Here is a 573162-nt window from a genome sequence, read left to right on the forward strand (position 1 = left end):
CATTGGGTGCATCTGCTACACAAGACCTCTTGTAAAACGTTGAAAAGCAAGGGTCTCTGTCTGAGAACTAAGGTGCCCCTCACCCACGCCCAGGTGTTTCCAATTGCCGCATGTGCTTGTGAGAGCTGAACACCGAGTAAGGAAGACCTCGTCAGCATCGATGCATTTGAACAGCGACAGGACCGGGGACTGCAAAAGAACAACCAAACCTAACTTGGAAGAAGTCCAGCCAGAATACTCCTTAGAGGCCAAGATGGAGAGACTTCATCTCGTGAACTCTGGACATGCTGTCATGAGAGACTAGCCCCTAGAGAAGGAACAGCATGCTTGGAAGAGGTGCAGTGAAAAAGAGGAAGAGCCTTAACCAAATCGACTGACACACTGGGCTGCAACAATGGGCTCAAACAAAAGAACAACTGTGAGGCTGGCGCCAGACCAGGCAGTGCTTCCTTCGACTGTAGTTAGGGTGGCGATGAGCCATTGGCCCCGAACAACAATAAACACCGCGGCAGGTGAACAAGCTCGATTCCCTTACACGCCACACTTCCTCATCCGGGCAAAAGGGCCGAGAAATTTAGATCCCTAATTATGTGCGTGGAGAATGATCTAGAATCTGGCAAAGGATATGACCTAGCCCAGATCTTTTAGGAGCCATGAATATCTTAGAAAACCTAATAAACACTGTGTCTTTTCCCGGGAGAAATTCACACATAAACACAGAGAGATTCTGCTAAAACAATTCAGGAAATTCGTCATTGATGACTCCCAATCAAGAGGGACTCCCTTCCTCTGAATAGAAGGGTGTATGGAATCTTCAGGAGCCTTCTGGGAAAAGGGAAGGTCGACCTTTCTTGGAGGCAGCAAGAACCTCATTCAGGGCCTCCTGACTTCACCCGAGTTACTCACCCAGCTGCTGGGAAAAACCGGTCTCATCGTGCCCCTCTCAAGACTGCGAAAATGGGGGCGTCTACCTACTCCCTCGAGTCACCTGGATTCAGCTTCCAGGAACATAAGGTCAGACACCCTTGATACCGGCAAACAGTTTCTTTTCCTTATTTTTTTCTTTTTTTAATTTCCCAGTCTGCAATTTGCCCCTGCCTTTCTTTCAGAACAAGCTGGACTTCTTTTCTAACTGAGAGGTGAAGGCTGCATTCTCTCCTCTGCCCAGGACACAGACCGCCAGCATCCGGTCACACCTTGAGGGCATTGTGCACGCATGCCTCCGTGAGCTCACCGAGGCTGCAAAGTAGTGCGCAAAGCTGTCATGAGGATTCCACTGCACAGCACCAATGTCCCATTTGCTCTGGCGAGAGATCTTTCGGTGACCTTCAAAAGGGGCATCCAGATTAACGATGTACAGGAATCGGCGGCTAAGAGAACGATAACAACACGTCACACATTAGCATCAAGGCAGGATAACACATGTGAATCACAGATGGCTTGTCAGCGGACTGTAAACACAAACCACCTCCCAGACAGCGCTATGCCTCCCCACCCCGACCCCCCACTTCACTGCTCCGAAAGGCAGGCAAGTGAGGAGTCATGGGACTGTCAGGCAAATGAAGCCCCTACACCCGCGAGAGTCTACCGCAAAGGGGCTCGTCCCTACCACACCCATCCGTGAAAAGTCTAACCCTGTCCCTCCAATTTAGCACCCATCACCCCCACCCCAGGCTTTTCCAAACCCTCGACCATTCATCTCTGCTTCCACTGGCATGGCTTGCATGTCACCTTCAGCACTTATCTAGTGCTCAGGGTCTCGTGAGAAGGAATAAGGAATGGAGGACAGGCCACATCATGATTCTCGTTGTAACCCCACAGCCCTAGGCCCGTGGCTGAGCACTGGGTTGAACACATCCTACTCACTTAGCCAAAGATTCCAGAGGAAATCTCGACTTCTCTTGCAATCTGCCTACCTGCCGGAAGGGTAATAGCAAGGCCCCGCCCCAAAACTGGTAATATTCAAAGAACACAGTCCCACGGTGCTGATCAACGTAAAGGCTTCAAAAACTGGAGTGCTTGATGTTTACCTATTTTCCTTTTGTTTTTAATTGAAAAACCCCTTGGTGTATGAATCACCACATGGCGGCCCTCAGTGGTGGATTTGCTGTCAGAAAACACTCCCAGCTCCTGGAAGTCAATGGGCACAGGCCGGCTCAACAACGCAAGCTTGATGGTCCCGTCAGAAGACAGAGAGGTGAAAAGTTAAATCGGTATAGTAAATTTCCAGGTGGTGACAGAAACCCCAATGCAGGAGGGTCAGAGAGAAGAGGGAAGGCAAAGAGAAGTCACCACAGTACAGCGCATCAAAGATTTCTAAGACAGTGCAGAACAAAGGTCTACACCCTCTGATCTCCTGTGAAGCAATCAGCTGGTCCTGAGGCAAGCAGACCGGCGCCTTCCCACTCGTAAGAGAAGCAGTCAAAGGTTAAGAGCTATACATTGGAGATATGGATCCACAGGGGATGGGGGTGGATTAAAGAGCATACACAGGAAACAGAAAGTGGGCACTGCAGAATAAACACGGCTGATTGAACATATGTGTTTATCTTCAATCCCCCCTGAAGTACCACAAAAAATAAAAGTTAGAAAAGGGGGTGGGCAGAAACCCTCCAAGAAAAAGAAACCGAGAGGAAATGAAAAGCAGATGGACCCCCAGTGAAAATGATCCTGAATGAGAAAGCTAGAGCCCGGTGTCTGCAGATGCAACTGAATGGGAAGCAGGCTGGCTCCACTGCCAAACCTGGGCCGGCTTGGGAATGCAAGGACCAAAATCCAGGATCACACAAAAACAAGGAGACGTGTTGGAAAGAGCCAGGGAGCGACTGGGCCCTGTTAGCATTCGATTTGAGACACTCATCCAGAACAGCACCGGCTTTGGGACAAGACACCAGTAGTGGCGAATGCTGTAAGATCAGAGACCTTCAAGTTGCCCTTACTCAGCACTCACAGGTTAGGGATCTACTCCTCTACTCTTCAGACAGAGCGGCAGATTCTTAGCAAGAGAAAAATTAGAAAAACATTTTCACCCCAATGGGGGAAGCAAAAAATCAACAAAACAAGTTAGTAAACCAAGACAACAAAACCTAGAGAGTTCATTTTGGTGTATCCCCCAACAAAAGGACTTAGTTCCCACCCGATCTCCTGACAGGGACAGCCTCACGGGCCCCAGTAAACAGACACCAGCCCCCCTCTAATATGAACAGAGGAATGACATCAGTCACCAGAGGAGCTCTAAAGAACAGGCACTCACACCATCAAGAGAACAACAGGAACTCAGAGCAAACGCAAAGGTTGCAGGGAAAAAACATAGATATGCTCAGAGAGATAAAAGGCCATGTAAAAATGATAGTAACTAAAAAGAAGGCAAAATGAAACACCAGAACATGAAAGCGCTTAGAAATTAAAATAACAGTTGAAATTAAAAATCGGATAAAAAGATTGGAAAGTAAAGTTGAAGAAAATGCCCAGGATGCAAGACAAAGAAAAAAATAAAAGACAACTGTGTAGGCTGCCAAATTAACAGAAGTACCAGAAAGAAGAATGAGAAAACTGAAGGAAGGAAACTATCAAAAAATGAAATTTTCCCCCATGCAAAAAAGATTTCAAGACTGAAAGAGCTTTCCAAGGTAATGAAACATATTCTCTACCTTAATCTGAATGGTATCACATGAGTGTATTAGGAATAATGTCAAAAGATAACCTACAAATTGGAAGAAAGCGTTTAGGAAACAGATCATCAAAAAGTAGCTAATTCCTCAGGAGTCTACTTCTTTCAGGTCTGCCTGCCTTAGTCTGTACATTCTGTTGGACCTGTCTACCACGGTGCTCATGCCGAACCGGGACCTGGACCAAGAGGCAGTCATTCAAACAGAACCAGGGGATGTTGTGTGGTTTAAAGTCAGGAAGGTGCGTGCCAGGGCGGCATCCTTTCACCCAGTTTATTCATCTGTTTTCTGAGCAAAGACTTCAAGAGGCTAAGCTATATGAAGAGTGTGGCGCCGGCATGGAGGAAGATTCTTGCTGAAAAGGAAGAGGGCTTGCAGCACTTACTGATGGTCAACACGGACTGCTCAAAGAACACAAAAATCCTTACAGCAGGACCACTAAGCAACGTCAGGATAAACAGGGGAAAGACTGAGACTGTCCAGGATTTAATTTTACCTAGATCCACTATCAACACCCACGGAAGTAGCAGTCAAGAAATTAAAAGACATACGTGCTTGATGCGAATCTGCTGCATAAGGCCTCTTTTAAAGTGTCAAAGGGTAGAGGAGCTTATACCAGGGGCTCAAGTAGAAAGAAAATGCTTTGAAAAAGATGATAACATATGTACAGATGTGTTTGACACAATGGATGTATGTATGGATTGTGATAAGAGCTGTAAGAACTCCCAATAAAAAACTAAAAAAAAAAAGGGCAAAAAAATAAATAAAGTATCAAAGAGCAAAGATATTACTTTGAGGACTAAAGGTGCACTTGACCCAAGCCACATGCATTTTCTTTTCTTTTTTTTTGCCACATGCATTTTGTTTTTAATTTTTTGCCACATGGATTTTCAATCACCTCATAAGCAAGTGAAAGCTGGACAATGGATAAAAAGATCTCAATGCAAAACCACTTTGTTCTAACAAATCGGCATTCCATGATGCTCATCCTCCCGACACAATTGCGGAACACAAAATGGTGGGTGCAAAACAACTGCTGAACACAAAATGGTGCATAAGCCAAAATGTGGGGAAGAATGTGGATGGTGCCCAGCTATGAAAAGATATAGTGTAAAAAAAAAAAAAAAAAAGATATAGTGCCTGGGGTCTTAAAAGGCCTGAAATTAAATAAGCGGCCATTCAGCAGAGAAGCAACAAGCCCACATGGAAGAAGCACACCATCAATACGATCACGAGGAGTCATGGGGACCCATGAGGACCACGTAATAGGCATCAGAAGACACATAACAAACACACAAACAAATAAGCAAAAATATACTGTTGAGAACAAGGGGCGTGGCAGAGACCCAAAGCTCATTTTTAGAAAATGGAACAATTCCTCCACAGAGGGGCCACAAGGAAGAGATGAGTCAACCAGGGTGGAGTAAAGCATCAATGAAACACACACTATTCCTCTGGTTCCTTGAGGCTTCCTCAGCCCCTACTACCATGACCCCAGTAATGCTTCTCAATTAAGACTAGACCAGAACATGTACACAGGTACAGCAAAGAGATAGGGACTCATGACACACAGAATCCAGGAACAGGAGTGGGAATAGCGATACCATAAGGGTAGGGAGAAAGGGGGAACTGATCGCAATGATTGACAAGTAACCATACACCCCTCTCCAGGGGGAAAGAGAACAGAAAATATGGGGGAAGGGAAACAGCAGTTGGTGTAAGATATGAAAATAATAATAATTTATTATCTACCAAGGGGGTATGGGGGTGGGTGGGAAGGAGGAAAAAAATGAGGAGTTGATACCAAGGGTTCAATACAAAGTAAATGTCTAGAAATGAATGAAGGCAACATATGTACAAACATGCCTGATGCAATCAATGTATGGACTATAACAGGAGATGTGAGAGTCCCCAATAAAATGATACAACGAAAAAGAAAGATCTGAGAAGAAATGATGCATTTAAATTCGTGTTGGAAAACAATATTGAAATAGCATGGCTGCTAAAAGAACAAATAAACCTGTCTTACAAGTACAGCCAGAATGCTCCTTCAAAGTGAGAGGATGGTGAGGCTTTGTGTCACATACTTTGAAAATGTAATCAGCAGACACCAGGCCCTAGAAAGGGTGGGTGGAAAAGAGGAAACCCTCAATGACAATGACGTGGAGTGACACTGGCTGCAACAGGGACTCAGACAACAATTGTGAGAACGGCACAGCACCAAGAAGGGTTTCGATGTGGGGCAGGAGCCGCTGTAAGTCGGAGCTGACTCAACAGCACACAACAGCATATGCCTGGTAAGTGTCCAACATCCAGACAACATAGAAAAACGTCTATAGCTCAATAACAAAAGGCCAAATAAGCCTATTGTGAAGCAGGCAAAGGATTTGAATGGATATTTCAATAAAGAAAACACACAAATGGCCAATAAGTAGTACATGAAAAGGTGCTCCATTTTTCAATAGGGAAATGTAAGCCAGAGTCACAATGAAATACTACTTCCCTCTCACCATGATGGCTACTATCAGAAAACTGCAATATATGTGCAAGTATTGATCTCTCGCTGTCTGGAAGAGAGAGGAAAATCAAAATATAGCAACAATCAGATCAATGATCTGATGGACCATGCAAACATCAGTCGATGGTACCCGACTACCACCACCAACTGCTCTGAAAAGGATCAATTTATAAGATCCTGCATAGATGAGAGAAAATTTCGGAACAAAACTCAAAATCATAAAAGAGGCCAGGCTTATTAGTGGGACGGAGACCGGTAAGACCACCAAGACTATGGCACTTAATTACCTTTCAGACCTGGAACTGAGTCTCCTGTATTAGAATAATTACCACTTATGATTAAAATTACCACTTATGATTACCCAACGACAAAGTTCAGAGGGTGAGGAAAGAAAGATGAAGAGAAACAGGAAACAGAGAAGAAGTACAATAGGCAGTGGTAGATTAAGTGGCTTGTAATGGGTGAAGTACATGAATTGTTGAGGTAAAACTGATTATCTGCCCTGTAAACCTCACTTAATCCAAAATTTAAAAGGTCGGAAAGTGGAAAACCAGTCATTGGTATGGACTTGGAGAAACTGAACTTCATCTTTTACTAGTGAGCGTATATGATGGTAGAGTCCCTGTGGAAGAGTGTGGTCAGAAGTCCATTGCCATCGAGTTGATTCTGACTCACACCAACCCTTGAGACTATCTATAAGTGCTTATGGGAATGGAAAGCCCAGCCATTCTCCTGAGGAGCTGCTGGTGGTTTTGAACTGCCGACTATGCAAATCACAGCCCAATGCATCACCACTCACCAACCCCAGACAAGATTTTCTAGACTGCAAAACTTTACGGGAGCAGACAGCCTCAACTTTCCCCTGCTGAGTGGCTGATGGGTTTAAACAAACAACCTTGCAGTTCACAACCCCACATCTAACCAACATTGTCACCAGGCTCCTTGCAAAGAGTGGCAGCTGGTCAAAAAGTTAACAGAAAAGTACAAGACCCAGAAATTTCACTAACTATGCACCCTCAGAGACATCATACTAGAACAAGGGTAGGAGCCATGGTTGGTGCTGTGGGTTAAGCAGTGGGCTATAACAGAAAGGCAGGTGTTTCGAGCCCACAGGAGAAAGATGAGACAGCGCTTCCGCAAAGACTGACAGGCTGACACCCTATCCTGTAAAGCTGTCTTCAGCTGGGGTCAACTTCACTATGGTGGGTTTGGTTTTCTCATTTGGTAAGATGATACGGTTATTTGGAAATTACAAGTGTGGCCAAATTCATAAAAATGCTGTGCCAGCGAGCACTGTGAAAACTACATAGTTCAATCTCTTCAAGAGAAAACTGAAAGGAGGGAGGTCAACTGAGTATGTCCAAGGGCCCGGGATTCTTGGCATTGTCCAGGTCGCCACCATTCTCCCACTTACATGTTAGGCCACACCGGATGGCATCTTTCTGAAGAGACTGTGCAATGCACAGAAAACCAAAACTTCCAGATCAAACTATCAGTCACTACAATTTAAAAAGATTTATATTGCTTTTAAGGCGGAGGTGCACAACAAACTGCAAGGTCACCAGGATGTCAGCGCTTCACTCTGTGGCTGTGCTCTTTAACTCCGAGGGGGCTTCACAATGTTGGTGGGAAAATCCCACGATCTTTTTATTCTACCTACCCTGGAACTTTTTGAGGGCCCTTGTAGAAGAGTATTTTCCACGTTCCCAGAAGACTCTTAATTTGCAATTTGCTCTCAGAAATCGTGGCAGAGGATCTGAAAGCTCACTTACCCAGAAAGCACTGCATGCTGCCCAAGACAGTCCACAGACATAGCCGTCGCCTGTTACAAAGAACACAGATTCAGTGCTGCCGGCAGACCAAGGCCCAGTCAGACGAAAGAGAAGACCCACCTCCCTGGTCCTTCCCCAGCTACCAATTATCATTCATTAGTGATCTACTCATTAATGGATACTTGATCAGTGCATACTTTGACTCCCTTCGAGCTCTCACATTCACAGTTCATAATAAGGGAGCTTAGATCAGCTACCCCAGAACCAGGACTACACATAAGGTAAGCTAGTGCATTCTAAATGGAGAAAGGACTCAGAGGTCCTGGAGCTCTTAGCGAGTCTGAGTAGCTCAGAGTAAACAGTAGCTATTACGCACAAGTAGAGGTCAGCATTGGGCTTGCGGAGGCCCATTACAAAGGGTTATATCAAAACCAGCCCAACCCAACCATTGTACAGCACCCCAGACAACACGGCAGCACTACTGCTTAGGGTTTCCAAGGCGATCCATGTTCCAGAAGCAAACTGAGACATCTTTCTTCCACAGAGCAGCTGCTGAGTTCAAAGAGCCAGCGTTTCCCTCAAATGGGAGCCTTTCACTTGAGCAGCCAAGTGCTTAATGACTATGGCAGGTGAGCTCCCAAAGGAGAAAGGGAAGGGGGAAAGGGAGCAAGGGGAAGGAAAAGGTGTGAGCAGAGTGTGGACCAATGTGCCAGAGTGCCCCTCTGGAGCTCTGTGGGGAGAAGCCTACAAGCTGAGGCCTCAGCACACCTGGTGGAGGAATGGCTAAGATTCGAAGTCTGGTCGAGTTTAGGAACTAGGTAACCATGAGATCTTGTAATGATCCTACTGTGAGAGGTCGGGACCCCCAAAATGACGAGATAGAATTTCCCATCAGCCTGAGGGGAGTGACTGGCTGCAGATTAAAGATATCTTACAAAAGTAAAGTAGTGTTTTATACCCTACTACGGGGTAAATTTTTGATCTTATAAATAAAAGAGTCTTGGTGGTGCAGTGGATTAAATGCTCAGCTGCTAACTGAAAGTCAGCTGTTCAAACCCACGAGCAGCTCCACAGAGAAAGTGAGGCAATCTATGTAGCAGTCACATAATCTACTAGCTACTTGAGAAAGGGGTAGAGTCTAGACTGTCTATCAGGTCATAGCCCATGAGGCCTCCGTGTGGGCATTATCTTCTCCTGAGGATTCTGGGAACTCCTGTCTTCCTCCCTGGAGGTGGAACACACACTGTCTCCCCGTGAGACATTCCTGTTGACAAACCACGTGGAGTCACACTGATGGAGCCAGAGTCCTGGAGCTGGAGGAGCCACATGGAGACCACCCCACCCCCCGCCAGTGCTGAGATGCTTCTACCACCACTGGATCCACAAGACTTTCCACTCCCTGGCCTGTGATTTTCCTGTAGTCGGCACCATTGCATGTGTTGCATGCATCTGAAGAGGAATTTATAGGTTGGTAACAGACATATAGGCTTATATGGAACTTATGGACTTGATCTGGACTAGGCCGGGATGTTTTGTTATGTACAATTGCTCTTTTATATAAAATTCTTTCTTATATACATACGAGTCTCCCTGGACTTGTTTTTCTAGTTAACTCGGACTAACACAGCCTGGTCAAAGATGAGCCACTCCCTCTTATACTATGACAACCATCTCTAATAAAAGTATCAACTGATTGACCCTTCTAAAATTCCTTCGATTCTTTAATACCTCCTAGGATAGTAAAAGTCAACAGTTCACTTTCAACTGTAAGATATGTGAATTACACCTCAATAAAGCGATTATCAAAATACCTTCTACTACATCATTTCAACTTAAAAAACAAGGATGACACACTTTCTAATATTCAAGTGACATCAAATCCAGAGATGGATTACTAATATTCTGAATTAACAGTTCCATTTTGGTACAAACACATATCTTTTTTAGAACTCCTAATATATCATCAGAGGACTATCTTTCTACCGTGATTCAGATGAAACAATTATCTCTTTATAGAGAACTTTGGATGCTATAGCCTTGGCTGTCTAGTGGATTAAGCACTGGGCTGGTAACCATAAGGTTGGCAGTTCAAACCCACCGATTGCTCAGAGGGAGACAGATGAGGCTATCTGCCCCAGTAAAGGTTTACAGACTTGGAAACATTATGCAAACATTATACTCTGTCTGTGAGGGACCACTATGCCTTAGAATTGAATTGAATTGAATTGAAAGCAGTGGGTTCAGCTTCCCAACTATGCAATAATATCTAGGGCATGTTATTTGAAATGACTATGAAGGAAATCAACCCATTTTCCTTGAGTCCCCGCTGAATTAGAAAGCTGTTCTGTACAAAATGAAGGCACTTTGCCTGTTCACTCTTCCAGATGATGCAAAGAGGAAACAGCCAATCAATGCAAATCAGAGCTAGGTCAGCTCCTTTTAAATCCATTTATCAACCACCAGCCTGCGCAAAGGCTGTAATACGTGCATTATCAAATTCACAGAATAAAATCACTGCTATAAAAAAGGTCACACCCCTTCACATGGCATGATCCAATCTCTGTCGATGAGAAAGGGACACTGCTACAAAGGCTGTGACTATTCCCATCCAATGCTGCCTGGAAGTCATCTATTGGAGGTCTGGTTCACACATGTGCTCAACACAGAGTGCTTCTCAGGAAGTCTCCCCCTTTACAGTGAGAACATCCTCACTACCCCACTAACTAAAATGGGTATCAACAGGTAAATCACCTCATCTTTCTGAGTCTCGGGTTCCTCATTTGTAAAATAAGAGAGTAGATTAGACACTTTCTAAAGATCTTTTCAGCCCTGAGAGTCTATTAAATATGTTGCTGTTGGGCCAAACTCATTGCTTTCTTAAGTGAATTTTCTAATATCACCTTAACATAAGTAACATTCAATGAGCACTTAGCATATGCTCACCGCTGCGTTAAGTGTTCTGCATCGATTTTCTCATTTTGACCTCACGGCAGTGGGTGGAAAAGAACTGCCACCCTTAGAAAGTCCTGTTTGCAAGGCTGGCCTTTGGCTGGTGCCTGGGAATTGAATTTTGGGAGTGTTCCCACTTTCCCCCAACTGACAAAACTGGCTCACTGTGCCCAGGCTGTTTGTATAAACAATGTGGTTAATGCAAAATCCTGCTTTCCTCTGAGAGTCTAGGAATTGGGTCCTGCCAGATCAAAGGTGATGACGAGACCAGCACCAATCAAAACCTTGGGCACCGAGTCTCTAATGAGCTTCCCTGATAAAAACAATCCACATGTCCTGTCACAGTTCAACCCCGCGTAGGTTTCAGCGCCATCCTGTGTGACTTCAGGGAGCCCTGGTGGCATACTGGTTATGTGTTAGGGCAGTGGTTCTCAACCTTCCTCATGCTGTGGCCCTTTCATACAGTTCCTCATGTGGTGGTGACACCACCCCCAACCATAACATTATTTTTGTTGCTACTTCATCACTGTCATTTGGCTACTGTTATGAATCGTAATGTAAATATCTGATAAGCAGGATGTATTTTCATGATTACAAATTGAACATAATTAAACATAAAGCATTGTGATTAATCACAAAACAATACATAATTATATACTGTGAAATATTGATGTGTTTTCCGATGGCCTTAGGCGACCCGTGTCATTAGACCCCCCCCCAAAGGGGTTGCAACCCACAGGTTGAGAACCACTGTGTTAGGGGCTTGCAAACCACAAGGTACCAAATATACTCCAGTAGAAGCCAACCCGACTATCAGCCATGACACCTAATTTTACCACAAAAACAGCATTAAAAATGTGCGGAAAAACTCGGCTTGTACACGATGATATATGGTAAGCAGTTTGAAGCCACCAGCCACCACATGGGAGAGGGATGAGGCTTCCTCCTCTCGTAAAGAATTCGTCTCGGAATCCCACAGGGGCAGTTCTATCATGTTCTACCTGGCTGCTATGAGTTAGCATCAACTCCAGGGCAGTGAACTTGGTTTGGGTGACTTCAGCGGGAAAGGGCATTTGAAAGTTTGCTCCTGGTTTCCTCCGAACTTCACCCTTCTTCCTATGCTGATTCTGACCACTATCCTTTCACTGGAATAAACCATAACCCTGCAAATGACTGTTGCCTGAGTCTTGTGAATCCTCCTAGTGGGTCATCAAGCCAATGAGTGGCCTTGAGGACCTCCGGGACAGGCAGGTGCTTTTACTGAATGAATACTCATTTTATGAATGAAGAAACTGAGGCTAGGGAAAGTTCAAGAATTTGCCCCAAGAACAAACAGCAGACAAGCAACATAACCTGGATTCTGACTTTCCCGACCCTTAACCTCTTTGCTACTTTATGTTCTCACTCGTCCATCATTGCATCTTCATATGAAGTTTCCTAAAAAACAATTTGCAGAATTCACATCCAAATTAGTTCTCTCTCTCTCTCTCTCTCTCTCTCTCTCTCACACACACACACACACACACACACACACACACACAGACACACACACACACACACACACACGGGGTGGGAAGATGCAGGGGCGAGACCCCGCGGGGGGAGGCGGGAATTAAAAAAAAGAACAAATTAGGCATTTCTGCACATTCCACAACGTGGGACCCTACTGCTTCCCTGTCCTAACTCTGTAGTTTGATAGGAAATTTGAGTGAAATTTGAAACTCAAACTCACTGCCACCAAGTCAAACCCTGCTCACACTGACCCAATAAGCAGAGGAGAATTGCCCCTGTGGGTTTCCAAGACTAACTCTTTCTTTGTGGGAATAAAAAGCCTCATTTTTCTCCCTCGAGTGGCTGGTAGTTTTGAACTGCTGACCTTACAGTTAGAAAGAAGCCCACTATGTAACTCACTAAGCCTCCCAGAGCTCCTATGGGAGGCTTGCTACATACTAAGCACTATTATAGGCAACAGGGGAACAGCAGTCCAACAAAGCCATGTCTCCTCCGACACAGGGCTTACACTTTAGTAAGGAGAGAAAGGGGAAGAGTGGTGAAAAAGCATGATCTGAGGAGGAGTCAGAGGTCAATATAAAGAACAGGCCAAATTAAGGCGTTTCTATTCTATGCTAGGTACAGTAGGAAGTCACTGGAAGATTATTATCAAGAGAGAAATATAAACAAATTCATATTTTTACTTGTAATAGGATATTTATAATATTATTTACAATATTTTGCTTAGAATAAGCTATTGATATTTATCACATTATTAAAATCACCAAAATCTAAAAACAATTCAAATGGCCTTCAGCAGGTGAATAGATACATAAATTATTGTCTAACCATAGAACAGAAGGCAACGTGGTCAAGAAAAACGATTGACTTAACTGAGACACAAAACAACAGGGATGGACCTCAAAAGCAGCAGGCTGAACAGAAATGGGAGTAGGGACACCAGGAGGGTAGGGGGAAGGTAGAGAGAGAAGGGAAGGAAAGGGTACCGATCACAATGGACAACATATAACCACAACACAGCCCTCATGTGGGGGAAGGGAGACAGCGATAGGTGTTAAGATATAAAAATACTAATAATTTATAATTTATCAAGGGGCCACGAGGGTGGGAGGGATGAGAGAGGAAAAAAGAGGAGCTGATAACTAGTGCTCAAATAGAAAGGAAATTTTAAAAAATAATGATAGTCGCATATGCACAAATATGTTTGATACAATTGATATGTGGATTGTGATAAGAACTGTAAGAGCCCCAAATAAAATGATTTTTAAAATCATTTTATTGGGGGCTCATACAACTCTTATCACAATCCATACATATATCCATTGTGTCCATTGTGTCAAGTACATTTGTATATTTGTTGCCATCATCATTCTGAAAACATTTGCTTTCTGCTTGAGCCCCTGGCATCAGCTCATTTTTCCCCTCTCCCCACTCCCCCCCATGAACCCTTGGTCATTTATAAATTATTTTGTCACATCTTACACTGTCCTTCTCCCTTCACCCACTCTTCTGTTGTCCATCCCCCTGGAGGGGGGTTATATATGTAGATTCTTGTAATCAGTTCCCCTTTGCACCCCACCCTCCCTCCACCCTCCCGGTATTGCCACTCTCACCACTGGTCCTGAAGGGTTCATCTGCCCTGGATTCCCTGTTTCTAGTTCCTATCAATACCAGTGTACATCCTCTGGTCTAGCCAGATTTGTAAGGTAGAAATGGGATCATGATAGCAGGGGATGAGAAAGCATTAAAGAACGAGAGGAAAGTTGTATGTATCATCGTTCCTACACTGCAGCCTGAATGACCCCGTGACCCTTCTGTAAGGGGATGTCCAGTTGCCTACAGGATGGGTCTTGGGTCCCCAATCTGCACTCCCCCTAATTCACAATGATTTGATTTTTTTGTACTTTGATGCCTGATACCTGATCCCTTCGACACCTCGTGATCACACAGGCTGGTGTACTTCTTCCATGTGGGCTTTGCTTCTGAGCTAGCTGTCCGCTTGTTTACCCCAGTAAAATGATTTTTAAAAATAAAAGCAGTAGGATAAGTGAAAGAAGGCAGACTCAAATACACATTATATACTTTGATCTGTTACATAGGTTTTGAGGGGTTGAGGAAGGGATACTTCTTCGTTAGCTGGTGCAATTATTACAGAAGTACTACACATGGGAGGTCCTAACAAAGTCATTATTTTCACAATTCTGCAAAGGCTTTTACTGTGGGCTCTGGAGGTAGGCCCTTGCCTTGTTTGAGCTGCTGTTTGGCATCTTCAAGCAGCCTGGCATCTCCCTTTCCCCATTTCTGCTTGCATGCTTGTTTGTTCCATCTTTTTTTTTTTTTATCTCAAACCAACACAAAAAGGACAAGCTACTCCCCGATGGGATGATACCCACAGGCACAGAGGTTAAGACAACATATTTTGGAGGACAATTTTGAATCCATAATAGGGCACAATGGAACCTCTTGGAGTAATGGAAATATTTCTCTTGAACTGTGGTGGTTACATGACTGTCGAAACTCAACAACTGTATACTTAAATGGGTTGGATTTATTATACATCATGGCCCAGTAAAAATGTTTTGTTTTGCTTTAAAAAAAAACCCACTCTGGTTATGCAGACGGAGAGTTGGAAGGGGACAAGCAGCTGGGGGTGCAGGGAGAATGGAACGGCTATTTTGAACATCACTGACTTTTGAGATGCCTCTCAGCTGCCTAGGTGGAAACAGAAGCAAGCAGCTAGTAACGAATCTGCATTTTCTACCTTCACCACTCTGGTTTTCTTGTGTAATATTTGTGAATATACTATTGACTTAGTGCTTTCTTAGCTTCATAGTCTGCTAGTCACCTTGCTTTGAGGGCAGAAACTACTTAATGTGCCCTGCTTTCAGCACCCTGTTCCTTCCAATACCATCGGCACTCGCCACAAGAAGAGACTTAAACAGCCATTACTTAAATTTTCATTCAAAACATATTTCAATCTACTAGTCCTACTTCAAGTGCTCAACACCCATATTCCTATTATCACAGAAAGTTCTACTGGAAGTCTGAAAGGTTAAGTCTAAGTTTTCTTTTTCAAATTTTTATTTATTTATTTCTAAGTTCCCTAATAGTCCTCACAATACTCATGGAGCAACGATTCTAGGACCACTAAACCAGGGTAGCTGACATGCTACACAGGTTCGTGAGTGACTATTACTGGGTGGCAGCCACAAAACTTTGTCTTAGAAGGCAAACGGCATTTGTGAAAGTTGTAAAAAGGACTTTCACCTTTCTTTCTTTTTTTTTTTCACCATGCAACCCACCTTCAGTGCCTGAAGCCCACGGGGGTAAAGCCAGGCAATGGTTCGGAGTGACAGTTTGTTTTCGCATGGGACACTGTGAGAGGCCCATGGGATCGGACCTGCCACAAATCCAAACCTATGCACGGACTTTCACCTTTCAGGCTGGGATTTTTCTCTGACAAAAATCTAAAAAAATAATAAATTTATGTAATTTTTAAAAGACTTGAGGTGTTCTGAAAACGGCATTCCTTATACAAAAGGCAATATGAAGATTATTCTCCTGTCTATGTTAATGAAGTAGTTAATAAAACAGGTTCCCATCTCTCCCCACACCCCAATCATCACCGCCAGACTCACACTTTAAGGTCCTCTTCCAAATGAACAGGAAATCTAGAAAGAACAGCAACTCTCACAAGGCAGTTAAATTGCAGATTACTTTGTTCCCCTTCCTATGACAACTGCTGCTTAGGTTTAATTATTTGACACTGCTTCAGAGCATCCTCACAGCTGGGTCAGCACCCTCTCAGCAGGTCTCCTCAATTACATCTCTGCAGAAAAGCGGGCATGAGATGGCCTGGGTTTCTGTGAGAATTAAAGGACCTGTGCTTTAGTAGCTTCCAAATTAGCAGGCTCTGAAGCACAAAGCATGATTTGGTCCCATCCTAGCCCCCCAGTGAAAGCAATTAACAGAAGGGTAACAGGGATATGGCACTTTTCCCTAGGAGTCTGGCGCCTCCCTTGGGAGAGCTGGCTTCACAGAGACACCATGCTGACAGTGCAGAGTGCTTCAAGATCCCTTCATCCAAATGCTGCTGCTGCTGTTGCTGAAATCCTCCCAGGGGGCTTTGTCTGAGAGTACCAAGGAGCAAGATGCTGGGGGGGGGGGGGGTTCCTCCATTCATTCCCCTTAGCAACCCAGGTTTCTTTCTATTCAGAGCCAGTCACCTGTGGATCAACCTGGGAGAGGCTCAAGAAAGACTTGTTGGATGAATAAATGAAAATCTGGCATACTGCAGGGCTGGTCCTAGATGGCAGGGGAGGAGGGACATAACGCTTATTGCAGAACAATTCCCTGACAGGTCTAGAAGGACCCACTATGAGGCCATGTGCAGTGAGATGTACAAAGGTCTGGTGGGGTACTCACATTCAAATGCAAGGTGCCACCATATAAAAGTCACTTGGGCCCAGTCTCAGCTTAGAGCAGTGGTTCTCAACCTTCCTGACGCCACGACCCTTTCATGCAGTTCCTCATGTGGTGGTGACCCCCCCAACCATAAAATTATTTTCGTTGCTACTTCATCCCTGTCATTTTGCTACTGTTATGAATTGGGCGACCCCCAAAAAGGGTCGTGACCCACAGGTTGAGAATCGCTGGCTTAGGGGAAGGGGACTCACACTCATGCATGGTACTTTCATGAATTAAAAACCCACTGCCTCTTGTTGTGATTGAACTGCTAAGTTGTATGGTATGTAATTATATGTCAATAAAACTGTTCAAACAAACCCACTGCCACCGAGTCCATCATGACTCATAGTGCCCGCATGGAGGGTTTGAGATGCTGCAGATCTTTGCAGGAACAGGCTAGTGGGCATCAACTAAAAGCCTTTCAGCTAGCAGCCCCACCCCAAAATCCACAGCACCACCAGGATCCTTTTCAGGCGAGTAGAAAGCCTCCTCTTTCTCCCTTGGAGCAGCTGGTGGTTTCCGATTGCTGACTTCGCAGTGAGCTGGCCCAAGATAATCAGCCACGATGCCAACCAGCGCTCCCTAAACGTTCATGTTTCCAGAGGCTTACCATTTGCCACCAAGGCCATCTGCTCTAAATGTGTTGCCTCATCACACACACACACACACACACACACCACCCCCACCCCCCATGCCAACCCCATAAGGTGGGCAGACTCAGACTCCTGCCTTCCCTTTCGGCAGCTCAGGGGGGCACATGCAGGGAACCCACTCAGTTCCCAGGATAGGATTTTTCTCCATTATCAACAACAACACCTAAAAAGCCTAGAAGCTGAAAGAGGGCCTTTGCAAAGCACTTTCCTCTGAGTCCCCACAAACCCAGTCTACAGGGTTGACTTCCCTCAACAAAGGCCATCTGTGCGAGCAGCCCAAAGTCACGAGGGAGGATCTCTGGGAGCAAGCACCTTCCACGTCCCATCCTAGCGTCCAGCGGTTCTCAATCTGTGGGTCGCGACCCCTTAGGGGGTCGAACGACCCCTTCACAGGGCTCGCCCGATTCATAATAGCAAAATGAGTGATGAAGTAGCAACGAAAATAATTTTATGGCTAGTGGTCACCACCACATGAAAGGGTCGCGGCTTTAGGAAGGTCGAGAGCCACTGCGCAGGAAGTCTCCCCTCAACACTGGCACGCACTCCGGTGCTTCAGGGTCCCAGAGTGGACCCCACGCCCCGAGCACCAGCCGAGTCCGCCTCAACCGACCCCAACGGCTATCAAGGCTCCTGACGCCCGCCCGCGTCTGACAGTTCCGAGCACCCCTTGTAGCCTGGGGGCTCTCCCCTCCGCCCCACAGACGGCCCAACAGCGTGGGGGGGTGGGGGGGCGGAGAGGGAGCCAGGGCGCATGCCCAGAAGGCTCCATTAGGCCCCGGCTCACCTGCGAGTCGCGGAACTCCACCACCACATTTTCACTGCTCCATCGCGCCGCCATCTCCTCCGCCCGCAGCCCAGGTCCCAGGAGGGCGCCCACCCCACGCCTGACCCGCCTTCCGGGACTCGGAGCACCTCACGCAGCCCGCGAGTCCGTTCTGCCACGCTCGGTCCACGCCCCACCTCCTGGCCTCCAACCATTGGCTGACCCAAACATGGGCTCGGCCCGCTCCTCTCGGCTTGTCCAATTAAAACCCCGCGCCTGCCAGAAAGACCAGCCCCCCTCCCACATCCATCACTCAGATCCAGTTATCCATAGGCCTTGCGGTGGCGGGCCCGCCTCCTACCGCGAGCTCTGTCGGGAATTGTAGTCCGAGGTCGAGCAGCGAGTGATAAATCAGGAAGCGCTCTGGGGTTAGGATGATAACTCCGTGGGGGCGTGCGTTCTTTGATCCCCTCTCTGGTGTCCCTGAGATAACCAAAAGTTACTTCCTATGCGACCTGTCCCTAAAGGTATGATACGGCTCCCAAAGTGTGATCCAGAGACCACCGAGGGTCTTAAAAGGCAAAACAATGTTCTCAATCGCACTAAAAAGTTACATGCCTTTGTCACTTATTCGCTTACCAACACACAGTGGAGTTTTCCAGAGACTACGCCATACATTTTTCAGCGATTGAATCTAGAAGCAGATCTAAGAATCTAGCTGCTTCTATTAAACCAGACTTTAAAGATATAAAGATAAGCTAGACATTATAGTGACGAATCCACGCTTTTGGCTAATTATTAGCGTTGGAAAAAAAGTACGTCTTGGAACAGTCCATGTTAATAAATGTTTATGTGAAATAACGAATACTTTCTTCTTAATCCTCCTTTTTAATTTTTAATAGAGTGACTATGGATAAATACAACCCCATAAGCTGTTGCTTGGAGGGGCTGAGGAGGGATCCGCCATCGTATTTAACACATGCCCCTGCTGAAACCTCTGTCAATGATGACTAATGTAAAGGAGTCGTGAGTACAGAAGTTTGGAGAGCAGCTGTGCTGGAGCAGGAACCCTTCCAAAGGCCGGCTCAACTGGCTGGTTCAGCCAGCGTCCTTATAGCAACGAGACATGACCCACTTCACTGGCTTATGGGTTTATTTTAGCACAAGTAAATACTCAAGCCCAAACTTTTTTCTTCTTTTGGTTGCTGTTAATAAGTATGACTATTTCTATGTGCAAATTAATTCATGGATATTGTTATTAAGGACCATGGAGTCAATGTTCTAATTAAAAACAAAAATACCGCACTATCATAAAATCAATTCAGGTCCCTCATAATAACCTTACATGGTAAGATATGACAAAATAATAATTTATAAATTATCAAGGGTTTATGAGGGAAGGGGGCAGGGAGGGAGGGGAAAATGAGGAGCTGATGCCAAGGGCTCAAGGAGAAAGCAAATGTTTTGAAAATAATAATGGCAACAAATGTATAAATGTGCTTGACACAATGGATGGATGTATGAATTATGATAAGAGTTGTACGAGCCCCTAATAAAATTATTTTTTAAAAGAAAAAATACAGAAAAAATAGCCTTATATGACAGAGGAGGGTTTCCAAAGCTGTAGCTCTTTCCAGAAGCAGACTGCCTCATCTTTCTCCCATGGACTCCCCTGATGCTTTTCAACTGCGAACCTTTTGGTTAGCACCCAACAACACTTAACTCACTGCACCCCCAGCACGCCTTTTTCTATTCATAGTGACCTCAAGTGACATAGGGTTCCCTAGGCTATGATCATTACAGGGACAGAGCAACATCAGAGGCACTGTGTGGGCTTGTACTATTGACCTTAGAGCTTCATCATTTATGCCAGCAGGGCTCCTTCATTGCAGAGAAACTCACAGCCACCTAGTCACTCCTGACTCCTAGTGACCCTGTAAGTCTGGTGTGATGGGGTGGGGAGGTCCACAAGAAAATGTAGACTCCTCTAGTAGAAAATTTCCATGATGGACTGGTGTACTCATTACTTATTGGGCTGCTAACCACAGGTCAGCAGTTTGACCCCACCAGCTGCTCTGTGGGAGAAAAATGAGGCTTTTTAACTCCTATAAACAGTTACAGTCTCGGAAACCCACAGTGGCAGTTCCAGCTTATCCTACAGGGTCACTATGAGTTGGAACTGACTTGATGGCAGTGTTAAATGTAATGGGGATGACCTGTTAACAGGTGAGGGTGACCAGCCCCCCATAGATAATCTATAATGTTCCCAGGTTTAGCCTTTCGGTCCAGGCAAACAGGGACAGGTGGTCTCCCTATGTGACAGTTGTACACTGGGCAGAATGAATTAGGTTTTCTAATAGACTTGCCAGCAATGTGCAAACGCAAAGTAGCCTAAATGGGAACTTGAAATGACTTCCAGACCAAAACTAAACAACTGTCACCAATTCTAATTCATAAGGACCCTCTAGGAAAGAGGAAACAGCCCCTTTGGGTTTCAGAGACTATACATCTTTATGGGAGCAAAAAACAGGCTTACCCTTCCTCCTTGAAGCACCTACTGGGTTTGAGCCGCCACCCACAATGTCACCAGGGCTGTGGGCTTCCAGAAGGGCATGACAGCTAAGCTCTACGGCATGTACAGGTTTCCCTCTTGTTTATTTATTTATTTCCATCACTTTTTTAGAAGTTTGCTTTATGCCACTTCACTTAAATAATTTAGATTTACATAATTCCCCCCAGAAGAATTTACTTCAGAGGACAACACTGAAGCTACAGCTCAGGGAGAGGGACATGTTTTATCAGAGCACATGGGAATAAATGAAGGGGGAGGAAAAGAGAGTGACGCACATCCTGGCCCACCAAGCCTTGAGGACAATATCCCTGCTCAGAGCAGCCAATGGAAAGAGAAGACCATATGGCCAGCCCTACTAAGAGACACGACACAACATCCCTCACTGACCCATAGCCCTACAGGAGGCAACACTGTAGACACTGTGAGAATTGCGCCCAATCTGAGCCTACGACACCGAAGCAAAACACTAAGGACATGCAACAGAACAGCAAAGGGAGCAGAGCAAGAAAGTCCAGAGGGAGTACCAAAAATAGACTTTGGGGCCCCATCAGACTGGACTAGAAAACAATCCTAAAAGTCAACAAACAGACCTTGAACTATTTACAGGCTTCTTTGTTGTTGTTATTTTGTTTTCTTTTGTTGCTTTGTTTTCTCTGTCTTGTTTTTTGTGTGCATTTTATTATCTCTGCAGGTCTATCTAGACAAGATAGGCTGGATAAACAATCTTGGAGAAAACAAAGGACCAACAGTTGGGGGGCTGGGGGACATGGGGGAGGAGTAAGTGGGAGAAAGGAAATGATGTCAGCAAACCCAGGGACAAGTAAACAGCAAGTGATCCAAAATCAGTGGCAAGAAGCGTGTAAGAGGCCTGGTAGGCCTGGTAGGGCAATGTAACCTAGAGGAATTATTGAAACCCAAATGAAAGCTGAACATGATAGTGGGACAAGAGGAAAGTAAAAGGAAATAGAGGAAAGAGCTAGGAGGCAAAGGGCATTTATAGAGGTCAGAATACAGGCATGTACATATGTAAATATAATTATATATGATGATGGAGAAATAGATCTATGTGCATATATTTATAGGTTTAGTATTAAGGTAGCAGATGGACATTGGACCTCCACTCAAGTACTCCCTCAATGTAAGAACACTTTGTTCTATTAAACTGGCATTCCATAAGCAAATGTGGTGAAGAAAGCTGATGGTGCCTGGCTATCAAAAGATATAACATTTGGGGTCTTTAAGGCTTGAAGGTAAACAAGCGGCCATCTAGCTCAGAAGCAGCAAAGACCACATGGAAGCACACCAGCCTGTGTGATCACAAGATATCAAAGAGATCGGGTATCAGGTACCAAAGCACAAAAAAAATCATATCATTGTAAATGAGGGGGGAGGTGCGGAGTGGGTACCCAAAGCCAAAGCCCATCTGTAGACAACTGGACATTCCCTTACAGAAGGGTCACGGGTAGGAGACAAGCCAGTCAGGGTGCAGTGTAGGAACAATGAAACATACCACTTTCCTCTAGTTCTTAAATGCCCCCCTCCACGCTATCATGATCCCAATTCTACCTTACAAATCTGGCTAGACCAGAGGATGTACACTGGTACAGATAGGAAATGAAAACACAGGGAATCCAGAACAGATGAACCCTTCAGGACCAGTGGTGAGAGTGGTGATACCGGGAAGGTGGAGGGAAGGTGGGCTGGAAAGGGGGAACCGATTACAAGGATCTACATATAACCCCCTCCCTGGGGACGGACAACAGAAAAGTGGGTGAAGGGAGACGGACAGTGTAAGATGTGACAAAATAATAATTTATAAATGATCACTGGTTCATGAGGGGGGGACAGGGAGGGAGGGGGAAAAATGAGGAGGTGATATCAAGGGCTCAAGTAGAAAGAAAATGTTTTGAGAATGATGAGGGTAACAAATGTAAAATGTGCTTGACACAATGGAAGTATGTATGGATTATGATAAGAGTTGTATGAGCCCCCAATAAAATGATTAAAAAACAAAGATTTACATAATTATCTAGTTTTTACTAACCGAAAGAAATCCAAAGAACATTTTTTGCTTTTATGAAAAAAGGCAAAAAGCAAAACTCGCACTCAGTGCTTGTTTTGCAACGAACCATTCAAGAGACAAAGGATTCCTGGTGGGGTTGCGCCTTGGGCTGCCATTCAAAACCACCAGCTGCTCTATGGGAGGAATCTGAGGCTTTCTACTTCTTTTTTTTTTAAATCTTTTTATTGGGGCTCATAAGGCTCTTATCACAATCTGTACATACATCAATTGAGCAAAGCACCCTTATACATTCATTGCACTCGTCACTCTCATAATTCACCTTCCACTTGGGTTCCTGGAATCAGCTCGGTTTCCCTTTTTTCCCCCCATCCCCCTCCCTCCCCGATCCCACCTCTGGTCCCTTGATAGTTTATAAATAATTATTATATCTTATCTTACACTCCCCGGTGTCTCCCCTCACCCGCCTCCCCCTTGCCCATCTCCCAGAGAGGAGGTTACACATAGATCTCCAAGATCGGTTCTCCCTTTCTACATGCCCTTCCCTCCTGGTGTTGCCACTCCCACCGCTGGTGTTGAGGGGTTCGTCTGTCCTAGATTCCGAGGCTTTCTACTTCTATAACCAACTTCCGTCTCAGAAACTCTGGGGGCAGTTCTACCTTGTCCTGTAAGGAGTCAGCATCAACTCCATAGCAGTGAATTTAGTTTATTCAAGAGACAGCCCCAACCCAAGCCAAGCAGTGGGAGAGTGGTATTGCCACTTCCCTTTCTGCAGGACCACACACAGCAGCTCCACCTTAAGCCACCCTGCTTTTGAAGGACGTCTGTGAATACCGTATGTTAGCAGTACAGTAGGTTTTATGTGCTATTTGGAGTGACTTGTCAGGTTAAACACATTTTCTATACGAGTAGTAATTGCTTCTTCGCTTTACACTATCTGGGCTTCATAGGAAAGGTTCCCCTAAACACGTGAAGAGAAAGATGTGCCCACAGACTTAAAGCAGCTCCCCGTTAGCTTTCAAGGTTCTAGGACTCTTTCCTCCAAAGGAGACGGCACGTTTTACGATGAGCTTTTCTCCAGTGTCTTTCCAAGCTTGAAGAAGATAGGAACCCCGTCTTTGTGTTCAGCACTGCATGGCACCTTCGCTGCCCGTACGCGCCCCTGAACTTCTTGTCCAATGAATGAGTGAAAAACAAAACCACAAAACACCGAAAGTCGCAGCCCCAGACTGTCTTCTGAGTCAAAGGGACTCCCTTCTGTGTCACCAAGAGTAACTTCACAAACTCCTTACGGAAGGTCTGTACCTGTAATGTATACACAATGACCCATCATTTTCCTTGAAATCTCCTTTCCTTTCTTCTCATCTCCACTCAGAAATTGTCCCACACGAACACCCCTGCCCCACCCCACCCCCAACATACAAAGGAAAAATTTTTTGCTGCCAAAGTCAATTCCAAGTCACGGAAACTCGTGGGATGGAGTAGACCTGCAGGGAGCCTTCCCCAGGCTGTGGTCTCTAGAGGAGGTGCTGCCAGGTTTGAACTGTCCACCTCTCCATTAGTAATTGAGCCCTTAACTACAGCACTGAGGCTTCGTTTTCACACACAAAAACCCACAGCCATTGACTTGATTCCAATGCTTAACGACCTTCTCTAGGGTTTCTGAGGCGATACATCTTTATGAGAGCAGATAAGCTTCTACAGTCTCCCTCAGAGAGGCTGGTTTGAACCGCCAACCTTGAGGTTAGCAGTTCAACACTTACCTGACAGAGCCACTACAGCCTAAAAGCAAAAACCCCAAGACACTGCGGCTGAGTGGATTCCCACTCAGTGACCCTATAGGATGGAGTGGAACTCTTCTGTAGGGTTTCTAAGACAGGAACAGACAGCCTCGTCTTTCTCCCATGGAGCCGCTGGTTGGGTGTGAGCCGCCAGCCATGGTTACCAGCCCAAGATTTAACCCACTGTGCCATCGGGACTTATTACACTACATATACTCCTTTAAAAAAATGAAACGCTGATGCTGAGGGCTCAAGTAGAAAGCAGGTGTTTTGAGAACAATGATGGCAACATGTGTACGAATGTGCTTGACACAAATGATGCATGTACGGATTGTAAAAAGAGCTGTATGAGGCCCTAATAAAATGATTAAAAAACAAAACTCTAAAGAAAAAAATGTAGACATTAAATGACTTTAAAATGGTATGAAATGTTATGAGTTGCAAGAGCCACCAATAAAATGATTTTTAAAAATTACTTTAAAAATGTAATCTCTGGTCTCCACTTTCCTTGACAGGCCTACCAGTACTTCCCGCCTTCTGTGTCCTCTCAGTTCTCCATCACACATGGCTACTGACTGCTCTGGGGAGAAGGCCTCAGCTCAGAGACCCAGGGAGTGGAAACCTGCGAGCCAAGCAAGGGTCTGGGGAGAGCAGAAGCAGAGAACATTTTGTAAGCACAGTTAACCTGCTGCAGCCATCACAGGGGAATTCGGTTGTGCAATGCCTAGTATGTAGTTGGAGAATGGCGAGAGTTTGTCTCACATACTCTGGAGGTGTCATCCAAGGAGAGACCTGGAAAAGAACATCATACTTAGTAAAGTGGAAAGAAAAAGAGGAAGGAAGACCTTGGAAGACGTGTAACTCTTTATGGGAGAAGAAAACCCCTTTCTCCTGAGGAGTGGCTGGTGGTTTCGACGGCTGACGTCCATGAGCAGCCCACTCTGTATGACTGGTCCCAGATGAAGACAGCAGTTCTTTGCGGGACTACTGAAGCAGGAATGCTGGCTTCCTGGAGTGTAGACCTCGGTGGTTCTTGCTTTGCAACGCTGAAAGAATTCACACACACACAAAAAAAATAATTTAAAAAAAAAAAGAATTCACGAGGCAGAAGCATGTTTGTAATCCAAGTGCCTTTGATGGGGAAAAACGAAGTTGTAGGTATTCACAGGAAATCCCAGGGACCAAGAACAGGAAATCCCAAAATAGGGCCCTGAGAGAGAGACCTGAGGCTGGGGATGGGGAGGGGTACTCTCTGACCTTCCAGAGTGTGCCCAAACAAGAGAGTAAAAGAGGCTTACAAGAGGAGTCAAAGATGCCTGGCTTTCCTGTGGCAACTCTTAACTCCTCTGACTGGGGAGGCACAGTTGAAGGTATTGGTCAACCTCATAGGCTGAGTTTAGGTCCACCTGGGTGATGTCATATGTCTGGGCCTAGTCTGTGCACCCAGGTGGACCGCCCACCTGGGCCCAGGCTCAGTTTAGATCTTTCCATCGGTGTCTGATTAACGTGCCTGATTTCTTTCCAACCCCTTTCTTGTGGCCCAAGCAGGCATCTGGGGAGACAAGCCCACTTAGCCCCTATTCTGGCTTCCTAACAAGAATGGAGCCGTGATTGAGTCTTGCATCTTAAGTTAGCCAGAAGAACAAACAAGATTGGTCCATAGCCTTCTGACCAAGGCAGTCAGGGCATGACTCACAGGGTATAACTCATGACCGTGTGACCCCAAGACTGTCCCAGGAAGGTAACCTCCATTTAGGACATACCCAGGTAAGCACATAAGAGAGACTGCCTCTCCCTGAGCTAGCTGGAGGGGGGTGGAGGTAATCTACTTCTCAATGCACTCTACATTAGGGCAAGATTATCCAAGTCCTTGGTTAATCCACAAACAAAACTCACTGTCATCCAGGACAGGCTAGCACTGCCCAGGAGGGTTTCTGATACTGGGACTCTTTTAGGAAGCACTATGCCACCAGAACTGCCGACATGGATCAGTCGATGGTCAAAAGGAGTTCAGTGGAGCCTTAATCCACATGGGGACACTGCAAATGGGTTTTGGGCTTTCACTGCCATTTACAGCCTTCTGCAAATGGGGTGCTCAGAATTTAAGCTCCAAGATAATACACAGAGTTGGTGGAGGCTTGACTCAACTGTGCTCAGATATAAAAGGGACTCTATCTCAAATATTATTTTTTTTCAAATATTATTTAAGGAGAATGTTTATTAAGTCTTAAAAGAGACAAGATAAAGAACAGACACATTATCTGGATGAGGGAGGCCCTTAGCATGAGGTCAAATTGTTGTCAGATAATTCACAATTGGGAAGCAAGGTAAATCGGGCAGGGAACAGAGGGATCTGTCACAAAGTCATGACTGGTGGCCTATCAGTACGTCACAGGTACAGGTGGGACTCGGAAACCCACAGGCACAGTCTCAGCTATCCTGTAGGGTTGCAATGAGTCAGGGTTGACTTGATGGCAGTGAGTTTGAGTGGGTGTCTGACAGTGGGACTACAGAAGCAGGCACAAGGCCATAGTTGGGATGTTTATTGTTAGATCGAAGGAATTACAAGGTTGGTCCAGGACCTTCAGATCAAGCCAGTCATGGTGAAACTGACAGGACATGACTCATGACTGTACTGTCCTCAATAAGGTGACTTCCTTCAAGGACACACACAAGCAAGCCCTTAAGGGTGAGACTGCCTGTCCTGTCTGGAGAGTGGTGGAGGCAAGGAGGGAATCTACTTTCCAGAGCACTCTGCCTGCGGGTAAGATTACCTACATCTTGGGTTAATGATCAGAAATAATTCCATGAAGGCTATACCTATTTGAGGAACCTACGGTGAATTTGGGACTCACTGCCACCCCCTAGCCTTTTGCAAACTGGGGTGCCCAGGACTTAAGCTCTAATACACAGAAAACAAGCCACATTAACAGCTTTTCCAAAAGCCTGGGTACAAGCTTTGGTTGCAAGAACGAGCGGTCAAAATGGAAAAGCACGCTCACTGCCATCGAGTCTGTTCTGACTCACGGCCACCCTATAGGACAGCGGTTCTCCACCTTCCTACTGCACGGCCCTTTCATACAGTTCCTCGTGTTGTGATGACCCCCCCAACCATACCATGGTTTTCCTTGCTGTTTTGCTACTGGTATGACTCGTCATGTAAATATCTGATTTGCTATGCAGGATGTACTTTCATTGTTTCAAATTGTACATCATGAAAGCACAGTGATGAATCACAAAAGCAATATGGAATTATATATTGTGAAATATTTATTTCTCATGACAAATCAATGAAATTTTATCTCGAAGTATGGTGTAGCATGGGTCACAGACCATGCGGGGTGCTTTTATGTGGGCATATCTGCCTGTGGGCGGACCCTCCTGGAGATAGATAGAGGAGCAGTGTTTCTCTTCCTAAGACTATTGGAAATATGTGTTTTCCCGTGGTTTTAGGAGATCCCTGACCCCTGTGAAAGGGTCGTTTGACCCCCAAAGGGGTCACGACCCACATTGAGAACCACTGCTATAAAACAAAGTAGAGCTGCCCCTATGGGTTTCCAAGACTTAATCTTTACAGGAATGAAAATCCTCATGTCATCAGTCCCCCGTGGAGCAGCTGGTGGTTTCAAACTGCTGACCTTATGGTTAGCAGTTCAGTTTGTACCCACTGTACCCACAGGCTGATAACTCTCCACTATCTACATGTTTTAGTTCTGAGGGGGGTGGACCTCCTTAAGCCAACCTTTCTTTTTTCTTTTAAAATCATTTTATTGGGGCTCATACAACTCTTATCACAATCCATCCATCCATTCATTGTGTGTCAAGCACCTTTGTACATTTGTTGCCATCATTCTCAAAACATTTGCTTTCTACTTGAGCCCTTGGTATCAGCTCCTCATTTTCTTCCCCCTCCCTCATGAACCCTTGATAATGTATAAATTATTATTATTTTGTCATATCTTACACTGTCCGACGTCTCCTTCCACCCACTTTTCTGTTGTCCGTCCCCCAGGAAGGAGGTTATATGTAGATCCTTGTAATCGGTTTCCCCTTTCTACCCCACTTTCCTTACACCCTCCCAGTATTTCCACTCTCACCACTGGTCCTGAAGGGTTCATCTGTCCTGGATTCCTTGTGTTTCCAGTTCCTACCTGCACCAGTGTACATCCTCTGGTCCAGCCAGATTTATAAGGTAGAATTGGGATCAAAATAGTGGTGGTGGGGGGAAGCATTTAAGAACTAGAGTGTGGGAAGCCGCAGCTCTCGCCGCCATTACAAGATGGCGCCGGGCAGTCAGGGCGGTGGCCCAGTTAAGTGGTAAACAACCACTTAGAGCATGCGCACTGCTTAGATGACGTAGTCATAACTCCACCCTGGAGTATGCTAATAAGGGTTCTTGTGAACGCACCAATCAATGCACAGCACGTCCCCATAGAGCGCATATAAGCAGCAGTAGTTTGGGGCTTCGAGGTCTTTTTCCGCTTCTGCAAATCGAACCCGCATTAAACGCCTGTGGAAGAATCCTGTTGTAGCGCGTCCTTCTTGCTGGCGAGACTGAGCGCGCGCGACACTAGAGGAAAGTTGTATGTTTCATTGTTGCTACACTGCACCCTGACTGGCTCTTCTCCTCCCTGAGGTCCTTATGTAACTAACAGGATGTCCATTTGTCTACAGATGGCCTTTGGGTCCCCACTCCACACTCTCTCATTCAAAACCTGACTGTGTTCCTTGATGCCTGATACCTGATCCCTTCGACACCTCATAATCACAAGGCTGGTGTGCTTCTTCCATGTGGGCTTTGTTGCTTCTGGGCTAGATGGCCACTTGCTTAACTGCAAGCCTTTAAGACCCCAGACACTATATCTTTTGATAGCCAGGCACCATCAGCTTTCCTCACTACATTTGTTTATGTACCCGCTTTGTCTTTAGCGATCATGTCAGGAAGGTGAGCATCATGGAATGCCAGTTTAATAGAACAAATGTTCTTGCATTGAGGGAGTACTTGAGTAGAGGCCCAATGTCCATCTGCTACCTTAATACTAAACCTATGAATATAAGCACATAAATCTAGTTTCCCATCATTATATATAAATGTATTTACATGTGTACATGCCTGTATTTAGATATCTATAAATGCCTTTGCCTCTTAATTCTTTCCTCTTTAATTTCCTTTTATTTTCCTCTTGTCCCACTAACATGCTCAGCCTTCATTTGGGTTTCAGTAATTTCTCTTAGTTACATTGCCCTTGATCACGCCTAAGCCAACCTTTCTTATTTAAATGCCCCCTGCCTAGCCAGATTATGAATGAGACTGGTCAGGGCTACTATCCTTTCCTGTCTACCTTGGCATTTTCCCTTGGCAATTGGGTGTAATGTACCACGAACTGTCAAAAGAACCAACAAATCAGTCTTAGAAGCAGTATAGCCAGAATGCTTCTTAGGAGCAAGGATGGCAAGATTTTGTCTCATGTACTTTGGACATGTTACCAGGAGAGACCAATCCCTGGAAGGACATCATGCTCGGTAATGTGGAGAGTTAGTGAAAAAGAGGAAGACCTTCCATAAGGTATTGACACAGTGACTGCAGCACTGTGAAGAGGGTACACGACCCGGTGGGGTTTCTTTCTGGTGTAAGCAGAGCCACTCTAAGTGGGAACCCACTTGATGGCATCGAACAACAACAATGTGCTCGGAGATGACCTTAGACCAAGGTTGAGGATGAGGCAGGGGCTTTAGTGCAGGCAGAACAAATGTCTTTGGTTTCAGACATGACCTCATTTTCAAACACTCCTTCCGTCCCTTTCCTTCCTGTCTCCCCTCACATCCTTATCAGGAAAGAGGGGTCTGGAATTTTCAGTTCAGGAATCCTCAGCCTGCTCTCCCAATTGTCCACGTCCTGTGCCTCTGAGACTTACCTGTAAAGACACACTACCTTTGGATGAATGAGGTCATAGGCAAGAGGTTCCATCAAGGACACACCCAGGTAATTCCCTAAAGCCTAGACCTGCTCTTCCAGGAATAGGTAGAATTACTACTGAGATCCACTTTCTAAAGCATTCTGCTGGAGGGCAAGGTTGTTCACATTGCTAGTTCATGATCAGAAAGAAACTCAATGGTGGCTGAATCCAAGTAGAGATTTGAAAATGGATTTGGGGGCTTTCACTGTTATGCCACAGCCTTCTGCAAACTTAGTTCTCAGAATTTAAACTCCAACACTGGGTTAGGCCAGAAACTACTGCAGCCCCTTGTGGAGAGACTGAAGCTTGCCGGCCTCTGATCATCAGACATCTTTTCTGAAGCTTACGTGGTGAAGATGCCCCAGTAGGGTGGGGCACAAGACAAATGCAGAAATTCAGGCCTCTTAGCAACTCCCCAGCTTGTTGGAAAGAGACTCTTATCTTGGTAGTCTTCTGTTCCCTCTTCTGCTGGATGCCCTGACACCTTCATCCTTTTAGAGCTGGGAGTCTTGGCTCTCTGCCCTCAGCCCCACTAGTAACGTACTTTATGTACTTTATGAACGTGCCCACACACTTGGCTACCTTACTAAAGAGGCCGGAAGGAAGCTGCCTACTGAGGATGCCCAGAGAGGGGCCCTGGGGCTCCCCACAAAGCCACAGGAAAGACCTCCCCCATTCTCTGGCACAGAGAGAGAGGTGGCCCGGGCCTTCCCACTGCTCCCCAAGACTTGTTCTCCTGTCCCCTTGAGTTGATGCTGACCTAGGACGGCATAGAATTGTCCCACAGTGTTTCCTGGGCTGCCATCTTTACAGAAATGGACGGCCACATCCACAGAGTGTATTCAGACCACTGGACTCTGACTTAGAAGCTACGTGCCTAACCACTGAGCCATCAAGGTTCCTTCCCCCTGGAGTGGACAGGCCCTAATGAATCATTTCCCTCATGTTCTGAACCACCAAGTCCCCGTAAGTGTCATATTCTTCCCCAAGGCGTTTAAAACTCGGGCTTTGCAGCATTGTCATGCACTTGTATTTGCAAAGAGCTGCAGCAACAGATTTTATCAGCTTTCTCCAGACTGTTCTGGAAAGTGAGTCAATGGTTTATTAACCTTGTTTCACACCTGAAACAGAGCGAAGAAGCAACTCACCCAGGATCCGTTGAGCGTGAAGATAATTTTTTTTTTTAAAGCAATCTACTGGGGCCATTTCTGTGTCTGAGATCCTTGGGTTGAGAGCACTCCCAATGACTTCCCACCCTGCCCAGACCTACTAACCACCCAAGACTAAGAGGCGGGGAAAGGGACCCTCTAGCCTCTGAAACTGGGGCTCAATTACACTGTGGACCCTTGGCCAACAATGAAAGAAGCTGCAGAATGAAGCTCTGGCTGGGTAGACATCTTCTCCTCTGGCTGCCCTGGCTAGTAGTATGGTATGTTCCTGCCAAGGCAAACATGGGATGTGTACATGTGCACAAGGAGGTAACAGGCATTGCCCAAGAAAGGCTGTCCTTTCAGAGTGCCACAGATTCACCCCCTTCCAGAAAGCAGGGCCTTCCTCTCTGCCAGAGGGAGAGACTGGTTTATAATGGCCAGTAGACTGGAATACGAACCTCAAGGCTAAACTATTAACTTAAAGTAAGAAATAGAGCTGTCAAGCAGATGTAATATTTCTCACTCTGTTGGAAAATTGACACAGAAAACAAAATTGTCATCTGAAGGGTCCTTGATGGGTGTGTTTACCACACACCCAGTTCTACTCCTACCAGCTGCGACCTGGTTATTTTTCATTGTGGGAATAGATAAAGACCAAAATTTTTGCCAATTCAACATTAAAAAAAATAATTTTATTGGGGGCTCATACAACTCTTATCACAATCCATACATCCATCGATTGATTGGGTCAAGCACATTGGTACATTTGTTGCGATCATCATTCTCAAAACATTTGCTTTCTACTCGAGGTCTTGGTATTAGCTCCTCATTTTTCCCCTCCCTCCCCGCTTCCCTCTCCCTCATGAACCCTTGATAATTTATAAATCATTTTGTCATGTCTTATGCTGTCCTTCACCCACTTTTTTGTCTGTCCTCCAGGGAGGGTGTTATATGTAGATCCTTGTAATAGGTTATCCCTTTCTACCCCACCCTCCCTTCCACCCTCCCAGTATCACTACTTTCATTATTGGTCCTGAGGGGTTTATCAGTCCTGGAAACTGTTTCCAGCTCTGATCTGTACCAGTGTACAACCTCTGGTCTAGCCAGATTTGTAAGATAGAATTGGGATCATGACAGTGGGGGGTGAGGAAGCATTAAAGAACTAGAGGAAAGTTGTATGTTTCATTGTTGCCACACTGCACCATGACTGGCTCTTCTCCTCCCCGAGACCCTTCTGTAAGGTGATGTCCAGTTGCCTACAGATGGGCTTTGGGTCTCCACTCCGCACTACCCCTCATTCACAATAATATGATTTTTTGTTCTTTGATGCCTGATACCTCATCCCTTTGACACCTCGTGATCACATGGGTTGGTGTGCTTCTTCCATGTGGGCTTTGTTGCTTCTGAGCTAGATGGCTGCTTGTTTATCTTCAAGTCTTTAAGACACCAGACGCTATATATTTTGATAGCTGGGCTCCATCAGCTTTCTTTACCACATTTGCTTATGCACCCGCTTTGTCTTTAGCAATCATGTCGGGAAGGTGAACATCATGGAATGCCAGTTTAATATAACAAAGTGTTCTTGCATTGAGGGAGTACTTAAGTAGAGGCCCAATGTGCAAGTGCTACTTTAATACTAAACCTATAAATATATGCACATAGCTCTATTTCTCCATCGTCATATATATTTACATATGTACATGCCTATATTTAGACTTCTATAAATGCCCTTTGTCTCCTAGTTCTTTCCTCTATTTCCTTTTACTTTCCTCTTGTCCCACTATCATGCTCACCCTTCATTTGGGTTTCAGTAATTTCTCTTGGTTACATTGCCCATGATCACACCCACCCTCCTCACAATCGATTTTGGATCACTTGTTGTTCCCTTGTCCCTGGGTTTGCTAACACCCATTTCCTGTCCCCATCTCCCATGTCTACACTAATAGTCATTTTTGTCTCTAGATTGTTTATCCAGCCTATCTTATCTAGATAGACCGGCAGAGATAATAATATGCACACAAAAAAACACAAGACAGAGCAAAGCAAGGCAACAAAAGAACAACAACAAAAAAACAATGACCATAAAAAGCCTGTAAATAGTTCAAGGTCTGTTTGTTGACCTTTAGGAGTGTTTTCTCAGTCAAACCTGATGGGGAGCCACACCCTGGCCCCACAGTCTATTTTCAGTGTCCCCTGGGGATTTCCTTGTTCTGTTCCACTTGATGTTCTGTTGCATACCCTTATTGTTTCCCCTCAGTGTGGTGGGGTCAGACCAGGTACAATTCCCACACTGTGTCTTCAGTGTTGTCCCCCATAGTGCTATGGGTCAGTGAGGGATGTCATGTCTTTCGTGGGGCTGGCCCTATGATCCTCTCTGTGCTTTGACTGCTCTAAGCAGGAATATCATGCTCAGGGCTTGATGGACCAGGATTTGTTCCACTCTCTTCCTCTCCCTTCATTTCTCCTGTGTGCTCTGATCAGACATAGCCTCTCCCTGAGCTGTAGCTTCAGTGCTGTCCTCCGAAGTGGCCAATTCAACATTTCTTATACATATGTTTAGTCAATGTTTCAAAAATAGCCCATCACCCTCATCAGACATCCAGTGCCCTCTCATCCCTGAAGTAACCAGTAGTAAACTTTGATCCCTATACATGATATGCTAGATATTTGATATACCTGGAATCGTACAATATTTTTTCATCTATGTTGTGACAGGAATCAACTCTTCATTCCTCTTCATGACTGAATATTAGTAGCCCATTGTAGGGATATGCTACATTTTATATATCCATTCACCAATGCATGGATATTCTTGGGTTGCTACTACTGTTTAGGTACTATGCTGCTATTTCTTATATATGAAAGTTTCCATTAAAGGTTGTATTTGAGTTTAAATTCTGAGCAGTTTAGAAAAGGTTTCAGATTACAGTGGAAACCTCAAATCCATTACTGAGTCTGCTTGGATTATATCTCCATGGAACACTGCTTTGGTGAAAGAATTCTTGTCTTGCATCATCTGCATGTCCCATTAATGACTCCATTCCCACTCTGTGGTCCTGCCTTTGTGATCATTTCCATTGCCCTACATGTCCTCTTGGGTTACTGATTCGCTGTAAATCCTTGGATGCTATTATGACCTCATGGCCACGGTCCCCGTCATCCAGATGAATTGACTTTGTTTTCATCTTATCTTTACCCCGTTTAAGATTTAATAATAAACGTGTCCTATAAATTTAAGATTTGGAGTCTCTTTTGCTCCCTACAAGGTGATAAACTCATTTGGAAACAGATAATCACAATAAGAAGAAATAATTTCACGTTAAAAATGTTGAATCGACTTATGTTTTGGTACACATTTTTCCTACAATAATAATAAATCCAGGGTCATGCATCTAGTAGGGGAAGAACGGTAGATACAGCAAGCATGATCATCAAGGTATAACTTTTTGTATTAACATAGTTTCAATTCTCTTGGACAAATACCCCAGAGTAGAATTGCTACGATAATTCTGTTTAATTTTTTGAGAACCTGTAATCTGTTTTCCAAAGCGACTGTACATCATGACTATCTTCTTAGACCAGCACGGCTTTCTCTACATCCTCATTACCACTTGCTGTTCTCAATCTTTTATTATTGCCATTCTAGTGGATGTGAAGTGGCTCCCCTCTGTCTTCACTAATGAGGCCCATAAGAATAGGGATTTCTTTTGATCACCACAGCATCCTAGAACCTAGTATAGTTCTTAGCACCTAGCAGATACAAAATATTTCGTTAGAGACCAAAAAATGTTGAATTTTATTCAACTGAATAAAGCTAGTTGAGTGGACTAGCTAGTTGAGTGGACACAATGATTATTATGCATTTATATTCTATATACATTTTAGGCCTTTTCTTCTTTTTTTGGGTGCAATTTTGTTTATTTATTTTAACATTTTATTAGGGACTCATACAACTTATCGCAATCCATACATATACATACATCAATTGTATAAAGCACATCTGTACATTCTTTGCCCTAATCATTTTCAAAGCATTTGCTCTCCACTTAAGCCCTTTGCATCATGTCCTCTTTTTTCCCCTCCCTCCCTGCTTCCCCCTCATTGTAGGCCTTTTACCCCGGAACTTGAGACACTTACTCATCACATAGGGATTCCCTCATTATCTGGCATTCCATGTTTACATTAGTAAAGAAAATATCTGACTTTTGATTTTGTGCAATAATGATGGACTGAAGTCTGGCACTAACAAATGCTGAGGTGTGAGGCACATTGGCTATAGGTTAAGATTTTGTGTCAACTTGGGGGCCTATGCTTCTCAAGCATTTTGGCAGGTAATGAAGTAATCTGGCAGTCATATAATCATGTAGTCATCCTCTGTCTTGAGATCTGATGTGTTTATCCTCCGTTTTCTACCTAACACTGATTTTTCACATTAAAAATTTGGTTTTTAGAACCTAACCTAGAAAGCAAATGTTTTGAGAATGATGATGGCAACAAATGTACAAATGTGCTTGACACAATGGATGGATCTATGAGTTGTATGACCCCCCCAGTAAAATTATTTAAAAAAAGAACCTGGAGGGACGTGGGGAGGGAGGGAAAAAAATGACGACCTGATGCCAGGGGCTTGGGTGGAGAGCAAATGTTTTGAGAATGATGAAGGCAAAGAATGTACAAATGTGCTTTACACAATTGATGTGTGTATGGATTGTGATAAGTGTTGTATGAGCCCCTAATAAAACGATTAAAAAAAAAAGAACCTAACCACGCGGAGACACGAAGAACAGCATTTATCAGTGTTTTGTTTACCTGAAACTAGCATGTGTCACAAAATAATGTAAGTCACTTTCAGTTTTACATTTCTTCCTTTTCTAAAATTATTAAAGACCAGCGTTCAGCATGATGGGTCAGGAATCTGGTAGGTTATTCTTAGTTTTTAATTGCATAATCCTATAAGCACAATCCCTTTGTAGAGGAGAAATTAAGTTAAATTTCAGTTTTCTTAGTTTTCTTCAGATTACCTCTCTTGGATTTTAGGTGTCCACAAACCAGTCAGCTACTTATATGTGATTTGGAAGAGTCATTGTTTTAGGTACCACATTTGGGTCGTCCCCCCCCTTTTTTTAAACATTTTATTAGGGGCTCATATCCCCCTTTCATAACTCATAAAGCACTAACAGCTTCCTTATGCACAGCTTTGGGCTTCCTCTGCTTCTTTCCAGGCTGGTCACACTGGGACAATCCAAATTTGTGACAGAGCAGTCCTTTCCTGTTGACACAACAAAACCTACTCCAATTCAGCAGTTTTTAGCCCAACAGTTCAATGACACTGATTACATTCTCAAGGTCCTGCATTCTTACCCTCCTTTTCAGAGTTGTATCCCCACCTCACCTTCCTTAACATGAAGTCATTCCAAAGATTCCTATCTAATCTTTCCAGTGGCTATGGCCAATCTTATCCTTATAGATAGTTCTTTATAAAGCATATTGCTCAAGGCAGACCTTTTTTTACTAATTAAATTGTTGTCCCCTCTTCAGATCATTTCAGGAGATAGTTTTGTTATATTGTTTATAGTTGACCTCAGGGCAGCAATAGTTTCAGGTTTATCCACCCTCCATGACTCCAGAAAGTCTACAGTCCATAGGAATGTGATTTTCTGTTCTATATTTCCCTCCTTTTCTCTTTTATGATCAGGCTTCTTTTCTTGTTTGTTTGTTTGAGATGAACTCCTTTGTCACGAAAGACTCCAAGTCCATTTCAACTTTACTTTTCCACCAAAAGATTCTTCTATCAAAATGGCTCAGTTTGGTCTCCCGGAAAAGGAGACTGTTTTCCATGGGGGAGATAAGCGGCCACATAATGCCCCTTCCGTTGCTGCCTGCAAGCTTTTAATACCTGAGATGCTATGGAACTAGGAGGTACAACGGGAAGCACTGAACACCTTACTTGGCTAACGGATGTTCCATGACATTTGGTTTCCTTTGAATACATTTTTGTATGCTGTTTTGCATCTTGGTCTGGAAGTACCTGGTGACATTTACAGTAAAGAAGTCAGAGTGACGTGCTTTCCACAACTGATGTATGTATGCATTGTGATAAGAGTTGTATGAGCCCCTAATAAAACGATTAAAAGAAAAAAGGAGCCAGAGCAAGGCCGGGTTGAGGCTTATAGTTTAGCAGGGGACACTCAGGAAGTAGTTGATGAATGAATGTAAAACTGAGCGAAGGCCCCAAGGGAGGTTGAAAGATGTTTGTCAGATGCAAACTGAGGGCTTGGTTAAAAGATAATAAAAGGCACACAAAACGGGGGCCTGGCCTCTGGAATAAGGAGTTCTTTTCATGACTCCTAGCTTCACTTTACACAGTCCGTCTGGGGAACCAGCCGATTTGCTTAAGCACAGACTAGGTCGTTCTGCCCCCTGAGCACCCGGCAGTCACAAGTACCCCCGTGCGGCGTCCTTCACCCCAAACTTCCCCAGCCCCCAATGCAAATCCCTTGCTATCAGGAGGGGTCCAATGAGAGGGTTGCCAAAGCCCAGAAAGGGGCCGGGGACGCCCAGCCGAGGGGGGACGGCGCGTCCAGCAGAGGGTGCTGTGGGGGCACCCTGTGGCGGGAGGGGCGCCTGACCGGTGACCCTCGGAGCCAGGTGACTGGGTTGAGGATTTTCAATCCTCGCGGTGGTCCCTCCCCACCCCACTCCCTTGAACTACCGCCGCCCCTCCCCCCCACGGGACACCCCCCCCCCAGAACAATTAGCCACTCTCTGGGACTTATAGAGCGCTCTTTTCGAAAAAGACGTCTTCCTTCTGTTTCTGACGTCGCCACGCCGGTTCCCGGCCGGCCTGAGTGCGGACGGGTGGGGCGGGTGGGCGGGAATCTCGGTCGTCAGCTGCCAGGACGCCGCCGGGGCCGCGAAGGGGTTAAGCCGGCGGGGGGAGGGGCGGGGGAGGGGGCGCGGGCCGCGCCTGCGCTCTGCCGCCCTCCATTGTCTCCGCGGCGGCTCGGAGCGCCGGCGAGCGCAGCCCGGGACGGAGCAGGGCGGTGCGGCTGGCGGAGCCGGCGGCTGGCGGAGCGAGCGCGCGACGCGACGCGACGCGACCGCGAGCGCGACTTGGAGAGCCCCGCCTGGCCGTGCGGCGCTGCAGCCTGCCCGGGGCCTGAGGCGTCCGAACCGCCGTCCGAGGTCTCGGCGCCCTGAGGCGGCGAACGCGCCCGACGCCCCCCAGCCTCCGCCGCCGCCTCCTCCCGGGCGGGCGGCCTCTCGGCGCCTCCCGCCCTCCTTCCCTCCCTCCCTCCCTGCGGCTCCCCCGGCTTTCGGGAGCCCGGGGGCGGCCTGTGGCGAGCGGAACCCGCGTCGGACCGCGACTCCTTGGACCTTGAGGGGAAACATGCGTTTGGCTTGGATGGTTTTAAATTCTTAGTTTGGGATCCCGGCCCGCCTGCCTGCCTCTTCCGCCCCGCAGGGTTTTTTTTTTGGGGTTTTGTCCCCCCCCCGCCCCCCCGTTTTTCTTCTTCCCTCTTCCCCCTCAGCGCCTCCTTTTTTTGGACTCCCCGGCCCTTTATGCTGGCCCCGTCCGCCCCTCGCCGCTGAGAAGTGGGGGAGGGTCTCGGCCTCCAGGTTCCCGCCCCATCGGGGCCCGGGCTAGGATGGGGGGCAAGCAGAGCACAGCCGCCCGCTCCCGGGGCCCCTTCCCGGGGGTCTCCACCGATGACAGCGCCGTGCCCTCGCCGGGAGGGGCGCCCCACTTCGGGCATTACCGAGCGGGCGGCGGGGCCATGGGGCTGCGCAGCCGCTCCGTCAGCTCCGTGGCGGGCATGGGCATGGACCCCAGCTCCGCCGGAGGGGTGCCCTTTGGCCTCTACACCGCCGCCTCGCGGGGGACCGGCGACTCCGAGAGGGCGCCGGGCGGCGGAGGGTCCGCGTCCGACTCCACCTATGCCCACGGCAATGGTTACCAGGAGACAGGCGGCGGTCACCATAGAGACGGGATGCTGTACCTGGGCTCCCGAGCCTCGCTGGCGGATGCTCTACCTCTGCACATCGCACCCAGGTGGTTCAGCTCGCACAGTGGTAAGTCCGCGGGCGGTGGAGGCCTCCGAGGGAGGGTGGGGCACAATCGGGAGGGCGCCCCGGGGCTCCCTGACCTCGCGCGCTATGGAGTGCACGGATCCGGCCGATGCCAAGGGATGAATGGGCTACCCCCGCTCTGGACTAAGATGCTTGCCACGAGGCTCGCTCGGCAGTGAGTGGTTTAGATCTAGGGGTGTTCACTTGTGGCTGGGCAGCCTACCTTCTCCTCGAGCCCCTTTATTGGTACCAGCAACCTCAGCCTGGGTGGGTGCTCCTGTCTGGCCTCTAAGGCAGCGTGGGTGCTTCCTCGCTGTCACCGCAGCATTGGGCCTCCCTCGCTGGCAACAGTGATGGAGCCGGGTGGACCAAGCCGTGTCTCCACCGAAACTAAGTGTGAGAAGAAATATAATTGGGGGCAAGTGGTTCTTGGATTAGGACTTTCACCCTTGCTGGGGAAAGGGGGCCACCCAGTGTTACCAGCCCGCTGGAGATGTGTTTGGATTGTGGAAAATGGAGCAGCTAGCAAGCTGCTGGCACAGACAGGTGTGGCCTGCTGTACCAAGGACCAGCCAGGAGACTGCCACAGCAGCCTTTGCAGGACCTGGGCCCTGGTAGCAGTAAGCTTGGCGCCTCACACATCCCTCCATCTTTTTCCCCCCCTCCATGCTAAGTGCTCGCCCTTCCTGTGAATCTGCATCTTTTTGTCACACGGAGCCTAGCAAGGTGGGGCTTTATTTGGCTGGTTTGGGGCATAGGGCAGTAGAAGAGAAGGTGGATTCAGATTTTGGATGAATTCATCCTGTGAACTTCTGATGACTGGGCAGCGTAAGGCTGGAGGGGGATTTCCCAGGCTCCAGTTGGCAGGCAAGTTGCTGGAGGAAAACAGCGCTGCCAGCTGGGCTAACCTGAGAGGACAGGTTAGGCTTCTAGAAAACTGGCCAGGAAAAGGTGTGGGGCCACAATTAGCTGCTTGGCAAGTCAGCGTGAAGAAGTTCCTTGTTCAGACACCTTTGGGAGTGTTGCGATAATTGGACAGGGTTCAGAGGAAAGGTGGTACTGAGCCCCTTAGGAGACCCCTCTAGGAGACTGTCAATTGGACCACTTTTGTTGTGAAATAGGGTAGACTTAATTTCCTGGAAATAACCTGGATCGATTATTTTCTTTTTGAATTTAGTTTGTGAGTTTTTTTGTTGTTTGTTTTTTTTTTGAGAAACATCCTGATTAATTTAGGAATAATGGGGGAAAGGGGGCTTTTGAAATGCTGGCATGGTATTGGATTCCCCAGACATCTGAGATGGGTGGGAGTGAGGGTGGGATTGGGGCTGGGAGGCGGCGGCGTGTGCCAAGGGGGCAAGGTACAGCTGCAATTGTAGGCATGTGGCCAGCTCTAGGCAACTTGAAATCAATCTCTTTTTTTCCTATAATATTTTGTCCAGAGAGAGTTAGACATGTTTGTGGTGTGATTGTGATTAAATTTGTGGAATTGCCATCGGGGCCTAGTTTTAAGGTAAACTGGGAAGCACTTCAAGAAGGTTCTCTAACATCACAGATGGAATTTGGGGTGTCAAAACAAATGTGATCTTTTCTGGACTTCTCTGAGAAGGAGAGCAGATCCTTCACTTTAAGCTAAATTATCTTCCATCTGTCTTACTAGGAACATCTTTATCTGTTTCACTACCAGGTTCCAGGCTCGAGTTCAGGCTTATAGTTGGATTCGAACATTTCTTTTTCATTCTTTCATCCACAGTGTTGAGATTAGAGAGTGGGACTGAGTAATGAATACAAGAAAAGTTGTAGCATGTTTTCGGGGAAAGGTACCTAATGTGAATGAAGAGGGCTGTGTTCATTTTGGGCAATCGATTTTGAGGGTTCCTGGTGGCATAGTGGTTACTCATTGGGCTGCTAACAGTTCAAAGCCACTAGCTGGTTCTCAGGAGATAGGTAGGGTTTTCTAGCACCACCCTCCCCTAAATGGTAAATGGTTACAGTCTCCGAAACCCAGGTGGGCAGTTTTACCCTGTGCAACAGGGTTAGGGTTACTATGAGCCAGCATCAACTTGAAGGCAGTGAGTTTTGAGCATTGTCTTTTTAGGACTGCCCTGACCATTGCAAGACCTTGAGGATACTTGGCCCCACCCAGGAGAGCACATTCATTTCTCCTGAGCCATTCATTTAAGGAGACCTTTATACCTAGTTAGCCCAGTAAATACAGACTTTTTAGGAATTTCAGTCCAGTTCCACATTTTCCTTCTTTTCTTTCAGGATCCATCTGTTGTGGCCTTGATCAGATGGTGATAGTCTTAGTTGGGCACCACTGGCTGTATCTCTCTTCTCCCACTCTACTAGGAAAACGAAGAGATCAGCTTTTCAGGCCCTTTCGGAGGATGCTTATCTCCCGGATGGCCATCACCTCAGCAGTCAGGTCTGTGCAGAGAGTGGGAGGACTCGAACCTTCATATTGCTGCTCTTCTCCAGTGGTGGGTCTCTCTTACCTCGTGGAGCCAGCTGTGGGACACTGGGAACATCTCTTTCCTCGTTTGTTCTTTGCTTCAAGAAGAGGAACTCTTGTTCCCCTCTGGAGCCTTTGAGGCAGGGCCAAGCCATTTTTGCTCTTGTGTTGTGAGATAAGAAGGAGAAGGAGTCTAGGCCAGTTGATGGGATACTTTGCTTAGGTTTTCAGGATGCTTTTGACATTGTTCCTGAGCACAGTTAAGTTAGTGGGAGCATTCCATGCTCGTCAAAGTCTTGGACTCCCTCGGGAGTGATTCCCCTCTGTCCTCCATAGCATCTCTGTCCAAATCAGTGGTGCAGAGAGAGGGAATTTGATGGGGGGGGGGGAGCTATAATCCTCGGGTCCTAGCCTGCCCTCGCACCTTTTCTGAGTGGCTGTGTGACCTTGGGCAAGACATAGATCCTCTCTCAAGCCTCATCTTCTTTATTTGTAAAACAGATGTGGCAGTTCTCGCCAGTGGCAGCCAATAAAGCTTGTCCCCAAATCTCCTGAAAGGATCGCCTGCAGGCATTTATCTTTTCTCAGGTTGGTGACCGTCGGACATCTCATTTGTTTGTGCCTAGTAGAACGCTTGTCGTGCCACTGGTCTTCACGTGGATAGCTCCTTCTGATCCCTTAGGTCACAAATTTCTCCTCTGAGAGGCCTCCCATGACCCCTCTATAAAATGTGCTGTTGTTCTCGCCAGCCATTCACTCACCTGTTTCTGTAACAGCACTCAGCATGTTTTGTAAGTATTTTCTCCATCTGTTTACTTGTTTGTGCAGTCTCCCTAAATTCTAAGCTCCATGAGAGCAGGGCTGCCCTTGATCACTCCTGTAGCCCTTGCACTGTGCCGAGTTAATGAATATGAGTGCTTTCAGGTGCCTTGTCTCATGTGTTGCTTTTGCTGGCCATCTCATTTAGTTGCTGTAATTAATTTTACACACTGAGGAGGAGGCTGAGGTGCAGAGAGGTTGGGTTCAGAGAAGAACTCAAACAAGGTCATAACAGCTAGTAGTTGGTGGATTTGGGATACCAATGCAGGTCTCTTGGGACCCAAACCTGGGCTCCCTAACAGTTACATTCTTCTGCCTCTCATCCTACAACATAAGGAAGCAGAGAGTTTTGGAAACTGCCTTGGTCTGCAAGTCAGAAGTTTGGGCTAGTAATTAGCTCTCTGATCTGTGGCCTTGGGCAAGTGCGTCACTGAGTCCCAGAATCACCATAACTTCATCTGTGTGATGGAGATAACACCAGTCCTGCTTGCCTCACAGAGCCAGCTTAGTGAGGGTCTCTCGAGGTCATTTCTGTTAGACAAGCCTGTGGCATGTAGTTGGAAAGTGATGTTGTTCCTTCAGGGGCATTTTTCTGATAGCTCTCCACCTTCTTTGATTTCTTAAATAATTCTGCCCGTGAACTCTATCCCCAAATGGCTATTGATGCTCGCTCCTGAAATCTGACCTACATTGTTGGGATAGTCATAATACAGAATGCTGCTATAAAGTGCTGCTTTACAGAATCTGTTACAGAGACCCTTCCTCCCAGTGGTCACGGACCCTGCAGGGCTGGTCATCTTTGTGCACTCCTCCTAGGCATTTAAAAATAGGTTTTTTTATGTGGGGTGGGGGAGATTCCAGAAGGTCCACCATCTTGGAAGAGGTTGCCTATGTTTTCTGGGTCCTACTGTAAAATGGCTGGTCATTGGGTGTGTCATTGCACCTTCTCATTCATATATGTGTGTGTATGCATGTGCACACGTAGGGAAATATGAGTGGTTCTTTGTTGTTGCTAAGCCCTCAACTAGGGCTGATAGAAAATGCCTTTTGATAAGTCTTTGAACATATTAGCAAGATCTCTCACCGGTCCAATTTTGCTGCCACTTTAGGGCTCTCAAGTGGTTGAATTTTCCCCATTCTTATGGAATTAGGAGAGTTGCCTGTTCCATTGGAGTGACTGAGAAGACTGCTCTGTGCCTCACCGCAGGTGAGCTGGAAGTAATGACCTTTACCTGGTTTCTGGGGAAGGAAAAGCATGCCTCTTGATAGGTTCTCCACTCTTTAACAGTTCCCTCCTTAATGGTACATATTTTTTAAAGCAGGCTTTTTAGTTCTCTAGTTTCTATTAAAAATAGAAATGGGCTTTATTTTCTATGATTAGCAAGTTATTTTGAGAAAATGATAAATTCCCAAAGGTCACAGTTCCCTCTTCCTCACTAGGGTTTGAAAGTCTCACGAAAAACAGCGGTCGAGCTCCTAAGTTGTTTTCCTTATAGGATGTGTACACGTGTGTTACATGGCCAGCCCCACATCTGTCACAAGTGTTCTGACCCATGGCACTCTGAACCAGAAGAACGCTGTGACTTTCATTCCTTTTGGGAAAAGGAACATGGTATGTATCTCAAAGATGTGACTTTCCGCTCAAGTGTATCAGACTGTGACATTTTCTTAAAACTCCAGTTGTAAGAGTTTCAGAATTGGAACAAACTTTGTGTAGAGATTGGGGTTTTTTAAATGGCAGTGGGTCACTGAGGTTGTGGTACTAAATCTTGTGACTCAAAAGCTAAATTCTAAACCCCCAGTCTTCTAGTATAATGGCTAACTATAAGTGTTTAACTGTTTCCTCCCAGCGTTTTTTTTTTGTCATAACTTACCATATATACTTGTGTTTAACCGAGTTTTTCAGCACATTTTTAATGAGTTTTATATAAAGGGTAAGTGTACATTAAGAAAGCATCCCCAGGGCGGAGAAAAAAGAAAAAAAAAAAAAAGAATGCACCCCCCCCAAAAAAGAGAAAGCATCCCAACCCAGTGCTGTCCAAGCCCGTATGTCCAACATTAACATATTTTTAAAAACAATATTATGTACTTTTACTAATTCTGATTATTTTCCTTTTTTTTAAGTCATTTTGTTGGGGATTTGTACAATTCTTATCAAAATCCATACACACATTCATTATGTCAAGCACATTGGTACATTTGTTGCCATCACCAGTCTCAAAACATTTGCTTCCTACTGAGCCCTTGGTATCAGCTGCTCCTCATTTTACCCCTCCCTCTCCACCCTCCTCTCACGAACACTTGATAATTTATAAATTATTATTCTGTCATATCTTACATTGTCTGATGTCTCCCTCCACCCACTTGTCTGTTTTGTCCCCCAGGGGGGGGGGTTATATGTAGATCCTTGTGATTGGTTTCCCCCTTTCCACCCCACCTTCCCCTTCCCCTCCTGGTATTACTGCTCTCACCACTGGTCTTGAGGGGTTTATCTGTCCTGGATTCCCTGTGTTTCTAATTCTTATCTACCAGTGTACATCCTCTGGTCTAGCTGGATTTATAAGATAGAATTGAGATCATGATAGTGTGTGTAGGGGGGGGAGGAAGCATAATAGAACCAGAGGAAAGTTGTATGGTTAATTATTGCTACACTGCACCTGATTGGCTCGTCTCCTCCCTGCGACCCTTCTGTAAGGGATGTCCAGTTGCCTACAGATGGGTTTTGGGTCTCCACTCCGTACGCCCCTTCATTCACAATGATATGATTTTTTTGTTGCCTGATACTGATCGCATTGACACCTCTTGATCACACATTTTTAATGCAGTTTTTGTGGTAAAGTTAGGTGCTTTGGCTGATGTTTGGTTGGCTTAAACTCGAGTATATACGGTAATCTGAATCCAGGGACTCATAGCGATTGCTGTGGGTAATGGGAATGAGGAGGAGAAGGGCTTTTCATAGAGTCGGCAGTTTTCCCTTGTGAGCTTTTTTTCTTCTTCTTTTATTGGGGGCTCTTTCATCTCATCACAATCCATAAATTCATCCAGTGTGTCAAGCACATTTGTACACATGCTGCCATGATCATTTTCAAAGCATTCTCTTCCCAGTTGAGCCCCTGATATCATCTCCCCATTTCTTCCACCTCCCTCCCCCACCTGCTCTCCCCCCACAAACCTTTGATAAGTTATAGATTACTATTTTCATATCTTACATCGTCTCCCTGGGAGGGGGTTCTAGGTTGATCCTTGTGCCCTTGAGTCTTAACATTCTTATAAGATCCAGGTTTCTCTTTTAGTCCAAAGGACTAATCACGAAACCTTACATCAGAAATATCCCCAGAATTCATCTTAAAACCAAACAATACTGAGCTCACTGTTAACTAGTCAGTTTCCATTCACAGGGACCATAGAACTAACTGCCCTTGTGGGTTTCTGAGACTGTTTGCTGGAGTAGAAAGCTTCATCTTTCTTTGCTGACCTTGTAGTTAGCAGACTAATGGTAACCTCTAAACCACCAGAGCTCCTAACCCTCAAGTCGGAAGCAAAGAAATAGCTAAGTTTGATCTTAATGCCACAGCAGAACTTGCTGATAGACTAAGGAGCCTGGGTGCCTTAAGATCTTTGTGGACATAGTCTTGAATGAGAGTACAGCCGCCTTCTCTTGGTGGCCAAAGGTGAAGGAACATTTACCAGCTCAGGTGGAAGGCAGGGTAAGAGTCTATAGTTTCCTCTTTGGTCTTTAACAAGAAGGCAACCAAACACAAGCTTTCCTAATTATTTGAATAGTAGTAGGGTTCTCACACTTGACAATTCCCAAGAGTCTCTGGGCAGCCTGGTACCCTGCCAGTTATTGGACCCCACTCACAAGAGTTCTGTAGAGCCAAGGAGAAACCCAAGGATTTGCATTTGCAACAATTGGTTCTGGTTCTGAAAGTGTATGTAGCCAGTGGACCATACATCTGTACCTGAAGCCCAGCTCTACTGTACATAAGTTTTTCTATGTTGAAACAGCACAGACTGAATGCTTTTTTTGGCTGATTCACTAGCATTGTTATCAATATTATACTGGTCAGCTATTTCCTAAGCCAGAATTGTACTAACTAATCTCTCCTATCATCAGCAGAAAATAGGTTCATCCAATATTATTTGATGGTTTTCTTCTGGATGGACCCAGACCAGTCATTCTGCCTTGGTCCTGTGAATTGAAGTTGCTCTGAAGCAGAAGGTAGTGGCGGCAGTAAAACAGATGTACTAAATTTGTTCTGCCAGTTAACTGGGAGTCCCATGAAACCGTAACCCTAAACTTAACTCTACGCCAAGAACCAACTCTCATGAGATGTTTGCCTACACATAAGCTACTCTGTGTGTGTGTGTATTTGTAGATGTAGTGAGCTACACCTTTCATTCATTGTGCTGTTATTTACCGAGTGCCTCTGGAACACTTACGGTAAGGACGAGGATGGCAGTGTCAGGTGTCATGGAGTCTTTTCCAAGTCATAAAACCTTCCATACAGCAGAGCAGTCCTGTGCTGTCCTCCAGATTGTTGGGTTTGAGCTCACTGTTGGTAGCTACCACATCAATCCATCTCTTCATCTTTTCCGCTGGCCTTCTATTTTATCAAACATGATGTCCTTTTACAGGGACTGGCTGGTATCTCCTGATATCATGTCCACAGTACATGAAATCAAAATCTCATTGTCCTTGCTTCTAAGGAACATTCTAATGCTAGTTCTTCTCCAATGCAGATTTATTTGTTCTTTGGGCAGTTCATGAATTTTCAATATTCATCGGTAATCTGCCACTTCTTGGAGCTGTGCTTTTGGCTAATACCTTTATCATAGCTTGAACTTCTTCATTCACTGCTATTGGTTCTTGAGCATATGCTACCTCTTGAATTGGTAGAACATCAATTCTTTTTGATACAGTGACTATTTCTTCCATCTTTTGATGCTCCTGTATCATTCATTATTTTGCCCATAGAATCCTTCAGTATCGCATCTCAAGGCTTGTGTTTGTTTTTTCCATCACTTCTTTCAGCTTGAGAAATAATGAGTGTGTTCTTTTTGGCTTTATAACTCTTAAGTCTCTGCACTTTTCACTTGATCTTAGCCAAAAGGCCGAGAAGCGATCTACACTTTTCATTATAATATTGTACTTTTTAAAAAATATGGAACGCTTCACGAATTTGCATGTCATCCTTGCGCAGGGTCCATGCTAATCTTCTCTGTGTCATTCCAATTTTAGTATGTGTGCTGCTGAAGCGAGCACTATAATATTGTACTTTGCCTTCTTGAGCTGTTCTTTGAAATTTTCTGCTCATCTCTTTGACTTTATCATTTCTTCCATTTCCTTTAACTACTTTATGCTCAATGTGCCCTGGTGGCACAGTGGTTACAAATTGGGCTGCTAACCACAAGGTCAGCAGTTTGGAAACCACCAGTGACTATGAGGGAGAAAAATGAAGCTTTTTATTCCCAAAGCCCATCTGTGGACAATTGGACATCCCCTTACAGAAGAGATGAGCCAGTCAGTGCAGTACAGCACTGATGAAACATACAACTTTCCTGTAGTTCATTAATGCATCCCCCACGCCCCCCCCCACTATCATGACTTCAGTTCTACCTTACAAATCGGATTAGACCAGAATATGTACACCACAACAGATAATAGCCCTCAACACAGGGAATCCAGGATAGATAAATTCCTCAGGGCCAACAATGAGAATAGAGATACAAGGAGAAGGGGAAGTTGGGGGGAGAAAGGTTCACAAGGATCAACATATAACCCCCTCCCAGGGGAACGAACAACAGAAAAGTGGGTGAAGGGTGACAGAACGATGGAAGATTGGAAAATAATCTATAACTTATCAAGGGTTCATGAGGGAGAAGAAAAATGAGCTGATATCAAGGGTTCAAGTAGAAAGAAAATTATCTGAAAATGATGATGGCAACATATGTACAAAAGCACTTGACACAATGGATAAATATATGAATTGTATGAGATGTAAAAGCCCCCCAATAAAGGAATTTAATAATAATAAAAATAAAAAAAGACAGTAACAGAAATCCAGAGACAATTCTGCCCTGTCCTACAAGGTCCCCAGTAATCATTATCAACGCTTGAGAGCAAGTTTCAGCCTCATCTGGCATCTCCTTTAGTCTTTTATTTCCTTCCTGTCTTCTTTAGTGACGTTTTCCTTCATGTGTGATGTTCTTGATATCGTCCCACAACTAACTCATCAAGTCGTCTTCAGACATTTGTGTTCAGTGTGTCAAATCTGTCCGAGAGGTGATTTCTAAAATTCAGGTTGTATTTTGGCTCTCATGGACTTGTTTTCATTTTCTCCAGCTGCAACCTGAGCTTACTTACTTGTAATAATGATCTGTTCCAGTTAGCCCCTGGCCATGTTTGCCTGATCACCTTTGTACATGTTACTATAATATTGTGCTTTGCCTTCTTGAACTGTCCTGTGTCAGTTTGATTCCCATGTCTTCATCTGGGAGGTCCACATTGATAGTCTTCATTTATGTTGTTGAGAAAGGGTATTTGCAATGAAGTTGTTGGTCTTGCAAAATTCTACTGTGAGATCTCCAGCCTTGTTTTTGTCACCAAGGCCGTGTTTTCCAACCTACTGATTTTGCCTCTTTGTTAGCAACTTTCGCACCCCAGTCTTCAGTATCAGTGCCTCTTGATTGCATGTTTAATCAAATTTAGACTGAAGAAGTTGGTAGAATTCTATTTCTTCACTAGCTGTAGTGATTGGTGTGTAAAGGAGAATAGTAGCATTCCCTGGGTATATTTGAGGCAAAAACATAGTAGCTTATCACAGACAGTATTGTTCTTTAAAAGAGATCTTAAAATAATCATTTTGATGATGAATGAAACACCATTCCCCTTGAGTTTGTCATTCCCAGTATAGTAAACTATGATTGCCTTACTCACTCAAAATGGCCAGTACCAGTCCATTTTCAACTCACTAATGCCTAATGTATTGATCTTTATGTATTCTGTTTCATATTTGAAGACTTCCAGCTCTTCTAGGCATATATTTCATATATTCATTACTTCAGTTATTAGTAGATGCTTGCTGCTGGGGTCTTTTTCCTTCTCGTTTTAAGTTGTACCCCACACCAGAAAATGTAAGTCTCATTAAGGTGACTCTACTTTGATGAGGCAGCACTTCCTCTGTTATTTTGAGTGTTTTCAATCTCAGGGGCTCATCTTCTGACTTTTTATCAGATCATGTTCAACTGTTACTCTTTTTTTTTTTTTAATATGGAACGCTTCACGAATTTGCGTGTCATCCTTGCGCAGGGGCCATGCTAATCTTCTCTGTATCATTCCAATTTTTAGTATATGTGCCGCCGAAGCAAGCACTCAACTGTTACTCTTGTTTTTCACTGGCCCACCTTCAGAAGTAGATGGCCTAATCCTTTTTCCAGCTTGTGTTCTGTGAGTAGGGAGTCTCCAAATCTGCCCACCATGGATAGCCCTAATGGGATTTGAAATCGTGGTGGCATAGCTTTCAACATTGCAACGACAAGCAGGCCATCACAGTGTGGCAAATTGACAGACAAATGGTGGATTATAAGGGTGGTTAGTATTGTTACGTTGTTCCTACTAGCCTCCTTTACTTCCTCATTCCTTAAGGACTCTTGAGTATTGCAACTTGCAGAAAAATTCCCTTTCTATGTCAGTTCCTCTCTTGAATAAACAAACAAATTCAGATGCTCTGCCCAGGGACTGTAGCAAGGATAATATAAACTCTGCAGTGAAACTAATCATTCTTTACTGGAAAGATCAGGTACGGACCTTAGGGGGCAGCGAATTAGACCAGGCAGGCAGTCTTTTCGCTGTGGTTGCAGTCAAGTGCCTACTAAGAAATTCTTTATGTGTGTCTGTCTGTCTCTGTCTCTCTCTCTCTCTCTGTCTCTCTATGTATGTGTGTGTGTGTGTGTGTGTGTGTGTGTGTGTATATATATATAGTCATTTTATTAGGGGCTCATACAACTTATTACAATCCATACATACATCAATTGTGTAAAGCACATTTGTACATTCGTGACCCTCATCATTCTCAAAATGTTTGCTCTCCACGTAAGCCCCTGGCATCAGCTCTTCAATATGTATCAATATATTATGGCTCTCTATCTTCTCAATGATTATAAATTATAATTTGTTTAAAAAAAGGAAAAATTTTCATTTGTGTGTATCTTTGACTTCGGTGTCATTATCATCCCTAGAATCATGTTTCTTTCAGGTTACTGAGCACTGTTTTCCAGAACATGATTCACCATTTTTTAAATTGGCCTTTGTAAAATGTATCCCAATCCATAAAACCCTCATGGAAGTATAAGGAACAGTGCCCCTCCTTGATTTTGCAAGTATCTATTGCCACCACACTAGCATGGTATTGCTTTTTAAGGTTGTATTTTAAAACTTATTTGTGATAGCAACATGGGATTAAAATGTCATTCCCCCAAGAAATAATTATTAAGTGTGTTTTATGGCTAAATACTTTCTGTTCAAAATAAAGAACTTAAATAGTATTGCATGATGAGAGACCTTTTATGAGGATTTTGACTGTAAGGTGACTTTTCCTGCTTACCCAAGGTTGAGTTTCCGATAAATCCCACCTTGTGTTCAGGCATACGTGGCCATCTTGGTCTTGGTGAATTAGACTTTCAATCGCAGAACTCAATTTTCTTTTTAATTTTGTTTTTAAGTTGGACAACAACAAAATTGTTGCGAATACATACAACAAAACCAAATCCAACAGTTCCCACAGGCTCAGTCAGTGGCATTTTGTGAGCTGTGGCACTGTTCTCACCCTCCTTTTGCTAGTTGTTCCGCCTCCACTGACAAGCTCACTGCCTCCTTAGCTCCTCAGCTCATCTTTCCAGTCCTCCTTTGATCCCACATAATTAGTGCTTATAAGAGCAAAGTGCTGGTGCAGACATTCTTCGCTAGTTGTGCACACCTTTTGTGTCGTTGGTATTGGTGTTTAAATTCTGAGCGCCGTGTTTGCGGAAGGCTGTAGATAGCAGTTAAAAACTCCAAAACTGTGTTTGAGTCTTCATGTGGATTAAGTCTCCATTGAATTCCTTCTGACCATTATCTAGCAATGTGAACAACCTTGTCCTTCAGCAGAGTACATTAGAAAGTGGATTACTGCCACTCTTAGCCATTCCCGGGAGAGATTTTCTAGTCTTTAGGGACTAGCTTGCCCAGGTCTGCCCTTGGTGGAACTTTGGGATTCTAGGGTCATGTAGTTATGTGTCATAGCCTGACTACTGTGACTGGAGGTCCCTGAAATAGTCTTAAAAGCTTTTCTGACTAGCATGACGCAGGTCCCATTCCTGTTTCTGTGCTCCGTTTGCAACTGTGAAGTATTGATCGACTGCCAAGCATGCTTTTGTGACTGTTTCCTTTGCTCGCTCTCCTATGTCGTATTTCAGCCTCCAGTTCTCTACAAACCCTTGGACGCCCTTATGACCTCGGGCGGAGGCCACTCTCATCTTGAGGATGCATTCATTGTCTTTGTCCACTTTATAAATAGTCTCTGTAAATTGTATTTGAGATTTGGGGATCTCCTTTACCCCCTAACAGGTTCTAAGAGGACCTTAAGACATATTTTTGACTTAGGGTTTCAGGGCAATAGTTTCAGAGACAACATCACGCATCAGCCTCAAGCACATATAATGTACACATGTATATGCCAGCCGTGTGGCGAAGCAGGTCTTGAAGGATCCTCAAGCTCTAGGGACACATCCACGGGTTTGGCTAGTTGAGGCAAAAAAAAACTAGCTCAAGCAGCAGCACACTGATTCGATCCCATCATCACAGAGGAAGAGAGAGAGGGGCGGGCCTTAGAAAGCCATTTATCTCATTGCCCTCCAATCAAGCTGTGACCTGATTAAACCCTGCCCACATGCTCCTGTTGGGCTAGTTGGCACAATAAACCTAACTATCACACAGGCATAGAAGGCAGTGTGTTCATAGAGGTTGCACATTCCTGTTGCTCTAGGCAGAGAGCAATTCTGCTTTGGATGCCGCTCGTAAGCTGTTAAGATCCCAGGCTCTGTACAGTTAACTTGGAGGTAGAGCAGACACTAAGCACATTATTGGGCCAATTACTTGGGATGTCCCATGAAATCATGACCCTAAAGCCCCAATCCCTAAGGTTTTGGTTGTGCATAAGCAGCTTCAACAGCTACTCTGGCTCAGACTTTCTAGTTGTTAATACCCATAACTGGCTCGGAAATGTAATGAAATAAGCCGGGGGCCACACACAGTTGTTCTAAAATTAGTCACCTCCATGCTGTACTGTGTAGCATCTTTGAAGGTCAAAGTTGGTTTGCTAGCCTGTGAGAGCAACTGAAATCTGTAGTTATCCAGATGACATGGGAGAAAGGGAGGAGTTGAGAGCCCAAGAACCTGGGCTCCGACCAGCTAAATCATTGTGCACATGTTTCTCAGCTCTTGGGAAATCCCTTTCATTTGTTTCCATGTTGAATAACCCATTTTCCCTGCTGAGAAAGTGTTTTTTCAAGATTCTTTTATCCTGAGTACTCTGGGAATTCTACAGTGATTTGAAGTAACCCTTGGGATTCCAGCCCCACGCACTAAAGTACTTGGAGTATCATAAATTAAAAAATAGCGCTCCAATCTTGCTTATACCTTTAATGCCTTCAACAGGGCAGGCCTAGGCAGTGCTTTGTTCATTTAGACATGAGTAGGAGCCAGATCAATGGAATCTAATAACAGAGACATTATTATTACACTGCTGTAACAAGCAGCCTGTGTGCCATGTCCTCCATTATTAGATCTCCTCAGGCCTGGTAAGATAGGGCTGCGACAGGCATACCCAGTACAACCAGTTGCCCTGGAACACTGCAGACAAGTCTGAGACCTGTAGAAGGATTGGCATCTTAAAATCTGATGAGCCTAGTCATGTTGGCTGTTTGATTCATCCAGCCCTGACCTCATCCCTTAGCCCAGAGGCTAGATGCAGCGCAAAAGGTAAATGAATCAGAACAGCTCCAGAATCCCCTATGGAATGAGAAATAGTATTATGAGCTGTTCTGTTGTGCTGTGGGTTTGGAAAACCTTTGGATTCCTCTCCTGAAAATCTGTTTTGGGGAAAAGAAAGGGGGGGGGATCTTTTTAATGAAACAGTGTGAGTCACAAAGCAGCCACCCGCTCTCATAATAGCATTTCTCACCAGGGGAATTTTTGGTTGCTGTTGGGGGAGGGATTTGAGTAGGTTGTGGATGATAAGCCTTCAGTCCCACATAACCAAAGGCAGCCATATCAGAACTCGGGTGCTTCCCTCCCGACAGCAGGCCCCCTAAATTCCAAGTACAAGACAGCATAACAAAGCTGGAGAGCAGTGCCCTGGTCATTGAGGCTACAGTGTGACCAATTTGGTTGGAAAGTCTACATTCACAAACAGGACTTTGAAGCCCCAGCAAAGGCCTCAGGACCTTGAAACCGAGGCCTAAGGTCAGAGTGCCAGAGACCCGTTTACAAGCAGAGCCTGAGCTTTCTGGAAGAAGGGGTGACTGTGCACCTGATGACTAATGAAGCCATGCTATTGCTGAGGTTAGGGGTTGGGCTGCTAGCCACAAAGTCAATGGTTGAAACCCACCAACTGCTCCCACAGATGAGGCTCCCATGAAGATTAAGTTTCAGAAATTCTGTGCTTCAGAATTGACTCAATGACAGTGGGGTAGGGTTTGATGGAACTGATAAGGAGCCTAATGGTGGCAGTGGTTTGAGTACTCAGCCCCTAATAGAAAGGTTGGCAGTTCAAGCTCACTAGCCACTCTACAGGAGAAAAATGGCTTCCCTAAAGATTTACAGCCATGGAAACCCGTATGGGGCAGATGTACTCTGACCTACAGAGTTGCTGTGAAGCAGAGTCACCTCAGGGCAGTGGTGTGGTTTGGCTTTGGTGGACCCAGTGCTGAGAATGTAGGGCTTGTGAGGAGTGTCTTGGTTGCATGGGTCTCCTCTTCCTATAAGGTGAAATAGTGGCATGGCACTGGAAAGCCACACAAGCACTGAGAGTGGATGGCGCCCAAAGAAGGGGCACATAACCTTGCCAGCATCTTGTCAGATAGTGAAAGGAAGTACTACCGTGATCGCACAATGTTGTGAAGATCATTAATGGCACTTTGTAAAATGATTACAAAGGAAAAAACATGGGTATATTTGGTCACTTTTTTTTAAAAGAAGGAAATACTGGACATAATAAAAATTTAGAACAAGCCAGGGTTATAATGTCAACATCTTAACTGTCCATCTTAACCTCTATCGCAACAGAAACTTAATTGAGTTTTGAATATTTCTAATGTCACTGGTTTGCAATTCTTCATTTCACATGTCTGTTATCTGAGATACCGATAAAGAAGAGTCTGACCACTTAAGACTATGTGAACACCTGCTTTGCTTCAGAAAGCTTTGGCTATCTCCACTGTGTGTGTGTGTGTGTGTGTGTGTTTTCCTGGTTTTGTACTTTTCTTCAAAGCCTCTTAACAGCCTCCAAACCTCTGGAGCTCAATAAAGTATGCTTTGGATGCAGAAGATCCGGCAATAAGGAACAGAGAAAGGGACAGAGCATAGATGTGGAAGGGAGAAGTCTGGGACCAGACCTGGAGGGTACAGAAGCCCTTTGATAATGACTGTAATCAGTTTAGAAACCTCTTAGGAACCACTTAGGACTCAATTTTCCCACACAGAAGTTCCACACCACTATAAAGTAGCTTTTGCTTAAGTAGTTCAAAACCCGTGAGCGATAAACACATGATTTATCCATATGATTATTTTGACATCACTTTCACAAAACCGTGGGAATTGCTACCCCATCTCTTTTCCTTGAGGATCCACAGGGCACACCCTGTCAAGGGTATTGGGTCGGAGCCTGGCCCACATTTCCTATTTACTTTCAGAAGATAAAGGTAAACTTTCAGACTTGTGATTGCTGAATAGGAAAGCCCTTGGGGTGGGGGGTGGGGGAGTGGCAGTGCTGTTTCAGTTTTAGTTTCAATTGTATGTTTTAGGAACTCAAATAATTTTGTCACTCTGTATTGAGACTTTCTTGGAATTCCCCCTACCCTCCTCCTCAGAAAACCAACAATTTCAGGTACTCAAAATAATAATACATAAAATAACCTCCCAAGTAGTATACCTCCCCATTCCCATTTTTCTCCCCCCTCCCCAAAGGTCACCACTACCCACCGTACTCTAATGTATGTCCTTACTTTTATTACCTATATCTGAACTAGTGTTGGTTTTATCTGGCTGCTTTATATCCAACCTATGTAAGCTGTGTAATAATAGCCCTTGACACTCCTATATATACGTATGCCTGTGCGCAACACATACACACCATACTCATTACATACATATCATAATGTACTTCAGATACATGAATTCATTTTTAATACCTATTGCTCTAAAATACACTTCCCTTGAGTCAGTTTGAACTCATAGACACCTTACATAGGACAGAATAGAATTGTCTCTTAGGGTTTCCAAGACTGAGTCTTTACTGCAGAAGGCAGCTTCATCTGTCTCCTTGGAACAACTTGTGAGTTTGAACCACTGACTTTGCTGTTCGTAGCTGAACACCTAACCCACAGTGCCCCAGGGCTCCTTTATTTCTTTGTTAGGGCCATCAGAGTCAATTCAAACTCAGTGACCCGATCCATGTACAACAGAAGGAAACACTGCCTTGGTGCTGCGTCATGCTCACAATTAACTGCTTTGTCTGAGCCCGCTGTTGCAGCCATTGTGTCAGTATGTCTTGTCAAGGCTCTTCCTCTTTTTTCCTGCCCATATACTTTAGCAAGCATAGTGTCCTTTTCCAGGGACTAGTCCTTCCTGGTAACATATACAAAGTACACAAGACGAAGACCTGCCATCCTTGCTTCCAGGGAACATTCTTCACCAGTGCCATAATTCAAATGCATCACTTCTTCAGTTTTCCTTATTCAGTGTCCAACTTTCACATGCCTATGAGGTGATTGAAAATACCATGGCTTGGGTCAAAGTGACATCCTTGCTTTAAAGAGGCCTTGTGAAGCAGATTTACCCAATGCAATGCATCGTTTGTTTGATCTCTTGGCTGCTGCTTCCATGAGCATTTCTTGTGGATCCAAGCAAGACGAAATCCTCGACAACTTCCAGTTCTGAGGATTTGGATGTTTTAAAGAGTTGTAACCCACATTGAAGGCTCCATATTCAATGCTGTTCTCGCTGGTCTGAAGATGCTGCAGAGAGTGTTGGTAGTGCCGTGGGCTGAGTATTGGGCTGCTGACTGAAAGGTAAAGCTTCAAACTCACCAGTCTCTCCTCAGGAGAGGGATGAAGTAGTCTGGTTTTGTAAAGCTGTATGAAGCTCATAAACCCTATTGAGCAGTTCTGCTCTGCCCTGTTGGATCTTGAGTCTGTATTGACTTGATGGCAGTGGATCTCCCATCAGTGCAATTTAAGGTGACTTTCAATTGCTTTGAGAACGTTCTCATATATTTCCTTACATACGTGAATGCGAGTTTTACCAGGGTGCATCTTAGTAATGCAGTAGCTGGGTTACAGGATGCATGCATCTTCACCTGTTCACTGGATGCTGCACAGATCTCCCATGTTTACACTCCCAAATAGCTTCGTTTGCACATGCCAAAACTTAATGCTGGCAGGCTTGTGATTTTATTTATTTTATACACGATCATAACTGAGGCTTCAAAGAGTTCATGGCAAAAGTTCCCCCTTTCCACGAACTTTTTGAAGCCCTATCATGTATTCATATATAATGTATTAAGGTTACATATTTAACCTTGATATTCTGTGAAATGTGTACTTATGGCTCTTGTTTTCATATAAAATTTCTTGCTTGAGTGAATGTTTGCTTCTGTCTCTGTAAGTGCTCATTATTTGTTAGTACATGTGGTGCAAGGAGCCCTGCTGGCATATAGTGAGTGGGTTGGACCTTGCTGCTAACTGCAAGGTCAGTAGTTTGCAATCACCAGCAACTCCATGGGGGAAAGATGAGGCTTTCGACTCCCATAGAGATTCACAATCTGGGAAACCTACATGGACAGTTCTATATCAACTTCGATGGCAGTGAGTTTTATATGTAATGCAGATGTCTCTTTTCCTAATTTGTGACTTCACCTCTTATGATTTCTTATGATGAGCATACTGTAATGTGATTGAATTTTTAAAAAATTGTTTTGTCTTTAAAATGTTTGCCTTTGTGTATTTTGTGTCTTAAATATGTACTTTCCCTGGTGTCATGAAAGGTGCTCTGGTTAAACACTGGGCTGCTAACCCTGCAAGCCAACAGTTCTGACCCACCTACCAGTTGCTCTCAGATGAAAGACCAGACAGTCTGTCTGCAGAAAGATTTGTAGTCTTAGAAGCCCTGTGGAGCAATTCAACTCTATCTATAGCAGCGGTTCTCAACCTGTGGGTCGCGACCCCCCCCTTTTTTTGGGGGGTTGTCAAACGACCCTTTCACAGGGTTCACCCAATTCATAACAGTAGGAAAATGACAGTGAGGAAGTACCAGTGAGAGTAATTTGATGGTTGTGGGTCACCACAGCATGAGGACCTGTGAGGAAGGTGGGGCACCACTGCTCTAGTGGGTTGCTATGAGTTGGAATTGCCTCTGTGGCAGGGGGTTTGGTTTGGGGGTTCTGGAGTCCATAAAGTTCCTATCTTATATTCTAAAAATTTCAACATTTTGTCATACTCCATGAAGAATTACACTTTTGAATAGGATTGGATCAGAATGTATATTGACAGCTTGTAAGGAATAATTAAGCCTTTTCCTACTTATTTAGAAAGCCACCTCTGTGGTGGTGTGAAATTTCTTATGGCTGTCTGGTTGTTTTTTTTTTAATTGTATATTCCTTCCATCTTTTAAAAAAAATCATTTTATTGGGGGCTCGTACAACTTAAAAAAAATTTTATTAGGGGCTCATACAACTCTTAGCACAATCCATACATATACGTACAGCAATTGTATAAAGCACATCTGTACATTCCTTGCCTTATACAACTCTTATCACCATACATACATCCATTGTGTCAAGCACATTTGTACATTTGTTGCCCTCATCATTCTCAAAACATTTGCTTTCCACTTGAGCTCTCGGTATCAGCGCCCTCCCTGTCTACCCTCCCTCATGAACCCTTGATAATTTATAAATTATTATTATTTTGTCATTTCTTACACTGTCTGACATCTCCCTTCACCCACTTTTCTGTTGTCCGTCCCCCAGAGAGGAGGTTATATGTAGATCCTTGTAATTGGTTCCCCCTTTCCACCCCACCTTCCCTGCACCCTCCCGGTATCGCCACTCTCAGCACTGGTCCTGAAGGGATCATCTGTCTTGGATTCCCTGTGTTTCCAGTTCCTATCTGTATCAGTGTACATCCTCTGGTATAATGGCTGTCTATCTTTTAGCTCTGTAACTCCCACATGATTGGGTGGAACTATGCAAATTGAGTGTGTGTGGCACACATAGTTTTAGTTGCTACTCCCCTGGCTTTAAGGATGAGCCATCTCAATAGGGAGAGAGATTTCCAAAGATCTTTGGAAGTGGCGGAAGCTGAGACTAGAGGCATCGGAACCCGAGGCACAGAGATCATAGGACTGAGCAGACAACAGTATGGAGATAGTAGTTTGGAAGGCAAAGCAAAGTGCTGGCTTCTGGGTCCACAGAGACAGAAACCGAGGGACTGACTACGTGGCTGAGAGCCTGTGGACAAGAGAGACTTAGCTCCTGGCAGAGAGAAGAGGTGTTGGTGTGCACCAATGACTAGCCTTACTGTTGACTGATTCTGACTTGGTAGCAGGTGGTACTTGTTAAATTGCCTAATAAGCCCCCTTAATTGTGTGTATATTGCCTGTAAGTTCATTGTGGCCATCTCAGAGAAGAAAGAGCCATGGCAGCTTGGTGTCAGAATAGGGTACAGAAGGGTGGAGCATGGAGGCACATAGGGAGGCCAGAGGAGGTCAGATATGACCCCTCTGAGCCATTTTAGACAACCTCTCTCATGTTCCCTTTCCTGGCAGACATTAGTTTGTTTCTGAGCTTTGGATTCTATTCCATTGGTCAGTTTGTCCATCCGTGTGTTAACAGTCTCTTTGTAGCTTTGTAATAAGTCTTTAATTGTATTACTTATTTTTCTTTAAAACCATGTTGGCCGAACAAAGCTTTCTAAGGGACAAATAATGGGAGTTTGCATAGTATCAACCAAATGAAGTGCAGACGACCAGGAGCTGCTCAGTCTGTAGCTGACGTTCTTTCTTAGTGACAGGACAGTTGGCTAGCCAACCCTAATGGGCAGTTTCAGTTTTGTTTGCTACTACGTTGTACAAGCAATAACGTTTTCCCTATGTCCTATACTACAAACAGCAGAATAAACAGTTCTCTGTTACAAATAACAAGAAAAACTCACTAGCTATTTTTGGCCTCATTATGATTCCTCAAACAGCTTGTCAGCTTCTGTAGGGAGAAGATGTATTGACATTTCATTGAGTTTGTTCAGTTGTCAACTTTTGCAAAATCGAGTTTGCCCTTGAACCTGAACTTCATAGGAATGGATTTAAAGATAGAAGAATAGAAGCTTTTTTACTTCTTTAGTTTGAAAATTATTTCAACTTGAGGTTACAAAGCTTGTGTGTGTGTGTGTGTATGTATAGTGTGTATGTATGTATGTGTGCGTGTGCTTGTGTGTGTAAAGTGTGTCCCTCAACCCATAATCCTCAACAGTTAACAGAAAGACGCAGCTAGATCATTTGCCATTAAGTTGATTCCAGCTCATGGTGACCTTGTGTGCGTTTTGAGCGGAACTGTGTCTTGGGACGTTTTCTGGCTGATTTAGTTTGGTTTGGGGGCTGATTTTTTTTAAGATTACCAAGACTTTTTTCGTAGGCACCTGTGGGTGGACTTTAACTTCTAACCTTTTGGTTAGCAGCTGAGTACATTAATCATTTGCACCAACGAAAGATTCCACCTAAAAAGCTGCTGTGTGTCTGCCCACTGTTGATACTGCAAAGTGGTGTAGGATTTTCATAAATGAAATTTCTCAAGTTTAGGATTTTCTTGTCCCTCTTTTTTGAAAAAATTAGTTGGGATTGAATACATATATCACATCATTCCCATATACTTGGGGATTTGATGTTGACCTGCTTCATAAAAGTGACAGGTGTGTGAAGTCTATATTCCTGTGTAAACTGAGAGATTTAATGGACCCAGCCTCTGGTTACAAGTTGTCTGAGCCAGTCTGCTGCAAGCGGACCCTTTGCTTTTCTATTGTGTGCTCAGCCAGCTTCCTGCTTTAAACAGTGCCTGACAAGGGCTCTGGAAGCTTGCCCTGGCTTTGCCAGAAATGCTGGTGGGAGAATGGGAAGCTGATCTGGGCTGAAGCAGTGTGGAATGGCTGAGGGTGCAGACGTAGGGTCAGACTGCGAGCCTGCGCCCCAGTGTTGCTGTTATTCGGTTGGGGAACCTTAGACAAGTTACTGAGCACCCTTGTTCCTAGAGGGAGGCTAACTGTGATAATATCCACCACGTAGGATGAGTGAACTTGTACTCTTCACATTCAGAACAATGTCTCGCAGATAGTAAGTGATCAGTCAATAGAAGCTTCTTATAATTTATGTAGTTGGATCAAGTTTTTATGTATACAATGTATGTACATGTATGTAAATTAGTAGTTCCTGAACCTCCTTTAAAAAAATTTACCACTAAAAAATTTTTTTTTACCAATAGGTACCTTAAAAGGTTTTTTGGGTTACTGTAAACAGCAGCTTTAATTTTCTTAAAGTTGTGGGTTTCTCAGAATCTGCAGAGTTGCAAAAGTCTTGTAAACCTTAAGATTGAATGCAAAATACCTGCACAGAGCAGCCAAGAGAATCTAATGGTCTGCATAAAGCTAGTATTTCTTCTTTTCTAATCCTCTCATATGTCACTTCTTTCTTGTCTTAAGGTGCTGGCTGGATCCTGTTTATCAGATGCTATTATCATGAGCCATCCTTATGTTGTTCCTATTTTTAAAGGGAATGCTTCCAGCATTGGAAGTGTTGTGTATGCTTCTGGTAATTAGGTACCTTTCATTCGCATCTATTTCTAGTCAGCTGGTTTCAATATCACAAATGGCTATTTCATTAAACATTTCCCTCCCATCTGTTCTGATGATCATCTCTGTTCTTTCTCCCTTTAACTGTTAAGGAGGTGAATTTATATTCATAGATTTTCTAATGTTAAATTATCCTTGTATTCTTTAAATAAACTGTAGTTAGCTATGTTTTCTTTTTATGCAGGGAAAGATTTAATGTGTTAATGTTCTACTTTGGATTTTTACCTATGCATTGTAAAGTTGGATTCAATCTTATTTATTTATTTTTTAGATTCAATTTTATTTTTATACTGTCCCTCTATTACCAAGATTAATGCAGCCTTATGAAAAGAGCTAAGGAATGGTTTATTCTCACTATTGCTATGGAGTTCCTATAAAAGTGTAAAATCCAAACCTACTGTCAAAGATAATAACTGAACCAAATCAAGCCAAGCCCACGGCCATGGGTTCCAATTCTTAATTCCACCCAGGGTGGCCCTAGATTGAGTTTCTGAGACTATAAATCTTCACTCAACAGACCGTCTCATCTTTCTTCCTCGGAGCCACTGGTGGGTTTGAAGTGGTCACCTTGTGGTTAGCATTCCAATATCCAACCCACTGAGGCTCTTTGTTAAAATTGTAAAGATAGCTTCAGAAAACATTGTATATCCCAAAGAGGTAATGGACTGGATTGGACTGGACTAGAACGAAGAGACAGTACGGGCAGGATTAAGGAAGAAGCACCCATAGACGGAACATAGCAGGAAGCTTTTGCTATCCCTAGAGCTGATGGGCAGAGAGAGGCACTTGCTTCTCAATTTCTTTGCTCACTGTTCTTTTGTACATCCTACTTTTACCCTTCCAACTTAAAATTTCTCTCTTCTGGAGGTAGGCTTTCAAAATAGCTTCAGTGAGAGGCTATTTGCAATAAATGCTTGCTTTCCTACAAGTGGTTTTTAGTTTCCATAACCATTGAGGGTTAACGTAAAATAAAACATCTGAGCCGATAGTTTTATTTTGTTTATTTTTTCCTCAGCTATGGGACAGTGTTACCGTGTCCCATTAGAGTCTGGCTTCTAGTGTAGGAATTGAGACGTCTGCTAGCTATTGCATCATTGTAGAGTTTATCTGTTTTTTTCTCGGCTGCTTTTATATTGTCTCCATTCATGGTGTTTTGCAGATGTGTTCCTTTTTTTTTAATTAATTAATTAATTAATTAATTTATTTTTGCAGATGTGTTCTGATATATTCAGGGTTTTGATTACTTTTGATTTATCTAGCATGATAAATGTATTTGCCCTTGATGCTACACTTGATTTTAACCAAAAGTCCAAGAAGTGATGATATTTGTCCTGAATCTGAGATTTTATTTAAGTATCTGAGAAATTCTGTTATTTATCTCTTTAAACTTTGCTTCTCTTTTATTTTTTAATTTCTTTTCTTTTCATCTCTATTTGATTTGGCTTCTTAGAGTTCATATTATCATTTTGAGATTCATGCGTGTGATGGTACACATCGACCACTATTTGTTTTTGTAAACATCTTATTCCATTATGGGAACACACCATGTTTTGCTTATCCATATTTTTTCATTTCTTTTTTTGGCATTCTTGGAAGCCCTACATTGAACCTCCTCATTCCACTCCTCATTTCTCATAAACACTTCCATATTTTCAGCACGTCATCTCTGTGCTGCCCTGTAGTAAAGTCTCGCATCTATCTGCCAGGGTTGCTGTGAGTGGGACTCAGCTCCATGGCAGGGGGCTGGTTGTTCCCTTTCTTTGTGCTGCTTCCCGGTGCCCTGATTCCTTCTTCACTTATTGCTTAATCCATCCAGTGAGTTTTATATAGCAATTAACTACATTATAAATTCCTTGTAATAGCTTCGTGTATTGTTTACCTGGTTACCTGCCATTGAATATACAAACAAGAACACATTGCCGTATTTCCTTGTTCAGGTTGTCCTCTTTGGGAAGACAGCGGGGTTGGCTAACTGCTTTTGGTAAGTTCTTATCCTGATCAGAATTTCCATGAAGCCATATCACTCTGGCATTAGACTGTTGCACAAACAAGACCTGGGGGGGTGGGGGCGAGGGGCAGGAAGCTGGAAGCCCATCATCATTTTGTTCTCCACTCCCAGAGGAAGAGCAGCTCCTGAGTCATGTAGGGAAACCTTTCCGCATTGTACCTCTTGGGGGTTCACAGCTGTGGCAAAGATCTGTTTCTATGGTAACAGAAGGCTCAACGCTTCCTCTGTACTCAGGATATGTAGAGGGAAGTTACATGAGAGTTTTTAGAGCTTTCCATTTTCAAGGGAGGCTGTTTTATCCCTAGTAGTCACTAGCAACATATGGCTATTTCAATTAAAATTAATTAAAATATAAATTTATAAATTACATAAAATGAGAAGTTACATCCCAGAGTCACATTAGCCACATTTCAAGTGCTCGGTGATCACCTGTGGCTGGTAGTTACCTTAATTGTACAGCACAAAGCAGTGCAATTCGGACTCTTTCACCAATATTCTCTTAAGATGATGGAGAATTTATAAATATGAGATTGCAGGCAATGGTTCAAGCGAACTCTGATGATCCCAGACCCTCGGGGGCCTCTCTTTAGAGTTACTGCCATTCTGTGTATTCTGTATGGAAAGAGCCCTCATGGTGTAGTGGCAACTCATTCACTGGGCTGCTAAATCAGGTTAGCAGTTTGAAACCACCAGCCACTCTGAGGAGAAAGTAGGAAAGATGGGGCTTTCTACTCCGATAAGGTCCAGGGTTAATTCTACCCTGCTCTAGGGTCACGATGAATATGTGTAGGAACGGTCTTGAGAGACGATGCCTCATCCTCACTTGTCTCACCTCTCACTTGGTGTACTCTGCAGGAGGAGGGTCGACAGGTGAATGAATCCCTGGTACTAAATAGGCTGTGGGGAAGATGGAGAACAGTTTCCAAGTAGATTTATTGAATTTGTTCAGCCACAATTAAACCAAGAATAGGGAAGATATATTTGTGGGGAGAAAAGCAATCTTATTACTTAAAATTTGACTCAGCTTGGAAATTCCCTGTGATGAAATCTTTCTCCACCCCCTTAAAATGCTATCTCATTCACCTTTGAAATGCTAAAAAAACAGTTCTGAGATTCTCACAAAGAAAAGTACAGTCTCCTCTCTGCCACCTCCACAGACACACCCCGCACTGTCTTCAAAGACAGCAGCATTCCGCAGGGGCTGGATGCCTGTTAGACCAAGAAAAAGAACAAGGCTCTCCTGCTGCTGTAGCGTCCTCCACCATCATCAATGACACAGTGAATGTCCGGACCAGGATGTTCGTGACTAACCAGCTACTTCAGGGAAAACAAATGGCCACTGATGTCCTTCACCCTGGGAAAGCAACAGTGCCTGGCCAGTCCTAATAAATTTCATCTTAGGCCAAAATGTACAAGACCACACCAGATGTCAATTTTGTACTTGGAATTAGAGCCCCTTTTGTTGGTGGCAAGACTACTGGCTTTGGTGTGATTGATGATTCTTTGGATCATGCAAAGAAAAGTGACTCTGAAGTCAAACGAAAAGACCTCCAGAAAGCTGCGCGAGGAACGCACGGACAGAATGAAGGAAGTCGGAGACTGAAGGCCAATGCTGGTGCTGGCAAAACGTGAGCTGGAGGCTGCATAAATTGACTCAATCTGTGATGATTATGTGGATTTTCACCAGAGAATAAACTATATAATCTTAAAAACCAAAGCCATGTAGGTCAGTCAGACCAGCCCCCACCTGACCAACTATGAGAGATGGGAGACCCATTGACCCCACCCTCACTCCTTGCCCCTTACAGGCATTGTTCCCGGGACTAGCACCCCTTCTCAACAGAGTACTCTAGATGCCCACAGTTCACAGTTACCTGTTGAAGCTGGCAGGTGAGACTAAACCAGTTTACTGCCCCTTGCTAGTAAACAGCTCACTGCTCTGAGGACACATATTGTTCTTCTGATCGCAGAGTTTCTATTATGCACCAAATGTGGTAGTTAAAAATCTTTTTTTTTTAAGTCTATTTATGGCCTATGGTAAAGAATAAACCAAACCAACTGCTGACCCAGTGGAATCCAGTTTGTAGCAACTTTGTGTTGGGTTTCCCAGGTTGTACATCTTTATGGGGAGCAGACAGCCTCATCTCTCTCCTGTAGGTAGAGAATAGGGATTGAGATAAAAGCTCAGCAGGATACAGGTCGAGAATAAAGAGAGAAGGTAATTTGTGTCCGAAAAAGGTTTCAGTACTTAGTTGGTGCAGGTGACTTTCAGAGAGTTGGCAGAGGTGGCTTGGAGGTGTTTTTGTGGAAGAAATGATTCTGAAAGGAAACCTGTAACATGACTAGAAGAGGGTTAGAAAGAAAGTGACATGCATGTAAGAACAGTTCTCAACCTGTGGGTGGCGACCCCTTTGGGGGTCCAATGACCCTTTCACAGGGGTCGCCCAGTTCATAACAGTAGCAAAATTACAGTGATGCAGTAGCAGTAGACACAGTTTTATGGTTGGGGAACTGTGTGAAAGGGTGGTGGCAAGAGGAAGGTTGAGAACCACTGATGTGGAAGAAAAAGGAAGTTGGAAAGGGGAAAAAAGAAAAGGCCTTTGCAGGAAGGGGCAACTGAAAAGGATCAAGCCATTGGTGCTGCTGAAACAGGAAAGCAGTAGCAGACCTTTGCGGTTTCTCAGCCTCTGTTGTCGTCTTAATGCTGCAGGTGAAGGTTTTACCTTGCAGCAGGCTAGTGTCTCCGTCAGTAGTCCCTGGGTTTGACTGCATATGTCGGTACCTTCTGTATTTTAAGCAAGCCTGGTAGCAAGATTCCATCTCTCCCCTTTTTTCCTGATCGCAAATATAAAAGCATTGATGTTGAAAGGGGGAGACCCCCTGTGATCTCTTTGGGCTAGCTATATTTCTCTAGATTTTTGCTCCAGCACATGAATGGATCTGTGTAACACCATAGAAATCCTTTTATATCCACAGTTTTACACTGTTAATGTTTCCTGTCCTGTGTTTTTCCATTTGCGCTAATGGATTTCTGTCTGGTTTTATTTTTGTGTCTCCGGTAATCTGGGGAAACTTCTCCTGCCTGGAAGTGGAACCCATTCCACAGTATCACTGTATATATCACCCCCTGTGCCACCCCGTCACCCCAGTATGTGCCTGTTGTACCTGTCGGTGACATCATGATTAAAAGGGTGGCCAAAGAGGTTTGCCCTGAAGTGCATTTAGCCTTACACAGCCCTTTGCTAGGGAGACCAAATCTACTTCCTCTTCAGTTATAAACCTCTATGTACGTTGTTGCCAGAATACCACAGGGCAAGACCACCTAGAGCCATTCCTGTAAACTTAAAAACCAATAACATTATAAGCTAGAAAGAGCCTAGAGCCAGGCCCCAGCAGCAGGGGACTTTGGCAAATCAATAATGCCAGACCATAGGATTCATGTTGTTGTCAGGTACTGTCAAGGCTTTCCCAACTCACAGTGACCATGTGTACAGCCAAAGGACACATTGCCCAGTCCTGTGCCATCCTCACGATTGTTCTTATGTGTGAGCCCATAGGGTTCGTAGGACCCTGGCTTTGTTCTCACAGCCTTCCTGGAACTCTGAAACCATTGCTGATAAGTTGATGCCAACTCACAGCGACCGTTAGAGTGTCCAAGACTAAATCTTTACCAAAGCAGACCACCACATCCTGCTGTCTCAGCTGCTGGTGGGTTGGAATTGCACCCCCTACCAGATGGCAGAGCACTTTAACCTCCGTGCCACCATGGCACCCTTTCAATTTGGAAGTGATCCAAATAGGTCTATCTGGTTCCAGAATTCAGAGCTTTTTCTCATTTTTCCCTCTTAACGGGACAATTGCTTCTTCTAGAGGCAGAACAACTTTGGGAGGAGGTGGAAGGAGCATTGCAGGCAGCAATTATGGGTGTTTTTGCTTGTTTGGGAGTGCTGCACACAGAACTGTCTAGCAGACAGCACATTCAGACAGGCCTGCAGCAGTCCACCAAGGTCTGGGCACCCGTCTGGGACAGCAACGTGGAGGAGTCTCAAGTGCAGGCCATTCCAACAGCCCCACTGTTTGAGTACTTGTCACTCGAGTCTCCTCCCACGTCCAGTAACTTCTGCAGCAGGAAAATGACTAGTGACTAGGCATTGTCTTCAGTTGTAGAGGGACATGGGTCTGTTTCTGGGGTTAACCACATGGGATATTCCCAACAAAAAGCACCCTTTCCTCAGTAGGAGTTACAGAAGGTGGCATCTGGCACATGACTACCTGAGGACTAGCCTGATGGACATGAAATGAAGACAATGCCATAGAACCTGGAAACAGTTCAGGATGAAGTTGAAATACCTCCTCCACCCCCACCACCAATAGCAGGGTCCCCGTGAACTCAGAGTCCCTGAGGATGGCATGTGACATTTCCCCCAGGACGTAGGACAAAGAAGCAGACTGGCGGGGGGGAGAAAGTACTTGGGTGAATTCTGTAATGATTTGAGCATATCAGCCACGCTGGATACTGAGCCTTTGAATTCTTCCTAGTGAGATTGACCTTACCTTCTGCCCTTCAGTTAATCCTACTTGTGTTTATCGGCAAGGCTGGCACAATAAACTAAAGCACCTTCTTACCAGTATGCTTTTGTTGGTTTTTGCATCTTCCTTGAGAAAGGAGCATGTGGCGGTCTAATATGGCCTAGTGTGGGATGCCAACCACACTCAGACAGCAGTAACTGTACTGCCTGAGTGCCAGGCCTAGTTCTGAGTGCACAGAGTGTGTGTACCGTTACCATCTCCTTCTACAGATGGGAAAATTAACTCTGGAAAGTAGGGGATTCACTTAGATTTGCCCCCATATTTTATCAAAATGCCATGATTTTGGACATCAAGGACCTCTAGGAGGTACAGTGGGACAAGTGTTGGGTTGCCAACCAAAACAGCGGTAGTTCACAGCTCCATGGGAGAGAGCGGGTCAACTTCTAAAGATCAATAGCTTTGAAAACCCTATAGAGTAGTTCTGTGTCCTGCCAGGTGGCAATGAGAATCACCTCCTGCAATGGATGAGTTTTGGAAATTCTGGGAATGCTTTCCAGCCCTGTAGCCCTTCCTCTGTTCTTGAGCTCCATAGAGCATTCATTGTAGTCTCAGACAGTAGTGAGGAAGTCGAAACATTTCTCTACCCTGACATCACTTCCGCCCTTTTCAACAGCCCTTGACCCCAGCAGGAACCGCAGCCCATCACCCCCCTTCCCTTACTTCCCTCTGAGATCCCATGATCAACCTTGATGGTCACTGCCTCATCTAACACTCCCCTCCCACGCACCCCTTGCTCCCTTTTTGCTTTGTCATACTTGCTTGGCTGAATCAAAACTGGAGTTAAATCTTGGGCTGCCTACTCTGCGTGCATTCCCGGACAGGAGGAAACATGCTCCCTGGCCTCATTCTAAATTCATGAGCACTCCCCTCCCAAGGGAATGCTGCCTGGGAATCCTGCTGCGTTTCCCTAGTCCATTCACTCCCTGACCGGCTTGGAGGACTGTTTAGATCTCCTCTCCCTCCAAATGCCTTTCTCAGCGCCTGCTGGCGAGCTCCCTTTTTATTTCCTAAGTGAATGCCCACTGGCATGACCACCACCCCTTTGCATCCAGATTGGAGCTAGCTGCTCATGCTCCCCGCGAGGGAGGCGCCTCTACTTGTCCCGTATTTCACGCCCACTAGCCAAGTTATGGGAAGAAAGACAAGGTGCCACAGTTTCAGAAACCCACTGGAGGGTAGTGCTACCCTGGCCTATAAGGTTATTATGAGTCAGCATTGATTCTAGGCAGAGTCTGGTGTGCCCAAGTTAAGAATGAGCCCTGGTGACACAGCAGTGCTTAAAAGCACCTGGCACACATCTAAAGGCCAGGGGTTCAAGCCCACCAACTGCGTGGCACTCTGCTTCCCTATTAAGATTTACAACCTTGGAAACTATGGGGCAGTGTTCTATTCTGTTCTGTATGCTCAGAAGGAGGAGTTAGCATCGACTTGACAGCCATGGGGTTTCTGACAAACCAGGTGTGTCGCTCCTGCCTTCCTCCTTTCTCTCCTGCTGACAGTTTGCTTCTCTAGTGGAACATTTCATCTAAAAACAGCAGGAAGAGCAACAGAAGGATTCTCTCTCTCCAGACTCTGCCACATTTCTCTCCTTCCTTTTATAGCCAAACTCCTTAAAAGTTCTCGCTTCTTGGCTTTTATTACTCCCCCCCCACACACCCACACACATTTCCTCATGCCCACTCCGGTAGATATTCTTCCCCTCAGCACGTCAGTGGTAACTGCTCTTACCAAGGTCATGGAGAAGCTAGCTCCATGTTGCTCAGTCCAGTACTTCGTTCCAGGTCTCAGTTTACATGAAAGGCAGGCACATTTGACTGACTTGATCACTTCCTTCTAAGATTCCATAGTCAAAAAAACCAAGCTCACTACCACCAGGTCGATTCTAACTCATAGCAGCTCAGGAGGACAGAGTACAACTGCTCCCTAGGGTTTCTAAAACTACGTGTTTACAGGAGCGGCCAGCCTCATCTCTCTCCTGTGGAGCCAATCGTAGATTTGAATCACAGACTTGGTGGTTGACTGTCCAGTGTTAACCCACTGCCCAAGCTCCTTTGAGGATGCTATATTCATCTGGTAAATCTAAAATGGTGTGGGGGCCCCATCTGACCTTCTCCACCTTCACGAGATTCACTAGAATACCTGGAGACATCAGCCCATGACTGATTCCCACAAAGCGGGTGCACCCGCCTTCATCCTTTACTAATTCTGACACAAACATCTCTCAACACACACACTACTGTTAGGTTTGACAATTCATTGGAGTAGCCACACATAACTCTCACACAGTGCTCACAATTATGGGATTTATTAGAGAAATTAGGTTTTTTATTAGGTTACATGTCAGGATCAGAAATGTTAAGAATACAGTTCTTTGGTCTTCAGTGCCATATCTCAGGCATGCCTCTCCCTAGTCCCTTGGCCTCTCAATCTTGTGGCCCCTTAGCCCCTGGTTGGGCAAGTGTTTCAGAGCATTACTGACAAGTGCCCCAAAGGCACCCTATTCTGAAAGTGAGCCTCCAGTCTAAAGGACTCTATTCACTCTGTCAGCTATGATACCCACTGCTTTGTCTGGTGCTCTGGCTCTTGGTTCTGCTGCCGTTGCTTGTTTGCCACTCTTCTCTGATCCTCCAACGCCACAGTTCTATCTCCTGGTTCATTGTGGGACTGTAGGGCCCAATGGATGTGCTCCACTCGTATTCTTTCCTGATGATAGCAGAATCCCCTGCCCCTGTTTCTGAGATGGCTCATTTCAAACCTCGTAATGGTTCCAAAAACTAACCAATCCCCCTGTAAGAGTTTAATCTGCCGTGTTTGAATGGTCCAGTGCAGTCTTTTGGTTGGAGTTAGAAAGACCAGGCATTGAGATACAATTCATAGATCATACAACGCACCCAAATTAAGTACACAAGTCCATGGTGTTCCTGTGCCCACAGCGTTTTGCAACAGTCAACACTATTTTAGAAGATTTGCATCAACACAAAAAGAAGGCTTGTATGCCTCCCCGCCCACCTTGGCCCTAAACCCGTTGCTGTTGCGTCTGTTCCGTCTCTGAGTACCCTGCAGGACAGAGTAGTGCTACCCCAGAGGGTGGCCAAGGCTGCCACCAGTCTTTGTAGAATCAGTCTGCCAAATCTTCCTAACACAGAGTGGTTGGGAAATCTAAGCCGCCGGCCTTTTGGTTCACTAGCTGAGCTCTCAACTGCCCCTCTAGGACTGTTTCCCCCGTGGTAGGCAAGCACAGATCAACTCCAAGTCTTCCTGGATCTGCCTCCACTGGACATGTCATATAAATGGAATCACATACAGTGTAAGCTCTTTTGCGCCTGGATTTTGTCACCGCCTTTTGTTTTTTTGCTGTCTTTTCTAGGATTTCATGTTCATTATTCATAATGCATTGTGTCTGGCATCTTAAGCTCAGAAAGTAGATTCATCCATTAGTGTCACTTGTAACCCTGTTCATTCGTTTTTGATTGGCTGGGTCTGCAACTGATTATCCATTCTTTTTTTGATGGACACTTGAATTATACTTTGGGCTGTTAGAATAAAACTGCTATGGAAATTTGTGTGCACTGGGTTTCTCTTGGGTAGTAGATGTTGCATCAAATGCCAAGTGTATCAACTTGATAAGAAGCTGCCACAACAGGATTACGCACCACCATAAATTCCCACCAGCAAAGATGAGAGTTCAGCTTGATCCCAACCACATCAACACTTGGTATTATCCAGTGGGGGAGGTAATTAAATCAGGATTAACAGCCTAACAGGATTAACAGCCCATGAACACAGAATACCATATATACTCATGTATAAGCCAAGTTTCCCAGCACATTTTTAATGTAGTTTTTATCCTAAAATTAGGTGCCTTGACTGATATTCCGGCCGGCTTATGCTTGAGTATATATGGTATTTAAATTTTTAGTTTGTTTCAACAGTGTTTTGTAATTTTCAATGTGCAAGTGTTAGGCTTTTTTTGTAAGGCTCATACTGATTTTAGGTTCCTTTGTTGAAAATATTTTATTGGACAATTTTAGTGTGTTTTATTGTTTTTGTTTTAATTTCTTACATTTTTAAAATTGTAAATTCAGTGGGGGTTTACATTTTACACCATCAATTTTGTATTCAGTAGTTTAAACTGTGCATCCGACAACACCCCCACCCAATAGTTTATTCTTCACCCACTCCTTGATTGCTCATCTTCCTTTTGTTGGCATCATCTCAGTGGAAGCGGGTTTGGTTTTTATTTTCCATTTAATCCAAGTTAACACCAATCTAGCGATTGCTTTGTCTTCCTTTCTTGCCCTCCCCCCTCCCTCCTTGCAGACTCCAAAGTCTGTTCTCTTTTGTATGAAAGTCTATCTAGTTTGTCTGTTCCTTATAACTATGGTCTCATTTGATATTCGTCCTTGTGAGTGCTTGATTTTCTTGGCATAATGGTTTTTTAGGTCTGTCCATTGTTTTTTTGGCGTTGCATCGTATTCCGTTCATGTGGTTTTGATTGCTGTAGTACTAGAACTCAACAAGCCAGCTCCACTTCTACGCAGTCCTTTCTGACCCCTAGGGACCTTGTGACTACTTAGGGGAACAGATGGCTCTCCTCTTTCTCCCCAGGGAAGATTGGCGAATGTGAACCAACCTTGCAGTGAGCAGTCTAAGGCTCCACCTACCTGACAGCTACCAGGGCTTCTAGAGTTAAGCCTTAAAAATCATTTTTCTTTTGTAATCATGGGTGTAAGTATTCTCAGTACCTAGAATTTGGATCCGTCTTAGAACCAGTTTGTAATTGTTTTTGCAAAACTCCTGTAGGGATTTTTACTGGACTTGAGTTTTCCTTTCTTTTAGCAATGTGTTGTCGTTATACTGGTTGGTGATATGTTAAAATGTGTATTTTCCTATAATGTGTTGCTGCTGCTGCTACCAGCTGCCCTTGATCAAAGGGAGGAAATACAGTCTAGTCCTGCACCAGCCCGTGATTAGTTGGCATAGAGGACTGTTGTCTTCCATGGGCTTTCACTGACCCATGTTTAAAGAGTAGCTCATCAGCTCTTTCTTTCTAGTCTGTCTTAGTCTAGAAGCATTCCTAAAACCTATTCTGCATCATAGCAGCATGCAGGCCACCGCACGAGGTACACTAACTGGAGATCAAGCCCAGGTTTCCCATGCAGAAGGCGAGAGAATTCTACCAGTGAGTGACAGTGCTGCATAAATTTCCCTGTAAGCACTTGTTGGTTGGTTTGATTTGTTTTTTTTACTTCACCTCAGGAATTTTACAAGTATCTTGTTTAACTGCTGAGTATTGGGAATTTAAAAACATATTTTCTGGTATTGGTCTTTACCATCACCCCATGATATGACTTGAGTCTTCTTGCATTTATTGAGACTTTAAAAAAAAAGTCCCAGAATGTGGTTTAATGTGGCGAACATTCCATGCCCTTTTGCAAAGAATGGCTTTTTTGCTGCTGTTGGGTGGATGGTTCTATCAGTGTCATTCAGGTCCATTGGGTTGATAGTGCTGTTCAGTCAGGTGTTAGTTAATAGGATGAGACTGCTTTTCTGTCTACTTGTATTAGCCACAGAGGCAGGCACATGAACAGAGCCATCGGTGACTGTGGATTTTGGTGTGTGCGTGCTCACTCTGCTGTCAGTTTGTGCTTCATGTGTTTTGAAGCTCTGTTAGTCAGTGCATAAGCATTTAGGGTGGTTATGTCCTCTGCATGAATGGCCCTTTTACCATTAGGAAAATATTTTCAATATCCCTGGTCATATTCTTGTGTAATCTACTCTTTGTCTGACTTTAACACAGCAACTTGGTTACTTTCTTCTTGTCTTTTACTTTTAACCTGTGTCATTCTATTTAAAGTGGGTTTCTTCAGAGAATGAGTATCATTTCCTGTTGCTTTTTATCCATTGTGACAGTCTTTACCTTTAACTAGAGTCTTAATATATTTAATGTAATTATCAATATGATTGGATTAATACTTTTGCTTATTTTTTGTTTCATCTGCTTTATTTTTTTCTTGTCATCACTTGGATTATCAGAATTTTTAGTAATTCAACTGTGTTTTCAGCATTGACCTCTGACTTATGCTCTTAGTGGTTACTGTAGTCCTACAGAACACACCTTTAACTTATCACAGTGTGTCTTTCAACTAGTTCAACTTTTGAGACAGAAGAATCAATCCTTTTCCTCACAACAAAATTATTCAAGAAACATACATTTATATTTATGAACAAATGAAATCACCATTATCTGAACAATATCCTGTAAGATTTTTCAGTTTTACTTCCAGAGCTATATGTTCACAACAGAAGAGCTACAATATGGCTCTGGAGCTGTGGTTTACTGGCCCGTAAATGAGTTTGTAAAATTTAAACTCTAGTGTAAGAAACTTAAAAAAATTGTTTTTATTTTTTAAAATCATTTTATTGGGGGTTCATATGACTCTTATCATAATCCATACATCCATCCATGGGTCAAGCAAATTTGTACATTTGTTGCCACATCATCATTCTCAAAACATTTGCTTTCTACTTGAGCTCTTGGTATCAGCTCATTTTCCCCCTCCCTCCATATATGGTACACATGACATTTTATATATATATATATATATGTGCACAAATACACTGGTGGTGTATAGAGTGGCTTTGTGGGTTAGGTATTGGGTCTCTAACCACAAAGTTGATGGTTCAAATCTACTAACTGCTCTACGGCAGAAAGATATGCTGCTATAGATTTAGTCTTGGAAACCATAAAGAGTTGCTGTCAGAAGCTGGTGCATAAGCAAATGCGGTGAAGAAAGCTGATGGTACCCAGCTATCAAAAGATATAGCATCTGGGGTCCTAAAGGCTTGAAGGTAAACAAGCGGCCATCTATCTCAGAAGCAGCAAAGCCCACATGGAAGAAGCACACCAGCCTGTGTGCTCACGAGGTGCTGAAGGGATCAGATATCAGGCATCAAAGAACAAAAAAAATCAAATCATTGTGTGCTCACCTCCCTGATAAGATTACTGAAGACAAATGGGTGCATAAGCAAATGTGGTAAAGAAAGCTGATGGTGCCCAGCTATCAAAAGATAGAGCAGCTGGGGTCTGAAAGGCTTGGAGGTAAATAAGCAGCCGCCTAGCTCAGAAGCAACAAAGCCCACATGGAAGAAGCACACCAGCCTGTGTTATCATGAGGTGTCGAAGGGATCAGGTATCAGGCATCAAAGAACAAAAAAATCAAAGCATTGTGAATGAGGGGGAGTGTGGAGTGGAGACCCAAAGCCCACCTGTAGGCAACTGGACATCCCCTTACAGAAGGGTTGCAGGGAAGAGATGAGCCAGTCAGGATGTAGTGTAGCTCTGAGGAAACACAACTTTCCTCTAGTTCCTAAATGCTTCCTTCTTTCCGCCCCTCCCCCCCCTAATCCATCTTGATCCCAGTTCTACCTTATAAACCTGGCTAGACCAGAGGATGTACACTGGTACAGATAGGAACTAGAAACACAGGGAATCCAGGTTGGATGATCCTTTCAAGACCAGGAGGGTGGGTTGGGAAGGGGGACCGATTACAAGGATCTACATATAACCTCCTCCCTGGGGGACCGACAAAAGAAAAGTGGGTGAAGGGAGACGTTGGACAGTGCAAGATATGACAAAATAATAATTTATAAATTATCAAGGGTTCATGAGGGAGGGGGGCGTGGGAAAGGGAGGGGAAAAAATGAGCTGATGCCAGGGGCTTAAGTGGAAAGCAATTGTTTTGAGAATGATGAGGGCAATGAATCTACAAATGTGCCTTACACAATTGATGTATGTGTATGGATTGTGATAAGAGTTGTATGAGCCCCTAATAAAATTATTTTTTTTTAAAAGTTGCTGTCAGTCAGAATTGGCTTTATGGCAGTGGGTTTGACTTTTGGTGTGTGTGTGTGTGTGTGTGTGTGTGTGTGTGTGTGTGTGTGTGTGTAAGCTCTGGTGGCATAGGCGGTTACAGTCGAGTTGGTAACAAGAACATCAGTAGCAGAAGCCACCAGCTACTAGCCCCAGTGGGAAAAAGATGAGATTTTCTGCTCTCGTAAAGATTCACATCTTGGAAACTCAAGGCTTCTCTGTGTTATAGGGTTGATATGAGTCAGAATTGACTCGATGACAGTGAGTTTGAGTTAGTTTGATTTTGATTTTCTCTGTGTGTGTGTCTGTTCTATAACCTTAAAGATTTTTTCTTTCTATTTATTAAGCATTATCTTCCAAAGAAAAGATCTTAATGGCTTTTGTAATGTAGGTGAGTTTGGTTTTAAAATAAGTTCAGAAATACACATTCATCAGGTTTCATCCAAAGATCACCAAATCCTATACCACTGCCTCCACTTCACCTACTGCACTTGGCAGGAGGGTGAATGAGTAGTCCTTAGACAACAAAACCCAGATTTCACAGCCCCAGTCGCAGACACTGTAAGATCTTTGGCAAATTATGTGAGGTTGACACCTGAAAAACAGAGTCTTTTTCTGGTTCTGTGGTTCTGGAGAGGGAAATTTCAGCCCATCAGAGAGGCAAAGACTGGACTGGAAGGAGCCAGGAGACTAGGAGTAGGGGAGCCCACTTTGTAGCTTATGTAAGACTGAAGAATGGTCACATGGGTAATCTGCAGTCTCTTTCTAAGCTCTAGCAGAGCTAAGCTCCCCCTCCTGTCAACATCCATCTGAATTCAACAGGCGCTTTCCTTTCTTACTAGCAGGAGACTCAAGGACTTGTTAACTTCCAAATGTGAATGTTTTCCTCCCCTCCTCTCAGCCATGAATCAAGATCAGTAAGATTTGCTTAGCTGCTTTGAACTCAGAGCTCATCTCTGCAGCTCTCCTTTTAAGGATCCATCTCTAGACAGGCACGGCCTGTTCTCTGGCAGCCAAGTTATCTGCTCTCTCATCCAAGGAACGTTGGACAACCTGTCCAAAAATACAGAAGCAACTTCATTCATTTTCTCTCTCAGCTGTTGAAATTGTAACCAATTTAAAGAAACAGTAATGCCGGGGTGGTACCTCCATGAATAGAACCTGACCAGTATACTTGTTCCATGTTTATGTATTCATACATATTTAATCCCCATGTTTCATTTTATATGTTTTAATTCCTCTGATGATGATAACTAAAGTGTTTTCTTAAATGTGTTTGCTTAGAATGTATTCAAGAAAACCCTTGGACTGTGTAGTACTTAAAAATTACCTTATTGTGAATTAGATTGGGGGTTTACATTATCTGATCATCATTTTACATTCAACAACTTCTCAACCCTCCCCATGGTTTACCCTATCCTACTCCCACCCCCACCTTAGGCTGTTCTTGTCCCCTCTGTGTAGTACTTTCTTTTTTTTAAACAATTTATTGGGGCTCATACAATTCTTTTCACAGTTCATACATATACATACATCAGTTGTATAAAGCACATCTGTACAGTCTTTGCCCTAATCTTTTTTTCTCCTCTTTTCTTTTTTTACATTTTATTAGGGACTCATACAACTCTTATCACCATCCATACATATACATACATCAATTGTATAAAGCACATCCATACATTCCCCGCCCCAATCATTCTCAAGGCATTTGCTCTCCACTTATGTGTAGTACTTTCTATAGAGCCAGTTGCATAGGAGTTGAAATAGACTTAAAGATTGAGTATGACATGAACTGGACTAATATTTTACACATAACAATCTCAAGAAGTGGGAAGAAATTATTTCCATCTTATTGTTGAGTAAGTTGAGGGTCAAACAGATTAAGTACCTTGTTCAAGACCTTTTTTGTGTGTGTGGGTGGGGGGAGACAGAGCCAGAATTTAAATCTCCATATGTCCAACACCATCTTTTACAGCCTTAGGCAAAGTTAGAATTTTGGATGTGACTGCTTTTAAGGTTTCTTTTCTATTTGAAAGTCACCTGGAAATGTTGGTGTGCGGAGGAAAGAGCAGAGTGGGTGATAAGTTGCGACTTCCACATACAAGCGCTTTGATTCCTTCCTCTTGTTCTAGTTAGCTCGTCAGTGGACTGGCCTTAGAAGGGGTTGCCGTGTAACGGCAGTCCTGTGGCTCCTCTGCTTTACTGAACAAGGCAGCTTGGAAATATTTGGCTTTAGTATTATTTGGGCTTTCCTTATTTGAGAGTGGATCTTTTTCTTTCAATTCCCCATTTCCATTTGCTTTAAAATCTTTAAAAAGTTGTCTTTACTCAATACTTGTGAATAGAAAGTACTTAGAGGAAGAAAAATAGTGAGCTGGAAATATTCTAACCACTGATAATGTGGCCCATGGAAAGGACAGGAAAAATCATATGTAATTTGCATTTTAAATATAAAATTTGAGAAGCAACAACACTTTGGGCTGACATTTTGGCAAGAATCTATAATACAAAAGTGAGGCTTATGGATACTTCCTTTCTCCTTCATGTAGGTGGATTTCAGAATAATCCTACCCTTTAGGTGTAGAGAACATGTTGACTAGAGTTTCCAGCCATTGACCCAGAAGAAGGTGCAGAGCAGACTTACAACCTATCTTTATTATGTTTTGCTTGGTAACCAAACCTAATGCCAGAACTGAGCAGCTTTCAAAACAAACAATAAAACAAAACAAAAAACCATTTTGTATCTACTTGTCATTCTGTGATTCCCAAATGAAGGGTCATTCTGTGATTCAGAAATGAAGGTCGGGCTCAGCTGGGCGATTCTTCTGTGTGGTAGCAGCTGGGGGGAGTCTCATGAGGTTGTATTCACACATGGTGGCTAGGAGATGGCTTCATGTCTGGCCCCTTGAGGGGCATGACTAGGACACTAGGATTTCTCTCCACTGGCTGGCCCGTGTTTGGGTATACGGCAGCATTCCAGAGAGTGAATGTGGAAGCTGCAGTTGGTTCAGGTCAAGCTATAAAGTTGGCCTCTTTTCTTCTGGATCCTGTTGGACAAATCAATGATTTGGGTTGGTTCTATAACAAGGGAATGAGCGAGGGAACATGGCAGGCGACCTTTGAAGTGGGCAATATGGTTGCAGCCATCTTTGTAAACAGAATCTCAGGTTTTATTAGAGATCTAAGAGTCTGTTAGGGATCTTAGGATCTTTTCTATGTGGAGTTTGAGCCCTGAGCCAGCCAGTTAAATTAGTATTCGGGGGAACGGTGGTACGGGACAAAACAAACAGCTGATGTTCTTACAGAAACCTCTGCTGCAAGCGGATTCTGACCCTGGTAAACTGTGTCCAGTCGCCTTTCCAAGGCTGTTAACCTTTACAGATGCAGACTGTCTTCTTCCAGAGCTGATTCCAAACACCCTTCCAAACTGCCCAATGCAGAACGCACTGCCCCTTTAGCGGCCCTCGCAGAGGCCCGTACAGAAGTCCAGCGTGTGCACTCTTCTGAGCTCGCTCACATTGAGGCCTGCAGTCTGGCTCTTGCAGCATGGCATTCCAGGGTGCGAGACTGTGAATCCTCCCACTCCTTCGGGCCACACTGATCAGAAAAACTGAAAGTAATTTCAGGGCAGCTACACTTTTCTTTCTAGAACACAGTCCTACTTCTAGACCAAGTCTTCCTGTCTGCTCCAGCAGGCAATGCTGTTAAACATTGCTTTTTAAAAGTTTTCAGGTGAATCCTGGTAAAAACCACATCTTTTGTATCTTAGTTTAACCCAGCATTAGAATTTAATGGAAATGCTGAGCTGAACCATCAAAACTGGCATGATATAGTGTTACCAGCACCTGTCAGAATTGTGTAGTTCCTGTAGATCTAATAATCACACATCTGTGGATTAGGCCAGAGCCCTGGTGATATTGATATACTGGTTACCAATTGGGCTGCTAACCATGAAGTTAGAAGTTCAAAACCACAGCTTCTCTGCCAGGGAATTTGGGGGGCAGGGTGGAGCGGGGGAGGAGTTACGGGAAACCCACAGAGATAGTTCTGTCCTATCCCAGAGGGTTGCTATGAGTCAGGATTGACTTCTTGTTACTGAACTTTATTATGGGTTAGGCAGGAGAAAGACTAAACTGGGCTTTCTACTCTGTAAAAAGTTAGTCTTGGGAAGGCACGGGCTATGGGGGCACTGTGAGTCAGAGTGTGACTCAGTAGCAGTGAGGTGTTTTCATGTATTAGGTGTTGCACTGTTAACCACAAGGTTGACTGTGGAACCAGTTGTCTGCTCCTGTAAACATTTACAGTCTCAGAAACTATACAGAGTCCTATAAATCGGAATTGACTTGATAGCACTGTGTTTGGTTTTGGAGCTGTTAAAACTTAAGTAAAACTTATGATGGTGGAACTGAATGGGTTTAAAATTAAAATGAATTTGAAATGCTATTTAACCATTTTTAGAGAAAGTAATTTTTCATTTGTAAGAATATTTTGAATAATTTTATTTACTTTTTTTTTACTTTTCTGAAAATTATTTAGAAAGGCCTACAGCAGAACTCTTGACTTTCACCGATTTAAAATATAAGGGATTGGCTTTGTCATTTTCAGTAAGGAACACATTTCATTCTAGAAACAACTTAAAAGCTGAGAATTACTGTAAGTGATATTTGAGAGTGTGGTCAGGATGATATAGTGGTTATGCATTGGGTTGCGAGCCTCATGGCTGGCAGTTTTGAAACCACCAGCAGCTCTGTAGAGAAAGACTGAGCTTTCTACTCCTGTAAACAGGTATGGTCTTGGAAACTCACAGGGGTCACGGTGAGTCAGCAGTGATTTAATGTGAGGTTTTTTGAGAGCGAGATCACTGGTGTGGAATGGAGTGCTAAACCAGGAAACTCCTCCCAAGTAACTTAAAAAACCCCACTGACATCCTTGCAGACCCAAGGCTGTAAACCTTTACAAGGCTGTGAAACTTTAGGGGAGCAGACAGCCCCATTTTTCTCTTGAGGAGAGGCAAGTAGGGTTGGTTAGCAGTCCAATGCTTACCTACAGTGAACATTAGAGGTTCTGAAGGCTGGCATGTGGTCTCTGGGCCAGCTGCATCATCAGCATCACCCGGGTGCTGGTTAGAAATGCCAACTCATGTGCCCCTACCCCCCGACACACACTGACTCCCTTATCTCTTAAAGGGTGGGGAGTGTAGGAAAGGAGGGAAACTTGTGTTTCAACAGATTTCCCAGGTGACTCTTACATGTGGTGAAGTTAGAGAAGCAACATAATAGAGGAGTTCCTTACTCAGCTGTTTACCTGAAATTGTCATTTCTATTAGGAAGTGTCCCCAAAGATCCTTCAGATAATGTGGGAGTATCTCTTTTTAAAGTCAACATATAATTTGCATACCATATGATCCATCAATTCTAAGTCTACAGCTCAGTGATGTTTAGTAATTCATAGTTGGGCAACCATTCCTAAAATCTAGTTCTGTAATACTTTGAACACTGCCCATGCTCATTTCCAGTTATTCCTTGTTACTACGCCTAGTAGACCTAGCAGGCTACTCACTGTCTTCCCAGATCGGCCTTTTTTCAAAATTCCATACAAATAAAGCCATGCACTATGCATTCTGTTTTTGAGGTTCATCTAGGTTGACCATGTACCTGTATTCTAATGTATGAGCTTAATACATTTTTTTCTCCATTCACCAGTTGATGGGCATTTAGATGGTTTCTACTTTGAGACCATTATAAATAATGCTGCTGTGAACATTTATGTACAAGCTTTTGTGAGGCACATGTTTTATTTCTCTTGGGTAGGTACCCAGGAGTGCAATTGCTGAGTAATAAGCTACATCTGCATTTAACCTTGTTTAAGAAAAAGCCAAATTTATATTACAAAGTGACTGTACTATTTGACATTTTCACCAGCAATTTATAAATCTTCCCTTTACTTTGCTCCTCTTCAACACTTGGCACTGTAGTGTGAATTACAGGCATTCTAAGAGGTGTGTAGTGTACCACAGTGTGGTTTTCATTTCCACTCCCTGATGACCAGTGATGTTGAGCATTTTTCATGTGCTCATTAACAATTCATATGTTGTTGATGAAATGCCTCTTTTACCCATTTGTATTTTACTTTGTTTATTCTGATTACTGAGTTGTAAAAGTTATTTACATATTCTGGGTACATTTCTTGTATAAGACATCTGATTTGCAAGTGTTTTCTCCAAGAAACAGATCTAATAGGGGTTGAAAGTAGAAAACTTCTATTAGAAAGCACAGGGGAAATTTTTCATGATCTTAGATCAGGCAAGTAATAATTAAGTACATTATACCAAAACCAAATATTTTGAGTTGCTTTTATATGTGGTGTGAGGTAAGGGTTTTAAATCCCATTGTTAATTTTGCACATGTATATCCAGTTGGTACTGGTGCCATTTGTTGAATAGATCTTCCATTGCCCACTGAATTCCCTGGGCAGAATTCATTGTGAAAATTCAAATGAACCTTGTAATTATGTAAAGGCTTATGACTGGATTCTTCCTTCCGTTCCACTGTTCTGTATAGCTCTAATTGGTTACTTGTAGCCTTCATAGTAATTTTTCATATTGGATATTGGTTGTTCTCCGGGTTGATTCTTTCTTTGTAAAACAGTCTTGGCTCTGTATGGCTATGTGAATTTTAGGGTCAGCCCATGGATTTCTTTCTCTTTTTAAAAAAATTAATTAATTTGTTTTAATTGTTTTATTAGGGGCTCATACAACTTTTATCAAAATCCATACATACATCAATTGTGTAAAGCACATTTGTGCATTCATTGCCCTCATCATTCTCAAAACATTTGCTCTCCACTTAAGCCCCTGGCATCAGCTCCTCATTTTGCCCCTTCCCCCTCCCTTCCTGCTCCCTCATGAACCCTTGATAATTTATAAATTATTACTTTGTCATATCTTACACTGTCCAACGTCTCCCTTCACCCACTTTTCTGTTGTCCGTCAGCCTGAGTATTTCTACAGAACAGTGATGTGCTTCGGAATCCTGCTGTTCACCCCTCAGGAGGAGTCCACATGGTATCTGACTGTGATTGGAGAGGTCGTAATACCCCAGTCTGGGAGAGCATTTTTCCAGGGTAGGCAAGTCAGGTTTAATAAGCACTGTGGGAGAAAGGACCTGGGCACCTCCAGAGCAGTGCTGACTCCTGGTGCTGCCCTCAGTGTTGTGCTGCTCCGCCCACAGCCATTTGGATGAGAATGAGAGAAGGTTCTGCAACCAGTTTAGCAGGATGCCTTTATATTCTTTTTCAGCCCTTTCTTCTTTTAATAAAGAACAAATCCAAAACTTACTGCCATTGAGTCGATTCCAACTCGGCCACCCCATCAGTCACAAAAGAACCACCCCACAGGATTCTCAAGGGTATAAATTTTTACAGAAACAAAGTGCCTCATTTTTCTTCCGCAGAACAGCTGGTGGGTTTCAACTACTGGCCTCACCATTAGCAAACAGCCCAGTGCTTAACCCACAGTATCACCAGGACTCCGCCTCTTGCTGGCCATATTTAAACCAGCGGGTTTTAAAGTAGCCTGGCTAAGACCAGTTCCCTCTGCACTGAGCTACGGAAAAATTATTGGTGAGTTGCTTTTATCAGATTTTTTCATCCTCCCTGTGTAAGCTTCCCTGTATCACTCGGACTAGATGGGCTTTTATCTTCTCCAAGGCTTGCCACGTTCCCTTGCTCAGTTTACTTTGAGGAATATTTTCTCTCTTTGCAAAGGCTGGCTGCGCATCTTTTGACGGTTTAAATGTGTATTTCTTTTGAACAGGCTGCCTTCCATGGCATAATACAGTTCTTGTCTCCCGTCCACCTCACTCGGCCTTGTTGTGCTGGATCCACTTAAATCCAACCACTTCTGTTGAGCTAAAATTAGCTCTCTACAGGCTATTGTTTTAGGCCCCAGCAGGAGCATGGGGAGCCCTGGTGGTTCAGGATGGAAGCACCAGTGGGTTGGCGGTTCAAAGCCACCAGCTGCCCTGTGAGAGACTAGTGTGATCTTGACCTTGAGAACTGAAACCGTGGAACTCTGGCAGTCTTCTGGGAGTGAGCCTTCTGGGCTGTGGGAACAGAATTCTTACCCTTCAGGCCTTCTTTAATCGACTCACCTTCCTGTCTGACTTCACAAGGACCTCTATCTTTAATTGAATTATTTGACGGACATACAGTTTGCCTTAACCAACAAGAAGGCTGTGTGATAAGTGAGTTGGTGTTGTTTGGTGCTCTGGAGTTGGCTCCTACTCGTAGTGACCCTGTGTACAACAGAATGAACACTTCTCAGTCCTCTGTCACCCTACATTTGTTATCTTTAAGGCCATTGTATCTCGTTGAGGGTTTTCCCCTTTTTTGAATGACCTTAGTTTACATACATGATGCCCTTTTCCATGGACTGGTGTCTTCTGGTAACATGTTCAAACCATTTTTCTAAATCGTTTTATTAGGGGCTCATACAACTCTTTGTCACCATATATACATCAATTGTGTAAAGCACATTTGTACATTCATTGCCCTCATCATTCTCAAAACATTTGCTCTCTACTTAAGCCCCTGGCATCAGCTCCACTCTCCCTTCCTTCACTGAACCCTTGATAATTTATAAATTATTATTTTGTCATATCTTGCCCTGTCCACGTCTCCCTTCACCCACTTTTTTGTTGTCCGTCCCCCAGGGAGGAGGTTGCATGTAGATCCTTGTAATCGGTTCCCCCTTTCCAACCCACCCTCGTTCAAACCATTTCTAAGGAGTAAAGCATTCTAGCTTTACTTCCAAGAAAGATGTAGTTTTTCTTCTGACCGACAGGGTACTTGCAATATTCTTTTCTAACTAGAATTCAAAACCACTAGTTCTCCCGTGGGCTTCCTTATTCATTATCCAGCTTTCACTTGGGTAAGAGGGATGGAAGATACCCTGGCTTATGTCATGTGCACCTTAGGGCTCAAAGTGACGTCTTTGCGCTTGAACACTAATTCTCCATTGGTCATGATGTCTATTGGTCCAGTTGTGAGGATTTTCGTTTTCTTGATCTTCACCAGTAAGTGCTTCAAGTTGCCTTGACTTTGTCATCTGCATATACAGACTGTTAACGAGCCCTCTTTCACTCCTGATTCTGCTTTCCACAGCTTATAGTCCACCCTCTCATCTTATTTGCTCAGCTCACAGATCAAATACATGTCGTGAGAGAATACAGCTCTGGCCACACCCTTCCTCATTTTAAACCAGGTAGTGTCCCTTTGTTCTGTTTGAATGATGGTGGCTTGGTCTATGTAAAGGTTCTGCATGAGCTCCATGAAGTGTTCCGCAATTCTCATTCTTCTTAGTATTATCTGTCAGTTCTGATCCACACAGTCAAATGCCTTTGAAAATACCTTTTCAAATACCTTTCTGGTATTGTCTGCCAAGAGCCATTTGTCATCAGCAACAATATCATTTGTGACATGCCTTCTTCTGTATTTGGCTTGAATTTCTGGTTGTTTCCTGTTGATGTACTGCTGCAACTGTTTCTGAAATACCGTCAAGAAAAATTTTACTTGCTTGGGATTATATATATATATTTGTATATATGTTTTTGGTTCAATTATTTATTACACTGAAATTGATCTAGACATATACAAGAAAAACAGCATTAAGTCTATCATCCAATAAAAGTTTCAAATGTGCATAGTATTTGCATATGATATTGCTGGATAATCTTTGCTTTCTGTTGGGGAGTGATTGAGTACGAATATGTATCTCTTCTGGTCACTTGATCATTTAGCTGTTCTTGAGATGGTCTTGAAATTCAGGTCGGAGATAAACAAAATGCTGTTATTCGATCTCCAGCTTTGTCTCAACCACCAAGGTCTTATTTTCCACCTCTTTCTTTGTTTCCAACTTTCCTATTGTAATCATGAGTAATTTTGATTTTGATGTTCTTTCATTTTGATTTCATGTTCTTTCAGTTTCATACTGAAGAAGCTGGTAGAATTCTTTAGTTTCTTCATTACTAGCTTTAGTGGTTGTTGCAAAAATTTGAATATTAACTAATTTTGATAGGTGTATAGATATTGTCACAGACAGCATTGTGTATCAAGCTGTTTCATACTTCATACAATGCACATTCTGATTACTAGTGGATGTTTGCAGCTGTTTCTTCTCATTTTGAGTCATGCTACATCACCAAGTGAAGGTACTGGAGACTTTATTCCATTCATGCCATTAAAACCAACTCTACTTTGAGAAGGCAACCCTTCCCCAGTTACATTTTGAAACCGTGGTTCACTGTTATTCATAAGGTTTTCAGTGGCTAATCCCTCAGAAGTAGACAATTCATAACCCACTTTGTAGTTTGCTATTTGTCTAAAAGCTCTGTTGAAACCTGGTCACTGTGGGTAATCCTGCTGGTACTTGCAGTACTGGTGGAATCGCTTCCAAAATTACAGGAATGCAAGCCACCATATAGACGAGTACTGACCCAGGAGTCATATACGTATAAATTAAATAATATAATATTAAGCATCTCCAACTGATTGATCATTTCATACAATTCTCCAAAGTCAGTGGAGTTTGTGCTCTGGCATCTGTGGGCCTCTTGAAAGTAGAATCTGTTTACCTGATGTTGCTTAATATTTCCTTGAGAAGATGTCAGTGGCAGAGGGTTGGAAAGAGTGAATCAGCTAGCTGCTACTCCTGTCCTTGCAATTCGGTAGAAAAGCCTCCTCTTCACCAGACTCTGGCAGGTGTTCTGCTTGGATCAGTGGGTATTGCTTACCTAGTGCTCCTGAAAGAAAACTTGATCTTTGAGCACTCAAGTGAGTGTTCTTTGTTAGTAATCTGAAACACATTGCCTCCCAGATCCAGGAACAGAAAAACGCTTGCCAGGGCTTGAGGAAAAGTAGGCAATTTACTTAAATTTAAATGCAAGAACACTGCCTGCCCTTTGCATTGTGGTGGTGTTTTTGTTTGTTTGTTTGTTTGTTTTGTTTTTAAATTTATTTAATGCATTGACCAGTTCCACATTTCATCACCTTATGCAACCACCACCAGTAAGTGGTAGTATTAAAGGTAATTTTAAATGCATTTTGTGAAGGTTAAAGGTTTTCCATTCAACAATTCATAGACATTTTGTTTTATATCGCTGAATGCAAACCCCAGTATAACACCTTGTGTCTCACTTCTTTTGTTGTTTCTACGCCTAACCCTGCTGAACTTTGTTCTTGATCTTTCTGAGGTGTGGGGATCTCCCTCTGTTATTGTTCCCCTACTACATCTGTCCATCATTTGGCTGAAAATTGAGCCATTTTGGTGAGTTGTTTCCAGACCTGCTGGGTGACTAAGGGCTTTTGGGGGGACTGAGGAGGGGGGAACGTTATTAGTGGCCTCTATCAGACCAGCGAGCCCCATCTTTTTTCTCTTTGTTCTACATTGTTCTCTTTGATTCTTTTCCAGTTCTGTTTTCAAGGTGGTGGACCCTGATGTTCAATTGTTTTCACTCATCTTTTCTCTCTCTGGACAGGGAGAGACCAATATTTGTTTGTACCTGAGTGTGTTATTTTATTGTATGCTTTTGTTTTTAGGCATTTATTGTGGATTGAGTTTATCTCTATAATATGTGTTGTCACTTCTAAACCCTGATGGCATAATAGCTTGTGGGTTGGACTACTAACCAAGAGGTAGAAGTTCTAATTCACCAGCTGCTTCGTGGGAGAAGATAAAGCTTTCTTCTCCTATAAGGAATTATAGGGGCAGTTCTACTCTGTTCTATAGGGTCAGTATGGGTCTGAATAGACTCAATGGTAGCGAGTTTGGTTTGGGTTTTGGTATAATCCCATTTATGGTTTCGTTGTCTTTGTTATGCCAGTGAGGCAGGATTATTGTATCTAGAGCCAATCTCTTTGAAGATGTAAAGGAGACTAAACAATCCAGCAGAGTACAAAGCAGAGATAAGGGAGAACGCTGAGGAACCAGAAGCTGAAGAGACAGGACCTTCCGCCTAAAGCTTCCCATACTATGAATTTAGACTTCTGACCTTCCTCTTAAACTGCGAGAAAATAAGTTGCTGTTTGTTAAAGCCGTGCACTTGTGCTATCCTCTTTCTAGCGGCATTAGATAACCTCAGAAATATTCTTGGCCGTTTTCCCCCTTGGGAAAAGCCTGAGATGGAGACTTGAGAGTCTCTATCCTATATATAGACAGGGCGGATACCCAGGAAAGGCTACTGCTAAGAAGCACAGTGTTTTGATGGAGGCCGAGGTTTCGTAACCCCACTGCAAGGAGGATGCTGTGACACTGTCAATTATTTGCTTTGCCACACTCTGGCCTGAACTTGACTTTGACCGCGTGAGCCGTATTGCACCTGGTATCTGTGAACCCTCCTTTCTTTCAGTGGGAGCTTCTCTTTAATGATCTTGCCGTGCACTCCCAGGTGAATGTAACCTCTCTCCTTAGCACCGTTCAAACTCAGGGATCACTGGAGTCATGAAACAGAGGTGCTGCCTGCGGATGGTTTAATTTTGACTGGAGAAGAATAAGCATCCTGGACATGAACTGGCTTTCTTTGATGCCTCTGCTTCCCATTGTGTGTGCATCTGTTGCTGGCCTGGTGGTGGTTTGAGAGTTAAGCTTAGTTTGCCCTAAAAGGCGTATGTGCCCATCGGAGAGAGCAAAGTTGTGGAACTCTCTTAGGTGTTAAGGGCCTCTTAAAGTTAATGCATTTTATCTCAGGACCTCAAGTAGGTGTTTTATAATTTATAAAACATTTTTACTATAAAGACCAGTACAGAAAAACATATAGCAAATATCTGTGTACCCATCACCAAGATGAAACTTTATACCCTGAGGATTTACCTATCCTTGTACCATTTAGCTTAAGCTCCCAATTTTGTGTGTGTTTAAAAAAAAAAAGGAGTGTAATGCATCTATCTGTTTGACAGTTAAACTCACAGCTTTCTATTCTTGAGATTTATTCTCACAGATCCAGCTCATTTATTTAGACTGATAGAGTGGTCCATTGGTATATGGAGAAATGAACCTTCATTTATTCATCTGTGTGCACAAGGGACAGTTCATCGGAGTCTACATATTAGTCATTACGAGTAGTACCACAGTGAACACTTCATGCAGTCAGTTCTAATCATCATTGGTAGACTTGTTAGTAGATTGGAGTCCATCATATTGCCGAACATGTGTTAGTTCTAGTAGCTTGTAGATTCCCCTGCCTTTCCTCAGGTAGATAATCGTATCACAGTTGGGTTTCTTCCTTTCTAGTAGTCCTTAAATCTCTTGTCTCTATTTATCTCCCTGTGTGCTTGGCCTGTTAGATTAAAGCTCTTAAAGTGTACGTGCTTGTCTTGTTCTGATCTTGGGAGAGATTTTCATTCTCTTGTAACCAATCTGTGTCCACTGACATTTTTTACTCAGGTAAGTGGGAAGTTGCTATCCCACTTTAAGTGTGTGCTACCATCTGCTTGTCGTGGTACCTGTATAAATGTGTGGCTATGAAGAAACAAGCTTCATCCCACCAACATAGTGCCCCATGAAAGTATTAAAATCCATAGTACCTAAAAAATTGTTCTTATTTCACTCAGTATCTTTTATTACTCATAACGGTTTCAACAGAAAAGTCAAAAATTCAGTCTTGAACAAATTGCGTAATTATTCTGATTTCGTGTATAGTGTTGTCGCAAAAAGCAAGGCTGCTGTGGCTGTGGGATTGAAGATGTTTCCATCTGTGCGTCTGGTCTGAAGAATGGGTGTCTGGAATGGCTCAGGGAACTTGTCTACACTCTCCCTTTCTCATTAGGAGAGCCAGAGAGATGACCTGGATCCTTTCAATGCCCCCATGACAGGCTGATGGGGAAGGTAAAACCTGAGGTGGTGGGGGCAGGATGTGTATTTTACAAGGCCAAGTTTTAGCACAGAGATGGCATGGGGGCTGATGTGGTGGGGGTTTTCTACAGTGCCTGGCAGGACAATTCCAGCAGTGAAGGTTCCTCCTCTCATCAGGCCAGTTTCGGGGTGTGGTTTGGCCTTGTCCTTCAACAGCTTAGTTTCCATCCCATGCTGCCGTGCCAGCTCAGGCCATTTCTGTAAGAGACACCCAGTATCCTTGTTCTTAAGGTTTTTTCTAATTTACCCAGCCATTTTCTGCAGGTTTCTGTTTTGAATCTTTTTTGGGGGTCCAGTTCTCTTCCCTTCTAACTTTCTGAGTGCACTCTGAGGTGCTTTCTCCCCTTGGTTTTTGAGTTAACAACTCAATGATTTTCCATTTTTATTTTCCAGTATATTGATTTTTAATACCTTTGTTTATAAAACTGTACAACTCAGTGCAAATTTATTCACCCATCTAAAGTGCACATTTTTCTGCATGTGTGTGTGTATTCACAGAATTGTGCGACTGTTGTCATAGTCGATATCAACATTCTCATTATCTCCAAAGGAAAACTCTATACCCTTTGGAGTTGCCTGCTCTCACTCAAGCCCCTCAGCCCTGTTGTTGGGGTAACCCCCAACTCCAGTTCTAAAGTAAGCCCCCAGCTCTGAGCAACCACAAATCTACTCTGTCTCTCTGGATTTGCCTATTCTGCTATATGCTTTTTAAAACAATAAATTTCCCCCTAGGTTGTACATTAGCTATATCCAACGAGCTCTTTTTAACCACAAGGGGCTCATGTTTAACTTACGTTTAATTCTTCCTAAAAAATCACTTTGCATTCACCTAAAAAGCTTATGCTAATTTAGTATTCAGAATCCATGACTGTAGACTATAACATGAAAGTATCGGTCATAGATCTTTTAGTGTCATTGACAAATTTCTTTAGGTGTCCTCCCTTTTATAGTTTCTCTTTCTTTGGAATTTTGGGTTATTCTCTATGTATTTAATTTATTTTAAGTATACTTGTCTTTTTTTTTAAGTGTACTTATCTTACAGGCAGAATCTGTCAGTTGATACTGTTTTCTGATTCTTACCCATAGTGTGTTATTTCCCTTGTTTAGTAATTTTTGCCTGTGAGCTCATCTTAAGCAGAGTATGGTTACAGATCTCAGGAAGGCTTTTCTTTCCCCTGTAAGCTTCTTCTTTTTTTTTTGCCAAGGCCACAGCTGGTTAAGTCTCCTGTCTTTGGGGTATTAGGGCTATGTCTGTTCCAACTCTTCATTCCCCAGGGATTTAGGGACGCTTCTCTTATCCTGTGGGCTGTGATTCCCACATAAAGGGCTTAGGTTTTTGTACCTGGGAGTTCCCGATTCAGTCTTTTGTTTTCCAACAGGTTTAGCTATCTGTGTAGCAGTAGCTTTTCTGCTGGCCTAGGCTATCATGTTGCTGTCACTGGAAGTTCCCCTGATTTTATTTTCAGAATCGAGACATGCCCCTTAAGAGATCTTTTTCTTCTGTGAGCTTTCAGCAGATGATACACTTCAGTTCAACACATGAGCATTTGCATGTGTCAGTATGGTGTTCTTTCCAGTGTGATTAAGCTGGAGCAAAGTTATTGCATTTAAGAAGATGAAAAGAATTGTGGTTTGCTTCCCTGCTGTGGTGGCAGTTAGAAGGATTTATGACTTTTTAACATTTCCTTCTTTTAGACAGTGCCTTATTTTCAGCAACAGATGGAAACAGCTATGTCTAGAGCAACCCTGCTTTGACAAACCCAGGCCTGGTAATGAGTGAAATAGTTCAAAAGTAAGCAGCACTGTAATTTTCAGTTTGTAAGTTTGCAGCCACGCCAAAAGAACTGTTGAAAACGTTTATTTTCTTCCATTTGACCCTCTCAACTTACCCTCAGAGCTACCTGCTTGAATGACCCTACCCATAGTATTTTAATGTAAAGCCAAGATAACAATCCATAAGAAAGGAACACTGTCCACAGGCATAAATGGCTTGGACATAGCAATGAACATTTTTGGTAACATTGATAAATACTCCTTGAATTAGGAGATTAGAAGGGACTTTTGTGGGTGACCTGGAAACTTCCATGGTAGGAACTCGACAGGGAGCAAACAATTAGAGTGGTTGCTCTATTTCCGCACTTAAACCGAATGGAGAGATGGGGTGGTGAAGGACACCTGTTGAGAATCATCTGAGTCAAACCATTTATTATGGTGTTATAAGAAGCTATAAAAATAATAGTAGTCCCCTGTATTCATACCTGTCACCACACATACACTACATGATTATACCAAAATGAGGATATTGGTGTTAGTAAGATCCAAAACCTTATTTGGATTTCAGCAGTTTTACATGTAGGCCGATATGTGTGAGATGGAAGAAAGGTGCGTGTCGGCAACCCGCCGGCACAATCCTCCTCTGTCCTACAGGGTCAGGAGCAGCTTGAAAGTAGTGAGTGGAGTTTATGTCTTGAGCGTGTGTGTGTCGTTTTGTGCAGTGGCATCCATGTGTAAACGAGGTATCTACCACTAAAACTAAGATACACCTTCTGGTCCATCGCCACCCAGCTCTCTCCAGTCACACACCACGAACTCCCACAACCACTGATCTGTTCTCTGTAATTCCATTGTTTGATAATGCTATATATAAAGGGAACCAATTGACTTTATTCACTCAGCATAATTTTGAGATCAATTCAAGTGCGTGTGTCAGGAGTCCAGTGCTTTTTATTGCCAAGCACAGTATTTCCTGGTATGGGAAGGCCACGGTTTATTTAACCCAACACAAGAATTATATATATTAAAAAAGAAAAGAGCCTTCTGTGTGGGCACAGCTACGACATGACCTCCAGCACCACTGTCCCAGACAGAGCTTTTTGACTGTGCTTGCTTTAACACGTATCTATCCACCCATCAATCCATCTTCGTTTTTGTGACACATTTCAAAGTGAATTGCAGGCATCTGTGCATTTCTCGCTAAATATCTGAACATGCATATCATTGACTGGTATTCAGTATTTGTTTATAGTTGTGCCCACCCCCCTCGATGTAAATTTGACATACAGTGAAACGCATACATTTTAAATGTGTGTGGGCTAACGGTTTCACAAGTGTGTGCATCAAGTGCAACTCAAGCCCTGTGACATAAGTCTCCTGTAAGCCCCTTGATTTGGTGTGTGTTTTAAAACTCCTTATTGTGAGTTGGATGGAGGTTTACAGGGCAAATTCATTTTGATGCACAAGCTTTTAAAGCACCCTTGGTGGCCTGAAGAGCCTCCTCTGGATTCAGCATTTTATCCTATTTTCTCTATTGCCAACGGTTCATCTGTGTAACCCTCCTTCCGTCGAGCTATCCTCCTTTCACCAGATGTAGTTTTCGCATCTTCAGGATTCTGTGCTAGGCTATGCTCCTTTGGAATCCACTGTCATCGATTCGATTTCCACTCTAGCAACCCTACGGGACGGGGAACTACCCCTGTGGGATTTTGAGACTGTTATTCTTTACATTGACATTTGATCGACTCATCTTTGTTCAATGAAGCAGCTGGTGGATTTGAACTGCTGCATTTTTTCCATTGGAGCACAACGTGCAGGTTTGAAAAATGGGGCTTGCTGATATGCGGCGGGTGGGGAGGGGTTCTATTTGCCGTTTGGGAACAGATATGGGCTTGTGTTCCCAAGGCTGGGCCTGCTAGGACCTAGCTCCCTGAGGCCTTTCCATTGGAAGCAAAGGGTCTTTCTTAAAGCATCCTGCCCTGGGCCTGCTGGCTGCCTTCCCAAAGCTCTATTTATATATCCCGGAGGGAATCAAGGGGATTTCGTCTCACCTCCCACCCTGCTTTATAAAATTAGTTCAGGTGGGTGGTTAGAACCTAAAAGTCAAACACCAGTTATCTAAATATACATGTGAGGCTGGAATCGCGGGTCAGGAAAAAAGCGTGTTCTCCAACTGGAGGATCCCATGTGGAAAGATACAAATTGGAGGTGTTCCTCGGTTCTCTGCCACCTGAAATTCAAATCCCCATTAAGGGTGGGTCTAATGCAAAAAACACAATCCATCTAAATAAGCAGAGTAGATTCATGTAAATAGTTACTTCCTGTGTTCAGATGAGACTTTTTCCATTTGTGCTTCAGTATGCATGTGTCACCTTTTGAAGAAAAAAATCTAGATTTCAGAAAAGCCCCTCTAGGGTATCCCTAGGTTGTCCCCACTGCCCCTGTTGAGGCCATTGGTTTGTACAGCTCCTCCCAGCATCTTGAACATGCCCCCCCCACCCGCCCCGGGTTCCCTTTGGTGTTGACAGGGTCTTCCTAAGCCCTTCTCAGACACTGACTTAACAGTGTGTCTCTTCCTTCAGACAACACGCTTAACTCACATTTTAAATGATTTCACAAACACCACACCCTTTTGACAGGTCACTTAGTACTGTTTCCCCCATTAACAATCAACACACACAAAACCTCAATGCTGTCAACTTGATTATGACACATAGGGCCTTAGAAGTTAGACCAGAACTGCCTCTGGGTTTCTGAGGAGCAGCTGGTGGTTTTCAACTGCTGGCTTTGTCGTTGGCAGCCCAGCACCAAACCCACAGTGCCACCAGGGCTGAATAGTCCACCAGTCAGATCATGTGGACACTTGATGCTTCCTCGGCCGTGTCTTCCACCTGAAGTTCTCCAGGGGCATTACCTGATCGCCCTTCTGTACCTCTCCTGACATGATGTCCTGGAAAGAAGACTGGCCTTCAGGAGTCGCATCCTCTTCTCACCTTGTAGTTCCATCCAATTCAGTGAGACCTCCATCTGTGGGGTATTTCAGCCCCTTCTTGCCTTGCATATTCGCACCCCTTTCCTTTCGTCAAGTATGAGCAAGAGGGTCTGCATCTCTCCCTGGCCTGCTCCTCCTCTTTGGCTCTTTTGCTCTGGAACATTGATGTACTTGGTACTGTGACCAGATCAGCCTCCTAGCATCCATGCAGAAAGAGGGTCTTTGTAACAGCAGAGTGAATAGAGAACACGGCTTTCGTCTCCCCACTAGCAAGTCAGGCTCTGTCTCAGGTGAATTGACGTGTGTGGGAACATCATGACATATTCCCCTTTGGCTTCATCTTTCCTGGATAAACTATTTCTCTGGTCTAAATTAAGTGGTAGCTCAAACTTGGGGAGTTTAGAATCATGCCTCTCTGTGAGCTTCTCCATGCCTTCCCTCCAGCCCCTCAGTCTGAGATTTAAAACCTACACTTCACCGAAGGCACCGTGGCTGCTCTTGCGCAGAAGCTGGACCACAGCATGCTCCTTGCTCTTGGCCTTGGAGGACTGCCCTCGGAGAGTGGTGTCTTCCTGGGGAGGCCGCAGGCTGATGATGCAGGTCCCTGTCCCTTCTGACCAAAGACTCGGGGAAGAAACTTCATCCATCCATCTCTGTGGAGCCACATGTCTGCTGGAAAGCCAGAAGGAAGTCCACTGTGGTCACCCTTCTGTACCCCATTTACAGCTCTCCAGGTGGTCCTGGAGAGGAAAGAACTTGTATTTTACAGAAGAAAAGCTGCCTGCGAACATAGCCGTAAAGGGATAATTATTGCCTCTCCAACGGATATTTGCTTCTCCTTGAAAAGTCAACCTCTTCTCCAGCTGAATACATCTTCAGATGACCGAGAGAGTGAGTGTGTCTTAGAGAAGCTTCAAAGAACACACGTAGCATTTTGTTCTCTCTGACCTTTCCTCAGGAAGGACAGTTGCTAGCCACACTGCTCAGAACTTGGAGGGTGTCAGTTCTTCCATTGCCGAGTAGGAATATTTTATTTGCTTAGAATCAGGAATACTTGTTAGAAAATTCTGAGGCCGGTAAGTCATTTTAGGTACCAATAGCAGCCGTTATTTCTATGGGCATCCTTCACCCTTGAATTCCTTACATTGCTACATCCTTGCAGAAGAAATAGAATCTTCCGTGGTAAGAGCTCAAGGAAGGTGACGCAGGGAAGGCATTATCTCCTTCCTTCAATCCTGGGGTAAAAGCCAACTGGCTGTGTCAGCCCACATTTTGGTCAGGTGGTGCTCTGGCAGAGACCCTGTAAATAGGGTGTTGGGTTGAAGTTTCAGTTGTTTTCCATGAGAGTAGTGTTTGTAACCTGCTAGTGTCTGTGACGTGCACAGGCTTGAAAACCTGGCGTATAATTCTGACTGATGGTGGTGTTTGCTGTTGTTGGTTAAAGAGGAAGTGTGGGGTTGATCACCTTTGACCAGAGAAACTCTGTCTTTGAACAAGAGGTAAAGATTTTGAAGCGTGTAAGTGGTCTGCTGTGGGAAGACAAATCACTATAGACTTGTCTCATGAAGGGAACAACCTCCTTCCTGCAGTAAGAATCCCTGTGGGAAGTAACCAGAGACGGCCCTGGCTATCTCACTGCCGGAAACAAAATAAAGCGAACATACCGAGATGCATGGACATCCTTTATTTTTATGGTTAGCCAAGGTCAAAATAAGTCCTCCGTGCTGCCTGGTTTACTGCTTTGAGAAACCATTGAAGTCTTCCTATGTGTCTAGAGGTGACGTATATGTGACTCTTAATGTGATTCTCCGATGAAGGGGTGAGAATGGAGAGTGTTTAATGAGCTTCCTTAGAAGGGGAGGCCAGCGTCCCCACTGCAGGGACTAATGGGCTTTGGCGGCTGATCCTACTGACACCTATGAAGGAAAGAACCCAGAACGAGTGGAGTGGGAGAACTGCCTTCAGGAAGGCGAGAAAATAGACAACACTGGCTCCGTGCATGAGGCCCCTCGCCTTGTTTGAGGAAAATGTCGCAGGAAGTCGTTCCTCCTCCAGGCACTTTCTGATTGAGTTTCCTGGGGTCTTTGGCACTTAGCATGCTTGGGGGAAAAGTTTACCTGACAACTGTTGCTGCTGTTGGCCATTGTCGCAGCGATCCCAGCTCAGAGTGAGTGGCTCCCTGTGTTCTAGAGTAGTTCGGCCCTGTAGGGTTTTCATCGCTGCAAGGCCTTCCTTTCCCCTCGTTGGGTGAATTCCAACCCACCAGCCTTTTGGGTGGCAGGCAGCCGCTTCACTGCTGCACCACCAGGGTTCTTTTATCTTCCGGAGTAATGCTGCTGCATTTTCTCTCAGGCTTCTTCAACATCTCCTTGGGGTTTCTCTCATTCAGAAGATGTCTCAGCTGGCACTAGGGCTCCCTGGCTACCCCCAGCCTGTCACCACTCCTCTGCTTCCTGCCCTTCTGTGATGCCAGCATAGCTCAGATGCTTGGTTTGTGCTTGCCCATGCCAAGCCGATCCTGATCTAAATGGCGTTTAGTGCAGTCATCCCAACACAGATAGAGAGGGAGGCAGAGTCTTGTTGTCTTGTCCACTTCTCAGGAATTACCTTGGTGGATCAACACCTGGAGGTGTTTAAATGTGTTATTTTGGCCTGGGCTTAGGAGGCGATTGATGAGCCAGGTGGCTAGAAGCTCAAGTGCTGAGAAGAATTCACAGTCCCTGAGACGTAGTCCATGTCCATGTCCACATTCCAGCCTTGTCTTTCCAAAGCCCTAAGGAATAGGGAAGGAAAGAACTCAATTGGTAACCAAGAAAACCAACAAACCCGGCTTTGAGCTTCCCTAGCTGCTTTGGGAGAAAGTCAGTGCCTGTCTACCTTGGCAACTTCTGATTCCACAGGGGGTCGTGGGTGGAGAAAAGCAGGGGCCTCCAACGCCATTGTAAAGCCCTCAGCAAATTGGGGGCTCAAGAGAAGTAAACTTTATTTTGCCCGGCCGGGTACTCACAAATACATTAATATTTGACCTACCCCTGTTCCGGTTCCTTCTCTGCAGGACTATATACTCATCTGGTTGTGGCCTGGCTGCCTGCTCTTGGTTAGGCTGGTGTACAGCCACAGCCATTTCTTGGCTTCCAGAAACCTTGCTCCCAAGGGGTCCTATGGAACAGCCCAACAGTAAGATTAAGAGTTGTCAACAGCCTCTCCAAACAGCGAGAGGAACGGTGAAAGGTGATGCAGTTATTCCACGGTGGCAACAGCCATGCAAGAAATGGCGCCCTCCGGGGGCTGTGGGGCAGCTGGAGCCCTGCTGGCTAGTTAGAGGTCCTCCACCTTTATAGGGCCCTTGAGCAGAAAGCTAGTAAGTAGCACATCTCATTGCATTGCTTTGGTGCTCAGGAAAGAAGTGCTTGGATTGAATTTGGTCTCTTGATCTTGGCAAACTCCGAGGTCCGATGGCAGCAATAGGTAGTCGTGCTCTTGCTTCTTACGGGTGTAGCTTGAGCTCGAGGGCCTGGGAGACGGAACCAGTGTTAGCTCTTCCATGGCCCCTTTCTGTGCCTCCCTTGAATAGATCTGGCCTCCTCACCCAAGAGTTGCTCTGGGATTTCTGTGGTCTCTCCTTTTTCTGTTTCTCAGCTGTCCCCTAGTGTTTTCCATTTAAGGGGCTGTAACGGGCTAGGCTTTTCATATTTTAATATAACTGAGTAGACGCAGGCCCTCGAATGTCCCCGGCTTGCTTGCTATAGGAAGGCACTGCTCTCAGAATGGCCTGCAGATTAGGTAGCAGCACTCCTTAAAGATACTTCTCCCTTGCAGGCATGGCATGTGGAATTTAAAAATGAACAGCAGAGTAGATTAAGAGTAAGAACTGCCTGACCTCATGGGGGTATCTAAGAAGACTATGGCCTTTTTATTTTTGTTTGTGGCCACATGCTGCAGGTCGCCCAACTACTTCATCTGATGGATTTGACCCCTCCCCTCTTGCCTTCAGGCTGACATTGCTTCGTCTGACCCTTGGAAGTTACAACCTTGCCCTTGCTCCATTTCTCCCATTGGTTCTTTGCATATAGAGCCTAGGACCTTAGGCAGGAAGCTGGTGCCGTTTACCTGGCTAGACAGCCTGGCCAGAATGTCTTTTTCAGCTGTGGCTAGGGGAGCATCTCTCCACCACAGAAAACCAGAGAGTGCTTGGAATTGCCATGGCTAAGCGAAGATGGTGTGGCCACTTCCTCAGGAGGAAATCTAGAGTGGGGGGCAGATTACAATAGTAGAGTCAAGAAAACTGGATCTTAGTCTCAGCTGCCCCTGGGGTTTGGGAGGTGAAGGGTGCCACTGAGATCTTCTGTTCATTCTCCCTTATACTATTGAAGGTGCTAAAGGTGTGCTACCTAAGGGGTGGGGCTTTGTGTGGCCAAGACAATGTGGAGGGAAGAAGCCTGCCCCGGGGTGACTTTGTTTAAGGAAAACCAATGAGATAAGACTCAGTGATTCTTGGGATTCTTGCCATCACGTTTTGGATGGCTTCTCCAGAAGAGACCATGAGGACAAGGTTGTCGTGTCTCTCCCCCCCCCCCCCCCACGCAGAATGACTTCCCTTCTGGCCACAAGCTTGGTTCCAAGTGCCCTTTGCCACTTGGTAGCAGCAGCTGATCTGGCAGAGGGAGGCCTTTGAATGAAGCTAGGCCAAGTGTAGGAGTGATTAGAAAGCCCTCCCCCTTCCACTCCCCACCAACTTGCCAGACAGCTGGGACCATGACGCTGTTGGTTGAGATTGTATTTCCCACAGATTGATCTGTAAGAGCCTTAAAATTAGGCCTTAACTTTCGACTTGTGAGGGAGTATCTGCAATCTCCACGGCTCAGACCTGTCTGAGCAAACGGCTGCTCAGCAACTTCAAAAAGGATTCAGGCGGCTTTTTAAACTTGCTGTGACAGACCTGTTATAACCCATTTCTAATACCACGCTCAGAACCTTATTAGTTTGAGGATTCTCAGAAGCAAGAGAACGCCTGGGAGCTGTTCAGAGTCAGGTTAAGGTATCTGAGGCCCATAACACCAATCTCTCTGAAAAATGCAATTCTTAGTCTCTTGGGAATTAAGACTCCTTCCTGCCAAACCTCTGAAGGTGATTGGAGATGATTCCACCTGCAGGGTCCCAAGGTCAACACTCTGACCTTTGAATAACGATGAGAACAGCTGAAGCAAATTGAAGGGTCCTGTCTAAGTGCTAAGTTACAAAGAGTACAAACATGGGCTCTGTCCCTGCCTTTCCAAGTACTGTGGGTTCGCATTGTCACCTGCCCATTAGTCTGGGTCAGGAGCAGGGGACACTCTCTTTCCTGCCTTCCCCTGACAGATGTGACAGTGTAAACTTAACAACTGCTGTTGACCTCCTCCTGAGGGGGTGGACTCGAAGCTTGATCTGTGGGAGCAGAAGCTGCAGCTCGGTGGCCAGGGAGAGGCAAGAAGAGGGCCTGCTCATGCCCAGTGCATAAGAGTCACAAGGAGACTGCCCTGATATCCCTACTGGAGCAGAAAGCCCAGTCTTTCTCCTGAGCAGCTGCCGGTGGTTTCTCACTGCCGACCATGCGGGTTGTGGCCCATCTTGGAGTGACGACACCTCCTTGCAGCAGCTCTGAAAATATTTTGGGACACTTGCATGTGCGAGAACTGGGGCTTCTCAGTGCCTTTTATTCCTCATGGGAATAGTGCTGCTTCTCTTCAGGCAGAAGAACCGTAGGTCCTTGGCGCCTCCTCTTGGGGGTGGCCTCTAGATCACCCAGATGAACATAGGAAACAGCACATGGCTCCCTAATGTCGCATCCTCAACCTCAAGGAGCGATTCAGAAATGTGAGTGCGCATCGGCTATAAACGTGGCCGAACCTCAGTGAGAATTTTTGCCTTGCGCTCTCTGCTCAGTGCCTTTCCTGCCACACCAGAGCTTGGAGCATACTTACCAGCTGTGACCAAGCGGCCTGCAGTAGGTGGCCAGAGCAGGTGTGGACAGCCAGTCGCCACTTTATGGTAATTTCCTCTTAGGCCCCTTCACCTTTGATACTTCCCCCACACCCATTTGCTAGCCACTGGACCTGATACTTGTTCTGTGTGATAGACCTTTGAAAAGAGGTAGGGTGGCTTGTTTTAGAGCGTTTGCCTTACCAAATGAATGGAGATCACAAGCCCTAGTGGCTTTGAGAGTTGACCGGTGAAGCCTCTGAAAAAGTCCCTTGTGAACCCTGATCTTTAGCAGCCACTTGCCATCCCCTCTGCCAGCTGGCTCTGGTAGTTAGAGAAGGGTTCACTGCCACCAGGACCTGGCAGCATAGGGGCAGAGGCAGCCACTGCATGCATGGTTCCTACACAAAGAAAGGGTGAGAGCGAGTGGTCACCTTTGGAGTTGGTTAGCCTTGACCTTGCTGTCTGGTGGCCTTCTGCTTCCCTCCTGCTGGGCAGGATTAGTGAAGCCTTGGAGGTGGCCTCCTGGTTTGGAATTTTGATTCTGTTCCATGTTCTATACATTTCTAGACCATCCCAGGGAATATAGGAATCGTGTTTGCTACCTACAGTAGTGTCCAGTCTCTGAGATAAGGACACTGCACCTCTTGGTGGTTCTTGAGGGAGCCCCGGTGGCATAGGGATCTGTTAAGTTGGGCTACTAACCGCACAGTCAGCAGTTTGAAACCACCAGCTGCCCCTCAGGAGAGTGAGATGAGGTTTTCTACTTGTAAAAATTTGCAGTTTTGGGAACCCAAAGGAGCAGTTGTCTGTCCTGTAGGGTTGCTGTGAGTCAGAATTGGCTCAATGGCTGTGAGTGAGAAGGTGGCCCCAAGGCCCTGAGATGGAAATGAGACAGTTTTAGCCACTCTTGGCTGTTGTCATGCTCAGCACCCAGTGTGTGTGTCACCTGAGAGCCGAGGTAGCTCCTATGGGAAGACTGCCTGCCCAATCTGTTCGTGCATTCCAGCTGAGGAAATGTCGCTTATGCCGCCATAGACAGGTTTCTCTCTCACCCCCGCCCCCCTCCCTCTCTTCCAGTGACTTCACAACCACCTTCTCTTCTAATGATTACGCTTTTGTGAAATTAGTATAGAATGCATTCTTTTTCACCCCTCTCTCCTTTTTGGCTATCCTGTAGTCTATCAGATGAGCATTCCCCAAATCTGCCGGAGACCTCCATTAACCTTGAAAGTCAGAGGTGGTGTGGAAGCCATCAGACATCTCGCCACTTGCATCTTCCCTCCCAGTGGAAATGGCCTGGAGTATGGTTTTGAGGACTGAGGAGACCAGATCACCCGTGTGATGAGAATAGTTTGGGGAGCGGGGGGCCCAAGCGGAGGGTATGAGGCACATGAAGAGCTCATAGTGCTCAGGGACAGAAGCAAACTCAGCTGGTTAGGCTCCATGGGGAAGGGGGTGGGCTGTGACCCTGAAAGGTGAGGCAGGAGCTGTTAGCTGCTAGCCCCCTTCCGATGATCGGTCGACCCCCAACTCATCACTGTGACTATCTAGTTTTTATTGGCAGGATTTTGGGAAGCAGACCGACAGACCTTTCTTCCTACTCCATCTTAGTGTGGAAACTCCACTGAAACCTGTCTGGCACCATAACAACAGGCGCGCCCCTACTGACATGAGCATGAGCCGGGAGGTGTATTGACTGGGAATCCAACCCAGGTCTCTACCTCAACCCCCACCAGCCCCCAGAAGCCACTAAAGTTGTTTGTAAAAAGTACCTGCTTTGCTCTGTGGGGTCTACCCACAAGATAGAAGCAGGCAAGTGCACAAGGAGAATGTGTGCTGCAGAGCTGGTGCTCGCACTGAGCACTTAACTTGTCTATCGAGTAAACGCCAGCTCTCCGGGAGGAAAAATAGAACCAGACTCTGCCATGAAGTCGATGCCGGCTCATAGCAATCCTAGAGGACAAGGTAGGACTGCTCTGTCCTGGTTTCCGGGACTGTCACTCTTTACGGGAGAAGAAAGCCTCATTTTTCTCCCAAGGACCCACAAGTGGATGCAAACTGCTCACCTTGCGGTTAGCATCCTAACATGTAACTCACTACATCCTCAGGGCTCCTCCTCTTTAAGAAAGTCCTGTACGACTTTTGCATAAGGGAGACAATTGTGTTTTTCTTTGGGAAGAAAATACTGTTAAAGATGATCACAGCAGGGGATACCAAGGGCTCAAGTAGAAGAAAATGTTTTGAAAATGATGGCAACAAATGGATGTATGGATTGTGATAAGAACTTTACAAGCCCCCAAGAAAATGATTTAAAAAAAAAGATCAGCAGATTTCAAAAAAGATCACAGCAGATTTCAATAAATACATAATATATCCAGGGATATATTTTTAAGATAAAGACATTTTCCATGTGTCGTACTGTTAGAACAGGCCCCTGGTGTAGAGCCTATGCCCATTGTCCTGGAGAACGCAGGCTGTTCCGGTGGGGGCAGAGTGCTCAGGGGGTCCTTGGAATCCCAGGTGGCACAGTGGTCAATGCAGTCAGCTGATATCAAAAGGTGGGTGGTTCTGGTTAGCCTAAAAGCCCTCGAGCAGAAAGGCCTGGAAAGTAGCCATGGGAACCCCTGCCAGAGCGCAGTGCTGCTCTGACACACGTGACTTGTGGACTGGTTAGGTGGCAGTGAAAGACCTCCTGTGCTAAGCTGTACCCAGCGATGGGAAAGGGGTTCCCTGAGCAGCCAGGAAGGGTCTGGGTCCCTGTAGGTTGCTGGCAGTGAGGCAGCTGTGCCAAGTGGGGCTCAAATCTACTCCCCGTTCCTTTATTACAGACCATCTAGTTCAGGGGGTGGCAAACTGAAGTTCACGAGCCATATGGAACTCTGGATGTACGTGTGATTCTGAAGTTAAATTAAAAATAAGAACTATCGTAGTCTCATTTATTAAAATTTTAAAGGATAGTCAGATGATGGTAGTTTCATTTATTCATAAAATATATTTATGGCTCTTGAATAATTTTTAAATTGTTATAAGGGACAGGATTGGCTCTTCCATCTCTGAAGTCTGCCTATTGTAGCATGACCAGGCTGTGCATGTGTAAAGGCCTCCCCCAGCCGGTTCAGTGGCGAGAGGCTGGGGGTGGCTCTGGGTTCTGAGATCTTACAAACAACACCTTCATCACGCCTACAGCCTGGCTTCACATTCAGCCCTGCTGATTCACGCAGGAGAACAACCTTTCCCTTCTCACCAGGCAGCAGTGTGCTTACATGTCCGAGTCTCTTTCCTCTTCCATAAAATGGGTCTGGTCACGTAGGACTCCCAGCCCTCTGCCCCTCTGCACCCAGCACGTGAGTAGAGTCTGATGCTCCTGGAATCACCGAAGTTGTGAGAATGATTCTTTCTGGTGTTCACTAGCCCAAAGGGTGCACCCTTAGTCCACGCCACTAGCCCTAAAGATCTGGATTACGATTAGCCCAAGTCACGTCATGTGGCAGTCTTTCCAATATCTCCTTTCCAGCACAATAGGAAGAAAAGGGTGGGGTGGGGTGGGGGGGAGCTAGAAGAATCGGTTTGCAAATACAGAAGCCTACAATTTGAGAGCTTCATTTGTTACCTCTTTCCCCTGTGGCCACAGAGCTCTACACTGTAAAAAACATTCTTCGCTCCCCTTGTTGACTTCCTCCATTGATGTCTTTGCAAATGTGTTTTAAGTGTGGTTCCTAAAATGTCACTTCAGAGTTAGGAGGTGACACCCAGGCATTCTGGAGTGCAGCATCTTTAACTGGCCTTTATTACCATCACCTCTAGTCTAAATTCTCATCTCCAGTCCAGATCTTCCTGGTCCCTACCTTATACCAGATAACTCACACCTCAGATTTCCCAAAACTCACCATGTCCCAGAGTCATCCTTGTCGTCCCTGCCCATCTCCACGAAAACCACATTTACCCAGTTGTCAGAAACTTGAGTGTCCTTTTTAGTCTGCTCCTGTGTGCATTCTGCTAACTCTAACCCATACACTTCTCTCTGCCAGGGCTGGATACAAAATTCAGTTATCAATATAAGTCACTGGAGGACAGGTTTACCAGATGTCCCTTCAGAGGCTAAGCCCACCAGAGTCAATTAAGCAACTAACCTGAGACCACCACCCCCAGTGGACCAGGTTTTTTAAAAAATACTTTTATTGAGGGCTCTTACATATCTTATCACAATCTATATATTGTGTCAAGTACATTTACACATATGACGCCATCATCATTTTTAAAGCATTCTCTTCCCAATTGAGCCCCTGATATCAGCTCCCCATTTCTTCCCTCCCCCCACCTGCCCACCCTCAAGAGCCCTTGAGAAGTTGTAGATTATTTTTTCCATATTTTACAGCGTCCTCTTTTGTCCCTCACCCACTTTTCCATTATTCATCCCTCTGGGAGGGGGTTCTAGGTTGATCCTTGTGATCCGTTCTCCCTTTCTCCCCCCACCCTCCCCTAATCCTCCTGGTATGTCTACTCTCCTTGTTGGCCCTGAGGGGTTTATTTATCCTATCTATTCCCTGTGTTTCCAGTTCTTATCTGCAGCAGTGTGCATGCTCTGGTCTAATCTATTTTGTAAGGTAGAATTGAGGTTATGATAGTGGGGGGAAGGAAGCACCAAAGAGCTAGAGGAAAGTTGTGTGTTTCATTGGTGCTGTACAGCACCCTGACTGGCTCATCTCTTTCCTGTGACCCCTCTGTGAGAGGATGTCCAGTTGTCTACAGACGGGCATTGGGTCTCCACTCCATGCCCCACTTCATTTACATTGGGTATGGTTTAATTCTGCAACTTAGATGCCTGATACTTGATCACATCGACAACTCATGACCACATAGGCTAGTGCTTCTTCCATGTGGACTTAGTTGCTTCTGAGCTAGATGGCCGCTTGTTTATCTTCAAGCCTTTAAAATCCCACATGCTATATCTTTTGATAGCTGGGCACCATCAGCTTTCTTCACCACATTTGCTTATGCACCCATTTTGTCTTTAGCAATTGTGTCAGGAAGGTGAGCATCAAAGAATGCCAGATTGTTAGAACAAGGTGTTCTTGTGTTGAGAGAGTACTTGAGTTGAGGCCCAATAACCTTCATTCTTAACATATAGATATGAGTACATAGTTCTATTCCCCACTCATTTTATACATACATACATACATACATACATACATACATACATACATACATACATACATACATACGTTAAGGTGACCAGACGTCCCGTTTTTGAACAATTTTTCCCATGTCTCGCGGTGTTTTTAAAAAGTCCCGATTTTTGGAAAGAATGCATGACAAGCTATGGTATACGGTTTTTGGCTGCCATGTGGCTATTTCGCCAGGATATGAGTTTTATCGCTGGTGTCCCGCTGGTATCCCGCTTTACCAATGTTAAAATCTGGTCACTTTAACATGTATGTACATGCCTGTATTTAGGCTTGTCTAAATGTCCTTTGCCTCCTAGTTCTTTCCTCTGTTTCCTTTTTACTTCTCTCGTCCCACCATCATGTTTGGCTTTCATTTGGGTTTAATAATTCCTTGCTGCTACATTGCCCTTGATTGAGCACCGCCACTAGGCATCCTACGGCCTTCCATTTAGTTCACTTGCTGTTCCCAGGCCAGGGTTCTTAATGTTTTCCAGAGGCTAGTTTAAAGTTGAGTCCACCAGCCTGCTTCTCTGCACCCAGACCCCTTTGGCCTGGATGATACAGCCCCTACCGCAAAGTTTCCAATCCATTTCTTGTCCTTCTGCCTGTCTAAAATGTAAGTCAATCTCAGATGTGTTTCTGGAATGCTGCCCTCTCTCTCATTCTTAGTGTGTCCTATCTGATCCTCTCCAGCCTCCCCATTTTTTTTCATCTTACCTGTCAATCTCAACCCCCCCCCAAATGCCTTTTTATTATAGCTTAATATGCACACAGAAGCTGCTTAGATAGAAGAATATGTCCCAAAGTATTGCTGCTCAAGGCGCAGTGCCCACACACACAAGCTCATTCCAAACAGAACCTGCTTAAGCATGTCCCCATAATCAGCGGATGGCCGAGGACCAGTTCTCTTAGCAGTGTCCTTGTCTTGGCCTCAGGCGTCTGTCTGTTTTTGGAGATTGCAAAGGGGTCAGTCACCTTGATTTTTTTTTAATCGTTTTATTGGGGGCTCTTACAACTCTTGTTACAAACCATACATCAATTGTATCCGACATATCCGTACATATATTCCACCATTCTTTTCTAGACGTTTATTTTCCCTTTAGCCCTTGGGATCCACTAGCCTTTGGGATCAGTTCCTCTTCACCCCCACCCCGCTCCATCCCTTGATTGAGTTTCTTTAAGGACACAGGACAATCACTGGGCTTATTGTGAAGCAGTCTTACGAAAACTGACAGGTGCATTGCTGAGCGAAGAGACCAGGGGAGCTTCATGGAAAATGTTTTCAGGATAATGCCGTATTCATTCTTTGAAGGTAGTAAGGGTTCTTCAATGAGACTTTCCTTGCGAAACCTTCCTCTACCCACCCTGGAGCCCAGATCTTGTTCCTTCAGACCTGTTTCTGCTCCCAAAACTCAATGACCATTACAGGGAATGCGACTTGAGTCTGTGAAGGAGGCCTGCCCCTTAACTGACCCCTGAATGGCATCTCAAGTGGGCATCCTACATGGAACACCTTGCAGGTCCCAGAACGCCCAGAGGCAACTCCTGTCCCTTTCCAGCCAGTACTGCCCTCCTACCGTAATTGCTGGCCTGACATGTGACCGGAGAGATTGCTCTGGGTTATTTTTGTACTTTCAGGAAATAGAAGCCTAGCATCTGCCTCCTTCGCTGCCCCCCCCTTTATTTCTGAATGGCTGCCATATCAGTCTGCCTGGCTGTTGGCCTTTCCTTGGCCTTGCCAAAGTTGTTCTCCACTGTGAATCGATGGCACATGCCTTATATGTGTCATTACATATTAGCTCAAAATAAATAGACAACTGTTTCTTAGCATCCCAGGGATTTGCCCAAGGCACAGAAGGGAGGCCTGGACCCTCAGCTGGAAAGTTGGGGGTTTGGGGATCAGTGTCACACGCACATTTGACTGTTAACTACTGGCTGTCCTCAGACGCATCGCCAGAGCTTGATCAGGGTGCTTCTGTGGGCTAAGACCCCAGGGAGCTGATAGTGCCCCTTGCTCGTGCTCTTAGGCCTGGCTCTGGAGTCTGGCCAGGACACCATCTGAACAACAGAGCCGAAGGTCGGGATTGCATTCTCTTGAGGGTAGATGTGTGCTTTGAACTGCCCACCACATGTGGCTCCTTTTACAACCCATGTGTGACAAATCAGGATCAGTGAGGTTTGGTTCTCAACCTTCCTAATGCTGCAACCCTTTCACACAGCTCCTCATGTGGTGGTGACCCCCCCAACCATAAAATGATTTTCATTGCTACTTCATAACTCATTTTGCTACTGTTATGAATCTGGCGACCCCTGTGAAAGTCATTTGGATCCCCTGTGTGAAGGCAGGGTGGTACAGTGGAAGGAGAAGGTACCTTGAAGTTGAGTGGTATAAGCCCCCTTCAGGAGCTGGGGGCTATGAAGATGGCTGTGGTGGGGGAGGGCAGGCACCCCAGCACAGAGCTGTCCCTACCCCTCTCTCACCTTTTTGGGGGGCTTCCCGTCTAGGAGACTCAAGGCCACTGCAAACGTGTGAGCAGGAGGATCCCAATTCTCCATCAGTGACAATGACAGAGGGATGCACTGTATTAAGATCCTGAAGGACTTATAGATAGGGAGGCCTGGAATTTACTGGAAAAACGCCTACTGCTGGCGATTAGACCAGCTATCCCGCATCAAGCTGCCTCTGAAATGAGGCGTGCGGATGAAAGGAAGAGAAAGAGACATACAAAGCATGGGATTGGGAGGCTACTCTTCTTACCAGGGATTGGTTACAAAACAAACATCAAAGAACTTAAAAAACATTCTTAAACTCTTATCTATGCAAATGTTACTTAACTAGTCACACTTTCTTAACATTTGAATAATAAAAGCACTAAGTTCTCAGACAAGCACAGGGATATGCAAGATTCAAAAGAGGTTGTAAATAACTGAGTTATCAATGTTTTTAGCTGCGAGGTCTTAAATAGCAGTTATTTTGCAATGCTTTTGTCTGCAAAGACACAAAGGCACCAAGGACTAATTGGTCACCCATCAATAAACACCTTGATCAGCCCAGGCCTCCTACAATCCACTATATAACTTAATCATTCAACCTCAGGCTCATTTGGGACTTTATGTCAACAGGTTTAAACCAGGACTGCCCTAGCAACCAGTGCCTACACACCTCAGAAGTAGATTCAAGGAGAGACTGGCCCTGAGTCCCTATGTGGTCAGGGTGGGGAAGCACTTATGTCCTTGCTATTGTTCTTTGTCTGTCTGAAAATGTCAAAGAGGAAGTGGTGGTTCTATAAAGGCAAGCAGTCTTTCAGACTGCCAAGGACTTTAGAAGTCCCCACTGCCCGGGAGGTAGCTGCATCCAGGATCCCTTGCTGGTCTGGGGGAAGAAGCTCAGCTCCCCAGTGCTGTTCCTTAGGTGTCAGGGCACTTCCTTCCTGGTGGGGGTAGATCAAGGTGGGACCAGCAGGCAGTGGCCTCCCTACTCTTGTCAGGAGCCAGACATCCTAGCTCAACTTGAGTTGGGTTAACATGGGACAAGTGCTAAACCTTTCTCCTTCCCACTTTCCAGGACTGGCCATGCAGTAGCCAAAGTAGAGCCCGCTCCTCAGGCCGCTGCAAAGGGAGGTGCTCGTAGCACTGGGACCCACAGTCTGCACGTGCGCTATTATCTGCACCCTTATCAAAACCACGGCCTGGGCCGGAAACAGCGCAACCTCAGTGGGTTTTTAACCGACACTCCATCTTAGGCAACATTTGGTGGCTTCACCGTTCTACTTAACCTCAGTGTGGTGTGGCAGTCGCTGGGGCCTGGGGTGGTAGAAGGCAGCTGCCCTCAGGCATGAGTTAAAACAGCAGTCTGACATAGCCTTACTCTGTTACCTCTTTCTGGTTGCCCAGGTGGGCTTTCCCCTTTCCCCACTCAGTTCTCTGAGATGCGACACTCATTCATTCAGCCGATATTTTCAAGGGCTTGTTAGTTGCCAGACTCTGGGGGCATAAATCAGTACAAGAAACAGACTGTCTTCAAGGAGCTTACATTGAAATAGGAGTGACAGGCAGCATGTGAGCCATGGTGATTGACAGAAAAACAGAAAATGGGGGTGAGGGTCAGGGCTGGTTGAGAGTGGTGGCTGTTTCAGATGGCTTGTCTAAGAGGGGACCAGGGAACCAAGCTGGTGTCAGAGAGGGGCCACTCCATCAAGGAGATGGGGAGACAGGAGCAGCAACTGGGAGGGATCACTTTTCTTAAGTGTTGCTGATGGATTGAGAATTGACTTTAGGATGGTACCCAACCGGGGATCATTGGTGAGCTTGCAAGAATATTTTTGAGGACTGCAGTAGGTTCAGGAGGAAACTGAAAGGGGAGGAAGTGGTGGCAGCTATTGCAGACAACAGCCCTTTGGAGGTGCTTCATTGTAGAAGGTAGCAAATATATGGGGCAGTGCCAGGGGTGTAGGTTGGATTGAGAGGAGCATTTTGTAAGCTGCGGATCTTACAAAACATGCTCTATCAGCCAAGAGGAGAAATGTAAACAAAGTTAGAACTTGTTGGACATGGCCCTCATATGTGTGCTAGCAAATATGCGATGGCCTTGATCCTGGGTTAGAGCCCTGGAGACCTGTTCTTTTTGCCTTTTCTCTTGATACTAAAGTGAGTCACATGGTGGGACCGTTTCTGCTGAACTAATGTAACATGTTTTGATCTATCTGTAGGCTTTTTCTGGTATTATAAATGATTTTGGACCTTGTGGATTAAACCCCTTTGAGAATCTACTGTGGGTCCATTCCCTGGGAAAGACACCTGCCAGACCTTGGCATAATACTTCAAGGGGTTACTGGACTCTGAAATCCATTACTGAACTCAAGTCCAGGAGAGTCCATGTTTGGTGCTATGTGGTCAATAGGAGGGGCTTCAAAAAGTACGTGGAATTAATAGGTAAAATACACAATACAAACTTTGTTTCAAAACATAAGCTTCATTAAAGCCAAGACTTATAAAATCTGACCCTTTAGGAGAATAACCATATCTTCTACAACATTTATATAGCCATTTTATATTTTTTCTCATTTAATGCCCCCCAACTGAAACTCTTTGCCACTGGGTTGATTCCTACCCTTGTAGGACAGGGTAGCACTGTCCCTGTGGGTTTCTGAGACTGTCACTCTACGGCAATAGAGAGCCCCGCCTTTCTCCTGTGGAGTGACTGGCAGTGTCAAACTGCAGACCCTTGTAGTTAGCCCACCGTGTAACCCCCAACTACCCACCTGGGCTGAGTTTAATAGCTGGGCTGGTAAAACTTTTTGTTTTTATAGAAGAGAAAATGGATGCTGGGGGAGATTAGTTTATTTGCCCTTGGCCACATAACTAGAGACTGTGTGAGGTGGTCAGCGTTCTCAATCTGGATCTACACTCTCCCATGGTATCTGGCGGTTCAATTTAAAATTTTCTTGTTTTCCACGAACTTCAGTAAGTGATACATGTCTATATTTGAGTTTCCTGATACCAGCCTATGCTGGGAGTTGATATACTGACTTGAATGGATTCCTTTGATATGTTTCTCTTTCACGATCCCATATTGTGGTGCTGTCAGCCATTGAGTCGATTCTGCCTCACAGCAACCCTGTCGGGCAGGGTAGACTTGCTCGTGGGCTTTCTAGGCGGTCATTCTAAGAGCAGATCCCCAGGTCTTTTCTTCCACGGAATGGTTGATTGGCTGCTTGCTTTCTTGAAACGTCTGGTCTTAACCATGGATAGCAGTTGGGCACCATTGTGCCCCAGGGTTCCTTGGGTATAGTGTGCTCATTGCCACAGTCAGTGCCAACTTGCTGTGATCCTAGAGGACAGCGTAGAACCCCTGCCCTGTAGGGTACCCAAGGCTTTCAGCTTTCACAGAAGCAGACTTTGTCCCATGTAGCAGTCGATGGATTTGAATCACCGACCTTTGGACTTCCAGTCAAGTACTTTAGCCCCTGTGTCAGCAGGGCTCTTCAAGGTCCATTGTAAAAAAACAAACTCAATGCCCCAGAGTCGATTCCAACCCCTATCGGCTTTGCCGGACAGAATATAACTGCCCTTCTGAGTTTCTGAACCCGTGACTCTTGACAGGAATAGAAACCCCCATCTCTCTTCTGAGGAGCAGCTAGTGGTTTCAAACTGCTGATCTTGTAGTTAGCCCAACGCATAACCTCTACTCCAGCAGGGCTCCAGTATTGAGATGACTAATCCGCTTGCTTCTTTTGTCCAGTGGCATATTCTTCATTTTAGTGTTTAATCACACACCTTTTGTGTATCAGCCGGCCCATCAAGCTTTTTATCATTAGAATATTCTCAGCTTTCCTCATTACTAGTGCCATCAATAAAGATGGCTACCGTGTTGCCATGTTCTGTCTCCCCAGTGCTCCGTGATCTCACTCTTTCTCCTTCCCCTTCTTATCTACTGAACTCCAAATCTTCTTGAACCAGAGCTGAAGGAAACATTCAGATACTGCGCCTTCTTGGAAGGGGACTCCTCATTGCAATTTTAAGGAGCTTGGTATTGCTGGTGTCTTTCACTCATACTTCATGCCTGGAGGAGATTTCTCGACAATTCCTTTGGTCTCATTGCTGAGTACCTTGTATCTCTCTACTCTCTAGGGTATTTCTAGTTCTTGTCAGTAGTAATAGTAGTGATCATAGCCATGAGCTGAGGTCCGAAGCGGAAGGCCTTCCCCAGCTTGCATCTTCTTGTATTTGGGCTGCTTTAATAAAACCACCCTAAGTCCGTGGCTTGAGAGAATAGAAATGTATTATCTCCCGGTCCAAATCTTCCTGGCAAGACCTTACTTGCTGGCTCTGGCGGTGCTGTGGTTCCTTGGTGATCCTCAAGGGGCACTTGACTTCCCCCATCTCTGCATCTTATCTGCTTTTCTCTATCACAGGAGTGATTAGATTTAGAGCCCATGCTGCTGAGGGGTGATCTAATTAAAACACTTCTTTTTTCCAACAGGATTACACCCATGGCTCTGGTACGGGTTATAATGCCAACACATACTCTGGAAGGACACAGTTCAGCGAACTACACCCTAATAGTTCTGTCTTTGTACTGCTGTTGACTGCAGACAAACCCCACTCTACCCTCTTCCTCTTTCCCTGCCGTGACTTTGGCTGATACCACAGCCTCTCTCTCCCAGAAAGAGCATGCATGGCCTCTGAGTTCCAGCGCCATCAACATCTCTCTTAGAAGTGCAGCTCAGCAGGGGTTGCCTGCTGAGAAAGGGCCAGGCAAGAAGCCAGCCTGCCCGATGTTCACTTTGCCAGATAGCCAATTTCAGCCTACAGCGTTGTTGCTTGCCATGCCCAGGCTGGAGCTGAGGGTTTTGAGGAAACTGGCATAGCAGCACATATTCTGGGTCCCGGGATAGCATTGGGAGCCAACTCCTGGGACATGAAGGCCAGGGCTGTTGGCATCAGTAGACTTAAGGTACCCAGCCCAAGGCTAATGTTGTCACCCAGTCTTTGCATTTTCTTGGTTATGAGTGTCACAACCATTTGCCTGTGAGTCAGACACTATACTATGCAGGACATGATTAAGTGGTGTGTTCAAGCATTTCCCTTCTTGTCAATGAAAAATTCCCATCAGCCATATGGGCTCGCCTTCAGGAGCCCAGAAATAAACGAGTGGTCTGCACACTCGCTGCAGATCTTTCCTTCCCTCATGCAGCCCTTCTCCACCCCTGTCTCTTAACTAAACACAGATGTACACACAGTCAGTCTCTCTCTCCTCTAAAAAAGGAAAGCTGGCCGAAGACCTGGTTTCTTAAGCATACCACTAAAAACCCCCAGGGGAGAAGCAGGCCCCCCACAGGGTGGTTCCTAGCCCAGCCCTGTTTCTCCATGGGAGTCTCCTGAGGACACATCTCCTGAGGGGGCGACCCTAGGGCTGTGGTCCCTGCTGGAGTTGGAAGCAGCAAGGACCCTTTCTGTTGCTCGTGTGGAAGCCCTGCACAAATCTTGGGGGTAACCACTGCCTTTCTGCCTAGGGACTTTGTTCTTCAGGGGTGGCGGTGGGGGGCTGGTCTTCCCTTCCACTCCTTGTTGGTGAGTTTGTGAGAGTATTCTTTGGTGTTGCCCAAGTTCCAAACCATCCACCCAACAGCAGAATTGGGTGTGAAGAGCTTAGGCGTTGAGGATGGAAACAGAGGTGGGGGAGTCACATGAGAAGCAAGCATACCAGCGACATAACTAGGCATCTTCTGACCACACCCACCTGCCTCATCACCAAGCATGTCGAAAGGCATCTTCAAGTCGGTTTCCAGTTCCTGAAACCTATCTGTGTTCAACAGAACAGCCCACGGCCTGCTCCCCTGCCACCCTCAGTCCTTGCGGTGACCCAAGCCTCAGGCAGTCGTGACGCCTCCACCAGGAAGCGCAGTACTCCTGAGAGCGTTTATAGCCTCAACTTCTGGGTCCTCAGCATGCCAGCCAGGGACAGGGGACCCTGGCCACTTGTTGAGGGCTTGATTCACACCACGCGGAGCATTCATCTTCTTAGTGTTTGTAGCTCCCAGGCATCAGACCATCGTGTCCCACTCCTCTCCCCTCCCCAAACAGTCCTTTCGGCGTCTCTTTACCAGACATGGGCTCGAGGCCCAGAGAGAAGAGCCGTGCTTGGTAGCCAAAGCCGCTGGTCCTGGCATTTGCTCTCCCAGTCTTCACTTGGCTGGCATGCTGTTGCTGAGGCTCCCCCTACCAGGATTGCAGCCTGGACTCGCTGGGGCAGCAGGGCAGGCATTACGTCATCAGGCACGGGTCCATTTGCACACCCTGAAATTCTTCCCTCTGTTCCAGCTGTAGATCTCTTTATTGAGTCTCTCCTGTCCTGGTCTACAGAAAGTGAACAGGAATACATCTCTTGGTATGTGACTGGGCTTCAGCTTCTTAACTTAACAGCTCTAAAATCAGGAGGCAGCATATACTCACACACTCAACTTCATAGGCATCTTTTACTCTCTGGGAAGTTCACAATGACACTGTACAGTGGATGATGGTATCTTAGAACGACTCCTACTGCTACTGCTAACCACTGCTACCCCTACTGCTGGTTGCCCTCAAATCCATTTGCACTTGGTATGCTATGTCGACTCATCATTTTTCACTTCTTAGCCGAAGAAGTCCGTACTTTCCTTAGCTCTGCAGCTTTATCCACAAATGTCCAAGCCGGTCTGGATGCATGGCAAAATGGGCCCAGCGTTGCACTGAGGCATCTCCTACCTCAGTTGAGCTTTAGAACAGTCTGGGCAGTACCTGGGGCACTTTGTGAATAGTACTACACAGCCTGCACGAGACCGCCCACCAGTCGCCCTCCACTCCAGAAACGGTGGAAATACTCTGGGGGATGGAGTGTACCGCGCTTAGAGGGTGGAGCACACTGCTGCGAGACCCTGTGTAGGAGCTGGGTATGTGTACAGTAGGTAGAAATAGACAAACAACATCCTACAGAAGAAAATACAAACGGGCTTCTAAAAGTCCTATTAGCTTTTCATTTCCCATGGACTTTTTGAAGCCCCCTCATAGCTAAGCACAATATATTATCTTCTCAACATGCAATACAGGTTAAGAGGCAGTTGGTAGAGTTAAAAGAGCAGAGGGTGAACATGCAGGCAGAGAAGGGTTCTGGGCAGACAGTGAGTGGCTTGAATGCATCCCACCCCTCTCTCTGACTTCCAGTGCCAAACATTTCTTTTTTTTTTTTTTTTTGAGGCAACGCAGGCGGCCAGGGACCAAAGGGAGTTAGAAAGGCCCAGCTCCAGAGGAAAGTGCTAAGTGATGGAAGGGACTTCCGAAAAGTTCATGGAAAGATGCCATTGTCTTTCAATTCCACTTTTCCGTGAACTTTGTAAAGCCCCCTCCGAAGTTATGGAGGGGCTGGAAGTGGAATCGAGACACATGCCATGCACATACTAGGGGGCTCTAGCAGGAGGAAAAGAGGAAGGGAGTATGGGTCAGGCCAGGCAGGAACTAGGCTAGGGAGGATACAGTAACAGACGGTTCTCGAAGGTCAGTAGCTGAACTCAACAGAGCTCTTTTCTCCTGCCATCGTGTTGAGTGCAGGTCAAGACAGGGCTGTGCTCACTGCTGACAGAGGCTCTCAGGTCCCTGCCGCAGTGCAAGGGAACAACGCCATGACTCATGCACCAGCTATTCAAGGCGGCTGAGAAGTGGCACACGGTTCATTCTATTCACGTTTTATTGGCCACAGCAAATGGCAAAGCTGCTCCTTCAAAGAAGCAGGCAAGTGTAGCCCTGCTGTGCAGCTGAGAGGAGCCTGGCTGGGAATGTTTGGTGACCAGCCCTAGTGAAGACCCACCAGGCAAAAGAAAAGAAAGAGACGTGTAGAAAGAAATGTCCTCCAGGCTCTCTGCTCCTCCTCGTGCGACAGACAGCCACCTCTCCCATTCCCGTGCAGTCCCGGCCGCATCGGGCGCCTGGTCACCAGGGCTGCTTTCAATTCTGGCAAAGTGGATATTGTTGCCATCAATGACCCCTTCATTGATCTGAACTACATGGTCTACATGTTCCAGTATGATTCCACCCACGGCAAGTTCAAGGGCACCGTCAAGGCTGAGAATGGGAAGCTTGTTGTCAATGGGAAGGCCATCTCCATCTTCCAGGAGCGAGATCCCGCCAACATCAAGTGGGGTGAGGCTGGTGCCGAGTACGTCGTGGAGTCCACCGGTGTCTTCACCACCATGGAGAAGGCCGGGGCTCACTTGAAGGGCGGTGCCAAAAGGGTGATCATCTCTGCCCCTTCTGCCGATGCCCCCATGTTTGTGATGGACGTGAACCATGAGAAGTACGACAACTCCCTCAAGATTATCAGCAATGCCTCCTGCACCACCAACTGCTTAGCCCCCCTGGCCAAGGTCATCCATGACAATTTTGGCATCGTGGAAGGACTCATGACCACAGTCCACGCCATCACTGCCACCCAAAAGACCGTGGACGGCCCCTCTGGGAAACTCTGGCGCGATGGCCGTGGGGCTGCCCAGAACATCATCCCTGCATCTACTGGCGCTGCCAAGGCTGTGGGCAAGGTTATCCCGGAGCTGAATGGGAAACTGACTGGCATGGCCTTCCGTGTCCCCACCCCCAATGTGTCCGTCTTGGATCTCACCTGCAGCCTGGAGAAAGCTGCCAAGTCGATGACATCAAGAAGGTGGTGAAGCAGGCGTCCGATGGTCCCCTAAAGGGCATCCTGGGCTACACCGAGGACCAGGTGGTCTCCTGTGACTTCAACAGTGACACCCACTCTTCCACCTTTGATGCTGGGGCTGGCATTGCCCTCAACGACCACTTTGTCAAGCTCATTTCCTGGTATGACAATGAATTTGGCTACAGCAACAGGGTGGTGGACTTCATGGTCCACATGGCCTCCAAGGAGTAAGAACCCCCTGGACCAGCAGCCCCAGCAACAGCACTGGAGGAAGAGAGGCTCTCAGTTGCTGGGGAGTCTTTGCCCCAATTCAATCCCTTAACATACTGAGAATATAAATTCGGAACCTCCTGAAGGAAGGGGAGAGGCTTAGAGAGCCCGACCTTGTTATGCACCATCAATAAAGTACACTGTACCTAGAAAAAAAAATGTCCTCCAAACATTATGGAAATGGGCGAGCCCAAAGATCAGGCATGTGCTGGTAAAAATTAAAAACTTTTAGCTAAAGGGAAAAATATTTTGAACTTTTAGGCCAATGGATCAAATGGTTCACCGAGAGGACTGGCATCCTCTTTCCTACTTGCAACAAGGTGGGGGGTGGGGGAGAGTTCATCACCAGACTTTGTCCCCAGGAAAAAGGAGGTCCACCCAGGAAGTCCGTTTAGCTCACTACCCATGTGTTTCACAACATACCTGTCATTTCTGCCTCTGGAACTTTTCCACTTGCCAATTCCTCTGCCTGCACCATCTTTCCCCAGGTCTCTGCTCGGGTCTTGGCTCGCCTGCCACCTCAAGAGATCTTCCCTGACCATTGTTTCTAGATTACTATGTACTTCTACTCTCTTCACATCAGGTCCCACTGCTTGGCACTTTTTCCAATCAAAAATTTCAAAGGAAAAGAAAATTCGAAAGACCTGTAACCTAGGCGTGTTGTCTTCTGTTGAATTTCATTTTGATATAGCTGTCAGTACACGTCTTCCTAAATACTTCAGCTTGCATATCATAAGCCCTCCCACAACCGTGGATTATATATGCTCCACTTCCTTTATTGACCTCTCAGGTTCATTGGGAAGCTTCTTTCCCACTAACAGTACACATTCTGGCCATCAGGAGAGAACCTGTACAATGGCTTGAAATGGAAGTAGTGGGCGTGTGCTGCAGATCATTGTTTTTACAGGGTATTTTATGAGGTGGTGTGTCCTGCAGGGTCATATGTATTTCTGTAAACATATAATATGACTCCAGGGACATTTGTACTCCAGTGGTCAGTAGGATAATACTGTCCCACCAGTTATACCAGAGGTACATATGCATCCATTGCTCCTGTCCCCAGTGTCCAGGGAGACAGACATACCCAATAGAGCGATTGAGCATTCATTCCATTCACTGATAAAATGTTTCTGTTTTCAAAAAAAAAAACTTTTTTTAAAGAAAGACAAAATTTAATTCGGTCATGAAAAATTTAACGAGTTCATTATTTGTTCACCAGGGTTTTTTTTTCTGGTTCAGGGTTTTATTTACATACCATGTGTTCACAAACCAAGAGTTATTACACTCAGCTTTGACTAATGAACATACACTCTCTCGTGATATAAAATATTCCCATCTGTACCGAAAGTTTTCTCACATCCTTCAGTCAGTCTCCACTCTCAATCCTTCCCACCCTCTCCCTAAGAGAGAACCACAGTTTTAATTTCTTTTCTCCTTTATAGATTAGTTGGGAGCCCAGGTAGTGAAGTGGTTGGCTGCTAACCGGAAGGTGGCATTTTGAACCCACTAGCCATTCCACCGGACGAATACATACTGCTTCCTTAAACACGGCCACCTCAGGAGCCGGGTGGACCAGCTCTACCCTGTCCTGGAGGCTGCTGTGAGCCAGACTGGACTGCATGGCATGGGGGTTGACTTTGGAGCAGACCTTTTTCAAAAGCGGTCGTGCCGTTATTCACACCCACCAACGACACGTGAGCATTCCAGTTGCTCTGTGTCCTCACCGACATTGAATGTTGTCTTTTCCATTTTATTGCCTGCATCTTCATCGCTCTTCAGTTGCTAGGGAGGCAGATACTATCCGATACAGTGTGTGATTGCGTCTGTGTGTCGGGCTTCTGGGGTCTCTTGGCTATAGATCAAATCCACAGAGGCAGAATCTAGAAGTGTTGAGAGAGGCAAAGGTCAGAATACCCAAGACAATGCTCCCAAGGACAGAGAGACCCACACCTCAGCACGAGTTTCCAGTTACTTCTTTGAGACATGTATGTGTGTGGGCATGTACATGTCTGTGTGCTCATGTACAAGGAGCAGGTGTGCATGCAGCCGCTGTTCTAGGGACACGTCTGTTAGGCAATTGGGTGATCCGGTGTCACTCCTGTGTTTCCAGGTATAATGGATCCCACTTAATAACATTCATGAGGTCCCGTTAGTTGACATTTTCTTTTCTTTTTTTCTGGACCCCGACCCGCCCGCACCTCAGTTGACATTTTCACCACCAGGATGTGATACGGGAAGATCATGGCTGGTAACCGGGAACTGAACAGTGGATGGGGAGTCACTGGGGCAGCAGGAGGCGCTGTGTGAGCTCCTGGGCTGAAGGGAGCCCACCTCATCCTCCTTGCTGCGTGGGATAGGAGGTCTTAGCTGAATGGTGTGGTTTCTATTACCCTGGTGATTCTTTTGGATCTTCCTTTGGGTGATTCCAGAGACAGACAGAACTGGGGCAGCTGTTAAAATAGTGCATCAGCATCAGGGAAGGAGGGGAGAGAAAGTGGAGCAATATACAGTAAGCACATGGGCCGCCTGAGAAATCAGGTCTTAAAGGAGAAGATGGCTGCTTTTTGGAAAATGAGAGGTCTACTGGAAACTCGCAGGGGCAGGGCAATTTTCCCCTGTCTAATAGGGTCACTATCAGCCCTCTGATCACAGACTTTGTACTGCAAGGTGCTGAATGGTGCAGTGGGTCAGGCAGAAGATCTAGCCAAGAGTTCCTAAAGACTGGACACCAGTGCTGCCCTTCCTCGGTTGCTGCTGCCAGTCACGAGTAGGAAGGGCTGAGGGGCTGATTCAATTGACCCAGGAAAGGAAGGGCTTGATGCACAACTTCCTTGGCGGCTCACTTCTAAGGGAGAGAGCTTGACCCTGAATCCAAGAGCCTGTACTGGTGGTATGCATAGACTACCCTCTCTTGGGTGCTCATTGCCTGCCAGAGGGTCTCCACTCCCACAAGGTACTCTGCTGGCGGCTCTCTTCCCCAGGGAGAAATGGAGCAGCTGAGCTAAGGAGTAGCGGGGAAACAAGGACTTCCCAACTCCTCCCGGTCGGAGGAGAGGGACGGTGGATCAGGCAGCCTGTGCAGCCCAGCAGGCACAGAACTGGTCGCCTGCAGACAAGAGTCCCCATGCCGGTCTGCCATGCATCCTATGCCCTCTGCTTGGCAAGTCTGACAGGAAAAAGGTCACAAATGGTGTGACTCTCCTTCCTGCAGCTCACCCAAGCTTTGTCAACGGCAAACACCAGAAGCACAATACACATAGAAAGTGCCTTTGTGCCTTTGGAAGACAGTCCGACTGGGGCACCTGCTGGCTGCTCAGGTGGCTCCCAGGCTGGTGGGGTGGGGGAAGAGCCTGGGCCTTCGATGTATTAGGGCAGGTCCTGAGGTCTCTCCTTCCGGAGGAAAGCAAAGCCTCCGGAGTATCTGGCAAAACCACATAGACCGGAGGGTTTTGCGGATCGTCATTTGCAGAGTCATTTTTAATTTGCTTCGTCGGACTCCTTTCAAAACCAGTGTCTGCACTTTCTAGTTCCTAACCTCCACAGGGCTGCTGTGCTGACTGGCGCCCGGCGAGGCTGAGAGAAGACAGAGTAGGCTGTGGGTCCGGCTCCTCCATCCATTGGGGACCTTCCAGGAAGGGTAGCGGCATTTGTTCCACCCCACCCCCCACCTCCGCTGTGCTTCCCACATCTTTCTGTCCCGCTCACCTTTTGCCCTTTTTATTCCATTTAAAGGTAATTTGCAGACTCAGCGTCTCCTAACAGTCCTGTGGGCGCGGAGCCAAGTGGAAGGCAGAACACATTCCTTCCATGCTGGACAATTTCCAAGAAAAGTTTTTTTTGGGAGGTTTATTTTAGTGTATCTAGTGCCATGGGCACTTCGGGAGAATTGCTGGAATGATACAGAGGATTAGGAATTCGTACTTAGTTACTCTACCTGGCGGTTGAGTCGTGCCTGTTCTCCCCCACCCCCGCTTCTCAGGCAGCCCCAGCTAGTGGTCAAAGGAGTAGGTGGCTGAGCAGGTTTTCTTCTGCGGGTGTGGAGTGCTGGTTTCTGCCTTCTCCTTCTCTGCTAAATCAAGTTCATGGCAGTACCAACCACCTTCTGTGGTGAGAAGACATAAGACACAGCGCCACAAATGCAAGCCCTTCTCTATTACCATGTGCTGTGCTGCAGAAGCTACACAGGGTCTGTTGTTTGCACTGTGCTCTGGAGGTTCAGATGAGGCAGAGATGGGAGCCCACAGGGGTGGCCAGAGAAGAGGCCAAGGTGCCCTTCCTTGTCTGTAGTTTTATTGGTCTGTACTGCCCACCTAAACCTTCTCCGTGCCTTCCTCCTGTTATATGCTATCCGGCTGAGGGGAAGACAATTAGCGCCGTGAATTTCCCCAATACCTATCTATTGAAGGTTTTTATTGTGGATTAGGTGAAGATATACAGGGCAGAGCAGCAATTTGACATTTAACAATCCCTACATTTGGTTTCCATTGCGGTCTCCGGTAACACCACCTATTCCGGTCTTTCCTTCCAACAGTTTTATTGGCGTATGATTCACAAGTCATGGAATTCAGTTAGTTCAATCACGTTAAGAAGAGTTGTGACTTCCCCACTTTTTAGATGAGAACGTTAAGGCCCAGGCGGGGTAGGTGCCTGACAAGGTCCTTCAGGCCGGCAAGCTTGGGCCATCTTTGCCCTTCCCACTCTCAGAACAGACCTGGGGAGGTTGGCTACTCGAGCCTTACCCAAAAGGCCAGCCCAGCGACGCGTGAAGCCAGTGGTGGTGACCCTGGCGCAGGTCGACTTTGTGTCTCTTCCGTGTCCTCCTGTGTCCTCTCCGGCTCTCGCCCACCTCTTTCCTGCAAATGCGGTGGGGGAACACTTCCTTTCTGGCTAGAGAGAACTCTGGGCAGGGAATCTAGTCTCAACCTGCCGCTTCCCTAGACCACTCATTGGCCTTGCTGGACCCGGGTTCTTGCCTGTACAATGAGGAAGACCATCGTTAGGTGGCAGTGGGTCTGTCCCAACTCAGCAACGTTGTGTACTCCAGAACGACAAAGCGGTTGCCAGTCTTGGCTCGTCCTGGCCATCGTTGCTGTGTTTGAGCTCCACCGTTCACCCACGGTCAGTCCAAGGCCTCGAAGGTCACCGTTTTTACGGACCCTCTATTTCATCAAGCATGGATGTCCTTCTGCAAGGACAGTCCTTTCGGATAGTTTGTCCAAAATAAGTGAGATGAAGTCTCGGCATGCTCACTGTGTAAGGAGCATTCTGGTTGTACTTTCAGGACAGTCACTTGTTCTTCTGGCAGCCCTTGGTGGGTTAAATAGTCCTCAAATGTATCACTCTCTTCGCCGGTCGTCCTTATTGATTGTTCAGCTTTTTCAAGTGTCTACCAATTTTTCTAGAATCTGAGTGTCTCATGACATTCTGTACCAGAGTGGCTTACTTCCCCGTCCCATGGCTGTAATTTGACCCCCTGCCCTGCACAGAGGAATTAAAGTGTTACAGTACAGAGACTAATGAAGCTCTTACAGGGATAACCTTAGCGCTGCCCTAAGTTATCAGAAAATTAAGTAATGTCTGGTAGTTAAGGCTTCTCATCAGTAACAAGCCACTTTGACACCCACAGTCAATGTGTCGAATCCAAGTGAGAGAGAACCTGGTCCAGGCAGGGCACATTTGTCCTGATCTGCCCACAGCTTGCTCTCAGCCTTCCGACCACAGACAGGCACTCGCCTCAAAGGTTTAAACTACCCAACCTTGGCCTTTTGAGTTTAAAGCCATTTATGTGAATGAGTCTCTGCAGATGACGAAACCCTGCATTTCCCAATGGCAGGCCATTCTGAGGCTTGTTGAAGCTAAGCATGGAGGCCCATCTCCAGAAAGGGGCGTTTAGTGTAGACACAGAGCATTATGCTCAGACTCCCCAGAGTCCCTGGACAGAGAAGAGCTGCCCCAGAGGGTCTCCAAGGCTCTCATCTATACCGAAGCAGACAGCTGCAGCTCTCCCACCCACACTCCCGCAGCGGGCCGGTGGGTTTGAACTGCCAGCCTTCCATTAGCAGCCGGACACTTACCCACGGGGCCACCAGGGCTCCTCTCTGTAACGATAGCTTCTTTACAACATCACTGTCCATCTGTCCACCAAGCAGGTGACACTGGGCCTGCAGGTTTCTAGGCAGGGGTGGAAAATAACCAGCCTGGCATATTTTAGTTCCGAAGCACTGGAGTGGGCTTCTCTGCCCAGCCCCCCTCCCCCCTTGTACATGCACACACACCTCCTGACTGTTGCTAGTGAATTGAAACCCTCCAGAGGACAGGAAATAAAGCTTCCTCAAACTGGCCAGTGCCCTTGGACTGGTGGCCTTCCCACGATGTTGTAGCCAAACAACTACGATTCCAAGACCTCTGTGGATGAACGGGGCGGGGTGGATGGGGACTCTGTGTGGGCACGGAACTGCCGTATCCATACTCAACCGGGGCTTTACATGTTCTGTGTGGGTCTACAGCGGGGGTGGGGGTGTCATTAACACATCTAGTGGGAGTGCACTTAGAGAGGACCTTAAGGCCCTGGGTGGCAAAAGCAGTTTGCGCATGGTCTCTAACTGCCATGTTACCAGCTTCAGGCCACCCTCAGGCGAAGTGGAGACGACCTAAGGGCCGCACTCCTAAGTTCCTGCACTGGAAACCATGTGCTGTGCACCTGTGCCCTGACGCACATGGGCCCCCGTGACCTGAGAGCCACCCGTTGGCAATAGTTATGGCAAAACAGAGGGCCTCTCGCGCCCCAGGGGGGAGGGCGCCTGGCTTCCAGGGTCGGCACCCCCAGCTGACACAGCCTTTGCCTCTTCTACAGAAATAGCAAGGCAGCTGCGCGGCGGGCGTTGGTGAGCGTGGGTTGGGGGCTGTGCAGTAGAAGGATCTTAAACACTCTGGTTTGGGGGCCTTTGATTCCACGCCTCTTTGTTTTCATCTCCCACTGTACACCCATGGGTAAGGGTCTGAAAGCAAAGCTCAAGTCGGAGGTGATGACGCATGCTCGATCTCCAGGGTAGACGCAGGGCAGCGGCGCACATGTGCAAGTGCAGACCCTGGAGGCTCCTCTCCATGGGAGGCGTAAACAGGTCCTCTGTGTCTCCGCCCACCATGTCTGGAGAAGACACTTAACCCTGCTTCCTCTCATCCAGGTTTCAAGTGCCCCATCTGCTCCAAGTCCGTGGCATCTGACGAGATGGAAATGCACTTTATCATGTGTCTGAGCAAACCACGCCTCTCCTACAACGGTAAGCCTCTCCACCCCCACACCAGGCGTGGGGCCAGAGCGCTCTGTGGGAGCCTTTTCCCAGGGCCTCCCCAGCCTTGCATGTCTCTGGGCCGTGCTCATGCCTCCGTGGTGATAAGGAACCAGGCAGGCCTAGAGTCAGTTCAGCTAGCTCAGTTCAACCACCAGCACTTTCGTCCGCACCCTCCATTCTATGGGCCATTCCTTCACCCCGTCACACACCTGCCTGTGGTGTGCCCAAGATGCGCTCTGAGCAGCAGAGGGCCCCAGAGGGAATCCCCTGTCTCCGGGAAGGGTCTTCCTTGGGTGGTGTGGCTAGTCTTCTCCTCATCCATTCCATTCTGTGAGCATTCGGCAGTGTTTGGGCCCAGTTGGCAATAAGAAATCCACAGTGCTGCCTGACCAGGAGTCTGTCTCGAGGCCAGCAGTGAGTAGTAGTGGGGGACAGGTGTCTGTGAATCCAAAGTCAGATAGCATGACACCGCTGCACCCAGTGAGTGTGCATGACCGCTGGGTGCATCGGGGGTAGGGGTCCGAGTTGAAATACCACCCCTGCCCCTTGTGGACATGTTGCTCAGGGTAGCAGAGCTTCTCGGTTTTCTGGTCCACCAAATTGGGTGGTTGATGGCCGTGGTGTCTCCAGTTTGACGACAGTATCTGAATTGATGACACCACAGTCATCACCGCTGCTGGAGGCCCTGGAGTTCTCACCGCGCATGGGGCCGGCACCTCTGTGGTCCTCCTTGACTTCAGACCAAGTTCATGAGAGAGCCTTGTCTTCTAAGAGAACAGACACCAGTCGGACCCACCCTCATATCAGTCCTGTGGCTTCTAGCCTCTGAGGGCTGGGTTCGAGGGGATCCTCCCCACAGGCCTGACCGTGGCCTCCTGCCCTGCCCACTATCTCTGAGACCAGAGTCCTCCTCTTCCCACCCAGAACCAGCCCAGGGTGGCCCTGGAGAGCCTATCACTTTCCAGGTGGCTCCTGGGAAATGGGCAGGAGGGGAAGGATTTGCATGCCTCTCCAGAGACCTCATCTACTCTTGATGGTCAGAAAGTTCTAAGTGCTGGTTGCCTTGTTACCCACTGGTTACCCAGCTGCAGGCAGTCTGATAACTTTGTCAGGGTGGAGACCAGCGCAGGAGACTCGGAGCCCTGTGCCTGCCCCCAGTGGGGCTTTTCCTTCACAACCCAAATGGTGCCAGCGAAGCATCTTCTTGTTTCTCCAGGCCACCACCCTCTGACTCTTGTTCCTGAGCCTCCTAACACGCATGCTTGTGTGTGTGTGTGTTCCGTTGAGGGTCCTCAAGCCCAGCTTTGTCCCTGTCCCCATCTCTGCCTTGGACCACAGGGGCAAAAGAGTCCTCTCCTATGGCCTCACTGACTGTATTCACACATCTGCCCACATGTGTGGGGCTGGCACGCCGACCGCGCCGTAGACACTGTCTTTGCTGTACTAAGAACACAAAGACGCCTCAGAGAGCCTGGCCGTTGGACTCATCTGGGAGGGCAGCAGTGGAGGCAGAGTCCTCCTGGGGCCACCCAGGAAGGGGCTCCCCACACCCCATTTGGAGAACAGAAGAAGGTGCACTGTGCACCTGATATCCAAGTGGCAGTATCCTCTTCCGGTTGGCCCCTGAGCTCGTTAACAAGCACAAGTCCGTCCTTTGACAAACCGGTAGAAGGGGCCCACCCCTGTCCCTTTCACCGTGACCTGCTTAGGAGCCCAGACCTGGCTGCCCAGCTTATAGCTGAAGTAGAAGTCTTGCTCCTCCTGTTTCCCACGTCATCCCCACCCTCCTCAAGACCTGCGTTTCAGGAGGGCCTGGAAAGCCAGGGGTCTCTCTGCAAAAGTCAGCCTTTGACCACCAGAGGCAAAGTTGTATCCAGTGGTGAGGTCGTTGGACTTTACCTTACAATGAAGAAAGAGCTTGAGAAACAATGGTGTGGCCCCTCAGGGGCCCTAGGAGGGGCACTGATGGCGTAGCAGATTACGTGGTGGGCTGCTGACCACGAGATCAGTAGTTTGAAACCACCAGCTCCTCCACGGGAGAAAAAGGAGGCTTCCTACTCCAATAGAGAGCTGTAGCCTCAGAAACCCACAGGGGCAGTTCTGCTAGGTCCTGTCAGGTCACTGTGAGTCGGCATCCACTCCGTGACAGTGAGTGCGTTTTAGAGTGGGCCCTAGGAAGACACATAGTCAGCCGTCACTGCATGACCCCCTCCCATTCAGGCATTGGCCTCCTAAAGACACCACGACATCTGAACATTCGGCTGTGCAGAGTTTTACAGGGTGTTGAAAACATGAAGGACACATCCTAGGGAACCACGGCTGGTCGAGGGCCAGCCCCCCTGTTCAGACAGTCCTTTCCTGTAAACACTAGAGACCAGGGCTTCCCCATCAGCTCTCTCTCAGCATCGTCACGAAGCTCCTCCAGGGCCTGAAGCCTCCCTGGTCAGGAAGTGTGGCCTTCCTGCCAGTCTCCGAACCACTGTCCATCATCCCGGCCTCCGCTGCCCCACTTCTGTTACAAAGAACAGTTGTGAAGAGACTAAAGGAGCCCGGGAGGGTTGAGCTCCTGGGGTATTTCTGGGAAGGGAGGGCAAGAGGCTTTTTTAATGGGGAGGAAAGAAGTGCTAGCTCTCCTACTCCTTCCCCTTCCTGGGGACTGCCCCTCGGCTCGCGCAGATAGCTACACGTACACCTTCCACGATTTCTGGTCCCGACTGGGGATTTCTAAGGAGATTGTCCGTGGTGATGCAATCTGAAATGTCGTTCCCCACCAGCGGAGAGCGTGGACACCGTTGAACACGGGCGAGCAGACAGTTGTAGTTTTCTCATTGGGAGGGTGGCCTGGGCAGTGGGCTGGACAGCCTCTAGGAGTCCCCTGCCAGATTTGAATCTGCCTCGGGAAAGGCAGGGCTAGTTTAACTGGTTCACCCAGTACCCAGTGCTCCTTTGCTGGGTGCCCGGCCACCTGGCAGTGACCACACTACACCATATAGGAGGGGCAGGGAGAGGTTGATCCTCCAGCGTGGCTTGCTCCCAGTACACTGTGAGACCATGAGCCACATGGGAAAGGGTATTGGGTGGTTGTGGTCAACCAGAGTGGGCCACTGTTCCTCCTCTCTCCATCCCATGGAGGGGAGTGGGGTGGCTGACTTTGCTTCAAGCACCAGAGAATCCTCGTGGTCGGGGGCTTGGATACAGGACCAATCAGGGTTCCTGACCCCCGCTTCGGCCAGCGCAAGTTGCTTCACCTTCAGGGGCCCTGGAGTGGCTCTTGGTCAGATGGGCTACCTAAGGAGAGGGGGCCTGGCTTCTGTAAAAGCAGAAGTCTGCCTGGTCTGCTCCTGGCTGTTGACATACCCACTGCCACCAGCCCATTCTGACTTAGGGCTGCCCTGATGGGGCTTCCCATGGCTCCGGTCCACCTTGTAAGGAGCAGACTGGCGGATTTGAACCACTGGCCTGTGGTCAGCATCCGACTGCCTCCCTGCAGCGCTCCAAGGCCCTTTTGCCGGCCACCAGACACATGCCAGCAGCTGTGTCTTCTGCTCTGGGGCGCCTGCCAGCCCAGCCGGTTTTGGGTGGGCACCACAGCCACGCCGAAGCCTGGCTGGAGTCAGGTGCCTGTGGAGGTGCCCTTGTGTGCCTTCTGGGAGGAGAGTGGGGGGGCTGGGCTACCCCAGGTTGACCAGGCTGGGTGAATGAGAGTCAGAGGGCGGAAGCAGAGATGGTGGTGGTGGGCTGTCACACAAAGTTGCTAGCTCTCTGCTGCTGCTGCCACATCTGTCCTTGCACACCCGTGTGCCCCGCTGTCCCCTCTCACCCTCTGGGCTCTCACTGACAGTTAGGTGGGTGCCTCATGGGCATGCAGCTGCGGATGGGGGTGCTCTTTCCCCCATCATCCCTCTCTGTCTGCAGAGCAAGCCTCCTACACTTCCCACAAAGGGTGCCAGCAAGGCCCTGCCCTTCCTCCCCTCTCAACCCTGGGCACTGGCTCTGCACTCAGGCTGGAAATGAGGTTGGTGCACGGGGACCTGGGTCCCTGTCTCCTCTCAGGTGCGAGGTTCCCCCAGGGCCTTAACTGCCACCAGACCCAGGGGGACAGTTTGTGCTGTCCCATGCAGCTGCCTTGGCTCCTGCCACTGCCCCCCCCCCCCACACACACACCACCACCAGCAAGCCACCAGGCATATGTATGGCCGAGGCCCCTTCATGCGGCCAGCAGTTGTGGGGGCCATGGCGGTGTCTGGCAGAGCTGTCCATCGGTGGGAGGGAAAAAAAAAGGTGAGCAAGCCAAGGGTGAGAGTGTAGCTCCCTAGAATGTGGCCTATTCTCTCTGAGCACCCACGTTCCAGCCCTCCCTCTGCCCCACTCATATATCCACACGGGACTGGAAGGTGCTGTCTGTGGGATAGCCGGGCACTCGTGCCACCTGGTCTTACAAGGAAAGGCAGGGAGGAGGCTTGGGGTTAGATCTGAATTTAGATCCGGCCTCAGCGGCTTGGGTCCCCCCAGCTCCCGCCTTCCTCGAGCTGTGTTCTGAAGGTGAGGGCAGAGGCTGTGCTGGTGTAGAGCTGGGCCTGCAGCAGGAGTGGGAGTACTGACAGGTCAGGCTGGAGCTACAGGAGGGAGCCTGCCAGCCCTGCCCCACCACAGTCCCCATGCTCCCATTCTGATGGGAGGGACAGATAACTGACACAGGCCCACGGTGGGCGGTGACATTGGCTTGCTTTGCTCACCAGGGCATGAGGAGCTAGGAAAGGCTGGCAGTGCAGCCTGGTCCCCCAGAGGAGGCTGCCCACAGGGGCCCAGTTGCTGTGTGTTCGGGCCCTTGTCTTTGTGCTGCTGCGACATCTCGGCTGTGAACTCCCCTCCCAGCGGGCAGTAGGCTCCCGTCCTGAGTGGACGTCTCCTGGGAGCTGGCTGATGGCCGCCCTGCAGTCATGGTTACTTCCCTGCTCGCTCCTGGGGACACCCATAGTCCCGGGAGTGGGCAGGATGTTTTGGTTACCCACTCCAACCTTGGCTGGCTGTGGGGCGAAGGCTGCCCCTGGGCATAGTGCTAGTTGTGGGCCTGGCTCTCGAAGGTCATCAGACTCCAAGGGCGGGACTCCTGTCACTCCCAGGAGCCTCCCCCACTCAGTGGCCCCACATCCAGTGCGAGCCTGGCAGGACTCCTCATTATGCTCACACCCAGACCAGCTGGAAGGTGCAGCGCTGCCCAGTACGTGGTGCAGGGATGATCGGTTGGTAGGGAGAAGGCTGTCCCCAACCCTGTGTGCACAGGAAGTGCAGTTTGTCCTGGGGGGAAAGTGGGCCACCGCCTGCTTGAGCAGAGCAGAGCCAACCCAGGGATGTTGGGGAAGGAAGCCCCTAGCCGGTCTCCACCCAGCTCCACCTGGCCTGGATCCCGGCCAGCTCCCGGGTTTGTCGGGATGTTTGGCAACTTAAAAATGTCAAATAAGCGGCCACGTCAAACAAGTTTTGCTGTGCGTCCGTATGTCCGCTGCGCTTTCTCACCTGTCTGTCTGCCCTTTATCCTCTGTCTGTCCACCACCGTACCCTTTTGATGTGTTCCAGAGGAAACACCGGCATACCTTTTTTAAAAGGTAGTTAAAGTCATTTATTTATGGTGAGTCTGTAATGGTTCTGCGGGTCTGCACACAGCTTGGCCAGTCTCTGTTAGCCTCCTCCGTGGGTTCAGCTGGTGGTTAATCTTGGGCTGGGCTGGGCTGAAGCTGGCCAGCGTCTGGTACCTGTGTTCCTCTTGCTTGGGCCTGTTCACATGCCAGAGGTAGCAGGCTGAGACAGGAAACGCGGACGTCTCTTGAGGGTCTTGCCTTGGGATTGGCCAAGTCCATTGAAGGCGTGGGAAAACCAACTCCCCCTGCCAGTGGGCACTGCCGTGAAATCGCAGCTTATTCCATCTACCATGGCAGCTGTCTTCTCTCCGCATTACAGAAGAGGAGCTATGGGTCCCGGAAGCTGAGTATCTTGCCCACGCTTCTGTAGTTGATGAGGAACCAGGACTTGCTCCTGGCTTTGTGGGCAGGTGGCGTCAGTGAAGATCTTGTCCTTGGAAGAGCGAGGTTGTCAGCAGAAAAAGAAGAGATCCTGCTTTGGATGTGTGTGGGTTCCACAAAGAACACAAATCTCCATGATTTCAAACGACATGTGGCATTGGTTGAATGTGCTACACAAGACCTCATTAAAGTGTCAAGAAGCAAGACGTCACTTTTAGGGCTGGAGTGCTCTTCAGCGAAGCTGTGGCATTCACTCACCTCGTGTGCATTCAATAAGGGGGACTGTGGAAGCCCTGTTGCATTCGAAGTACGGCGCTGAAGAAGAGCTTTTAAAGTACCCTGGGCTGCCCACAGAGCACACAAGCCTGTCCAGGAAGCCCAGCCAGACTGCGCCCTAGAGGCAAGGGTGGGGAGACTTGGTTTCGTGACTAGTCCTGGAGAAGGACGTGGTGCTGGGTAAAGTATCGAGGCAGCAAAGAGGACAAAGTCGACGGGATGGATGGATACAGTGGGCCAAACTCGTAAGAGCGTGAGACTTGGGGGAATAGTACACAACTTTGTGGAAAAGACCACCCACACCTGCGAAACTGGGGGTGGGTGGGGCAGGATCCCTGGGACTGAGGGGGCCAGAGAGGCTGTGGGCCCAAGTAAGCACATAGCCCTCTGAACTGCCTCTGACCAGGAGCAGGGTAAAGAGTAAGAGTCCCAAAGCGTGCTCCCTGCCTTCATTCTAGCCCACCCTCTGGCTGGGGGAAGGCGTGGCTGAAGGTATTGGTTGAGCTTATTGGCTGGGTTGAGCCCTCCTGGGTGATGTCATGAGGCTGGGCCAAGTTTGGAGTGTCCAGTTATACCTCCCACCTGGCTTAGGGGGCATGCTGCTTGGGGTCTCCACAGGTGTCTAATGGGTGTCTGATTTCTTTCAGCCACCCTATGGGTTCCTTTGCAGGCATGGTAGGGACAGCCCTCCTGTCCCTAAATATAGCTACCTCAGCCCCACCTCACCCCCGAGTTTTCACTTCCACCCCATGTCCATCCATCTCCTCCTCTTACTCCCCCACCCCCAGTTCCATCCTCTCCCCTGTCCTGTACTCTGCGCTGGTCTCCAGAGGAGCTCCTTGTCCTCAGTCTCCAGAGGGTTCAAGGCCACACATGCCCCACAGGTTTCTCTGCACCCATCACAAGAACATCCTCCAGTTCCCAGGTTCGAGGATATCGTTCCTCCCCTCCACCTTGTGCGTCCAGCTCACCTCAGGATGCCCAGCTCCCCAGGAGCCCCTGTGGTCAAACCCCCGCCCCCCCAATCCCCTGCAGCTCAGGTGGTCTGTATCCCTCGTACCTGGGGCTATCCTCGTCTTAAAAGTTTCTAGAAGACTCTCTGCCATTGGTTGGCTCTTGTTTCTTGACCTCCCCAACGACACTGGGAGCTCCCTGGATCCTGAGGCTGTGGCCAGCGCACAGAACAGCATTGCTGGAGGACAGGCTGCTGGCTCAGCAGTGCTGGGGCACCCATATTCCTCTCGGGAGACGTCCTCACGGTTCACTGGTGGCTGCAGTGTGGGGTAGGAGCCGTGGTAGTGTCATGGTGACCCGCATGGTCGGCAGCTCCGAGGGAGAAAGACTGGCCTCTCTACTCCCGTCAGCAGTCGGTCTCAGAAGGCCACAGGGGGTCACTGTGAGTCAGCGCTGACCTGATGGCGGTGAGAGCGAGTGGTGTTTGGTGTTCTGCCTCCATGCGCTCCTGCCTGATTACTTTCTCCCTGTTGCCATATTTCTCCAAACCAGAAACCAGTGCATGTGGCATAGAATGGGACTTCGGAAACCTCGTGGAAGAATTGCATTATCTCTTAATCCCATTTTCCAGGAGATTTTTATGTATTTTTAATCATTTTATTGGGGGCTTGTACAACTCATCACAATCCATACATCCATTCATTGTGTGAAGCACACTTGTACATTTGTTGCCCTCATCATTCTTAACATTTGTTTTCTACTTGAGCCCTTGGTATCAGCTCCTTGTTTTTTTCCCTCCCTCCATGAACCTTTGATAATTCATGAATTATTATTTTGTCAAAAAACAAACCAAAACATTATTAGTCATATCTTACACTCTCCGACATCTCCCTTCACCCGCTTTTCTGTTGTCTCCCCCCCCCCCCGGAGGGCGTTATATGTAGATCCTTGTAATCCATTCCCCCTTTTGTACCCCACCTTCCCTCCACCCTCCAAGTATCGCCACTCTCACCACTGGTCCTGGTCCTGAAGGGGATCATTTGTCCTGGATACCGTGTTTCCAGTTCCTATCTGTACCAGTGTGCATCCTTTAGTCTAGCTGGATTTGTAAGGTAGAATTGGGATCATGGTAGTGGGGAGGGGAGGGAAGAAGCATTTAGAAGCTAGAGGAAAGTTGTATGTTTCATCGTTGCTACACTGCACCCTGGCTGGCTCGTCTTCCTAGGCGATTTTTAAAGCACCGCCTGCATGTTTTCTTCAGGGGAACAGTAATGGTAATGGCATACGTGGGGGACCGTCTGCCTCAAATTGATGCTGCTGTGTTCTTCCTCTGGTGCCCGGGCCTCTTGGTTATGGATCCTTGTCTCTACAGCAAGGGCTTGGGGATGAGGACCCTCTTGGGTGTCATGGTCCCCCACAGGCCACCCCAGAAGCCCTAAGGACTCTAGGCCTGTGACTGCTGGTGATGAACCCTCTCCCCTGCCCCCCAGATGACGTGCTGACTAAGGACGCAGGCGAGTGCGTGATCTGCCTGGAGGAGCTGCTTCAGGGAGACACGATAGCCAGGCTGCCTTGCCTCTGCATTTATCACAAAAGGTACCGCACATCCCAGAGGCCACTGGGAGGTGGGGGACGGGGCCATGCTGCCTTGTGGGTGCAGGGTGCACACCGGTCTGTCAGCTGAAGTGCCAGGGCATGGGCTGGGGTGGCCAGCGCTGGTTGAGTGCTGCGGGGGTACAGAGTGGAGCCAGGGCTGAGGTGCCCCCCTTTACCTGGGAGGTGGTTTCCCCATCTGGCTCTTCAAGGGCCCCCACTCTGAGAGTAAAAGCCTCAGCAGTGCAGGGGAGGTGCCCTTGGACTGTGTTCTCAGGGACAGGACAGGAGGCAGTGGATCACTGCCTCTTAGGCCCAGCTCTGCAGGCAGCTGTGCTCAGCAGGGCCAAGGCCTCACTCTGGTGCACACCACACTGCGAGTGGCGGGCCCCTACCCCTGGCTCCTCCAGCCTGCGCTGAGGATGACTGCTAGCCCGAGAGTGATCATCCAGTGACACGCAGGCACCGGTGCAGCTGGACAGGCTCCCCAGGGTGGCACTAACCAGAACCAGAGTAAGGAAATTGCTGGCCCTGCGGAGAATATGCAAATCAGTTGTCCAGTTCCTGTCTTTGAAAATACACAGCTGTTGATTTACAAGTCAGAAAGCTGTCTTGGGCAACTGCTGCCCCCTATCGTCTCTCAGTGCTAGGCCAAGCCTTCCTGACAGGCTCTGCTCCCTGTGGCTGCTGGGAAGGGAAGGGACCAGCTACCCTGGCAGCAGAGCTGGGCGGCAGCATTAGGGTCTCCAGAAAAGCACCCCCTGGCGGGGATAGGGTAGGGTGGGGTGGGTGGGTGCAGGCTTCAGCGCTCCTTTGACCAGCCACCCTCAGACCCAGCAGCCAGGGTCATCCGTCATCTTTGCTCCTGCCTCCCTCCCTCCCTCCAGACCGTAGAGATGGCTGCCGCCGCCCTCACCCATAATGCACAGCTGGTGCTTCCTCTGCGCTGGCCACAAGAGTGTTGGTCCTCCTTCCCTGCCCTGCAGGGCCAGCCCCCAAGAACTGCCTGGTTGGCCACTGCTCTCCACCCAGCTCAGTTATTGTAGGGGTGGGGTCCTCCCTCCTCTCTGCTTTTAGAGACTCAGCCATGTCTCCCCAGGGTCCTCCCAGGAGAGGTTCAGGGTGATTCTCCCCGCCCCCCAGGAATTCAACCCTCTGAAAGCACCTTGCACGAGCAATCTAGCTGACTGTGTCTCCCTTGCCCCCTACACTCAGTTGCATAGATTCGTGGTTTGAAGTGAACAGATCTTGTCCAGAACACCCCGCGGACTGACCCTGCCGGGCATGCTCACTGACTCCTCTCAGAGGTGAGCCTGTCGGGGTGTCCAGGCATGGGGGACATGGGGCAAGGACACGATACAGACCATATGTACACACGAAGGGTGGCCATGCCCAGGGTCACTGCCCTGCGTGAGTCTAGCCCTCACCTCTGGCCATCTCCTGAACCCCGGTGGCTGGGTATTCATCGCACCCAGTCTCTGTGCGGACACCGCCCTCCCTCGATGAGAACCTGCTTGTCGACAGCCATCTTTCTGCTGCTTCAGCCCAACCAAGGCCACTTCCCTGGTGCCTCCTGCTTCCAGATGAGTCCCAGGCCTCCAGGCCCAATTCAGCCCGCCCGCCCCCCCCGTGGCCCTGTTACCCTAGCCTCCCCTGGCATGCCTTCCTGGGTCACCCTCACCAATGGCCTCTCTCCTCTCCACCTCCCCCCCTCGGCAAACACATCCCCCAGGGAAGTCCAAATCCCTGCCTCCACCTTGCCGCACATCCAAAGGTTTGGGGGTATCCTTTCTCTTTTCTCTCCCCTGCCCCTTTCATTTGTTCCCCACTAGGTTTATTGTATTTATTCCCAGTAAGCTCCCAGACAGCTGATGATGTCAGACAAATCAGGGACATCTGCTCTTTTTACCTTCACTTCAAACCCTGACCACCTGGGAGCAGGCGGCTGCCAGGGTGAGAGGAGGCAAGGGGGAGTGAGTGGAGCCCGGCGCTGGACTGCGAGCCCCAATTCCCGGCATGATGTTTGGCTCCAGGGGCCTCCCCCACCGACCGACCGACCAACCAACTGATGACGACGGGAACGCAGACGCCCGCCCCAGCTGGATGGCATGAGGCGGCCCTCTGGCCAGGCGGGCACCACTTATTTATTGCGATCCACTCTGGGACAGACTGGCCCTGTGCCAGCCAGGAGGCTCAGCAGACATTGGAGAAGAGCTGAGCTTGGGACCCCAGTGGGGACAGGGTCCACCCCTCCCACACTGACTGGAGAATGACTCTTCCCCCTCCCATGCCTCCCCCAGGACACCCCATAGGATGAGCTGAGCTAGTCTGAGAAGAAGGCGCTGACCGCCCCCCTTCCTTTGCCCCTTGTCCCAGGAGGGGAAGGGGCCTTTACTTCTTGGCTCACCTTGGAAAGGCATTGTGGGTCTGTCTTTAATGTGTTTACAAAAAAAAATTATAAAAAAACAAAGTCTAGTGTCGACTGGTGTTTTTCCTCGTGATGTTTACAGATTGCTGCCCAACTATCACCCGCTAAGTGACAGAAAACAGCCCCGCCCCAGGTTTGTTCCTTTTCTGTTTCCCTCCCACCCCCCGGGGGACCCTGCAGCCAAAAAGCAGCCCATCGAGAACCTGCCACCCTCTACCTGCCCTTCCTCCGTGATCCCCTCTCGGTCTCGGTCGGCTCTGGGCCCTGAGCCCTCACAAGTGTCCCACAAAAACGCCCGGGCATTTGTCTCAGGCTCTGTGGCCTCCACCCCCCACCCCCCACCAGGAACTGTAAAAAACGGGGGGCAGACTTAGTTAAAGCTTCCCAGCCTCAGCCTCCCCGTTTTCAGGCAACTCTGAGAACCTTTTAGCCATCGCCCTTCATGTGGCATCAGCCGTGCCATATAGGTTTCTGTATTTATATATTAAAAAAAGAAAAAATCGTATAAAATGTAAAAAAAATGTTCAGAGCTTGGGAGAAGCAAGCTTTCTTCATTAGTCAAGGTGTTTTGATATGGTATTAAAATCATGTCTGATAAAAGCTGCACGGTGTGGTCTTATTTCGGGGGCGTCAGGAAATGAAGCAAAGCCTGTCTCCCTGCTCACCCCCTTCCGGTGACTAGCTCTGGACTATACAGGTGTGAAGTGGGGCTCTGAGGGTCTCCTACTATGCCTGGGGTGGGGGGGGGAGGGACAAGTGTGATGTTGCTGTTCTGGAAAGACCCGCACGGGCAGAGGTCTGGCAGCCAGTGGAGGTTCTGACCTCCAGGTGCTGGCTGGCACATGCCCGCTGCCCACACCCTGCCAGCCTGTTGCTCGAGACTTGTCTCTGCTGACTCACGGGCCAGCCCCACTCCAGCCCAGAAGAGGCCTTGGACTGGGACGAAGCCAGTGCTGAGCCCTTGAACCAGAACCAGCCACTCGTGGCTCACAGAAGTTGGCAAACTTGGCTGGGCGGGCAGTGGAGGGCAGGGAGCAGCAGTGCCAGGCAGAGGGCAGGCTGCCGGGGCTGCCTCTGCTGCACCTCAGACCTGCCCCGTCAGTTGTGCAGCTGCCTCCGGCTCGGCCCGCCCTCCAGCAGAGTGCCGGCCAGACATGAGGAGTACCTGGGCAATGTGAGCTCGGGCGCCCCATGCCCCGGGGGAGGAAGGCCAAGCTGGCGGGTGAGGAGCTCAGGCCTTCGTGGCAGCTCCAGCTGGGATGGAGACCAGGGCCCCAGCCAGCACCCCTGAGGGGCAGCAGCCTGCAGCTGGCTAGCATGTCTGCCTTCAGGGCCTCTGCATCCTCAGCATAATGTTGGGAGAATCTCAGATTCCTCGAGTGTAAAGGGGATACAGCCCGCAGCAAAGCTGGTGGGGCAGGCACAGCTCAGCCCCGCCTGTCTCCTTGGCTGACCCCTAGGCCTGCAGGCCATGCCAGGTGCCCCAGCGCCCCTTGGACTGGTCTTCGGGTGTCCCTGAGCTGGCTGGAACCGATGCTGGTGCAATTACCAGCTTCTTCCACCTACCACCCACGCCTTTCACTGCCACCCTCTGCCAGCTGCCTTGGCCTCCCCACTTTGGTTGGTTCTTGGGGCAAAGAGGAAGCCTTGGAGCCTGGGCTTCCCAGGTGGAGCTGGGATTTGCCACCCCCATACTGACTGCTAGCAGTTTTCCTCCTGCTCTGCCTTTGGGGAGGAGCCGCTGGGAAGTGACTGCTGCCGGGTGTGCTGTGGGAAACACCTGGACACCCTACCCAGCCATCCTTCTAATAAAGTGTTCAGTTAAGGATGGGGTATTAATGTTTTATTAACTTGGTGGTGTAGTGGTTACGCATTGGGCTGCTAAACCCACAAAATCAGCCTTTGGAAAGCACTCCTCTGGACAAGGGCTGTCTACTGCCATGAAGGGTTTACACTGACCCACAGTGGCGGTCCTGCCCCACCCTTTATGGTCACTATGAGTCAGAAATGCTCAGGGCAATGAGGGGCCCAGACACCCAATGCTTGGGTGCTTAGCTGCTAACTGAAAGGTAAGTAGTTCACACGCCCAAGCTGCACCGAAGAAGAAAGACCAGGCATTGTGCTTCCTAAAGGTTTTACCACTTTGGAACCCCCATGGGGTAGTGTGCCCTGTCCTGTAGGGTCACTAAGTCAGAATGGCCTTGTGGGCGTACAGCAATGTAAGGTGCGGGACCTTGTCCTTATGTTCATGTACAGAGGGGGCTCTGTCATGAACTCTGTAACAACTCTACATGCTTGGTCCCCAAAATAGACACACAAAGGAGGCAAACATTTATTGTGGCCTCTTCGGTGGCTGGTATTTCCATGAACAACATACAATTATTCACATGTTTCTGTGCACTGAAAATTTTCCTTGGTAAAAGCTTTTGGGGTAATGGCCATTTGCTGAGCATTGGAGGGCACATAAAAGAGGATGCAGCCCCAAAGGGGGTGGGGGGCAGTCAAGAGCACAGGAGCTGAGTGGGTTGGGGGGAGGAGTCTGCACTAGCCCGTGGCACAGCCCTGGGCCTGCTTCATTCGCCGTATTAGAGAGGCTGTCTGTCTTTGGAGCGAGGGTCAGGAAGGCTGTCTGGGGTACAGCCCTTTCCCAAGGTGCCAAAGGCCCAGAGGGCACGGGAGATGGGAAGGCACTGCAGGGGTTGGCATCCAAGGCTCAGAGCTACAGGCCCTGCCAGGAAGGGCCAACCCCAGCTAGATGCTGCTGAGCTTTCGTGGCGACCGGCACCCTCTTGTGGGCTTTTGGGGGAACAACCGCCGAGTTCCACCGGCGGAACTGCTGGCAGCACGGCCGCGGAAGGGAGCCGGCCCAGACTGGCAGAGGCACAAAGGTTGGTAGCTGCAGGTACTGCTCCCTGGAGAGGCGTGTTACTGGGCGGATCACGTCACTTCCACATCTAATGGTGAGCTCTGGCCCCTGGGGTTAGGCATTTGGCTGCCCATGGAGGAGCTGGGCAGGCTGCATGCAGGGTACGGAAGGGCAGTGCCCAGGGGTGGCCTCCCAACAGCTGCCCGTGTTCCAGGCAGTATGGGTTCACCTGAAGGGCTGCTGTCCTGGAGCATCAGGTTCCTGTCTGCAGCTGTTGGGGTCCAGCTGCTGGGTCCTCTCGGTGGGGTAGGGAAGGGACCCAGTTGGAGGGGCGCTGTCTTAGGCCTGGAGGTGGATCTAAGCCGCCCCATCCTCCCCAGCCCAGGCAGGACATGTACACGCAGAGGAGGCAGTATCTCAGGAAGGACCCTGAGTCATTTACTAGACAAGTGTCCCCACCCCAGGACACTCAGGGGACCAGGGAGGAGCCAGAGACCCAGGTTCCCCACCCCCACCTGACCCGGGGGGTGGGGTGGGGGGTTCAGAAGACTGGCTGGCTGGGCTCTGGAGGCGGCCTGAGTGCAGGGGTCCCACATGCACAGCCTCTCACAACACCTTGCCTGGGTTCATGAGTCCCTGGGGGTCCAGCGTGGCCTTGAGCTGCCGCATGGTCTCCACACCCACAGCCCCCACCTCTTCCTGTAGCAGCTGCCGCTTGCCCAGCCCAATGCCATGTTCCCCAGTGCATGTCCCGTGGAGAGCCAGTGCCCGCCTGGAGGCCAGCAAAGGTCTTCAGCGTGACCGCCCCCCACCCCCCAGCATGCCCCCATCAGTTGCCCTCTGCTCCTACCTGCCCAGCTGCTGTGCGAAAGCCTCCGCCCTGTGCAGCTCCTCCGGGTCTTCAGGGTCCACCACCAGGATGCAGTGGAAGTTTCCGTCCCCCACGTGCCCCACAATGGCTCCTGGGGTCCCGGAAGACAGAGCTGCTGCCTCCAGCCCCACTCACCTATCCACCCACCAGGATCCCAGAGAACAGGCCAGACCTGTGAGTCCTGAGGTCTTCAGGTCCTCCTTAGTCTGCACCAGGATCTCCGGCAGCCGGGAGATGGGCACACATACATCAGTGGAGTAGCCCTGGGTCAGGGGACAGGGCCAAGAGCTGAGGGTGAAGGCCCAGAGTGGAGGGTAGCAGGCACTTGGCTCCAACTCAAAGCCTCTCATCAGGAAACTTCCTGGTGGGCCTCGGAGCCTCAGCTCCCTCCAGATGGGCCCAGCTGCTTGCAGCCCCATACTTTGGGGACTCCCATGGGCCATTCCCCAGCTGGATCCCTGGATCCCCAGCCATGGGGCTGATGCTAACACCTGCCCTGCCTTTCAGGAAGCCTTCCTCTTCACAGTGCGCAAGCACGCTGCCCTGGGCTTCCAGCTCGCTCTGCCCCAGAGCCTCTGAACAACTTCTGCAGGGGGTAGCCTGCAGCCAGGGTCAGGTTTGGGGGTGTCTCTGGGCCTCAGTCTGCTGCTCCACACAGGAGGGGGCAGGCATGCCGGCCCCCAGCCCCCTCACCTTGGAGCCAGGCCGCAGTGCCAGGATGGCGTACCAGGCGTTGTGCCGCGCCGTCCAGAGCCGGCTGCGCTCCTCGGCCTCCTTGGCCCATGCAAAGTGGGAGCCCCCGTTGTGCTGGGTGATCTCCTCTGTGGGTTGCCAGGGAGTTGACAGCAGGCCCTCCATGGGGTCGGGGGAGGGGGGAGCCTCCTGCCATCCCCTTCCTTCCCCTGCAGCGCCCGCACCTGCCCGCTGCAGCTGCTCGGCCAGGGCCTGCTGGGAGCCGTGGAACTCCAGGAAGAGCGTGGGCGCCACCAGGCAGCTCAGCTTGCCGTGTCTGCTGCAGGCGGCCATCGCGACGTCATCCAGGAACTCTGGGAGCAGAGCAGACCGAGGGTGCAATGGCTCAGACCTGGGCCCAGAGCGGTTTCTGGGGGAGCCCTCCAGAAGGACACAGCCCCTGCCTCACCGATTCGGGCCACGGGCACCGCGGCCTGCAGGATTTGCACGGTGCTGTCCACGGCAGCCTGGACGCTCGGGAAGGCACACGTGGCAGCCAACGTGGCCTCAGGAGCAGGGTGCAGGCGCAGGGTGGCAGCTGTGATAAGGCCCAGGGTCCCCTCAGAGCCCACAAAGAGCCCTGTGAGGTTGTAGCCGGCCGCACTCTTCCTGGATCAAGGACACACAGGTGGATGAGCAGTGCCCGGTCCAGAAACGGCCTGGGGCCGAGCAGTGTTGGGGCCCGTAGTGACAGGGCTCTGAGTGGGCCCTGGGATTCAGGGCACCCATGCCCTGGGGCCCTGCTAAATGCAGATTGGAGCCTGCGGGCTAAGCTAGCCTCCCTTGTGGCCCTGGACTGCCTGGGTGCCCTCTCAAGGGTGTGCCTGCATGTACGTATGCATTCGTGTGTGTATATGTGTGTGCTAGAGACAGGCTCTGTGCACCACCGCCCACGTCCACCGTCACCGTGAGCACATGCCCAGCACTGTCCAACTTTGCCCTCCAGATAGCGTTTCAGACTCCCAGGCCCAGCAGGAGGTGCACCTCACAGCAGGAGAGCCTATCTCTGGGGGTGAGGGGCCTGGGGGCGCCCCCTCAAGCCTCCACACCACAAGGCCACAGTGGGACACTTACCGGAAGTGCCGGCCTGGGCCGGCAGTGTGCAGCACCTGCCCACTGGGCAGCACCACCTCCAGGTTGAGGACATTTTCCCGCATGGTACCATAGCGCACAGCATTGGTGCCCGAGGCTCCGGTGGCAGCCATGCCACACAGAGAGGCGTCTGCCCCTGGATCTGTAAAGCAAGTGTGGGCGGAAGGCAGCCTGGGTGGACGGGGAGGATTCAGGTGCAGTCCTGCCAGCAGGGAGCCCCAAGGTGAAGGGAGAATTCAGGGATGGGGTGTCCCTGGCCTACCCACAGGGAACCAGAGACCGGTGTCCCGCAGGTGGGTGTTGAGAGTTTTGCGGGTCACGCCAGGCTGCACCACCACCGAGAAGTCTTCAGGGTTTAAGGCCAGGACCTGGTCCATGTGGGTCAGGTTAATGCAGACGCCTCCCTGGCAGGAAAAGCTGGCTGAGTGCAGGGCCCCATGGGCGGCACCTTGCCCAGGGCCGAGGGGTGTCAGGGCTGCTCCTGGCCAGGGGTCAGGGGAGCCTCACCATACCTGCACAGCACAGACTCCACCTTCCAGTCCTGTCCCCGTGCCAAAGGGGATGATGGGCACACCATGGCTGTAGCACAGGGCTGTCAACCGGCTGACCTGGTCCACATTCTGGGGCCAGACTACGGCGTCAGGGGCCTGGCACCTAGAATCAGGCAGGCAACTCAGGGAGGCAGGCACCCTGGGCTCCCCGCTCTCCTACCTGAGGGCCGCTGCACAGGGTGAGGGCCCAGTGGAGATGCAGAGGAGGGGCCAGGGTGACACGAAACAGGTGAGGGGGGGACCCCATTCTACCCACCTGTGCATGGACTCGTCTTTTCCATGCTGCTCTCTGACTGCAGTGGCCGTGGACACGTGGGAGGGCCCCACCACCGCCCTCAGGGCAGCCACAAAGTCCGGGCTGACAGCGCCCTGGGGGAGGAGCACATGGTCAGAGAGTCACAGGGTCATGGCTGCCAGCATGTTCTGGGTACCAATGGCCTCCCCCCATCACTGGCAACTAAGCCAGGGGGTGCCCCACTGTAGGTAACCCCAATCTACTGGAGCATGCCCTTTCCAGGGAGTCCCCAAACACCCACCGCCAGCCCCTGAATAAAACCAGGGTGTCAACAGGGGGTTCCTTACCAGCCCTGCCCAGCCCAGGCAAAGGGCCAGCCCGAGGCCCAGGCACCCAGGAGAGACCAACAAATGGAGCCTTCCGAGGGAGAAGCCGGCTGTGGGTGCCCTGCCTCCCCACTCTAGGGAGTTCTTCCCATGTTATAGAATGTTGCACACGCATCCTTTCAACACACCTACTGATATATTTGGGAGCCCAAGCGTCCACACACGTTTCATCGGGCATCCCTCCAGGCAGATGTGGGACCCCGGACCACACTGGGCACCATGCCCATAAGGATCGCGGACCGTGCCCAGTGGCCCTTTGGCCAAGGTCACAAGGAGCTAAGCAGGAACCAAGCGCGGTCCCCACCCTACAGGCCTACCTGCATCCCCCTAGAGCAGTACCTCCTCCAGGGGCTAAACCCCCAGGTCGCAGCCCGGAACAGGAGGGCCATGGCCGGGCAGCTAGGGTTGTGGGCTGGGGAGGAGCGCTGCCCCTCGCTCGCGCAGCGGCCCGCCCCTGGGCCGCGCCGGGGGTGGGGCCTGCTTAAGGTGGCCGGCGCTTAAGGTGGCCCCCGCTAAGCGGTCTGCTGGGCGCCAGGCGGCAAAGCTGAGGTTTAACCGACATGTGGGGAAACTGAGGGACGGCGGCCGCCGCAAAGTCTTCTTGGAGTGCTTAGAGCAAGCACAAGCTCGCTGCCATCTCTTTGACGGTCCTGCCAGCTCAGAACATATCTGAATTGGAGATTCATTTTATATCTGGCAACTTGACCGAATTCTTGGGATTTGATTAATTCGATGGTTTTGTGTGGGATTTTTTTCCCCCTCCTCTAAATGGCGGATACATAGAGTCTTATTTCTTGCCTCACCCGCAAGGCCAGCAGTTCGAACCCACCAACTGTTCAGTGAGATAAAGATGAGGCTTTCTGCTTCTTACGGAATGAGTCTCAAAAACCCAGAGGCAGTTTTATAGGGTCACTGGGCGGGAATCCACTAGAATGTAGTGAGTTTTGAGTATTTGGAATCTCAAAATACTCCTTCTTTCTCAGTATTGTAATGCGAATGCAGATTCAGCTGCAGCCGGAAGTTCCCAGGTGAATAAGAAGGAATACTTATTTGCAATAACGCGACACTGCCTAACTCCAAGGATTAGGGTTACTTAGCGCTCGAGTTTATTTCCCCAGTCCAACTGAAATAAGAACAAGCTGAGAATATTGCTTCAGTATACGGAAACGTAACAGTTTCTAGCAGTTTCCTTCTCCAAGCATTTGGAAAGATTTTCGACTTTTTTTATTTTGTCTAAACCCTAACCCTTATCGACGGTCTTTTAAAAAATTTAAATATGTTCTTAATGCCTGTGTGTATTTGTTAATGCAAGACTTCAAAATACAGTGGCTGATGTATTTGCTTTAGGATTCCCTTTCGTAGGCTTCAAGACGGTTCACTTAAGTTTTTGTTTCTCGGTCCATGCCAGGTTTGTGTATTTGGGGAGAATTAACCAAAAACTCAAACTCTGCAGCCCAAAGGATTTCGCGGCGTGGCGACTGCAAGTGTTAAGGGACTGCTACTCACAACCTATTCTGGGGGAAGGGAATTGTCCTGGCGCAGAGACGACCACGGACGGCTCCTTTCTAACAGCTGAGCGGAGGTGTAGACTTTCCCCCGAGTCCCTTAAGATGCGGCCCCGGAGGCCTATGGGAAACGTAGTCCAAAGAAGTCGAAGGACCACCCCTTGGAGGACCCTGGGAACAGCAGCGGCGTCTGCACATGCGCAGTGCTGGAGCGCGCCGGCGGCTACCCTTCCCCCACCTCCAAGTGCGAGTGGGCGACAGGACCCCGGTCTCCGGGCGTCTCTGCCACCACGCGCCGTGACCCGACCTCGCCCCGAGCCGCGAGCGGCGGCTGTGCCCCTGCAGGTACGAGAGGTCTGCCTGGCAGCTCTGCAGAGCCTGGGGGCCGCGGGGATGGGGTGCAGGATGGGCGCGTGCCCATGCGGGGTGGGAGCCCAAACTTCGGCGACTCGCGGCCGCCGGTGACCCTAGGGGCAGCGTGCGAGGCTGCGGGGCGCGCCCCCTCCAGCCGCACGGCCGGGCCCTCGGGCGCGGAGGCGGCAGCTGTGAGGGCCGGCTTCCTCCCTTTGTCAGGAGGAGCGCCTCCGGACGCGGCCAGGGTCCCCCGCTGCGCGGGAGCGAGTCCGGAAGCCGCGCGCGGGCGCCGCGGGGGGCGCGGGGCGAGGCCCGACCCGGGCGGAGCCGGGCCGCGCGGCCAACTGGGCGCCGGAGACGCCGCGGGCCCGGCCGGGGCGGGGAGAGGCTCGGGCTCGCCCGTCGGCTGGGGCGTGCCTAAAGTGGAGCCTCCGCGGCTTCCCGCCCGCTTGACCTCGCTGCCGCTCCTAGTCCCTGCTCTGCTCAGGTGGGGGGATTTACCCAAGGTCATCGAGCCAGCGGCCACTGCCTGCTGCAGCTTTCCAAGCATGTGCCTTCTGAGGTGCCCCGACCCCCTCTAGGAAGCAGGGCCCGAGGTCAGGATTGATGCCGGCAGGGAGCGCCCCTCTCCTGCCCGAGCATTCACGCCCGCGCTCCAGTCATTGGACTGGAATCCACATTCCCCCTACCGTGAGGGGGGCTTCCCAGAGCCAGACCTGCCGACCTGCAGATCCCTCCCCCAAACCCAGCACTGTCCGGTGGATTCTGACTCACAGGGAGCCCTGTGCAGGGGCTTCTAAAATTCTCTACAGGAGCAGACAGCCTCGTCTTTCACCCGAGGAGTGGCGGGTGGATTTGAACTGCTGGCCTCGAGGTTAGCCTAACCCAGAGCACCCGGAAAACCCCGTCTCACTGTGCCCTTGAGTCGATTCGACTTGCTGTGGGTGGCTTTGGGCCCCCTGTGGGTTTCTGAGACCGGGAGTCTTTGGCAGGAGTAGAAAGCCTCATCTTTCTCCTGAGGAATGGCTGGTGGTTTTGAACGGCTGACTTGGTGGTTAGCGGCTCGGTCCGCTTTGGGCTCCTGTAGAAAACTCTGGAGCAGTCACATTCCCTCGCGTGAGTGGAGACTCCGCTGGATGGTACAAGTTCCTCCTCTTTGACCTTCCCTGTCCCTTTGTGTCAGCACTGCCCTTTCTTCACCCTCCTGGCCCTCCCCACTCCCGCCTAGTCTGTTGCCCGCCCGCCTGGGGGTCGTGAGCGAGGGAGCCACCAGTTACCCTGGTCCAGCCTTGAAGAGGAGCCTTCTTTTCCTGGGGACCAGGGGCGGAGCTTTGTCAGCCGTCAGGCCCCGCCCCCAGCGGGAGGAGGCCTGTAATTGGCCAGGATGGCTTCCTGCTCCTCTCTGCCCAGGGACAGGTTTTTTGGTGGGTTGGTTGGTTGGGTTTTTTTAAAAATCACTTTATCGAGGGCTCTTACAGCTCTTATCACAATCCATCCATCCATCGTGTCAAGCACATTTGTACATACGTTGCCATCATGTTCACAACATTGCTTTCTCCGGGAGCCCTTGGTATCAGCCCCTCGGGTTTTCAGTTTTCACTCCTCCATCATGTTAGGGTCATTGGCTTTATTCTTCGTGTGCCTGCCTTCCGAAAATCCCTCCTGCCTGATTGTGTCAGTCGGATGCCTGACACGAGGCTGCACGTCGCTCTCCTGGGGTGCTGTCGGCTTTAGGTGCTGTTGATTGGCTCTGACTTGCGTCGACCAGCCCTGTGCCCGGTCCGGTGCCAGCCTCTGTTGCCCCTGTCTGCTTCAGGGCGCTCCTCTTTACTTGGCGTTTACTTTCTTCCTACGACTTACTGGTATGGTTATCTCCTCTCGCCCATTTCCTGGAAATGTATCCGACCTTTGTACTTTTAACAGTGATTAGTAACTCAGGGTCCGCAGACACAGGAAGGAGACCCCTCGGTGAAGGACATGGACGGGGCAGAGGTGGTGAGGGTGGTGCAGGACTGGGCGGCTTTTTGCTCTGTTCTGAGAACGGGCTCAGGGGCACCCAGCAATAGCAGTCACTAATATGCCCCCCATCACCAGACGCCATCTGGCCCGTTCCACCCTTGGCAACCTTGAGCTGCCGATGGCAGAGCTCCATCGGCTTTTACTTCGCTCGGATGTTGAGGTCGGCGTCCAGGCTTTTCTTCTGAGGTGCCTCTGGACGGGTTCGATGCCCCACTCTCCTTACTAGCCAAGTGAGTGCTTGTCAGTCGTTCGCACCCCAGTAACCTCCCCACTGGTGAGAACCAACAGTTCATTGTAGCCTCCTCCCCCCCACCCTCCCGGGTCGGATTTGCTTCCCGGTTCTTTTTGTAATTCGACTTCACGTTTCAGCCTTCAAATCAGTGTTGTTTTTACATTGTCGTTAACACTTGTGTTGTCCTGGTGTGCTTTCCCTGCCCGGCTGCCACACTGAGAAAAAAGGTCCTTTGTGGCCTGCTCAGAGGCTCAAGCCCACAGGTGGCTGTGGCAGCATGGTCCTTTCTGCCCCCTCCAAGGAGGCCCAGAGCGTCCCCCTGAGGCCTGTGACCAGGCGGCATCCAGGGACTCCCCACTGCCCCAGTGGCTCAGTGACCCCGTTGTCGGACTGTCAGATGCACAGTCAGCAGTTGGACGCCAGCAGTCACTCTGCGAGAGATGGGCTGTCTGCCCCGTGAAGACTTAGTCTTGGAAACCCACAGGGGCAGTCAGTTCTCCCGTCCTATCGGGTCACCATGAGTTGGCATCGACTCGCTGGCAGTGAGTCTGGCTTTGGTTCTGACCTGTCCTGTATTGTATTGTGGTCGGGTTGGATTCCCGTGAATTTTCGGAATTCTGAGGCAGAGCGGATCTTTACTAATAGTGTTGCTTTATTTATCTTTCTGTTCCAGCTCTGCCTTCACCCCAAAGCTGTAGAAAATGAACCGATTCCAGGTGAGTTGTTGGATTCTTTCCCGGGTGGGTTTTCAGGGCACTGGAGGATGTTGATAGGCTCCAGGGATTGAAGTAGAGAAGCAGAAGTAGAAAACCCAGTAGCAAGCAGGCAAGCCTTGCTCGTTGTGTTTCCTGTGTGTTATGCAGACCGGCTCCTTGCTTCCCTCTTGCTGGGCCGAACACATTGCATGGGCCTTCAGGCTGCCAGCACCGCCTGGGTCTCTTCTCCTTTCCGTCCGTCCTTCTTTCTGTCTACTGGTCTAGGTATTTCTTACTGGCCTGTGTTCTTCACTAATCTTCTCTTCAACTGTGTCTTAACCAAATGTTTGGTTTTTTTTAATCCTATTTTTGTGGCTTGGGTGTGGCGAGGTTTTTCTTTGTGCCCACTACTTGGGATTAAAATTGGCACTCCCTCATCTGCATTAAGTATCCCAAGCTTTTCATTAGCTCTTGATGCCATCCTGTTTGTTGTCACTAAGCCAGCGCTTAACTTTGTAGCACTTCTCTGGGGCTTATCCCTTAACCTCTGAGCCTCCGTCTGCACGCTCCTCAGCTCTGGTTACAGTGCCTATCCTTGTGGAAACAAAGCTGTGCTCGTGTTAGACGTATGAAGAAGCTGAGTAAATTTGTCACTCTTTCTGAAAGTGAGTTTCGGAGACAGGACAAGACCGAATAAACAGGGTGTGTAGCTGGTCTTGTGTAAATTGGGGGCGGGGTGGTATGAGATTCTGTTTCCCTCGGGCCCGGGCCGAGGGAATGGCAATGTACCATTTCAGGGCTCGGTGACGTTCACGGATGTGACTGTGGACTTTACTCAAGAGGAATGGGAGCACCTGGACCCCGCACAGAGGATCTTGTACATGGATGTGATGCTGGAGAATTACAGCAACTTACTCTCAGTAGGTAAGGTGGCGGTGCCATGGTTGAAGTGCTTGGCTACAGTTCAAACCCATCAGCTGCTTCCAGGGAGGAGACGGGCCGTCTCCTTCTGTAAGTGGGCAGCCTTGGAAGCCCCGCAGGGCAGCATCGCGGAATCCATTCCACAGCTGCACTTGGATTTGGGGTTCTGAATTACTGAGGGCTTGGGCCCTGAGTGTGGGGGATCAAGTAGAGAGGTGGTATAGCCCCTGAAGTCCAGTTTGCTTGTTTTCAGGGTCTCGGCACCTCGAGCATTTAAGAGCTCCGTGTCTCTCGCGGGCTCTCTGAGAACATCCCCCAGACGCGATGTGAGAGCTGGTGCAGGGAGGAGAACCATGCAGAGCAGCCACAGACCCCTAGTCCAGAGCGTCCCTGAGGGGAGCGGGAGGGTTGGGAGGAGAAGCCCGGGGGGGGGTGTGTGGACAGGACTGCCATCTGTCTCTTTAGGAACCTCTAGAGGTGCCTGGGGACGCTGCGTGCCCTGCTGCAGGCAGGGAGCACGGCACCTCTGATAGAAGCTAAACCTCACGGAGCGTGTGGTCCTGTTGTCCCAGCGGCTGGTCTTTGGATGTGCACAGCATCGCCTCTGGAATGTGCGCCTTCCTGGGTCTCACCAGCCGGTTATGAAAGCGCCCCTCTGCAGAGACCAGGGGTCAGCTTGCCTGTCCACCCTCAAGGAAGTTACACTGGTGGTCTCAGGGGCACTGTGGCTGCCGCTCTAGGCCCAGGGTTGTGAGGTCAAGGGGTGGTTGCCGACCTCAGGCCTCGGCCCTCGACATCTTTGTCTCCTTGCTTCCCAGGTCCTTCCCTGCTCCCTGTGGGGTGTCCTGGAGGACACGGGGCCCTCCTTCCTCCCTCCAGCCACCAGCTGCTGGGTCACCTGCACCCTTTGCTGCCCTTCGTCTCCACCTCACCTGCTCCACCACTTAAAATCTTTTTTTTTTTTTTCTAAAGTGTGATTTGGCTGAAAGTCTGCGGAGGAAATTGGTTTTCCATTGACCGGTGAGAGGCCTGGCGTTTCGCTCCATGGCTTCAGTGGCAGCTCAGCCGCCCCTTTTCCACTTCGGCCCCGTGTTGACCATTTCCCTGCTGCCTGCCTCCTGAGGGCAAAGCACCCTCCGCATCTCCGGTGGTCAGGGGTTCGAAGGCAGGTGCGCCTCGTTGACGCCGTTGTTGACCTGCGGAGCTGAAAGCTCGGCCATCAACCTCAGGCTTCCTCCAGCCTCTCTCCACGGGCTTTGTGTTTTCCTTACGAAAATTGGCCCCAAGCGAAACAGCCCCACAGTAGAGCTCATGTGGGGACCACCCCCCCCTTTCCAGAGTGAGAAACAGCACCTGTCCCTGTATTCTCTCCTAGAAGTGTGGAAGGCAGACGACCAGATGGCGCGGGACCTCAGGAACCCCGACAGGCAGGACAGGCCGTGTCTCGTCCTCAGGAACCAATCCCCCCGGGAGGAGAGAGGTAACCTCGTGGAGAAAGCGTTCCGTCTGAGCACGGACTTCGCTGCTTTGAGACAAGCACCTTACAGACACGACCTCCATGAAAAGGCGCTGCGGGGCAAAGCCGACCTGCTGAGACGCCACGGGAGCTGCGCCGGCAAGCAGGCCGAGGAGCGCGGTGGTGGGGGCTTGGGGAGAGCCCTCCTGTGTCTGAAGCGGGAGCAGGCCTCCCCGGGCCCCGAGTGCCCGGCCTTCAACGGGAGCGGGAGGGCTCCGGGCCACCCGGAAGCCCTTTTCAAGCATCAGCAAATCCAAACCCTGGCGCAGCCCTTCGTCTGCACCTACTGCGACAAGGCCTTCTCCTTCCGATCGCTGCTCGTCAGCCACAAGCGTATCCACACGGGCGAGAAGCCGTACGGGTGCAGCGTGTGCCAGAAGACGTTCTCCCACAAGGCCAACCTCATCAAGCACCAGCGCATCCACACCGGCGAGAAGCCCTTCGAGTGCGCCGAGTGCGGCAAGGCCTTCACGCACCAGTCCAACCTCATCGTGCACCAGCGCGCCCACCTGCAGAAGAAGCCCTACGAGTGCCGGGACTGCGGCAAGACCTTCGCGCAGAAGTTCGAGCTCACCACCCACCAGAGGATCCACACGGGCGAGCGGCCCTACGCGTGCGCCGAGTGCGGCAAGACCTTCTTCAAGAAGTCCAACCTGATCATCCACCGCAAGATCCACACGGGCGAGAAGCGCTACGCGTGCGCCGAGTGCGGCAAGTCCTTCATCCAGAACTCGCAGCTCATCATCCACACGCGCACGCACACGGGCGAGAAGCCCTACGCCTGCGCCGAGTGCGGCAAGACCTTCAGCCAGCGGTCCACGCTCCGGCTGCACGTGCGCATCCACACCGGCGAGAAGCCCTACACGTGCCCCCAGTGCGGCAAGGCCTTCAGCCGGAAGTCGCGGCTCAGCGTCCACCAGAGAGTCCACACGGGGGACAAGCCCTGAGGCGGCACCCGATGTGGGGGGCAGCTGAAGGAACACAGTGTGCGCACAGCATCGCTGAAGACCAGCGTTGTCCCGGGAGTGAGCGCGACGCCCAGCCGAAGAGCCCCGCGCAGAGGATGCCCAGCTGTAAATAGACCACCTCGGCTGCCCTCGGTGAGCTGAATGCCCCAGGCCACAATGTGGAGGGCGCATGGTGCGCGGACAGGGCGGCACTGTGTGGTGGCGGTTTGTGAGCCGATGTCATAGAACACACGCCCCGTGCGCACGTGAATTGAGCACAGTCACGGGGTGGGTAGGGAGGGGGTGTTGAGACTCGCCCGCATGACCATTAGGACACATCAGAGAAGGCGCCTCTTAAGTGCACACACCACGTGTTCTTCAGTGCTCGGACAGCCAGGTGCATTCAGAATGAAATGCGGCCCAGGCCAGCGGTGGCATGGGGGGAGCCGCTCTTTCTCCCACCACTTGCCCAAGCACGGGAGCTGGTGAGACCTTGGTCGAGACCTTGGTCATCCAGCTGCCTCTTCTGCAGACAAAAAGCCATGTTGATGTTGTCACTTGCTTCTGGGTTCGCAGAGGATTTACTAGAAGAGTCGATCAAAGTGTTCGTGTCTGAGGCCAGTTGGGAACAGAGAGTGTCATTACCCAGTACACACCACACCACCGACACACCCGCTCTTCCCCCCCATCTCTGGGTGGGGCATCTGCACACAAACGCATGAGTGCTACCAAACAGTTGTGCCCCAGAAACGTGCCCCCCATTGTTATCCGTGTGCTGCCTCGTCTCTCATATTGACGAGTTGTCTTGCAGAGGCGTTAGCTACATTTCAGCGGCTGGAGATTAATTTATTTGCGTTAACTGTCGAGAGAGGTCTGACTTGTTGCTTTTTGAGGTCCTCATTTTCGAAATGAGACAGCTCCTTGTTCTGCTGTTTACTGTAGGCATCTGTCCCTGGAGGCCCATTGTCTATCAGCCTGCAGCTTGTCCCTCTGGAGCCAGCTTGAGTGTAATGCTGTATAACCCGGCCTGTTCCCACTGGCCTCTCCATCCAGTGTTGGATGATCAGTGTTTTAAAACTGCCTCTCCTCCTGCGTGCAGCTCAAAGACACACAAGCCCAGGCTTTCCCTCGGTCACAGAGCATTCAGTTGGGCTGACCGCTGCAGCCCTGGTTGTCCTTTCAGTTCATTTTGATGGGCTCCGACCACACGGAGTCTCCAGGTCCCCGTGTTCCTCTCGCCCAGTGAGTAGGGAAGGCAGAGAGGTGCCGATAGCTCCCAGTCTTCTGACTGTGCGCAAGAGAAGCCTGGGCCCTTTCAGGGCGTTCAAGGCTGCAGATGCTGCAAAAGACCGCGACTCTGAAGGAGAAATTTAGAGAGGGGGTTGGTTCAGTCGAGTCAAAGCGAGGGTAATTTATGGAGTCCTCCTGACCTTTGAACCAAGCACTGTCTGGACAGGAGTGTCCGTGGCTTCTGTGCACACCCAGAAGCCAAGGACGCAGGAGAGGTTAGTTTGGCACTCTGCCGCCAGAAGTGTCCCTTGGAAGCACCTCGTGGCAAAGCAGGGATCTGTCTTCACTTTGGCGACATCCTTGCAGCCTGGCCTCTGTCCCTGAGAAGGGAGTGAAGTGCCAGCACTGAAGCTGAACTTTGTCAGTATGTGCGGCGAAGCAGAAAGCAGTGGCCCACACTAAACCCAGTCACTGCCGGCAGTTCTCGCAGTGGCCCTGTAGGCAGGGTGGAACTGCCCCTGTGCGTGTCCAAGGCTGGCTCTTAGGGGGTCAAAAGCCTCATCTTCCTCCCCAGGAGCAGCCGGGGGCTTCTAACTGCTGGCCTTGTAGTTGGCAGCCCAACATGGAACCTGCTTTGCCACCGGGACTCGACAGGTGGCCCACCCAGAACTACTGGTGGAGGCAGGGAAGGGGTGCAAAAGTTCAGGAAGGGACCACTCCTGCTGGCCTTGAGGTCAGCGTGATGTGACAGCCCTAACGGGAGGCTTAGAACCACAGGAACGCTGGGGAGTGGGCACGGAGTAACTGAGGAATTCCAGCCCGGCGTGGGCGGTAGGGGGGCTGCCACAGCCCAGGGCTATCATACAGAGGCCAGCTGCTTGCAGTTATCCGAACATAACCCCGTGATGGGTCTTGAAGGTTAGACCCTACGTTCTTGGGGCCAGCACAGGTGGACTGCTAACCAGTGCTGCTCAGGTGTGCCCATGAAGGAAAGAGGCCGGATGCTGGGCTGTTAGATCATGGCCCTTTGCTGAGTTTCCAGGTCTGCGCCAGTGTTGCACCTGGAGCCCATGGGCTGGAGGAGAGGCCAGTGTTCAGTGTTTTCCAGGCCTTACCTGCAGGGACCAATAGCTACTTGATACATGACCGTGCACTGGAGGAGGGGAACACCCAAACATTTCAAGGATTGTCAGTGGTTTTTAAATATTGGTTACATGTTGAAATGATATTTTGGATATATTGAATCAAATAAAATATATTGTTAAATTTAATCCATCTGTTTTTACTTTTTAAGGCAACTGAGTAATTTGAAACCGTGCGTTTCACTCATACACTATGGCTTTTGAATGCCAGCGGGTTGCAAAACAAAGCTGAAAACAGCTTACTGCTGGCAAGTAGTAGCTTCGGCATGTATGACAGTAGAAATGTCCTGGAGAATTTGGCTGCCACTTTCCTCCTGAGGAGCAGTCTCTGCTGGTGGGTTAGCACTTAGCAAGCGCTGAACCACCATTGCAATGTTCAGGCTGGCCACCAGGTGGCAAGCTTATCCTGCAACGGCTCCTCTGCTGCCCAAGCTCGGCTGGTGGTTGGCGGTAGACCATTAATATTTTGTGCCAGTTTCTCTGGGTGTATGTGAGTCACGCCTCAGTCACTGGTCAGCAAATGGGTCCTAGTGTAATAATAGACTACATATCCCTGCCTGAGTTTAAGAGCAATTACCCTTAAAGGCCTGACTCTTATTTTTAATAGAGTCCAGCTTCTCATCACGATTTCCTTTCACACATTCATTTTCTACATCACGTTCAGCTGTTTGGTTCTGTTCGTGCCCTTAGTTACAGAAACAAGCCTCTGCCACGAGAATCGCAGCCTGTGTGAACCACCATCAGCACCTTCGGTTTCCAGGAAGCAAAGAAAGGTGAGGAGAGGGCTGCTGGGACTGCTGAGGGGCTTTACAAGACCAACCCTCGAGCAACTTCAGTGCGAAATGTGTGTGTGTGGGGGGGAGGTGCTGGGCAGAACGGCATCGCTGGACGGGATGGGTGGCCTGCGACGGCACAGTTGCATGGTGGTGAGTGAACAGGGCCCCACGTGCACAGAGCAAGACTAGCCACTGCATCTGTACAGATGCTTTATTGGGACGTCACAGTGGTGGGGGCGAAGGGCCCACAGGCTCAGTTGGCGGCCAGGATCTCCTGCACCCAGGGCATCAGCTCGGTGACACGGGCGTACACGGCAGGCGTGGAGGTGGAGCAGGTGCCACTGCCCCAGGACACGATGCCCACCAGGGTCCAGGCACCGTCCTTCTGGCAGACCAGGGGACCACCGGAGTCACCCTGGGGGATGGAAGGGAGTGTTACCGGCTGTGGAAGGGGGTATGGGGCCTTTGTGTGCCCAGACTTGGGGTCCAGGGTGGGGGAGGAGGAGGGGGTGCGGCTGCGCACCACTTGCTCTGGGACCTGGGTTCCCTCCAGCTCTGCCTCCATTGGAGGGGCCTAGGAGCAGGGGGCACAGCCCCCCACCCCTCCATCCTGGGCACTGTCTAAAGTACTGAAGCCCACTCTGGGGAGCGAGCAGAAAGGGGAGCCCTGGGGCTCTGGATTCAGTTAGCAGAAAGCCTTCGGGGGCGGGGCGGTACCATGCAGGAGGAGACTCCGCTTGCGCCCGCGCAGACCATTGTGTCGGTGATCTTGCTGCCCCAGTACTTCTTGCAGTCGGCGTTGGACAGCAGGGGCAGGGCCGCCTGCTGCAGCTTCTCGGGAGTCTTGTTGGCTGGAGGCAAAGGGGTCTGGGTCAGGGCCCGTTGGAGGATGCCCTGGGCCCCTGGAGACACCTGCCCTCCCCCTACACACTTCATCGGGCTCCGCCTGGATGCCCGCTCACCATTGTACTTGGTCTTGCCCCAGCCGGTGGTGGCGCAGAGGGAGCCGGCGGGGAAGTCATCCTGGGCGCTGGGCAGGCAGACGGCGGACACGGTCTGGGAGAAGCGGGCAGGTGTGGCCAGCTTCAGCAGGGTGATGTCGTTGCTGACGGTGAACATGTTGAACTTGGGGTTCTTGAAAACCTGGGGGCGCAGGCAGGCTTAAGTCAGGGGTCTGCGGATTCCCGGAAATATTTCATTCCGGGGGGAGGGGGCCTCTCAAGAGGCAGAACCCCCCCCAGGAGCTGCACAGCAAGAAGGCTTCCTCCCCAGGGTCTCTGGGCCTGATATACCTGGGCGATCTTCAGCACCTGGATGTCCTCGGCGTCAGAGCCCTGGTCAAACTCTCCAGCCACCACCAGGTGGGAGGTCCTAGGCAGGTACACAGGGAAGGGGCATTGAAAGCCAAGAATGCACTCTGCTCCCCACCCCCAGTGAGCCTGAGCCCAACTGGACCTCACCTGACCCCACAGTGGGCGGCAGTAACCACCCAGTCCTCGCTGATCAGGGAGCCCCCGCAGAAGTGGAAGCCGGTGTTGTCCTGGGGAGGGAATGCGGCGATCAGTGACTCCTCCCTGGGCAGTGTGCCTCCAGCCTGGTCCATACCGTAAAAGGGCACCCCCAACCCATACTCACCTGCAGAGACACCTGCCAGGGCCAGGAGCCAGGCACAGCATCCTCTCCATTGACAATCCTGGACAGGCCACTCAGCACAGGTTCGATGGTGGGAACACCGCAGCCTGTGGGGCAGCAGGAGAGGGCTGAGTCCAGGAGCTAAGGGGGCCCCAGACCCCAACCTCAGGTCAGTTGCCTACACCACAGGGCCCACCAGGTGGCTCCCTCCTTTTCTAGCCCCAAGGATCCCGCCCCCTCCCTGCCCAGACACAGGCAGCTAATCCCAAACAGCCCTCTGGGGTGGCAGCTGGGCCGGCCTGTCTGGAGAAGCCACGCTGCTGTCTTGTGGAGCTCAGGCCCGGAGCAACTGCCCCCCACCCTCAGTGACCTGAGGCCAGCTTCACAGGTCAGATCTCTCCCCCAGAGACTGGCAGGTCCCAGGGGACTCTAGAAACAACGCTGACAAACTGAAGGGAGAGCATTAAGCAGTGTTTCCACCGCAGTCACAAGCCAGGGAACTAGTCTCCACAATTCAGTGAGGGGCCGGCCGGCTCCACACCACAGGGGCAGCAGAGACACCGGGGCACCTGCTCTTATCCTCCCTCTCATACCTAGACCGACTTTTTCTAAGGACTCAATATCAAGTTGATCTACACAGTGTTGCGTGCGCAGCTGGTGACCAGCTGGACTCCTGGGGGCGAGGAAGGCGCGTTATAAACCAGAGCAGATGGCTGTAGCATAGGATTTAAAAACCCCAAAATGCCCGTGTTGTTTATGGGTACACGTGGAATGAAGATATTTTAAAAACCTGCAGAGAAACAGGGCTGCTTGTGAGTTCCGAGGAGGGCGCCTGGCTGGCTGTTAAAGAGACACAAGTGAAGCCCATCTGACAAGTGAGCAGCCGGCCAGCTGACCTACCTGCGGGCCGTGTCAGGAAGTCCCCCAAACGCTGATGCCAGTGACCGTCACGTCACACACCTCCCCAAGGGAAGCAGTGGCAGTCATCGTCGGACTAAAGGTAAGCTAATCCGTGCCTGACCAGTACAGCCTGAGGAGGTTCCAGGTCTCCAAGAAAGAAAGGTTCCCCGGCCCTGCTAGTTGTGACTGGACCGTCTGGGACAAGCAAGTGAAGCCAAGCCGTGTATCCCCTGCCCCTGTATGCCCCTCACCCCCGAACACTATGGTGCTGTCAAAGACTGGAAGGGCCAGCGGGCTTCTCTCCTCTGCCCCCTAGCACAGGGCAGCATGAGGGCCCCAGAGGCCTCCTCTCCGCACTGCAACCTCAACCGGCCCTCCGAGACCAGCCTCCAGTTGTCTTGCCACTTGGGCCCCCCTCCCTTGGCCAGGGACTCTCACCAAAGGCGGCCCCCACAAGGGCAAAGCAGCAGAGGAACCAGAAGCCAGCCATGGTGCTGTGGTCAGGAGGGAGATGTGGGGCTCACTGCAGAAGGCCCCTTCTTATCCCCCGGGGGTGCCCAAGCCCCGCCCAGTCTGAGGCCCACCCCCATACCGTCATTCAAGGACCTTGGGCAATAAGCAGGGCCCTCTCAAACAAGTCTGGCACTCAGCCGGGGCCACCCCAGCTTCTGGGAAAGAGGCAGCTGCAGGCCTCGCGGGGGCTGCTCATTGGTCGTGCTCCTGCCACAGGACAAGCCAGTGTGTCCCCGTGCCTGGGGGGCCACTCAGCCCAGCCGCTACCAGGAGGGAAATGACCCTGTAACCTCAGGAACTGCCCACACCCAGGGGCTGGGGCAGGTAGCCATGTCTCCCAGTGTCCACGGCAGCCTTGGGGCTGATTCACCATGTAAGAACCCACTGAGGACCCTACCAGATTGGGGCAGAACCCTGAGGAAGGGGCGGGTAGAGGGAGTGAGAGGAGGGGGTGACCAGTGATACTGGGGACCGGCTGACCAACCCCATATCCTGCCAGGCCCCTCGGAGCCAGACAAAACCCACCCACCCTCTGCCCAGAGCCAAGTCCAGTGCAGACAGCCTTGCCGTTCTCCTGTGCAGCAGTCCAATGCCTGACCCAGCGCACAACCAGGGCTCCTCTGAAAGACCCAGGCAGTGGAGCAGCCACCTGGGATATAGTGTCAGCTCAGCGTGGTTGTGATGCTCTTGGCCACAGAAAGCCGGGGCACTGCTGGCCATGTCCCCTCGGCAGTGTTTTGCATACTTGCCACTGTTTATACCTGAGGAAGTCCCTTGGCCCTCAGGCCAGCCTGCTCAAACTAGGCTAGGAGGTGAGGCTCCTTAGGGGCAGGATGGGAGGGATGTTCCCTTCACTTCCCACACTGGGTTCTCAGGGAGGAGTGCTGGGGGCAGAAAGCCCCCTCCTAACCTCTCTGCCCTTCAGTCCTGTGAGGATGAGGTGCCCGAGACCGACCTGAACTAGCGCCTTGGGCTGTGGAGCACAGGTGGCTTACCTCCAAGTCTGGTGGGTGGGAAGCACAAACCCCTACTGCTTAGTCATGTCTCTGGCAAGAGCGCCATCTTCAATGACAATACCACGGCCATGGTGCCGGCTGTCTGCCAGGTACCCCGCAGGCCCTCTCCTCCCTCCTTCCCCTGGCTGCCCCCGGGACCGCCCCTCATGGATGCTCTGGGCTCACCCAAAGGCGAGACCACCGGGATATGAGGGCGAGTGGGAGCACATAGGAGTTAGGGACTTGCTTCCCTGGGTCCCAGGTTCAGTCACCACCAAGTTGGCAGCCCTCTCCTTTCTGGGTGGCAATGGCCAACTCCCTGCCCGCCCCTTCAGCGCTTGGTAGGTGGGGCACTCTCCCCACTGTGTTGTCTTGGGTGCCCCGAGGCCCTGCAGCAGCATTGTAACAAGTCAAATGACCACCCGTGTTGGCCAGGACGACTGGCGGTACAGTGGCCGCCAAAGCATGGTGATTCTTCTACCTCATATCTGAAAGGGGGCTAGAGCGGAGTCAGGATTGAGGGGGGAGTGGGGAATGGTGGAGCCGAAGGAAAGCCTGTGTGTTGTCAACTTGAGTGTATGTGGAGCTCCGGCTGCCGCCAAGCCCTGCCTGAGGGGCGCAGAGCCCAGGATGGGGCCAAGGGAAGGGTCCTGCAGGACCATGGAGGTTCAGGGTTTGGAGGATGGTGGTCAGCTGATGCCCAAGGGACCAGGAAGAAGAGGCAGGGGAGGTGGTCTTCAGCTTGTTTAAGGGAGCATTTGGACACCAAACGTTAAAGCTCTGACTTGGGAGAGTTAAGTAATTACTGAAGGTGATACCTGCACCTGAACAACAAGCCTGGGTTAACTGTGTCCATGTGTGAGAAAGAACACGCGGCACAGGGTTGCCAGGCGTGGACTGTTCTTGCGGCTTTATGAAGCTGTGCAGTGTCCAAAACTATCTTGAGAGTGTGCCCTTCACATACTTCACAATAGAAAAGTCATCCCAAAGTAAACAATAAAGCAGCGGGAAAAGGCGAAGGACCAAAATGGACCAACAACTTGAGGGTAAAGTGAGAAACTCAAGTCACCTTCCCTTTGGGGCAGCTGTGGCCAACAACCCAGGCTCAGTTCCCTGACTCCAACTGCTCTACTTAAAAGTGGATGGTCACGCCTGGGACAAGAGGTCACTCAGGGTGACACTGACTCTGCCAGTGTGGCCCCTGGACACCCAACCCAGCAGAGGTGGGGAAAGGACCGGGCAGGGTTCCAGTCCTTGTTGGGCTATTAAATCAGGCAGGTTCCAGGCCTCCCACCTGCATGTAAAACTGACATCTGGGCTTTTCCTCTCAGAGGGCTTGGGCAGGGGTGCTGCCTTAAGATCCCATGGTTGGGGGTGTGGGGGGGGGTGGAACAGGGCTGTGAGCTCCCAGCATGGGGGTGGGTGAGGGCGGCACCTGGCAGCAGGGCTTGCCCTTCCTCAGCTCCAGCTGCGCTTGTTCCCAAAGCCTTGGCCACCTGGGGAGTAAGGGCCAGCTGGTGGCTCCCATGGTCATGGGACAGCCCAGGGCTGCTGGAACACAGCCCCCTCCCCACATAGCATGAAGGTAACCCCACCCCCGGGAAAGTCCAGTCTCCACGCTGTCCCCCGGGCCCACTGCCTTAGCACTCCTTCCAGCTGGCCCACGGAAGGGAATGATGTCTCCTGGGTGGACCCCAGACACCCGAGCTGGCACCATGGATCTGTCCTGGGCTACACCTCTCCAGACACAACCAATGGGCTGGCCTGCAGTCCTCTGCTTCTTGGCTATAGGTCACCCAGTCCTTGATCTTGGCACTGGCACCTAGCCCCGGCCCAGCTGTGGCTTCTCCCAGGCTGGGCTCTTGCGCACCATTCCTGTGGGCCTCTGCAGCCCCACCCCCCAAGGGCGTCTGGATAGAGCCTGGCCTGAGTATATAATGGGGCATGCCCTCTCCGGTGCCCACAGCTCCTGAGGTAGCACCATGGCATTCCTCTGGATTCTCTCCTGCTTCGCCCTTCTGGGCTCTGCCTTTGGTGAGGGCCCAGTGGCCAGCAGCATGGGGTGTGAGACAGGGCTCTGGGTCAAGCACTCTGCTGAGTGTCCCAGAATAGGTGCAAACAGGGATCTGGGAAGGTGTACCAAAATTGTGCACTCTGTGCTGGGCAAGGAGTCGTCTTGGAGAGCAGACACACTCTGCTGAGGCTATGAATTGGCTGGGTGGGGAGCCAGCAACCCAACCTCGGATCTGCTCACTAAGGGCTCACAGCACTGTGCCTGCCAACTCTGAACCCCGACCCTGTGAGCTCTGCAACTCATGAACCCCATTTTGTTGAGGAACCAGACTCAGGAAGGTGTTGCTAGAGGCAGACAGGCCTATTCTTGAAAGCAGAGAGCCCAGCCTCAGCCCTTGCCACGTTGCCCCTCCATTCCCAGGGTCCTGCTGCACTCCAGCCTGGCCGGGACTGACCAGCTGCCCCGCAGATTCCAGGACTGGCAGGTGGAGGGTGGCAGGCAGGGCAGGCTTCTGAGATGGTGGGCTAAGAGCCGGGTCCCAGGGACTGGGGAGGTGAGACCACTAGGGTGGGGAGTTAAACCTTCACCTGACCTTTCACGCCCTGGTCCCACCCTAGGCTGCGGGGTTCCTGCCATCCAACCGGTGCTCAGCGGACTCGCCCGAATTGTCAATGGGGAGGATGCTGTTCCTGGCTCCTGGCCGTGGCAGGTGTCGCTGCAGGTGAGGAGGGTGGAGGGTAACTGGGGTGGGAGCTGAGGGGTTTTAAGTCAAGTTACCATGGATACTGACCCAACCCTCTCCTCCCCCAGGACAGCACTGGCTTCCACTTCTGTGGGGGCTCCCTGATCAGTGAGGACTGGGTGGTCACTGCCGCCCACTGTGGAGTCAGGTGAGGCCGGCACTACAGGCAACCCTTGGGTTGGGAGGGAGGACCCTCAGCCTACGGACAATCCTTTGACTCCTTCGAGACTCAGTTTCTCTACCCGGGAAATTAGAAAACACCCCCCCACACACACACCCATTTCCCAGAGTGGCGAGGCAGGGCAACTACACAGGTTCAGATAGCAGGCATCAACCTGTGTGCACACACCTGAAGTGCCCCCACCTCATGGCAAGACCCCCCCCCCTACTTTCTCTGGCCCTCTCTAGAACCTCCCATCGGGTCGTGGCTGGAGAGTTTGACCAGGGTTCAGATGCCGAGGACATTCAGGTGCTGAAGATCGCCCAGGTACGATGATCAAGGAGTCCAGGTGTGACCTCAGGCAGGAGAGTGCTCAAGGTGGGGTGCGGTCCAGGCCAGAAATTTCCCTCCCCAGGCCCCTTCAGATCACCTCAAAGCCCCCCAGACAAGTCCAGCAGAAAGGGAGCAGGGGCAGGCTTTCCACAGATGCAGGGCTGCCGTGGCCCCGCTGGGCTCTGGGGACATGGGAGCTGCAGGCTGTCCGCAGAGACAACTGCGGTGATGACAGGAAGCCAGGGGCCAAAGCTCGCTCTGTACCTCTGTACCTCCCACCGCATCTGTTCCCCCTCTCACCCCCGCAACAGGTCTTCAAGAACCCTAAGTTTAACATGTTCACCATCAACAACGACATCACCCTGCTGAAGCTGGCCACACCTGCCCGCTTCTCCCAGACTGTGTCCGCCGTCTGCCTGCCCAGCGCCCAGGATGACTTCCCCGCTGGCTCCCTCTGCGCCACCACCGGCTGGGGCCTGACCAAGCACACCAGTGAGTGAAAGCTGTGGCTGGGAGGCAAGTGGGAGGTGTGGGCCACTGGGCAGGGTGGGGCCACAGGCACTGATGACGCCTGTCCTCACAGACGCCAACACCCCTGAGAGGCTGCAGCAGGCAGCCCTGCCCCTCCTGTCCAACGCCGACTGCAAGAAGTACTGGGGCAGCAAGATCACCGACCTCATGGTCTGCGCCGGCGCCAGCGGCGTCTCTTCTTGCATGGTACAGCTAGGGCTCTGCCTAAAGGGGTGGGTTCAGGGGCACCCAGGCCAGTCTCAGGTAGGGAGAAGGGGGTACAGGAACAGCAGGTGCTCTCTCCAGGGGTCCTGCCCACAGTCAGGAAAGCAGGATTCTTGGGGGACCCAGGGCCTCAGAGGAAGGTCAGTCTAGGACAGATCTCACCACATGGTTGGTCCTCTTGAGAACTCCTCTTGGGAGTTGTGCAGTATGGAGCCTGGGGCCCATAACGTGGAGGCTGAGTCTCACCTACACTCTGATTAGTCCAATCAGAAAGAGACTATAAAGGAGCCTGGGTGGCATAAGCGGTTAGTCCCTGCAGCTGCTAACTGAAGGTTGGTGCTGAGTTCAACCAGAGGTATCCTGCAAGAGGGCTGGCCAGCTACTTCCCCAAAACCCGTACTGAAAACAGGGAAGAGCACAATTTGACTTGGACACACCTGGGTTCACCAAAGTTGGACCCTTTTTCTTTCATTACTGTGAACCCTCGCACAAGGCTTGGGCCAGACTTGGCTGAGTGAAACCTCAATAGGAGCTGTGAAGTTTGCTTACTATCAGAGGCTAGCAAGTGTCGGGCCCTGCGGCCAGCACCTCTGAGCGGCCACCGACATACCTCCTCTCCCCTGCAGGGTGACTCCGGCGGCCCCCTGGTCTGCCAGAAGGACGGTGCCTGGACCCTGGTGGGCATCGTGTCTTGGGGCAGTGGCACCTGCTCCACCTCCAGCCCCGGTGTGTACGCCCGTGTCACCGAGCTGATGCCCTGGGTGCAGGAGATCCTGGCCGCCAACTGAGCCTGCAGCCCCTCGTCCCACCCCAAGTCCCCAATAAACCTGTGGAAACATGCCTGTGGCGTCTGATCTGTCTGTGCCCTATGTCCGCCCTTGAGGCATCTTGGCTCCTGGGCGTGGGCCTTCTCTGAGTTGGGTGGAGGCTCTCAAGGGGTCCCTCCCAAGTCCTCTTCCCCACTCCTAGTTCCAGGTCCAGCTCACCAGAGTGGAGCCAGGCCATGGGAGAGAGAGCAGAGGTGCAGAGATGACCTGGTTAGGGGCCCGCTGGGACAGGGCACCATGTGGCCCCTCACACCTGTCTCTGTGAACCTCTTGAGCATTGCCTGTGCCCCGGGCCATGCTGGCACCAGGGGGTCTGTCAGCCAAGGACTTGTTTCGACAGAGATGGGGCACCTGGAGTACAGTATAGGCAAGTGCATGCAATCTTCTGGCTATGGACCAGGGTCTTTTAGAACCCCCTCAAGCACTCCCCTCTGGTTCAGGACTTTGGGTGGGCTCGGCAGGCCCAAGCTGACCCCAATGCCCAGGAGGGAGGAGGTCCCAGTCCTCAGACGGCTCCATCTGAGCAGGAACACCAGCTTATTAGGGTGGTCAGACCCTCCATTTCCTCTTCAGCCTCACAGCCGCCTCCCTCACACACACACCCTTGGCTCTCGGCTGGTCCTGCCCACACCTGTGACCCACGGAAACCCCTAAACCTCAACAAGACATGACCCCAACCCCAGACACCCACCCGAGAGGTTACCCCAGCTTTCATTCTCAAGGTCTGCTGCCGAGTCCTGTGGATGTCTCACCTACCCCTCCACCCCTGGGAACCGAGTAACCCCAGTCTGTATCCTGTGAACCCACAAAACCTTCCTTCCAATCAGCTCCAAGGTGTGAGAATGTCAGGGACCCCCAGGCCCAGGGACTGAGGCAAGGAGTAGCACCACCCATGGTTCCTAGCTCAACCTGGCTTCCAGGTGCCCTGAGTCCCAGCAGGTTCCCTGAGGGTGACTGCTGAGCAGGTGGGTGGGGGCTGAAGGCTTGGAAGGGAGCCAACTCAGGAACCATCCATGCTCCGCCTCCAGCCCCCCCCCCCAGGGCACCATTAGCCAACCAGGCACCCTGGGACCGCCCCTGTGCTGCGGGGTCCTCCCCTCCACTGAGCTGAGTGCCCTGTTCAGGATTGTCATGGGGTGCAGCTGTGCCAGCTCCTGACCCTGGCAGGTAACCCTGCAGATGGGAGAGAGGAAGAGAGACAGCAGGTGGACTCCTCACACCAGGCTCTGGCCTCCGCTTCTGCGGGGGCTTCCTCTGCAGGGGCAGGGCCCAGGCGGCTGGGGCCTTGGGCGGTCCAAGAATTACACTTCCCTCCTCCCCACCCCAGCCGGAAGCCCAGGTGCCCAAGAGCCCGACCTAGAAACTCTAGCCTAGCACGCGCGTGGCCTCATCGGCCGGGTGAGAAACGGAGGCGCAGTGAGAAGGGGCGTACCAAGATCACCCTGAGATGACTCAGCCGCTCTCCCCGCTGGTGCTGCTCCAGCCGCCGGAGCTCAGCCCTCAGCTCCGAGGGGCAGCGGGTGGGAGCCCGGGCTAGGCGGGGCCCGAAGCTGCGGGCGCCCACCCGCCCCTGCCCTCGCCGCTCCGGGCGCATCTGCCCCAAACTGTCTGCGCTTTCCTCCCGGTGACATGCCCTGAAAACACAAGGCCTTGGGTTGGATAGTTTAAAAAAAAAAAAAGCGCGCGCCTCCTGGCGACATCTGGCCGTTCCCATGCGCTCTGGCCCCACGTTCCGTCCGCCCCGGACCCCGTCGGTTCCCTCCCTCGGCGTCACCTCGGCCCAGCGGGGACTGTACCTCTCGGGGGCGGCGCGGTCTAGTTCCAGCCGCGACCACCACCATTCCTGAGCCCAGCTCGCACGCCTGAAGCCCGGGGGGCGACAAGGGGACAGAAGCTGGCGCGTCAGCCCGCCCTGTCATCTGTGGAGTCCGGCTCGGCTGGAGACGCGGGCCCGCGGGGACTCTCGTCGCGCAGCGGAAAGCCAGCGCCGCCGCCCCCACAGCACGCTCCCGGAAGCGAGCCCGCGCACCGGAAGTGCCCCGTGCCCCGGAAGAGAAGCCGTAAGTCCCACCCACCGTACCGCCTCCTCTTTGTCCTCCACCCGTTTGGCTGCCGCTAACAGTCCACTGCCAGGTGCGGGCCTCCGAGGAACCGAGGGCATCGCAGGGAGCGCAGCCCTCGGCCCCTTACGGAGCTGGGCTGGTCGGCCGACGGGTCTGAACCCCGCTGTCCCTCCGGCCACCCAGGGCCCCTGGACAGCAAGACGTCATCTGCACTGGCCTCTCCTGTCGCCCTGCCCATCGGGATACCACCTCCTTCCCTGCACTTAGGCTCCCCAGCCTTGGGGCCACACCCCACCCCCCCAAGGAGGAGGGAGGGGGCACCAGCCAGGTGTAGAAGCGGGTGCGTGAGCACTGCACCTGCACACCAGCCCCCGGGGCCTGCGTGTCCACACCTGTCATTTCTCTGCACTCCTGCTCCTACACTCCACCAGGTTAGACGGCACAAGGGCCCCAGCACCCCTGCCCACACCTGACAAATCTTTCCTTGTCCTGCAGGACGACTCCAGCACCTGGACCTCAACTAGAAAGATTCTCCTTCAGAATCGTGGTCTTTTGCAGCATCTGCAGCCTTGAGCGCCCTGAAAGGGCCCAGGCTTCTCTTGCACAGTCAGGAAGACTGGGAGCTGTCTGCACCTCTCTGCCTTCCCTACTCACTGGGCGAGAGGAACAAGGGGTCAGCTCATTCTCCCTCGGACCTGGAGACTCCGTGTGGTCGGAGCCCATCAAAATGAACTGAAAGGACAACCAGGGCTGCCGCGGTCAGGCCGACTGCATGTTCTGTGACCGAGGGAAAGCCTGGGTTTCTGTGTCTTTGAGCTGCACGCAGAAGGAGAGGCAGTTTTAAAAACACTAATCATCCAACACTGGATGGAGAGGCCAGTGTCGGGGGCAGGGGGGAGGGAAGGACAGGGACCTAGGTGTGACCTGGGTACAAGTTTCCAGAAGTCAAATGAGCCCCCCTGCCCTCCTCCACAAACCCGAGAGAGGAACTGCCTGATCCTTCACGTCCTCGTGGTGGGAGCCTGATGTCACGAGGCATAGAGGTGCTAACTTCACTGGGGTCCCTCTGGGGAGCTTAGGCTGGGAGGCTACTCCAGTTTCTTCATGGAGAGGAAGCCAGCCCAGGATAAGGGCAGAGGGGGGACTTAGCCCCCAGGCAAGGCCTAAAACCTATACCTCACTGGGCCTGTTTCCCACATGCGCAGACCCTATATGTAAACTTCTGCTTGCCTGCAGAAGACCCCCTCTGGGCCCCCTCCCCACACAACTTGATCAAAAACACCTTGGAAAAACCGCACGCACAGCCCTCACCACCCATCCCCGTCACCCACCATCTCCACTCCACGTTGCCCTTCTCGCCCATGGGCCCTCCCTCTACCTCACGCTTCATTGGAGTAGTATTTTTGAAATTTTATTTAAATGTAGACTATTAGTCAAATGATTTGGAAAATCAATAATGAAAAATAGTTCTTTAGGGTTTTCCTCTGGTGCAGCCAGGGCACACACCACACTGTACTTGCCTTGGAGGGGGGTTGGCAGGACACAGGGACTCAGGTCACCCCAGGTGTCACAGACGAGGCCCTGCCACATCCCTGGCCTGGCCTTGTGTTGGCAGCCACCCCACCCTCGTGTTCTGGCCCATCCCAAGCAACAGTGCTATGGGCACACACATCCCCACCCCCTGCCCTCACACTTGCTCCTGGAGACCAGCTCTGTGTGACTTCTCCATCCCACATCCTGCCCTGTCATAAATATGTACACATCCCTGGGCAGTCTGGGGCAGCCTGTCCCCAGCCTGTGGCCTGGCAACTCAGGATGGTGCCAGGGACAGCTCAGACCATTTCTGCCTCCCCATTGCCACTACCCTCCGGTCATCTGCCCTCAGGCAGCTGCCAGCTGGCCAAGGACCCGGCGGAACTGCTGGGTGCTGTGGCCCAGCTCCTTGACCCTGTCCACCATGTCCTGGGCAGCAGCAGGGGACGGGTACTGCAGGGCGGCGGCCTTGGTGGTGGCCACGATGCCACGCAGGAGGTCGCAGAGCAGGTTGCTGTAGTGAGTCACCTGGCTGCGCACATCTGCTGCCTTGGCCTGCCGCGACAGCGTGTCCCCGATGAACACCAGCTTGTGGGCGCTGAGGATGACGAACTTGCTGTGCGCCACGAAGATCTTGGGAGGCTGGTTGGTGGACACCGCGGTGAAGAAAGCATCCACCGCATTGGTCAGCGTGGTAAGGTTGGCCTCGCACTGCTCCAGGTAGAAGAGCAGCAGCTGCCGGTCCGAGGGTCCCAGGCCGCCCGCCCGCCCTGGCACCAGAGGCTGGGCGGGGGTCCAGCTGGCCAGGTCGTGATCGATGGGCCGTGACACCTCCTGCTCCAGTCGCTCAAACTGCTTCAGCTGGGGCAACAAGGAAAAGCAAGAGGGGGTGATCTTAGCAGAGCACAAGCAAGTGCAGGGCCAGCTGGGCCAGGTGTTTCTGGAGTCACCGTCCTCCGGCCAGGGGCTGTGGTGGGACAGGCAGTCCCTGCACCTGTCACCGGCAGAACCACCACAGGCTGTCCTTAGCTGCTAGAGGCCCGGTCCTTAAGACAAAGCAACTCTCCTGCCAGCCCTCGCTGTAGGAACCCATTTAATGCATGTGAGTCTCAAAATGGGGGGGAGGGGGAGCCCAAAACTTCCACTGTGGGAGAGAAATTAGACTGTTAACCAAAAGGTTAACGGTTCAAATCCACCAGGCGTGCTGAGGAAAAAGATGAGGCTGTCTGCTCCACTGAAGAATTTCAGCCACCCGACTTCCTAAATGGGGGTGGGGGGTTTCCCTATGTGTCAGAATCCCCTAGGTGGCAGAGGTTTTGATTTTTAGGAGTTTACCAGGACTGATGGTGACTGTTGTGCCGATTTAGGCCCCACGCATGCCAGAGCACAACTGCACTCCAAAAGGTTCCCAGTGGTGGAGTGTTTGGCCATAGACTGCCAGGCCTTTTTTCTGCAGCACCTCTGGGTGGGCTTGACCCTCCAACCTTTCAGGTAGCAGACCAGTGCAGGAGCCATTTGTCCCATCCAGGAAAGAGACACTAGTTTCCTGATTTCACTATTGGGATACAAATACCTAAAGAGTAAGTCATTGGGATATTGGGGGGTTGGACAGGGTATAAACAGCCCAATATTTAGAATTTTCTTGTGAATCTGTAAAATTTCCAAAATACAAAATTCAAACCAAAAAGTAACCTAGAATATAAGCATGGTATAAAAGACTCAGAAATATCTTCTGTTTTCGGTTATTAAAGTTCTGGTATGCTATCTTTCACAGCTCAGTACCAAAGAATTTACAGATGAAATGATACAATGTCTTAATTTGCTTCAAAATAACCGATAAGGTGGTAAGGTTCTGTTTTGTTTTGTTTGGCTGAAACAGGATATGTTGTGCAGAAACTTGCTGAAGCTGGGTAAGAGGTCACTAAGGGGTCACTTTAGAATTTATAAATGTCTGGAGACTTCCATCAGAAGATTTTCAAACAAAGGAAAAAGTACGGCATGTGGTATTTAGAAAAATATTCCGAAAATTAAAACATTGACACACACAAAGATGAGGGCTGTTCTGGAAGGTTTTCAGAATTGAGCCCCAGCGGGTAGGCCTCCTTCACCTGATTCCCTCCCTGAGCAGCACTCTAAAAGCGCCTGTGGGGGAGAACCATTCCCTGTCCCCCTTGCAGCCGCTGTCACTGCGGGCAGGCTGCGTCCACCCAGGGGGGTGTGTGGCAGCGTCCTGCCAAACCCAGAATGGGGGTGGGTTCATTCCGTCTAATCCAAGTGCAAGCTCTCAGTCCTTACCCACCCAAACCGTGCCCCCCCCCCAGCCCCTCCAATGAACCCCCCAAAGCCTCAGACTTTCCTGCTTGGGCATCTAGCTAGCTGCCTGCCCAGGAGGCTTGGGACCCACTCTGGGGTCCTCTACTTTCTGGTCACATCACCTGCAGAATCACAGTGCCCCCCAGAAAGGAGCTCTGCTGGCATGACAGGTCCGGCTCTGGGCAGCTCAGGGACGAGGCTGCGCTCCTGTCATGCTACGCAGGCTCGGAAACCCAATGGGCACGTCTACCCTATCCTTTCAAGTGGCGAGGAGTCAGGATGGATTCGACAGCAGGGAGTGGGTGTCTGGGGAGACTCTGTCTTCAGATCAGCCCAGGAATATCACTACCATGGAGAAATGGGGACATGAAGGACACCCCATAAGAGTGGACAGTTCTCTCACTGTCACCGAGTTGATTCCGACTCAGAGACCCTGCAGGCCAGGGAGGAAGTACCCTGTGGATGTCTAAGACTAACTCTTCATGGAAGTAGCAAGTCCTCTCTCCCCGGGGGCCTGGCGGGTGGCTTCAAACTGCAGCCCGGTGTGCAACCCACAATGGCACCAGAGCTCCTGGAGTGGATATATTAAGTGGCCTTTAAAGACAATTCACGCAGCGGGCTTAATGCCACACAAAACAGCCCAAGACACAAGCCAAGGCCTGCGCCCCAGCATCGTCCCCACCTGAGGAGCCCGGAACAGCAGGGGAGCCGGCCCCTGCAAGCGTCTGTCCTCTCTAAGGTCTGCGAGGAAGCACCTGGTAAGAGTGTAAAATAACCAGGCAGGATGTGGGTGGGGGCTGGGCAGTGAGGAGGAGCCTAGCTGGGGCACCCGGGGACCTGGCAGGGCCTCACCTGCTGCAGCTCCAGCTGGCCCTTCCCCTGCCGCATGATGCTGTCTTTCTCCAGCAGCTCCTTCTGCGTCTTCTCAAACTCTTCCTTCCCCTGCGGGGAGACAAGCACAGGCTGAGGCAGAGCCTCTCCTCCAGGACAAGCCAGCCTTGGGGCACAGCGACGGGGAGCAGCCACCAGGCGGCACTGTTTGCACACATGTGGGTCACCGAAAATTCCACACTCCCAGCCAGCTCCTCAATTGATGGTGACCCTACGGGACGAGGTGGGGTCCGGAGCTTTAATTCTTTATAGGAGCAGAGAGTCTTTTCTTTCTCCCGTGGAGCTGCTGGTGATGTCGAGCTTCTGACCTTGAGGTTAGCAGCCCAACATGTAACCCATTACGGCACCAGGGTGAAAAAAGCAATGATACCAGAGATAAGTGCTGGCCACCAGGCCCAGGCCAGTGAGCGTGCCTGAGCTGCGAGTGCAGCCTAGAAGCAGCCAGGCACAGGACGGTGCCCAGTCTGCATGGGCACAGCCAGCCCTTGCCCACCCAGTGTCAAATCCAAACCTCTGCCCTCAGACTAAGAGGTCTACACATTCAGCCTGGACACTCCCCCTGGACTTCTGTCCGAGAGACTGGTACCCATGTCCCCAGGGGCACCCACCTTGTGGGGCAGAAATGATCTTTTTACCACCACTCTCCCCTAAGGGCACAGGGCCTCCTGACCTGCTCACTGGACACCCCAGCTCAGGAGGTGCGTACTCAGCAGACACTATGACTCCCAGGGGGAGGGGCAACCAGCAGGTCATAGGGAGAGGAGAATATGGGATGGCTAGTCCCATTCAGTGCCAGCCCCCCACTTTACCACATGGTCCTATGGGTACATGGGAGGGGACACCCAGGTTCCCCAAGACCATCTCCCCAAGGGGCCGGGTGGGCACCCACCTGCAGGTGGACATAGTCATAGTCCTCCATCCAACCCCCCTCGCTGTTCTCGTACTGCCCATCTGGCGAGTCCTGGGAGGTAAACTTGGGAGGTGAGGGCAGAGGCCGTGACTGGATGCTGCAAGCCTTGTCGGCAGAGTTGGGGTGCAAGGTGCCACCCCCCTCGGGCCCTGTGGCAGGGGCCTTGGTCCTTCTGAAGATCAGTGAGGCATTGCCATGCAAAAAGGAGGCCAGCTGCTTGGTGTCCTCGGGCACAGCCCGTGAGCAGGCCACTAGACGGTCCAGGTCCTCAAGTGTGGCCCCGGGGCCTCCTCGGCCAGTGTCGAGGGCCTGGCCATGGGCCACGAGCGTCTGGTGCACATCCTCCATCTTTTGCAGCTGCCGGCTAAGCTTGGCGTGCAGGGTGCGGTCGGACGTAGGGGCAGCGTTGCTGATCGCGCTGCGGGCAAACTCCAGCAGCTCATGCACAGCCCCCTGGACAGCAGTCACAGCAGCCCGCAGGTCCTGTCCCTGGAGCTCCTGAGGCTCCGGGGCACCACGCCAGCTCCCGCCCCCCAGCAGGTCCAGGAGGTGGGCCACAGTGGCACTGACAGCCTGCTGCAGCCGGGACAGAGCCTCCATGGCCAGCTCCAGCTCCAGCGGCTCCCGGCCTGGTGCCCCCACCTCCAGGGAGGACAGGGACTGGCTGCTGCGTGTGCTGCCGGTGCTCGAGGCCGACAGGCGCTTGCTGTCAGCGGGGGCCTCACGCTCGGCTGCGGGCGGCACTGCGTACACGCCATCATCAGCCACGGGTCCATTGGCCACCTCGGACGGCAGCATCCGCTCCCGGGGCACATCGTACAGAGTGTTGGGGCCCGACCGCCGCAGGCCAGGGGGCACATCATAGAGGTCGGGAGCAGGTGGGGGAACATCGTACACATCCTCAGCCGGCGGCAAGTCCGGAGGGGGTGCAGCCAGGATTAGCGGGTGGCGGGCTGGATCGAAGGGCTTGGCCTTGGCAAAGGCAGGGGGCACGTCGTACGTCTCCTCTCGAAGCAGCACACCATCGGGCACATCCTTGCTCACCGACGGAGGAACGTCATACACCTAGGGGGTTAAGCAATGTCACTCAAGTCACACTAGTCACCGTCACCACGTCATCCATCACTCAGTCACAACATCCACCACCATCACCGCCATCACCAACACCATCACATCACGATCATCCTCATTAACACCCTCACTATCCGTCACCACCACTGCCACCACCACCATCTGATCACGGTCATCCTTATTAACATCCACCTTCACTATCGTCACCATCACAATCACCAGGACCACTATCACCGCCACCACCAACACCATCCGATCACGGTCATCCGCATCAGCACCCTCTCCATCATCACCACAATCGCAGCCACTGCCGCCACCACCACGTCGGCACATTTCATCACCATATGACCATCTCAGCACTACTCTCCCTGTTATCAAAGCCATCTCGGCCCTGTCATTCACATCACCACCTTCACTGCCTCGGCCACTAGCACCAAATCCCTACCATCTCATCTCCACACTCTCCTCACCACCACCCGATCGTCACGGCCAACAGCTCCATCAATACCAAGCACGCCACCATCACACCACCACCGCTATGACTACCATCATGATGGCCACGGCCACTGCTCCCACCACTACCATCGCCCCGTCAGATCCCCTCCCCCAGTACCGGCTCCACTCTCGCCATTGCCATTTGCCACATTACCACCACGGCTGTGTACCCCACCCCCCGCACCGCCACGCTCGTGGGGTTTCAACTCTGGCAGGTTCTGCGCTGAGCTACTTGTGAGATCACATCCAGGGCGACCATCCTCTCCCCCTGGCCCCCCACCCCCGCCGTGTGCCTAAGACAACCCTGGGCTGTGGGGTGTGGTCCCTCCATGACTGTAGGTTGTGCCCCCTTCTACTTTACAGTGTCCTGGCTTGTATGGTAAATACTAGTCGCCTTCCTGGTCTATCCTGTGAGAGTCTCAGCAATGTCCATCGTGAACATGGAGACACTGAGCTTCAGACACTCTCCTATCTGTCACAGTGCAAGTAAGAGGCAGAGCTGGCGTTTCTGGGCCGCCACCCGTGCACACACCAGGTCACACACAGAAACACACACACATGGACTGGGGGAGGAGGGGCACCTGGTGGCCAGCTACTCACCAAGTGATGGCTGGGGGGCAGCAGACCCTTCTCCACACTGGGGGGCACATCATACACATCTAGTGATGGGTCCCGGCTGTTGGGGCCCTTGACAGCCATGGGGGGGGTGTCATATACCTGGAGGCAGAAAGGGTACGGTGGTAGCGGTGCCAGGGGTGCAGGGCTGAGGTGAGAAGAGTGAAAGCCCACAGCACACCCCCAGGGCCCCGACTGAGGAAGCTCGTCTACCTGCCCGAGCTGAGCCCAACAGCCAGCCCTCGGAAGGTCAGGCAAAGGCAGCCCCGCACCCACCCGGAGCACCTACCTCCTGGCCAAACTGGTGGGGAGGCAGCCCCCGAACCGGGGGCACATCATAGATGTCCTGGGGTCCTGGAGCCAGCAGGTGGCGGGGAACGTCATACTCATCCTGCTCCGGCTGGGGGGTCTCATACACATAGGCCTGCCCCACACGGCTGGGCACCACCACCTGGGGGGAGAGACGCAGCGACCATCACCACCCGCCGGGGAACGGCACCCAGGGAGACCCCTGCTCCTGGATACCACCCCTTCTAAGAGGAAGGGCATCTAGGAGGGTCAGGCCTGCAGGCGAGGGGCCTTGGCCCTGGCTCGGGCAGTTCTGACCCTGAACGGCTCACTGACTAGGGAGCAAACGCCTGACTGCAGGGCCCAGCAGCGGCCGGCTCTTTGCTCTGGGTACAGATCCCGACCCCATCCCCGCACCTAGAGCCACCCTGGGACAGGGTGCTCAGTGGCCACCATGCCGGAAAGACTGGTGCTATACCTGCACTCCCACCCGGTCCTGGGGTCCGGGGCAGTGGGCTTCTGCCAGGGGGCACTGGCACTGCGCAGCGGCTTCGAGCATGCTTGGGCGAGCTTGCTCCAGGGTGCTCACAGCCCCCACCCCCACCCCCGAGTTCAGAGAGCTGCATCCAAGGCCGAACAGGCCCTCACAATGGGGGACAACCTGGGAGGGGTGTGGTGTGCTGGGCAGCCCCTCCCTGCGGACAACCCTGCCCAGAGGCCTCGCCTCCCCCACCCGGTTCTCCTGAGAGAAAGGCCTTTTGTTCCCTAATCAAACGGGATGGGACATCTCTAGCTCTCTGCACACCTCCCGCCGGGTGCCCGATGACTGCAGCCAGCTCTGCACGCTGACAGGGAGCAGCTGCCTGTGCCCGCAGGGCCCCGAGGAACACAGTGTCAGCCCTCTGCCCTCCCGCCCCCACCCCACAGCACGGGCACCACCACTTCTAAGCTTGGCGGAGCCTGCTGCTGGCACTAGCCTGCCCCCTCCTGCAGCCTAGCACAGGGGCCCGAGCAGGGAAGCCAGGCAGGCAGGGGCTCCTTTACGTGGGTGGGCCCAGACAGCCTGGGCCTTCCCGCTCACTGCTCCCCCCGCATGTCTGCAAGGCCAGACTCATCTCCCTCCTAGCGCCCCAGACTTGAGTCTCCTCCAGAGCTATTTTTAGATGCTAGAACCTGCCAGCAGCAGGCGGGGGCAGGCGGGATGTAGCAGGTTGGTGAGGGCCTTGAAGGATCTAGGCCTCCAGACCCTGTGGTCATCGTGGGGGCAGGTGGGGGGGGGCCTGGCCATGGGAAGGGGGTGCCTGCACTCCTTCCCCCAGACTGTGCCTGTGAGCGGCCTGAGAGGACAGGGCACTGAAGTCCAGGCCTCGCCAGACGGCTGACAGCCAGGTGCCAGCTAGCAGCCATGCCAGCCAGACATTTGCGGGGTCAATGACGCCCTGGGGAGCTGGCGGAACCGTGTGGCCAGCACACTGCACTGCACCCGAGGCCCGATGGCAGCAGGCTCCTCACCATCCCCCAACAGACCTGCTGGGCAAGGGCCCCCTCACCCTCCCCACCCCAACACCAGGCCCAGGACACAGGCCCTGAGGCACTCACACCCCAGTAGGGCCAGGGCAGGCCTCACAGCCAGGCTCCAGGAAGTAAAAAGAGACGCCATGACTCCCCAGGCCCCAGTGGGCAGTAGGGCCCAGAGAGGGGAGGTAATAGAGAGGGGCTTCTTGGCCTTGCCAGAAAACAGCTGGATTCTATCTTGGGGGCCACAACCCACCTGGAGGCCACCTGGCTGCTGGTCCCCGCCTTCTGACCATGAGATCCAGTGTTAGACCCTCCACCCAGCCCCTCGAACTCCCTAGCAGAGGGGATGACAGGTGCTCAGACGCTCAGGAGCGTGAGGGATTCTGACCTGGCCATTTCACTGACTCCTGACCAGACATGGCCACTGCTCTGTGACACAGGCCTGAGGGGACTGGAATAGGCTGTGCTTCCCTCCACTTCAGGTTCCCCGGGCAGGCAGGGTGGTATTCGTGAGCTGCAGAGCCCAGCACACACTGTGCCACCCCTGCTCCCTGGCACTGCTGTGACCTGTCACTATGAGGGATCTCACACAAACAAACCCCTTCCCCTCTGGGGGCCCTACCTGTATGCAGAGGGCCTCCATCCCAGTCTTGGTGTCCCTGAACCCCCTCCGTTAGTCCCTCGGGCCACTTAGCTCCCATTTGTGTCCCCACAGAGCGCCCACCCCAGGCTGTAGGAGTCTGACCCCTTCTGGCCACGCCCCCTTGTCAATCACCCAGAGCTGCCTGCTTCCCTCCCACCACAGGTCCAGGAGCCACATGCTCAGTGATGAAGGCCCCAGGAGCCAGAAACCAGCCTGCTTCTAGTGGGGAATTCACAGCAGGAAAATGCCACACCCCTCCCCAGAGCCCCAGGGACCCTCTCCATCAGGGAAGCTCTCCATGCGGTGAGATAAATGATCAAGGCAGCCCCAGGACATGGGACGCCTGTCGCTTCTGGCCAGCTTCTGGGGGGCAACAGGAATTTAGGTTCAAGCAGCCCCACAGCATGGCTGGAACCCTCCCATCCAGCAATTCCACGGGCAGCGTCCAGGAGGCCAAAGTGCAGCAGGTCTGGGAGCCAGCACATAAACCCCAAGGGCTGATGGGAGGCCCCAAAAGCTGCAGGGCCACCAGGACTGACAACTATGGAGGGCCCCTTAGGAGCCCCTTGTCCTTCCTTAGGACAGGTGGCGGCAGGAAGCAGACTCCACCCCTCAGGTCCCCTGGTGGCGAGGTAGCCAAGGGCTTGAGCTCTGGTTAACAAGACACAAGAGGCACCCACACGCAACTTCCTGGGTGCATCCTTAAGGAGGGGTATGCCCTGACTGTCCCTTCTGTCTTTTCCTGCTGGCCGGAAGGCAGATAGGATGGCTGGAGTTCAGGCAACCATCCCAGACCCTGAGGTGAGTAACTGACTGCTCACCCCTAAACTCCCCAATTTTTGTTTTCAGGTCTAATTGATATACTTGATTTCTCTCGTGCAAGTGCATAGCCCCCCACCCCCTCAAATTTCCTGGGCTCCCAGTCTCGGCCCCGCCCTCTATGCCACACCACACCCTCTCCTCTGCCGTCACTTTTCTAGGATGTGGATCTGAACAGCTCCGTCCAGTAAAACCCTCAGCTTTCGGCCTGGGGAGAAACTGCTCTTGGGGGCAGGGATGCTCCTCCGGGATCTGCCCAGCACCACCTGCCTGCTGGAAAAGCACCACAGGGCTCCGTGCCCATGGCAGGTAACCTACCTTTGCGGGTGGCTTTGTCCCCTCCCAGCTGCGCGTGTCCATGGATGGGGGCACCTGGTAGATGTCCTGGGCAGGGCTGCCAGGCCCTGGGGGCACCTGGTAGAGATCGGGGGCCGGGCTGGGAAATGGATGGTGGGGCGTCAGCTTGGAGAAGGCAGTCGTCTGCTTGGCCGGCGGGGACTGGAAATGCAGGCCGGACCCTGGGGCCTGGTAGAGGCCGTGTGGGGCCTTGCCTGGCGGGGGCACCAAGTAGACACTGTCTGGTGAAGACTGATAGACAGCAGGCAGCATGGGTGTATACTGGGAGGCTAGCGGCATGGCAGGGGCCTGGGGGCTGGGCTGGGCCGGGGAGGCGGGCAGGCTGGGCCCAGGGCCCAAGGGCTTCTTGTCGTGCATGCCCACCAGGATCTTGAGGCGGTTCCCAGGCACAATGCCCTGGCGCCCGTGCAGGGAGCAGAGCCACCAGCCATCCAGGCCCTGGGTGTCCCGCTCCAGCACCGTCATGATGTCGCCCTTTCGGAAGGAGAGCTCATCGGGGGACTCGGCCACGTTGTCATAGAGGGCTTTGGCCAGCACGTTCTGGGGAGAGAGGACACAGCAATGTGAGGCTGGGGCACATGCAAGGTGGCCTTAGCTGCCCTGCACAGAGAGGCGCCTGGCTCTGCTCAGTCATGACCCTGGCGGTCTCATACCCACTCCCCGGGCCAGGCTGGGCCTGGGCCGGCACAGAGGAGAGTAGCAGACTCAGCCGACACTGAAAGAGAAAGCACACACCCTCAAGGAACGCACCAACAGCAGCTGGCCAACGTCCACCGCTTCCCAGGGCAAAACCACGGACCCTCCCTTAACTTGATAAAGTCCTGATGGTTAACAAAGAAACCTCAAATGCCTTCCCTCCACAGCTGAGAACAGGGCACGCACGCACACACCCTCTGCTCCAGCGCACGCAGTCCTGCGGCCCTGGCCAGTGCTGTTGGCCAAGCGAACGCAGGAGAGAGGGAAACACACAGGCGGGGACAAAACAACCAACATTTGCTGACCAGATAACCCATCAAAGGAGGATGAGTAACTTTTGAGAAACGTCCGAACAAGACGTCCTGCATAACCACCAGAGCTGAAAGGCCCCGAGGAATGCACACAGCTGCCGAGACCCTGGAGGGGAAGGTGCTGTCTCAGCTCACAGAGGGCTGGAGAGAAGTGTGCTCGGGGGACAGTGTACCACGTTCATGGAGGGACTCTGAGTTTATGTCTTCTTGCCCTTCTCCGTATGTCTACAACAGAAAGGCCAGTGGGATGTGAGGAATTCGACAAAACTGCTTCTAGATTTACAGGGAGACTCAGAGGGGGTCTGTGAGTAAGCAGGTCAGACCTCGGAAGTTAAAGGAAAGGAGCGTTTGTTCACCTTTGTAGCCGCCAAGACAAGCCGCCACATCCAATGTGTGCGTGGGGAGACTGCTGGCAGTGGGTCAGGCACAGGGACTGGCTGGTGGATGGCTCACACGTGGGCTCCGTGCACGCTGAACAGAGGACCAGGGACAAGCCGGGATAAACGATGGACGAGCCGGACGGATGTGAGAGGCAGAGCCTACACTGTCTAAGGGAGACCATACTTGCAACACACACACGTGGAATATTGTGGGGCGAAATCCCAAGAGCAGAGGCCCCAAGGGCACAGATCACAGAGGGACGACGACAAAGCCCATGGCTACAATGATTCCATTTGTGTAGATAATTCTGTTGGATGAAGGGTGGCAGGTCCTGAAAGGATGAGTGGGTGATTAGGCTTCAGGGGAGCCCCCAAAGTCAGAATGGACAAGACAGAAACATCAACAGGAAACCCTACAAAACATGAAGAATGAGCCCCCAAGGGTGGCTTGGAAGTCTCACAAGCAGGAACAGCCCGGGGCACCCCTGGGAGCACCCTGCCTGGGTGGTACAGTCACAGGCTCATGTCAGCCAGTCCAGGGGTCACATGCACCATGCCAGTGTGCTTGCTGCCTCCAGCCAGCGCCACCTGGACCCCAGAGGGAGGGCCTGACACAGAGGGAGATGAAGGGCGTAGATCCCGAAGGCACCGCGGTTCTCCCCCAGCTGTGACCTGCTTGGTCAGCACTTAGAAACCAACCTCCACTCCTTGGGAGACAGACGTGACTTTCTACTCCGTGAACCCAGAGGCAGCTCTACCCTCTCCTACGGGGCTGCTGCTGTGGGATGGCAGTGCGGTGTGTTTTTGTGGTTTTGTCCCAGAGAAGACAGCACCAAGAGCCTGCTGGAGAACGAAACAAACCAGGGTTCCCACTCCATCTCCTTCATCTGCACAGCCTCCTGGAGGTTCCTGCTCCCAGTGGCCCAGGAGCCAAGCAGCTAGAGCAGGGCCGGTAGCACTTCGTCTGGGAGGGATCACAGGGGCAGCAGCCTTCTGCAGAGGGCAGGATGCACGCTGCACAGCCTGGTAAAAGGGGCCTGGCCCCTGGCGTCCCTGGCTGGGTGGCCTCTTCAGTGGGCGGCCTCTTCAGTGGGCCTCCCCCCCCCTTTAAGGAGTCAAACCATACTTACTACCATCAAATCAAATTCCACCTCTCAGTGACCCTGGAATTCCAGGCCTGGAGGGGTCCCGCCCCCTCCATGCAAAACAGGAAATGGCCCGCAGGGACACAGAGGAGTGGGAACAAGGTCTCCTCCCATCCCAGGGGCCACCTCCACCAGCAACCAGAGACAGGATCTCAGCATAACACAGACCGGGCAGCACAGGGAGGGGGGTGGGGGTGGGGGGCGGGCCCTGGGCACTAAGACATAGGCCCTCCTCTGGCTGGGAGCCACAGCTTGGTACTACTCCTCAGGAGCACACCCCCACACAGATGGTTTGGGGGCACTGGGGGGTGGAGCCATAAAGCATGGAGGGGAGCAGGAAAGGCCAGTGGCACAAAGGTCAGAGGTGCTGGGACAGGGACACATGGCTCCCCTGCTACTCAGGACTTTGATTCTTACTTAAGAAGCACTTGTTGCTCTGGGGTTGAAAACGGCACACCCGCTAAAAAAAAATATGGGCTAACTCCTGGGACCCACTGGACAATGACCATAGGTGACGGCGGCGGCCTGGGGATGGGCAGGACAGGGGCTGCCCCAGCCCACCAGGCTCCCACCCTTAAACCTAGGCTGCTAGCAAAAAAAAACCAAACAAACAAAAAAAAAAACCCCAAGTTCCCAAATATGGTCTGTGGCCTGTCTCTGGGAATCACATCCTGTCAGGGTGGGACCCTGGCCACCCTCCCCCAGTGACCCCAGAGCAGAGAGCCTGGGTCCCTGGCCCTGCCCCGGTGACCACAGGAAGCGTCAGCACAGTGAGTCAGAAGAAAATTCCCCTGCAGACAAGTCAGAGGGGTCCAGGCACCAACAAAGAGGATTGCCGGTGCCTCCAGAAGGCAGCCCTGGCAAGGAGCATGGTGGGGCACGGGCCCTCGGCTCTGCTGAGTGAGGCGCCTCCGCCAGGCCCAGGTGAACATTGGGGTATCCCAGGCCTCCAAGGTGCCACCCCACCCACCCCAATCCTGCCACATGAGCTCACCAAGCTGGCCACCGGGGGCAGCCGGAGCCAGGCTGGGCAGCACCATGCCGGCTGGGCACGTGGCACCCGGGCCTGGTACCAAGAGCTCTTCTGCCTGCACCAGCTGGTGCACTCCGCCCAAGCACACCAGCTGGCCCTGCACTGCTCCCTTGGCCCGGTAGTTGCCCCCCACCCCCAAGAACACAAGGTTCCTTCCTGCCCTCTCCAAGGCACTGAGCAGCGGTAGGTCCAGCCCCCAGCCTTTCTGAACAGGTGAGGAGGGGCCTCCAGTGGTCCTGGCCTCACCTGCAGAGTCAGCAAGACCCTGTCCCCTTCAGAGACAGAGCCGAACTAGCCCATCCCCCAGCAGACAGACACCAAACAAGGGGGGCTGTGAGAGGGAGAGAGTGGGGGCAGAAACAAGGAGCAGCAGGGCCACTGTAGAGAGGGGTGAGAGGGACTCCTGAGGGATGAGAGGCAGCAGCTGGCAGAGGGGAAGGGTCTCTGGCGGGGGACAGGGGACAGAGGCCCTGGAGACAGGGGCAAGCAGGGTCCCACTGACCCCAGGACAGAGCAGAACTGCCCCTGGGCTTCCTATGCTGCAAGTCTTTACAGGAGCAGACGCTGTGGGTAGCATCCTGGTGCTTAGTCCACTGCACCACCAGAGACCGCTCAAACCCAAACAAACTCACAACCACGGAGTCACTGCCAACTCACAGCAACCCTATCGGACAGGTGGAACTGCCCCCTGGGATTCCAAGACTAACTGGTTACTGGAGAAGCAAGCCCCAGCTTTCTCCCCATGATTTCTAACTGCTGACTGAGGGTCACAGCCCAACACGTCAGCACATGCCACCCAACGGTGGCCTCACATGCGTGGCAGATACACCACCCCCACCCCACACATTCCTGTCCATCCCCATCCCCACTTCTCCAGGACTTGTGTGCATGTGCACGATGGGCGGGGACACGGGCCCTGGCTGAGCCTGACAGGTGCTCCTGCAGAGTGAGGCCAGTTCAGGAAAAATGCTGGCAGCCCCTGCATTAGGGTACCTGTGAGCCCTTCACCTCCCCCAGAAGGCTCCCATGACCTCCTTTATGCCCCTTCCCTCCCGTACTGCACCCAGCTATTCTTCCCAAATGCCCATGTCCCCACACACATACCCTGCCCTGCTGTGTCTCCCCTCAGTGCCACCTAGGTCTGACAGAGAACATAAGGCTCGCAAACACAGACTGGGTGGGTTAAGTGTGAGGAGCGCTGACCCTTGAATGGGTAAGGGAATGTCCCTCCCCAGAGAACCCAGGAAAGCTGGCTGGGGCTCACTCATCCATAGGGACACAGGAGAGGCCCCACCCTGATGTGCCCCACCCCCGTCCCCTGCAGCCTGCTCAGAACAACACAGGGCTTGTGGGCTGGAGCAATGAACAGGGCTGCCCCACAGGCCTCAGCTGCTCTGAGAATGGCCCTCATTGTGTCTCCGGGGCCCGTCTGGGTGCCAGACCTACTCAGCCAGGCAGGCCCTCAGCTGGGGCAGCTGGGGTCTTGGCCACGATGGGCACGTGTCTGGGGAAACCAGTCATAGCTGCTTAAGGGATATTCAAGTCTCTGCCAGTCGTGCCAGGGAGCACTGGACACACTAAAACCCGGGTATCCCCAAACCTCACCCCTAGGGGTGGGTGCCACCCAGTGAGGGCAGACACAGCAAAGTTTCTCTCCAAGGGGGTCCCCGGCTCGCCCCAGGCACTGAACACAGCAGCTTCCTGAGCCCCCCGCCCCAGTAGCCCAACCATAAGGGCAGCACAGACATCAAGAGTAACTGGGGACCCCTCTTCTAGCCAGGCACTACTCGACAGCACACTTTTGGCACCCACAAGCTGGCCCAGGTGGGAGGCAAGGGACCAAATGAGAAGGCAGATTCGGTTCCTGACACCTCAACTCCTGCAGAGCGGCAACTCCAGGCTGCAGTGCACACAGCACTGTGTTTAAGCACGGACACGCCTATGGCACACCAGCAGTCACCGCCTGACATACCCAGGTCTGGCAGCCAGGAAACAGAGGCAGAGCGGGGCTGGGAGAGGTGTGCCCTGATGCATGGGTTTAAGGGTGCCAGCAGTGGTGAGATCACAGGCCTTTCCCAGTCGTCCTGGTCCCCACTCCAAAACATCCCTACACACACACACACACACACACACACACACACACACACACACACACACACACACCCCACACACGCGAGCTCTGCCCAAGCACAGAGCCTCACACAGGAGCCACTGGAGAAACAGTGGCTCCCTTCATACCCAGAGCCACCTCACACGGGCCAAGTTTATTTCTGGGGTATTCTGTTTGCTTGTCCCAAAGAGCCCCGAGCGGCCAGCGAATGCAGCTTAACCAGGGTGTCACCTCCCAATCTGTGCTTACAGTGCAAGAACTTGTTATGGCCTCTCTAGCTAGGGTCTTCTATCTCCCACCACAAGACGGGCTAGCAAGTAAGGTGCTTGTAGCCCAAGGGGCTGGACACCTTACTGATAACTCAAATAGGTGGGTGACACCCTAGTGGTGGGAAGAATGCACAAGTAAGGTGTACAAAACCCAAATAAGGGGATTGGTCCATTTTCTTCTTCCCACTCAGCTTAAAATAAGCCTTCCCAGAGGTGGAAAAAGGAACCTTACCACCACCAGAAAGCTAGGGGCAAAGAGTCCTAGAGCTGAGAACCTCCTAGACCCAGAAGACAGAGCTATAAGCCTGGAAGTGGCGCCAGAGCAGAAAGAGGCGGCAAGTACAGCTGACAGACACTGCATCAGCAGAATCAGGAAAGGAGCAGGCAGTGGGGGGAGAAAGCTGGATGCCCGTAGGCAAGAGGCTTGCTGGCAGAGTGGGGTGCCCATAGGCAGTTACCACGGGGCCAGCTAAGGAGTTTTCACAACACTCCCAGAGGGAGAAAGCTGAGGGCTTGCCCATCAGCCAGAGGCTTGCGAGGAGAGTAGGGTGCCTCCAGGCACTTACTGGTGTAGTTAAAGACCTTTGCAACACTGGCCAAAAGGAGGCAGGGAACACAGAGGGTTGGCCCCAAAGGTCCAAGAGCCCTCCCCACACACACTCCCCCAGCCCCAGAAGCCTGCCTGTGGACACACATGGGAAGCTGCCCTGACCCAAGAATGATATTTCTAATACTAAGTTCTGTGAGGTCAATGCAGCCAATTTCGAACCCAGCAGAGGAGCAGGGAATGCCACAGGAGGGCAGCTGGCGTCAGAGTGATAAAAAGGTTCGAGAATGAAAGTATGTCTGACCTCTGCTGCACAGGAATCTGCCAGCCTAATGCTTATTCTCTCCCCCTCACATGCTCGCTCCACCACGCCTATACCCCTCGCTTATGGCCCCCGGGGCTCCTACTACAGGGTCCTGCCCATTCCCCCTCCCTACCCCTGAGCTCCAGGTGGGGCTCTGAGGGCCAGTCCCCTTTCCCCACCCAAATGTCTGCCACATGCCCACCCTGGGCTGAACTCCAGGACTCTCAGTCACTTCCTCCTGCCCACCAAGGGCTCAGAAGGCCGGGCTGACAGGGAGCAGCATCAGGGGTGCAGCCAGACCACAAGGCCCTGGGCCAGCCAACACTCAGTCACCAAAGGAAAGGTGTGTTGAATGAGGACTCAAAGACCACCTGGGGGCGGTCACTGCTGGGGCCCTCATGCAATCACAGGCCTGGTGCCGCCTTTGTGTCCAGGGCCAGCTCTGGGAGCAGAAGCAAGTCCCTAACCAGGCCCGTGGGCAGCTGATGGTCTGTTTTCAGGAGAATGGCAGACAATGGGGACTGAGTACCAAAGAACCTCCACCCTTCAGCCCCTCAAAACCCTCAAGGCTGCTGGCCAGGTCCAGGGGGGTCAGCCTTGCCGGGAGCATGCTGCATGTTCTTAAGCAGACTGGCTCAAAATCACCCTGGTCACTTGGCCTCTAGCACAGGGCTCAGCACAAGGCTGACTTATTCTTTCAGGGTCAGCACCAGGCCCAGAATATGGGTGCCCTCAGTGCTCAGCTCCAGCTCTATCATCTGGGCCCAAGGGTGGCTATCAGTTAAGGAGGGACAGTGGGGATTTCCTCCATGCAGGGCCTTGGTTCCAACATCGAAGCCTCTTACAGCTCTGCCACCTCCAGTTCTAAATGCACCCACCATCTGACTGACCTGTCACCCCAAATGAGGTTCTCCTGTCCCCTGGCACCACCAGAGTCCCTGCCCTTATGCTTAGGGGATCAGAGACGGCAACAAGGACAGGACCTTGCCTCCTTGAAGCGAGGAGCAGCCATGACCCAGGCAGCCTTCCGGGAAGCTCACCTCTCCTTCTCTGGGGCCCCAGCCGCCGCGGCTCTCTGTGCACAGCTGCCAAGGGAGGGCTCTCTACAAAGGGTTCTCCGCGAACAGGGTGGTGGGACTTTCTTAAAACCCCAGGAGCCCCCAGCGGGGGCCAGGGTTAACAGTACAGCCTTGGAGTAAGAGAGGCCCTGCAAAGCTGCCAGCCCCAGGAGACCAGACACTCCAGCGGTCAGAGTTCCTGAGCCCCTGGGGAAAAGACAGCACGCACATGGGGTCTTCAGGGGCGACTGGCTCCTCATCTACTCCTGGAGTCCTTCTGGGCCTCAGGGACCTTTCTTGCTCACACAGGAGGCCCTAGAGGCCAGGCCCTGGCTCATGCCACTGCACAGAACAAACAGCAGGGACTGGAAACTCCACTCCCCACACCACCTGCAGGTGACTTTCCTGGCAGGAATTGGGGCTGACCCATCCTGACCCAGCTCCTACTGACCTCCTTCCTTGCCCAGGACAAGAAGGTGATGGGTGCTTGTGCCAGGAGCCCACATCTGCAGCTCATCTCAAAGGGCTCTTTACCTGTAGACTCCTCTTGTGTCTGGGCCCTACTCCTGGGGGAGTCGCCCCAATTCTCTAGATTTCCACCAACCAGCTCTCCATTGGGAGAGCAGGAATGGGTGTGTCCCAGGGATATGGAGGTAGCCACAGACAGGGAAGAAGCAGATCCCCAATCGATCGCTCCTCCCATTGCTCAGTGAAGGTGGCCAGAGCCCCAGCAAGCCAAGGTCTGTCTCTTATCCAGACCCTTACCCTGGGTAGGGAAGCGGGTGAGCAGTGGGGAGTGAACACCACACCTTTATGTCAGCTCCCAAGGGGAAAAGGAAGGTGTGCACCTCAATCCCACCTAAAGCCCCCTGCCTCTACTCCCCACCCCCTCTGATCTTGGCAGTTCTCAGCTTTGCGGGGTTCCTCGAGTGGCCTTCAAAGAGAAGCAACCACAGGTGGCCAGCCACTCGGTGGCCACAGAAGCCAGAATGGTGGTCCCAGGTCAGGGTGGTCAGAGCAGGAGTTCCACCAAGAGTGGACTGCAAAGCCCCCACGTCTAAGCTGCAGAAGCCAGACCCTGGGCCCCTTCCATCAGCACTTGGCTCCTATAGTCGGTTTTGCAAGCAGTGCAGGTGAAGGGCGGGTAGCGCCCTCCCCCACTCTGGGCATCCAGCGGTGCCGGGAGTGAATCATTAACCTGCCGGGGATGGCGCTCCAATGTTTCCGAGTCCTTGAATTGCAGGGGAGGGGTGGGGGCAACTCTGTCCCTCACCCCCACCCCAAAGCGAACTCAGGTACGGTCGGTAAGACCACCAGCCTGTATCTAAGCTCACAGTCCGGAACTCGAGGACCTCCGCCGCTTCTCATAGCAGAGGAAACTGAGGCTCGGAGCCGGGGCTTCCAGGCCCAAGGTCACACGGCGGGCGGTGGCCGGTGGCCGGCAGGGGGAGAGCGGCGGGCCTCCCGCCAGGAACTTTCCCGGATCCAGGAACTTTCCTGCCGGCAGCGGCCCCTGAGCCCGGCCTGCTCCACCACCCTGACGCCGGGGCCTAGCGCACCGCCCTTCAGGGCTCTCCCCTCCGGGCACCGGGGCCAACGTGGGTGATGCCCCACACTAAGGACCCTCGAGCCACCTCCCTGGAGCCTCCAGCGGCGAGCGGTTCCCAGGACCAAGAGGTCCGGCAGGAAATGCCACTCGCTTTGACTCCGCCCGCCTGGGCCCGCCGGGGGCGCCTGCTGGGAAGCTGACCGCGGACCGACCGGAGCCAGAGGCTCCCAGGGCACAGACCGCGCCGCCCCGCGTCACCGGGCGCGAAGCGCGCCTGCCCGCACTCACCAGGTAGTTCATCCTATCAAGCCGTATGGGGCTCCAGGCTCCCCGCGGGGGCGCACACCCAACTGCCCGTGCCGTGCGCCCAAAGGGCTGCCAGTGAACCACGGCCGGCCTGGCCCAGCTGCCTCGCCCACCACGCCAGTCGCCGCCGCCGCCCAGAGCCGGTCCCACCTCTCTACGCCCGCCAGCTGCCGCTGCCCAGCCGCGCTCCCGGCATGCCTGGCTACGCGCGCCCATTGGTCGCCGGAGCTTCCCATGCAAATGAGCCGCCGTCAGGGGACGCGGGTGGGCGCAGGCGCGAGGGCACGCGCCGGCCCAGTGGGACCGCAGCTTGCCCCCCAGGAGCTGGGCTGGGCCTGGGGCACAGCTCGTGCTAGGTGCGCCTGGCCTCCCTCGCCCGCAAGCGCGTGCGACCTCAGCCTCGGCACTTGGGAAGTCCGTTTACACTGCCTCCTCCCCCGGCGGCAGAGGTGCGGGCCCACCAATCCCAGGGCGCTCTTTCACACCCCGCCGTGCGTGTCCAGGGGCGGTCCGTCCGAGCTAGAGGCAGAGGGAGGAGGCGCGCCTAAGCCAGCAGAAAAACACGAAGGCGACGCAAGGACTGCAGCAAGCCAACCTAGAATAACGCAGAGGCTGCCAGCTGGGCGCGCTTTCCTCCAGCGAGTTCCCCTTGGCCGCTGCCCAACGCCAAATCCACCCTACCCCACCCCGCGAAGTAGGGGTCGCTCACCACCTCTCTCCTTTCCCTGGCTCCGGTTTTGGCCCCAGAACAGGACAGAGTTCTATTCCAAGACCCTTCTAGTATCCTCCATCAGTCAACACTGGGGCCACTTGGGTGGGCAGCACGTGAGCCCCCTGAGAATCAACTCTTGGGCATGGTCTAGAGAATGCATGCCAGCCCAAGCTGGGCCCTCGGGTCTCCTCAGCCCACCTGACGGCAACTGGGCCCAGGGTCCCCTCGCTGCAGGGCTTGGCTTTTCCCTCTCTGGGCTCCTTCTTGGTTGTGAAATGAAGAGTCTGGTCATGGGTCCCTGGAGGGCTTGTTAAGCCAGGTGACTTCCCGAATTCCGACCTCTACAGGAAAAACTGAGGGGGGTGGGTCCCTATAGCTGTCTTCCCTCAACACTCAGCATGGAGGTGGGGCAGGCAATGGATCGGAGACACTGTGATGCAGGATCCCTCTACGCCCTCCCCCAAACTGGTTACCTAGAAAACAGACCACATCCCCAGGGAGGAGGAGCCTGCTCACCAGGGCACACCACCTGGGGAAGGCAGGAAAACTGGGGCCCCAGCTACCCCCCTAGCCCTGATTCTGGTCCCTAGCTGGCCCCCCAGGTTTTGAAGGCGCACCTGGACCAGCGACTACCCATGGGCATTTGTCTGGACAGAGGGTAGCCCAGCAGGTCTCCAGGCCAAGGTTTCTGCAGGGATGGGCAGGGACGCAGGTCCTAGCTGGCCAGGGAGGGGGCGCAGAGTAAAGTGGAGCTGGCCGTGGGACTGCTGCTGTGGGCAGGCAAGCGGGGGAGGGGAAACAGTCTCAGGCAAAGGCATCTCAAAAATGTGCTCCTTTTCCACTTAAACTCCCGCCCTCCCCCAAGTCCATGCCTCCTAGAATGGCATTTCCGCTTTGGAAAGAAGGCCCCAGGGTCTGCGCCCCACTGTGTGTGTGTGGGGATTGTTGAACGTGCAGAGGAATGCTCCCAGAGGGTGGGGGAGGGGTGCTACTGGGCAGACCTTGGATGGGGCATCTGGTGGAAGGGCACCTCATTGGACCCCAAGGAACACTGACAGTGACCATGTGATCCTGCACCTGAAGCCCAGCACCGCATGGACGGGCCATTGTGCCCATTCCAAGCCAACAGCAGGCCTCACACAATTTGATGCCCAGTGTACTGACCTCTGCCCTATCCTGTCTCCCACTGAAGGTACAGAAGGGCCCCGCAGGCTGGGCTCAGGAGCCCCCCTGAGCACAGGCACTGCCGCACTTTCAGGACAAAGCTGGAAGGAACCAAGGCTCTGGACAGCAAAGGCGGCTGTTGCACTCACAACCCCAAGTGCACCCACAAACAGCTGAGCCCAGAATGGGGGGCTTACGAGAGCCCAGTACACACACACACACACACACGCACGCACGCACGCACGCACGCACGCGCGCTCAGCCACACTGAGGGGCAGTAAGGATTTGCTGCTTGCGTGGGAGGAGGGGGTCTGAGAGTGTTGCTGGTGGAGGGAGCCCAAACACCAACTCTCCTAGGACAGTCTGTAAGTCAAGTGAGGAGTGGCCTGAAGTGCAGTCACTAAACTCTAGAGCCTGGGGCAGCTATTTGTGCAGAGAACCTGGTCCCACGTGTTAGGGGGAGGAGCTGCTGTTTAGAGAGGATCCTAGGTGGGAGAAGAGCTTGGGCAGTAGGTCCTGCCGGGGCTTTCCAGGGTACCACCCTTCAGTACAGAGCCGCTATGCAAAAGAACCACCCAACTTTCATCACAGCAAAATCGGGGTGGGGGGGGCAAAGGCTTAACCTAAACGCACAACCCTGAGGGAACAGTAGACGTTCTGTGGAACACTGCAGGAAAATGGTCCCGGACAAGGATTGAGAAAATGCAGGGCAGACCTCGGAGACCTGTGGCCTGGGGAGGGTGGGCTGGGGGCTGGGCGGGACAGCTGATGGCAGGCTGGGAGAGGATTTCCTGTGGCCAGAGGCGAGTGCTGCCAGCTCCAGAGCAGGAGGAGAGCCGGTGGGAAGATCAGTGCCAGGCTGGGAGGGAGCTTCAGCATGCTCCTCAGAGGGGCAGCTCAGAGTGTGGGGACGCTTGTAGAAGGGCCCAGAGAGGTGGGCCCACAAAGGCTGGGCTCCTCACTGCTGCCCTGGGGTGCAGGACTGGACCAGCAGGACCTAGAGGCTCCTAGCCTAGGTCACACAACCCGGAAACAGTAGAGCGAGCACAAAGGCATACCCCACCGGGGCTGTAGCCCACAGCAGCGAGCCTGTGCACTTTGGGGAGGGGGGTTCCTGACCCATCTGTACCCACTCCCAAAGGTTGGAGTGACCTTGGCGGCACTCATTTGTTCACCACAGGGGTGACCGTGGGAAGAGGGAGGACCCTGGAGCCAAGTGCCCTCCCCCACCTCAGTGAGACCCAGCCCTCAGGACCTAGAAGCCACACCCAGACCCCCTGCCCCACTCCTCACAGGTGGAAGGAGAGACCCAGGGAGGGCAGGGCTGAGGGGCTGGGCAGGGCTTCAGGCTCTCTCCGGGAACTGTACCTGGAAAGGGCAGAGTAACTCTCCAAATTATTTTCATTGCTTTTCTAGTTTTAAAATGAAAGCGCAGAGAGGCACCAGGGGTGCAGCCGGGCCCTCTCAGAGCCCCAGCTGGCAGGCAGTCCATCCTCTTATGTGGGTGAAAGGGGGTGTCTACTGACCACTGCCTTCAGCAGCTGTACCTTGACAACTGCCCCACACCACAGCAACCCTGCAGACAGACAGACACAGGCTGGCAGAAGGGGGTACGGAGGCTGTCCTGGCTAGAGAAGCCTGGGATGGGGAGGGGCAAGGGGCGCTGCCACTGGAGAGAAGGTTCAGCTGCTGGTGGCCAGCTACGTGTGACGTGTTCACACAGGCAGGGACAAGGGTGTGGTCAGGCGGCCTCCTCAGCCTGGCCATCTGCTCTTGTCTCTCCCCATGGCAACCAGCCCAGCACATCAGGACAGTCAGGGGCGTGGCTTCACATGCCATCTGCTCCCACCCCTGACCTGCTTCTGCAGAGGACACAGGTGACCGCACCCACAGGACACAGAGGAGCACAGCAGGACTGCCATCACAAGGGGGAAGGGTGGTTTGGCAGCAGGCCAGGGGCCAAGGAGTCACAAGAGGCCCTGATAAAGTGGGGCGGGAGCTGGAAGGAGAGGTACAGAGAAGGCTGGGCCACAGCAGCTGCTCCTCGACCTCCTGGGACCTTCTAAAGAGCGGCGTGGGCCAGGCATCATCGGGCATCCACCTGAGCCTACTCTGGGCCTGGTCTGCCCAGCTTTAGCCTCTTGGGACAGGAGTGGACACATCTCACATTTCCACTAGCCTGCAACCCTCCCTGAACCACTCAGAACCTCCGCTGGTTAAATGTCTCCTGTCTGGGGAAAAGAACAGTGACGGAAGTCCAAATACATGTGAACAAAATGAGTCCAATGAACTGATGGATCACATAAGCATCAGTCTCTACAACCCTGAGCCCAGAGCAACTAGATGGTACCCAACTACCACTGCCAATCGCTCACCTTAGACCAGTGGCTCTCAACCTTCCTCAGGCCGCGACCCTTTCATGCAGTTCCTCATGGGGTGGGGACCCCCAACCATACAATTATTTTTTTCTCCTCTTTTCTTTTTTTACATTTTATTAGGGACTCATACAACTCTTATCACAATCCATACATATACATACATCAATTGTATAAAGCACATCCATACATTCCCTGCCCCAATCATTCTCAAAGCATTTGCTCTCCACCCATACAATTATTTTCATTGCTATTTCATCACTGTCATTTTGCTACTGTTATGAATCAGGCCACTCCTATAAAAGGGTCTTTCAACCCCCAAAGGGGTTGCGACCCCAAGTTGAGAACCGCTGCTTTAGAAGGTCCTGCAGAGACTGGGAAGGCACCCTGGTAGCACTGTTGGGTAAATTTTGGACTTCGAGCCCCAAGGTACGTGGTTTTAACCCTCCAGCAGAAAGATGAGACTGGCCGTTCCTGTAAATCCTCACAGGCCTCAAAGCCTCAAAGGTTGGCTATAAATGAGTTGACTTGATGGCAGCGGGTTTCCAGTTGTTTTGGACAGAGTGGGAGAAAGATGGGGAACAAACCCCCAAGTTCTAAAAGACAAGACACGGCATACTGGTCAGAACGGGACGGGTGGACTCCTCAGTCACCAGCAGGTCTGGAAATGAACTTGGGTGCGTCAGAAAGAGGGCAGCGTTTGTCAAGGACAAAGTGCAGAGCGCTAGTAAAGGCAAGGAAAGCAGGAAGTCTGAGGAGGAAGTGAATAGTCTGAAAAACACATAACTACCACGGATCCCCATCCTTCCCGAGGGCACAGGGAACCCCAGTGCCTCCCTCTCCCACACCACCACCCAGCTTAGGCACACACTTGGCTCAGGGCACAGGCATCAACATGCACCCAAGGCTGGCACCATGCCCAGGAGCACCCCCAGTGAGCCTACTGCCCCCACAGACCCCTCCCTGCTCCCTTCACCCCAGGCACCCCCCCAGGAAGACCAAATCTCTTCTGAGGCACTTCTGTTGCCGCCCTCCACACCACCCGCCTCTCCCCAACTTCCCAGCCAGTCCTGTGCACTAATGACGGGACAGGCTCTCAGTGGGATGTGGACCACAACCCTGTGCCTCCATGCAAACTCCTCCCCGGTATGTGGGGCTGGGAGAAAACACACACACACACAACCCTGTGCCTCCATGCAAACTCCTCCCCAGTATGTGGGGCTGGGAGAAAACACACACACACACACACACACAACCCTGTGCCTCCATGCAAACTACTCCCCGGTATGTGGGGCTGGGAGAAAACACACACACACACAACCCTGTGCCTCCATGCAAACTCCTCCCCGGTATGTGGGGCTGGGAGAAAACACACACACACACACACACACATACACACACACACACACAACCCTGTGCCTCCATGCAAACTCCTCCCCGGTATGTGGGGCTGGGAGAAAACACACACACACACACACATACACACATACACACACACACACACAACCCTGTGCCTCCATGCAAACTCCTCCCCGGTATGTGGGGCTGGGAGAAAACACACACACACACACACACACACACAACCCTGTGCCTCCATGCAAACTCCTCCCCGGTATGTGGGGCTGGGAGAAAACACACACACACACACACACACACACACACGGCATCTGTGGCTATAAGGAGCTTCCAGGGAGCAAGACGCTGCCATAGGAACAGGGCCATGGGGAGGGCTCTTTCCTCTAAGGCAGCGGTTCTCAACCTGTGGGCCATGACCCCTTTGGGGGGCCAAACAACCTTTTCACAGGGGTCACCTACGACCATTGGAAAACACATATTTCCGATGGCCTTAGGAACCGAGACACCACTCCTCTGTCTCCAGGCGGATCCGTCTACATGCAGATACACCCACATAGGAAGACTGGTACCCATGCTATACCATGCTCCAAGACAAAATATCACTGATTTGTCATTAGAAAGAAATATTCCACAATATGTAATTACATATAGCTTTGTGACTAAACACTATGCTTTATGTTCAATTTGTAACAATGAAAATACATCCTGCATATCAGATATTTACATGACAATTCGTAACAGTAGCAAAATGACAGTGGTGAATTAGCAACGAAAATAATTTGATGGTTGGGGGTCCCCACCACATGAGGACCTGCATGAAAGGCCTGCACCATGAGGAAGGTTGAGAACCACTGCCCTAAGGGCTTGGGGAGGCTTTTCGATGTGAGCAGATGTGTGTGTAGTTTCTACAAGCTCATTAAGTGGGAGAAAGGGCTTGTAACAAACACACAGGTGGGCCAGCTACGTGGGCATGAAGAGCCAAGGGGCCAGGGAGGAAGTGGAGCGGGGCTCTCACAGGTACCATCACCCCATACCCATGAGTGATGGGCTTCCACCTCTGGCAGCGGCTGCCATCCCACTATACACGGGGCTCAGGGTTCCCAGAGTTAAAGCTGGAGCAGCAGCAATCTACTGGGGCTGGGGAGGCGGGGGGGGGGGGGGGGGGGAGGTGAACAAATTACAGAGGTCTGCCCAGCTGGGAGGAGCAGCAGTTAGGGGAGACCTCCACTCCCAGGCCAGGCTCAACCCCTGGGGAAGACTGGGGGAAATACAGATGACCCAAAACCAATGCCGTCGAACCTCACAGGTAACCTGGGAGGTGGAAATTCCAATCCTAGGGCACCTGTGCCTCTTTCCAGACCCAGATGCCTTAGGGCATGCCTCAAGCCACACCAAGACTGACTTTTGGTCTGAAAGAACCCAGGAATCAGGGCTTGACGACCCAGAGACCCAGACCCGCATGGCCCACAAAGCCAGGGCCCAGAAAAAATGCCCCGCAGCCTGGCGACTACAAAAGAGCAGACTAGGGTATATGCAACCTGGATGGATATCTCGAGCCCATTATACTGAGCAAATGAAGCCAAATTCTAAAGGACACTACTCTAGGGACATTTATATCCGTGTAAACCTTCACATGCAGCCAATCCTAAACCCAAACCAAACCACTGCCACTGAGTCCCTGCTGACTCACTGCGACCCCTCTTGGACAGGGTGGAACTTCCCCTGTGAGTTTCTGAGACTACAGCTCTTTCCCAGAGTAGAAATCCCAGTCCGTCTCCTGAGGAGCCGCTGGTTGTTTAGAACCGCAGACCTCCCAGTTAGCAGCCCAACTCATGACCACTAAATCAGGGTGACAGAAATTTGTGAAATAATACCCTGTGGGACTCTGAACTTCCAGTCCCGGTGGGAGGCGGACCCTGTTTACCTTCCCTGTGTGTGTGTGTGTGTGGAGGTGGGAAAGGGGAGGAGACTGACTGGAAGGGCCACTAAAGAACTTTCTAGACATGTAAAAAGGTTCACATCTTGGTTTGATGATTATATGTAAGTAAAAACTCAAGCAGCAGCACACTTAACATGTGTCCATTTCACTATGGGTCAAATCTATCTCACGCAAAATCTCTCGGCTGGCAAAACCAGCCCAGAGGGGGCCATCACACGGCATCTTGGAACCCTGCCGCAGGTACTCCCATCCTACCCTCAACTTGCTGGCCCTGACCAGGAGTTTCATCAGCAAGTCTACGTAGCTAAGGTTTCCAGAATGATTTTTTTCTCCTTCTTCCTAAACTACATAATTCTTAGTCTTTTGATGATCCTAGACTATTTGTACCTTCAAAGCTCTCCTGGAGCTTGGCAGGGTTCAACTCATTGATTCATTACAAATCCCTGCCCCATCGCACACCCCAGGCTTGGAGCAGAGCTTAGCTGTGGTGCGACGGCAGCTTGTGACTGTTTCCATGCCACAGTCGGCCTCCATCTTCACCTTTACCAAGGTCCCCCAGTAGCCCCAGCTCTTTTCCTGGAAAAGAGGGAGATGATGCCCTGGCACACGGTGGGCGAGAGCAAAGCAGATCAACCACGGGCTGCCTGGATGCTGCTGTCCAGAGACTGAGCCATGGGCTCAGAAGCAGCTGACCAGGCCAATGACTGACCACACATGGGCTCACCCTCACAGACCGGCCTGCTCCCGCTGGACCCCACTGCTGCTGACACCTGAGGACCCACCAGCACCAGGCCCATGGGGCTCCCCACCTGCCACTCAAAGCTCCACTTCGGGAGTGCTCAGGGCGGCAGGGATCCACCTGGCTTAGAGTGCAGTGGGTCAGCTTGTGACTGACCCCACTGGGGGCCACTCTGTCCTCAGGATGAAAACAAGGACACCTGGGAGGAAGTCAGGGCTGACTCATCCCTAAGGACTCAGTGGGAGGGGAACAGGGGGTAGTGGGTTAAGCATTGGGCTGCTAACTACAGGGTCAGCAGTATAAACCTTCGAGCCACTCCACCAGAGGAAGAAGAGGCTGTCTGCTCCCATAAAGATTTACAGTCTCTGAACCCTAGGGAACAATTCTGCTCCATGCTAAGTAAGGTGACTTAGAGTCCCAATCAACCACAAAGAGAAGGCCAGAGGGTGGGCTGGAGAGTCTCTTGGGGACGGGCCTGGTTTCCAGAGCCAATTGTGCAGGAGTCAGGAGCAGGCCCTGAGTAGCCCAGCCGTCAACTGGAAGAGGACGGCAGGCATATTCACAATGCAGAGTTAACCAGGAAGAGGAGCAGTAACAACAGATGCTGTGACTTAGCAGTCTGGTACTAAGAGCATCAAGTGGTCCTCACCAAACCCTCACAAACCCCATGGCCAGGGCCGTGATGTTCCACCACCCTCGGGGGGAAATGGAAGCTCAGGGGTTCCCCTTGCGTCTACCTGAGCCTGCGGAGAACTTGTTCCTGGCCCACCAAGCGCCTTCTGGTTCTGGAACAGTCCCCCCACTTCTCCTTCCAACTTGGCCTCCAGGCGGTGCCGATCCCACACTCAGCCTGGGTAGGGGCTCACAGTGCCACACCCTCTGCAGACAGCAGGGATGAGCAGAGAAGCCATAGTCATGGGCCCTGCAAAGTCTGGAGCCGGACAACCATCACTCACCAAACGAGGCCACCCATCAACGTCAAGCCATACCCAAGGACCCCAGGGGCTGCTCAGGAGCAGTGCACGCAGGCTGAGTCCTGGAGGGGGTACAGAAGTGGTCTGGGGGAGGGGTCCACAGGTCTGAGAGCATTTCCGGCAGAAGGACCAACACAAACAATGGTCCTGTAGCAGGAGTGGGCGTGCCAGAGACCTCTGCCCATGGATCTATGCAGGAGCCGGACTTTGGACTTGGACACTACCTAGTCCCTAGCCACCTCCCAAGCCCATTCTGCCAGGCCCCAGATGCCTACTGCCAGGCTCCCACACCAATCCTGCTGCTCCCAGCACTGGCTGGCACACAGCCAGGCCCAGATCTGCTCCAGGGGTCACCAGCAGACTGTGAAACAGCAGGTCCAGCAGGGTGCCCCAGCGGCCACCACTGTTGCCACACAGCCCTGGGCCACAGGGAGCCTGGACCTCTGGCTCAGCTCAAAAGACAGCAGTCCCCACAATTAGAGAGGCCACGTGGCGTGATGACAGTCACTTTCTGCCTTTGGACTCTGCCAGACTTGGTTCCCACCCTGGGTTTGCCTCTACTGGGCAGTACCACAAGGGCCACACACACGCCCCTCCCAGAGCACAGTGCTGCCACAGACAGGGGACAGGAGTCTGCAGGCTGGTCTTGTGCCAGCTAGGACCGGGGGAAGGCAGATGTCACTGCTCCCAGCTGGGGCAAGGAGCCAGGGGACCCTGTGTGCCTGGCTTTCTCTGAGCCCCAGGTCCTGCTTGGCTAAGACCACTGGTGTCTAGGGTGCCCTCATCCACTAACAATTAGCCTGGCCCAGCAGGCCCCTTCTCTCCAGGACATTCAGTCACCCAGTCTCCTTCCCGGTCACTTCTGGGGGGCCACCCCACTGCATCAGCCCATCCAGGGAGACGGCCCAAATGAACAGACATGCCTGGAACCCTCCACAGCCCGTCACCCAGCCCATGCATGAGGTCTCTACAACCCTTCACGACCCGCTCCCGTGGCCCACCACCACAGACACAAGCCAAGCCCACCCCCCCTCCCAGGCCACACTGGGGGTGGCAGTAAAATCCTGAAACCCTTGCTGAGGCTGGGGGGGGGGGGGAACCTGAGCCGCTGGCTTCCACAACAGTGCCACTTGGCTGCAGTCACATCCAGACTCTTGACCTCTTTTGTTACAGATCAGGCCACTTAGGCACAGCGCTGGTTAGGGATCCTGGTATCCACCCAGGCTCCCCTTTCTGCAGTGTCTACGAACCAATGCAAAACCAAATGCAGACACCTCCCCTTCCCCAAAGAGGGGTCAGTCCAGGCCTGCTCCCCTCCTGTCTCTTCATCTCCCACGATCTCCCATGCTCCCTCTGCCCGGAGCCTAGGCCTCTGGCAGGCCAGCCAGCACCTACAGGGGCAGGGTGGTCCCCAGAGTCTCTGAGGAGAGCAGAGCCAAGGAGGAGGACTTGGCAGGCGAGCTCAGCCCTCTTTCTAAAGATGAGGCAATTACGCTCTGCACCAGAAGAGACTGGGGGGGGGGGGGGGTTGTCACATTGGTGCAGTCTAGAAGCCCTAATTTTTCCATCTGTAATTTTGCATTACGGCTCCTGGAGGCGGGCAGAGCTGGGATCTTTAATTCCATAATAACAATGCTTTGCACTTACAGGGCGCTCGCATCCAATCAGCACCACACACTCTCCGCTGCTTAATTAAAAGGCCGACCTGCCCCAGCCAGGAGGCCTCAACTAACTGCTCCTCCCGAGGTGGGGGCCCCAGGTGGGGGGCAGTCTCAGGACCGAGGCCAGCGGGCGACGAGGAGCGCTGCCCCCACGGCCCCCTTCCTGCCGGGGAGAAAAACACCAACACAAACCTAACCCCGCAGAGAAACAATGGCTGGCGGCCCCCGTCCCGCGAGCGACCCGTGGCGGGGAGCCCCCACGAGCGGGGTACCGGGCGTCTCCCCTCACCTCATCGGCCCGCCTGCAAAGCGAGCTGGGGACCCGCACCTGAGACCAGGTCACAGGGGGTCACCGAGATCACTCGCCACCCGCGGGGCAGGACACCTGGCTGCCCACAGAGCTATGGGTCAGCAGGGGACCCGAGCCGGCCACCCGGGTCCCCGAAAGGAGAGCCCACGGCCGGTAGGGCGTAGGGAGACCGGGCTCCGCGGCCGGAGGAAAAGTTCCCGGGAAAGTGGGCGCAGCGGTCGTTCCGGGGGTCCGCACGAAGCCTGCCCCCCCTCCCCCGGCCAAGCCGTCGGGCGGCGGGGGTTCCGGGGAAAGGCCTGGCCGTCCCGGTGGGGTCCCCCGGACCCGCACGGCGCTGTCCGGGGGAGAGGCAGGCTTCCGGAGGGCGGACGGACGCTGCTCGTCCGTCCCGGGGGGGCGGGGGGGAGGGTACTCGAGGGGCAGCACCGACCAGCCCGCCCCGGTCCTGCTGCTGGGAGAGGGGCAGGCGGACGCAAAGCGGGCAGCGGGGTTGGGGCCCCACGGCCGCCGGAGCCCTGGCGTCGGGCCTGCGGCGGGAGGCCGGTGGGAGGCCGGGGGCGGGCGGCGGGGGCCCGGGCGCGGTCCCGGAGGGCGGCGGGCGGTACTCACCGGCACGGACATCTTGGCCGCTTCCGCGGCGCCCGGGCGGACGGCGGCCCGGCAGGCTGGGGACTTGGTGGGCCCGCTGGCTCAGACCCCGCGCGGGGTCGCGGGCTCTCGGGGCTCCCCGCGGGCTCCTGCGCGCTCCCGGGCGCCGGACCGTCCGGCCGCGCCAGCCGCGCCGCGCATGCGCCGCCGCCCCGCCCCTCCCCCTCCGTCTGCCAAGCCGCTGACGCGTTAAAGGCGAGGACCCCGACCCCCGAGTTTTCTGTCGGCCCAACGCAACGTGGAGGCGCCTGAGTCTGCGCACCTTCCTCACCTGGGCCGTGTCCTACTGTCCGGTTCGCTCACCTGGTTCTGGAGGCCAGAACCACCACTCCTCACATTGCATCCCCGGGTGCTGTGGTTCCCCAAGACCCTCGTCCCTGCGCCCTGTGTGCCCAAGGGGGTGTGTGGCCGGCCAGCTGCAGGCATCCTGAGGTCAGTGGGCCTGAGGCCATCCCCCACTTCACCCCACAACTAAAGAGGGCCCCACAGACCCTGCGGGCAGCCCTTAAGGGCGCTGCCTAGGGAATAGGGGGTACCCCTTCTGTACTCCTTTCTGCTCCCACCACCCACCCTAGGGAGCTGGTTTGACTCTCCACAACCCCCTGTCTACAGGTAGCACCCACCCACCCCTGCTCCCCCAGCCATGCCAGCCCTGTCCCCCAGATCCTCTAGAAGGATCTGAGCCGTCCCTGTCAGGTGAAGCACCCCCAATTGCTTCAGCTCTCAGTGGCCAAGCAGGTAGGTCCCTGCAGACTGTACCCACCAGGCATCTGTGCATCTGTTTCCCCTGCCCAGTGGTCAGCCAGACTTTGCTGGAGGAGAAGACAGACTTTGGTCTTGCAACTGCTCGAGGCAAATCCATCTGGTCAACCCAACAGCAGCCTGACCCCCACCTGCCCTCCTGAGCAGCCTGCTGAGGCCCAGCAAGACCTAATCCTGGAAATGGCCACTGCTGCCCAGTGCTGGCCTTAGGCTGAAGGCCCAAGCAGTGTCCAGGTCAGGACTGCTACCCACCACCTGGGGAGGAAAAACAGATGTTCCACAGCCCGCACCACAGCTCATGAGGATTTGGAGGTGTGTAGGGAGTGCCAGCTCCCTAGGAACCCCATTTATGGAGGTGGTGACCCACGGGCTCGGGGGACAGCAGTTCTGTCCACTAGGTGCAACCAGGTGCGTGGTGCCAGCAGGCCATGATGGTTGAATGGAGGAAACAGAGGCAGGCACAGAGCTGCCCCCAACCTCACCCCCATGATGAATGCACCAGCCCAGAGGCTTCAGTGACTTTCCTGTGTGTGGGGGACAGGAGGCGAGCCTGAGAGGGGGACACTGAAGCCAGTCCTTGGTCTGGTTCTGGGGCTGAGCAGAGTTGCCTTCCGCTGGACTCGGGGTTCCCGACTGTGCACCTCAGTGGCCCCAGTCCCAGTCCTCAGCAAGATGTGTCAGGGGCAGGCAGGGCTACAGCCAGCAGAAGGGAGTCTGGGCCCGACAGCTGCCACCTTTTCAAAGGCGCTCTCTGTGTGTGTTTGGCTCACAGCCCTGCCCGTGCCCACCCGCCCACATCCAGCTGGCACTGGTGCTCCTGAGCTGAGGGCAGCATCTCAGCCTGGCACCCGGGCTCCCGGCCACATGTACCACTGTCTCCACAGAGCGCCACTGTGGCACCCACAGAGCCTTCCTCTGCAGCGTCCACCTTCAAGCTCCCTTTCCTCCCCCAGGGTGGCGGGGAGACCCCCTTCAAAGATATCTCTGGGTAAAGGGATTTAGAACTCTGAGGGGTTCCGCTTAGGCCATGGCCTCAAATCCTGTAGTCTTTGCCTCAGACAACCCCCCACAGGCGGCTGCCCCTCCCCCACCCCAGGGAGGCTAACATTAACTCAGCTCTTAGTTTAGGGCCAGAGCCCTGCAGACTCAGAGGCAGGGATCCAGCATCTGAGGGTTGGGGGGGTGAGGGGACCAGCAGAGGCCCATCAGGAACCTGAGAGCCCTGCATTGACCCGACAACAGCGGTTCTCGACCTGTGGGTCATGACCCCTCTGAGGGTCGAGTGATCCTTTCACAGGGGTCGCCCAATTCATAACAGGAGCTAAATGACAGTTCTGAAATAGCAACGAAAATAATGTTCTGGTTGGGGGGGCAGAACAACCTGAGGCACTGTATGAAAGGGTTGTGGCATTAAGAAGGTGGAGAACCACTGCCCTACAAAGTGTCTCTCCCATGTACCCCAAAGGGAGAGGCTGAGTCACTCAGTTCCCCAGAGGGGTCCTCAAGGCCACAACCAACAGGAGGGCTGCCTGAGCAGGTGCCAGCACCCTGAGAGGATGCTGAGATCTGACCAGGACCCTCCCATCAGCAGGGGCTCCCTTAGAACCCCTGGGGCCAGGGCTGGTGTAGCTCCTGGTGCTGGGAGTTTGGACAAGGCCACCGAGCAAGCAGGGGCAGAGTTGAGCTGCTCATACTGCCAGCTGCCCTGCAGCATCTAGGACAGTGGTTCCCCAGGTGGGCAATACCACATACCGAGGGCCCCAGGGATGATTCAGCAGAATTGAAAAAGGATTATAGACAACAGTGCAAAAGTTCTTCATTGTCCCCCAAATGTGAATGCAATGTGTGGAGTAGGGAACCAGTGGAGAGGTCTGAGGGGTTGGCCCAATCCCAACTACTATGTGGACACCTGCCCCTCCCCCCAGAAGAATTTCTTTCAAAGGACAGCACTGAATCTGCAGCTCCGGGAGAGGAACATAGCTGATCAGAGCACACTGGAGCAGATGAAGGGGGAGGAGGAGGGGAGAGGAGGAGAGTGGAGCACAGCCCGGCCCAGGAGGCCTTTAAGGACGATGTTCCCGCTCAGAGCAGCCAGTCCACAGATAGGACCACATGGCCGGCCCCACAGACACGACGTCCCTCACTGATCCATTGCCCTATAAGGGACAACACCGGAGACACTGTGGGAATTGCGCCCGATCTGGTCCCGCCACACCAAGGCAAAACACTAAAGGGGTGCAACAGAATAGCAAGGGGATGGAACGATGAGGTCCCCAGGGAATGCTGAAGGTGGACTTTGGGGCCAGGGCATGGTGCCCCAACAGACTGGACTGGAAAACACTCCTAAAGGCCAACAAACAGTCCTTGAACTAACTACAAGCTTTTCTTTCTTGTTGTGTTTTGTTTTGTCTTTTGTTATTGGTTTGTTGTATTTTGTTACTTGGTTTTGCTCTGTCTTATTTTTGTGAATGTTACTATCTCCGCAGGTCTGTCTAAGATAGGCTGGATGAACAATCTGGAGGAGAAAACAATGGGACCGACAGTTCCAGGGGGACATGGGAGAGGGAGAGGTGGGGGGAAAGGTAGTGGTGTTAATAAACCCAGGGACAAGGAAACAAGTGATCCAAATTGGTGGTGAGAAGGGTGTAAGAGGGCTGGTAGAGCGTGATCAAGGCTACTGAAACCCCAATGAAGACTGAGCATGATAGTGGGACAAGAGGAAAGTCAAAGGAAATAGAGGAAAGAGCTAGGAGGCAAAGGGCATTTATAGAGGGCTAAATAAAGGCATGGACATATGTAAATATATTTATATATGAGGATGGGGAAATATTTATAAGTTTAGTATTAAGGTAGCAGAAGGACATTGGGCCTCCACTCAAGTACACCCTCAATGCAAGAATACTTTCTTCCATTAAACTGGCATTCTATGATGCTCACCTTCCTGACACAATCGCTGAAGACAAAACAGGTGAATAAGCAAATGTAGTGAAAAAAGTTGATGGTGCCCAGCTATCAAAAGATATAGTATCTGGGGTCTTAAAGGCTTGAAGGTAAACAAGTGACCATCTAGCTCAGAAGCAACAAAGCCTACATGGAAGAAGCACACCAGCCTGTGTGATCACCAGGTGCCGAAGGGATCCGTTATCAGACATCAAAGAACAAAAATCATATCATTGTGTGCTCATATTGCTCTTACGATCACTGAAGACAAACGGGTGCATAAGCAAATATGGCGAAGAAAGCTGATGGTGACCGGCTATCAAAAGATAGTGTCTGGGTGTGTTAAAGGCTTGAAGGTAAACAAGCGGCCATCTAGCTCAGAAGCAACAAAGCCTACATGGAAGAAGCACACCAGCCTATGTGATCACGAGGTGTCGAAGGGATCAGGGATCAGGCATCATCAGAACAAAAAATCCTATCATTTTGAATGGCGGGGGGGGGAGAGTGCTGGCCACATGGCGGTTAAGTGTTGGGCTGCTAACTCAAAGGTCAGCGGTTTGAATCTACCAGCCTGAAAAACAATTGGCAGCCTCAGAAACCCTGTGAGGCAGTTCTCCTCCGTCCCACAGGGGCACGGTGAGTCAGAGTCAACTGGAAATCAACAACTGGTTATTAGCTAAAGTCTACATTTTATTCAAATTCCCTAAGCTTTTACCTTAAAACCTCCGTTGCCCACCCCCTACCCCCCACACCTCCTCTGATTGCAGGATCCCATCCAAGATGCTGTGGTTAGCTGCCACCCAAGCTGCTGGTACTCCTGACGGCCTTCAGTGTTTTTAACAGAAGGCCAAGTTGCCCATACCTCAGCCGCCTTCACTGCTGCTCTGTCCAAGTCTCTGGTAGCTGTTGCTTAAGCCCATCTCACCGAGGGCCCCCTCATTCTCACTGACCCCACTTTACCGAAGGGAGACCGATCTTTTCTGATGACAAAGTCAAACGCAGTGAACTGAGAGGTCCCCTTCACCTCACGTCCGTGGAGCACCCTGGTTGTACTTGTAAAGCTTGTGGGTTTGTCCTTCTGGCTGCCCGTGGTGTGTGCAGACAGCACCACTTTCATTTTCCGTGACTCGACCTCCCTGTTTCAGGCTATTGAGAAAGCCATGGGTTGGGTGGGAGACACACCTAACTCGCCAAAGTGAGTACCTGGCTCTGCTCTCTAAGAGGTCTTTTGGAAGCAGATCTGCTCAGTAGGTCAATGGATTCCTTTTTTGCAAACTGTGCTGAATACGTGTTATTTGAAAACATGCCATCTCAACAGTCCTCGCAGGGACAGTTGGGGGCTGGCACATTCACCGCGTTGTTGAACCACTACCATGAGCCTGTCCTGGGTGTTCCCATCACTGCACAGGAGCTCAGTATCTGGCTTTGTGGCTAGTGCTCCCGGGCGGAATGAAATAATCCACACAATTGATGAAACCCAAGCCCACTGCCATCAAGTCATTCCAACTCACAGCGACCTTACATAAGGTTTCTGAGGCTGTAGGTCTTTACTGGGGCAGACAGCCTCATCATTTCTCTCTCGGAGTGGCCCGTGGGTTCATACCACCAACTTTGATTAGCAGTCCAAGTTCTAGACCACAGTGCCAACTACAGTCTGAGGAACCTAATTTGCTTTTAGGAGGCTGACCCCAGATACTCAGTGTCATTCTCAAACGTGACATGATACTGTCAAGTCCACACTATCGCCATAACCTGTCACTGCCCACCTTAACCACCCGGCCGACGTGCTGTTGGGCATGTCTGGGCTGTAGTTCATCTTTTCCCACATCCACACCGGCTCCGTCTGTCCATGAGGAGTGGGGAGTCATGCTGGAGCGTGTCTGCCTAAATGACTTGGAGTTCTTCTGCATGGGCGGTGTGCTTCTCCCCCACCCACTTCTTCATTTACTCCGTCATGTATGGACTTGCTCTTTCACTGCCATCAAGTCGATGCAGGTCATAGCGACACTATAGGACAGGGTAGAACTGCTCCCGTGGTTTCTAAGACTAGCCCTTCATGGGAGTGGGACGCCCGGCCTTCCTCCCATGGAGGGCGAGGCTGGCTGTTCACTGCTGATCTTGGGGAATGTGGCCCAACGCATAACCATCATGCCACTGGGGCTCCTGAGAATGGGCTCAGGGTGTTTATCTTCTGCTTTGGGTTATCATTCAAGACTATCTTGCTGCTCAGGTTGCTTTAGATTGGGCCATTGGGGAGCTCTTTCCACCCCAAAGTTGATTTCTCAAGAGAAATCTAGAAATCCCAGTTGTCATAAAATCTCTAGATTTTGGAACATGAACTGCACGGACCAAAGGAAATGCTTCTGCAGGCCAGCTTCAGCAGCACGGGCCTGGGGTTCTGCTTGTCTGGTTCTAGCGACCCATCTTAGGGCACAAGTTTGCCTGCCTGAGCCTCAGTGTCCGTCAAATGGGACAGAACTCCCCGGGCTTCTTGGAAGGACCTGGTGTGTGATTGATGCAGATAAAGGGCCTGGCACCAAATCCTTGCTTGTTACATGTCAGGGATCACCGTTGCCCCATACATGAGTGCGATGTGGTAACCCGCTTTCCCAGGACATTGGTTCTCAGGAAGTGTGGAGGGAGTCTGCAAGCATGGGGGTGGCCCATGGGGACCCTGTGAGCCCTAGAGAGGATGATGGGGAGAACTGTACCTGCCAGCCTAGTTTAACACGAGACTTGAGCTTTCTCTCTGTGGGCACTGCCTCCAGAGACGAAGGCACACACAAATCTAGGTATCTCACTCACTCTAAAGTGTGAGTGACTACCTCTCCCCAGGCAGGTGCATGAGGCTTATATTTGAAATACCAGTGGTATGACTTCTGGGATCATAGCAAAATATTTTCTTCAAAAACACAGTAGTGGGGCATATTAAAAAGGGCCAAGGGGTGCTTTGAAGCCTGGTGGTGCAGTGAGTGAGGTGTTGGCCAGCTGACCGCAAGGTTGGCAGTTCAAATTCACCAGATGCTCCAGGAGAGACGCAGGCCGTCTGTGCCTGGAAGAATTGACAGCCTCGGAAATGCTGTGGGGCAGTCCAGCTCTGGCCGGTGGGTCCCAGTGAGTCGGCACTGACTGGATGGTGGTGGGGTTGGTGTGCCGGGTGCCTAGCCTGACGCTGCTTTCTAGGAAAGCCACTCCTGTCTGGGTTTAAGGAGCAGCCCAGTGGAGGGTGCTGACTAAGTGGTTTGGTTTGACTGAGGAGTGGGAAGTGAGTTGTGTTATCATGATTTTCTGTCGTCTGTGTAGCTATGATGACGGCTGTTGCTTCTGTAATCTTTGAGGGAGAAATGCAATGACCAAGTTCTAGGAAAAGGCAAGCCTTCTGGAAAGGACCCCAGCACCCCCCCCCAGATCATCCTGGGGGGGAGGGGGATTGGTGGAGGGTCCGTCTCAGGAAGAGACACCGAGGGGCGCTGGCCTAAGGGATGCAGCCTAGCAAAGCGCTGGGTCACTATAGCCCCGCTCCTGACCTGGCGACAGGGAAGGGGCCTTGGCCAGGGGCCCCAGTACCTGCCCTTCCGTTGAGGCAACCCCCTAGATTCCTCCCTCCTTCCTAGGCCCTTGCTGTGGCCTAGCGGTCTTCTGGGACGTGTGTGAATACCCAGAGACCAAGCCTCGCTGGCTCTGTCCTCAGTGACTGAGGAGCCTTTCTCTACTGGAAAGTGCGGGGACATTTTGTTTGTGAATCCAGAGAGGAAGCCGCCTGGCTGAAGCGTATCCTCCGAACATTCTCTAAATTATTAAAGTGCCTGAAGAGTGGCTGCCACCTCAGGGTCACCAGTGAGTCCCCAGGGCGGCCGTTCGTGTTCCCAGCAGAGGGGCCTTCAGGCACCCCCAGCCTCCATCACGTGTTGTGCGATGAGGTCATGGGCCTGACCCCTCGCGGAGAGAGGCATCCTTGGCAGCAGGAAGGACCAGGCAGGAGTGAACTGGGGCTCTGGACAAGTGCCCAGGCTCCGGCCACCTTCGACCTTGAGTGGCAGGAAGGGCGGGAGTCTGGCCTACATTCCAGCCCTACCATATATACCCTGCTCAGACGTTTCTATTCATGAATTTCCTTGTCTAGTAGGGGTTCACAGAGCACCCCAAACAAAACACAAACTCAATGCCATAGAGCCAATGGCAACTCAGAGCACGGGCAGGGTGGAAGTCTCCCTGTAACATCCCCGTTACCTTCTCCAATCAAGCAGATTTATGAAGCTCTGGGGTGCTTTTTGGGAGCCCTGGTGGCACAGTGGTTACACATTGGGCTGTGATCTTCATGGTCGGCAGTTCAATACCACCAACAGCTCCTCGGGAGAAAGACTGGGCTTTCTATTCCCAGAAATAGTCAGTCTCGGAACCCCCAGGGGCTTCAGCATTGCCTCGATGGCAGTGAGAGCCATCAGGATACTGGGGGCCTGGAGTCTGAGTGTCTCAACCACACGGACACCCAACCGGAGAACGTGCAAGGAAAGGGCAAGCGAGCAGAGGACGGACAGGCAAGTAAGGTACCCTACCAAAGTCAGACACAGGTCTGCGTTCAGGAAGCTAAGGAAAAGGGATGAGCTAGAGCAGTGGTTCTCAACCTGTGGGTCGAACGACCCTTTCACAGGGGTCACCTGATTGACAACCGTGGCAAAATGACAGTTATGAAGTAGTCACGAAAATCATTTGATGGCTGGGGGGTCCCAACATGAGGAGCTGTGTGAAAGGGTCACGGCACGAGGAAAGCTGAGAACCGGTGAGAAAGAGGCTGTGAACAGCAGGGTCGGACGAGCCGGAACCTGCTCACCAAAGCCCAGACCCACCTGGGGAGCATGAGACCGGAACCCCAACCTCTCAAGTGAACAGAAACTCATTTGTCTGAGAGAGGCTAAATGGGTTTAATAAAAACAAAACACATTGTAACCAACTTAGATGAATGTCCACTTTAACTGGTTTCCTGAAGAACCTGGGTCCTCACTGGGCTGTATCCTTTTCCGGGCAAATGCCTGGTTAGGGACAGCCCTAGATAAGTAGAAGGTTCTGGAACTCGGGGACAGTGAAGTCTAGTTCTCCTCACATTGATCGGCCTCCTAGCACAGGGCGCCTTTGACTCTCCACAGACACCTGCACACCCAACTTCCTCAGGCGTCCACTCCTCACAGGGGCAGCCCCCTCTGTTGGAGGTGACCTGGCCTTCTGTCTCAAGGCCTGGACACAGCCAGTCCACTTGTGGAAGTCATCCAGGAACAATTCAGGAGGCAGACAAGGATCCAGAGGGTCTAGAAGAGGGAAGCGAATCATTGTTTCTCTGATAGCAAACTGGGTGCGGAAGTAGGGGGCTGGTACAATAGACATGGAATCTGCCTCCAACAATGGCTCTTCCCAAAGGATTGCCAGTGAATAGGCAACTGCCTGGAGAGACCATGATGTTGAAAAAGGATAAATCACCCCAAACAAAAGTCATCTTGTGAATGAGGAGGGAGGGGGGAACGGAGACCCAAAGACCATTCTATAAACAAGTGGACATCCCCTTACAGAAGGGTCACAAGGAAGAGACGAGGCACCTATGAAACATACTTTTCTTTAGTTCTTTAATGATTCTTCCCAGCTGTGTTAGTCTGGGTAGACTAGAGAAACAAGTTCATGGAGAAATTTGTTTAAGAAAGAGTTTTATGTACAAGAGCAATTGAATATTGAGAAAACGTCCCAGCCCAGTCCAGATCAAGCCCGTAAATCCAATATTAGCCCATATGTCCGATAACAATCTATAAAGTCCTTTTCAGACTCATGAAACACACGCAGTGACACCAAATGCAGGATGATCACAGGCCAGAGTCTTGGGGATCCAGTGGTGGTAGAAGTATCTCAGCGCTGGCAGGGGTCTCCACATGGCTCCTCCAGTTCCCAGGGCACAGGGTCTATCAGCGTAGTGCCATGTGTCTTGTCAGTAGAGTGTCCAAGGGAGTAAGTCCTGAGAGAGTCTCTCCTGCCTCCAAGGAGGAAATCCAGGAATTCCCAGAATTCTCAGAAGGCCATGCCCACACAGAGGCCTCATTGGCTATGGTCCAATTGACAGACTAGTCTTCACCCCTTCACTCTTAATCCTCTCAAGTCCCAAATGATGTAACTACCCACCCCCCTATCATGACCCCAATCCTACCTTACAAATCCGGGTAGATCAGAGCATGTGCACAGGTCCAAATAAGAGCTTGCAACACAGGGAACTGAGGATAAGTAAACCCCTCAGAATGAATTAAGAGTAGCGATACCAGGAGGGTTAGGGGAAGGCAGGGGGGAACAAAGAACGGATCGCAAGGATTCACATATAACCCCCTCCCTGGGGAACAAACAACAGAAAAGATGGTGACAGGAGACATCAGTCAGTGTAAGATATGAGAAAAATAACTGATAAATTATTAAGGGTTTATGAGGGAGGGAGCGTGGGGGAGGGGGGAAATGTGCTGATACCAAGGGCTCAAGTAGAAATCGTTTTGAAAATGATGGCAACACATGTACAAATGTGCTGGACACAATGGATGGATTGTGAGAAGAGCTGTCAGAGCCCCCAATAAAATGATTAATAAATAATTGAAATAAATAAAAGGATAGAAGAATGCATATGTCAGTTCTGCCCAGTGGGTCCCATGAAGATGGCTGTTCTCTGTGCTGGCCAGTGGCGGCCAGTGGGACTGAGCTAGTGAATTGTTTTTTTGTTGTTTTTTAGTGAATTGTTTTTAAAACCATTTATTTAGTTTTTGTTGAGACTCTGTAAGGCAGAACGTAACAGATCCAGCAGCATGTGCAAGTCAGCAGCATTAATCTGCATTCTCTGCACTGGACAACCGCTCTCACCCTCCCTCCCATCCTCCAGTTGTCCCTTCCCCACGAATGTTACCTCGCTGCTCCCTAAGGTTCGTCCCCAATCTTTCAAGCTCCTGTTTCAATTGAGCCCATGTAATAGCGGACCAAGCTCCATTCTTTACTCTAAAGCTCAACTATTGCTTGACTCTCAAGACTTCCGGGTTGATTTTTGGCTTCGGGGTGAAAGACGATTGATTTCAGGGCAACAGTGATGGGGCTCACCCAGCCTTCGTGACTGCAGCGCAATCTGGAGTCCATGAGAATTTTAAAGCTTGTGCTGCACTCTCTCCCTTTGGAGGACTCTTCGAGACAGTCTGTGATCCAGTGTTGATGGGGTGCATTTTCTATTTTAAATCACTTCAAATGTGGATCAAAAATAGTCACCTGCAGAATCCACGGGATCCCAATTTCAAAAACCTCTGGAAAAAGATTTGAGACGCCAACATAAGACAGTCGTTTACTCGGTAAGATGACGGGGTGATTTACATTTCCTTTCTTTGACTTCTCCGTTGCAGGGGGAGGGGGGGTGTACAGACTCTTTGCTGCCAGTCAGAGATCAACAACAGGGGCTTACCAGGAGGAAAAGCCATGGCAGGCGGGCCCACACCAGCTTTGCGTGGGGAAGCAGGGCTAAGCTGCCCTCCTGGGGCCTGTTTTGACAGGCACTGTGCCTCTGGCTGTTGGGTCTTCTCCAAGCAGCAGGGCAACCCTAGCTGACACATTGCTCACGGGTGTCGCCGGCGTGAGCATGTGTGCTGTAGGTGGGCACGTGGGCCTTCCCATCTGTTGTCAGCCTGGCAGCAAAGTGCTGCCCAATCAGCCGTGTGCTGGGACTCCATGGCTGCTGCTGTTGGAATTGCTTCTCCACGTTACCTTCCAGATTAGTTCCTGCGAGTGGGTGGGTCAGAGAGGTAGCCTGGGCCTGGCTTGCTCTTCCCGCATGGCTGGCTGGTGTAGCAGCGATTTAGGAATTGAATACATTTGCAGCGACCAGCGTGAAGGAAGCGGAAACATCCCTACATCGTGTTGGCCTCGTGGGTGCTGAGGGGTTCAAGGCTGTGACCCCCGGGAAGCAGATCCCCAGGCTGGTCTTCTGAGGAGCCTCGGGATGGGCTCCAGTCCTGCATTTGCTGCCCACAGAGACGGCCTTCCACACACACCTAAGGGCTGTGTGTCTTCAGCAGCAGGGCGGCTGGCAATAGCCGGTGGGTTTCGGAGTGTTTCTTAAAGATGCGGACTCTGGTCTCAGCCTCTGAGATGATGGACACCCCCCCCCCCCCCCCCGCTTTCCCACAGGTGCAGCAGTTGGGTGGAAGAGGGCTGTTCAGCAGGGCCGGGCTGGACCCCAGGTGAGTGTACATCTCCATGCAGGTGTCTCTGCCAAGGACGATGGGTGGGGTCAGGACCAGTTCAAGTCGGGGTGTTGGTAGTTTTCTAGAAAACCATCACCAGCACTGCAGGGGCAACATGCCCCCTCCCCCCAAACAGGCTGTCTCGTTTGCAGCCTTGCTGGGCTACAGAGCACTCAGGGAAACAGCGCTAGTGCAGGAGGGTTGGAGGGGAGGAACTGGGCAGGCTGCAGGGCCTCCAGTCCAAAATGCATTGTCTGATAGTGACCCTACAGGCAGAGTGGAGGTGCCCTGCTGGTCTCGACTGCAGTCCTTTTGGAAGCAGGCTGCCACAGCGTGCTCCCGAGGGGCTGGTTTGCAGCGGAATGCTTCAACCGTTGCAGCACCAGGGTCCACTATGGGAGTTCAGTGTGAAAGCTGTGACAGACAAGGTCTAGCAAGAGACAACAGTAGAAATGACACAGTCAGAGGGGGTGTTTGGGACAGCAGGGGATGAGAGAAGCTAATCTTAAGTGGGCAGTTTCCTGCCTCCAGCGGGGGACTAGGGAGGTGACCCCGAGAAGGGGTCTTAGCCAGCAACGAACCTCCGCTTAGCACCCAGTCTTGGGGCAGTAGGGCCACACCTCCCATGAGCACTGACTGCAGCTTTATGTCACAGCAGGAACCCAAGGGCCACAGGGAGAGCTTGGGGTACAGGGTCATGGAGCCAGATGGCTCTACCACCCACTAGAAACCTCAGCCTTCACTGGAAATTACTTCGGTGTCTTCACATTTCAAGCTCATGTATCCAGGTCAGGAGCGCTTCATCTTGCCCAGAACGTGTGGCGGCAGCTGCAGTAGCAGCTTGCCAGCATATGGTCTGTTCGTGTCCTGTCTGCACGGCTGCCAAGGCCATGTGGTGGGGGGAAGGCTGACCCGGCATGTCTCTCACCATCGGCCACCCTCACACAGCCCTGTGGGGAGGGGGCAGCAGCCTGGCACAGCACCCCGTCTCCCCAGTCACCATGGAAATGGGAGGGGTCCTGGCAAATCATCTGTCCATGGGAGTCCCGTGCCTCCTGGAAAACACTGAGTCTTTTGAGGGGATCATTTCCGAAGGCCTGTTACCCAGCAAAGGGTGGCAGAGAAAGCTACTTGGCACCTAGCAAGCCCACTGGAATGGCGACCTTTCCATGCCTGAGCAGCCCTTCATCATTCGCAGAGGGGCAGGAAATGTGTATGTTCGTCTGTCTTTGGAAAAACACTTATCTTGAAACGTTTCATTAACAGAAAGGTACAGAACAAGGAAAAGGTCTCTATTTCCCAATAGAAGATACAAAAACGACACCTGCAAATTAAGCTTTTTAAAAATTGCCCTTGATCCTGTGTCCCATCTTAACCCATTATATGTAACCCTGTGCAGTTGATCACGATTGCTCATTAGCATACATATGTATATATGAACATATGCACATACGTATGTCTTCCAATAGATGTGGTTAATGTAGGCCTATTTTTTTGTGTGGGCGTTTTTTTAAAATGTGGTAACATGTTTTCACACACATCTTGTCATCCTAGTGTTGGCCTATCTAGTGGCATTCGGTAAAGGTGTCTGTCAGCACCAGCTCCTCCCGGACATCGGCTGCATCTCTGACTTCTGGTAACTGGGGTCAGGCTCTGGGGCTCTAGCACCACTGCTGCTGAAGAGTTCCCTCCCAGGTGGGGACATGTGTGTTAGCTCCGCCCATTGCAGAATCCCTCTTTTGGGGAGTAGGTCAGTGGACTCATGTGGCTCCGTCAACTGCCTCCTGTGTGCACGGGGACAGAGTGGCTCAGGAGACAGCATGAGAGTTCTTCAGAGGAACCCGCATGTGCCCTGCCTCAAGCGGTCTTTCTGGAGACAGGATCCATGTAGACAAGTGGAGTCACGCTAACTAACTGCCTGCAGTCTTCCACTTCATTCACGGCTGCGAGGTAAGCAGGGCTGGATATCAAGTCACCAGACACCCTCTGCCAGCACAGTCCTCAGGGAGATGGGGCTCCTGTCCCGTTCCTTATGAGCGCTGACAATGTACAGCTCATTGAAGACTTCGACCCTAATGCGTCCATGTCCCCCAGGGCCTCAGCCAGCTAATTAGCGTGTGTTGTTCTCAGGAAGTAGGTGAACGGTCCATGGAGGCTTCCTTGCCCCTCAGCCCCTGTGCTGCTGTGGAGCAGCAGGTGGGCACAGAATGCCCTGGAAACTCAACTCACCTAGCTGGGACTTGGGGAAGACAGAAGACTGCTGGCAAGAGCCGGGAACTGGGCTCCCAGGGACCCCCTGGCTGTCACATGGTCTTAGACATCCTGGAAGCCATGCCGTGCCCCATGCAGGGGGGCCAACCTGCCTCTTCCAGCTGACTCACGCTTCCCACTTCCCTGCCAATGTTTGCGAAGCAATTCCCGACTTATGGAGGAAGGGGCCTTATTTCCCTTGGGAGTTAGGCAGACTAGTGTTCAGTAAATTTGGGAAGTGAAACAGCTAGGTAACGTTCTTTCACGTGCCTATGGCTTGAAGGGAACACCCTCCATCAGCACCCCCCCCCCCACCTCCTTGCCCCGCCTGGCCTCCTCAGAGGACCTTTGTGGAGGTAGCTACAGTAGCCCCTCAAAGTGAAGGAATCCGCCATCCCTAGAGGGCTGGGGCAGGGCTCAAATGGGAGTGCAGACCCCAAACCTGCACACAGGCCTCCATAGAGGCCCTCCCTGCCCTCTGCTTACCCAGCCGAGAGGCTAATGCTGGGCAGCTCCTTTTTTTTTTTATGGCTCTCTGTTCCTAGTGCAGGGACATGGTCCTGAGCACACTGGATGGTCAGGTAGGGCTGGAAGACCCCCGTCTCCTGGTGGGCAGAGGGGTCAGAGACCATGCAGAGGCTGTTGGAGTAATCTCCAGGCACTGGCAGCATCTGAGGCAGTGGAGGACCTCCTTCCCGAATCAGACCACCACCCTCCTCGCCCTCTGCCAGGAAAACATGCACCAGAGTCCTTCAGAGAGCTCAATTCTGCCTCCCTGAGACCATTTTTAAAAGGTCTGGAAACTCCCATCTACCTAAAAGTGCACGGGTTCTCCTCCTCACCCAGCCTCACAGGTCCTCGCTGTGGTACATCTCCTTTCACCTTGTCCTCGGGGATCTACAGACCAAAGGGGGAAAGCCTAGTTTCTCCATCGCTTTCCCCTGCCGGTCCTGCACGACAGAGGCTGGAGGTGCTGAATTATTTCCATTGGCTCTTGCAGCTAGGGGTGGTCATGTGACCCCGTTATGGCCAAGGAGACATAAGCAACAGTGCTTTGCCCCCAGGGATGCATGTGTATGTGTCCAAACGCAAACACCGGCAGAGGAAGCTGCTTCACTGGCGAGGTGAGGTTTGCTCAGTGCAGGTGCCTTTTAAAGAGGAAGGAGGCAGGTGGAAACATCCAAAGATCGAGGGCTGGGAAGCTGGGGAGGCACGGTCGGCTACAGCGATGGTGCAACTCGCCGCGCAGCCTTGACAAGCTGCCAGGTTCTGGCAACAGAAGGAACTCGACGGGCTTCTCAAAGGGTGTAGGGGTGCACAAAGAGTAATCCAGTGGGGAGAGGTGTGGGTGACAAACCATGCTGGGCAGACTCACCAGGTCTAGAGAGGGCAGGTGGGCGCAGAGCCAAACTTCCTTGGGGGTGGTGGTGTTCGAGTGCGCACACACAGTAACCTGGTGGGAGTGCAGAGGTGTGCTAGAGCTGAACTCCAAGCAAACCCGAGTGACTGTCACTGACTACCTGACCTCTCTCCTCTTCTTGGAGGAGACTGCAAACAGCACACCCCGCTGTGAGAAGAACTCAGCAGGTTCCGGCAAATCTGGGGCTTAGTCTTTAGGCCGCAAGCGTGATAAACGTTTGCTAAAAACAAGAAACCTGGCTTCCGACAAGCCCTGTACCATTGATTGCGTAGGCTTCCAGATCGTGTTTCACACAGAGAGAGGAGCAGTCGGAGCACTGGCAGCGGGGACGCCCTGAGTGAGACAACGTGATAGAGGCGCACAAACCTCCAGGAGAGCTTAGGGAGAGTCGAGCAGATGGCAGTGAAATACTAGATGCGCCTCTAGAGAGTAGCACGTGACCTGGGCTGGTGCCCTGCCCAGCCTATACGTCCTATCCTGGCCAGACGCTGCAGGTCCTGGGCTTCTTGTGGTCACTATCAGTTCCAGGCCATCATTGAGGCCTCATGGGCCACCTGTCCTGATGCTGCTCTATTACTGTTCTGAGAACCCTTTAACAGAGTGGGTGTGAACAGACACAATGTGTTCAGAGAAAGCTTGTGAACCAACCTCTTAGGGCTGTGAGCTAGTTCTTCCCAGCTCATTCATGGCCATGAAGTGCAATGGGAACAGAACAGGTCCAAATCTGTGCAGTGTAGGTGTATTGGAATAACTGGAAAAGGAAAAACGATGGGTTAACATCTGCTAGGCACTTAAACTCCCCACTGGAAACAAGGGCTGTGTGTGCCCTGCATAGCAACCCGATCTCTTGACTGGCAGAGTTGTACGCACCAACGCCTGGCTCAAAAGTGAACTGTGACTGCCCCACAGTCCAGGAAAGAATCCAATTTCCTGAATTAATCTCTTGGAAGGGTTCAATGTGTCTCCTCTAGGCTTCCCATCCTAGGGCGTGGACCCGCAGTATTTCCTACTCTAGTAACTGCTGACCCCGTCCCAGTTCTGGAAAATCCATTCTCATTTTGCCTTGTGTGCTGTCACTGAAATCAATAAAAACTGTTTCGAAGCAAGGCCATAACCACATACTCAGTCAGCATCGACACTCGGGGCTTGAGGACCACCAGCTCCTGGCCTCAAACTGCAGGGTTCCATGGGGAGGCCTGTCAAACACCAGGTTTGAGACTCTTGGAACCCACAGCTCATCGCAACCTGACGAGGTAGGCCAAGTACCAAGCAGAGTCCAGAGGACCAAAGTTAGCACCTGGTCAGGAGAGGAGAGCTGACCAGGAACTAATCCCAGTCTTTGGACGGTGGCTCCTCACAATCCCGTCCTCTCCTCCGTCCATGTGCGCGCGCACACACAGCTGATCTTGGGTTAAATATTTGATATGTGCAGTCTCTACTCTTGTTCCCTCTTCACCACAGATGTGTCGTCATTCTCTCTTTGCTGTTCTCAGGACTTGGGACTCTAAGCAGCAATTCTGAATGTATTCTGCAGAGTATAAAAGGGAAACGGCTCCTCGGAATCTTCTTAGAATTACTGAGGTGGGAACACACTTGAAGCTGACTAGCTTTGGGAAGAGGAGAAAGTCTGAAAGGAAAAACCCTCCACTTCAGCAATTATAAACCGTCACTCTAGGCCTGAGGCCACTTGGGGAGGGAAAGACACCAAGATGGAAGAGCACCCGCTGCCCGGGGTCCTGGCTCCCGCAGCACCGGGCGCCTTCTCAGGGTGTCGTGGCAAGGCCACCTCCAGGAGAGATTCCATGGACCCAGGGCCCTGGGAGACGCACGTGCTGGTGGACCAGCTCTCCTCACTGCAGCCTGGCCTGGGACGGGCGTTGTCACGGGCCAAAGGGAAGGCAAGGAATGAAGGAAGCCATCATCTTCACCAGCCTCTCCTGGGTGCTGCTTTATTTTCTTGACTTCTTTCTTTTTTTTAAAGAACAGACTTTTAAAAGTAACCGTGAGTGAAAGAAACAACAGGACAGGCAAGATACACAGGCAGTATTTCAATGTAGGAAAAAAAACCCTGTCTGGAAACTTTGAGGAGAGAAACCAGACACATTTCACAGATGTACAAGAAGCTCACATTGTAAACAGGATTAAGCTGCTACTGATTTTCCCTCCTCCCATCAGGGCTTCATTTTGCTCAGCCTGATGTCTCGCTCAATTTCAAACTGCCTGTGGTCCACGCGGTCAAGAAAAGCTTTCCGTTCGATGTACCTGGAAGAGGACGAGAAAGGCATCTGTCAGTCGCATCCTCCCTGTATCATCCTGCTCCCCACAGACAGAGGGACCCAGCCAGCATCTCTGAGGGGCATCCACTCGACTGACACTTGGCCACAAGAGGATTTCTCTGATTCAGATATGAATTACATGGAAAGAAACGAAGGCAACAATTTATCAAAGGGAAAGGACAGGAGAGACTTGTGGCAAAAACACATCACAATTTTGTGATGAGACTAAAGAGGAAAAGTCCAGAACATTTTAAGTCCCTATGGGTTCAAAATCTTAGGCAATTAGGCGACCCTAGTCACGATGTAACATTCTCTTCAGGCCTTGCCGCCTGCCACTGGCTATGCAGTTCCCTATACACCAGAGAGGTGTGTCGAGTAAGTTCTTTCTGCAGCTGTAGGTTGAAACATGAGAAAAAGGCACATCTGAAAGTGGGAGGCAATAGTTGGAAGTAAAAACCGCCTCCCAGGCCACTGTGAAAGTGAAGTGCAAGAAGCCCCAACCATTGATAGGGTCTCGTTACCATGAACTGCACTGAAGACAGGGTTCGTATCTTTGTTGGCTTTGGTGTGTGTGCACGTGTGTTACATCATATCAGTGATACATATGAAAATATCTCTCTGACTTTATATGGAAGGTGTCCAACCATCAAAACAAAGATCAAATGTATAAAGCTGTTGATTAAAATAATAAGGCAATAAAAGTACTACTTCTGTCAGGACTGACACGGGAGCCCCCTCTGTGAGAAGTTAAACTCCTTTCTTCCACACCACCGCCTCTTCTCGGAAGCTAATCTGGGCCAGGTTGCTGCTGCGGGAGACAGAGCAGGCCTTCTCTGAAGCCCCTCAGAGGACGAGATTGCGTGCCCCCGTGCCAGCAGTACGTACACACACACACACACACACACACACACACACGAGGCTCCGCACACTGCTGGCACCTCGCCTCTGAGCTGAGCCGCCTGGAGGAAGGGAGCACGTGGTGGTGGTGCTGAGGCAGGCGGTTGGTTGTCTAATAGGACACAGCTGCATCTGTATCTTACGACACCTCTGTGCCAGAGAGGGTCCTGAGATGTGCCTGGGAGGGAGGAAAGCTCTGCTCTAATTAATCTACTGAGAGAGCAAAACTGCCATTGGAAATGGGAGTCATAATTGAATCTCTGCACTAGTTTGTCTTTTGTGGCACGCTGGAAAATGTGCCTCTGCCGTCACACAGGTTGCCTCAATGGTGAGAACATTGCCAGGTTCAGGAACCTATGTGCCTCTCTGCAGGCTGGGGCTAGATCCAGCCAATCAAAGGGATGGCCACGTTTTTAATATGACCTGGCAGTGCCCCGTAACTCACCACCACTGTGGGTTTCCAGGGCTGCAAATAGACATCGGCACTTCCTCTCATACTTAACATTAAAAAGCCAATTCAGTATTTATCTGGATTACAATTCTCAGACTTCCGTATCTGAGTCGGTCAGCCTCTGCAGGTAAAGGGAGAGGGCAGCACTGCCTCACTTCCCAGGGAGGAGGAGCTGGAACTCTGCCACCTGCAGGGTACAGGTGCACACACATGGAAACAATCTACACTATAGTATCTCCCCAGGTGACTCTTACATGCCAGTCCATAACCCGGGGAGCTTGTTAAGTGTTGACATGATTCTGAATCTAGCTATCTAGGGAAGAAATGTCAATTCTTTTTAGGGAGTCAGACCAAAACGAACTCACTGGAAGCCGTTGGGCGAGCCTCTCCCACACCTGCCAACTGGGAGGGTTCCACACTCATGCTCATCTGTGAAGGGCCCACTGTCCTACCTGATGCTTGCCTGTAGATTGCCTCTCCCCAGACAAGCAGAGGCTGTCAGATGGGGCAAAGCTGAGAATGGCTTAGTGAGGCTGGAGGCAGGTGGGGAGGTTTCCCAGGGCACCCTGGTCTTTCCACAGGCAATTTTACCAGGTCTATTCTGAAGGCCCTCTTATTGTATCCTGAGGAAAGTTGGTTGGGGTGGCACAGGCGTGGTCGGAGACCCTGTGCAGCCTCGGCTGGAGCTCCCATTGACAGAACAGCTCCTACACCCATGCCGAGAGCTGAGCTGCCTCCTCTCTTCTTCCAGGTCCAGACACTGGGGGCCCTTGTAGAGAGTGAGTCCAAGGAAAGCTGGTGGGGAGCTGGGCACCTAACAGAGTAAACTCATTTCCAGGCTCCCCTCATCTACCCAGCTCCCTTAGCCTGAGGGAGGGCGTTTTTTTTGGGGGGTGGTGTTGTCAGTGTTCTGGTGGACTTTGGTGCTCCCGTGGGTGCAGCAGGAATTTAGGGCCTGGTTCAGCGCTACCTGTGTGAGGGCAGAGGAAGTGGGGCAGGAAGAGAGGACTGAGGAGGCTGTGATTTGTGATGCTTCTTCCTGACATTCCATTAAAGAGGAAGATGTAACACTCAAACCAGGTACTTACTAGCAGCCAATGGCCTTCCTAAGTCCAGTTGATGTTGAGCCTGTCCTGAGCACAGGCTGGGCATCAAGGAGGCAGGCGCAGGCCAAAGTCAGGGTTAGGGGCAGTCTCAATGACAACGAGGGCCCATCTGCAGGCGGCAACTGAATTCTACAAAGGCCCCACAAAGGTTTGGCTTTGTTTCATTACAACCACTTTAAGTTTACTGCCAAGAACTGCCCTGGAACACAATCACCAATGCACCCTGCCCCCAGTCGTTTGTCAGAGAGCCAGTGCGGTGTTGCTGCTGACAGGGGCAGGCAACCCATCTGTAGGCTACGCTCTGCAGCAGTGCTTCTCAGCCTTCCTAAGGCCTCGACCCTTTCATGCAGTTTGTGGTGTGATGACCCCCCCCAACCATAAAACTATTTTCATTGCTGCTTCCTGTCACCTTGCTACTGCTATGAATCGGGCGGCCCCTGTGAGAGGGTCGTTATGACTCTCAAAGGGGTTGTGACCCACAGGCTGAGAAGCCACAGGCTGAGAAGCGCAGTTCTACAGCATCTTATCAGGACTTTGGGCAAGATACTAATTACCTATGCTTGATTACTTCCCATTCTTTGTAAAATGGGAATTAAAACCACAATAGCTCCTCAAACAGAACTCAAAGCTCACTGCCATCGAGTCTGTTCTGGCTCTGGGAGCCTACAGGAGCGATAACTGCTTTTGTGGGTCTCTGAGTGGTAAATCTTCATGGGGTTTTGTAGAAAGCCCCCTCTTTCTCCCGAGGAGCAGATGGTGGGTTTGCACTGGTGACCTTGCAGTTAGCAGTCCAACGGGCAACCCACCATGCCACCAAGACTCCCGCAGACAATAGAGGGGCACCAGAAAGCTCATGAAACAATAGGATGGAAAGAAAATGGAACTTTACCACAAACTTTCTCAACTCCCAGTGTGGGTGACCCCAGGGGAAGGCTTGTGAACGACGAAACCACCAAGAGCTGTGGGAGCGGCTAAGAGTCTCCCACTTCCCCTTTCTGACTCCACTGCTTCTGTCTCAGGACCCAGGACAAAAGCTCCCAAAGAGGAAGCGGCTGTCACTTCACAAGTGGCCCAAATGCACGGCCTGTTAAACTAAGTCTCTGGATGTTTCCAGTCACGGTAAGTGGGTTACAGCCTTGGGCAGAGCTGCCCCCTGCCAAGTACAATGGGGCCCAGGTTGGTTGTGCCAGCCCACAGGGAACTGGAGAGAGGGGGATGTGGATCACCCCTCCCGATTCTACCGCCTGACGAGGATCTGTTCAGAGAGCAGCTCTTCTGGGCCGAGGTTAATCAAGCGTGCTAATAGAATCAAGAACCAGAGGGATTGGCTAGTGTCTTGCTTCAAAACTAGGTTAGAGACACAACAGGATGACATCTTTTTGATCCTCCGACCCAAATCAATTTTCCGGCTGCAATGTTCCTGAGACTGAGGCCATAGTGCAGGGAGGGGGAAGAGAAGGGGGAGGTGAGGGCAAGAGGAAGGCAAAGTGCTGCCAGGTACCATGTCAGTTGTTACTGTCTGGGATGTCCACTCTCTGCAAGGTCAGAGGTCCTTGATAGGAAGAGTGTGGAGGCCACCCAGAGCTCCATCGCAGGGCCACCCCGAGGCTGAAGCGCATGAGAGGCCTGCAAAAATGGTGCACTGCCAAGCAGTGCAGGAGTCTGCAGCAAGGGTCTCTGAGCAAGGTTTCCCTGTGGCACAGGGGTGAGCAGGGACGTGGGTGACGCTCACCCCCAATGGCAGCACTGCAGTGAGAACACACTGCCTCCGAACGAATGGAATGATAGGCCCTTTCCGGCCGTGAGAAACGCAGTGGAAAGGAGCCGTCAGCCACACACTGCACTGGCCGCCAGCAGTTTCTGGAAGAGCGCTTCCTTGTGACATCTCTCAGCCAGGCGGAAGGGTCATGAGAGTTAAGTTCGGTTCTTCTTCATAGCACCCCTCCCAGCCAGGCAGCTTCGGAAAGACTCCAGGGGGTCATGGATCCAGGCATCTTTGGAGAAAGAAAATAATTCTCTGCCTGCCCGCCCCCCCAACAACTCATCTCCCGTCGTGCAGGCCCATGACCACCAATGGGGTGGTAGAGTGGCAGGGCAGCCGCTCAAGGGCAGTTGTACTGCTCTAGTCCTAATGTGGCCACTCTCCAAGACCTGGTGCTGGGAGGAGAGCAGGGCTGGGCAGGAAGCCTCTGGGGCTGGGCTGTGAGACTAGGTGGCAGAGCCGCACGACAGCTGACCTGACTCTGAGGGGGTCTCCACCCATATGGGAAACGGTCTCAGGTGCAGAGTTTCAACGAGCTGTGTGTGACTGGAGACTCCTCTGATGGAAAGCACTGTGCCCTTCTTTTCAGAATGGTCAATTCTAACCCTAGTAGGCCGATAGGCAACGGCGTGGCTTGGTGGCTAGTGAGTGGGTGCTTAGATGGGGCCTTGGTTCAGGGGTTAGGTGCTGGGAGACCCGCCCACAAGGGCTTAACTCCTAACAAAAAACGACGAGGACATGCCCCTGCTGATCCGCAGTGCAGGGAGAATATGAAGGGGGGTGCCTGAGAAAGGGGGCCTGGAGGAGAGATGGGTGGGGGGGGGGTGAGCAGTGGGTGGGGAACATGGCTGGAGGGCTTTTGGCTGTGAGGAGCAAGAAATGGTTTCTCGTTGTAAGATACAGCTTTGCCAGTATATGGTGTGTGGACTCAGGAGCAGCAGGGGTGTGGCTAGGAGGCATCTACAGAAGTCTTGTTCTGGTGGTGAGAGGGGACGGGACAAGCATGATGGACAGATATTTTGTACTAGAGCTGATTGGAACCAGGAAATCCAGGCCAACTCCTTGGCTTTTCCCTCCGACAAGCAGTACTGGTGCCATCTTCTCAGATATGAGATGAAGGAGTCCATTCACGAGAGAGAGCAGGGATTTCTGGGGTGTGGCATGGTTGTCCAGAGGCAGCTGAATAGATGAAGCATCTGGAATTTAGTGAAGTGGGCAAGAGGGGTTTTTTTGGTTGTTGCTTTAGAAGCAGTCCCTAAGCATGGGACCAGGAGAACGGCCCTGGGAAGAGATAGTTTAGAAAAGATGGGGCTTCCCAGAACCCAACTCTGAGGCTTGCTAAGTTGAAAATCCCAGATGAGAGTCCATCCAGGGTCACTGGGAAAAGATGACCCCAAGTGGTTCTGCCACCACTGTGGGAAATTCCCCAGGCCTGGGAGACATGTGCACCAGCAAAGGGCTTAAAGGGAGGAAGCACCCAGCTGCCCAGCAAGGCCCTGGAGAGCACGTGGGCACTTGAGGGGGGGCGGCAGCAGCAGCGGGGGGCAGACTCCTTTCTTCTGATACCAGTGCCTGTCATTTTTGTCTGGGTGTGGCCCTCGGGGTTGCCTGAATGTCCTGTCCACAGGGGCTGCTTTGCCCTTTCAAGGGCACCTCAGTCCACACTTTACTGCCTCAGCTCCTGTGCTCTCCGGTCATGTCTGCTGGGAAGGGACACCTGCCGTCCTCTGACTCCAGGATTCTTGTCCCAGACTATGCATCAGAATCGCCTCAGGAGTGTATACCACTGATACAGGTCTCTGCGACCTGACTGACCTGACCGCAGATGGGTGGGCCTTCCCTCAGGGCCAGGAAACCACCGCCCAGGTGAAAAAGAAGGAGAGCCACAGGCTCTCCAGGGACTAGGTAGGGTTGCATTTGGCAGGAGTCCGGAATGGGAAGGGAGTGGAGGCGGGGTGGCACTAGGAAGGTAGGGAAAAAAAGGGAGACAGGACACACAAGTCACGAGGCTGCACTAGAAACCACAATCACCTTTGTGTAGCTCAGGGGCGGGTGTGAGGGTGGTGGTGCACGGGGACACAATGACATGAGAAACCTCAGGTGAGGAAGGGAGGAGCAGAGCATGATGGTTTCATTCCTAACACCCTCCCCAAACAAAAACAAATCCCAAACTCACTTCTATCACGTCATAGAGGACTGGATAGAACTGCCCCTGGGGGCTTACTCTTTATGGGAGTAGAAAGGCTCATCTTTCTCCACAGGGGCAGCTGATGGTTTTGAACTGTTGACCTGTGATCAGCAGCCAAACACGTAACTGCTACACCAACTGGTCCTAACCCAGTTAGGCATTTTCCATTTCCTCAGAGGTACTCACTGGGCAGATGTTCAGATTAGCCTCAATTTCTCATTCAGTTTCCATTCTGTTCACTACGCTTCCTTATCTTTAACAGCCTGAGCCGTTAGTTGTCTCCTCATCCAGACAATCAGACATGAACGTGATGGAGGATACACACTGGCAGTTTAGTGGCAGAGGCCAAGAGCAGGAAGAAGCTGAGTTCCCCGAGCTGATTCTTGGGGAGTGGATGGAGTTTGGGGCAGAATGTCAGACCCGTCTACTCCTGGCCTCCCCCAGAGTCAGGGTTAATGATCCAGTGAAAGCCTCTGTCCAGTGACACTGTAACCTTGACAGACTGACCCAGAAGTGTAAACAAGTGCACAAAGTCATTTCCACATGTCTTAATCTGAGAGTCAGCTTGTGGGTCAGATAACTTTGAAGGCAAATTTAGAAATAGGATGCCAACACACACCCAGCCGAACTTTACTGTCACTTAGCTTATTGGAATTTAGCGATGACTTCCACCCAATGCTTTATGTGACCGAGGGCACCCTAGTGACGCGGTGAGCTAAGCACAAGGTGGGCAGTCCACAGGCAAACGAGGAGGCTGGCTGAGCCAGTAGTTAGTCCAGCCCAGGCGCAGTTCCACTCCTACAGCAGTCTTCTGCCTGCGCTAGTCTCAACAAACTGGTTTTGTGAGACAGGCACTCTGCACACTGCGCGCCGTACATCGCACAGATGGACCTAATCCAGATAGCTCTCTCTTCACAGCTGTTACGCATCATCTCCTGAAAGCCTCACAACCACCCAGTGAGGGAAGGGTGGCCAGCACTCACCGCTTCCCTTCACTGAGGGCGTGGGGACCCACTTCTGCAGCCATCTTGTAGGTCACCCCACTAGTCACCATTTCTTGTTGTTGTTTCCCCCCTTGAATTCTTTCACAGCCTGAAGAGCAGGAGTCTGAGCTGCCCGGCCCACTCACACTCCGCATGTCTCTTCCTGTTGCTGTCACAGCAAATCCAGGTGCTGTGAGCATCTGCTCAACACACCATCTGATGCCAAATCACCCGAGGGGCTCTCCAGGAACCACTGGCCCCTTGCCGGTCCACCCTGCCCATGGTGGAGAGGAGAATCACGTGTGTTGTAAGTGGATTCTGTCCCTGTGTGAGTGGGTGGGTCAGCCTATGTTGTTGAAGAGCTAACTACCAACCATACGTGGGTTTTGAGCGCATAAGTGGGCACACTGCACATTACCCCATGTTGCTCCAGGATCCACTCTATGAAGTTTATGAACATTCACTTTATAAGAGGAAGCCAGTGCAAGCAATGGCCTATCACACATGGGCCATGTCATGGATAGAAAGATTTCCATGAAAATACTACAGCATCGAGGCACTCTGGTGGCTCTGCTTAGTAGCCATGGAGCTGGTCTGGCTTCACCGCAGGCAAGATGATTTAGATCAGGTCAAGGCTGCGGGAGGGAGCCAGATTCATCCACGTGACTGAACCAGGCAACCGACGGGTCACTGGAGCATCAATTCCACTCCACCGCCCAGAGGAAGTGCTGTTCTTAGTTCCTGCCACCTCAGGAGCTCCTGCCAGCAGCACCAGCCCCACAGATCTTTGTGGACAAACTACGACTTTCTTCTCTCCTCATGCTTATGTTGAGCAGTTTGCAATGAATGATTCCAGAGTCCTTAGGCTTTGCAAAGGAGCCCTAGTGGCATAGTGGTTTCGAACTGGGCTGCGATCCATAAGGTTGGTAGTTCAAAACCACCAGGCCTCCGAGGGAGAAAGATGGGGAGGGGGTGGTGGTGTTCTACTTCCATAAACAGTTACAGTCTTGGAAACTCACAGGCGCAGTTCTATCCTGTCCTGGAAGGTCGCTACAAGTCAGCATCGACTTGAGTCTAGTTTTATTTTAAGGTTTTGCAAGGGGCCCTGGGGGCTGTAAAGTCAGCAGTCTGAAGCCACCGGCTGCTCCGTGGGAGAAAGATGAGCCTTTCTACCCTGTAAAGAGAGTTCAGTCTGGAAAACACACAGGCACAGTTTTACCCTGCCTGGGGGGCCGCCGGGAATGGGAATCAACTGGATGGCAGGGAGTGTGGTTTGGGGCGAAAGGTTTGCCAAAGAGCATCTTCCCGTCTCACCCCTCTTTCCCTCGATTGTGGATGGCCAGCTCTTCTCCGATCCCCTCTTCCTCCTTGAAGCTTTCCCAGTCCAATTTGGACTTCTCGAGGGTGCTCATTTTCTGCTTCTTGGCACCAATCTTCCCCAGGAGGCTGCTCATGCCGCTTGGTCTCTTTAACCTATGGAAAGAGACCACACCAAACAACATATCAAGAGTGGACCCTCTGGATGAAAGCTTTCATCATACAGGGTGTTCTGCTCATATCCTTCCACTGTGGAGAAGCCTGAAAGGACCCTAGGATTCTAACAGACCTTTCCTCGTTGATGTCTCTGACTGCTACCAAACCAGGGACAGAAATCCTAGCTCGGACAGCCTGTCTGCTCTGCCCAACAGGTTTCCACCTGCAGGGGAGAAGAGGTGCAAGGTGAAGATGGTGGCTGTGGAGCCACATGATGAGGTTCCAATTCCAGCTCTCACTGTGATGCCAGGCTAGTGAAAAGCGAGTACACGTGTATCACTATCCTCATCTATAAAACGAACGCTGTAGGGCTCAAGGGGTCAGAGTGTATCTTATATGTCAAGGGCCTCAGCCTGGGCTGGCACAGAACTAAAGCATATGAATCAGCACTGCTAGGAGAACACAGAAGCCCCAGGGAATTCAGACAGCGAGTTCCCAACACTAATGAGCAAGAAGTCACACTATTTGAAAAGACTGTGGAATTCATTTCCTCTTAACCCCTGTGAGTCATGGCCTGGTTTTTCCCAGGAGCTAGAGAACCCTCGCTAGGCTGGCAGCAGTAATGTTCAGCTGTGTGGACAGGGGTGGTGAACGCAGCCTAAATGCCCAGAGTCAAGTTCTGGCACATCAAGTGTCTCACCCAGGTTAAATAGAGGAGATCAAATTAGAGAAACACAATGCAGTCAGTTCCTAAGAGGGTGGTTCCAGGGGAGGAAGGAGTCCTGTCCCTGTGGTCCCGTTGTCAAAGTGCTTCGTTGCTGACAGAAAGGTTGGCTGTTTGGATTCACCAGCCAACGCACAGGAGCAATACATGGCGGTCTGCTTCTAGAGTGACAGCCTCGGAATCCCTTTGGGCAGTTTGCCGTCCTACAGGGACACTATGAAGTGGACTGGATTAGAGGGCAGTGGGTTTGGTTTGGTGACTGGGGGTGGAACGGTAAGTATCTCAGTCTCTAAAAATGAAAACAAGCTATACACTAGCTGGTAGGAAGAGTTTTATTCTTCTCTCAAAGGGATTTGCAAGAGTTATGTGGTAGTTACATAATCTCCTGTCAACTTGCGGAGGGGTGGGAGTCTAACCTGTCACTCAGGTCGCAGCTAGATAAGCTCATTTGGAGGGTCGAAAGAGATAAATAGCTCATTGGAGGGCAGACACATTCTCTGCCTGGTATTCGCTGACAAGCCCCATGGCGCTACACTGATGGAAGCCAAGCGCAGGAGCTGGGGGAGCCACAGGGAAACCCACGCCAGCACTGAGATGCTTCCACTTCGATGGGTCCACAAGACTTTCCAGCCACTGGCCTGTGATCTTCCAGCACTTGACTTCACTGCATGTATTTCGTGATCTGAAGAGATTAGACTGGTATCAGATACATGGGCTATATAGGGCTTACGGACTTGATCTGGACTGGGCTGGGATGTTTTCTTAATATACAAACTACTCTTCAATATAGTGCTGCTCTTTCTTATACACGAGAGTCTATGAATTTGTTTCTCTAGTCCACCCAGACTAACACAGTTAAAACATTTACAAGTCTTAAATCAAACTCGCAAGACTTATTGATGACAGGTCACTGTCTTTTCTTGCCTGGAATGCTAACTCCTATGTGACTTCACACCCATTTTCTCACTGGACCTCAGGTTGGAGGGGAGCCCCTGCCCCATCTGGTACTGCACAGCGTGGTGATAGGGACCAGAGGCTTCTGCTCCAGGGTGATCCTGGCATTGGGCAGAGGATACTCTCTCTCCTGTGGGCACCTTCCCACCCCACATTGAGCTGAGGGTCAACTCACCCAGGCAGCCTCATCAGCTCGACTTTGAGTTGGACAGATAAAGTTTGGAAAGGTTGTAAGACACACAAAGGTCAATCCAAAAGAAAATGTACAGAGGACTCTGTGCAGAACACTGTCCTTCAAGATGAGAAGGGACTGCAGGAATGCTCTGACAGTGACTTCCTGTTTCAGTGTTGTCTACCCCACAACCTCTAAGAATTCTTAGTCTACTCACTTACTCACTCACTCACTCACCCACCCACTCATTCACTCACAAAATTTACCAGAAACAGATCAGAGAGGAGGAGTATGGAAGCTTAATAGGTCTCAAATCTTCTCACGTCTCATCTTCTTGCCCTAGTTCTCATGGTTTAGCATTTCTCACATGGATAATTCAACAGCCTCTTAGCCATTCTGGCTTTGCTTTGTCCAGCCCACGCCACCCCACTCCCCACCCCCACCGTATCTTGGTCTCTGTGCTGTCATTAGAGTGAATTTTCTGAAACACAAAGACTATCATGTCTCTTTCCTGATCCCTTACTGCCTGATCTAAAGATGCTTCTGTTAATGTGCAGAGCTCTTTCTGGTCTTCTCCCACAACTAGTCTTGCAATCTGCTCCAACCAGAGTCCCAGTCTTAGTTTCCTCAGCACTCCTCCCTCCCTCCTTCCTTCCTTCACATTCACCACCCTCTCCAAGAAGCCTTCCCTAACCTCTCCTGATCTTTGGATTTAGATTCCTCCTAGCGGGATTTCTATTGCACCCACTTCTTCCTATGATAGCATGAGCTCCATGGCAAATGTCTGGGGCTCTAACGCATCTAAAACCAAACTGGTCCAGCTCAAGTTCACTGCTGGCAACACCCCACACACACCACGCAGAGTCTTCCTGGCTCTGGTTTCATGGCCTGGGGACAACCCTGGTAGGTAAGGGTCTAGTCTCTTATGCTCGGGAGTCTCGTGCAAGCTTCTCCGACCTGTTGGCATGGAGTTCTCTTATAATGGCTTTCCCTCCCTTCCCTGTTTCACTCACTTCCGCTTCCTAACAGGACCTCCCAATCACATTGTGTACCCAAGTCCTTGGGTTCTGCTTTGACTAGTACCTAACTAATACATCTAGGAGAAAAAAAGAATTTCCTTGTGCTTACCATCTCGTCCATGGAAACGGAGGTCTCTATATCTTAAAATTTGTCGATAATATGTGGATATATGAGGGGCTTCAGAAAATTCCTGTGGCAGTTACATAATCTGTCAACTAGGCCATAAGGTAACACCCACCAGGAGGATTCTGGGAGCTCCCTCTTCTCTGGGGAGGAGGACCACACTCATTCTCTGCTTCACATTCTTGATGACAAGCCACATGGAGCCACGCTGATGACAACCAGAGCCCTGGAGATGCTTCCACCACAATGGGATCCATAGACTTTCCACCCAGTGGCCTGTGACCTTCCTGCACTCGGCATCACTGCATGTGCTGTATGAGTCTAAAGAGGAATTTGTGGACTAGTATTGACCAGACATATGGGCTAATAGCAGATTTATGGACTTTATCTGAGCTGGGCTGGATGTTTTCTTAATATACAGTTGGCTGGTACTCTTTACAAAGGCTGGGAGCCAGGACTTTCTTCTGCATCACTGTTATGTGGACTTGGAAGTGCCAACTTTTGGTTAGTTAGTAGCTGAATGCTAACTCTCTGGGCCACCACATTCATTCTGGGCAGCACCACAGGCCTGCACACTCTCTCTCCCCTCAGCTTACAACTCCAAAGGTATCCCCAGTTCTAACATTACCTCGAGAAGTCAACAAGAAATGGGATTTTGCTGGATAAGCATGAGGAGGTTTCCGGGAAAGGGAAGGGGTAAATCCACCTCTGCCTTGCTCACCAGTCAACAGCAGCAAAATGTCGCTCGTGCCGCCATCTGGGGGAGGCTTCAAGATCTGCCTCCACTGGGTTATTAGCATGGTTTATGATTCCCTAATTTGATAGTCTCTAAAGTGAAATAACCTGTCTTTTATCCGGGGCTAAATCAAAGTGAGTGACGCATTTATAAGAGCCGACAAACTCTAGGGAGGCTTCCCTACAGAGAGGCCACGGCCTGGCCCCTTCCATCCCCAGGGTCTTCCAAACTCTCAGGCGCACACACCCCTCAGCAGGGGGCTTCGATGGAATAATCCTGGCATCATTCCAACAAAGCTTTCAGGAAGCGGCCTGGCCCTCATTTCTGCTGCTAAGGTTCATCAGCAGAGGCAGACTTGGCGCCTTAGCGAGTTACAACGAGTGTGTCTGCCCTACTTCCAGCAGGCCCTGGGAGCCCAGAATCCACTGCTGTGAGTGAAGACTAATGCCATGGGCCAGGAACCCCATTTCTTTTTGTTCTGGGTCCCAGGCTGCTCTGCCCAACCGAGAGGTTTCTGATCTTGATTCTCTAGGGTGTTGAGCTATGTCACAGAAGACAGCAGTACTTTGCCCAAGAGATCCTTGGAAGCCAGAGCTCCAAGGAAGGCACCACACTTCCTCACCGATTACAGCGAGAAAACTCCACTAAGACACGTCGACCGTCAAGATGGCTTCGAGGTAACCAAGGCTTTTCTGCCGCCTCCTCCTTGTGGAGCTTATAACCGTAGACAGATGTAAAGACAGATCCTTGCATACAAGCATAACAGCCTTCCGCTCAAACCAACAGCTTCCACAGGAAAGTGGCTGGAGCTGGATGCTGTTTTGCTTATTGGGGAGGAGATTCTCACTAAGCTTCGCTTTCCCCCCAGTATTCTGTCCTATTATCTACCCAACAACTCCCTTAGCCCCATGCCCTATCACAACAGCAGACACCAACTAAGACCCCACCCAAATTTACCTTTAGGCAAATAGATCCATGAGTGTGGTGGAGCACAAGGGGCAAAGCTATAGAAACCTCTTAGATATAACCAGACACCTTCAAGAAATGAGTCGCAGGGCCTGGGGCTTGGGCAACACAGAGGTCAATTGGCATATGTAATTCATGAGGACAATGTTATACATCCTACTCTGGTAAGCAGCCAAGGGCGTCTCAAAAGCTCCTGAGCAGTCGTTCCAGGTGCAACTATTGGTCCCTCGTCATGGGTAGGAGTGATGCAAAGCAAAAGGCACAAGGAAACAGTTAGTCCGATTGTCTCCACGACCCTAAGACTACAAGAACCAGGTGGTGCCTGGTAACAATACTAACTGCTGGGAAGGAACACATTGAGATGTCCCGGAGGGAGTGGGAGGAAAGTATGGAACAATCTGATAACTCAACATCATAAAAGAGACAAGATTTATTGGTCGGATAGAGATTGGTGGGATCCCATTCCCAAGATTATATCCTTTAGTCCCCCTTCAAAGTGAATTTACCTCCTTGAATAATCATCCATTTAAGATCAGACCAGCAAGCACTCACCCAAGGAAGAAGTGCAGAGGCTTAGGAAACGAGAGATAGAAACAGGAAATACAGGGAGGAAGTGTAAATGATACACTATGAGAACTGTAATAGAGGAGGCGAAACAAAATATGTATTATTTAGTGGGAAATTAATGATCTGCTCTGTAAACTTTCACATAAATCACAAACAGTTCAATTCTTTTTTTAAATAATAGAAAAATCATACTAAGGAGATTTAGAAACTGAGAAGAGTAAACAGCAGGGGAGACCCAAGGACAAGGCGTCTCTTTCTTTTCTAAATTTAAGGTTCAAATGGTTCACTAGAAGAACCTACTCTTTTTCTCTTTACTCTGGTAAGATTTCAGTCTGGTGAGGTCGACACTGGGAGAAAGGCTTTCTACTCCCAGCAAGAGTTAAACTCTTGGAAACCTATGAGTCAGAATTGACTAGATGGCCAAGACTTTGGTTTAGTTTAGGTTACTGTCCTCCATATCCTACTGAGTCGACATAAACATGCAGGATTCGAGCCAGCTGTCTGCTCTGCCTGCTCACCCTCCGTGATCTCCAGGAGCTTACTGTGCACTCAGAAGGGGACTGGACACAACAACTGGATATGAGGGAAGGCCAGAGGCTCCTTTTTCTCAGCACCTGTCAAGCCTGCACTGGGCACTCAGCTGCCCCACAAAACAGAACTGTGGGTCTGGCAAAGAAAGTACAGCTATTCATTCATTGTATCATTCGATCCAGTGACTGAGACTTACTTGATGGCCACTATGCTTGGAACTGAGGACGCAGTATTACCTAAGATGTACCTACCTCTCCTTGGTTTCTCAGAGAAAGTGCAGTGGAGCTGGGCACACAGGGGGACTGTGACTACATCGGTGATGATTTCTGAGATGGAAGTTTATTCAGGCTACAGAGAGGGAGCAGCTGAGAGGCTGTTTAGCCCAACCTCCTTATTTTAGAGAGACAGCAACCAAATCCCAAAAGGAAAACTGCCTAACTTCATGCTGGGCACGTGGAATCAGTGCCAGCACTTCTGTTCCCCGGGTCCTGTCTTCTCCACCTTGCTCGATGCGGGGAGGCAGCTCATAGGTGGCTTACCTCTACGGATCTTGCCACACTCAAATTTCTTTCCCTGCTCATTTTTCTTTTTCAAAATATTCTTATTTTCCTTATGTCCTGGAGCTCAGTGTGCACCAGGGCCCATGTCATACATGACTTTCCCCCAGAGTGTAGCACTAAAACAGTATCATCACATTTTAAATTAACTGAATCGCTGTGCTATTAACAACATATCTAAATGAATTTTTACCCATAACAAAAAGATTCAACACTACACTTGAACTAGCAGACCAGAAAGGTAAACTATAGAAGTAGGCCAGCAAGGAGCAAGTGGATCCAGTCATGTACACAGTCACTATGGACCTTGACTTAGAACCACAATGTAGCATCTCGCTCAGGTCTGTGTCTTTGATTTCATGCTTACATAACCCCAAAATGCAAATGACTCAGAACAAAATTGCTTTGGCAGAGATTGGCAGTTCCCTTACACTTGCCGTGTGTTTACAAGGCAGGAGCAGACCTTTTTGCAGCTCATGCATGAGCTACTTCCCAGGGCCAAACAAGGGTCTTGGGCAGATGTGGCATTCCCTGGACAATCTCTGGTGAGCATTGCCTGCTTGGAAACACTGCCTTTCCAGATCTTCTGCAAGAATGAAGCGCACCACCCAAATCCCTGGAGAAACCCGCCACCCACTTCTGAAAACCTTGGTCTGATCTGCCCAAACCCAAGGCTAGGATGCTCAAATAAAGGACAGGAAGTCAGTGGTGTGCTGGGGAAGTAGTTTAAGCCTCATTCATTTCTGACACTATGCTGACATGACCCTATAGGCCAGGTGCTCAGGAAAGCCGGAAGAAAATAAGTTCCAAAAGATCCTTTTTTGTTACTGTTCCAAATGATCTTAAGTGTCACGGGATTACTTAAATCTATGCTCAAAGTTGATACAACAAAACAGTGGCATCATCAGACAGGTGAACAACAAAAAAAGTTAGCCAATAGCATCAGCTACCCAGTTTTAAAACAAACAGAAATGCTTTGCTGCTGGTCCTAGTACTGCATGTATGCCATCCAAGGAGTGAGACATCAGTCTGATCTGCTTTCAGCTGCTCTGTCTTTACACCATGCGCATGAAGTACCACCGGCTGTTTTTGGTGGTAAAAATCCTGATTTCTAACCTTGTGAAAACACAGAGGGCATTCTCCACTTCCGCTTTCCTACCTTCTGTGCTCTTTGCTCTGGCTGCCCTGCCTGGCTCCTTAGCTGGCACAGGCAGGGAGGACACCTTGATTTTATGCCAACAACATTATCCATTCTTAGTCACCAAAGCATCAAGTGTTTTCCCAAAGGAGCAGAGATACTCCAACTGCACACTCCTGGTCTTTGCTGTAACCCAGGGCGTTTAGTTCAAGACCTTAACAGGAGGTAGGGACTCTCAGCAACGCTAACAGAGACTTCTTCTCTGGGCAAGCTCATGGACCTGCTAAGCAGTTTCATTCTCTGCATTATACATCACGAGAAAAGAGCTGCCCCTTCTCTGTCTACTGTTCCAGCCAACTTGTCACCTCAGTGGGGATGAGTCCCTGGTCACACACGAATCTACCAAGCTCAGCCATGTCGGAGAAGGTCTAAATTTGACATGTGTTAGGGAAAAAAAGAGTTTCCCATCCCTTTCCCTGGGTGTACACACCCACGCTGTCGAGTCAATTCCAACTCCTAGTAATGCTATAGGACACAGAATTGCCCCATAGGGTTTCCTCTTGGAAGTCTTCTATAATTATCCTGGAATCCAACTGCCACTCCCTTCCTCTGTAGAGTGGTCGGTGGGTTCAAACCACCAGCTCTTCAGTTCACAGCCCAATACTTAACCCACCATGCTGCCAAGGCTCTGCCTGGTGTACCAGGCATCGGTACTGCATGGTTCACAAATATAACATGGCAGAAGAGGCCAGATGGAAACATTAAAAAACAAAACAAAGACGTGTATTACAGTTAGGCATGCAAGCTTTAGGTTTTTTGTGTTTATTCACTCCAGTGTCTGAGGTATGTCATCTGATGGAACATACCTCAGTTCTTCAGGAAGCAAATATCATCAAGCCATCCCCTCTCTTTGGAATACCAAAATAAGTTCCACAAAGACACTCAAGCTGAAAGTCTGATCTGCTGAATTTGCTCTAACCCTGAAGGCAAATGAGATGTCGGATCATGAAGTGATCAAGTTGTTCACCAATGTATTTGTCAATTTGGATGGAAGACAAGGAATTGATGGCAACAAGATGAGCTACTTAACAGAATATTACTTGACAATACAAAGAAAGGAATTACTGATACACACGACAACCCACATGACCCTTGAAAACATTATGCTAAGTGGGTTCAAACACAGCAACAATTGTGCAGAAGGCGCAGGAATGGCCAGTTTCCTTTTGTTGTACATAAGCCCAGTAAGAAGCTGTAAGTCTGAATCAATATAACAGTATGTAATAATAAGGTAAGTGAAAGAAGCCAGTCACGAAAGAACACATATTATGTGACTACTGACATGAAGTATTCAAAAGAGCTAAATCTGCACAGACTGGAGGCACTTTGAGAGTAATGATTAAGGGGTGTGAGGTTTCTTTGTTTTTAAATTTGTGTCAAAATATTTGTAATCAAAACTTTACCACTTTAACCATTTTCAGTGTACCACTACCCTCCAGTGGCATGAATTACGCTCACCATGTTGGGCTACATCTCCACTCTAATGCTTTCATTTTTTTTCCCCATCACCCTTCATTGACACTCAAGTGTCCCTTAAACAATGACGTCCCTTTCCTTTCTCCACGACAGGTCACCACCAATAAGCTTTGGCATTCTACATTTGTCTAGCATTTCAAAGAAGTGGAATCAAACGAGAGTTTTCCTTTTGTGTCCTCTGGTCTATTTCACTCAGCAAGTTTTCAAGTTTCATCTCTGTCATATTGTTGACAGAGTTGACTTTGACCTGTGCGACAGGAGAATGGCCAAATACTGGTTTTCTGGGCCAGTAGCTCAGCTGCTAATTAGAACGGCAGGTGTCCGTATCTAATAGCTACTCCTGGGGAGAACTCTTAACACTCTGCTTTCATAAAGATTACAGCCTTGGAAACTTTGGGGGGGCACTTCTATGTCCTTTGGGGTGGCTTTAAGTTGGATACGACTCAATGGCAAGGAGTTAATCTTTTGGGTGCAGATCAACTGCAGAGGGGCTCAGTGTGCTGGCACTGCCAACCTTCTGAGAGAGCACTGAACACTGCACCACCATGGTTCCTTAAGCCTGCCATAAGAGGTTTCTTTTTAGAGCAATGAAAAGTTCTCAAATACAGGTGGGTGACAGATATTAAAGCCTCTGAACAGTACACTTTAAATGGGTGAACTGTAGGGCACATGAAAGAGAGAATCTAGCTGTTACAACAGACTCTTATTCTTTCTATAGGAACTGAATTTATATGCCCAATTTTTCTTTTTTCTTGGAGTGGGGGGGGGGAAGGGGAAATAAAAAAATTAAAAAATAAAACCCCACACTACTTTTAAAGTAAAATTATACTTCTCAGATATACAAAGGAGTCTTAGAATTGAACCATGACGTAGCTAATCTAGCTAGAGGAAGGCTTCCTGGCCTACTCATTTATACTAATGAGTCTCACTGACACGAGGAAAGGACTTGAGCGTTGGGTCAGCCTGTTAGTTATGGCTTGGATCTGACTCTGTTCTGATAACTTTCAGGAAATAACTTGGAAGGGCTATGGGAAATGAGTCACTGAGCATAAGAATTCCAATATGGTTTGGGGAGGGATTTTCCCCAACTTTGAAGTTTGAAACATGCCAAACTTACAGAAAACTTGAAAGCATGGAATATCTGCATGTCTCACACTAAGACTTACCATTTTTAACAGTTTGCCATATTAGTTTTGAGGGGGATTTTGGGCCATTTTAAAGTTAAGTTGTAGACATTATGTCACTTCATCTCTATTTTACCATGTATCTCCTAAGAATAAAACACATCAAGTTGTATAATACCCAAGATTTTATCATTGATAGAATAACACTATCTAATATCAAGTCCATATTCGAATTTCCTTAAATACCTAAAATGGCCTTGACAGTTCTTTTCAGCTCTCTTCTGAGTCACATTGGGAAGTTCTTTATTTGTCTTTAATTTTTTAATCTAGCACGGTTTCTTTCCTCTTTTTTCGGTTTGCTTTATTTTTGGTCTTTGATGTCAGTGGCAATGCTTCAGAAGGCCAGGTGGCTGTCTATAGAATACTGCTTATTTTAGATTTTTCTGTTTCCTGTGCTCCGATTCAGGTTAGGCATTTTGCCGAGAAGGCTACAGAGATGGGGCTGGTATCATCAGGGGGCACATAATGGCATGCCATCTCAGGACTGGCCATGCCAAGCGTGGTCATGTTAAGCTTGATCTCTCAATGTGAAAGTACATTTTTCCCTCTGCAACTAATACGTTATTAAGATGTCCCATGTGGGGTGACAGCTTCATATTCTGGCACCTCACTCTCTCTCTGCCCACATCTAAGGCAGGCAGCCTAGCATGGCAGGAAAGCCCTGGCTGGGAGAAAGTCTGTGAGTAGAGAAGAGGGACTGGGCCAGGGACCACGAGCAGAGTCTCAGCCTGAACAGCATTGTGCAAGCAGGGGGGTAGTCTTGGGGCAGACTGAACATCCCACCCCTTTTTCCTGAATTCTCAGGTCTGGGGCCTAGCACACAAAGTTGGTGGCAAAACCTATCCCTCTGGCTGCTAGGAAACAGTACTTATGAATTTTCTTCTGCTCCCACATGCTTCCATCATCCTTTCCTGCCTCTGCTCTACCAGTTTTCTTCCTTGCCCATCCCCACAATGGGGGACTCAAGGAAGGTCCGGGAAGGGCTCCCCAACATGTGCATGCGGCAGAGGTGGGTGCTGAAAGCCTGTGCAAGGTTATAGGAATGAGATTCTGCCAGTGGTGGAGGAAGGATGCTTCCCCCGTCCTTGCTTGAATTTATGTGATCAGATACAACTCAGAAGAATCATTTATCGACCAACACAAACAGACCATTCATATTTCTGAGAGAGAATTTTAAAAGACTACTAAATACAGCTTCGAACAAAGACCATAATGACCTTATCTTTCTCCAGAACCCTGGGAGCTCAACTGAGGCCACAGCTTCAGAGGTGCAAGCCAGCAAGCCAAGGGTCTCCTCTTGCCTGGCAAGAGGCACAAGCACCATGCCCATTCCACACCCCCCCCCTCCCGCAAGAAACCCAGCCAGGCAAAAAGCACATCCCCCACACAGGCCAACTTGAGATACAAAGCAGGCAGCACCGAAAATACACGTGCTTCAGTCAGTCCTGGCAATCTGACTAGCCACGGATCAGGAAGCTGGTGGCTCTCTTAAACCCTTACTAGGCAGTTTTTTTAGCTTATTTTTTCCTCCCACAAGGGCTCATGTCCGCATGAAAAAGTTCCAGCTTTTCAACAGCCTTTTTCAGTTCTTAGGCACTTCCCAGGTAAGGCTAGGTTTGTTTTAGGTGAGGAGTGGGAATGAAGGGGTCACCTGTCACATCAGAACTACTCCTTCAGTCTCCATCAGAGACTTCACTTAAAATGGGCAGTATCTGCACCTTCCTAGAAATGGGTACACATTAGTCACATGGCTTTAAATGACACTCACATGAAGTGGCTTAGCAAAATGACACACATACCCCTTCCCAATCACCAAACTTCTGATTGCAACTAAAATACGGCAAGTCACTAAACTCCCAATGAGAAGGACGTGGACATTGGACACAACTGAATCCTGACATCTCAGGGCTGGGGTGTGTGGGGGGCAGGGAGACTACTCTCTAGTCCCTTTAGTAGGTGAGCCTGAATTCATCAGCAAAACCCACTGCCAGCCCTTAATGGTCTGCTGGTTGCATCATCTGCAGCATCCCTGGCTCACTCTGTCGCCTGGGGTACCTGTTCACTGAATTCCAAGCCACCACAGTCCTGCCAACCTCACTGGACAACTTAATGAGGCTCAGGCCCTAGCCTGTGCTGCAGCCCCAATGGCAGCCTTGCCTGGCTTCTCAAAGATGGCCACTCCCACAGAGCGTCAGCACCTACCTGCACTTCCCCCTCAGTCCTGCTACCCTTGAATTCCAGGATTTAGGGAGCCCTTGGGAAGCAATTATCTGCATACGGATGATCAAACGTGAGCTGAACGATGTGACCTTGTTAAGGCAATGCAATGGAGTTCAGAAAGAGAAGTGAAATGCTCCCACGAAGCTGGTACGGAAAGCAGTGGGCTTTTCCTTTGCCTGCCTACAGGAAATGGTTTTCATCGATGCTAACCACAGCTGGGCAATCTGGGTAACCACAACATAGTTTCTCTTTAATACATGGGAGACTTTTACCCATTGCATCACAGGTCACCGAAGAGAAGGCCCACTCTGCACTGCTAAAGCAAGAGAAAGCGAGTCTTTGTGTCTGGGGTAGTGTCTTCCTTCAGGGACTAGCTCACTGCTGCTCCAACAACTGTTACATCTAGAAGAAACACAGGCTGTGCTCTAAGGGTCCGTTAAGCGGACGCCTGCTGACTGCATTAAAGGACCCTTGACCAAGTGCAGCTCCTTCACACTCTGGAACCCCGCCCTCTGTGACACCCAGGATCCACCCCGGCTCTCACAACACCAAATACGCGACAATGGGGGATGGCCAGAAAGTTGGGGAAAGCTGTTTTAAGCTACCACTGGCTAGCAGGCAAGAGTCTACTGAGACAAAGCTGGCTGGACTCCGAGGGAGTTAAAAAAATCCCAGGGCCTCCAGTGAAGATGTGAATGGGCAGACTAGTCAGTTCTTTGGTTTGTTGGTTCTGTTCGCCACTTTGGAGAAGTTGAGCAGCATGCTCTCGCTGCCGCTCACTCTTTCCCACGGAGCGGAGCGAGAGCAAAGCCTCTGGCGGGTGTTGCCCTCCGTGTTTGTTCCCTTAGACTCAGCTCTCACTGTGCAAAGCCTGTGGGAGCATGGTCACCATCCTCACTGTCCAGATGGAGAAGCCAGCTAGCTCAGGCTGGGCAACTCCCAGTCGCATCTGAATGACACAACAAAAACGCCAAGAAAACACAAAGCAAAACCTAGAAAGCCACCTACTCACATCAAGGGAAGGGTTTTCCTCTGAGGAGGAAGACAATGGAACCAACAGTCTAAATATTAAAACTATTGAATGTATTTGTATTCGGAGAGAATGCTGGAAGAAGTGATGAGCAATCACTTCTTATTCTCAACTAACAAAACAAGCTGTTTTATTTAACATAGAACAATGATAGTGTGTGGTGTTACAAGTTGGGCTGATAACCCCTACGTTACCAGTTCGAAACCACTGGGCTATTCCAAGGGGAAAGGATTGGGCTTTTCACTCTTGTAAAGAATTAAAGTTTCGAAATTAAAGTCTTGAAAAGCCACAGGGACACTTCTACCTAATCCTATAAAGTTGCTAAGAGTCAGCATCAACTGCATGGCAGTGAGCTTGGAGCTTGGTTCTGTTTAACAGATGTGGGATCCTGGTTTACAAATGCCGGCACCAGCACCATGACAGGCCGTACAAAACCAAAGTCTGGGGCAGGCTTAAGCTCTAATTTCAGATTCCTGGACACTGAGGTAATTCTGTCAGAGAAGGCACCACCTGTCCCAGACTGACCAGTAGGGAGCAGCGACCACCATCCCCAATTGACCAGTCAAGAGAATACGTGCGGAACTGCTCACCAACCACCACTGGACAACGCTGATGCCAGAAGTTTTCTCCAATAAGTTTAAAGAACAGCAACACTGGAGTGCCCCCGGTCCCTGACCCCATAAAAGCCCAGGGAACAAAGAACTCGGGGCTGATTCCCTTTTGGACGCTGGGCAGTGTACAGAAGAAAGCCCTAGCTCAAGCTAGAAAAATAAAACTCCTTTTGCCATGCTTGCATCTCAACTGGTCGCAATTCTTCCGTGCGCCCAAGGTGAGCTCGCGTTCCTTTCCCAATCCAACACAGGGTTGTCAGGTTGATTCAGACTCCTAGGGACTCATGCGCACAGAACAAAACGCTGCACAGTCCTGCCCCACCCTCACCACCGTTCCTACGTTTGAGCCTACTGTTTAAGCCACTCTGCCAATCCATCTCATAGAACGCCTTTCTCCTTTTCACTGACCCTCTACCAAGCGTGATAATAAATCAAAAGTACATGAGAGAAGTCTCACCGTTCTTATTTCTAAGGAGCATTCTGGCTATTCTTCGTTAGACAGATTTGTTTATTCTTCTGTTAGTTCATGGTATATTCAGCAGACTTCACCTACACAATTCAAAGGCAGCAGATCCTCTTTGGTCTTTCATGTTCATTGTCCAGAATATTTTTACATACATATGAGTTAAGTGAAAATTTCTTGACAGGTCAGGCCCACCTTAAAGCAAAACCTTTATTTTTGAGTCTTTTGCAGATTTGCCCAATGAAAATTTGTTTTCTTAATGGTTGCTTCATTGGCATTGATTATGGATCCGAGTAAAATGAATTCCTTGACAATTTCAATCTTTGCTCAATTTATCATGATGTTGCTTCCTACTGTCATTGTGAAGATTTTTATTGATGCTGTGGTGTAATACATACTAAGGACTGTCATCTTTAACTTTCAGCAGTGCATTGCCGGTTGTCAGTCTTCTTCTGATCCTGATCCACGTTCTTCACAGTCTAGTTTCTCAGATTATTGGCTGAGCTTACTGACTCAGTAAGTACGGTGAAATGATACAAACCTGACACAAAACTTGCCTGATTTTAAGGTATGTCCTATCTTCTTTTCTAGTTGAATGACTACCTCCTGGTCTATGTACAGGTTCCACATGAGCACAATAAAGTGCTCTGGGATGTGCACTCTTTAACATGTTATCCATAATAAGAGCTCTATTGAGATAGAATTCACACACTCATTCCGAGTATACAATTCAGTGATTTCTCCCATATACTTCAGAGCTCTACAACCTTTATAAGCTAACTTTAGAACCGTTCATTAGAAACCTCCTAACCAACAGCCATCACCCCATCCTCTCAGGGATAGGCAACTACGAGTCTACTTTCTGTATTTACAGATTGTCCTGTTCTCCCAGCTAATAGTTTTCTTTAATCTGTTTAATACTGTACCTTATATTCAGAAGCAGGTTGGTAAGCATTACAGTATCCTACGGGGTCCACATTTAAACTGCCTTAATTTGTGCTATAAATTGATGATCATAAGTGAAATTTATAGGGCCCAGAAGAACCAGAAATCTAGATTTTAATCAACAATAATGTGATCCTTGAGCACACTGCTTCTAGAGCTAGGCCCCAGTTATCAACAATACTATTTTGGATTAGAGTTTAAAGTAGGGGGGTACAGTGCTTTGCAGTCAGTACAAGGCTTCCCACTACCATTTATTATTACTATTTTAAAAATCAGTTATTTTCATTTCTCTGAGCCTCAAGCAACCAATTACTTAATGAGGATAATAGTAACCGACTTGCAAGGTGAGGATTAAATGAGATGCCAATTGAGCCTGCTCTTATTTACTAAGACCACAGGCTTTGTTTTGGCCACAGGATAGAGATACAAATTTCTTACCTTCGTTTAATTAATCCACAAGAGAGATATGCAAACAAGCAATTATATTACGAGAAAATGTGTAGCGGGAGCCTGAGTGGGAGCTGGGGAAGGCAGTAGAACAAGTCAGGAAGGTGCCTGAGAGTTGGAAAGTCAAATGGAATTTGCCAGGGGTGCAGGCTGGGCTAGCGAAGTCTAGAAAGAGGTGTGTGCAACAGGTGTGAGAGCACTTCGCACAATCCTTCCAGTCATCTCAGCTCTTACTCTATCATCTAGGTGGGAAAATAAAAATAAACATCTTGCTGATCCGCTGGGATGTGGGACTTAGGAATCACCTGTTTGCTTACTGAAGCTCATTCATCTTTGGAAGCAGAATTCATCTTTAGTTTTGGCATGGCCCACGTTATAGGCTTTTCCTCAAGCCACTCCTTCCACCCAAAACACTCTTCCCAGAGATTGCCTTGGTCAACCTCCCTCAGTCTTTACACAAATCTCAGTGCCCCAAAGCAGCTTACTCTAATAATTGTGATCTCTGTCACTGGTTCCTGAGAGTACCTCAAAAGCTCTGGACATGGATCAAAGTGCCTTTGATGAAGACTCTGTACCACACCAAGGGTTTAGGGCTCATGTTGGGGGAGGGCTGCCTATACCAGAAAAACTGACCAAGTAGCATGCTACCAACCTCACCACACAGGCTGACTGCAAATTACATGAGACACCTTGCACCCGCAATAAGCACACTGTGCACAGACGCTCCATGAGTGTCCTGGCTGGTGAAACCCACTGGCGCGTGTGTAAGGACAGTAAGTCCCATTTGGGGGATGCAGCTCCCCAGTGGGGACCTTCCCACACCTTGCCATATAGCTCTGCTATAAGACAATTCCAGCTCTAACATTTTCTATGAGTTTAGTCATTTTAGAAAATTATTGACTCTGAGGGGGTAGTGAGAAGCATTAGGTCTGAAGTAAGGATGTTTTTGAGACTCCAGTCTTGTGGTTGCCATCTGAGTCCTTGAGTAGACCTGGCAGTCTGGAGGACTGGGCCCTTCAACTCAAGGTCTGACTTAGTTTAGACCAGCGGTTCTCAACCTGTGGGTCTCGACCACTTTTGGGTCAAAAGACCCTTTCACAGGGGTCGCCAGATTCATAACAGTAGTAAAATGACAGTGATGAAGTAGCAACAGAAGTAATTTGATGGTGGTGGTGGGCGGTCACCACCACATGAGGAACTGGATGAAAGGGTCACCGCGTGAAGAAGGTTGAGAATCACTGGTCTAGGTGGTTAGGGGTAGAAGTAGAAATGTTCTCTGCATGTGCAGTCAGCATCAGAACAGAAGCAGAACATAACTGATGACTGAACTGGATTGATGTCACAGAAGAGAACCACGGGGTTTGATTATCTGTACACCAGCCTGTTATTCGACACTGTAACCTTTACCCTCACCTTATCCTCCTGATACATTCCTACCATCCGCAGATTTTCATTCTTAACACGTATCTTTAAAAAATACGCATTGTTTACCGTAGACTCCTGCTAGAACAGAAACTCCACGGGAGCTAGAATCGTTTGTTTGGCTCACTACTGGGGGCCACGCACTCATCACATGACAGGCACTCAGTGAGTATTTACTCAGGAATGAATGCTGCAGCCCTAGTCTCAGTAGCCAAAGGACAGAAACAAACAAAGAGCTCATCAATAGATGAACAAACAGACAAAACGTGACATATACCTACAATGGAAAACTTTTTCACCAGTGGTAGAAATGATGTCTTGATACATGCCACAATATGGATGGAGCTTGAAATATGATAATCACAAAAGAACATTATATGATCTCACTTGTATAGAAAAAGAACAGGTAAATGTAAAAGGACCAAAGTTTATTAATGTTCATCAGGAGCAGGAAGGAGGGGTAATAAGTACGATTAACAATGATGGAAAAGCCACATTAAGCCCAGCCAACTATTTTTATTATTGTCAATAAATTTATATACCTATAAAAAGAATTGGCAAAAGCTGTGTGATAGGTAATATTCATAACAATGACACACAAACAAAAGATAGCTGCTAAGAAGAGACTTCTAATATGCAACCACATAGCTCATGGAATTTGGCTCCTTGTTTGGAAGTTCAGGTTCATGATTTAATGGGATTATCTGTTAACTGATCTAATAAGGGGTTAGTGCTTCTACTCCACTTCCTAGTTCCTTGCATTGTGCCTGGGGCCAAAAAACCTATCAGGAGGCCATCCCAGGACAGAGATCGATTGGTCTCTATTCACCTGGGGTAAAGGATGGAGGAGAATCAGGAACAGGAGAAGGGAATGGAATGTCTTAGCTAACTGCCTCCTTTGCCAGGAGCCCAGTAGTAGATGGTGCCTGGCTACCATTAAGGAATAAAGAGTCTACAGTAGAATCCTGATTCCACGAAGGAAAATGTGCAACACAATTTCCAATCCCTATGCACCTCATCCTGGAGTCCAGAGGTTTGAATGAACCCAAGAAACAACTGCCCTGAGATAATCAACCAATATATGCTGTGAAATCTCTACACCAACCGAAAGCTTAGCTTACGTATGGATCAAAGTGAGGACTCGGCAGATGAGGTAGGAAACGTGGGAGCAGTGACTTTATGTTCACAGCAGAGGAAGACTGCAAGAGGAGGGCGACGACAGCTGCACAAGAATCAATGTCGCTGAACTGGGCATGCCAAAACTCTTGAATTGGTGTATGTTTTGCTGTGCATATTCTCAACAACAAATTTTAAAAGTTGAATGAATCTTGGGAGTCCTATACATGATACCTATCATAGCAACAACTTTTCTCATTGCTGCATATATGTCAAGCAAGCCCACTTCAATAGATGGTAGATATCCTTGGCAGATATGGTTGTTTGTTCTGGAGTTTGTCCACGAGAGCTCACCATCCTGGGAAAGCCTGTAGAATGCTCAACAATCTCATCATAAACCTTAGGGGTTACATGGTCTCATTTGGAAAAAAAGTAACGACAGAAGAGGAATGTAAGGATCTTTCTTTTGTGCATGATAAAAGAAGTTGGAAAACATAATAGGAGTATCTGGATTTTATGCCAAGAAAAAGCCTTATAACAAAGCGGTCAGGGGACCCATCTAAAGATGCTCCTGTATGTAGCAAATTCTTTTTCTCTTTTGCCACTGGCTACATCAGAGTCTCTGGTTGGTTGGTTGGTTTGGGAAACCCAGTTTAAATTCACATATGCCACTATATTATAAGCCAGAGCAATGTCTGAGCCCAGCCTGGAAGCAGAACCAAACACTGAATGGATGTAATTAGACATAATTGGAGCAATTAGCTAACTCAATAGTCAGTCAACTGAGCAACCTCTTGTCAGAGTCTGCCAGAAAGAATTATTCAGAATTACTAGCTACATGCAAGGCAGAAAACTGGACTGCAGCAAAGATGACCCCTCCCACCAGCTGCCACGTCCAGCCACTGCAAGGTGTGACTCTGTAGGCACTTCCTTCCTCCCTCAGTAGGAGTGGAGTGGAGGGGAGCGGAGGGGGTCTGTGCGCTCGGAGAGAGGTGACGGCTTAGAGGGTCATCAAACGTGTCTTAATGCTGCAGGCTGGGTACCTGGGAACAGTTAGGCAAGGCGAGTTTTCAAAAGCAATGATGAGTGGGCAGATTAGGATGGAGGTGAGGCTAGGGCAGATGGGATAGTTTTCTCTTCAAGGTCTAGTTTTTAAATGGAAGCAAATCATTCCACTTATTGGTATCCACCCGGAGGAAAAACTGTTTGCACCCCATGTTCCCCAGGGTGTGAGCGCAGCACTGAAATGAAAAAGAGGAGAGAGCTGGGGCACAACATCTAACAGAAAAGTTTGAGCAGTAACATTTAGTTCTTAGATCTTGTAGGCTGTCAAGTGAGTATGAAGCATAAAACTGTGAATAGTGCTCATAAACTAAGAATGCCATTCATGTTTCCTAACAATTGTGTGCCTCTGCCCATCCCCAAGGCAGGGAGTCCATGGAAGACAATTTTTTTATTCTTCTGAAGGCTGCCTCGGGCAGACAGGCCAGCCTTTCTGGGGATAAAATGAATCAAGTTCCCTTATCAACAGTTGGAGCGAAACAGAGTGGTCCTTATTCACGTGGGCAAGCTGACCAGCTGCTGCAGAGCAGACTGTGACCCAGAGCGACCTCACGTGTGTCACAGTAGCACTGTGCGCCGTCAGGTTCCCATGGTTCATTTGGGGGCACTGAATCGCCAGGCTTTTTCCCAAGGTGCGGCTGGCTGGTTTGGAACTTTCAGCGTTTGGGTTAGCAGCTGAGTGGGTGAAACTGTTGGTACCAGTCAGGGACTCTGCTGCTTTACACACAGCATTATCTCATAAAGCTATTTTGTTATGAGACAGCGCATTAAGAATTAATAAAGCTCACCAGAGTGACCGTTTCTGAGGGAGAAAGTATGAGGAAATGATTTAACCCAAGGTGGGGGCAGCACCTTCACAGCGGGCAGGAGTACAGAATTCTAGAAGTCTTGGCCTAAAGTAGTAATGTTCTAGATTTAAAGGAAGAGAGTAGCGTTCTTCTTTAAACTATTTGCTTTCATAAATGAATTCTGTCTTACCAAAAGCAGAACCATCACTCATTCCATTGCCCAAGAGTCAGCTACAATTTCAAAAGGCATTCCCTAAGGGCTACCCCTGATGTGTGTTTGTATAATAAAAAATTCATAGGAACCTGGAAGGAAAGGATAATGGAACTATGAGTGGGTATGCTGGGTTCCAGAATCAGTCAACTGCTGGGAAATGGTTGAGAAGGGATGTGCTGCTGCCTGAGGAGGAGGCGAAGTCCTAACCAGCCAGCGGGGTTCTTGTGGCAGAAAGTTGCCCTTAAAAACAATCAAACTAAAGGAGAGAAGTAGGAAGTAAAAAAAAAGATGCTGAAAGTAAGTCTTTAAGGTCTTTCTCAGCCTGAGTTCTGGTATTTCTACAGCCTGTTCCTTCTGTGTTCACACCACACGCTAATTAAAGAAACAAGGAAGTTATGGTGGTTACAGCAAGGAGTTAAGGTGCCAAGGCTTGTGGGGGGCACTGTTGACATCCGCTGAGGGTGCTGGCTAACACTCATTTTCCACTTTAGTCCAGTTATTCCTCTGGTCCATCAGCGTCCTGCCAGAGTGCAGCTACTGAAATATTAGTGACCACCACCCCACCATGGATCTTCGACTGGTCACTGCCAAACTGCACTTCATCTGCTGCAGATGCACAAAGGTTTGCGTCTTCCGCTTTAACTCACTCATCCAACAACAAACTTGAAACACTAGAAATAGGACAATGATATGGCTAACACTGAGGAGGTGGAGCCTCCTGTACAAACAACCCTGTCAGTCTGTCCGTCCATCTGTCAGAGACCCTCTGCGCCCTCCCAGGTGGCAATGAGCAAAGCGGCTATTGCTCCAGGCAGGGGGGCAGGACTGCCTGCTGCAGAGAGGCATTGCTCCATCTTTACAGGGGCACACCCCGGGCCTTTCTTTTGCCCTGGGATGAAAGCTTCCAAAGTGAGGCCACCCGAGTGCCCCGGCTGAAGCAGCCGCCATCAAGGCAGGGGGAGGAAGGAAAGGCCATTTGTGGCACAGTAAGTCTCTGGCCCCACCTCTACTATTCACGTTGTCAACACAGGCCAAGAAACATAAAAGGTGGCACACTTCCAGCAACTGGAAACCCTACCACACCGAAAACAGAGACTAAGCAGAGTGCCCAGTCAACAGGCCAGCTGAGGGAACTCCTAAGAAGACAGAGCTGGCTCGGGACCTCTGAAATGAGGCCCCCAGTGGGCCCAGCGCAGGGCCTCTCAGCTCCTAAATGCGGTCTGTCCTCTGGCCAAACGGCCCCACAGGCCGGATTTAAAATGACAGGCTTGTGCTCTAGTAGAACACGAGATGTGTATTTATCAGAGGTCTTTACAGTGCCCATTTGCCCTGGGAAAACAAACAAACAAACAAGCAAACAAACTTACTTTTAACCTTTATTGGCCATATGTATGCAGTTAAAATTAAAAACGATCAAAAAGTGACCTAGTGAAAAACCATTTCCCACCTGGCTCCCAGACACCCATTTTTAATTTTTGCTGCAGAGGCACCACCCTTCCCAGTCCCTGTTGCATGCTTCCACAGTGTCCTTGGTGTGTGCAATCACCGACAGTTCACAGGCCAGCCCCCACCCATTACCCTCGTGAAGCCTAATTCCCACACGAGTGACATGCACTTGCAATACAGGCTCCCAACACTGAGTTCTTATTTGAGCCTGGCAATCAAGTCCTACAAATAAGAGTCCAGAAAATACCATGGCTTTTCCAGGGGCCAGACCCAACCCCCAAAGCCTAGTGACCTAGTAGCACAGTGGCTAAGTGCCTGACTGCCAGCGGCCTGTGTCCATCAAGATGACAGACTTGAAACTCCTCCAGGACGGTTTTACACCACCCTACAGGGTCACTAGGAGTCAGCACCACATTTTTGGCACTCTTGTTTCTTCCACTCGCTTATCATTTCCTCTCACCCTTCTGGCTCATACTTCAATATTTCTCTAACTTCAATGGCAAATCCAGGAGGAGAACCTGGAATACAGTGAGGGGCTCAAGAAAATCTTTAATTCACCTCCAGGTCTTGTGGGGGAACAACACTTGGGGAAAGAGGATTTTTAGAGGCCCACCGGGCTCACCTGCAGTGAAGCAAGCGGTATGGGAGTCACTCATCAACGAGTCTGAACTGAAGGGCAATCATTGAGTTCCACCCTGGGGATGATGGGTGGATTGGAGTGGAAGAAGATGTGTTCATGGAATGTTCAGTTCAGATCATCTTCAGTCTGAGCATGACCTGGAGGGCCAGGACCTCTGGTAGCAGTCTCAAGGGGTGTCAACATGCACTGTGACTGGGGACCTCCAGGTATCTGTCTTCACCTGTGACTCAGGTGCCTTTGCGTCAGGGTATGCAGCTGCTCAGGTTCCAGTGTTGATTGTTATCTCACCCAGGTCTCCTGTGTTGTTACTTTATTCTTCTGGCTCAAACCCCTAGGTACAGATTGCCCTCAACTAATGCCACATTGTCTCTGAGTTACAACAAACGACACATAAGTTATTTGGGGGGGTGTGTGTGTGTGTCATAATTAGTTTGGTGGTGTGGTGGCTGCATGTTGTGCTGCAAGCCGTGTGGTTGGCAGCTCGAAACTGCCAGCAGCTCCTCTAAGAAAGGCTGTGTCTTCTGCTCCCGCCAAGTTGGTCTCCCACAGGCGGTCCCCGAGGGTCAGCGCTGACTGGATGGCAGTGCGTTTTTATAGAATATTGCAGCATACACCACAAAGCTGAGGCTACCATTCTCAGCTGAAATGTTTCCAACCTCCAAAGACAAATCCTCCATCTATAAAGGTATTGATAATAAAAGATGACTTTTTTTTTTAATGAGGTAACTGACTTCCCTCAGAATGGTTGATGGAGTAGTCAGTATAATGGAATCTACAAAAGAGATCACAAATGAGTAACTGGGTTTTTACAGATCTGAAAAATCTATTTGTTCTTAATATCTCAAGGATTGGCTGCCTTGACCTGTGGAATCTACACTACCTGCCCTCAGAACTGTGAATACAGTCTTTGTCTTTTGTATCTCATGGCTAGAGAGAGACTGATGTCCACCTGGTTCTGGGCTGTTTTCTCTCTCTGCAGACTTTTCAGGGTCAGCAGGCGTGGGGCTCCCTGGAAATTAGGAACATCACCAATGACCAACCACTACAAGGAAAAATTTGAGAGAAGAAAAAATAAATTCTGGCTGTTCAAAGAGAACTGGATTTAAAGGAATTGTGGTTTCTCTAGTGAACTACGTAAAAAGAGAATCTGCCTCCTTCAGCTGCTAGGTTGATTATATTTACCTGCATGAGTAAAAACCTCTTTCCTCTTTTTCCTACATTGAAATGTTACCTAAAGTTCAACCCTGCTATGTTGCTCTGCTCTCAGCTGTTAGACATCAGAGCCATGGGTGGGGAAAGAAAATGCCATCCCACAAAATGTCAGTGCCCTGAGGTGGAGAGGAACAGAGCAAATACAAAACCGGTCTTATCAAGGCTCTGTAATCACAGGAGAACTTTATTTTCTTACTGAAATGTCTTTCTGTGCATGAGGATAACATTCAAACAAAAAACAAAGCACTCATGAGAAGTCCCTGATCTACTCTCCACTTCTGAGAGGACAGGCTTCTAGCTTGCCTTCTGTTGCTCATGTGCTAAGTAAGGAAGAGTTAACTCGTAAATCACCGAATGTTGTTTCAGCTCCACAGAAAGCTTTTAAGGATCGGTCAACACAAGGACCAGATTCTTCATTAGCTCATTAACCAGATAGGTCAGCGGGCCTCAGGGTTCATTTATCAGCAGGAAAACCTCAGCTGGTAATGGATGGTGGTTTCCTGTGCATCTCCACAGTTGGGAGGAGAGAAGCAGACTCTATTGTGAGGCTGTTTCCTGACTTGGAAGGAAAGAAACTATTTTCATGATGACTATTTTTTTCTCAGGCTGGTGTTGCACTTGGCCCTGAGGTGCAGCAACGGGCAGGCTTAGGGCTTCTACTCCCAGAGCTCTTTTCTAATGCTTTTTTGTTCCCTGCTTAATTATGTTCTAATAATGCTCTGTGTACCTCATTGGGTTTTACTGACAGAGCACCAGGTTACAAATGAAATTTTATGTAAACGTTAATAGCTGTAAATTAGGCAAGTTCACCAGTAATTGCCTGCCACCTGCCCCACATACCCTAACAGTTACAATTCTTGAAGGTGGCGGTTCTTTGACCATGACCTACAAATGTAGTTCAAGTGGGATCCAAAGCTCTAACACTATGGAAACCCAACTGGTTTTGCCCTACTGTTCTCAAAGGCCTTCTTTTGCAATGCTGAATCTACGCTGCAGGCAACTAGGAGAGACTGAGCATCTTGGAGCGGTCGAGAAGACTGGTAGTTCCTCTCCAAAACAAGCACTTGACTGGATTAGTGGCAAGCTGAATGCAAATTCCCAGTGGGGAATTAGAGTGGAGTAGAGCTCTTGTGTATTTGGCGTTGTCTGGTAATTACACCGGGGGACGGTTTTGGTCTTAATGCAAACAGCAGAAGAAACGTATGAAGAGCAGAGACTGAATGTCCCCCCCTTGCCAGCTCTGAAGCAGGAAGGCTGACCACAGTTCCAGAAGCGAAACGGCAGCTGCTGCATTCCCTCTCCACCTCTTGCTTTTCCTGTTTGCCGCCATTTCTAAGGCCCCCTTTTCTTTTCTTTTTTTTTTAAATTTTAACAATTTATTGGGGCTCATACAATTCTTTTCACAGTTCATACATATACATACATCAATTGTATAAAGCACATCTGTACAGTCTTTGCCCTAATCATTTTTTTCTCTTTTCTTCTTTTACATTTTATTAGGGACTCATACAACTCTTACCACAATCCATACATATACATACATCAATTGTATAAAGCACATCCATACATTCCCTGCCCCAATCATTCTCAAGGCATTTGCTCTCCACTTAAGCCCCTTGCATCAGGTCCTCTTTTTTTTCCCCTCCTCCCTCCCCCTTCCCCCCTCCCTCATATGCCCTTGGTAATTTATACATCGTTGTTTTGTCATATCTTGCCCTATCCGGAGTCTCCCTTCCCCCCTTCTCTGCTGTCCCTCTCCCAGGGAAGAGGTCACATGTGGATCCTTGTAATCAGTTCCCCCTTTCCAACCCTCTCACCCTCCACTCTCCCAGCATCATCCCTCACACCCTTGGTCCTGAAGTAAGGCCCCTTTTCTGTGGGGGTTGACTGTTTTCCTCAAGCAGCCACATAAGGAGGCAGAGCTGTGCACAGGGAAGTCCGTCTGTCAGGCTGGAGGGGTCAAAGAACCTGCGCTCTAGGCTCTGCTGGGGACCTCAGTCTTCTGAACATTTTATTCCTGCAGAAGAAGCCCTCTCTGGTCTCTTCAACTTCTCCTAGTAGCCTTTCCTGAATTCACAATAATTGCGCACACACACCAAGTGAAGCACTTCAAATACGCACCTCATGTACCTGAATATCCCAGCCCACACCAGGAAGTTTCCAACAAACAGCACACTGCCTGGACCAATCTGTGGAGTCTGCTCTGCTAGGGGTTGTATAATCCTCTGCTGATATCAGTTTACTTTTTACCACAAGAGGTATAGCACAGTGGCACTTTCCAGTCATGACTGTGGGGGGGAATTTGGAATTTGTCATCTTTCAAAAATGCTACTCACTCCAGTCAGAACCCTTGTTGGCCTTTCCACGTTCACTTGTGCCTGTCCTCACTCCCAGGAAGAAGACATCCAATCCAGGCGGGCACTTAGGAACAAAATTCTGCTATGGTTCAGAGTCCTCATCTAAGGGGTTTCAAAAGGTTTGTGGGAAAATTCTATTATCTTTTCATTCCCATTTCCCACAAACCTTTGGAACCCCCTGGAAGCTTTGGAAGAAGCTGGTTTTCTTTACCAGCTACATCAGTGACAGAAAGTCTAGAGGGGTTTACCAGGCCCAAGTGGGCTGGTGGTAAGAAAGTCACTGCTGGTCTCCTGCCTCCCCCATCCTTAGGTAGCCAAAGCCAAATCCAGGCACCCCACCCTTCCCTCACACAAAGAACAGCACCCTCAGAGGCGAGGTTAGGTGACTGTCCCTTATGCTGTCTTTGGGATAAATGGGAAACTCTTAAGTCGCTGGCTCCCAACCTTGGCAAATGTGGGTGCATTAGGCAATGTCTGCAGACACTTTTGGCTGTCACAATTGTGGTGGAGGATGGTTCTACTGGACCGAGGCTGAGAAAAACTGCCACAAGGGAAATGGCAGCCCTTTTATCCAATGGAAATCATTGTACAGATCACTAAAGACAGAGCCCTGGTGGTGTAGTGGTTACACACTGGGCTGCTGACCACATGATCTCTGCAGGAGAAAGACAGGCTTTCTATTCCTGTCAGAGTTACTTACCATGCTGGAAACCCAAAGGGGCAGCTCTACCCACTCCTATACAGTGGCTGTGAATCAGAATCAAGTTGGTGGCAGGAGTTTTGGGAATTGTAATGATAAGGGCAGTCGTCTTGATAAAAGCACTCTGAGAAACTGGAGGGGAAAAATTACATTCAAGGTCGAGATCATGAATATCAACTTCTGCTTGTTTAACGAGGAAAACAGAAGGAAGTCCCTGGGTTAAACGTCAAGACTCTACTGCACGACACTAGAAACAGCTAAATACTATTCCACAGACACTCTTCCACTGGAGAGATAGCAGGACCGTGAGCATGGCAGTGAGTCGGGGAAGGCGCTGGCAGTGAGTTGTTCTGTGTCCACGAGCAGAGTTGCTGAGTCCGACCTGACTGGTAGGCACACGAGTACTGAAATGGTGATTCTGGCAGCACTACTAGCTCACTTTCCCTGCACGCACTTGCTCTTTCTCGCTTTGTGAATGGCCACCCTTTTGTTACGGATTCCACTTCTGAGCAGCCTTCAAAAGCTCTGGACACAGCCTGGTATGATTTCCTCGCACTAATATGTGACTCTTCTGCTCCAGCAGATTTAGCTCCAGATCAAGTAACAATGGATCAATGCTAACAGCACTGCTTAAGATGAAGAGGAATTTTAGAGAAGAGACAAGGAACAGACAAGTGAGCTGGGCCAATTCCTAGTCTTTCCTTATCCTAGCTGCCTTCTCTGCAGCCCGACACTAAAGAGATCGACAAAACACACCACCACTCTTCCCATTTTAAAAACGTCTCAGTTTTCATTTCCAATGCAATTAAGTAGGACAAAAAGCTTGAGAATTGCTGGTTTAGAGTACTGTGCACACACAAAAAGCCAGATTCTTATTAACAGGGAATAATTCACACTACTGGTTCCCAAATAACAAAGCTCTGCAGAGCATGAAATGCTGTGAAGTAGAGCAAATGTTGAATTTTTAGTTAGACCCTGCACCGGTATTTTTCTCCAAAGACTCTTAAATAGCAAAAATAAAGACAAAACTCCTACCAAAAACTCATGCCCAGAGTTTGTCAAGTCATTCAAGCAGCCTTTCCTGAGCGAGGCGTCATGCTGCTCTGACCTGGTAGCCGTCCATAACAGTCACCACCCGCACAAATATTCAGTCCAAATGCTCATCTTCTATCAGATGACCCTATCTTTTCCCCAGGGAACAACTTTAAAAAGAACTGGTTCTGAATTCAGAATACAAGGCAACGACAGGGATGCTGTCTCCACTGTCTACTTGACCAAAGGCAATCTTGTCTGAATGCTCGTCTTCAAAAGCACCATGGTATATTTTCAGTGTTTAAGGGACTAACAAACCTCACATTTGTATTGCTAATAGATACAAATTAGTATCTGTACTGTATTTAAGAGTTAATAAGAATATAAAAAAATCAAGTTAGTATAGTCTCTATGTAACAGAAATATATACTATGAAGAAAACACAGCCACAAAGAAAATGAAAAATGACCTGCTGAAATATGGTTTTGTTAGACCTGGCGGAATTATCTACCTTTTAAACTGCTATTCTCCCAATAAGGTTTAAGGTATGACCTACTCAAACCTCCTTTATCACATCAGAAAAGATGACTTCTGCAAGAAGGCTGTTTCAGAAAGCAAAACATGGTGTGAATGGTTCTTGGAGTGGAGACCCAAAGCCCATCTGTAGGCAATTGGCCATCTCCTTACAGAAGGGTCACGGGAGGAGACAAGCCAGTCAGGGTACAGTATAGCACCGACCAAACATACAATTTTTGTCTAGTTCTTTAATGATTCTCCGCCCCCGCCCACCCCCATCATGACCCCAATTCTACCTTATAAATCTGGCTAGACCAGAGCATGTGGACAGGTACAGATAACACAGGGCATTCAGGGCAGATAAACCCCTCAGGACCCATTCTGAGAGTAGTCATACCAGGAGGGTAAGGGGACAGTGGTGGGTTGAAAGGGGGATCTGATCACAATGATCTACATATAACCTCCTCCCAGAGGGACAAACAACAGAAAAGTGGGTGAAGGGAGACAGCAGTCAGTGTAAGGCATGACAAAAATATAAATTATCAAGGGTTCATGAGGGAGGGAGGTGGGGGACAGGGAAAATGAGGAGCTGATATCAAGGGCTCAAGTAGAAAGAAAATGTTTTGAAAATGATGGTAACGTATGTACAAAAGTGCTCCACACAATGGATGTATGAGTGGATTGCAATAAAAGCTGTAAGAGCCAATAAAATGATTAAAGAAAATCAAACATTTCATACATCAATTGTATCAAACATATTTGGACATATAATGTCATCATTATTTCCAAAACATTTTCTACTTGAGCCCTTATTATTAGCTCCTCTTTTTTCCCCCTCCCTCATATATCCTTGATCAATTATATATTGCTATTTCGTATCTTACACTGTCCACTGTCTCCCTTCACCCACATTTCTGTTATTCTCCCCCTTGGGTGGGGCAATACATCCAATCCTGCGATGGGTTCCCCCTTCTAGCCAATCTATGCTCAGCATTACCTGGAGGTCCATGCCGATGCAGTAAATTTAAGTTATACTTCTATTTTATGATATTCCATGGTTGGGCTGCTACAGGTGGTTACAAATCAAATTAGTGGGTCACACTGGTATTCAATAAAAAATGGAACGAATCATTTGTTATACTTTAATCTTATTTTATCTATATCTATTTTATCTTATATATTGAATGTAGTAAAATTTTTGTTTCAGACACGTAAGTGTATGTGTGTCCACATTCAGGACTCATGATAGAAATATGTCTTACTATGGGACCACTGTTAAAAAGTCAAAATCAATTAGCCAGGATGCAACAAATTGAGCATTAAAGAGAAAATAACATGGTTAACTAAAACAAGCTATGCTTGTGAGAATAATTTGGCATAAAACCCACAAATGTCCAGAGGGTCCTGGATAGGCTTTTGCGCATGGGAAGGAACAGCCTTCTCTTTGTTCCCCCTCAGCCTCAAGGGGTGTGTACGATACAGACATAAATTAGCAGATGTGACAAAAATCGCTCTGTGGTTGATTAAGATCCCCCCCTTTCTAGTTTTCTATTAATTGTAGAAAATCATAGTAACTAAAAACTAGGTACTACTATGTCCTCACATCAGTCAGGAAGACATTTTATAATAATTATACACCTCTTCTGTTAAAATGTTTAATGCATTTAAAATAACAAGTCGCACCTGGTTGCTTTTTTGGTCCCATGCCTGAGATTTATTTGTACAAACAGCACAGGAGGACACCAAAACCAGCTCCACCCAGATGGCAGCCCAGGGGTCACACCAGTCCCTCTTGCCCTCAGATGGAGAACTTGACTGTGGAGCCTTTACTGGAGTCTGGGCATCTTTGGGAGCTTGAGCTTGAGTCGAGGCCTTGGATGGAGTGTTGGCCTTACTTTGAGCCGTGGGTTTGGGCTTTGGCTGGTAGAGCTTCAGAACCATTGGCAAAACATGTCTAAACCCTCTTGCGAAGCTTGGGAAGGGCAATATGATTGGGATTGTGGTTGACGCCCATTGGGATCTTAGCCTTGACCTCGTAGGCCTTTACAAGAGCCTTGCTAGCCTCAACATAAGCATCCATGGTCTTCTTGGCCCGTAATTAAAAAAAAATCAATTTATTGGAGGCTCTTACAGATCTTCTCACAATCCATCGTGTCAAGCACATTTGTACGTAAGTTTCCTTCATCATTTTCAAACTGTTTTCTTTCTACTTGTGCCCTTGGTATCAGCTTACTTTCCCTCTCCCCCACCTTCTCTCCCTCATGAACCCTTGATAATTTAGAAAAAATTGTTTCATCTCTTCCACAGACCACTATCTCCCTTCACCCCCTTTTCTGTTGTCCATCCCCTTGGGAGGGGGTTACATGTAGATCATTGTGATCAGTTCCCCCTTTCTCTCCCTGCCTTTCCATTACCCTCCTGGTATCACTACTTTCATTATTGGACCTGAGGGAGTTTATCTGTCCTGGATTCCCTGTTGTGAGCTCTTACTGTACCTGTGTACATGCTCTGGTCTAGCCAGATTTGTAAGGTAGAACTGAACTGGGGTTATGATAGTGTATGTATGTGTGTGTGGGGGAAGGAATCATTAAAGAACTAGACAAAAATTGTATGTTGGCCTGTGCTGTACTGTACCCTGACTGGCTCATTTATTCCTTGTAACCCTTCTGTAAGGGGGATATCCAATTGTCTACAGATGGGCTTTGGGTCTCCACTCTGCCCTCCCCTTCATTCACATCAATATGATATTTTGTTTTGGGCCTTTGATGCCTGATACCTGATCCCACCAGTACCTGTTGGTCTGTATTTTCTTCATTGTGCTTCTAGGCAATGTTCATGTTGCTCTGGAACTTAGGGTCTACCCTCGTAAGATTCATATTGTGATTAGAGTTTCTTGATGGCATTTCTGTGCCATTTTCAGGACTGGTTGTGTGTGGCCTGGTTCTTAGAGGTGGTCATGTCTGCACCAACACCTGCTGCTCTGGGAGCACCAGGGACCAGAAAAGAGGGCTTGCAGTTATGACAGACAGGAGCCTAAGAAGGCTGTGAGTTTCTGTGAATGTGGAAGAACTCAGAAAAAGAGGGTGACAATGGGTGGACAACTTGAAGCACATCAGCTGAATGGGACATGAAGAAACAGCTGACTTGGTGTAGCTTTTGCTCTGTGTATTTTCAAAAATTAAAAAAAATTACAAACAAAAAGTTTAAATTTATGAATATGAAATAATTGATTTTCAATGGACAAGATATATAACTGACAATTGAACCAACGCATGGTTACTGGGTAAAAGCAAAAAAGCTACAGGTCCTTCTTTTAAAAAAGAAAGTAATGGGGAAAAATACCAGTGGATTGTCCACATGGTCTCTAGTTATATTAGACAACATCTTGAATTTTAGATGCATTCTGGGCTGTATTCAAACATGTCACTCAAATTTTCTCTCTACAAGTCCATTCACTGATTCAACAAGTATTTCTTTCTTTTTTTAACAAGTATTTCTTTCACATACTAGCCTGGGAGCTGCATCTTCAGAGGTAAATAAACAAAGATGAGCTGGTTTCCACTGTCCGCGGGCTTATGACCTGACTATACACATGGCCCCGCCTGTGGCCATGTCTACACCAATGCCTGCTGCTCCCAGGGTGCCAGGGGCCAGAGACAGAGCTCACACTTTTACTACATAGAACTCGAAGAATGTCATCAAGGTCATTCAGTGGGACATGCTTACGATTCATTATCAATGTCCAGTGTAACATAGCTTTCATAGGTGAGATTCTGGGTTTAAGCCATAGATCCAGGTCCCTGTAGCTGCCTCCCAGAGTCACAGTTCTATGAAGAGTAAGTAACAAAACGTGTTGCTTCGGATAATAGTAAGTTCAGCAGGAATCATACTTCCATCTCAAGTCAGAATGTCAGATTAGGTATGACATAAAGGGAGGGATAGACAGCCATTTGAAACACCTCTTCTTCACAGTGCTCAACAGCACTGCCCTGGCATCTTTCCATGTCCCCAAGCACAGTGCAGAAAATGAACCCTCAACACACAAACACAGTCTCCGGTTTTCTTTCTTAATTTCTCACTGTCTGTTTCCTTTTTGGTTCCCTTGTATTTGTTTTGAGAATTTTTGTTACTTCTTTGCTCTCTTCCTTCTATTCCGCAGTGTACATACATCCAGCTCTGGCATGAGCTGGATGCATACGGAGCCTGGGAAAAATAAGCAAAAGCGCTCGTCATAACCACTAATGGCCGTGCCCATAGGAAATTCTATGTACCAGATGAAGAACCCTGGACAAACCCAACCATCCAATGATGTTACGATTCTTCAAAGGTTCATTTGCTGCTCACACACATACTTGCTAGTTCCTACGCACACTGGGTAAGGCCTGCCTCTTAGGAACAGTCCTGGGTCAACAGTGTCATCTTATTTCCACTACCCTTCCCTCCGGGCTTATGCCTCTCACACTGGAACACTAGTCTCCAAAATGACAAACATTTGTTTCAACAGCAGCGATAGGTTTTGTGGCAATGGTCAGTCTTGTATTAGCCTAAGTAAACTGCCAGCTCTGAATTCTAGCCGAAAAACTTCAGAGGACCCAGGGGCTGTGGACAGGGAAGCAGCACCACACGGAACAGCTGTAGGCAAAACAGTCAGCTGAGGGCAGCACAAGCAAGTGTTTGGTAGGATGTCTTTTCCTCTGGCACCGGAGGAGTTAGGTTTGATTCACAGCCAGATTAGTTTTTTACAATGTGTGATTAAATAAAAATATAATGACTCAAAAACGGAGAAGGAAATTTCTAAGTGGCAGAGAAATTTCATGTATGAGAGCTGAACGCCAAAGAGCATTTGTGATGCCTCTGTGACATTCACCTAATGAATGGCTGGATAGTCTTTCCTGCACATCTAGTGCACAGTGAGAGGAATGGGACAACAGGAAGCTGGCATCTGGGAACAGTCTAGAACTCTTAGCCATAATAAATGGAAACTGAAGTGAATTCCCTAAAGATCCTCATTCACTCAACAAGTACTTATTATAGGCTGTTTTCTTGATGTGCACTTGCCCTTTACATAAAACTCTTTTACATAAGTTTCTGTGGATTTGTTTCTCTAAAGCACTCAGACTAATGGTACGTTGGGAGGGGGGGTACTGGAGAAACAGATCATAAGATGGACAGTAGATGTTTGTCGGACCTCGCCCTCACGGTGGTTTTTCTTCTGTCTAGCCAGAGGTCAGATAAGGTCACACTGTTTACTCGGTGTTTTCTGGGGAAAATATGGGAACTATGAAAATGGAAAGTTTATAAGCCCACTTGCTTTCAGCCATTAAAATGTGGTCTTTAGGTGGGTTTAGGGTATACCTATAAAGAAAGCTTTGAAAAGATATGCCCCACCCAGTGCTTTGGAGTACTCAGGAACCAATGGTCTTTGTCAGAAGCTGGAGAAAAAATCTGGAACCATGAAAAAAACTCCTCTCTGGGACTGACCGTTAAAGGGAGCCTAGGGGCAGGCTGAGATGCTTGCTGGGTGACCACCTGGATCTACGTGTTGGATGGAAGTGGAAGAAATGCAACAATAAAGAGATGGGTTGAGTTTGGCCACTGACACTTTTGGACTTGGTTTAAAGGAAAAAGAGGACGAGAGTGGCTTGACTGGTCTGAAGTTCATGACCTAGCATGAGGGGGCTAGGCTTACTGAGTATTGCTGAGAGCCCATGGTCTAAAGGCACCCTGGGGAGGCCGAGTGAGGCAGCCCACATTGAAGTTGACCAGAACCTGACCAGAAGGAGATTTTGTTTTTTCCCGGAGGAAGGTTTTGGAGCCTGTGAACTGGTGCACATTGTTGCTGACTTTGTGGATGGCCTGTCCGGATTTGACTTTGCTTATGGATGCAGACTTCACAAGGTTCCAACTGGAATGAAGACTCTTCATGTAGAAAAATATGGCTGTCTCCTCAGAGCACTAGGTTGATGTAAGTGGGCAGTATATAAATTGTATACCCAAACTTGCGGATATAAAGGCATGAAATGGTTGGCTTACAAACTTTCATAGGTGGGGGAACATAGTCACAGGATTATAGGATTAAGGTGTACCTTAATTGCAATCATGAGGCTAAAGAATTATGTACAGGTGCCAAGTTGGCAAGGGGGTGGATTGAGATAGTTAAAATTTATTGTGCCAACCTGGGCGATAAACATGTGGGGTTAATTGAAGGGCAGAGAGATAAATGGCTTGGTGAGCCTCACCTTTCTAGTTCTTGGGTCTCTTGCTCTCTGATGGTTGGACCAGGGTGCGGCTGCCTTAGCTGACAAGGCTCACTTCCTGCAAGACATCCCGGAGGAGAAGCCACATGGACCGCCCCAATGCAGCCCTGGGTGCTGGAGCAGCCGTGTGGAGACCCCTGCCAGGGCTAAAATACTCACACGTTCACTGATTCTGCTTTCCTCCTGCAGTCGGCGTCATAGTGTGTGTCTTGTGAGATGGAGGAGGACTTTGTGGATTGGTGTCGGGCATAGGGGCTAATGTTGGACTTGTGGGCTTGGGCAGCACTGGGTTGGGATGTTTTCTTGATGTGCACTTACCCTTTATAGAAAACTCTCCCTCATACATGAATTTCTGTGGATCAGTTTCTCTAAAGTACTGAATTTAGAACAGTGAGCAAAGCGAACTTGACCCCTGCTCTCATGGAGCAGGCAGTCTAAAGCTGGGTGAACAGAAGTTAAAAACAAACTACATAAAAAAACTATGTCGGTATAGACTGCTAACGTCTACAAAGGAACGTGTGTTTCTTCCCTCAACAAATAAAAATAATTTAAAAATCTAATACACTTTGAGCATCTTTTTGCCAGAAGAGCTTTTGTTTCTTTCATCTTTCAGCTTAAAAAAATGGCAACTAATGTAAATGGCACAAATTTCAATGGGTTACTTGAAAATAAGCCCTCCTGTTTTCTTTGCCTGTCTCCCAGCTGCCCAGTCGGGTATCCTCTGAGATACATGCTGTTATTAGTTACTGCAGTACTCTGCCAAGGTTGGGGACCCGACGGACCTTAGGCAGGCCTTTTCAGGGAAGGCCTACAGAAGGACAATTTTCAGAACAACACTGAGACACCACTTATCTTTTGCTCTTCTCCTGATCTCACAAGAGCCAGTGCTTTCCAGAGCTACACGACATGCGAGGGCAGCTATGAGAACTTAGCTGTCTTCTACTAGGCCAGATATTACAAAAATTTGTGAAAAATGTAAAATAATGCCACTCTCCTCACAAACTTAATTTTGTTTTGGAAAAATGTTGTCATAGAAATATGCAATTGTGTAAACATGTAATTAGCTTATTACTGTTATTTGAAAAAGAATAAATATGTTTAAATGACTTTTAATTTGTAATACAATAGTAAGGTGACCAGGCATCCTGATTTTTAACAATTTTTCCCGACTCCTGCAGCATTTTAAAGAAATCCCAATTTTTGGAAAGAATGCACACAAGCTAGGGTATACAGTTTTTGGCTGCCATGTGGCTATTTCGCCAGGATATGAGTTTTATCAATGGTGTCCCGCTGGTGTCCTGCTTTACCAATATTAAAATCTGGTCACCTTATAGATACCGACTGATACCAAAAGATCTCTGGGGTCCTTAATAATTTTACGAATGTAAAAGAACTCTAAGACCAAATAGTTTGGAAACCGTACTACCAACAAGTATTTCTAAATCCATGAGCCAATTGTTCATTTTCAACCTTGCTGCTAAAACACACTGGTGGTATTGTGGGTTAAACCTTAGTCTACTACTCCAGATGAGTCGTACAAACTCTCGAGTTGCTCCACAGGATAAAGATGAGGTTGTCTACGACTCCAGGAAAGATTTACTCTCCAAAAACCCTTAAGAACAGTTCTACTTTAGCCTACAGGCTCACTATGAGTCAGAATCAACTCAATGGAAGTGAGTTTAAACACTGGTCATTGGGTGCTTTATTCTGAGTGTTTTAAATAGAAGGGTACTGAGAAGGAATCTAAGTTACTTATTTGTTACCATAATGTGCTGTGGGTTCTTGGACTACTATCACAACACAAATGTCACCTTGGTGACTGGCTAATTGCTTTTAACCTATCACACTAAATATTTAGTGTACTAAGTGTGGAGTTACTTACTCCAAGTTCAAAATGAGATTTCAAATAATTGTATGTGCTACCTGACATTATGTACCTTCGGCACTACTAAATCGAAACAATACAGAGAAGATGCGCATCCCTGCTCCTGCGCAAGGACGACCCACACACTTGTGGAGTGTTACATATTTTGGGTGTCTAGAAAACAAAAATAAGGTTGATAGAAAATAAAGAGCAACTTCTGGGGAAAAAAAAGAATATGGAAGAAATACAGAATCATTTTACCAAAAAGAATTCATTGATGTCCAACCATTTCATGAAGGAACCTATGATTAAAGCCCAATGGTACTAAAGGAAGAAGTCCAAGTCACACTGAAGGCATTGTCGACAAATAAGGCTCAAGGAATTGATGGACTACCGATTGATAAGAATACAACCCAAATTTCAGTACAAATATAAGGGGAAAAAATCAGAAATAATTTCAACAATGATGCTATAAAAATGTCTAGTAATCACATGAAAAGGTGGTTCACCAATAGTCATTACGGAAATACAAATTAGAAGTACAACCAGGTCTCACTACCTATATACTAGATTAACGGATCGCACCAAGTGTGGGTGAAAAAGTGGAGAAATGGGAACCTGTGTATGCTATCGGTAAGAATGTAAAATGGTACTTTAGAAGACACTTGGGCAATTCCTTAAAAAATCTTTAAACATAAATGATCACCGAATGGTGAAACAGACAAACAAAATGTGCATTCACATACCAAAGAAACCACACCGCCATCAAATCAATGCTGCCTCAAAGTGCCCCCACCCCGCGCCCCCACAGAGCCGCGGGTGGTTTTCAACTGCCGAACCATGCGGATCACAGCCCAACTTGTAACCACAACTCCACCAAGTCATGACCTATTATTCTGGAAAAAAAAAAAAAAAAAGAGCTGCAACATAGACTTCTCTCAAATCTACGCTAGGTAACAGAAAGCAAGACATGAAAAACTACATAGTGTGAATCTATTTATATAAAAATGTCCAGAAAAGGCAAAATGTCTACAGAGACAAAAGGCATCATTTAAAATCTGGGCACTTTGTGATAAGAATTGTTATGAGCCCCCAATAATACGATTTGAAATAAATCAATAAAATGTGGGCGCTCATAGTAATACTGCTGCATAGCATTCTAGCCTGGGCCAGGGTTCTGCCTCAACTGTCATCTCCATTTAGACGCATGCTTTTACAGTGGGTAGCCTACTTCCTTCCCCGCAGTAATCTGAACACCAGCTACTGCTAGAGACACATGTACCGCACATTGTTCCTCTGAAGGACTCGGAAAAGCAATGATTGAAAATCTGTTCACAGACACAAGAGAGGTGTGGTGAGGGAGAGAATCATGGGAAGGCCAGTCTACTCTATACCGTTTAGACTCTCACGAACTGAGTTAGGGACCAGAGCCGTGGTTGCAAACCAGCTTGCTTTTGTTTGACCCACACTCTGGTGCTTAACAACAGGAAAAATTCATATAAAGATCCAGATTTCTAGCATCTTCTGAGAGACTGCAAGACCTGATAACATATCGTGTGGCAACAACTGACCAGTAGATACTGGAGTTTAGGCCCCTTGTCCTGTATCGATGTGAAAACACACAGACACATTTCTCAACCAGGTGTAGGAAGAGAGTGAAAATATTGATTAACCCAAGATAGGGTTTCAGTTACCTGTGCTTTTATATTGTTTGGTGAACGCTGTTCTTCTGATCATTGCAAAATTTCCTTATCCAAATATTAACTAGCTGAGGAAGATCTAATTTTTGGTGAGCCCTACTACTGTATAATGAGCCAAAATTATATCAGTCACTTTACTTCACTCTCAGTATAGTTTTGTAAGGTTGTAATTATGATCCCCTATTAATTACATAAATTAAGAAATAAATTAAGGTTTGAACTAGGTTGTGTAGTTAAGGTGAAAGTCTACACTGTGGGCTTCAAAAAATACAAGGAAAATGGAATGTAAAGATAATGGATTTTTTTCCATGCACTTTGCGAAGCCCCTTCATACTCTACCTACTAATTAACTCATGAATTAAAAAATTAAGTTAAAGTTTAAAGAACACTTTAAAACTATGGACTTGACATGTTCTAGCTGAGGTCAAAGCCAAATTTCTTCTATATCAATCACTTAAGTAACTGTTGTGTCACACAGTGCAGCCTGGCACTTCTGAAAAGACTACTCTTGTACCTTAACTCAGACACAAGCAGCTTCTACAGAAAGTCACAATTTGGTTCACCTTGCTTTACTTGTCTATAATTAGAAATGGCGGAATGGTAATAAGTAAAGAATATTCAGTATGAACAGATGTCGGACAGTGTTAAATATGGGACTCTGTAAACTCTATTAACTCCCCTGCCCAATCCAACAAAATGTCTTTTACACACACACACACACACACACACACACACACACACACACACACACACACACACACACACACACACACACACACACACACACACACACCCTCTCCCGGAAAAAGGTAGTCACCCAAGATTCTGCCACTTTGTAAATATTATCCAACAAAGTATAGCGCACATAAACCCCCAGCCCTACCCCATCCCTTTTACTGAAGTTTTGGCCTTTATCAGGACCTCTAATTCTAAGCTTCTTAGAACACTTTGTCAAAGGTTTCTTAACTCAGTGTTTCATTTTTCAAATTGCTCCTTTGCCATAATAAAACTTTGTTTTTTGTGTTAAATGGACATAGTTTTTTCACTATAACACTATTGCAAATAAGTAGTTAAAAATATTCATGACATTCTTTTTACTTTATTGTAAAATATATAAATATGAGGGGGGTTCAAAAAGTTCACGTGGAAAATTGGATTGGAAAGACGATGGAATTTTTCCGTGAAATTTATGAAGCCCCCTTGTATATTCTGACAAGCTATAGATGATGTTTGCTTCCACACAAAAAGGTGGGCCATCAAGCTAAGTATAAGAAAGTCTTAATCTAGAGTTCAACAAATAGCTAAAAAAAAAATCGCCCCCAAATGCTCTAAAATTGATTGTGGTAATGATTGGACAACTCTTCTTGTCATAATTGAACTACTAAATTGTGTGACATGTGGATTAAATGCTAACAAAACAGTTAAACCACCACCTACCAAAAAACAAAAACCCAAAATGCAATAAAATCTAGCAACAAACATCAGATGCATGTACGGTTTTCATATTTGTTCGTGAGTAACTGAAAACGGGGCAGCAGGGACGCATCAGCAATGTCAAAACTTTAGGCAGGACGGTTCCAGCCCACAAAACACGTCAACTTGCTGCCAAAGGCCCGCGATCAGCGGAACCTCCCAATTCTCTAAACGGTCCCAGACACCAAAGCAGAGCCAGAAAGAAAAGCATCCAGACTAAACTCTGAGCAATAGAAGGGAGGTGCTCAAGCAAGTGTCAGGTGTGGAGTCAGGCTCCTTTGTCAAACACTCACAAAGCGTCATTCAATTTTTCCTTCCAGGTTTTGTTTCACTAAAAAGAAATAAAACAATTGTCCTTTAATAAAGGGGAATGCTAAGCATTTATTAAGTAAAACACAAAAAAATAGGCTCATTCTTTTCTCCTTCTTCCTGGCATGCCTGTTTCCAAACCCCACCATCATACTACACACACACACACACACACACACACACACACACACACACACACACCACCTTCATACGAAACACACACACACACACACACACACACAACTCTCTCTCTCTCTCCACTCGCTCCTTTCTCTGAAAGCTGGGCAGCACATGCACATGCAAACTGAAGAGGAGGCAGGTTTCCCAGGCCACATTTCTGGAAATGATACATTTTCACAAGCAGATGTTACACTGGCCAATGCACATGTAAATAATCCCACCTCATTCATCCTTGCTGATGCTGACAGATTGACTCTCTTGGGAGCCCTCTCATCACAGAATGCCTGGTCACACACCAGTTTTATAAATATCAGGGAGGTTGTTTTGCTTTTAAAAGAGAAAATAACTATAGAGGGAAGGTTTTCAAAAGAATTTTCACACAGGGGGCATTATAACCCCCCGCCCCCCCAAACTCAACACAGAAATCTGGCTCTTTTCCTCTGAGACTCTTTATCCTGTTCACCAGACTCTGTAATGGATCATGAAAAGGGAGGTGAGCAAAAATGGACCACTTTTAAAGGGTTTGCTCATCCTCACTTTTAAAAACTTCTTACTGTGAACTGGTAAACTGATCAGTTTTCCATTCAACAATTTGTACACATTTTGTTTCAATTCATTGACTGCAATCCCCACAGTGTAACAACACATATCCTACTTCCTGTTTCCAGTCCTCCTTTCCTAACTCTTCTGAACTCCATCCTTTTGATCTCAAATGGTTGATTATTCCAACAGGTTCATAGTTCCCTATTGAAGTTCCCTGTATAGATCTGGCAGGAGCTTGGATGAAAATTCAGGTATGGAGGTGAGTTCAGTTCCTGACCTTAAGGGTGACGACATTCTAATCACAAATAAGGCATTTTGGCTTTCAGGGAAGCCTTGATTTCCTCTTCACGATCTCTCATCCTAGTAGTGATGAGGGTTCATGTAGTGATGGTGGAACAGCATGGTAAATGACATTAATGTCACTTAAAAATGGTGAAAATGTTTAAAAATGCTGTCACACACACTTTACCTCAAGAAAATATGGAAAAATATAGAGCCTAAACATGGAAGAATCTATCTAATAAAGATTAAATTAAATAAAAACAACAAGACTAGAACGAAGCATAAGAATATTTCCAAGGTGACACAAAATGTATTACAGCTTATTTTGGGTGATGACTTCTCGGATGAAAATCACTGTCCAAACTCCATAAACTGACTATGATGACTAGCTTATCTCCAGTTAGGAAGATCAAATGGTATGGGAACCAAAAACAGTAATGAATGGGGGAGTTCTTTCCTTTTCCATTCATTGCCTTCTAACCAGGGGAACACCGAGGAAGTAATAAAGCTTAGCATATGGGGAATTAGTTCTAAATGGCCCTCCATCATCTTCTGACATTACCCTGATGTGAGTCTCCACAAGTCTCCTCAACTATCTTGTAAAGTTTTGTCATTTGTAAATGAGATGAAGGAAAATAAGTTACAACTAAGATGACATCTCATTGCTCTGAATTCTTTACTTCCTCTAACTCACCCTTCTTAATATTTTCAATAAATTTTCACATAGGCTTGAAGCTGAAGCAGCAGGGTGAAATAAAGGAGAAGATGGTAGGAAAAACTATTCCATTTCAAGCAGAATATAAGCAAGGAAATACATGGGGTTATAGGCAAGTCAGGGAAACCACTTGGAAAGCCTCACAGACCACCACTGGTCTCCAAGGCTCACTTGGTCCTGTTTTTCTCATAGACAATAAGGTGTAAGAAATCAACAGCAACAGGAGGCAGCGAACTAGAAGCACCTTAGCCAGAAATAAGATATCATAACATTTGGCAGAAGGTTTAGCTCAAGTTTCTGTAATGTCCCCTATATCTACAACATCTATTACATACAGCGACTCTACTAGTTGTCCCTTGGACACAATCCAAATGCCGTAGTAAATGGGCACATTCTACACCAGAAGTCCTTAGATACTGCGGAGCGGGCACCAACTCTTAGCAGGGAGAAAGCGATCAGAACGGTTTCCTGTTATGCAGGAAAGGCTCAGGGAGTGCCATGTGCTTCCTGATGGGGAAGCGAGGCTTCTAGGCACACAGCAGGGCTCTTGCTCACTTGGACAAAGACGTGCATTGTGAAACGTATTGCTGTGGAAACACTCCTACAAGAGAACAAGTCAACCTGAAATAAAGGAACTCGCCGGGTTGCAAAGTCAGTCTTGTGGAATGAGTAAGGACCTCTCACACGTCTGTGCTTGAGTGATGGCATGATCAAGCTGAAATGAAAATGGCGTTCCAATTGCATAATAGACATCAAAGCCTGTTTGCTTGCTGAACATAAGCAGTAGGGGGTCAGCCAAAAACCACCCTGCTTTTAAGATTGAGCGACAGGAGAGTACACATACCCCAAAGAAAAAGAATTCAATTTCAGGATCAAAGTTTGCCCGTGCTTTGGCAAACTCATGACTTTTTTGTTAATACAAACTACTAATTTACTCATTGATTCAACAAATACTTATAAATGACTTAGCATGCCAGGCTGGACCCACAAAGACACAGGATCCCTGCCCTGCAGCTCACAGTGGGGAAGCCCAACTTGTAAAGGGATGATTACAGGGCACTAAACGCTACAATAAAGAATACAAACAAACGCAGTTGGAAAGGGCTGCTGATGCAAGCCATAGTCACAGACTCTGGCTGGCTGAAGCAGAAGAAAACTTTATTAAATCGAAAAGAACCAAAAACATACAAACTATTTTCTCTAAACACAATATAATCACACCAGAAATTAACAAAATAGCAAGGCAGTCATCAAGCACTTGGAAATTATGCAACACACTTCTAAGTAATCTATGAGTCAAAGAAAAAGTCTTAAGAAAAATATAAAAACAAATCAACACTTGAAAACGCAAATACAAGGAAGCAATGAGTCAACTAGGGCGCAGTACAGCACTGATGAACACAATAGTCCTCTAGTTCCTTGAGGCTTCCTCATCACCCACAATTATGACCCCAATCCTGCCTTTCCTTGCAGGTTAGGTTGGAGCACGTGCACAGGTACAGATAGGAGCTCACCACACAGGATCCAGGTGAGATAACCCCTTCAGGAACCTAAATGGGAGTAGCAATACCAGGAGGGTAGGGGAAATGTGAGGAGAAGAAGGGGGAAGAAACTGGGGTAAGAGAGACAGAGGTGGTGTAAGCTATGAAATTAATAATACTTTATAATTTATCAAGGGGTCATGAGGGTGGGAGGGGGAAAGGGAGGTTTAAAAAAGGAGCTAATAACAAGGGCTCAAATAAAATGTGTATGTTTAGAAAATAATGATGGCATCACATGTACAAATATGCTTGATAAACTTGATGCATGGACTGTTATAAGAGGGGTAAGAGTAACCAATAAAATGATCTAAAAAAAAGAAAAAGAAAACACAATAAATCAAACTGTGTGGGACAAGGCTAAAGCAGTACTGAGAGGGAAAGTTACAGCATTAAGTACTTAGAATAAAAAACACGAAGTCTCAAATGACTAACAAAAGCTCCCCCCTCAAAAATCCAGAAAAAAAGAATAAACTGAAAATAAACAAAAAGTAGGAAAAAAATCAATCACATTAAAAAGAGAAAAAAAATCAAGAAACAAAACATCAAGTTTGTAAAATCGAGAAAATTGACAATTTTTATCAAAGACTAATTTTAAAAAGTGATACAAATTATTTATGTATGGAATGAAACACGGAAAAACAAACATTTTAGACCCTTCAGACATAAGGAGTGAATAGTCCTATAAGAGAGACCAGTCCCTGGAGAAGGACATCGAGCTTGGTAAAGTGGGGCGGGGCGGGGGGGGGCAGCGAATAGGAGGAAGACCCTCAAGAACATGGGCTGACACAGTAATTGCAACAACTGTGAGGACGGTGTAGGACTGGACCGTTTCATTCTATTGTACACAGCAGCACCATGAGTCAGAACTGTTAGGTAGTTAGAACAGGGACCAGGGTGTCCACTGGGCAAGCTCAAAATTAAAGCTCCGAGACAGGAAGGGGTGGTGCACCAGGTGGGCAGTGCACCTGGATTGGCCCCATGTAGGCCAAAGCCAGAAAATCCAGAGCCCATGGCCCCTTCTTTTCTCAAGCTGCTTCTCGGATGAGAGGGCAATGCAGCGATCTCCTCTGGTCTCAGTTTCCCCGTGTGAGTGGGAAGTGCCCTGAGGGTACCTGCATAAAACCTGAAATGTCTACCCTTTATATATACACTCACGTGGACCACAAACCAGGCTTCAGAGTAAATTCTTCCTCTTGCAAAGTCACTTGAGAAACCTAACAACCAACTTGACAGCACTGAACAAACACTGAACTAACTAGCAAACATCAAGGAAATGGAATTTTAAAAAGTAATTTCCCAGGAAAATTCCAGGTCCTGATGCTTTTACTGGAGAATTTTATTAGTCCTCTAAGAATTAATAACATGATGCTACACAATCTCACAAAAAACAGAAAGGGAGACTTTATGAAGCTAATATTACTTTGAGAAACAAATCAACAAAGATAGTATATAAAATGAAATTATACCATAATCCTTCATGAACATAGAAATAAAAATTCACAAGATATTAACAAACATAACTCAGAAATGTAATAAAAATGATTACAAATGATCACCCTTGGGGTTTATCACAGAGAGGCTGAGTCAATAGTCAAAACCCAATTATGTACAGGCATAGAGATAAAGAGATAAGCAAAATTTAACTGTGAGTCCAGTTAAGAAAATTTCAAATTATGGTAAGGATGCTAAGACAATTTGATGAGGGGGGAGGAAGTTTATTAACAAATGATGGATATCCTACCTTACATTATGTATAAAATTTAATTCAAGATGGATCAAAGACCCAAATCTAAGACTAAAATTATGACATCCTTATAAGAAAACAGGCATACATTTCATGACCTTAGATTAGGAATGGTTTCTTAGATACAACACTCAGCACACTAGGAAACTAAGAAAAAGCAGATTTAGGACTTCGTGAAGAACAAAAGTTCAAAACTTTGGTGCTGAAAAGAACATGAATAAGAACGTGAAAAGACAACCCACAGAATGGGAGAAAATACTCACAAACAGTATCTGATACAGGGCTGGTATCCAGAATACACAAAGAGCTCTAAGCTCAATAAAAAGGCGTAGATAACACAATTAAAACGACAGGCACGGCCCTTCTCGGAGCTGCACTTGCTTCCACGTAGCTGCTGCAGTCAGAAAGAACCCACAGTGAGTTTTCCCTGCAACACTTCAGGAAAAGACATTCCCTTATCGTGTCAGCCATTAGCGTCGGAGTGAGTCCTTTAACACTGGCATGCTTTCCGAAGCCAGCAGCACTGCTGACGATGGCTCGCACGCACAGTAAGGGCTAGGGACAGTCACGGGCCTGCAGCTTAGTCAGGACGGAAGATGAAGCGCACAGTAAGGGCCACCTTGTGCTAAAAGCCGAAACAATTGATCCAGGTACCCTTAAAAATACTGTGCCTGGTCTCCACCTTCGTTACCGAGGAGCAGTCAGGTCAGGTCATCTGGGATGTCGGTGTTGTTCTTTTTTTAAATAAATCACTTTATCGGGGGCTCATACAACGCTTATCACAATCCATACATACATCAATTGAGTAAAGCACCCTTATACATTCGTTGCCCTCATCATTCTCAAAATTCGCCTCCCACTTAGGTTCCTGGAATCAGCTCATTTTCCTTTCTTCCCCCCCCCCCCCCCCCGGGTTCTGTTCTTGACACAGCTGTGCCGAAGATCCCAGGACACCTGAGATTGGTGATCTCCAGTGGAGGAAAAATGTGACAGGGACCAGACCATGTGCCCTGGGACCTGGATGTCCTTGCTCTTCCTGGCTGTTAAAGAAATTTGAAGATGTAGCTGTGCTTTTAAAAATCTGAGTAGTAAAGAGTCTTGAAATATGATGACGCACAAAAGATCTAGTGTTTTGAGCATTGAAGCACTATGAGAAGAACTTCAAGCAAGCCGTTTTATATGCAGAAATATTTTTAATTGTACCTGGCTTAATAAACAAAACGACTGGTAGGGGGGGAAAAGAGAAAAAAACTGAATGATCTGAAGTGATCTGAACAGACTTTTTTCAAAAGAAGAGGCATATGGTCAAGAAGCACATGAAAACATGCTCAACATGCCATCAGGGAATTGCACACAAAACCAGCGAAGGCATACCACTTCTCGCCCAGTAGGGTGGCTACAGTCAGCAGTAGATGTCATCCAGTACTGGTGAGGAGGAAAACGTAAAATCCTCCTACAATGCTGTTGGTAATAAAATATTATGTAGCCACTTTGCAAAAACTGCTAATAGCTGGAGTCAGAAATCAAAAGGTATAAATACTCAGCATTTATCAAGATGGGGAAAAAAATCAAGTCCCAAGTTGTAATATTGAAAGATTCAATGGCCCAAAATTGATTGGGCATCCACAGAAGGAAGGACTAGTCACTGTACCAAAAAGAATTAGTTGATGCTCAATCTTTTTAGAAAGTAGCGTACAAGGGAGTACCACCCCAAAGCCAGTTTTTCTAAAAGCTAATGTATTTAAATTTTACAGAACAACTTTATCACCTTCAAAGTACTCTCCATTACACTTAATACATTTGTCAAATCTGCTATTCCAGTCTTGAAAACACTTTTCAAATTCATCTGTTTGAATGGCTGAGCACCTCCCTCATTTTTTTCTACACCTATTCTACTTCGTCAAATCGCTATCCTTTCATGTCCCTCTGAATTCGAGGAAACACAAAGAAGTCTCACAGAGTGAGGTCAGGTGAGTGGGGCAAAAGAGGCATGGTTAAGCTGTGTTTGCCCAAAACTATCCCACTGAGATGGCTGCAAGAGCAGGTGCACAAAGCAGGGCTTTTTTGTCGCACAGTTAAGCTATCTTTTCAGAACTTCTAAATTGAAACTTGATTAACAGTCTGACCTGGTGGAATGAACTTCAAGTGCACGATACCCCTCAAAAATCAAATGAACATTGTCTTGATCTTTGATTCCACTTGATGAGCTTTTTGGGGGCGAGGTAGCAATGGTGTCTTCCACTGGTTTCATTGATGTTTGCTTTCAGGGTCGTAAGAATAGCATCACATCTTGTAACCAGTAATGACCTTGGAAAACAAGGCTGGGTCACTTTGGAGCTGTCTGTCAAAGCATGGCATGTTTCCACTGACGCTCTTTGTCCTAGTCATTCGGAACCCAAGGCACAATTGTCATAGCAGTCCTTCTCATTCCCAAACCTTCCGTTGGTTTTTTAGCACAAGTGCATGAATTTTGTTGACGTTTTCATATTTTTGGGAAGCCTGACGGATATCCAGAAGGAGGCTTGTCATTCATCAACATTCCAACTGTTTTGAAATGAGGAAACCACTCATACACTTGAGTTTTACACATAGCGCTGCACTTGGAATCTGTGTTCAACATCACAAGAATTTCTATGGCATTTTTCCCAAAGAGGAAACAAAATTTCACGGCTGCTCACTATTCTCTTAAATTGGTCATCACAAAAAAATGAGGTTCCAGCAAAGCTGCTCTCATGAAAAAATTCACTGTGACCAGAAAGAACCTTCTCATGTGACACCACTGAGTTTACTAACTCAGACCAGGCTGTAAATGCATGTCTAGCAGAAAAAATGCATACTATAAAAGCTCCGCTCCGCACAGCACAATTCTAGGGTTTTTAGGGGGGGGGGGGGGATACCCTCTCATATGATCAAGAACTGATGGATGGAACTGAAGGAAGATGTCCAAGCTGCACTGAATGAACTGGTTAAAAAGATGGGGCCAGGAATACCAACTGCAGTGCTTCACTGAAAAGATGCAAGGCTGGAAGCACTTAACTCATCTCTGCTAAGAAATCTGGCAAGCAGTTTACACTTTCAGTAGTCTACAGATAACCCAAAAAACCCATATTTGTGCCCATTCCAAATAAAAAGATGATCCAACAAAATGTGAAAATTGTGGAATAATATCATTAATAACACATGCCAAGTAAAACTTTGTTGAAATTTTAAAAAATAGTTTTTAAAAAGCACATGTACAGGGGTACTGCCAGAAACTCAAGAGGGATTTAGAAGAGGATGCAGAGCAAGGGATCCAAAACACACTCACTGCCATCATGTGCATGCTTACTTGTAGTAAACCCCTACGTGTTTCCGAAACTCTAACTGTGAACTGGGGTAGTAAGCCTCGTCGTTCCCCAGAGGAGCTGCGGGTGGTTTCAATCACTGAGGATGTGGCTCACAGACCATCATGTAGCCACTATACCACTAGGGCTCCTTCAGACAAAAGATATTAGGATGGATAGAAGATAGATTTTAGCTGAAAGCAAGATGTTTACCTGTGCTTCACTGACTACGCAAAGGTATTCAACTGTGTGGACCATAGCAAACCACAAGTAGCAGTGGGAAGAATGAGAATTCCACAATATTTCATTGTGCTCCAAGGCCCTGGTGGTAGGGGTTACAAGTTGGGCTGCTAACCACTAGGTGAGTAGTTCAAACCCATCCTCTATGGAAGAAATATGCGGCTTTCTGCTCCAGTAAAGAGTTAGCACCTCAGAAAGCCGCAGGGGCTGCACTCTTATCTTATAGGCTGGCTAGGCAGTGGGTTTGGTTTTTTGGTTAACTGAGTTCATGAATAACCTGTACATAGACCAAGAGGCAGACATTGGAACAGAACAAGAGAATGCTAACTAAGTATGTGAAAGTTAAAAAAGGTGTACAACAACAATTACATACACTTATTCAATCTGTAGAATGACTAATAAATTCAGAACCTGGAATACATGAAAAAGCATGCAGAATCAGGATTGGAAGATACTCACTAATAATCTGAAGTATGCAGACCATATCATCTAGACCTAGCTTTCTGAAAGTGAAAAGGATCTTGAAGCACTTTGAAGATGTAAGACGGCAACTGTCAGTATGAACAAAACCTCAACATTAAAAAAAATCCCTTCAATGAAGCAAATAAACAACACCACGGTCAATGGAGAATGATTCATGTTATCAAAGGAGTCATTTTACTGGGACCCACAATCAACATCCATGGAAGCAGCAGTCATGACATCATTTGCCTTGGACAAATCTGTACCAAAAGTTCACTTGAAATGTTAAAATGCAAAGATGTCACTTTGAGGATCAACGTGCACCTGAGGAAAGCCACAGTACTGTCAATAACCTCATGTGCATGTGAAAGTTACAGAATGAAGAAGTCTGAAAAGCTGAAGGCTTTGAATTTCAGTATCGACAAAGAATACTGAATAAACCACCAGAATGCTCTGTAAAAACGAGGGTGGTCAGAGTCTGTCTCATGCTCTTTGGACAAATGCCCAGGTGGGGCCAGTCCGTGGAGAAGGACATCATACTCTGTAAAGTGGAAGGCCAGCGAGAAAGAGAAAGCCCTCACGGAGATGGACTGACACAGTGGCTGCAACAATGTGCTCAAGTAGCGCCCACTGTGAGGGTCCTGCAAGACCAGGCAGGGTTGCCTGCTGTTGTATACAGCGTCGCGCGCTACGAGTTAGAACTGACCCCACGGCACCTAACAAACACAGCCACTTTGGAAAAGCCTGACAGTTTCTCAAACACTTAAATTAAGAGAATTGCCAAAAGATGCTAGCTATTTCAGTCCTCTTTTTCACACCCCCGCCACTTCACCATGATCTCCTTCTGCAGAGAAGGCCCTCAACGAAATGGATTGACAGTGGCTGCAACAATGGGCTCAGGCATAGGGTCAATTGGGAGGAGGGCACAGGATCGGGCGGTGTTTCATTCTGTTGGGCACAGGGTGGCTATGGGTTGGAACCAACTCAACGGCAGCCATCCAACAATAACATTCCAATCCTAGGTAATACTCAAGCGTGAAATGGCACGTCGTCTTAACAACTTGTATACTGGTGCTCACAAAAGTATTATTCAAAATAGTCAGTGATTAGTATCAATCATTAAATTATTAAATTAGTATCAATAATTCAATGACCATTAACTAATAAATAAACTATTCCACCTCTATACAATCAAATATTAGCCAGTCACCAAAAGGAAAAAGTACTAACACATGCCACAAAGTGGATGAACCTTAAAAACCTTAGGCTAAGTGAAAGAAACTATATATATAAGTTCACATTCATACAAAACATTCAGAAAAGGCAAATCTACAGAGAAAGTTGCTTGGTGGTTGCCTAAGGCCAAAAGGCAAGAAGAATGAACGGATGCTTAATGTCACATAAGGCTTCTACTTGGATGATGAAAATGTTCTGGAATTAGATCGTGAAGATGGTTGTACAAGCTTGTGAATATACCAAAAACCACTGAATTATATGCTTTTAAAGGATAAATTATACGCCATATAAATTACAGGCCAAAATTTGTCCCCGCTATAAACACTTAAAAATGCTAGAAAAGTATATCAAAAAATAATATACAGCTAACTCACAAATATATTTATAAATATAAATAAAAAGATAAGTGAGTACACAAGCAAACGGGGTGAAGAAAGTTGATGGTGCCAGGCTACCAAAAGATATAGCACCTGAAGTCTTAAAGACTTAAAGGTAAACAAGCAGCCATCTGGCTGAGAGACAACAAAACCCACATGGAAGAAGCACACCAGCCTGTCCTGACTCAATCGCTGAGGACAAAGTGGGTGCATAAGCAAAAGTAGTAAAGAAAGCTGGTGGTGTCCGGCTGCCAAAATATATAGAATCTGGGGTCCTATACGCTGGAAGATAAACAAGGGGTCATCTGAGAAACAACAAAGCCCATATGGAAGAAGCACACCAGCCTGTTAGATCACTAGGCGTTGAAGGGATCCGTTATCAAGCATCAAAGACCAAAAAGAGTCATAGCATTGTGCATGAGGGGGAGTGTGGAGTGGGGACCCAGGGCCCATCTGTGGGAAATTGGACATCCCCTTGCAGAAGGGCTATGGGGAGAAGATGAGCCAGTTAGGGTGCAGTGTAGCAAAAATGAAATATACAATTTTCTTCTAGTTCTTGAATGCCCCCCCCTCACTATCATGATCCCAATTCTACCTTACATATCCAGCTGGACTGGAGGATGTACACTGTCACAGATAGGAACTGGAAATACAGGGAATCCAGGACAGATGAACCCCTCAGGATCAGTGGTGAGAGTGGCGATATCGGGAGGGTCAAGGGAAGGTGAGGGAGAAAGGGGGAACAGATTACAAGGTCTACATAAAACCTCCTCCCTGGGGGCAGACAGCGGAGAAGTGGGTGAGGGAGACATCAGATGGTGTAAGATATGACAAAATAATAATAATTATAAATTATCAAGGGTTCAGGGGGAAGAGAGGAGTGGGGAGAGAGGGGAAAAATGAAGAGCTAATACCAAGGGCTCAAGAAGAAAGCAGGTGTTTTGAGAATGATGGTGGCACCATATGTAGGAATGTGCTGGACACAATTAGTGTATGTATGGATTGTGATAAGAGTTGTATGAGCCCCTAATAAAATGATTTTTAAAAAAAGCAGATAAGCAAAGAAAGGGAAATAAACCCACAGTGCCTGGGTGAAAGTGGGAACTGAGAGCCACAGTGGTTGCCTATGAGCCAATACCTAGGTGGTGGCAAAGGGCACAATTTCAATAACATACAGGGCCTGAGTTTGATTTCCCTTGTGATGAAAGAATACTTACATTGAGGAACTAGAAATAAGACCTTGAGAATACAGTAGAAACCCTAAAATGGATGCCAACAACTTGGTAAAAGACTGAAGGAGGAAAAACACCTTCCAATCCTATTAGTAGATAAGAAAACTTGGTTGGAAGGAGTGGGGGTAAAATGTTCCTCTTAAGAACCAGAATCCCAAATTCATATTGATTGAGGGGTCAGAATTAAAACTTGATATGTAATACCCGAATGTCCCAGGAACCACTAAACCAAGAAATTAGCATAAAAGCTCAAACTTGAACTATTCCAAGGGCATTCTGTCGAAGCAAATTACCAGCTGTCAAAGGAGTGTAGTGCTCACGGCAGGCATTTTTCACTGGTTAGGTGAAACTGTCGTTTGGTTTTCAAGAAGATTCTATGGGATTGTTTTCTTTTAAAATTGTCAAACTAAACGTAAGATGAAATAATCTACCATAAGAAAGCCAACAGGGATGTGAGGGCCATCTGGCTGCGACATCTGTCACCCCATTGATCACCAGGGTTGATTCGGCTGATCTGGCTGGCTGGGCGGGTGTCCCCTTTCTCCCTCACCGCTCCATGTGCGTCCCTCCGGAAGCTGTCCGGTCGGTTGAAGAGGACGACCTTCCCCGATAGAAGGAAGACCGTCCTTCGGTCAAGGGTATACGAGTAGCTGCGCTCCCCTGCTAGAACCTCCAAACAAGAAAGCCAACAGATAATATAGACAGGTTTCAGAAGTCCAGAGAAAAAAAATTATCAGACAGAAACGATAAAAGAATATATTTGAAATTATTACACATATGAAAGAAAGCCTCAAACCTTTAAGAATAAGATCCTATGGGAAAAGAAAAAGCAGATTTGAAAACAGAAAAAAACACTCTCATTGAAACTTATCCCAGTAACTGGGTTAAAATAGATTTGATGATGACAAAGAAATAAACTAGAACATAAGAAATAACCAGAAGGCAACTCAGAAAAATGAGATGGGGAATACCAAAGAGAAATTAAATCAAGGACTATGAAAGAGTTGAAATCTCTAAGAGTTTCCGAAGGTGGAAAAGAATACAAAGATGTTGTTAGTGACCCTGTATGCAACAATGAAGCACCACCTGGCTCTCTGCCAGCCTCCTGTTTTTACGTTTAAGCCCATTGTTGCAGCCACTGTGTCAATCTACCCTGTCTTGAGAGAGTTCCTCTCTTTTGCTGCCCTTCTACTTTACCAAGCATGATGTCCTTCTCCAGGGACTGATGGGAGTCCAACGTACATGGGATAAAGTCTTGTAATCCCGGTCTCTACGGAGCATTCTGGCTGTACTTCTTCCGAGACAGATTCGTTACCTCAGCAGTCCACAGTACTTTCAATATTCTCTGCCAGCACCATGGTTCACATGCATAGTTCAGTCTTCCTTATTCAATCCCCAACTTTTACATGCATGTGAAGCGGTTAAAAATCACGGCTTAGGTCAGATCCTCTAGAACACTTTAAAGAAGTCTTCCCAATACAATGTGTCGTTTGATCTCCTGACTGCTGCTTTCATGATTCTGGATTACGGACCCAAGCAAGACAAATCCCTGACAATTTCAATCTTTTCTCCATTCATCCTGATGTTATGTATTGGCCAGTTGTGAGGATTTGGGTCTTTTTGCATCGAGTTGTAATCCACACTGAAGGCTGCCATCTTTGATGATCTTCATCAAGCAGCGCTTCAAGTCCTCCTCAGTGAACAAGGTTGTGTCACCTGCTTGTGCATATTAATAAACCTTCCTCCAACCCGAGGTTGCATTCTTCTTCATATATTCCAGCTTCTCTGACTATTTGATCAACCACTATTTTGCCCATCATCTTTCAATATTACAATTCAAGGCTTGATTTTTTCCTTTCTTGAGTTCTTTCAGTTTAAGATGTGCTAAGCATGCTCTTTCATTTTGGTTTTCAACGCTAGGTGTTTGCACATTTCATCATGATATTTTACTCATTCTTGAGCTGCCTTGTGAAGTCAGCTCTTTGACTGCATCACTTCTTCCATTTATCTTAGCTACTCTATGATTAAGGGCAAGTTTCAGAGTCTCTTCTGACATCCATTTCAAATTTTCTTTCTTTTTTAACACTAGGCTTTTAGAATGCATCATTTTAACAAATTTCCATTTCAACGGAAATTACAGAAAATGTTTACATTTACCTCCTACCATTTATGCTTTTATCCATTTAACATGACAGATTTATCTATCTAAATTAATTTTCTTCTATGTCTTCTAATCTTGAAATTCTGTGTGGTACACCTATCTCTACAGATGTGTCAATTTGACACAAACGTAAATTGAGCATTAATCCCAGTAAATCGCTTTCATTCATGAAAGCATTACTTCAGTAACAAGTCCTTACAAAGTAAACATCAAATGTAAAGATAAACAATGAAGCAGGGGGGAAAAAAACAACACAGCAAAGATTGTCATATTGATATACTCAAGCAACCCTACGGTATGTCGACCGCACTACCTCAAATATGGTATAATGTTTAATAAGTTTTATGTAAATATGTAGTATCATAGTTTCATTTACAAATTGATAATGCAAAATTGTATTGTTTTCAAATAAAGTTGTATAGAAAATGTATGGTTTTGTTCGTCAATTTGCAGCACATTCATAGATTTGTTTTATAAGAAATGTCGTAAACCTAGGGTTAATGAACTTTTGCTTTCTTCATGTAGGATAGACTACAGGTCTATTTTGGCTCTCCTGGATTTATCTTAACTTTACTCAGCTTCAGCTTGAGCTTATACATGAGCAATTGCTGGTTTGTTTCATAGTCATATCCTGACCTTGTTTTAGCTGCTGATCCTGAGCTCTCCCATCATCTTTCCACAAATGTGGTCGATTTAATCTCTGTGGATTCCATCTGGAGAGGTCAGTGGACAGTTGCCATTTGTGCTGTTGAACAAAAAGGGTGGTTGCCAAGAATAAGTCATTGATCTGGCAAAATCCTACCAATGCAATCTCCAGCTTTGTTTCTATCACCCAAGCCTTATCTTCTAACTACCGTTTCTTCCTGTTTCCATCTTCTGCATTCCAATCACCAATCATGATTGATGCATTCTGATTGTAGGTTGATCAATTTCACACTCAAGACACTGGTAGAATTCTTCAATTTCTTCAACACTAGCTTTAATGATTGGTGCAAAAATTTAAATAATAGTTGTGGTTGAATTTACTTGAATTTGGATATAATCTTATCACAGATAGCAATGTCTTGGAACATCCTTTTTAATGATAAACGTAATGGCATTCCGCATGACTGCAGCGTTCCCAGCACAGAAACTCATGGGATTTTCGGATTCAAAATGGTCAATAGCAGTCCACTTCAGCTCATTAATGCTTAAAATATTGATCTTTATCCACTCCACTTCATTTTTTACAACTTCCAATTTTTCTAGATTCATACTTCATACATTCTAAGTTCTGATGATTAAATCTCTACCCCTGTTCTTCTCATTTTGCGTCATGTCCCATCAACAAACGAAAGTCCTGAAGGCTTTATTCCCACAGCTTTACTCCATTCACATTACTGTGGGCAACTTTACTTTTGAGAAGGTAGTTCTTTCTCAAGTCATGTGTGTATATATGCCATATATATATGTATATATATATATATATGCTAATCCAGACATCACTTCATAGTTCAATCCCATCAAGTAATATTGTGCCCAAATCGGTTTCTGAGCATTCTTTCCCTTCTTGAACTCCTGATATGAGCGTCCCTGTACTCCCCACTCGGTCTTACTTTGAGTGCTTCTGACCTGAGGGGCTCCTCTTCTGGCGCTATCTCTAGGATGTTCTGCTTTTATTCAATAGCTTCAGTAGCTGACAATGTTCTGATGCTATACATAAGATTGTCAGCAGCCAATCCCTGAGAAATGGACAGCCAATTCTTCTTCGTAGTCTGTTCTTCATCTGGAAACTCCGCCGAAACGTCTTCACGTTGAGTACCCCTGCTGCCCCTTGAAATCCTGGCGTCATAGCTTCGAGCAACACATAAGCCACCACCGAACCACAAAGTGAGACAAGTGGTAGAAAGAATACAACAGAGGAGGTATTTTGTCTGAGGATTGCCTAGAACTAAAAAGTCATAAATCCTCACACTTAGTAATGCAGCACAACTCAATCCATACCATTATGCTGTATTGCAACTGCAGGGTCTGAATAAGACAAATTTAAAATAAAATTCCAATTTTGAGCTTATCCAAGGCCATGGATCAGGGAAAATGGCAAGCCTTGAGGAATGGTGGTGGGATTCCCACAGGGAGAGAGACATGAGAATCCCTGGTGGGAGGTGGGTTAAAAACAGTTTTCAACAAAAAGCTGAGGGAAGAAAAGGAGAGGGTAAATTAGTAAAAGGTAAGGTTAGTTGGAATGGAAATAAATGGAGTCGCTGATACCATGCCAAGGAATCTTAACTATCAGGCAAGAGCAGGCAAAATTTGAGCAAGCTATGTAATCTAAAAACATCTTTTGCCAGTTAGCTTGGCAGTGGTGTATATGGTAGATAAAGGAAAATGAACTGCAGACTATAAGTAAACTCAGGAAATCATTACGACAGTCCAATTCTTTCAATTACACAGGGTCAGGAAAAAGACAACGGAAGTAGAGATGAGAGAAAGAGAGGCTCAGGTGAGGAGGGATGGAGGAAAGAGAGAAAGACTATGCAGACACTTTGGAGACAGAATCCAAACAATTTAGTGAATGAGGTGGGCGGGGACAGGGAGGTAAAAAGGGAAGAAGAGGCTGAGTGACTGAGGAAACAGCTATCCATTCTCTTCCCGAAAAGAGACAGAAGTTTGACACAAGATAGGAAAGAAGTCTTCTAGTCCAGGCTCTAGGTCAGCTGCAACTTCCTTAATTTCACAGGTTCAGCTTCTTAACTCTGGAAAATTCAAAGATTGTTAAAATGGATCAAAAGCTGCGTCAGCTGTGGTAGCAAAGGGATTCCTCCACATGGGTCTAGTCTCTGGAGCTCAGGAGGAAGGCAGGGCTACAGGGCAGAGGCAGGAATCAGCAGTAGCAGTTGAAACTGTAGGAGCACTTCCTATGACTCAATGCCCCAAGAAGAGAGGGCAATGAATTTTGGGAAAATGTTCCACAAATACAGAAAAGTCCCAAGGCCCATCAGAGTGATCAGGAACGGGGATCCAAAGAAGAGAGGCCCTACTGGGAGAAAGGAGTCACGTTCCCCTCCCCATTTCCTGAGAGAGCCAAGTGATAAAAATCCAAGGGAACGAGAAGCCCTCGGTGCAGCCTACTATGCCTGGGATAGTCCTTTCACTGTGCACTTATCCAAAGCCCTATTTCAAAGGAAAGTTTGAAAACATTACCTCAATTTTATCGACAGATACTGTACTTCACACAGCTGAAATACTGGCCAACTCTTGCTTACATAGAACCATGGAACACACAGCTGACCCAAGTTGGCTCAATGGGAAAACTGGTTTCACCACATTAAGACTGAGAAACTGAGGGTCAACCTATGCAAATCAGAATGATTGCGTTCACCCAGGCCCAACACAGAACTACAAGTGGGAGGCAGACATTACACTTACGGTGAGTCTTTTTTTTTTGTTTGCTTTGATTTTTTAAAAACTTTTTATTTGTTTTTTGAGGTGAGTCCTCTACAGGAAATCTACCCCCAAATGTTGGTTCTGAAGTCAGTTACACTAGACAAGAGACCATGGTCTTCCTTGGATCTTTCTAATCCAAGGTTTGGGTCCAGACAAATCACATCACGCTCCATCTCACAGTGGAGAAAACACTCCTTGGCCTTTTCGTTCCACCTTTGCTAGTGCATTATCACACCAACGGCTGGCTGACTCCTCCCAGTTCAAAGCAGAAGCTGATGCAAAGGATGGAGTTTCCCTATTCACTCCCAAACTAGCGACTGCTGAAGCAGCAGCACATTTCAGGGGTCGGGGGGGGGGGGGGGGGGGGAGCGAATAACCAAAAGGATGTGAAGGCGGTTTTATCCAGAGTCACTAGGTCTAAAGAGGATAGGGAACTATTAGCCTGGATTTAAAAGTTTCAATTTGTCATAGGTTCCCTTGGGTAACAGGGCATTAGCAAGAGTCCAGGGTGAATAACTCAATGTACCAAGTGCTGAACCTTGGATCAGCCTGATTTCCAACCCTAGACCAGAATAATTAGAAAACAACTGCACAGCTGCTCCCATTAGGAAAAAAATATTAAAATAGTTATCGAACACAAATCTTCAAATGTTCATAAGCTGTCATGAAGTGGCAGCAAGATGTCTTTACCGAGACTTCCATCAGAATGTCCGGGTCTTACGGATCACTGACTGCTATGCCTGGGGCAAGTAGAATTTTTCTTTTTTTTAACCGGGGTTAAAAACATTGGGGGGGGGGGGAATGTTCAGGAAGAGTAATTTCCCACCTCAAGGACAAGAGAGGGCCAGCATCCTACACCCCAAAGAGTTTGCAACACAGAGTCCCAACACTGGTACCCATTCCTCCACGCTTACAAACTCCTTTCTTCCCTGAAAGCTCAAAGAACCCAAAGTTCACTTGGAGGATTTCCTACAGTACAGAGCATACTGACAAGCCCCAAACCTTAAAATGACCTTTCTGTGATACCTGACAAATGCACAGAACATGTGGCATATATTTAATCGTTAGGAGGAGAAGGGCGTCTGTTTTCTGGGGAGAGGCTTGCAAAGGAAGGAGAATGTCAAGACACAATTCAAAATAGTTATGAAGGTCAGATAAGGTCATGATTGTGGAAGAAACCCAGCTGAAGACTGGTGATGGTGTGTGAGAAAGAAAGAAAACGGGTGCTAGCATGCATCACTGCCATCTTTCAAATCAGTATGGCCTGTGGGGCAGCAACTATTAGAATTAAGATGCACTGACCCCAGGACACTGTGATCCCACTTCAAGGAAACTGCCCTCCAGAAATACGAGCAGACCAACACAAAAAGATACAGAAATGATGTTCTGTTACAGACCATTCAGAATTGTAAAATCCGGAAAGTGAAATTTCATCAACGAAAGAAAGGTTCTGCCTAGTATGGTTTCCCAAAATGGAATGCCAGGCAGGCAAGAAAACTCAAGTAAATGCTTCCACTGGACCTGAAAAGATGCCAAGATAGACTGTAAGTAAAAAAAAAACAAATTTCAGCCCAACAAACACAGTTTTTGTTGATGTAGATGAAGTGTACCTATGAATACAACGTCTTAGTATGAGATGCAAGAAGATCTGCCCCAAGTTGTTAAGCAGTTAACAACCACTAACCTCTGGGGCTGGGGACCAGGCAGGCGAAGGGTGACCCTCCTTGCTTTCTCTGCAATAATTTAAGTGGTGAAGACAGAGGTCATCTTCACTTACTCAAGGAACGCTGCTGGCAATGTGGGTTAGGCAGTGAGGCTGCTAACCACAAGGGCGGCATTTCAAACCCACCTCCTCAGGAGTAGAAGTGGCCGTCTGCTCCCATAAAGATTTACAGTCTCAGAAACCCCACATCCGGTTGATAGAAGTTGGAATTGACTTAATGGCAGTGGATATTTACTTCTTTGTGTTTTTAAATATTTGTCAAGTTAAAATAAGCGTAAATAAATTAAAAAGCTTTTGCAACCTTAAGGGGAGAATTAGTGAAGAAAAAGCAACTTTCATTTAATAGACAGCAAAAAAAAATTAGACTTTAAAAAATGTATGAAGTGTATAATACAAAGAAATCTCATACCAGGAAGACTAATCTAATTAGGCAAAGAAAAATACACCCGACTCAGAACCCAGTCAGAATGCGGCCTGGTCCTGGGATCTTGCCAAAAACAGGTGAATTCTGCCCTCTAGTGTACACATGCTCGCACACCCCACTGCCTCATGGCCTCATGGCCTCATGGTCTGACTCATAGCAACCCTACAGGGCAGAGTGGAACAGAACTGCTCCCCAGGCTTTCCAAGGCTGAGTCTTCACGAAAGCAGACTGCCCATTTTGCTCCCAGAGGGGCAGGTGGGTTCGGACTGCTGCCCTTTTGGTTATTAGTTTAGTGCTTTACCACAGCGCCACCAGAACTCCATGAACACTGAAAGGAAAAACAAAACCTGCTGTTATCAAGTTGCTTCAGACACACAGATACCTTAAAGGCAAGTAGGTTTTCCAAGGATGCGAGTCTTTATGGCAGCCGGAAGTCTCTGCTTTCTCCCTCAGAGTTGCTGGCAGGTTCAAATTGCTGACCTTGTGGTTAGCAACCGAGTGCTTAACCAGAGCACCACCAGGGCTCCGTGTATACTAACAAAAGTAAAACTCATGAGCAATTACATCAATAAATCCACCTTCTATGTTTCCATGTCGCTCCAAATGCATCATAAATCAACGTCTCCATTTTCTTATTCCTAAATCAACTTTCTATTCTCCTACCAAGCAAATCTGTGAATGCCAGAACTTCAGCTCCCCACTTTCTGTTGGGCCCAAACCACCCACCCAAGAAGCACCCGATCCACTTTCCTTATCCTCATTTCACACCAAAGGAAGTGGCACAACACAGGGTGTGGGCATATGGCGAAGCTTTCTAAGTATGGGAGAGAGAGCTCTTCAGAACCACTGATCTTCAAAACTGCCGACACTGTAACTTCAGGATCAGGGCAAAAGGACAAAGCCGTTCTGTGTACAGGATTTTCTAGGAATCTGTTCAACTCTGGACAACCTTGAAAACTAGTAGGGAACTTTCTTAGGGTCATAACATTCGCTGGCCATATTCAATCCAAGCTGACCATGGCCACCCCCATAAAGGTGACCGTGGATAAAGAAAGTTCTTGCTTTGAGGGCTTATCTAGATTTGGAATTCATTTAGATGTTGGCATTGGTGGAGGCTTATTCATAATCCAAACATCAGAAAGAAAATGGAGAAGAATACCATTAGGCTCTCCACTGATAACGTCTCTTGGCCAAGCAAGAATGCAAACATGAGATCGCCTTCAGTAGCTACAAGTAGTCTAACTTTTCATGGGGAAATCTTGACATCACTCTTTTCCTGCAACACCAGCAGACACATTAAAACCGGTTAAAATGAAGAGACGCAGGCACCAGAATTGATGCTTCCGTTTGGTACCGTCGAGTCGATTCTGACCCATAGCAGTCCAATGCACAGATGGAAACTCTGCCCGGTCTTGCACTGTCCTCACAATGGTCCCTATGTCTGAGCTGAGCCCACAAGCTAAAATAGGATGTCCCACAGGGAGGCAATTACTCTTTCAGAACTCAGCAACACAGGGTACTTCTCCTTCCTGTGCCCCACCCACCAAGTACCAGTGGCCTCAAGTCACTGCAACAACCCAGGAATCTCACCACACACTTCCAAGCACCTCCTACAGGGCCAGCACCACATCCGAGAACAACAAAGTTTGATTCAAGAGCCAGTGGAAAGGCCAAGAACATCTAGTTACAAAGAGTAATATAATAAGCACAGGGCCAGCCCTGAGGCAAGTGAACTAGAACAGCAGAGTCCCATCACACAGGGAATCAAATGCAGGAGCAAGTGGACGGCTGAAGTCTCTCTCCTCAGCGTGTAGAATTAGTTAGGATAGAATCTGTTTTCTCGTCTGGGGCATGGGCCAGGCTTTATTATAGTGTTACTGGGCATTCCTTTCCAGTCTCTTTCTTCCCACACCAGGAGCTTACACAGAGAACACTGGGCATCCTTCAGAGAAACTGTGAGCAGACGATACCGAGAGAGTCAACTCGCCCACCCTGGGTGGCACTCCTAGCATTTCCAAGTCCCCATATGACCCCGCCATGCCATTCTTAGGTATACCCAAGAGGTGCCCACACAAAAACACAGGTGTTCAGAGTAGTATTCATAATGACCCCAAAGTGGATTCAATTTCATGCCCATTACTTGATAAATGGAATGAGCATGGTTTATATTCATGCTGTAGAGTATTATTCAGCCATAAAATGAGTAAAGTATTGATATATGCGACACTAACAACTCCTTAAAAATATTACGGTGAGTGCATCAAGCCAGACACAAAAAGACCACACATTGCATCTAATCACCTACATGAATGTCAGAAATTGCCAATCGACGGAGACTGTTTTGGAAAAAGTACAGCCAGATTGTGCTCAATGGATGGACAATGATGAGACTTTGTATTTCACACTTTGGACAGGTTATTGAAAGGGACTGGGCCCTAGAGAAGGGCATCATGCTTGGTAAAAAGAACAGTCAGAAGAAAAAAAGTGGGGAAGTGGACTGGCACAGAGACTACAATTGCTGAGGACAGTGTAGGATCTGGCAGTGTTTCTGTCTACAGAAGAGCCCCCGAGTCTCAACTGACTCCATGGTGCTTCAAAACAATAGAGAAGAAAAACAGACAGGTGTGGTTGCCTGGGCCTGGGAGGTGGGGTAGGACGGAGACGGAGCCTGGCAACTAATATGCACTTTCTTTTTGGGGTGATGAAAGAATTGGGGTGACAGTTGTCATAACTCTGAGTATACTAAAAACCATTTAAAATAGTGAACTACACAGTACATGAATTACAGCTCAAAGCAGCAGCATGGCTGGGTCATATGGGGACTTGGAAATGCTCTTGTATAAGAGATTGAACTGTAAGAGAAAATGCTAGGACTGCTACCCAGGGTGGGAGAGTTGAATGTTTCGGTGTCTTCTGCTCATGATGTTTTGGAAGGATGTTCTCTCTGTGTAAGCTCCTTGTGTGAGAAGAAACTGGAAAATCAATGTCCAGTAATAAAGCCTGGCCCATACCACCAAAAGAGAAAACAAATTCTGTCCTAACTAATTCTACATGTTAAGGAGGGAGACTTCAGCTTTTTTATTTATTTCTGTAACAGGCTTTCCTTAATTCACAGCTCAAAGCTGTGGGGGGGGAGCACAGCCAATTTTAAATTAAATTGAAACACAACCAGCTCTCTTAAAGAATGTCACTTGCAGAGTTTAAAAAGTACCATAGGATATGTCAGCTAGAACACAGACTTTCTTCCGATTGTCCTAACAATTATAATAATGATTAGCAAGTCTGATGACATTTTTTCCCAGATACAAGCTGAGCCCCCTTGGTAGCATGGCCATGGCTCTAGGCGTGAAATGACCAAACCACACACATTTCTCCAGGCACAAATCCTCAGAAAGGATGGCAGCAGCAGCTCACGGAGTCTTTCTGGGGTAGCTGGTCTTTTTTTTAACTGATGCAAATAAATGTACGGAGAAAATCTGAGCTGTTCTTTATTTCTTAGTAAAGACACTTGGAATACAACTAGATCCAGATTTGTAAAGCTGCTCTCAAATCAGAGACAACTCCTGTAACAGTAAAAGAAAACCCACCAAAGAAACACTCACTGCTTTTGGGTCAATTCTGACTCAGCTCCCCTGCAGGACAGGGGAGAATTGCTCCTGTAGGTTTTCGAGACAGTACCTCTTTATGGGTATAGAAAGTCTCATCCTTCTCCCTTTGAATAGTAAAAGGGTTAATAAATAATAACAATAATAAATAAACTAAGAACACAGGTCTGATTGATCATTCATAAGATCTTCTTAAAAAAAAAGAAAAAGCAATTCTGCTATATGGTAGAATGTCCATTTTTTGGCTCGCCTAAGTGAAGAAATGCTCATCTCTCTACCAAAAACTTAACAAGCAAGCAAAGGTCATGTTTACTCCTGTCTGAGGAGTTTGTCAGCTTCTACAGCAGGAGGACTAAGCCCAGACCAGCCAGATGTGTCAAACACTAATCCACCAGTACAACGCTCAGGCATCCCTGGCATCTTGGGTCATCTGGGGGCCGCCTGGCAGTAGGAGGAATTCCTTCAAGTCAACCTGACATTACCCATCATGTTGTCTGAAAGTCAGAGTTCTTTTTTTCAATTTTAATTTTTCCCATTATTTAGAGAATACTTTATTAGTTTCTGTAATCAAACCTATGTAGATAAGGCCTTACCTATTTAATACAGTGTGTTACTAACCCTGTAAAAATGGGGGAAAAGTTAAATGTAATGTTTCTAGACCAATATGACTGTTAATTTCTGTATAATGCCAACTCAATACGGTACAACTGGGATACTTTTCCAAAGTTGACAGCACAGCTAAAGTTTCCAAAAATTCAAATTATATATATATGTGTGTGTCTGTATATATATTTTTATATTTATATAAAAGACCAATCAATCACAGCATTATGCATCAATAGCAACAACAGCTTTTCCAGGTTCTGCAGTCATCTGAACAAAAAAACTCCATTAAAAAACATAAGGAAAAAATATAAAACAAAACCTCAGAAAACAGCAAAGTTCTTAACTGTTGTGGTACCTGGCACTATTTTTTTTAATTAGCTTCTCAATCATCGTTGGAAAGAAAACATTATAGAATAACATCATTAAAAACAGCACAGTCACAATTACATGTCATAAAACAGGTATAAGACATTTTACATTCAGAGGTATGACACAGTACAGTCCTACATCTATAATACTAGAGCATGCAATTTTTTTTTAATTTTTAAAACTCCATAAACCCCAAAGACAAAATTTCAAAGGAAAATTGTTTTCCATCTTTTTGGGTTTTCTCCTAGAGTTGGATGACTTGGAAATTTGGGAGCCAAGGAATTCTCCACCCCCAAAGTCATCCTTCTGGCTATTTCAGATCAATAAGGAAGCAGTGACAGAGTAACTCTTAATTATCTAGATGATAAATTTTAATGAGAACAATGGTACCTCGTGACTAGAATGAAAACCCAAACCAAACCCACTGCCATAGTCTATTTTGACTCCCAGAGACCCACCAGAGATTTGAGGCTGTAAGTCTTTATGTGAAGAGACAGCCTCACCTTTCTCCAGAAGAATGGCTCATGAGTTTGAACTACAGACCTTGAGATTAACAGTCTTTTATTTATCCCACAGCACCACCAGGGTTCCTCCTAAGGCTAGAATCAGGAAAGTCCTAAATGTAGAGATGAGGCCAGTGTGACCACAGAGGGTGGCAGAAGCTGCTTGTAAGTGGCCATCTTGGTGGTGAGGGCCGGTGTGTGGCAGGGAAGGTGTGGATCAAGACAGACATTCATCTGGAAGCATCCAGCCCAGGGAATTTGGACAAAATAAGTCAAAGGAACCCAGATAGTGTAGCTCTAAAGCATTTGGCTACTAACCCAAAGGAGCTCCTTGGGAGAGAGATGTGGGAGCACCGAGCTTTTAATTCCCAAATGGTTAGGGGCTCTTCCTGCCAGCTCCAGTCTTGCCTCTAATCACCATGGGGTGTTTGCTTTACTCCAGCCCCAAAGCATAAACTCCTGCTTTTTATAGCCTAAGCAGTGTGCTATTTTAAACATGGGGAGGAAATGCATTTTCAGTTATAAACATTTGCTCCTCTGAAACTTGTTCTCGTTAGTTAGCAAAAGCCGTGGAACAGGATGTTTTACTCTCTGGCTTTGGTCTTCCTGCATTGCTTCCATCTGTGTACAGTGGAGAAATAAACAAATAGAGTGTCTCTGCAGGACAATTTCCATAAACTGAGGCAGCTTGAAAAATGAAAGTGAAAAAAAAGTTTGCAGAAGAACCCTTTTATTGCACTGGGACAATGTTCTTGTAAATGAAATTCTCCACTGCAGACTCTTCCCGAGGGAAGACCGGCCTATCCCACACGTGCAGGCTGCTGCAGGTCCTGTTTGCAGGGGAGACACAGTGCGCAGGGACGAGTAGGCGGCTTCCTCTCAGTCCTGTCTCTCCCAGCACAAGTCTGCCCTAAAAGCTTCCTGAGGTGCACTTTGGAGACATGAGTGTGCAGCACTGGAAGACCATCTTCTCATTATTCAGGAACTCATGGTGCGCTGTATCATAATTACACACGTCCCTACTGTCAAGTAAAAATGTGAGGACTTTCACTCACTTAATAGATGTCTTCTTGAAATCTGCTATAGTCCATGATCGCTTTCAAGAAACCGAGTTAGAAAAAAATCTCAGTTACCCTTTTAAAAGGGCTAGCAATTGATTAATCCACTGAAGAAAAGACTTAGTTCTTTTCTTGGTTCCTCAAGATTCCCGCCGCTGCACCCCTGCCCGCACTGTTCTTTCTAGAGCAGCAACATACCCTGGACCCCTGCCTTCCTTCAACCAGGCAGTGCCTGCCTAACAGGAGTGCCTGGTAGGAGATGGCAGGGCCAACGGTAGGCAAGGATTATTGGATTTGTATTCTTTGAGCAACCCCTGGACACTCCAGCTTTCAAAAGAAGGTTCTAACTCCTATCAGGAAGCCCACTCCACGAGGCCAGCTCTGCCCTTCATTCCCAAACTGCTGCTCCTCTTCTCCCTCATGCCCAAGGGATATCATCCTAACTCCAAACCAAACTCACTGCCATCAAATCGATGCAGATTCATAGCAACCCTATAGGACCGGGTTGACCTGCCCTTGTGAGTTTCCAAGACTGTAACTCTTTACAAAAATAGAAAAGCCAGTCTCTCTCCCAAGGAGTGACTGGTGATTTCAAACCGCCAACCTTGCAGGCTGCAGACCAACAGGTAAGCACCACACCACCAGGGCTCCTTTTAGGAGGTGTCATGGACCCTCATTATAACCAGTCCTGTTCCACAGCCCGCATACCACCAGTGTTTTTCCACCACTTCCTATCCTAACGTGAGGCTGAGTTCCTCCAACAGAAGTCAGCTCAGAAGTTTCTTATCCAATTGATGTATGTATGGATTGTGATAAGAATTGTATGAGCCCCTAATAAAATGTTTTAAAAAAAGTTCCTTATCCAGAATGCAGTGAGATTTCCATGTGAACTTAGGGGACAAGTAACTGAACAAGGTAGCCTTGCTTAGGCGGGCACTTCTCCCACCTCCAGCTACTTCATAATGATACCACATAAATGTACATATACAACAGATTACATAATTATAGTAATAGAGAACATCTGAAGCAAATAGCATTCCACTTCTATCTCCAAGCACCAACAGGGATTATTTTAATAAGGAACACTCAATAAGTGAGAATAAAATTTGTCCTGGTTGAAATTATACCAGCAATCTGACATTGCCTTTATTCCCCTATGAAAATCCTGCATGGAAGCAGCTCCCAGAGGAATGCTTTTATTTATTAAAAAAAAAAAAAAAATTCTTTTACTTAAAAAATTTTTTTCCACAAAATTTATTTTAAAAAACAATTTTTTTTCACTTTTAAAATTAAAAGTATTTTATTGGGGGCTTGTACAACTCTTATCACAATCCATAGATCCATCCACTGTGTCAAGCACATTTGTACATTTGTTGCCATCATCAGTCTAAAAACATTTTCTTCCTACTTGAGCCCTTGGTATCTGCTCATTTTCCCCCTCCCTCCCAAACCCTTGATAATTTATAAATGATTATTATATTTTCATGTCTTACACTGTCTAATACCTCCCTTCACCCACTTTCCTGTTTTATGTCCCCAAGGAGGGGGTTGGATGCAGTTCCTTGTGATCGGTTCCCCTTTTATCCCCCACCTTCCCCTTCCCTCCTGGCATTTCTTTGTTCTTGTACTTGTTATTAGCTCCCCATTCCCCTCAGCCTTGCCTGCCTTACCTGCAAGGAACCATTAATCCACTTGCTGTCTCCAGAGATCCCTAACAACATTTTTAAAAGACCTCCTCCTCCTTCCACCCATCCCCACTCCCAACTAGGGCTTCCTAGGATTAGCTCCCACAAACAAATTCCATGCAGACCCTTCTCTCAGGCCTGCTTCTGGGGAGATGTAACCTTAGAAAGGACATCTGAGTGTCCAGAGTGTGGTTGGCGGCAGGGCGGCAAAAGTGGAAGAGGCTTGCCTTGGAAAACCTCCCAACATGGGAGACCCATGGTTTTGGGTTTTTAATAGAAGGCAAAGAAAACCGACTCGACCGTTCCTAGCAATGACCGCAGAATGTTCAAGGAGTTAAGTAAGTAGAAGAGTAAGAGAAGCTCACCGAAGTGGTTTGTGCTACCCCAAACAGCAGCCCTGCCCCACAGGTTGGCCTGGCAAACAGCATGTTCATTCGGGATGTGGCAGGAGCTTCCTCCCTGCCCACCCATCCCACCCCCAGACCACTGCCGCCTTGGGGGGCTTCTCTGTGCTGTGTGACCTGTACTTTCACCTGTAGGTTAAGAAATACAGAATTTCTGAAGTCATGGGCTCAAATAAAAAGTAATTGTTTAGAAAATGGTAATGGCAACATATGTACAAATACGCTTGATACAACAGATATATGAATTGTTTAAGAGTTATAAGAGGCCCCAATGATTTTTTTATTATTTCTTCCAAAGAGAAAAAATTCTAGTCAACTAAAAATAACTCAGTTAATAAGGAAAATATAAAGAACATAATAGTCGGAAACCGATGTTTCTGACAATGAGAGAGGACAATTAGTTGTAAATCACCTTTGACCTTGATATGCTTCTTCAAGGCTACTGAGGTACTGAATCCGAATACCCCTGAAACTTAGCTTTGATGCTACTGTGCTCATTCGAAACACTGGAACATGAGCCAGCACACTCAGCCCTGTGGTCAACACTAACCCAGGACTTCTGCCAAGCTGGCAGCAAGCAAGACCCCTGGGGCTCACCTTACCTCAGAGCTTCCCTCTGGGGAGTTCCCACCCAGCAGGCCTCCCTCTCTCTGGCGAGGAGTCATGCAGGTTCCCCGCCCAGTTGGCCAGCCTGGCACTAAACTGGGGCTGAGCGGCCAGTACTCACCCTGACCCCGCAGGCAGTGATGGCGGAGAAGAAGGCGAGTTCACCTGGGGCTTCTCATTCTCATTTTGCTTGAAGAAGGATTTGGCTTCCTTAGAAGTAGCCTCCACCTCCTTAGTCACCCTGCAGCAAAGAAACACTAGGTTTACAAGGGGAATAACAAGAGAAGACGACGGGAGGGTGGAGGGAAGGTGAGGGAGAAAGGGGGTACACATCACAAGGATCTACATATAACCTCCTCCCTGGGGGATGGACAGCAGATAAGCGGGGAAAGGGAGATGTCGGACAGCATAAAATATGACAAAATAACAATGATTTATAAATTATCAAGGGCTCATAGGGTAGGAGAGAGCGGGGAAGGAGGGGAAAAATGAGGAGCTGATACCAAGGACTCAGGTAGAAAGTAAATGTTTTGAGAATGATGAGGGAAACAAATGTACAAACATGCCTGACACAATGGATGTATGTGTGGATTGTGATAAGAGTTGTACAAGCCCCCAATAAAATGATTTAATTATTTTTTTCTAAAAGGGAGAAGAAGAAAAGCTAAGAAAAGGAGTGAGATGACATGTCGAAATACCCACGGGGCTTTCACTAAACCCTGCTTTATGGCTAATGTTTACTCCAACTGTTCTAGATCCATGTATTTTCCCACTTAACATTTACAAACCAATGACAATGTATACACACTGATGTTCCTGGAGTCCTCTCCTACCACTTCGGTGGGTGTGAAGTGTGCTCAGCAGCCACTACTGAGTCCCCGGCCATCGTGGGCTCCTGGATGGAATAATGGAAAGGCCTCGCACCCACCTCCCCTCACTGATGACAGACCTACAGGCCCAGGAACAGAGCAACCAGCACAAGTGACGTTATTGGAGAGAAAGACACCGGCACTTTCTCAAACAGCAAAGCAACAAGACAAACATTTGGAAGTGTACTACTCTGTTCTACCTAAAACACCCTGCAATGTAAGCACAATCTCTTAAAGCTGGCCAACTCAGAAAAACTTTGGGCGTGGAAAAAAGCAGTCCTAAAGAATCCAATAAAAATCTTTATGATACTTAAGATGTCTAATAAGAGAGAAGAAATGTTCAGTGCTTGTTTAGGCTAGCCAGGTGGGCAGAGACATTTTGTTGAAAGTCCAACCTGTCTGTAAGACAGAGGACCCAAGGTTACAGTCACTGTATTTATTATGAGTGTTCAACAGGGTCGACAAAAAAAAAAAAAGATTAGTCAGAAGGCTTCACAGGTAGATCCTATACACTCCACCTCAATGGATCCACCACCTCGGACCTCTGCCTAAATCTCCTGAGTTCAGAACGAAATATTCTTAAGAAGAATCACCTCAAAAAAAGAAGAAGAAGAAGAAATCATCACCTCACTTCACAAAGCACAGTACCTACAAACACATGCCTGGATGAAAGTCTGAGTATTTTCCCAGGGAAACTCTGTCAAGTCAATCTACTCTAGAGCCTGACTTTACCAGGATCACTCACTAGGAATGTCTCCACACATCACAGTTATTAAGAATCAAAACTCAGACTTTCTTTCTTCTTTTTTTAAAAAAAAAAACATCATTTTATTGGGGGCTCTTACAGCTTAAAACAATCCATACGTCAATTGTATCAAGCACATGTTTACATATGTTGCAATATTTTCTAAACATTTACTTTCTGTTTGAGCCCTTGGTATCAGCTCTTCTTTTTTCCCTCCCTCCCCCTGCTCTCACCCTTGTGGACCCTTGATAAATTATTATTCTCATATCTTACTCCTTTCACTGTCTCCCTTCCCTTATGGTTTGTTATTCATCCCCCCCGGGGGGAAGGGTTGTTAGGGATCAACCAGTTACCCCTCAGAAGGATTTCTACCACAGTAAATACTCCCGTGCTCCCAGGGACCAACGAAGATGTTTCCCAGGCCTCTGATGTTGAACTTGGACTTGCTTCAATCAATGCAGTATGAGCGGATTTGACCAGAGTAGAAGCTTTAAATGTGTTTGTACTATTTCACTTGCCTCTTTGATTTGCATCCTTGTGCCCTAAGATCTCTAAGTGGCTACAGGCCTAAGGCGGCTCAAAGATCCAACCTGACACCAGCAAGCAGCTTCCAGCTGAGCTGAGCTGAGCCACATCTGGACCAGTGGGGCTTGGATACCTGGAGTAAAACCAGCAAAAAAGCAAGTGCTTCCTGGTGTGTGCCGCTGAGTCTGCGGGTGGTCTGTTGCACAGCATTACTGCAGCCACAGCTGATGGACAACGTGAAACCAAAGAGTGAAGTTACTTGCTCAACACTACGTATGTAGGGGTTACATGGCAAAGTTAGAGAAAACTTTGTGGCATATGTGTTCTTGGAAAGATGGCCATCATACTATGCTCACCACTCCTCCAAGGAGAGCAAGTCCACATCACCACCCTTTGACACTGGGTGAGCCCCTGTGATGGCTGGACTCAACGGGCTTGATGGAAACGATACGACATGACTTCTGAGGCTAATTCATAAAAGGTAGCCAGCTTCCACCTGGCTCTCTCTTGAAAACACACACCGAGGGCCCCCAAGAACACAAGACATCTGCTTACCCTGCAGCCTCAGTGCTTGCAGAAATCCTATCAGAAGATCAGAAAGACACAGATGCCAGAAGGGAATGTTCAAACCAAGTTGAGTCTTCCTAGCACAGACACTAGACATAGGAGAGAGGAAACTTCCAAATGGCTCCAGATTCAGTCACTGCAGGACTATACCAGCAACCCTGAAGTAAGAACTGCCTAGCTGAGTCCAGCCACCCTAGAATGATGAGATTAGAATAAAACAACTGTCCCCCTTTTTATAAAAAATACTTTTAATGGGGGCTCTTACATCTCTTATCACAATTCATACATTCCTCCAATGTGTCAAGCACATTTGCCACCATCATCATTTTCAATTGTCCCTTTTTTAAGACACAAAATTTTGTGGCAATTTAGTATACAACTGTGCAGATGGAATGTTGGTGAAAGAAAAGATGTAGATTCAATAACCTGAACTCCAACCAAACCAAACCACCTTGCTCCCTGCCATCGGGTTGAACGCTGTAGGACAGGGCAGAACTTCTTCTGTGAGTTTCTGACACTGTAACTGTCCAGTCTTTCTTCTGAGGAGCAGTTGGTGGTTTCGATCTGCCAACCTTGAAGATCACATGTGTAACCACTATGCTACCAGAACTACAAGGGGAAAGAAGACAGTGTATTTGGTTTTGCTTTCTGCTTGTTTTATGATAGTGATTGGCTATTTACAATATGACTGCTGTACAGCCAACCTTAGACAATTCAGTGATCATTTTCTAAGACATGACTTAGCTCCAGGTGCTGTACTGGGTATAGAAACAGACAGTCTGTGCCCTTAATGAGTTCACAGTCCAGCAACAGACTGCCACACATGTAAACAAGTCACCAGGGTACAGAAATGGAATGTGCCACAAAATTCGTGTGAAACAATATGTAATGTGGGGAGCAACTCTGCTCATGCTTAGTGGCACAGCCTAGCCACATTCACTAGGGGCAGGGCTTATCCTGGCGGAGCCCTCCTCAGGGGCCTCACTAGGCAACACAAACAAGTAATAGGAGCAGAGTACCCACTTCACTGACAGTATGCCTAGAACTCTACTTCTAACCATCAGTAAGAGGCTGAAAGATCAAAAGATCTCCTCAGAAGGTAACCGGCAGGGTAAGGCCCTCTATTAGCAGCAGTTTCGTTTTGGTATTCTCAGTTTAAATTCCTTTGTAACTTCATCACTTACTCAGAATTTCCTGAAAAGTCTTTATTTAGGCAGACAAGTCTTCATGACTGGTCTTTTCCAAAAAGGCGGATCATTTAGGAAAGTTTGAGCTAACTGGCTCAGCTGTTTATGTGACAGGGAGATAAAAAAATGCTATTTTCCCATTTCCTAAGGTTGCTATTTCCCCACTTCCTAAAGTTAATGAATTACTTAGATAAACACATTTTTCAAGAGTAGAAAAAACATGAAAGTTGGAAAAATCTAGAACATAATTAAAATACAGTTAATGAAACCACTAGACTAACAATGCTACTGCTTTATGCTTACTTACAAATACTTCCCATTCATCACTAGCTCCTTTCCCATTTCTTAAAGGTGCAGTCATGCTCTCAACTTTACACAAAGACAAAAGAAAAAGACCAATGCCACCTGGAGACCAAATCCACCAAACACATCGCCATTAAATCGACACTGGACTCATAGCAACCATACGGGACCGAGAACCACCCAAGAGGGCTTGCAGGGCTGTAGACCTGTTAACGGAGAGCAGACTGCCACACCTTTTTCCCATGTAGGCTACAATGATATCACACTGCCAACTTTAGGGTTAGAAACTGAGTGCTTTAACCACAGTGCCACCATGGCACCCTAAGAAATGAAAAGGTTTGCTCAAACCCAAGTGTGCATCTGCTTGTCGACTAAAATCCAAACCAATCTCCCAATTCTTTTATGAAAGTTCCCTTTAAGACTTTGAAGTTTAAAAATTTTTTAGAAAAAAAATCCTGCCCATACCACAACTACTACCAAAGTTTTTATTTTCTTTAGGAGAGAGAAGTACAAAGTTTTACCTGCCACACTACCTATTTCTGTGATGTATGATTTTTTTAAAGTAATAAGTATGTGTTATTTTAAAAATACAGAATATCTGCATGTGACACTATGAAGACTTATGGAGGAATCAAGTGCTTCCATGTCTCTTTGTTGTTGTTATCTTGAGAGACATGGTGCTGTCATCAACTGAAAGAACTTGCAAACAGCACTCTTGCATCCAGCACTTAAACTATCCATTGGGGTTCAACAAATTCAAAAGAAATTAGCAGGCAACTTCGTTCATATCTTTAAACAAGTCCACAGAACTTAATTGGGAAATCTGATGACTTCTCAGGGTTGTTAGAAGCTGTCAAGTCCGTTCTAACTCAAAGCAGCCTTGTAAACAACAGGACGAAACACTGCTGTCTTGTGTCACCCTCACAATCATTGCCCTTTGCACACTTCCCTGCAACTAGTGGGCCAGGTCCTGTGAGGGGGACTCCCTCTTTCTCACGAATCTTCTTTACCATGCACTTCAAAATGACAGCTTTGCTTTGTAGCACTTTAAGGAGAGCTTTTACAAGAGATCTGTCCGATGCCGTACATCATTTGATTTCCTGACTGCTGCTTCCATGGGCACTGATTGTGGATCCAAGTAAAATAAAACCCTTAACAAATTCAATCTTTTCTGTTTATCGTGGTATTGTTGCTTGGTCCCGTTGTAGAAATTGTTGTTTTACGCTGAGGTGCAATCATACTGAAGTCTTTGATCTTCATCAGTACGTGCTTAATGTCCTCTTCACTATCAGCAAAGTTGAATTATCTGTATTTCACAGGTGGTTAACGAGTCTTCTCCAATACTGATGTCCTGATCATCTTCATACAGATCACGTCCTCAGAATATGCGCTCATCACAGATTAAATAAGCATTGTTAAAAAGGCAACTCTAACACACACACCTTCTATGATTTTAAATCTATTGTTCGAACAGATGCCTCTTGGTCTCAGTATGGGTTCCACATGAGCACGGTGAGTGTCCTGGAATTCTGATTTCTCAGCATTTGTTACTGTCCACAGAGCTGCACCACCTTCACAGTCAACGGAACATGGGTAAGCACATTTTGGGCAGTCTTTGCTTCCAGTCAAGGTCCACCTGACAACAGCAATGGGATCCCTTGTTCATGTTCTCTTCTCAATCCTGCTGGAATTTCTGGCAACTTGCTGTTTGATGTAGTGTACTATAACCATTTTAAAATTATCTTCACTGAAAGCTTACTTGTAATAATATTGTTCAACAACTTCCGCATTCTGTTGGTTCACCTTCTTTGGAATGGCACACGTATGAATCTCTTCCAGTTGGAAGACCAGGCAGCCATCTTCGCAAACTTCCTGGCATAGAAAAGTGAGTATTTTCAACACATTATCCACCTACTGAATCATTTACTGTGGTACTCTGTCAATTCCGAGAGCCTTGTTTTTCACCAATGCTTTCAGCGCTGCTTAGACTTCTTCCTCCAGTGTCATCAGTCTTTGATGACATGCATCCTCCTGAAGTAGTTGAACGTCAACCAATCCTTTGCTGATACGGTGACCCTGTGACCAACTTCTTTTGGTGTTCCCAGCATCACTCCCCACTGTGCCCAGAGAATCCTTCACTGCTGCAATGACTTCTCACCGCAACAAATTCCCTCCTATTTGTCTTATGAGGTAGGACCACTGCTGAAGTTGCAAAGCAATCTTCCTGGGATGTCCTTTGTGGACTCTAAGAAAAGAGCCAAGCCAAGAAAACCACCAACCATCTAAAGCACATATTCCTAACAGTATACTTAAAGGACTTCCGCTGTACTAAAGTTTACCATCAGGCTTCTGCTGCCCCCTATTGGACAATAATTGTTTCCAGGTATGATTTCTGGTAGTAAAATAAAACAACTAATTTACATGACTATAAAGTATTGAATGGATCTTACTAATTACTAAGAGAAAGGGTACCTTTGCAATGGAGCATTCTGACAGTTCCTGCCATGTGATCAAACTTATCGCCACCAATACCAGGTACCCTGAGAAAGACAGGACATCATCAAGTATCATCATAGTCTAAATGACTCATCTGAAGCTAGTCAGGAGAAAATGAACCAAATTGAGGGCATTCTGCAACACAACTGGCCTGGATTCTTTAAAAAGGCCAAGATGGTAAGTGCATAATAGAAAAAACTCTAAATCCAAGGAGACTAAAAAGACTTCATCTCACGTACTTTGGACGTGTTATCAGGAGAGACCAGTCTGTGGAGAAGGTTATCATGCTTAGTAAAGGGGTCAGCAGAAAAGGAAGACCTTCAACAAGATGGCCTAACAAAATGGACTTAATAATGGGCGCACACGTAAACACAATTTGTTGACGATGAGGCAGGACCAGGCAGTGTTTGGTTCTGTTGACTGTAAAGTCGGAAGTGACTTCACAATACTAACAGTAACAAGATTAAAAGGAGACCTGATGGCACAATGGCCAGGCGCTCAACTGCTAACACAAAGGTTGGCAGTTTGCACCCACACTACACCTCAGGAGAAATGACCTGGCAAACTGTTCCTAGAAAAGGTTCACACTAGGAACCCTTTTATGGCAGTTCTACTCTGTCAATAGGGTCACTATGAGTTGTGACTCAACAGCATATGACAACAAGACTAAATAAGCATAGTGTACAACCTTTGATGAGATCTTGGCCTAAGTAAGAAACACAGGTATAAGAGCACTATTGGAGTAATTAAGGTGCCCGATGGCACAGTGGTTACATGTTGAGCTGCAATCACATGGTCAGCTGTTCGAAACCACCAGCTACTCCTCGGGGGAAAGACTGGGCTCTCTACTTCCATAAACAGTCTTGGAAACCCACAGGGGGGGGTCTCTATGACTCGAAATCGACTCAACAGTAGTGGCTTTTGAGTTACTGGAATAACGGGGAAATGTGAACACAATTAATACTTGCAGGTATGGGCTATAAAACAAAGTTCCTGGTACAAGACATGTTGGGTACAGCAGGTGCACGTCAAAATGTGTTCCATAATTTGACAGTAACAATATTCAAGACATAATCTGACTCACTGCCCTCAACAGACTACAGACCGGTTCAAATACCGTCAAGTCACATGCGGTGCAAACTTTTCCCAGCAGTTCCTTCCCCACTGCTTCTCTGAATTGTAGTTCAGAAATCTCATGAAGTTACTTAAATAGAACATTAAGGAAATAATATTGTGACCAAATTTATCTCACCTAAAATTTCCAATATTCCCGATTTCAGAGATCTCACTGGACTCATACTTCAGTTAAGGAAACGTACTTTATGGAAAAATGCCTCAACCAAAATCATGAAGCAAGCAGAAATAATTCTTCACTTTTAATTGTGTTTTGGGTGAAATTTTACAAATGGTTTTCCATTTTACAAGTCAGTTTCTTTTGAGACAATGATGACAATCTCCACAATGTAACAGCAGACTTCCTACGTCCTCCTTGTCTTTACTATTTCTATCCCCCTCCTTTCCTATCCCTTGCCTATCTGCCTTCTGAGCTTATCCCTGGGCAAATGCTACCCCGCTGGTCCCCTATGTTCCAAGGAGTGCACATGTCCCTGGTGTTACTGTTCACCATACAAGTCTGTCTGTTGTTCAGCTGAAAACTGAGACCAGGGTTAAGTTCAGTTCTCCACCCAACAAGAAAATCTGCTAAGTTCTGTCCCACATTCTTTCCCGCTCTCTCCAGGACCTCTTACTGTGCTCCTTTTCAGAGTGGCCAGTGGCTGCAGGGCACCATCTGGTCTCGGGGTCCTGGACGACCGCTCTTCACTAAAGTTCAGATGTAGAATGGTGTCTTTGACAACTTCATTATGTCAGAGGACTTAATGCTTCCTTAGGTTTGAGCACGCAGGCCCAACACTCTTGGCTCTCTAGCTTCTGTTAAACAGGCCACTTCCTACTATCCAGAGACTACACGGCCACATTTGAAAAGACCTTCCTCATATTCCCTGATAATTCATGGAGCAATCATTTGCCTGAAGTTCACACGAGTTGGAAAGAAGGTGGACATTTCTCACACCATTCACAAAGAGGCTCATTTTTAAAGGAGCATCTTACCTGACTTCTTCACCGGCAAAGTCAAACACCTTGGTGATTTTGACCTTTTCTGTTTCTTTAGGTTTCTCCATCTCTTCTGCTTTGGCCAACAATTTACTGGAACTTGTCTCTTCAGTCTCCTCTCCTTGCTATGAAAGAGCAAGGGCTGTTATCCGCTTCACCCAAGGATAAAACCTAAAAGCACTACCCAAATACATACACTGTGCATGTTGCATCTATAAACAGTTAAAGGCACACTGGAAATTCACTTGCTTAGAAAGATTTCTTTTTCCTACCTACTTAAGTTACGTGTTGGGCTGCTAACTGCAAGGACAGCAGTTCAAACCTACCAGTCGACTGAAAGAAAGATGAGACTTTCTGTTCCCGTAAACAGTTAGCCTTGGAAACCTACAGCGGCAGCTCTATTCTGTCCTAGTGTTGCTGTGAGTCAGAATCAACTCAGTGGCAATGAGTGTTTTGGGCTTACAAAGGAAAATTAGTAACAAAAGGGACCGAGTCTGGCTTCAGTTTTAAGCTTCAAATCTCAGGACATACTAAAAAAGTCTATCTGGGAAATAGGGTATTTCTAAAGAAGTAGTCAGGTTATTGCTGTATTTTAATGCAGGCAACATCTACACTGTAAGTTTCTCATACCAGGAAACCCTACCCAGGTATTATTTTCATAAGCTTGCTATATATTAATATTTTCATGTTCATTAATTCAATTTCATTTTTTTTCTATCCAACAGATTTACTGTCAAGTCTTTCTCGTGGTGCCTCTTCCTGTGGAGCTCTGGTTCTCAGCTGCTGACCCTCCGCAGCCTGCAGTCAAGTTTCTAAAGCAGCCTCTCCCCCCACAGGACACCTTCCCTGCTCTGTACACGGCTATCTACCTCAGAAAGAGTCCTTGCCAAGATGGCTGGTCTCCGGTCAGGAGGTGCAAGGTCTGAGTACCTCAGGCCAGAAGCCACTCAGATGAGCCAGTTGAATTTCCCTCAGGGCAAGCGTGAGAGCAACTGGCACTGAGTAGTGTATCCCTTGCTTGGACTGTTTGCTTGGGGTCCCATGGGACCTGTGCACACTTAAGGAAAGGGCCCACCCTCCATGGGACCAGTCTATGCTCAGGCTACGCAGCCCCACATGCAGCCTCTGCTTATCTCCAGGGCGCAGATGGCCTACAAGGAACCTCGGCACTCAGGCTTGGCTGCAAACTGTCCCAAACAAACGCAGTGTTAACTGTCTACTTTTCAATGACCTACCAAACTGGATCCACAACTTCTTGACCATGACTTAGTTTCATTACACAAATATGAAGAAGAGTAACATTTTTGGATGGCTGAATGAAGCTGACTGAATTCCATTTTTGGAAATGTTAGGAGTCGTGCTCAGTGTATGCATGATTGTTTTCTACATAATGTGGTCACTTCTACCAGTTACATGGGTCTACGTGTCATTTACGAGGGCATGCTGCTTGTGGGGGGAAAACTCGGTCACCTCTTCACTTACCGTAACTTGTGTGTTTGGGGGCGCTTTTGGTTTGGATCCCACATCATTGAGGAAGCTGGCCCAGAGTTCATCCTCCTTCTTTTTTCTTGCATCCTCTGACCCGATGCCCCTTTCCTGCTGTGCACCTTCATCTTCCTCATCACTGCTGCTTCCTCCTGATTCCGCTTCCGCATCCAGCTCTTCCTCTCCTTCTAAGCACAGGCCCCCCTCTTTTCTCTTCCTGTTCAGCAGCAGTCATAAGAGAAAGAACACATAGAGAAACCAAAATGATTTCTTGTTCCGTCCTCAATTCCAAACATAATCTTGCAAGACCAGAAAACTTTTAAATCTGGGGGCTACAACTAATACACATGGGGAAGGAACAAGCTGAGATTTTATTTGGAGGAGAAAGAGAAGAGGACCCTTGAAGTTAGCATGTTTTCTAAACACCTAGAATCAGAATAACCTTCAAATTCTACATCATTCTAACTCCTAGAATCAAAAGTACAGTGGTCAGATTCTAATTCAGGACCAGGTTACTTTCCCCAAGAAAACACTCAAATCACCTCTCAGGATTGATTTACCTAGAAAATCAATGAGACTTTTCTTTTTAAAGCCATCCTATTTATAGAACATGTTTTTTTTTTTTTTAAGAACTGCAATTTTATTTGCACTGCTTCTCCCTAAAAATCTCAGAAAGAAAGAAAAAGCAAGCATGGTTTCTTTACCTTTCTGAACCTGAAATACAGAAAAACAGGGAAAAACAATCAGGTTTAAGACTCCTAAGAAGAGACAGTTTAAGACTATTTTCACTAGTGGTGACTTATTTCAAACATAAAATCATTTTTCGCCTTTTGAGAAACTATAGTCTGCTTTTTGCTTCACTGCCCAAGAAGACAGAGCACCAATCACAGAGGGGCAGACTTCTTTGGAAGTCTTTATCTGGAGTAAGTAAGTATTAGGATTTTCATACCATTTGGGTGCAAGTGTAAATAAACACTACATTTACAGAGGGCAATCTGCTAATTATCTATTTTTAAAAGTATAACTGTTAAAAACCTGACTCAAGTGATCCTATTCTTACAAATCTGGCTTTTAACTCTACGGTCCATAAAGACATACACAAAGGATCTGTATTTTGAAAAGAGGGTAGCCATACAACACACAAAAAGTGTAAACTAAGGACATTACTGAAGAATAATATATAACACCTTGTGTTATCAGTTACAGTGTACCACAGGGATGCCAGACCTCCATGGCTGTAACTGTTGTTTAGGGAGCGGTATGCTTCTGTTTATGGTGATGGGAAATTTGCAAATGATTATTGATGATCACAAACACGAAAAATGCTGGGCTGGCAAAGGCGGTTTTATGTATATATATTTACAACCATTAAAAAAAGAGGAGAAATGATGTGCAAGGGAAGACCCTCATGGGAACTCTCTGCTCCGGAATTTGTGAAACCTAACCTAAAACAAAGCCTATTTAAGAGGAAGGGAGGGGACACACGTGCTGGCACGTGCTCAGAACCAGGTGGCACAGCTCCTTTGAGGGAAAGCAGCGAAGGCTAAAGATGGGTGCACACTTTTCTACTGACTAAGCTTTCTGATCCTTTCCACATGCACATATTATCTATGAAAAAGTTCGTTTCTAAAGTTCAAGAACTTTTGAAGCTTGCCAGAGACCAAGAATGTATCTAAGATATCGGCAAATGTTTCCGTCAAAGAGAAAAAGACAAGACTTCTGTCCACTTGAAATCCACGAGCCAGCTGACCCCAGCACTAGAAGGGTTAGGACACCAGCCCCTGACCTCTAAGGGCCTGGGGCAGCCTCACCTGCACGGAATGCCCGCTGCCTTTCTCTTTGTCCCTTTGGCTTCCTGTGCCTGTTCTTCACCATCCACTTCATCTTCCTTCACTAATTCATTTACATCATCTTCACTATACTCGCCACCTGAAATCACATGACAGGGCAGTCAGACAGACAGGGATGAAGGTTCTCAGTCAAGATGAAATCATTTCATCAAGAAAAAGGGAGTTTCCACTGCATGGTGCCTTGCCTTCTTCTTCGTCTGAAACACCATTCCTCAGGAGTGCATATCTGACCCTGAAGGATATGTTCCCCTATTCTAGGCTCCCATCGCCACCCAAATATCCCACCCCACTTCAAATTGTGTTTGTAATTCTACACTCTGTGCTATTGTAAGTATACTGAATTAATACATTGCAACTCTATTACTGTTCAAAGAAAAAGTAAATGAATACTCACACCTCATCTTAGGTGTCTTTTGAAAACCTCTTTTGTCAATAAAAAAATCTTAAAATAAGTCTGAAGACTTTCAGTTGAACAAAGAAACAAACCGGGCCCCACACTGGTAAGGCAATTCTGACTCAGCGAGGCCGTGTCCAGCAGAGAGGAACCGCTTCTAGGGATCAGAAGCTGTAAATCCATACGGAGCAGCCACCACAGGGCAGCTGCTAAGTGTGAAGTGCAACCTTGCAATCAGCACCCCAATACTCACCTCAGTGAACCTCCAGGACTTTTTTTTAAAGATAATTTCATTGGGGACTCTTACAGCTCGTATACAATCAATTGTATCAGCATATTTGTACATATGTTACCATCACCATTTTCTAAACATTTCCTTTCTATTTGAGCCCTTCCTACTAGCTCTTCCCCCTAACCCCCCATGAACCCTTGAAAATTGCAATTGTTATTTTCATATCTAACACCTTTATTTTCTATTTGAGCCCTTCCGATCAGCTCCTCTTCCCACCCACCCCCCATGAACACTTGATAATTATACATTATTATTTTCATATCTTACACCATCCACTGTCTCCCTTCACCCATGTTTCTGTTGTTCATCCCCTGGGACAGGGGAGGTTATGTATCGATCATTGTAATCAGTTTCCCTTTCCTCCCTTCCTCCCCCGTTTACCCCTCCCCTCCTGGTATTACTATTCCCATTTCTGTTCCTGAGGGGTTTATCTGACCTGGATTCCATGTGTCATGAGCTCTTATCTGTACCAATGTACACCTTCTGGTCTAGCCAGAACTGAAAGGCAGGACTGGGGTCATGACAGTGGGGGCGGGGGTTGGGGTTGAGGAAGCCTCAAAGAACCAAAGGAATATTGTGTTTCATAGATGCTATCCTGCACCCTGGTTGCCTCATCCCTTCCTTGTGATCCTTCTGTGACGGGATGTCCTATTGTCTACAGATGGGTTTGGGGTCTCTGCTCTGACTCCCTCCTTCTCAACAATGTTTTTATGTTTGTTTTGTGTCTTCTGATGCCTGTTATCTGATCCCATCCACATCTCAAGATCACACAGGCTGGTGTGCTTCTTCCATGTGGGCTTTGTTGCTTTCCTGCTAGATGGTTCCTTTTGTAACACCAAGCCTTTTTTTTTTTTTAACATCAAACCGTTAAGACCCCAGACACTCTATCTTTTGATAGCTGGTCACCACTAACTTTCTTCACCACATTTGCTTATGCACCCATTTTGTCTTCAGCAATTATGTCAGGAGGGTGAGCATCATAGGATGCCAGCTGTTAGAGCAAAGTGTTCTTGAGTTAAGGGAGGGCTTTGAGCAGAGGCCAAAGCAGGACTTCTTATATAAGGCGCAAACCCATCGATCTCCCATCGTCATGACACACTGGAACCAACAGGAGTTGTCTAGATGCCCTATTTGAACACACACTCACACTGTGGGCACCAAGCAATAAATCTAGCCCACAAAGATTCGGTTATCTTTTAATAATTTCACATAGACTGTAATTGGGAATATAACATTTGTTGTTGTGAGTACTGTTGAAGTTGATTCCAAGTCATAACAAGCCAATGTAATAAAGGAGAAATGCTCTGTAGGGTTTATTTGTTTGTTTGTTTTTTAGCTGTAATCCTACCAGGTCTTTCTCCCGTGGAACTACTGGTTGAGTTTGAACCACCAGCCTTTCAGCAATGTATTTTAAAAAAGCACATCAAAACCCGAAAAATAACACAATGAAACTTTATCCTAAAAAGTAATGTAATTCACCTTATTAACTGGCCACACATGATATCACATCAGCAGATGGGGAAAAAGTGTTAAAAAAGGAAATCACCTCTCAGGAAATTAAGAATAGAACCTCTTTAACAGGTTAAAATACATCTGCGACAAACATATAGCTAACATCATAATGACTGGCCAAATACTGATGCTGTCCTTCTCATCACTCCTGTCCGACGCCACACTAAAAGTTCTATCAAATTCAATAAGGCAAATGGAAGAAATAAAAGGCATTCCAATGGGAAAGAAACAAGAATATTTTTATTCACCCATGACATGATTGTCTGTGTGGAAAATCCTATAGAATCTACAAAAATAAAGCAAGATAATAGAAGTTTCATGAGCAAAGAGTTTGAAACATATAAATAAAAAGGCCTAAATAAATGGAGACCCATACAGTGTATGTGGAATGGGTTCAACTGTCACGTCTACCCAAATGGATTTATAGAGTCAACAAAAGTTTTCAACAAAATCTCAGAAGGATATTTTCTGTAGAGACTGACAAACTGATTCCAAAACTTGGGAAAGGAACCAAGGGACAAATTCATTGCCATTGAGCGAATTCCAACCCTATAGAGCAGTGGTTCTCAATGTTGTGATGACCACCCCCCAACCATAAAATTATTTTCATTGCTACTTCTAACAGTCATTTGGCTACTATTATGAATTGGGCGACCCCTGTGAAAAGGTCGTTCGACACCCAAAGGGGTCAGGACCCACAGGTTGAGAACCACTGCTATAAAGGAACAAGCATAGTTTACTACCACTTTGAAAAGAACAAAGCTGGAGTGCTCTCTCTCTCTGACTTCAACCTCCTTTAAAACAAAAGCTACAGTCATCAAAACCGTGCAGGGCAGGGTAGGGCACCCAGAACTAACTTACACAAACCTGGCCAACAAAGGTACAAGAAAAACGATAGTCACTTCAACACATGGTGCCGGAACAAATGTAAAATGAAATTTGCCTCAATCTATAACTCTACCTTCTATACAAAAATGAGGTGAGCAGAGCATGAATCATAAACGTCAATGTAAAACGTAAGCTTTGAGGAGGAAGCACAGGCAGGTATCTTTGTAATGCTGGGTTAGGCAGAGTTCTTGGACATGATACCAAAAGCACAATCTGCTATAGAGGTAAGTCAGACAAGGTTTAAAAGTCTTGCTTTGTATAAAGACACTACCAAGAGAATGAAAAGACAAAATCTTCTAAAAATGCAATTGCATCCAGAATACACAAAGAATTCCAAAATTCAACAAGAAAACAAAGAAGACAGTTTCTAAAATGGGCAAAAGATATAAACAGACATACCACCAAAGACATAAACTAATTCTGCCATCGAGGTGATTCTGAGTCTCGCTGATCCTGTAAGACATAGAACTAACTGCCCCTTGGTTTTCCAAGACTGTAGTAAATTTTTAAAGGAGCAGAAAACTCCAAACACCCAACGCACTGCCATCCAGCCAACTGTGACTCACAACGACCCTGTAGGACAGGGCAGCACTGTCCCTAGGGGTTTTCCAAGACTGTAACTCTTAACCCGCTTAAAAAGCCCCATCCTTCTCCACCGGAGCGGCTGGTGATTTCAAACGACAACCAAGTTTAAGCACGAAGCCGCCAGGGCTCTTCACACGCAGAAAGCCTGATCTATTCCTTGCTGAGTAGATTCAACCTGCTGATCCTGGGCTTGCAGGTCAACATATATCCACTACGGCACCAAGGCTTCCTAAAAATATAGATTAGTAACAACTAAAACCCTCTGCCATTCTGTCAATTCCAACTCATAGTAACCACAGAGTGAGTTTCTAAGGCTTTGTAAATCTTTATAAGTACATGAAGTCTCAGCTTTCCCAGGGGACAAGCTGGTGGGTTTGAACAGCCAACGTTGAGGTTAGCAGCCCAACATTTCTCCAACAGACCACCAGTGTGCTTTTCCTTCAAAGAAGATATAGATGTGGTAAACAGATGATAAAGGGTTTGGTTTTGTTTTTCGGTGGGGGCGGGGCGGGGAGAATCTTACTAGCCAAGAAGCAGTGGCACTGTGGGTTAAGCACTGCACTGCTAACCCTAGACTGAAGGTTTAAACCCACTACTCACTCTAAGGGAGAAAGATGAGTCTGTATGTGCCCAGGATGATATAGAGGGTAAAGTTCCACTCTGTCCTATGGTTACTATGAATCAGAATTGGCTTCATGGGAAACTGTACGAATCAGAAGGTGGGTGGTTCAAACCAACCCAGAGGAACCTCACAAAACTCGGAACTCAAACATGGCCCCAAGTTGATTCCGATGCATAGTGACCCTATAGGGCTGGGTAGAATTGACCCTTGGGTTTCCAAGACTGTAACACTTTACTTAAGTGTACAAAGCCTTGTCTTTTTCCTGTGGAACAATCAGTGACTTTGAACTGCTTACTGACCTTGTGGGTAGCAGCCCAACAAGTAACTACTACACACAACAAGCCAGGTCAGCTGCTTCCAAAAGCTTACACCTTGAAAATCTAACAGTTTACTATGCACATGAGTCCAAACGGACTGGACAATAATTACCACAACAATATTTGGGAACACAGACTGCCAGTCAGTATAGAAGTGCAAATTTAAACCTAAGGGAGAAGCCACTGGATACAACAGGGGACTCAAGGAACAGAGCATTCAACACTGAAGGGAGCCAAAGGCACACCCAGAATGGTGATGGCAATGAAAGATCTCAGATTTCAAGTGGTAGTAGGCAGGACAAGGCCAAGCAAGTCACTGTGGAGGAGGTCAAACGAAAGTGAAAATTTCCTAGTGAATCTGAGTATCTTGGAAGAGTTAGACATTTCTCTGGATATTCAGGGTAATCAAATTATTAGTAAATAACTAATCAACAATCACAGGAAATGACAGCTATTAACTCCAGAGAAAACAGGTTATATAGAAAAAGTATCTCACACAACTTATAGTGTTAACTGTCACCACAAAAAGGACTGACCTAACCAAAATGAAGACACCACTCTAACAGCAGGCTGGAGTGTTCGGAGGCACAAGTTAGGATTGTGTTTGAAGTTAGAGAAATGAGGTCACAGAATCAGTTTTCCAACTTACTGTGTTGCAGATAACCACCGAGTTTTTGAGGGCAGATTTTTCTGAAGTAGACCGACTTTTCTTCCATGGAGCACCCCAACAAGTTATCATTTGCACCCACCTAGAGCCTCCCAAGATATGAGGTCAGGGGTGGGCTTTAAAAGAGCTCATTCTTCCATTGGGGTGGGGGGGGAGTGTCAACAGGCCATGGGACTACAAAATTAAGAGTGAAAAGCAGTTCCCTATGGTTAAGGTTCTGCAGAAATGAGGGGAAGTCAGCGCTGGTTCTCATAAGCCTCTAGAACTATTTTCTTTGGTTCTCATAAGCCTTCTAGAACTATTTTAGTACTGACTAAATTGGAAACTATGTAAAAGTTAACTGGTTGTTACAATAAAAACAAACTTGGTGAACATGCGCAGAACCTGGGTAAACAGGAAATAATCCCATTATCCTGGAGAAGCATTAAATGACTATAGGGTCAATAGGAGAGGAAACCAAGCGGATGACAGTGAGTTTCGTTTGTTTGGTGAGGGGTGAAGGGGTCTTGGTGGCGCAGTGGGTTAAGCTTAGGGCCGATAACCGAGGTCAGGCAGAGAGATGGCAGTCTGCCTTGGCTACTCCCAGTAGTGGTTCTAGTCTGTCCTACAGGGTCGCTAGGAATGGGAATGAAGGGTCGCTATGCGTGTGTTCACTCCACAGCGGTGGGGGTGTTTTCTTTTTGCGGAGGAGTGCTTAGCAATTGACTTTCCACATACACAAAACAGGGCGTATTGATGGGTTTTTGAGAGAGAGAGAAACTGCGACTTGTAGGTTTCTTATCCTGAGTGGATTGCAGAAGGAGAGTTTTGATGACAGGAGTAAGTTCAGGAAAAGGCAGAGTGGGAAAAAAAGCAAAGGCTGGAAGGTTCAGATTTATTTATTTGGGGCCACCATCGATTTTAAACGTCTCCAACAAGTCAGAGACGAGAACCAGGGATGGATGTAAATTACCAAGAAGCCCACTGCAACGCATCCGGTGATCAATTCTAAGGCGAGGCCTGCGGTCGGTCGGCCGCCGCCACGCAAGTGCACTTCGCAGAGAGCCGCCCTGCCCAGTGGTGGTGGTCAGCGAGTCCCTCCAGGCGGAAGCACCGGCGAGAACTCTTAACACTTGGATCCCCTTTCAGAAAGAGCGAGGGGGGTCCCCCAGGAGCAGGGCGGTTTTCACGTGCCGGTTCCCGCGCTTCCTTCGAAGCCCAGCCCGGGGGAGCGGCTGCGTGAACGTGCCCGCGCGCACGTCCCGGGAGCGAGGGGTCGCGCGAGGCTGGCGTGGGAGGATCGCGGGGCCTGCGAGCTGGCACCTCTCCAGGCCCGCGCCACCCGGGGCTCCCGGACCGATGCACGCGGGGGACCCGGGGCGCCACACGTGAGGGGAGGGGCGACTCGCCCCTCGCCTCAGGCGGGATCGCTCACCCGACGGCACGTAGTCCTCATCTTCCTCCGAGGTGGAAAAGTCTTCGGAGTCGAATTCCTCCATGTCACTGCCACACGTGGCAGGAAAACCCGCAGGACCACAGCAGCTACCCCCAACAGCGAAGCTCTAGGGAGACACCATAGAAGCGCAGCGGAGACAGCAAGCAGGGTGGGTTCGACCGGGTCTGCGCACGCGCAGAGCGCCACCTGGACGAAATCACGACACTTCCGGCCCGCCGCCCCAGGCGGACGCAGCTCGGTGCGGCTGCTGTGCATGCTGGGACTCGTAGTCCTTAGCGCTACCTCCTCGCATTGATTTAATACTCGTTAATAAGCTAGGAGTCAGAATCGAATCGATACCAGTGAGTTTGGTTTGTTTTGAAAATAGGTTTAATCAATACTATTTTGTGGAAATAGTATTCACAGGAACCCAAAGGTTAACGCAAATCGAAGTGCAACCTAACCATTGTTTATTCTCAGAGTAACTCTTTTGGGGGGAGTAGTTTTTGTTTCGGGGACAAATGCTTTGGGAGTACAGCCAGTGACACTAAGAGTGAGGTTGGCATAACGTACCAGTCCCCCGGAAAAACATCGTGCAGCGAAAAAGTGACCCTCAAGGAAATGGAATGACAGAGCGGCACCAATAGCCAGAACATTCGTGAAAGTAACCAAGCGGCCATCTGGCTCAGAAGCAACAAAGCCCATATGGAAGAAGCACACCAGCCTGTGTGATCACGAGGTGTCGAAGGTTATCAGGTATCAGGCATCATCAGAACAAAAAATCTTATCATAGTGAATGAGGGGTGGGGTGGGGTATGGAGTGGAGACCCAAAGCCCATTTGTAGGCCACTGGACATCCCCTTACAGAGGGTCTGGGGGAGGAGACGAGCCGGTCAGGGTGCGATGTAACAAAGATGAAAAATACATTCCTTTAGTTCCTAAATGCTCTTTCCCTCCCCCGCACTATCAAGATTACAATTCTACCTAGCAGGTCTGGCTGGACCAGAGAATGTACACCAGTATAGATAGGAACTGGAAATACCGGGAACCCAGGGCAGATGATCCCTTCAGGACCAGGAGTGTGAGTGGCGATACTGGGAGGGTAGAGGGAGAATGGGTTGGAAAGGGGGAACCGATTACAAGGATCTACATGTGACCTCCTCCCTAGGGGACAGACAACAGAAAAGTGGGTGAAGGGAGACATCGGACAGGGAAAGATATGACAAAATAATAATTTATAAATTATCAAGGGTTCGTGAGGGAGGGGGTCGTGGGAAGGGAGGGGTGAAATGAGGACCTGATACCAAGGGCTTAAGTGGAGAGCTAATGTTTTGAGAATGATGAGGGCAATGAATATATAAGTGTGCTTTACACAATTGATGTATGTATGGATTGTGGTAAGAGTTGTATGAGCCCCTAATAAAACGATTTAAAAAAAGAACGTATGTGAAGTAAATGCAGAAGACATCAATGAATATCAGACTCCCATTTGTTCATCTCGGCACACTTCCTTTAGCTGGAAAGGGCTCCTCATCTGTATCTTGGACCAGACTGGGTGTGTGTCCTAGGCTAAAAATGTTGCCAGGAGCCCATGCAATCCCATCTGCATCAGAGTAGAACCGGGCTCCAGCTGGTTTTTAATGACTCACAAAGTGTTGTTAATAAGACACAAAACCACTTTTCAGAACAGTTTAATCACAGTGTTGAACAAGAATTTTACCATAAGTTAGCAAAAAGGTGAGCATAAAATAGATAAATTAAGTTATAAAAGCAAGAAACATGTCTGATGACTTTATTGCCACTGAAAAAGAACTGCGATCTCAGCTCACAGAGTTGAAAGTAATTCTTTATTGATAAACATTTATACCAGAATTAGAAATGTCAGTAGAAAAATAAAATTTAAATAATTCTCCATTGTACAAAGATTTGATCATTTAGATGGCAGCAGTTAGTGAAATAATCTAATACAAAATAGTTATGCTGATTTTAGTCACAACCAGCCTTACGGAATACACAAATAAGAAATGCATATACACGAAACTTTCTGCATGTGGATAAAGAATGGCACCCGGGCTCACATTCCAGGAAATGGTTCCTTAGGGAAGGCTGGTATGCACTGCAGTGTAATAAGCACTTAATTCAAACCAGAGCAGCCAGACGGGGCATTGGAATCAAAAGCCAACATACAATTTTAAAACGTAAGGCATAAAAGTACTTTATAGGCATGTACTTTGCCTCATTACACATTTCATAAGAAATATTTATTTATTTATTTATTTTGGAAAAAAATTAGAAGCACATAGTAGAAGGCAGGCTCGAGAAAGACATCGGTCTCTGGGAATAATCACTACTCTTTCAGATCTGGACTTCAGATTTCATGAATGCTTTCACCTCAAGAGCAAAAGTGGATGCATGGTGCGGAGAGGGGAGTTGTACATTTCTCCAACAAAAAGATGTTAGCAAACATTCTCTAAAAGCGACTACATACAGTAGGATAAAATGTTTAACATAAATGCTCATATTTCTCCATCTGACCAGCCATCCCCAAATAGTTGTGTATTTGCGACGTTGTGACAACAGATAAACAAAAACAAGGGGACTAGGCATTCTTTGACATTCAAATAGTTTCTCCCAAAATCTTACATCAAGCTTCCATAACTCAAAACTAGAGATGAGGTTTCAAAACGTTTGCGGGAAAACAGAATTGAAATAAAACAAGAATTTTCCACAAACTTATTAAGGCCTCCTCATAGGACAGTGCTTCACATAGTGGGATGGATGAGACATTCAGTACCCTAAAGATACATGTTATAGTTGAAGTCTTTTACAAGAGTAGTCAATAAAATACAGGAAATAGAAAACAGATGGAAACCAAGGCCTTAATTTTGAAATAACGAAACATTTCAGTCTTGAACGCACGTTTAAAGAGTTGGGGTAAGTTCTATCAACAGAATGCTTTAGGGAAAAATTTTAATGCATGGGGGCTTTTAAAATTTTGTAGAAAAATTCGTCACTTATTCTATTTTCCCACGAACTCTTTGACGCTTCCTCATAGGCAGCATCTTTCAACAGATGTGATCAGACCATCTCCCAGAATAAAGGATACCACCTTTCCCAAATCCGTAAACTGATTCTTCTAGAAACAATCGATAACTCCTTGATCTGAAAAATGGAGTCTTGGAAATAAAAATCTGATTAGCAGGAAGACAGGAGGTTTGGAGAGTAATCTGATTAGAGAATTTGCATTCTATCTCTCCTTACTTCCACCTACCTTAACAATAACAATATAATTTTGACACATGGTCTAATTGGGCTGATAACAAAATTAAAAAGAAAATGTCAGGTTAATTTTTTTGTGACTGTAAATGTTCTCTATGACTTTCCCTGGTAAATGGTGTCCTTTGCCACTTTTAAGCAAAACCCACTGCAGACAGTTTTACACTGAACAGATAACTTATTTCACACAGACCCGTATGGGTCATGAGCTTTACTCTCTTAACAAAAACTCTCCTTTCAAAATGCCAACGTCGCACGACGATTCTGAAAACAGTGTAAGGACAAACACCGATTGTGTTTCACACAAAGCGGGCTCAGCTGTAAGTCAGTTACTTCATTTTTGTAATCTTTCCTCTTTTGAACATCACCGCTTTCAAGCTGAAAGGGAAACTTAGGCAACATGATGGAAATTACAATCTCTAAGACTGAGTTTAAAAACTCTGACGGTGAATTCTTTTTGACACTCCTGGAGGAAACGGGGCCAGGCAGAGTGGCACAGGTCTGAAAACTACTGTAGGCACTTGCTGGGAGTTGACTGCCCGTCCTGTCAAAGTGGGCTGAGGAGCTTCCGCTGGGGAACCACGTTAATAACCATGGAGTCTGGTTTCCACTGTGCTTCTACAGTTTCCCAAGACGCACTAGGTAAGCCAAAGTCAAGAATGAGAACATTAACCAGATGTGTACGGTATCTTCTAGTTTGTGCCTTCATGCCCAACGTGTATCTTAATTCAATCTGGCTTAAAATGTTCAACTCATGCCTGTTAAATCGCGTGTGTTTCCAATTAAATTTCATAGACTGGAAGCACTAAGGAAAGGTAGCACGGGGATAGGGGTGAAATCTGAATTAGCAAGCTTATTTTGATAATGTGCACAAAACAACAGATTCACATCTCTTAGAAAATGTTAAATAACCAGAGGTCAGGAAGCTTATCCACAAAATGTCACATCATTCAATAGCTCTTTTTGTTTTAAAATGGCAAAACCAAAGGCCCTATTAGTATCACATTTAGATTTTTCCCCCTCAAAAGTACACCTAGCCAAAATCTGTTGGCACTGACTGTCATGAAAATGTAGCAAAAGTAGAATTTACCACATTTTAGACCAACAAATTTGATAAAAATTAGATCAACAAAGATTTTAGTTCAGTATGCCCTGCTTAAAAATAAACCGTTATTTCCCGCGGTTTCTCTAAACATGCAACACCACATCTTCTCCCAGAATCTTATAAACTTCAGTGTCAGGGGTGCCAACCTAGGAGCCCTGATGGCCTGGATTAGGTAAAGCTGTAAAACTGCTTCAGTTAGATATCTACGAAAAGATAAGCCAAGAAACGTGTTTTCTTGTGTCTGAGACGAGGGGTCCAAAAAGACCTTCCAATCTTGGAGCTTTGAACTGCAGAACTGGCTGAGCTATCAACTCTCGGTTTGTCCAAGTTGCTTCCATGTGAAGAAAGGAGGAAACCTCACGTTCCATAGAAGAGTCTTTCTGAGGATTGGATGTTCGGTCTCTGTGTTCCACTGTCTTGGCCTCGTGGCACTGGGAGAGATGCTATAGAGTGGCTAAAACCCGTAGAAAGGAAACCACCACCGCACAAAACGTCTGTCCGGTGCCCAAGGTGAGAGCTTCCAAGGGTATCATTTCCTTTCCTGCTGCTCGGTAAACTCCAGCAATGGCTGCACCTGGTCAAACATGCAAAAAATGTTTATTGGTGGGGGGCCGGGGGGGTGGCGATGAAGGTTAACATAATCAGAAGAACAGAGCTCTTTAAATTCTACCAAAAATAGAATAATACAGATTTTTAAAACTTTTTAAAAAAGAATTAGAGAAATGTTCTTTTTGTCTTATTTTTATTAACTATAGATTTTACAAATTTCTCATTGTTAATAAATCATGGACAGATGCTTTTTAGAAATTTAAAAATGACTTCTTTAAGGTGAGCGTCTTTCTGGCTTCCCTGGCAGGAATCAACAAAATCAAGAAGATAGCAATCCCCACAGGACCTGATTAAGAACTGAAAAAATATCTCTTGATTCCCCATGCCAATTAAGCCCTGTGCCTAGCCTTTAAAGGCACCTAATAAGTTTTTGGCAATACATGACAGCAATTCTTCTGTGTGATTAAATTAAGTCACACCAAATTTCAGCATTCATTTAAATCATTCCCTCTTTGAGGAAGTCCCAGGAATCCCTGTGCCAGAGTGGCCGATACTCAGCGTTCCCTTCCAACAATCTAGAGATGGGAAGGGGGGGGGGGGGTATCCCTCAGGTAGGGTGGCCACACCTACAAAATGGTTTCTAACTCGGAGTGTGAGGGAAGAAAAAGTTTCTACTGCCAAGTCATCAATTAATGTTTCCACCAGTAGTTATTTTAACATCCTAGAAATTAAGAGAAGAAAACAAACAGTAACAACAACAAAAAACCCAGTCACTTTTGTATCTACCCAGATACACATCTCAACAGCTACAAGGACTCAGCACTGTACCCCAAAGCAAAGGCAATCCTGGTTTATAAAGAAGCACTCTAAAAATTAAAATGAAAAGAAGCACTCCAAAGCTCTCGGCGACCCTCCCTCCCACCCTCACAAAGCTCCAAACAAGACCCCCTTGGTCACAGTGGTCATGCACTGCAGTGCTGTGTTCACAACACTGCCCGTATTAGGAAGCACGCCCCTAGTCTCGTCGGCCTCAGGAGCTAGCTGTAGGCACAAGCATGGAGCTGCTTTGGAGTAATGCAGACCAATACCGTGTCTTCATCAAAAGCCTGTGTTACATGATCTGATCTTACAGAAGAGAGGACAGTGTCAGCCAATGCCTGACAGGGTTCCCTTGGACATTCGTGAGTTTTAAATGTCTACCCTTGCGTTACTAACATCTGAAAGCCATTGTTTCATTGGGCCCTTTGGCAAAGTTGCTTCCCCAAAAGTGGGTTAGGTTTAAGAGGCTGAAGGGACATGCATGGGCCCACGGCAGGACTAGGATGAAGAAGGGAAGGCAGCAGACCAGAAGGGGCAGCAAACTTGGCAGAGGGCGGCCCACTCTGGAGGGCTGGGGACGGAATGCACACACGGTTTACCGCACAGTGACAATGTGTGAGGTACCACGCGTGTCCTCACTGAGTCAGCGCGGAAGTGCTGAGTGGGAACGGCCATCCCAACTTTGGATGAGAACGCGGAAGGCAGCTCCTGGGAGCCAGTCCTCCAGGAAGGAGATTGCAGAATGGAGCGAGGACTTCTCCACAGCAGCAGTGGGTGACAGAATTTAACATGTGTACAGCCATTTATGGAAACTCCCGTCAAGGACAGCACAAAGTTGGCCTCGTCCCCTGTTATTACTTAAGTATCATCATCATCATCGATGGGACAGGCTAATTTGCCTTGAAGCCACTCAAGCTGAAGAAAATGAGGGAGCTCTTTGCTAGAAGCTCAAGATGGGGGGTGGGGGGAGGCCACCTAAAGTTACAAATTAGCAGCGATATTCTTTTTTAAAAAAGGATTTCTCTTTTTTAAAAATGCATTTGCATTTCCACATATATCTAGAAGCCATAGTCACTATACTAAAATGCATTAATAACTACTTGGGGAGGGATAATAGAAAATTTTTATATTTGCCTATTTGTCACTATCCATTGATAATAACTTTAAAATGTTATTGATATTTAATTATGACTCTAAAAATAAACTTAGTCCCATCTCTGTAACTACGCCCTGAGACCTGAGCAAAATGGAAAAAAATAATAATAAAAAAACTTTTTAAAGTTTTTGGTTTTCAAAAACCTATCAATGGAATTTCAGTTCTTCTTCAGAAAGCACTGAGAAGAAAATAAATATATCATGATATAGAAATAACCGGGTCACACATTGGGCATTTTTCTAAACAAGCATTCCTGTCACTAGAATTAGGTTTTCGTCCTTGAAGTAATGCACCAAACATCTTGCCCACCAGCACCGCCTGAAAGCAGGACCTAGGGCTTAAAAACCACTCTTTTGCGCCTTCCTCTGACTCAGATGCGTCACTATCACGGGCCCAGAAATGAACTGATTGGTCACATTAAACGTTTTGACTGGTATTTTAATGTCTAACATACTTGTCAAGATTCCAGCAGTAATTGGTCCCACGATGCCCATCAACAGGATGCTTACAGACATGAACCTACCATATTTGTGATGTCTGAGGGTGAAGAGGGCCAGCAGTCCGGCAGGGACATGAAAGAAGAGAGAGGAGACCAGTGCCCACAGGAACACACCGTACCACATCTCTACAGGGAAGACAAGCACAGTGCATCAGTCCCACTCACCTGCCGCTCACCCCCTGCTTTTCTATTGTGAAGAACTTTTAAAATGCAGATTATTAATCCAAGACTCGGAACCAAGCATTTGGAGCGGAAAGCTTGACCAGCACACCGCCTCGTCCATTCAAGCCCAAGAGTCTCCAGCTGTTGGCGGTTCCAGTGGCAGAAGGAGAGATCTAACAGAGATCTGTGGGTCTCAAAGCCTAAAATATTTCCTCTTTGGTCTTAAAGGGAAAAGTGAGCCAACCTCTGAGAAGCTACTTTACCCTCAAACGATGAAGGAAAGAAAATAAAAATTATATATATATATATTCATTCAGTTCATGATGTGATATTGACTGATCTTTTTGATTGATCAGACTTCTAAAATAGAAAAGCCATACCATGATATTCATTCAACAATCGTTTTAAAGGTGATTAAATATCAAGTTATTGCTTCCTATCAGGGTATCAAATTGCTGTGAGATGGGAAAAACACACCCCTCCAACCTCCAGCCCTTCACTGCAGGTGAAGAGGTTTGGAGGCTTAGTGACCCCAGAGGACGGAGCAGAATGACCCACAAGACCTTCTGCTGACCTTCTGCTTCCCAGCCAGGTACTTTAGTCACTGCACTACCAAAGGTTTTTGAAATCTATACCAGAAAATATATACATCTGGCTTGAGGAGAAATAGCAAATGAGCTCTAGGACAGGCTGGGGAAGCCGCTCTGGAACCTACAGGTAATCGCTAATCAGTCTCAGGAGGACAATCAGGCTACATTAAAAATAGTTGACCACCAACTATGCGTAAAAAATGATGCACGCAGCTCCTTGGAAGATGCATAATAAACAGAAGGAGAAAGAGTCCTCAAGTGACTTGGAGGGCGAGGCTTCAGGAAGCTAGCTCTCCAGCTCCCAGGGCGCACCTAGGGCAAACCGGTTTTTCCATCCTGGGCTCAGGCAGGGGAGTCACAGCAGCTTAGTAGGGAGGGCAGGGCTGGCCGGCTTCGCGGCTGACATCCGAGCCCGCTCCTGCAGGCTCTGTTGCCGGGGCCACCCGGGGCCTTGGAGGGGGTGGGGCAGACTCCCTGGCCTCGGAACGCTAGATGACAATAGTACCTCCCAGTTGTGACAACCAAAATGGTCTCCAGACATTGCCAAATTTCCCCTGGGGGAGGCCAAACTGGCCCTGTTAAAACACCCTGGCGCACCTCGCTGCCGCAGAGGGATCCATAGAAGAGTAAAGCAGTGAACGCCGAATCGGATACAAACTCGAAAGCCTCGTAAGAGGTGGCCCTCGCATTTCTCAAGAGTGGCCAGGGCTCGAGGTCACAGCACAGCAGTAGGAGATTCCCTTCTGAAGCAGAACCACCACCTTCACCCACCACCCTCCCACCATCACTCGCGGAGCCTTCTAACAGAACTGCAGAAAGGGCATGAGGACTTGGGCAAGCCAAGGCTCTGGGGTAGGCAAAGGAGATACAGCCTGGCCACCGTCAGCACCAGGGCCAGAGACCACTTCTGGTTCCCTGCTGGAGCCAGCTGGCTGCCACGAAACCATCGGGCAGTGACACAGGGAGGCCAAGCCTGCATCTGGCAAGACCAACTAAACTGGTGTCGTCCACAGGAGTGAGGTCTGGAACACTACGGTGTACTACCCTGATGCTCACCGGTTCCCTGGACCACAGCACCTGCCCAAGGACACCAACCAGCCCGTAGCGTCATGTCCCAAGGAGCGCAATGTTCTGCTTGCAGGCAGACCACGGGTGACCTAGCACTCCCCACGGGTGACCTAGCACTCCTTGAGGACAGGCATGCGGCAGCCCGAACCGCGTCCATTACCTACTTCATTGCCTACATATTTCAGATGGTGTGGGGAGGTGAGGGGTGGGGGGAACGGCTTGATTTTATTGGATGAGTAGTAGTTTATAAAAACACTCCAACTTATATGGGTTTTTAAAAAAGTATTAAAAGCTTGTTGCAAAAATGAAAGAAAAAAAACACTCTGACTGATGGTTTACAGAACTCTAAGAGCAAAAGGCAAAGCCCAATCAATAAAAACACTATTAAAAACAACAATCATTTCCCTTTAATCTACTGCACCTTAATTTGCCATCTATTTAATAGGTACCTATTGATCGCCATACTGTTCATTGCCCTGGCTCAACACTATGGAAAAATCCTTTCGATATGCCTTGATTATTGTCTTGTCACCTGCTTCAAATCAAGTGGACGGTCTTCAGCTTTGTTTCCTTGAGTGACCAAAGTCCCTTAACTTCCTGAGGCTGAAGGGGAAATCGGACAATTCATGAAGCATAAACAAGCACCTGAGACAAATCTGAGTAAGCACTGACCCAAGCAGACCCACATCCAAATCCTGCAATCTGTGACCGTGTCAACTTACATGGCAGAGGACATGCTGTAGATGTGATTAAGTGAAGGACTTTGAGACACGTGGATCATCCTGGAATATCTGAGTGGGCCCAATGTCATCACAAGGTTCCTTGTAAGAGGGAGGCAGGAATGTCAAAGCAAGAAAGACTTGAAGATGCCATGCTGCTTGCTTTGAAGATGGAAGGGGCCACAAGTCAAAGAATGCAAGTGGCCTCTACAAGACAGAAAGGCAGCAGAGCCTTCAGAAGGAACACAGCCCCACTGTCACCTTGATTTTAACCAGAAAGACTCATTGAGGATTTCAGAACTGTAGGATAATGACTTTGTATTGCACATGAATTTGGGTAAAGGAGAAGGCAATATACAGTAAGAGGGAGATGAGCAAAAAATGGTGCAGGCAGGAGACGACACTGGGAGGAACACAAGAGCTAAGGGCAACACAGACAAGTAATGCTAGATACACAGTCCTGTCATAACGGATCCACCTGTGGGTGCATGAAGAGATACACAGTCCTGTCATAACAGGATCCACCTGTGGGTGCATGAAGAGATACACAGTCCTGTCATAACGGGATCTACCTGTGGGTGCATGAAGAGATACACAGTCCTGACATAACAGGATCCAACTGTGGGTGCATGAAGAGATACACAGGCCTGACAGGCATGGCACAAGGAGTGGGAGCGCAGGGGGCTTCAAAAGCTCATGGAAAAACAGAAGTAAAAAATAATGGAATTTTCCAAGAATTTCTTTTTTTTTTAACAATTTATTGGGGCTCTTACAATTCTTATCACAGTTCATACATATACATACATCAATTTTATAAAGCATATCTTTACAGTCTTTGCCCTAATCATTTTTTCTCCTCTTTTCTTTTTTTACATTTTATTAGGGACTCATACAACTCTTTTCCAAGAATTTCTGAAGACCCTTTGCATGTCCATGCATAAATATGCACATAGGTTTGAGTGAGAGCTACATGCTGCAGATGCATCCAGGAATGTGATGGAGCACAGAGGGGATACAATTATAAAAATGTCTTGGGCGTAAGGAAACACCTTGAGGGAATAAATGATGGGGACTGGAGGCCCAGGACACCAAGGTCACCTGGCCCAACATGCTTCCCAAGTACAATGTTCTGCACCCTACTCTGGAGAGTCACAGCTGAGATCGGAAAGGCCCATGAGTAAGGCACCTATGGTGCAAATACTGGCCTCTCCCCCAGTTCACAAAAAGGAGAGTGAGAAGATCAAAGATGCATGAAAGCATTCATCCAGTGGCCACCTAAACAGCTGCCTCCCTGACCTGGAGAACAGAAAGACTAGATGGTGCTGGGCTCCCTCTACCAACTGCTCTCCTAAGGTTAGAAGGTCCCAGATAAAGTGGGAGACAGACGCACAATAAACTCAAAACTATAAAAAGAGAGACAGACAGACCAAGCTTACTGGTCTGACAGAGACTGATGGAATCCCAGAGGCTATGCTCCTCCATCATCCTTCAGGTCTGAAAGGAAAACCCATCAGTGTGGCTCAGTTTCTAGCCAAACAACAGACAGGTCTACAAGGGTACTACAGCACTAGGCAGAAACGCACACCTTCTAGACTAATTGACTATTTGAGATTAACAGGGCAGGATTTAACCAGGGGCAAAGCAGAAAGAAAAAGCAACAACAACAAAAAGGATAAACAGAAAGAAAGTGGGATAAACGATGTGATGTTATATTGTAGGCATTGCAATCATTAACATAAAAGGAAATAAGTATTAAACAATTAGTATGGGATGTATGGATTGTGAATGAAATGATGAAAAAAATTAGTATGAATTGTTGAATGAAAAACTGATATGTCCTGTAAACCTTTATCCAATTTACAACTTAAAACAACCACAAATCAACTTTGTTGTCTTAAGCCACTAAATCTGTGGTAATTTAGCTATATGAGCCCCCAATAAAATAATTAAAAATTAATTTTTAAAAATTGATTAAAGTGTTGCCTTCCAACAATTCTGTCATAAACTGGTTCTGACATGAATAGAATACCTCATCTTTTAAAAACGGTGGTAATTTGTTACAGTAGCCACAGGAAACATACAAGCACTAAGAGTTTGTTCATTAAGCAAAGGAACAGTGAGAATATTCCACAGCCCAAGTACACTGATGATTAAAAAAAGACAAAAGATCTCTGCCCCCAAGGAGCTTATGGACCTTTATTTATTTATTTTGATAGTTTTATTAGGGGCTCATACAACTCTTTATCACAATCCATACATACATTAATTGTGTAAAGCACATCTGTACATTCACTGCCCTCATAATTATCAAAACATTTGCTCTTCACTTAAGCTATCAGGTCCTCATTTTCCCCTCCCTCCCTGCTCCCCACTCCCTCATGGCTTATGACCTTTAAGAAAGTATTTTTCAGACACACATTTCTTTTTTAAAAAAATCATATTATTGGGGGCTCATACAACTCTTATCACAATCCATACATACATCCATTGTCTCAAGCACATTTGTACATTGGTTGCCATCATTGTTTTCAAAACATTTTCTTTCTACTTGAGCCCTTAGTATCAGCTCATTTTTCCTTCCTTCCTCCACCATCCCTCCCTCCCTCCCTCATGAATCCTTGATAATTTATAAATTATTATTTTGTCATGCTTACACTGTCCAATGTCTCCCTTCACCCACTTTTCTGTTGTCCATCCCCCTGGGAGAGGGTTATAGGTAGAGCATTGTAATCTGTTCCCCCCTATCTTCCCCCACCTTCTCTTCCCCTCCTGTATGTCTACTCTCAATATTGATCCTGAGGGGTTTATCTATCCCAGATTCCCTGGTGCTTCCAGCTGTTATGTGTATCCGTGTACATGTTCTGGCCTCACCAGATTTGTAGGGTGGAATTTGGGGTCAGGATAATAGGGGAGAGGAAGCATTAAAGAACTAAGGGAAAGTTGTATATTTCATTGGTGCTATGCTGCACCCTGACTGGCTCGTCTCCTCCCCATGACTCTTCTGTAAGAGGATGTCCAGTTGCCTACAGATGGGCTTTGGGTCTCCACTCTGCAATTCCCCTCACTGACAAAAAATGATTTTTTTGTTCTGGGTCTTTGATGCCTGATACCTGGTCCTATGGACAACACGTGATCACACAGGCTGGTGAGCTTCCATGTGGGCTTTGTTGCTTCTCAGCTAGATAGCCGCTTGTTTATTTTAAAGCCTTTAAGACCCCAGATGCTTTATCTTTTGATAGCCGGGCACAATCAGCTTTCTTCACCACATTTGCTTATGCACCCCCTTTGTCTTCAGTGATTGTGTCGGGAAAGTGAGCATCATGGAATGCCAGGTTCATAGAACAAAGTGGTTTTGTGTTGAGGGAGTAATTGAGTAGCAGCCCAATGCCAGACACACATTTCAGTTAAAAAGAAAAGCCACTTGCCCAGCAGACTCATCTAGGTGAATTCTGTCTTAACAGGGTTTGTGACAGCTGGTTTGTTGCCCTTTAACAGAGGTCCTCAAACTACAGCCTGTGGGCCACATGCAGCCCGCCTGGGACATTTATCTGGCCCACCGGGTGTTTTTGCCCCATTTGGTTTTTTACTTCAAAATAAGATATGTGCAGTATGCATAGGAATTTGTTCATAGTTTTTAAAAAATATATAGTCCAGCCCTCCAACGGGTCTGAGGGACAGTGAACTGGCCCCTGTTTAAAAAGTTTTAGGACCCCTGCCCTATCACCTCCACAAGGCAGGCTGAAAGACCAACCTGGTCCCAGGACTCTCAGCAGGATTGGAAGGTGCCTGTTATAGTTAAGGTTTATTGTGCCAACCTGGCCAATAAACAAACACATGTGGGATTAATTGAAGGGCAGAGAGCTATAGATAAATGGCTTGGTAAGCCTTGCCTTTCTTGTTCTCTGATGGTCAGATCAGTGTGTGGCTACCTTAGCTAGTTTTCTGCCTCAACTGGCAAGGCTCACTTCCTGGGAGACATCCCTGAGGAGAAGCCGCATGGACCTACCCTGATGCAGCCCTGGGTGCTGGAGCAGCCGTGTGAAGATCCCTGCCAGCGCTGAGATGCTTACCTGCTCACTGATGCAGGTTTCCTCCTTCATGTAGCATCATTGCGTGTGTTTTGTGAGTTTGAAGAGGACTTTGTAGATCGGTATTGGACATACGGGCTAATGTTGGACTTACAGGCTTGAACAGCACTAGGTTGGGATGCTTTCTTAATGTACACTTACCCTTTTTATAAAACTCTCGCTTGTACACATATGAGTTTCTGTGGATTTGTTTCTCTAATCTACCCAGACTAACACAGCGCCCAAGTCAAGTAGGCACCGTCAGGCTCCCTGCTCAGCCCTCCTTTAGCCAGTGCCACTCTTCCCTTATCTCACCTGCCAACAACTAATGCCCACTGCCTCTGAAGCCAGGTTTCTAATGAGACCACATCAATCCCAGGGGCTTGAATCCTCCCCAGTCCTGCACCTCAATGCTGGGCTGCCCTGATGCCCACTGCCCAGCAGTCTGCCTCTCCTCACACTGGCTGCTGTGAGAGTTCTCTCCTCCTGATTCCAGCTCCCTGCCAGGAGGTACACCTGTCCCCTCTGCTTCTCCGCTCATGATGGCTCCTACCTGTTGTCAGCTGTCTCTCTTCTGGCATGACTGCCTAATACCTTCCCATCTTGGGTTCCTGCCTCACCCCAGTGGTCTCTTGATCCTATGCTGACACCGATCTAGAGCAAGTCTTTTTTGTAGCAAGTCTTTTCTAAAAAATAAGTACACCACTTCTTTCTGAAGTGCTGAAAACAATATTTTAGACTTGGTGGTGGTGATGGTTGCACATGTTGTAAATATGCTAAAGACCACTGACTTGTGCACTTGGATGAGGGGTGGGGTGTGCCAGGTCCGCGGTCTTCTACTCAAACCCCATCCAGAGCGGACCTTCCTTCTTCCTCTCCTCCTTGCCCACACTGCTCTATCCAGCGCGGGACCTGTGAAGCATAAGTCTCTTTTGACTGAGGTTTTCTATCTTTTATTTGTTATTTATATGAGCTTTGCGGTTCCTTTGTTTTTCCATATTTTTCAGTATATGTGATCCAGGATGGCTGAATCTCCAAAGACGGTAACTGGATTAATGGTTTCTAGAGGGTGTGGCAGGGAAGGTTGGGGGAAAATGAGGAGTTAATAACAAGAAGTGAAAATAATAATTTATAATTTATCAGGGGTCCATGAGGGTGGGGAAGGGAAGGAAAAAAGAGGAGCCAATACCAAGGGCTCAAGAAAAAAGAAAATATTTTGAAAATGATAGCAACAACATATGTACGAATGTGTCTGATACAATTTATGTATGGGTTGCTAATGAGAGCTGTAAGTGCCCCCCAATAAAATGATCTTTTACTAACAAAAGAAGATAACAATAAAGAAAATGTTCTAAAATAGACTGTGGTAATGATTGTATTAAATATGGGTATGTCCCAATAGCAGTGTTTTAAGAACCAGTTACAGTCTCGGAAACTCACAGGGGGAGTTCTACACTGTCCTATCAGCTCGATGGCAGTTGAGGATGGCTTTGTTGGTCTGTCTTCCCCCTAGTGCATCTTCGTTTCCCTCTTGGCACCAGCTGACCCCACTCCCTTGGGCTTTGGACAAGACAGCTCCACTCCTCGCCTTTGGGAGACGGCCTCATCTCTCTGGCACATTTTTAAAGGCAGCTCTGCATTCTAGAACAGAGTTAGTAAAGATCCAATTCTTTGAATCCATGAGGCTCTGGTCCCACTCTGTGAGATCCAGGAGACTTGGCCCCACCCTTTGCAACTGAGAAGGCCCTGTTTCCTGCGCTCCTTCCAACAGCCCTGCTGATCTCCGAACTGCTTCATAGTCATAGATGGTCCTTTTTTGCTTAGAGGAAAACGGACACCAAGCGGTTAGCTGACAGTATTCCTTCCTGGGACATCAATCTGGGACATGTGTCCTTAGTCTACTCAACAGGACTTTCTTTATGTTTGCGTTCATCTTGTATAGTGTATCTCGTTCCTCCTGTATTTTACTCTACGTGGCATGGAAAAACCACGTGGTTCCGCATCCAAGTTCTTCATTTGCAAGTTCTACCTTCCACCAGAGATGCAAACAGACAGGTTCTTTGTCATTCCGTAAGAAAATATCACCCTACCTCCACTGTCCAATCATGTTCGTCGTTGTTATATTTGTCTCACCAGAAGCACATTTGACACCCACCTTTCAAGCAACTCTCCATGGCTCGCACCTCTGTGTTCTCTAGGATGACAGAGGCTTTCCCGATGGCTTTGCTCATGTCCTCCTCAGCCCACACCAAAATTGCCTTTGACATCCATCATTCAGCCAACAATCTCTTTTAGGCAATCTAAGTTTTAATGATCGGCCATCTTAGCACTCTTCCAGCCTCTGTACACTACTCAATTCTAAAGTTACTTCTACATTGTCGGGGTCTGCTGGAGCAGCACCCCATTCCCAGTGCCAAATTCCGTCATTTGTCTATTGCTATCGCAATAATTGTGGAAAACAAAGTTTTCTCCCAAGTTGTCTCCCCAAAATATATCCCAAACTTAGCTGCTTGCTACACATGGCAAATGACTATACACTTGGAGGTGAACAGAAGTAGGTCAGGGGTTATTCTCCCTAAGGGTTATCAGCCATCCAGAGCAAGCAGACACCACTGTTTATTCCACAATAAATAGGATCCACTCCCTTCTGCTAAGGATAACAGTAAATTGTGTCCTTGAAGGAGGGCCCAGGGGCAGGGAGGTCAAGCCCACTCAAGGGTGGCCAAGTTTAGGCCGCCATCATGAATCCAAGGTCTGTCCCTCTTGTCACATGTATACCCTTAGTCCCTCCCCTTCCTATCATGTGTACACCCCTAGCTCATCCCCTTCCTGTTACGCCTATGCCCATTGTATATCCCCCTCCTATTGCTTGTATTACCTATTGAATACCCTCTTCCTGTGACATGTGTGGTTACCTGTAATCACGCCCCCTAAAGGGATAGGGAAGCCTTGGTTAGCAATAAACGTTTTGCTCCCCTGCCCTCTCGGCCAGTGCTGTGTGCAGACCTGGCTGTTGAGATCATGGCTGTCCAGGAGGTGAGCATGGTACCATGAAATGTGTCTGACTTCTTTATTTTACTCTCCTATCTCTCTCATGCTCTATGACTTTATTGTAACCTTTATGTATCTCAACCGTACAACAGTGCTTATTGAACCTGTGATTAGTTGTGGGGGGGCTGGCCATTCCCCCACAAATAATACCATAGGTATGGTTTTAACAAACACAAGTGTATTTTCTCACAGGTTAGGAGGCTAGAATTCTGAATGCAGGGCAGTAGCCGTAGGGGAAAGAGTTCTTCCCTGTTGACTCTGGGAAAAGATCTGTGGTCTCTTCAACTTGGGTTCCTGGTTCCCGGGGGATCTCCAAGTGGCTTTGCATCAAACCCCGGCCCCCTTTGCTATGCTTGTTTGTTCAATCTTTCTTGTATTTCAAAAAGACAGACTTAAAATATATACTAAGTGAATCCTGTCTCATTAGCAGAACAATGACAACTCATTCCCAAATGGGGTTTACAAAACATGATTCAGGGGGGACAAAATTCACTTCACAACAGAGTGACGCAGACCTCTAAAAGGCTAGATTGCAAATACAGGTTATGTAAAAAATCCATTTGAAACTTCCTGGTAGTGATCAACTACAGAGTATTTCAGAGCAATGATTGTTCCATAATGAGTTGGCATAAAATACAAGTAATCTTTTCAGTGGGGCCAACATGAACCATGCTAGATCGGGGGTAATGGGTGGAATTCACTTTGAGCAGTGTGAAACAAGATTACACTTCACACGTCTATTCGAGCCATCATTTCAACAATTGTGAGAGGTGACCAGGAGGATGTGTTTACCCACCACATGCTCACCACCTTGAGGTCATTATTGCACCCTAAGCCCAACATCTGTGCTGGATCACACGTGCTCTTGTGGAGTGAATGATCCCTGCTGGTTGCCACAGAATGCATATAACCACAGGCTCCCCAAACCAAGCTTGCAGACCAGTTTCTGAAAGCAAAGCAATCCCCAGGGAACAGATCCTTTGCTATGATGCAACGTTAAAATTATTTCCCCAAACCCAGTGACCTCAATCTTTTCTCTTTAAAAAATTTTTTTCCTTAAAGATAGGAACAGATGGCAACTATAAGTCAGAGAGACAACCGTTTCAAAATACCACCCTATAGATTACTTCTTAATCATCCGCTGGTCACACTTAGCATTGTCACTGAAAGGATGGACAGTAAGGGTCTCCTGAGGTGATGCACAGGGAATGGACTATCCTGCCCAGACTCGTCTCATCGGAATGTAATGGTGAAGAGACAGCCAGAAGGACCTAGACTGTGGGGGTATTCTACAAAACCATTCGCTTGAACATTACACAAATGTCAAGCTCAGAAACTCAATTAAAGGCAGACGAACTATTTTTTAGACTAAATGACAGAAAAGTGACATGACAACTAAATGCAATGCATACTTTTTGGATTAGCTCATAGAATAAAAAAAAACCTAATCAACAGTATTCCGACATCTAGGGACATTTAGGTTAATTCTGTATATTAGCTCGTAGTGTCTGTTCCATGTTCAACTGCTTGGGTGTGTGATTTTGGTCGCTGTGATAAAAACGTTCTTCTCACAGGAGACATGTGGGGTCACAAGCTCCAGGGCACCAGCAACACACTGGCAAATCATCCCACAAACAAGACATGGGTGTGATCTAAAACACAACACAAACGTGGTGTTCATGCCTATGCAGACATGTGTGTCTATATAGACATGCATCTATATCCACACATAAGGAGAAAGCAGTAGCATCAAAATATCAGTAATGTAACTAAGAATATTAATACAGTAAAAACAGTACAAATGTAAACAAGGATTTATAAAGTATTCATTGTACTTCTCTTTCATATCTTCAGTAGATTTTCAGTTTCTCAAAATAAGTCTCACTGCCATAAGTCAACTCCAACGCACAACGACCCCCACAGAGGAGGGCAGAATCGGACCTGTCGGTTTCTGAGACTAACTCTTTAAGGGAGTAGAAAGCCTCTTCTTTCTCCGGCAGAGCAGCTGGTGGTTTCGAAGCTTGTAGTTCAACAGTCAAAAGGGCCTCCTTCAAAACAAATCGTTGGAGGAAAAATAAAAAACCCAAAACCAGACTAATTTGGTCCAGTCGTGTGTATTGAATACATCATTCTTCAGATAAGGTCTCCAGGAGGCCACGTAATTTTGTTATGACCGACCCAAGTACTCTCAGGTTCCTTGGGGACAACCTGAGCAACCAGATCATCATTTTGCTTTTTAACATGCTGGGATCTGCAGCAATATTGTTAGCCGCTCTCCTGGTGGTCTGACTCACAGTGACCCCTGCACAATGGAGCAAAACGCTTGTCCTGTGCCACGCCCACGCTTTATCACGGATCAGACTACTCTGCTCCACAGAGCTTTCACTTACTGATTTTTGGAAGTCCGTGGCTAGACCTTTTTTCCTACTATGTCTTTTTTCTGGAAGCTCTGCTGAAACCTATTCAGTATTATAGTAACACACTAGACTCCACTCACTGAGAAGGTGATGGCGACATCTGAGGGGCATTGGCTGGGAATGAAGCCCAGGTGTCGTGCAGGTGGAAGGCAAGAATTTTACCACTGCTGCCTTATCTACTACATCACAAACTCATTCTGAGTGTGTTGCTAGGTAGGTGATATGCAAGTACATCCCCCCAATCACCACCACCACCACCACTTCCATTGTCCACTGAAAGGCGCCTAGCAGTCGCTGCCCAGCCTAGTTTCTGGCTATGTCAGAAATGCTAGCCTTCTCTTTCCACTGTCTCAGCCATACTGTTTTAATGTCTACTGTCCTTTATGTGGCTGGAGAGCCCTCACTTCAACCTTCAGACGCTACTGGCCAGGCTTCTTCACTTTAAAGATCCGACACAAGTAACTAAGCACATCCACTCCAGTCTGCTCCCCACGTCTTTATTCAGCTCCCCGGGTAAACCAACTTCTCAACTTTCGGAGCTCTAACAGCTTTCTACTAGGATTCTGTAAAACCCTTAACGGAGGATCGGTAGCAACTCGGGAAATGGGGGCAGTTCAGAAGGTTAAACGGAAGCCGGGTCAGGATTTGGGGTGTAAGAGGCGGAGGCACTCAGCAACAGGTCTCAGAAAGTGACCGCTGGAAAAGAGAAGTCAACGGCAAGCTCCTGGTGCACACAAGAAACCCAGCGGCGAGTTCCCACTGCCCCTCATTCTGGCCCTGACCACTCCGCGCCGACACGGAAAAAGGGAAAGCCAAGAAGCCAACTCGGACAACCCACGGGCCGTTTCCTCCTGCCAGGGGCTGGGTGCCATTCGCGCCCTGAACAAGGGCGGCGGCCGGAGGGGACAGGGACGGGGCCGGGGCCGCGGGGCCGGGGCCGCGGGGCGGAGCTCGGCGCTCAACCTGGGACAGTTCCGAAACTCGGAAAAAGACCGGGTTGGTGGCCCGGCTCTGCCCTTTCTCAGAGTTGGCCGGCGGCCTCTCCCCCGGACCTCGTCCCCCGCGGGGGTGCTGGGGGGACGGAGGGGGCGGCGAGGAAGTGACCGGCGGCCCGTCAGCCCTTGGCCAACGGAGCGGGACTCTTTCCAGGCAGAAAATAGCCCCCACGGGGCTGGGCCCCCTCGGCTGCCAGCGGGATGGGGGGACCCCGCACCCCGGGGGCCGGCGGGGAGGCGCGCAGTGCGCAGGCGCGGGGCGGGGCGGGGCCCGTACCTGGGAAGGAGCAGAGAGAAGTGGAGTTGGGGCACAGGGTCCCGTTGCCCACCCGCGGCACTAGCTTCAAGCTGAGGATCTGCTGCAGGAGCCCGGCCGAGCCTCCGCTCCCCTCGTGCTCCATCTCGCCGCCATTCGCCGCGGGAAGACGACGGGCGAGCACCCGAAGTGCGGAGGGAGCGCACTGTCAGAGCCCGCTCCCCTCCGGGCTCCCCGGCGGCCTCAGCGTCACCTTTGCCTGGCCCTCTTCTCCGCCCGCGCCCCACCCCCCCAACGGCGCTGCCCAGCGCTGGCTCCTCCCTCCAATCACAGGGCGCCTCAGATGACGGGGGCGGGGCCATCGATGTTCCGTCGCCGACGTTGGGCGCACGGCACGCTTTCCCCGCGGACTCCGCCCACTTCCGAAGTCGCTGCTGCCCCGTAGGGTGCGCTCTGCAGCGCCACCTAGGAGAAGGTAGGTGACCTGCATACGCCCCACTAGACTTAATCCTGCGTGCAACCGAAGAGATTTGTAATGAGTGTTTCCGCTAAAACTGGACCAAGGTTTTCGAAACTTGTATGAAGAGAAGCAGGAGAGTAACTTGAAGCGAAAAGCATTATAATCTCGTGCTAGGGCAGGTGTAGGACATGGATGGGATGGAGACTGTATGCCAGTGGGCTTCAGAGACTTCGTGGAAAAATTCCACTATCTTTCAATTCCAGCTATCTAGGAACTTTTTTTCACACCCCCTGTATTGTCTGTCAATGGGTGCTACCTAGCTTAAACAAATATTTTAGATAGGCCCCGGTTCAATATGACACAACTGAAGCCTACACTTATTGTTGTCTACTTTCAGAAGACAATTAAGATGAAAGCAAAGAAACTAAAAATAATGGAATAGAATTGGAGTACTGGAGGGGAAGTTATTAAGGTTAAGAGAACTCAGCAAAGTTCTGTGAGACAGAGGCATTAGTGGATACTGTTGGGTGCTGTCAAGTCAGTTCTGACCCACGTACAACAAACGGAACACCGCCTGGTGCTATGGCATCCTTACCATCTTTGCTCTGCTCGAGCCCTTTGCTGTAGCCACTGCATCAACACATCTCTTACAGCTAGGGAGTTGTCCTCGTCTGTGCTGCCTCTCTACTTGGACCAAGCACCAAGTCTTCTTCCAGGGACTCATCTCTCCTGATAACATGTCCAAAGTACACGAGATAAAATCTCTTTACCCTCACTTCTAAGGAGCATTCTAATGATACTTTTTCCCAGACAGGTATTTGTTCTTCTAACAGTCCATGGTATAAGCAATAAAATAAGTATTTATGCATTTTAGCTGATGCTTGCCACAAAATCAGATGTTAGATATACATCATCTTATTGACTCCAAACAACTGTGAGATAATTGTTTTTATTCTGAAACAGGATAATTTGGCTAAGGTCATAAAATTCATCAATTTGGCCAAGGTCATAAAATCAATAAGTGCCCAAGATGGGATGTGAGTATAGGTATGCTTTCCAAAGTCCACATGCAGAAGGAAGCTGTTACCCAGCAGGAAACCACAACCCAGCAGGAAACCACAACCCAGAAGGGAGCCACAGAGGTAGTAGTGGAACGGACTGAGTAGTTCACTGCCATCATGACCTCGCCATCATTTCTTGTCCCTCTCTTCTCTCCCCCTCGGCTACCCATGAGTAGTAGAGGCCGACTAGAGTCCAGCGGATCCTGGAAGAAACAGAACATTTAGGGAACAGAAAATGATCCTTTCTTAATTAGCATCCTCGGAGCTTAAGATTTTGTGATCCTAAACCCAAGCCACAAGGCTTTGAAAAAAAGAGACAGGGAACGAGGTCCTTGAAACTACAACGATGACTTTCAAATTTTACAATGCCATAGACGAAGTTGAGGACGCCAGCTTTAGAGGCAAATGCAAAATAGCAGTAAAGTGCAAAGATAAGACATAGCAGGAGATCGAACCAGGAGTCCTGACACCTAACACAAATTTCAGGGGGGGAAATCAAGAAAGAAATTTAGAGGGGAAAAAAAAAAAGAAATGTAGAAAACACAGAAGAAGACACAGTTGTGAGGGGCCTTGTCTGCTGGGTACTTGCACCGCAGTCCAAATCCACCCCTTTTACCAGCTTCTCTTTCTGGAGGGGTGAAAAACAAACAAACAACGGAATAAAAAAAACTAGTGCCCCTCAAGTGTCTACGAAGTAGGGGGAGAGGCACTTCACACAGCTTTGTGAAATTTCTTTGCTAAGGATAAAGAAATTTCAAAACATTTTTAGGGTATGTGGATTATACAATTCGGGTTTAAAAACTGGGGGTGGGGTGGGGGGAAATACCAGGTGAAAAGAGCCAAACCCAAGAAGGCTCCAGAATATGACCTTTGAGAGCAGGAAGACCTTTGAAAACAGGAACCTTGTAAGGTGGAAACCCGTCAAAGGTGAAAAGCTGCAAACGCTGAAAACCAAGACTGCTCCATCCAGTTCTATCTCTCACAGGTTTCACCTCGTAAGTTCCAATTTACAGGACACATTCAGAAGAAGGCAAGCTGTATTAGTTTGGGTAGACTAGAGAAACAAATTCATGGACACTCATATGTGTATAAGAAAGAGCTTTATATAAAAGAGCAATGGTTTATTGAGAAACATCCAGCCCTTATAGAAGCCAGGTGGTGCAGTGGTTAAGCACTCAGCTGCTAACCAAAAGGTTGGTAGTTCAAACCCACCAACTGGTCCACAGAATAAAGATATGGCAGTCTGCTTGAGAAACATCCAGCCCAGTCCAGATCTGTGAGGGAATCCAGCCCCTAACACATCATTACAGGTCCGGTAGGCGCGATTGTATGGTTGAGATTTATAAATATTAAAGTCATAGAGAGCATGAGAGATAGAAGAGAGAGAGGAATAACGGAGTTAGACACATTTCATGGTAGCAAAGCTCACCTCAGTCCTGCTTGATGGTCCATTTGGACAGGGGCGGGGGGAGGACAAGGGGAAAGGGAACAGGGGAGTGAGGAAGGGGAAGCTGAGGAGAGTACAAGAGGGAAGCCCAAGAGAGTGTTTTTTATTGCTAACCCATGCCTCTATACCTTTGGGGATAGTATAAGCCCACTAATTACAGGTAAAGACATACGTCACAGGAAGGGGTTACACTATAGGTTATGCAGCAACTAGAGCGGGCAATCTAGGGATATACACACAATAGGAAGAGGAGGGATTGGGGGTATGTATATATGTGACAAGATGGATGGATCCTAGATTCAGGTTGGCAGCCGAACTTTGGATGTCACTGAGCTGGTTTGACCTGTTCTCTGGATCTCCATAGAAACCATTATCAGTAGGGTGTAAACCCCACCTACAGGGAGCAATCTAATGGTTGAAAGCCTTTAGGGAGAAGTAGTCCATTGTCCTTAACAGCAGGAGCAGGCCCTACCAGTCCAGACAGTTGTCTGGCAACTGGCTGCCTTCAGGGAGGACACTGGACAATCATTTACCATTGGTTTCAAGCAGTGTCCTAAGTCTAACTTAGGGAAGCCGACTTGGGAGAAATCTTTCAGTTTCCCCCCACAGATCAAGTCTACAAGTCCAATATTAGCCCATATGTCCAATACTAGTTTATAAATTCCTTTTTAGACTCACACAGCCAAGCAATAATGCCAAATGCAGGAAAATCAGAGGCCAGTGGGTGGAAGTATTATAGATCCAGTGGCGGTGGAAGGATCTCAGCAGCTGGCATGGGTCTCCACATGACTTCTCCAGCTCCAGCTCTGGCTCCATCAGTGTCTCCAGGTGGTTTGTCAACAGGAATGTGTAGCAGAGAGAGGGTGTGTCCCACCTCCAGGGAGCAAGACAGGAGTTCCCAGAATCCTCAGAAGGTCATGCCCACACAGAGGCCTCATTGGCTGTGACCTGATTGACAGGCTAGACTCCACCCCTTTGCAAGTTGACAGATTATGTAACGTCTACTCAAGTCTTTGGAGATTAAAAGGAAAAATGGTTGTAAACTGGCACGAAATCTCTTTGGGTTAATGGAAATGAGAGGGATGTAATGGTTAGATTTTATTTCAGCCCAATGGTACCGGTGTGGCTGTAGGGGTAGAGTCCAAACTACCCATCAGGCCCAGCCAGATGATGCCTCCTTGGGTGTGTGAGACACTGGGAACATCTTTTTCTTGCCCTTTGCCTTCCTACTTCCTCGAATTCTGCATATGGCGCCATCCAGGCGTGGCCCATGTGGCCTGCCATTCTTGGAGCTGCCCAGTACCCTGCCAGGTTCCTGTGAGCCTGGGATCCATGGGACTCTGCAGCCAATGGTTCAAGATCTCCCATCTTCCAGCTTCGCCTTCCTCCTTCTTCCACCAACAGATGCACGAGTCTGAGAGTCTCTGGTGAAGATTACACCCACGGACCTGAGTTGGACTGGGCCTCTTTATTGATATAAAATTCTATCTTACGCATATATTGTCACTGGGTTTTTCTCTAGAAAACCCAGCCTAACACAAGAGGGCTTCAGAAATCTCGCGGATAAATTGAATGAAAAATGAATGGAATTTTTCCACAAACATGTTGAAACCCCCCTTCAGATTCCAAAATGGGATTCCTGGCAATGGTTGCACAACTCATACTACAAATGTACTACAAAGTATTGACGTGTACGTTTAAAACAAGCTCATTTCACAGCATCTAGATTACCTTAAGAAAAAAAGTTTTCGCACAACACAGGGAATCCAGGATAGATAAACCCTCCAGGGTCAACAATGAGAGTAGAGATACCAGGAAGATTAGGGGAGGGGGGAGAAAAGGGGAATCGATCACAAGACTCAACCTATAACCCTCTCTCAAGGGGATGAGCAATGGAAAAGTGGGTGAGGGGCAACGGAGGATGATGTAAGATATGGAAATAATAATCTATAATTAATCAAGGGATTGTGAGGGAGTGCGGATGGAGGAGGGAGGGGGAAGAAATGGAGAGCTGATATCAGGGACTCAAGTGGGAAGAGAATGCTTTGAAAATGATGATGGCGGCATATGTGCAAATGTGCTTGATGCACTGGATGAATGTATGGATTGTGATGAGATGAAACAGCCCCCAATAAAAGTACTTAATTAAAAAAATTATAATAACCAACTTATTAACAAATTAACAAAATTTTGATTCAGATTAGTTGGAGGGTCTGAAATTATCCTGTAAATATTAGTAGTCAGTTTTGACTGTACACTCAAGTACATGAGATAAAGTCTTACCATCCTCAAGTCTGTTTTAAGGTACAAAAGAGACCACCATCTCACATACAAGTTAAGGAGAACATTTATTAAGTCTTAAAAAGGGACAAAGACACAGGCACATCATCCAGATGAGGGAAGCCATTATCACAAGGCCCACATGGCATCTGAGGACTCACAGTTGGGACACTAGTTAAATAGGCATGGAACAAAGAGAACAATCACAAAGTCATAACTGGTGGCAGGTCAATACATGACAGTACCCGGTGGAACTATAGAAGCAGGACAGTGCCATGAATGGAATACATATGTGAGATCAAAAGGCTTACAAGAGATTGGTTCAGGGCCTTCTGACCAAGGTAGTCAGAGTGAGATGGATAGGGCATGCCTCCTGACTATGGAACCCCAATGCTGTCCGCAGTAAGGTATTTTCCATCAAGGACGCACCCAGGCAAACCCTTAAGAGACTTCCCTTCTCAAGGCTGGCTGGAGAGGGTGGAAGTAATCTACTTTCCAATGTCCTCTGACTACAGCCATGATTACCTACTGAAAAAAAAAAAACAACTCACTGCAATCTAGTCAGATCTGACTCATGGGGACCCTAGAGGGCAGGACAGAACAGAACTACCCCTATGGATCTCTGAGACTGTAACTGTTTACAGGAGTAGAAAATCTCATCTGTCTCCCAAGAGCGGCTGGTGCAGCCTCTAAATGGTAACCACCACGCCACGAGGGATCCTAAGATTATCTACATCAATGGTTAATGATCCAAAAAGATTCGATGGAGGTTTAATCTACGTGGGGACTCTGCCAATGGGTTTGGGCCTGTCAATGCCATCTGTAACCTTTTGAAACTAGGGTGTTCACATTTAAACTCTAACACACGTCTAAGGGACATTCTGACTATACTTCTCGCGAGTCTGATCTATTCATTTTCTGGCCAACCATGGAATTCCCAGTACTTCGCCAAAATGATCATGCAGGTGCTGCAATTCTTCTGTAGCCTTTATTCGCTGTCCAGCTTTCTTTTTGTTTGTTTGGGGTTTTTTTAATCGTTTTATTAGGGGCTCATACAACTCTTATCATAATCCATACATACATCAATTGTGTAAAGCATATTTGTACATTCATTGCCCTCATCTTTCTCAAAATATTTCTCTCCACCTAATCCCCTGGCATCACCTCTTCCTTTTTTCCCTTCCCTCCCCACTTCCCCTTCCCTCCCCACTTCCCCTTCCCTCATGAACCCTTGATAACTTATAAATTATTATTTTGTCCTGTCTTGCCCTGTCCGACATCTCCCCACACCCACTCTTCTGTTGTCCATCCCCCAGGGAGGAGGTCACATGTAGATCCTATTGTCCAGCTTTCACATGCCGATGAGGTGACTGAAGACACTAGGCTTGCCTTAGATACAGCTTAGTCCTCAAAGGGACATCATTGGTCTTTAACACTTTGAAGAGAGGTCTTGTTGAAGCTGAAACTTTTTGCTACGCTCTCGAAGTTTAAAAAATATTGTGATTGAGCTGATACCAAGGGTGCAAGTGGAAAGAAAATGTTTTGAGAATGATGACGGCAACAAGTGTACAGATGTGCTCGACACAATGGATGTACAGATGTGTACAAGTGTACAGATGTGCTTGACACAATGGATGTATACATGGATTGTGAGAAGAGTTGTACGAACCCCCAATAAAATGATTTTTTAAAATATTCTGATTGCCAGATATTTTCTACTGGAGATGGACTTGTCAGTACTTCAGATTCTATTGGACTTTCAGGGTGTGTGACAAAGTGATTAGTGAAAATGACAAGCCTTTCCCATACTACATGGTGCTGCTCAACTGAGAAAAGAAGCCCTTAAACTTCTGGAAAGAAACTGTAGGTCGCCTACAAAAAACTGAGACCCAGACTGCCACTAAATGGCTCAGAAGCCAAAAGAGGGTTCAAGACATACCACAAAACCTTCAAGGTTTGCAGGGAAATTAATTAACTTTAAAAAGTTACTTTTAACTAAAATATATTGTGAAACTATATGTGAATTGCATGTCAGTGAAACTGTTAAAAACAAACAAATTAATATATGTATTTATAGGATTGGGGTCTGAAAGGCTTGCAAGTGGCTATCTGGGATACAAATGTTGGTCTCTCCCCATTTGGGGCCAGGAGGGGTGAAGAAAGCCAAAGTCTTAAGGACACAGTCCGGAAGACTCAGGGACCTTGCGAACTACTCCGCTAGCCTGAAGCCAGAAGAACTAGATGGTACCCAGCTTGCCTACTCTGAGCAGGATCACACAGTCTTAAAGGGATGGGGAGGAAAATGTAGAACAAACTTCAAAATCATTAAAAAGATCAAACGTAGTGATCTGAGAGACTTGGTAGAAGCCCAGAGGCTGCTGTTGCCATTCAGATCAGGAGCTTGTTTCATCCAAACAATAGATGGGACGACAGGGCAAACGGTGATTCCTTTGAGGTGTCAGAACCATCAGCCACCCAGACCCAGGAGGGTGGGGTTTGCTCAAGAGCAGAGCTGAGAGGGCAGGAGGGAGGGACAAATGGAAATGGGAACAGGGTGGGGTGCTGTTACATTGACGGAAGGCAAGGGGAGTCACAAAATGCATGTGCGTTGTTGACAGGGAAATGAACATGCTCTGTTCACTCTTCCTCAGGTCACAGTGCAGTGGTCACCAGGAAAAGAGAAACACTGTCTACCGAACAAATATTTTCCATTTAATTAAAGAACATTAGCCACACTGTTGACTAGAGTTTCCTCTTTGAAGCCTTCACTTGGAAAGTTTTCTATTGTTGGCTCTCTGCTATGAATGGGATTTTACATCAACCAAGAAACTTACCCAAAGTAAAAACAGCACCTATAAAACAAATAAACTATTTCACCATGTGGCCTTTTGGTGTATTTCCCAGACTAGCAGAGTGGATTACAAGTGGGAGAAAGCAATTATTTTCAGATTATGTAACAATCAAATGGAATATCACATTAGGAAACATTATTTTGAATTGAGAATCCAATCCTGAATCAAATGATGTATTAAAAGAAAAAGACGTTTAAACTTGCGAGGTTCCGGACATGCATATTTCACGTACCTTTGTGTAAGGAAACCTTCTGTACTCCAGCAAAATGAAAGTGTGATAGATAGTCCAGGTAAAGGAAGGTGTGGGATTCTAGACCTGGTGGGACTGACCCCGGAGCCAGTGCTGAGAACTGCGGGCCGACTGTAGTGAGGCAGGGATCCCATGAAGGAGAGAAATGGTTCGATCTATTGAGGTAAACAGATTGTTACCTTTCATTGTGCCTTTTCTTCATGAGGCTATTAGCTCATGTCAAATGATGGGGCTCAAAGTATAGCCCTGCGACCTGGTACTGAGTTAGAGGTCAGCACATCCAGTGGGGCAGGGACAGACCCTTGAAGGCCGAGCCTGGAGATGGCAGGGCCTAGGTGGGCACAGGGACTGAGAGGCAGGAGCAGCTAACATGGTACTGACGTAGAAAAGATCCTCATTCGTTCTCTGGAAGCTGTGCTACATGCTTTTGTTTTTCAGCATATGAAGCCCAGGGCTGATGAACCTATAGGGATAGTCAGTAGAATAAGGGGTTTGGGGGAAGGGGTACAGTGTGTGTGTGTGTGTGTGTGTGTGTGTGTGTGTGTGCAAAAGGGAGACGGTGTCAAGGAGCACATGGAGAAAAAGTATGGGTGGAAACTGATGGTGGTAGCAACTGTCCAGTTCTACTTGACATGATTGAAATATGGTATGTTACATGTATTAAATCCCAACTAATTTACATAAATATATACATCTATATAGAAAGGATCTTCATTCCTTTACTATAAGGTTGCCACCAATTTAAGACCCAGTATTGTCATAGCAGCCTCGTGACTAGCTGCTGAGTTTGTGTCTTATTCCAGACAACCTTTAACCCTGGGCATCCTGTCAGCCCCTCAGGCTCTGCATCTCCCTCGGCCAGCCATGCCAAAGGATTGTGGGTGGCTGCAGGGCCTACACACTGCCTCGATGCAGCTCAGAGCACACAGGTGAGGTCAGGTGGGGGACTCGTGCCAGTGCTAATGGCAGGTAGGCGTAGCTCAGGCCCTGGTGAGCGGTGGAGTTCCCAGACTGCCAGGACCCCTGCATCTGTCAGCCGTGCTGGGCAACAAGATACCGTAAATATCGGTGAATCAATAGTAATATGGTCCATATCGTTTTTGCCTACAACCAAAGCAGCCAAAAATGACACATGCCCCTCTTCCTTCAGCCATGTCTTGCAACACTATGTGGATCCCGAATTCTGTCCTCCTCACCCCAGGAAGCTACACGAAGGCTGAGAAGGAAGCAGAGTCCAGCAACCACCAATCACTCCGGTAACAGCAGGGACAGTTCCAGGTTTCCAGAGGTAGTGGAGGCATAAAAGTGGTAGCCACTATCAGAGTTCCCAGCTCTGTGTCCTGGTGTGACATGGGGTGTGGTTTCCTCTCTGTGCACTCACATCAGCTTCCCTACTCACACAGGGACTCTGTTAGCTTTTGTAATGTTTACTGGCTCTCTTTGATATATCCATCACCTCTTTACTACCCATCCTTTGCTGCCAGCCAACCTAGGTGGTGTGGCTTGCAGCCAGGGACCTTTGACCTCTGTCAGGGCAAGGACCCTGAATGACCAAGGGACACTGAATCACCCAGGCCTTTTTCCGCCAAGCCAGATCTACTTAGGGTCACCCAGCCTCACCTGACTTCCTTGCACCCATCCTTGCTTGACCGGGCCAACCTTGCTTGACCACCAGCCTTTGACAAGCCATTAGCCAGCCTTCTCCCCCTTCTCTTCCTCACGGCTTCCCTCCAGGTTGATCCAGGTCTTGAACGGAATGGCAGAAAAGTGCGGATCAAGAGTCAGAAATCACACTTACTGGAAGAACTGTGGCCCTTAGTCACCCTTCAAACCTGGAGGGGTACCCACTCCTAGGGGTCACCTTGTGGCCAAGCAACAAGTGGGGGGCCACTAGGACCAACAGTCACACCCACGAGGGACGTGCCCCTCCTACCAACCAACTATGCAAGACCAGGAGGGTGACCTCTGCTCACACCCTCAGTGGCTCCCTGCTGTCCCCCAGAATTAAAAACAAAACAAAACAGTAACCACTGTCTGCGTGTCAATTCTGACTCAGGGTGGCCCCACACGTGGTACAGGGGTGCGTCATAGCTTTTCAGTGACTGCCTGTCTGGAAGCCTATCATCACCAGGCCTTTCTTCCAAGGTGCCTCCAGGTGGCCTTGAATTTTAATTAGCGGAGTCATCTTTGTCCAGATTCACTTAGTGCTACCCACTGCAGCGGAGTTGAGTGTAACCCTTCATACTCCTTCCCAGCAGTGACCTTGGGCGATCCCTTCCCTTCTAGTTTTGCTTGTAAATTCGGATGCTTATCAAGCAGGCTAATCGTTGTGCTTATTTCGTCTCCCCATACCTGAGGGTGGGGAGCGTGGGCTCCTGGGAAGGAGAGCAGAGAGAAGCTGCTGGGTGCCCACGACAGGAAGCTGGAGGCACTGTGTGGGATTTCTCATTGAGGAGCCAGGTGAATCCAAGCGGCCCCCACTTAGATGGCCTCAGCCCTAGGGGCAAGGGCATTGCTGCCAGATGTGGGTTGGGGATCAGAGGCCCAGAGGCCAGGTACCCCAGCCCCCTCCACCTCGAGGCAGGGCCTTATTATCAGCTGCTGATCACCCAGAGGAGGGGAGTGTTAAGTGCTGAAGAACAGCCAAGTTGTCAAAGTCGGGCTGGAGTTTCCCCTTTCCTAAAGGACTGCGTCCCAGGGAACCCAGCTTCTACAGGAAGTCTTCAAGAAGAGTAGGGGGACGATGGAAAGTGGCGAGGCCTGGCCCTCCAGACCCCACCCACCCTCGCTTGGCTCTTGGACCGGTGGTGTGCTTTTAAGGCCCAGGGTGCCTGGCGGTGGCCCAGCTGAAGCTGCTCGGGCCCCGCGGCAGCACCAAGTCCAGGGTCAGGTCTCGCTGCTCGTCCTCGGAGAAGACGGGCCGGTAGCCCAGCAGCTCCAGGGCGCCAGCGCACAGCTCCTGCACGCGGCGGATCTTGGCGAAGGGCAGCGCGTGGCGCCAGGCCTGGGAGACGTTGAGCGCGTCCCGGGAGGTGGTCTTGAAGGCCTCCCGGCGCGCGCCGGGCCCCGCGGTGCCGTGCGTGAGGTTGTGAACCCAGGACTCAAGTGGCGGCGTCAGGGGCAGGCCCGCGAAGGCGTAGAGCGCGCGGATCTCGGGCAGCGGCGCCCGCGCCAGGTCCTCGAAGCGCACCAGGCGGTAGCGGCCCCGCAGGAAGGGCCGCGGCTTGAGCGTGGCCGCCTCGGCGATGCGCACGTGACTGCGGCACACCTCGCGCACCACACGCAGCTCCGGGTCGGCCTCGACCCACGTGCCGTTGGTGCCCAGCACGATGCCGTTGTCGCGCGCCAGCGCCTTGGCCGTCTGCTCGCGCGAGCGCAGCACGGCCCGCGGGTCGCGCACCAGGTGCACGATGCGCAGGTTGAGCGCGGGGTCGCTGAGCAGCGGGTAGAGCACCTGCAGGTTGAAGAAGCGCACCTCCTTGAGCACCACGTGGCTGTAGGAGCGGCAGGCCTCCTCCACCAGGCTGAAGGGCCTCCGCGCGCACAGAGGCTTGCACACCAGCTCCGTGCTGATGGCGCCGCGGGGGAAGGCGCTGCAGGCAGGCGGCGAGCACAGCGCCCGGCTCACGGCCCACTGGAAGAGGTCCGACAGGTTGCGGCGCCACGGCAGATAGGCGTCGAACACGGCCATGTCGCACAGGAAGACGGAGCGCACCAGGTCCCGCACGGCCATGTGCAGCGCGGGAGCGCTGCCCTGCGACAGGGCGGTCCACACGTGCCACGCAGGCTCCATCAGGTAGAAGACATCTGGGTGCTGGCTGAAGAGCTGGCCCACCAGGGACGAACCCGAGCGCCACGAGGACAGCACCAGCACATGCACACGCTCCGGGCTGTCCGCGGGGGACGCGGGCCGGGGCCAGGCAGGCCGGGAGACCAGGAAGAGCAGCAGGACCGTCTGCGCCAGCAGGAGTGCCTTCACAGCCGTGTTGGAGATGCGCGGCAGCCACATGTCCTGGGGGAGGAGAGGGCCACGGGAAAGGGGGCTGAGTCGCAAAGTGAAGTCAAACACAAACGGAAGAGGGGTGGATTCCCCTCTGGCAGCCCTCCTCACCAGGCTCTCGTTGTTGGGGTATTTGGTCTGTATCATTCAAGTACTTATTCCCAGTGCCTTTAGGCGTTGGCCGGCACATAGTAGGTCCTCAGTAAAGATGTGCCAAGCAAACTCCTGAGCCAGTGAAAGTTGCATATCCCCCTGTAAACGGGAGGTTCTGGAACCAGTCAGATCCCGAGGGCAGCAGACAGTCAAGGCCCTCAGGAAAGTTTAGCTGGTTTAGCCAAACAACTTCAAGGCTGCTGGCTCCTTTGGCTCAGTCCTGGCCTTGGCACTTCCTGACCTGTGGCTCAGGCCTCTCAGTTACTCCCTAGGTGGCCCAGTTTACTTATCCGAGACAGGACTACCCCAGGCCTGGCCCATGGGACTGGGAACCAGTAGAATGAGCATGGCTAGGGGGTAGTAAACCACTGGACCAGAGGGCATGAGCCTCTGCATGGCATTGTTTGCTTTGTTGTGCCCAGGGGTCCAACTTTTGTTGTTACAAGTAAATAAACTAGAGTTTTAACTGTTCATGACAACCAACTGTTGCTATTGCTTGGAGGGGGCGGGTGCTGAAAGCTGGGTGGACCCCAGGCGGAAAAGCCCTGGTGGGTGGGAAGAGACCTGTTCCTCAGGACCTGGGAACACAAAGGCTGATGCAGAGGCCTCGAACACAGGCGGGGGCTACCTCAGAGCCCCTCACACTGGCATTGCTCGACCTTTCCAAGCTGAAGGACTGCTCCCCAGTAGGTTTCCATCTCTCAAATGGGTATAAACTTCCAGGCTGAGGACAGAGGGCAGGAGCCTCAGAACCGGATGACTGCTCTGCAGATGGGACGTGGCAAACTCTTGCCTCTTTGGGATGCTGCCAGGAACACTGCTGCAGACATGAGGACAGGGCTGGGCCACCTACTGGGGCCAATATGAAGGAAGGAAGCCTTTGTCCAGAGGGGACACCCTATGGGCACCTGGTCACCTTCAATGTGGGCTCTCCACCAACCACACTAGAAAATTCCATCATCCCTCAGGCCCACCTCCAAATCCAATGTCTCCCAAGCCCCTCAGTGGATCTTAAGAGTGACAGGCTTGCCCCCCAAGAAAGGAGGAACACTGAACAAACTGAACTGTCTGCACTGTGTGCCCCTAAGGAGATCCTGTGGCTACTTTGCATGGGAGAAACCTTGGGAGCGTCCTCATTTTCATAGCAAGTCCCTGGCCACTACCCAAGTCACCACTGAGAGAAGCTGGAAGCCCTGCTCTGAACAGATTCCCCGCCCCTTCCTCTTATCGGGAGGCAGCAGGCAGGCTGTTTTCTGGGACCACTTCCAGGACCCTGGATGGATTTCCTGGATGAAATCTGGTAGAGAGGCTCTTCTGTGAATGTCCATTCCTCCTCTAGTTCTGGTTGATGGATTGGAGGGACAGAACTCTCTCCCAAGAATAGAGGTCCCCCAGGAAGGGACAGGCCCTCTGCTCACATAAACTAAGAGCTAGGTGTCATACAGGCACTCCATGCTTTAGCTCCACAGCCTCAATGGATATTATGATCTCCATTCTTCAGGCAAAGGACACACCGCTAAGAGAGATGGCAGGAAAGTTCAGACCCCCACCCAGGCCTGCCTATTTCCCAAGTTCCTAGCACTATCCAACCACACCCAGCTGGCCTCTCTCCCTGGGAGCCCAGATGGAGCTGACCTGGCCAGCCTAGTTCTCCCAGGGAAGAAGGATGCTGACTCAACCCAAAGCGCTGAGTGCGCTCCAGGGAAGCCAGGGGTGTCCTTCTGACTCACAATCCAGGATCTGCTATCATCAAGCCCTCGCTTGAGCACAGGAACTTGGAAGGAAATGGGAATTTCTTAGGCTACTCGGGGTCACTAGAGAGGTCCAGGTCACAGTAGGGAGCATGCTGATAAGGATTCTTCAGTTCAGCAAGTTGGCCAATTGCCTGGAAGTTCCAAGAAGGGAGCCACTGTAACCTTAACCTCTGGGGCTTACCTTCAAAATTGAATTCTATCTTCTGGCCACCCCAGGAGGCAGAAATTATCTTCACTGTTGGTTTTGCTGGAGGTAGTGGGACTCAAGAGACCTGAACACCCAGCTAGTAAGTGGCAGGCAGTTAAACCCAAATGTCAGCCCCAAACATAAGGCTACAGGGCCCCATCCTAAGCCTTTATCACACCCCTCCTCCTGGAAGCCTTGTTTCCCTCCCCTAGAAATTCTCTTTTTGTTTCATTTTTGGGGGGAGAGGGGGTACAATTTATAAGAGCTTAATTTTTGGAAAAGAGTGAGGCAGAACACTCTAAAGGTCCAGATGAAGCTGGCTCAGGTAGCAATTAGGAGAGAGGCCCCACCCTTTGGGCTCAAGGGGCCATGGGTCAACACTGTGCCTTCTGGGGGCAGATGGCAAGAAGGTATGCTCTCGGTCCCCAGGCCTATCCAGGACCCTCTGCTGAGGCAACTGTGCCTTCAGGTGCCACCAAGTCTTTGAGGCAATATGATGGTGATGAAAATCATCATCTAGTTGGTGGGTGGGCATGTGGAATAAAGTGCAGTGTGCTATATTAGGAAGAAGCAGCCCTGATACCCAGGGCCCTCTCTAGAACAATCTTTGTAGAGTCACTGAGACATTGTTTAGTCATGAAGCCTTATTAAATTGGACTTTTGGTCAGAAAAAAATACATTTAAAAGCAAACAAGCAAACAAACACCAACTGTCATTAAGTCGATTTCGACTCACTGAGACCTTCTGTAGAGTTTATGAGGTTACAACTCTTTCCTCTTCTTTTTCCCGTAGGCTGGCTGGTGGGTTTGGAGTGCCAGCCTGGCAGTTAGCAGTCTACTGCTTACCTGATAGGACCACCTGGGCTAACAATGCATACAGCTTGAATAAGCGTAAACTAGAAAGAAAGAAGTTAGTTACCCCTGGGCAGGGACCAAACTAGCTTGTACATGCCCTCGATAACAAACAAACCAACCAACAAACAAAAATCCATGTCATCTCCCTGGATTGCAACATTCCCTTTACTATGGTGCTCTGCCACTGGACCCGCAAGGCCTCAGAGGTCTGGTTGGGCATGTTTAAATGTACACAGTCTAAAAGGTCAGCCATGGAGTAACACAGGTCATTCTTTTGCTCTAGAATCCCAGTTCCCAGCTGAAGGCAGCTGCTTCCAGGCTTGTCAGTGTTTCATCTACCAGTTACCACCCTGTTTCCAGATATCGGTGACAGGTTGCCATGATGGCACTTTCTAGGGACTCGGTACCACGGAAGGTCAGTTGCTTTTCTCTCTCTACGTTCACACATATAGACTTCTCCCCATAGTCTCCTATGATGATTTCTTGTTACACCAGGATTCAGAATGTACATTGCATAACTAAATACAAGTTCACGGGCTGAAACCCACCTGGGCAGTTGTACCCTACAGGCTCTACATGAGTTAGAATGTGCTCAATGGCAGTGAGTTCTGGGTTGGGCCTCCCTCTAGCCCAGGGGTTCTCAACCTGTGGGTCCCTTTGGGGGTGGAACAACCCTTTCACAGGGGTCGCCTGATACATAACAGTAGCAAAATGACAGTGATGAAGTAGCAACAAACATAATGTTATGGTTGGGGGGGTCACCACAACATGAGGAGCTGTATGAAAGGGTTGCAGTATTAGGAAGGTTGAGAACCACTGCCCTAACCCACCTTGCTCAGAGCTAGGAGAGCTTCCTAAAACACCTATCTGACCATGCCATTCCATGCTCCTCCCTCAGCACCCTTCACTGCTCCAGTCTTCCTCCCCAGAATTCCTGGCAGCACCCTATACCTCAGACAATCAGGAGTCATCTGTGCTCATCAAACACACCCCCTGCCCCTCACGCCCAGCGGGGACTTATCTCGGCTTCCTCTGAGGGCACCACAACTATGCCTTAACAAGAACTCACCATGCCACCTTTCTGTTTTCTGCCCCGCCTTACACTTTGTCTGTGAGCAACTTGAAGGTGGAGATGGTGGGGTTTCTGTTTTGTCTTTGCTTTGTGGCAAGTGAACGCCCATCCTGTCCTCAGGAATCCAGGGCATAGGATGGGACGTGGCTGTTTGGGCCCGCGGGTGCTTGCTTCCTTTCTCCTGATAACACCTTCTAGATTTGTTTCACTCCAAGTGAATGAGACTTGGCAGAGCTGAGGGAAAGGAGCTATTCTGCTCGAAATGCAGATGGGAAAACTGAGGCCAGCCATGGGGGTAGGGCTGGAGCTCAGCTCCCTGAGTTGTACTCACTTCTAACCCAGCCCTGCCCAACTGCGCTCCTGAGCACCCAGCCTCTCCCCTCCCTGGCATGGAATCTAAGGTAGTGGAATATAACACCAGATACTTGTCCCAGGCTCAGTTTTCTCTCAGCTTGGCACGGGCTGAAGGCCATCTCTGTTTGAAAATCCCCACTCCTGGAGAAAAAGGATTCCGGATGAGAAATCAGTGGTCTCTAGGCATCGTGGGCACCGCTGGGGCATTCGTCTGGGGTGGAGGGGAGCAAAGAGGAGGGAGGAGGAGAAGTGAGAAAAGGAAGCACATGACAATTCAGTGGGGAAGGAGGGAAGGGGTGTGGAAGGGGACAGAGAAAGAAGCCTCCTCTTCTCTGGTCAACCCCAGGGTACTGCCTACATGCTAGCCCTTTCCTTTCTATCTTCTGATGAAGCCTCACAACAGCCCTACCCTGTGGGCCTGAGGATCATCCCGTCTTACAGCCCAGGAAACAGCCCTGGAAGATGAGGGGAGTGGCCTAAGGGACCCACACTGGATGTAGCGCAGGCAGAACTCTAACGTCAGCGCTTACTCTTAATTACATAGTGCCAAGCAGGGCCTCCAATTGATTCTTCCCGGTCCAGCATGACAGATGAAGCAAAACTGAAGGGTTCAGAATTTGTAAGGTGTGGGTGTTCTGGAACAATGGCCAAACAGGAAGCATTACAGGTGGATGCCCTGCTAGGCACTTAGGCTCCTGCCCCCCAAAAGACAAGGGTAGCAATAGCATGTAGCTTGACCTTCAGCTGAGCAAGTGCATTTCCGTCCCAGGTATACTGATTAAGCATCTACTGTTTCTCAAGATCACCAGGGAATTCTTATGTATTCCCAGCAGGGGATTCTCAGCAGGGGAGAGTCATACCTGAGTAGTCCTGAGAACAACCAAATCAGCATAGGAAACAACCAGCCAGTGAGGCCCCACCTAACTAATACCACCTTAACTCAGACTGCCCTGGACTCGATGCTGACCCATAGTGACTGCAGGACAGGGCAGAACTGCCTCTGTGCGTTTCTGAGACTCTAACTGTTTACAGGAGAAGACCTCGCCTCTTTCTCCTGAGGACTGGCTGGGGGTTTTGAACTATCAACCTCACAGATCACAGCCCAAGGCATAACCACTATGCCATCAGGGCGTCTATCTCCCACATTAGGTTCCTGAAATTTTCATTACAACTCTTTCAAGACTTCCATTCCAGGGCTTTGACCTGTAAAATTTACCGGTTTCCCTTATTTTTCTGGTACATTCACATGTTACAAATTCAAGTCTATTCAGATTTAGTTGTGTTGGCCATGACAACTGGTTCGAACTGGTTCAAAGCCCTGGCATCAAGAGGAAAAGTATAACAAAATTTAAATATAGATATAGATAGATACACACACACTACAATGTGATGATCATTGTGTTAAACACACACACACAAATCTCAGAAAATGTCATCAAGAAAGTGAAAGGACAACTGGAGATAAGAGAAGTGATTTGCAAATCATATATATGACCAGGAACTTATATCCAGAATATATGAACCAAATCAAACTCACTGCCGTTGGGTCGATGGTGACCCACAGCAACCCCCTAGAACGGGGTAAAACTTGGGGTTTCTAAGACTATAAATCTTTTTTTTCTTTTTACTGTAAATCTTATAGGAGTAGAAAGCCTCTTCTTTCTCCTAAAGAGCAGCTATTTTTTTTCAAACTGCTGACCTTGCCGTTCAAAGCCCAACACAAAACCAACCACAACACACGCCATCAGGGCTCCTAGAATATATAAAATGCCAAAATATCCAAACTCACCCCCATCAAGTGAATGCCAACTGACAGCAATCCTGTAGGACAGGGTAGAACTGCCCCTGTGAGTTTCTGAGAGGGTCACTCTACAGGAGTCGAAAGTCCACAGAGCTGCAGGTGGTTTCAAACTGCTCACCTTGCAGTTTTTAGTCCAACACAAAACCACTTGTACTACCAGGACTCCTAAAATATATGAAGTACTCTTAAGAGGAAACAGAATATGCACATGAAAAGCTGTTCAATGTCATTAGTCATTAGGGAAATGCAAATCAAAACCACAGGCGAAACCACTTCACACCCACTGAGGTGACTGTGATATAAAAACACAGTCAAGTGCTGGCAGACCCTCAGACACTGCTGGCCAGAATGCAAAAACATTGTAGTCACAAAGTGGCAACTAGTTTGGCAGTTCCTCAAAATGTTACACACAGAATTACTATCTGAGCCAACAAATTCACTCTTAAGTACATACTGGAAAAATAGAGAAACATATGCCCATGCAAAAACGTCTATGTTTATAACAGCCATTACTCACAAGATCCCCCAAAGTAGAAACAACCCAAATGTCCATTAATTGAAGAAAGAAAGAAAAATCGACCAAAATCAAACTCACTGCCTTCGAATCAATGCTGACTCGTGGAGACCCTATAGGACAGAAAGCCTCATCTTTCCCTCCCAGAGCAACGGGTGATTTCAAACTGCTAGCTTCCTGGTTAGCAGCCCAGCCGACACCACTATGCCACCAGGAATCCTCAGAGAAGTGAGATAAAGCGTGGGATAGTCCTACATTGGAATCGCGTTCTTCCCGGTAAAAAAGAATAACGGGATCTAGAATACATGGTATGGCGGCAGAAAGGGACCTGCAGACCCTGGCTCCATTTCCCAGCTGGCCACCATACTCAGTTGGCTGACAAGGGCCAGCGATGGAATGGAGGATAGCCTGAGTGAATGGTGTCAGGCTCCCCAAGCTCACCCTCACCTCAGGGTGGTGGCCTGGGCCTGGCTGTGACAGACGACGCGTTTGGCCCCAGAGCTCACCCTTATCTGCCATCTCTCTGCTGGCCAAGAGGATGCACCCATGTGGCACCAGGCAGAAGACAAGGGGCTGCAACTGCAAGGCCAGATGCTAATGGGAGGAAACATCTGCCTGCAAGAATCTCTTAGGAAATGAATTCAAAATAGGCTGGGAATGTTGCTCGGGGGTGTCCTGGGACACTTCAAAGCTGGTGAGCAGAGACAGGACAGAGAACCCTCTCCCTGATTCAGCTCCGGTACTCCAGAATCCTCAAAGGGTTCTTTACCCAGTACCTGGGTCAGTCCCACTCAGAGCCTTGCAAACTGGATGCTGGAGGGTCCCCAAACCCAGGGGTTCCCCATCTCTTCTCTGTGTTTCCCAGAGTCCCCTTATAACAACGGCAATCTGGAAATGTGCCTTCATTTTTGTAGCCTCTCATTTTGACTAATTTCTTTTTCAAAAGGAAACCACTCTTTCAAATCAGCAGCCTTCAGAAGAAAAAGGAAGGGCCTGTTTATTTATTTATTTTTAAAGAAACCAACTCCAAAGACAGAGCCAAATGCAATGCATGGACCTTGTTCAGATTCCAATAGGGACAAACCAAATTGCTCATCAGCGGGACAAAACGGATCGAGTATTAGGTGATAGAGAAATTCCTGTTAGGGACAGCAGCCGGTCCCAGATCACGCTTGTGCACCGAATCCCTCCCATGAAACTGGCAGCAGGAGTCACCTGTCACACCAGAGGATGCAGGGAAAGTGCACAGGGGCTCACAGTCCAGATGCCATCTGCTCACTGACTGTGTGAGCTGGGGCAAACTCGTCTCTCCGTGCCTGTTGTGGCTTTTTGTTTGTCATCCATAAAACAGGGGAAATCCTAAGAACCCCTCTTAAGGGGTTGAGATGAAGATTGACAGAGTTAATATTTGTAAAGCATTTATACTTACATGTATTTTGTTCAGGAATCTTCCAGATCTTGGTTAGGGGAACGATTATATTCTGTGCATACAAGGGAAAGCCTTTTCACGTGGAAAATCCAAGTGGTGGGACAGCAGGAGGCCACAGTGTTACAGATCAATGGAATTTGGCAAATACAGGCCAGCCGGGGCCAGACAGGCAGGCAGGCAGGGACAGAGGACACACACATGGCTTCTAAAACCAGTCTGAATTCTAATCCCCCTCTACCACCATGAGCTAACTAAACTGACTCTGGGCAAGTCACACCCCGAACCGCTGTGCTTCAGTGGACCCTTTTAAGATGCGAGGCGGTAGCAGCAGCTTCACACTCAAGCTCAGCAAAGACAGTGCTCCGGGAGGAGCGTCTTGCTGTAACTAACTATGGTTTTTGGCTCTCATAGTTTCAAGTTCCTGTCTGCCTGTGTTCCCATGTCATCAGAAATGGTACTCTTGACAGCCTCCCCTCTAATAATGAGAAGAGAAAGGAGAGTTCCCCTTTGCTGGGCACCCATACTGAGGTGCTGTCAAGATTGGACTGCTAACCCCACTTCTGCTGGGGGGCGGGGGGAGGGGGAAGATGAGACTGCTCCAACAAAAATTTACAACCTCCGAAGCTGCTGCAGGGGCAGCCGTGCTCGGCCTCGTCCGCCCCAAGCCAGAGCCTCAAGCTGCTGGATCGGTATTTTTCCCCAATTGCACCGTGGCCGGGTCCCCAAGTCCACCTCACTCTGGCGAGCCTGCAAGCAACTTACCTAAAAGCTTGAGCTTGCCAGACCTGGCTCAGCAGTTCGAGAAGTCACTTCCCTCCTCGCAAAGCTCAGCCTGGGCTCCCAGACGCCGCAGTCTCGCCCAACTTCTCCCCTGCAGCTGGTCGGCACTTGGCCCACCGTGGCAGGGTCTGCACGGGTGGATCCGTTCCTTAGAGTCCCAAGAGGGGTGAGGAAGAGGGGCGCGCTAAGTCTTGGCCAGGGCCGCGAAGGTGCCAAGACATCGCCAAGAATTTCAAGTGAAAGTGGGAGTTGTCAGAATGGGATGTTGGGGCGCTCGGCGCGGCAGAGGCGCGGGGAGCCCAGGGCAGCGCAGCACCTCCCCGAGCGCGCACAAAGGCGCTTTCAGCCGGACGCCGGGCGGGAGCACAGGAGCGCAGTCTGCTGGCGCCCTGCTCCCGCTATCCTCCCCTTCCCAATTCCCAGGCTGGCGTGCCAGTTATGGGAGGGCATAGGTGGGGTGGGGGTGGGAGTGATGCCGCAGAGACTCGACCAGGGATGGCAAAGGCCGCCCCCGGGGTCGCGCTCATCCCCCTAATTGCCCATTAAAGTTGTCTCCCTCCGATCTCCAGGGAGGGCGGCTCCAGGGAGCACAAAAGGCCTTTGTGAAGGAAACCGAATCGTCATCTCGCCCCCTCCGCCTCGCGGCATCCTCGCTATGAAGTGACTGGGGATCTAAATCTTGTCCCACGTCCCCAGCCTCGGCCAGAAGCCCAGGGGCCGAGAGGCCAGCTGACCCTCAGGAGGGGGCTCTCACCTGTCCCCTCCTGCAGTCCCCTCTCTGCCCCAGCACTTTCAAGACAGGGAAAGGTGGAAAACATGCTCTGATAAACAGAGGCCACAACTGCTTTTGGTCCTCCACCCCACCCCATTCCAACACCTTGTAATCTGCCCTCGGTGGGGTCTCCAGGAAGTGACTGCCCCTCAGACTCGGAACTAGGAATAGGTGCAGTTGTCACTTGGCAGTCCAACAGGACAAATCCAGAGCTTAAACAATCACAGCTTTTGAATTAGTCATCTTTTCTAGGAGCTATCTTTAAGCAGGTAATTAAATCCACAGCTTGGCTGATGCACACAGGTGACATCAATGTCATGATAGCAACGAAAAAGGAAAAACCACCCAAATATCCGAAAGACCTGCACCTGAAGGCCTCTTGTGATGACTTCTGGGGTAGTGGGGTTAACAGTTACTTTTTTTTTTTAATCAATCATTTTATTGGGGCCTTGTACAGCTCTTACCACAATCCATCCACCCACCCATTGCATCAAGCACATTTAAGCATATGTTGTCATCATTTTCAAAACATTTTTTTCCTACTTGAGCCCTGGGTATCAGCTCATTTTCCCCTTCTCTTCCTCCCTCCCTGCCAAACTCTTGATAATTTATATATATATTATCTTACACTGACCGCTGTCTCCCTTCACCCACTTTTCTGTTGTCTGTTCCCCTGGGGGGGGTTATAATGTAGATCCTTGTGATCCATTTCCCCTTTCTCCCCCACCTTCACCTTCCCCTCCTAAACAGTTACTTTCTTCAGGTTTCTATCATTTACCAGTTTTCTGCACAAACCCACCACACCCCATCCCACCCTCCAGATATGAAGGAAAAAAAACAGCAAACCAAGACCTAGGATTGCTGTATTGACCGCAGATGCGGGAACGGGACCCCACAAACAAAGCAGGTGTGTGAGGCGACTCCTCACCTGACTGATCCCCCTAAGGTGGGGACATTATCTCAAGCCCTGTTTCCAGCTGAGAATGTCCCACCTCATCCTCTTGCAGCTACACCACCACATTCAGGTCCAGACGCCACCAACATCCGCTCTGTAAAGAATTTTGTATTCGCCAGACCAGACTGTTGTAGTTTTCCAGTCTGCGGCTCGCCACACGCCCTGCAGATTCCACCAAAAACTCACACGTGTTTGAGGCTAGACCAGGGGATATTTGCCAAGGACCTGACAAAGGCTCCAAGGTTTTGGGGCCCTGCTCTGGCACAGCCAGCGTGCTGGTGAGAAACACGAAATGTGGGAACCTCTGCAGTCACAGCCCACCTCCTCCCACCCCACCCCAACAAATCCACAGGCAGTCTCCCCTTTGGAGTATTTTTTATTAGGAAATTACAAAACATTGGGGATTCTTTAAACACGTTTGCATTACACCACTTCAGTAAAAGGCAAAATAATATTTATATGAGGGGGCTTCAAAAGAAACACATTGGGGAAAAAAATTCTATTCTCCTTTACATTTTAACCAACCAGAAACCATTTTCAGTGGTTTAAATGTCCAAGGGAAAAAATTAGATTTTAAGCTGTCAATAGGAAAGAAAAAGCGGGGGGCTAGTGAAAGGGAAGTACTTCAAAATAGTTCTGTTCCCCCCAAACCAATGACTTGGGTCAGCCTCAAAACAAATAAACGAACAAACCCCCTGGAGATGAACCTCCAGTGAAGGAGAGGCCATGAGGAGGGTGTCCGTGGGTGGGCATGGAGCCTGGATCATGAAGGCAGGTCCTTGCCATGTCTGTGACAAATCCTCAGAGGAGACGGCCTGTTTCCAGGGGAACAGACCTGCATAATCAGCCTTCAGTGTGGGACAGAGGCTCATTCTGAGCAGCTCTGAGCCTCCAGACACTCACTCAGCCTAAGGGCAAGCCAGCTGGCCTTCCGCCTTGTCATTCTGCTAGGGACCCCACTGGGGGGAACTGCCTGGACTGGCATCCTCGTCACCCTTGCGCTGTTCTGTTTGTGTGTCCTCCAAAGCGGTCCACTCAGACGGGCACCTTGGGCCTCCGTTAAGGGAAGCCCAAGTAGCTGGGTTTCTCACTGGCCCTCCAAATAAAACTCCGTGGTCTTTGTCGGGGATGGGAGCCAACACCAACAGCAACCTTGTCATCTGCCACCCTTTCATGAAGGGGGAGGGCTGTCAAGGCAGGGGGGTGGAAAGTGGCTTGGCTGTTTGGTGGGCCAGGGCCAGAGAGCCAGAGAGAAAGGCCCTGTTGTTCCAACCCTTGCTACCCAGCCCCTTGTCCCTGACCCCCCGGCTCTGGCTGAGGGGGCTGTGAAGGTAGAAGCCCGCTCTGCAGCACACAGGGCAGACACAGAGGGCTGTCCAGCTGAGCTGATCACAGAGGACGGTGTTACTATGAGGCAGGTGGACGGTCCTCCTGTCTTCAGGGCGCCCGCTCTCAGCAGGCGCCGGCATGCCCTCTTGCAGCAGCTAGAGGCTTCAGTCCTGGAAATCCAAGTTCCTAAGGGGCCAGTCAGTACCAGAGTAGAAAGTGCTAGTGATTTGCATATTTACCATCTGAGACCCGAAAAGCTGATCACCACTGCCAGGAAAAAAAACAAACGGACAAAAAACACAGTCCTTTGCAGTTCGGTCAGTTTTGACTCATAGCAACTCTGCAGGACAGAGTAGAACTGCCCCAGTGGGTTTCCAAAGCTGGAACTCTTTTGGGAAGCAGACTGCCTCAGCTTCCTCCCATTAGACCTTCCAGTTCTGTGCCTCCAGAAGGCCTTGTGGCTTATAATGCTGTTGCTTGGTGCAGTTGGGTCAGTCCCAACTCACAGTGACATTGTGTGCAACAGAACAAAGTAGCCCTGGTCTTGGGCCATCCTCATTAGGCCAGCGCGGGCCTCTGTGGCAGCCACTGCATCAATGCATTCCATGCAGGGTCCGCCTCATTCTCACTGACCCTCGACTGCAAAGCATGTACAACAGAGGCAACTAATGCTTCGAGTATTCCTTAGTCCAAATGAGGAGATTCTAAGCCGCAGGAACGGAATGTTTTCTCCGGGAATTCAGGCAGGTCCAGGGCAAAAGACAAAATAGCCCGTTCGCAGGTCTTTCCACACAGTAATCCCTGAGGATGCTAGAGGTGCCTGAGAGGGAACTTGAGGGAGAAATTCGCCCCGGCTGGCACGTGTCTCTGCACTCTTGTCAGAAATGTCCCAAGATGAGAGCTCCTTATGACAAATGCTCCTTATACCGTTCTCCTGGGAATGTGGTGCCGACGGGGATTGTGGTCACCACCTGATTTTGAAACACAAATATTTTGATTCTTTCAAACACCCATAGGAAGATGAGCAGGATGCTGACATACTGGATCCAGGCAAACTTTATCATCTCCCAGAATCCTGGTTGATAGGTGCAGGCAGTTAAGGAGTCACAAGAGGGTATTTTGAAAATAAATGTTAAACTGGGCATTCCGCATGCAGGAAATGGCAAAATTGTTCCAAATACTCTTACGAGAAAGGGATAACAAAAGATGATTAAGGCAAACACATGGAGGAATTGCTCTGGGAGAAGATATGAATAGGAAATGAAAAATGTCTGCCATCTGGCCAGCGTGCAGACAGACACGGAGCCTTCTGTGGGGTGATCCCATAGCGAAATGCTCAACCCTCATGCAGGAGACCCGAGTTCGAGCCGGCCAAGGGCCCTGATGCGCAGCCACAACCCATCTGTCAGGAGAGCCTCTGCCATTTGCTACGATGCTGAACAGCTTGCAGCAGAGATTCCCCAGAGTGTGAGAAAAAAAGGCCTGCAGATCTACTTCTAACAACCTCCCAACACAATACACCCCGAGGGTTGCTCAGGACCGGGGGCTACTTCCTTCCATTTTGCTCGGGGCGACTCCAGGGCAGCCATGTGGCACTTTCTAACCTGAGGCTGACCAACACCTGACCTACTTAGGCAATCCTTTTTTTGGTGGGAGGGTGGTAAGGGTAAGGGTGAGGTATGGGAGGTTCACAGAAAGGATATGAAATGACTTCCACGGGGTAGCGGATGACAGCATCAATCACAAACGGAGCTTCCGCGGCCCTTCCAACCAGCCAGATGGGGGTGGGGTCCATCAGGATAGTGGTGACTGCAATGAAATCAAGAATCATCGAGCCAAGGGTGGATGGCTCCTTTGGCAAAACAGACATCCCCCAGCTGGATGGCTTTCACAAACAGAAATTGCTTTTGTCACAGTTCTGGGGCCTGTAAGTCCAAATTTCGGCGGCAGCTCTAGCTCAAGGCTTTCTGTTTCCGCCTCTCTTTCAATTCTTGTAAATAGTGCTACCATGAAGATTGGTGTGCAAGTCTCTGCTTTCAAGTTTTTTGGGTGTTGTCATGGATTGAATTGTACCCCAAAACTTAGGTGTCATCATTCCCAGTATTGTGTAAATGTTCCCCATTATGTGATCTGACAGATTAATTCTCCAATATATTGCAGACTGTGATCTCTGCCTGTGGGCAAAGAGGCAGGATTAAAACAAAAAACCCACTCACGCCATCCAGTCGATTCTGCAGGACAGCGGTGAACTGCCCCTGTGGGTTTCTGAAGCTGTAAATCTTTGCAGGACTAGAAAGCCTCATCTTTCTCCCTCAGAATGGCTGGTAGGTTCAACCTGATGACCCTGCGGTTAGCAGCCCACTAGACTCCGGGGTGGGACTGCAGGTGTGGTGAGGTGCCATCCAGTCGCTCCTGACTCAGAGCAACCCTACGTACTACGGAGACCCTGCACAGCCTGTGTGTCCTCACAACTCGTCCAGGTCCGAGCCCACTGTTACAGCCACTGGGTCAGTCCATTGTGAGGGCCTTTCTCTTTGCGGCTGTCCTTCGACTTCCCCAAGCACGATGTCCTGCTCTAGGGACCGATCTCTCCTGATAACGTGTGCAAAGTCAGCGAGACAAGGTCCCCCCACCCTGGCCTGTAAGGAGCTTTCAGGCTGCACGTCTTCCAAGACAGATTTGTTTGTTTTTGTGACGCTCCCTGGCACTTTTGATATCCTTCACCAGCATAAATCCTCTTTAATATAAAGGGCAGGAGTAAGTGATATTTAAAAAGATTTGGCGCCCTGTCTTCTCTGCACTAGGAGCAGCTTGCCCGCCACTGCCCCTCATCCCACCAAACTGTGTGCTGGAGGCAAACTCATCCCCACCCCTTCCTGGTCAGGAGCACCTCCCAGCTGCTGGGCAGACCCCTGTCCGTGTTGGTGCAGAAACGGCCCGAGACACAGACAAACACGGTCTCCAGGGACACTGACCCAGTCACCAAGTTCCCTGGAGCCGGGGCTGCCACAGTTGGAGTGGCCAGCTCTGGGCTCTGGAGCCGGCACTGGGACTGGGCTTGGGAGCCTCATCCTTGGTGATGCCAGGAGCCCTTCTCAGAAGCAGCGGCTCTTCTCCTGTGCCAGCCTGGGCTCTGCCCTCTCGGGGCCGTGGGGCTTTTCTGCCTGGTGGTGGCCTTCCTCAGCCTCTTTGCCATGTGAGTAAGCCGTCTCCACCTCCCAGAGTTCTCTTGTCCCACGTCTCATGTGCCCTACATGTTCCTTTCCCTGTACCTCCCCGGGCAGCCTGGGGAAAGTAATTGGCTCAAGGTTTGACAGATGGAAGACAAATAAATACTGTATTAATAAAGATGTTTTAAAAAAAGATTGAGAGAGGGCAGCCATTGAGGGGTGGGGGGCAGGGCATTTAAAAAAAGATTTGTTGTGTTAATGAGGATGGGATTTAACATCCTTACTCATGTGTACACCATGCAGGGCTTTAAACCAGTTCAGTCCACTTCTACCCTCTGCTAAGAATTTGCCCTTCCATCCCAGATCATTCTGAATCAGAATCTGTATGTGAACAGGCTGCCAATTTAAGGGGAGTTTCTCTGGGGTGCTTCCTGCATTACCTTTGCATTCCCAGGAGACACAGAGAAACAGAGAGGAGCTTCCTACCACCAAGAAAGAAGAGCCAGGAGAAGAGCCTGTCCTTCGGATGGATCTGGTTTCCTACTCGTAGAAACTCCTCCACCCAGAGGAAGATGGATGTCAAGGGCATCCCCGCAATGCTCAGGGAAGCCCTTGCCCTGGAGCTGACATCCTCTGGGTTTGGACAGCAGGCCTCCTAAGCTGTGGGTGAATAAATGTTTGTGAAAAGTCCACTTGTGGCATTTCCACTGGAGCAGGCCTAGACACCTAAGATTAGTGGAATTGTCAGCTCAGGTGACAGTTCTATTTTTAGTTTTTGGGGGGAGCCATCACACTGCTTTCCATGCCGGCTGTACCATTTTGTATCCCCATGAGCAATGGGTAATGGCTCCAATTCCCCCAGACCCTCACCAGCATTTGTTACGGTCTGTTTTTTGTTTGTTTTGTTTGGGGGAGGGGGTGTCTCAGCAACTCTAGTGAGAATGGCTTTTATTTGCATCACTGTGATTTGGATTCCCAGCTCTGAGGGATACTGATCATCGTTTCCTATGCTTGATGGTTAGCTGAGCATCCTCCTTAGTGAAATGGCTACTCAAGACTTTGCCCATCTTATGAGTAAGTTATTTGCTTTCTTGCTGCTAAGTTGTTGATAATCAGTATTTTTTTTACAATTAAAGACCCAACTAAAACTTCCTTTAAAATAAAAAAGCACGTGCAAAATTCCTCAGGCATGATTAAAATGCTTATTTCAAAATATGTATGCTTCCACAATTGCCGAATGGCAATGGTGTACTGGTTACACGTTGGGCTGCTAACTGCCACGTCAGCAGTTCGAAACTACCAGTGGCTCTGTGGGCAGACAGGGCTTTCTACTCCCATAAGCAGTCAGTCTTGAAAAGCAACAAAAGCAGTTCTACTATGACGTGTAGGGTTGCTATGAGTTGCCATCAACTCAAAGGCAGTGAGCAGATTCTGAATCATCTCCATACTATGTGTGTGTGCACGTGTATGTGCAAGTGTGCACTGCATATGGACAAAGACTAGCAAGAGTAAAAAAAATGTTGATTTGTAAGCCAATCTTATCTAATTTTGGTCTTGAAATGTCTTTCCTATCAGAATACTGCTGACAGTATTACAGAAAATCATGAAGACACTAGCTCTGCAGTTGTTCCTTCACTGGTTAGATTGTTACACGCCTGTGTCACGTAAGCAGGATGTCTGGTTGCCAGGTTATGCTTGGGTACATTCAGAGAAAACCTCAGCCAACGTACTGCGTCAAGCACTGAAGTCTGCGGCAGGTTCTACCAGCCTCTCCTCTCTTGGGGATAAGCACATGCTAGTGCAGCGGTTCTCAACCTGTGGGTCACGACCCCCTTGGGAATCAAATGACCCTTTCACAGGGGTACCCTGATTCATAACAGTAGCAAAATGACAGTGATGAAGTAGCAATGAAAATTATGTTAGGGTTGGGGGTCACCCCCACGAGGGACTAGTATGAAAGGGTCGCAGCATCAGGAAGGTTGAGAACCAGTGCTGCAGTGGCTTCCTGGGCTGCAGTCTGCATGACTGGCATTTCGGAACCGCCACAGCTCCTCGGGAGAAACACTGGGCTTTGTGCTCCCTTCTACCGCAGGGCACAGTCTGGGAAACCCACAGGGGATCACTGAGTCAGCCGGGACACGATGGCTGTGCGTCTGGTTTGGTGGCTCACTGCATTCTGCTCCCAAATGCTCGTGTGGACTCAGTTGACCACATTCCTTCCTCCCCCTGGAATTAGCCTTCGTCCTTTGAAGGACGGCTGAGGCTGCGAGGACCAAGTCAAATCAATTCAGCGCTGGGCTAGAACAACCACGCCTCTCTATGCACCTGGCCCAGCCTGAGTGTCATCTCTGGGGGAGGAATGGAGAAATCCTAGGCACGCTGTTCGTGTTGCCTGACTGAGCATTGATTGCTTTTGACATTTTCATCCAGATAAGGATTGCAACCATTTCTCTCCACCACCTGGGAAGCCCTGTGCATGGGTTGAAGGTTCCAGCACCTGTGACTCACCATTCCTTTCCTGATAGGCCGCCACAATGCGCGTGAGGTCGTAGTCAGAGGCAAAAGGGCTGGTCCCATTGATCACAGACACCTGGGGTCACAGGGGGACACGTGTAAGGCCGAGCTGTTCCACTGCCACTGCTTCCACCCACCCAGGCCTCTTCTTGGAAGACGAGTAGATTTTCTCCTGGGACAATTTTAAGACCAAATACTTTCACTCTACTTTTCTTAAGGATGGAAACAGGGCTGATATGTACCTTTCACAGGTCTCAAAGTTGTTTGTAAGATACCCCTCTCTTGAGGCCGCGGGGGGAGGGGGAGGGGAGGGGAAAAAAAAAAAGAAGAAATAAAAAAAAAAAAAGATACCCCTCTCTAGTCCGGTGAGAGCTAGTCTCTTAAATTTTTATATGGGCCTTATGTCCAAATCCTTTGTCTTATTCTCTGGGCTCTCCCTAGATTAAACTCTTTTAAATGTAGAAGTTGAAAAAGGAGGAAATCAAAGTAGTGAGTATATTAATCCTTTGATTAAGGAAACCATTTCCTGTTTCCTTTTTTCATCATATTTCCATTGATATAATCTAATATGCAAATTTTAACATAATCCACAATGTGCTATTAGGTTTTTACAGTTCCTTTTTAAAAAAAACATGTCTATTAAAGCTATGCAGTTATAGTATTTCCTAGCCCCTTCCAGCCATAATCCCTGATGTGATATGTTCTGGGCTTCATACGCCTGCGGCTATGATCCCACTCTGGAGGGCATTACCGGCTGAGGAACAGGAACAGGATGAGATTCAGATCTGGCCTTGGTAGCGGTGTAAATCGGTGACACTCTGTTTAATGGTGATCTTGGTTACTGGGACCTCTGATGGATGTAAGGACGTGCTACAGCTGGAAGGAAAAAGCCTGCTTCTGGAGTGGCCTAGGGAAAAGTCTGGCTGATTAAAATTAATAGGAGACCAATGCCTAATGGAAACATCCTGCCAGAGGCCCCAGGTGAAAATGTGCATAAATAAGATATAGTCCAGCGGTAGAGAATAGGTCACTATATTTATATTTGGGTATAATTTAAAAGGTGAAGGGCTATTTGTTAATTGGATTGCACTACTGATACTCAACTCCCAACTCTTTCCCTGCAGGGGTCTGGTGAGAAGGTGGGGGAAGACACTGATAGGATTCGCCTATGAGTCACTATGAATAGGAGTCCCTGCAGTGCCATTCTGCCTGCTGTACAGAATAGGTGCCCTCTGAGAAGCAGGGGGTGTGAGCTCATCACAGAAAAGAGCCAGGAATGAAGCATGTCCTCTGGACCCAGCATCTGGCTTACCCCGGCCTGACCTTCCAATTTTGGACTGAACAGCACCCACCACCGTGCGTAACGTTTCCTCAAACTCTCGCGAGTTTCTAGGGGACACTGCAGTGATGTGCAGCACACAGGTACATGAGGGCATGTCCTGGAAGGGGGTGGGGGAAGAGTTGGACATCTAGAGCACCATCCAACCCCAACTCCTTGGGACTAATCTGGCATTTATCCCTTTAGAAGAGAACATTGTCACAGCTAGGGCGGCTGTAGAGCTATATCTTAGTTTATCTAGAATAGTCCTGGTCTGTGCCTCTCACAATGGCTAGTATCCCATTCTCAGTTTCTACAGGAGCCCAATCCTCTCTTGTGATCGGGTCACGGTGAGAAACGAGAGATCAGATGCATGGCTTCAGGATCCAGGAAGATAGTTCCTGGTCTTTTGATTTCCAGCTGTGGGACGCTGGGAAAACTAATGAATTCCCGTAAGCCCAGTCTCCTCAAGTGTAAAATGAGAGCTCATTCATTCAGCAAACATGTCTGAGTGCTTCTTATATGCTGGGCACACAAGACATCGGTGCTTTAACCTTGCAGAGGACAGCAAATACCCCAAATCAAACCATCTCTCTGGTATGGCAGGTGGCAATAAGAAAAACAAAGTTGTGTGTGGGATGGCAGGTAGAAGGGTCAGGAAAGGACTGGGCAGTCCTGGGTAGGTAGTAGGCTAAGCCAGTGGGCACCCAGCCAAAGGAATGGCAGAGCTGCACCCTGGCTTCAAAGAACAGCAAAAAGGAGGGTGTGACTGGGACGAGCAAGGGGGAAGGTGATAAGGCACGTGGCTGGAAAGCTAAGAAATGACAGCTGTCGGCATCGCGAGAGCTTGCCATGATGATACATGTACACCTCATATTGTGGGGTCGGCAAACACGACACCCCAATAAATAGCGACTGACATGTTTGAAATGTTTACATGAATTAAAAGAGACATTAAACGAGACCACTTGGAATACACCCTGTGGGTGTAACTGAAAACAATAAATAATGGAGTTGTTTGATAAGGCAAACACAGGTTTTCACATAAAATAGTTATCTCCATACCTCTAAAGACTTCATGGGAAGTCGTCTTCTATGCCACACACGGGGGGAGGGGGGGGATGTGATTTTCAACTTTCATTTCTTCATTTTCAGAGAACCTATAAATATTATGGGAGAGAAACCAAGGGGTCGGACAACAAGCAGCAGCCTTACGTTGTAGCGGACATCCAAGCCACTGTAGCTCAAGGGCTGCTTCTGCTGCAGCTTCAGGTCTCCGTTCACATACAACTGGGAGCCTGGAAGGGCGAAGGAGGACTGGAGAAACGCCATGCTCTGCATCACGAACGTGGACATCCTCTGAAACCATCAGAAGCAGAGACGATCCCCATTGTGGTCCCACTGGAAGGGCTCGGCGCTCCACGAGTCGAGTTGTGGGTCGGGGAAGCGCCCAGAACCCTGAGAACCGCAAATAAACCCACTGCCTTCAAGTTGATTCTGACTCACAGCAGCCCAACTGGGCAGAGTAAAACCGCCCCGAGTTATCATCTTCACAGCCGTCGACCAACACAGCTTTGTCAGGGGGCTGCTGGCGGGTTCCAAAGGCCAACCTTTCGGTCCGCAGCTGAGCATTTGACCACTGCCCCACCGGGGTTCATATTAATTATGACACTGATGAGAAACATGCCAAACTGCACGCAGAAAGAGCATTCACAGAAATCAGAAAGAGGGTTCTGTTGTATCAAGGGCCAGGCGGGGGCGTGGGGGAGGGCGGCCCTCCCTGATCGCAACTCACGTGCAACTGGTAGGAGAACGTCAAGATAAGCTGCACACCCAGGACATGCTCAGTGGACTGCAGGGGGAGCTCCAGTCTAAAATGCAGCGCATCCATCTTTCCATCCTGGTTCTTGTCCTCTTCTCTGCTCTAGGAAACCCAAAAAGGCCAGTAACCTCAGTCTTTAAGAAGTTCTGGAAGAATCCACAAGACCACAATCTAATGAGTCATTGTCCTTCTATACGCAAGCTTTAGCTCCCTCACAAATAATAATAAACAGTTGTAAGTGAATCCACATTGGGGAAAATGCATACAATTCTTACATGGCCCTTGAACTTCCTATGTGTCTAGTTTGGCTCTTGAACCGTTGAGAAGCACAAGAACTTGAAATGTCAAGAAGAGCAGCAACAGACATCCCTTTCCGGGGTCTCCTTCAATCGCTTTGCCTTGCTGGGGTGTTTTTCTCTTTCTTTTGAAAATCATGCTTGAGTTTGTAAGGACATTTAAAGAGGGTGTCACAGGGCTCTATTTCTTGAGAATTCAACTTCTCAGAAGAAAAAAAACAATCTTGTTAAATGCTCTGCCCTAATCATTGTACATTATTTAAACAAAAGAACAAAAATGCCAAGATCTATTTATACATTTCTTAACCACAAGTGTCTGTTCTTAATTCTTGACGCTGAACCTCAACTTCTCATTGATGTCAGGTCTTTAAAGGCTAGTGCACCTTTTAGTGTCAATCAATAAAAAGAAAAAGGAAGCTAAGTAAATCAACAAGCCATTAAAGTAACATAGATACTGTATAACTTATGGGGGAAAGTAGGGAAAACAGACCGGAATCTTAGAAGGTCAAGAGATAGATTTCATTTCATCAATCATGATGTTGTGAGTCCCCAAGTCAATTCTGACTCAGACCCCCTACAGGACAGAGAACTGCCTCACAAGGATTTCCAAGGTTGCAAATACTCATGGAAGCAGACTGCCAGACTCTTCTCCTTGGCACAACTCGGGATCTTGTTGTCACAACTAATCTGTTCTCATTGAGAGTTGCCAGATTTTTCTACCGAATATCAACACTTCCATCTGAATCCTCCATCGACTGATATATTTTGCTTTCGTCATTTCCACGACATGAGAATGAGACTCTTTGTTCTTTTATAGGCTGATAAGGTGGGCTGTCTTAATCGGGAAGTTTCAGTGAAAACTCTTCTCAATGGGTGACCTAGCTGGTGGCCTAGCTCCCAGTAGTATGATCCCGCACCCCACCATAGTACAAAAACTGACAGACAAGTGGCGACCAGGAAGAAGGGCCTGGAAATCTACTTCTGAAAAAATGTGATATGGTGCTGGGAGGTGAGCCTCTCAGATCGGAAGGCACTGAAGATACAACTAGGAGCAATGCCCTCCCCGTAGAGCACATTTCCAGGACACGGATGGGGTAAAGCTTCAGCACGTTCGCTTGCTGGTGGGGCAGAACTCAAAAGGAGAAAACTGCAAACATCATTCTTCACCACAAAGCACAATGTACAAAGTAGGAATCTAGGAAAATTAAAAGTTGACAAAAAAGTAAATGGATCTCAAAAGACTGATATCCTAGACGATAGTGACGTGAACTAGCGCTGCCCACCTGTGAATTGCACACTGTTTCGATGATCCCAGAATGACAAATGGAAGAAAAGTGGCATCACAGTCACTGTCAAAAAGCACATTTTTAAAATCTATCCTGAAGAACCATGCTATCGTTTGATAAGATAATGTCCATGCAGGTCTAGACAAAGACATGTACATGCAAATATATATAGGAAGATGGGGAAATAGATCTATGTGTCTATATTTATAGGTCAAGTATTAAGGTGGCGGAAGGACCTTGGGCCTCTACTCAAACACTCCCTCAATGCATGAATACCTTCTTTTATTAAATTGGAACTCTATGATGCTCACTCTCCCGACACAACGGCTGGAGCCAAAGTGGGTGAACAAGTAAATGTGGTGAAGAAAGCTGATGGTGCCCGGCTATCAAAAGAGATAGTGACTGGGGTCTTAAAGGCTTGAAGATAAACAAGCGGCCATCTAGCTCAGAAGCAACAAAGTCCACATAGAAGAACACACCAGCCTGTGTGATCGAGTGGTCCCAAAGGGATCAGTTACCAGGCATCAAAGAACAAAAAATCTTATCATTGACTGCACACCTCCATGATAGGATCGCTGAAGACAAATGGGTGCATAAGCAAATGTGGTGAAGAAAGCTGATGGTGCCCGGCTATCAAAAGAGATAGTGTCTGGGGTCTTAAAGGCTTGAAGGTGAACAAGCGGCCATCTAGCTCAGAAGCAAAAAAGCCCACATGGAAGAAGCACACTGGCCAGTGCGATCACGAGGTGCCAAGGGACCAGGTATAAGGCATCATGCAAAAAAAAACAACAACGATATAAGTGTGTGTATATATGTGTATATGTATATGTATATATATATACCACACTAAATGAAGGGGGAAGTGCAGAGTGGAGACCCAAGGCCCAAGTGTCAGCCAATGGAGATTCCCTCATAAAGGGGTTTAGGAGAGGAGATGGGTTAATTAGGGTGCGAGGTAGTACCGATGAAGAACACAGCTTTCCCCCAGATCCTGGATGCTTCCTCCCAACTACCATGATCCGAATTCTACCTTTCAGGACTGGATAGGGCAGAGGCTGTACACTGGTACATATGAGGGCTGGAGGTACAGGGAATCCAGGGTGGATGATACCTTCAGGACCAAGGGTGTGAGGGGCGATGCTGGGAGAGTGGAGGGTGAGTGGGTTGGAAGGGGGGAACTGATTACAATGATCCACATGTGACCTCTTCCCTGGGAGAGGGACAGCAGAGAAGGGGGGAAGGGAGACTCCGGATAGGGCAAGATATGACAAAATAACGAGGTATAAATTACCAAGGGCACATGAGGGAGGGGGGAAAGGGGAGGGAGGGGAAAAAAAAAAAAGGACCTGATGCAAGGGGCTTAAGTGGAGAGCAAATGCTTTGAGAATGATTGGGGCAGGGAATGTATGGATGTGCTTTATACAATTGATGTATGTATATGTATGGATGGTGATAAGAGTTGTATGGGTCCCTAATAAAATGTAAAAAAAGAAGAGAAAAAAATGATTAGGGCAGGGACTGTACAGATGTGCTTTATACAATTGATGTATGTATATGTATGGATTGTGATAAGAGTTGTATGAGCCCCTAATAAAATGTTTTTTAATAAAAAAAAAAAGATAATGTCCATGCACCTACAAGGAAGAAGACCAGTTGATAAGACCCTTGTTCAACTTTACATGCAAAGTACTAATGCCTAAGATGAGATTTTTTCTTTTTCTTTTTTTGAGTTTCGACTTTTATTCCATTAAAGATCTCTCCATTCCATAGGAACACATTGCCTCCTTCATCTTCCAAAGGCTGGGAAGTTCCAACGCCTCTCAAGTGAAGGGTGTGTCCAGAAAACAAGCACTGGTAGTGAGCATTACACTTTAACAACTGTTTACTGCTGCTGGGCCCACGCTGTTGAAGATTGTACAGCAAGTCCGCTCTCAAATCTCTGCTAACGTGTTCAACAGCAAAGCTGACAGAACAACAAATGCCACACATTCTGATGGGAAATTACGTTATTTCTTTTTTTTTACCAACAGATAAATCAATTTATTAAAATAGTTGATTTAAGCATCTGCAATGGTGACTTCAACCTCTACTCCAGGCTCAATACTGATGGAAGTGATCTGCTTCACTATCTCAGACGGACTGTGCAAGTCAATGAGACGCTTGTGGATCCTCATCTGGAATCGATCCCAGGTCTTGGAACCTTCCCCACAGGGAGTGTTCCTGGTCGTGATTCTCAGAGTCTTGGTGGGCATCCTAACTGGTCCCTTCACTTTCAGGTTTTTCTCCTTAGCCCCTCTGATCAAGTCAGCACACACTTTCTCCAAGGATTTCACGTTGCGGCTGGTCAGAGTAATTCTAATTCGGTGAATGGCCACCTCTGGTTCCACAGGTGTCTTTCTGGTGTCCTTAAATGCCATGGCAGTGGGGCGCTTCCTGACCGAACAGAGGTGAGTCAGGAATGGGAGCAGGGGATGGAGCACAACGGGACAACGGCCGCGTCTTCCTCCGTTGATTATTTCTTGATCTTAGTCTTTTCTGAGTTTTCCATTTCTTGGTATTCTTTTTTCAGTTCATCCAATGTATTTTTGCTTTCAGAAAGCATTTCTGTTCGGTCTGCCAGAAAGAATATGTTGCTGTTTTGCTGCTGCTTATATACTTTCCTGTTTTTCTTCAGGTTAGAAAGTTCATCCACAACAACTTTCTGTTCTTTAATCTGGTTGCTAAGATCCGCTTTTTGCGGGGTCCAGTTGTCAGAAGGGACCAGCCCAGAGCTGGAATCCGGGGGCGTCCCGGAGCCGGGCACCTCCATGGAACGTTGAAGGACACTGCGCGCCGCCTAGCACACGACCGAGCGACTCCAGCCGTCAGCCCGGCTCGATGAGATTTTTTCTTAAACCAGCTTTTGCTGTCTGAAATTGATGGCATGTTTATGCAATCCATGTGCACTGATGATCATTGGTGACTGGAATATGAAGGTTAGAAACAAGGAAGGATCAGTAGACTGTGACGGCCTTGGTGAAAGAAAGGACACTAGAAATTGCATGATAGAATCTTGTAAGGCAACTTAATGCAAATTAACTTTTTCCAAGAACATAAACAGTGACTACACACATGAAGGTAGCTGGAGAGAGTACACAGGAATCAAATTCACTAGAACCGTGGAAAGACAATGGAGAAGCTCAGCATCCTCAGTCAGAGTAAGGCCAGGGGGCTGACTTATATGCAAGTGCAAAAAGTTAAAGCTTCAAGTCCACAAGAGTCAATGTACACCCTTGAGTATATCTCATGGGAATTTGGAGACCCTCTGAACAATAGATTTGATACACGGAACACTAATGACCAAAGACCAGACAGACTAGTTGTGGGATGACATCACACATGAAGAAAGCAAAAGGTCATATAAAAGGTATGACAGACACAACCAAATGGGTACAGGAAGGGGCTCTGACACATGCTCCTGAACACAGGAGCTAAAAGGAATGGAAGAAATGATGAAGTAGAAAAGTTATACAGATAATTTCAAGGCGAACAATGGGCACCCTGTGGAGGCTGAGTGAGGCAGTCCACATTGAGTTGACCAGAACCTGACCAGATGAAGAGAGTTTTGAGCCTGTGAACTGGTGCGTATTGTTGCTGACTTTATGGGTGGCCTGTTCGGATTTGACTTTAGTTATGGATGCTGACTTTGCAAGGTTCCAACTGGAATGAAGATTCTTCATGTCGGAAAATATGGTTGTCTCCTCAGAGCACTGGGTTGATGTCAGTGGGCAGTATATAAATTATATACCCAAAATTGGGGGATAGAGGCATGAAGTGGTTAGCTTACAAACTTTCATAGATGGGGGAACATAGTCACAGGATTAAGGTATAGGTGTTATTTATTGCAATTGTGAGGCTAAAGAATTATGTACAGGTGCCAAGTTGGCAAGGGGTGGATTGAGATAAAGTTTATTGTGCCAACCTGTCCTATAAACATGTGGGGTTAAGTGAAGGATGGAGAGATAAATAGCTACCAATGAGCCTCGCCTTTCTAGTTCTCCCAGGAGGGTGGCGGGAAGGTGGGGTAGAAAGGTGGAAGCAATCACAAGGATGTACATCTAACCCCCTGCCTGGGGGATGGACAACAGAAGAGTGGATGAAGGGAGACATTGGACAGTGTAAGACATGACAAAATAATAATAATAATTTATAAATTATCAAGGATTCGTGAGGGAGGGGGAAGGCAGGAAGGGAGGGGAAAATGAGGAGCTGATACCAAGGGCTCAAGTAGAAAGTAAATGTTTTGAAAATGATGGCAACAAATGTACAAATGTCCTTGACACAATGGATGTATGTATGGATTGTGATAAGAATTGTACAAGCCACCGATAAAATGATTTAAAATAAATAACAACTTAACTGCCTCCTCTGCCATGAGACCAGAAGAATTAGATGGTATCCAGCTACCAGTACAGAGCATTTGGATTAAAAAGAAACATCTACAGAATACTAAACAAAAGGGAGGAGATTCAGAACAAAATTTCAAATTCTTATGGATTCCAGACCTTCTGGAGCAGGTGGGGGGGGGGGGGTCTGGATAAACCCTGAAACTAAAGTGACTGCCCTGAGGTCGTCTTTAAACCTTAAACCAAAAATATCTCCTGAATTCTTCTTAAAACCAAACAACAGTCCAACTTAACTACCTGGGCGCTGTCCTAGGGACTATCTGTACAGACTCACCATGGCAGGACAACTCCAGAGAGGAGCCTTTGGGGACAATGCGTTTATGCTGGTGGAGGAGGTGGCAGGAAAGGAGGGTGAGCATGGCATGGCTGCACAGCCCAGAGCATGGAGCTCTTGTCGCTCAACTGTGTGAAGTAGAAACGGTTTATCTGGTGCATGTTTTGCTAAGTATATTCTTAATACAAAATATATTATAAATAACAAAAGATACATTTTTAAGATATTAACAATATAAGAATTCTAGGGATGCCATCCAAGGTGAGCTGACCAAAGCAGAGCAAGGTCATTTCCCACCTCAGAGGCATTTTCCCAAATTAGCAACTGCAAAGCCACCTCCTAACGTTGATCTAAAACCACTGTCAGCAATCAAGGATGTGTGATCCGCACAGTGTAGGTCTTCTTCCAATCCGGATACTGTGTTCTCTGCACATAGCCCAGTTTTCTGGATTATTTGCTTAGCAGACAGATCTAAAAAAATATGGTGAAGGGATACAACCCTGGGACACATCTCCCGATTTAAAAATTCTCAGTAGCATTTGTTCTGTTTAAACAACTACCTCTTCTACAAGATCCACTGACCACAAGAAACTGTTCCGGAATCTCCATTCGTCACAATGGTATCTATAATTGTTTTTATAATCCACAGTCAAATGACTTTGCATAATGAGTAACATAGGTAAACATCTTTCAGCCATGATCCCTGATATGAACATTATGCATCGTTCCAGAGGCTTCTGAGTGAAGGGGTGGAGTCTAGCCCGTCATTCATTGTATAGCCAATAAGGCCTCTGTGTGGGAATGGCCTTCTCCAGAGAGTGCTGGGAATTCTGGTATTTCCTCCTTGGAGGCAGGAGACATTTTCTCTCTCTGCTCACTCCCTGAGAGACGCCCTACTGAGGAGACAGTTGGCACTACACCCCGGGAGCTGGAGAAGCCACATGGACCTACCCTGATGCAACCAGACCTCTGGAACTGGAGAAGCCATGTGGAGACCCCTGCCAGCGCTGAGATGCTTACAACACCACTGGATCCAAAGACTTTCTACCCACTGGCCTGTGATCGTCCTGCATTCGGTGTCACTGCCTGTCTTTTGCGAGTCTAAAGAGGACTTTATAGATTAGTATCAGACATATGGGCTAATATTGCACTTATGGGCTTGGACTGGACTGGGTTGGGATGGGTTTTTTTTAAATCATTTTGTCGGGGCTCATACAACTTTTGTCACAATCCATTCTGTCAGGCACATTTGTACAATTATTGCCATCATCGTCAAAACATTTTTTTTCTACTTGAGCCCTTGGTATCAGCTCATTTTTCTTCCCTTAATGCTTTCTTAATGTACAATTACCCTTTATATAAAACTCCCTCTTACATAAGTCTCCTTGGATTTGTTTCTCTAGTTACCCAGGTTTTATTCATCCCCACCAATGGCAAGCAAATACTTTGATCTCACTTATCTCATTATTCAGAAACCTATCTATGAATAACATCAGCGCTTTTCTTTTTCTTGGCTTTAGGCATTCTCTATTGACTTCCCCCAAGGACAGAGAAAGACTTCCTTAGCCTTTTTCTTCCCCCAACTCCACTTCCACTGGTCCCCAGTTATGATGACAGAAACTCTATTGGTAAGGTCAATGGTACAAATGGTTCTCTCAGTTGCCTCATGGGAGAAACAGGATGTCTATTCCCATAAAAATGTATAGCCTTGGAAACCACATGGGGGAGTTAGTTCTACTGTTTTACAGGCTTAATGAGTCAGAATCCACTGAACAGTGAATTCAAACCCTGTGTAAGAGGCTTTAGCAAAACAAAAGGCTACCAGTGGCTGAGAGAGAGCGATATGGCAGCTTACTTTGGAAACCCTGTGGGGCAATTCTACTCTATTCTCCAAGGTCACCGTGAGTCAGAGTCAGCTCAACAACATGGGCTTGGTGTGTGTGTCCCTGTTCTCGCCCGCCTCTGGCTACTCTGACTTTCCTCATTTTTCTTCCTTTTTATTTTCCTGGAGTTAATAATTACTATTATTTGTTTCATTTTCTATATACTTTTCACAGTTTCAACAAAGAGCTTTGACTCCAATTTCCCGTGATTTTGACACTTAAAAGTGTCTGATAGAATCAAAACCCTGTTTATGGCTGTACTGGCTCTAATAGTAGAAAACTGCAAGCAAATCACACATCCACTAAGGTAAACAAGTGGCCATCTAGCTCAGAAGCAACAAAGCCCACATGGAAGAAGCACACCAGCCTGTGTGATCATGAGGTGCTAAAGGGATCAGTTATCAGGCATCAAAGAACAAAAAATCATATAATTGTGTACTTACCTCCCCGATACAATTGCTCTAGACAAATGAATACATAAGCAAATGTGGTAAGGGAATCTGATGGTGCCCAGCTATCAAAACATATAGCGTCTGGGATCTTAAAGGTTTGAAGGTAAACAAGTGGCCAACTAGCTCAGAAGCACCAAAGCCCACATGGAAGAAGCATACCAGCCTGTGTGATCATGAGGTGTCGAAGGGATCAGGGATCAAAAAATAAAAATATCATATCATTGTGAATGAGGTGGGGAGTGCAGAAGGGGAACTCAAAGCCCATGTGTAGGCAACTGGACATCCCCTTACAGAAGGGTCACGGGGAGATGAGCCAGTCAGGATGCAGTGTAGCAATGATGAAACATACAACTTTTCTCTAGTTCCTAAATGCTTCTTCTCCACCTACTATCACGATCCCAATTCTACCTTACAAATCTGGCTAGACCAGAGGATGTACACTGGTACAGATAGGAACTGGAAACACAGGGAACCCAGGACAGATGAACCCTTCAGGACCAGTGGTGTGAGTGGCGATACTGGGAGGATGGAGGGAAGGTGGTGTAGAGAGGTGGAACCGACTACAAGGATATACATATAACATCCTCCCTGGGGGATGGACAACAGAAAAGTGGGTGAAGGGAGACGTCGGGCAGTATAAGATATGACAAAATAATAATTTATAAATTTTCAAGGGCTCATGATGGAGGGGGAATTGAGGAGCTGAAGCCAGGGCCTTAAGTGGAGAGCAAATGTTTTGAGAATGATGAGGGTAGTGAATGTACAAATGTGCCTTACACAATTGATGTATGTATGGATTGGGGTAAGAGTTTTATGAGCCCTCAATAAAATTAATTAAAAAAAACACATCCACCATCAGGGACCTTTCCAAACACATAATTTTCCATATGATGAAAGTGCTAAAAAAAAAAAAAAAAAGCGCTTGCTGATCTTAAAAGAATAAAGGTGATACATGTACCAAACGGAACCTTTCATTTCCTGTGAGGTCATAGATGGGTAGCTCTTTTAGATTTTACAATGGGCATGCGTTTTTGTAAGCAAGGAAAAGTGAGAAAAATTAAAAAGGAACCGGGCAAAAAAGGTAATTGACATTTTGTTTTTTAGTTATTCATATGAGCAATTGGTGGTTTTTTGGTTTGTTTTTGTTTAATCTTGTAAGTTGCTGGGGAAAAGTGTAAAGCAACTTTACATAAGTCTGCTTCTGTAGAGATGACGGCTTTGAAAACCTTCGGAGGCAGTTCCACTCTGTCCTGTCTGTATCTACCCCTGTCCACCGCACCGGTTTGGGATGTACAAGTAGCCCCCAACTGACTGAATAAGGTATTCCAGTTAGGATGAACACTCTCATTCTCGTGCATTTCGGTTAATAATATGCACGTACTATATACTGTGTTACTGCTGTTCTCGTGCCAAGCTCAATAGAAAACAAAGACTGAATTTCTAAAAAATACTGATAAAGAACGGCGATAACAATGACAACAATGAAAACAAGGCAAACATAAACGCAGTACTGTGACTTATGTCAGAACCGACTCCTGCAGGCCGTCACGGGCACCAATACCTGTCATCTGGGATACTTGTGCTACATCCCTGCTGAGAGGAGAGGATGCGGATTCACAGTGGCCCTATACGGGAAGGGTGGAAAAGCCCCACAGAGTTCCCAAAGCTGTCATTTGAAGCAATGTCTCTCTGGCAAAACCGTTGGTGCTTCCAACTGCTCACCCTTAAGCAACCAGGTGTGTTAGCCGCTGCGTCCTTTGTTCAGGCGGTAAAATGCTCCATTTGTTATGGATGGAGCAGCAGCAGAAGACACCAGCCCAGATGCCAGGCCGGGCCAACAGCACCTTTCTGGGGCCCTCGCTTCACCAGGGGCGCCTTTGCTTCCCGCGCTCCAGCATGACAATGCCTGGCATTTCCGCAGCTACAAGGCCGAGAAACGTAACGGCAGCGCCACGACGAGGCCTGGGCGCCGCCAGCACCCTACATCGGGCCAGGTTCGCAGAGAAGAGGGGGTCTAGGGATCGACCGGCCCCAAGGGCTTCCTAAGGGTCGCGGACCCACAGCAGAGGCGGAGGGGAACAGAACGCCCCCGCAGGAAATTCAACCGCAGCTCAGGGCCGCCGGCCGGTGCTCGCGGCTTCCCGGGGCTCTCCGCATCCCCATCCCCGCCCCCGCCCCCGTCCCGGTCCCGGTGGGCTGCAGGGCCCGGCGGCGACACGCACCGAGACGAGCGGCATGCGCAGGCGGTCCCCCTGCAGCCTGTTGAAGGTGGGGAAGGTGCTCCAGGCTAGGAACCCCCCGCGCTCCGGTCCCAGCAGGGCCACGAGCAGCACCTGGTGCTGGAAGCGCACGGTCGGCTGCTCCTCGTAGCTGCTCCGCTTCAGCCAAAACCCTGCGGGACAGAAGGCGGGCGGAGGTCAGCCGGCCGCCGGGCCGCGGGGCCGCTGGCGCCGCGCGGGGCCGGCTCACCGTGGCTGCGGAAGGCCACCAGCAGCGGCGGGAGGTAGGTGAGCGCGGCGGCCAGCAGCAGGAACAGCGCGGCCTTGGAGCACAGCCCCGCGCGGTAGCCGCGCTCGGCCGGGTGCGAGAAGAGCTCGTACAGCGCCATCAGCCCGCGTCCCCGCCCGAAGCCCTCCTCGACTCCCAAGGGCCGGACAAGTTTGGCTCCTCGCGGTTGCCATCGCCTTGGTCTCCAGGGCAACCACGCGGAGAAAGGAGCCAATAGCAGCGAGGACCCCGTGCTGCTAGGGGTGGGGCTAACGAGGGCGGTGCCTGTGGGGGGCGCTAGACCTCGGTTTAAGAACCGAGTGTGGTCCCTTTATGGCTGAGCGGAAATAGGCTTGCTTCCCTCCGCCAAAATCTTAGCTGACCCTCCGTGTTGGCATTTGTGTAAATGAACATTTTCATGAAGGTTGACAGTAAATGCTTTTGCTTATGAGTTATCTATTAACCCCCCATGTGCTTTACACTAACAGGCAACCGCTCACAGCACACCTCAATGGAAGGAACATATACACGGTATAAACGTGGCTGCTAGAGGGATCTGGCCTCAGGAGAAGACCAACCCAGGCAGGCCCTCTTGCCTCTAAATTTTCCCTTTCCAATACACTCTTTAGCCCGACAATTAAGAAACAGAAGGACAAATTCCCCGGCCCTTTGCAGGATAAAGGATAATTACTATGTTAATCATATTAAGCCAATGATAAGTGTGCATTCGAGCTTAAATTCTGAGCACCCTGGTTTGCAATAGGGTATGACTGGTAGCAACAGCTCAATATACATATGCAGAGTCCCCACATACAATAAGCCTCCATTGACTTCTTTGATCATTAGCCCAGAAAGTAGATACTCTTGCCTTGATGGAATACTGACTAGTTTTCCAAACCAGTATTTCCCATCTGGCCAAGGATTTTTTTAAATTGTGTGTTTTGTAAATAACAGTTCACAAGAAGATTTGATGAATCATTTAAAGTTTACATGTACACATTCAGGGAGGCAAAGCACAAAGGCAAGGCTAAAGTTAAAACAAGAAAGCAAAGCCCAGTGGGCAGAGGAGGGGAAAGGGGGAACTGAACCCAATGATAGAAACACACACACACACACACACGCACGCACGCACGCACGCACGCACGCACGCGCTCGCGCAAGCAGGGGGAGGAATAACACAAACCGTGGGGGAAGGGATACGGTGGTTGGTGTTAAGATACTAAAGTAACAATACTTTATAGTTTATCAAGTGGTATAAGGGGGAAAGGAAGGGAAAACAGGAGCTAATACCAAGGGCTCAAATAGAAAGTAAATGTTTAGACAATAATGATGGCAATATATATACAAATGTGCTTGATACAATTGATGTATGGGTTGTTATGAGAGCTGTAAGAGCCCCCAATAAAATGATCTTAAAAAAAAAAAAGAAAGTAAAGCCCAAAATAAAATACTTCTTTCCCATCAAGGCAGGAGAACTAGTAGTGTAGTGGACTAGGACTTGGGCTGCTAACCACAGAGTCAGCTGTTCGAAATTGCTAGTTGCTTTCTACTCCTGTGAAGAGTTAGTCTCAAAAACTCACCGGGCCAGTGCTACTCTGTCCCATTGGGTGAATGAGTATCAACTCAATGGCAAAAAGGTTGGAATGTTTCAGTTGTCCATAAAGTGAATAAAGGCAGAGTGAGTTTTGTAGTTAGATTATTAAGATCAGGGGTTAGAAGACATTTTCTGTAAAGGGCCTATTAGAAAATATTTAAAACTGGGGGGAGTGGGGAAGGAGGGGAAAAATGAGGAACTGATACCAGGGCTCAAGTAGAAAGCAAATGTTTTGAGAATGATGATGGCAACAAATGTACAAATGTGCTTGACATAATGGATGGATGTATGGATTGTAATAAGTGTTATTCAAGCCCCTCAGTAAAATGATTTAAATAAAAAGAAAAGATTTAAAACTTAGCGGGCCTTGTAGTGTGAAAGCAGCCAGAGACGCTATGGAAACCAGCAAATGACCTGGTTCCAATATATTTATGGAATTCATGAGCATGAAAATGTCTATTTAATACAATTCCCATATGTCACATAATACTACTAATCTCTTTTCCCCTCTCAATCATCTGAGCAGTGGGCTAAAACAGGCAGCAGACCAGATTTTGCCTAGAGCAGAAACGTGCCACCCCCTAAACTAGATATTTTGCTTTTCTTCTTTATTGGAACTTAAATTCTGAGCACCTCAGTTTGCAAAAGGTTATGAGTGGCAGTACCAGCCCCAAATCCATTTTCAGAGTACACACATAGATGAAGCCTCCACTGAACGCTTTCTAATCATTACCAAGAAAGTAGAATAACTTGCCCTCAGGCAGAGTGCCCTGGAAACTAGATTACCTCCACCCCTCTCTAGGCAGCCCAGGGAGGCCAGTCTCTCTCTCAGGGACTTGCCGAGGTGTGTCCTTGATGGAGGTCACTGTACAAGTGACAGTGTGGGGTCACATAGTCATGCCCCATCAGTCTAGCCCTCCTGACTTCCTTAGTCAGAAGTCCTTGAACCAATCTCACAAGTCCTTCATCTAACAACCAGGGCCCTGTTCCTGCTTCTGTCCTCTCACCTGTACCTGTGAAGTATTGATCTGCCACCAATCATGAATTTGTGACAGTTTCCTTTGTTCCACGCCCTACATTCCCAATTGTGAATTCCCAATTATCTACATTCCCAATTGTAAATTCACCTAGGCCACTTTCACCTTGTGCTAATGGCCTCCCTCAGCTGGATGATGTGTCTGAATCTGTGTTTTCTTTGTCTTTTTTAATATTTAGTAAATGTTCTCGTTAAATTATATTTGAGATGGAGTCTCTTTTGTACTCTATAATAATATTTCTATCCTTGGCTTCCTATGGCAGGGTTCAGAATAAGTAACTTACATAGATGCTTTATATGTATGTCAAAACTACATGTTTATATGTATGTCAAAACTAACAAGACTATGATTTTGTCTTTTTGACTTCAACTTTTTAGGGAAGAGATGTGCCAAGAAAAACCAGTGCCTGAAGGTGCTAGAAGATGGTGGTAGTGGGGGCAGTTTTCAAGCGATAGCATAAAAATCTCTAACTTTTAAATTCTGACCAAAAGGCTAAGAAAAGGCATGGTCATGTTCCTAGCCTATGGTCCTATCCATTAGGCCTATGACTACATTCTGAAAAATAAACTATTCCATCCATTGACTCTTCTTAGTTTTAACCTGTGGTAAATATATAATATACCCACCCACTGTCTTTTTTTTTTTTTTTGGTGCCGAAACCCGGGAACGAACCAGATCCACTGTCTGTTTTTAAACATCAATAATAATCCAATTATTTTTCTGGGCTATAGGAAACACATAATCAAACCTCTCACCTATAGCAGAGCTTTGGGCAGAAAATTTATCCTGTGTGTATAAAAGGCATAGCTCAGTCTTAAACTTGGTAGTCTATATTTAAATATTATATTTAAAATTTGTATATATTTAAATAAATAATATTCAGGGGGAAAGTCTTTGAAAGGCCATACTACAGTGTTAAGAGATAGACATTTAAAAACACCTTTGTTTTAACTTGAAAAAAAAAAGAGAGACAGTTTTCTTTTTTTTTGTATAACATCGAATTTTTGTTAAAATGTTTTTTTTTAAAGTTATTTTCCTTCAACTTTCTACTGTAATATTTTTAAATCCCTGATCCTGTGGGGCTCATGTGTTTCTTTCTTTTTAAAACAAATCATTTTATTAGGGGCTCATACAACTCTTATCACAATCCATACAAACATCAATTGTGTCAAGTACATTCCTACATATGTTGCCATCATCATTCTCAAAACACCTGCTTTCTACTTGAGCCTCTGGTATCAGCTCCTTATTTTTTCCCCTCTCTCCCTGCTCGTCTCTCCCCCCTGAACCCTTGATAGTTTATAAATTATTATTTTGTCATATCTTACACCATCCGACGTCTCCCTCACCCACTTCTCTGCTGTCCATCCCCCAGGGAGGAGGTTATATGTAGACCTTATAATATGTTCCCCCTTTCTCCCTTACCTTCCCTCGACCCTCCCGATATCGCCACTCTCACCACTGGTCCTGAGGGGTTCATCTGTCCTGGATTCCCTGTATTTCCAGTTCCTATCTGTGCCAGTGTACATCCTCCAGTCCAGCTGGATATGTAAGGTAGAATTGGGATCATGATAGTGGGGGAGGGGGGGTTAGAAGCATTCAAGAACTAGAGGAAAATTGTATATTTCATCGTTGCTACACTGCACCCTGACTGGCTCGTCTCCTCCCCGCAGTCCTTCTGCCAGGGTTGTCCAATTTCCCAAAGATGGGCCCTGGGTCTCCACTCCACACTCCCCCTCATTCACAATGCTATGATTTTTTTTTGGGGGGGGGTTGTCTTTGATGCCTGATACCTGATCCCTTCAATGCCTTGTGATTTCACAAGCTGGTATGCTTCTTCCATGTGGGCTTTGTTGTTTCTCAGTTAGATGGCCCCTTGTTTATCTTCTAGCCTATAGGACCCCAGATTATATATATATTGACAGCCAGGCACCATCAGCTTTCTTCATCTCATTTACCTATGCACCTGCTTTGTCTTCAGGGTTCCTGTCGGGGTAGGCTGGTATGCTTCTTCCATGTGGGCTTTGTGGTATCTTAGCTAGATGGTTGCCTGTTTATCTTCAGGCCTTTAAGATCCCAGACACTATATCATTTGATAGCCGGCCACCATCAGCTTTCTTCACCACTTTTGCTTATGCACCCTCTTTGTCCTCAGTGATCTAGTTGGGACAGGCTGGTGTGCTTATTCCATGTGGGTTTTGTTGTCTCTCAGCTAGATAGCTGCTTGTTTATCTTCAGATCTTTAAGACTTCAGGTGTTGTATCTTTTGGTAGCTGGGCACCATCAGCTTTCTTCACCACATTTGTCTTCAGTGATCATGCCAGGAAGGTTGTATGCAACAGAAGGATTTCTCCCAAGTTGTCTCCCCCAAATATATGCCAAACTTAGCTGTTTGCGAATGACTATACACTTGGAGGTCATCAGAAATAGATCAGGGGTTATTCTCCCTAAGGGTTAGCAGCCATCTAGAGCAAGCAGTCACCACTGTTTATCCCACAACAAGTAGGGCCCACTCCCTTCTGATAAGGATAGTAGTTGTCTGTTTCCTTGTAGGAGACCCCAGAGAGGTCAAGCCTGCCCAAGAGTAACCAAGGTTAGGCTGCCATCATAAATCTAGGGTCCGCCCTTCTTGTCACATGTAAACCTCTAGTTCATCCCCTTCCTGTTATGCCTGTGCCCATTGTACATACCCTTCCTATATGTATGCCTATGGTACTGCCCCTTCGTGTGGCATGTGGCTACCTGCAAACACTCCCCCCCCCCAAGTAGATATAACACGTGGTTAGCAATAAGCTGGGTTCTCCAGGCTCGTGCCGGGGCTCCAACCTCATGCCAGGTCTACACCCCACCTCGCCTCGGCCCATACTGTGTGCAGACCTGGCAGGTAAGATCATGGCCATCCAGGAGGTGAGCATGTTACCATGAAATGTGTCTGACTCCATTATTTGACTCTTCTATCTCTCATGCTCTCTACATTATATGTATATCTCAACTGTACAATTATGCCTACTGAACCCTTGATTAGTGGTGGGGGGCTGGCACCCCCAACTCATACCACAGAAGGTGAGCATCTCAGACTGCCGGTTGTTAGAACAAAGTGTTCTTGTGCTGAGGAAGTACTTGTGCAGGGGCCCACTGTCCATGTGTTTTCTTGACACTCAACCTATAAATATATGTACATAGATCTGTTTTCCCCTTGGAGATAGACATTTTTCATTTGAACATGGGACTAAACATAAAGGGATAAAGAGCGTGACAAAGAGTACCTTCCGACTGGGCAGAGTACCCAGGATGAAGAAATTTCTAGGAGGGGGATGGGATTCAGACTTCCTTGGAGATAGTTTTAGCTACTGGATGAGGAAATGGGCTGGGTTGTCCAGAGCCAGAACTGGTGTAGTCATGAGGTCAAGGCCAAAGCTAGTAGACAGAAAGACATGTCTGGGAGTTGCCACAGGAAACATCTGTCCAGAATGCAGGTGAGCTAAGATGGGGAACCAAATGATTGAATTCCTGCCCAAGGCCAGTGAGTTTGTGCTCAGAGTGGAGCCCAGAGGCTGGATTTCCTATTGTAAGGAAAAGTGGGGCTTCTAGATGAAGGAAACGGCTGAGATCCGACAGCACAGACGGAGGTAAAGACTACACACACACACACACACACACATACACACACACACACGGAGAACTGTCTCAGAGTCTTTAACAGGACTGAAGACCAAAGTGAAAACTGTTGGCCATAAAATACTTCGGCATATCTAGTCCAGTACTACTCATTCTTGCTTCTCACCCTTTTGTTAGACTCATGTATTTGTATACTATGTACATGTGTGATACTAGCAAATTATGCCTAAGCTATAAGTGGATGGTTTCCATTTATTAAAAAAGCTATTAATATAAGGTCTTCTGGAATAATAACTTCAGTGTCACATCCAGAGGTGTGAGGTAAAGACCAGCACTCCACAACTAATTGCAGGTTCAATGGGAACAATTGTATGGCTGAGCTATATAAAGCTTACAATAAAGTCATAGCGCATGAGAGAGATAGGAGGAGTAAAATGAAGTCAGATACATTTCATGGTACCATGTTTACCTCCTGGATGGCCATAATCTTACCAGCCAGGTCCTCGCACAGCATGGGTCAAGGTGAGGTGGGGTGGAAACAGTAGGGGTCCCCGTTTATTTCTAACCAAGGCTTATATATACTTAGGGGGCGTGATTACAGGTAACCACACACATCACCAGAAGGGGCTGTACAATAGGCAATACAAAGAATAGGAGGGGGATGTACAATGGGCATAGACTTAACAGGAAGGGGATGAGCTAGGGGTGTACAGTACACATAAGAGGGGGAAGAAGTAGAGGCATACATGTGACAAGATGGGCAGACCCTAGACTCATGATGGCAGCCTAACCTTGGTCACCCTTGGGTGGGCTTGACCTCTCTGGGGTCTCCTACAAGGAAACAGTCAACTACTATCCTTCTCAGAAGGGAGTAGGCCCTACTGGTTGTGGGATAAACAGTGGTGTCTGCTTGCTCTGGATGGCTGATAACCCTTAGGGAGAATGACCCCTGACCTACTTTTGTTGACATCCAAGTGCAGTCATTAACCACGTGTGGCAAGCAGCTAAGTTAGGCACATACTGGGGGAGACAACTTCGGAGAAATTCTTCTGTTTCCCACAAAGAGGGTGGCTTGGTCTGAGGAAGGAAATGTGTGCGTAAGGAGTGAGGTTCAGCAGGAGACACATACTGTGACTGGTATCAGCTTAGTCACTGCTGAAACCGAGGGAGGTGACTGCTAAGAATTTAGGTGTGCAAAGTGCTTCAGCCTCCCCAGATGCCTGGAGCTTTGCCAACGTACTTAATAATGACAAGTGTCAACAGTTTGCTATTTATTTACTCTTTCATTCTATAATTCGGAAAAGCATTTCAGTATTGAGTGTGTGGTTTTATTTCAATACTTTTTCTTTCTGAACTTGGGTTTTGTTGAGAATATAGTCAGATGCCTCCGTATAATTAATAAAACCCAGGTAAACATCACATCTTTTTGGTATCCTATGCTTTCAGTAAGATCCATCTGACATCCGCAACGATATCCCTCATACCACATCTTCTGAATTTGGTTTGAATTTCTGGCAGTTTTTCGGTCGAAGTACGGTTACAACCATTTTTAAGTCATTTTTAGCAAAATTTTACTTGCATGTGATATTGATATTGTTCAATAATTCCCACATCCTGTTGTGTCACCTTTCTCTGGACTATTCACAAATATGGATATCTCCCAGTTGGTTGGCTGAGTAGCTGTCCTCCAAATGTCCTGGCATAGACAAGTGACTCCTTCCAGCAATGCATTCATTTATTGTTACATCTCAGTTGGCATTCCATCAATTCTGGGTGTCTTATTTTTCAGCAATGCCTCCAGAGCAGCTTAGACTTCTTCTTTCAATACCATCAGTTCTTGATCATATGCTACCTCCTGAAATGACTGAATATCAACCAGTTGGTTTTGAGGCAGTAACCCTTTGTATTCCTTAACTCTTTATCCCGATGCTTCCTGCTTGTTCAAGATTTTGCCCTTAGAATTCTTTAATATTGCAACTCAAATATTAATTTTTTTTCTTTAGGCCTTTCAGTATGAGAAAGACCAAGCATGTTCTTTCCTCTTGGTTTCCTCACTCCAAGTCTGTAGGCATTTCATTATAATATTGTCTTTTTCAACTACCCTTTGGAGTCTTCACTAGATTTTTTTTCTGAGATCCATTTTGGTCTTTTCTTTCTTTAGTCTTTTTAATGACCATTTGTTTTCTACATGTATGACGTGCTTGATGTCAACCCACAACTTGTCTAGTCTTCAATGATTTGTGTTTGATATGTTAAATTGGTACTTGAAATGGTCTCTAAATTCAGAGGTGACATCCTAAAAATTCACGCTGTGTTGCTCATGGACTTGTTATAATTTTCTCGGTCTTCACCTTGGATTTGTATACAGACAACTGAAGTTCTATTTTACAATCAGCCTTTGTCCTTGTTCTGAATGCTGACGCTGAGCTTCTTCATCATCTCTTTCTATAGATGTAGTTGATTTGATTCGTGAATATTCTCTCTGGCTAAGTTTACATGTGTAGTGCTGTTATATTGTTGAAAACAGGTACTTGCAACCAATACATCACTATTCATTGTTGTAACAATAAGCTGTAAAGTTTTATCATGCAATCTCCAAAGTTATTTCTAGATTTCACAATATAGACAGCAAAAGGCACACTGTTTCCACAAGTACAATTGTGACATTAATGAGAGTACCACCATTTTCACCCTCCTTTTCTCAGTTCTTCCTTCTTCACTTGTGGAAGACCAGCCTCCTGAACAGAATGGGTCCTGTGGGGCAGCTGTGTAATGAAAAGGTTAAGTTAAAGAAACATCAGACATTCAAGGGCTCACCTCTTCCTTGGAGACTAGAACCAGAGAAGGAACTCATGAATTCTCTGACAGGCTTATATAGTCTTGGGCTAGCAACCCCCAGTAAGCACCTATGTAACAGGAAGGGGATGTACTAGGGCCATACAGGTGATAGAAAGGCATATACATAAGTGGGCAGGCTCTAGAGTTAAGATGGTGGCTTAACCTTGGTGTCCCTGAGCTGTTCTCCAGAGGAACTCTCTATGATCCTTAGCAGAAGGGGGTTGGCTGCACCCAAGGTGGGCAGACAATAGGGTCTGATTGTGCTTAAGGGCAGATAGCCTCTGGGCACAGTAGAGAGCAGCCAAGAGATTAATAGAACATGTTTAAGTAGGCTGGGGGTGGGCATTGGCAGGGGGAGAGATTATGGGGAGTTTTTTATGACTGGGATTCAACTCAGGAAGGTGAAGGCCTTCTTCCACCAGAGCATGCCTTCCAGACTTTTTTTTTCTCTCCAGACTCTTAATTGTGAGTGCAAAGAATGTCCCCAGTTCTGCTTCCCAAGTTCATGAATATACACTCAGTGCCCCTAAGGTTCTTAGCTAATCTTTCCAGCTACTGTTATCATACACATAAACATAGTTTTAAAAGAGCATAAGCTCAAGACACATTTTTTTTTACCAGTTAAGCGCAACTAATATTTGGTTTTAAGAAGACTTCAGGGGTAATTCTGGTGTAAGGAATACCTCAGGGCAATAGTTTCAGGGGTACATAAAACCCCCACAACTCCAGAAAGTCAAAAGTTTATGAAAATTTGAAACTATTTTCTATATTTCCCCTCTTCTCATCAGGAGTCTTTTATGGACTCTTTAATCAGTAATAATAGCCAGGTACCATCCAGTTCTTCTAGGTTAATGATAAAGGAGGCAATAAGCTATGTATTCTATATCTTCCTCTTATTCTTAACTCTCCTTCTTCCTCTATTATTCCAGGTATATAGAGACCAGTTGTTGTCCCTTGGATGAATGCTTGCAAGCTAAGAACCCCCCCCCCCCAGGTATTATGTAACAAACTAAGAGACAGAACAGGAGCACTAAACATGTTATTAGGCCAATTAATTGGGGTGTCCCATAAAACCATGACCTTAAATTTCCAAACCAAGAAACCAAATCCCTTGAAGTATTTGGGTGTTCATAAATAGTCTCTTTTGCTACTCTTTTTCCCTTCATTATTTTATATATATAACACAACTTTTTCCAAGTGTACAACATGTTAACAGTGATAACAATAATTGTCTCATTTACTCTTAAATCAACCTTTCTCTTCAGGGGAAGACCGATCCACTGCTCACCAATTCATAGTCCCATCTGATGATCTCAATGCACAGTAATATATTCGTCTCTACCCTTAATCTAACTGGTTTCTTTGAGATGCCATGACAAGTATCATGCACTTTACGTATTAGGCCATTGTATTTAGTGTGTTGAATGTTTCAAGGACACTGGTGCCTTCCTTGAGGGGGTGGTATGTTAACCTGGGTTTCTCCAGAGAAGCAAAATCATATATATGTATATAATGAAAGAATTTGGCATCAGGAAATGGCTCAGACAGTTGCAGGAGCAGTTAAGTCTGCTTCAAGTCTGTAGGTCAGATTGTTGGATTGGGGAAGGAACGCGAGCTCACCTTGGGCGCACGGAAAATTATGACCAGTTGAGATGCAAACACGGCAAAAGGAGTTTATTTTCTAGCTTGAACTAGGGCTTTCTTCCCTCCACTGCCCAGTGCAGCGGGACCCAGCGTCCAAAAGGGAATCATCCCCGAGTTCTTTGTTCCTTGGGCTTTTATGGGGCTAGGGACCAGGGGCAGTCCAGTGTTGCTGTTCTTTAAACTTATTGGAGAAAACTTCTGGCATCAGCGTTGTCCAGTGGTGGTTGGCAAGCAGTTTCGTGTGTATTTTCTTGACTGGTCAATTGGGGATGGTGGTCGCTGCTCCCTACTGGTCAGTCTGGACAGGTAATGCCTTCTCTGACAGAATTACCTCAGTGTCCAGGAATCTGAAATTAGAGCTTAAGCCTGCCCCAGATTTTGGTTTTATATGGCCTGTCATGGTGCTGGTGCCGGCAGTTGTAAACCAGGACCCCACAAGATATTAAGCTAGAGGCCTTTCCTGACTTACATAAGGTAAGGCTGATGAACTAGGAAGCATGAAGATAAAACCACAAAATAGGAAAGTGGTGGAGGCTGAAGCAGATGATTCCAAGATCAGCTTGTGGCTACAGGGTCGAATGAATCCAAGGTAGGCAGGAAATATGACAGGCTGCTGAGAGTTCCCCTTGTCAGTAGTCAGTGTGGTGGGTTAATGAAGGCAGTAGCAGAATTCGAATCAGCAAGAAGGGAGAAGCTTTCCCACAGGTGTGCAAACTGAAAGGTATGCAAGTGGGTTGTATCTTCTCACCATACCATATCCTCAGTTAATGATTGGAAAGAATTGAATGTCCTGGTGGGGCTTGATCAAGGACAATGTAGCCGAGAGGAATTACTGAACATGATAGTGGGGCAAGAGGAAAGTAAAAAGAAATAGAGGAAAAAACTAGGATATACAGGATGTTTATAGAGGTCTAAATATAAGCATGCACATATGTAAATATATTTTTATATAATGAGTGGGGAATAGAACTATGTATGTATATTTATATGCTAAATATTAAGGTACCAGATGGGCATTGGGCCTCTACTCAAGTACTCCCTCAACACAAGAGCACTTTGTTCTGTGATGCTCACTTTCCCAACCCCTTCACTAAAGACAAAATGGGTGCATAAGCAAATGTGGTGAAGAAGGTTGATGGTGCCCAGCTATCAAAAGATTTAGCATCTGGGGTCTTAAAGGCTTGAAGATTAACAAGCGGCCAACTAGCTAAGAAGCAACTAAGTCCACATGGATGAAGCACATCAGCCTGTGTGATCATGAGACGTAGGTGGGATTAGGTATCAGGCATCAAAGACCCAGAACAAAAAATCATGTCCTTGTGAATGAGGGGGAGTGCAGAGTGGAGACACAAAGCCCTTCTGTAGACAACTGGACATCCCCTTACAGAAGGGTTGCAGGGAAGAGAGGAGCTGGGCAGGGTGCAGTATAGCACCAATGAAACACAACATTCTTCTAGTTCAGTGATTCTCAACCCTCTGGATGCTGTAACCCCTTAATATAGTTCCTCATGTTGTGGTAACCCCCCAACCAGAAATTATTTTCGTTGCTACTTCATCACTGTCATTTTGCTACTGTTAATGTATTGGGCGACCCCTGTCAAAGGGTTGTTCAACCCCCAAAGGGATCTCGTCCCACAGGTTGAGAACTGCTGCTCTAGTTCTTTAATGCTTCCTCCCCATCAGGCCCCCAATTCTACCTTACAAATCTAGCTAGATCGGAGCATGTGCACAGGTACAGATAAGAGCTGGAAACATAAGGAATCCAGGACATAAACCCCTCAGGACCAATGGGAGTATCAATACCAAGAGGTTAAGGGGAAAGTGGGTGGAGAAAGGGAGAACCAATCACAATGATCTACAAATAACCTCCTCCCAGGGGGGACAGACAACTGAAAAGTATGTGAAGGGAGAGAGACATCAGTCAGTGGAAGACATGGAAAAAAATGATAAATTATCAAGGATTCATGAGGAAGAAAGCGTGGGGGAGGGGAAAATGAGCTGATATCAAGGGCTTAAGTAGGAAGAAAATGTTTTCAAAATGATGATGACAACATGTGTACAAATGTGCTTGCCACAATGGATGTATGTATGGATTGTGATAAAAGTTGTATAAGTCCCCCAAAAAATGATTAAAAATAAATTAAAAAGGAAGACATAAGGGGGAAAAAAAAGAATCGAATGTAGGCTTAATCTATTTGGGGGACCCTGAAAATGTATCTTGGGCTCTCACTGCCTTTCATAGCTTTTTTTTTTTTAATACATTACTTTATTGGGGGCTCTTATAACAATCCATACATCAATTATATCAAGCACATTTGTACATATGTTGCCATCATCATTTTCTTTTTTTTTTTTTTTAGAATAAACACCTTTAATACATGTGCTAGGATGGGAAGATTTATTTCCCTTTTCGAGCTTTGATTTTCCTCAGATAAAACTCCAGCTCCTTCCCCTCTAGCACGTAGCCGTCTGCTCGGCCACACTGGCCTGGCCTTGAAGCAATACAGGAGAGAAGCTTGCCCTGCTGGAACTGCTCCTCCAGAAGACTGCTGATTTTTGCGTTCTTTTTCAGTTCATCGTATTTCTTCTGAATTTTCTTTGACCACTTCTTATTTAGTATCTCTTCCTCTTCAGGAGTCAGCTTAGCCCCCTTTTTCCGGCCCAGGGGCAGTGCATAGTGGGACTCGTACCACTGTCGGTATGGTGTGCTATCAACGAGCACGATGCAGTTCTTCACCAGCGTCTTGGTCCGGACCAGCTCATTGTTGGATGCGTTGTAGACAACATCAATGATTCTGGTTTTGCGGGTACAACACTCGCAGCCCCAGGAGAAGTTCCCCACGTCCAGCCTCAGGGCCCTGTACTTCTTGTTGCCTCCTCTCACACGAACCGTGTGGATGCGGCGGGGGCCGATCTTAGTGTTGGCAGCCGGGCGCCCCAGCTCATACTTCCGCTTCTTGTGGTAGGGCTTCCTCTTGCCCCCGGTCTTGGGGCGCTTGTGCCAGTTGTCCGGAGAGATGCCCATCGCTCGGCAGTGGCTGGAAAGAGCTTCTTTTTTCTTTTTGCCATCATCATTTTCAAAATATTTTCTTTCTACTTGAGCCTTTGGTATCAGCTCCTCTTGTCTCCTTCCCCACCTTCCCCCCATCCATAGCCTTTTGCAAACTGGTGTGCTGAGAATTTAAGCTCTAATACACCCTTAGCTGATAGTAAATATGATCAGATACTTCTTCCAGGATATATGATATTCAAAAGATTTCTCATTTCATTAAGAGCAGACAAGAACTTAAACTGGCTGCTAAGACACACAATCTTAAAGGAGCAATATACTTTTATTATTATTATTGTTTACAAAATCCTTTTAGAATGAAGCTAGTTTCCACAGCGTCTATCAGGAATCCAACTATAGGAAACAGTGAGTGACCACGTTCAAGGATATAGGCCTCCCAGATGTAACAGAATCACAAGCATGTGACAGGCATGTGCCTAATTACGTGAGGTCTCTTGTTATGTTAGTCACTAGCTCCTACACAGAGGATGTCCCAGACCGGACTCCCCCAGTGCCTCTGCTGAAAAGAAAATAGTTATGACACTGACAGAAAAACCTCAAGGCATGTGCTCAGGCAGGTGACACACCCTCAGGAGCAGGCGGTGAATTCTGAACTCCAATGCGACTGCCAGACCAGGAAGTCTTCTCTTGACAAGCTGCCCGGGGGGAATCTCCAAACCTGAGTCACCTCTAAACTCCTCTGCCAGTCAAAGGTTAGGGGGTTCTCTGAAGGACTGATGCTGTTAACACTCTTTAAATGAGTGTTTGTGATGCTCTTTCTGAAGTGTTTTTGAACTTTATTCACGAGGAAAGGAAGAAAATAGGAATGGTTGAAATTCAATTTTCTTTTTGAAATTCAATTTTCAGTGTCCTCACTACTACGCCTCCGTGTTACCATCGGTAGCCCATCCCCCCAGTCTCCTCAGAGTAGTCACCCGCCCCCCAGGGGGCCCCCAACACGTCACTGCTCTACACACGCGGTCCGAATTGCTAACACTGACAAGCAGCCTGCCTCCTCAACCCCCAGACAAGTCTCCCCCATTCAAATTCCCTAAATGTCCTTCCCGTCGTCAACGCAGTTCCGTCAACCGCCTTTAAAACGAAAAACACTACTACTAATAAAGATCTTGTCCTTTCAGCCATTCGCCCAAACTCTCCTCGTCACCAACGGCCACCTGGCCGCTCCAGCCCCAGGCACCGCTAACCGACAAACCCTTCCAACCGGTTGTCAACACCGCCATCCTTCCCCCGCCCCTCGCCCCCCACCTCCCACGACTCACGGCCTGGCTTCCCGAGGAGTCCTCTCGGCCCCGCCCCCTCGCGGGACACCCCGCCCCTTGCTGTGGGCGTCCGCGCCGGAAGCCCCGCCCCCGGCGGTTGCTAGGCCCCAGCAGCCGGAAGTCCCGCCTACTGGTAGTCGCCGCCGCCGCCGCCGCCGCTGCCGCCGTCGTTGTTGTTGTGGTTGGTGCGCTGAACTCCTCGGCTCCGAGAGCCGCCTCGGACCCCTCCTCGCCGCCGTCATGAAGTGGATGTTCAAGGAGGACCACTCGCTGGGTAAATGCTCGCCTGTCAGCCGGGACGCGGGGGTTCAGGACGGCGGGGGGCCCCCCTCCCCCACTCGGGCCGCCCTGGGCCGGGCCTGTTGGGGACGACGCCGCGCCCCGGGCTCGGACGCTGAGCTGGGGCCGCCCCTAGCAGCCGCCCGCCGGGCCCGATGCGCTCCCCCGCCGGTCCTGCCTTGAGCCTGCGGAGCGAGAAGGGCGGCCGCGGGACGTCTGGACCCGGGCCTGGGGCGTGCGCAGGTCGCTGGGGGCGGCGGCGGCGGCGGGGGGTGGGGGCGGGGGGCCCGGGAACCGGCCGGCGCCGCCGTCAGCCACTTGTATTTCCCCTCCACAGAACACAGATGCGTGGAATCCGCGAAAATCCGCGCGAAGTACCCTGACCGGGTTCCGGTGAGTGTTCGGCCGCCCCCGCCCCCTCACCTCGCCGTCACCCCTGTCACCCCTGTCACCTAGGGCCCGCGGGCAGGGCCCTCTGGCCATTCGACAGTTGACAAGTTGAGGTTCTCGGTCCAGTTGGAGTCGCAGGTGGGCCAGGCCGGGTGAGGGCGTTCAGGGGTTCGGGCGTGAGGGGACTTGGCGGGTTGCTGTTCAGGGTTCCTCAGTGCTGAATCTGCCGATCTAGGCCAGCAGCCTCTGGGCTCCCTCGCTAATTACGTAAGGATCGTTGTTCTAGGACAGGGCAACAGGTTACCGCCACTTTGGGGAATGGTGGTGGAGGGAGAGTGTCACTTTCTGTGTGGGAAGACCACTTCTGTCTTACGACATGGGTTCATTAACTTCGAGGCTTCATCTTTAGCTATGCCCCAGCACCCTTTCCTCACCCTGACCTTGTCATCCTCAGTGACCAGGAAAACCCGAGAAGACAAGGAAATCCCCTTCTTTTGGTTTCCCTTCATTGACAGGGGTTACCATCCTGTATTTCTTCACTGTGAAGTGCAGTCGTTACTGATTCTTGAAGGACAGCCAGGCCTGTTATGAAAGCTCTTTGCCTGTGATCCCTCCTTTTGGGGATGGGGGCACATCTGAACCATAGTTCACAGAGAAGCAACAGGCCAATGGAGTTCTTGGCTGGCTGGGCTTACCAGTCAGTTCATTTAGTCTGACCATTCTTGTCTGCTGGGTTCCTTGAGATCTTCATTCTATCATATGAAGGCAGATCCAGTCTAGGGCCTTGGAGTAACGGGCTGTACATGCTCCCCTTACCAGGTGTTTGTGGATCTGCCCCAGAGCTTTGAATAGCTTAGCAGTATGAGCTGTTTTTCTTGCACAGGCTGAGATCAGGGATGAGACACATAATTGACCGCAGAAAAGCACTTACCGTTTCCATATAATGCATTTATATTAGCTCGCAACTTCCAATGTGTGTGTGGTTTATGAAGCAGGGGACTTCTTTTGTAATGCAGTGCAGCTTCCCCCCCACCTTCCCACCTACCTCGGTTCTCCTGACATCCGAGAGGCCAGAGCCTCACTCGAGAAATCCAGTCCTGATTTCTCTTCTCTCGCAGGTGATTGTGGAAAAAGTTTCTGGCTCTCAGATTGTTGACATTGACAAACGGAAGTACCTGGTTCCATCTGACATCACTGTGGCTCAGTTCATGTGGATCATCAGGAAAAGGATCCAACTTCCCTCTGAAAAGGCAATCTTCCTCTTTGTGGACAAGACAGTCCCACAGTCCAGGTGAGAGACAGTCACCACATGGCCCCTGTGTGTTGGCTAGCTATTTAACTGCTCATAGAACTCGCAACTTTTGGGGTGAAGGTGCCGAGGACATTGAAATGAAACCTGGTGTGTGCACTCTGATGTCAGGAGCTTCTAGAAAATGAGGAAGGGCTGCTGTACATGGAGTGGGCTTTGGGTGGGCTAAGAAAGTAGAACAAGGCCTGGAATTTTTTGTTTTGCTTTTGGTGGGACCCAGATTCAGGCCTCCAGGAATCCTTTACAACAGCTGCAGACTTTGGTTTAGAACTGAGATCTAAAATGACATCTTCGCCAAATTAGCCTTCCCTGCCTGTCACGCTCCATGAGGAACTTCAGCTTTTTAACACTCAGTCAGCTCTAGCCACAATGACAGCTCATAGCTGTCTGATCCTCAAGTCCATGAAAGTGGTTAACTTTGGGGCCTAAATCTAGGTCGGAAGCATGACAACCCAGCTCTTGTCGCCTGTGAAAAGAGGAAGAGGGACTGCTTCAGTGTAAACCAGTGGCCATCCCTATCCCATTACTGGTTGAGTATTTGTAGGTCTGAAAACACATTCTGGCCTTTATCTTGCCCAGGAGTAGTAGGAGCTCAGTGACTGAAGACTAGTTCGAGTTTCTTTCGTTAGCCTCACAAGTAGTATTTCTAAATGCCAAGGCTTTCAGAAGCCTTGGAAACTGGCCCAATGTGGCCAAAGTAGGCTCTGTTTGAAAATCCTTAAGAGCTCTAGAAGAGACCTTGGCCAAATTCCAGACCTTATTGCTACAAAAGGTAAGAAGGCTCTGGCTGGCTTTGATTTCCTCTTTCCCAGTCTTGACTGCTTCCACTTGCTTATGTTTGTGAGAGAGGCAGGTTAGGGAGAAGAAGGCTCTTCCTTATGGTCCTTATGATATCAGTGTTCTGCCTGTGAAGGGGGGGCAAAGGGGCTTGCCCAGTGTGTACCAGTTTTCTGTGACCACTGAGGTGGTGTCTGAGGTGATCTTGCCATCTCAGTGGGCTCTCTGGCCTTTCTTCCCCATAGGCTTCTGGACAGTGTGTGGCTGCTGGGAGCACAGTTCACCAGGGGAGGAAGCCTTGAGCATCCGATCACTGCTGAACTTCCCTTAGGGTTTGTGGAGAGCTAAATCTTTATTTAACTGCCCACAGCTTCAGCAGGGCCTTGGCCACCCTGTGTTCTTTCCTGGAGATGGCTTCTTGGAGGAGGAAGTAGGTGACTAGTACCTGTGGCACGGAGATGGTTTCCCACACTTCTTGAAGGGTGTTGACAGAAGCGGTGCTGCGGGCTTCTGGAGACAGTATGATTGCTCGGATGGCACAATGGCTGCAGAACTCACCAACTGCCCCCACCCCCATTATCCTCAGGATATAAATAGAATTGGAAGTGAAAAGTGATTCTCTGTCCGGGCAGCCAAGGCTGCTTCCCTGCTGCTTCTCTTCTCCCAAGCCCCATTGCCCCTCCAACCTGGTGAGAACCCACTCTACAGCAGAGTACCCCAGTGACCAGGAACCCCAGCCCTGACGCCGCGTCTCCAATACAGTGCTTACAGGTAGCTCCTGAGTCCCCCTCCATGCAGGTCTGTAGCACAAATGGACCTAGCTAATGATTGACTTCCCCACATCTGATGCCCCAGTTCCTCATTCATTTTGGAATTTTAGTAAAAAACCAAATTTGTTTATAAACATAGGAGACATGTGACTTCACTGGGCTTTATGTAAATGCTCATCACCTGCCAGCACAAACAAATGTGCTTTCTAAACCCCCAACCCACTGCCAATTACTTAAAGCTACCCCATAGGACAGAGAAAAGCTGTCCACTAGGGTTTCCAAGACTATAAAGTTTTGTCTCGGCACTGAACGTAGCCTTGGTCCTCTGAAGCTACGGTGTAACTCAGCCTCCCCTTCCCTCACCCAGCGGGTTAACACCTCTCCTCTAGCTCCTTAGGGAAACCAGGGCTTCCGCTACTCGCAGCTAATGCTCACAGCCTTCCTAGAGTGACTGCGGAGATCAGAGCTGAGGACACGTGAATCCAGCCTGCAGGATCCCTCGCCCCATCCCAGTGGCAAGTCTAGAAATAGAGATGTAAACTGAAAAACACAACGCACTGGTCTCAATTCCAACTCCTAACAGCCCTGTGGGGCAGAGTAGAACTGCCCTATGGGGTCTCCAAGGCTATAGTCGCTACAGAAACATGACAGCCACATCTTTCATCCTGAACCCTCTAGCCACTACGCCACTGGAACTCCTAAGAAATACCAAGAAATTTTCCCACAACCTTTTGAAGCCCCGTCATAGAGAAAGGCAGACAATTAGTTTTCACTTCCAGTTCTCTTAGAACCTACTTCCAAAATCCTTTTGAGTTCTTGTTTCCTTATGGAGGGGGGGGGGAGTTCCAATCTAAACTGCCTTTCCATTTAATATTGGAACGTTTAAGACCTGGGGCGCTTGCATCAAGTAGCGCACAAGGCAAGGGGCTCCAGGCCTCGTTGCAGAAACTGTCTAAGTTTCCCAGAGTCCTGGCCTAGAAGACAGTGTGCCGACCTTTGAGTCTGTTTAGAACACAGACAAGGGTCTAGTTAATCTCTTGTTTAAAATAGAAACCCAAACCTGCTGCCACCAAGTCGGTTCTGACTTCCATTGGTGCTGTATAGTTTCTGAAACTGTAAATCTTTATGGGAGCAGACAGTCTTATATGTCCTCCGCAGGGTCGCTGGTGGGTTCAAATTCCAGTCTTGAGGTTCACAGCCCCAAACCTAACTAATGCACAGGGCCACCAAGGCTCCTTAAAATAGAAACCAAAAACAGAATCAAAGGCTACCAAGTCAATTCTGACTCATGGACACAATAGGACAGAAAACTGCCCCTTTGAATTTCCAAGGCTGTAAATCTTTATGGGAACAGAAAGTCTCATGTTGAGTGGCTGGCTGGTAAGTTCAAACTGCTGACCTTGTAGTAACCCTTTGAGCCACCAGGGCTCCTTTAAAAGAGAAACAGAGTTATATATTTAAATTGAAGATCTCTAAGATGTCATAAGGGGCCCTGGTGGGAAAAGCACCTGACTGCTGCCCTGTCAAGTCACTGTGAGTCAGATGGGAGTGGACTTGATGAGCACGGATTTGGTTTGTGACTTAGGATGGTTGAGTTGGGCATTTGGAGAAACCTGTGGTGTGTAAGATTATGGCATCAAGCTGCTTCTGGATCTTAAAGAGGTACTAAGTAAAAGGAAGGCTGCTGTAGTCTTGTTCATCTTTCATAAAGGGGCTTAAATGAACACTTAATCATTCCGGGGTAAATAAAGATGCAGTTCCTCTTTAAGAACAGGGCTTATTCCAGCAGCAGCAGAAGAGGACAGATGGAGAAAAGAAATAGCCAGCTTTCAGTATTGCACATACTTCCAATTTGCCCAGTGCCTTTCCAGGATCCTTGTCCTCTTACCCCACCCGTCCCTTTCCCCTCCCTAGAAAAGACACACCCAGGCCCAGTGGAAGCACATGGGCTCCTAAGCAGATGGGTGGCCAGGTGTGCTTATCAGTCAGGTGGGAGCCCACAGCCTCCATGACCTGTCCTTGGTCCGAGGCTGAGGGCAAGTTCGGTGGGGATTGGGTGTCCAGCAGTGCTAGGTCACCTTCGCCTAAGGCTATTGGACAACAGAAAGTCATGTTTGCCCTCAGCAGCTTGGGCATTCCTGAAGGGGGAGCCTGCTGAAGCATTTTACTTTATTATTGTTTGGTTTCTTCCCTGGAAAGGTGTTTCTTGCTTGGATCTGTGTGCCCCTGAACAAGGCGAGGGGGCAATTTAGATTCCATTCAGGTAGTGCTTTAAGCTTCCCTACCCCTTAGATTGGCTGAAGAACTTGAATCTGCCCTTGGCTGCTTTTCCACATGTCTCTTCTCAGACTCGGAACTTGGGAGTGGGGAGTGCCCTTGGGACCCAGCAGCAGCAGCATCCTTGTTTGATGAAGGCATGTGGGAAAGAGGGGTGATAAACATCCCGGGATGTCTTCAGCCACCTCCCAGCCACTCAGGCAGGAAGCCACCTCAGGACCTTGTGCAGCTGGCCCTGCCGTCTCCTGAGAGCTGCCTCTGTGCAGTGACAGTGCTGTGGGGCTCAGGCTTTAAATTCCTAAATGGACACGTGTCTTCTCAGAGGTACCCGGTTGCAGTGAGCTGCCTGCCGTGAGGTCACTTTTTGCCTCCCAGGCTCCCGCTGGGGTATCTTTTAATGGAACTTTTTTTTTTTAAGCTGTGTTTATGACCTAGCTCTGTATGGCTGCCCGCCAAGTTGCTCTGACTCTGCATGGGTGGCCTGATCCCACTGCACTATCTGCAAATCATGGGCTTGTCTGGCTTTTGGACTTCCAGATGTGTAGCCTGGAAGTCAGCTGGTGCTCAGCCTAAGGCTGCCAAGTGGATTTCTTCAGCTCCCAGCATCGAGGATCATCACTTGTTAAGTTTCTTGCCAAGGGGAATCCCGAGTAGGACACAGAGCTGCTGCCAACCAAATAAAGTTTCCACCTGAAGCTAGCGTGACAGTGAAAAGGAGAAGGGTGCTAGGACTCTTGAAGTCATTAGGCACAGCCGTCGTGCTATCAGATTGCAGGATCTGAGGAAGCATGCTCTGAAATCGCACTGCTCAGTAAGCCCTACCCAGAGCTTGTTAGAAATGCAGTGTCTTTGGCCCTGTCCTGGGCACATCACATCCACATGGGCAGGGGGATGACATCACCAGGCGATGCATGTGTGTAGACATGCTCTTCTAAGGAAGATCTCAGCAGAAGGCTCAGGGCCTCTGATGCTGTCATGTCACGAGGTCATACCTGTCTCCTCATCCGGAGGTAGCTTACCTTTGTGACCTTGGACCACACGCAATTTTAACCTGGGCTTTAGTTTCTGTCTCTCTGAGCTATGGAGGATCAGGGGCCTCTGCATAAGAGATTATTGAGAGGGTAAAGAGTTAAATGTCTGGAGTGCGCTTAGAAGTGTTTGGCACATAGTAAGAGTCTGTTGTTGTAATTACAGTTTTGAGCATCTCCCTCCACAGATATGAGGGTATCAGTTAAACCAATCATTAAGTTTTATCTCAAAGATACTAGAATTTAAAGGCAGCAAGGAACAAAACCCACACACTTATGGGCTCCTGACAAGTCCGACTCAGTTTGAGAGTTTGCTTGCTCACCATTCACTAGGAGCAGCCTACAAAATCTGGGCTGGGCCAGGGCTGTTAATAAAGTATCTTTGTAATGGAGAATCGGCGAAGAGAGGCTTTAACTTAGTAGGCAAGCACAGCACAGTATACACACCTGTCAGATGGCACCAAGAGGTGGTTGCCATCGAATTGCCCACTTGTCCATGTTTGAACCTGCTGCGTCCAAATGAAACCCAATCTGGAATGGGAGGGGGTCGGACAGCTCCATCAGTTATCCTGGGCAATTGGGCTGCAGCTATTTCCCATTTCCTTGAGAGGAGCCCTAGAGAAAAGTAGGATCCAAGGCTTCTTGGGTGACCTGCTCTCAAGGCCCTTTGCTTTACTTGCAAATCATCTGGCTCTTAAAGATGAGCACCAGAAACACAAAAGAACTCCTCCCTCTGACTGTAGGGGGAGGCATCTTGGGCATTTGAAAATGGATCACTGGGTCCCACTTCCAGGGGTGCCAGGTGAATGGGTGTATGGTAGGGTGGGGACTTGGGGATGTTTCAAAAGATCACCAGTGATACGGCGCCCAGGTGGTGCTGTGGGTTGGGCTTTGGACTTGCTAGCTGTAAGGTTGTTGGTTCAAATGTACCTGCTGGTGCTGAAGGCAAAAGTTGAGACTTGGAGCTCCCAGAAAGATTTCCTGTCCCAGAAACTCCCATGTAGGGTTGCTGTGAGTTGGAATAGGCTGGGGGACAGTGGGTTTGGGGTTGGTTTTTGCTTTTGGGGCGGTGGGCGGGGTGGAAACAGGATTCTGATGTGTACACAAGGTTAAGACCTGCAGCCGTATGTTCTCATTGGCAGGGGTTCTGCTCTTACCTTCTGCCCCCAAGTCCTCATAGGGGGCAGGGTGGTCAACGGGATTATCATAGGAATCTGGTATCATTTAACATTTTCTAGTAACCACCAGAGACTCAGGTGGAATAACCTAACTCATCTATTTATCAGCATTTGGACTTTCCAGCAGCACGGCAGTTTTATATACATACACATATCTAAACACTTTAGATACATAAAGTAGCATTATAATACATAACACAAATGATGTATTCCCATTTCTTCCTGTCTTTGAAGGCCTGAGTATTACATTTACAGCACACCGAAAGTACTTCAAGAGAGCAATAGTCACATGTAGCTGGTGGCTACTGGGTTGGACAGCACAGAGATAGGTCATTTCCTACTATTGCACTGCTGTGGTCTGGGGAATCCAGCCTTACAAACGCCAGGGGAAGGAGCCTCACGGGGAAAATTGTCTTACTGCACAAGGTGCTCAGGCCAGGCACCTCTGTACTCACTCATCCACCTCCACATCATTACCCAATCCTCCACCCACACAGCCGATCAGGCTAAGCTTGCAAACAGCAAAAAGAACTTGAAAGAAAAGAGAATTCTCATTCTAAATGGAGTCTGGGGCGTGTGTGTATGTGTGTGTGTCTCTGTCTCTCTGCTCAATCAGCTGGGAGCAAGACAAGCTGAGTGAGGCCACCTTTGGGTGGCGCTGTAGCTGGAGGCCCTGGTTGAATGGGGTCTGCAGTTAAGTTCTTCCAACCCATCTGGGCTAGTGGCCGCTGGTGAGCCAAGCCAGCTTTCTGCGGCCCTGCTAGCTGGTTCTGGTTGTCTCCACCACTCATGGTCACACTACTGCTTAGCCTGGGGCATGCTGCACCTCCCGCTGAGCGGGCATAGTAGTCACACTGGCAGGGCCTGCGCAGGGTTCCAGGTGTTACTAGTCTTACTCCCCAGCTGGCACAGCACAGGGCCGCACACTAGATGAGGCTCCTCCACTGCAGTCTGTTTACAGTGAAGGGAAGCCAGCATTTCCACCCACATGCTTCGTTGGAGGAATAGCTATTTCTGGAGGGTTCTTGGGGAGGTTGGGCAAGGCTTCAGGTTTCAGATACAATCTGAGTGCTCTTTTGCATTGCAAGTCAGGAAAATGATTTGTTTTTCTTTGATTCCTGGTTACATCTCTGGGGACATATGGTTTTGGCATGGGAGTGTGTACAGAATGAACCCACTGCACCTGTCATATCAGGTGCATATAAATCTTCAAGCAAACCAACATGGAGGTAAACCACCTTATCTGGCTCCTTAACCTCCACCTCAGTTTGTCGAGGTTTTTCCTCACTTTTCAAGTGTATAACGATCTTTATGTGCCAACCAACTATACGTGTGCAGCTGACTTCTTTAACCTTTTCAAGACTCATTTATTATCTTCTGCCTTGATGTTGTTGTTGAAACCATGTGTTTTTGACAGTGGAGGCATTTTAATTGAAATAGGGGCAAACTTTTAAACTTTGATTTTGATAAAATTAGCCCATTGCCAACAGGAGGAAAGTCAAGGGAAATGGAGGAAAGAGAAAAGGGCATTTTTATAGGTCTAGATAAAGACATGTACATATGCAAATATATTTATATGAAGATAGGGAAATAGATCTACGTGCCTATATTTATAGGTTTAGTATTAAGGTGGCGGAAGGATATTGGGCCTACACTCAAGTACTCCCTCAATTCAAGAATACTTTCTTCTATTAAATTGGCATTGTATGATGCTCACCTTCCCGACACAACCGCTGAAGACAAAGTGGGTGAATAAGCAAATGTGAAGAAAGCTGATGGTGCCTGGCTATCAAAAGATATAGTGTGTGGGTTCTTAAAAGCTTGAAGGTAAACAAGCAGCTATCTAGCTCAGAAGCAACAAAGCCCACATGGAAGAAGCACACCAGCCTGTGCGATCACAAGGTGTCGAAGGGATCAGGGATCAGGCATCATCAGAACAAAAAAATCTTAACCATAGTGAATGGGGGGAGTGCAGAGTGGAGACCCAAAGCCCATCTGTCTGCCACTGGAGACCCCCTTGCCAAGGGTTCTAGGGGAGGAGACAAGCCAGTCAAGGCATGACATAGCAAGATGAAGAATACAGCTTTCCTCTAGTTCCTAAATGCTTCCTCCCCAGCCCCCCCCTCCCCCACACTCATGATCCGAATTCTACCTTGAAAGTCTGGCTAGACCAGAGGATGTACACTGGTGCAGATAGGAACTGGAAACACAGGGAATCCAGGGCGGATGATACCTCCAGGACCAGTGGTGTGAGTGGCGATACTGGGAGGGTAGAGTGAGAGTGGGTTGGAAAGAGGGAATCTATTACAAGGATCTGTCTCTACATGTGACCTCCTCTCTGAGGGACAGACAACAGAAAAGTGGGTGAAGGGAGATGTTGGACAGGGCAAGATATGACAAAATAATAATTTATAAATTATCAAGGGTTCATGAGGGAGGGGGTAGCGGGGAGGGAGGGGAAAATGAGGACCTGATGCCAGGGGCTTAAGTGGAGAGCAAATGTTTTGAGAATGATGAGGGCAGTGAATGTTCAAATGTGACTTACACAGTTGATGTATGTATGGATTGAGTTGTATGAGCCCCTAATAAAACGAAAAAAATTAACCCATTGCCATGGACCTGATTCCAACTCACAGTGACCCTTTAAACAGAGTAGAACTGCCCTTGGGTGTCCAAGACTATAACTCTTGGCAGGAGCAGGCAGCCTGTTCCAGATTGCTGACCTTGCACGAACAACTGGGACCTCTACAGCCCCCAGGACTCCTTTGGATACAGTTAGTAGGGCCTGTCCCCTGAGGGGTCTCTGGTGTTGGGGCTGGTGGGATGAGGCCTGTTTCTTCATATTTAAGGAAGAATAGATGTAGAAAATGGGTGGATACTTGATGTCCTACTGGCCATAAAAGGGTTTATTTTAAAATAAAAAAGGGGGGGTTATTTTCTGTGTGTGTGTATAATATATATTTTATTGGGGCTCTTAGACATCTTTTAAATTTTATTTTTGCTCTTACAGCTTTTATAACATTCCATACATCAATTGTATCAAGCATATTTTGTATCAAGCAATTATGTATGATCAATTGTATCATACATAATTTTCTAAGCATTTACTTTCTATTTGAGCCCTTGGTATTAGCTCCTCTTTTTAACCTCACCTCCCCCTTCCCCTCTCCCCCATTCCCCCTTGATAAATTATAAGTTTTCATATCTCACACCAACTGCTGTCTTCCTTCACCCACATTTCTTTTGTTCATCCCCCTTGGGGGGGGGGGGCTGGTGTTACGAGTTCGACCATTGCAATCAGTTCCCCTGATGTATCATATTATTAATGAAGGTGTCGAATGGCCTTGTATGGGGCCAGGAAGATAGATTTTGGTTACAGTTTCATCTCCTGATACCTGGTGGGTTTTCTTCTGATCTGGTTGGTAGCCAATTCTAATTCTGTGGTTTTTGTTTCCCCCCTTTTCTCATAAGCCTTACTATGGGACAGCTTTACGAGAAGGAGAAAGATGAAGACGGATTCTTGTATGTGGCCTACAGCGGAGAGAACACGTTTGGCTTCTGAGGGCCGGCGCGGGGCTAGGTGCACCATTCCTGTTTGTGGATCTTGTAAATAGCCAGCCGTTTTCAGTTACTACACAGACCCTTTCGACATAGACCGAGTAGTGCATTTGTAACTGGATTTATTTCTTAATATATTGGAAGGTTTTGTTCCTTAGATTAGTAAATTATCAGAGTTTATTTTGAGTTTTTCTTTTTGTGCATTGTGCTCATGGCTCTAGGCCCCGGGGAACTTGTTTCTTTGGGAACCATATTTAATGAAAATATTTCCACGTTGAAGTGAGGTAGGTGAGGTATTAAGGTAACAGAGAGGGAGATGACACATTGGTTCTGGATTATGTCTGAAGTGTTAGATAGCTAAGAATTAAAAGCATCCACATAAATCCTTAGCAATCAGAACACTTGCTTCACTAGATTTTTGCCAACTGCCAATCATGTTGGACTGAGCTAATCTGTTCCTCTTTCTGAAACTTAAGGTAAATGATTAACAATAAAACTTCTCTTGTGAAGGCACTGCAGTGTGGCCTGTCCTTCATTCACCTTTGTTTGGATGAGTCAGGGTAGCAGCGCTTGCCTCTGCTGGGCAGGAAAAGGTTTGTGAGGCGAGAGCAGCACAGCCTGGCCAGGAAGTGGTGGCACCGGCCCTGTGTCATGTGGAGGGACTGCATGGGCCCGTCTGTCAGACACGGCAGTTCCCGAGGGACAGGTGGGTTCTCTGGGGGAAAATCGCCACGGGTCAAACAAGGACGCTTAACGTAAGCATGAATGCTTACTCGTATTTTCTTCTTCTTTTACATATGCACAATAAGTTTTTTTCCTCTTCCATTTCATACTATATCCTGGTTATCTTAATTTGTCCATTCATAGCCTTTACAACCTAATAGGATTCCGTGTGGATATACCATGATGTTTTAACCAATCCTCAGTTGTGGGTCTTCAGGTTTTTCAGAGCCTCTTAGGACAGGAGGAGCTCAGGCAGCCTTTGTTTGTAATGAACACCGTAGATAGCGTGCCTGTCGAGTCCCTGCAACAACTCAATGGCAGGAGTTCTTCAAAGACCTTTGTGGAGAAAGTCTAATAGCTTTCAGTTCTGTTTTCCACAGTTTCTAGAGCTCCCGTGCATACCCACTCTTGCCTGTGCACCTGTGTTCTTTAAGGGGCTGTCTTAATTCCTGGCCCTACTCCAAATACCGCTCCCTCAAAACTGCCCCAATCTGTACCACTTTCCCTTTGTTAACTCCTGAAGCAACCCCTTTGCTGCTCCCCCGACATGCTGTGGGGCCAGTGTAACCTCTCTATAGACCCTCTCTGGGGCTGGGCATCAGGACTCCGCCCTCTCCCTGTCAGTCAAGAGCAACAAGGGCTCTCTGGGCCCAGGTTTCAGCTGCACTTCAGAATGCCTGGTGTGTTGGTGCTCAGGACCTACGTAACTCACCTGCCGGAACTGATTTCCTGCTTACTGAGTGTTAATGAACTTTAACTATGATTTGAACACCGGCCACACCATGGTTTGGGCACTAGTGGCGAAGGTGGCCCAACCATCTCCAAGGAGAGTGTGGAAGGAGGCAACATAAGCATTTTCAAAAGCTTCACTCTTCACACGACTGAACAGCAAAAAGCTTTAAACAGGCCAGTTTGTTCCCTTTCTCATCTTTAATTCCTTAAAGAGAAAAGATCCTGGTGGTTGACACCCAAAGAGGCACAGCCCATTGGTTAGGTAGGAGGCACTTGTACATGCACGCACGCCCCTGCACACAGGCCACTGCTTCCAGATGCAGGATGGAGTGGTGCATGGAAGTCAACGTGCAAGCACTTGATCCCCAGACATTTTCCCAGTAACCTGCAGGATAATTTTGTTTATTAGCACAAGCTCTGGGAATGTGCACTAATAACGTTGGAAATGAGAGCTGAAATGGCAAACAGGATGCTGTTTCCTAGGCGCAGGCCACTGTACACACACACAGGAAGTCCATTATACCTGGGTTGTACATTTCACCCCCACTACCCTGTGGGGAACCATTCTCCACAACCAATAGGGTCCTAAGGGGCGATTGGGTAATTGTGGGGTAAATGAAACAAGCATCAGACAAAGCATGCAAGGGCTCACATCAGGAACCTGAGAGAATGTATTCTCCAACAGGCTTATATAATCACAGGGCACAGAAGTCACGTCATACACAGGTAGCAGGAAGGGCCTGTACTAGAGGCATATACGGGACAGGAAGGCAGGTTCTAGAATTAAGATGGCTGCATAACCTTGGCTGTGCCTGAACCCTTCTCCAGAGGAACAATCTGATCCTTGCCAGGAGGGAGTGGGCCTGCTTAAGGTGGGGCAGACAGCAGGGTCTGATTGCTCTCTGCAGCAGAAAGCCAAGAGTATCTGAGCAACCACAAGCTTGTAAGAAGCACCTTAAAAATTGGCGTCATTGTGGGGATAACTTCTAGTTCGGAGAATGTGACTGGGATTCATCTTGAACTCATGACCTTGAAGGCCTTCCTCCACCAGAGTCTGCTTCACAGACTCAATTATGCACATGGAGAATTTGTCCACATCCACTCTGCTTGGTTCTTGGTTCCCCACACAATCCCAGTGCCAAATGAGGACATTGGTACTAAAAAGAATAGTTACACATTACATCCTGGAGTTCAGAAAAAGGTGTAAAAATTTCCCAAAAGATCCATTTTTGTTCTGCTAAAACTACAGCCGAAGGCCTGCTGACTGTTGAAGCAGGCTTCAAAAAATGTGTGGAAGGAAAAATGACTTTAAAAGATAATGTCACTTTCCCACAGGCTCTCTGAAGCCCCCTTGTATGGCCTGGTTCATGGTGGTGACAATCTAGGAGTGGGAGTCTCTGCCTGCCTCCCTTGCCCCCACCTCCCCTGTTAGTAAATCTGGGTTCTGAAGTTTGGGTGGAATTTTTATCATCTGATGAGCCAGCAGGGTTAGGAACCCGCTTCCCACCCTAGTGCAGGAAGGAGCCTGGAGCCTCAGCAGGAGGAAAATCAAAGCTGAACGCCTTTCCACGGAGGGCCTGTGCTGCCCAGGGTGGTTCCAGCCTGTGTTCCCAGACTTGGGCGTGACTCCAAAAGGAGCAGAGCTCGCAATGGAAACAGTGATGGCCCCGTGCTCAGGCGGCCAGGAGAACGAGCAGGGCATGGAGTCGGCACCAGCCCTGTGGGGAGGAGAGGTACAGTGGCCGCCATGCTTTCCCCCTCCCCCCTCGTGGTGAAACCAACCTGACACCAGAGCCCACGCCCAGCATCTTCCTTCAGCTTAATAACCAGCCTCTCCGGGAGAAGCTCTGGGCAGTTACACACACGTGGGCAACCCAGGTTTTGCCCAACAACAGGGGCACAATCCATCCCATCTGCACCTGTTGCCTTTGAACTAAAGTTTGTCGGTTGAAAGAAAGAGCTCTTGTTTGCTATCGGTCTCAGGACCTGGTCTCATCCCCAAACTGATGCACTCTATTTTGAGCCCCAGTAAGCCCCAGAAAATAACTCCAGGTATCGACTCACTCACTAAGCCATTTTAAAGTGAGAAAAACGTTATCTTTTAATTGAAAGAATCGAGAAGCCTAAGTTAGAGATTCAGTGCTCTCCCCATAGCCACAAAGGAAGTTAGGGGCAGAGTTGGCATGGGAACACCATTACTAGACTCTCCAGAATAGTTTATTCTGTACAAGTAACCCAAGAAGGGCTATTCTTTAAAGTTACAATTACAAAAAACACACAGATCTTAAAAGTGCCATTAGATAAAATATGCCCATACTTAGACCCATGTAATCAACACTCCAACTGAGGCATAGAATGTTCCCCTCACTGGAAAGATGTCCCCCTTCCACACCCTCTTCCCATTCCCACACACATCAGGCAGCAACCCCTGATGGGGTTCCTTCCACCTTTCCTTAGCTGAAGGAGGCCTGGTGGTGGTGTGGGTTAAGGCGATAGGCTGCTTGCTGCAAAGAGAACAGCTCAAACCCACCAGCCTCCAAGGGAGAAAGATGAGGCTGACTGCACCCATAAAGGTTTGCAGTCTTGGAAACCTTCCCTATACAGGGTCCACCGATATACTGGGTTGCATTAGTTTGGGGCCTCTGGTTAAAAAAATTGGGAGCTCTTGGTGGTAGAGTGGTTCTGTGTTAGACTGAGACCCACAAAGGCAGCAGTTCGAAGCTACCAACTGCTGTTGCAAGAGAAAGGCCGGGCTTTTTATTCTGCTCTGAGGCAGGTGGTCTCAGAAACTCCCTGGGGCAGTTCTACATGCCCGGAGGGTCTCTCGAGTCAGAACCCACTTGGTGGCAGTAAGGTGGGGGTGGTGGTTTTTTTTTTTTTTTTTAGTTTAAGAAATAAAAATTAAATTCACATCACCTTGCCTGCAACTCTGAAGTGTCCCTTTGCAGAGTTTTCCTCCCACTGTTGGACTGCAGTGTTTGATTTGATTTGTTTGGACCCATCTGGGCTGCTTAGAGGCAGTCGGTCATAGTGCCAGCAGAGAGAGAGATGTAAAGGGATGCACATCGACAGGATGTGAAGGCCAATTCTGATTCTTCTTTGCAGGCTGTAAAAGAGTTCTTTCTGGAAAATGGGTGCTTTCTCTGAAATACGTGCAGCCTCAGCTCTCTCTGTAGTCAATCCTTCCAGATAAATGCTGTGTTTCAATGGAAAACCTTACTCGAGCCTTTTAAAGTGAGCACAGAAAACGCTTATCTTCCTGCTTGGAGGCAGACCTTTCTTCTGGCTTCCGTCACCGTTCTTGGCAGTGGGCTCCATCCGAGCAGCTCCCCTGACCTTCTTCCCCAAGACCATCAGATGCCACTGTCGGTGAGCAGTGGTAGAAAAGGCAGCACTGTCCTGAGTCACTTAACGAGCCAGAGGGGGGCTAGAATTTAGAAACTGGAAAACTTTGGTAAAGTCTTGCTCAGTACATTGTTTTAAAGCCAAAAACGGCGGCCAAGATTCAGGTGGAGGCAGCACTCCACTAGCGGCAGACACTATGCAGTCAGACTGGGCTTGCATCTCTTCCGACCAGAGGGAGCGCTGGCAGCCAGGGTGGGTCATTTTTTCCTCAGACAGTGAGCTAATGCTTGGCACTGACAAACTCCACAAAACAGGGAATTCAACCTCATGAATCGAAGCAAACCTGGCTATACCAAATGAACACCACAAAATTAATTCAACCAGCCCCTTTAAAAGTGTTTTTTTTTAAGAAAAAGAAAGTATGCATAGCATATAGGCCTAACAGTAGAACCCCTTCTGAGCACAGAAGACAGAAGAAATGATGATGAAACTGTAAACTTCCCAGAAGGGGCCAACCCCAGGGAGCCATCTTGTTAGTAGAGATTTCTGTAGCCTTTCTAAGCAAAGCTGCCTGAAGCACAAAGTGAGCCCCCCGTTTCCCTACACAACGCTGCTTCTGAGTATTTCCTGCGGTTTCTATAATTTAAAGTAGATACATCTCTTTTCACTTTAAAAAATGTTTACAGTTTCGCTTTTTAGGGAAGTGTCCAGGGCTCCGAGCTTCTATGATGGTATGATAGTTTATTGTGCCAGCCTGGCCGATAAACACAAGTAGGATAATTGAAGGGCAGAGGGATAAATGGCTCGGTGAGCCTCGCCTTGCTTGTCTCTGGTTCTTTAATCATCGGACCTGCGTGCGGCTGCCTTGCTTGTTCTGTGCCTCAATTTAAAGGGTACACTACTTGTGGGATGCCTAGCTTGTGGACTGTGTTGCTGTAAGCCCTAACGATTGGAATGTGCGATTGGAATGTTCATCTCTGGAGCTGGGGACCGACAGTTGGTGACAGTTGGTGACCTGCCTTGCTGTTGGCTGCCTGGGTATATAAAGCCCAGCTCTGCAGAAAGGGACTGGCGGCTGGCGGCTCTCAGGACTTAAAGGACTGCTAGTGTCTCACTGCTTTATAATTTAACTGTTAATTTCTTGTATTATCTTTCTGTATATAATTTAATGGTTCATTTCTTGCATTATATATCTATCTTTATAAATATATTTATATATAATTACTAGCAATCTGGTTTTGTCTCTCTAGAGAACCCTCTCCAACACATTTCCAGTCGCCAGGAATGAAGGTCTGGGTCAGATGGGATATTTGGAAATGGATAATGATCAGGGTTACACTTGATGAAAACTGTTAATGACACTAAGTCGGGTGTGTAAAACATGTCATAGCAAAAAGTATGATCGCTTAAAAATAGGTATTTTACTAACAAGGCTTAGAATAAAGACTTAAAGGCTTCTCAGTTAAAAAGTTCTCTCCTATGCTTAGGCATCCAGGTACACCCTTTGCTTCCCCATTCTTGTGTATGTTCAGAGATTATATAGCATACATAAGTAAGGATGTAGTAGATGTAACTTTAATCCTTGTTATTTAAGTGGAATATTATATATGCTGATGTGTATTTTTTATTGACTCAGTATATTTAGAAACAGAAAAAGAAAACTCTGTCTTCATTTATTAAGACTCAGCAATTCCACCTCTGAGAATCTATCCTAAAGATAAATGGGCAAAAGCAAACACCATATTGACTACAAGGTTATTCAGAGCATTTCAAAAGAAGCAATAAAACAATACACCAAGAACTAATAAAAATATTGTTATGGGGGGAAGGGAGACTCCGGATAGGGCAAGATATGACAAAATAACGATGTATAAATTACCAAGGGCACATGAGGGAGGGGGGAAAGGGGAGGGAAGGGAAAAAAAAAAAGAGGACCTGATGCAAGGGGCTTAAGTGGAGAGCAAATGCCTTGAGAATGATTGGGGCAGGGAATGTATGGATGTGCTTTATACAATTGATGTATGTATATGTATGGATTGTGATAAGGGTTGTATGAGTCCCTAATAAAATGTAAAAAAAGAAAAGAGGAGAAAAAAATGATTAGGGCAAAGACTGTACAGATGTGCTTTATACAATTGATGTATGTATATGTATGAACTGATAAGAATTGTATGAGCCCCAATAAATTGTTAAAAATAAATAAATAAAAAGATTTATATAATTGTCACCATAAAAAAATATTGTATGATCTACAATGTATATCCCAATAAAACTATTAAGAAAAAAGAACTAACAAAGGTTTATCCTCTAGGAGTAAGGAAGGAACAGGAATGGGTCAAGTTTGGAAGCTACACTTCTGGATGCATTTGAAAAAGGTTCCTTGTTTGTCTTCAGGCACCACAGAAGGGACTCAGGCTGCCATGTGGTGAGGAAGCCCAATCTAACCCAAGGGCAGAGACTACATGGGCACACTCTGAGTCCCCATGGGCACAGAGAGTCAGTCATCCCCTAGTAGCTCTTGGACCCTTTTAATCCCAGTTCTAGCTGGCTCACTAACAACAACCAAGAGACCCAGGACCCTCCAACTGCGCCCTAGCTCACCTTCATCCCTGACCTGTACTCTCCAGAAATGTCCAGACATGATTACATGTTACCATGAGAGTAACCGCTCTAAAGGGATATAAACTAATTACAAAATTAACCGAAAGAGAAAAAATGTAAATTGGTTTTGGTAATTATATTGTGTGGCAGGATTGGTATTCTGAGTGTTTTGTGGAATGTAGCAAATGCAGAATTAAATCAATGCCATTGAGAACTGGGAATACTGGCATGGGGCTGATACGGTTGGTCGGTCCTGGATGTGAATTAGAATAGTATTTGTGCTAGTATGAATCCAGGATATATTTTCTCTTAAGAAAATGCCAAGAAAAAAAGGAAATGCCCTAGCTTTATTCACTTGCAAGGTCTAGGAACCACAACCAACTCAGTAACAATGAGCATTTCACTGCCTGGACTGTGGTGTCTACATATACGTTTCCACGAAAAGAACAAAGAACCGACAAAATGGCTGCAGAAACATCAGGGCTTGAAATGCAGACGATGAACCTTGGGCATCTCACCTGCCTGAAAATGAGGAAACTTTGTCAAACAAAACAGCACAGGGACCAACTCCCAGGGGCTTTCTTCGCTGAAGAGAGGGCAATTTGAACACCAACAAGAGCAATGGCAACAGACACGTTCAAAATGATATTCAAAGGTAAGAAAAAAAACAAAACAAAAGTAAGAAATAAAAACAAGCAACAAACTCGGCCTCATCCCCCACCACTTCCCCCATCACTTTTGAGATTGAGCACGAATACATTATGTTGAAAATTTTCTATGTAACACAATCATTTCTTCCCCCTTTTTTGGTGGTGTATATTTCATGGTAACCAAATGGTTGACAAGGCGAGTTCTTCTTAAAGAATAATTCTTTAATAATAATAAAAAAGAAACATGAGGAATAATAAAATTAGAAAATCCCCATTTTGCAGTTCCTAATGAAAGACTCCTCATTTCTTCAAGATGGCGAAATGGTGATTTTCAATGGCTGCTAAAACCAGTAGGTGAAGGGGTGCTGGGCAACTGGGTGATAGGACAGCTCAGGCAGACATCACCACATCCATTCGCAGGCACTGACAGTGGGACATGTAGATGTGCTCCTTGTGACACATGCAACAGAAGTACACACTCACCTCAGAAACAGTCATGTCAACCACACTGACCTGGAATCCACCCAAGTCTCAACATAACTAAGAAAGATGGGGGATAGAGGAGCCAGCTAAACAATGCCAGGAGGGACGAAGCAGGCAAATCCAGAATCTGGGAGATGCTACAGGATGAATGACCCAGTTTTTAAACACATACACCAGGAGGGGAACTGTGGTCGACTTATTCTCTGCTCGCAGTTAGCCTAACCCATGCCATGCCTACCTTGTGCCTCACACCAGCCTTTGTGGAATTTTGATAATGTTCAAAATTGCTCTGAGACAGATGGTGTACAGTTGTCTGCATGATTCAGCCTGGAGGGCCGCCTGGACAGCTCGGCCTGGAGGGTCATTAAGATACTGAAGGAGAATGCTGGTCCTTCATAAATGTTACTTCTTGTTTTATCTGACTGTTGTGACTTCAGTAATGGAACTAGCTGGAGAAGTACACGACTCCCCCAGATGCATTTTATATTCCAGTTTAAAAGTGTACAAGCTCTATGCATTCCAATCACGGGGGGTTTCCCACAAGACAGTCTGCGTTATCAATCTGCCTGCTAGCATAACCTTCTAATAAACTTCTCTTTTTATTGGAGTTAATGAATCATCTCTGCAGCTTCCGGGTAGGAACCTTTATTCAAGGTAAACTGACAGATTTCAAAACCCTAAAGCTATACGCCTTGTATGGAGGGACCTTGCTTGGACCTACCCACTTGAATAAATCTAAGTGTCAGAAGAGAAATACTGAGAAAAAGAAAAAAGAAAGAAAAATACTGAGATTACATGGGAAAAATTTTAAAAGATCGCATCTCACATAATTAGGATTAAAAAATAGGTCAAATATATTTAAAATTTGTGTTAAAAATGCTCCAAGAGTCTAGGGGAGGAGATGAGTCAAGGTACGATGAAGAATACAGCTTTCCCCCAGATCCTGGATGCTTCTTCCCACCCAACTACCATGATCTGAATTCTACCTTGCAGGACTGGATAGGGCAGAGGTTGTACACTGGTGCATATGGGAGCTGGAGGCACAGGGAATCCAGGGTGGACGATACCTTCAGGACCAGGGGTGTGAGGGGAGATACTGGGAGAGTAGAGGGTGAGTGGGTTGGAAAGGGGGAACCGATTACAAGGATCTACATGTGACCTTCTCCCTGAGGGACGGACGGCAGAGAAGGGGGGGAAGGGAGACGCCGGACAGGGCAAGATATGACAAAATAACAATCTATAAATTATCAAGGGCTCATGAGGGAGGGGGGAGCGGGGAGGGAGGGGAAAAAAAGAGGACCTGATGCAAAGGGCTTAAGTGGAGAGCAAATGCTTTGAAAATGAATAGGGCAAAGAATGTACAGATAGATGTGCTTTATACAATTGATGTATGTATATGTATGGATTGTGATAAGAGTTGTATGAGCCCCTAATAAAATGTTTAAAAAATGATGAGGGCAAAGAGTGTACAGATGTGCTTTACACAATTGATGTACGTATGGATTGTGATATGAGTTGTATGCGTCCCTAATAAAGTGTTTTTAAAAAATGCTCCAAGAGGGGGCAGGGAATACAAAAGGGGACAAGTCAAGCAAGAACAGGATAAAGCTGATCTCTTTTAGAGGCAAATGATCCATAAATGGAGTCGGTCCACTGTATTATTTTTTGTGTCCATTTGAAAATATAGCCAGTTAAAAAAGGAAGAAATGTACCATATACACTCGCGCTTAAGCTGACCCGATATCAGCCGTGGCACCTAATTTTATCACAAAAAAAATATGCTGAAGAACTCGGCTCGGCGTATACATGAGTATATGTGGTATTTAAAAATTACAAGTCGTTCCTAGTTAAGATGGGTTAAGAAACACTTAAACGCATGGTCTTTTAATTTAATGAGTAAAATTTGTGAGTTTGGCCATCGAGCAGACAGGTGATTTTGAGGCAGAGGTGAGGTTCAACACCTGGGTTTTAAATATAGGCTATTAGATTTCTAAACTGAAAACACTCGACGCCATTGACTGATCCCGACTCCCAGCAGCCCTCTACATGGTTTCCAAGGCTGTAAACCATCGTTTTCCTAGAACACTTTACTTTTCCTTGGACTCATTGTCAGTCATATGATTTTATTTCTAATTGTGGCAAAAACATATACAACAACGCATTCTCCAGTTCCATATCTTGTACGTGTAATTCAGTGCCGTGGGTTACTGACAGAAGGAGAACAGGGCCGGCGCGCGGGTATGGAGAAACAGGCTTTATTGGCAAATGCGACCTGGCAGACGAAGAGGACGGGAAGCGAGCACAGTAGTCCTGGGACAGAGGTCACGGGCAGGTACACCGTGGGGCGGAGACTTGAGGCTGGGGCTGGGAAAGCACCACGTACCCTCTGATTGGGCAGCTGGGATACAAAGGGTGACGTGGTCTCTGACACGCATGAGAGGCTTTTGGGCCAAGCGGAGGTGTGTGGGGTGGAGTCTGTGCGCAAGAAACATGGGAGACGTTTGTAATGGCCAAGCTCAGTTTTATGCTCAGTTGGACCCATCGTTTATACTCTTCACATTGTACAACCACGTCCTTTTCCAAATTCCTCCACCGCCAAGACCATAAACTCAATGCCCCCAGGCAATGCTTTCTCCATCACCCATGGGTCAAGTTTGGTTTCTTTTTGCTAATGGTTTTCTTGATAGACTCTTCACATGGCATACATCTCCATGGTTAAATCCCTTTTAGAGAGTTGTATATACATCATCACCATCAATTCTAGTGCTCCCTCCCCGATCTCCCATTCATTGCTTACTCTCCAAATACCCTCACCCCCACCCCGTGCTATAAATCTTTATGGGAACAGATCATCTCATTTTTCTACTCTGCAGAGCAGCTGGTGAGTTTGAACCATCAACCTTGCAGTTCACAGTCTAATGCTCAACAGTTCCACCAGCGGCACTCATGGCTCTCAAAAACCAAACTCACTGCCACTGAGTCAATGCTGACTCACAGGGACCCCCTGGGGTGTCTGAGCCTGTGATGGGTAAAAAGTCTTTCTCCTTCCGAGCTGCTGACCATAGAACTCGCAGCCCAACAGAACCCTTACGCCACCAGGGCTTCCATGAGCTGGCGAAAGCATCTCTATTCCTGGAAAAAAGAGGTGGAAGCCCAAGGGGAAACTGTCTTCAGTACCTACCCTTTGGGGTTTTTCTTGCCTTATTTCAAAGTCTAATTAGTTGTCTTTTCCCTCCTTCCTTTCCCACTATCTAAAAATAATTCTAGTGGAAAATAATATTCAACAAATACTTGTGACGTATTACTTATGTAATTAAAAACAAAAATCAAAACCAAACATAGGATCCCCAACAAACAGTGGCTCCCAACATTACACATCATAGTCAAAAAGTGGGACCCAATCAGAAGGGCAGCGTTGACACAGGAGGTTAGGCAAGGAGGAATGGAAACAGGGAGAAGTGGGATGAGCGGTGGTACTGTGAGGGGATTGCCATGGACGAGATGAAACAATGTATATGCACTGTGGGATGTAAAATGATGTTCTGCTCAAGAAAGCTTCACCTAAGTCACAAATTTGTTTTTATCATATGGAAATAAGCCATATCTTCATCAAGTGGTGAATGGATAAAGAAATGAAGTAAATCCATCTATTGGGACATTATTTAGTCATAAAAATGAGTAAAGTACTGATTCATGCTATACCAAGATGAATCTTGGGGGGTTGGGGGGAAGGTAAGGGAAAGAAGCCAAGGCCCTGAAGGTGACAAATTGTACGATTCCATTTATGAGATGTCCAAAATGGGCAAATCCAAAGACAGGCAGATGGGTGGTTGGCCGAGAGGGCTGGAGTCTCTTTTGGGAGATAAAAACATTCTTAAAGTGGCTACAGTGAGAGTCCCACAACTCTGTGAATCTACTAACAACAATGCACCACACACTTTAAACAGGTGAGCTTTACTACATCAGAATTCTCTCTGAGTTAAAACTACTTTTAAAGATATTTAATGTCGGAGGGAGGGGGAAAGGAAACAGGGAGGGAGGGGGAAAATGAGCTGATGCCAGGGCTTAAGTGGAGAACAAATGTTTTGAGAATGACGAAGGCAATGAATGTACAATGTGTTCTACACAATTGATGTGTGTATGGATTGTGGTAAGAGTTTCATGAGCCCTTAATAAAATGATTTTTTAAAAGAAAAAAAAATTAATGTGCTATAAATAGTGAAGAACCACTAAAGTCCTTGAATAATCCAGAGAGACAGGGTAAGAAAGAGGCTGGGTTCTCCTACCCCACCATTTCAAGTTCGTATGATTGTGGAGAATTTCCCCAGACCAAAACATATGGACCTTGCCACACCCATACCCCTTTAACTCTAAACCTGTGCCTATCACAGTCGGCTGGGTAATTTTCAATTGCATGCCTCCTGCCTCACAGGGATGTTTTTTAATTCCACTGCCTTCTTCTGCAGCAAGTGCTCAGCACTTGGCCAGTGCAGACTGGACATAGGACTATACCTGACATCCGTGATTTTGAGTTGAACATAAGAGAATGCCCTCTCTTCAGTTATGCTACCCCACCCAGAAGCCTTTGCAACAGACGCCCATAGCCAATTAACATAACCCCACCCCAATGATCATAACCCCACCTATGTGGCCTCCAATTCTTGGAATTCTCCACATGAGTATGCACAATGTCCTTCCCACCTCAACTCCCTAAAGAACCTCTCCTTTTCCTTGCCCTGGGAGCAGTGGTGTACATGGCCTCGAGCCCCTACATGTGTCCCCCTTGCAGAATGCCTCTCCGTCCCAGAAAGCTTTCCCATGTCTCCCGCTGACAGTGCTTCTTTCACACGTACTTCTGCTTTCACGGTAAGCTTGGCTTCCTGTTTTATTTTTAACTTAATAAATCATTTTATTGGGGGCTCTTACAGCTTTTATAACAATCCATACATCAATTGTATCAAACACATTTGTACATATGTTGCCATCATTTTCTTTTTTTTTAATTTTAACAATTTATTGGGGCTCATACAATTCTTTTCACAGTTCATACATATACATACATCAATTGTATAAAGCACATCTGTACAGCCTTTGCCCTAATCATTTTTTTCTCTTTTCTTCTTTTACATTTTATTAGGGACTCATACAACTCTTACCACAATCCATACATATACATACATCAATTGTATAAAGCACATCCATACATTCCCTGCCCCAATCATTCTCAAGGCATTTGCTCTCCACTTAAGCCCCTTGCATCAGGTCCTCTTTTTTTTTTCCCCCTCCCTCCCCATTCCCCCCTCCCTCATATGCCCTTGGTAATTTATACATCGTTATTTTGTCATATCTTGCCCTATCCGGAGTCTCCCTTCCCCCCTTCTCTGCTGTCCCTCTCCCAGGGAAGAGGTCACATGTGGATCCTTGTAATCAGTTCCCCCTTTCCAACCCACTCACTCTCCACTCTCCCAGCATCGCCCCTCACACCCTTGGTCCTGAAGGTATCATCCACCCTGGATTCCCTGTACCTCCAACCCTCATATGCACCAGTGTACAGCCTCTGTCCTATCCAGCCCTGCAAGGTAGAATTCGGATCATGGTAGTTGGGGGGAGGAAGCATCCAGGATCTGGGGGAAAGCTGTGTTCTTCATCGATACTACCTCACACCCTAATTAACCCATCTCCTCTCCTAAACCCCTCTATGAGGGGATCTCCATTGGTCGACACTTGGGCCTTGGGTCTCCACTCTGCACTTCCCCCTTCATTTAATATGATATATATACATATATACACATACATACACACACATATCTTTTTTTTTTGCATGATGCCTTATACCTGGTCCCTTGGGCACCTCGTGATCGCACTGTTGCCATCATTTTCAAAACAATTTTTCTGTTTGAGCCTTTGGTACCAGCTCTTTTATCTCTCCCTCCACCACCCTCCTACCCTGTGTCCCCTTGATAAATTATTATTTTCATATCTTACACCATCAGCTGTCTCCCTTCCCCCATGGTTTCTGTTGTTTGTCCCCCTGTGTATGTGGAGGATGTTATCTAAACGATCATTGTGATAGGGCCCCCTTTTCTCCCCCACCTTTCCTCTACCTTCATGGTATTGTTACTTCCATTTACTGTTCCTGAGGGGGTTATCTGTCCTGGATTATGTGTGTCTAGAGCTCTTTCCTGTACCAGTGTACATGCTCCGGTCTAACCGGAATTCTAAGGTAGAATTGGGGTCGTGTTAGTGGGGCGGGAGGAAGCATTAAAGAACTAAAGGAATGTTGTGTGTCTCCTTGGTGCTGTACTGCCCCCTGGCAAGCTCAGTCCTTCCTTGTGACCCTTCTGTGAGGGAATGTCCAACTGTCTACAGATGGACTTTGGATTTCCACTCTGACCCCCCTCGTTTGAAAAGATATGATTGTTTAGGGTCTTCTACTGCCTGATACTTGATCCTCTGGACACCTCGTGATCACACAGCTGATGAGCATCTTCCCTGCTAGATGGCCCCCCTTTTTAACATTAAGCCTTTAAGACCCCAGATGCTAAATCTTTTAATAGCCAGGCACCATCAGATTTCTTCACCACATTTGCTTATACATCCATTTTGCCTTCAGTGATAGGGTTGGGAAGGTGAGCATCATAGAATGCCAGGCTATTAGAACAAAGTGTTTCTGTGTTGAGGGGGTACTTGAATTGAGATCCAATGCCCATCTGCTATCTTAATATTTAAAAATCTGTCCATAGACATATCCATATTGTAATACATTAATGTTTACATATGTGCATGCCTACTTTATAGCTCTATAAATGTCTTTTGCCTCCTAGTTCTTCCCTCTATTTCCTTTTACTTTCCTCCTGTCCCACTATCATGTTTAACCTTTATTTGACTCTCAGTACTTTCTCTCGGCTGTATTACACTTGATTAAATCCCCCAGGCTTTCTATACCTTCCTTGCCATCGATTTAAGATCTTTATTGATCCCTTGCCCCTGGGTTTGTTGGTTCCCCACTTTTTTCCCCACCTCCTCCTCTCCCATGTCCCCCCAGAGCTGCTGGTCTGTTATTTCTCCTCAGGATTGGTTATTCTATCTTATATGGATAGACATGAGAAAAAGAAAAAAAATTTTTTTAAAGAAAAAGCTTATAAATATTTCCAGGTTGGTCTGCTGACCTTTCTGAATGTTTTCCAATGGGATCTGGTGAAGTGCCACACCCTGCCCACTGATTGAAGTCTATTTTCGGGATTCCTCGGGGACTTTGTTGCTGTGTTTTGCTCTGGAGCAGGAGGGGGTGGGGGATGTCAGACCAGATACAATCCCCACACTGTGTCTCCAGTACTGTCCGCTATAGCACTGTAGGTCAGTGAGGAGGCGTCATGTCTTGTGGTGGGGACAGGCCCATGGACCTTTCTGTGCATTGGCTGCTTCAAGCAGGAATGTCATCCTTGAGGCTTGGTGGGCCAGGATGTGGTCCACTCTCTTTCCTTCTCCTAGTTTGTTCCCGTGTGGTCTGCGCAGACCCATCACTTTCCCCGGGCTAGGCTGCATCTTCAGTGCTGTGCTCTGTAGTGCAGTCTTCTGGGGAGGGGGTTGCAGTCTTCTGGGGAGCTGGGATGGGGGCCAGCCACAAGGACCTTTCTGTTAGTTTGCTTCTTGGGCTCCCTGCTTTCTTATTCTCACAGAGCAGGAAGTTGGGAAGTTGGCTTCATTAGCAACCCTACCATGGAGAACTTCCACTTTCAGCCAATCATTCACAAAGGTATGAGCAGGTGGAAAGATCAGTAGCTAGGCTTGTTTCTGATTTGCTTTTAGGGACTCTTTTTGGCCCTCCAGGTGAACTCTTCCAGAAAAACGACTCAGACCAACAGGAGTTTGTCCACAGTGAGCTCAGGCCACTAGAGCTTTGATTCCGTTGGCGATGGCTTCTTTTGCACCTTCCCTCTTTGAACTGGTTGGGTCCGGTAGCAGGAAAAGAAAGGCCACAGGCAGGCCCCTCGGAATTATGTGGCCTCGACAGCTCTCAGTCCCAGAGGAAGACAGCTTCTCTCTTAGACTTCCAGGGCTGTCCGACATGCTTCTCCTGGAGCCAGCGAGTGCGGTCAGCTTTGACTAGTCCCGCTGAAAACACAGGGTCCCTCAAGTCCACGGGCAGCAGCTGGCCCCTCCAAGGATGAAATGCGGAGTGTCCAGAACACATGTCCTCCAGGCCAGGTGAAGTGCTAAAACTTGCCAAGGAGATTCAAACACCACACACGCCAGCACAATATTGGCTGAATCAATTTAGGGACGCATAAAACAGTTGCTGCAGAGTATTTCCCAGGCACGACAGTCTAAACGCTTATGTCTTATTCCAGAGAAGCAATGAAACAAAACTTCGGAGAAACACCAAAGCGAGAAGTCATTGTAGCTGGGAGTGGCTTCAAACAAGGTGCAATTGCTCTGCCACTACACAGGAGATTGGGTGCTCTGGTAGAAGTTTTCCCCAGCCTGTCCAGCAAGAAGGTAGAAGGCAGTTTGTCTGCAGTGCAGGAAAATGTCCTGCTACCACTAAATTCTTTGCAAACCATCCCTCCTCAATTAAACTGGTGATAATCTGGTGGGTTTCTGATCCAGGATGCAAATGCCTGTCTCCGGAGCGCACTCCATGCTTCCTGGTAGGTGGAGGCAGCCTCTTTGTAGTCCAGGTAGGTCTCTAGCTGCCGCCCCCTGAAACACACACACCGCCAGCACACCGGTTCATTACAGCTCACCGCCACTGTCCACAGGGGCCCGAGCAACCAACTAGGCAGATGTCTAAGGAGAGACTTAGGTACAGAGGAATTGGAAATGCTTCCCCAGAGCAGCTTGCTCTCCTTATTAGGGGATTCTCTAGAATGAGACATGGATTGAAACAGCTACAATGAAGAGTGCTAGTTCTATCCGATCCTTATAGAATCAGATCAAACAAGAATAACAATATTTGCTGCTTATTTTAATTTTTCCTTAAGAGTCCTTAATTTCTCCCAGAAGAATCGGCCAGTAGAAGCTTCTGGGCTGCATCTTTTTTGGTAACAAAGCAAAGAGCACTGTCCCTGCTAGCGACTACTTTCCTCCCCCCAGTCCGTGGCCCTCTCTGCCGTAAAGAACAGATGGCATGCTCAGTCACCTCTATGTTACGTATTCTCAGTTAAAAGCTTTTCTTCTGTGGCCTACACATTTCAACCATGCACCAGTAGGTCATGAAATACACAGAGCAGCCCCCAGTGATCAGAAGTTACTAGAAGCTCGGCCTGTGCTACGTGGTTTACTTCACTGTTTCAGCTCTCTTGCTGCATGGTCACTGTAGTTACTCTTCTCACCTTACAGTTGGAGAAACTGAGGTTTGTGTGTTGATTCAGCTTACCTTTTGTGCTTTACCAAGATCTAAAGAGACCCAAGTTCTTAGCTCATCGTAACACAATGATCAATTGCTCACAGCTTTTTTTTTGTTGGTTAAAGGCAGGGCAATGTTAAACTGGACCTGAGCCTGGTGCTCCAGAAAAATACTGAAGGGGCAGACATCCTCCACCTCTGTGGGCGCTGGGAAATGGCCAAGAACAATCCTTCCCCTATGACTTAAGACCGTCCCCCAATATGATTTCCCAAAGGATTCCTATTCATGGGGACTTGGATGAGTGTCTTAGGTAAGGCAGCTCCAATCGTTTACCTATGACAAGGCCAGACACAGGCCCCGGACATGCCGCTTCTTTGCTTCATAAATGCTCAGTTGAACTACTGGCACACAGTGACCAATCAGGACAAACTACCTGTAAACTTCTCTTCTCTCCAGACGCCACCCTGGGTCAGAGTCGGCATGGGAATGTGAGTAACTCTGAAGAGCGTGGCCCCTCCCAGGAGCCAAGACACTGCCACTAGCTGTCTAATACACCATCTTGTTTACCCCTCCCTCTCAGTTCCAGCTCCTAGCCACCCTACAGGTCAGAGTGCAACTGCTCCCCAGGGTTTCTGAGGCTGGACTCATTCTTATTTTCAATTCAAATAAATCATTTTGTCGGGGCTCTTAGAACAATCCATACATCAATTGTATCCAGCTCATTTGAACCTATGTTGCCGTGATCTTTAAGGAGCTGTTGGTTAGAACTGCTGACCTTGGGGCTATCAGCCCAAGGAATGACCAGCTCCACCACCAGGGATCCCTACAGAAAATTTCCTTTTGCCAAATCTTTGTCAATGGTAGACCTTACGGTTGGCGTATTCTTCCTCTCCAATAACCAACTTTCACCAACAGTGCTCTTCCCCTAACTGAAATCGTTCTTTTGGAAGAGTCGTCTTACTTAAGAGGGTTGTGTTTTTTTTTGACAAAACAGACTGTATGGCGGCTACTCAGTACCAGCTACACCAGCAGTTCTCAACTTGTGGGTCGAAACCACTTTGGGGATCGAATGACCCTGTCACAGGGGTCGCCCTATTTGTAACAGTAGCAAAAGGACAGTGATGCAGTAGCAACAAAAATAATTTTATGAGGAACTGTATAAAAGGGTCGAGGCAATAGGAAGGTTGAGAACCACTGAGCTACCCGATTTCCCCAGATAGGAAATGTACAAACCCCAGGAAAGGTGTCCTGAGGTCATCAATCCCGACTTCAATCAAGCGCTAACCAGTCGCCTGCCTTGGCTTATGGAAGCTTCCAGCCGTTCCTCAGCTTCCCACCCACGAGTTCCCTGAAGTGGTTTTACAACTCTCTTATACCTGAGTTCCTACAAAAATATTCCTACGGGCTTACAGAAGAGTGCCTTTGTAACCACACATACAAACGACAGAACGAGAAAGGCAGTCAGGTTCCTACCGGCGGGTCCCCCGGCATGCCGGACACTGAGCTCCCCGTGGTGAGTCGACTGGGGCTCCCGTGTGCTGAGGAGACATCTGCAGAGGGTCTTCAGGGTTGTGATCTTTCAGGTGAGGATCACCTGCCTATCTTCCAGGAGGCATCTGGGTAGATGGGGACCTCCAACCTTTCCACTCCTAGTGGAGCACTCACCTGTGTTTGAGCCACTCAAGGATCCCTGCCGAGGGGTGCCCTACAGGTGGGCCTGCAATGAGCTACCTTCCAATTCAACCCTACACCACCAACACTCCCCCTCTGGATCACAGGCCATGCACCTATGGAGGCGGGGCCCCGGGGAGAGAGGAGCAGGTGGTGGTCATTAAGTGCCCACTAATAGAAAGAGTGGTGGTTTGGACCAACCCAGATCTCTGTGGGAGAAAGATGGGGCAGTCTTGGTCCATGAAGGTTACCACCTGGGGAGCCCTCTGGGGCAGTTCTTCTCTGTCCGGTAGGTCACCCTGAGTCGGGATCAGCTACTTGGGAAAGGGAGAGTGTTAAAGCACCACTTGGGCCAGAGCTCCCTGCCACAATCTTCAGCCAGAATGCAGAGAGAAGTCTTCAGAAATAAGGAAGACAAAACATGGATCAAAAACCACCTAGAAATAAGCTTTCACCTGAGGGAGTCTGGCCACTTGTCCTCAGGAATACTGCTTAGCAGCTTCTGGAATGATCTGAAGAGGCTGACTTTGCTGATTCGGGACCTATTCAAAAGACAACACAGTAGTTACTTGCTTGCTATGTAACCAGGTCCTCTAGCAAAGTGAGCAGGTTTCACACGGTCACTAGGCTCAAGTGTTCCTGAGTACTCATTTTCACATGCTCCTGACTTGACAAGTTAGTTCTGGGTGTCGGATCGGCTGGAGCCGTAAATGCATTGCATCCTATGAAATTTCGTGAGCAGGAGGACCATCAGAGTGACAGGCTGACAAGGGGGAAGACAGGATGAAGTCTGAAGTAAGAGCCACCTTGGTTGGACCATCTCCATTCAGTGAATATTGTTCCTGAGAAACCGGAGCCTGGTTTCAGAGACCCCAGTGCTGTCTCCTGAGTGAACTGTGGGCAAGAAATCCCCTGACTATGACATCAAGGCAGTACGGGCCTCTGTTTTTAAAAAGAATTCTGGATGGAGGTCTTGGTTTGGAATGCCTAAGGATTCCAACACAAATAAACTCACTGCGATTGAGTTGATTCTGTCTCATAGCAACCTTGGAGTGGTTTATGCATCGGGCAGCTAATGGCATGGTCAGCAGTTTGAACTCAGTGGTCACCCTTTGGGAGAAAGATGAGGATTTGTATTCCCAGAAAGATTTACAGTTCTAGAAAGGCAGCTCTACTCTGCTCAACAGGATCATTATGAGATGTCTAAGAAAAACAAAGCAACCAAAATCACTGCCATGAAGTCAATTCTGACTCACGGTGACCCTTTAGCTAAGGAAGTGAGTGTTAGTTCCTTCTCACTGGGCCCTCTTGGTGGCTGCCAGTCCACACCAGGCCTGGCCTTGACTGACGGAACTGCTTTCCCGCTCATAAAACCAGGGTGGCACAGTGACTCTGATCTACACCAGATGGGAATCTACATTGTGGAAAAGCCAGGAACCCCTGATTTGTTATCCGCTCTTGGCTCTCTTCTTTTTGCATGGTCATGGTGTGTGCTATACCAGTCCTGACCACTAGGAGGCAGGCACAACCCACTGCCTAGGCCCTTTGAACCTTCGGAATTACTGGTTGAAGAGCAAAATCTTAATAATTAATTGCCAAAGGATGGACATGGGATTTTTGTTGTTGTTACTGTTTGTTTTGAGACTGGAAGTAAGTATATAAAAATGAAAAGAAACAAACCTATCTGCCAACTCGAATTATAAACCAACTTTTATAAGTTAAAAGGATTATACTGAGCTAGTGGGAATCCTACAATGGTCACTTTGATAATAGCTCAGTCCAGACTGAGGTGGAAATGCCTTTAGGGAGAGCGAGACCACTGCCCCCACAGCCCCTTCATAAGTGATTCTTGGATTCCAACCCAGAGCTGCTGAAGCAGAATCCCTAGTGGTAAGAAATGAGAGCATTCTTGTGAAAATCTCCCACAGGAAAAGAAAATGTTTTTAACAAATGGTGCTGGGCCAATTGGATAGCAACATTCAAAAGACAGAAACTAAACCCCTATCTCATACCACAGAGACGATATTACTCTAACTGGATCAAAGACCGAAACCTAAGAGGCAAAACTAAAACTGGTAGAAAAAAAACCTCATTAGCTCCGTCACCAAAAGCATGGCTCACCAAATGCATACATACCTGTATCCCTAAACCTCATCAAAGTTTGAAACTGCAATGCTTCAGAAGACCCAATCAAGGAAGTGAAAAGCCTACAGAATCTGGCAGCTCGTCAGAAAGAGTCCTAAACCCAGAGCAAATCCATTGTTACCAAGCCTAGTCCGGCTCAAAGACCCTCCACAGCGGAGCACACCTGTCCGGGGTCTCCAAGGCTGTGAATGTTTCCTGGAGCAGGCAGCCTGTCTTTGTTATGAAAGCAGACTGTCACGTCTTTCTCCCCCAACGTGGCTGGTAGGCTCTAGCCTTCTGACTACCAACTGAGTACTTTAACGTTGCCACCAGGGATCCTGCAAATGTAACCCAATTAACCAATGATCAAACAATGTAGAGAGACATTTCCCTGGAGAAGATACACAAATGGTCGACAAGTGCAAAAAAGATGCTCAAGATGAGTAGACATTAAAAACAAAAAACAAACCCATGACCACAGAGTAGATTTTGACTCATCGTGGCCCGGTAGGGCAGAAGGAAACGTCCCCATTGAGTTTCCAAGATGGTAAATCCATACAGAAGCTGGCTGCCACATCTTTCTCCCACGGAGCAGCTCCTGGGTTCCAACTATTGACTTTTTGGTTAGTAGCCAAACGCATTAACCACTGCTCTACCAAGGCTCCTCTATGAGATCTACTAAACCATAGTTTCACTGCAATTCCAATTCACAGAGAGGCTAAATAGGGTTTCCTAGCGGTCTTTATGAGAGCTGGCAGCCACAACTTTTTCCATTAGCGGTCAGTAGGTTTGAACCACCAAACTTGTGGTTAGCGGCCAATGCAGTGTCCACAGTGCCACCATCAAACATTACTTCCCACACTCAAACCTACTGGTCTCAAGTCGATTCTGACTCATAACAATACTCTTAAAGGGCAGAGCCGAACTGCGCCTGTGGATTTCTGAGGTGGTCGATCTTTTTGGGAACAGAAGCCCCAACTTTCTCCCAGGAACCAGCTGGTGGGTTTGAAGGGCTGTTGTAGTTTGTGACCCAACATGTAACTCACAGCGCCACCAAGGCTCCCCATTGGACTAGGGACATGTACGTCACGACCACAATGCACTACCACTTCGCACTGGGATGGGTATCAGTAAGAAGACAGGCAGTAACAAGGGTGGAAAGGAGGCCAGGTCATTGGAACCCTCACCCATCACTGGGAGGAATGTCTGATGGCACACGGCTTTCGAAAACGCTTGTCAGTCCTCTAAAAAAGTTAAACATATGGTTATAATAGGACCTATCCCTTCCACTCCTGGGTACGTACTCAAGTGACTTGAAAACGTGTCTCAACATAAAACTTGCACGCAAATGCACAGAGCAAACAGGGGAAGCCATCCGAATGTCCACTGGACTGGTCGATGGATCAACAAAAGGTGATCTATCCACACAAGAGAGTATTAGTCCGATCTAAAAATGTATGAAATACTGACACTGGCTACAACCTGGATGATCTGAGAACATTCATGAAAGAAGGCGGACACGGAAGGCCACACGTGTGATTCCACTTACGAGGCAGGTCTGTCCAGAAGAGGTGGAAAGTGGATTACGGGTGGCCAGGGGCGAGGGAGGAATGGGGAGGGACTGCTCACAGGTTCAGGATTCTGGGGTGATGAAAGTGTTCTGGGAGTGCTGCGTTGGCAGCACCGCCCCCACCCCCCACCCCCCGATTGTGCCATAGGTACCTGGCCTGAAGGCTGCCGATGCCTTTCTTGGTGGTGCCCTGTGGGAAGCCGTTGGCTGTAACATCCAGGGGCTGCTCAGAAACCGCACTCCAGCTGATGGCTACGGAAACGTGAGTCTGAGGTTAAGACTGGTTGGCTTTCTTTACATAGAAATGGCAGAGGCCAAAGATAGATCTCTGTGCTTCTACATACCGGGCGGCGTTGACATGAAGTCAGAGACCCCGCGTGCCGCTCTGATGCTGGGTTCACTAGCGACGCAGCGTGCACAAGGGGCAAGTGGCTCGTGAGTCACCGTGCTCGTTTTAGCAGCCACCCATCATGGCACCTCAGTTATATGCCAGAGACACTTGCGGGAAGTGCAAGTTCTCATGTAAATCCTCCTAACAAGCCTGATAAATGGCATTCTTTGCATTGAACTGAATACGTAGGAACAGAGGCCAGAAGAGGCTGAAATGTTCGGGGCCATACAGAGCAGGGACCTGACCCAATGGGTGCGTCTCTGGAGGGCAGGCCACTGGTCGTCTGTGGTATACTGGCTGAGACTCCCCACAACCCACTGAGCCCTGTGGAACCCTGAAAATCCTGCAGCTTGCCCGAGACCCTCTGCCCTGTTACAGGACGGGACAATGGGCACCTTGGGCACAGCCTGTAATTAGCCCCTTCTTTCCCTCCGGACGACGTGTCCCACCACAGCAAGTCCGTATCTGCCGTTATGACCAGACCTGGCCCGTTGCACAGGTGGAGAAAGAGCAGGCCAACCTACAGTTGACTCTAGAACAAGAGCACTTTGGGCAAGTAGCAAAAAGTCACAGGAATGACATTACAAGACCAACTGGGACAAGTGTAAGTAAAGAGTCCAAAAGCCACTCCAGGCCAAGAATCCTAACTCCACCTCAATGCATATTCATGATTAGTCCTTGGAATATTAATAATGTCCGCAATTAACTTCTGGGTGTGTACGTATTCAGTTGTCCCTGCTTGCTCCTTTCCCTTTCCCTCGCTCCCTGGCACAGTTTCAAGACTGGGGTTGGTAACAAGGCTGCTTAGGCTGGCAGGAGGCAGCCCCTTTCAGGCTGTTCCACAGGACAAGCCCCCCAGGCCCACTCACCTGCCCCACAGGGAACCAGCCGGCCTGGGCTGTCGGCTCTTCTCACCTGCACGGCACCTCGACTTTGCTCAAACTCCAAATTAGACTGCTCTATCTTGAGCTCCTGAACTCCAAAGCCTTTGGGCAAAGCTGACACGTGGCTACACCTAGGTGCGAGAGGAAATGCGCCAGTTACGGCCCTCACCCCACGCAGAGAACCATGGGCAGCTCCCGCTGAGGGCCGGGTCCTGACTGCTGAGTTCCCGCGCGTTTCTCTGTCCACACAAGAGCTTGAGTACACACAGCTTCAGAGACTGGAAACACCCCAAATGCCCACGCGTGGATGCATGCAGAGACCAAATGTGGTATAGCCACCCCAGACACACAAACCCAAACCCCGTGGACTCTGATGCACGTGAGACAGAGGATGCTCCTCGGGGTTTTCCAGGCTGCAGTTTGGGGCGGGGGTCACTGGGTGGGCTCACATGTCCAACCACCTGGTCAGCCACTGGCTGTATGAACTGTGCCGCCCAGGGATTCACACCCACACGGCAGAATATATTCAGAGCAACGGGAAACGCGTGTCTTCGTCTACTGGGGTAGGGGATTTGAAGGTGGGTGCTGCGCTCCGGAGGAGAAGTCAGGCCAGGAGCACGTGGCTGGAGGAAGGCCCTCCTGAAGTGAGAAGTTTAGGATTGAACTTGAACCCCTCGAGTGGGTTCTTAAACTGGGACATGGTCAATCAGCTTTGAAAGATTTGAAAAGCTTGAGAGAAAAAAAAAGGAGGAAACATCAACTTGCCAACGTCCACCTCCTGGGAAACCCTTTGCCCACACCGCGATGCCACACTTACCAAATGGCATGCAAGCTTCCTGTTCGCTCGCGTCTTTCCTGCAAAATAGGTGCCAACCTGACGCTCACTGCTCTGGGGGTGAGCAGCCAGCCGGCGGAGAGCACAGGGCACCCAGGGCACCATGGTGCCTGCATGGAGCTGCTTTTCTTGAGTAGGAATCCGCACGCCATACCACTCACCCACTCGAAGTGTATCATCCAACCCTGTGCACAGAGGTACTACATCACCCAACACAGTCATCATCCGGACCAGCCCTGTAGCCCCTTCCCCTAGAGAAGAACCCTGATGAACTACTTTGGGGGCAGGGGGAGATTGAGAAGAGCAATCCTTTGGGGCATGTCCTCCTGGGCCTTGGTCTAGGCGTGGACACACTGGACCAAAAGGCTCTCGTTTGACCTTGAACGCGGATGCCCTCTTTCCGTCCCTCCTCTTCTCAACCAGAAGCCTCTCACTGCCCTCCTCCTCCTGCGGCCGGTCGTTTTGTGGGTCCCTTTCCTGAGGGGGGTCCTTTCCTTAACCATTTCCTCAGGAGACTCGCTTAGAAGTGGCAGGCTCTCCAGGCACGTTCTCCCGCCCCTCCGCCGCGCCCTCTCACCTCCCAACCACGGCTCGCTGCATGGCTTCCTGGCTGTAGGGGCACTGCCCAATGACCATGGCCGAGAAGTAGACGGGCTCTTCTAAGAAGTGCGTCAGCAGTGCCCCTTGGCAGCCAAGGACGTTCCACCGGGCCAGCTTGTCGCTGCAGGACATGGAGCAGGTCCGGTCCCCCCGGCCTGGCTTCACTCGGAGCAACCCCACGTGGTGATAGGCAGCCCCCGGCTGCCCTGGGTCGCCACGGTCCCCGGGCACACATTTGGCCCCGGTTCTGTGCACATCCACCACCTTGGCCCTGCTGGGGGACAGCCCTTGTGCGTCAGGATTAGAGCTGGTGACAGTTGGCGGGGCTGGGTCCTTCTGCAGCTTCCAACTCGGAGTGGGAGTCACGCCATTGGTGGCCGCCCTGGCCAGCGTCTCAGGCTCCAGCCGCATCTTCTTGGCCCTCAGACTGTCGGGAGCTTCACCCGTCCTCTTCCTTTCTGGGGCGTCCAGGCCACCGCTGACCTCGACAGCTGCCGTCAGGGCCCGCTCTCTGCTGACAGGGTGGCACGGCTGGTCCTCAAACTCCAGCATGGGAATGATGGAGGCATCGCCACCTGTGGGAGGACAGGCCCGTCAGGGGTTTTCAAAAGTCAGGTCCCCAGGGCTGCCACGCCAGCACCCTTCGGGCTTGTTAGAAACACAAATCCTTGGGGCGCATAGTAAGCCCACTGCTGTTAGCCGCATCCTACGCATAGGGACGCCATAGGACAGAGCCACATTCCTCCACAGGGTTTCCCAGGCTGTAATTATTCACGGAAGAAGCCAGTCTCATCCGTCTCCCATGGGACAGCTGGTGGGTTTGAACCACTGACCTCGTGACTAGCAGTTGAACACGGTCGTCTTGCTAACTCAGTAGCACTGGCGGCGGGGCCTGGCCACCTGTTTCAAGCAAGCTCTTCTGTAAGCACCGGGGTGAGAACCGCTGCCTCTAAAACAGGGGAGCCCTGAGGGCACGGGGGCTAAGCACTCGGCTGTCAACTGGCAGTGCCAACCTACCGGCTGTGCATCGGGAGACAACTGTGGCCGTCTGTGGAGATTTACCGCATTAGGAACCCTATTCTGCCCTGGGTCGCTATGCGTTAGAAGCCCACTCCATGGCAGTGGCTTTGGGCTTCAATGAGGGCCCATTCCATTCTCCTGGTTGACCTGAGTTAGAGTGGCAGGTAAAATGCCCAGGTCAGGTTCACCTGAGGCTCTTGCGGAAGCCCCTTTTAGAGCCAGGGCATTAGCATCGCTAGGGCTGAGAAGTTTTAACAAGGTTTCAAACCGGTCCATGCCCTATCGACTCACGGCACTCACAATACCATTTTTGTTGTGTGTTCCCCTGGAGGGGGTGTTCCCCTTTTTGTCCCTAGTGTCCCCTTCCCCCAAATCAATCTCTTTGGTGGGATAAGAGATTAAGCAAGCGAGGGGAAGCAGAGAAGGGGCAGAGATGTTTGAGCTATAGGAGAGCCCAAGGGAGCCAAGGACAGCCTCCCAGAGCGGACAGAGGGAACGAGCCTTTCCCTATGGGGCCAGCAGGCTGAATGCAAGCGTCTAGCCTTCTAAGCTGTGGAAAACACATGTCCATCTGCTGAAGTCACCCACACGCGTGAGGGTCTTTGAGCAGCAGGAGAGAACTGAGATGGAGAACAGAGACCACCAGAGTCCAGGAAGCAGCGCGGCCGTCTCCTGCACAGGGTGCTGCTGCTTCCGACTCCAGCCTGAGGTGGGCCGCTCCTCTGCCGTGTGTAAAGAAGTGTGCTGCCCGGGAGCCCACTGGTGGGCTGCCAGGGACCTCCCAAGGGGACACTATGTCACCAGGGCTCGTCCAGTGATGTGATTGGGTTCACAGAAACAAGAAAAAGGCACTGTCAGTGGCTGTAGCCAAAGGAGCTTTTCTTAAGAAACACATCTCCGGCTAAGAGAACATTTAGGAAAACAGACCATGTAACATCCACCCGGAGACTGGGGTATACGTACAGGGTGTGTGGCTGGAGAAAAACACAAAGGAGAGGTCCGGTCTGAGCTTCCACCGTCCTCTCTGAGTCCCCGGGACAAAGATGCTCTCCTCTTCCAGGGAGGCCGCCAGGTGGAGCTGATGGAGAAGGTACCTAGTGGGTGCAGGATGTTATCAGGAGCCGCAGACCCCTGTGGTAGAGGGACGTCTCTGACTGGGAGATGCTGCGAGAGACGGGAAGCATACTGCAGTTCAGTGCGATTGGGAGTGACCTGGGCTGAGGAGAATGGTCTAGACCAGCACGTCTCAAAGCGTGGTTGGTTCCTGAACCAGCAGCTTCAGCACTGCGGGGGCACCTATTAGAAAGGCAACTTCTCCAGCTCCCTCGCCACTGCGGGGTCTGGGCCCTCCTGGTGCTCTGAGGCATAACCATGAGTGCAGGTCACTAGAAAAGCCAAACTCACAGCTATCCAGTCGATTCCGACTCCTGGCGCCCCCACAGGACAGAGTAGACTGCACACATCCCGCCCTGGGTTTCTGAGACCGTGACTCTTCACAGGAGCAGGCAGGCAGCCTCATCTTTCTCCCTCAGAGCTACTGGTAGGCTTAAAATGTTGACCCTGCAGTGACCCGCTACCGGACCTGGGCTCCTTCTGCAGACCAGGACCACACTAAACCGGTATCACCTGGCAGTGTGCTAGAACTTCGAGTTCTGGACCCCACCCCCAGACCTGCTGAATCACCATGTGTGGGGCAGTGGTTTTTACCTTTGGAAGCTCCTTCTGGCAATGACCTCCGCATGGCTGTCATTGAGGATGTCTCCTGTGGGAAAGACAGGGCCCGGGCTGCAGGCACAAAGACCCTCGACAGGCCCTGGCTGTTAGACGCAGGACACTGCCATTGTCCCAGCACCTGGGATAGCCATGCAGCTGCTGGAGGGCTTTTGTCGCCGAGAACCCCGTCACTAACAGCCAGCAGTGCTGCTCACCTTACGGTGGGCTGGATGACCCTGGGGTGGGGGCTGTCCTCTGTCCTCCCGGAGGTTTAGCAGCATCCCTGGTCCTTACAAGCAGAACCACGGGAAGCCAACAGCATCCACACTCAAAAGTTGTCACAACCCAACTGTCTCTAGGCAGAGCCAAAGGTCCCAGGGGCCTGAGGAGGAATGTCCCTGGCATTGGAAGGACATCTGAAGACATGACTGACCAGGACCTGTGAGCTGTCTCCAGGCCTGAAGCTGACCAATGTCCTGGCAAACACCCCATTTCCAAAAGGAGAAGGAGGCAAAGGACATAGCATATTTAAACGTGAACCTTTCAGTCATCTGAGTAAAAGCTCACAGACCACATCAGTTTCCTAGTCAACCAGTCATAAGAATGTCGCCTCAGGCTGCTTCTTCCCCCCGTGTTTCCTGAAACCGAATAGCCTTGACACAAGAAACAGAACATCCTTAGAAGAGCCGGGATCCAAACAACAACATCCGGGTGTTTTCTTTTGGATTTGAGGGACGGGAAGCTGTGTGAGGAACCCACATTCAATCAGTGCCATCAAGCCAAATCTTCACGGAACAGGGAGCCTCATCTTTGTCCCGTGGACCGGCTGGTGGGTTCAAACTGCTGACTTTGTGGTTAACAGCCTAACACAGCCTAACACAGCCTACCACGCCACGCTGCATCTAACCTCCAGAGCTCAGGGGGGAGATCGCGGAGCTGCCCAGGACCTGGCCTAGTACATCTGTATGTTTGCTGTTCAACCCAGAGCGGTCTGCTCCTTCCCTTCCATCTGCCCCGAACTTCTGCTGACAGTGAACTTTCAGATTCCACTCCCATCCTCAGAAAACTCCCTCACTCCCTCCCGTCACCACCTGCACCCTGGCTGAGAACCACTGATTTCTGGGGAGGCTCTCCAGAGGACAGATGCCCAGGCTTCCTGTCTTGCCCTCAGACTGGTGCGCCTGGGGATCGAGTGCCATTTTACCTGGTAGGCTGACTGTTTTCCTTACCTACTTCGGTCTCTGTTCCTGCTGAATGGCTTCCTCATGCCTGGGGCAATACCAGGAGACAGGGGGAGCCAAACTCCGGGAGGAAGCTGCTCCCTGAAAGAGCCTCTAACGTTCCACCTGGATCGAGAACAACCTCCTGGGGCTTCAGCAGCCTGCTCAGGGCGAGTTCTGTGCCTGCTATTTTGGGGCCCTACCAGACCCGAGGCAGGACAGTGAAGCCCAGGGGACCTCGAGCTCGAGCATGGACACCCTGGCCAGCTTCCGGTTCCCACAGAACTGTTCCTGGTGGCTCTGGCTCCCACAGAGGAGGATTTCTAGGCTCTATTCTGAAGAGAAGAGGGAAGGGCCGCGTGGGCACCAGTTCCCAAAGCGGAGCCCTGGGCCTGTGCTTACCGCTCTTCCTCATTTTGGACTGGCCTATGCACTTCGTTCCCGTTCCCATGGAGACAACGTCCTTTGTCACTGAGGGGGAAAAGAAACAAGCAGGAAGTGAGCTCTGAATGATCCCTGGGCTGCAGGATCTCAGGCTTAATCATATTTATCTGCTCATTCCTCCAGAGGTTTCCTGTGGTCCCACCGTCCCCCCACCCCCACACTGAGGAGCTGGGTCTCCCACCATCAGAAGGTGCATGGTCACCTGACTGGCAGGGGAGGATAGGGCATAGCATGGTTTACACCGTGCCCCCTATGGTCTACGGCCGTGCCAGCGTCTCCAGGTGATGGAGAGTCAATTCCAACACTTGGCGTCCCCCACGTGTGTCCAAGCACATCCCGGTTCCATGGGGTTTGCGATTGTGACCTTTCGGAAGATGTTTCTTCTCAGCCACCTTTCAGGTAGCAGTCAAGGGTGGTCTCTGTTAGCACCACCCAGAGGGTTCATGGTTCAAGTCTAGCAACCCATCATTCCAGCCTCCCTGCTGGGGAGGGAGGGCGCAGCGTCCCAAGGGGAAGAGGCCTCACCTTGCACGGGCTGGTCAGGGGCGTCGCTGTCCGGGCTGGCGGTGGACTGTATCTTCACCACGCCTGCCAGTAACGTCCACTCCCGGTTCGGCTCTGGCTTCCCTTGCTTGGGCAGCTGGGTCCTATAGTGTGTGTAACACAGCCGGGCGATGTCATCTGCCGTCCACATGGTCTGAGCTGCAGCTGAGGCCCTGATGGGAAACACCACCATCAGAGGGGCCGAACCTCCAGAGAACCAGGGCCAGGTGACCCCCTCACACCAGGGGCTCCGACGGTCTCCGATGTCGCTCACCCGTGTTCGTCCTGCAGGCCCTCTATCTCGGCCCTCAGGGTCACTTTCTCCTGCCGTCCCCTGCCCCCTTTCCATCTGCACAGAAAGATGCTCCCGGGTCTACTCTCACTTGGAAGCACTACCTCAGGGCCTGCTGGCTTGCTCTCTGCTTTCTTGGGGCAGCCCCGCACAACACAAGGTTCATCTTTCTGGACAAGGTGTTTATTTATTTATTCCGCTCTCAGGTTTTTTTTTTCTCTTCACCCTCTAGAGACTCCCCGTAGATGCTATCGACAAAAACAACCCTTTTACTTACACGTTTTACAAAGCTCAGGGCCCAGAGAAAACCGGTTCTGTCCTCACGGTATGAGTACAGCTTTCCCTTAAAGGAGCAGAGTTGAAGAGCAGAGTTGAAGTGTGGGCTTTTAGGAATTGGGACCCCAGCATGGAGAAAGGGTGTTGTGAGATACATTGAGGCGATTACAAGGAATGCCAGGAAACATGTATCAATTGTTGGGGGACAGGGCACCACTACTATGCTTTATAAACTTTCACTCAAATCACAAAAGAACATTGAGGGGTAGGGAAGGGTGGGCTTTGGAGAAGTTAGCCTTTCTGGGTGCTAATGCCCACTTTGCCACAATCAATGTAGTGGATGAATATGACTTAAACTGTTTGAGACCACAGCAGTATAGAACCCACTGGGGTTATGGTAAGATTAAATAATACCTCTGAAAGTGCTTGCTACAACTTTCAGCATACCATCAACTGTGATTAAAGCAAACCAACCACTCACTGCCACTGAGTGGATTCCGCCTCGGAGCACCCCTATGGCAGGGCAGAACTGCCCCGTGAGAGAAACCGGGCTATGTCCACCAGCACAGCCAGCACTTGTGAACTGCTGGCTCTGCAGCTGGCAGCTGAATGCATCACCCAGCACAGCACCAGGGCTTCTCAGCTGTGGCTGGTACTATGAAAAAGAACACTTAACATTGTTCCTCACCTGACTTGACTTCAGCTCCTGGGGCCTGGTGCAGGGTCGAGGGGGTGGGGGTGGGAAGAGCTGTAATGGGCACATAAATCACGAATACACAGTTATTACACAGATCATGCCTAGAAGAGGCGGAAGACACTTTGCTGGAAACTCCCAATCTTGCCTCTCCTAAAGCTCCTTGGATCATCCTGACCCCATTTGGACTGGACAGTATGAAAAGCTATTTAGTAGTTGAGCTCAGTGGGAGAGGGGCGTGGCTACACAGGACACATCCCTCTGTGAAGTAAAAGGGGTAGGTGTTATTGGTTGGGACCCAAAGAGCATCTGGAGTCTGATTTGTCTACAAGCATCAGCATCGTGGTGTGCCAGTCTGCCATCATAGCCAGGGGTAAAGCAGGTCATCGTGATCAAAAATACAGTCACCAACATTTGGAATACATTCTGTGAAATAGGGTATTATGTGATCTGGACGTTATGCAAACGCCAAATTACATACAGTCAGCTCCCAGATTAGGAATGCGTTCCATTCCCAAATCTGTTTTTTAAGTTGGATTTGTACTTAACAGGTAAGGTTTTCATACCTAACAAGTTAGCCAAAAGGTTTATCTTAGGATATTGTACATTTTTCTTCGCATAAAAAACAAACACACCTTTAACATCAATTTTTGCTGCACATCTCAAAGTAGTACCTGTTTGTTATTATAGACCGTTGTATGAATCTCAAATCGAACATAATAGGCTTTACGGGGTTGGGGGATCAGAAGACCCTTGTCTCCGAACACAGAATTCGTTTAAAATGGAGTCTTTATTTCTAGGGACTTCTCACAAGGATATATATATATAATTTTTTTAAGGCTATATATTTCCTGAAGGAAGATAACCTGGCATCAATCTAAAAATTAAACCAGAGGTTAAACATCCCACACAGTAACAGCCAAGGAAGGCACAACTTGCCAGCCAGAAAAGCCCAGCATACACCGGTGCCTCTCATTCAGGAAGTTGCTTATGCATGAACACGCAGCTGAGTTGGAATTAAAGTTCTGATACACGAATGCGTTCCAATCAACCTCCTTGTAGATTTTGGGCAACTTTTCCATACGAAACAACAGGCATTGCTTTGCCCACAAGACCCCATCTTCTATCGGTTCCAACAAACTGAAGAACCCACTTCTTTCTCCGAGAACGGGGCTCAGAGGACCTGGACCCCCTTAAGTGTCCCCGGCCCGGGAAGAAAAGAACTTCTTCCCCAGAAACCAGGGTGGAGACACAGTTCTGCCAGTTCCAGGACGGAAGACAGCCTGGGCAGCAGTGGCACCGTGAGGGTCTCCACTGGGGTCCGCGGGCTGCTGCTGCTGCACAGCCACAAACCAGGGACTCGCCTGCAGGAGCCCTGCCCGCTGTGCTGTCGGTGGTGATGCACGTGTTAGATGGGGGGACGGTCCCCCAAGCTCTTCCTGCACAAGATGGGCTACAAAGACCCATGGGCACCACCCCCGGGGGCTCCCTCACTTCCACGCCCCTCGCCCCGCAATCCGACCCCACCGCGGGCGCTCCCCTCCCACCTACACGACACAGCCGCCCGCGGGAGGGACCGGGAACGGAGCGTCAAGGCGGACGTGACGTCCTAAGCGACGGCGGCTCTTCCCGGCCCCGCCCCCTGCGCGCAGTGCACGCTGGCCGTTGTAGTTCGCTCGGGCGCGGGCGGGAGGGGACGTGCTGGGACCAGTTAGGGAACGCAGTCAAACTAGCTGATGCAAACTGCCCGTCCCGTTACAGGGCGGCAGGCAGGACTTCCGCACAGACGGAATCGCTGAATGATGTAACACTGCTCTTGAATTTCCTTCTACAACAGTGCTGCCTCACGAAAACACGCCACGCTGTGTTCCAAACGTCAAAGTCCAATGAAACGAATTGTATTAGCCCAACCCAAAACAAAGCTCACTGCCATCAAGTTGATTCCAACTTACAACGACTTGTATTAAGAGCTTAAATTCTGAGCTCTGTTCGCAGGAGTCTATGGGTAACAGTGAAAAGCCAAAACCCAATTTCAGAGTCCCCATGTGACTTAGGCCTCCCCTGAAGGTTTTGGTGGTTATGCATTGGGTCATTAACTGCAAGGTCACCAGTTTAACCACCAGCTGCTCCTTGGGAGAAAGATGAGGTTTCTACTCCCAGAGAGTTCCGGTCTCAGAAACCCCCCAGGGGTGTTTTCCCTGTCCTATAGGGTCGAGACGGAATTAACTCCATGACAATTTGGTTTTTGAGCTTGGAATTTCTTCTGTCAACAGAGGATGTGTAGGGTCCCAGTGGAGTGCATTACCTCCACCCCTGCCCTGCCCAGAGGGGCAGTCTCCCTTAGGGGTCTGCTTGGGTGTGTCCTGTTCTTGGGGTCATCATCCTGAGTCACACACTGACAGCCTTGGTTGGAAGGCCCTGGACTAATCTGGTAAGCTCTTCTCATGTACTGCGCATATTCTAATCATGGTCTCATTCTTGCTTCTGTGGTTCCACCTGATCGACCAGTCTGGCTTGTTCCCTTTACCCTCCCATGTCTTTTACTTAAAAATAGGTTTTATTGGCATGATTCACATTCATACTGTTTAATAGTTCAATCATATTAAGAGTTGTACAAACATTGCCATATCAATTTCAGAACATTGTTATTAATCCATCCTTTTAAAATCCACGACTCTCAGGAAACCTGTGGCCACCATTATGACTTTATGTGCCCCCTCATCCAGAAGTGTTTTTGTCCTGTTTAAGGCTGAATAAATGAAAAGGGAAAAAAAATGACTGAATAAATGTCCTCAAGTTATATTTGAGATTAGGGGTTTCTCTCCCTCCCCCAAACCCTTACACGTGGTTTCTAAGGAGCAGATTGCTTTTCTCTTGCAATACTTGGTGGGTTTGAACCATTAACCTTGTGGCTGGCAAGCCCAGTGCTTACCCCACTGTGCTACTAGGGATCCCTCTCACTGACCCAGTATATGAAAGATATTCTCATTTCAATAGGTCGCCGTATTTCTTAAATTGAGCTGTTGTGCATTTGAATTTTCCATGCTGTTTCTGAAATCTGGTATATGGCTTTACATCCACCCCACATCTCCATTGGACTAGCCACCTGTCAGTTGCTCAGTAGACACATGTAGCCACTGCACTGGGCAGCACTGGTCTAAACAATTCAGACCGGGAGGAACAGGCAGCAAAGCATTGTTCAGGAGCCTGTACTAAGCAACCACTACAATCTCCAAGGCTGAAAGGCGAGAGGAGCCAAAGTCCAACTTGCTCATCCTCATCCTTCCTTCTTTTCCTTCCCAGAGGAAATAACTGCTCCCCATCGCTAAGGACCCTGGCTCCCCATCGCTAAGGACCCTGGCTCCCCATCGCTAAGGACCCTGGCTCCCCATCGCTAAGGACCCTGGCTCCCCATCGCTAAGGACCCTGGCTCCTCCTTCCTCTCTTCCCAGCATCGCTAACGTGCAACTGACTCCCCACGTTGTCTTCAAAGCCGCAGAGATCTTCCAGGGATGAGGATGACCATCAATCTTGCTGCGTCATTGTCAGTCACCCTCAGTCTCACCCGGCTAAACAGCTGAAAACAATGACAAAATGCATTCAACTCCAGATTCAGTCTTCCACAAACTGGCAATTCCCACTTGGATGTCTAACAAGCAGCAGCTCACGAGTGCTCTGTACTAAGCTCTTGAGCTACCCCTTCCAGACCTGCACCCCACATCCCCCATCTTGGTAAATCTTTCTCCGGTGTGAAATCTTTCATCATCCTCGACGCTCTTTCCTGGGAGTTCCCATTCTATCAGGAAAATAAACGGAAGGCAGCCATTTGTAACCTCCACTCTTAGCACCGCAGTCTTCCCGGAACACTCCAGCAGCCTCTCCCTGGACTCCCTTTCTTTCCCTGCCACTGGCCACATGCCAACTATAATAATCCCCTTTGAGAACAAGCTAGATCCTGAGCTCTGCTCAGAGCTCTCCATCTCCTTCTCCTTCCACTCCTCTGCCTGGCTTCCAGGGGTCTGCCTGATTGAGCCTCTCGCCCCTCCCCAGCCCAACCAGACCTTGGCTGTTACTCAAAACTACCTTTTGGCTTGAATTGTCTTTGCCCCACTGAACTCTCTGGCTCACTCTTCAAATCTTCACTGAACTGTCACCAAGCAGGACTCTTTTCTCATCACCATGTTTAAAATCACACTCCCCCGCCCTTTCTAAAGTAGCACTTCTGTCCCTTTAACCTGATTTGATTCTCCTTCTGTGTGGACCACCATCAGGAATGTGCGTTTACTATGCTTCACCCCCACAGCCCTCAAATAGGAATGGACGTTGCACGAAGGCAGGGGCTTGCCTTTGCTTACTCCAGGGTCCCAATCCTTAGAACGTCTGCCGGCCACATCACAGTCAGTAGCTAGGTATTTTTTGAAATGAATGTGGCCAGCAGTCTGGATCAAATTTGGCATTCCAGAGATAAAGAGGAGAGGTAAGAGAAAAGAGTAGAGACACGTGATTTATTTGATAAGGGGCTCTCGATTCCTCCTCTCGCCTCTGCTGTCAGAGGTGACCGTGGCAGCAAACAGAGCCGGAGGCAAGTGGAGCGTGCCCTGGCAGACCTGCCCTACAGAAAGGCAGAGATGCCCGAGTCACGCGACTTGCAGCCACTGTGTCTTACACAGAGGTGCCCACAGGGGCGCTCTCCTCCTGCGTTTGTGCGGACGCTGCATTCTCCTTCTTGTCTTCAGGCTTCATGGCAGGAAACAGCAGCACCTCCTTCAGGACAGGAAAAGGCATTGTGAAGCACAGAAATAGCTTTCCACACCTAGCTCCACACGGCTTCATCTCGGGTTACTGTCACCGCTCAAACCCAGAGATCTGCAGCGCCCAGCTGCCACAGAGCAGCTGGAAATGCCCAGAGCAGGCATTTCCTCCTTCTACTCTACCGCAGACCCTCCCTCCCTCCTCTCAGCCACAGGCTCCCTAAACTGAGCTGCCCTCATCCAGGAAGGAAGGAATACAAGCTCCACACTTTGTAGGAAGTAAGGCATGAAAAGAGGCTGGCATGTTTACTTGAGAAAAACAGAGAAAAACACAACTCTCTTGAGGCCTGCCTGCTCCTCCTCTTAGCCCAGAGCCCCCCCACCAGGTCTGCCTCGCCCTGCCTGCAACAGGATGCGCTCCCGCTGGGCGGTGGGTGCCTGGAGGCAGCTTGTGTACCTTGATGTTATTGGAGTCTGTGAGGAACATGGTGACGCGGTCGATCCCCATGCCCCAGCCGGCTGTCGGGGGCAGCCCGTACTCCAGGGCAGTACAGAAGGTCTCATCAATGAACATGGCCTCATCGTCACCAGCAGCCTTGGCCTACAAGAGGAGAGAAGCAAAGCATGGTATCAGAGCCAGCGTGCACGTGTTAGCCCTTGGAGGGATCCCCACCCAAGGTCCCCAGTCAGAATCTCGGGGCTTCCTGGAAAAGGGTTTCCCAGTAACTGCCTGAGTAAGCCTCTTTTCTCAAAGACCTAGGGGTAAGCTGACGAACTCCACCTCAAAATGCACCTGTACTTCCACGGAATAAAAACCTCTCGGTGAGGCCCCATGACGATTTCTCCGTTCCCCCCACTTTCTCTCTCACTTGTCGGTGGCCGAGGCCGGTCGGCAGGCAGCTGTGGGGTTATTCTTTAACGCTCACATTCCCACGCTGCTCAAGTGGAGGCACAACCGAACAAAGACACAGCCTTGTTCTGCTGCGCAGAGGCACTTCTGAGGGGTGTCATGCTCCCTACACAGAACAAACGTCGATGTCTCTGTTCCATACGGAACTGGATCCTCTCGGGTGACATGCTGGGGGTGGACCTCTCAGACCTGAGAGTGACACTGCTCAGAGACAGAGGACTTGAGGAGCTATCGGGTGTGTCACCACGAGGCCAGGATGAAGCGTGGTCCCAACACCGGCGTCCTTCTAACAGAAGTGACACGCAGGCAGGGAGGGAGGTGGTGACAGAGACAGGGCTGCTAAGAAGCCGCAGGGGCAAGTCGAGGATGGACCCACCAGCAGCAGAGAGGAAGGAATGGAAGTATTCGTTCTCTTCTCTCAGAAGGAACCAACACAGTGAACGTCCTGACTCACTCCTAGCCTCTACAACAGTGAGATAGTCCATTTCTGTTCTGGAAATCGCCCAATTTGCAGTCTTTGGAATGTAATATGTCACCTGACATTCGACCTTCTCTAGAGAAGTGCATTGCTTTACCCTTTGTTTCTGCCGAAACCATCTAATGACAGACGGCGAGTGGGACCAGGGTCGGGGTGGGTGTCCGATGGCTGGCTGCCCCTCCTACCTTGGCCTGCTCCTCGAACAGCTGCCGCTGCCGCAGGGGGTCGTTCAGCTCCGTGTAGGCATTGCACACCTCCTTCTTCATGACAAAGAGCTCAAAGCGCTCCGTCAGACCCGGTTTGAAGCGGTGCCTGGGGACAGGAGACCACATGGAAGCCTGAATACACTGAGCCCCAACACTCTCGCGTCTGCTCCACACACAAGAATCCCTGCATCTAGAGGTAATGAGAGTGGCCAGAGACCTGCAGACGCTCCCAAAACTCATGCACGGCCATCCAGTCGATCCCGACTCCTAGCAACCCTAGAGGGCAAAGGTGAACCGGCCACGGGGCTTCAGGGGCGATGAGCACCGCACTTTCAGTTAGCATTTCAGTGCTTAACCCACGGCGCCACCCAGACGCCTCGAACACACCCTGCATGGCTGAAAAGCCATGAGCTGCCCTGGCCATCCTCAAACGGAGCAGAGACCCCAGTCCGCCCGGGGCACCTTGGGGCTGAGCAGACTGAAGCTGCTCCCAGCACTGAGCTTTGGAGTTAGCGCAGAGCACCAGCTACCGTGCTTCCTCTCACCATTTGGCCAAGGGGCTCATGATCTGCGGATGATCACAGATGAAGGTGGGGTTGATGCAGGTCACTTCCAGGAACTCGCCAACAAGCTTCAGGAAAGAGCAAAGTGGGGCTAGAGGACACCACCAGCAGCCTCCTTCCCGGCTGCATCACTTGGTCACCCCGGCCTGGCCAGACAAGGACTCCGCTCCCACCCAATTGGGGCCCTACCCTGTAGCTCCTCAGGGGCCGGTTGGAACCACTGAGATCTCACGCAGGGCTTTCCCCACCCAGAGCAAAGGGCACCCAGAAGCCCCACTTCGTGAAGGCTATGGCTCCACAAAAGCTAGTTCTCCTCGCGGGGTTCGTGTTCCCAGGGAGCAGGGGCCCAGTCCCAGGGGGAGGACAGAGCATGGCCTCTCACCTTATCCAGGAGCCTGGCTGTGGTCCGAGGAGGTGGGCATTCAACAGCTTTGTCGACACAGATATCGTCCAGGAGCTTTCGAGTTTCTGTAACGCACAAAGTGAGTTCCAACAGGACACGTCACGCTGTCCCATAGCAGAAAAGCCTCCCGAGAGGAGAGAGAAGAGGGCGGAACCGCCCGTCCAGGGCCAGCCAGCCAGAGCTGACTGGGCAGGAGGGGCGCCGGGCATTACCTTCCGTTTCAAAGTGGCTCGTTTCTGGCAGCTTCACTCCCAGGATCTTCTCTAGCTCCTCCACCATGCTGACTCGCCGGAAGGGGGGGGTGAAGTCAATCTCGTAGGCCTGGCCCTCGGGGCCCTCAGGATGGTAAGTGACCTTGTACCCGCCTGTGATGTGTTTCACCATTCCTGCGAGAGAAACCGGCCGAGTCAGGAGGCACAGCGGGAGCCCCACCAGCCCTCCTTGGGCAGCAGCCTCGGGACCTGCGCTCCAGGCAGAGGGAAGTGGGAGGGTCACCTGCGAGCATCTTCTCCGTGATTTCCATGAGGTCGTGGTAGTCGGCATAGGCCATGTAGAACTCACAAGTGGTGAACTCGGGATTGTGAGTCAAGTCGATGCCTTCGTTCCGGAACTGGCGCCCGATCTCATACACCCGGTCCAGGCCGCCAACCACCAGCATCTACCAACACAGCAGCTCGTCTGGTGTTAGGAGGCCTGGAACGTTTGTGTCTACGAAAGCCCCAACCTGGTGTCTGCAGCACAGGATGCGCTCAGCTCGCTACTGAGCCCTAGCACGGGGCTCTCCTTGGGGCCTCGTGGTGATGCACAGTGTCAGCTCTCTTTGTCTGGGCTCCCTGGAACCACGGGTTCTCTTCCTTAGGTCCAGCTTTTGAGTCTAGGCCAGCCCCTTAAGTGAACAGCTCTTCTGTGGGCTAAGATGCACGTGACCCAAGCTCCATCTCTTGCGATGCCTGTTGAGCCCCCTACATGGGAGCTCTGGAAGATGAGGTAGGTATTGCAGAGTTATCTTGGCCAAGGGGGCCAGAGAGGGCCTAGTGTCAGTGCCTCGGCCTACAGCCAGGGTGACCGTGCTTGGTAGAAAAGGTACTGCGTCGCTGATACGAATGGCCTGGGGTAAGAACAAACACACGGCCCAGGTGAACGGCTCCCACGCCAATTCCCCGACCCTCCTGGAGACTGTGAGCTTTCTTACATAAACCTGACTATATTTGTCCTTTGCTTAAACTAGTTAGTGTGTTAAACCCAACTGAATCTTGCACGGCACCGTTGGGTGATCTGAAGATAAATATTCCCAGCCTCCAGAGAAGCATTAAAGGATTCTTTGTAGAAAAGGCAACAATTGTCTACCCTTAATATTACTGTCAGGGGATAACTGTAGTCCAGGAGGGTCTGTGAATCCAGGAGAGACAATCCCTTTGCCTTCTGCCCCGGGATGCTCTACAACCTCGTACAGAAAGCGAATTCCTCTCCTGGTGGTCCTAACCTTCTCAGCTCCCCTGACCCGTCTACGACTGTTCCTGTCTACCAGTGGTTTCTCCCAGGGGAAGGTGCACATCGATTACCTTATGGTAGAGCTCCGGAGCGATCCTCATATACAAGTTCATGTCTAGCTCGTTGTGGTAGGTGATGAAGGGCTTGGCCACCGCTCCCCCTGGGATGACGTTCATCATGGGAGTCTCGATCTAAGAAGACGGGGAGAACCATCTGGTCTGTGGACCTCACGAGGATGCCCTCTTGTTACCCTGTGGAGAGCCTGCGTGATCTGAATTTGCTTTACAGCAACACGTGCTTGCCTTTCACGTGCATAATTTAAAACACAGTTTTTAAAGCTGCAGAAAAGCCAGACCACTTGCTGAAGTGCACAGGCTTGTTAACATGTCCACTATCCTACATGCTGCCCAGCTCCTGCCTTCATGGCACGAGGTTGCTGGGAGGGAAGGGAAACTGAGGGCCACCCATCAGGTGTCAGAAAAGGGACACTCCTCCTTCACCTCTAAGAATCCCAACTCGTCCAAGAAACTTCTGATATAGGTGATGATCTTAGAGCGGACGATGAATTTCTGCCTCACGAAGTCATTCAGGATCAGGTCCAGGTATCTCTGGCGATAGCGTGTCTCCTGCACCAAAGGGAGCAGTTAGAAATCGCGGACGTGCCTAAACGAGCGAACGCATCTTGGGAGCCAGGGCGAGGAAGCCAGCACCCACCTTGTCCTTGAGGCCAAAGTGCAGGTGCGGCAGCATGTGCAGGCAGGGGGACAGCAGAGTGATCTCGTGGGGAATGATGCTCAGCTCCCCCTTCTTGGTTTTCCCTGGGTTCCCCTGCACTCCAATTATGTCTCCCCGACGTAGTTTGTTATTGATACGAATAAATTCTTCTTCTGATTTATAGTTCCTGGATGGAAGGAAAATGATTCAGCATGAAAGGGAAACAGCCCAGATTAAAACACATCACTGCTTGACTCCAGAACCCCTCATCAAACCGTGAAAGACTGGGTAACGCGAGCCCAAGGAGGATCTCAGGTACTAGGACAATTGTTACTAAATGTTGTTATCCTTTATTTTTCTTGCTGACAGAACCTGAGATGGGGTCGTTACTCTCAGGGGACCAGATGAGCCTGATCTTGCTTCTCAGCCATACCCAAAGGGATCCCACTTCTTCTTGCCCTAACTCCGATCACCAGTGACAAAACAAGACCACATGGGCCTCTATTCCCAGTGGGTTGCTCTCGGTCTGTCTCGAAAGGGCTGTGACTGGACATTTCCATATACCTGGAATTGGCCATGACTTGCAACTTGACGCCCTCTCCTCGAAGGTCATAGAAGATGAGCTTTCCCCCAGACGCTCTCTTGGCATGGACCCGACCTAGAAAAGGAAGAGCAAAAATAGCGACGGGCAGAACCAGACCGCACTCCACGTTACTGTGCCAACGACGCTCCTGCACTTTTCTTTGGGGGAAGAATAAACCAGAACATCAACCAGAGACCGAGGGCAGAGCTCAGCCTTTTCCCTGTGCCAATGACCCCACTCAAGACCGTGAAGAGGGGCAGAGGGGTGGCCTTAAACATGCTCACGGGACTCTTAGAAGATGGCAGAGTTGGAGGCCATACATTTTTGGGAGCTTCCTGAATCCTCCTGTGAAGAACACACAGCCCCCAAGTCACATCCTGTGTGACAGAGCAGAACCACTCAGTAGGGTGTCCGAGGCTATACATTTAGGTGGAAGCAGACCACCTCATCTGTCTCCCCTGGAGGAGCTGGTGGATCTGCACCAGGAATCAAGTGCTTCACCCACTACACCCATCAGGATCCTCGTGGAACCTGGGAGGGCGTTGCCACACTGGAGAGTACAGTGAGTGAGTGAGCTGCGTGGTTGAAGTCTAGGAATGGAGAAGCGCAGCCCCCAGGAAGGCCTACCTGAACGCTCTTCCAGACAAGGCCCCACAGAAATAGACAGGACAGAAGAAAGAAAAGGCCCAACAAGAGAGTAAGTGGCTCCCCCACCGCTAACACTTCCAAAACACACCAGAAGAGGGAGCCTGGAGATGCTGGAAAAGCTACCCCAAACAGTGGATCAAACTTCCTTTGAAAAATCAGCAATAGAAAAGGGCTGAAGTCAAGTCCACACCAAGTTCTCATTATGAAAGGGAGAGCCAACAGGGAGTAGAAGGGTATTTCGGGAAGACTTCCACTGGCCAGAGATGGGACAAATGGTCACAAGGACAGGAACTGAAGTGAACAGAAAATTCACACCACATGTGTATGCTTAAATTAGTGAACTCCTGGTATTTACTGACCTAAACTTTTAAAACTGGCCAAGTTCTATTCTGTCATCTGGGTGGCTGTTGTATAATAATCCAAGTGTGAAATGGATGAAGATTTAAAGCTCAGAATATTTATTGTTTCAATTTTAATCTATGTGCGGCCGAAGCAAGCACGAAAGCTCAGAATTTAATAAAAAAACTTCTTGAGGATAAATGAAGCCAATTTGTTATCTGAAAACTGGGTAAATAAAAAGGAAATGTGTTTCTGTAAGTTATTTGAATTCATAAGTGAGGAAAGACACCTGAGCTGCTAACTGCAAGGTCAGTGGTTCGAATTTACCATCTGCTTTACAGGAGAAAGAGGAGGTTGCCTGCTTCCTTCAAGATCTAGAGTCTCAGAAACATGAGAGAAACAGCTGTCCTCTGCTCTCTAGGTCACTGTGGGCCGAAAGCAGCTGGACGACAGCGAGTGAGTGGAGCTGAACAAACGAACATAAATAAATGGCAGGCTGAGAAGACCGTCAGCTCGCGGTCCTCAGTGTAGACATATGTCTAGGTACCGAGAGTCACAAAACAAGAGGCAATCGGACACCATTTGCCTCCTGAGGAAAGAAAACATGAACAGCGACAGCCCTGCCTAGGAAGGATTAAATCTGCATCTGAGCAAGCGCCAGGATCGGCTGCTGATCTGCAGGAGACCCAGAGCCCAGGAGAGCAGCCCTTGAGGCTGCACAGCCAATTAACACCTGAACCGGGCACAATGGCCATCTGCCCGTGGTCCACCACCAAATCGCTTGTAAGGGAGAGAAACGGATGGAGGGCAAAGTATAAATGATAAGAATGGAAGAGACAAGTGTTTTTTGGTTTTTTGAGAAGACTAAACTGCAGTGCCTCACACTCGTGCTCTGTGGGACACCACCCTGACACCCTGCACAGGGGTGATGACAGCAAAAGCCACACAATGGTTCCCTGGGGCAGAAGGGAGGAGGGGAAAAAATGAGACTGACACGGGGCACCCGGTCAGCTTTCTCCGGACAGCTGGAGAAGTGCTAGCCCTTGATCCAGGTGGTGATTACAAAAGCATTTTTCTTGGTATGGTAATTTGGCAAGCTATGTATTTATTTTGTCTTCTGTTCTATTTTTATTTAATAAAAAGGGTTAAAATAGAACAGCTTACTGCAACAATAAACCACTGGAACCATCAACACGAACCACACCGAGGATCCATCCCTGAACCACAGAAAACCTGGCCCTACCGAAACCAGAACCATCAGATCGGTTCCGGTGCAGCCAAGCCTGATGGCACGCGCAGCCCGTGAGGAAAGGCGAGCAGAGGAATGTGCACTGAGGGGTGTGAATACATTAAGAAGGCTGACTGTAACAGAATATAAAACAAGTAAAAAGAAAATCGACAGCAAGACACCACACATGCACACATACACACAAGGGGTTGGCAGGGGTTCCTTCTGGGTGGTGGAATTATGGATAGCTGAATTTTTCCCTCTCTGCTTCTTTGAGTTTACTTATTGGCAAGAAAAAAAAAGGGATTTAATTAAAAAATAAGGTGAAGAAGGTTCACACATCATAACCCCCAAAACATTTCCCAGAAATACAAGGGGGCTTCAAAAAGTCCAAGGACAGAAACCTATGATCTTTTCATTGCCTTTCCCCCACGAACTTTTGGAAGGTGCTTTATAGAATCTCAGAGAAAACATTCTTAGGCTAAAGACTGGACATCCTAGGGACCTTGCTTCCGGAAGGGAAGTCCTCCTAAGGACACGAGCAGCAGTGACGGGCCAGGAGCTGCCCTCAAAGAAGGCTCCCTTCTCTGCAGCACAACCTTGTCTAGACAGGGTTCCAGGTTCAAGGGTGCCTGCTTCTTTCTGAGCAGCCAGACAGCACCCACTTCCTTGCGTGCTACGGCAGTTCCAAAAGCTGCCAGAGGGCCCGCCTACCTGCCAATTTGAGGGTGATGTCAGTCAGGTGGTCCCCAGGCTGTAGGTGACTGTACTCTTCGATGAAGTGTGTGAGTGAGATGTCCACGTGGAATTTGTGGGGGTAGGGGTCGTCTCCACTGGTCTTCAGCTGCTGAACTGCTTGGCTGCGGATCTTGAAGTATTGCTGTAGGAAGAAAAACACAGATTCTCGAGAAGTTGCACCTGACCGACAACAGAGAGCGGCAGTCTGCCTCAGAAGGGCTCCCAGATGCTGAGGTTTTGGAAACCGAGCCCTGCCTCTGCGTTTGAAACCTGGATGTGGCCGGCCAGCTCTTTCTAAGGCTACCACTCACCTCTGTGCAGGCGTGTGAACGCAGTCTTACATGCCTCCAACCCACGGGCACGCTGTGCTTCCACCCAATTCTAGTTACAAAGAGGGCTGTGGACTGTGGATTTGGCCTATGGGACAATGCTGGCTGATCCCTGGTCTACTGTCAACCCTTGTGTCCTTTTAGGGAGATACGTTTCTCTGGGACTGCTCTAAGGCCCAGCAAGACTCATGGTCCAAGGAAGACTCGTGGGTCACTTGGTAGCGGGTGAACGCTCAGGACCTGTACTCCTGACCAGATGGGAGTGGCAGGGACTTGGGGCCGAAAGTGCTTATTCGTCGAATGAATCACTGGTATTTATATAGTCTGGTCCCAGAGTTCTCCATCACGCTCCTCAGAGGCCCCCCAGGATGGGGGCCCAGAGAGGCAGGACTCACATTTGGGTCCAGGCTTTCCTCCTCGGCGCTAACTCCATTGTCGGTGGTGTGGTTGGTGGAAGCAGCTGCCGCCTGGCACAGCTGTTTCTCGCTGAGCTCCTTCTGCTTGGCTTCCTTCTCGGCTACCTTCTTCTCGGCTTTCAGGCGTCGTTTTAGTTCACTGGTGGAAGATGAGGAAAATCAACAGGATGGTTCCTGGAAAAGTCCTCCACTTAACCACGGAACCACTTCTTAAAACCAGGAATTGAAATGGGGAGCTGATACCAGGGGCTCAAGGGGGAAGAGAATGTTTGAAAATGATAACGGCAGCATGTGTGCAAATGTGCTTGACACACTGGAGGAATGTACGGATTGTGATAAGAGCTGTAATATACCCCAATAAAAGTATTTGATTAAAAAACCCAAAAAACAAAACCAAAAAACCAGGAATCGCCCGGGGACTATGCCCTTGCATGGTCCTTTAGCCTCCAAGTTCACACTTCACCACTAGTAGCTCAGTCAAATGAAAGAGACAAAGGGAAAACAAATAAGATTCATGCGTCTGAGCTCAGGCCCTTGATACGACTGATTGGGTCCCGACTAAAATCACAATGCACTGGGAAAAGAAAATCCTATAGAGTAATTTATATTTTGAGTAGAGAAAACAGGCTTTCTAGAACACCTGGGCAGATTTTTCTTAAGACCGGTGTTCCATGAGCACCCCCAAACCAAACCCACTGCTGTCAGGGGGACTCTGCTTCCTAGGGTTTCTGAGCCAAAACTTTTTCCGGGAGCAGACAGCCTCTTGTTTCTCCTGCAGAGTGGCTAGTGGGCTCAAACCAACAACCTGCAGGCAGCAGTTCAATGCTTAACCCAATGCTCCGGGGGCTGAGTATTAGTCATTTAGGAGCCTCTGGAGAAAATGCAGATCCTGGCCCTGGCGGGGCTGTGGGCTAGGCACTGGGTTGCCACCTGAAAGGTTAGTAGTTCAAACCACCAGTTGCTCCACAGAAGCAAGAGGAGGCTGTCTGCTCCCCTAAAAGTGGACAGACTCAGAAACCCGATCCACGGTCTGTAGGAGTTTCAGTTGATTGGACAGCAGGGAGTCTGGGATTAGCGCACAGCTCCAGCTGTGCCTGCCTCCTCCCTTCTTCCGGAGGAAATGAGTTAGTCCTGAGGGGCTGGACGGCCTCAGCTCAGGGAATCACCACACGACCATAGCTCCTAGAATGTCCTTGAGCCAATGCCTCACTTTACCCAGCGTCTGGTTTTGGCAGCAAACTGGGTGGAATGATGTACAGGGCAGTGTGGAGTATGGACACTAAATCCTTGGGACTAAATCCTCACACATCTGCCTACCAGTTAGGTGCCCGTGGGCAAATGCCTTTTCCTCAATGGTGTGAGACTCAAACGCCAGCTCTTCTGGATCCCTCACTATCAGGAAGTTCCACTCTCTGCCTTCAGGACAGGAATGAAAGGGATTCAAAACCCTTCATTCAGCCAAGGCTCGAGCTCAAAACCAGAGCAATTCGGCCAAGTTGGTCTCTGTATGACCTGAACTTGCTATCTGAACCCCCAAACCAATCGATACTTATGCAGAGAGAATGAATTGCTCATTGTTTCATGCCCTCAATGACCATCAAGCATTCTGAACTGCTAATCTGTGACTAGGGATCCTGGTTGTACATCACGTTTTGTCTGGCACCAGGGCACATCCTTTTCAATGAGTTTATAAAATCAACTAAAAAAGGCAAGCTCAATTGGGGTTTGAAGTAAAACTAATTCTGATGGTTTCGAAGGAAAGGTGACTCTTCCTGACGATCTATTGCGTTTAACGGTTTTGCAGACAGGTGTGCCAGGTCGGTGTGCAACCGCTATGGTCCAGCCACTCCCTCAAGGGGCATCTCAGGCTGCACGTCCCTCCTCAGATTAAGATGATGAGCTGGTTTTCACTCACCTAGGCGTTGTTCTTGATAGCAAATACATCCTACACAGAAGCCAGAAAGGTCCTGGGGAAAGCACTGAAACTGGAAGCCAAATTAACCTCCAGAGCAAACACATCCCAAAAAGACAGGATAGGGAAGAGCCCTCACTAGAAAATCTTTATTCAACAACAGGGCTCTTTACAGCACCGTTTGAGAGTAAGACCCATAAGCAATCAGAAAAACAATCTAAGGTGAGAGAATTTGAGTGAAAAGAAAATGAGGAAGACTTTTGGTTTGGGTAGCAAAGGTGCTTGTTTCCTTAGCAACAAGCCCCAAAGCCTTCGCTGGCTTCCCAAACAGCGAAGGGACTAAACGTGTGAGCAACTTTTGCTACCAGATCAAAGAAAGAAGGGAACTGGCACGAACCTTCCTTTATCAGAAAGTGGCTTGTCCTTGTGAAACGCTGTGAAAGGAGTAAGTTGAGCCAGTCGCAGCTCCCTCTGACCCCAGTGTGCCCAGGAGGCTTGGCGCAGGGACCCCCTAACAAGCCTTACAGCAGCTTGCACCAACATGGCAGAACACCCCGGAACTAAGGATTACCACCACCTAACAGGAAACACACAGAGAGGCGGGGTCAGAGGTGACAGGCAGGATATACACACACCCCACCAACACTCCTCTGGCCCTGTGGGGCTGAGGAGAGAGGCTCGCCCGCTCTTTTAGCGTGTCAGTGGCCCTATGAATGCCACTGTGCGGAGCACGAGGACAGAAGGCGTTCCTTCCTGTCCAGGTGTGTGCAGCAGGCGCACACGTGAGGTCCAATCATTTACAAGGAGAAATGGTCACATGGATTATAGTGGTGTAAAAATGGGAGCCCCAGTGTGAGAGGGAGTTTCTGAAGCCCCTGAAAGCGGTCTCCCTCCTGGCAGCAAAACTGGCAATGGGAAGCATACAATGAGAAGAAATATATTACCATGAACTAAGGAGCCCTGGTGGGGTAGTGGTGACATGTTGGGCTGTGACCCCCAAGGTCATGAAACCACCAGCCAAACCGAGGGAGAAAGATGCGGTGGCTTTCTACTCCAGTAAGCTACAGTTTCAAGAACTACCACAGGGCAGTTTGACCCTGCCCTATAGAGGCACTATGAGTCAACACTGACTCCGAGGCAGTGAGTGGAAACTCCAGATGGACTGAAAACCAGCCTCACAAAATCCCGAGTCAAAGACAACACTTGCGTGGGGCTCTAGGAACCAGGGGAAGGATGACTTCAGGAAGGGTCTAGACTAGACTACGTTTCGAGAGGCTTTGTGCTGGATGGCGACAGTTACTTCAGGGATGCTATTCTTTCTTCCAGCCACACCAGAGGCAGGCCTTCTAGGTTGGGCTGAATCACTTGAGTTAATCTGTTTTTAAAACTGGGGAAATTTTCACCTGGCCAAAAAATGATTACTCAAGATTTCATACCATGGAAGTTCTAAGAAGAGTAATGAAACAGAAGGAAACGTCAATTTCCAAAAATTTAGCTCATGAGCAGTCATGATAGGACTATTCGGCATCAATGGGAGACTCTTGGAGACAAGGTAAGGCAGGCAGTATGATGTAGTCAGTACTCAATGGATTGGGGAGATCAACTCTTGACTTTAACTCTCCACTTGGGCCAGTCCGCACAATTCAGCACTGTATTCAATCACCTAAGCTCTGTGGGAAATGAACACTGAATTATAGTCCCTAGCTTACAACAGAGGGAATCTGGAAAGCTAATATTCCACGGTAGGAAAGACACCAGTTTGGTAAATTAGAGATAACGTCCAAGCACGTTATCCTGCTTTAAATATCACTCCCACAGATTCTGTCCTAACAGCTATGCTGCCTTAAACTGAGCACATGGTTGATTCTGGCTCCCTATAGAAAGACATTCCTGTTACCTTCTCCGGCCGCAGCACCCATCTCCCCCTCATGCCTTCCCCCAATGCAGTTATAAGGTTTCCTCACCTGTGAGCTCAGGGACTTTACTGTGGTCAACACCCACCTTGTGACATATGTAACCATTGAATATGCATGTCTTACGGCTACCTACAAATATCCCAAGACGTAAATATTCTCTCCTCCTCCTCTTTCTGTGCGGACCTGGCTGCTGAGATCATGGCCGTCCAGAGGTGAGCATGTTATCATGAAATGTGTCTGACTCCTTTATTGTATCTTCTCTCCTACCTCCTATGACTTTACTATGATCTTTATATATTCTTGCCGTACAGCTGTGCTTATGGACCCCAGAGTTGTTAGAGATTGATTTACTCTAACAGGGCTTCCCGTTGCTTCATTTGAGAAACGGACATAAACACTTCCCCAGGATGGGACAGGACTAGGAGGTAGTGTTTCATGCTGCTTGCTGTACACAGGAACGCAGAGTGTACCTAATAAACAACAGCTGGGTTATTATTTAGACAGAAAGATCGTCGCGTTTTAGCACGATGCCTGGCACATAGAAAGTGTTCACGAAATAGCTGTGATTATTCAATGAAAAGTCAGAAGAGAGGGACCGGCTAGTTTCTGAAATTACCTTGAAACACAACTCTCCTTTGGAAACTTTGCTAACAAGGCATTCTTGCTTCAGAGTCCTACAACCCATTATCAATGCATCAGATCAAAGTACAGGCCTTTTCTTGGCAGTGGGGGAAGTCTGAGATCAAGTTCCAGATCCGGGGACTAGCAGATCACTCCCAGAAAGGCAAATTAGGGTGCTATCAAAACCATCTATTTACATGCCTCTTTTAAATTTTTTTCTAATGCATTTGAAGAAGCCCTGGTGGCGCAGAGGGCCATGTACTGGACTGCTAAATACGAGGTTAGCAGTTTGAAACCACCAGTGGCTCCCTAGGAGAACGATGAGGCTTTCTTTCTACTGCTCTAAAGTCTTGGAAACTCACAGAAGCAGTTCTACCTTGTCCTATGTCGGCTTGCCGTGCGTTGGCATTCACTCAAAGCATAGATCCAGGGACACAAACACTCGTGTTGACTCATTGAGTACGTAGAGTAACACCATCTGGGCTCAGCAAGTGAATCAGACCCGGCTGCAATCAGGACTCATCCGCCCTGCATCATAAACAAACTTTCCTCGTGGGCCTCTGGAATGGCACCAGCGATTTTTGGGAGTCCTGAGAATACAGTTACTCAGATTATTATCTGTGTGCTATGGCTCAAATGCGGAACCGGGCCGAGAAGCATTTAGAGAATGCTGCCATTCCAAAGAAGCTGCTGATCTTCATACTCCAAGGCTCTGTGGTGGTGAGCTATGCCTTGTGCTGCTTGGCTCATAGTTAATGGGTTTGAACTCACCCAGAGACAGAAAGATGAGCGCGTCTGCTCCCAGAAAGAGCCACAGTCTCAGAAACCCACTAAGGCAGTTCTCTTCTGCCCTATGGAGTGGCTGGGAGCTGGAATCGACTCAAGGGCAATGAGTTCGGTTTGTTGGAATAAGGATGTATACGGCATAGTTTAGTGCAGTTTGGTGCACCGTGCTAAATAAGGCAGGGTTCAACAGGGTCGCCACGAGTTGGCACCGACTGGGTGGCAACTAACTAACTGTTGGTGACTCAATCCATCCCCACAGATCTTTTGGGAGAATGCACGTGGGCATGCGCACGGCATCGTTAGGACCGATCTCTTCGATACAAACGGTTCTGAAAGATGAGGCGAAGGAGAATCTGAAAGTGGTTTTGAAACTGCCTGGACACTTTAATTTCGCCAACCTCCCTATTGGGGCGTGGTCCTCTTAGACGGGAAACGCATTCCCAGGAGAAAACGTAGGAAAGACGGTTTCGCTTTTCTTTCTAGTTACCTGTCAGCTCCCACGCTAATCTTCTCCTAACGCGTCGCCTTACCCCAGGAGTAGGCGGGGGGGGTCCCCGATCGCCCCGGGGGACGTGGTTTCCCCGGGCGCAGCCACTACGTCCCAGCAGGTTCGAACTCGGGGGCGCGGGAAGGAGGGCCCGGGAGCCGCCGCGGCGGGAGCCTCGAATGGCCTCCCAGCGCGCCCTCCAGCCGCAGGGGCCCTTCTCCGCGGCGCCACTTACTTCTTACTGAGTTTCGGCTCGCCGCCGTCCACTTTCACTTCAGCCTCCAGCACAGCGGCCATGTCGTCCGACGGCCCGACCGGAAAGTGACCAGGGTCCCACGCGTCTTCCCAGGAAGGCCCCGAAGCCCCGCCTCTTCCGGCAGGGAAGGGGCGGGCACTGCCGGCGCGCAGCCGCCACTGCGCAGGCTTCGGCTGGCGCGCGCCGAGCGGCGGCCGTTCTGCCGCGGGGAGCTCTGAGGGAGCCGCGCCGTGGGGTGCCTCGGGCTTCGGCGATGGCGGAGGCTTTGGATCTGAGCAAAGACTCCAGTGGGCCCACCCACTCCCAGACGCTGTTCGTGAAGGAGGACGGCAGCTCCGTGTCCTTCTACGTGCGGCCCAGCCCGGCGAAGCGGCGCCTCTCGACGCTCATCCTGCACGGCGGCGGCACCCTGTGCCGGGTGCAGGAGCCGGGCGCCGTGCTGCTGGCCCAACCCGGGGAGGCGCTGGCCGAGGCCGCGGGCGACTTCGTCTCCACGCAGTACGTCCTGGACTGCGTGGAGCGCAACGAACGGCTCCACTTGGAGGACTACCGGCTGCGGCCCGCGGCCGACCGGGCCCCGGACCCCAAGGCCGGAGCGCCGGCCGAGGGCGGCGACGCGGCCGATCCGGATCCGGATCCCGAACCGCTCACGGGCCGGATCGCCTTCACCGAGGACGACGACGTGGCCATCCTGACCTACGTCAAGGACAACGCCCGCTCGCCCAGCTCCGTCACCGGCAACACCTTGTGGAAAGCGCTGGAGAAAAGCGCGCTCACGCAGCACTCGTGGCAGGCCCTGAGGGACCGCTACCTCAAGCACCTGCAGGGCCAGGAGCACAAGTACCTTTTGGGGGACCGCCCCGCCAGCCCGGCCCCGCAGAAGCCCAAGCGGAAAGCCGAGGAAGACGTCGAGGCTGCCGAGAGTGGGGGTGAGCCCTCCGCGGACACCAGTGGTGGCTGTAGGGGGGCGGGTGGGGTGGTGTGTGTGTCGTTTCACTTCCCTGTAAGCCCCCCCCCCCCACTTTTTGTCCACTTAGGTTGCAGCCCGCTCACCACCCCATGTGACATCCGGGTAAAATGGCACCCTCCCCCATCAAAACAATCAAGTGACTTTGTCAAGTAGGGAACACGCACGTGGTTCACACAGGCAGCCGGGTCCAAAAGAGGGGAATTGTTTTCCACGTGTGCCGCCAGCTTCTCGAGACAGGGGTCGTCTGCAGGCCTTTGGGCAGAATTTTCTCAGCGCTGTATCTCTGAAGTCAAACATTAACGTCAGCGTTCCAGTCGATTCCACTCGAGCCCGTTGAAAGGAGAGCGCCAGTTGCCCTTCATGCTTGGCTTCACTGAATGCGTCCCTTAGTCACCTAGAGATGCCCACGGGGAGGTCCTCTCGGGACTGGCCGGCTTTTCTGCTGTGAAGTTCTAACGCAGTGGAATTCGGAGTTGCGGCTCAGGCCTGGTTAGAACAAGGTTGAGGAGCTGTGGAAGGTGTTAGTAACATTGTTACTCCCGCTAGCCTTGGCCTCTTGAAACGGCCCGACCCCTTTGTTTCATGAGGCATGTGGACAATCTTCTGCCCTTTGCTTTTCTTGGTTTATGGGATATCCGTGGAAGAATTGGGAGTCTAGGGAGGCAAATGTTACATTTTCAGAATGCTTTGCAGGACTTTTGTTTTTGGTAGAAGTGGCATCTCAGCGTCATTGGGTCCTCCAGATTTTTGAGTGGTAGGCACTGTCGTCCAGCGGGGAGATAATGAAAGACAAGGCAGCTGATGCACCATTATAAAACCAAGAAGACTAAGAAAAAAATGTATATATTTGATTACAGAAAAAAAATTCGAAACAAGATAAAGTCAGCGGGTAGACTGGGAACACTGCACAGTTAGTTTCCCTAGTGTCCAAAGAGCTCTTTAGAAATAAGGGAAAAAAAATCAATAGGAGGGCTTATAATAGTTCATGGAAAAATGGAGTTAAATGATAATGGAATTCTTGCACAAACTTTTGGGAGCCCCCTCAATGAAGAAGAGGCAAAAGAAAATGGAACAAGAAGAAGTGCACAGGAAAGGAAATAGATGACCAAGAACCAAATGCAGAAGTTTTCTGTTGCCCATGGAATAAAAGGTAGACTAAGGAAATGCACTCTTTCCCACCACATAGAAGGTTAGCCAGTTTGTGAAGGATATGCAAACAAGTCTACTCTGGCACTTGTTAGTCAAAGGGATTTGGCACCCCTTCTCTGGCGGGCATTTTGACTAACAACTTTGCAATCATGTTCCCTTAGACACTGCAGTTTTGCTCTTAGATTTCTCTCCAGTAGGGCTACCTTATGAATTCTCCCTCCCAATCTACCCTGTCCTGTTGGCCTTCCCTACTATCCCTTGTCTGTTATGTCTCCCCTTTGCTCATAACCGACCCAAACCCACTGCCATCAAGTTAGTTCCAACTCCCACCACTCCTGTGAAGTCACTTCTGACTCATGGTGACTGCAGGCCAGAGCAGAACCTGCCCCACAGGATTTCCAAGGCTGTAATTGTTACGGAAGCAGACTGTCACCTGTCTTCTACAGCAGCGGTTCTCAACCTGGGGGTCCCAACTCGTTTAGGGGTTGAATGACCCTTTCACAGGGGTCACCTAAGATCATCGGAAGACACAAATATTTCATAATATATAATTACATACTGTTTTCTGATTAACCACTGTGCTTTATGTATGTTCAATTTGTAATGAAAATATATCCTGCATATCAGCTATTTACATGACTTTTTTTTTCATGACAATTTATAACAGTAGCAAAATTACAGTTATGAAGTAGCAACGGAAATAATTTTATGGTTGGGGGTCACCACCACACAAGGAACTGTATTAAAGGGGCGCGGCATGAGGAAGGTTGAGAACCACTGTTCCACAGAGTGGGTTCAAACCACCGCCCTTACCATTGGCAGCCGAGCACGTAAGAGCAGTGCTATAGGGCTCCCTATAGTAATGTTAGAGGACAAAATAGCAATTGGTTCTGCAGTTTGCTTTTGTTTTTAAATCTTAAAATATCTGTAGTCTTTGTCTACACATAGTACTCCCTCATTGGTTGCACTGTATTACGTCATGGATGTCTATAAGAAATTTTCCTTTAGAAAATTTCAAATGCACAAATTTAGAGAAGAAAGTGTAGTGAACACTACACATGTACTCGCATCCCGTTTTACCTAGTTACTAGTTTACAGCCAATTGTCCATCTTTACTTCAATTTTTACTCATTCCCCACTTTAGAGATTATTTCGAAGCAAATATCAGACATTGTATCATTTGGCATACTCCAGCACAGACTCTGTAAAAGATAAGACTTTTCTGTTACATATTTAAAATGTGTATAAAGCAAAAAACCCCCAAGAACACCAAAAAACCCAACCAAACAGTAAAATGAACTCTTTTGGAGGACTGTTCAGCTACATGAGTTAAGATGTATGGATTTGTGAAATCACTAAAATCTGGGTTTAGACCTTCATGAAAACCTCCTTCGTGGTCAACTTTTGGTAACTGGAAAAGCGCAGAGTCAATTCTTAGAGAACAGATGCGGACAGGCACATGTTTCAATTTGGCGGGAGGGAAGCATGTAGTCCTGCGTGACACAGATCCACCTTTAGCTGCTGGCAAGGCTGCCAGCCGACAACCCATAGTTGTCAGACATCTCTGAGACTAGCTCAGAAGTCCTTCCCTGACCAAGGCATGCCCTCTTCTGAGGGCGGCCGATAGCCCATGACTGACCCTCCGTGGAATCGCAGGACAGTCCTCTCATCCAGATCACCTCTCTGAGGGCCTTCCTCATTCCAGAGTGCACATGATCTCAACGAGGCCTTACTGGGGCTGTTGCACAGCTCTGCTGCTGCCTCTGCGCACTCCTTCCTTCCATTCTTGCAGAGGGCTCCCCAAAGCACTCCCTAATAAACACTGTATGTGTTTGTCTCTCTCTCAGTCTGCTTCCCAGAGAATCCAACTTAATGCCAAAATTTAGTTAATTTTGAAAAATCCATAAATAGCGAAACCGGAATTAAACTTGAAGAGAAATTTTATATGTCAAGGAATAGTATCATTTGGATTATGTTTCAGAAGCAAGGGTAGAAATTATTTAACATTTATATTTCAAGTGTTTTTATTCTTTTGAATGAAAAAACAAAAACCCAAACTGGTCTCTTCTAATGAGGGGTACGGGGAAGGGCAGGTTCATTCCTGGCCCAGGGCTATAGAGCAGATATCCTGTTTGTTTCTTGCAAAAGACTCCAATACTGTTCTTTTTAACAGAACCCCAGAACAAAAAAACTCCAGACTTGCCTGAAGAGGAACCGCCAAAGGCAAAGCTCCAGGAGAATGATGAGCCAGTCAAGAAGATGCTTATCGAAGCCAGCCAGGAGTTTGAGGAGGTTGTGGTATGTTAACCAGACTTACTCATCACGGTCTCTCTACCTCCATTCTTCTTTGAAAGTGAGCAGCCCCTGGACCCTTTTCATGCACTGGAGACCCAGAGAAGTAAGAGAGGTCAAGGTGGAGGAGGAGAATGGAAAGTGAGACTTTAAGCTTTTCAGGAACATAGATGGAATTTTTAAAAGTTTAATTGAGGAGAGGAGGGGGGAACCAATCGCAATGATCGATGCTCCTCCCCCACCCCGATGAGCAACAGAAACATGGGTGAAGGGAGACAGTGGTTGGTGTAAGATGAAAGCTGTAATAATTTACCATTTATCAAGGGGTCATGAAGGTGGAAGGAGGAAGAGCAAGAAAAAAGAGCTGATACCAAGGGCTCAAATAGAAAGTAAATGTTTAGGAAATTAGATGGGAACATATGTACTAATATGCTTGATACAATTGATGTACAATAGAACCCCAGATGCAACGCAGTCGAATTCCGAATCAATTTTTCCCATAAGAAATAACTGAAAACGATTAATCCATTCTCAACCAAGCTTTTACCCCAACCTTGCATTTTTATACAAAACATTACACAGAAATTTCAAAGTTCAGAGTTATATCATATAATTTAAATAAGAAACATTAAAAAAGTTTTTAACAACTAGAGTCTGGCCCATACCTTGAGATGGATGAGGATCTGGATCTGTGGACGCGCACATGGAGAGGAGGGGTGCAGGGGGGGGATCCTCTTCCACAGAGTCCACTGGTAGTTGCTTTTCAGGAGTTTTTTTCCTTATCTGGCTTTTTTCACTAGGACCTGGCTGCCTTTCTCTTAAAAAAATATTCTGTCTAATGTGGTCTGCTGTTGGTGTTTCCTTAACTGTTTTCTAAAAGAGTTTATTAAACTATCATCAACGATATCGAGAACATGGTTGACCAATTCCTTATCATGGTGATTCTTTTCAAATTATAGCACAAGGCTTGGAACACAGCCAAAAAGATTTAAACAACTCAAGCACTAACACCAACTAACGAGAGACCGAAACACAAACCGCTTTTGTTTACAGAAATCAAGTGTGTTGGGTCGGATTCTGATGTTTTGCTTTGAGTTTGAGTTCCGAAGCAAAATTTTCTCTACATTTCGTGTCAAAATCTGATCATGTCGAGTACTGATGGAGTTGGATACCGGGGTTCTACTGTATGTAATATTCTGAGAGCTGTAAGAGCCCCCAATAAGATAATTTTTATAAAAAAGGATAAAAGTTTAATTTTGTTATCAAGCAAATTTAGCTTTTTGGAGCCATTTTAAAAAAATCATTTTATCGGGGGCTCGTACAACTTATCACAATCCATACATATGTCCATTGTGTTAAGCACATTTGTACATGTGTTGCCATCATTGTCCTCAAAACATTTGCTTTCTACTTGAGCCCTTGGTATCAGCTTATTTTTAACCCTCCCTCCCCTCCCCCATCCATCACAAACCCTTGATAATTTATAAGTGCTTATTATTTTGTCATGTCTTATACTGTCTGACAGCTCCCTTCACTCACTTTTCTGTTGTCTGTCCCCCAGAGAGGGGGTTATATGGAGATCCTTGTGATTGGTTCTCCCTTTCTACCCCACCTTCCCTCCACTGGTCCTGACGTGACCATCTGTCCTGGATTCCCTGTGTTTCCCGTTTCTATCTGTACCAGTGTACATCCTCTGGTCTAGCCAGATTTGTAAGGTAGAATTGGGATCAAGATAGGCGGGGGGAGCATTAAGGAACTAGAGCAAAGTTGGATGTTTCATCATTGCTACACTGCACCCTGACTGGTTGGTCTCCTCCCTGCGACCCTTGGAGGGATTTTTCTACCTTGTCCATTTTCAGTCTAACTAAAAAAAAAACAAACTGATTCCAACGCATGGCGTCCCTATAGGACAGTGGAACTACTCATTAGGGTTTCCGAGACTATAAATCTGTATCGGAACAGAAAACAACATTTTTTTCCTCTTGCAAAGCAGCTACTGGGTTTGAACTGGTAATCTGTGGTTAGCAGTTAGTTCTTGACCGTTACACGACCAGGGCCCTGATGTTTAGTATAGCTGTTAACAATCTGTTAAAATAGTATATTTAACACTAGCTATGGAGCAAGGCAGGAAGCCATAAAATAAAAGTTTTTTTAAATCCATGTTCTGTGTACATTTCCTCTCCAAGTTGAAAGATCCTGTGAATGAATTTTTCATAACAGAAAATGGTCTGGTTTCAGGTTGAAATGGAACAATGTAAAGTTTCTCTCATTGGGGAGTTTAGGCATGTGCAAAAATTGGCAGGACTGAGGGATTTGTTACCTTTGTGATCTGCCTTTTACTTAGTTTAATATTAAATTCATTATGTATTGCACTGTTACCTGCTTCCTTGCAACAGTCCCCAGATCGACTCACAAAGGCCTCTTCTCATGTGACATGCTGTGTCATGTGCTGTCTAGGTTGGGGATGTTCTAATACACGGTTTTTGAGCTTACGTCCACACGGAGCCCTGTTGACGTAATGGATTACGTGTTGGACTGCTAACTACCACGTCAGCACCTAAATTCTAATTTACCAGCTGCTTCTTGGGGGAAAGATAAGGCTTTCTACACCCGTAAAGATTTACAACTTTGGAAACCCAAAGGAGCAGTTCTGCTCTGTAGGAGCAGTTCTGCTCTGTCTGGTTAGCAGCTGAACGCTTAACCTTCGCGGCACCAGGGCTCTCTTTCTCTGTGTATGTGCATCAATTCACATACACTCGCATACCTGCATGTCCAACTCAGATAAACGGAAGAAGGAACTGACAGTCCAACCTGATTGGAGTGCGAAGGGCAGAGTGCTAGTTAGTGGGAGCTTCCTCGTCCTACAGTTCTTGACTTGGTAATTAGGAATTGTTCTTATCCATTGCATTCTCTAGGAGGAGGAGACCAGGAGCCCGGGGTTTGAAATACATATAACAATGTGTGATGAAGATCCACCCACACCCGAGGAGGACTCCGAAACAATGCCTGATGAGGAAGAAGAGGAAGAAAAAGTTTCTCAGTCAGATGTGGGCACTGCCATTAAGATCATCCGGCATTTAATGGAAAAATTTAATTTGGATCTATCGACAGTTACGCAGGCCCTCCTTAAAAATAGCGGAGAGCTGGAGGCCACATCCTCTTTTCTAGAGTATGGGCAGAGGGCAGATGGCTGCCCCATCTGGTCCCGACAAGATGACTTAGATTTACAAAAAGATGATGAGGATACCCGAGAGGCATTGGTTAAAAAATTTGGAGTTCAGAATGTAGCGAGGAGGATTGAATTCCGAAAGAAATAATTGGCAAGATGAGAAAAAGAAAGGTGTGAAAGGTAAAAAAAAAAAAAGTGATCTTTGAACTTTGAAGAGTTTGTCCATTGGAAATAATACTTGCCTTCTTACCATTACTGCCATTATTCCATGAGTCCTTGATTTTACAGCCGCGCCGAGTTCAGAGGAAGATAAAAATGAAAAGCCTCGGATATGTTTAGCACTGGTCCAGGCAGGTGTCTGTTTTTGAAAAGGAAATTTAAGCCTAGGAGAGGTTGGTCTTCATCTTGGTAGCAATCCTTTGCTGGAATGGAAGCCTTGCAGTACTGGTGCCAGGAGCTCGTGACAAAGGAGGAAGATTAAAGAGTTACTTTTGGGATTTTTTTCCACGTAGCTTACATAAGAAACCTCCTATTCCTCGGCAGAAGCTCCTCTGGATTGTGAAAGGCTCCAAATGCAGAGGTATCACAAGATAGAATGACAAGATCTTGAGCGTGGGCTCCCCCACACCCTTGTGTCCCGTGGTCCATTCCCCAGTGAGCTCTGAGTTCCAGACCTTTTTGAAAGTCTTATGGTGCCTTTGTTGACTGAATATTTGTGGACCCTGTCCCTTGGTGGTTCTTTGAGCCCTTGTCAGTCAGATCCCTAGCATGTATTTCTGTAACTCCATTTAATTTTGTTTAAAATGTGCACATGTAACATTAATCTTGAGAACAGTGTTTTGAGAATAGTTTTGTGCTGAGGACTATGTTAGATTAAAAAATGAATTGATTCCTATTTGTTGTGTTGCTTTCATTCATTGAAAATCAAATAAAACTTTGTATTTGTGTCTTCAATAAGTGTTTTATTTTTGGTACACGTAATACCATTTATAGATTAAAAACCACGAAGGAGTTAACATTCTGTGCTGTTGTTAAGGGTAGCACTGATCAAGTGGTTCCATCTGAGAACTAGTAGACCAATAAAAAACATCAAGTTCCTCTGGATAGAGCACAGAGACGATCAGGCTCAGGGACTAAGAAGCCAACCTGGACCAGCAGATGACCAACACAATGCCAGTGTGCCACCCTGACCCCGGGGCACTTTGCATTTCAGCACATGCCACCAAGGGAGTCCTGTTCCAAGCACTGGCTTGAGGTGCTTTCTCTCTGCTTGAAATGCTATAGTTCATGTGCCTGGAAGCAGCCTACAGCTAATGGTGAGTGGAATTTAGCGGCTATGTATACCCAGACCCCTTGCAGACCAGAGGAATTACCCGGTTGCCTGTCTGATGGTTCTGTCTTGAGAGGGCTGGTGATAGCCGTGCGCTCTCTCAGAGGTCCTCAGCAGGTGTGCAGGTAGCGCTGCTGGTACAGATGCAGTCTTCCTTGTGTCACATCCCAACTCTGGCATCGGGAGTCAGCGGCTACACTCGGATTCTTTCCTGAAGGAGCACAGTTTAACGTGACAGTACTGAACCTTTCCCTCTTCCTCAGCAGGCTGGAAGATGCAATGCACTCCAGTCGGTTGTAGCTCACTGTAGTCCTAACCCTGAAATATGGCTCAGGAGGAGCCGATGGTGGCCATTTGGCTTGATGGCTTTCTAGGGTAGGTGAACCGTGATGGTGTGGGTGGCATGGTGGGCTGGTAGCCACAGGTTCAGCAGTTTGAAATCAGCCACTCCTGTGAGAAGTTTCAGTCTCAGAAACCCATGGGGCTGCCGAGTCAGAATCCACATGATGGCAGTGTTTGTTTTTTTGAGAGGATGGTTGAAAATTACGGCATTAGAGATGAAATGTCTACATTTTTGGTGAAGTTATCACCGCCTATGCTCTGTTATTGCTGAACTTATGTCTCTCTCGGGAGAAATACCTCCGTCCTTGAGGAAGAATTCACACCGAAGCCTGGTTTGTGATGCAAGTGGGTTTTATAAGGGTTAGAAACAGCAGAAATGTGCAGGACGTTGGCCCGGCCACGCTGAACTGTGTGTCTGCCTCTTGGGGAGAGAGCAAGAGACAAAAGCTGGCTTTTCAGGGCCCCTGTTGGGAGACCTGGTAGAGCACGCCAGTTGACCCCATTGGTTGAATCAAATTCACCTGGCCTAGATGGGCCAATTCAGGTATACCGCCCACCTAGGCGTACCACCCTTTCCCAGCTGGAAGCTTGAATCTGATCACGCGCAATGGACACCCCAGTCCCTGTGCTAGCTACCTTACATTTCCCCGCTGAAGAGGTATGGACCCAAATCTTTGGGCTACTGGGCGACGGACCTCTTTGGTGCTTTCTGCTGTCAAAAAGGGGCGGAGTGGGGCTTTGGGTCCACACCCTTCCTACTGTGTTGGAAGGGGCTGCCCACTCGGGGCTCAGGATGGATAAGGTTGGGGGTGGTCCAGGAGCTGTTGGTCCTGAAGCTGGCATACTTGGTTCAGAGACCTTGGTAACCTGAGACCTGGAAGAAACAAACAGGTGGAAAGTTTAGGTGAGATGGGCAAGGTTATGAGATGGCAGTGCCCTTGGAGGTGGGGGTTAGTGTCACGGGAAGTTTAGAAAAGAGGGACTCCGGACAGGCATGGGTTCTAGTTCATTTTCAACACAGGAGCGGGATAAAAGCATTCACTGGCTTAAAGACTGTGAGGGGTCTGAGGTAGAGTTGTCTGTGGCGCCCTTCTCTGTCCTGGAGGGGCAGTGAAACCCCCCCAAAAGCTCCCCGGGGCGCTGGTCTTTATGCTCTGTTTCTCTGAGGGGTCTGGGTGCAACAGCTTCCACGGTTCCACATGTGAATGGTGCCCAGGGTCTGGGGAAGAAGATGAGGACAGGAGGATGTCCACTGACCTTGTTGCCACATTGATTGCTCACCTCAGGTTCCAGACCTGCTACTGCTCTCCTGCTGCTTCGCTGGCCAGATTGGGCCAATCTTCAATGGGCAGATGCTCACCTGGCCTGCCGGTGCCCTACCTCTTGGCTATCTGCCATAGGACAAGGGGCAACCTGGTAGCCAGCTTGCTGTGGTGGCATGATCTTTGGGCGGGTGTATTCCAGCTAATGCAGTTCTGTGCCCAATGGCACGGTTCCCAGCCCGCATAGCACTTGGCACTTTGGTCATGGGTCTGGGAAACCTGGGAGGCGTTGACGGGCAGTTAGCAAGTGCGGCCAGCACTTGGCCATGCCTGATGTCCTTCCTTCTCTCCTCTGGAACCTGCCCCTTCTGTTCCCTGTTGTCCCTGTGTCTCCGAACAGCCGATCCCCATCTTGAAAACAAAAATTACTGGGAGCTCTATGCCTCAAGATCAGTAATGCAGTTTCAGCGCGCGCCTCCAGGGTGCCATGGAACTGGGGCCTCGAGCAGGTGGCCCTGTTCGAGGGAGGGGTCAGGGACCCCAGTTTTTGCGGCAAACTGGACCCATACTTTTCTAGACAGCAAGCATTGGTGACTGGCTTTGGTGACTGTACAGGGCCTACAGAGGGAATTATTGGCATGAGTAATGCATTGACTTCCAAAGGCGAGACACCACTGCTTGGAGTGACCTCCCAATAGCCTTCGAAGGTGAACGCTGGCAGGAGCGGGCTCTAGAACCTATGAAGGGGGAGGAGTGATTGGTCAGTAGTTCAGGGAACATTTTAAGGAAATGTACTGAAGGCAGTGTTGCTGAAAGACCAAAGTTAACAGTTACTCAGGGGCTTGGCTCCCGAATGCCTTTGGCCTAGGCTTCTGCACCGGAAAACCAGCCGGTAGGAAAGGAAAATCCCCGAACACACCGGCGAACGCTAAAGGGAACACCCTGCAGGACTGAACAGCTTGTTGGTAAACCCAGGAGAAAGCTAAAGGGAAGGGAAGGGAAGCATCCGGCTCCCAGGACTAGGTGAGGCTAACTCCTGGGGCCCAAACAGCCATCCCACTGGGCACTGCCCCCCCCAATGTGTTTGGAGCAGCAGGCGCCATCTTGGTCAGGGTCACATGCTCAGTTGTCCCATAGCAAAAATGGCAGTGGCCAGTGGGCTGTGCCATCTTGCTGGGGAGTGGAGAGTCACGTGGCTGGGAAAATGGTGGCCTCCACACGTGACTTAGTTGACTGGCGGGGGGCAAGCCACTGAATCCAGAGTCTTGCAGAGACCAACAGGGTTTACCCGTGCACACGCAGCCATCTAGCTGGCCAGAACACAAAGCAGACCACTGAAAATAAAAAAGGCATAGAGTTTCCATCCGATTCAAGGAATCGAGGCAGGGGAGGGCATGCAAGTCCCCAGAAACATACAAAGGCAGATGCAGAGTCCTGGATACTAATACAGCGAATAGATGAAAAGACAGACATGAAGGCATGGGACTTCCGCAGTACATTATGTGTGACACCGAGAGCAGGTCCGGAAGACTTCTGTAGCAGGAACAGTCTGGGCTGGACACCTTTGCAAATGGTGCACAGTGCACTTTTAGAGTCCAGCTGAGCTGCAGTTCCCTCAGCCTTGTGTATCCGAGTCACAGCACCATGTGTTAGGTCTCTCTTGTGCGAGAAATATACCTCAGTCCTTGGCTTCGCGCAAGAAAGAATTCACATCGAAGCCTGGTTTATGATCCAAGTGAGTTTTATAAAGGTTAGAAGCGGCAGAAATATGTGGGACTGTGGCCTGGCCACGCTGAACTGTGTCAGCCTCTGGGAGAGAGAGAGAGAAAAAAAAATTCTTACTTTTCAGGGCCCCTGTTGGGGCGCATGGTCCACGCTACTGGTTGACCCTATTGGCTGAATCAAATTCACCTGGCCTAGATGGGCCAATCCAGGTGTAACGCCCCTTCCTGGCCAGAAGCTCTAACCTGTGAGCATGCGCAATGGACACCCCAGTCCCCGTGCCAGCTACCTAACACTTCCCTCTACCTTTCCTTAGGGTCTTACATTTGCTTCCGAATGTACTCTCACAGAAAGTGCTGTTTCTGCCTCAGGATTATTGGTAATTACCTGGAAATCTCTCCATCTTTAATTCCCAGGTTCTGCAGCTTCCTGTATAGCTGTACCGCTGAACAAAGAGGGCTTCCCTGGCTTCCTCTTTGATTATCTGCAACTTGTAGAGGTTATCTTTTGATAATTTACTAGCTCGGGGGTCCCGCTGGAGAAATATACGAGGCTGTTTCAGAAATCTTCCCCTAAATTTGTGTCCAGAGGTATGAAGAGCCCGTGAAGCTTGCCAGCCCAGTTGCTTGTTGAATTGATAGCTTGCATGAAGGATTGATGGAGCTCTGGTGGTGTAGAGGTTACCCATTGGGCTGCTCACTGCAAGGTCAGCGGTTCAAATCATCAGGCACTCAGTGGGAGGAAGATGAGCTTTTCTGCTTCCATAAAGAGTTTCAGCCCTGGAAACGCACAGGGGCAGTGTACCTCATCCTTTAGGATTGTTGTGAGTCAGTGAGTTTGGTTTGAGTATACTGAATTGATAGCCGTTGCCCACCATACAGATTTGTTGTTACTGCCGTCACTTCTGATCCATGCAGACCCCGTGTGTTCAGGAGTAGATTGGCTCCAGAGGATTTTCGTGGTTGTAATTTTTATGGAAGCAGATCACCAGACCTGTTCCTGAGATACAGATTTGAATGGTCATGCCTTAAATTAGCAGGCCAGTGCAAATGATTGGCGCCACCGGGAGCCTCTCTGAAGAAGCCTTGGTAGTACTGTCAGGCAGACCTTGGACTTTCAACTAACTTTCAAGGTCAGTGGTTCAAACCGACCAGCTGCTCTGAGGGAGAAAGTTGAGGCTGTAAAGGTAACAGTCTCTGAGACCTTATAAAGGGTGTCTATGAGCTGGATCATTTGATGGCAGTGAGTTCACAGTGGGATTTTGGGAGGGACATTCCAGATGGAAGCTAATTAAAGAATTTTCTAACATTTTAAAGCAGGTAATGGACGTTCTTTTAAACATTTTATTAGGGGCTCATACAACTCTTATAATCCATACATACAATTGTGTAAAGCACATCTGTACATCCGTTGCCCTCATAATTTTCAAACCATTTGCTCTCCACTTAAACTCTTTGCATCAGGTCCTCTTTTTTCCCCCTCCCTCCCTGCTCCCCCCTCCCTCATGAACCCTTGATAATTTATAAATCATTATTTTGTCATATCTTTCCCTGTTCAACGTCTCCCTTCACCCCCTTTTCTGTTGTCCGTCCCCCAGGGAGGAGGTCACATGTAGATCCTTGTAATTGGTTTCTTCTTTCCAACCCACTCTACCCTCTACTCTCCCAGTATCACCCCTCACGCCCCTGGTCCTGAAGGTATCATCCTCCCTGGATTCCCTGTGCCTCCAGCTCCTATCTACACCAGTGTACATCCTCTGCTCTATCCAGACTTGCAAGGTAGAATTTGGATCATGGTAGTTGGGGGCGGAGGAAGCATTTAGGAACTAGAGGAAAGCTGTATTCTTCATCGGTGCTACATCGCACCCTGACTGACTCATCTCCTCCCCTAGATCCCTCTGCAAGGGGATCTCCAGTGGCTGACAAATGGGCTTTGCGTCTCTACTCTGCACTTCCTCCTTCATTCACGATGGTAAGATTTTTTGTGGGTTTTGTTGCTTCTGAGCTAGATGGCTGCTTGTTTACCTTCAAGCCTTTAAGACCCCAGATGCTATCTCTTTTGATAACCGGGCACCATCAGCTTCCTTTCCCACATTTGCTTATGCACCCGTTTGTCCTCAGCGATCGTATCATGAAGGTGTGCACCCAATGATATGATTTTTTGTTCTTTGGTGCCTGATAACTGATTCCTTCAGCACCTCATGATCACACAGGCTTGTGTGGTCTTCCATGTGGGCTTTGTTTCTTCTGAGTTAGATGGCCGCTTGTTTATCTTCAAGCCTTTAAGACTACAAAGACATTCTTACAACAAACTACCATTATGTAGCAGGAAGACGTGGGGGAGGGGAGACTCCTGTAAGTGAGAGGTGGGTTGACAGGGAGAAGCAATGAGCATAGAGTGCTATTTGATATGTGAGTGCCCTCCCCGGTGGGTTTTGGGCTGAGGTTTGGAACCCCCATTTTAAGTTTCCAATCCCAATTTCCAAGCCTGTGTACAAGTCAGGATCAGAAATGCTCAGGATACAGTTCTCCAGTCAGGACAGCCCTTTCTTAGCTATGTCTACAGGCACACCTCTCTGGTCCTCACCCTCTCAGCCACAAGGCCCCTTGGCCTCTCTCCTGCTTAGGCAATGCTACAAACCTCTTTTAGTACAGCTGCTATATGCCCTAAAGCAGCGGGTCTCTACCTGTGGGTCGTGTCCCCTTTGGGGCTTGACCGACCCTTTCACAGGGGTCACCTAAGACTATCGGAAAGCACATAAATATTTCACAACGTATAATAAATATAAGCACATAATTATTTCACAACGTTTTGTGATTAATCACTATCCTTTAATTATGTTTAATTATGTTCAGTTTGTCACAATGAAAATACATCCTGCATATCAGACATTTACATGACAATTCATAACTAGAAAATGATGGTTATGAAGTAGCAACGAAAATAATGTAATGGTTGGGGGTCAACACAACACGAGGAACTGTATGAAAGGGTCACGGCATTAAGAAGGTGGAGAACCACTGGTCTAAAGGTGCTCCACTACACCTTACATAAGCCTCAGCCTGAAGGCATTCAGCTCTAGTAGATCAGTAAACCTAGGACCCCAACACATGTGCCTGAAATATTCCACTCGAGAAGTTAACCTCCTGCCTGAAAGCACTCAGTATTGCTTGCTTGGTGGGCCAGGAAGCTCAACACTGCCTTGTGCTCTGGCTCTTGGTTCTGCTGCTGCTGTTCCTGTCACAACCGTCTGTCTCCTGGGTTTAGAAGGTTCAGTGCAGGGACCTCAGGGCCCAAAGGATGAACTTGATTCATGGCTGTTTCTTTAAAAAAAAAATTATTTTATTGGGGGCTTGTACAGCTCTTTAAAAAAAAACCATTTTATTGAGGGCTCTTACAATTCTTATCACAATCCATACATACATTGATTATGTCAAGCACATTTGTACATTTGTTGCCATCATCAGTCTCAAAACATTTGCTTTTTACTCGAGCCCTTGTATCAGCTCCTCATTTTCCCCTCCCCTCCCCGCTCCCCCCTTCCCCATGAACCCTTGATTATTTATTATTATTATTTTTAATCATTTTATTAGGGACTCATACAACCCTTATCACCATCTATAATCCTTGATAATTTATAAATTAGTTTGTCATATCTTACACTGTCCAATGTCTCCCTTCACCCACTTTTTTTTTGTCCATCCCCTAGGGAGGAGGTTATATGTAGATCCTTGTAATCCGTTCCCGTTTCTCCCTAAACTTCCTTCCACCCTCCAGTATTGCCACTCTCACCACTGGTCCTGAGGGGTTAATCTGTCCTGGATTCCCTGTGTTTCTGGTTCCTATCTGTGCATGGCTGTTTCCTGATGGTAGTGAGATTCCCATTCCTGCTTCTGAGATGGCTCACTTTAACCCAGTGGAATGACAAAACTAATTAATCCCCAAGTTAGAGTCCTAGACACTCTAGTCACATCCTCCTCCTCAGGCATTCAGTCAGAGCTACAAAAGACTAGCTAGACCGGCCGTTTCAAAGTAGCTTTCTGCACCTCAGATAGAAATGGATCAGGACTTTATTTAAAAGCCAATTCTTTGCATGCCGAAGTCAAGAGTGTAAATAATTTCATGTTTGACTTTTGACCTTGGCTTCATACATTTAACAATCAATTTTCAACCTTTGTCTGAAATAGCAAGATTTGGGTAGCTCAGAAATCCCTCCCTGAAAACAAATATTTTACCCCGACTTCAAAGAACATGCTGTATTCCTTTCATCCGCTGCCCATGACTGCTTCAGGGGAGAAAATGAAACAGAAGTGCAGTTTGACCCTTTGATAAACAAGCTGTGGGGGTGGAATCGGGGGAAGAGACTGCTCTGACATTAAATCTCAGATTTCAGTGAAAAGACTTTAGAAACAGACAGATGAACACAAGTTCAAATATTGTCTCCGTGCGACCTTTGGCTTTTTTCTTATTTTCTGTAAGCCGTAGTTTACTCCTACTCAAGTAAGAGTGTCTACTTAGTGTGGCTGTGTGAGGATTAAATTAGTAATGCCCGAAGAGCACCCAGCATCTAGTAGATCCGCAATAAATTAAGCAATTTTGGTTGGATAAATAAATAAAAACACTTTCTGGCATTACCTCATTGGCATGTTACTATAAGAACCAATACTACCCCCATTCATGTATCATTTATTCACTTATATCACTATGAACTCAAAGATCCCTACTTTATTGCTCTCATTTGTTGTTTTCCCTTGTATGCTCTTTGGCATGTCTCCATCCTCCTTTTTGGCATAATATAATGCTCTGGGAATATCGTTCATGGGCCGTCTCTAGTCCTGGAACCAGCCCTTTCTTTAAGAATTCCTAGCTTGTCCTTAGGAATATGACTATATTAGGGAAAGTATTGTAAACATTTCTGGCAGATATTTAATTGGAAAATAATCCTATGAGAATTTATTTGAGCACTTCTTTTAATAAAATCAACGGCTCACTTTATATTGCGGTGAAATTGAAAACAACAACCATTCCACCATTTAAATTCCTTCTACTCAGCAGAAAAGGCCATCAACTAACATTTTTTTATCTGATCTTACTATTTATAATAACAAAACCTGTTAATCCCTTACGCTCTTATTTCTGGGCAGACATCTTATTCTTGAGAATTTTAGCAATGGACTTGGAGTTAAAGTGGTATGATTAATTAGTTAATTGTTAGTATAATAATTTTCATGTATTGCTCACTTAAAATGCTTTTCTTTTTAAAAAAAAAAAATCCTTTTACGCCTTATGAAAGAGACAGCTAGGTAAACCAGTGTTGAGAGTGTCTGAGCCAACGTGTCTGAATTCACCAGTGAAAGTAACAATGATGTGAAACATCGTCCATAAGTGCATTTGTCCCAGTCTCCTTCTAGGGATTTTACAACACATGAGGAATTCTTTTTCATCCGAAGAATTCCCTAAGGCTTAATCCACACAAGCTGATGTCGCAGGATGATGATAATAAACACAAGCACTTGAAGGTCCTTTTATTTGTTGGTATTGCATTTCTTGTTTATATAGGGGCATTTTTGTGATGAGGGGCACCGTTTTTAATTTTTAGACTCTTAAGAACTGAACACGGAGTTATTTAAAGGAATTAATTGCTTGGGCTTCCTAAACAGCCCTGGTCTCTTAAATCAGGAGAAAGACCTACTTTCATGATATTTACTGCCCTCGCCTCCAGCCCCACAGTCCTATCTTAAAAAACAAACAAAACCCCCAAACTCTGCCATGGAGCGGATTCCAACTCACAGCAACCCTATAGGACAGGGTAGAACAGCCCCTGTGAATTTCCAAGACTAGCTCTTTATGGGAGTAGAAAGCCTGGTCTTTCTCCTTACCTTAGGAGTTGATTAAAACAGGATTTACACTGGTGAGGGCCCTACTAACCGTTGGATCTATTTACTTCTTAAACTATTCATACTGAGTTACAGCTGTATCTTTGGCTCTATCTATAGACAGCCAGGAAGGCATTACTTCATGCCCACATTATTTTCTGTGAAATAGGATGTTAGTACTGGATGGTGTGCAAACCACATGGGAGGATGGGAGAAGGTGGGTTAACAGTAATGGAAAACCACAGCAAGGGGAGGCTGCACAGCCGATTGCTGTCAATAACGTATACACGAAAAAAAAATTGATTTGGCCAACACTGCGCGATCTCTTTACGACTATGGGGCCAGGGGGAGGCTGCTGAGACTGTTGATGCGCAAGCAAAACCTCCTGGAGGCGCCCCAGTTGATTGGACTGTGAACGTCTCCCCTGTTTCTGTTCTGAGCTCCTAGTTTGTTGTGGAGGGCCAGGGCTCTTACAACCTTGCAGTTGGACATCCAAGGCCCAACAATTGGTCTCTATATTCGCCTGGAGCAGCAGAGGAAGGAGGAGAATCAGGAACAGGAGGAACATCTGGAATGTGTGGCTAATTGCTCCCAGGAAAGCTGCCTTCTTTGCCATGAGAAAGGAAGACCTGGCTGGTGCCTGGCCGCCAAGACTGAACATTTCCATCAAAGATTCCATAGAAGACTTTGATCCTAAGAGGCAATGCCGAACAAACCTCCGCATTCTCTTGGCCTCTAGACTTTCTGAAATCATGGAGGGGAGATGAACCCCTGAAATGATTGCTTGCAGATCATCTTTTCAACTTTAAACCCAAAATGCCCCCCTGAAGTCTTAAACCGGAACAGAGTAAAGTTTACGGAGTAAAGGTCTACCTTGAGGATTATGCTCCTTAAAGAATATATCTCTATGGGATCCAGTTGGGCGGCAGAAACTCCAAAGATCAGGGAGCCACGCTGTGGGGCCGTGAGCTAGTGCTAACGAGGGAGGCGTCCTTTAGAGAAGGAAAGGGATCCTGTCCCTCAATTCCATGTGTAGAAACTGTTGATTTGGTGGATGTTTGGCTGGTATAATCTCAACATCACAAAAAATAGAATTTAAAGAAAGAAAATAACAGAAAACCTAAAGGAGCCCTCCATGCAGCTGTAGGAGCTGCTGACTGAGGCTGGAGCAACTGGAAAGAGAAAGCGGTGGACAAGGTTCACAATGCGCCCAACTGTGCCTGAGCGGCAGGAGCAGCTTCATCCCAGAGCCAGAGGAGCGTCGCTGTCCCTGTAAAAACAACAACAACAGAATCTATGAGACCATGGTAAAAGATGTTAAGCGATGCATTCTTGTATGTATATGCTTCAAGTTACACAATACCCATTAAGTACCACACGGTCTCCGTCAACTGTCAGGACACATTTACCCATGACTATGTTTAGTTTTATAGGAGGCTCTAGTGGTGTAGTGGTTATCCTCAAGGTCAGCAGTTCGAAACACACAGCATTCCTCTAGTTCTTTGATGCTTCTTCCTCCCCCACTATCGTGACCCCAAGTCTTCCTTACAAATCTGCCTAGACCAGAGCCTGTACACATGTACACTGGTACAGATAAGAGCTCTCGACACACAGAATCCAGGACAGATACACCCCTCAGGACCAATAATGAGAGTTGCAATACCATGAGGGTAGAGGGAAGGTGGGGGGAGAAATGGGAGAAAGGGGGAACCGATTAGATCGCAATGACTGATGTACAGCACTCCCCCACCCCCCGGGGGATGAACAACAGAAATGCAGGTGAAGGGAGACAGCAGACAGTACAAAATATGAAAATGAAAACAATTTATAAATTCTCAAGCGTTCATGAGTGTGGAAGGGAGGGAAAAAAGAGGAGCTAATACCAAGGGCTCAAGTAGAAAGAATATGTTTTGGAAATGATGATGGCAACCTATGTACAAATGTGCTGGATATCATTGGTGTATGGATTGTTGTTCTAAGAGCTATAAGAGCCCCCTATAAAATTATTTATTAAAGAAAAAAAAGAACATATGAAATCCCTGTGAGAAAAATGAATTCCTGGCACTCTAGTAATGAAAATGCTGCCTACCCATGACCTCTGCCAGGTTCCTCTTTCCAGCAGGTCTTTTGAATGATGTAAGTGAAGGAGCAGCTGAGATTTTATTTTATGGGTGAATGTCTGGTTCAAGGCCAATCAAATCAGGATGGGCTTTGAACCAGCCCTTTACACTCAAGTGAGGGCAGAGGAGAGCGCTGTCCGCCAGACATCGAGGCCCTCTGTTTGAGTTTCCAAATGGTGTATAACTTTCTTCCTATGCTAATCTTATATCTGAGCTTGCAAGGTCTTCGTTCTTCATGGTCTTTAAACCATTCTTGATTCTGCACCAAAGGAAAGGTGGCCTGGACCTGCCTCTCGGTAATGACCTCTGCCTTCCCTGGCCTCCATAAGCCAAGGCTCTGGAAACTCTGCAGGACCTGGAGCAGTGGGAGAGAGAAAGCGAGGGAAGCCACTGATTATATTTTTCAAATAGGCAACCATTCTCACCCTCCTTTTCTTGATTTTTAAATCTTTTTATTAGAGGCCCATACAACTCTTATCACCATCCATCCATACATCAGTTATATAAAGCACATTTGTTCATTCATTGCCTTCATCATTCTCAAAACATTTGCTCTCCACCTAAGCCCCTGGCATCAGCTCCTCATTTCCCCCCTCCCTTCATGCTCCCCTCTCCCTTATGAATCCCTGATAATTTACAAATTATTATTTTGTCATATCTTGCACTGTCCAATGTCTCTCTTCACCCACTTTTCTGTTGTCCATCCCCCAGGGAGGAAGTCACATGGAGATCCTTGTAATCAGTTCCCCCTTTCCAACCCCCCCTCCCTCCACCCTCCCAGTATCTCCACTCACACCACTGGTCCTGAAGGGATCATCCACCCTGGATTCCCTGTGTTTCCAGTATCTATCTGTACCAGTGTCCATCCTCTGGTCTAGCCAGATTTGTAAGGTAGAATTGGGATGATAGTGGGGGAGGAGGAAGCATTTAGGAACTAGAGGAAAGTTGTATGTTTCATCGTTGCTACATCGTGCCCTGACTGACTCGTCTCCTCCCCAAGACCCTTCTATCAGTGGATGTCCACTGGCCTACAAATGGGCTTTGGGTCTCCACTCCGCACTCCTCCCCTCATTCACAATGACCTGATATTTTGTTCTCATGATGCCTGATACCTGATCCCTTCGACACCTTGTGATTATACAGGCTTCTCACCCTCCTTTTCTGAGTTGTTCTTCCCCCATTAATATAAGCTCACCAGACCCCGAATTTCCTCATCTAACCTTCTGAGTTGCCGTTGTCAATTTAAAAAAAAAGTTTTATTGGCATGTACCTCACATATCTCCCATATCATATAATTTAAGCATTCGACTGTATTAAGAAAATTTACGCGATCACCACCTCAATCAATTTCAGAACGTTTCCTCTCATTCTCGTTGTCAGCTCCCCATCCCCCCGTCCACCCTGTGCCATTGTCAGTTTGATCCACTTAACGGCTCAAGTAGAATGAAAATGTTCTGAAAATGATGGCAACAAATGTACAAATGTGCTGGACACAATGGATGGATGTATAGATTGTGAGAAGAGCTGTAAGAGCCCCCCGTAACATGATTTAAAACAAAACCCACCATCAAGAGTTCTCCAAGAGTATCTGATAAACACCCAAGGCAGGAGGCCGCTTGTGTTTCTAAATGGAGATAATGTGGTTGGAAATTCTTTCTTGTGTAGAATGTGACTTGCAAGGCAAGGTGCTTCCCATTCTGCACCTTTGCCCTAGATCATTATGGTGATAACACAGCCCAGCCCCAGCGTTTCCAGCTGCACCTCCGGGGACAGTGGTCCTTTGGTGCCACGGACACAGAAGTTACCTGAATTCCTCATTTTGGAGCGCCCATTGGTATAGCCAGTTCTGTGGCAGCAAGACCGGGGATATTTGCATTCTAAAGGAGAGCATGCCAAGCAAAAGAGGTCTTCCATGGCTGTTTTCACATCAAATGCAAAACACAGCATTTGGAAGCCAATGCTGACCTCCCTGTTAATCCTTCTATGGTGACAGAAAAGATGGAGTCTGTCCTATGTAGCCCAAAGTCTCCCTTGCCTAGAACCTGCCTGTCCCCACCTAACAATGGGACCCCAAGACAATAGGGGGCCCAGGACATGCTATACTTGGTCCTGAGCTACACATGCTTTATAGAGAATTGGCCACAGCTTACAGAATCGTTTCTTCTCTTGAAGGACTCAAGGAGGTAAGTGCACTTCCACCGAGTCTAAGGCTGAAGTTGCCCCTGACCCTGGATTTCACCTTTTCCTGAGGAGCATCCAGACTACCGTGGTTTCTGTGTTTTTTGAACCAATCCTAAGCAATGGAAAAAGAAGCGGTGAAAGGCATGTCACTGAGCAGTCACATGATGGTGCTGGTGAAGATTTTGAAAGCGCCATAGACGGCCCCAAAGAACGAACAAATCTATCTCGTAGGAAGTCCAGCCAGAATCCTCCTTAGAAGGCAGGGTGGTGAGACTTCATCTCATGTACTTTTGGGACATGTTACTAAGAGAGACCAGTCCCTGGAGAAGGACATTATACTTGGTAGAGAGACAGCGAAAAAGAGGAAGATCCTTGACAAGATGGAATGACCCATTGGCCGAAACAATTTTGGAGGTTGGCGCAGGGCCAGGCAGTGCATTTCTTTCCGTTGTACACGGGGTCACGAGAAGCCAGAACCCAGTCAATGACACCTAACAACAAGCACAAGAAAAACAACCAACTGGGGTCCAAGCAGAGGTAGCACGTGGCAAACAATGTAATCAAAGTAAGATTGGAGTTCCACCTGGACCGCGGTCAGCCCAACAGCTCATTTTGGGGGCAGTGGTGGTGGGGGTGGGGGTATGGGTTTGCTTACACATATGTTTTGTTAGAAAGTGCATGGGGCAGAAATCTAGAGTAGGCAATTAATTGTATAAGAGGACTTCACATCATTCGTGGAAAAAGGGAATGGAAAGGCAGTGGCGTTTCCCCAGGGATGTTTTGAAGGCCCTTGCATATTTCCTTTCCCTCTTATATTCCCCAAATAGCAGCGGTGTCATTTGTCTTCATAGCGAATGGACTGATTTCTTTGGAAACGGATGTGGGTTTATTCCTCATCTGGGAATTCCGCAGCTCAGCCTCACAGCTCAACTCAACAGTGATGGCCTGTGCCCCTCTCCACAAGTCTGGAAGACCTCTGTGCTCTGTTCACTTGAACACCAAAACGCCCACTGATTCTCATCTCTCTCCTCATAGAGAGGCGACCACCCTTGTTGGGATGCGCAGGCGGCTGGTCTACCACCCCCCAGATTTTAGCTCTGCTGTGATACCCTCGGATGTGTGTACCAATAGTACTTTGAGATAGAAAGGACCCTGCACACCCAGAACCATGTTTCCGGCCCTTGTCAGCCCTGCCCTAGGGAGAGGTCCATGACTCCCACAGAGGGGAGCTGGTGGTCAGATGCTCTTGAGTCAATGCCCACGCATAATGGAAATGAAACGCTGCCAGGTCCTGCACCAACGTGCAATGATTAGGTTTGAGCTTATAGCTGTGGGTTCTGTGTCGATCCATCTCACTAAGGGGTCTCCTGTTAATTTTGTTTGTTTTGCTGGCCCTCCACTTTACCCAATGTGACGTCCTTTTACAGGGACTAGTCTCTCCTGATAATGTGTCCAAACTACATGAGATCTTGCCATCTTCCCTTCTTCTTTATAAAATCATTTTATTGGGGGCTTGTACAACTCTTATCACAATCCATACATCTATCCATGTGTCAAGTACATTTGCACATTTGTTGCCAAGCATCCTTTTCAAAACATTTTCTTTCTACTTGAGCCCTTGGTATTAGTTTCTCATTCCCTGCCCCTTCCCCCATGAACCCTTGATTATTTATAATTATTTATGTCTTATACTGATCGATGTCTCCCTTCACCCACTTTTCTGCTGTTCATCCCCCTGGGAGGAGTTATAGATAGATCATCGTGATTGGTTTCCCCTTTCTTCCCCCACCTCCCCCTTCCCCTCCTGGTATGGCTACTCTCATTATTGATCCTGAGGGGTTTATCTATCTTGGATTCCCTGTGTTTCCATTCTTATCGGTACCTATGTACATGCTCTGGTCTGGCTGGATTTGTAAAGTGGAATTGGGGTCATGATAGTGGGGGAGAGGGAGGCAGAGGAAGCATGAAAGAACTAGAGGAAAGTTCTATGTTTCAACAGTGCTATATACTGCATCACCATCTTCTAAGAAGCATTCTGGCTGGACGTCTTCTGAGACAGACTTGCTTGTTCGTTTGGTAGTCATTGGTGCCTCCAACCTTCTTGGCCAATGCCATACATCAAATGCATCGGTTCTTCCGGGGTCTTCTTTGTTCATTGTCTAACTTTCCCATGCAGAAGAGGTGGTTGAAAATACCATGGCTCAATGAGTGTACAAATGTGTTTTGCACAATTGATGTATGGATTGTGATAAGAGTTGTGATAGGACAAAATAACAATCTGTGGATTATCAAGGGCTCGTGAGGGAGGGGGTAGTGGGGAGGGAGGGGAAAAAAAAAGAAGATCTGATGCGGAGGGCTTAAGTGGAGAGCAAATGCTTTGAGAGTGATTAGGGCAAAGAATGCATGATGTGCTTTATACAATTGATGTATGTATATGTGTAGATTGTGATAAGAGTTGTATGAGACCCTAATAAAACGTAAAAAAAAGAAAAGAAAAAAAAAAAAGAAAATGATTAGGGCAAAGAATGTATAGATGTGCTTTATACAATTGATGTATGTATATGTATGGATTGTGATAAGAGTTGTATGAGCCCCTAATAAAAAGTTTTAAAAAAAAGAGTTGTATGAGTCCCTAATAAAATGATTAAAAAAAAAGAAAAGAAAGAAAACACCGTGGGCCAAGCTAAACCATTGTAGTTCCAATCACCCTCAGAGGTAAGCGTCCCCAAGGTCCAGCAGTGGCAACCTGGGCCTCAACACAAACCCAGTAACTTCTGGGACCTTGCCTTGCCCCGACCAGAAGTCAGAATTCTAAACTGCCACAGCTGTCACCTCCAACTGTCACTGGACTCGGCCAGTCAGTGGCTGAGGATAAAAGCAGTCACCTGGGTGTGGATGAGAGGTTGGACAGTTTGACCTCAGAGGCCCTTTCTAATGACCAGACCGGCCTTGTGATTAGGGTGGGGGCAGTGACCTTGGAAGAGAAGAGTGCTGACTTTTTGAGTTTAGTTAGCACCCACCTGGGGGCCAACACCTTTCAGACTCAATGCTGTCTCCTAATGAGTGCTCCAGTGTTAAGCCAAAGATGGGGGGACAGCTCTTGGCTTTGGGCTTGCATGAGTTAAAACTCCTTCTCGCCCACCCCAAGGACTCCATTTCCTCAGCCATATCACGCCCTGCGAGACGAGGTGGGGGGATCCCGGAGGTGGATGGGGCATGGGCCAGAACACATTGTCATAGGGCCAACATTTGGAAAAGGGGCTTCTTTCTGAAAGAGACCTTCCTGTATTGGTCATTGGGTGAGAAGGCTAGAGACCTGAGGCTGAAGGTGAAAGTGAAGGGGAAGGGGAACTCACAAGGGCTGGTGTGTTTGGAGACCCTGGCAAAAGCCCGATCTGGCCACTATTGAAGAGATGATTGGCCATACAACGTGTTTCTTAAACCCAAAGTCATGGAAACCTCATGGCTGTGGCACGCAGAAGGAAACACTTGCGCTCCAAGCCTCTCTCTAGGGTGAGGCCTGACATGAAAGTCATGTCATGGAGTCGTTTGGGGCCCTTATTTAATAGCTGTCACCAAATGTTGCCCGTTTGCCTTGGGGCGAGTCGACTTGGACGCACGAGAAGCCTGTGCAGGATGGAGCGAACAGCTGCCCCGGTCCTGGGCCATCCTCACAAGGGACACTGCAGTCTCTGCTGTTGTCATTGTGTCCAGCAATCTCCCTTTTCGCTGCCCCTCTAACAAGCATGATGTCCTTATCCAGGGACTGGCCTCTCCTGAGAACTGGCCCAAAGTCCATGAGACAAAGCCTTCCTGTGCTGTGCTTCCTCCCAGGTAGCCTGGTTCATCTTCGGGCAGGTCATAGTCAATGCCATGTCCTTCACCTCCACCTTGTTTCAAAGGACATCACTTCTCCTTCACCCTCCCTTATGCCTTGTCTAGGTTCTGCAGGCATAGGGGGCACTGGGAAAATGCCAACCGAGCAGAAAGGTCGCGATACACACCTACTCACTAAATCTTTGGGCAAACAAGCTCTATGGAACACAATCCGGGGAGTTTCAATGACATTGAACTTCAATTTGATAAAATTTTGAAGAAATGTATAATCAATTATAATGGTGAGCCTAAAGAAAATTCAAAATTAGGGCAAAATGGAGCATGACTTCTGCTTTAAAGCATACTGACAAATAATATTCTTGTTACATTGTCTGGAAATTAAATAAGAGATTACTCATAAGCTTGACACTCATAAAATGTCTGCTTTCAAAAAATATGCTTTCTCCTTAACACTATAATCTTACCACTTGGCCAACTGAGAGATTGTATAATCAAATAACACCCAAGTAAGCATCAGAGGGCGGGGGGAACCGTCATTTGACAAGAATAGCAAAACTCTTGCTGTGTTTCTGGATTCTTTTAGTGAGCTCACTCCCAACAACAAAGATAGAGTCAGTACAGAGCGGCAAGATGACGGAAGCGTCTAGCGTCTAACTATGACAGTCACCTGGAAGAACCTACAGTGATAGAGGATTTTCTAGGACCGACCAGTTTCCTTGTGGGGCACGGATAGTTCCTGGGAATGTCTGTAGGTCTCCAGTGGGCAGAAATTAGACGGGCAACTCGCCACACCTGCGAAATGAGCCCCAGACTCCCCCATCATGGAGCCCTATTGTGGGATCAGCCTTTGTCTCCTCATCTCTGGAGGACAGTCCTGAAGGCAGGCAGGGGTAAAGGAAATAGCCCAAACCATGCTGTGCTTTGTAGGCTGTGTCACTGTTTAATGTTACTTTGGCCAGGAAAGAGCTGACTGGTGGGTGCTTCTAGCTTCCTGCCTCCTGGGGAGGGATTATGGAAGCCAGGGAGATCAGCAGGGCCGTGGCCTTTAAGGACCCAAGCTCTCTGCTCTCTGCTGCTCAGTAATCTGGTACAGGAGGTGATTGGGCCACGGGCCAATTCTTTGTCCCTTAGTACCTCCTTCCTCCCAACCGTGGGCTTCCCTGGTCATCTCCTTGACCCGCTTGCAAGGGTGATTATAAAGGGGCTGGCACATAATCCACCCACGAGGGCGGTATCTTCCCTGGGACAAAGCTAGGATTCCTCAGGAAGCGTGTAGGCACTGGGGAGCACCTGAATCCCACCCCCCCGCCACGAAACAGTCCCCCCCTGCCTCTGCAGGTGTGTCGTACACCCCCTAATCCTTCTATGGTTTAGTAGCAGCTGCCCCAGGAGAAGGCTTTTTAGTATAGGATTCCCACTTGATTTAGGGTGGAGGTGGGTGGGTGCTCATGGAAGAAGTAGGCTTGCCCTGGATGGTGGGTTACTATGAAAACCCCACACCAAACTCACAGCCACCCAGTCGAAGCCGATCCATAGTAGACCGGCCCCTGTCAGTTTCTGAGACTGTAACTCTTTCAGGGAGTAGGAAACCGTTATTCTCCCGAAGATTGGCTGGTGTTTTTGGACTGCAGACCTTGAAGTTCAGTCCAAGGCGGAAGCACTAGACCACCAGGGCCCGACAGAGCCTTCGTCTTACCTGTAGGGAGAGGGACTAGCACAAAACTATCACTGTAACTGCAAATGAACCAAATGCCACTCCTATTGGCCGGGAAGGGTGACGGCAGCTTAGATGCACTTCACATTTGCTTGCTCTTAGTCACGATTACAAAGTGTCTAGATTGCCCCGAGAGCAGCCTTGATGGGCTTTGCAGCCATCTCTGTTCTGTAGAGACCACTGAGACCCGGCAGAGGGTGTCAAGGTTGCAGCTGGACACCAGGGGCTGCTTTTCAAGGTAGCCAACATCTCCATGAGAGGGAGGGGCAAGGAAGGGAGATGTTAACTGCCACCCACATGCCGGGGGCATGGCGCCGGGCCTGGACTCTGGGATACCGGGTCAGAACAGCAAGAGAAAAACTTATCAGCAAACAGTGGTGCCGCAGCTTGGCGGTGGTGGAGGCAGGGAAGAAAGCTGGGCTTGTAGAATTGGGACCAGGAGCAAAGGGAAGAGCCAGTGCCATGCGGCCAGGGGGTCTTGGGCCTTTCTCCTCGGGGTCGCTCTCTGGCCAACCTCTCCCAGTGGCTGAGCCCCAACCTCCGTCCTTTGTCCATCAGGTACAAGGGAACTTCCCTCCCTTGAGCCCACTCTGTCCCACTCATTCCTGCCAACTCCTGCCGCACCAACCAAGTTAGTCCCAGAAAGGGCATAGATATCAGCCCGCAGGACGTAAGAGTGGCAGGGCTGAGCCTCCCTCCTGGCCAGATGCCCATTCAGAGATGGCCGGCAAGCAGGAACTCCTGAGCCATGGTGGCCCCACTCCTACTTACATAGCATACACATGTGCACCGTGCAGTGTGAAGGTCATGGCACTGACAAGGTACTGCCCTTCGGAACAAAATGACTTTAAGTATCACGATGAGATAAATGCTTAAGACATGCCACAGAATGAAACACAGTACAAGACTGTTTTTGTACATGCTGGATCCAACAAAAGTGTGTGCGTGTTCAAGTATACTGTGAGTGTATACTCATTTGATTGATAAAATTTTAGTCACTGCTAACAGCTTTTCTTGCCATTCTTTAGTAAAAGAATAGTAATTCAAAACAAAAATATACTCGCTGCCATCGAGTCAATTCTGACCCATAGGACAGAGTAGAACTGCCCCTTTGGGTTTCTGTGAATCTTTACAAGAAGAAAAAGCCTCATCTTTCTTCTTTGGAGCGGTTGATGGGTTCAAACTGCTAGCCTTGTGGTTAGCAGTCCAACACATAATCTATTACACCCCACCAGGGCTCCTAAAGTAAAATTAAAGAGACTCTTGAAACGCGAATGGTGTCACCTCTTGGAGGAGAACAAAGCCCCCACATTCCCCCCAAAGGAGGGAAAAGGGGGGTTCTTTAAGAACCATTGGACCGCCGTAAAGCACCTTCTCTGTAAGGAGCGTCGGCCCGACAGAGCAGCACAGGGGAGAGGAATCTCAGAAGCAGTCCCTTCACTTCTAATATTTCCCTCCGTCGTTCCCAACAAAATGTGACCGTCCTAAGTACACTAGCTCTGCTAAACACAGTAGAAATAGGCCCATGGGAGATGGATTTCTTCTCACTCATCCCAGGGATGTAGCTGGACTGTGACATAGAGCTCAGTTTGGGAAGCATCAGAAAAGTCCCATCATCGATCGGTTGCTCAAGTGGCCATGGCTGCGGTGCTCAGGAACTGAGAGGCCATTTGAGGTGGTGGGTAACCACCTCTCATGTTGGGCTAGCAATGCCGAAAGCTCGAGACAGGTAGCTAGAATGCTCATACTTCAGACCTGAAGATCTCCCTTTTCATCAGCTTTCAGTCACATCACCCTTCACCCCTCTCCCAAGGGCAGCCCTCCTAGCACACATGTCATTCATCCCTAAGAAATAATCTTAGGATTCACCAGAATGGGGGTTGGTCTATAACCCCACCCACACAGGTGGGGACATTCTCTAGGGAGAGCCCAGGATGCCTCAGGGTGCCCTCCTGTGTGTCAAGGGAGGTTCTGCAGGGCTATCTCTAGACACGTGTGGAACTCGCATTGGGTGGCTCTGGACAGTCCATTTGGAGGTCTGGGTAGACTGGAAATCTCAGCAGTTCTTTCCACTGGATTTACTGGCTCATTTCTGACTCAAGTCTCCAAATCCTGAATGAGGTGACATCAGTGGGGTGAGTTAAGGAAAACTCACTCTGGCCTTGAGAGGGAAATGTGCCGATAACACAGGAAGGAAGGCGAGGAGGAGAGCTACGAGGCAGCAAATCCCACGACAAGAAGCACAGAGAGTTAAATGGGAGGCACAAGCACCAGTGTTTGGTGGTCATGAAAGGCCAGTGGAGGGAGACCGGATGGATTTCGCTTGCAGTCACTCACATAGCTCAGGAAAGCCAGCAAGGGCTGAGCCAGTTGCTCAGTCATCCAAGACGCCAAGAAGAAAGTGCCTTGGATGGTTAATGGAACACCAGGAAGCCTTACATGATGGACAAGCAGAGTTCTAAACGGTTCATGGTCACCAGCTCCAACTGTCACTGACGTAGCCAGTTAGTGGCTGAGGGATGGAGGTGGTAACCTGAGAGGGAGGGGTTAGGTTGGCAGTGTGGCCCCTGAGGGCCTTCCTAACCTTAATTCCAGGCTCCCAATGAGAAGAAACAGAAAGAGAAACCAGGGGAGTCTTGTAAAAAGTCTTGTTACAATCTTAATTTTGCTTGAGGCTGGCCCTGGCAGAAGAGTGGTGGGTTTGGTGTGTTGACCAGTGAGGTGTCCCTTCGAGGTAGTTTTCAGAGTTAACAATGACTCTCAGTGATGGCTTTAGAGAGTTTGGCTTGAAGGGGCTCAGCCACAAATGGGGGCTGGAGGTTTGAAGTTTGAATCGAAGTTATGATTCACTCTTCTATATCCTAATGAACCCCCTTTCCCACTACATCCACCTAGACTGACTTCTTGGAAGGCTGGTTCTGGGAGATGTGACATGGTTGTGGGGGTGGTGATAGTGGTGGTGATGGTGGTGGCGGCGGCAGCGGCAGAGAAGCAGATGACGAACACCACCTTAAGGAAATATGTGAGGGGAGCTGGCAGGGAATGCACTCAGACATTTCCCTTCCAAATATGACACATTTGGGAAGCCCCACCGTCAGCACGTTTGTTCCGGTGAGCTTTGATTGCAGCAGTTTGATAATCACGCAACGATAGCTTTGAAACCAATGAGAGGACTTGCAGAATGGCACAGCACGGGCACGTCTCTTCCGTCCCTGGCACCACAGAAGGGATTCTTTGGCATGGTGATAAAATGATTCTCTTTACGCCATGGAGAAATCAAGTCAGTGGAAGCGCTTTAGAACAAGGGGCGTTTATGAAATGCCATCCTAAAGAGCTGTTGCCGGTCTCTGTTGGCGGCGTTCAATAACAGAAAAAGCGAAAGCAAGAAAAGGATAGACTCTGAGTAGAAAAAAAAATTTTGAATTCTGGCTGTGTTTTTGGAAGATTTGGGTGGTCTTCTTAACAGTAAGGTCCTTGCCATCTCGCTGTGACAACGCCACCCACTTAATACGCGTCTCTTTGAATAATGGACAGCGATCGAGCGCAATGGGGGAATGGGACCGTGCCGGCTTCCTTGAGTGTGACGGCTGCTCACCAATGACCCGAAGGAGGCAGACACACATGGCTGCACTCTGAGCAGGAGAACAGGCTCTCTCTCCAAAGGCGGTGATAGCAAGCAGTTTTCAGAGTTAGAGTCAAGGGTTTTAACATAGTGCTGGAATGCAGGGAGCCCTCACCGAGTGCTCAGGCTGTTAGGCGCGAGGTCCCTTAGTCATTTTTTAAATTTCCAGTCTCACCTAAGCCAGCCAACTTGTATTTATTGTGATAGTGAACTCAGAAATATCTGGTCTGCCTTCAGAAGGGGATCCCTCTGGGATTCGAACTGGGAATGGGGTGGCCAAGCAGCTGCCTCAGCATTTTTTTTTTTAATCATTCACAGTGAAGCCTCCTTCACCTCTGGTTTCCCTCAGTCCCAGGGGCTGCCCTTCGCCCCTCGCCCACCTGTGCATATGGCTGTTTTGGCTCTTCACTTTGTGAAGATGCTCACCTGCTGCTAACCTGCACACACTGGACCTTCACCACAGCCAATCCACCCAAGCTGGGCACGCTTTCTCCTTAGACGTTGACACATTTCTTTCTTTGAAAGGTCTTGAGACCCTGCCTCTGGACACCACCCACCGGTTAAGCAAAGCGCACACACAGGCAAAATAGCTTTTCAGAGTTAAAGTGGAATGAGAAGCAGGGCCCGGAGGGTCCTGGGCTTAGTGTCATGCTTTTTGACACAAGAGCGATGGCTTCCAAAAGAAAGACAAGGGATGCGAGGGGTTGCTGTGTTCTTGAACTTGGCACATCAGCCCTCCTTTATTTTAGAGATGAGGGAGTCCACGGACCCAAATGGGGAAGTCACAGGTCCCAAGCACACAGCTGGGGAAGGTGCAGCGGTGACACGAGTGCCCAGGCCACCTGGGCTTCAGGACGTGCGCTCTGGAGTTGCTTGGGAGGCCTCGTTTTCTCATGCCTGAACTCTCATTGTCGCCCGAGGCAGGAGTCACGTTGGAAGTTACATGGGGCCCTCGAACAACACGATGCGGAGCTTTATCAGGCACTGTGGGCCCCACGAACATTGGCTAAATATTTGCATGCCTCCACCTGCTTGCTTGGGATCATCCAGCGGAATGATCGGGATCCCCAAGGCCCAGCGTTTGTTTGTTTAGTATGATGAGTTTTAAAAACAACACCTCCCCCTCCCCAGTTCTTTGTGCTCAGGAATGTAGTACAGGGGCGACTGGTCATTTGATCTTTTCTCTTCCCTAAGCATCTCCCTCTTTTTTTCTCTCCCATAACTGTCCCCACCCTCTGCCCCTTACCCCTGGCCACCCCAATGATACAACAGTAGTGTGGAGTCTTCCGACTTACTGGCAAGGGACAGCCAGACAGGGTCCTGTGATAACCCCACCCATGGTGGTGGAGCATTCTCTCGGACAAAGCCAGGGTTTCTCTGGGAATCGATAGGCAATGGGAGCAACTGGCTCCAGGTGCGCTCCCCGGAGGCCCCCAGGGCATGTGCCTCTGCACTGAGGGGCCCTGGACCAGCCCGACTCTGATATCTGGGCAGCCTTGCGATCTCAGAATTTCTTCCCACTTGATTCATGGGCTCATTTCTTGCTCCTGTCTCCAAATCCTTAATGAGTGCCTGTCACGTGCTAGACCGGAGCCTGGGACTTTGGGGTGGAGGAAGGCCTCAGCCGTTCCCAGGGAGATGCCAATGGTCCATGGGGAATAAACACGGCGATGACATAATTTCAGAGAGGATGAGCCACCCAGAGGCAGGCCAATAGCACAAAGAAACAGAGGGATGGAACAGTGGCACAGGTTCAGAGGCATTAGAGGATCTTTGGGCGGGGGTGGTGGTGGTGTCTCAGGAGCTCATGTATGTTTCTTGGGAGATGATACTGGATGCATGCTGACAGAGGGGAGGCAGGCCAGGAAGAAGGGCAGGAGACTTTGGTAGCCATTCAGGATCGATGACAGCACTTTGGACAGTGGGCAGCTGTAAGCAGCTGGCCTTGGGTGGGGTCAGGGTTCAGGCCTTCAAGGAGCAGGCCTGACAAGACCGCAGCGTTTGAGACCAGGAGAAGGACACATGCTCCTGTATATCTATGAGATGGGCTTCCAGTTGCTGGGAAGAGAGAACAGGAGCGAGAGCCCCCACAGTCCTTCAGATGGAAGGACCCCCGGGAAACTCAAGACCGGGATGAGGTTCACAGCTCCACACCAGGAGGCAGGAGAAAGAGGAAGCTGATGAAAGACCTAGAGAAAAAGTCTGGCGCCCAAGGTCAAGTTAGGGGACGCTAGGTCAATGGTCTGGGCTTATGTCTCCTGGGTGCAGGGATCTTTATCCTGCTCTGATGGAAGGGAGAGTTCGAATCTGTCCATGGCCCTCAACTGTTAGTGGGTTGTGCAGGCAGCGGCTGAGGGAAGGAGGTGGAAACTTGGGAGACGAGAAGGTTGACCGCTGAATTTTGGAGGCTTTATTCAACTTCAAGTTCAGACTTGTGATGGGGCCAGGCGGGTAAAGGAAGCAGAACAGAACAGGAAAGGGAAGCCAGCAGATGCTGTCTAAACACTGGCACCTTCCCCTCGAGACGATCCACGTGACTGGGAATTCTTTAGGATTTCCTGGCAAGGAGCAGTTAGGAGATGACCTGAAATCCAAATCTGAGGATGGGGCCATCTCTAGGAGAACGCCTGGGTTGCGTGTTCTAGGTGTAAACAATGGGAGCACCTGGGTCAAGGTGGTCTCTGCAGAAGCCCTTCAGGTGTGTGCCTCCTCCCCTGGGTGGCCCTGGATTGCCTAACTCCGATGTTTGGGCAGCCCTGAGATCTCAGAAGTTGTTTCTTCTGGATTTACTGGCTCACATCCCTAAATCCTTACCGAGGCCCTGTCCCGTGCTAGAGTGGAGACGATGAGGTCAGTGGTGTAGAAAATCAAGTTACTGCCCCTGTGGCCCTTATGCGTCAGGGGAGAAGACGGGTCACACACGTGGAATCCACAGGAGAGGAAAGTGACTTCTCAGGGGCGAGCGCTATGGACCCTTAAATGGGACCAAGGCAAAGAGAGGCATGGAGGTCAGAACAGCCTGACTGTAAGAAGACAGGACAGAGTTGTGCAGGAGGAAATCACACCTATATTTTGGGAAGGCCTTCTGGTCAGAGGACAATTCCCAGTGTAAAACCTTGAGGCACAGAGAGCCGACCATGCCCATCAGACCAGAAGGAGGAGGGGTCCGTGGTCGGATAGGAGGAGGCTGGACACATACACGTGTGCACACAGGCATGGGTGGTCTCATCGGCCACAGATGGCAGGATGAGGTTGAGTCTCTGGGTCAGTTGGAGGCACAGGGATGTTTTGAGCAGTGTGGTTTCATGATGTTTCTAAAATGTTGACACTGGCCGCGGGATTTGGGTCCAGAGTTGGAATGGTCCCTACTGCCAGGTTGGCATGGCTCCATCAGTGGGGAGAGGCAGGCTTGGCTTCCTGGCCTCTGAGTTGTTTTTCCCCCCTTAACTCATATGCTTCTGCTCATGAAGGATATGGGAATAAAATCAGGAGTCCTGAAAAATCTTTGTTACAGTCACAATTTTCTCTTGGGCTGTTCCTTGGGGAAGGGTGTTGTTTTGGGCCCATGAATTTAGTCAGCCCCCCCCAAATCCCCCTCTCTGGGGCCTCTTTCAGAGGTAAGACGAAGATTGATTGCCGGGGAATGTCCCTAGCTGCTGGTAAATACTTCGGTCAGTGAGGGAACTTGTGGCCTCAGGGTTAAATCTTGATTCACATTTATGTAATGTCCGTTCAGAAAGGCACGACCCCATTGGGTCTCCCCTTGGGGTGCTGGGTAACCACTTACAAAATGGGCCCTGGAACCAAAAGAGAAGAAAAAGTATCTTAGAAGAATAAAGCAATGGCTGTTCTCTTGGCGCTTACGTTGAGAGTTGTTACCAACCACACACACACACACACACACACACACACACACACACACACACACACAGTGTATTTACACTACAAATGAAATGAAGTATTAGAGTCCTGTTGAAATAATCTACAGCCCGAGACAGTGTGACGTGTATACGTAAGCTATCACAGCAGTTCAGGATTATTGATCATCCTATCATATTTCTACTGGAGCCACTGTATCACGAATGAGCTAATAACAATAAAACTGGCCTGGGGATGGGGACCCTAAATTGTTTTAGTAGCAATAAAACTCCCTGCTGTGGGTTTGGACCTGCGGAAGCAGGCTTGGTAGAAGGCAGGGCTACGTTCAAGTGGATCCACTACGGTTTCCAGACAATGCGGACACGACTTGGTGTAGGGACAGCTCCGGCGGCCACTGGAAGCTGTGCCACATCAGGAAAGTTCTGTGTTTGAGAAGATTCCTAAGCAGTTTCTTGCTCTGGAATAGAGGGAAGGCCAGAGTCATCTTCTCAGGAGCTCAAGCTCCCCGAGATCTCTCTGGAATATCTGACCTCTGACAAGGAGACGAGATGGAGGACCAGAATTTGGGCCCATGGTGCCAGATTCAGTCGGGAGGGATGAAGCAAAGGGAAGTTTGGAGCCATAGCTCTTGCGGGGAAACCACGACAATGTTCTCCCTTGCTTTTGGGGAGGATCTGCTGGGTTGGATGGGGCGGGCAGACTTGAAGGAAAGCTTGTTCTCCCCGGGGACCCTGGTCCTGGGAGGGTGGCATCTGGACCCTGGGTTTTCATCTTGTCATTATCTGATGCACCTCCTTTCCATCGGCATCGGATCATCCAGAAAATTCCCTAGTTATCCGCTCAGGCTTCTGCCACATGCACCGCTGCACCGCTTGCAATTTAAGTCTACTTTTCAAAACCTTTATGCTGCTCCTCAATCATTTTTCCTCTCCGGGATGCATTTTCTCGCTTAGGTTACGCGGTGTCTTCTGAGTCAACGGATCCCTCAACTCATTGCTCCGTGTCAAGGGGTTTTCTCCCATGGGAAATAAGGTGGCCCTGGTGTGATAGCCTGAAAAAGTCTCTTGATTTTTTTTTTTTCTTCCTGAAAGAACTTCGATTTGCATTTGACAGGTGTCTAGCTCTTCGTGTACGTGGCTGATACTGGTGCTGGTTTTTTAAAAGCCCTCTTGTGCTTTGGCAGGCTGTGTTCTTCCTAAGCAGTTCGCTGGTGGGCAATCCTTTCCTTCCTGGAGTCAGTGCGTGAGAGACTGGGCCTGTGCCTGGGAGCTGTTCTCCGGCGCTTCCTAACTGTGCTTGCTGCGACTGCAGGAAAAAGCAGTTCCTGCTTGGGACACGGATTTCAAGGGCACCAAGTATTTCATAGTCTTTGGTTTCCTTCGCTTTTAGGAGCTTTAAAAAAAAATAAGTGTTTAACTCAGCCCCTTCAACCTCTAGTCGTAAAACTGCCTGGTGAATTTGTTCTATCCAAGTTCTCACCATCCTTATATTGTCGCCTCCAGGGGCTGCACCCCCATCTTTCATCTCCGAATGTCCACCCGAAGGCTTGGCATGCCGTTTTTTTTAGTGTTCCCCGCCCCCGCCCCCTGCCCCCTGCCCCCCCACCCAATGTTAACATCTATGTAACCCAGTGATTCACACTCGTTATTGATTAATGCAGCTTCTTGGCAAAGCTGTTTTATGCGTCTCTGAAGATCAGAATTGTTCCCCAAAGTTCCATCCAGCACTCCCTGCCATTCTTCTTTTTTTTTTTTCTTTCTCTTCTGGTGTCTTTGGGGTCAGCGACTCCCGTTGCAGCGTGCTCGGATGCACCTGGAAAAGACGGAATCTCTCTGGACATGTCAGCTCTCGACTTATTTTAAAATTTGAGCCTTGTTTTCTGTAGCAGTGTTTGGACGTGTCCAGTGTCTGTCCAAATAAGGTGTTGGGCAGTTCTAGGCTTTTCCGAATGTCCATACGGCTGGTACTGTGATCTCCAGAGGCACTCCGGTGATGTTGACTCAAGGCTTAAAAATCCCAGGCTCCTCAAGAGCAAGCTGTCAATCCTCTGGAAGGACAGGCAAGCCAGCGGTTAGCTTGTCCCTACCTCAGTGGAGGTGGGCCTTAGAAACGACAAGCCTGATAATGAGCATCCAGACCACCACTACACACAGTGATCCACAGAGCTGGGCCTGGTCCAGGGTCTTCTGCTCTGGGTCTCTGAGATCACCAGGTCACTGCACCACAGACACCAGCACACTGTCCCTGACTCAGTAGGCTCCATGGAGTTGGTTCATGCCCAGCCCCCTGCTGATCACTACAGACCTCAGACAGGACTGAGACCATTCTGTCTGGAACCAAAAAGTGGCTGGCTACCATGGAGGACCCATAGAGATGGGGGTGGGGGCAGGGGCAGGGGGAAGTACAGTAAACGCTGGCTAATACTTTTTCCAAAAAAATTATATATATATATTTACATTTATTTTTACATCATTTTCTTGGGAGCTCTTACAGATATTACAACAATCCATAATTCAATTAGATCAAGGTTCATCATACAATCGCTGCAACCATCATTTTCAAAACATTTTCTTTCTTCTTGAACTCTTTGATATCAGCGCCAAAGAAAAAAAAATTTTTTTTTAGGAACACATAAAAAAATGTATCCCCTCCAGGCATACTGATGCTGTTAGTACAGTTATTGAGTTGTTTAATCAACATCTATTTTAAAATAATTTCATCACTGCAGAAAGAACACATAGACCCAATATTTCAGTCAACTTGACGCTTGGTTCTTCATCTTCTTTTGTCTCTGCCTTTGGTAGACCTTGACCTTCTTGTCCCGAGGGCCATCTGTGTGACCCTCTCTGGGGCTCAAAGGGAACAGTGTTGAAGGTTGGGGAGCATCTTCAGCACCCGCTCTCCACCTTCCTCATGCCGTCACCCTTTCATACAGTCCCTCGTGGTGGTGTCCTCTTAACCATCCAATTATTTTAAATGCTACTACACAAACTGTCATTTTGCCACTGTGATGAAGCATCACGTAAATAGCTGCTAGGCAGGATGTATTTTCATTGTGACAAATGGAACATCATGAGAGCATAGTGCTGAATCACAAAAACATGATGTGATTCCATATTGTGGAGTATTTACTTTTAATGACAAATCAATGAAATTTTGTCTTGAAGCAGGGTGCAGCATGGGTAACCGTTTTCACGCCGGGTACTCGTAGGTGAACACATCTGCATGTGGGCAGAGCCACCTGGAGACAGACAGAGGAGCAGTGTCTTGGTTCCCAGGACCATCGGAAATATGTGTTTTCTGATGGTCTTAGGCGACCCCTGTGACAGAGTCTCTTGACACCCCCCAAAGGCGTTGAGACCCACAAGTCTCTAGAGGCAAGCTCCTCTCAGTTCGCAGTTAAGCCTGGGCTGCATTTCAAAGTGACTCTCCACTAATTTAGCCACAGAGCCGTCTCGCAAGACTGGATATGTTCTGTGGGAACCCACTTTGAGAAATATGGAGAAAGAGAACTCGGGGCGACATCCCAGCTTAACACACACGGTCCCGAACCCTCGATGGCAGTTGTCCCGCTCTTCTCCCATCTTCGGATCCATGTCACTTAGTTGCCATGCACCAAGGACGCACATACCCAGTAAGCATTGACATTGTCTCTGATGGTTTTAGACGCTGAAGACACGCTGGTGAATGCAAAGGGCCGACACCTTTTGTCCTCAGAGGTCAGAGAATTTGGTTGTTGCCCTAGGACCCGAGGGGCCAACAGACTGTCCCATGGCCAGGCAGGGAGATTAAGGGAAAAGGGGCTGTCACCACCAAATGCCTAGGCTAAACGAAAATTAATTGGCCGTGTCACCATAAGGGCTTTGAAAGAAATGAGGCACACAACAGAAACCTGTGGGGGAAAAGACTGAAAGTCGGGCATGCGGGATTATAGATAGTCACCTGGACATGGACACTAGAAACCAACACTAAGTCATACATGTGCCTAAACACAGCCCCTCAGAATGGCCAATCCCCTCAGCCACGTGCCTCCTTTGCAGCCATTTTTCCCTGGGTGGTTTTTCGAGCTCCCCAGAAGCGGTCATTGTTGGTGTCAAACTCTCGCAAGACCCCCCATGCGGCCTTGCATGCTACCTCCTCCTTTACCCTCATCACAGTGCCTTGAACTGACAGAAGTGCTTCTGCCTTATGAACCCTTTTGGCTTTGAGAAGCCAGCACCAGGGAAAATCAGCCCCCCAAACCCACACCTTCATTCACAAGTATGTGTTATATTGATTCTCAGTAGAGAAAGGAGGGCGGGGGGGGGGGGAGGGGACAATTTTTCCTCTGCTAGGCGTTTGTCATATTTAATGCCTTTGGAGTAATGTAAGCCTCGTAATAAGCAAGCAGTTGAATGGGGGTAGGGATGGCTTGCTGTAGAGCTCCTATCTCGGACTCAAGCAATGCTATTCAAACCCCTGCAGGCCAGATGCCCTCCAGGGGACTGGTCAACCTGTTGTCCATATATTACAAGATGCTGCTCAGTGGGGAAAAGAAACGAACTATTCCTATCTGGAATGGTTTGCATGGCTCTCTCGGCCCATCTGGAGCCCATGTCTGGCAGGGTAACATTTTAGGGATGGGGGACAGACTAAGGTTGCTAAGGGTTAGCGTGAGGGCTGGTTGAAGGGAGGTCGGAGGGTCATTGGTGTATGGAGGATCTTAGCTCTGCGGTGGAGCCACGATCCCACTCAGGTTCGGGTACGCTTGATTTCTCCCAGATGAATGGGGTTGGGGCTCCTCACAAAGTTCCCCTTGGTCCCTCCAGGAGTAGGAGAGGCCCTACTGTGAAAACCACAGCAGAGAAATGTTCTCAGCTCCATTCCTGCACTCCTGAGACCTTCCGGGCCCAGTCAGTGGCCCCTGGCAAGGCCTTGCCTACCTGTAGGCCCACTGCCACTGTAGATCAGCACCGTGGTGGTGCAGTGGGTTACCCGCCGGGCTGCTATCCACAAGGTCTGCAGTTTGAACCCGCCAGCCGCCCCAGGGAGAAAGATGTGGAGATTGACAGCCTCAGAAACCTGCAGGGCCGGTTTGATTTTGCCCTGAACTCACAGAGTGGCAAACCGCTCACTGGCACCATGGTAAGTTTCTGGAGGTGCCTTTCTAACTCATGGGAAGGAGAACCCCTAGTGCCCCTCTTGCATGACAGCACCAGGGAGCATGGATCGTTTGGGCTACTTTCTGTATTGGGGGAGCCAAGACCAGTTCAGGGCTGGGCTAGGCCACGGAGAGCCTCCCTCCCCCTGTTTTATTAAAGTGGCTCCTTTGGCAGACTTGAGTTCTCTGAGAGCATCAGACGCTCACAAGGCTGCCTACTCACTTCCAAAGGACGGGTAGACAGACAGACACCTCCTGATTTAGCTGCGGAGTCACTCTGGGTTAAACTTGGTATCCTCGCCTCAGCCCCTGCCTCCTCCCCTGGGACAAGTCCCTATGCTGGGGACCAAGAGTGCCTGATGCGGCCCCAGTTTCCTAATTGGAGTTGGGCATGGGTTGCATGAGACTCTATTCCACTAGGACTGGAAATAATTTCTGATGAGAGGTCTGTCGAGGGTCTTCGGAGGCCCCTAAACCGGAAGGGACAGGGCAAGCTCACACTGAGGTTGGTAGGACCAGCAGCTGGAGGGGGAGACTGGTAAGACAAGGGGAGGCTGAGCAGGCAAGCTCTCTGGGGCAGTGTGTGTGTGTCAGGAATCTAGTCCTCAAGGACAGCCATCATTTGGGAGTGGCATCTGGGCACTTGTCAGCTCTGGGCTCTGCTCCTGATCTTTACATCAACCCAAAAGGCCCCTGACCCGAGGCTGAGCCTGCACTGCCCCAACTTCAGCGCTCTCAGGGTGCAAAAAGGACTCAGGACCACATGCCTGAAGCTGAGAGGGTCACTGAACAAGGTCCCCTTGATGGCCTTCTATCCCCTCCTTTGTACTGATGATTGCACGGAGCCGGGCCCCGTGCGTCTTGGCACATAGACCTAGCTCTAGGCTTTGTAGGTTTATTTCCCTGGATCGGTGGGTGTACAGTCTTGCCTCTATGTCCATTTCTATGGCGCCACATCCCACTGTATCCTCTCAATGTCTCTCTCTCCATCCGTCCATCCACCTGCAGCTCTAGGCCTACACTATGCAATCTTTGTGAACCACCAGTGAGTCTCTATTTTGTGTATACAACCAGAGCACACGCTAGCCTCCTGACAGTCCTCGGGGCCGCTCAGGATAGTGAGCCGTGTCTAGTGTTGCCATGGGGTTGGGTACCAGGGACAGGTGCTCTCCAGGAGAAAAGGCTTTTTCTGTAAGGGTCAGTGTCACAGGGCAGTGGCGGTGCCAGGGGTGGAGGAGGTTGCAGCCCAAGGTAGGAGCGATGGAGGGCTTCGCCAAGGGCCCACGTCTGAACATAAAACCAAGCAGCTCTAGCAGGGGTCTGTATTTTGTCTTTACAAGGAACATGGCTTTGCCTCAGAACCAGGGCCTTTCCCAGCACCGTTCAAAGCAGGTTTCTGACCCGGCTGACCGGCACATCTGAACAGGTTGTGGAAATGGGATACAGAAGTGCCGCATGGCAGAGGGTTCACAGCATCTGGTGGTGGTGTCACCGGTGGGTGACCCCGCACTTGGCACAAAATGTCTCTGCCCCATCAGACACTGTAAGCACAGGGCTGCACAAACCTGCCTAAAACATGGCTCTCCCCACCATGTACCCATTCCAATTATAACCAAACTGAGGTCCTGATATGGAAGCAAGAGCTCCCCACTCCTTGGCAGTGGAAGGTCCGGAGACCACAAATGGGAATGCCTTGGGCCCTCTGTCCATGAAGGGAATGGAGAGAAGGGGAATTGGTGGGGGGGGGGGATAGTGGGAACTTCCCTTCTCATCCATGGCTTCCCTCTCCCCTCCACCCCTGTGTGGCTCTAACCATGGACCCTGCAGTTAGTGTTTTACTGGGGACTGCCTTGCTAGCACAGCAAACTATTTGAAGCAGAATGGATGGAGTTTTCTTTTTCTGTCATACTCTGCGCTTTGCACGCCACATTTAAGAAACGTCTGTCAACCCAAAGGTCCCTAGGATTTCCTCTGGGAACCCGTACAGATTTAGCTCCTAAATTTAGTCTGTGATCCAGCCTGAGTCACATCTTGGATCACAGTGGGCATGCGGGTTGAGGTTTTGCTGCACGTGGATGCTGTATTGTTCCAGTACGATTTGTTGGAAAGGAGCTCCTTTCTCCAGAGGAAAGCCTGGGGGCTTTGGGGGGAAAATCACTCACCCTTCTATGCCTGGGTGTATTTCTGCGCTCACTATTTCTAAAGAAAAATGTAAAACTTTAAAGGGGTGGGATACATGTCTAGCTGGACCGTCTTGGCCACTGCAGCTTGGCAGTACGTCGACACCCGCTGGGCTCTTTGGAATGCTGTTCATCCTTTTTTCTCACCCTCAGTACTGTGGACATGTCAGACAGGAGCCTTCATGGGAGGAGCTGCCCTCTCTATGACAGGATCTGTGGCCTCGACTGTCCGATCCCAGCAAGCACCCTCCCCAGGGCAATCCAAATGGTCGCCAAATACTGTCACAGGTCCCTGGAGGGCAAAACCACACCCACCGGGAACCCCACCGCTCCTTGCCTGTGCGTTTCCATCTCAACTCTATGATGATCTTACCAATGTATGCTCAAAAGAATCCTGCCCCGCCCCCAGCCCCCAAACACAACATGAACCTGCTGGAGCTTCAGTCTTCACTGGGCTTGTGTGGAGTCTGTCCGTCGTGGCTTGCTGAGAGCCGGCATTTTCGACTTTCTCAAGGCGTGCCACCTGAGCTGGCTGGGTCAGGCCTTTTCTTCTGTAATTGACAGGTGTGGTGCCCACAGTGCCATCCTCCTACTCCTTCAGCTGTGTGTCGCCCACGATCACACTGTTGGCGGGGGCGGGTAGATTTCCTTTACGTGTCCTTCAAAGTACTTTTGATTTCTGCTTCCAACTTCTTTGAAAACCACCCCCCCCTAAAAAAAAAGAAAGGTTAAAAAAAACCACCCACCCCACCCCTTTAAATTAAGTTTTTTAAGAAATGTGTTGATCGTTTCCATTTTTTGGAGATTTGCCAAAGGCCCTCCTAGTTGCGGGGTTCTCCATCCGGTGCTGTTGGGTATCCAGCTTGCTGTAAATGGAATCCTTTGGATGCTATGGAGATAGCCGGGTTTTGGCGGGGGGGGTGGTGGTGGCGGTGGAGAGGAGCACATTTTGCTGTTGTTGGGTGTCGCGCTCTAGAAATGCCGTCAGGCCACGTTCCTCTGACACGCCAAGCCGGAGTCCCGAGGGCTCAGCCCACAGACTCTAGACTCTTGCTCTTTCTGGGCGACAGAAAGAATGTCCTCTTGGACTCCATTTGAGAACACTCTCTTCCACACACCCCTGGGTGAGCATGTTAAAAAAGAGAAAGAACTAGCCAACCACACAAATGTGTGGTGAATTGCTTACCCCCCCCCCCCCCCCCCCGTCTGAAACCTCAAGAGAGGCAGGGGTCCTCAGGTCCTTGCTGGGTCTTCTGGTTGCCCGGGATTGTGTTTCCTTTACAGGCTTCAGCTTAGGCCCGAGCGAGGGGTGTGCGGTGTCACCCCTCTAGGAGCAGAGCAACTTTTGGGGGTCTCGATTCGCCATCCTATGGACCTGTGACTTCAGTTGGCGTCACAAACTGTACTGTGGGCTTGCTCAGGACCGGAAGGCATGGCCATAGTTGGACGGTTCTGTGGCCTGCTTGGTGTGGTTGGTTTTTAATTGTTTTCAGTGAGTGTTCCAAGACTTGTCACCTTAGATTGTGGCATCCAACCTCCTAGAAACTACTGGGACCCTGAGGCCTGGTATTGGTGGAGCAAGGGGCGGGGGGGGGGGGCATTGATTCCTATCACTGTCTACCAAAAGGCAGGAGACCAGAACTTGGCTGTTTAATAGAAAATGTTTCCTAGTCATGGGGAAGCAAAGGAGACATGCTGTAGACAGAAGTGACCATGCTGGACATTAGCCATCAGGACTGAAGTCTAATTCTCCTGGAGCGAGGAATTTTCTTGTGGCTTGTGTTGGCTTCTTGCCTGTGGTGGCTGGAGTCTCGCCCTGGCATAGTTTTCAGCCAGTCAAGGGACATCCCTTCAGAAAAGTCCTCCATGGCTCCTCTCTATTGAGGCAACCTCCTCTGCTCTTTGTCCCCAGACGCCGTGGGATATCAAAGCTCTCACCCCTGGAGCCCAGTGGCCCGAAATGTAATGGCTTCTCCAGAGGAAGTCACACAATGACTACATCAGACTAAAGCAATGTGAGACTCCCACACCAGACACGTGGGCCTGGATTCCTGCCAGGGCCTATCAACAGGCTGCTGTTCTTCTTTCACCATCTTGAATAAGTGACTCTCCGCCGATGGCCTAGCCACCAGCGCTCTCTTGGATGCCAAGGCCAACCCCAGGGACGTGGGCTGGGGCCCCTCGGGGAGGGAAGCAGCTGCCTAGGAGAGGTGGCACGAGGAAGAGCCGCACATCTTTGTGGTCAAGCATTAGAAGCAGAGACGCACAGCTTGACTAGGCTGGGGAGCCAAACCGCAGTCGGCTCTTTTGTTTGGAGAGCCCAGGAAAAGGGACAGAACTGGCCATGCCAAGTTCTCACGATCCGCTGTCCAAACGTGACAGTAGACCAGAATGACTAAGGACTCCATCAGTGTATAGTCTTCTGAAGGCCATGGTGGCTCCCCCAGCTCCCAGCCCTGCTCTGTCAGACCTGGAAAGGCTCCCAGGGACCATTTGGTGTCTATCTTCCAAGCTTCCGATCACAAACGATCCTCTGGGGACCACAGTTCGGGATTGTTTTCCCAGCTGGAATTTCAGTATTGCTCCGAGTAAGGGCTCGACTGGTGGGCTGCACAGGCCTGAATGCCGAGGCACCTCCTCCTGGAGAGAAAACCCTGCGACGTGCGGTGGATTCTCTGCTTTGGTGGTGTGCAAGATTCCGAGGTCCCAGGGGAGGAGTCGGAGGAGTCTGACACTTTTCATGCGTCTTGGATGTCTGGGCTGTGAAGGCCCAACTTGGACATGCCGGCACCTAACACCTGAGCCAAGTTCATCTCCAGTCTGAGCATGGTGGACCCCAGGACAATGGCCTCAGCCCTTGAGTTTCATGTAGGAGTTTTTGAGCCGGTTCATGTGTGGTCCCTCAGCTGCCTTCAGGGCCCAATGTTTATTGGCTCTGATCAACCCTGGGACTACCCTTAAGTGGCGGGGACATCAAGGACAAGAAATGAAACCTTCAGAAGAGGCTCAGGCGAGGAGCCCGGTCCCTCATCTGTGAGCAGAGAGGGCAAAGCATTTCCTCTTCTGACCTACATCTTTGTGACCTGGAATAGGGTCATCCTCCAATGCAGTCAGCAGTGATCCTTCCAGATGTGGGGGTCCTTGCCCCAGAGCCATTGAGCCCCATCAACAATCACCCCAAGTCGAAGAGAGGGAAAGATAAAGTGAATTTTTTGGAGACTAGTCCCGGAAGATGGTCTCACAGCAACCGAAACGTTGCAGCGAGCGTTTTCCTCTGGTAGTCGACACAGGGCTTTTTATGCTTGTTTCCCTTACACATGCTCACTCCAGATTACATCCGGCTGAAGCACAATCCCGGCAATGAGTGCTGAGCCATCGATGCCAGGGCCTAAAGAAGTGTTATGGAAGGAATCTACCCTTTCTCACGGATGTGCAGAATTCGGGTTGATCCCATCTCATCGGCTGCTGACCCAAAGAGGGAGGCTAGAGAGCGTCAATGAGCACACGAAGCCTGAGTACACACCTCTGAGCTCTGGGCCCCTCGTGGAGGCTGCTGCAGCCAGTCTAGAGCACAGGGCATTTATTCTGAGATAGGGCTGATTTACAGGACAGCGGTTTATGCTTTATGACCTTCAAATGCTAATGCTGACCATGAACGAAGCCAGGGACCTTCTAAGAGTGATTAGCAGAGTCCAATGCCAATTGACTTCGGAACACTTGGATAAGTTAATCCCAAGCCTTTCTCTCATCCAGGGAGAAGTCCTTTTTGACCCAGAATCTATAGAGAAATCTTCATCGAAGGGCTGGCCCATTGAAGTTATGAACCAGGTAGGATTACTTGCTAGGTGTGAAGGTGGCACGCATCCTGGTCCTCAAATCTTCATCTACCACTGGCCAATGACCTAGTGGGTCCTCGCAGCTGTTTACCACACCCAAGCTGCCCTGTGCTCCCTCTTTCCCCTGAAGATGACTGACACCTCTGCCAGGGGGCTCCCAACTACTCTGGTATCGGCAGCGGAGGGGGGTTAGGAGTGCCCCAGGAATTAAAAATCAGCTGGACTGACCTTCAAATGATTCCACTAACGAAGGCCTTCCTATAGTTGCAAGCCCCCAGAATGCCCTCAAATAATAATAGTCACGCTTCCTCTACCCACAGTAATAGCTCCAATGGCCGGCCTGATTTTTAAGAGCCTGCCTTTGCCCCTCACCTGACTAGTGCCAATGGCAGCCTGCCAGTTCTTTCCAAAGCGATTTGGCAAGCCCATGGGTCTTGTCCCCCCCCCCTCGGAGACAGTTGCCTATTTACAACCTTGATGGTGCATTGGGGAGCTCACAACCAAGAAAGTTTCATAGCTCCTTTGTCTACTGGGACCCAAGGCACTGTTGTACCAGAAAAGTCCTCTACATTCAAAAACAGGCAAAGGTTCCAACTTCAACAAGTCTCAGGCAAAACATATTCCCCTCAGAAGCCACAATCGGTCTAGTTTCTTTAAACCAACTGACCAGGAATGGCGGCCCCTTCATCTTGCAGGAAGGCACAATCAGCAGTCCTGTGTTGCTCACAGTGCCGAAGGCACACACCAGCCCCAGGAGATTAAGGGCACACTCCTTATGGGGCTGGGGGGATAACATTTCCAATTCTACATGTGTGGCTTGGAAATCGTAGCTCTCCTTCCCGCCAGTTCAGACCGCATCTGCCCATGCAGCCTGTCTAACTCATCCCTACCTACTGGGGGCTGTGTCATCTCATCTGGTGGCTAGGTCAATGGGCACCAGACTCAAGGACAAGGTTTCCAACCACTTCCTGCACTTCAGAGTCATAGTGGAACCCTGTGGGTTGTGCTTCGAGGGGACGATAACCTCTGACTTGTGGCTGTCAGTTATCTACCTACAGAAGTGACCACCCCAACTGATGTGGTTGAAGCACAGCCTCCCCAGATGAGAATGGTGCTGGGCTGGATGCTGGAAGGAGAACTTATGCAATTCACTGTAGTTGGTGGTCCACCTTCCACCTCCCACTCCCCATGGATACACCACTACTAAATGCAGTTACGCATTTGGCTTTGTTACTTAGTCTGTCTAGCCTTGGTGGTGTGGCTGCCTGCTGACCCCCAGGCCCTCACAAAAGCCTTGGCTTCAACTATACAGATAATGAGGGTGCCGTATGCACGGAAAGAACTGAACGCGTCATTCTAAATGATGCACACCCAATATGTCACAAAGTATGACTAGCCCATCCTTGAAGCCAGAGCAACATCTACTCTGTCCCTTTTGGTAAAATCGGTATGGTTGTCTGCATCAGTCCAGGACGAATCTAATGGTCCTTGGACAAACATCTCAATCCTGACGTTGGCTTTCCTTTTGCCCTTACATGAAGCCCTAGCTCTCAACACTTGCAGACATTCGCGAGCCAGGCACAGTCCTAGAGGCTGACACACGAACGGTTTCAGAGAGCGACCATAAACCTTGCATATAAATGTTCTCTAAGTGTCCACTGCCAGTGGATGCCAACACATTATGAAACACAAAGAGAAGTAGCCCAGCAATCTGCTGGCTGTGTATCTATAAAACCTTTTAGCCTTATAAGTCTCACACTAATAATAATCATGAAGTTGAATGTAAAGCGATGCTTTAGAGGACCACTACTTATGGTCTTGCTGCCCTCCCTTAATACTCCTCTTGGCCAGCTCCTTGGGAGGGCTACCTCCATCCGAGGGCACGCTCTTCCAAGACTTTTATCAGAAGAGATATCCTCCCACCCCAAGAGCTTGCTTGTCTCTGCAGATCCTATCCCTTATATGACGTCAACTCAACGTACGCACCGTCGTTCCAGATGACCGATGACCACACCTTGACCACACTTTTGGTCCTTGACTTTTCCCCGGACTTAACCTTTGAACTCTATACCAGATCTTTCAAGCACGAGTTGTTCAGACGCTCGGTCTTCAACCCCGAGCTCTGATCCTGAAGACCTGTGCACCTGTTGGGAGCAATTTGATTTCCTGGACTGTTTTTACCTTGAAATAGTCAGGGGTCTTGACATGACCTCTATCTCCTTTGAACTTCTCTGCACAACTGCGCGTATATACTCAATGGATTTCTTTATGATGCTACATGTTTTTCAGACCCTCTGGGAGGCTAAACACTGCTTCTTCAATACTTTCTTGAGTAACACTATCCAAAATCTAGATGTGCCTTCCTGGCATCCTGCACCCCTACCTGCTGATCTTCCTTCTCTCTGCTCATTACTAAAGCATCTGCATGACAATTTTGGGCTACTTATCCCACTTGCAGTCTCCACTTGAACTCTTTCTTTAGCTCCTTAAAGTCCCTGACCCTCTTTTCCTCCGAACTCTCACTTTTCACTGCTCCTACTCCTACCAATACACTACATTTTTATACCCAGTGAACTGAACCTACCACGGGTGCCTTCTGGCATTTCCCTCTGGGCATGCCACCCAAATCTCTTGACCACAAAAGTCAAGACCTTCGCATGGTGTTGACTGGCTGATATACTGTAGACCTAGCTACTTACCTGGTCCCACTCCTAGAAGAAGCTGAAGGTCGCTTTGATGCTAGAATGACCTTTTCAGTTTACTGTTTATACCCCTGAAGGTCACGCAAGTTAACCTGATCATAACCCACCTTTCGTAGTTGCTTACAGGCTTTGTCCTTGAATCCATCACACCCGCTCCACCACCCAGGTGCCACACTTTGCAGATTTAGAACAAAACCTGAAAAATTTAAAACAATGCTGTCTTTAGGTTCTATGTGTGACCCTAATTGTGTTCAATGCATGACCTTTCTGTGTGACCCCAACCGCGGTCAACACATGATCCAACTGTAACTCCTAATTCGGATGCAAGACTATCACAACGGCACCCTACTTCATGGCACTATATCATTCCCATCTCAGTCTAGGAGCCTGGAACCGACTCACTCATGCCATAATGACACAACCACCTAATAATCCTCCTGGGCTCACTGCGGTCCCACAGACACCCCATGGCCTCAAGACAGCTGCAGCAGTGAAACAAAGTCAAACCAGATTGTTCTGGCTGATCAACCATTTTCAAAAGCTCTGCTCATAATTCAAGAGCTCTGTTCTGTTGACGCTTCAAATGGACAGAAGGGCTTAAGTCTCATGATTACCAAAGGTAGTCCTGGGTCACTGTCTACTTCCAGGGGCTGGACTAAGGCACTGAGTGGGCCTGCACACCCACAAGCTGTGGCATTCCCTCTTCTTCTGTTCACTCACACATCAGAAAAGGGTAGTGTGAGTTAAACATATGCAATTGCATATACATATGTGAGTGCGTGCACGTCATAGCTATCCCTGATATAATCTCTAGCGGCTGAAGGCAAAAGCAGCATATGTTATATAGTAGAATGAGATGAGTATAAGATTTTTAGTAGGTGTGGGATAGCAAGATTTTTACTGTGTGCCACATTTTCTACAAAAAGTACATTTCACATATTCTCCCCCAAACTGGAGATTCTAAGTGCATTTATTGGGTAATCTTGTTGCTGACTGCCTCTTCCGACTGCCTCCTAGGGCAGGGCGGAGGTGTCCGTGCAACTAAGGTCTCTTGCCCTGGACTGCTTTCTCTGACTCCCGGTGGCTTGCGCGTCACAGAGTAACAGAGTTACAGAGTAGGGCCACGCCATCGGGTTTTCTGGGCTGTCACCTTTACCTTTGTGTATGCAAACCACATGTGACAGTCTGAGGCCCATTCAGGTCGGTAACCATTGTGTTAAAAGGCGTTGCCAAAGGCTGTGAAGTCAGGTCTTTGATAGCTATACCAGAGTTTCAGAGCAGAGACCACTCGCTCAAGCAAATCACTAGTTTCTAACCTATGCGCTAACTACTAGCGTTCCCCTAGTAGTTGGGCATCATGGTTGCAGACAGGGTTTCAAAGACTATTGGGTCTGCCTCATAGAAAGATGATCTAATAGTAACCGTAACTAACTCATTTGTCCCTTATGGGCATTGACCCTACATCTTACATGTAGCTACTTCTTATGTGGCCAAGGAACCCTGGTGGTGTAGTGGTTATGCTTTGGCTTGTGGTCCTTCAGTCAGCAGTTGGAAATCAGCAGCCAACCTTTGGGAGTAAGACAGGACTTTCTACTCCTGTAAAGAGTTTCAGTCTCAGAGTTGGAGTCAAGATGGCGTCCAGGTAGAATCACCTGCCTGGCACTCCTGTTGGTAGACCAGAAAATTAAGAGTTACGGGAAGCAAGCACGAGGAGAAAGCAACCAGACTGGTGGTTCCAGAGGGACTTAGTGGGAGAGGAGGAGGGTGGGGGAAGGGAGCGGTGAGCAAACAATGCCATAGATGGGAACAACTAGGGAATTAAATGAGGAGGACATAGAGATCCTGGGGGTGTTGGAGCAACAGCAACCTAGCTGAGAGGAATTACTAAGAGGCAGAAGAAAGGCAAGCATGATGGAGGGGCAGGAGGAAGGTAAAAGGAAACAGAAAAGATTTAGAGAGCAAAGCTATGGATAGAGGTATAAACACAGGCGTACATGCATATGAATATATTAAATCATAAAAATAGAGGTATTGGCCTATGTACATATATTTATATGGCAATACATCAAGGAAATGGATGGACTTTGGGCCTCTGCACAAGCCCTCCCTCAATGAAAGAACACTTTGCTATAACAATCTGGCATGCTGTGATGCTCACCCTCCTGGCACAATTGCTGAAGACAAAATGGGTACAGAAGCAAATGTGGTAAAGAAAGCCGATGGTGCCTGGCTATCAAAAGATATAGCATCTGGGGTCTTAAAGGATTGAAGTTAAACAAGCAGCCACCTAGCAGAGAAGCCACACACCTACATGGAATAAGCACACCAGCCTGTGCGATTATGAGGTGTCGACGGGATCAGGTAACAGGCATCAGAAGACCACAAATAAACAAACAGACAAACAAAAAACATATTATTGAGAATGAGGGGGTTTGGAGCAGAGACCCCAAACCCATCTGTAGACAATGAGACTTCCCCTCACAGAAGGGTCACAAGGAAGGGATGAATCAACCAGGGCACAGTGTAGCACCGATGAAACGCAATATTCCTCTGGTTCATTCAGGCTTCCTCACCGTCCACTATCATGAGCCCAGTCCTGCCTTTCACTGCAGGCTAGACCAGAGCATGTGCACAGGTACAGATAAGAGCTCATGACATACAGAATAGAGGTCAGATAAACCCCTCAGGAATAGAAATGGGATTAGCGATACCAGGAGGGTAGGGGGAATGTGGGGAGAGGTAAGGGGAAGCCACGGTGGGGTGAGGGAGAAATTGGTCGGTGTAAGCTTAGGAAAACAACCATTTATAATTTCTCAAGGGATCATGAGTGTGGAAGGAGGGAGGGAGGAAAAAGTTGATTTCAAGGGCTCAAATGGAAAATGAAATGTTTAGAAAATGATGATGGCAACATATGTACAGATATGCTTGATGCATTTGATGTATGGATTATTGCAAGAGCTTTAAGAGCCCCCAATAAAATGATCTTGAAAAAAAGAAAAGTGTTAAAGTCTCGGAAACCTACAGGCGCAGTCCCACCATGTCCTCCAGGGCTGCTGTGAGGTGGCATCCACTCGATGGCAGTGAGTTTGACTTTGGTTCTCGGTGGCAAAGCCTTTTCAGGTGGTCCCATTTGATAATCTCCTAGGGAAGTCGTGTTGCTACTCCCCATCTCCCTGGGGGCATGTACACACACACACACACACACACACACACACGATAAGGACAGAACAGGGGCATCTGCCCGGTCTGCTAAGGGATGAACAAAGGACTCTGTGCGAACTGGCTTGGTAATCACTTAACCTTGAAGCCAGGACCCAGGAAAATTCTGGCACAGGACTGTACTTGATAATTCTGAGACCGGCTGACCCAGAGCAGCAGCCCAGAGAAAACCCAAATGGAAAGAAATGACGAATGAGACCCATGGACGAACTGAGGAACAAATTAGAAAGCTGCTTGACCATCTGCAGACTGGCAGCTCCCTCCCCATTGAAAGTGCTATTCTGAGAACGAGAACATCTCCTTTGCTCAGGATCTTTCTCAACTTGCACTCCTTTTGAAGTCCCTCTGTGCTTTACTTGTAGCTTAACTCTGCTGCTGTGTGCGCACGTGTGTGTGAACAGCGTGGCTTATCTCTGGACCCTAACAAACCACATGGGTTCGAAGCTTACTAGTTCCTCTGTGGGCAACAGCCTAGGGACCGAACTTCACTCTACACACTCTCTGTATATCGTGTGTGTGTGTGTGTGTGTGTGTATACAGATCTGACTAGTCCCTGGAGAAGGACATCATGCTTGATAAAGTGGAGGGACACTGAAAAAGGGAGGCTCTCAATGAGATGGATTGACTCAGTGGCTGTAGCACTGGCCTCAGGGATAGGAAAAATTGTGAGGATGACCCTGGACCGGGCAGTGTTTCATTCTGTTGTGCATAGGGTCACTAGGGGCACTTGTGGTAGGTACATACTCTGTTGTCAATTTGAGACTTCAGAACGAAGGGGTGGGGTTGAGACTGTCAATCAGGTTGCAGCGTGATGACCTCATTTGGAGGTGCTAAGGAGACAAATAGCTTGCTGGGGGTGGGACACTCACTCACTCCCTGCGAGACATTCCTGAGGGCAAGACACATGGAGCTACAATAGAGCCCTGGAGCTGGAGGAGCTATGTGGAGACCCCTGCCAGCGCTGAGATACTTAATCTGCCACTGGATCCACAAGACTTTCCACTCACTGGCCTGCGATCTTCCTGCGTTCGGCATCATTGCATGTGTTGCGTGAGTCTGAAGAGGAATTTATGGATTGGCATTGACCATATAGGCTAATATTGGACTTAGGGACTTGATGATCTGGACTGGGCTGGGATGTTTCCTCAATATTCAAATGTTCTTGTATATAAAGGTCTCTCTTATACACATAAGAGTGTCTCTGAGTTTGTTTCTCTAGTCTACCCAGACTAATATGGTACTTAACAACAAATGCAACCCAAAGACAAGGACAGGTATCCATGTAACCCAGCCTGAAACCCCAATAAAGGCAGATGTCCACCGTTCCCTGCGTTGTCTTGCTCTTCTCATTGCTACTGCCCCGTGTGCCCTGCTGCATGGTTCTCGGGTAAGCCTGAGTACCGAAATAGCCACACTCAGGTCACTTCTTCTTCTTCTTTTTTTAAATTGACCAGAAGGCTGAGTTTAAACCCGCCTCCTCTTAACAATGAAAACTTCCGGGAGAACTTTGTCCAGACTGGCCTCGGTTATGTCCAAGGCAATCCGTGTTTTATCATCACAATGGCATGCCCACCTGGAATTTCCCTTAGGACAATTCTTGTTTGAAGTGCCCCTCTCCCAGTCAGAGGGGAGCAAGTAAGTCATTCTCCCCAGCACAGGTGTGTTGATTTTTCCTGCGGGTTCCCGAGACGAACTCTTGACAGGAGAGGGAAAAAAAAAACAAACCCAAAACCAAACACTGTGATCTAGTCGATGTCCATCTTTATGAAGTCAGGGCAGAGTTACCTCTGTGGCTTTCCGAGATTGAAACTCTTGGCAGGAGTGGAAAGCCACATCTTTCCCCGCAGAGCAGCTGTTGATTTTGACCAAGCACCTTGCACATCACAGCCCAACGCATCCACCCAGCGCTCTGTTACTGGGGATCCCGGGAGGATAAATAGTGTATCTTAAATTAGAATCACGGCTGATAGAATGCCCTCTGAGGGCTGTACGAACTAGCACGCTTGGATTTCATCCACGTATGTGACTGCTTGCTTGCCATGGGTACTACTGCAGGTGGGTGGGTATAATAGTTTTTACACTAATAATGATGGAATTAATGATCATAGAACAGGAATGAAATCTATGATAGATTCTAGATTTTTAAAAAATGCCAAAAAACATAAACTTCCTTTTTAATAAGGAATAGACCTAAATACTTGTCTGGACACAGAATGTTCTGCTCTCAAGGCTAGGTCTGTCCCTCAGAGGGTTGATAAAATAGGACAGACCACAGACCTAGCGATTCGGGTCCAGTGAGCTGGACACTATCTTCATCTCCATACATTCACACACACATCAACCCATACCAGTGTCTCCTGGTTTATGTAAAAATGGACACCCAAACCCAACTTCCTGCTATGGAGTTTATTTCCTCATGCAGTGGCATCCCCAGTGTTCTTGTCCCTCAGGGCTGTAACCTGTGGGGTCATCCGCTCTCCTGCATAAACCTTCTTCATAACATTATGCAGAATCCTGTCATTCTTCCACTCTCAGATACCAATCCCTACTTGCCCAGGTCGGATCCTGTGCCTTGGGGCTGAACATACAGGGTATTGATGCCACCTGGTGGTCCTGAGGGCAACATCAGGTGTACAGGGATCTGTATTTCTAACTAATAAAGGATAATGTTGATAGTTTTGGTGCCCAAACATTTGATCATCCTTTGAGTTCTTGGAATATATTATGCTTAGAGGGTATGTGAACAAGAATGCCATTTGTGGAAGTTATATATATATATATATATATATATATATATATATATATATATATATATATATATATATATATATATATATATATATATATATATATATATATATATATATCTTAGTGAAATGCAGTAGAACCCCAGTATTCAACCGCCTTAGTCCTCGATGTAATCGAATTTCGACGTGAAATGTCGAGAAACTTTTGCGTCGAGTTCAAACAAAACATCAAAACCTGACCCGACGCACCTGATTTTTATAAACAGCAGCAGTTCGTGTTTCGGTCACTCGGCGTTAGTTGGTGTTGTTAGTACGCAGTTCTTTAAACTTTTTGAGGCTGTGTTCCAAGCGTTTTGCTGTAGTTTTCTTAGTTTTTGCGACTTTTTGTACTGGTTTTAGATAAAAAGACACAGGTCCTAAGAAAGAGTTTTTTGAAAAGAACCATCATGATAAGGAACTGGTTAACCGTGTTATTGATATTGTTGCTCATTTAGTAAACCCTTTTAGAAAACAGTTAAGGAAACGCCAACAGCGGACCAAATTAGAGAGAGTATTTTTTTTAGAGAAAGCTAGCCAGATCCTAGTGAAAAAAGGTAAAGAAGAAAAAACTCCAGAAAAGCAGCTACCAGATGATTTTATGGAAGGAGATCCCCTTCCAAACAATGACTCTCACTCCATCCCTCCTCTCTACATCCGTGTCCACAGATCCAGATCCTCATCAGCCTCATGGTATGGGCCATACTGCAGTTGTTAAAAACGTTTTAATGTTGTGTTTCTTATTTAAATTATATGATTTAACTCTGAACTTACTTACTTTGCAATTTCTGTGTAATCTTCTGTATAAAGAGGCAAGGTTAGGGTAAAAACTTGGTGGTTGAGAACAGATTAATCTGTTTACACTTATTTCTTATGGGAAAAATTGATACAGAACTCGACTACATCACATCTTAACACTCCTTCTAGAACAGATTAGCATCAAGGTCTGGGCTTCTACTGGACCTAAAATATATAAAATAAGGTGCAGAATGCAGAAATCATCTAACAAAATCATTGTGTTAGTCTGGGTACTTTAGAGAAACAAATCCACAGAACCTCAAGCATAAGAGAGAGTTTTATATAAAGGGTAAGTGCACATAAAGAAAACAACCCAACTCAGTGCTGCCCAAGCCCACAAGTCCAACATTAACCCATATGTCCGACACCGATCCACAAAGTCCTCCATCTCACAAAACACACTCAATGATGCTGACTGCAGGAGGAAAACCAAATTAGTGAGCGTGTAAACATCTCAGCACTGGCAGGGGTCTCCACACGGCTGCTCCAGCACCCAGGGCTGCATCGGGGTAGGTCCATGTGGCTTCTCCTCAGGGATGTCTTGCAGGAAGTGAGCCTTGTCAGCTGAAGCAGAGAACTGGCCAAGGCAGCTGCACCAGGTCTGGCCATCACAAAGCAAGAGACTCGAGAACTAGAAAGGCGAGACTCACCGAGCCATGTAATCCCTCTACTCTTCAATTAACCCCACATGTGTTTATCGGCCAGGTTGGCACAATAACTAGCTCAATCATCAGTGTCACATGCAAGTAAAATTGTACTGAGTACAAATTTTAAAAGCTGCAACACAGCAGCCTGTGTAATTATGAGGTGTTGACAGGATCAGATAACAGGTATCAGAAGACCCACAATAACAACAAAAAAACATATTACCAAGAACAAGGGGGGGGTCGTCAGAGCAGAGACCCCAAATCCATTTGTAGACAATAGGACATCCTCTCACAGGAGGGTCACAAGGGAAGAGTCAACCAGGGGGCAGGATAGCACAGAAGAAACACAATATTCCTCTGGTTCTTTGAAGCTCCCTCACTCCCCCTCTATCAAGACCCCAGTCCTGCTGCCTTCAGTTCTGGGCAGGCCTGAGCATGTACACTGATACAGACAAGAGTTACGACACAGGGAATTCAACTTCTCAGGAACAGAAATGGGAGTAGTGATCCCAGGAAGGTAGGGGGAAAGTGGGGGGAGGAGGAAAGGAAGGGGGAACCAATCACAATGATCGTGCCTGCCCCCCCACCTGCCAGTGGGACGAACAACAGAAATGGGGGGTGAAGGGAGACAGTGGGTGGTGTAAGATATGAAAATAATTTATATTTTATCAAGGGTTCATGAGGGTGGATGGGTGCGGAAAGGAGGGAAAAAAAGAGGACCTGATACCAAGCGTTCAAACAGAATATTTAGAAAATGATGGCAACATATGTATAAATACACTTGATACAATTGATGTATAGATTGTTATAAAACTGTAAGCATCCCTCCCCCCCCAAAAAAAGCTGCAACAGTAGATAGGCAGGGTGCACCAGAAATTCAAGCTGGATTCATAATAAGATTTGAATGAGGGATATTATTGCTGACAGCCAAGGGATCTTGGTTGAAAGAGAATATCAAAAAGATATTTATAGCCTTTGGGGTCTTAAAGGCTTGAAGGTGAACAAGCGGCCATCTAGCTCAGAAGCAACAAAGCCCACACGGAAGAAGCACACCAGCCTGTGTGATCATGAGGTGTCGAAGGGATCAGGTATCAGGTATCAAAGACCCACAACAAAAATCATATCAGTGTGAATGAGGGGGCATGGGGGTGGAGACCCAAAGCCCATCTGTAGGCAATTGGACATCCCCTTACGGAAGCGGGGAGGGAGGGGAAAAATGAGGAGCTGATGCCAGGGGCTTAAGTAGAGAGCAAATGTTTTGAGAATGATGAGGGCAATGAACGTACAAATGTGCTTTACACTACTGATGTATGTATGGATTATAAGAGTTGTATAAACCCCTAATACAATGATTTAAAAAAAGAAAGATATTTACCTGTGTTTTATTGACTACACAAAGATATTTGACTGCGTGGATCATACCATCTTTGGATAACATTTCAAAGAATAGGAATTCTGGAGCATTTAATTATGCTCATGTGGAACCTGTACATAGACCTAGAGGCAATCAATCATTGAAACGGAACAAGGAGATATTTATTGCATGGCTTAAAATCAGAAAAGTTGTTACCGGGTAGAACTGAGGAATTAATTCATCACCCAGCAGGGTTGTATTACTCCACCATATTTATTTAACTTATCTACTGAGCAAACAGAACAAGAGGGTGGAATATATGAAGAAGAATATGTAGCATTAAGATCGGAGGAAGACCCATTAATAACCAGCAGTCTGCAGTTGAAACAATGTTGCCTTCTGAAAGTGAAGACAATGCAGTTATTGAGGAAGATTCAAGATTGCAACCTTCAGTATGGATTAGGCCGTCACACACACACATTTGACACAAGCCGACCAACAGGTAACATCAAACAACAGAGAGAATATTGAAGTTGCCCAGGATTTGATTCTACTTGGATGCATAACCAATGCCCATGGAAGCAGCAGTCAGGAGGTCAAAAGACATTTAGCAGAGGACAAATCTGCTGCCCAAGACATCTCTAAAGTGTTGAAGAGCAAGGATGTCACTTTGAGGACTCAGGTGCGCCTGACTCAAGCCAGGGTATTTTCAACGGCCTCATCTTGTATGAAACTTGGACGATGACCAGGGAAGATGAAAGCACTTGTATAATGGTGTTGGTGAAGACTAGTGAAGGTGCCATGGACTGCCGGGAAAATGAACAGCTCTGTTTTGGAAGACGTGCAGCCAGAGTGCTCCTTAGAAGCGAGGATGGGGAGATTTTTGTCTCACGTGCTTTGGATGTGTTTATCAGAAGTGCCCAGTCCCTGGAGAAGGGCATCATGCTCATCAAGGTCGAGGGTCAGTGGAAAAGAAGAAGACCCTTGTGGTAGTCCCTAATCTGGTGTCATTTAAGGATGAAGAGTGTAGGGGTGGAGTCTAGGCTGTCAATCTGGAGATAGCCAATGAGGCTTCTATGTGGGCATGGCCTTCTCCTGAGAATTCTGGGAAATCTCCTTGGAGGCAGAAGACACCTTTCTCTCTCTGCTATTCCCTGGGAGACATTGCAGAAGACAAGCCACATGGACGCAACCAGACCTCGGAAGCTGGAGAAGCCATAGAGAGACCCCTGCCAGTGCTGAGATGTTTCTAACGACACTGTGTCCAAAGACTTTCTACCCATTGGCTTGTGATTGTGCAGTATTTAACTTCAGTGCATGTGATTCGTGAGTCTGAAGAGGACTTTATAGATTGGTATCGGACATATGGGCTAATATCAGACTTATGGACTTGATCTGGACTGGTTGGGATGTTTTCTCAATGTTAATTCCTCTTGTATAAAAATCTCTTCCTTATACACATATGTGTCCATGGATTTGTTTCTCTGGTCTACCCAGACTAATACAACCCTCAACAAGACAGAGGCAGGAGCTGCAACAAAGGGCTTAACCAGAGCAATGATCGTGACGATGTGCAGAACTGGGCAGTGTTTTGTCCTGCAGTCACAGGGTCACCATGAGGTAAGATGGACTCAATGGCACTTAACAGTGGCAGCATTGTTTTGTTAATGGAACTAATAAAGCAATGCTGCCAACCTACTGGAAGTGCTACCTCGCAGGATGAATCGCCTCTCCCGCCATCTCAAGAGGTATTTCTATAAAACATACAACGAATTGAAGTGGTTCTGACATCCTTTAACCTACTAAATTCCTGGTAGTTACTCTAGTAATATAATGTCAATTATAGTACCCAACTGCCATTTATGTCTTGGTAGTATTTTAATAATTGTAATGATAGCGATAATATTGAAAGATTTTCTATTTCACAGGAGGTATTTTATATAAAGGAATTTCTGTGGCAGGGAAAGCAAAGAAAATAGCTTTAAATGGTTCTTTCGAAGTTGCTTAATAATAATGAGGCTAATAAAAGAGCAATAAAACCTCTTTGTTAATTTTTCTTCTTCTTTAAAACATCTTTTTTATTTTACAGGGTAAAATATATGTAGTAGAAAACTTGCCATTACAATTAAAAAACTAGTTTGTTTATTTTTAATAATTTCATTGGCATAATTCATATATCATACATTTCAATCACTCATTCACATTCATAAGACTTATGCATTTTTTTGAGGAGCTGATATTAAGGGCTCAAGTACAAAGCAAATGTTTTGAGAATGATGATGGCAACAAATGTACACATGTGCTCGACACAATGGATGTATGTATGGATTGTGATGAGAATTGTACGAGCCCCCAATAAAATAATTAAAAAACTATGCATATTTTAAGCAAATTTAAGTGTAGAATTTAGTGATATTAGTTACATTCATTACATATACGAATGTACTATTTGTATTAAAATTATTTATAATATTTTAAACATGTGCTATACACATATATATGTATTACACATGTAATATTTATGAATGTGTGTACTATATATATTTATATATATACACTTTAGATATTATTCTATAAACTAGGTTTATAGAACACTTGCACTGGAACTCCTTCTCCCCACTCATGCAGTTTTCTCCTGTTATATATATGAACTTATATTTATTATAGGTCATGAGCCAATGTTGACACATTATTACACAGTTTATGCTAAGTCTCCTTCTTCGTGCTGTCAGATGCATGGTGTCCTGCGGCCACCATTACAGTACCACACAGAATACTTCTACTGCCCTCAAACTGCCCCCCTGCTTTACCTCTTCATCTCGCCACTCCGCCTAACTCCTTGTTTTTGGTCAGATCTTTTCAGTAGAAGATTGCAATGAGAAGCTCATCAGTGAAAGTGATTTTGGAGTATTTTTCAAGTGGCAAAAATCCTTGCAATTAAGATACTAATTCTCCATTGATAAGAGTCATGTCCAATGATTTCATCATGAGTTTACTTCTCGACGTGGATTTCATCTCACAGTATTTCTGTGCCAGGATAACTAGTTAAGGAGCATATAACTTTAATGAAATTCCTGTCGATAGGAAAATTAATATCTGTAATCTCCAAGTTCTGCCTGTCAGCAGGTATTTTATTTTGTGAGATTAATGTGAAAGAGAATGAGCCCTGGGGGTGTAATGGTTATGTGCCCAACTGTTTCCAAAACAGTGGGTGCATGGGGAGAGAAGGGGAAGAAGGGGGAAACCAATCTCAATGATCCACACATAAGCCCCCTCCCCCCCATCCGCCCTTCCAGGGGGACGAACAACAGAAACCATGGGGGAAGGGACACAGCAGTTGGAGTAAGATATGAAAATCATAATTTATAATTTTTCAAGGGATCCCGAGGGTGGAGGTTGGGAGTGTAGGGAAAGAAGATGAAGAAGCTGATACCTACCAAGGGCTCAATAGAAAGTAAATGTCTAGAAAATAATGGTGGCAACATATCTACAAATATGCTTGATACAGTTGATGTATGGATTGTGATAAGAGCTGTAAGAGCCCCCAATAAAATGATATTTTAATTATAAAAAGGTGGGTGCAAACCCACCAGCTGCTCTGTGGGAGCAAGCTGTGGCAACCAGTCTGCTCCTTTGAAGGTTCTATTGGGAACCCGGGTGGTGGCGGGGGGTGGCAGTTCTGCACTGACGCCTGGGTCACTATGTGTCAGAGTCAACAACAATAACATGAATCAGAATTGACTCAAAGGCACCAGGCTTTATATATATATAATGAAAAGGGAAAGTTGGCATTGAGGTTTTAATTTAATTTAATAATAGCAATAGAAGATAAAATAATTATCACCCCCCTTAGGTTAGAGTCTGATCTCTGGTTTGAAGGGGAAGTGGAATTCCATTTGAAAAGATTTCTGTGAAATCTTGCAAGGGTTAAGATAGTTTTCATGTATTTCTCTCCCTTCCCAATGGCAGGAACATGTGATGATAATATTGATGTTTGACCATTAAAACATCCCTGCAGGGCTTGGTTCCTGCTGTGGAAGGGGGTGCTTGTTCTGGAAGAGGAACAGGTGATAAGTACGTCTATATAGTGGTAGCCCAGAAGCCCCCTGGGGAGCCCTTGTGGCTGGTGGGTTCTGCTTTGGGCTGCTAACCACGAGGTCTGCGGTTCATCCCCACTAAATCCACCAGCTCCTCAGCGGGAGAGCCGTGAGTCTGGCTGCTTCCGGAAAGGCTAGCAGTCTAGAGAACCCGAGGGAACAGTCGGTTCTAACCTTCCCCATAGGTCCTTATCAATTGAAATGGACTACGGCCGCTGGCCGTTGGAACTGAGTGATAGGAACTGGATGTGCTTTAGAATGGTGCAGGGAGCCAAGCATCAGCCAGGCTGCTCACTGCCAGGCTAGCCGTTTACAGTCCCTGCTCGACGGGAGAAAGGTGAGCCAACCTGCGCCGGTCAAGATTGACAGCCTTGGACAGTCTAGGGAACAGGTCAGAATGGACGTGAGGGTGGCTGGTTAGAAGGCAGACCCTGGGGAGAATGTGGTGAAGGGAAGGCTGGCCATGCGGAAACCTTGATCCCAGCCAGCGGGGGCGAGTGGGGTGCAGGGGCTGAGATTGAGTGTGGGCGCACAGGGGGCAGTTGGAGGGGAGAGCTGGACCCAGTCCTCAGTACATGCTGGAGGGTGGCGTGGCAATGAAGTTCCCACAGGATGGCTCTTGCCACCCTGAAGAAAGAGCAGGTGTGTGGTCATGATGAAGACAATTCCTGGGTGCTGGTTTCCTAAAAGCCTCTTCATGAGGAGTCCCCAGTGTCCTTCGAGGAAATCTGTCAAGATTTCCAAGGCTCAGAGACTTGGAGTATGGGTGAGGCTGCTCCACTTACCATTTGTTTAACCAGAGCCTTCGCTGGTTTGTGCTAGGATGCTCTTGACCAATAAAGCGAACACAAGGGTACCCCTCGGGTTTCCAGTTCAGACAGGCACAGGCTTATTCCAAACGAAATGCATGTGAACGTGTTTCCATAATTCGGAGATGGCAGCAGACAAGTTCTCTCAGTCATGCATGTCTCTTAGTCTTGTTAGGGTACCTTAAAAAATAAAAGCCCCCCCCCAAGAAATAAAAGCCCAATGAAAACACTGGTTTCCGGGGTGAAGGGTGGGGGATCTACTGGACCAATTCAATTCAAGACCCCAAGAACATTTGGTGGTATTGTCAGGTAAGCTTTGGACTGCCTGCAAAGCTTTGTTGGTTCAAATCCGCCAGCAGCTTCTCTGTAAGGGTTGCCATGAGTCAGAATAGAATTCATGGCAGTGCACTTGGTTTTGGCTCTTGGTAATCTCCCAGATCTGAAGAGTAACACAGGGCAACTTAGTCCAGTGGGTGGTGGTGGTGGTGATGGTTGGAGTGGGGGGTGGCGGGCAGTGTCCCACTAATCTCTGTCTGACCAATAAGCCTGGTCTCTTATGCTTTGGGATTTGGTTCCACATTGTTCTCCACTGTCTCCAGGACCTCATGGCGACCCTATAGGACAGAGTAGTATTACCTTTGTAGGTTTCCTGCACTGTAAATCTTTTAAACATTTATTTAAATAAATATTTATTCAGCCTCATGATCAGACCATTACATTTAGCTGTCAACAGCATGGGTGCAAAGGAAAGAAAGAAAAAAGAAAGAAAAAACATGAAAACTCTTTGTTGGAATGCTTTCTACTTTGCGTAGAACAGAAACGAAAACACCCTGTCATATGTTCAGTCACATATACAGTGAGTACTCTCTGAAAGAGCCTTCTTTGTAGCAGCGTGGGCCCTGTCCCCACTGTGCTCGACTGAGTTTACAAATCTGTTGTCACTTGTAGCTTCCCAGTCCCTTCTCTGGATCTCCTCTCCTGCTAAGCTTTGTTTCCTTGTCATCCCTAAAATCTGCCACTGCCGTAGCGACTGCTCCTGCTCAAACTGCCATCGCCTCCCTGGTGTCGTGGTTTGACGAAGCATTGACCTCCACCACTGTAAGCGCCAGAGCTCCGGCCTCCAAAGTTTCCTCCATTGATGGGCCCGGAATTTGAAGATGGATTGTTGTAATTGCCCAAATCATTGTAGCTTCGTCACCTCCAACACTGCTTGCGCTCCCACTGCCTCCACCACGTGGTGGCCATTCCTTCCATATGTAGCCATTGCCTTGGATTCATAACCCTGCCCACCACCTCCATCACCTCTGCTTCCTGCAGAGTAACCAGGGCCACTGCCTCCGTCGTAACCGCCGTCTTGACCAAATCCATTACAACCCTCCCCTGACGCCATGTGCACCACCGCCACGGCTGCCACCAAAACCCACCTCTATGGCCACAACCGAAGTGTCCAGGCCCACTTTGACCTCTTTCGGTGGAAGAGGAACTGGCCCTCTCTTGCTTCGACAGGGTTTTCTTTCTTTAAGAAAAAAAAAATTTAGTGGTGGTGAGAATCACATCACCGTGAAAGAGGGGGAGTGCATGATGGGGACCCAATGGCCATCTGTAGACAGCTGGACACCCCTTCCAGAGGGGTAGTGTGGAGGAGATGGGCCACTCAGGGTTCAGTGTAGCAACAATGAAACTAAAAACCTTCCTCTAGTTCCTGAACGCTTCCTCCCCTCCCAATCATCATGACCCCAATTCTACCTTGCCTTGCGGACCTGGTTATACCAGAGGATGTACAGCGGTGCAGTGGGGATCTGGAGGCACAGGGAATCTAGGACAGATGAACCCCTCAACACCAGCAGTGGGAGTGGTGACACCAGGAGGGAAGGGGGTGTAGAAAGGGAGAACCGATCTCAGAGATCTATGTGTAACCTCCTCTCTGGGAGATGGGCAATGGGGAGGCGGGTGAGGGGAGATGCCGGGGAGTGTAAGATAGGATATAATAATTATTTATAAACTATCAAGGGACCAGGGGTGGGATCGGGGAGGGAGGGGGATGGGGGAAAAAAAGGGAAACCGAGCTGATTCCAGGAACCCAAGTGGAAGGTGAATTATGAGAATGACGAGTGCAATGAATGTATAAGGGTGCTTTGCTCAATTGATGTATGTACAGACTGTGATAAGAGCCTTATGAGCCCCAACAAAAAGATTAAAAATAAATAAATAAAGACAAACTGACAAAAAAAATTTATTGGGAGCTCGTGCAACTCTTGTCACCATCCATCCATCCATCCATCCATCCATCCATCCATCCATCCATTATGTCAAGCACATTTGTTGCCATCATTTTCAGAACACTTTCTTTCTACTTGAGCCCTTGGTACCAGCTTCTCATTTTCTCTCCTCCCTTCCCCACCTTCCTTAGCCTCATGAACCCTTGATAATTTATAAATTATTATTTTTCATGATAATTTACACTGACCAATATCTCCCTTCACCCATTTTTTCATGTCTTACACTGACTGATGTTTCCTTTTGCCCACTTTTCTATTGTCCATCCCCCTGGGAGGGAGTTATAGATAGATGATTGTGATCAATTCTCTCCACTTTCCCTTTTTCCTCTTGGTATTGCTACTCTCAATATTGGTCCTGAGGGGTTTATCTATCCTGGATTCCTTGTGTTTCCATCTCTTATCTATACCTGTGTGTACATGCTCTGGTCTAGTCTGATTTATAAGGTAGAATTTGGGTCATGATAATGGGGGTTGGTGGGGAGGAAGCATTAAAGAACCAGAGGAAAGTTGTATGTTTCATTGGTGCTGTCCTGAATTCTCACTGGCTTGTCTCCTCCCTTGAACCCTTCTGTAAGGGGATGTCCAATTGTCTACAGATGGACTTTGGGTCTCCACTCCACACTCCCTCTCATTCACAATGATATGATTTTTTGTCGTGGGTCTTTGATGCCTGATACTTGATCCCATCAACACCTCATGATCACACAGGCTGGTGTGCTTCTTCCATGTGGACTTTGTTACTTCTCAGCTAGATGGCCGCTTGTTTACCCTCAAACCTTTAAGACCCCAGATGCTATCTATCTTTTGATAGCACCATCAGCTTTCTTCACTACATTTGCTTATGCACCTGCTTTGTCTTCTGTGATTATGCCAGGAAGGTGAGCATCATGGAACTCCAGGTTACTAGAACAAAGTGTTCTTGCATTGAGGAAGAATTCGAATCGAGACCTAATGCCCATCTGCTACCTTAACACTAAATCTATACATATATGCACATAGATATATTTCTCCATCATCATATATAAATATATTTACATATGTACATGCCTGTATTTAGACCTCTAAAAATGCCCTTTGCCTCCTAATTCTTTCCTCCATTTCCTTTTACTTTCCTCCTGTCCCACTCTCATGTTCGACCTTCATTTGGCTTGTCAATAAATCTTCAAGGGAGTAGAAATCTTCATTAATGTCCCGACCTTGGATTCATCTACCTCTGCATCCACTAGTCATGGTCTTCCCGCTCTATTTTCATGTTTCCTGGTTTGTCAGCCCCAATAGCTCCGCAAGTTAAGAAAAGCCTCCAGCTTTTCTGACCATGGACTTGAGCTAGATTGGATTTACCAGCTTCTATAACTCTATTTGTCACTTTCTTGATATAAATTTATACACCCCCCCCACACACAGACGTCACTGGATTTACTTCTCTAGGGAGCCCAGCCTAACATACACACAGTGCGCACAAACTGAAACCATCTTGACCTTGGACCCTGATTAGGCAACAAGCATTACCTGCTGTTGCTCTGTTCATTTAAAACTTTTACCTTTTCTTTGACTTATTTTCAGTGACTATATTTGATTTCACTAACTGTTTCTTTTCAATATTCAATCTGCTGCTGATCCTTTCGCGTGCATTTTCCAACTCACATTGTAGGGTTTTAGATGTTTAAAATAAATATCTTTCAATAGAACAACTAGAATCGAAATATTGAGACCGGGGAGCTGATATCAAAGAGTCCAAGAAGAAAGAAATGTTTTGAAAAGGATGGTGGAAGTAATTGGACAATTATACTTGATCTACTTGAATGGTAGATTGTTACAATATCTGTAAGAGCTCCCAATAAAGTGATTAAAAAATATAGGGTCACTGTGAGTTGCAACAGATTCACCCACCGGACAGCAGCACCAATGCCCCACCTTTCGGTGGGGATCTTGAGGAGTCTGTTAGGGTGGTGGGAACGACAGGCGCCCTTCCCTGCCCTGTGTGAACGCAAGGCCCTGCCCCCCCCCATCCTTTTGGTTGGATCTGTCCGTGGCTGTGAGGAGTTAGTTGCCTCATCCACACACGGATGACTCGCCGTTAGTGGCAGGTCCTTTGCAGATCTCTACTCTCTCTTCCTCTCATGTTTCTTGGGACTTTGCCTCTGTCTTCTGCCCTCCCCCCACCCCCCTGCCTCCCCCAGTGACAGGGGTACACTCAGCCCTACCTCCTCAGCCACCAGGCCCCACCCTGCACCCCTTCTCCCTGAGCTACAGCCTGCTGAAAATTCTCTCAAGGCAGGAATCTCGGGTCACTGTGGCACGTACACCGTTTCTGTCTCACGGGGCCAAATCCCATCATGCCCTATGCTTTGTCCAGTGCTTTTTTTTTTTTTCCTGGTGAAAGAGAATATCCAGTCCCTCTTACTTTATTATGGCCAGAAGCTGAGGTCCTGTCATAGGTATTTTTAAAAAAAGATTACTTTATTGGGTGCTCTTACAGCTCTTATAACAATCCATACATCCATTGTGTCAAGCATACTTGTCCATATGTTGCCATCATCATTTTCTAAACTGCTTTCTATCTGAGCCCTTGGTACCAGCTCCTCTTTTTGCTCTCCCTCCCCTCCTTGTGACCCCCTGATCAATGTTGAATTATTATTATTTATTTATCTTACACCAACCGCTGTCTCCCTTCCCCTGCAGGCCTGTCCTGTGTCTTTGGACTTGTGACCAGTTGGTGTTCAGTCAGTGCCGACACACGGGGTCCCCATGGGTGTTAGAGTGCACGTGTGTTTCACAGGGTCTTTCTGGGTTGGTTTTTGTGAAGATGGCCAGGCTTTCTGCCTATGCAGCTCTGGGTGGACTTCAGGTGGGAACCGCCCCCTCTTTGGTTACCAACAACCCCATTAGCTCTTTGCTCGATTGCCCCGCAGTTGGTTCTGATGCATAGTAGGCCTGTGGAGGGTTTCTGAGACTGTAAAACATTGTTGTTGTTTTAACTGTTTATTGTGGATTAAGCAAACATTTACGGAATGGTCAGACAACAATTCATACACATTTTGATTCAACTCATCCATTGCACTCCCTTTAATGTCCCACCACTTATTCTACTTGCTCCCTGTGTTCCCGGCTGCCATCCCGCCTAGCCCTGGTGGTGTAGTGCTAAGGCATTGGACCATGATCTGTAAGGTCGGCAGTTTGAAACCACCAGCCCCTCCACAGGCGCATGGTGGGGCTTTCTACTCCCATAGTTACAGTATCAGAAACTCTACCCTGTCCTATAGGGTCACTTTCAGTTGGCTTTTTGTTCTGAAAAGCGTTACAGACCCCAGATTTAAGTATAAGGTTAGCATAAGGGTTTGCGTTAGCATTAGGTTAGGGTTAGGGACAGGTTTCATGTTAGGGTTAGTGTTAGTGTTGAAAAAGAAAAAAGAGTTACAGAATCTGCAACTTACAGGGGCGGCTCTGCCGAGTCACCATGAGTCAGCCACAACGCGATAGCAGTGAGCTTTTTCGGGTTGTTTATCCCTGGGCTGACAACCAACCACTGACCTGGGATTTGAAATCGTGGTCCATGACTCTTGTTACTGGCCTTGGAATTGGCCACTAGATGGCGGTGTTGTACAGAGGAGAGGCTTTTCAGAAATGGCAGCGCGAAAAGCATTTGTAGATAAAAAAAAAGAGATATGAAATTATTTAATACACTCGGTATTAATTTGACTACTGCAGTCTGTTTTACCAAGATCCCTTTTATTCTTATGTCTGTTATTATGGCATTTTTACTAAAGTCTAAAACTGATAAAGATATATTACCCAAAATAATATATGTAATAGAATAAATGACTTATGACATCCTTTTTCTTTTCGCCCCAGCAGCAGCAACGACACCGTTGCTAGAGAAATGTTTCATCTTGGGAGGCATTTAAAAATATTTACGGAGGCACTGGTTCATATTTGTTTTTGTGCCGCATTGGGGTGTTACCCGAAGGGTTGGTAGTTCAAACCCACTGGCGGCTTGAAGGGAGACCAGACCAGATGGCAGCCTTCTTCCAGAAAGACTTACAGCCTCGAACTCTATAGGGCGTTCATACCTTGTCCTCTAGTGTGGCTATGGGTTGGAATTGACTCAGTGGTAGTGAGGTATGAGACAGGGGAGCTCGGTGGAGCAAAGGCCACGTGCTCGGGTGCTAACCAGGGGCTTGGTGGCTGGAACCCACCCAATGGCTCCTTGAAAGAAAGAACTTGACATCTGAGCCTGTAAAGATGGCAGCCAAGAACACCCCAGAAGGCCGTTCTACCCTGTCACGCCACACGAGGTCGCTATGGGTTGACTTTGAACTTCAATAGTGCCTGAGAACAACTTTCCTATGGCCTGGTCTCTCCTGATAACTTGTCCAATGTAGGGACGACGAGGTTGGCTGATCTGGCTTGCAAGGATGATGCTGGCTGTACTTTTTAAAAAAAATCGTTTTATTAGGGGCTCATACAACTCTTATCACAACTCATACATACACCAATTGTGTCAAGCATATCTGTACATTCACTGCCCTCATCATTCTCAAAACACTTGCTCTCTACTCAAGCCCTTGGCATCAGGTCCTCATTTTTTCCTCTCCCTCCCCGCTCCCCCTTCCCTCATAAGCCCTTGATAATTTATAAATTATTAGTTTGTCATATCTTGCCTTGTCCGACGTCTCCCTTCACCACTCTTCTGTTGTCCATCCCCCAGGGAGGAGGTCACATGTAGATTCTTGTAATTGGTTCCCTCTTTCCAACCCACTCTCCCTCTACCCTCCCAGTATCGCCACTCACACCACTGGTCCTTCAGGGATCATCCGCCCTGGATTCCCTGTGTTTCCAGTTCGTATCTGCACCAGTGTCCATCCTCTGGTCTAGCCAGACTTGCAAGGTAGAATTTGGATCATGATAGTTGGTGGGGGGAGGGGGGGAGAAGAGGAAGCATTTAGGAACTGGAGGAAAGTTGTATTTTTTATCGGTGCTATATCTCAGCTGGCTGTGCTTTTTAAGAGACAGATTTGTTTGTTCTTCGGGCAGTCCATGATACTTTTGGTATTCATTGCCAGCCCTGAAATTTGAATTATGAATTAAGATAAGAGGGGCATTGATTTTTTTCAGTCTTCTTTATTCACTGTCTAATTTTCACATGCATCTGAGGCTACTGGAAGTACCACAGCTTGGGTCAGGTGTACTTGAGCCTCCAAGTGATAGCATTGCTTTACAACCCTTTAAAGAAATCTACTTTTAATCATGTCATTGGGACTCTTCCTGCTCTTATCAAGTCCATACATCCCCAGTGTCCAGCACATTTGTACAATGTTGCCACCATCCTTTCAAAACATGGTATCAGCTCCTCATTTTTTCTTTGGCAGTATCCTTTTCCAACACCATCATTAAAAGTTCACCAACTCTTCTCATCTTAAAGGTCTAATTTATTTCTTATTCACTAATATGGAACACATACTAGTGGAGTGATAATATTTTATTCTTTACCCCATAGATCTTGTGTACTTTATGGGACATCTACCCCCATGGGAAGCTGGGGGTTAGATAAAGTAACCTGGAGAGACAGTGGGGTGTGGGCGGGAGATGTGCACACAGAGACCAAATACAAGGCTCTTGTCTGTTGATAAAGACTTAGAGCAGAGATTGATTAAGACTGACAAATAATTACTGTCCGGTGGTTCAAAAGGACAGCATAGAATTCATTTCTGCCCCTTGTATCTGCAGGGTACAGGATGTCTTGTATGGATGTCTCCATGTAATGTGCTCCTTAGCATATGATGTCAAAATCAATCGACAAAGACATTTAAAAAGACAATTATGTCCCCAAAAGTTCTGGCATCACCAGTGAACATTCATTTGAAGGATCTCAGGGCGAAACATTTGCAACTGATTCTGGAGGGCAAAGGGTTAACGCATTCTGCTGTGCTCTAAAAAGGTTGGAGATTTGGGTCCACCCAAATCTTTCGTTTGAAGAAAGACCTGGCTAACAATCTATTCCCCAGAGGTCTGCTGTTGAAAATCGGATGGAGCGCAGTTCTACACTGACACACACATCGAGGTCAACGCGAGTTGGAACAATGGATTTATACCTTAGAATAAGATTGCTGAACGGATCTGGAAATTGTGTTCCTTGTGGAGTGGCTGGAAAATGAAGATGTGTGGCAACGGTTCGATGTTTAACCATTCAGGTCAGTGATTATCCAGTTGACCCCTGGAGATCCTCTTGCTCATTTCCGGGACGCCACCAAAGCAGCACTGTTTTAAGAGTGCTGAGCTGTCAGTGCGGTGAGAAATCTGCTGCACAGGACCTCTATAAAGTGGGCAAGAGGAAAGATGTCACTGTGAGGACCATGGTGTGTCAGGCCCAAACCATGGTATTTTCTGTCACCTCATACACACATGAAAGCTGGTCAATGAATAAGAAAGACCAGGGAAGAATTCAAACATTTGAATTTTGGTGTTGGCAACAAATATTGAAAGCACCATGGAATGGCAGAAGAACAAAAAGACCTGTCTCGGAACAGTGATATAGTTAAAGTTTATTGAGCCAACCTGGCTGATGAACACATGTGGGGTTAACTGAAGGACAGAAAGATAAATGGCTTGGTGAGCCTTGCCTTTCTAGTTTCTAAGGTCTCTTGCTTTGTGATGGTCGAACCAGGGTACCTTAGTCAGTTCCCTGATTCAGCTGGCAAGGCTCACTTCCTGCAAGACATCCCCGAGGAGAAGCCACATGGACCTACCCTGATGCAGCCCTGGGTGCTGGAGCAGCCGTGTGGAGACCCTGCCAGCGCTGAGATGCTTACACGTTCACTGATTCGGCTTTCCTCCTGCAGTCGGCACCATTGAATCTGTTTTGTGAGATGGAGGACATTGTGGATTGGTATCGGACATATGGGCTAATGTTGGACTTGAGCAGCACTGGGTTGGGATGTTTTCTTGATGTGCACTTAGCCTCTATATAAAACTCTCTCTTATACATGATTTTCTGTGGATTTGTTTCTCTAAAGTACCCGGACGAACAAACAGGTATAGGCAGAATTCTCCTTAGAAAGGAGGATGGGGAGACGTGAGACCCATTATCAGGAGGGATCAGTCCCTGGAAAAGGACACCATCCTTGGTAAAGTGGAAGGTCATCGATAAAGAGGAACAGCCTCAGGGAGGTGGACGGACCCAGAGGCTGCAACCATTGGCTTACACATCAGTGATTGGGAGGGTGACTCCAGAACCAGCACAATCTGGTTCTGTTGGGCAGAGGGTCATTACGAACAGCACATAACCAGAAGAAGCCATCATTTAGGTCTCTGGGTAGTTCAACAGTTTGCTTTCAGCTATGAACGTGAGGTGGAGGTTCAAACGAACCTGCAGTGGCATAGAAGGAAGGGCTGGAGATATGCATCTGTGAAGACTACAGGCCAAGAAAACATCACTGAGTGATGTTACTCTGTAACATATGTACTTGCCATGAGTTGAATTGAACTTAATGATAATATTTTTTCTAGTTATTAAAAAATCAGTTTATTAGGGGCTCATACAACTTGTATCACAATCCATATACATACATCAATTATATAAAGCACATTTGTACATTCATTGCCCTCATAATTCTCAAAACATTTGTTCTCCATTTAAGCCCGTGGCATCAACTCCTCATTTTTCTACTACCTCCCAGCTCTCCCCTCTCTGATAAACCCTAGATAATTTATAAATTATTATTATTATTTTTAAACAATTTATTAGGGGCTCATACAACTCTTATCACAGTCCATACATATACATACATCAACTGCATAAAGCACATCTGTACATTCTTTTCCCTAATCATGTTTTTCTCCTCTTTTCTTTTTTTACATTTTATTAGGGACTCATACAACCCTTATCACAATCCATACATATACATACATCAATTGTATAAAGCACATCCATACATTCCCTGCCCCAATCATTCTCAAAGCATTTGCTCTCCACTTAAGCCCTTTGCATCAGGTCCTCTTTTTTTTCCCCTCCCTCCCCTCTCCCCCCTCCCTCATGTGCCCTTGGTAATTTATACATCGTTATTTTGTCATATCTTGCCCTATCCGGAGTCTCCCCTCCCTACCTTCTCTGCTGTCCCTCTCCCAGGGAAGAGGTCACATGTGGATCCTTGTAATTTATAAATTATTATCTTGTCATATCTCGCACCGTCCGACGTCTCCCTTCACCCACTTTTCTGTTGTCCGTCCCCCAGGGAGGAGGTTATAAGTAGATCCTTGTAATCAATTCCCCCTTTCCAACCCAACCTCCCTCCACTCCCTGGGTATCGCCACTCTTAGTACTGGTCCTGAAGGGATCATCCATCCTGGATTCCTTGTGTTTCCAGTTCCTATCTGTACCAGTGTACATTCTGTGCTCTATCCAGATTTGTACAGTATAATTGGGATCATAATAGTGGGGTGTGGGAGGGTGTGGGGGGTGGGAAGCATTTAGGAACTAGAGGAAAGTTGTATATTTCATTGTTGTTACGCTGCACCCTGACTGGTTCGTCTCCTCCCCACGACTCTTCTGTAAGGGGATGTCCAGTTGCCCATAGATGGGCTTTAGGTCCCCAGTCCGCACTCCCCCTCATTCACAACGATATGATTTTTTTGTTCTGATGATGCCTGATACCTGATCCTGTTGACACTGCATGATCACACAGGCTGGTGTGCTTCTTCCATGTGGGCTTTGTTGCTTCTGAGTTAGATGACCACTTGTTTACCTTCAAACCTTTAAGACCCCAGATGCTATATTTTTTGATAGCCAGGTGCCATCAGCTTTCTTTGCCACATTTGCTTATGCACCCATTTGTCTTCAGTGATTGTTTTAGGGAGGTGAGAACACAATGATATGATTTTTTATTTGATGCCTGATAACTGATCCTTTTGGCACCTTGTGATCACGCAGGCTGGTGTGCTTTTCCATGTGGGCATTATTCCTTCTGAGTTAGATGGTCGCTTGTTTACCTTCATGTCTTTAAGACTCCAGACGCTCTATATTTTGATAGCCGGGCACCATCAGCTTTCTTTACCACGTTTGCTTATGCACCCATTTTGTCTTCAGCAATGGTGTCAGGAAGGTGAGCATCCTGGAATGCCAGTTTAATAGAACAAAGTGTTCTTGGATTGTCACTCTCCACTTTCAATGATAATATTTTACAGCTATCATTTTACCCTGTTAACTCTCAGTGTACTATGCCTATCTTGTAGAACTTCTATGGAGCATATGAGATGGATTATCACAACCAATGGAATGCAGGAACAGATAGTAGGCCAGGCATTTAAGAAATTTCAAAAAACAAAACAAAAAACCCGCACCAACAATGTTGTCCTTATCCCACTTGTGCAGCTAGACCAGGCTTGGCTCAGTACATGCTTAGAATGTGTCTACTTGTGGAAGGATTTCCATTTTCATGTTGGGAAAGATTGATTCCAATAGCAGGAGAGACCCTCTCCTTTTTCTTCTTCTTCTTTTTAAAATAGATCATTTTATTGGGGTCTCTTACATATAACAGTCCAAACATCAGTTATGTCAAGTGAACTTGTGCAGATGTTGCCATCATCAACTTCAAAGCTCTTTCTTTTTCAGCCCTCTAAACACCAGCTCCTCTTTATTGCCTCCCTCCCCTGCCCTTCCACCCTCAAGAACCCTTAATACATGTTATTATTATTTTTACATATCTTACACCATCTGCTGTATCCCTTCACCTACAATTCTGGTTTTCATTCCCCTTGAGGGGGGTTATAGCGCCATCATTGCTATCAGTTCCCACTCTTCCCCGATTTCCTTCCTGTACCCTCATGGAATTGTTAGAGCTATTACTGTGTCTAAAGAGTTAGTTTATCCTGGATTCTGTATATCACAAGCTCTTGTCTTTATCCATGTACACACCCTGGTCTATCAGGATTTGTAATGACAGGTTATAATAGTGGGGGGTGGGGTGGGAAGGAAGGATTAAAGAACTGGAGGACGGTTGAGTGTCCGTCAGTGCTGTGCTGCACCCTGGATGTGTCATCCCTTCTGTGAGGGAATGCCCAATTATCAACAGATGAGCTTCGGGTCTCCACTCTGCCCTCTCCTTCACATCCATGTGATTGTCTGCTTTTGAACTCTTGATACCTGCTCCCATCGATCACACAGGCTGGGGTGCTTCTTCCATGTGGGCCTAGTGTTCCCCTGCTAGATGGCCGCTTGTTTGACTTCAAGCCTTTAAGACTCCAGATGCTATATCTTTTGATAGCTGGGCACCATCACTTTCTTTACCATATTTGCTTATGCACCCAGTTTGAGACTTCTCCGTTTTGCATTGCTAGGTGCCACTGCTTTGATTTAGACTTTTAGTTTTAGAGTAGAGCTGTCCGATTGGGCTTCCTAGGCTGTACCTTTTATCAGAGCAGATCTCCAAGTCTTCCCATTGTGAGCTCCCTCTCTTTCTCAAAGGCCATCCTTCAAGAAAAGGAAGGAGAAAGAATAGAGATTTGAATGGGTCATAGAACTTCGGGTGCTTTTGTGTGTGACATATTTTAGCACTGATAGGAAAAAAAATAGGTACAAGAAAGCTATGTGAATACCAAGGGCTGAAGCAGAAAGAAAATGTTTTGAAAATTATGATGGCAACATATGTACAGATGTGCTTGACCCAATGGATGCATGTATGGATTGTGATAAGAGTTGTGTGAAGGCCTAATAAAATGATTGAAAAAAAAAAAGAAAAGAGAAAGAAAGCTTTGTGGAGATGTAAGACCAAAAGGCGCCACTGATGGAGCGAGGCCTCAGACTAGCCCGGGTTGTTGTCAGTGTCTGGGTCATCCGATCCATAGCATCACTGTAAGTACACACTTAGCTTGCATGGTGAGACACAGCTGTGATGTGGACGTTCATGGGTGTGCAAGCTGGCTTTCAGGCAATCTCACCAATTGCCCGTTACAGGAGGGTTTCCCAAACAATTGAGTCACTTCATTCAACAAACCATTGCCTGTGACTGGAGTTCCAGGGAAGGCGAAGTGACCCTGGAGGACAGAGTAGAATGGTCTCATGGGGTTTCTGAGGCTGGACACTTCTATGGAAGCAAAGCGCCTCCTTTTAAGCCCAACAACACCTTTACTGAGAACTGCAAGGTCAGGGGTTTGAACACACCCCTTTGCAGGAGAAAGATGAGGCTGTCGGCTTCCGCAACGATTGAAACCCTTGGAATCCCAAAGGGGCAGTTCGGCTTTGTCCTCGGGTTGCTCTGAGTCAGAATCGGCAGTGAGTGAGTTGCATTGTGTACCCGAGGACAGTGCTGGGTCATCGGTAGAATTCTCAGCGTCCACCTAAGAGTCCCGTGTTTGATTCCTGTCCGGGGCACCTCATGTGCAGCCTCCGTTTTACAGAGGCTCTTATTGTAAGAATTTATAAATTAGTTTATAACTTGCATGCATAACGTCTGAAGGTTACAATTAAATCCAGTGACTTGTCTTAGCATGTGACATATTGGAAAAGGAACACTGGCAGTGCATTGGTTAAGCACTTAGCTGCTGACTGCAAGATTGCTAATTGGAGCTCACCGAGAGCTCGGAGCGGCGAATGATTACACATCTTCGGGAACCCTGTGAGGTACATGTACTCTGTCATACATGGTCACTACCAGTTAGAATCGACTAGAGGGCAACACGTTGGGACGTAGTGAAGTATTCTTTTTTTTATCAGTATGGGTAGGCTCCAAAGACTAGGTTGTTCTGTATAAATGGTCATTATGCGAAATTGGGGGATGGCCATCAGATGACAAATGGCGGACGACGATATCATTAATAACTGCCATGCCATTGAGAAGCATGGCTCAAATTGACAGACAATTTTAATCAGCATAGTCAAGCCTTCTCTGTCCTACACTCAACACTCCTCCTGGTCAGCTGATCTTCCGTCTGGGATTCTGGATTTCGGACTCTTGTCACCAATACGAAATGTCAGAATACGAGATAATCGGTAACCGAGTAGCAGGCATATAGAAATTATTTTCCTCAGCAGCTGGCGCCAGGGGACTTACGTGGAGGGCAAATGTTTTGAGAATGCTGAGGGTAACGAATGTACAAATGTGCTCGACACAACTGACGGATGTCTAGATTGTGGTAAGAGTTGTATGAGCCCCCAATAAAATGATTAAAAAATTATTTTCCTCATCACATATATGGAGTTAATTTCTTTTGTAGTAGGTCACCCAGAAGGTTTCAATCAGTGAAAATGACTGACTACCAGGAATTATCAGTACCGTGACAATCAACATTATTACTTCGCTTCTGCATTCTAAAGCATCGAGTCAGGGTGAAATCAATCTATCCACCAGCACAAGCACAGTCCAAAGAAAATCTGCAAACAACTTGAAACCTGCTGGCTAGGGAGCACTCCTGTGAGTTCTACCTTGTGCTAAGCTTAAACCTAGCAACTCAATTTATTCACCATAAACTCATTGCTGTTTGTGGTTCCTGGCTCATGGTGACTGTGCAGGACAGAGTAGGGTCACCCCATAGGGCTTCCCAGGCTCTGATCTTTACAGGAAGCAGACTGCAGCATCTGTCTCCCGTACTGCAGCTGGTGGGTAAACCTGGCCTTGAGGTTTGCGTGTGAGGACTGGGCTGCCAAGCCTTCCTGCTTGTGAAAAATGCCATGATTTTTCCCATTCTAGAAATGAGGCTACTGAGGCCAGCCAATGGGGATCAAGTCATTTGTGAAAGCTCATAAACTGAGCTAAAAGCAAGCAAAACCCCAAGTCTAGTCAGACTCCCACGCCTGTCCTTCACCCACTGTGGGGTGAGGCTCCTGCCTTCAAGGGGTGTGCTATATTTGAGGGATTGGGATGACACACCAGCAGTGGGTCCATGCCACCCAAGGACCCGAACCAGTACTAGCCATGACAGGGCGGCCTGGGGGCTCACTGCTGGCTGAGTGGCGAGGAAAAAGAATCACTTCACTTACGGTGAGCCTTTGAAAGGCTGAGACCCTCCAAGCAGAGAGAACATCACGAGGGCAGACAGATGCACGATACATTTTTCAGAACAGCAGTAATTGGGCTGAAGGGAGTAAGCGAGCATGGAGAGGCCAGTGGTCACTAAGACAAGCAAGGAGGGTGTTTCCAGGTTGCAGCAGGCCTTTCATTCAAACCAAGGAAACAGACCTTGCAGAACGTCAGCGTCCAAGGACGATGGCATCCATGTGGGTCACCAGCTGTAGACATATTAATACAGAGAGCCCATCTACAGTCCTAATAATAAAACAAGCAGTGTCTGAAAGATCTTTCACAGTGCTAATGGTTGTGCCACAGAAATTGTTTTTACAAGAAGATAGCTATCTTCTTGCTTTATCCAACCAGCTTGATGGTGGTTAGCTCCATCTCTACGGGTGGCTTGCATAACCATATGGTTTAACTTCTTACTTTTGATATTTACTAAGCAAAAAGAAAAAAAAGTCCGTTCACATTTACAGATCACCGAGACTAGCAGAATACTCCATGGTTTTGTCAGAGAGTTCTGAATATTTGGGTCAAAGATGGATAGACAAAAAAATAGAGAGGCATCTTCCTTTTAGCATAAAATTAAGAAGCAAGTCAGCCAGCACACCCAACTGTTAAGCTGTAGATTTGACTGTTTTAATATAGACAATATTATCCAAGTGAAAACATCATTACATAATTGCCTAACCACGGAGAATCAAGACCCAGCCAAGTTGACACATAACCTGAACCATCAGTTGGTGTTACTCTTGCCCTGTGCCGATGCTTCATTATTGCCAAACATAATCACATAGCAGCTTTTTAAAAAATTATTATCGTATGGATAAAATGCTGGATAATGAGATAGTTGATGAGTGAGGAGTAGGTGTAAATGTCTTCAAGGTAACAATGATGAATAATTTATACCTAAGCAGTTTGAGGCTGATTCCCCATTTTCCCCCTCCCACCAAATATCACCAGATAATGGGGAGTGAATATTTTCCAGCGTTGGAAACCCTGTGTGGTCTAAGGTCACTATGATTCAGAATTGACTAGACAGCATTTTGTTGTTGTTGTTGGTTTTCAGTGTCACAATTCTTGTACTCTGTGTTCCCAACAAATTCAAAAGTGGGCTTGTTCATAGAAAAATGTCAGAATTTGGACTAGTGTTTTGCTGAATAACTTTTGAAAGCTGAAACAGGATGGAATAAAAGGAAGAGTCAGCAAATATAATGGGAGTCTCTTTGTAGCACACCCCAGTGTAAGCCTGATAGTATTTGAAAGTTTTTATTGGTGGACTGACCTCTCACATGGCCTTTATATAGCCATTGCTAGAATACTTAATATCCCCAAAGTGTTCTGAGTATAGGAACACCCCTGGTCTTTAGAGTGGCAAGACCACCTGATGGGCTGACATTTCTCTCTTTCTGCACTTTAGTGAACCTTTGTGAATAGCCCTTCCTGACCACTTCATGTCCCATTACTCAACTGTATTTTCTCCATCACACTGACCCCTCTCTGTAATGCTCTTACTTAGTTATGCTATGCTTATTTTATATCCCCTCATGATAATGTCAAACCGTATGAGGTCAGGGACACCTTATTCCTGGTCCATCAGGGAGTCACCAGTACCAAATCGGGACCCCACACAGACTTAATGATCAACATAAAAATCATTGATGATAGGAATAAATGAATGGGCATAATAGTACCTGATACCATGACCATTGCCATGGTTATCAGTGTCAAGAAGCATTACATAAGCCCCTGGGCACAGTACCACAGAGTCCTGGGATCGTGCACACAATGAAGGGTCCTGGAAACTAACCAAAAGATTGAGCATTCAGGTCTACTCAGGCAGGGACTGTTCAGAAGGAAGACCCAGTGGGGTACTGCCAGAAAGTCAACTTTTGGAAGCCCGATGGATCACCATTCTGCTCTGACACACACACAGAGCAGGAGTCAGGGTCAAGGTGAAGGCAATCAGTTTGGTGGTGCCACCCACTCCCAGGGGCCCTGCCCGTGTGTCTGCACAAAACAGATGGAAGCCAAGAAGGACCTGCTGAAAGATCAGCTTGTCATCGGATTTACCCCTGGCTAACATGCCGGTGCACTTCCTTATACTAGAACTCAGCTTATCACGAGGACCCCTGGGAAGTTCAAGGAGTGAATTGTTTTGGGTAAAAATCTCCACCGAGCCACCTTGGAGTGAGTTTGGAGAAAGCATTCAAGACAAAGCACCCAGTAGCCCTTTCATTCCCAAAGATTCAGATCCACGGCAAGCAGTGTGTTTTTTGCCTGGAAACAACTACATGCCTAAGGTGATTTTTATCAAATTGGGATTTAATGCTATCTAAAACTAATTTAGAGAGATCGTTAAATTTAATTGACTGATTTGGGTAGGATAAAATGGTAATAATTGTTTGACATGGTATTTAAATTTCATTACCCAAATTTCTTATTGCTTCTTTTCACGTGAGGATTACCTTTGCAAAGACAACACAATGGAAAGAGCCACCGAAGCTCCGACTTGCATTTCCTCTCCGAGGGTATTGGTGTCGTGTTCCAGGATTGGCGAGTTTGAAGGGCGTAATGAGAAGATAAATGTGCCACAACCTTAGCAGTCTCCAGCTCCTGACTTTGTTCTTTCCCTCAGGCTGAAGGAGGGGAATGTGGAATATCTTGCAGTTGAATAATTCGGGCTGCTTTTAGGCAAGAAATTTTTTTGTGTGATGTTATAAAAATTGAGATCTAAAAGGAAACTTAACCTTCAGTTCATTCTTTTGATGTATTTTGCCTGAAGGCTGGTACTAGGACCTGTTATCTCAAATAGGCAATATAAAAATATCTTTCTAATTCACTCCTACAGTTGAAAGATCCTCATGGATTGAAATTACTGTGATCTATCAAAATTCACTATGTTGTGGAAATAAAAGAATATGTCAGATTAGGAATGATGACAACAATGGGCCAGCTTATTATAAAGCTTAAAATGAAAATGCTTTATTGGAAACACTGCTATCCTCATGGGGCTTTTATAAGATTGAGAGTATGTATCAAAACAGAGGCACCGGAGGGCTGCTGTTTCTCTCATTCTTACTGATGCGGCTTGTTGGTCCTATGCTTATGGCTAAGTTTTGGAATCAGTAGCAACGTTTAGGTTAATTGTATGTTTTTATTTTTACTCAGAAGTCATTTCTATACCATACAACCTACCACACCATTTTAAATTGTCTAATTTATTGGCTTTGAAGTCTGTCTACCATGTTTGCAGCCATCACTACAATTTATTCCCAGAATATTTTCATCACCCTTGAAAGATGAAGCTGGTACTCTTCTCTCTCATCTCCCACTGTGAATACCTAATATACACGTAAATGAAATGATGAAATATATCTTCCTTTGTGCATGGCTTAGCAATAGCTTTACACGTTTCATCCATGTTGCAACAGATATCAACTACGCCATCCTTTTTGACTGGTGCATACTATGCCACAGTATGGATGTACAACATTCAGTTGATCCATTCATCAGATGATGGATATTTGCTTTATTTTTACTTATAAAACAAACAAACTCTTTACTGTTCAGTAGGTAAAGGTTTACAGAGCAGAGCATCAATTTTACATACAATAATTCAGACACAATTTGTTTCAACTCATCCACTGCACTACCTTGAAGGCACCATCACTTAGTCCATCCTGTCCCTGTGTTTATTTTTTCCATTCTTTCTTTTTTCTTAACCCTGTGAACTTTCTCATTGGGTAAATGCTGCTTTTTGAACTTGAATGGTGGATTATTGTAACATAAGGGTGAGATCAGCCCCAATCAATAAGCCTGATCTCTTTTATGCTTTTGAGTGTCATTCCACATTTTTCTCCCACTCTGTCCAGGCCTTCTGATGCGATCCTTTTCAGAGGTCTTACTGGTGGTAGCTGAGTACCATCCAATTCTTCTGCTCTCAGGGGTGTGAAGATTGATGTTTACGTGGTCTGTTAGTTCACTGGACTAATTATTTCCATATGTCCTTCAATCTTCATCTCTTTTCTTTCTTCTGAGTGGGGAGGGACTAATAGGTACACCTTGGATGGGCACTCATGTTTTTTAGATCCCAGGACTGCTCACTGTGTGTCCAGTTTTTGGCTATTATGAAAATCAGACTATGGGTATTTGTATACAAGTTTTTGTGTGAAACTATGTATATGTTTTTAATTTTCTTGGGTATATAAGGAGCTCTGGTGGTAGTGTAGTGGGTTACTCATGGGGCTGTTAATTTCAAGGTCAGCAGTTCAAACTTACCAGTTGCCTTCAAAGAAAAAGACAAGTTTCTTCTATAAAGATCTACAACCTTGGAAAACCTATGTTAGGGGCACTGTGAGTTGGTGAGCTTGTTTGTTTTAGTTCATGTTTACTATTGAGCACCTCTTTTTGTACTTATTGACTACTCATAGAGCTATTTTTGAGAAATATCTATTTGAAGCCTTTGCCCCTTTATTAGGCGATTTCCCCCTTTTTATTTTAAGAGTTCTTTCTATATTCTGTATATATATCTTAAAATCACTTTATTGGGGGCTCATACAATGCTTATCACAATCCATACATACATCAATTGTATAAAGCACATTTGTACATTCGTTACCCTCATCATTCTCAAAACACTATCTCTCCACGTAAGCCCCTGGCATCAGCTCCTCATTTTCCCCTCTCCCTTCCTATTCCCCCCTCTCTCATGAACCCTTGATAATTTGTAAATTATTATTTTGTCATATCTTTCACTGTCTGATGTTTCCCATCACCCACTTTTCTGTTGTCTGTTCCCCAGGGAGAGGGTTACATGTAGATCCTTGTAATCGGTTCCCCCTCTCTACCCCACCCTCCTTCCATCCTCTCACTATCGCCACTCTCACCACTGGTCCTGAAGGGATCATCCTTCATGGATTCCCTGTGTTTCTAGTTCCTATTTGTACCAGTATACATCCTCCAGTCCAGCCAGATTTGTAAGGCAGAATTGGGATCATGATAGTGGGTGGAGAGGAAACATTTAGAAACTAGAGGAAAGTTGTGTTTCATCGTTGCTACACTGTACCCTGACTGGCTCGTCTCCTTCCTGCAACCCTTCTGTAAGGGGATGTTTAGTTGCTGACAGATGGGCTTTGGGTCCCCACTCTGCACTCCCCCTCATTCACAATTATATAATGTTTTGTTCTTTGATGCCTGATAACTGATCCCTTCAGCACCTTGTGATCACACAGGCTGGTGTGCTTGTTCCATGTGAGTTCTGTTGCTTCATAGCTAGATGGCCACTTGTTTACCTGCAAGTCTTTAAGGTCCTAGATGCTCTATCTTTTGATAGCCAGCTCCATCAGCTTTTTGCTTATGCACTCACTTTGTCATCAGCAATCATGATGAGAAGGTGAGCATCATGGAATGCTAGTTTAGTAGAACAAAGTATTTTTGCATTGAGGGAGTACTTGAGTGGAGGACCAATGACCATCTGCTACCTTAATACTAAACCTATAAATATATGCACATAAGTCTATTTCCCCAACCTCATATATAAGTATATTTACATATGTACATGCCTTTATTTAGACCTCTATAAATGCCTGTTGCCTCCTAGCTATTTCCTCTATTTCATTTGACTTTTCTCTTGTCCCACTATCATGCTCAGCCTTCACTTGGGTTACAATAATTCCTCTTGGTTACATTACCCTTGATCATGCCCTACCAGGCCTCCTACACCCTCTTTGACACTGATTTGGATCACTAGTTGTTCCCTTGTCCCTGGGTTTGTTAACACTACTTCCTTTCCCCCCACCTCCCCCTCTCCCATGTCCCCCCGGAACTGTCAGTCCCATTGTTTTCTCCTCCAGATTGTTCATCCAGCCTATCTTATTTAGACAGACCTGCAGAGATAATAATATGCACAAAAACAAGACAGAGGAAAACTAAGCAACAAAAGAAAGCAAAACAACAACAACAAAAATCCAATGACAAAACCCCCACAACACAATTATATTCTGTATTCTTATACTAGAGCCTTAAGATATGTAATTGTAGGCATTGTCTCTCATTATGTAGCTTGTATTTCTTTTTTAAAAAAATACATGCAAAGTTTTATTTTTAAAATATATATATATATTTAAAACATCATTTTATTGGGGGCTTGTACAACTCTTATCACAATACATGTATCCATCCATTTGTACATGTGTTGTCATCATCATTCTGAAAACATTTGCTTTCTCCTTGAGCCCTTGCTATCAGCAGCTCCTCATTGTTTGCCCTCCCTCACCCACCTTCCTTCCCTCACGAACCCTTGATAATTTATAAATTACTATTATTTAAAAAATAGTTTTCTTGTTATATATTGTACATATCATACAGCATAATAGTTCAGTTTTATCAAGGAGAGTTGTGCCATCATCACAATAAATTTCAGAACACTTTTTATTATATTTATTGTTCTTAGCTCCTCATTTCCCCCCCACTGTGCCCTGCATGCCCCTAGGTAATATTAATACAGATACTCTCTATAGATTTACCCATCGTGGATTTCATATACAGAAAATCATACGAAACACAAGCAAGAAACACATTAAAGAAACCCCCAACAACAACAAAACAAACTAGAGAAAAACCTCAATTGTTAAAAAAGCAACAACACCTCAATCGAAAATAAAGCAGAAACTATTAAAAGCAGAAACCACTTTACAATGGGTCACAGGGAGATCCAATGATAAGGTGTTACATTTTAATACCCATGTCTGCCACAACTGACTTCACAGTGCTCTCTGTCTGAAAGCAAGGCTAGTGACATCCCTGGACTGTGGTCAGAGGGGGTTCACTGGAGGCTTAAGCCATGTGGGGACCTTTCAAATGAACCTCGGGCGTCCACTGTCATCCATACCCTTCTGCAAATCAGGTGTTTCCAATTTAAGCTCTGCTATTGTTCTGGTCTTCAGATTTGGATTTTATTATCCACAATCCTTGGATCACCCAGGCTGGTATGTTTCTTCTATGTGGGCCTAGTTGATGCCTGGTGGTTACATAATCTGTTGCCACTTGAGACCATTAAGAGTGAAGGGTGGAGTTTAGTCTGTCAATCAGGTCACAGCTTGACCTCATTTGGAGGTGCTAAGGAGATAAATAGCTCACTGGGGGTGGGACAGACAGACTCTCCCTGTGAGACTTTCCTGTTAACAGGACACAATGAGCTATGCTAGAACCATGGAGCTGCAGGAGCCACGTGGAGACCCCTGCCAGCACTGAGATGCTTACACCACCACCGGACCCACAAGACCTTCCACCCACTGGCCTGTGATCTTCCAACATTTGGCATCATTGCATGGGCTACATGAGTCTAAAGAGGAACTTATGGACTAGTATCAGACATATGGACTAATATCAGACTTATGGACTTGATATGAACTGGGCTGTGATGTTTTCTCATAATGCAATTGCTCTTTGATATAAAGCTCTCTCTTACACTCATATGAGTGTTTCTGCATTTGTTTCTATAGTCAACTCAGACTAATGTAGCACCTATGTCTTCAGTGGTCCCTTTATGAGGTTAAATACTGAGTAGGGCCATGTTGTAAGAACTAATTATCCTTAGATTAGAGCTACAATTAGGTGTGAGCCCCAGATCTATTCATATATCTATGGTTTATAGATGTCTCTGGGTCACCTTAGAGGCATCATTGTCATTTTATTGTAGACAACATTATAAATCACCCTCATGGAGCCAAAAGGTAATTCTATTAATAGTATCCTTAATTCAGCCAGTGCTATACATTTTGAAACACTGTGGAGAATAGGAAATTATACATGCATAAGCTAGCTTTTCAGACCACAGACATGAATTGTTGACTTGTATTGCTAAAGAGCTTAAGTGACTGGACACTACAAACAATGAGGGTTGGGGATAGGGCAAAATTTTCCAAAACACTCATTCACAAAGGCAGAGTCATGCCTACCAGACTAATGTGTGTCATAAAAAAAAGAAAGCAGCAAACTAACAGAGAGGTCTGTGGGGCTGGCCCCAATTCCAGCTACATTGACCCTCTCTGTCCCCCAGAAGATTGGACTATAGAGGATAGCCCTATATATAGGTCTATGTATGTATATTTATATGTTAAATATCAAGGTAGCAGATGGACATTGGGCCTCTACTCAAGCCCTCCCTCTACACAAGAACACTTGGTACAAAAAAAATAGTACTCAGTTCTAATAACCTGGCATTCTCTGATGCTCACTTTCCCGACACAATCGCTGAAGACAAAATGGGAGCATGAGCAAATGTAGTGAAGAGAGCTGATGGCACTTGGCTATTAAAAAATAGAGCATCTTGGGTCTTAAAAACATGAAGTCAACCAAGTGGCCATCTAGCAGGGAAGAAACAAAACCCCCATGGAAGCACAGCAACTTGTGTGATCATGAGGTGTTGATGGGATCAGGTATTGGGCATCAGAAGACCCAAAAGAAATAATCATATTGATGCAAATGAGGGGGGTTGGAGTGGAGGCCCCAAACCCATCTGTAGACAATTGGACATCCCCTCACAGAAGGGTCACAAGGAAGGGATGAGCCAGCCAGGGTGTAGTATAGCACAGAAAAAACACACAACATTCTTCTAGTTCTTTAATGCTTCTCCCTCCCCCCTCCCCACTATCATGACATTAGTTCTACCTTACAAATTGGCTAGACTGGAACATGTATACTGGTACAGATAAAAGCTCTCAACACACAGAATCCAGGACAGGTAAACCTCTCAGGAACAATACTGGGAGTAGTGATACCATGAGGGTAGGAGAAAAGTAGGGGGAGAAGGAGTAGAAAAGGGGAACCAATTACAATAATCAACATATAACCCTCCTTTCCAGCTACAGAAATTTGGGTGAAGTGAGATAGTGGTCAGTGTAAGATATGAAACTAATAATTTATAATTTATCAAGGGTTAATGAGGGTGGGAGGGTGGGGAGGGAGGGGTAAAAGAGGAGCTGATACCAAGGTCTCAAGTAGAAAGAAAATGTTTTGAAAATGATGAATGGCAACATATATACAAATGTTCTTGATACAATTGATGTATGGATTATCATAAGAGTTGTAAAAGCCCTCAATAAAATGATTTATATATTAAAAATATAAAATTTAAAAAAGAAAAGAAAATGAATTATTTGTGAAATTATGGTTTCATTTCTCCAGATATGTTGAGAGTATCATATTATTTAATTTGTGGAGTCTAAGTAGTGCCATTTGTAATTTTTCTGATATTCTACTGAGGAAGTTTATTGGTAGTACATTTTCATTTCACAACTATCCTTATTTCTTTAAAATGAATTATTGACCTAGTTCCCATGTGCTGGCAATTGATGCCACTAGCTAGTGTTGTGTTTGTGGCAGGTTCTATAACTCTAGGTTAGGGTATAATGCTGTTTTCATTTATCCATCCATCCATCCATTTATTTTATGTTTGTTAGTACCTGCTATGCTCTATGATTGTTACATGAATTATTACTCTTCTTGTTAGTATCACTCTCACTAATCAATAAAACAGAACCCATCAATTTCAGTATGTATAGTTACTCATGTTACAGACTGATGTGCATTGAATTTCCTCCAGCCTTTTTGACATCTCTTAAGAATCCCTTGGTGACTCCCACTGGACCCTCTGTACTGAGCCAGTCAGGCATGAGGATGAGAGAGCGGAGTATTGTGCATATGTAGAATCTACTTCCAAGCCTCAAAGTGACACACGATCACCCAGCTTACATTCTACCCGTGTGAACTTGTCCAACAATCCCTGATGAGGCAACCTCTTTCAGCCAGTAAAGTCCCTGAAGAGAAGTGTGGATCTCTGTTGGCCAGTCTGTCAAGAATGCGTGTGGAAACGTGTGAAGAAGTGCTTTTCATTGCGTTGGGATGGTTATTTCACAAACATGAATGAATTACCAGGGAAACGCGAATGAATACGTGGCAACTGACTTGGTTTATAGCAAGAGGATATCTTTTGTATACATAACACGCTATCTGAATCTTTCCTCAGACTTGTTAGGCTTTTGGCATCATCTGGCATGGTGTCCCTGGCTAAGTTCCCTCTGACAGTCACCATAGCAGAGGTGGGAAAGGATAAGGGACAACCCCACCATGTCCCCCTAACCCGAATTTGACCGGAACTCCACAGGGATCATGATGTGTAATCATTTGCCACATTTTAGAAACACCACAAGTTTAAGATAAAAAGAACCCCCTAATAAATGTTGTGAACTTGAATCAGTTTTGTTTCTTTGGGAGCCACGATTCATGTTGCTTAGCCCTTGCTTTTTAGAGGAAAAGCAATGGTTCTTTCCAACTTTGACATTCTCTAATTCTATTAAATAGACAAAATAAATATGTTCATCACATAGAAATTGTTTTCTGACTAGGGTGCAAAAATAACATCTGGGCTCAGAATGAGCATCATTCAGTGCTCAATTTTCTACTCTTTTGCCCTTCACCCCTCTGCTGGCTAAATGCAGACGATCTAGTGGGAGTGAAAGAGGTGAATTGGGATTATAGATTTTATGGTTTCTTGAGAAGTATTTACTTTTTTGGGAGGCCAAGTTTACTCCTTGATCTAGGATTTTTATGGAAGGCGATGGGGGTGGTAATGGGGGATAAAAGGATTTAAAAGCCCCAAATTTTAAATCTTTTGAAATATGGATTTTATTTATTTGTTGCTGGGATGTGGAACAGCAATTAATTATATACTATATTTTCAGACATATTGATAAGTATTCCTATTCCTTTTTTTAATGAAAAGATCATTTTATTGGGGGCTCTTATAACAATCCATACATCAATTGTTATTAACCATATTTGTACACATGTTGCCATTATTCTTTTCTTTTAAAAAATCATTTTATTGGGGACTCGTACAACTCTTATCACAATCCATACATCCACCCATTGTGTCGAGCACATTTGTTCATTTGTTGCCTTCATCATTCTCAAAACATTTGTTTTCTACTTGAGCCCTTGGTATCAGCTCCTCATTTTCCCCTCCCTCCCTAACCCCCTCTCTCACAAACCCTTGATAATTTATAAATTATTATTATTTCATCATGTCTTACACTGTTCAACGTCTCCCTTCACCCACTTTTCTGTTGTCCGTCCCCCAGGGAGGGGGTTATATGTAGATCCTTGTGATTGGTTCCCCTTTTCTACCCCAGCTTCCCTCCACCCTCCCGGTATCACCACTCTCACCACTGGTCCTGAGGGGTTCATCTGTCCTGGATTCCTGTGTTTCCACTTCCTATCTGTACCAGTGTACATTCTCTGGTCTAGCTGGATTTGTAAGGTAGAATTGAGATCATTAGAGTGGGGTGGCAGGAAGCATTTAAGAACTAGAGGGAAGTTGTATGTTTCATCATTGCTACACTGCCCCCTGACCAGCTCCTCTCCTCCCCCTGACCCTTCTGTAAGGGGATGTCCAGTTGCCTACAGATGGGTTTTGGATCCCCACTCTGCATACCCCCTCATTCACAATGATATGATTTTATGGTTTTTTTTGATGCCTGATACCTGATCCCATTGACACTTCATAATCACACTGGCTGATGTGCTTCCTCTATGTGGGCTTTGTTGCTTCTGAGCTAGATGGCTGATTACCTTCAAGCCTTTAAGACCCCAGGCTCTGTATCTTTTGATGGCCAGGCACCATCAACTTTCTTCACCACATTTGCTTATGCACCCACTTTGTCTTCAGCGCCACTTTAATTTTCTAAACATTTGCTTTCTATTAAACCCTTGGTATCAGCTAAAAGAACACTTTTAAAGTCAAGTGGCATGTTGGTTTCAGGCATAATTTTGGTTAACTAACTTAGTCAAGGATGGTATAAGGACATAAGCTCCTGAGGCCTTCAGGTTCTGGTGAGGTGCTAACATGAGCTGCATCGATGGAAAAGATGACAAGACTGAACATAGAGGAAAAAATGAATTAATTTGACTGTATGACCTTGGGGAGAAACCATCGACTTACTGCTGTTCTTATCATGCAGTCTGCACAAGAGGAAGAAATACCATTGTCAGAATCCCATGGATAAGACCACATGATAGAGCTTGGCCTCCTCCCTATCAATACATCTTGGCGCTCACAAAATGGTCTAATTTAATTATTATTATTCATTTTAAAAGAATGTACTAATTGCATCAAAAGGATTTTAAATAAAAATGTAAGTGTTATACTATAATTAGTTGTCAGGTATGTCCCCTGATTACCTATTGTTACTCTAATTGAAATCTTAATAGGAAAAAATCTTTTCTGATGGTTCAAAGATGTAACCGGAACTTGCAATCATTGTTATGGGCATTTATATTATCATGCCCATTATGAGAACAAATTATACACACTGTATGTCTTGAGAACTATTAAATATCCTCTGAGGTCGTCAACACCCTGGTGACAGGCACTAGCAAAAATTGGTTATACAATTTATCTCTTCAATATTAAGAATAAAACCCAACCGTAGACCCACAGATGCAGTTGTAATGATGTGACTGTATAATAACCAGCCATGGTACACTGTTAATATGCTTTCCCCAGACTCTAAGAGCTATGCTCTGCTCCTACTCAGTATGATCCAGTCTGTATTTTTTATATGGGTGTTCTGGGAGGACCCCTTAAGGGGCAGTGATCTAAGAGCTTAGCTGCTAATCACTAGGTCAGCTGTTCAAATCCGTTAGGCACTCTCGGAGAGAGAGAGGTGGCCGTCTGCTTCCATAAAGATTTACAACTTTCGGGGAGGAGACAAGCCAGTCAGGGTGCAGTGTAGCAACGATGAAACATACAACTTTCCTCTAGTGCTTCCTCTCCACTCACTATCATGATCCTAATTCTACTTTACAAATCTGGCTGGACTGGAGGATTTACACTTGTACAAATAGGAACTAGAAACACAGGGAATCCATGAAGGATGATCCCTTCAGGACCAGTGGTGAGAGCGGTGATAGTGAGAGGGTGGAGGGAGGGTGGGGTAGAGAGGGGGAACCGATTACAAGGATCTACATATAACCTCGTCCCTGGGGGATGGACAACAGAAGAGTGGGTGAAGGCTGGAGACGTTGGGCAGTGTAAGATATGACAAAATAATAATTTATGTATTACCAAGGGTTCATGAGGAAGTGCGGAGCGAGGAGGGAAGGGGAATAATGAGGAGCTGATGCCAGGGGCTTAAGTGGAGAGCAAATGTTTTGAGAATGATGAGGACAATGAATGTACAAATGTGCTTCACACAATTGATGTATATATGGATTGCAATAAGAGTTGTATGAGCCCCTAATAAAATGATTAAAAAGAAAAAGATTTACAACTTGCTACCCCTATGGGCCAGTGCTACTCTGTCCTACAGTGTCACCGTGAGCTGAAGTCAACTTGATGGCAGTAGGCATATGTTTTGGGACCATGAATAGTGCCCTATTCTTAGCTTATGAACGCCCACTAGTCTGTACGGAAGAGGTGGTTTGCTAGCGGATGTTAAGTACTGTTTGTTACACGATGACTTTTATTTCTGCAATGTGTTCCGGGTTCTAACAAATGATTTTTGAACCACCAAGGCTGGCAAAATGGCAAATGATAGATCTAAGGTTGCCACGTAGAAACAAAGGATACCCCTTTTTATGAATGTAGCACCCAGAGGGACAGAAGGAAACCCTTGCTGCTCCCCAAATGGGTGCCAAAGCAAAGGTTAATGACCACGGAGGCCGGCCGTGCTGAAAGGTGTGCTCAGGCACAGAACACCTTCTCGAGGCAGAGGGCCCCCAGGAGAAACAAGCTGGCCCACTGCACCATCATCCAGTGCCCCTGGACCACGGAGTCTTCCAGGAAGAAGATCGAGATAACACACTTGGGTTCATTGTGGATGTCAAGGCCAGCACAAGCAGGAGATCTAACAGGCTGTGAAGAAGCTCTATGACCCTGATGTAGCCCAAGGTCAACACCTTGATCAGGTCTGCTGGTGAGAAGAAGGCATGTGTGCGACTGGGTCCTGACTATGACCCTTTCGATGTTGCCAGCAAAATCGGAATCATCGAAACTGAGTCCATCTGGCTAATGCTAAATATAAACACATTTTTCAATACATTAAAAAGCAAAAACAATCAGACAAAAAGAAACAGGATGTGATCGTGGACATTTTTGTAGAGTGTAATGACTCACAAAAATATGGGGGCTAGTGGACACCCTTTGACTTTAAGAAGGTCATAATCAACATTGCTGCAATGGGATTGGGCTACAATGTTGACAGGAACCTGGAGGAATCTACAGTTAGATGGGAGGATGCTGATGGGCTTGGAAGGAACTTGGGTGGGTCTTTGCTAATGGCTCATTCTAGAAATGCAGCTTCATGGGAAGCAGGTCTCATGACAGGGTTGGGTTGGGGCAGGATTGGAAATAAGTGCTGAGGCTATGGGACATAAGCCTGGCACCACCCGTGCCCATTCAAGCCTCTCCTACTCCATCTTTATGAAGCAAGAAATGTGTCCCTCCAGGAGTCCCATAATGAGTGTGCTTTACAGACTAGGACTGAGTGACAACAGCCCCCCCTCCAATAAGAAAAGCAGGGGGAGATGATTTTTACAGTATTTCCTCTCATCAAAGGAACGCAGGCTTGTCTCTCGCTTCCTGACACAGAAAATTGCATTTTGTCACCCATTTGTCAGTTCTTAGAGATTCTAAGATAATTAAAGAACATTATAGCAGGTGACAGCTGTTGCCGGATGCCGTGTTGCTAGTTCTTCTGCGTGTTGGATGCCCATGAATCTCGGATGATGATGGCTTAGTGCTCCAGGTTTAATTAGCTGGCTGTTTTGAATCTGTCTGGGCTCTCAGGTGTGGGGTTAGCAGGCTTGCAGCTTGTCGAATCTGGATGTGCTCACGGGGGGCTGGCGGGCCCAGGTCTGAACAAATCGTGGAAGAGCCAGGTGGACTGCCCCTTCTCAGACAAGGCCTCCAAAGGAATGAGGGTGCAGTTCTGAAGCTGGTGGCTATTTCAAAGCACCAGCGGCTGATGGTTTTCCTCATGCCTTTGCACCAAAGCATGCTTTTGCTTCTGAAATTTATTTTCTGATGAGATTTCCTTCCAGACTCTCTTTCCTATTACACAGCATAGCAATCCTAATCCACTGGATTTATTTCTAAAATTGTCCACCAAACCTTTTCTGATACTCAAGAAGAAGACTGAAATGGCCTCAATGCTGGCGGGTTGGTAGTAGCGAATACTGCGTTGCTTTTCTTCGAGGATTTTGAATATTAGTCTCCTATTTTCAGACGAGCTAAGAAACCCGCTGTGAGTTCTCGGCTCCCAGTCTCTAGGTGCTTTAATTCTTTGATCTTTTAAAAGAAGTTTATTTTAAAAATGAACACCTGATCTTAATTTTGCCTGATCAGATTCCACTTGTTTTCAAGTTAAATCTTACCACACACAGACACAAGATCCTCAATTTATGCTAAAGTTCTTCCCAACAATTTGTTTGGAATCATTTTAAATTGATGAAGTAGGAGTGCATCAATTCTACTTGCGAACCATCATGCCAGTCTCTGCTTCTAGAAACTAGTTACGGCAGACACGCTCTTTAACACCTTTTCTTTGTGCATCATCATGCCTGTTCTTCGAGTCTTTTCTCAGTGTTTGAAAGCCCTCACCTACTCACGCTCACTTTCAGGTCTTGTCGCAGAGGCCACCTCTCCTTTGAAGCCTTCTCCGACTCTTGTCAGCACCACCAGGAGTCCTTATAACAGGAGCCAAGTCAAACATCATGTCTTGTCAATCGTTTTGTTGTTCGTTGGTTTCCCAGTCACAAAGCATTTCACAGGACTATAGATAGACCAGCTCAATATTCTCTGCCCAGCTTTGCTGTGTATTCTATCTAGCTTGCCAAAAATAAACCTGCTGGAGAGCACCTTAATATTAGCTGTTAGCAAATTTATGCTTGCAGACCCATCTTGCTTATCTGGAGTCAGAAACAGTGACGAGACATGGCATTAACTCGACCTAACATAGGTGAGATATGACTGAATGACTGGCTTGTAAAGAGGACGGAGTGTTCCAGGACCAGTCAGAGTAGAGGTGGGAGGACAAGTCAAAGGTGAAGTTCCTTCAAAGAAAGCCTCCAAAGCGTTGTCCGTGGAGGGAGCGCTGAAGAGTGCTGTGTTCCAGCCAGCCACGGCGTCCTGTGGGACTGTTTGTTGGGCTCTGTAGCTTGTGGAAATACCTGTAGTAAATGGACGGTGCGAACCGAGATCCCTAACTTAGGCCTTCTCTGAAGCAGCATCTGATATTACAGGTGTACATTCTGGCCTCTGGGAGCAGGAAGGGTAGCAAGAATGTCGTGCTGAAATTTTATCCACCTTCAGGTAAGAGCAAGAGGGGGAGCTAGGAATGCCAATCGGGAAAAGAAACCAGAGTCCCAGCCTCTAGAAGAAATGAACTTGGACAGAATGGAGAACAGGCTCAGTAGGTATGCTGGGTCCAAGGCTTTCTTGGACCGGGGAAGTAAGACTAATTGGCAGCTTCACAGGTATGGTGCCAGCGGATTAATTGCCACATATATCGCCGGGTTTGGGAGAATCTGTCTCATTTCTGAGTCCCATTTCACAGCTGCTGGTTGGAGGGGTTTCAGGGCTGGAGGGGGTTGGTGGGGCTCAGTCTGCACAGACATTCCATTGAGTCTCTTCGTTTTTCCCCCCTTTGACACTCTGGAATAGCCTACATTTATTTTCTTTTTCTTATTCTCTCTTGAAAGGTGGAGAATTTAATTAGCTGTGAAATGACCCAAGACGGAAAAGAAGATCGAGTAAGAAGGAAAAGTCAGGGGCATAAATACACATGGGTCAGGTAGCCAGTTCCCTAGTGTTCAAGACAAAAGAGCCACGAGAGCTCTTTAGACAATGACTGGCATGTGAGTGGGAGAGCAGGTGGGTTCCCAGAATTCAGGTTCATCTTCAAGTGAGTTCTCCGACTGCACCCCTCCCCTGGGGAATTTATGAAAACAGCATTTAATTTAAGAAAAAAATGTACACTAAAGATCAATAGCAATCATTGAAGTAGAAATTATTGGGGGAAAATAGTGCAAAATGGAGCCTTCCGAAGAAAACCAGGATTACAATTTTGCTATCATTGTATATAAAGCCATTAAAACACAATTTGCAACTTGTGTCTGGTGGAATATTGCTCCCTCTCACAAACAGATATTGGCACCAACTCAGATACATTAACTATGTTCCAGAGAGTGTTAATTTATTTTTTTCTCATCTCTCCAATTACGATCCTCTACGCACTTTGATTTAAAAGCCCAGAGTACAGCTTAATTTAACAAATAATTTAAATTAAAAGAACCATTTTTTTTGGAATCCTACTAAGTTTTATACTTGATATAGAGTGAAACACACACACACACACACACACACACACACACACATACAATGCCATCCTGTCCATTCTAACTCTAGCCTTCCTATAGGGCAAAAGAGAACTGACCCACAGGGTATCAGACACTGTGAATCCTCTGCAGAAGGAGATGACACCTCTTTCTCCCACAGAGCAGTTGGTGGGTTGGAGTTCAAGCCAACCTTTTGGTTGGCAGCCAAACATTCCCACACCGTGCCACCATGGCTTGTTCTAGAGAGTTCTAGCAGATAAGAGTTCATTATCAAACTGGGTTTACCATTATTCCTATCTTTTTCCTGCCAGGCCTTTTCCATTCTTTCATAGAAAAGAAGCAACCTCTTCCCAGTTTGTCGATTAAACAGATGTACTACGATGATATCATTGTAATCGGTTCAGGTTTATTTAGACTTTACATTTGGGAGGAAATATTCCAGAGGGACCGGCCGACCAGGCCCTGGAGAAGGCCATCATGTGGGTCGGGGAAGAGGAAGAGGAAGGAGTTCAATGAGATGGATTGACACAGTGGCTGCAACAGTGGGCTCACTCCTGGCAACGCTTCTCAGGATGGCACAGGACTGGGCAAAGCTCTGTTGGTTACACACAGAATAACTAAGTGTTGTAGCTTCCTTGATGGTACCTTGATGATGACAACAATAACTAATCCAGTTGTTGAGAAGTAACTTCTTGTCCCTGACAGATTCTTGGTTCTCAAAACCATCTTGGTCATGTCTAATATTGCAGACACTTAGGTCTGTCCGTTGTCTGTTGTGTCTTAGTAGGTGGGCACTGAAGGGAGGTAATACAAGGCATTCCTGAAGAGACTATTCTCTCCAGTTTAGCAGAAGACAGGGCATTGCAAGTACACCCCTCTATTTTTGGCAGACTGTGTTGGGTCTCAGAAATGGTGACAGCTATTTGTTCACCTGAAAGCTTCAACTCTTAAAGGGGGGAATAATATGTTTGAACATTCATCTTTTGCTGATTGGAATCTGTAGGTAAGATGTGACAATAATAATTCGATAATTTCTGTAAAAATGGTCCTCATGTTTTAATGAAGATATCCTATTTTTAACCTTTCTGCTTTTCTCAAACAGCAAAACTGTGCCCGTGGAAGCTTTCTGCTTTTCTCAAACAGCAAAACTGTGCCCGTGGAAAAGACTTGGTTACTAAACTTATTTTTATAAGATAACTAAAAGCCCACCTCCGCTACGTCTACTATAACTTAAAAATTCAACTATGCCCACGTGGATAATTTTCAATGCAAAGCAGAGAAAAGAGGTCTTTAAAAAATAATTTCTAAAACACTTTGCACTCATACCACCATAGATGTACCATGGTAGGGAAAAATACATACAAGACAGAATAAATAACCACTTATGCTTTGAATAATAATGCTTCTAATAATCAATATAAGAAAATATTATTGATGTAACTAATTAGTTTAAGAAGTGGCTACTTTAATGGCACCTTCATTATTATTGCCATTATTATTACAGTGCTGAATATATTAAAGAGTAAATTAAATCTGACATGATAAATGGAGGAGGCAGCTTAAATGATACAAAAAGATGCCTTTAGGACCCTCCGGTCTTAGTCATAGGGAGGCAGAGTCTAGCTCAAAGCAAAACACGCATCCTAGAATGTAGCTGCCTGAGGATGCTATCAACTACCTTTTAAATTGGGTAATGTCTTGGTAGGAGGGACCAGTCCCTTAGCGAAAAGAGAACGGTCCTCAACAAGATGGATTGAAAGAATGTCTATCCCAATGGGCTCCAGTACAGCAATGATTGTGAGGAGGGTGCAGGGCCAGTCAGCGTTCCATCCCTCTGTACCTAGGTTCACAATGAACTAGAGTGGACTTGATGGCGCTTCAAAGCAGCAGCAGCAGCAGCAGCAGCAGCAGCAGCAACAATAGCAACAAGAGCATCCAGGTTTTTGGAATGTTCAGAAAGAGGATGACTGTGTGGTTGATTTTAGAATGAGTCTATTCATTTGAAATGGGATTGGGTTGTTGTCGTTAGGTGCCATCGAGTCGGTGCTGACCCATGGTGATCCCGTGCACAACAGAACTAAACACTGCCTGGTGCTGCACCATCCTCACGATTGTTCCTGCGCTTGTGCCCATGATTGCAACCACTGGGTCCCTCCATCTCACCGAGGGCTTCCTCTTTGTTGCTGCTCCCCTATTTTACCAAGCCATTCTCCAGGGACTGGTCTCTCCTGACAATATGTCCCAAGTATGAAAGATTAAGTTTCTTCATCTTTTCCTCTAAAGAGCCCTCTGACCATTCTTCTTCCAAGGCAGATTGGTTTGTCCTTTCGGTAGTCCATGGTACCTTCCATATTCGTCCCCAGCACCGCAATTCCAATACATGGATTCTTCTTTAGTCTTCCTTAGGCAGTGTCCACTCGCCATGACTTGCTCAGGCACACCTCAGTCCTAAAAACAACCTCGCTGCTCTTCAACACTCTAAAGAGGTCTAGTAATAGTTCTTATAACACGACCCTGTGTGAGACTCGCCTTCACAAAACAGGATCACTGAAGACAAGATGCTACAGCAAAGTGTGGTGAAGAAAGCAGATGGTGCCTGGCTAGCAATTGGAATAGTGTCTGGGTTCTTAAAGGCTTGTCTTCAAACAAGCAGTCATCTCAGTGAGGTGTCAACTAAGTCCACATGGAGAAGCACACCAGCCTGTGTGATCCAAAGTGGATGATAACAAAATCCAAATATGATGAAGGGAGAAATATCAGAGCTTAAATTGTGAACACCTACTTTGTAGAAGGCTATGGAGGACAGTGGGAACCCCAAATCCATCTGCAGAGTATCTAGTCAGATTAAGTCTCTGGTGTATCCCCTCTAGCTACAGGTGAGGGACTCGAACAGCTTTACTATCAGACAGAAATGACTGTAAACTTGATTACGGCGGATCGGACCATGGTATAATAGGATACTTGGTCAGTTGACCTCTCTCTTGAACCTACCTGAGTTTAGGTTAAAATATTTCTCAACCGTTGTGAGACTGGAATTTCTTCTCTGGCTTGTAGAATATTACTGGTGGTCTTTTCTCTCTTACTAATTCTTTTTAATTTTTATCCTTATATGATTATTATTATTGTTTTCATCTTTTTGTTTTGCTTTGTTTTTGGTGTTTATTGTTTCTGTTGGGTTTCCCAGTTTATGAAGCACCAAAGGAGTGGCTGCATGGAGATAATAAGTGATGTAGTGGTTTATTGGGAATGTCGGGATGGGATGGGGCAGGGAGGGGAAGGAGGAGGGGGATTGGGGAGCAATCAATGAATGTGGGGGGGAGGGAGCATTATAACTGATTGTGATGATGGACATACAACTCTTTTTTAAAAACAATTTATTAGGGGCGCATACAACTCTTATCACAGTCCATACATATACATACATCAATTGTATAAAGCACATCTGTACATTCTTTGCCCTAATCATTTTCTTTTTTTCTCCTCTTTTCTTTTTTTACATTTTATTAGGGACTCATACAACTCTTATCACAATCCATACATATACATACATCAATTGTATAAAGCACATCCATACATTCCCTGGCCCAATCATTCTCAAAGCATTTGCTCTCCACTTAAGCCCTTTGCATCAGGTCCTCTTTTTTTTTTCACTCCCTCCCCACTCCCCCCTCTCTCATGTGCCCTTGGTAATTTATACATCGTTATTTTGTCATATCTTGCCCTATCCGGAGTCTCCCTTCCCCCACTTCCCTCTCCCAGGAAGGAGGTCACATGTGGGTCCTTGTAGGACATACAACTCTTAAAAGTGGTTTAACTATGAAAGTGTATGATATGTGAATATTAAGAAAACTACTAAAATAGAAAAAAGAAAAGAGAAACCAAACTTGATCTGTGCTTACCATGGATGAAGGAGGAAGAGTTTTTGCTTCGGGGGCATTGAATTTCTTTTAATGGTGGTGGAACCATTTCGAGAGGGATATTAGTAATGGTTCTGCAGCGTGAAGCGTATAATCAGTGACACCGAATTATACACGTCGAAGTTGTCGAACTGGTGAATATTTTATTGCGAATATATTTTTTGCCAAAATTAAAAAAAATATTACAGGAATAACAACGAACACAGGAAGAAGGAAATGTTCACAAATTGTGCTGGAGATTGCACTACTTCTCTTGATATGATTGAACTATTGAATTGGATGATATGTGGATGAAGTGCCAATAAAATGGATTAAAAAAGAAGTCTGTGCAGCATATTTATCGAATGCAATACATCTTTTGCTCTTTTGACTGCTGCTTCCATGAATATTAATTGTGGATCAAAGCAATCGATTGTGGACCGACCATCAATCATGATGTTACTCTATCGGTCCATTGTGAGGATTTGGATCTTCTTGACATGAAGCGATAATCCATACTGAAAGCAGCGCTCCTTGATCTTCGTCAGCAAGGGCTTCAAGTCCTCTTTGCCTTCAGCAAGGAAGGGTGGGCACGGTGCATCTCACAGGTTGTTAATAAGCCTTTCTCCAAACCTGACGCAGCGGCATCATTCTGCCTATAATCCAGCTTCTCTCGTGATTTGCTCAGCATACAGATTAAATAATTGTGGTGCGCAGATACAATTCCGACGCATAACTTTCCTGATTTTAAAGCATGCCGTATTCCCTTGTTCTGTTCGATTCAGACAATGGCCTTTTATTTTATTTTATTTTTTCCCCCCCCTCCCTCCCCATTCCCCCCTCCCTCATATGCCCTTGGTAATTTATACATCGTTGTTTTGTCATATCTTGCCCTATCCGGAGTCTCCCTTCCCCCCTTCTCTGCTGTCCCTCTCCCAGGGAAGAGGTCACATGTGGATCCTTGTAATCAGTTCCCCCTTTCCAACCCACTCACCCTCCACTCTCCCAGCATCGTCCCTCACACCCTTGGTCCTGAAGGTATCATCCACTCTGGATTCCCTGTACCTCCAACCCTCATATGCACCAGTGTACAGCCTCTGTCCTATCCAGCCCTGCAAGGTAGAATTCGGATCATGGTAGTAGGGGGGAGGAAGCATCCAGGATCCGGGGGAAAGCTGTGTTCTTCATCGATACTACCTCACACCCTAATTAACCCATCTCCTCTCCTAAACCCCTCTATGAGGGGATCTCCATTGGTCGACACTTGGTCCTTGGATCTCCACTCTGCACTTCCCCCTTCATTTAATATGATATATATATATACATATATATACATATATATATACATATACACACATATACACATGCATACACACACTTATATCTTTTTATTTTTTTGCATGATGCCTTATACCTGGTCCCTTGGGCACCTCGTGATCACACTGGCCGGTGTGCTTCTTCCATGTGGGCTTATTTGCTTCTGAGCTAGATGGCCGCTTGTTCACCTTCAAGCCTTTAAGACCCCAGACACTATCTCTTTTGATAGCCGGGCACCATCAGCTTTCTTCACCACATTTGCTTATGCACCCATTTGTCTTCAGCGATCCTATCATGGAGGTGTGCAGTCAATGATATGATTTTTTGTTCTTTGATGCCTGGTAACTGATCCCTTTGGGACCACTCGATCACACAGGCTGGTGTGTTCTTCCATGTGGACTTTGTTGCTTCTGAGCTAGATGGCCGCTTGTTTATCTTCAAGCCTTTAAGACCCCAGTCACTGTCTCTTTTGATAGCCGGGCACCATCAGCTTTCTTCACCACATTTACTTGTTCACCCACTTTGGCTCCAGCTGTTGTGTCGGGAGAGTGAGCATCATAGAGTTCCAATTTAATAAAAGAAGGTATTCATGCATTGAGGGAGTGTTTGAGTAGAGGCCCAAGGTCCTTCCGCCACCTTAATACTTGACCTATAAATATAGACACATAGATCTATTTCCCCATCCTCCTATATATATTTGCATGTACATGTCTTTGTCTAGACCTCCATGAATGCCCTTTGACTCCTAGCTCTTTCCTCCATCTCCCTTGACTTTCCTCCTGCCCTACTACCATGCTTCATCGCCACCTGGGCTAGAGTATACCTCTTCTCTAAGCAACCTTACCCTTGATCGTTTCCCACCAGGCCTGCCACTCCCCCTTCTCTACCATTTGGGGTCCCATGTTTTTCCCTTGTCCCTGGGTTTGTTAACACCACTTCCTTACCCCCCCTACCCCCCCACCCCAAGTCCCCCCAGAACTGTCGGTCCCGTTGTTTTTCCTCCAGATAGTTCATCCAGCCTGTCCTATTCAGACAGACCTGTGGAGTCACTAACATGCACGAAAACTAGACAGAGGAAAACAAAGCAACAGTATACAACCAGACAACAAAACAACAAAAACAAACCACTGACAAAGAACAGAATAAAACAGTTCACAAGAGAAAAGCTTGTAGTTAGTTCAGGGATCGTTTGTTGGCCCTTAGGAGCGTTTTCCAGTCCAGTCTGTTGGGGTACCACGCCCTGGCCCCAAAGTCCACTTTCAGCATTCCCTGGGGACCTTGCCACTCCATTCCCTTGCTGTTCCGCTGCACTCCCCCAGTGATTTGCCTCGGTGTGGTGGGATCAGGTCAGGTGCAATTCCCACTCTGTGTCTCCGGTGCTGTCCCCTGTATTGCCCTTAGTCACTGAGGGGCATCATGTCTCATAGTGGGGCTAGCCATGTTGTTCTCTCTGTGGACTGGCTGCTCTACTCAGGAACATCATCATCACGGCCTGGTGGGCCAGGCTGTGCTCCACTCTCTCCTCCTGCCCCTTCATCTGCTCCCGTGTGCTCTGATCAAATATGTCCATCTCCCAGAGCTGCAGAGTCAATGTCGTCCTTTGGAACAAATTCTTTTCAGGGGAGGGGCAGGAATCCACTTAATTTATGGTGCTGGGGCCAGCCTCCCAGACCTCTCCACCGGTTCCCTCCTCCACACCGGGATATTGCGTTCACACCTTGCAACACTGGGTTGAAGTCTGGTCCCACTTTCCCTGTGGAGATATAAACAATACCCTCCCCTTGGGTGGATTAATGCCCCATGACCCCACTACCCTTTTCTTCCTTGTATTCATCCTTTTGTTTTGACAATGGCCTTTTAATCCATGTACAAGTTCCTCATGAGCACAATGAAGTGTTGTGGGATTTTCAGTCTTTCCAAGGCTACCCAGAGTTTGTTAGGATGCACACAGCACAATGGCTGGGCACAGTCAGTGAAACACAAGCAGACATCTTCCTGGGATTCTCCGCGTTGAGTCAAGATCCATCTGGCATTAGCAATAAGATATCTTTTTTCACGTCTTCTTCTGAATCGGACCTGAACCTCTGGCAGCCCCCTGTCGTGTACTGCTGCAACTGTTGTTGGATGAGCCTCAGCAAAAATTTTACTGGAATGTGATGCTCACGATATTCTCTAATTTGAGCATTCTGCTTGGTCACTTTCTTTGGAAAGGGCACAGTATGGCTCTCTCCCAGTCAGTTGGCCAGAAAGCTGTCTTCCAAATTTCCTGGCCTCAATGAGTGATGCCTCCAGTGTTTTTGCTGGAAAATTCCAGTTGGCGTTCTAGCAATTTCTGGAGCCTTGTTTTTGGCTAATACTTTCCGTGGAGTTTGAACTTCTTGGTGCAATATGGATGAGTTCTTTGTGGTACAGTGACGCTGTGCATTCTTTCCATCTTCTTTTACACTTGACCTTAGCCAAAAGGCTGAGAAGTGATATCTTTACATCTTCTTTTGAGGCTTCCCAAATCATTCAATACTTTGCCCATGGAATCTTTCTGTATTGCGACTTGAGGCTTGACTTTTTCCCTTAGCTCTTTTAGTGTAAGATATAATGGCATGCATTTTCCTTTTTGGTTTTCTAACTCTAGGTCTTTGCACATTTCTCTTATTAAAAAAATCAGTCATATTATTGGGGGCTTTTCTAGCTCTGATAACAATCCATACATTCATTGGGTCAAGTGCATCTGTACATAGGTTGCCGTCATCTTTTTGCACAGTTCATGGTGAGTTGTTCTTTGTCTTCTGGGGCTGCCCTTTGAAGTCTTACGTTCCACTCTTTGCTTCATTTTCCCCTTTCGCCTTCGCTACTCTTCCATTAAGAGCGTGTTTCAGACGCTCCTCTAGCATCCACTTGACTGCCAGTTTGCTGCACTCTAGTAATTTGTGTGTTGCTGGAAGCCGTGTCCCTGGTGTTTCAGACGCCAGCAGGGTCACCCAAAATGAACAGGGAATGAACCAGGTGAGAGGAAAGAACCAACCCTTTTTAATCTAAGCATTTGAACATTCTAGGCTTTTGGGGAAGTAATTCATAGACTTGATCCTAGTCCCTCAGGAACTTACCTTCTATAGCTGTGTTAGTCTGGGTAGACCAGAAAAACAAATTCATAGACAAGCATATGTCTATAAGAAAGAGTTTTATATATAAAGGGTCATTGTACATTAAGAAAGCATCCCAACCCAGTCCAGTCCAAGTCCATAAGTTAGATATCAGCCCAGATGTCTGATACCAATCTATAAAATCCTCTTCAGATTCACGTAACACATGCAATGATGCTGAATGCAGGACAATCACAGGCCAGTGGGTAGAAAGTCTTTGGATCCAGTAGCATTGTAAGCATCTCAGTGCTGGCAGGGGTCTCCACATGGCTTTTCCAGCACCCAGGGCTGCATCAGGGTAGGTCCATGTGCCTTCTCAGGGATGTCTCACAGGGAATCAGCCTTGTCAGTAGTGAGTCTCCAAGGGAGTGAGCTGAGAAAGAGAAGTCTTCCACCTCCAAGGAGGAAAAACCAGATTTCCCAGAATTCTCAGGAGAAAGCCATGCCCACAGAGTGGCCTCATTGGCTATGATCTGATTGAAAGACCAGACTCCACCCCTTCACTCTTAATCCTTTCAAGTCCTACTTTGACACCAGATGATGTAGCTACCACAGTAGCAGACACAGAGACATACCTCTCAGAGTATAAGATTGTTCCCCCAGCAGACCTAATACATTTCTCCCAGTGCTTCGGTAGTTTTGCTGCTTTTAACCACACCAGAACAAGTAGCAAGATCTGCTCCACCGTGGCCTAGTGACCCAACTGGCGTGTATGGGGGACATGGCTGCTGCTGCTTCACTGCAACTGTAACACGGAAAGGAAAAGACACAGGAACTTGCCTGTGGTGGGGAGAGGCAGGCGGGAGAGCCAGGCCAGTGACCGTGGCACAAGGCACCGTAATAAAACCCTTCATCACTCCCTGTTAATCCTGATTTAACGGAACGCTGATGGGCTGATTAAGGTCCTTTCTAAACACCCAGGACATCTGCTGCCACCAAATGTTGGTGGCTGAGAAGCATCAGTCAGCAACAGAGAGTGGAGAACGAACCTCTTCTTATTTTATACGTGGGACAAGCAAATGCATTTTACCTTTTAGTTTTGTACCATCTACTTCTAAAACATCATTGAATGTTACCCAGTTTGAACCTCCCCTCCCTCCCCACCAACCCTCCACTGTTATTAGGTACAACACAGAGTCTTTTATCAATATACCAGTCCCTTGGTGACACTTGGGCATGTTCCGGTTGCTAGCCTGAAGGTTGTCGGTCCAACCCTACCCGGCAGAACCACAGAAAACAAGAGCTGGCGATCTGTCTCTATTAATATTTCCGCCAAGAAAACCTTAGATTGTAACTGATAGGGTTGTCATGAGTCAGACTTGACTTAAGGGTATCTAACGCTACCATTGACAAGTGTAGGTTAGCGAATATGCTCTCCTCTTTTTAACCTTATGGGCAGCTCTGTAGAGGATGATGTGTGGGAAGGATGGAGACTTTGGAAAGAAAGCGGATATTGCTCAAACCCCATGGGCTGCCGCGTGATGGATAAAGGATCTTGATGGAGTTTGTTTTTAGCCTGCCGGAGTCCCAGCTTTCTGACCTATGATGGAAAGCCACTATGACTGAATTTAGGGCGGTGGTGTAACTGATAACATGGCTGTTGTTCGGTGTTAGGTGCCATGGAGTTGGCTCTGACGCCTAGCCAGCCAGTCCACAATAGCAGGAGTCATAGGTGCATAGTTGCCCTGAGATGGAGTGAGTTTGGTTGGGTTTGGTTTTTGTGGGATGTGTTGTCGGGACTTTACGTTACCTACTTGAGGGAGTAGGTGAAAGTGTTTGCGGGGGGGGGGGGGAGGGAGTTGGCGCTCCTACAGATTGCACCGAGTGGGGGGGACACCGATCAACTGGAACCTGGCAGGATGGGCTAGAAGCATCAAGGGTGAGAGGAAGACGCACACATGTCTCACTGCTTCCAAGCCTCCGGCTTCAGGGAGGTGACCTAGAGCAGTGGCTGGCACTTCTCATGGCAGGGCAAACAGACCACTGCACAGGAGCCTGAGACATGGAAGCAGGGGGCTCGTTTCGGGGGGCTCGTTAGCAGCTCCCTGTCAGCTTGCACGAGCTCACAGTATCTGGTGTCCGGCATCAGCTGTCAAGTGTAAAAGGAAGATGACAATTGGCAGTTGTTCTGATGGCACCTTCTATGTCTCATGTCAACTGTTGCTTGGAGCCCACACGGATCCAGAACTGTGCTGGGAAAGGAATGCTGACAAACACCGTTCCCATGAGGCGCTTGCCGGAGTCAACACAGAATAAAGTCGCCACAGTGTCTATTCTTACTAAATATTCCTTCCGGAACTTCGCCTCGCCACTCGGCCTGTTCTCATCCTTTGTCTTCACCTTCCTGAGAGGGAAACCTCAGGCAGCGAACCCCTCTTTTCTCCCACATCTCTCTAGTGAGTAGTTCTCAAGCCAGGCCACTCCCCGCCTCCCCGCCCAGGGCACATTTGGCAACATCTGGAGGTGCGGGGAGGGTGCCGCTGCCCGGGGAGAGATCAGGACCGCTCCTCACACCCAACACAGCACCCCAACAAAACAAGAGCAAAACCATACAACTACCCGACTGAAAACGACAACACCATTGAGCTGGAGAAGCCGTGGTCTGCATTTACCTTTCATCTGTCCTTACGGGCTCTGAGGAAGGACTTCTTTCCACACTCAGGTCAATTTTGGCTGGGCTTTAGTTCACACCCCTCCTAACTCTTCAAGAACCCCATCCTTTCACCTCTGTCTCCATTTTACCTCACAAATTAAACACACTCAACAGATTGAGCCAATCACAATTAACTTTCCTTTTAGACCTAGCGAATTATCATACACTTTCTACCCTGTTGTTTAATTAGCAAACTTTCTAATTACTGAGCCATGCTGGCTACTCTTTTCCTCCATGCTTCTAGTGGTCTGATCCCTCTCGGTGAAACTTTTCTCTTTTAGGTTAGCAATAAATGTAGCCCGGATAAATTTCCTGTACGTGCTGTCTCTAAATTTTCTTCTCTCATCGCTCTCATTTTTTAAATGAAAAGATCAGTCTATTGGGGGCTCTTACAACTCTTAGTACCGTCCAGACATCAATCGTATCAGGCATATTTGTACACATGTTGCCATCATTCTTTGCTAGACAGTTACTTTCTATTGAGCCCTTGGTGTCAGCTCCCCCACCCCTGCCCCCACGTTCTCATCTCTGGACCACAGTGGTCTCAGTCGCCTAATCTGCATGTGGAAGTGGGACTGTGAATAAGGAAGACGGAAGAAGAGCTGGTGCATTTCAATTATGATGTTGGTGAAGACAAAATTAGGGCTGTCAGGAGAACAAACAAATCTGTTTTGGACAATGTACAACCAGAATGCTTCTTTGAAGCAAGAATGGAGAGTCAAACGTCAGCTATGTTCTCAGGGGGGACTCGTCCCCAGAGAAGGTCAATGTGTGTGGTAAAATAGAGGGGGGGGGGGTCAGGGAAAGAAGAGGAAGACCCACGTGAGGTAGATTGACACAGGGTTGGGCACAATGGGCTCAGGTGTAGTAAATATTATGAGGATGGTGGGGGTCCTGGCGGTGTTCTTGCACGTGAGGTCACTGTGAGAGGCGTGGGCTTGATGGCACCTAACAACACCAACCCCACCCCCGCCCTCCTTGAAGGCCTGTCAAGTCTTTACCCCCATTATTCTGACAACATTTCTCTGGTCTCCATCTCCAGCAACTGGGTTGAGATCCCCTGTGGCTACTCCTCAGTTTTCTTTTTACTTTTATTTGGAGTGAAATTTCTCTGTCAGCCTGTTAATGGGCATATAATCTGCACACCATACAATTCCGTAGATCAGTCATAGTAAGAAGAGTTGCACAATCGTCACCACAATGCATATTAGGACATTTCCTTCTTTCTTGTAGTTATTGTTGCTCGCTCCCCATTTCCCCCAACCTTCCCTGCCTCTAGGTAATTATTATTTTTCTAAAACTGCTAGTATTATTTTTTCATCTTATTGGAAGCTCTTACAGATATTATAACAATCCATAGTTCAGTTAGATCAAGCATAATTGTAAAATTGCTGCCACCATCAGTTTCAAAACATTTTCTTCTTAAACTCTTCGATGTCAGCTTCCCTCTATCCCCTTCCTCCTTCGCCCTACCTCCCAGGAGGACTTGTTATATATTATTGTTTTTGCCATATCTCATACCATCCACTGTGTCCGTCCAGTCCCTAGGTAATTATTAATCCAGTTAGTGTCTCTATAGATTTACCTATCCTGGATTTCATATCCTGGAGAAAAACATACGAAACAAAACTGAGAAACAAACAAACAAACAAACAAATCCAAAGAATGAAGTCAAAATAAAATAGAGGAAAACTTCAATCAAAAAAAGTAGAAAAAAAATATTTTTAAACAATTTATTGGGGCTCATACAATTCTTATCACAGTTCATACATATACATACATCAATTGTATAAAGCACATCTATACAGTCTTTGCCCTAATCATTTTTTTCTCCTCTTTTCTTTTTTTTTCGTTTTATTAGGGACTCATACAACTCTTATCACAATCCATACATATACATACATCAATTGTATAAAGCACATCCATACATTCCCTGCCCCAATCATTCTCAAAGCATTTGCTCTCCACTTAAGCCCCTTGCATCAGGTCCTCTTTTTTCCCTCCCTCCCTGCTTCCCCCTCTCTCAGGAGCCCTTGATAATTTATAAATTATTATTTTGTCATATCTTGGTCTGTCCAGCATCTCCCTTCACCCCCTTTTCTGTTGTCTGTCCCCTGGGGAGGAGGTCACAAACTATTCACCCTCTACCCTCCCAGTATCTCCACTCACACCCCTGGTTCTGAAGGTATCATCTGCCCTGGATTCCCTGTGCCTCCAGCTCCTATCTGCACCAGTGTACATCCTCTGCTCTATCCAGACTTGCAAGGTAGAATTCGGGTCATGATAGTTGGGGGGTGGGGGGAGGAAGCATTTAGGAACTGAAGGAAAGCTGTATTCTTCATCAGTGCTACATCGCACCCTGACTGACTCATGTTACTTTTTAACTTAACTACATCTGCCACAATCGACTTTATGATCCTCGTTGACCATAGCAAGGCTACTCAGACCCTTGATCTACGCTCCGAGGGAATTCACTGGAGGCTCAATCCACGAGGGTATCCTGTAAATGAATTTTAGGCTCTCGCTGTTCTTGCTAGCTCTCTGAAAACTGGGTGTTCAGAATTCAAGCTCTGATACCATTCCTTCTTCCAGATTTGGATGTTATTATTTATAATCCTTGGATCACACAGCCTGGTTCACTTCTTCCGTGTGGACTCAGGGGCAAATATAAACCATGGAATTATAAATAGATTTTTGGTTCATACTTAATCATAAGAATAATAAGGTCTTAGGACATCTCATCACTCAATACTTGCCCCATGGAGTGATCACTGAAGATACAGGTGCTGTAGCAAAGTGTGGTGAAGAAATCAGATGGTGCCTGGCTGTCAGAAAGATTAGCTGCTGGGACCTTAAAGGCTTTGTCTTAAAACAAGCATCCTTCTAAGCGTGGTGTCTCTGTACTTCTGCCTTCACTCCTTCATTGAGAGGTCTTCTTCACCTGGCTTAACAGAACCTCCTGCTCTTCTAGCTTTTATTTTACGAAGGTCCACCTAAGCGTCCTTTGCTGGTCTTTCCTCTCTTTTCAGATATCTAATCAGGCTTAGAACTGAGCCCCTGCTATTTTCCTCTAAAGCTGATTTTCAACAGTGAAGCATTTCCCATCTCACTGTTTGTGCTGCTGACATACAGAGAGGGGAACAAAGTCAGTTTGTCCAGAATGCACAGATTTTGTATGCCTGAAGTGGAATTGGCTTAATGGGTAACCCATAAACCCTTTGAACCTGCAGAGCACGCTTCTGCCAACAGCCGTCTAGCACCGAGGTACCCGGGCCAGACATCTTTGGGCTGGAGCTGCAAGAATTTGGGCAGGAGACAAGCTCAAAAGTGAAATTCAGCGGGCGTGAGATGCAAGGGTATGAAACAGTTTGGTGGTTCATTATGCACCCCCAAATCCTCAACTGCCAAATTTCATCAGCTGTGAATGATCTTTGCTCTCAGTTTGGCATGCGGCATCATGTGGCATAAAGTAGTTGCTGTTAAATGTGCTAGAATTTTCAGAACAATAGGAACAATATGCAAATTAACCATGGATAATGTTCCTGGCCATATACAATTATGGGTGTTTAAAAAATTTTAAAATGCTAATTAAGACCCAAGTTCCTTGTACATCTTGCCAATTTACTTCCAAATGATATGTTAAAGGGATAGAATAATTTACCATGAGCGACTGCACCAGCAACAGTGGCTATTGAATAAATGTGTGTGGTATTGACTGACTGGAGAAACATCCAAGAAGAATTTGCATTTTTACCTCTAACACACATTTTATATTCAGTTATTGAAAAAGGAGCTGCTTCAAACAGGGTAATGGTGTGATCATTCTGCCACTGTTACGAATACCAACTAAACCTTCATTTTCCAAGTCTTCTTAAGTACGAAACAATATGTGAAACTTGCTGCAGGACTGTACTTGAAGGAGCTAAGGCATTCCTTTCTTCTTATCACTGGGGAGCAGAGACATCGAGTGGAGGAGCATATTGTCAGTTTAAATGTAAATAAACCTGTTCAGATTTTGTGGGAAAAAATCTAGCCAGGGAAAATCTTTTTTGCACTGCAGTTCATGGTGGTAACCTAGAACCTCAGGTTCTCCAGAGGTATTTGTTAGTATATGTATGATGCTAAGTGGAAAAGTATTGCTACAAAATCATAGAAACCATTGATAAACAAAAATATCAATCTGTAAAGCGATTATTTCTCAATATATCCTCTATCTAGATTTATACATTTATTTTTCCCAACAGGTTTATTGGCATACAATTCACATATCAGATGATTTAATAGTTTAATAACACGAATAAGAGTTATACAATCATCATTTCAATCAGTTTTTAAAAATCACTTTATTGGGACCTCTTACAGCTCTTACAACATTCCATATACCAATTGTATCAAGCGTACTTGTATATATGTTGCCATCATCATTTTCTAAACATTTACTTTCTATTTGAGCCCTGGTATCAGCTCCTCTTTTTTCCCTTCCTCCCAACCCTCCTGCCCTTGACAAATTATAAATTATTATTGTCACTACAATCAGTTTTAGAACCTTTCTTCATTCTTGTACTCATTGCGATTAGCTGGCCATTTCTCCCTCACCTTCCCACACCCAAGGAACCACTAGTCCACTCTCTCTTTCCATAGGTTTACTATCCTGGATTTCACACGCAGAAAAACATGAAACAAAAACTAACAACAATAACAAAGTAAAAGGCCTCCATAGAAAACAAAACAGAAAATATCAAAAACTAGAACAAATTTAAATGGATCAAAAGGGAGAGCAAGTGATAGGGTGCTAAAATTAAAAAAATATTAAAAGATCATTTTATTGGGGGCTCTTGCAACTCGTATCACGATCCATCATCTACTGTATCAGGCATGTTTGTACACATGCTGTCTCCCTTCTTTCTGGACATTTACTTTCTATTGAGCCCTTGGCATCAGCTCCTGTTTTTTCCCTCCACTCTCCCCATAACCCCTTGATAGATTATACATTGTTATTACTTCCATATCTCACACTGATCACTGTCTCCCTTCCCCCATGGTTTCTGTTGTTCCTCCCCTTGGAGGGGAGGGTGTGGTTATGTGTCAATCATTGCAATTGGTTCCCCCTTTTTTCCCTCCTCTCCCCCACACATACTCCTACCCTTCTGGTTTCGCTATTCCCATTCCTGTTCCTGGATTCCATCTCTTACCTATACTAGAGTACATGCTCCGGCGTAGTGTGAAATGAGAGGCAGCACTGGGGTCATGAGAATGGGGGGTGAGGAAGCCTCAAGGAACCAGAGGAATAGTGTGTGTTTCATCGGTGCTGTACTTCACCCTGGTTGACTCATCCCTTCCCTGTGATCCCTCTGTGGGGGGCTGTTCCAGTGTCTTAAGATGGACTTTGGGTCTCTCTTCTCAACCATATGATTTTGTTTGTTTGTTATGGGTCTTCTGATGCCTGTTACTGGGTCCCATCGACCCCTCATGATAGCACTGGCTGGTGTGCTTTGTCCATGTGGGCTTGTTGCTTCAGAGCTGGATGGTCGCTTGTTTAGCTTCAAGGCTTTAAGACCCCAGATGCTGTACCTTTTAATAGCCAGGCACTGTCAGTTTTCTTCACCACATTTGCACTCATTTTGTCTTCAGCATTTGTGCCAGGAGGCACAATCACAGAATGCCAGTTTGTTAGAACAAAGTGTTCTTGTATTGAGGGACGGTATGAACAGAGGCCCAAAGTCCATCTGCTACCTCAGTGTATTGCCATATAAATATATGTACATAGGCCTAATACCTCTATTTTTATGGATTAATGTATTTACATATGTACACATCTATGCATATACCTCTATGCATAGCTTTGCTTCCTAGACCCTTCCTCTGTTTCCTGTTACCTTCTTCCTGCCCCCCCCCATGAGATTCTCCCTACCTCCACCTCTTAGTACTTCCTCTCAGCCTGATTGCTGTTGCTCCAACACCCCCAGGATCTCTACATCCTACTTGTTGTTGATTTTAATTCCCCAGTTGTTCCCCTGTCTGTGGTGTTTGCTCACCGCTCCCTTCTCCCACCACCTTCTCCCCACTAGTTCCTCTGAGGCCGTTGGTCCAAATGCTTGCTCCTTGAGCTTGTTTCCCATGCCTATCTAATATAAGGAGGCAAACCAACAATGACTTAGATAAAAAAATAATAAAAGATTGAAAAAAGAAAAGAAAAAAAAAACAAAGAGAAAGAGAGAGAAAAAACATACACAATTCCAGGTCTGTCTGCTGACCTCAAGTTTATGACTATCTCCCCCCTGGCCCTGGGGGAATTCAGGGAGCTGACCTCCTAGACTGACGTCTGTTTTGCGGGTGCTTTAGGGGTTCTGTTACTTTGCTTTTCTCCAGTTGCTGATCTGTTCCCTTTGGTTTGCCCCACTGCGGGGGTGGGGGTGGGGGTGGGGTTCAGACCGCACTACCTCCCTGCCGTGTGTCCCCAGGATTGTCCTCTGTTGCAGTATGCTCCCGTAAGGGACCACATGTCATGAACTGTTGCCGGCCCTACAGTCCTCTCTGTGCCTCGGCAGCTCCACGCAGGGACGTTGTCCTCCGGGCTTGGTGTGCCAATATGCCGTCTAGACTGACCGTCCATTTCTCTTTTTCCCTCTTGGTTTGCTTCCATGTGGGCGTGGTATGCTGGCCCCTCTCCCTAACCTATAGGTTTAGTGCTGTTCTCTGTCACATATACTGCTAGGGAGGGGTTAGTTTGGCTCTGGTTGGGGTCATCCCTGTAACCCACTCTGTTCATGAGTTGCTCCATGTGGTTACATTACCCTCAAGGTTTGGTGCACCGTGATGGAGTCTGTATGCACACTCCCAATTCTGTGGAGACATAACCAATACTCTCCCCCTGGGTGGGTTAGTGCCCTGCTCCCCCCATGCCATCGTCTCACTTTTGCCCCCCTTCCTACCTCCCTCTCCCCCTAGCTCCCCTTCGTTGTGTTGGATTAACGTCACCACGCTTTGCAACAACACCATACCTTCAGTGACCTCTGAATGAGGTCGAGCACCAAGCGCGGCCATGTCACAAGAACCGAGTGTTCGCAGACTGAGGCCGGCATTAAGGGCAAGCCCCAAATCCACACATGCAAGTATAGTTTATACGTCTCTGGTTCAGCCTAGAGTCATCATTGCCATTTTATGGTAGAGAACGTGATCAATCATCCCCCTGGAGCATCACTTTCACTGCCATGGAGTCAGTGCTGGCTCATGGAACCCTATTGGGCAGGGTGGAGCTGCCCCTGCGAGTCTGTGCACCTGCAAATCTTCACAGGAGGAGAAAGCTCCATCCTTCCCCAGGGGAGATGACTGGTGGTTTCGAAATGCTGACGTTGCGGTTGGCAGCCCCATGCGTAAAGAGTTACACATTTCTGAAGGCAGTGTCTCCATTTACTTAACCCTTCCCCAAAGACTTCCACATCCTTCGATTCACACCATGACAAAACAGCCGTTTTGTCACCTTTCTGTGTCCTTTGAGAAACTCCATCCAGATGACACCTTTGGAATTTCCCCAAACAGTTGCCAAACCCTTCTGAGCTGACCTTTCGACTTAGAATTTAACTGACCCAACACATTCCCTTGGAAGCCACTATTTTGATTTGATTTTTTTTGGGGGGGGGTGACACCCTAATAAAACTAGGAGAAGTACATTCCTGAGAGAGCTGGTCTGCAGCCACCGATTGCCATCAGCCCATGCAAGAATGGACGGGAGCTCCGGTAGCAAGGTGATTTTGAATGACTCTCACGGCATCTGTGCCTCTCTTTCTGAGTAACAGACTCATTGAACTGACAGCATGGAAATCAAGCACACTGTCCCACAGGGCTGCTGCGGGTTGAGGCCAGTGAGTTTGGTTTTGTTTAAGAAATGGTTCGATGCCCCATGTAGCTGTGAAGCATTCTGTAGATAACTGTATTATTTCCACTCCCATATCCAATGGTTTAACCTAAAGATAGTCTGACTTTCTGCACAGGTGAGACAAGGAAAGCAGAAATCTTTACAGCTTTTACTTAATAGGCGATCAAGACATCTTAGTAGGAGCCTCGAGTTTCCTGAACATCTCTAAGGAATAACATTAAATCGAATGGGGGACTCTCTCTCCTTGTACAGAACTCTGAGTTTTCATGAGTCATTACTCTTGTTTTTGGAGATAAAACATTATTTCCACTTGCGTGTACTTCCACACCTCATGAATATCTAGACGTGAGATTCTACTAGGAGTGTTACTGTTCTGGATGCTCAGAGCCTGACTGTGTATGACGGGTCTGCTCTCGAAGTGTCTGCTTCCTTCCTAAACGCAGGACTCTTGCCTGGCAGCCCTCATGTTGGATGGACACTGTTCAAAGACTTACTTGACACATTTGACAGGGAAATCATGGGAAGCCTTTGGTAGAGGCAGGAAGAAAGCCATCCTTTCAGGAGAATGACAGCCATCTGATCAAGGGGCTCAGTGTGCGATCTCTGCGTGCTCTGCTTGGAGCCCCAAATGAGGAAACTAGGAAAGCGAAGACCCCGATTTGTAGGTCGACTTCTTCAATTATTACTAAACTACTTTTTAACTGAGGGAATGATATTAGAATGATGAAGTAAATCCCTACATAAGAAACTTACCTCTTTCCAGAGTCACCTTTGTGCCCAGCTGAGCCTCCGTTTAGTGGCCAACGTTGACAAGTGAAGTTCTATTGCTTCGTAGTGTTAGTAATATTGATAGTATCCTTAAAACCTGATTTTGCCCGGAACTGTCTTATATTCTAAAGGCGATGCAGATGTCACTCTGCTAAATCACACACACACACACACACACACACACACACACACACACACACACACACACACACACAGCACTATACAGTGCCATGAGTGCTTTCTTTTCCTTTCTTGAAATTTTACTGACATGAGAACGTCAGATATCCTCACACTGAAGAGGGTACGGAGAACTGCTTTCTAGTTTGATGTGTGAACTGCATTGGCACTTACATTGAGAAAGGGGAAAATAGCAGTGTTTGGGGGGCAGAGACACTACTTCCAAGACTGATTTCATGGGTATAAATCTGGAAACATCTTAGAGAGTGGAAGCAAGAACAGCCCGGAATGGAATGGTTCACACACAGATGTGCATCAATGATGCTGGTATCTCTCGCCACTTTGTTGTGATCTTTGCTCAGTGTGCTTCACCTCCTTCATGGAGCTGATGCTGACTCCTAGTGACCTGGGAAGACAAAAAAGACTGCTCCGTAGAATTTTCCAGGCTACAATCGATATGGAAGCCAGTCGACACACTTTTCTCTTGCCGAGTGACTGGTAGATTTGAACCCCTGCCCTTTGGTTAGCAGCTGAGTCCTTGGTCTTTGTGGCACCAGGGTGCCCCTCTCATTGCGCTCAGCAGAAGAAGAACCTTTTCTAGTGTTTTGCTGTAATCTTTGAGATCTTCCAAATCTTCCCCCACTTCCACCTCCCCTGCTCCTCCTTTTCTTTTTACCTTTTTCCCCTGAAAAATACAGCTTTTTATCAATGCATACAATGAATGGTTTTGCTTATTAATGTCCCCTCCAGATTGGAAAGTAAAGTTTGCTCTTACAGTTCTTGGAAATCTAAATTCTCAGTCCTGCTGTTAGGTAAAATTTATATTGGACCAATTAAAAAAAACCCACTTAAGAATGATTCTAATTTGATCATTTTCTTGCTGCAAAAAGTTGTATATTTTAATATAATTTTCTGGTGTTAGCATATTAGTCATGCATTTTAAACGATTATTTTAGTGGTGGCTTTACAGATGATGCCTATATTATTTCCATGTACAGTCATGCTACCTCTTTCCCAATTATAAAAAAAGAAAGTGGTATTTGTGCCCCAGTAGAAAGGTGTGTGTCAGGATCATATCCTCTCACCACACTTGTTCGATTTGTAGATAACCAGAGAAGCTGGGTTATATGAAGAAGAATGTGGCATCAGGATGGAAGGCAGGTGTATTTACAAGCTGCACTAGGCAGATGACCCAACGTTGCTTGCTGGAAGTGAGGAGGATTTGAAGCACTTGCTGATGAGTATGAGGGACTGCAGCCTTCAGTGTGGATGACCTTAGCAAAAAGAAGACTAAAATCCTCACACTGGACCAGTGGCTAACATCATGATAAATGGAGCTAAGGTTGAAGTTGTCATGGATTTTTTCTTGCTTGGACCCACAATCAATGCTCATGGAAGCAGCAGCCAAGAGATCAAATGATGCATTGCATTGGGTAAGTGTTTGGCA

The 573162-nt window shown here is 47.9% G+C and overlaps 17 protein-coding genes, 3 non-coding genes and 4 pseudogenes across 35 annotated transcripts in view; 8 read left to right on the plus strand and 16 right to left on the minus strand.

Moving 5' to 3' along the window:
* Positions 1-18486, minus strand: part of WDR59 (WD repeat domain 59) — a 79490-nt gene extending 61004 nt beyond the window's left edge. Inside the window, exons 1-3 of one of the 2 annotated variants that reach the window (XM_075536900.1) lie at positions 18324-18486; positions 7959-8008; positions 1235-1370 (exon numbers count right to left, since the gene is read on the minus strand). In XM_075536900.1, coding sequence (XP_075393015.1) covers positions 1235-1370; positions 7959-8008; positions 18324-18377 — 240 coding nt within the window. In that variant the 5' untranslated portion in view covers positions 18378-18486. The remainder of the gene's footprint in view (positions 1-1234; positions 1371-7958; positions 8009-18323) is intronic. The other variant, XM_075536901.1, reaches the window with a different exon arrangement.
* LOC142432928 (small nucleolar RNA SNORA42/SNORA80 family) lies at positions 15707-15842 on the minus strand. Its single transcript, XR_012781011.1, has one exon. It is a non-coding gene; the product is annotated as a small nucleolar RNA SNORA42/SNORA80 family (small nucleolar RNA).
* A 20293-nt stretch (positions 18487-38779) lies between the features above and the next one.
* On the plus strand, positions 38780-136607 carry ZNRF1 (zinc and ring finger 1). 4 transcript variants are annotated; one of them, XM_075538054.1, is made up of 5 exons: positions 38780-39856; positions 125187-125282; positions 134035-134140; positions 135353-135444; positions 135970-136607. In XM_075538054.1, exons 1-4 carry the CDS (start codon positions 39433-39435, stop codon positions 135408-135410), a joined length of 684 nt encoding a protein of 227 aa, XP_075394169.1. In that variant the 5' UTR covers positions 38780-39432; the 3' UTR covers positions 135411-135444; positions 135970-136607. The 4 variants fall into 4 exon arrangements, with proteins under 4 accessions (XP_075394169.1, XP_075394170.1, XP_075394171.1 ...); XM_075538055.1 differs by having other exon boundaries at positions 135991-136607; XM_075538056.1 differs by having other exon boundaries at positions 136079-136607.
* Positions 48284-48390, minus strand: LOC142432831 (U6 spliceosomal RNA). The gene has a single exon (XR_012780936.1). It is a non-coding gene; the product is annotated as a U6 spliceosomal RNA (small nuclear RNA).
* On the minus strand, positions 50392-50499 carry LOC142432843 (U6 spliceosomal RNA). The gene has a single exon (XR_012780946.1). It is a non-coding gene; the product is annotated as a U6 spliceosomal RNA (small nuclear RNA).
* On the plus strand, positions 116174-118013 carry LOC142432538 (glyceraldehyde-3-phosphate dehydrogenase pseudogene; annotated as a pseudogene).
* Positions 136608-138883: 2276 nt separating the features above from the next.
* LDHD (lactate dehydrogenase D) lies at positions 138884-143726 on the minus strand. Of its 6 annotated transcripts, none has more exons than XM_075537211.1 (11): positions 143616-143726; positions 142934-143046; positions 142639-142780; positions 142389-142530; positions 142109-142268; positions 141444-141643; positions 141220-141348; positions 140996-141123; positions 140475-140565; positions 140282-140393; positions 138884-140203 (listed from the first exon to the last, which is right to left on the minus strand). In XM_075537211.1, the coding sequence occupies exons 1-11, from the start codon at positions 143685-143687 to the stop codon at positions 140038-140040; spliced, it is 1455 nt and encodes a 484-aa protein (XP_075393326.1). In that variant the 5' UTR covers positions 143688-143726; the 3' UTR covers positions 138884-140037. The 6 variants fall into 6 exon arrangements, with proteins under 6 accessions (XP_075393326.1, XP_075393325.1, XP_075393324.1 ...); XM_075537210.1 differs by having other exon boundaries at positions 138884-139539; positions 139661-139726; positions 140996-141348; XM_075537209.1 differs by having other exon boundaries at positions 140996-141348.
* Positions 143727-145018: 1292 nt separating this feature from the next.
* ZFP1 (ZFP1 zinc finger protein) lies at positions 145019-153988 on the plus strand. Of its 2 annotated transcripts, none has more exons than XM_075536228.1 (4): positions 145019-145148; positions 148082-148124; positions 148901-149027; positions 150400-153988. In XM_075536228.1, exons 2-4 carry the CDS (start codon positions 148110-148112, stop codon positions 151485-151487), a joined length of 1230 nt encoding a protein of 409 aa, XP_075392343.1. In that variant the 5' UTR covers positions 145019-145148; positions 148082-148109; the 3' UTR covers positions 151488-153988. The 2 variants fall into 2 exon arrangements, with proteins under 2 accessions (XP_075392343.1, XP_075392344.1); XM_075536229.1 differs by having other exon boundaries at positions 145030-145148; positions 148901-149023.
* An 843-nt stretch (positions 153989-154831) lies between these two features.
* Positions 154832-157672, minus strand: LOC142431336 (chymotrypsinogen B). Its single transcript, XM_075536231.1, has 7 exons — positions 157606-157672; positions 156271-156374; positions 156096-156175; positions 155928-156006; positions 155598-155778; positions 155353-155486; positions 154832-155050 (listed from the first exon to the last, which is right to left on the minus strand). The coding sequence occupies exons 1-7, from the start codon at positions 157655-157657 to the stop codon at positions 154889-154891; spliced, it is 792 nt and encodes a 263-aa protein (XP_075392346.1). The 5' UTR covers positions 157658-157672; the 3' UTR covers positions 154832-154888.
* Positions 157673-160067: 2395 nt separating this feature from the next.
* LOC142431335 (chymotrypsinogen 2) lies at positions 160068-163485 on the plus strand. Its single transcript, XM_075536230.1, has 7 exons — positions 160068-160709; positions 161307-161410; positions 161500-161579; positions 161840-161918; positions 162236-162416; positions 162508-162641; positions 163286-163485. The coding sequence occupies exons 1-7, from the start codon at positions 160658-160660 to the stop codon at positions 163445-163447; spliced, it is 792 nt and encodes a 263-aa protein (XP_075392345.1). The 5' UTR covers positions 160068-160657; the 3' UTR covers positions 163448-163485.
* Positions 163486-166944: 3459 nt separating this feature from the next.
* BCAR1 (BCAR1 scaffold protein, Cas family member) lies at positions 166945-198701 on the minus strand. 3 transcript variants are annotated; one of them, XM_075536285.1, is made up of 7 exons: positions 198550-198701; positions 176964-177542; positions 173667-173828; positions 173363-173479; positions 171176-172261; positions 170248-170337; positions 166945-167943 (listed from the first exon to the last, which is right to left on the minus strand). In XM_075536285.1, the coding sequence occupies exons 1-7, from the start codon at positions 198559-198561 to the stop codon at positions 167431-167433; spliced, it is 2559 nt and encodes an 852-aa protein (XP_075392400.1). In that variant the 5' UTR covers positions 198562-198701; the 3' UTR covers positions 166945-167430. The 3 variants fall into 3 exon arrangements, with proteins under 3 accessions (XP_075392400.1, XP_075392398.1, XP_075392399.1); XM_075536283.1 differs by lacking the exon at positions 198550-198701 and adding an exon at positions 186693-187057; XM_075536284.1 differs by lacking the exon at positions 198550-198701 and adding an exon at positions 178366-179457.
* Positions 198702-216115: 17414 nt separating this feature from the next.
* Positions 216116-312838, minus strand: CFDP1 (craniofacial development protein 1). 2 transcript variants are annotated; one of them, XM_075536195.1, is made up of 7 exons: positions 312641-312836; positions 305911-306028; positions 304097-304316; positions 302612-302739; positions 293932-294051; positions 225175-225333; positions 216116-216459 (listed from the first exon to the last, which is right to left on the minus strand). In XM_075536195.1, the coding sequence occupies exons 1-7, from the start codon at positions 312702-312704 to the stop codon at positions 216369-216371; spliced, it is 900 nt and encodes a 299-aa protein (XP_075392310.1). In that variant the 5' UTR covers positions 312705-312836; the 3' UTR covers positions 216116-216368. The 2 variants fall into 2 exon arrangements, with proteins under 2 accessions (XP_075392310.1, XP_075392311.1); XM_075536196.1 differs by lacking the exon at positions 225175-225333 and having other exon boundaries at positions 312641-312838.
* LOC142432871 (U6 spliceosomal RNA) lies at positions 261952-262052 on the plus strand (annotated as a pseudogene).
* Positions 270725-270823, plus strand: LOC142432902 (small nucleolar RNA SNORA16B/SNORA16A family; annotated as a pseudogene).
* Positions 312839-315983: 3145 nt separating the features above from the next.
* On the minus strand, positions 315984-333646 carry TMEM170A (transmembrane protein 170A). Of its 2 annotated transcripts, none has more exons than XM_075536805.1 (3): positions 333391-333646; positions 320069-320170; positions 315984-317595 (listed from the first exon to the last, which is right to left on the minus strand). In XM_075536805.1, the coding sequence occupies exons 1-3, from the start codon at positions 333512-333514 to the stop codon at positions 317465-317467; spliced, it is 357 nt and encodes a 118-aa protein (XP_075392920.1). In that variant the 5' UTR covers positions 333515-333646; the 3' UTR covers positions 315984-317464. The 2 variants fall into 2 exon arrangements, with proteins under 2 accessions (XP_075392920.1, XP_075392919.1); XM_075536804.1 differs by having other exon boundaries at positions 320000-320170.
* Positions 333647-344534: 10888 nt separating this feature from the next.
* CHST6 (carbohydrate sulfotransferase 6) lies at positions 344535-345728 on the minus strand. The gene has a single exon (XM_075537994.1). The coding sequence runs from the start codon at positions 345726-345728 to the stop codon at positions 344535-344537; it is 1194 nt and encodes a 397-aa protein (XP_075394109.1).
* Positions 345729-356709: 10981 nt separating this feature from the next.
* TMEM231 (transmembrane protein 231) lies at positions 356710-377788 on the minus strand. Its single transcript, XM_075536838.1, has 7 exons — positions 377603-377788; positions 377356-377525; positions 366471-366599; positions 365891-366034; positions 363352-363433; positions 359377-359482; positions 356710-358759 (listed from the first exon to the last, which is right to left on the minus strand). The coding sequence occupies exons 1-7, from the start codon at positions 377739-377741 to the stop codon at positions 358579-358581; spliced, it is 951 nt and encodes a 316-aa protein (XP_075392953.1). The 5' UTR covers positions 377742-377788; the 3' UTR covers positions 356710-358578.
* On the minus strand, positions 370105-370511 carry LOC142431440 (small ribosomal subunit protein uS10-like). Its single transcript, XM_075536373.1, has one exon. It carries the CDS (start codon positions 370494-370496, stop codon positions 370137-370139), a length of 360 nt encoding a protein of 119 aa, XP_075392488.1. The 5' UTR covers positions 370497-370511; the 3' UTR covers positions 370105-370136.
* Positions 370533-371204, minus strand: LOC142431441 (ASNSD1 upstream open reading frame protein-like). The gene has a single exon (XM_075536374.1). It carries the CDS (start codon positions 370886-370888, stop codon positions 370592-370594), a length of 297 nt encoding a protein of 98 aa, XP_075392489.1. The 5' UTR covers positions 370889-371204; the 3' UTR covers positions 370533-370591.
* A 12901-nt stretch (positions 377789-390689) lies between the features above and the next one.
* Positions 390690-391378, minus strand: LOC142431473 (small ribosomal subunit protein eS8 pseudogene; annotated as a pseudogene).
* Positions 391379-392799: 1421 nt separating this feature from the next.
* On the plus strand, positions 392800-404769 carry GABARAPL2 (GABA type A receptor associated protein like 2). Its single transcript, XM_075536313.1, has 4 exons — positions 392800-392954; positions 393297-393352; positions 394468-394640; positions 404160-404769. Exons 1-4 carry the CDS (start codon positions 392921-392923, stop codon positions 404248-404250), a joined length of 354 nt encoding a protein of 117 aa, XP_075392428.1. The 5' UTR covers positions 392800-392920; the 3' UTR covers positions 404251-404769.
* Positions 404770-419319: 14550 nt separating this feature from the next.
* On the minus strand, positions 419320-436460 carry ADAT1 (adenosine deaminase tRNA specific 1). Its single transcript, XM_075536790.1, has 11 exons — positions 436401-436460; positions 435714-435779; positions 435127-435317; positions 434560-434628; positions 432932-432986; positions 432188-432318; positions 430182-430779; positions 428755-428900; positions 427647-427746; positions 424256-424342; positions 419320-421483 (listed from the first exon to the last, which is right to left on the minus strand). The coding sequence occupies exons 3-11, from the start codon at positions 435293-435295 to the stop codon at positions 421351-421353; spliced, it is 1488 nt and encodes a 495-aa protein (XP_075392905.1). The 5' UTR covers positions 435296-435317; positions 435714-435779; positions 436401-436460; the 3' UTR covers positions 419320-421350.
* Positions 436461-440897: 4437 nt separating this feature from the next.
* Positions 440898-456319, minus strand: KARS1 (lysyl-tRNA synthetase 1). Of its 2 annotated transcripts, XM_075537380.1 has the most exons (15): positions 456161-456273; positions 452513-452692; positions 450183-450342; positions 449435-449600; positions 446487-446580; positions 445923-446109; positions 445709-445834; positions 445280-445399; positions 444213-444375; positions 443930-444103; positions 443697-443782; positions 443297-443382; positions 442731-442857; positions 441615-441758; positions 440898-441170 (listed from the first exon to the last, which is right to left on the minus strand). In XM_075537380.1, the coding sequence occupies exons 2-15, from the start codon at positions 452656-452658 to the stop codon at positions 441069-441071; spliced, it is 1881 nt and encodes a 626-aa protein (XP_075393495.1). In that variant the 5' UTR covers positions 452659-452692; positions 456161-456273; the 3' UTR covers positions 440898-441068. The 2 variants fall into 2 exon arrangements, with proteins under 2 accessions (XP_075393495.1, XP_075393496.1); XM_075537381.1 differs by lacking the exon at positions 452513-452692 and having other exon boundaries at positions 456161-456319.
* Positions 456320-456349: 30 nt separating this feature from the next.
* TERF2IP (TERF2 interacting protein) lies at positions 456350-464699 on the plus strand. Its single transcript, XM_075537382.1, has 3 exons — positions 456350-457110; positions 460474-460598; positions 463508-464699. The coding sequence occupies exons 1-3, from the start codon at positions 456435-456437 to the stop codon at positions 463907-463909; spliced, it is 1203 nt and encodes a 400-aa protein (XP_075393497.1). The 5' UTR covers positions 456350-456434; the 3' UTR covers positions 463910-464699.
* Positions 464700-573162: the final 108463 nt, after the last annotated feature.

Source organism: Tenrec ecaudatus, chromosome 18 (assembly GCF_050624435.1).
Source record: "Tenrec ecaudatus isolate mTenEca1 chromosome 18, mTenEca1.hap1, whole genome shotgun sequence".
In the NCBI taxonomy this organism is placed as follows: Eukaryota; Metazoa; Chordata; class Mammalia; order Afrosoricida; family Tenrecidae; genus Tenrec; species Tenrec ecaudatus.

Coding starts and splice junctions, on each gene's coding strand:
- ZNRF1 (XM_075538053.1), top strand. CDS start 39,433: ATGGGGGGCAAGCAGAGCACAGCCGCCCGCTCCCGGGGCCCCTTCCCG. Junction 39,857..125,186: donor GTGGTTCAGCTCGCACAGTG/GTAAGTCCGCGG, acceptor CCTCTCATCCAG/GTTTCAAGTGCCCCATCTGC. Junction 134,141..135,352: donor CTCTGCATTTATCACAAAAG/GTACCGCACATC, acceptor CCCTACACTCAG/TTGCATAGATTCGTGGTTTG.
- LDHD (XM_075537209.1), bottom strand. CDS start 143,687: ATGGCCCTCCTGTTCCGGGCTGCGACCTGGGGGTTTAGCCCCTGGAGG. Junction 142,531..142,638: donor GTGGAGTCTGTGCTGTGCAG/GTATGGTGAGGC, acceptor TTTTCCTGCCAG/GGAGGCGTCTGCATTAACCT. Junction 140,566..140,995: donor CACTGCGGCCTGGCTCCAAG/GTGAGGGGGCTG, acceptor CCCCTGACCCAG/GGCTACTCCACTGATGTATG.
- ZFP1 (XM_075536228.1), top strand. Junction 149,028..150,399: donor CAGCAACTTACTCTCAGTAG/GTAAGGTGGCGG, acceptor ATTCTCTCCTAG/AAGTGTGGAAGGCAGACGAC.
- LOC142431336 (XM_075536231.1), bottom strand. CDS start 157,657: ATGGCTGGCTTCTGGTTCCTCTGCTGCTTTGCCCTTGTGGGGGCCGCC. Junction 156,176..156,270: donor CCTGGCAGGTGTCTCTGCAG/GTGAGTATGGGT, acceptor TTCCCTCCCCAG/GACAACACCGGCTTCCACTT. Junction 155,487..155,597: donor GGGCAAGACCAAGTACAATG/GTGAGCGGGCAT, acceptor CTTTGCCTCCAG/CCAACAAGACTCCCGAGAAG.
- LOC142431335 (XM_075536230.1), top strand. CDS start 160,658: ATGGCATTCCTCTGGATTCTCTCCTGCTTCGCCCTTCTGGGCTCTGCC. Junction 160,710..161,306: donor CCTTCTGGGCTCTGCCTTTG/GTGAGGGCCCAG, acceptor GTCCCACCCTAG/GCTGCGGGGTTCCTGCCATC. Junction 161,919..162,235: donor AGGTGCTGAAGATCGCCCAG/GTACGATGATCA, acceptor CCCCCGCAACAG/GTCTTCAAGAACCCTAAGTT.
- BCAR1 (XM_075536283.1), bottom strand. CDS start 186,926: ATGGGCGCGCGTAGCCAGGCATGCCGGGAGCGCGGCTGGGCAGCGGCA. Junction 172,262..173,362: donor TGCCCCCCAGCCATCACTTG/GTGAGTAGCTGG, acceptor TTAACCCCCTAG/GTGTATGACGTTCCTCCGTC. Junction 170,338..171,175: donor ATGACTATGTCCACCTGCAG/GTGGGTGCCCAC, acceptor GTCTCCCCGCAG/GGGAAGGAAGAGTTTGAGAA.
- CFDP1 (XM_075536195.1), bottom strand. CDS start 312,704: ATGGAGGAATTCGACTCCGAAGACTTTTCCACCTCGGAGGAAGATGAG. Junction 294,052..302,611: donor TTTGCCGGTGAAGAAGTCAG/GTAAGATGCTCC, acceptor TCTTTGCTGCAG/GGTGACTAAGGAGGTGGAGG. Junction 216,460..225,174: donor CACAATCGAGGGAAAGAGGG/GTGAGACGGGAA, acceptor GTCCTCTTCCAG/GTACATCGAACGGAAAGCTT.
- TMEM170A (XM_075536804.1), bottom strand. CDS start 333,514: ATGGAGCACGAGGGGAGCGGAGGCTCGGCCGGGCTCCTGCAGCAGATC. Junction 320,171..333,390: donor TTCTCTCTGCTCCTTCCCAG/GTACGGGCCCCG, acceptor TCTTCCCTGTAG/AGATGTGGTACGGTGTGTTC. Junction 317,596..319,999: donor TACTGCTGGAATCTTGACAA/GTATGTTAGACA, acceptor ATGTTTGACCAG/GTGCAGCCATTGCTGGAGTT.
- CHST6 (XM_075537994.1), bottom strand. CDS start 345,728: ATGTGGCTGCCGCGCATCTCCAACACGGCTGTGAAGGCACTCCTGCTG.
- LOC142431440 (XM_075536373.1), bottom strand. CDS start 370,496: ATGGCATTTAAGGACACCAGAAAGACACCTGTGGAACCAGAGGTGGCC.
- LOC142431441 (XM_075536374.1), bottom strand. CDS start 370,888: ATGGAGGTGCCCGGCTCCGGGACGCCCCCGGATTCCAGCTCTGGGCTG.
- TMEM231 (XM_075536838.1), bottom strand. CDS start 377,741: ATGGCGCTGTACGAGCTCTTCTCGCACCCGGCCGAGCGCGGCTACCGC. Junction 366,600..377,355: donor TGCGCATGCCGCTCGTCTCG/GTGCGTGTCGCC, acceptor TGGGTTTCCTAG/AGCAGAGAAGAGGACAAGAA. Junction 366,035..366,470: donor CGTTCTCCTACCAGTTGCAC/GTGAGTTGCGAT, acceptor TGATGGTTTCAG/AGGATGTCCACGTTCGTGAT.
- GABARAPL2 (XM_075536313.1), top strand. CDS start 392,921: ATGAAGTGGATGTTCAAGGAGGACCACTCGCTGG. Junction 392,955..393,296: donor CAAGGAGGACCACTCGCTGG/GTAAATGCTCGC, acceptor TCCCCTCCACAG/AACACAGATGCGTGGAATCC. Junction 393,353..394,467: donor AGTACCCTGACCGGGTTCCG/GTGAGTGTTCGG, acceptor CTTCTCTCGCAG/GTGATTGTGGAAAAAGTTTC.
- ADAT1 (XM_075536790.1), bottom strand. CDS start 435,295: ATGTGGACGGCAGATGACATCGCCCGGCTGTGTTACACACACTATAGG. Junction 424,343..427,646: donor ATCGGCAGCCTTCAGGCCAG/GTACCTATGGCA, acceptor TCTTTTGAATAG/GTCCCGAATCAGCAAAGTCA. Junction 421,484..424,255: donor AAGTGGCCAGACTCCCTCAG/GTGAAAGCTTAT, acceptor TGTGTGTTTCAG/GGGGCGGCAGCTAGAGACCT.
- KARS1 (XM_075537380.1), bottom strand. CDS start 452,658: ATGTTGGTGCAAGCTGCTGTAAGGCTTGTTAGGGGGTCCCTGCGCCAA. Junction 449,601..450,182: donor AGGAAAGCCTGGACCCAAAT/GTGAGTCCTGCC, acceptor TTCTTCCTACAG/CAATACTTCAAGATCCGCAG. Junction 445,835..445,922: donor ACTTTGGCCTCAAGGACAAG/GTGGGTGCTGGC, acceptor CCTTTGGTGCAG/GAGACACGCTATCGCCAGAG.
- TERF2IP (XM_075537382.1), top strand. CDS start 456,435: ATGGCGGAGGCTTTGGATCTGAGCAAAGACTCCAGTGGGCCCACCCAC. Junction 457,111..460,473: donor CGAGGCTGCCGAGAGTGGGG/GTGAGCCCTCCG, acceptor TCTTTTTAACAG/AACCCCAGAACAAAAAAACT. Junction 460,599..463,507: donor AGGAGTTTGAGGAGGTTGTG/GTATGTTAACCA, acceptor TGCATTCTCTAG/GAGGAGGAGACCAGGAGCCC.